General features: G+C 45.3%; 2 protein-coding genes and 1 pseudogene across 6 annotated transcripts; 1 reads left to right on the plus strand and 2 right to left on the minus strand.

Annotated features, from left to right (window-relative positions):
- Positions 1–10,324: 10,324 nt before the first annotated feature.
- On the minus strand, positions 10,325–117,306 carry BFSP2 (beaded filament structural protein 2). Its single transcript, XM_075547864.1, has 7 exons — positions 116,797–117,306; positions 82,852–82,934; positions 65,543–65,699; positions 61,660–61,821; positions 21,036–21,167; positions 12,784–13,007; positions 10,325–10,510 (listed from the first exon to the last, which is right to left on the minus strand). The coding sequence occupies exons 1-7, from the start codon at positions 117,304–117,306 to the stop codon at positions 10,507–10,509; spliced, it is 1,272 nt and encodes a 423-aa protein (XP_075403979.1). The 3' UTR covers positions 10,325–10,506.
- A 4,245-nt stretch (positions 117,307–121,551) lies between these two features.
- Positions 121,552–482,525, minus strand: TMEM108 (transmembrane protein 108). 5 transcript variants are annotated; one of them, XM_075546920.1, is made up of 6 exons: positions 482,416–482,525; positions 467,978–468,069; positions 290,319–290,404; positions 138,859–140,646; positions 128,117–128,271; positions 121,552–121,885 (listed from the first exon to the last, which is right to left on the minus strand). In XM_075546920.1, the coding sequence occupies exons 3-6, from the start codon at positions 290,356–290,358 to the stop codon at positions 121,763–121,765; spliced, it is 2,106 nt and encodes a 701-aa protein (XP_075403035.1). In that variant the 5' UTR covers positions 290,359–290,404; positions 467,978–468,069; positions 482,416–482,525; the 3' UTR covers positions 121,552–121,762. The 5 variants fall into 5 exon arrangements, with proteins under 5 accessions (XP_075403035.1, XP_075403033.1, XP_075403032.1 ...); XM_075546918.1 differs by having other exon boundaries at positions 290,319–290,400; positions 467,942–468,069; XM_075546917.1 differs by having other exon boundaries at positions 467,942–468,069.
- On the plus strand, positions 130,884–135,659 carry LOC142444495 (dnaJ homolog subfamily A member 1-like; annotated as a pseudogene).
- Positions 482,526–576,716: the final 94,191 nt, after the last annotated feature.

Below are 576,716 nucleotides of genomic sequence, written 5' to 3' on the forward strand. Positions count from 1 at the left end.
AACCAGATGATTTTCATCACCATGACTATGTTGAGATTTTCCTGATTTCCTTTCAGAGTTCTCTTTGTTAGAATAAAGGAACTCAATCATATTCTTGTAGGTTGATCTTATATTCTGCCACTTTGCTGAATCTTTTATCTTGCTGGATCTTTGGGATTTTCTGTATGTAGGATTTTATCTTCTGTAAATAAAGGGTGTTTTACTGCTTTTCCAAATGGGATGCCTATTATTTCCTTTCTTGGCTTCTAGCTCAGCTACGCCTTCCAACACAATATAGACGAGGAGAGGTGATAAAGGGCATCTGTGTTTGCTTCACGGCTGCAAGGAGAGTGCTTTCAGTCTCCATTGAGACTTGTGGTTTTGTACATATGCCCTTAATTTTGTTGAAGACTTTCCCTAAAGTTGCTGTTTTGATGATCTAAAAAAAGAAAAAAATCAGGACTGATGTTGGATATTGCTCAAAGCCTTTTCTTTGCTGATCTATTTGATCATTTGAAACTTTTTCTTTGTTCAGTTGATGTGCTGGATTGTGCTGATTGTTTTTCTATTGGTGAACTTCCCTGGCATATCTGGCATGAATTTTACTGGGCCCATGATGCATTATTCTTCTGACATTTTGTTAAATTCTATTGGACAGGATTTTGTTGAGAGTTTTTGCACTTATATTTATCAGGGATATTTGTCTATAATTTTCATTGGTGGTGATTTCTTTGGCCTAGTTTTGGTATCAGGGTTATACTTGATTCATAAAATGAATTCTGAAACTTTCCTTCATTTTCTATATTCTAGATAGAATTGGTATCAGCTCTTCTCTGAATGTTTGGTAGAATTCACAAGGGAAGCTGGACAAAGACCTATAGATGCACCTTGAATTGCTGCTCCTACGCTTTAAATTTTTTTTTATTAGGGGCTCACAATTCTTATCACAATCCATACATAGATCAATTGTGTAAAGCACATTTGTATATTCATTGCCCTCATCATTCTCAAAACATTTGCTCTCCACTTAAGCTCCTGGCATCAGGTCCTCATTTTTTCCCTTCTCTCCCCGCTACCCCCTCCCTAATGAACCCTTGATAATTTATAAATTATTATTGTGTCCTATCTTGCCCTGTCCGATGTCTCCCTTCACCCACTTTTCTGTTGTCCATCCCCCAGAGAGGAGGTCACAGGTAGATACTTATAATTGGTTCCCCCTTTCCAACTCACCCTCCCTCTATGTTCCCAGTATTGCCACTCACACCACTGGTCCTGAAGGGATCATTTGCCCTGGATTCCCTGTGTTTCTGGTTCCTATCTATACCAGTGTCCATCCTCTGGTCTAGCCAGGCTTGCAAGGTAGAATTGGGATCATGATAGTGGGGGAAAAGCATTTAGGAACTAGAGGAAAGTTGTATGTTTCATCACTGGCTACATTGCACCCTGTCTGGCTCGTCTCCTTCCTGAGACCCCTCTGCAAGGGGATCTCCAGTGGCCTACAAGTAGGCTTTAGGTCTCCACTCCACACTTCCCCCTCATTCACTATGGTAAGATTTTTTGTTCTGATGATGCCTGATACCTGATCCCTTGAATACCTCGTGATCACAGAGGCTGGTGTGCTTCTTCCATGTGGGATTTGTTCCTTCTGAGCTAGATGACTGCTTGTTTACCTTCAAGCCTTTCAGACCCAAGATGCTATATCTTTTGATAGCCGGGCTCCATCAGCTTTCTTCACCCATTTTCTTGTTCACCCTTTTTGTCTTCAGAGGTTGTGTCGGGAAGATGAGCATCATAGAATGCCAATTTAATAGAAGAAAGTATTCTTGCATTGAGGGAGTACTTGAGTGGAGGCCCAATGTCCTTCTGCTACCTTAATACTAAACCTATAAATATAGGCACTGAGATCTATTTCCCAATCTTCACATATAAATATATTTGCATATGCACATGTCTTTATCTAGACCTCTATAAATGCCCTTTGCCTCCCAGTTCTTTCCTCTATTTCCTTTGACTTTCCTCTTTCCCACAATCATGCTCAGTCCCCACCAGGGTTTCAGCTATACTTCTTGATTTCATTACTCTTGATCATACCCAACCAGGCCACCTACACCCTCCTCACCACTGATTTGGATCACTTGTTTTTCCCTTGTCCCTGGGTTTGTTAACATCACTACCTTTCCTCCCACCTTTCCCTCTCCTATGACTCCCCGGAACTGTCGGTCCCATTGTTTTCTCCTCCAGATTGTTCATTCAGCCTATCTTATTTAGACAGACCTGCGGAGATAATAACATGCACAAAAACAATACCGAGCAAAACCAAGCAACAATATACAACAAACCAACAACAACAACAACAAACCAATGACAAAAAACCCCTCCAAACAAAACACAACAAGAAAGAAAAGCTTGTAGTTAGTTCAAGGGTAGTTTGTTGGCCTTTAGGAGTGTTTTCCAGTCCAGTCTGTTGGGGCACCACGCCCTTAGCCCCAAAGTCCACCTTCAGCATTCCCTGGGGACTTCGCCACTCTGTTCCCTTGCTGTTCTGTTGCACCCGTTCATGTTTTGCCTTGGTGTGGTGGGATAAGACTGGGTGCAATTCTCACACTGTGTCTTTGGTGCTGCTGTCCCCTATAGGACCACGGGTCAGTGAGGCGCATCATGTCTCCATGTGATCCTCTCTGTTGACTGCCCACTCCCACTGCGAACATTGTCTTCACGGCCTGGTGGGTCAGGATGTACTGCACTCTGTCCTCCTCCCCCTTCATCTGCTCCCGTGTACTCCAATCAGACATATCCCTCTCCTAGAGCTGCAGATTCAATGCTGTCCTTTGAAATAAATTATTCTGGGGGGAGGGGCGGGTGTCCACTTAGTAGTTGGGGTTGGGCTGGCCCCCCAGACCTCTCCACTGGTTACCTACTCCATGCCGGCATGTTGTCTTCACATCTTGGAGCACTGGGTTGAAGTCTGGTCCCTTTTTCCATGTGGAGATATAAACAATACCCTCCCCTTGGGTGGGTTAGTGCTCTGTGCCCCTGCTACCCATTTCTTTATATTATTTTTTTTTCCTTTCCCCAACTCCTTTTTAGTTGTCTACCGTGTGTATCCCTGTATTTTGTCTGGTCCCTGACATATTACCTGGTCCTCAGCCCAGGAATGTTTGTATACAATAGCTTTTTCCCTATGCCCCTTTTGAATTTTTTTAAAAAGGTTACCTCAGAGGATTTGACTTCTTTCCATCTTTAAGCCAATAATATCTTGGGGTCTGTTTTCTCTTTGTTGCCCTCTGGGTGAGGCTGTCCTATGTGGTGGTCTCTTATTTATGCTTGGTGAGTGTTGTTCTTCTGCCCATACTGGGTCGGCAAGGATCTTTTGTAGGGCTGGGTTTCTTCTAAAGTATTCTTTGAGTTTTTCCTTTTCTGGGAAGACCCTTACTTCTCTATCTATCTTGATTGATAATTTGGCTGGGTAGAGTATTCTTGGGTTTGCATTGTTTTCCTTCAATTTATGGACTATGTTACCCCACTCTCTCCTCTTCTTCATAGTTTCTGCTGATAGGTCTGAGCATATTCTCATTTGGGAACCTTTATATGTGATTTCTTGTTTTTCTCTAGCTGCTTTCATGATTTTCTCCTTTTCCTCAAAGTTGGATAGTTTATTATGTTCCTTGGTGACTTCTTCTTGGGATTCAGTCAAGCTGGTGTTCCTTTCAGCCTCCTGAATGGTTAGCTAATTTTCATTCATTAAGCTGGGGAAGTTTTCCTCCAAGAATTCTCTCGCTATTGTTTCAGATGACTTCTTTGTTGTGTCCTCCTCTGGTAAGCCAATAATTCTTACGCTTCATAGCATCAGACATAGCTCTTAAGTTTTCTTCAGCTTCTCTGATGATCTTATTAGATTTTTGTTCACGTTTGTTAAAGTCTACTTGGCTGTCCTCCAAGTCCCTGATTCGGTTCTCTGCTTCCTCCAGTTCATTTTTGGGGTCCCTGTTTCTGCTACTGGTTTTGGTTATCTCCTCCCTAAGCTCCTGTATTTCCCTTTTTGTATGGCCTTTATCTCCTCTATCATGTCATCGTTTTTCTGTATTATTTCCCTCATATCCTGTATGATTCCAAGCAGCATTCTGAAAATTTCTTTCTGTGGCAACTCAATGTCTGCTTCTTCAATGTATGTCACTATGTTTGGGACATCTTCTGCCATTGCCTTTTGTTTGTTGAGGTCATTGGGGCTGATGGCTGTCTGCATTGCATTGTTTTAGAGGGGCCAGGTGCCATTTTCCGGGGAGTTAAAGAGCACTGGCTCTCTATGGGAGACTTGTAGGAATGCTTCTTTGAACTGCCTACAGCTAATTTCACTACGGAATTAACCTGCCACTTTATCCTCCTGTGGCTTCTCTCTCAGGGCAGTGCCCCAGAAGGCTGGTGGGTTGCCTGCTTTGGTCTTGCGGAGGTTGGCAGAAGCTTGCAGCATTGACGAGTGTTGGCTGAGCAACCTTAGGCCCCCAGGCACACAGGCAGGAATTCCGTGGTAAGAAGTTGAGCTAAGTATCCCCTGGTGGAGGTCAGCAGGTATTTACCCATCCTGGGGCTAGTCACACAGGGTGGAGCTCACGTAGCTGGGTGTGGCACAGGTGTAAATGTCCTAGACTAAGGGGAGTGGTATGGAGGTCAGCATTGGGGTGTGAGAACAAGAAAGAGACAAAGAGGAGAAAAAAGTTTAAAAAGTAAGCCTGCTGAGTCTGTGTGAGGATATAGTGAAGAGATGGAAACAAACCCAACAATGTAGCCGAGTCCCCATCCCCACCACTGGAGCTGTAAGGGTTTAGTCCCTGCCCCGAGGCAGCAGTGGTAAGCTGTGGCTGTGTTGAGAAAAAGCCCCTGCACAGCCCTCCAAGACTGTGGGGGGCATATAGAGAAGAAATGGATCAATGTAGCTGAATCCCGATCCCTGCCAGTAGAGCTGCAAGAGTCCAGTCCCTGCCCCGAGGCAGGCGGTGGCAAACTGTGGCTCTGTTGAGACCAAGTCCTCCTACAGCTCCAAATGGTCCCAGTTCTGGCAGAGACAGTGGTGGGGCCAAGGTCAAGCCCCAGTCAGCCACCACTGATGTAAGCCAAAAGTCCCCAGCCCCTCAAAACCCTGTGGGTCTGTGCCTACTTATCTTTATGATGCTCCTCCTGTGGTCCAGCCGAGTTGAATTTCCCTCTAAGCAACTCTCCTGGCGTGAATTCTGCAGAGTCCCTCTGGTATGTGTCCCTAGCCATCTTCCTGGAAGTCCCGTACTCCTCAGCTTTTAAGAATCCATTTGCTACTCACCAAAGTATGATATAGAACATTGTCTCTTTGGACTACGTTCTACAATGACTGATTTTTGAGAAATATTTCACCAAGTCTCCCCTCCCCCCTATCCACCCCCTCCATCCCTACCAGGTGCCTTTGGGTGAACTTGATCTTCCAACCTTTCAGTTAGCAGCTGAGCACATGAACTGTTCCACTGTTTACAGAAAATTTTTTTTGAAAAGCACAAAGATTAGGTCATAGAAATTGCTTAAAGAAATTGTTGCTTTTCACCTTCTTCTAAGATGCAAGATGGCATTTGTGTTTAGTCCCTTAATTACAGTCAAAGCTTGACCCCTATGATTTTAATTATGTTTCCAGTTTAAAAGGCCATGTCAGAAGAGGTTGGATTTCTGTTGGCGTCTCAGTGCAGCACATTTGTGTGGGGATCTCCTCGGATTCCTACTTCACCTTTTGCTCAAAATGACCACTCTAAATGGTCTAACCAAACCAGTTACTTCAGCTGAGAAAATAGTTGGCTTTAGTTCTCCTCTCAATTAGCAGGTTGATTTCTTCATTCTACTCATGTCTGCTGTGTTGAGTCAGGGGACTAAGTTTCCAAGCAAGACAGAATAAAGCTCTACTCTCGGTCACCTCTTCCTCTTTCTCTGTGTTGGGATATGTCAGCTAGAAATGCTAGACAAACCTCATCTATCTCCTGAGGTCAGGCAACTGTGAGGACTATGAAATATGATGTGTTCCTGGGTGGTATGACCGCGATTGTCAGATAACTTTGAAGTGGAAGCATACTCCAAACAGTTGAGGATGAAGCTATGCTCCAAACATTTTCAATACTTTTAAGGTTGGGTTAGAAACATCCCCTCGCACACACATGATTAAACAATTGGTAGATGATTTGGGGGGATTGGACCCATATGTCTGGGTTCAAAGTCTTTCTCATAGCCTAGGCTCTGGAGTTACCGTTTTGTTTACTGTCACCATTTTGGTCTTTGTAATTGCTTGCTCTTTCTGTAGAAAGCGTTGGCATAAAACACAATATAAAAGGGGAATTGTGCTAAACTGAGGGACTGGATGAGAATGCAATGCAGCCAAATCCTCTATGTTCATAATTACAGGTCTGGAAAGCCGACTCCTGTGGGGGAAGATACTCATGGTTATGAGATAAATAAATCTTAATACACATTCTCATAACTGAACTCAGTCCCTCCATTAAGCCCCTCATAAAGGAATTGTCATAAAGGACTTACCATAAACGATGAATTATTCCTGGCTATTCTCTAAGCCTGAAGGTTATCTGTAGATAAGAGCAATCAGGTTCTATAGTGCACCCCACCGTAAAACATAGCAAGTCCTCTTCTGACATCATTTTCTGATGCTGATCATACATTGCTCCCTTGGGGAGGGCTCAAGGGTGTTTGAAGTCAACTAGCACTAGGTCAAAACACGATTCACCTCATTGTCTGTGCATTATGTTACCTGCTTATGATATTACCCACTGACTATGTAGTATGTTTGCTGTATGCCATGTATGGCTCTTGAGAGATCTGTAGGCCCCATTACATATGCCCATTTGAGAATACATTCACTCTCTTGGGCTACATAGAGTACTTATAAATAGGACGAATGAATAAGAGAACTGATGGTCTGATTATAGAAAGGTTTCCTTAGGAATTTGTATTCTTAAGATTTTCCCTTTACTACACCTCTCAAGTTTCTCCACAAGGAAGTTCCACAAAACATTCTTTAAATAATTCAGATATGCTCACGGCACACAAAGGGCAATAAACTCTTGCTGAGCTGAAGTGAATCGCATCCAAATGTCTCAATGAAATATATTTAAAAAAAACATATCATAGTTCTTCAAATAGGGCAGGACTTCTTAAACTTTTCACTCAGACCCCTTTTGCCCAAGAAATTTGCAATAAAGGCAACTACTGCTAGAACTTGGATTCATAAAGGATTTGATTAGAATGAATTTTTGGTGATTGTGCATTTAGCAACATTTTATAGCTGCCAATCTTCTTGAGACTCCACATTCAGTTATACGACCCTATGTAGGGTCTTGACATACAGTTTAAGAACCTTTGATAGATCTGCTTGGAGTGGTCATCATGTTGGCCCAGGCGGATAGAGGACATGAACAGAAAGCTGCCAAAGTCTATCCAGGGGGACAGATGAATGAGAGAACAGGTAGAGTGGGCCAATGGGGATGGGGCAGAGTGCAGTGAGGTGGCCCAAGCCATTCCAACACCATCCATTCACTTTCTACCCCAGGTCCTCCTCCCTGGGGCTTGTGTCTATGTGTGAGCAGGTGCCTGGAGGTGTTGGAGCCAGAGTAACACATGGGGTGGACAGTGTAGGGAGAGGTCAGTTCAGGACAGACTCCATCACCACTGACATGCTTACATGGTGGAGGGGGGCAGAATGTTGTGAATAGAAGTGGGGGCTTAAAAGCCCAACCCAATATACTCTAGATAACAGAGCGCTGAGCTATCTGGTCTGGCTCAGCCCTTTCTGGATGAATGGCTGAAGCCAACTTGCTTTATCTTTGTCCTATTTCTGGAATTTCTAGGATCCTGGTTGGCTAGCTGTGACGTGAAAAATCTACTGCCTACCTGTGAGGGAAAAGATGATGTAAGGGTTCACAGGGGAACGTCCGTGGTATTTTTAGAGACAGCCAGAGACCTTCATGGGCTCAATGATGCTTTTTTCTGAAAACCCACTGTGATCCAGAGTGGGATGCCTTCTTTTCATGTCTTCAACAACAAACTGAATTATTTATGAAAGGTTGTGAAGGCTGTAGTGTGTAGGAAGAGTGACTTTGTTTATCCTTTTACACACACAAGGGCAGAAACCATTGGTATCTTCAACATCTACAAGGTGTCTGCACAATTACAGGTGCGAAAAACTGTTAGAGGTAGCAACTAAGGTGCAAACACCTCTGACAGCCAATCTCAGCAGGGGTTGACTCTGTGCTCTGAAAGCCAGGCCAGAGGCTAGAGGGGCTGTCTAGGCCGGAAATAGCGCTAAGCCATGTTTTAGGATGAGTCCACCGAAGCTCTTCTCTGGTCTGCTTCTGAGGCAATGCTTCTGTCCTTGACACCTTTACCAACAGCAGCCTCCCGCCACCTGCCACCTGTCCGTGAGCCTCTGCCAAAGTGTAATTACACCAGGATGTTGTGCAAGAGTGCCTGATTTAAATAAGACACGGTGGAGTCAGGGGGCCAGCAGTGCTTTTTCCTACCTGTTAATGAAGCCTCATTAGAAACAGCAAGTGGCTGTGGCGAGAATGGAAGGCACCGGGTGCTGCTGCTCTCCCTGCCAAAGCACCATTAACTTAATGATTTACGGCAGCTGCTCTTTGAGATCACAGCGCCTGCACAGCCTGGCGGCCCCTGGAGAGTCTGGAGTGAGTGGCAAAGCCACTCTCCCCCCATCCCAAAGGCTCCCACCGTCTGGAAAATGCACTGCCAGAGTTGGATTACCCAGTACGTAAGCACAGGCTTCCTTGTCCTTATTTACTATCTGTCATGAACAAGTTCTCATATTTTCATCTCATCAAAGATTCTGCTACTACATATGACTGGCTCTTGTTTTTCTCCCAAATCCACAGCATCTTCCTACAGAATCAAAGCCTCAGTTCAGATTTACAATCCCTGCCAGGGACAAGGGCACCTCGTGAGTAAGGTAAGCATAGTTGAGCCCGTGCTTACCTTGCTCCCGGGGTAGTCTGCCCCCTCATTCAGACATTGAGGTAGGTATCTGCTGTTGGGCTACCCTCACCCTTCAAGCTGCCAGCTGTGTCTGTTAGGGGGTTAGGCCTCGGCTGGAGGGCAACTAAATTAATAGCTAAAAGAACGACAGGGACACGGCAAAGCTCTGTGCAGGGCACATGCGGGCTCCTCTTGCCAGCCACCTGCCCGGCTGCCTGGGAGCCCTGCTCTGGGCTTGCTGGCCACCCACCCAGGGATCCTTCTCTGACACGCAGCATGGGGTGCTGCCCTGCCTATTCCCCAGCCTCACACAGTACATTGAATTATGTAATAGCCTCATGCAAACCGCAAGTCAATACACTTCCTTTGATCCTGCAGGGCAGCCCAGCAGAGACGCTGGGAGCAGTTCCAACCAGGAGACCCCATTTCTTTACTGGCTTCTCTTTGAAGCTTCTTTAGAGGCAAAAAGGTTTCTTCTGTTTTCCTCTGACTTGGCTATTTAGAGGTGGCCCAGGTGTGCGGTGCTTGAATGTGCTACCCCCCCCCCCCCCCCCCGAGCTGGATGAGCGGCTCATGAGGACAAAGGCTCGGCTTGGGTATCTGGTCTGTAATTCTGTGTGACAGGTGGGCTGACAGAAGCTGGAGGGCAGAATTAAGAGACTTAGGCTGCACACCCCTCCCTGCCTAGTTTTGGAAGTGCCGAGAGACTGTGGTAAGACACAGGTGGTGGTTTTGGTTTTGATCAAAGGCAGGGGAGTCTCGAGTGGGTAGGTGGCAGATGCGAGAACTATATTTGGCTGGTCCAGACCCTGAGAGGGCTGGGGAAGGGACCCTGGAAAGTAATTCTGAGACTAAGCACCACAGTTTAGTTAATCCCGACAGGCTTAAACTGAAGTCTCCTTTAAACTGAGTGAGCAAGCCACTGCCAGTAGCAGGTGGAACATGTTCATGTACACACGTGTGTACGTTAGTATGCCTGCAGAGGACATTAAAGAGGCCCGAGCACTCTGGGATGCCTGTCATTATGATACATGTGGCAGAGCCCCACGCACGCTCACCCACTCTCCAGCAGGGGTGTGACTGTGGCCCCAAACTGGCAAAATGCCACTCCCACAGTGCTTGCCCAAGCTGCGCATTTATGATGACAAATGAGGAACAGTGGGCCCGGATGGTGAGGCAGATGTCCTCGCACTCATGGACCTTTCCGGATGGCTCTGTTGGCGAAGGCCAGCCATGGAAAGCGAGATGCATCTAGATCAGATTGTGATTGGAACAAGATGGACAGACTGGAAACTGCACCCAAAGCATTTATTTGGAAAGACTTGGGAGGTGGCTCACACAGCAGGCTCCTTAAGTCAGAAACACTCCATTCACTTCTGGAAAGACTGTGTTGGTGTTTTAGCTGAAGTCGAGTCCCCAGAGGAATCGCAAAGGACCGAACTCAAGGTGTGGCTTCCCAAGCAGCTGCAGCGGCCACTTGGGGGGAAGGCAGCATTGTCATGAAAAGATCGTGTTTCTCCATCAGCTAAAAACAAAATGAAACAAAAAACCCCACCTGTGAGTCCGAGCATCCGGGATCACCATCCCTAACAGCACAATTGCATTAGAGGCCAGGCGGCTGATTCCTGGAGAAAGCACCTGGCTTTGGAACAAGGCAGTCTTGGGCTTCACGTTCCTGCTCCAGGGTTCTTAGCTGTGTGACCTTGGGGAAATGACAAAGGCTTTCAAGACTTTGCTCCCCTGACTGCAAAATGGGGATACTGTGCAGTCCTGGCACAGTCTTGGGGAGAAATGAAGATAGCAAAGGGCTAGCCTCATTCTGGCAAATGGCAGGCATTCACTCAACAGAGCACTTACCGGTACATACTCAAAGTTAATTCAGGCTAGCACACGACTCTCTGGGTTTATTTAAAATAGCTTTGTGTATTTATTCAGACGCTCGTAGGCATCTGAAAACCTTCGCGTTGTTAGGGACAGCTGGCTTTTATCATCAGCAGAATGAATCCAATCAAAAGCCAGTTGGAAAGGAGCTCAATGACATAGCTTCCCTTGGGAGGGAGGGGTTAGGTTGCTTCCATGTGGCTCTCTGGCCTTATCAAGGGAGAGCAATCCTGTCTTCTCTCCTGGCTCACGAGGGGGTGGGAGGACAAGGTCAGACTGTGACTTGCATCTTTATCTCCCTGTGTGATCACTGAAGGATCCTCTAGTCCGAACCTCTGGCTTCTCGCCTGACTCACGAGGGGTTGGACTATTAGATCACTAAGTTACATTCTAGACTGATACTCAATGCATGGAATTCAAGGGACCATGGAGGAATATTAAGATATAGAACTATGATAAATATCAGTGTGTGGATTTCTGGAAAGAGCTGGCAAGGAAGTTAAGCCTCAATGCTGATGCATATGTTCTTGGAATCCGTACCCATGAAATAAGCAAGACAACCCCTCTCCAAACTGTACATATGTATATGCATACATATATACAAACCTGGCAAAACCTGTGGTTTGGCCAACTCAGCCGCCACTCATAAACCCCTTGCCTGCTCCCAGTTTTGCCTCACTGTGACCCTAAAGGGCAGAGTAGAACCAAAAGGGCAGAGTAGAATGGCCCCGGGGGGGCTGCAAGACGGCAACTCTTTACAGGAGTAGAGAGCCTCATCCTTCTCCTGCGGTGGTTTCATCTGCTGCTGACCTTACAGTTAGCAGCCCAGCTCAGAACCACGTTGCACCCAAAGCTCCTACCCACGGAGAAAGCCTAGTGGGTGCTTTCCCAGCGCCCCTTGCAGGAAGGTGTGGCCATGTGATCAAGTTCTGGTCAATGATGAGCAGTCCTGGGGAGGCCTCCACACTCAAGAAAGGAGAGCATGCCTCAGGGAAAAACCCTTTTATCTGAAGCCTCTTCTCCGTGTGGCCACCAAGGAGCCCGTGCTGCTTGGAGTGGTGGCTGGGGTTTGGTAACCAAAGGGTGCTGGCAGGAAGACAAAATGCTAACATAGCGCAAAGAGAAGAAGAGCGAGCCAGGGTGCTTTGTGAAATCATTGTACAGTCGTAGTCCAGTCTCCCGGAGCCTCTTAATAAACTTGCTGCATTCCCTCTGTACTCAGAGCTTGTTAACTACACAGGCTCTCCGTTGACCTGAAAAACGTTCACCCAAACCACAATTTAAAAGCAAAGCAAAACAAAACAGCAGGCTCTCAGGTTCCCCCTTAGCAAAATATATATTTCAGAGAAGGGAAAACCCTCAGGTGATTGGGATGCATATTAAAAATTTAGGAGCATGGATTTGTAGCACCATTAGTTGGAGGCCTGGTCCACGAGGTCAGCAGTTTGAAACCACCAGCTGCTCCAAAAGAGAAAGGTGAGGCTCTCCTATACTGTCTTCACAGTATCAGCATGTGTGTTTATGAATATGCATATTTGAACATGCATTGAAAAAGCCTGGGTGGACACAGCTAATGTGTGTGTGTGTGTGTGTGTGTGTGTGTGTGTGTGTGTGTGAGAGAGAGAGAGAGAGAGAGAGAGAGAGAGAGAGAGAGAGAGAGAGATCTTTTTACCTTAATTGCTCATAGCAAAACAAATTCTGACTTATGGTGACCCCACACGCGAAAATCAAAACTGCCCCATAGAGTTTTTGTGGCTGTCACCTTTTGGAAGCAGGTGGCCAGGCCTTTCTTCTGAGGTGCCTGAGAGGGTTCAAACAGCCAACCTCCCTCCAGAGTGTCTCCTTTTATGCTGCAAAAGCAATTCTCTTGACAACTCTGCGTAGGTATCCCTTTTATAATTCAAGTAGAAAACTCACTAGCGGGCCGCCTCCCTGTCCAGCAGGGCATGGCAGGCTGCCACTTCCTTTTGCAGCTCGCAGTTGAGCGCCCGCAGCCTCTCCTGCTCCTCCCCGCGCAGCTCCGCCTCCGCGCGGACCTCCCTGAGCTCCGCCTCCAGCCTGCCCACCGCGGCGCCCAGGTTCTGGATCTCCAGGTCGTGCCAGTGTTTGGCGTCGCGCAGAGTGTTCTCCAGGCCTCGTTTCTACGAAAGAGCGAACACAGTCAGAGACCGACCCACGGGTGGCGGGACCCGCCGTGATCAGGGAGGTGTGCGGGAAGCTGACACTGACCTAGTCGCTGCCCTTGCTCCCAGCACGGGCCTTGCCATGAACCAGCTGACAGGGGCCCCACGTGGCTGGCCGGGATGGAGAATCTTAGTCTTTAAGAGGCCAGGCTTTTTAGAGTCTGACTCAGTGATCTTTGTGATGGGAGGAAGAGAGGATACTAAAGAGGGTGGGGTGGGGGGGCGGGGAACGAGTGAAAAGGAGGCAGTTTGCAGGCGTTTTTTCAAAAGTCTGGCTCTCCAGACCGCCTCCGGGCCATTTCTGCCTTTAATTTCTCCAGGGCCACTCTCTGCACCTCTGATGTCCCATTCATCATCCAGCCAGCCTGCCCACAACCCCCAGCATCCCTCCGAGGGCAGTGCAGTCGGAAAATACACACACACCAACTTCTAGAGAGAACCCAACTCTTGCTGCGGGGTCCCCTGTATCACAGTCCCAGGCTGAGGCTGCTGCTCACTGGGTCTGACTGGTTTTAGTGCTGACTCCTTTCCAGTGGCTTCTTGGGGGCAGCTCTCCCTGCTACTGAACTTCTTACTGAACAGCCCGCGGCCACCTCAAAGACGCCTGAGACAGAGTGGCCAGCGTCCTTGTCAACTTGTTGGCCCCTTCTAGTCTATCTGCTGGTGAACTCACCTGAGCTCTAACCTCGGTAAAGAAGTGTCCCTGGCTGTTTGCTGTCCTTGCCCAAATTCGACCGGTGCTGTGTGTTCATCTATGTCTATTTGGCGACGTTTTTTTGCCGTCTGTCCCTTCTCTCTCCGCAGCCGCCACTGTCCGGACTGGGCACTTAGTCTGCCTCATCAGGCTGAACTCTAGCTGCCTCACTCAGCTCCCCCAGCCTCTCCTCTTTCCCGCTTCTCCACACAGCAGCCACAGAGAGCTGCCTCCAGTCCACACCTGGCCTTGTCTCCCCTGTCCGGTCTGTCGGCCTTATCACAGCTCCCCAGGGTCCCTAGCACGGAACACATGACGTCCCCAGTATCTTTCCATCTTCACTGCCCACCTGGCAGGAGTGGCGGCCTTTGTAGCCTTTGCTTTCCTTGGGTCCTGTGCTGTTTCCTGCACCGGCACCATCTTCCTCCATCCTTTCCAGCGCCCTCATCTGGCTTACTGCTACTCACCACTAAAGCCCACCTCAGGGTGACCTCCCCGGGAAAACCTTCTTGACATTCCTTTGCCCTACCCCCACTAGCCCCTCGGCTGGGTTTCAGTGGCTCTCCAAGGCTGCGAGTGCCCTTGAGCTTCTCCTGGTAGATTGAGGTTTCTTAGGGGCTGTTTTCCTCCATCCCATGGTGCGCTCCTTGAGGGAAAGGACCAGGTCTCAACCGCAGTGCAGACACGGGCCTGGCACAGAGCAGGTGCTTGGTGCCTGCAGGCTGCAGTGATTGACAGCACTTAAATTACGATTACAAGGACTACCATCCCTACCCATCTTCGGGCTCCACAGGAGAGCTCTTCACCGTCTTATTTTTCTTTTCTTTTTCCCAAAGCCTATGCACTCTAGGGCTGACACATGTGTATCTTTAAACCCAACACCCCCCCTGAGAATTCAAAACTAAAATCCAAACAAACATTAATCATTAAACACTTTCTTTTCCAAAAGCCACATTACCTCTCTGCCAAAAGTTTTGCAAACAGAGAATATAAAAACAGCACCGACAGACCACCATTATTTGGATCTCAGTGGGTTGGTTTTTTTTTTCACTATGCATCTGTGTTTAATATTTTTAAAATTTCTGTAACTTTTCCACAGCTACAATTTAGCAGCTGGGTTTTTCATGTACCATGTAAGAAACAAACACATGTCCTTCTCAATTGGACAGGCTCAAATCTTGGTGAAACAGAAGTGTTGACTGTGCCAACTGGGTGACTGCACAGCCCCCTTTCATGAGTGTCCTCACAGAAGACTGTGACTGGGACATCCGTTTGGAGTCTTGGCTGCTGTTAAGCAGGTAGAAACATATTTAAATCATCTTCTTTTCCTTTTTTTGGGTAGAAATCTTTTAGCAGGAGGGTGAGAAGTATTCCTGGGAATACTTTTCATTTTTAATTATTAAAAAAAAACACCCAAAACAACAGGGGTGGGAGGGGAGGGTGTGCCGAGTTCAGTTTTTCATCCCTTGCCTTCTCTTACTCGTCAGAGTCAAACGCCATGTATGGCAGAATATTGTCTCTTTGGTGGGTCAGAGGTGACCTGCCAACAGGCTGGCAAGGATCCAAGATGTCAGGGATAGAGATGGAAATAAAACACTGGCTGTAGCCACCTCACTCTTGTTATGTGACAAACACCAAAAGCCATTTGAGTCAGGTGTCTCTCACTTGCAGCTGTGGGCACTCCTAACAGACGAGAGGGTCCCTAGTCTGTTTTTATAAACCTCTTATTTAAATCTTCTTTAGTTCCATAGGCTAAGAGGATGTTGAGTTAGATTCTCAACATTTATGGGAGACAAATATGACCAGTAGAAACAAAAGCAAGCGCTACCTGGATTAAGGCGATTGTTTGACCAAAGGGATTTGAGAACCCCTTGCTGGCAGCCAGGTTGTTGAAACAGCTACATGGACTTTATGAATCACTTTCCCCAACCTCCCTGGGGTTTCTTCCTTTATTTCTCCGGACATCTCTTGGTGTGTGAGTACCTGATGGTTTTGGACCTGTATGACACCTGTGATTTAGGAAGATCTTTCGCAGAGCCCTGGATGGTTCAGCCACCCATCGTTTTTGCTCTACGTTCTAAGTGACATTTCCATGTGGCCTGGAATTTCCCTTTGATGACTGAAGACCAATTGCCCATCCAAACAAACTCACTGCCATCAAGTCAATGCCAACTCACAGGAGGGGGTAGAACTGCCCCCTGTGTGCTTCCAAGGCTGCAACTTTTTATGGGCATAGAAAGTCTCTCCTTCCTACGGAGGATCAGCTGGTAGTTTCAAGCTGCCAATCTTGCAATTCGCCCAACGTATAGCACTAGGCCATCAGTGTTCCTCATTGCCCATGAGAGGCCCTATATTGTTTTTCCTCGTCCTCAGGGTCCAAGTGCAGCTTCCCCACCGAAGTCCCTGGTATGTTGGCAGAAGGCGGGGAGACCTAGCTCTCACAGACCTGCGGTGAACTTGAGCGGTATCACCAGGCTCCCACGGCAGTTTGCCATTTAACAACATGAGTAATTCTGGCAGATGCTCTGGGAGCAGAGAGGCACACCTACTCCCCAGCTCTCTGGAGCTCTGAAGGGACTTCCTTGAATGACTACACCCTCCAGAAGGTGAAATAGGGAGTGGTTGTGTGTTGCATTGCCAATAGCAAGGTCGGCAATTTGAAACCCCCACAGGAGAAAGATGAGGCTTTCTACTCACATAGAGTTACCATCGCCAGGGTGCGATGTAGCACCGATGAAGAATACAGCTTTCCTCCAGTTCCTAAATGCATTTGCTCTCCACTTAAGCCCTTTGTATCAGGTCCTCTTTTTTTCCCCCCTCCCTCCCTGCTCCCCCTCCCTCATGAGCCCTTGATAATTTATAGATTGTTATTTTGTCATATCTTGCCCTATCTGGAGTCTCCCTTTCCCGCCTTCTCTGCCGTCCGTCTCCCATTCAGTTCCCCCTTTCCAACCCACTCACCCTCTACTCTCCCAGTATCGCCCCTCACACCCCTGGTCCTGAAGGTATCGTCCACCCTGGATTCCCTGTGCCTCCAGCTCCCATATGCACCAATGTATAACCTCTGCCCCATCCAGTCCCGCAAGGTAGAATTCGGATCATGGTAGTTGGGAAGAGGAAGCATCCAGGATCTGGGGGAAAGCTGTGTTCTTCATCGGTGCTACATCGCACCCTGACTGACCCATCTCCTCTTATTGGGAGATTTTACGGATATAACATTCCATGGTTCCATCACTTCAACCATTAAACAATGCTGCCACCATCAGTTTCAAACCATTTTCTTCTTGAACTCCTTGATATCAGCTCCTCCTTATCCCCTCCCTCCTCGATCCTACCCCCAGGAGCCCTTATTATTATTTCCCCCATAATAGCTTCCCTGTACCCCCATATCTCACACAATCTAGGATACCCATTCACAGACAATTCTGTTGTCTGATCCCATCGAGTGGGGTTATACAGTCATCAGTGCTGTCCGCTCCCTACTCCACTCTTGCTCCCTCCACCTTCCAGGACCCTCAGGAAATCATTACTTCTGTTACTATTTCTAAAGTGTTATCTATCTTGGCTTTCATGTACCGAATGATAGTAAGTATATAAATGCACATACACAAATCTAACATGATTAATGTGATAAACAGATAAAAACATTGTAGTAAGGGAAAGAAATATTAAAGAACTAGAGGATAGTTAATGTGGTTCATCAGTGCTGTACCACATCCTGGCTTTATCATCCCTTCCCTGTGCCCTTCTGAGAGGGACTGTGAGACTATCACATTTTCTGGGAATAGAAAGACTCTTCTTTCTCTCTTGGGATAGCTAGTGGGTTTGAACTGATGACCTGGAGGTTAGCAGACAACTGTGTTAACCCATCATGCCACCGGGGCTCCTTTTTTCACTTACCCTAGCATAAATAAAGGTCTAAATAATTATAGATAATAATGAAACCCAAATCCACTATTGTCAAGTCAATTTTTAAAATCATTTTATTGGCAGCTCATACAACTCTTATCACAGTCCACCCATCCATCTATTGTGTCAAGCACATGTGGATATTTGTTGCCATCATCATTTTCAAAACATTTCTTTCTACTTGATTCCTTGGTATCATCAGCAACTTATTTCTCCCCCTTCTCCCACTCCTTTTTTTTTTTTTTGCTATTAAAAAAAAAAACATTTTATTGGGGGCTCATAGTAATTCTGACCCACAGCGCCCCTGTGGAACAGTGTGGAACTGCTCCATCTGGTTCCCCAACTATGAATCTTTTTGGAAGCGGACTTGCCTCATCGAGTTCCTACAGAGAAGCTGGGGGGTTCAAATCACCCTTTCAGTGAGCAGTCCCACTTCACCCACTGTGCCACCAGGTCTCTAGATAGTAACCCTCAAATCAAATCTACCGTCCGTCAATTCCGACCCAGTGCTCCTTGGCATTTCCAAAGATATAAATACGTACGGGAGAAGAAATGTTCACCTTTCTCCCTCAAAGCAGTTGGTTGGTGGGTTTGAATCTCTGGCACTGCATTTAGCACCCCAGTGCTTAACTCACTAGGCCATCAGGCCTTCTTACACAATACTAGCTATCCTTTATTGAATGCTCACTCTGTGTTGAGGGCTTAACATTCATAATCGAATTAATTACTCTGATACCTTTAAGAGGCAGTTTCTATTACGATCCAGGGTCAGATCACATTTCCATCCAGCCCAAACCAAACACACTGCCATCAAATCTGACTTATGGTGGCCCTATGGGGCAGGGTAGAGCTACCCCAGTGGGTTTCTGAGACTGTAGCTTTTTATGGGAGTAGAAAGCCTCATAGTTCTGCCACGGAGCTGCTGGTGGTTTCAAACTGCTGACCTTGTGGTTAGCAGCTTACTGCATAACCACTCGGCCACCAGGGCTCCTCCACATTTCCTCTCTCCTCTCTGCTCTTCCTCTGTATGATCTTGCTCCTGTCCCTTCAAGAGTTGCATTTCTTTCTCTTCTTCTGTGGTAATATGTAATCATTTGTTAATTTGAGGATTAAGAGCAAAGGGGTGGAGTCTAGCTTGTCATCAGATCATAGTCAATGAGGCCTCTGTGTGGGCATTCTCTCTCTGCCATTCCCTGAGAGACATTGCAGCTGACAAGACACATGGAACTACACTAGTGCCCAGCGCTGGAGAAGCCACATGGACCTCCCCTGATGCAACCAGACTCTGAAGCCGGAGAAGCCATGGATCCAAAGACTTCCTACCCACTGGCCTGTGATCCTTTACATTTGGCGTCATGGCATGTGTTTTGTGGGTCTGAAGAGGACTTTATAGATTGGTATCAGACATATGGGCTAATATCGGACTTATAGACTTGATCTGGACTGGACTGGGATGTTTTCTCAATGTTCAATTGCTCTTGTATATAAATCTTTCTTATACACATATGTGTGTCCATAGATTTGTTTCTCTAGTCTACCCAGACTAACACACCTATGTGTGCTTTGACCAGCCGAATGTGGTATCAGTGATGCTCAACACTTTCAAGCCCAGGTAAGAAAAGACTTTGTAGCTTTTTGTGTCTTCTGAGAGAAGTCAGATGCCCCAAACAGAAACCAAGTTACTGTAAGATCCCTCTGCTATGAAGTCCAAGCAAGCTACATGGGGAGAAAAGAAGATAGGGGTGGGTGCACAGCGGAGGCATGAGGCTTGTGGGTTGGAGAAGTCATCCCTACATGCTCCAGCCCCAGCAGAAGCTTACCCAAATCGCAGAATTAGTGAAGGAAGGGGCCTGGGGGGGTGAAACAAAGTTGTTTCTGAGGAGAACCATCTAGAAGCTCACTTGCGTTCACTTGGTGGCAAACTGTGGTTCTAGTGGGAGGACGGACTGGTGGTTTGGTGATGGAGGAGACTGAGGGTGGGACATTGAGATGAGGATGGATGGGGAGTGGTGGAAGAGAGGGAGCAGGACCTTTTAAGCTTTTGTATTCAAATCTCCCATAGACTGAAGTTGTTCAAGGAAGCTTGCATGGTCTCAGGAAAGAGGCTCTCTAGCCCTGCTAGACCCCAGTCTTAGGTGCACAAGGATTACACGAACCAACGCCTTCACCTCCTTCCCACTTGTGCCCGCAAAGCTTGTGGTGGGAAGCAGTACAGGTGATCCCCAGGAGGGGGCATCTGGCATGGTGTTGAGCATCTGGCATGGTGTTGGACACCCAGCATTGGGTGACTCAATAAACAAGGTATGTACAAGCTTATTTGGGCTTACTTAATAATCTGTCATGAATGATTTCATGTTTTTTGCTACATCAAAGATTGTGCTTTTAGGTTTGGCTGGTCTCTGCCTCTCCTCCAACGCCACAGCACCGTCTACAGAATCAAAGCACCCCTTCATATTTACAGTCCCTGATAGGGATGGGACACCCAGGCGGTGTGGTTACAAACATGCTTCTCCAGTTCACTGGGCCATTCACCTCTGTTGACACCCTGCTGGGACTTCAGTCCATTTCAGAGATCAGAGAGTGGCTTGCTGCATGGCTGTTATTAATACTGCAAGATGAGTCTGAGGAGCCTGGGTTCCCGCAAGCACAACCTGAGACAGGGGTTCCGGGGGAAGCGGGCGCAAGACAGGAGGAAAGCAGTGTAGAGCCCGGGCAGGAGTAAAGCTAGAAGCGTGACAGTGGTCAGATTCAATGGAGCACTCTGGAGTGAGAATTTTACCATAGAACTGGCTCCACTTTGAGGCAAGCGGTCTGGGCTTTTAAATACCCCTATCAGTCAGTCAAAGGAGCCCAATGGCACAGTGGTTAAGCACACTGCAGTAAACCAGAAGGTCAGTGGTTCAAATCCACCCGCTGCTCTGGTGGACAAAGAGGTGGCAGTCAGCTTCTGTCAAGATTACAGTCTTGGAAACCCTGTGGGCAGTTCCACTCGGTTTTAGAGGGTCACTGTGAGTTGGGATGATTGGACTGGCAGAAGGCTTAGTTTTGAGTCAGTCGGTCATTGGCTGAGGGCAAGGAAAGGGGCGGGGCCTAACTTCTTGGGCAGGTGATTTCTGTTTGGCTGGGAGCAGCGGAGAGGGGCAGCTGTGGGTCTCTAGTGGGCACCATTCACAGCAGCCTGATGACATTCAGGTGCAGCCTGTCTGTGCTGCCCTTGCTGTGCTTCAGTGTCCGATGTTCTCTGGGTGTCAGAGGGCATTTTAGGTCTCAAGGCAGGTGGAATCTGAGGCCCCTTGCAAACAATGACCCATATGACTAGAACCCATACACCCCAATGGTTAAAATTGAAACCAGAAATGCCAGGACTTGCCTGACCCACTCACCAGGGCTTGCAAGGATTCCGTCTCGGCCCGAAGACTCTGCACTTGGCTGGCAGTGTCCTGTAACTCCACTCTGAGGGCAGCGGCCAGCTTCGCTTCTTGGCTCTGGGCCATGTGAGTCCCCTCCACAGGTTGCTGTGGGGATTCAGATCTCAGTGTAGCCTGGTATATGAGGCAGGAACTTCCCTCCTGCCCTGCCCTCTCCTCTCGTCTAACCACCACTCCGCCACCTCTACTTAAGGAGAAACATACCCAGCAGATTGATTTAAAACCCCTCTTTTTCTATAGACCCCCCATCAACTAGTATACAGTATTTATTGATTTTGTGTAGATGATGCATGTAAATGAAACAATATTGAAAAGGCTTCCTAAAGAACATAGACTAGAAAACCTCCTTCCCTTCCTATACCCTAATAACCCACTTCTCTGGTTTCCAGTTTCCTGTACCTCCTTCCAGAAATATTGAGCATGTTTACAATTGAAGGTAGCTAATCACGTCCCCTTCCTTGGATCATTTAATCTTAGAAATGATTTTATTTCAGTATGTAGACATCCATTGCTTTCTTTTAAAAATTGTTGCATAGTATTGTCTTGTCTGGAAGTACCGGCATTTATTTAGAAGTCCCTGCGGACAGACACGTAGCTTGCTTCCCTGGCTTTGTCTTTCTTTATGTTACAACAACAGTCCAATGAAGATCCTTGTGCATTCCTGATTTCCCACACATGGAGTGTCTCTGTAGGGCTAACGCCTGGGGAAGAAATGCTGAATCGAAAGGGGTGCATTTGTCATTTTGACAAAGAACAGACAGAGAGCCCTCCAGAGAATGTGGAACTCCTTCCAGCCCTGTGAGAAAGTGCCCATTGCCCCACACTTCCCTCATACAAGGAGTTATCTAACTTGTTCATCTCTGCCATTTCCTCCTGAAAACCAGTCTGGCTACATTGTGAACCCAAGGAGAAAGTCTGTGGCTTCAACCTTCTCCCCAGAATGAGGGTGGGGGTGGAATGATTCGGATTCCTCCAAGCACACACAACAGGCAAGGGGAGCAGGTCTTGTCACCCCCTTTCTTTGTGGGGGTAGGAGAGCAGGAGAGGCCATAGTCACTTTATTTACTGTGGTCTGGTGGAACATCTCCGAGCCAGTGGACTAGGGGGCAAAATGGCTTCCTTTCTTAGAATCTTATAGTGAACCCGTCTTTATCGAGTGACGCAAAAAGCAGTCCAATCTAAGCAACAGGTTAAGAAATCACACGTTAAGATGTTCCTAGCCAAAGGTGGTTCTCCCAACCCTTGTTGCTTAAAATGCAAACAAACCAATAAGCAAACAGAAATTCCAGTTGTTGTTGAGTTGACTCTCACTCATGGCAACGGGTTTTCAGTGGCTGCTTTTTGGAAGTGGATTGCCAGGCCTTTCTTCCGAGATGCCTCGGGGTCGACTTGACCCTCCAACTTGTCAGCAGCCCAGGGTGTTTGTTGTTTGCACCACTCAGGGACCCTAAAGGCTGTAAAGAGCTTGCCCAAATGACCTTAACAGAAGCTGGGCAATGAGTAGGTGGCCAAAAGCTGTGTGTCCCCATTCACCCTCTCTGTGTCTCAGCCCCTGCCCATAAAGCGTAGATGACATGAATGGCGAATGACAATCCCATGGTGACTGCCTGTCAGGGTCACTGCGAGGCGCCCATCAGGTTCTGTATGTGGACGTTCTTAAACCTTCAAAAGCCAAAAGGTGGAGGAGATGATAAATGGAGCCAGGCAATGTCCTTGCTTAGAGTGGTCAGGAGCAATGGGGAGCGACAACTCACTCCTCATGGCTCAGAAGAGCTCATGGTGAAAATGCCAGGATTTTTTTTTGGGGGGGGGGGCGCAGGTGAAACACAGGAAGGACTACCATGTCAAACCTCATCATCATTAAAAATTAAGTTGTATAAAATTATAATTATACAATTATAAATTATTTAAAGCAATGGTAAAAAATGTTAAAAACTCATCGTATCCTCATTATTTTACTATATTCTATTGTTACTTATGCAAATGGCTAAGATGCTCAGGTGCTAACTGGAAGGTTGAAAGTTCAAGTCCCCCCAGAGGCACCTGTTCTACTCCGCTACACATTGGGGCATGGAGGCGGATCCTCACCTATGCCATCTGCACAGTGGAGACCAGATAGCCCTGGGGGTTTCTATGCGGTTGACAGCTTAAGACGAACCATGGTGCAAGTACTTCTACTATGCAATCAGCAAACACAGTCAATTAGGACTTAGTTTACTCTTTCAGTTTTGTTGGTTGTCTAAAGAAAAGGAGAAAATGTTAATGATGCAAAGTAAATATAAAAGTTTGTCCTGGTCACAGCTGTTAACATTGTGAATAGCAGAACATCTGGGGAGAATCTTCTTCCAGTGTTTGAAAACCATTATCTGACGCGAGAAAGAAGTTACTCACACCACGGATAAACAGATGCATTATGGGAAAAATATATCCATCAGAATTCATATCAGAATTACTTTCATTCATAGGTGAGATAAGCAACTTCTTAGCTTTATTGAGTATTAGTAATCAAGCAGTTTTTTCTCAAGTACGTTTGATTTTGTGACACTATTGCTGGTGAAAGGTGTCCTGGTGTTGCAGTGGCTACAGGCTGGGGTGCTAGTCACAACGTCAGCGGTTCAAACTACCGGCTGCTCTGAGGGAGAAAGACGAGGCTTCCTACTCCCATAAGGAATTTCAATCTCGGAAACCCACAGGGACAGTTCTACCCTGTCCGATAGGGCTGCTACGAGTCAGAATGGACTCAATGGCAGTGAGCCAGGTTTATTGCTGGTGGTATTGTTGTTGGGTGCCGCCAAGTGGATTCCTATCAGATTCGAACTGCCCCACAGGGTTTTCTTGGCTCTTTTAGGGGAAGTCCATGATTGAATGTGGCTTTTCGAGCCAAACTTTCTAACTCCTACCAAACAACCTTTCCCTGCATAGTTCTGGTAAGAAGGTAGAAGAAGAAGAAGAGCCAGCCTGCTATGTATCAATCAGTCCCCTGAGAAGCAAGAGGGGTGGGGGGATCCCTTCAGCAGCAAGAGCCAGACCTGAGATCCCTGTGTAGTGAATCTCCTGGATCCAGAAGGGAGCTAGACCATCAGGAGCAGCAAGCATGGAACAGACTGATGGATTTCCCAACTAAAGGAGGAAGTAAAGATGAGTGCCTTTGGGCAGGAGACTGGCTTGCAGAGTGGGGTGCCTCTCAGCACTTAATTGGGGGAGTTAGACTTGCTGACCCGTGGAAGTGGAGCTGAGTGCTTTGGGTTTAGACTCCCTGGAGGAAGGTGCAGCTGGGCATTTAATTCAGGGAGCTGGGTTTGCTAACCCACAAAGCTTAAGCGAAATGCCTTCTGGTTGGGGCTGGTAGCAGAGTGGTATGCCCTTGGGGCATTTGTTAACAGACTCCACCGGACTTTGTAATGTGTCCTCATAAAAACTCAAGCGTGAGCACTTTCCACTGGCATTACAACTTATTAACTTCCTTAATAAACCTGTTAACGCAATTTTGTTGGTGTGTTCTGCGTAGCAATTGCAATGGATATTAGAAATTCATCCGGAGATAAATTGTGAGCATTCATTCAGCCAGCACAGCTGTCATTTCTGTTTTTTCTCTCCCTCCAAGCCACTCGGTGGTTTTGGTCCTCTAGCAGCCAAGTTACCTGTTGCACTATCAAGTTATAAAAATGGATGGGAGAGTTTTGCAAGAAATAGCAAGTTATGTTGAAGCCTTAGGTATTGATAGAAAAAGCAAGGCGTAAATGGCAAAGCAAAGTAAGTGTGCTTTTTTAACCTAAAAAGTTATGTTATTTTAAAAGTATATGAAAGAGGATATCAATGGAGTTTTCATGTCATATTTAAGTGGTACTGTGGCCTTTGCTGGCACATAAATACATTATGCACACGTTTATCCCCTCAAATGGCAGTTGGTTATGAAGCATTTACCAGCATAGGATGGGGAAGAACCAGGAGATATATGGAAAGCAAGCCCCAAGGAGAGCAAATTTCCAAGTCCTGGTCTATGGGTCTGATTTAAAGCTACTGGCCATGACTGTAGCCACAGTCTCCTATGTGGCTTGTCCGTTCTCTTAACCCTGCCAGCGAGTGCTTATATGCAGTGCAGCAGACAGTCTCCGGAGGGCGGGAACCCCAGGTTTAGTTGTCTTACTGAAATGCTGCATTGACGACATTCCTGGACATCCCATGCCACCACCATGGTTTCGCACATACCTGTCAGTTCCTATTATGTTTCTTTTTATTAACTTATCTTTTCTATGTAACTAAATATATTCAAAATGGAAGCTGCATATTACTTCTCAGATTTCAGTGTGCATCCCCAGCATCTGTGGATGTGATTAAAACACAGCCTCTGATTCGGATCATGAGTGGGGCTCAAGACCTGCATTTCCCGGGGGAGGCGGAGGCTGCTGGTCCATGGAAGCAAGGTTTTAAATCACAAGGGTCACTTACCACCAAAAGGAAGAACTGAAAAGTAAAACTGAACATCACTCCATGTCATTAAATGCTCCCGGCAATTGTCTGCCAAGCTGCTGAGTCCTGAGGCTGCCTTTCCTTCGTTGAAAGGTAAGGTTTCTAAGAGAGGGTCCCAGACCTACCAGCTAAATGGAGACTTCCTTCTTGTTTAATCAAGATTGAAAGAGAAGAAGAACTCGTTCCCAGTGTATTTCAACTGCATTTAGTTTCATGTCTCATACCTCTTGAAGTCGTCTGACCACGGTGAGACATGTCCCTCCTTTGGGGAGAGTCAATCCCTTTAACCCACCTAAAAGGGTTACATGTTGTTCTTCCCCAATGACTTTTTTGGAGTTTGGCTCTTTACTTACTCTACTTCTGCTTCCATTTCAACTGCGTGTCTCCAGCTTTCTCCTCTAAGACCCAACAGTGAGTATGTGATGATTAGCTCAGAATGTGGAAAGGTAAGACTGGGTTTTGCGGTTCAGTGTGGCTGTCAGGATGTGCAATGAAATTCAAATCTGTTGGGCCCCGGCTTTCAAACCAGCTGGAACGCTTGGCTCCACCGGGTAAGAGCTGAGCCACCATGTTTGTATTCCATCTGCATTTTTGGGGCAAGAGAATATGTTGACACTTTGAATTTTTCAAAGTTAAAAAAAATTCTATTAAATTCACATGCTATTTTGCATGTGTTTACTGATGAAGGGCAAAGACTATCAAGCCTTCAGTGTGGATTGCACCTCAACATAAAATAAAAATCCTCATAATTGGACCAATAAGCGACATTATGATAAATGCAGAGACGATTGGAGAGTTGTCAAAGATTTCATTTCACTTGCATCGACAACCAATGCCATGAGACCAGCAGCCAAGAAACCAAAGGATGTGTTGCATTGGGAGACTCTGCTGCAAAAGACCTCTTTACAATTCAAGTGCTCAAAGCAAAGATAGCTAAAGGGCGCCTGACCCAAACCATGGCATTGTCGATGTGTCATATGCATGCAAAAGTCGATCACGGACAAGGAAACTGTAGGAGAACTGATGTCTCTGAATTATAGTGTTGGTGAAGAATACTGAACAGTCTATGAACCGCCAAAAGAATGGACAAATGTGTCTTGGAAGAATTACAGCCAGAATGCTCCTGAGAAGTGAAGATGGACTATGTTTCTGGGGAGACACTTTGGATATATTTCTACCCAACCCTTGGTGAACCTGCCCTGGAGGAAGCACTATAATGACCTTGGACACTGGCCTGACAGGGAACATGGCATCCCCAAGGGCTACACCAGAAGCCCTTGATGTGGAAACCTGACTGAACTAACTGGGACCTAGCTCAAAACTACTTGAGGACTGAAATTCCCGGATGGAAGAGAAAACAAAGGATGAACTCCCCAAGATGTGGGAATGGCTATCATTGGACCTTGGATGGGACCCCTGGCTTAGTGAGTGTCCAATGAGAGCTACATATTTAGTAGCTCACTGTTCCCTTTGCATTAATATGAGAGGTATTAATGTGATAGGCAAGGATCTGCCCTTGTAAGATATGTTATAGGAAAATTTCCCCTAGCACCAACCCCCATGCTGAATGTAAGCAGAGCTCAGTCAGTTACAAGCTATACAGAGTAATCAAGTCCCCACATTTTGCTGTCATACCTTTATCTTCAGTGATCTCTTCATGCAGGCGAATATCAAGCAGGACCATGTTATAAGAGCTAACTCTTCTGTACAGTCAATCTGTACAAAGAAACAACTCATAGATTGTAGCATGCAGTTGCACTCTACTCGCATAAATTCATATCAACAGTGCCCTAAATTCTATGCCATTGGATAAATTATTGATGTTTTAAAGCAATTGTCATACCCCAGAGGGGTGATTGACAATGTTTCTCTTTTTTGTTTTTTAAATTTGGGGGACTTTTTGTGTTTGCTGGTTTTGATTTTTGTCATAATGTGACCGCCAAAGTAAACCAGAATCGTTCATAACCGGTGGACAAGCAGATGGATTCTGGGCTCCCAGGTAATCCTAGCCCCAATCCAGGAACAGTTAATTCTTATAACATGGCCTTTCTCGATCCTCACCTTCAAGAAGAGCACACTGAAAATAAGGGTGCTACAGCAAAGTGTGGTGCAGAAAGCAGATAATGCCCAGCTATCAATTGGTCTGGTGTCTTAAAGGCTTGTATTCAAACAAGTATTCAACTAAGTCCACATTGAAGAAAAGAAAGCACACCAGCCCGTGTGATCCAAAGATGATCATAAAATCCAAATATGATGAAGGGAAAAGTGTTGGAGCTTAAATTGTGAGCACCCAATTTGTAGAAGCCTCTGGAGGACAGGGGGAGCCCATCTAAGTCAGATGAAGCCTCTGGCAAATCCCCTCTGGCCACCGGGGAGGAGCTCAAACAGCTGTAGTATCAGAAATGGCTGATTGAAAATTTGATTATGATTGAACCACAGTATAATATGATACTTGATCAGTTAACCTTCTTCTTGACCCAACCTGAGTTTGCTCTAGACTCAAATATTTCTTGCTTGCTCAGAATTTCTTCTCTGGTTTTTAAAATATTGATGGTGTTTTCTTTCTTATTCTTTATGTTTATCTTTATATTGTTATTTATTAGTATTCTTTGTTTCATTAAGAATTTTTAATTTTAGGTTTCCCAGTTTATGAAGCACAGGAGAGCATATTCATAGACAATAACTGATGCAGTGGTTTATTGGGGATGGGGAAGGGAGGGCAAGGGGAACTAGGGAACAAACATTAAATGCAGGCGCATGGATGGAACACTGTAACTGACTGTTATAATGTATATAAACTTTGTAAACGTGACTTACCTATGGAAGTATATTATATGTGAATTTTGTATTAAAAAAGTACAAAAAACAAAACAAAGTTGACCTATGGTTACCATGGCTGAAAGAGGAAGATATTTTGCTTAGGGGATATTGAGTTTATGTTAATGGGGTGGAATAATTTGGAAAATGTTATCAATTAAAGTCACAAAACATGAATATAATCAATGGCACTGAATTGTATATGTAGAAGTTGTTGGAGAATGTTTTGTTGCATATAATTTTTGCCAACAATGAGTACAAGGAAGAATAAAATGTTCTAAAATGGATTTTGGTAATGATTGTACAACTCTTCTTGATATGATTGAACCATTGAATTGTATGATATGTGTATGAGGTACCCATAAAACTGATTTTAAAAAGTGAGGATGGTAAGACTTTGTCTCACATAATTTGGACTTGTTATTAGGAGAGACCAGTTCTCAGAGAAACACATCCTATTTGGTAAAAGGAGGGTCAGACCAAAGGAGCCAGACTCTCCATGGGATAGATTGAACCAGTAGGTGCAACAATAGCCTCAAACAGGGCAATGATTCTGAGGAAGTTGCAGGACCTGGCAGTGATTTTTTTCTGTAGATTATAGGGTAGCTGGCAGTCAGAACTGTTTATATGGAACCCAGCCAAAATACCAACAAATTTTTCATGTGAAGGATAGATGTAAGAAGAAACATAGGATGCTTTTACATTAATCAGATTTAAGTAATTGGGAGTCTGGCTTTTGGAAATATAACTGAGGAGGAAATAAAAGGTAAAAAGAACCATTGCTAACTCCAACGCATTTTGCTGATTAGCACTGCTGTTCCTACAAACATCCTCAATGACTTGGAATCAGAAGAAATGCCCCCTTGTAGTGTGAGAGGCAAGAAAGTTTAGAGGAAGGCCAGTGTGGACAACTACACTCCTATGACCTGAGACTAGTAAGTGAGCCCTTGGTCCTGATTCAAAGATCAGTACTCAGGGCTGTAATGTGTATTCTACAAAACTCTGAGCTGTTAATGTTGAGCAAGTCACTTGAGCTCTCTGGTGTCCGCACCTGGTGACTCATGTGCTTATGAAAGCATTCTTCAGCCTCCATGTACAGCTAACTACCTTGGCTCATAAGCATGCCCAGTTCTAAATGTCACACTACCCTACTTATGTTCACTGTCATGGAAAAGGGAAATCAAGGACTCCTTGGTAAAGGAAGGGGACATAAGAGTTCTGGGTCTTGGATGCTAGAACAATCTTAACTTCGATCCCACAGGGTGGGTGCAGGCTATTGGTTTGGAATGATCCGGTCAGACGTCTTCCATAACCATCAGCCCCTTAGCACAAAGGCCTTCCCAACTTCCCAGCACATCTCTGTCTCATCCTTTGGAAACAAAAGGAACCCCAGCGCCTCATCAACCTCGTGGTGCCAAGCACTGGTCTTGGATGTGTGGTTTGCACACCCCAGCTCTGCCACCTTCAAATTGTGATGGTGGGCAGGTTTCCTAACCTTTTTGTGCCTCATTTTTCTTTTCTGTAAAATGGATATAGCCACAATACCAATCTTATGTTGGGAAGATTAAATGAGAACATACAAGTCAAGAGCTTAGAGCAACATCCCAGCCCTTGGTAAATATGCAAGAAATGCTTTGTGGTTATTATTAACTTGGCTTTTTATACTCACTTGCAGTCAACAGATAAGGTCTACAATGTGTGTCAGGCACATGGGAGGGAAGGAGAGTGAAAAAGAGAATCTACCAGGAATGGAATTAAATCTCCTTTTTAGTAGGAGGATTAGCTATCACAATGATACTGATTGCTAGTCACTTGACAGTTGTGCAGTGTCCTGGAATTGATTTTGCTAAGAATGGTTTCTGACAGGCAGATACAAAGGCAGATGACTAGCCCAGCCAGTTGTAGGATTTGTTTGGCAGAAGGCTGGATGCCATCCAGTCTTCCCCAGAGACACGAGTTCTCCTGAGAGGGAATTAAAAATAGGTTCTTATTCAGTGAGACTTCTTCAGCATTGGCAGAGAGGCTGGCCAGGCTTAGCTAAGCCAAGTTCCTTCTTGCTATGACTACCAGGTTTTTGTGGAGCTGCACTCAGATGAGTGTAAGACTGTGGGGCAGCCTTTTAGTGATCATCGTTTATCACTTCCGTGGAGTGATTTTGGGGGACTATGCAAATAAGCCTACCACTTGTCTGTCAGTGCGTCATCCTATGGTAGCTTGCTTGCTTGTTGTGATACTGAAAGGTATGTCGCTGGCATTTCAAATACCGTCGGGGTCATCCAAAGTGAAAACAGGCTTCAGCAGAGCTGCAAGACTAGGAGCAGATGATGAAAGAGGAAAAATAGGCCGTTCACTTCTGAGGAACTAGGCAGTGAAAATCTTATGAATAGCAACAGAACATTGTTAGATACTGAAAACCTCATGACTATCAGCAGCACATCGCCAGATACAGTTCAAGAAAATATGCCTCTCTGAGTCTGAAAGCGCTCAACATATGACTGAGGAAGAATGGTCTTCTCAGAGTTGAGTTGACCATAATGAAATGGATGGAGCAAAACTTTTGGATGGGGTGTGACTTAAAATGAGAGGAAACAGCTGCAAAAATCTAAGAATCAGAACTGGGAATGAATGTACAAAGTATGAATCTAGGAAAATTGAAAGTCATCAAAAATGAAGTACAATACACTAAGATTGACATCCAGGCATTAATGAGCTGTAATGGACTGGTGTTGGCCATTTTGAATAAGAATGTCATATGGTTCATGATGCTGGGAAGGACACAATCAAGAGGAATGGCATTGCATTCACTATTAAAAAAATCACATTCAAGGAAATCCACTCAATACAATGATCATTCAAATTTATGCCCTAACCACTAAACTAGTGATGAAGAAATGGAAGAATTCTACCAATGTCTTCAATCTGAAATTATCAAACGTGCAATCAAGATGCATTGATAGCGATTGGCAATTGGAATGCAAATATTGGAAACAAAGAGGAAGGAACAGTAGCTGGAAAATATGATCTTGGTGATAGAAACAAAACTGGAGATCATATGAGAGAATTTTGCAAAACCAGTGACTTTTTCATAGCAAATACCCCTTTTCAACAGCACAAAAGGCAACAAAAGTACACAAGGACTTCTCCAGATGGAATATGCAGAAATCAAATTGACTACATTCGTGGGAAGAGACGATGGAGAAACTCAGTATCAGCAGCTAAATCCAGACCAGGGGTTGATGGTAGAATAGTCCATCAATTTCTCAAATGTAAATTAAGGTTGAAGTTGAAGAAAATTAAAACAACTCCACAAGAGTGAAAATATGGCCTTGAGTATGTTCCACCTGAGTTTGGAGAACATCTCAACAACAGATTTGATGCTTTGAACACTAATGACAGAAGACCCGATGAACTGTGGGGTGCTATCAAGAACATATTCATGAAGAAAGCCAAGGGTCATTAAAAAGAAAAGAAAGAAGAGATTAACATGTATGTCAGAAGAGACTCTAACACTGGCTCTTAAACATAGATTAGTTAAGGAAAATGGAGGAAATGATGAAGTCAAAGCTGAACAGAAAATTTCAAAGGGAAGCTCAAGAAGAAAAAATTAAGTATTATAATGAAATGTGTAAAGACCTTGCATTACAAAGCTAACAAGGAAGGACATGCTCAGCATATCTGAAACTGAAAGAACTGATGAAAGAATTCCAGCCTCAGGGTGCAATATTGAAAGACTGATTATATGGACAAAATATTGAATGATGCAGGAAGCATTAAAAAATAATGGAAGGAACAGAGTCACTGTACCCAAAAAAGGGGAACATTTGATCAAGAATCAATGGTACTAAAGGAAGAAGGTCAAGCTGCACTGAAGACATTAGCCAAAAACAAGGCTACAGGAATTGATGGAATAACAATGGAAGTGTTTCAACAACCTGATAAAGCACTCACTGGTCTAGACCAAGAAATTTGGAAGACAGCTACCTGGTCACCCAACTGGAAGAGATCCATAGTTGTGCACATTCCAAAGAAAAGCACCCTAACAGAATTAGGACTTTATTGTACACTGTCATCGTGTCATATGCAAGTAAAGTTTTGCTGGATGTCATTCGACAGTCGTTGCAGCAGTACACTGACAAGGGCAGGAGCTTCAGGCCAGATTCAGAAGAGGAAGTGGAACAAGGGATATCATTGCTGATATCAGATGTATCTGGACTGAAAATAGAGAATACCACAAATACATTTGTGTTTTAATGCCTATGGAAAGGCATCCAGTGCTGTTGATCATAAAAGCTATCATAGTAACATCGAGAAGAACGAGAATTCCAGAACACTTTATTGTACCCGTGCAGAACCAGTGCATGAACCAAGGGGCTCTTGTGAAAACAGAACAATGGAATAGTTCAGGGTTTAAAATAAGAAAGATGTGCATCAGGGCTATAGTCTCTCACCATCCTTAGTCAATCTATATGCTGAGCAAATAATTAGAAAGTTGAATTATACAAAGAAGAATGCAGCATCAGATTTGGAGGAAGGCTTATTAATAGCCTGTGATATACAGATGACACAACCTTACTTGTTGAAAGTGAGGAGGAATTGAAGCACTTACTGATGAAAACAAGGATTGTAATCTACAGTATGGATTACAACTCAAATCCAAAATGTTGTCAAGCATTTTTGTTCTACTTGGATCCAGAATCAATGCTCATGGGAACAGCAGCCAAAAGATCGAATGATGCATTGTATTGGGTAAATCTGCCTGCATAAGACCTCTTTTAAAGTGTTGGAAAGCAAGGGTGTTACTTTGAGGGCTAAGGTGCACCTGACCCCAGCCGTGATATTCTCAATTACCTCATCGTTTTCATGTGGAAATGGGACGTTGAAGGATGGCTGGAGAAGAATGGATAGATCTGAATTATGGTGCTGGAGAAGAATGAAAAGATCATGGACTGCCAAATGAACAAACAGATCTGTCTTGGAAGAAGTGCAGCCAGGATTGTCCTTAGAAGTAAGGCTGGCACATGAAGGGAGGGAGCACACCAGAGCAGCAAAGGGAGCAAAACAATGAAAACATTGGAGTCTCCAAGGAATCCCCAAAATAGACTTCAGACTGGGAGGGCAGGGCTTGGCACCTCATCAGGCTCGATTGGAAAACATTCGTAAGGGTCAGCAGACAGACCCGGAACTAGTTATAGTGCCACCCCCTTTATTTCTCCTTCTTGTTCTTTGTCCCCCATGCCTATCTACATAAGAGAGACAAGATAAACAATCCCGAGGAGAAAATAATGGGACCAAAGGTTCCAGGGGGAGAGGGAAGACGGGGAGGTGGAAAGGGAGTGGGGAGCCAACAAACCCAGGGACAAGAGAATAAGAGATCTAAAATTGATGGCGAGGAGGGTGTAGAAGGCCTGGTGGGGGTTGATCAAGTGCAATGTAGCCGAGAGGAGTTACTGAGAGTCAAATGAAAGTTGAACATATGAACGTCAAACCTGATAGTGGGACAGGAGGAAAGAAAAAGGAACCAGAGGAAAGAACTAGTGGGCAAAAGACATTTATAGAGGTATAAATATAGGCATGTATATATGTAAATATATTAATATATAAGGATAGGGATATAGGTCTATGTACATCTATTTATATGTTGAGTATCAAGGTAGCAGATGGACTCTATTCAAGTCCTCCCTCAATGCAAGAACACTTTGTTCTAATAACATAACATTCTGTGATGCTCACTTTCCCAACATGATTGCAGAAGTCAAAATAGGTGCATAAGAAAATGTGGTAAAGAAAGCTGATGGTGCCTGGTTATTAGAAGATATAGTGCCTAGGGTCTTAAAGGCTTGAAATTAAACAAGCAGCCATCCAGCAAGGAAGCAACAAAGCTCACATGGAAGACACAAGCCAGCTGTGAGATCAAAAAGTGTCAACGGGATCAGGAACCAGGCATCAGAAGATCCAAAACAATCATATCAATGATGTGAATGAGGGGGGTTGTCATGGAGACCCAAAGCCTAGCTGTAGAAAATTGGACATCCCCTCACAGAAGGGTCACAAGGAATGGATGAGCCAGCCAGGGTGCAGTATAGCACCAATGAAACACACAACATTCCTCTAGTTCTTTAATGTTTCCTCCTCCCCCACTATCATGATCCTAGTTCTACCTTACAAATCTGGCTACACCAGAGCACGTACACTGGTACAGATAAGAGCCCTTGACACACAGAATTCAGGACAGATAAACCCCTCAGGAGCCATAATTGGAGTAGTGATACCATGAGGAGGGGGAGAATGGGGGAACTGATTGTAATGATTGATGTATAACTTTCCTCCTCCAGGGACAAACAACAGAAACATGAGTTGAAGGGAGACAGCAGATGGTGCAAGATATGAAAATAATTTATAATTTATCACGGGGTCATGAGGGTGGCAGGATGGGGGAGGGAAGGAAAAAAGAGGAGCTGATACCCAAGGGCTCAAGAAAGAAAATGTTTTGAAAATGATGATGGCAATATATGTACAAATGCGCTCGATACAATTGATGTATGGATTGTTATAAGAGCTGTAAGAACCCCCAAGAAAAGGATTTTTTTTAAAAAAAAGGTTGGCAAGATTTCTCAGGCACATTGTACGTGTTATCAAGACAGACCAGTCCTCCAAAGGACATCATGAGTGATAGAGTAGAGAGGCAGCCAAAAAGAAGGCCCGCTGATGGATACGGTGTCTGCACCAACGCGCTCAAGCATAAGAACAATTGTGAGGATGGTGCAGGAACCGGACAGTGTGTAGTTCAGTTGTACACAGGGTTGTTATGAGTTGAGACTGACTCAACAGCATCGAACAACAACAACAACAACAGGCAAATAAGGGCTTATGGCTTGCCAAGGGGATTAGACGGCTTGAAAATAAGGTTTATGGAACCCTCAGAAAGGGATTGATCAGTTTTGTCATCTTGATAGACGTAAAAGAGAGCCAGTCTCAGAGCAGATTCCATCAAGAAAGAAGATCCAAGAGTGTAGCGCATCATTTGGACCAAGGGTCTCTTCATTGAGAACTTCCTAGACCCAGAGGACAGAGAGAAAGACCTGTAACCCCAGTGATGGTGCAGGATGGCAAGAAGTGGCAGCAAAGGCATGGCAGCAGCAACACCAGGAGCTTGGTGCAAAGTGGTGCGGTAGACTCCTGGCCCATAGAGCAATGTGGTTAGTGTAAGTGCGCTGACCTCCAGAGTGACAGAGCAGGATGTCTTCACCCAGGAGACTTTCTGGTGGAGTGGCGTGCCCTGGCCACTTATTAGCAGTGCTACGAAGAGCTTTGTAATACCGGACCTTGTTGGGCATAGGGCAGACTATGGGAGAGGCCTGCCTTTGGTACAGCTTAGTCATTCCTGATCCTTATTTTAGTAACCTCGTGATGGTGCGTATGGTCTGAGAGTTGTCTGCGGAATTGCAATAAATTGTAGAACACAGCCGAGAAGTACCAGAGAGTACTGTGGAAGGACAGTTCCTGTCAGAATTGATAAAAAAAAAAAGAATGGGGGGTGGGGTGGTGGAGGTAGGAGGGTAGAGGTATGTTTGACCTCCACCTGATAGGGATCAGCCTTGGGCTGTGGATGCTGTGGATTCTCTAGTCTCATAAAACCAACAAGAATCAACTGCCAGCCTCTGTAGAAGCCGCCAAAGGAAATACAGCAGAGGCAAAGGCTTTGTGGACTCCTGCCTCTTTGGTCATAAGTAAGCACCTCATGTTGATGTAAGCAGAAGAGGCTCAGCAGTGAGTCTAGTTCTGAAGGGAAAATATCTTTTTCTCCTTAAAGTAATTGCTATAGAAGTCTAAATGGTAAGATTTTTGTTCCAATTCACTAAGATTGTCTCCTTCCTAAATAAAAGGGACTCTCTGCTTTGTCATCTTTCTAGGAGACTAGTAAATGTTGAATATGAATTGCATTCGCTTATTGTCTCAAGTATGTGAGTTGTTTAATCTTCAGAAACACCTTGCTTTAGAAGTAAGGGCCTCACACTTTTTATGTGAAAGAGTTATTAAAAACATCTAAGATACGTGGATTATTGATTTATACAGATTTAATCCCTAAGTAACAGGACACTGTTTACACAAACAATGGGGATTAGTGGTGAGGCCAAACTTACAATAATACTCAATGACAGTGGCAGAACCAGGCCTACTAGATTAATACATATCTTGATAAAGCACAGGAGGCATGGAAGCAGTAAGTATATGGGAGTCCGCCTACAACCAGTTCTGTAGTATTAGCTTGTGTTCTGCTTTGTCACACACCATGTAGTTTTGGCTTTAAATCCACAGACTTATGATTTGTAGCAAGCCTATACTTGTTTAATATCCTTTTCTCAATTGTGTTTTAAATGCCTCACCATGGCTAAATTAATGATGCTATCAACAAACTGACCTTATGCTTCAGGGAGTTAAATGATAATGTTCTCTAATATAAAATGACAAAGATGAACCGGAGGCATAGATAACCCATAGAGACCTGGATATATTTTGGGCTCTCACTTAATCCTAGCCCCAATTTAAAAACAATTAGTTCTTACAACATGGCCCTGCTCATTACAAGTCCTCATAAAGTGATCACTGAAGATGTGGGAGTTACAGCAAAATGTGGTGAAGAAACTAGATGGTGACCAGCTATCAGAAAGAATGGGATCTGGGATCTTAAAGGTTTGTCTTCAAAGAACAAGTCATCTAAGTGAGACATTAACAAAGCCCACATAGAAGAAGAACCCCAGCCAGTGTGATAAAAAGATTGTAAGTAATATTATTCAAATCTGAAGGCAGGAATGGTATCAGAGCCTAAATTGTGAGCTCCTGATTTGCAGAAGGCTGTGGGTGACAGTGGAAGGCCAAAACCCATCTGCAAGAAGTACACATAGAGTAAGCCTCTGGTGACTTCCCTCTGACCATAATCAAGAGATGGGACTATGGGTTGTCAGACAGAGTACTGCAGAGACAATCATCGTAGATTAAAATGCAGCATCTGATTTTAATGGTTAAAATGTAACATCTTAATTGATTCCCCTTTTGAAAAATCTCAGAGTACTAGCAGTTTAAAAAACCCACACAAATGAAAGGGAAAATGTGGATGAAGCCTCCAGTCAATTCCCTCTTAACATACACTACTAGAGATTTGAAAGCCTCTGTAGCGTACAGAACACACGGGAAAGTGGATTATGTAAGTAGGCTAAAAGCTACTCAAGTAGAAAGCAAATGTTTTGAGAATGATGATGGCAACAAATATACAAATGTGCTTGGAATGGATGAATGGATTGTGATAAGAGTTGTACAAGCCCCCAATAAAATGATTAATAAAATGTTCTCCTGTTTGACTCATCTAGTTTTTAATATTTTCTGTTTTTTTTTCAGCTAGAGTTTTGTTATTGTTGGTAGCCTTTTTGACACTTTGTTCTGTATTTTTCTATGTTTTTTCCATATATGAAAACTGGAATCAGTGAATGTGGATTCAGATAGTGATTGGACTGAGGGCCCCTGGGAGGTACAGCAGGAGAGGGTGTGGGGAAACAGGAAGAGGTACGAGAAGGAAGAAAATGTTCTAAAATTGATGGGGTTAATGGAACATACTATACTTATTGATATGACTGAACTATTGAATTGTATGATGTTGGAATGTTTACATAAAATTGTTTATACAAAAATTTGGTCCAAAAAAGATCCACTGCAACTTATTGCATGAGAAATAAGTCTGGGTCAGCACCAATGGAAAAGACCCCTACTGAAATAGATGTACGCACATATTATATGTTAGGCATCAAGGTAGCAGACGGACATGGGACCTCTACTCAAGTATTCCCTCAGGGAAAGAACACTTTGTTCTAATAACCTGGCATTGCATGATGCTCACCTTTCTGACAAGATCGCTGAAGACAAAATGGGTGCATAAGCAAATGTAGTGAAGAAAGCTGATGGTGCTCAGCTAGCAAAAGATATAGCGTCTGGGATCTTAAAGGCTTGAAGACAAACAAGTGGCCAACTAGCTGAGAAGCACCAAAATCCACATGGAAGAAGCACACCAGCCTGTGTGATTATGAGGTGTTGATGGGATCGGGTATCAGGCATCAATGATCCAGAACAAACAATCATATCAACGTGAATGAGAGGGAGTGCAGAGTGGAGACCCAAAGTGCATCCATCAGTAGACAATTGGACATCTCCTTACAGAAGGGTCACAAGGAAAGAGAGAAGCCAGACAGGGTGCAGTAGAGCACTGATGAAACATACAACTTTCCTCTAGATTTTTAATGCTTCCTCCTCCCACTCTCACGATCCCAATTCTACCTTACAAACCTGGCTAGACCACAGCATGTACATGGGTACAGATAAGAGCTGGAGACACAGGGAATCCAGGACAGATAAACTCCTCAAGACTAATGAGAGTAGGGATGCCAGGAGGAAGAGGGAAAGGTGGGGATACAAAAGGGGAACCGATCACTATGATCTACCTACACTCCCCTCCCTGGAGGATGGGCAACAGAAAAGTGGGTGAAGGGAGACATCGGTCAGTGTAAGACATGACAAAATAATAATTTATAAATTATCAAGGATTCGTGAGGGAGGAAGGGTGGGGGGTGGAGAAAATGAGCTGATACCAAGGGCTCAAGTAGAAAGAAAATGTTTTGAAAATGATGATGGCAACATATGTACAAATGTGCTTGACACAATGAATGATTGTATGCATGGATTGTGATAAGAGCTGTGTGAGCCCCCAATAAAATGATTCTTTTAAGAAAGGAAAATATCCATATGACCCATGAATGGAAGCACTGCATAGACCATTGTCTTGTTTGAGTGTTTCTCTTTTCTTTTTCTCAGTTGTTCCAAGTCATTTGGGAATAAAAGAAAGCCTGTAAGTAAAATATATATGATTAGCTTTGAAATCAGTAGAAGCATGGTGGGCAGGAATATTCTTTGAGGCTAGGGACTTCACATCTGCAGTCCAAAGTGCAAGCTCCATCACCTGGCTTATATTTAATCAATGGCTTTTGAGTGAATGAGTGAGTGGAAATTCCTTGACAGAGGAGGCTGCAATGTTAGGTGCCCCCTAAATAGATAGCCACTGTTAGACCATTGGTCAAACAGTTATGAACTTGAATCCCACTTCAGGAGATGAGGGCCTGAGCATACCTTACTAGCAGATACATCTGTTGCCTGAGGTAGGGTAAAGAACCAGCAAAGATTGGGCAAAACCTATCTCAATGAGGTAGTCTTTTTCTTTAAAAAAGTTACTCCCATTTTTCTTTACTTTGTTCTATTAACTGGGATATGCTCTGTGGCAGACAGCCACAGGAACTAGATACTGGCCGAACTGACTCCTCTAGCGACCCCTCTCTATCCGCTAATATTGTTTGAAAGCCAGCGGGAACCACTCTGCATTGAGTAAAAAGGAAATGAAAACCTCAGGCTATATTTGTAACTCATATCACAGAGAGAGGTCTAATTTTCCCACTTTGCAAAGAGCTACTACGAATCAACAACATACCATAAAAATGACCCAATTGAAAAAACAGGCAAAAGATATCCACATAACCTGATCGCACACACAAAAGGAAATATGTTTGAAATCCAAGACACAGAAGGATGTTCCATTTATCTCACGATATGGCAAGGCAAAGTAAAACTACCCAGAAAGCCCATGTATGGACAGATCGCGACGTGTGAGCAATCACAGTACTGCAGAGACTGGGGGGGACCGGCACTCTCAGATACTTTCCGTGGGAGCGAATATTCTTACTACCTTTACAGCGAACGTCTTAGTGATATTAAGATTACCAATGTATGTAGTTAAGATTATTAATGTATGTAGTTTTTGATCAAACAATTCCATGCATAGGATTTTTTCTTATGGACAAATACATTTTCATGTTTAGAAATGAGAGACATGCAAAATTGATACCTACGATCATATTTGTATTAGGAAATTATCTAAATGTTTATCAGCAAAGCATTGGATAAATAAATTCAGGCATAGCCATATGGTACAACAAGAGTTGGAAACATTTTTTCTGTATGGAATCAGATAATATTTAGACTTTGCAGGTCATATTCTCTTTTGTAGTTACTCAGTTCTTTTTTTTTTTAAACAATTTATTAGGGGCTCATACAACTCTTATCACAGTCCATACATATACATACATCAATTGTATAAAGCACATCTGTACATTCTTTGCCCTAATCATTTTCTTTTCTTTCTCCTCTTTTCTTTTTTTACATTTTATTAGGGGCTCATACAACTCTTATCACAATCCATACATATACATACATCAATTGTATAAAGCACATCCATACATTCCCTGCCCCAATCATTCTCAAAGCATTTGCTCTCCACTTAAGCCCTTTGCATCAGGTCCTCTTTTTCCCCCCTCCCTCCCCGCACCCGCTCCCTCATGTGCCCTTGGTAATTTATACATTGTTATTTTGTCATATCTTGTCCTATCCGGAGTCTCCCCCCACCCTTCTCTGCCGTCCCTCTCCCAGGGAGGAGGTCACATGTGGATCCTTGTAATCAGTTCCCCCTTTCCAACCCACTCACCCTACACTCTCCCAGCATCGCCCCTCACACCCTTGGGCCTGAAAGTATCATCCACCCTGGATTCCCTGTGCCTCCAGCCCTCATATGTACCAGTGTACAACCTCTGCTCTATCCAGCCCTGCAAGGTAGAATTCGGATCATGGTAGCTGGGGGGAGGAAGCATCCAGGATCTGGGGGAAAGCTGTGTTCTTCATCGGTACTACCTTGCACCCTGATTGACCCATCTCCTCTCCTAAACCCCTCTATGAGGGGATCTCCATTGGCCGACACTTGGGCCTTGGGTCTCCACTCTGCACTTCCCCCTTCATTCAATATGGTTCATATATACATATATATATACATACACACATACATATACATATATATACTCAGTTCTTCTTACAGTATAAATATAACCATGGAAAATATGAAGCATATCCAAAAAAAGGGAACTTTTTTTCAAAGCTATGTATTTCATTTTTTTGTATACAAAACAACCTTATCACCTTCAAAGTACTCTCCATTAACTTAATACATTTGTCAAATCTGTGAACCCAAACTTGGAAACGTCTTTCAAACTCATCTCTTTGGATGGCTAATAGCACCTTCCTCATTTTTCTCTTCAATGTCGTCAAATTGCTGTCCTTTCATGTCCCTCTGAATGCGTGGAAAAAAAAGAAGTCTCATGCAGTGAGGCCAGGTGAGTCAGGTGTGTGGGGCAAGGGAGGCACGCTGTTTTTTGCCCAAAACTGGCACAATGAGATGGCTCAGTGAGTGGGTACATTGTTGTGGTGGCAAAAACAGTCCCCCACCTGCCACAAATCAGGCCTTTTTGGTCACACAATGTTACACAATCTTCTCAGAACTACTAAATAGGAAGTGGTATTAACAATCTGACCTGGTGGAATGAACCCCAAATGTAATACAAGTTGACACTTTTTTCTGTTGGGAAGTTGACAGATGTCTAAAATGAGGTTTGTCATCAATCAACATTTTACCTTTTCTGAAATGAGAAAACCACTCACACACTTGCATTTTTCCCAGCTTGTAAGCTGTGTTCATTTTTCTGTCCTTGTAAGCTGTGTTCAACATCACAGCAGTTTCTGTGGCATTTTTCCTGAGCAGGAAACAGAATTTCACAGCCACATGCTGTTATCTTAAATCGGCCATTACAGAAAACGAGGTTTAAGTAAAACTGCTTTCATGAAAAAATTCTCTGTGACCAGAGAGAACCTTCCCAGGTGATGCCACTGGGTGCACTAACTCAGAGTGAACTGCTTGATGCTCAGGCAAAAAAAAAAAGTTCAGTGGGAAGAATGTGTACTATGAAAGCTCCACCAATTGGATATTTTTTGAGGGGGGGGGGTGCCCCCTCGCGCATGAATAAATGAGCTTGTCTAAGGTCCAATTGAATTTTATTTGTAGTGGAGGAAAAGACTCCAAATTCCCAACAAAACAAAACTCAGACGTATTGGACTAGTTGAGAATAGAGGACTCCCAAAGACTACTACCTTGAAATACTCTTTGTACCTTGAAAAGAAATTAACTCCTGAGGTCTCCTTGTGGATTAATAACAAATTGACCCCAAAATAATTATGATCACGCATAATACTATGCCCCTTAAACAACAGCAAAATTAAATCACCTATATGAGATTGACTGGTCAATAATTACTTTAAAGCAAAGGTAAGAATGTGAGGGGGTAGGGAAAGTAGATGAATGGAAATGGGACAACCAGAATAGACATACTGAGGATTTCACACATTGTGAAAAACGTAAGAAATGTCACCGAGCAATTTGTGTAGAAATTGTTGAATGGGAAGTTATAGTATGAACTTTCACTAAAATCACAATAACACATTACTTTTTAAAAACTGGATTTGTGTGTGGCGAAGAAAGCTGATGGTGCCTGGCTATCAAAAGCGATAGTGTCTGGGGTCTTAAAGGATTGAAGGTGAACAAGCGGCCATCTAGCTCAGAAGCAATAAAGCCCACATGGAAGAAGCACACCGGCCAGTGTGATCACGAGGTGCCAAAGGGACAAGGTATAAGGCATCATGCAAAATATATATATATATATATATATATATATATATATATATATATATATATATATACCATAGTGAATGAAGGAGGACGTGCAGAGTGGAGACCCAAAGCCCATTTGTTGGTCACTGGAGATCCCCTCACAGAGGGGTTTAGGAGAGGAGATGGGTCAGTCAGGGTGTGATGTAGTACCGATGAAGAACACAGCTTTTCCCCAGATCATGGATGCTTCCTCCCCCAACTACCATGATCCGAATTCTACCTTGCAGGACTGGATAGGGCAGAGGTTGTACACTGGTGCATATGGGAGCTGGAGGCACAGGGAATCCAGGGTGGATGATACCTTCAGGACCAGGGATGTGACGGGTGATACTGGGAGAGTAGAGGGTGAGTGGGTTGGAAAGGGGGAACTGATTACAAGGATCTACATGTGACCTCCTCCCTGGGAGAGGGATGGCAGAGAAGGGGGGGGAAGGGAGACTCCGGATAGGGCAAGGTACGACAAAATAACAATGTGTAAATTATCAAGGGCTCATGAAGGAGGGGGGAGCGAGGAGGGAGGTGAAAAAAAAAAGAGGACCTGATGCAAAGGGCTTAAGTGGAGAGCAAATGCTTTGAAAATGATTAGGGCAAAGACTGGACGGATGTGCTTTATACAATTGATGTATGTATATGTATGGATTGTGATAAGAGTTGTATGAGCCCCTAATAAAATGTAAAAAACAAACAAACTGAATTTGTAAGAACAAATTCTGCCTATGGGCTACAGTTTGCCCCATACATTCCCCATCCCCACTGTGGTAGAATATAATATTGGGCAGCTATAAAGCAGTATTTTCCACATATGACCATGTGTGTAAATACATGCATTTTCTTTGTCTGCGCATGTTGCTTCGGCGTGGAGACCGTATGTGGACGCCGCAGCTACACAAGGGAAATAAAGAACCCAATCCCACATCTGCCTGAGGATGAGTCCTATGAGGCAGAGGTCAGACACGCCCCACCCTCTCATGTTCTTTACCCTGTTCTGGCCCCTACCACCCCTCCCATGGCACTCTGCTCTGTTGGATTTGCTCACTGACCAGTGCACATTTTGGTCCTCAGATGTTAGACTCATTTCTGGGTATATCTGACCTGCTGGTCAAAAAACAAAAAGATACCAGTCTTTTCCTCCCAGCTCTAGTTTTTGAAATACAGGATATAATGCCACATATCATGCTTTACTCTGCTCATCCCTAACAGATGAGGACCTTTTAATGTAGTGTTAGCTAGTCTGAGATTGAGGAAGTGCATGCTAGCTTTATTTCAAGTAGTTGGTGTTGCAACAAGTATTTGGGTCGTTATACATCATATGGTATCCTTTGATCCAAAGAAATATTTGAACCGTGAAAATCACTGAATTTGGAATTTTCCCTAGGCATCACTTCATATTTATTAGGAACTGAATAGCAAGCAGTTTCAACTTGTTATCTTAAAAAGGAGCCAGAAGTAAGAGTTATTGTACAGTCAATAAGGAGCCCTGATGGCGTAGTGGGTTAGGTATTTGACTGATGACCACAAGGTCAGCTGTTTGAATCCATCAGCCATTCTGCAAGACAGAGATGAGTCTTTCTGCTCCCATAAAGATTTACAGCCTCAGAAACTCACAGGAGAAGTTCCACTCTGTCCTGTGGTGTTGTTACGAGTCATAATACTCTGACTGGGAGTGCATTTGGTGCAATGATCCAAATGTTCTGAAACCCGAAATGGATCTGTCAGAGTTCAAACTCCTTTATTAAAATACAAATACCCCAGTCTTGTTATAAGATGACACAACTTCTCCACCTGTGCACAGAACCTCTTAAGAGAAAAGTTAGAATTTTTCTTATAACGAAGCTTGGAGTCAACTTCATCTCTGAAACATTTAACGTGAATTGTCCATTGGCTTCTATGTATTAAAATGAGTTCTGAAATGTTTACTGCCCAATTTGAAGAAAAATTTACCTCCTCATAATTTTTATAATTGATATGATTTTCAGCATTCTTAATTGCCCTGACACCTTCCACATATGGATGTGCTCCTCCATTCTTCTCAGGCTGTGTTCTGGCTTACAGCATCTAATTGTAGTCTCTGTATACCCTGCACAAAAGAAACCCGCTGTTATGTAATCGATTCTAACTCCTAATGACTGCAAGACAGAGAAGAACTACCCCTTTGGGTTTCCAAACATTTAATCTTTTAAAGGCGGGTTCGAACCACGGACCATGATTGGCAGCTCAATGCGTAACCAACCAGCCATGAATTTAGAGTTTCCTTGGAAGTTCCCTAACACCTAATTATTTTTCAATTATTTCTTATCTTTTTTTTTCTTATCCTGTAATTTGTGGGTCTGAATGATTTGCATGTTTAAATCTAGGATGATACATTAATAAACTATATCATTTAATAGCTGAAAACATAGTAGAATACCACATTTAAGAAACTAGAGCTGAGGCACGAGGCATATTTCTGAATTGGCATCACAAATAATCCCAGGAAAAGGCCTAAAAGCCAAGAAAAAAGTTTTTTGTTGGGCTGTGTAATCTACTGCAATGGCCACACAGAACTCATAGACAATCCTTAGAATTATGATTTATGAGGAGGTTAACCAGTTACCACATGCCAAGATGAGAAAACATTAAAGATACAGTCCTTTTGTCTGAAGCCTCGTGTCTCAGCTACGCCAGCAAGGGTGTCTCTCCCTGGTCCCCAGTCTCTCCTTCATGTATGTGACCCTAAGCCTCTGCCCTGATATAGCAATGTTACAAAACTCCGTTAGTGCTGATAAATGCCAAGAGGTACCCTACCTCACAAGCCAACCTCCTGCCGGAAGTGCTCAGCTTTATTCAATGCAGGGAGAGGCTCTGCTGCCACCACCACTTCTCTGGGTGGGGATCTTAGATGAATTCCATCCCCAGGGTTCTTCCTTCTTGGTGGCTGTCAGATTCTCTCTTTTTGCTTCTGAGATGGCTCACTTTATACCCATTGGAATGGCAACACTGACCAATCCCTTCCAGTAGAGTTTCACACATGCTGCTTACCTATGTACTCCTAATCAGTCATTTGGAAGGAGTTACAAAGATAGGGGCCAAAGAGCCATACCAAGCAATTCTACTTCCCTACAATGCAAAAATGACTCTGGAGACATGAGAAAAGGGAAACCTTGACTGAGCTGATGGAAAGGAATGAAATGGCTGGGACATGGGCTGATTAACATTTTCATTGTATATCACTGTATACATTTTGATTTTTGAATCAAATGGATGTACTATATAAGAAATATGTGTAAGTGAGATAGTTAAGGTTTATTGTGCCAAACTGGCCAATAAACACATATGGGGTTCATTGAAGGATGGAGAGATAAATGGCTCGGTGAGCCTTGCTTTTCTAATTCTCCGGTCTCTTGCTTTGTGATGGTCGGGCCAGGGTGCCGCTGCCTTAGCCAGTTCCCTGCTTCAGCTGGCAAGGCTCACTTCCTGCAAGACATCCCTGTTGAGAAGCTGCATGGACCTACCCCGATGCAGCCCTGGGTGCTGGAGCAGCCGCATAGAGACAGACCCCTGCCAGCGCTGAGATGCTTACACGTTCACTGACTCGGCTTTCCTCATGGAGTCTGCATCATAGTGTGTGTTTTGTGAGATGGAGGAGGACTTTGTGGATTGGTGTTGGACATATGGGTTAATGTTGGACTTGTGGGCTTGGGTAGCACTGGGTTGGGATGTTTTCTTGATGTGCACTTAATCTTTATATAAAACTCTCTCTTATACATATGAGTTTCTGTGGCCTTGTTTCTCTAAAATATCCAGGCTAACGCATTATAAGTCAAATAAAATTACATTAAAAAAAAAGCAAGCTGGGGCCCTTATGAGTTGTAGGAACACTGAAAAAGACTCCCCTAGCCACACAATCAAATAATGATTTATGTTACCGAAGAGCCATCAGCAATGGAAGCCAGCTTAGCACTACACAGGGACAGTAGGTTACGAGGTTCCCTCGGGGTTACTGCTGTCTTTTTTGAGAGGCAGCTCCCCATGTACCAGCACGGCAGTGCTGCCTTGGGCTATCTTGCATTCTAGAGCCAAGGACCTCCGGCAAAGAAACAGAAACTCATTTTGCCCCAACCTCATAATTTCTAGGGACAAATGGACTCTTGCTCAAAGCAAGAAAAGAAAAGGCACAGGCAGAGGAGCTCTCACAAGATATTTGTGTTTACAGGGCACATTGTTGTTTGTGACCATGAAGGACACCTAAGGTCTCTTGCCTCCTCCTGGGTGAGTCTAGAACTACTCCATCCTAGATTGTAGTCACTGGCGATATGTAGCTTTAAAAATTCAAATTAATTAAAATGAAATAAAAGTTTAAAGCTCAGTATCCTGGTTGTATCAGCTTCATTTCAAGTGCATGTGTGGTTACCATATAGGATTTGGGGGTAGTTTATAGAACGCATCCATCATCACAGAATGGTCTACTGGGCGGCACGGCTCTTGCCAGTTTCTAATGTCTCTTCCTACTCTAAGAAGAGCAACAGGCAGAAGCCTCCCGATCCATTTCAGTGTATTTACCTCTCTTCATTTTTAATAGTTCCCCCAATCCGCCATCCTGTGTTAGGCATTCTGGTTACAGCTCACAGAAAGCTCCTGACCACAAAAGCCTTCAGCTGACCCCAGGGGGAATGCAGTCTAATTGCCAGAGATGGGAGCACGGGGAGCAATCAATTTATGGTAGTTTTCATGGCCCTTCCCATCCCACTGCCCTTGAGTTGATTCCACTCATAGTGACCCCATTGTACAGAGGGGAATGGCCGCCCAGGATGTCCAAGTTCCTACATCTTTAGGGAAACAGAGGATCCTAATTGTAGACTACGAGCCAGAAAAGACAAAGTGGCAATGAAATCCAGTGGAAACGATGAGGCAATCAATGTGTGGTGTGTTGAGCCACGCAGTGTGTGGCAATACATCAGCAGAAAATGAACAATACACCTTGCTACGTGGGTGGGACTCTGATCACATCCATGAGCAAGCACAAGTGAGGGAGAGGGGCCAACGTTTTGAATCCAGAGAGGCTTGCTTCAACCACTTTGGAACACGCAGCCTGTGCGGTGGCCCTGTTTCCAGAAAGTTCAGAGATTGTAAGAAAAGGTGTCAGTGGATTAGTGTTGGATGAGATCTCTCACAATACACTATGGCAGGAACGACGACTTCTGCCCAGTAACCTTGAAGATGGTCTCTGGCTGCCCAGAGCATCATTTTCCAGTCAGCGACAAAGAATCTTGGAAAGGGCTGCGTTCTGTGGATGTGACCCCAGTGGAAATGACCTCCCTGCAGGAAAACAGCGAGCTGACTTCCTTCTCTCCTTTCCTTCCTGGCTCCCGTCCTTCCTCATAGCAGCTCGCACGTCATAATAGGAGGTGCTTCAAAAAGTTCTTGGGAAACTTCCGTTCTCTTCAAATTCCATTTTCCCACACAGGGTTTGAAGGCCTCTCCTGGCACCTGGGTCCAAGGTTATTATCATGCGAGCGAAAGGAGTAGAAAGGCTGTCTTCCCGTCGGAGCTCTGGGGTGGTAGGCCCAGCTTTTAAGGGGCCTCTGTGCTCTCTGTCCCCCCGTGCCACGTCCATGGTTTGGTTACTTCATATGACAAGTATGGAGGGATTTTACAACTGTAAGTAAGATCCCAGCGTAGTTGATTTTGAGATTATTCTGAGTGGGCTAGGTGCTAGTTTGGGGGGTGGGGTGGGGGCTGCCCAATACAAGTGCTTTCTTTAGGCTATTAGTTTGTTTCTGGACTTGAAGTCTTTTCACAATAACTGACAGGGTAATTGCTGAAAGCCCACATGTCCACATATGTTTTAGGGTGTAAAGGTACTGAGAGGCCTTAATATGCCAAGGTCGGTGTGTTTTATGGTCAAGATCAGGACTCTGTTGTTGGTAACTCGCAGCACCGCCACCATGCACTGGGAGACACACTGGGACTCACAGCCACCCCGAGAGCAGGCTAGAACTGTTCCACAGGGTTTCCAAGTCTGTGAGTTTTTTAGAAAATAGTTTTATTGACATCGAAGTCACATATCCTCCAGTTCAATAGTTCAGTTACATTGAGTCGTGTAATCGTCACCGTCATCTATTTGAGTTAATCAGCCCTCCAATCCTGCCGCTGCATTCTTCATACCATCCAGCTTCCCTGATGATGTGTTCAGCAGACACATTGCACAGTATGGTGACAGGATACAACCCTGACGCACACCTTTGCTGATTTTAAACTATGTAGACACAACTGCCTCTTAATCCACGTACAAATTCCACACAAGCACAATGAAGTGTTCTGGAATTTCCATTCTTCTCAAGGCTGTCCATCGTTTGTTATGATCCATACAGTGCGTGCCATGGCACAGTCAAAAAAATACAAGCACACAGCTTTCTGGCATCCTCTGCTTTCAGCCAAGAGGCATTTGACATCAGCAATAATATCTCTGTTCTTCTTCTGAATCCAGCCTGAACCTCTGGCAGCTCCCTATCAATGTACTGCTGCAATTGTTGTTGGATGATCTTCAGCAAAATTTTACTTCCATGTGATATCAATGATATTGTTAGGTAATTTGAACATTCTGTTGTGTCACTTTTCATTCGAACTCTTCCAGTCAGTTGTCCAAGTTTCCTGGCATAGAGGAGTAAGTGCTTCCGGCGCTTCATCATCTTGTTGGAACATTTTAATTGATATCCCATCAATTTTTGGAGTCTTGTTTTTGGCTAAGGCTTTTTTGTTTACATGCCACCTCCTGAAACGATGGAATGTCAACTAGTTCTTCTTGGTGCAGTGACTGTGTGTTCTTTCCATCTTCTTTTACTGGTTCCTGCATCCTCAATATTTTGCCCCAAAACTTCTTCAGTATTGCAATGGAAGGATTTGGGGTTTTCACTGTCATCAATAGCTTTCTGCAAACCAGATGTTCACAATTTAAGCTCTGCTACTGTTCCCTTCTTCAGATTTGGATTTTATTATTCACAATCTTTGGATCACACAGGCTGTGCGCTTCTTCCATTGGGACTTAGTTGACTCAGCCTCACTTAGAAGGCCACTTGCTTAAAGACATGTCTTTAAAACCACAGACACTCTTTTTTTCTGTGAGCCCCAAATATGTTCCTATATCTAGGGTTATATATCACTTTAAGGATATCATTATCATTTTATAATAGGAGTCTTATAAATTATCCCCATGGGACATAAGGTAATTCTATTACTGATATCACTAATTTAGTCAATGGTAAAAAATCTAAAAGGCTGCAGAGTAAAGAAAATAATACAAGCACAGGACAGTTTTTCAGACCACAACACATGAATTATTGACCTATACAGATTAGAAGTTTAAGTGGCTGGACACTGTTTACAGGAACATTGAAGGTGGGGGATAAAGCAAAACTTTTAATAGTATTCCTTCACAGAGACAGACCCACGCCTCCAAGAATAACACGTCTCATAAGCAACGAATGAGATAGTGAGCCAACTTTGTTTCCATGAACCATCTATCACCCCCTTTATTTGCACATCTTGAAAGCCACTTTGGCAGAGGTGGCCTCATCCCAGCTGGGCCAACTTCTGAAGATGGAGGGAGAGGGAGCAGGCCAATCCATTTGCTGCCCTACAACATTGTTCAAGTACATCCACATCAACAGACACTCCTACAAGAGTGATCAGTGAACCTTACCGGAAATTCAAGTCAAGACATGAGTTGGGGGACTCCTTGTCTTGTCTTGCAGAAGGCAATTATACTTCTGTGGGTAAACCAGAAGGAGCAACATGCCATCAGGAAAAAAATACATAACAATACTTACATAGAACACAAGGAGGACATTTTGTTCCTAATTGGACACTTTTGACCTAGTGCTTCTACCAGCTTTTGAAGCCCTAGGCCACATGCTTCAGGCAACTGGTACTTTAGACTCTGTCGTTTTCAGGCACATGACATCCCTCATGGGCCACACCAGGAGGATCTGACCTGGAAACCCCACTAAGTGGGATTTACCTTAAATTCACCTTTAGCAACTTAAGGAACTGACAAACTCCCTTGGACGTAAGGCTGAAACACCCTGGTGTGAGAAGAAGCAGATGACTGCTATCCCTGGGTTAGGGATTGGTGGCCAATGGACTTCAGTTCACATCGCTTGCTTTGAGGGTGCCCAATGAGTGGGGCAGAGGTCCAACACGACCCTATATTTACTATTTTGGGGGGGTTATTTTTTGCTTTTTGATGATTAAGCCTGTGATCGTTAGGGAAGCAGATTGCCACCACAGAGCAGCTGGTGGGTCCCAAGTGCTGACCTTTCAGACAGTAGCTGAGTGCCTAACCACGGTGCCATCGGCGCCCCTTTGGTGATTCTCCAGGATGGGGACCTGTCAGCCAGCATTCGGATCCCAGGGAACAGTGGAAGGGCATGTAAGCTGTCAGTGTTCCCCAAGGGGGTCTTCTGCAGGTCCATGGCTAACCTGAGTTCTGCACAGTGGTGCAGCGTGCTGTCTGAGACCCCGAGCATCCTGTCCCTGCCCTAAGTACCACAGTGAACAGGCAGCGCCAGACTTTAGGAACCTTCAGAAGTTCTCTGAACTGACCCAACATCCCTCCCCCGTCACTGAATCATGCACCTTCCCATGCTACATGAACTGAATCCTGGAGTTAAGTGGCATCCCTGGCAGGGGTGCTGTTGTTAGGTGCTGTTGAGTCAGTTCTGACCCATTGCAGCCCTGTGGACAACGGCACAGACACTGTCCAGTCCCGCGTCAGTCTCATAGCGGTTCCTCTGCTTGAGCCCCTTGTTGTAGCTACTGCGTCAACCCGTCTCCTGGAGGGTCTTTCATTGACCCTTTACTTGACCAGCATGATGTCCTTTTCTATGGACTGGTCTCTCCTGACAACATGTCCAAAGTATGTAAGACGAAGTCTCAGTATCCTTGCCTACAAGGAGCACTTTGGATGTACTTCTTCCAAGACAGACTTACCTAATACTCAAGTATAAGCTGACCCGAATATCAGCCAAGGCACCTACCATATATACTCGTGTATAAGCCGAGTTTTTCAGCACAAAAGTTTTTCGGCTTATACACGGGTCAGTGGCATGAATGGATGCCATCTGGTCAAGCCCGACTAACAAAAGGAGGAAATCTCATGAAGCCTGACATAGAGTTAATAGCAAAGTGGGTTCGAGGTGCAAGGGAAGACATTCCAGAAGACATGGTGCGACATGCCTTCCAGAAATGTAGTATTAGTCATGCTATGGATGGCAGTGAAGCCTGTGCTTTGTATGAAAATGACAGCAGTGATGGTGATGACGGCGATCTCAGTGAGGACAGCATCTATGATGACCTCACACCAGCTGAAGCTCTGCATTGGGATACGGATGATGATGAGGAATCCAGTTTTGAAGGATTTTAACTCTACATTTTAGCTTGGTTGCTGATTGAGCTCAGGGAATAGTACTCTTAAGTTATCATTGTTGATACCTTATTGTTTTTGTTGAACTTATTTTCCACTTACTGTGCTGGTTTACTAATGTTAAATGACTTGTCCTTTTATTTATGTTTTTTATTTTAAATAAATACTTAAATACATTACTCCACTGATGTCTCAATTTTTAGTAATTTTATTTTCATTTGTTTTGATTATTGAAACTCACCAGTAGCTTCTGCATTTTCCACCCTAGGCTTATACTTGAGTCAATCAGTTTTTCTGGTTTCCCAGGTAATAATTAGGTAGCTCGGCTTATACTCGGGTCAGCTTATATTTGAGTATATGCGGTAATAAATTCTACCACCAAAACGGCATTTAAGATGTGCTGAAAAATTTGGCTTATATTTACGGTATATACGGTATTTGTCCTTTGAGCAATGCAGAGCATTTTCAACACTCTTTGCCAGCGTCAAAATTCTTCAGGGTCTCTTATTCATTGTCTAGTTTCCACAGGCACATGAGGCATGAAAATACCATGGCTTGGGCCAGGAGCTCAAAGTAACATCCTTGACTTTGAACACGTTAAAGCGGCCCCATGCAGCAGAGTTACCCAAGGCAACACATCTGGCTGGAGAGAATGTGGGGGCCATGCAGCCCCAGTCAGAACCTCTTCATCAGCTAAGGCCGATTTTTAAAAATGCTGAGTTGGAAGCTAAATAGTTGCAGATGCTGATGATAAACCATCTGTTGCTCAGTTCCTACTGCCAGCAGGCACCCCACTTTGCCTGAGGCCTTTCTCTAAGCCTGAAAGCCGTCCTGCTAGCCAAGGGCAGGGGACTGGTGGTCACAACCCCCCAACCCCCTGGATCTCCCTCTCCTGCATTCTACTGTCCTAGACCATTGCCTAGATGGCACTGCAGTCTCCCTCCTGGCAGCTGGTTTGATGCCACTGCTGGTTATGACACTAGTTACCCCCACCCCTTTCCCATCTCTGCCCCTCTTTACTGGTGTTTTCTCTCCCACCCTAATTCCCACATAAATCACTTCCGCCTCACTCTTTGTCTCAGGAGCTGCTTCTGGAACCCAAATGAATCATGTCGGTTCATTTCAGCCTCCCCGGGCTGAAAGGTGATTTAGAGCATGCTTGCGATCTCTTTGCAAAGGTAGACAAAACCAAACAAAAGAAGAAGCCAACCCAGCAGCGTGTGTGCTAAAAGCCATTTCACATTTGTGCTGTGAGCCGAGAGCCCAACCAGAGAAGCTCAGGACGAGCCAATGCCAGCCCTCGAGGGCACAGCTGCAACTGACAAAACCGTTTGTCGGAGGCTTTCTGGCTGTCAGTTCTGATCTTCCCGGACGACCGGACGACCGGAGGCATTTGCTCATTCTGCAAATATTTTCGAAGCCCTGCCTCTTTGCCAGAGGCCCCGGCAGGCTGGCGAAACTGAAACCAGTCCCGTCTGTTTTCTAGGAGAGGACTCTGTTCAACAACACAGTGAATCTGTTCAGAATTAATGTTTGAATTACCGTGGTGGTGGATAGGCATTTTCAAGTGGGTGAATAATGCCAGGTTTTTAATTTTTCTTCTTCCTTTTTGCAACCTGTAGCAATTGCTGTGGAATCGGCTGGAACTCACAGAAGCCCGACTCTTAGTGCCTTGAACTCTTAGTGACTGACTGAGGTGACTGCAATTTGTGGGGATTCCATGTGTGGAAAAGTCAACCTGAGCTGAAGGTGGTCCAGTGGTTGGTTGGATTTTTAGAAGGAGACCAGGCAATCTTACCTCTGAGGCATGTCTGGGTGGACTTGAATTTCCAAACTTTCATGAGCTGAGAGAATTAAGTATTTGTACTGTGCCAGGATTCCTTTTCAAAATTTAAAGGAATGATTTTCTTCCATTGTAATATCTGTACCTTTTCTCAAGGAATACCCCACAGGGGGGCAGCCAGGCTGCAAACCCCAGAGACACCTAGACGGAGCTGTGGGAGCAAAGCCACTGAGAGATGCGGCGTTAAGGTCTCTGGTCTGAGAGCAGAGAGGCAGATGAGGTACTTACTGCTTGCTACTGTGTGACCTCAGGAAGGTCATTGTCCTCTCTGGGTGGCCGGTTCCTCTACGTGAGGGCATGGCATGGGATGGACTCTAGGCTTAATTGTTGTGAACACTCATGAGTCTTAAAAGAGACAAAAGGAACCAAAATTAAATCAATGATTTCACTTCACCTTATCTCCGTGTTGCTCTAATTCTGATTACATGTGGGCAGGCCTGTATTTTATTTCACTATTTAAGCGTCTACTTTTTGTGGTGACAACTGCAGGTTTTAAAGAAGGGAAGCTATTGAGAGCGGTTGTCTCTCGGCCCGTTGTACTGCAGTAGCTTGCGGGTTGCTATGACGGTGGAAGCTGTGCTATCTTGATTTCAAATACCAACAGGGCTAATAATGCGGGACGGGGCTCAGCGGAGTTTCCAGAATAAGACAGACTAGAAGAAAAGTCTGGTGATTTCCTTAAACAAACACACGAAAACCCCAAATCCAAAACATTAGCCAATGAAACCCTATGGATCCCAACAAAACCTTGTTTGCTCGAGTGCTAGAAGATGGGCCCTCTAAGTTGGAGGATACGCTGAGGATACACCCAGAGGATACGGCAGCTGCAATATTGGACTAGAGCATACTATCACTTGGGAAGGATCGGGTGATACACTCAACGGCAACTCACAATAACGGGCAGTGGAGAAAATCACTTGGAGAGCTTGAACACAAAGCCCCTTTCTTCAGATTTGATTGATCTTGGCTGGACTTCAGCATGGCATTAAAAAAAAAATCTCTGAAGTCATTCTGCTGGGCAGCCAGTGTTGAAAATCATTAAAGGAATCTTAAGAAGTCCCAAGGGCTCAGTGGTTAAGTGCTAATGAAAAGATCAGTGGTTTGCTTACAAATCCGGCTAGACCAGAACATGCACATGGGTACAGATAAGAGCTCACAACACAGGGAATCCAGGACCGACAAACCCCTCAGGACCGACAATGAGAGTAGTGATACCAGGAGGGTAAGGGTAAGGTGGGGGACAAAAGTGGGAACCCATCACAATGATCGACATATAACCCCTCCCAGGGGGATGGACAACAGAAAAGTGGGTGAAGGGAGACGTTGGACAGTGTAAGACATGAAAAAACAAATTTATGAATTATCAAGGATTCATGATGGAGGGAGGATGGGGAAGGAAGGAAATGTGCTGATACCAAGGGCTTATGTAGAAAGAAAATGTTTTGAAATTGATGATAGCAACTTATGGACAAATGTTCTTGACACAATGGTTATATTCATGAATTGTGATAAGAGTGGTAGGAACCCCCAATAAAATGATTTTTTAATTAAAAGAAAATATCATCAAGAGGGAAAAGGCCGAGCTACACTGCTATAAGGCAGCGAAGGATGAGTCCTATGTAGACTTTGTGTCCCGATGAGAGGATGCCGTGTTAGAAATGCATAGGTGGTGGAAGACCTAGTTCTATTGAGGACTGAAAATGCCTTATGACCCTACAAGGAGCAGGGGATGCTTTTAGATTATCTTAGAACACGTAGGAATGTAAGTACACATAAATACAAGGCAGACCTAGCCACTGCTTTGGCCAACTACACCAGGCCTAAAGGAAAATGCTTTACCTGCAGGAAGACAGGTTATTTTCAAAGAAAGTGCAGGCAGCGCAGGCCAATCAGCCCAGCTGAGAAAAGCCAGAGCATGGGCCAGGATCACATAGGTCAGGTTTAAAGGAACTGGGACTTTGCCCCCCTGGGCGAATCAATGCCGCTCAAGATTCAGCAATAAGGGATTTCCATTAGCAAACGCTTCCCAACAGGGAAATAGGGAACAGAGCTTGCTCCAGGCTCTGCCCAGCAGAGCACAGAAGGCAAGGCTGCTGCCTGGCCGAGCAGAGGAAATCTTAAAGAACAATCTTGCCCAACCTCATAGCAGGAGATCAGACTTGGCCAAACTTGCAAAGCCCAGCCTCTGTTCTTGCAGCAGTAAGTTTGACTAACCAAGAAAAGGCTCAGAAGCCCTCCCAGCTGTCTGTCGATACCAAAATGCCAGAGGCTCTACTTGAAAGAGTAATGCAGCTCTTTTTTTTCTTTTTAAAATCATTTTATTGGGGGCTCGTACAACTCTTATCACAATCCATACTTCCATCCCTTGTGTTAGCACATTTGTACATTTGTTGCCATCATCATTCTCAAAATATTTTCTTTCTACTTGAGCCCTTGGTATCAATCAGCTCCTCATTTCCCCCTCCCTCCCCAACCCCTTTCCCTCACGAACCCTTGATAATTTATAAATTATTATTATTTTGTCATGTCTTATACTGTCCGATGTCTCCCTTCACCCACTTTTCTGTTGTCTGTCCCCCAGGGAGGGGGTTATAGGTAGATCATTGTGATGGGGTCCCCTTTCCTTGCCCACCTTCCCCTTCCCCTCCTGGTATAGCTACTCTCATTATTGGTCCTGAGGGGTTTATCTGTCCTGGATTCCCTATGTTTCCAGTTCTTATCTGTACCAGTGCACATCCTCTGGTCTAGCCAGATTTGTAAGGTAGAATTGGGATCATGATAGTGGGAGGAGGAAGCATTTAAGAACTAGAGGAAAGTTGCACGTTTCATCATTGCTACACTGCACTGACTTGTCTCCTCCCCTCGACCCTTCAATACGTTTCTTATCAGGGAACTACTCAAGAAGTTCCGATTGATACCAGAGTTATTCAAAGGTATGAAGGAAAGCCAAAAAATTATAATTAAACCAGAAATTATTAAGAATGGTACGTGGGGTTTACTTCCGGAAAGAACTATGAGGCATTTATTAAGAAAGTCCAACCTAAATTCTCAAGGTGTTCAGATTGTTACTGGAATTATTAATCAGGATGATGAAAGAGAAATTGGGGCAGTGATTAAACCTGACATACCCTGTTTTATAAATGAAGATAGTTTAAGCCAATTTTTGCTTCCTTGCATTTGTAGAGTTAAAGTTTATACCTATCGGGAAAGAGCATCTGAGAAGTCTGTCCACCCTACGAATCAAGGGGTCTTTTGGAATGCTGTTGTGGGGAAGCAACAGCGCCTCCACATGGAATTAGAAATTGAAGGGAAAAGGGTTTTCAATTCGGGATATGGGGTCACATCCTTAAGACATCCATGTAGGCCTAAGATCTGCGCACTAACTTCCCCTAAATCCACCATGGAGGAAATAAGAGAAGTTAACCAAGACAGAACATTGCAAGATTGTAAAAACTTACAGTGTAAAAAGCCTGAAGGGCAATACAGCATAATTGAGCTGGTAACCATAATGATAAATTTAAAGAAAAAAAGTCTGTTTGATAAGTTTGTTCAAAAACATCTGAATAAAGTTATTAAGAATATTTTCAGTCTTTCAAATTATCTAACAAGCTATTTTGATGGTCTGAGTGCTGGGAGCTGAAATTTACATAACAATGGAGTCTATTTAACTAGTTTTACTGGTTTAAAACCTAGCAAGTTAACTGAGATTGATAGAGGTGCTTTAAAACAGAAGGGGGAGAAGAAGAGAACTTCTATGTGTTTGAAGAAGAGAAAGTCTATGTGTGTGTTTAGTCTTTTTAACTTAAAAAATGTTCTCCTTACTAAAAGCTTGTAAAAAAATTAGGGCAACGAAACACATTTTCACTTCTATGGAAAAAGCTGATTCTAAGAAGTCCCAGGAAGAGGGAAATCGCGTTTGGGATACCAGTCCATGCATCACCTCAAAGAAGGGTTATACATTTATGTTTTTCGCAGAAGAAAGCAGATGTAACCACGTTTAGAGAAAGATGAAGGACAAGGACTAGATGAAGAAATCACTAAATCCTCACCATGATTCTGTTTCTAGGTTGCTAACAGTCCAAAGGGAGGGGCTATTTGTTTATGTTTTCACAAAGGAGATAGGTGAATTTCTCCTCGGCCAGCAAGGCCTAAAAGCTGGTGTTGTGACCTGAGTGTTGAGCAAACAGCCCAGACACCCCTGTTCTATTACTGAAGTCATCCAAACATCAAGATCTCGCAGACTCGTGAGAATGGCAAGTGCTTCCTGCTGAGACATTTCTACCATTGCTGATGCTGCCTAAGCGACACTCTGGGACTCTATCATAGCTGAACATTGCATACAATAGTGACTGGACTATTACAACAGGCTGTTCATTTGCTAAAAGATCAAGAGTATGGACTTGTAACATCAATTAATGCTAAAATGTGATTGCAATGTAACTGATTATTTTGTGTAACTTCTTACCCATATTATAAGATATTGCATGCTTGGGATTTGATTAGGAAAAATTTGCAAGGGTATAAGGGAAATATTTCATTGAATATTAATTAGCTAAAAAAGAGGATATTTTCTATATATTCAAAGATAGACTTAAGGCATTTCCTAGTTCTGAGGTGATTAAACAATTGGTGGATGGCGTAGAGAGAGGCTGAATCCCACATGCTTAGGTTCAAAGTATTTCACATAGCTTAAGTTCTAGTCTGACTGCTGTTCATCATAATTTTGATGATCACAGCCTTGTGCTCGTTCTCTAGGAAGCTAAGAGCTATGAAAAGAGACCATGTTGCCTCTATGAGTCTATCACGTTTTAAACATCATACAGAAGGGGGAAATGTGGGAAACTGACAATGTGAGCAATATGACTAGGACTATGTTCCCTAACTCATAACAGAGGGAATCTGGGAAGCTGGTATTCTATGGTAGGAAAGCCACCACTTTGGTAAGTTAGAGATAAAAACCAAGTACATTATCCTGCTTTAAGTAGCATTCCCCCAGATTCTCCTGTAACAGTTCTGCTGCATTGAAATGAGCACATGGTTGATTCTGTCTCCCTACAGAAGCAGATATTCCTTGATTATCTCTCCTGCCATGCCACCCATCCCTCTCATGCCTTCCCCCAGTGCAGGCTCACCTGTGAGCTCAGGGACCTTACTGCGATGTATGTAACTCCTGAATATGCACGACTTATGGCTACCTATAAATGCCCCAGGACAGTAAAGACCCTCTCTCTCTTCTCTCGCCTCCATGTGGATCACCAAGAGGGGCTGAGGTGACCGTGTTACCATGAAATGTGTCTGAATCCTTAATTTACGATCTTTCCTATCTCTCCTATTCTCTGTGACTTTATTATAATCTTTATACATTATCGCTGTACCGTTGCGCCTACGGACCCTGTGGTTGTTAGCGGCTGGTTTACTCTAACAGTTGACAACTTCAAAGCAAAAAAGCCTCCCAATAAAATGATCCAAACAAAAATATAAAGGTCAGTGGTTTGAACCGACCGGCTCCATGGGAGAGCGATGAGGCAGTCTACTTCCCTAAAGATCTACAGCCTCAGAAACAGTTTCTGTCCCACACGGTTGTGATGAGTTGGAATGAACTCGTTACATTTGATGGGCCAACAACAACAACAACAAATCATTCCTAAGAGTGTGGGAGCAGCTCTCTTCCTTCTCTCAAACACCTACCTTGTTTTGTTTTGTATTTTCCTCCCTCTTCCACTCTTTTCTTCTTCTGCCTTAAAACCCCAAACTCATTAATGCCAAACATGAAGGGAAGACTAAATCCCATGCACTGGATTTCTTGGTTAATTCCTTATAATGCATGCAGTTTAAGAACAGTCGTCTTCTCTCAGGAACGTGAGTGCTACTTAAGAATAGAAAAACCCCAAACAAGAAAGAAAGAACATCTCAACGTGTCAGATAGGCCCATCCTCAAAGATGAGCCGTGCTACCCATGCGAGCCCACTAGTCTTAGTTTCAGGAGACGGGTCAGGCTTTCTACTCCTGTCCAGAGCTAGTCTTGGAAACCCGGAGGAGGCTGTTTACCATGTCAGATAGGGTCACTGTGAGTCCAGAGTGACCCAATGGCTGGGAGTTTTTGAAGTGTTTTTTTTTAACCCCAATCTTTTCTTGATACTTTGGTTTTTATTGCTAATCTTTTTGCATGCTTTATTCCACTGTGTATTTCAGGGGTCGGTAAACTCTAACCCACAGGCTCCATCCAGTCTGCCTTGATTTTGTTGATAAAGTTTTGTTAGGACACCTGGTCATTCATTTACATGCTGTCTGTGATTGTTTTCACACTTCAGTGACCGAGTTCAGTGATGGTAAGAAGGACAGTCTGACCCACAAAACATGAAATATTTCCTGTCTGGTCCTTTCTCAGAAAAATTGTCTTCACCCCTGGTATATATCAATCTGATATTTCCCCCATTTTACCTTACAGCTTGAGTATTTTCCCATTCTACTAAAAGTGCTTTGTAAATAGGATTTCTAAGAGTACCATATATTTTATCATGTGGTTATGTTGTGGTTAAGTTTATTATTCTCCTAATTCTTAACATTTATGTGGGTTCCCCCTGCTTTTTTACTCTAATAATATTTCACTGAGTGTGCTTGGACATGTTATACATGTTTTTAATTATTTTTTGCCCATGTTAAGTTTTACCCATGTTTTTCATTGTTTCTTTAAAGTAGTGTCTAGATGATTTAACTAGCAGTTGTTGACATCGTCAAGCCTCTCAATACATATCACCAAGTTCCTACTCAAAGATGCTATGCCAATTGGTACCCTCCAATACTTGAGGAAAGAGTTTGCTTTCCCAAACACTTGCCAGTGCCAAGTATCACTATTTAAACATTTCTTGCTTTCAGACAGGAAAGCAAAAAGCTAATACATCCACTTAATTATGAGCATAGTTAGGTACCAAGACCACATTAGTATGAAGAAAAGACATTTGACTTTATGTGAAAATGGAGGATGATCGTATCATATTACAAAATGGAATATCAGTATATGATTACATAATTGTCAAGTCGCATCATTACCTAACTGCCTGACTACTGAGAATTGTGGGCCCGCAAACTGGAGACATAACCTTGACCATCATATTCAGCATTACTCTCACCTCACAACTTGGTGTTCCTTACTGGCAGACCTATGTCGTGAAAGTACAAAATGGTCAGATAGGTTTTTTTTTATGTTCATAAAGTTGAAATGTTAGATAACGAGATAGTTGATAAACAAAGAGTAGGCTTATTGCAGTTTGCATTTCTTCTCTGTCTAATGAGATCTGACATACTGTTAAGCAACTGCTTTTCCACTTATTTGAGTGCACTTTATTTTCTGTCTAAGCTTGGCATCCTCCGTGCAGGCAGAGTGCAGGATGCTGGTCCTGTCTCTCACCTTGGCTTGGAGCAAGGATTCTGCTTCCATCCGGTTCTTTTTAGCATCTCTCTCCCAGAAAATTCTGATGGTCTCAAGGATGTCATCCAGGCCAGTGCCCATGGGGATGGCTACTTGATCCTGCTCAGATCCTGACAACTGTTTGTACAGCACCTTCACATCCTGAAAACAAAGGTGACATTCCAAGTGAGCTGCAGGGGAGCAAGTCCGGAGAGGAAGTTCTAGAGCTCTGTGGGCAAGTCATCCCATTTTCCCTCTGCCAGGGCCAAAGGTGGAAAAGGCCCGGATCCTTTTCTGGACCAACATGCCATGTTTGCTTTCTTTTTTAACAAAGATACATTAAAAAAAAAAGTAAACCATTTTACTGGGGCTCTTACAACTCTTATAACAATCCATATATCAATTATATCAAGCATATTGTTGCCACTACTTTAAACATATTTTCTTTCTGTTTGAGCCCTTGGTATCAACTGCTCTTTTCTTTCTTTCTCTTTTAATAATTTTATTGGGGCTCCTACAGCTCTTATCACCATCTATCCATCCATCCATCCATCCATCCATCCATCCATCCATCCATCCATCCATCCATCCATCCATGTGTCAAGCACATTTGTACATTTGGTGCCATCATCATTCTCAAAACACTTGCTTTCTTTTTGAGCCCTTGGTATCAGCTCATTCCCCCCCCTCTCCCCCACCCTCCCTTCATTCCTCACCCTTGACAATTTATTAATTATTATTTTGTCAAGTCTTACACTGACTGATATCTCCCTTCACCAACTTTCCTACTGTCCATCCCCCAGGGAGGTGGGGTATATATGTAGATCATTGTGGTCAGTTCACCTTTTCTCCCCCCACCTTCCCCTCCTGGTATCCCTACTCTCATTATTATTCCTGAGGGATTTATCTGTCCTGGATTCCCTGTGTTTCCAGCTCTTATCTGTACCCATGTACATGCGGTGGTCTAGCCGGATTTGTATGGTAGAATTGGGATCATGGTCATGGGCGGTAGGGTGGGGGAGGGAGGAAGCATAAAAGAACTAGAGGAAAGTTGTGTGTTTCATTAGTTCTATACCGCACTCTGCCTGGTTCGTCTCTTCCCTGTGACCCTTTTGTAAGGGGATGTCCAATTGTCTACAGATGGACTTTGGGTCTCCACTCTGCACCCCGCCCCTCTCATTCACATTGATTTGATTTTTTGTTCTGGGTATTTGATGCCTGATACCTGATCCCATCGACCCCTCATGGTCACACAGGCTGGTGTGCTTCTTTCATGTGGACTTTGTTGCTTCTCAGCTAGATGGCCTCTTCTTTATCTTCAAACCTTTAAGACCTCAGACACTATATCTTTTGATAGCTGGGCACCATCAACTTTGTTCACCACATTTACTATGCACCCATTTTGTCTTCAGCGATCGTGTCAGGAAGGTGAGCATCATAGAATGCCAGGTTATTAGAACAAAGTATTCTTGTGTTGAGGGAGTGCTTGAATAGAGGCCCAATGTCCATCAAAGACACATTTCTTACGCTGATCTTTATCAGTTCAAAATGAAAAACAAAAGATCAGGAAAAAAACTAAGTAACCACAGCAGATATGGATTTAGACATAAAGCTAGACGAAGCTGAACGAATGAGGTTTAAAGATAATTTTGGATCTCTGGAAGATTTCTGTTGGAGAGAACTGTCAAAATGCTGAGCTAAGGAAAAGACCAAGTGTGCGCATTGTTTCGTGGTCAGCGTAAGGGTGGACTCCAGAAGGACCTTCCTCATGAATCTAATTGGGTCGGCAGATTCCCTTGGATGTTACTGATGGGGTTGGATTGTTTATCCCCAACGTGCCCTAACGCGACGAAGACAAGCGTATTTCTGAGAGACAAGCGGATATGTGTAGTCATCACTGATTGTGGAGACAAGCTCAAACACATTTTGTTTGGAATAAATCATGCAGATATAAACTGGAACCTTAGCAATACTTTTTTTTCTTACCCTAGTCTCGGGTCTTTCTGGCCTTGCGTGTAGAGTTCTGCTAAAATGATTGGGTAGATCACAATTTAGCAATGGATTGGCCAACATTCTATGCAAGTAGGGTGTGTAAAACAAACAAATAGGATTAACCCACTCATGCAAGAGTGAGTTATTTATGATTGCAGAATGCAGCGTGAGTGATTTTAGTCTACTAAGGAGATTGGTCAGTTGGTGGTCTGGCTGGGAGGGCCATACCTTGAAATAGAATATACAGGCCAATCCCACAAAAACTTGAGGGGGGCTTCATGATCATCAAGAAGAGACTGGAGAGGAGTGTCTCCTTTGACCCCAGGGTTCCTGCACTGAGGGAGATTTGTTGGGAACAAATGGGAGGTTTGTTGGGAACTTATCAGCTAAGCTACAGAGTGGTAACCCTTGCCCTAGCAGGGAAGAGATCTAGAGAAGGCTTATAGGCCAGCGCAACCTAAAGAATAGTTTTTCTACAAGCGAGCCATAGGGTTTGAGTTACTGGTTTTCTAAAGTAGATTGCCAGGCCTTTCCTGCTAGTGTCTCTTGGTTTGGAAGCTCCATGGAAATTTGCTCAGCCTTATGGCGATAAGCAAGTATTCATTGTAAGATAGGAATAAGGAATATTGGCTGGAAATCGATCCCAAGTCTCCTTCGTGGACGGTGAGAATTCTACCACTGAACCACCATTGCTCCCAACTTGAGTCACTACAAGGATTTAAAAACAGGATCACGTGTTACCTCGCGAACGGCTGAATGTCCACGAAATGACTCTGCATTTTTCTCTAATATGGCCGCTCTTCTGCACTTGTTTCTGCCACTCCCACCGGATGATTGGGTGGGACTATGCAAATTGGACCGTGGAACACTCATTTTAGTTGCTTCTCCCCTTTCTGCTCGAGGGGGCAGAAATCCCAGAGCATCAGGAGAGGGATGTGAAGGGGCAGTGGTCAGTTCAGCTAACATGGCAGGATCAGTTCATTCTCCTCTGCGGGAGCCTGTGCCCTTCTCACTGTCGAGCTTGCAAGTGTGCAGAGCATGAAGACGTGGGAGAGCACTGGGTTCTAAGACCCCAGTCTCGGGGTGCCGAGGATGCCAGCACCGAAGGAGATGCTTTCTCAGAGTCCAGAGGAGTGTTGATATGCTGGGATTTCACCCGCCCAAAAGGTTATAGAGAAACACGGACATTTAGTGGAGCCCAATATCGTTATGAATAGATATGCTTGGAATCAAGCAGTGTCAGAGGACATTCTGAAGAGGGACCAGTGCCGAAACGACTCCGGTTTTCCCGCTATAGGCCAATGGCTCGTCCATTCCGTAGGAAATAGCTTCAAATTTCATGCAGCGTTCCAGACAGTTGGGAAATCAGATTCACGAAGGACACGTCATACATTTTCCAGTTAGAGCCTGGGATTCCAGTTTGCGCAAACAGCCCACATTTAGTTAGTTTTCTACCAGTGCCTAATTCCCAAGGTGAAACCCTCTGCTAAGCTGCTTACTAGCCTATTGTCTCAATTAAGAGTGATGTTAGAAGAACAATTCTTTAAAGGCTCAAAGGACACCTAAGGGCAGACTGGGTCAACCCAGTTCTGTGAATCCCGAAATTTGGATTCCGGGCTAATCAGAATGATTTTTGTCACACCACACTTCATCCACACAAAAAATCACCCACTGCAGGCTGACCAACACCTCCTCCCCCTCCCTTTTTCTTCTTCTTGGACCATGCCTTGGCAAGCAAAAAAAAAAAAAAGGATTTAAAAACAATACACCTCCTTTTTCCCTCTGACCTGGGCATGCAACGGGGCAAGGGCAAGATGAGTTTCCGTGTTTTGAAGCACAGGTGATTGCCTCTGGGCTGTGATCACCCAGTATCACGCCACCACTCACCCACCTCTTCGTAGTTTCTTGTCAGGGAGTCAAGTTCTTCTTTTAGACCTTCTGTTTGACTTTCCAGATCCAGTTTGGTCAAATGAGCCTCATCAATGACTTTAGACAGAGAGTTAATTTCCTCTTCCGCTGCCTTTCGAAATAGCTGCTCACTTTTATACCTGCAGATAGAGGGACATAGCTAAGTTCGTCGGTTAACCCAAAAGATTGAAAAAGAAAATTCAATCAGATGATACAGATGTTGCTGATCAGGAGTCCTGGTGGTGTAGTGGTTGTGTACTGGGCTCTGATCCTTATGGTCAGCAGTTTGAAGCCACCAGCTGCAACTCAGGAGAGAGACTGGACATTCTACTTCCATGAATAGTTAGTCTCAGCAACCCACAGGGGCTCGCTAGGAGTCTGCATTGACTTAATGGCAATGAGTACCAGCCAGTAACGAGATAGTTACACAATGACTGTTAAAAGATATCACCATTCCAATCTTTTGAGGGAACGTATTACATGATGATGCACGAAGTGAAATCAATGGGCCGCCACCAACTTCTTATCACCTGGCTTATCTTGCCAGGGGTACTTGCCTCCTGGGGCATTTGAGGGAAGCTTCTCTAGGAGTTCAGACCCAGGCTAGGGGATCCTGGCAGTCACCTCATTAACATCTCTCCTTGATTTGTTCTCCATTCACCCCACAATTCTTTGAAGCAGGGTGGGGACCTTCAGCTCCACTAGCCTTATCTTCCATACCAGTTCCAGCCATCACATTAGGGCTGAGCTAATGAAATGTTTGGCCAAATAGAACAGGCTAATTTTTAAGTTGAGACTTTTGCATGGCTCTTTAATGATGTTATATATCCAAATGGTCCTTGGCAGAATAAAAAGCATCCCCAGCCAGCTTTAAAGAAATATTACTGAGCATCTTCAAGTACCAAGCTGGTATCTCCAACTAGTCTCTGGGAAATTCCTGTGAACCCAAATGCCTTTAGGGCTGAGTGAGGCATGAGGGTGCTGCCCTACTGAGGTCTGGGCAGTGGAGTGGTGGTGGTGGGGGCCTCTATTTCCCCTAAAAGGGGTGCTGTGGACCAGCTCCTTCCCTTTACTGCTGGGTGGAAACGGGATTGGGGCAGGGACTTCCATTCTTTTGAAGAAAAATAGGGACAGTTCTATTCTGTCCTATAAGGTCACCAACTGTTGGCAGCATTGATTCAATGGTCGTGAGTTATTATTTTTTTAATTTAAGGATGAAATAAGAATAAATGCAAATATGTCCTTAAAAAAGAGAATTAAGAAGTGAACTATCAGAGTTTTTAAAAAATCTTGATTTGTACGATAATAAGCACACACATGTACACATGCGGAGAGACATAAATTGGAGAACAGCCCATCTGAATTGGTATTATCTAATGCAGAAAATCTCTGGTTTGCAGAGAGTATTCTTGTTAAAAACTACCCAACAACATTCTTGCCAATTTCTCGTAGTGTCGACTCTTTCTGTCCATGGCCTTCCACTAGTTCTACCACTCAGCTGAATTTCTTTCTGTCTTCTTTTTTAAAAAATTGTTTTATTGGGGGCTCTTACAACTCTTATCACAATGCATCCATCCATCCATCCATCCATTGTGTCAAGCACATTTGTACATATGTTGCCATCATCATTTTCAAAGTTCACTCCTTACCTTCATCCATCCACAAAGGAGAGCGATCTCACACCAGAGAGTACCTCAGGGCCTTTTAATTTGAAGAGATTTGTTGTTGTGGCTGTTGTTAACTGCTACAGTGGTGATCCTGCACTCAGTGAGTGGCACACCGTCTCATTCTGTGCCATTCCCATAGCTAGGTGTGGATGGCACCAATACGATTTGTTGGCTTGTTTTTGGAAGTAGACCATCGGACCTTTCTTGGACTCCATTTTCGTTTGGGAAGCGCCTCTGAAAGTTGCTCAGCACCCAGCAACACTCAAGCCTCTGATGCGACAGACAAGCAGTGGCGTGGGGTGCACTGGCCCAGAACAAAACCTACATGGAAGGCAAGAATTCTACTTCTGACCTACCGATGCTCCCGTAGGGAACTGGAGTATTCAACTGCAGGTACTCACACCTTCCCAGTGGCAATCCTCGGTGGCATTTCTGATTAGTGAGTTGACTGCTGCCATTACCCTTTGAAGGGCACTCTTACCTGTCCAAGGTCACCATCTCATGCTTGGACAAATCTAATCATTTAAAACTTTTTCCTTTGAGCACTTAAATCTCCCTGAAAACAATCAACTATCTGAGAGCAAAAGGGCAGCATTTTGTCAGAAGCAATAGGAAGAAGGGAAGGGAACTGTAAATGGAACCAGGGAGCCAAGGTGGCTATGGGGAGAATTCTGATACACTGTGGGCATTGAAATTAATGTGACAGAGCACTCTGCATACATACTACTGATGGGAGGTTAATTTGTATGTGAACTTTTACCCAGATAATAAAAAATAAAGTGAAGAAGGAAAAGAAGAAATTAAATGTCTGCTCTTCTAAGAGTGTGTGTTGTATTGACTAGAATACCACGTCTGGCTGATCCTGCAAGTGTTTAGACTCTAGACTTTAGAGGCTGGCATCTCTGTTACTCTCTCCCTTTGATCCCCTATCACTAAGCCTCTCTGTCTGGTTTAGCATTTCTAGTTCCATTTTCCAGACTTGGTTTCCATATCGCATTCCCTGAAGGCAGGGACTATGAACTTATCATCTTGGTATTCCTAATATCCACATCCAGGCTAAAGCTATGTTTGAGGAATGATTGGAAATACTCCCATTAGTCTATATTCTCCCTTAGAATGTCAGGCCAAAAACTCAATGCAAACACCCAGAGACTGTCTGGTCACTTTAGAGCTTCCTGGAACTGTCTGTTCTTTTGTTCAAACCCACTGCTCTCCATGGGTTTTGTTTTGTGGATCTTATTTGCCTGATTGTACACTTATCTGACTTCTCCTAGCTGTATCCACTGCTAATATCGAGCCGCTTGTCAATAGAATCCCTGGGCATTTCTCACAGGGAGACTTTAAGCCTAGTCTCTTGCCCCCTCCTAGTACACATGGTATTTAGCCTATTATAGGACCCCTGGTGGTGTATGGGTTACATATTTGGCTGCCAACTGAAAGGTCAGCAGTTCAAAACTACCAGCCATACTGCCAGAGAAAATGAGGCTTTCTCTTCCTGTAAAGACTTACATTCTCAGAAGTCCAGAGAGGCAGTTCTACTCTGCCCTGTAGGGTCTCTGTGAGTCAGAATTGACTTGATGCATTGTGCTTAGTTTTTTCGGGAGTTCATATGTACCCTCTTTCAACTTCATCAGTATGTCGCTCCAATGTGGTGTGACCATTTAAAATCATGACTCTGTCATTTTACTGGTCGCCGGCCCTGTTGACTTTGTATTACCTGCCATTTCCCCACACTAACTTTTATTAACCTGGCCAGCGAACATGTTAATCAAAACCCAAATCAACTCAACTGCCACTGAGTTGACATAAGAACAATTATGAGGACGATGAAGGTCTTGGCTGGGTTTGGTCCTGTTGTACATAGGTTTGGTATGCTTCAGAACCAACTTGATGGCACCGAACAACAACAACAGTATGTGCTGAGGATGAGATTTTGTGCTCTGAAGCATCCTTCATAAAAGATTGTATGCGTGTTAACATTTAATTCTTTGGGAAACAATTCCTATCCCTCTAGCTGGGATTGGTCCATCTAGAGCAGGGGGTCCTCAAACTTTTTAAACAGTTGGCCAGTTCACTGTCCCTCAGACCTGTTGGAGGGCTAGACTATAATTAAAAAAAAACTATGAACAAATTCCTATACATACTGCACATATCTTATTTTGAAGTTAAAAAAAACAAATGGGGCAAAAACACCCAGCGGGCTGGATAAATGTCCTCAGTGGGCCGCATGTGGCCCATGGGCCGTAGTGTGAGGACCCCTGATAGACCCAAGCTGGACCAGTCTTTCTCCAGCACAGGTGTTTTGTTTGCCTCACCTCTCCAGGGAGCCTCAACGGCATGACAGGGAGTCTCAGGAACTTTGCTGCTAAGGATTGAGTTGTGCTCTACAAAAATAGGTGTTAGAGTCCTAGTCCCTGTATTTATGAATGTAATGCCATTTGGGAAAAGGGGTCTCTTTGCTATGTTAATGAGGCTATGTTAATACCAGTTTGGAGTGGGTCTTAAACCAATCACCTATGAGATATAAAAAGAGCAGATTAGGCATAGATATTAGCAAACCCAAATGGAGAAAGACTGATTGTCACATGGAGATCACCAAGGAGCTGAGGAATAGAAGCAGGAAGAAACAAGGACCTTCTTCCAAAGCCAACAGAGAGAAAGCCTTCCTTAAGATGCTGTGCTTTGAATTCAGACTTCTATCCTCCTCAACTGGGAGAAAGTAGATTTCTGTTTGCTAAAGCCATCCCACGTGGTATTTCTGTCCCACAGCACTAGATAAGACAGACAAGCACCCATATCAGACATCACCTGGCCAGACCAAGTGTCCTCACCTCACCTGTGCTCATCTCAATGGCTCTGTAATGCCACAGGCTGTGTCCTCTGTTTTTGCCACTAAACTGTGAGCTACTGGAGGTCAGGGACCATGGCTCATTCACATTGCCCCCAGTACCCAGCAAGGGGACTGGCATCAAGCAGCGATTCCAGTGATTACGGAATGCAATCATTAATTCAACAAATACTTGGTGAATCTACAGAGAATAACTGGATTAATGGTTCCTTGTATGACAGGGGAGGTTAGGGAGAAATGGGGACCTAATAGCAAGGAGTACAAGTAAAAAATGTTATAAAATTAATTGTGCTAATGATTGTACAACTCTTCTTGATATGTTTGAGCTATTGAATTGTATGATATTTGGATTATGTCCCAATAAATTGTGTATGAAAAGACTGTCCCATCCCCCCCCCCCAATAAAATCAAACAAATACTTGTTGGGCATCTGTTGTGGTCCTGACACTATGAGAGATGCTGGTGATACAATAGTAAACAAAAGGGATCACACTGTTGCTTTTTTGGGAGGGGGTGGGATGGGTGGTCAGCAACCTAAATTTATCCTACAGGCCAGGGGTGTCAAACTGGCCGCCCATGGGCTGCATGCAGCCCCAGAGGTAATTTTTTGTGCTCCGCAATGCTCTGAAATAAAATGAAAATAGAAAAAAATTGTTATGAAGAAAATAGCCCTTAGGGGAGATCGAAGCAATACCTTTCACACAATTCCCTTGTTAACCCTTTACCTACTGAAGAGGAGTACACACGTGGCCCAGTGCCTTTCCTGGGGGGGCCTGTGGACAGACTCAGTTCCGACAACGTTCAGAAGCAATATGTCTGCCACTCTCAGTGTCACGCAATGTAAATAGACTCCAATAGCGAAAAGGTTAAAAACAGCACTCTGGGTGGTGCTGTTATTAATCACACCTAGCGGCAGCGCTAGTTCACAGTTTTAGAGGGAAGGTATTACATTGTGCGTCATGTTTGTCAGCGGTCCAACATTTTGTATTTTTTTTAGTTACTTTGTTATATTTTCTGGTCACAACATAAGAGGTAAGTGAAAACTAGTAGGAGGAAAGTGCTGGCAAGTTTCACATAAAAAGGAATAATTTTCATTTTATAAATCCATTACATAAAATAAATGTTTAAATAAAAGCAATTATATAGTGTTTTAATGATCATATTAATATTCTGGGATCCTCATTTCAGAATATACATTTAACAAAATTTGCAAATGTGCTGTGGCCTGCGTGAATCTTGCCTGTTGCACCATATGACCTGTTTTGCTTTGTTTTTACATTTTATTAGGGGCTCATACAACTCTTATCACAATCCATACATATACATACATCAATTGTATAAAGCACATCCGCACATTCCCTGCCCCAATCATTCTCAAAGCATTTGCTCTCCACTTAAGCCCTTTGCATCAGGTCCTCTTTTTTACCTCCTCCCTCCCCCTCCCCGCTCCCTCATGAGCCCTTGATAATTTATAGATTGTTATTTTGTCATATCTTGCCCTATCCGGAGACTCCCTCCGCCCCCTTCTCTGCCGTCCATCTCCCAGGGAGGAGGTCGCATGTGGATTCTTGTAATCAGTTCCTCCTTTCCAACCCACTCACCCTCCACTCTCCCAGTATCGCCCCTCACACCCCTGGTCCTAAAGGTATCATCCACCCTGGATTCCCTGTGCCTCCAGCTCCCATATGCACCAGTGTACAACCTCTGCTCTATCCAGACTTGCAAGGTAGAATTCAGATCATGGTTGTTGGGGGGAGGAAGCATCCAGGATCTGGGGGAAAGCTGTGTTCTTCATTGGTACTACATCGCACCCTGATTGACCCATCTCCTCTCCTAAACCCCTCTGTGAGGGGATCTCCAGTGGCTGACAAATGGGCTTTGGGTCTCTACTCTGCACTTCCCCCTTCATTCACTATGGTATATATATGGTATATATATATATGGTATATATATATATATATATATGATGCCTTATACCTTGTCCTTTTGGCACTTCATGATCACACATGCTGGTGTGCTTCTTCCATGTGGGTTTTATTGCTTCTGAGCTAGATGGCCGCTTGTTCACCTTCAAGCCTTTAAGACCCCAGACACTATCTCTTTCAATAGCCGGGCACCACCAGCTTTCTTCGCCACATTTGCTTATGCACCCGTTTGTCTTTGACGATTGTATCACGGAGGTGTGCAGCCAATGATATGATTTTTTGTTCTTTGATGCCTGATAACTGATCCCTTCAGGACCACATGATCATACAGGCTGGTGTGTTCTTCCATGTGGGCTTTGTTGCTTCTGAGCTAGATGGTCGCTTGTTTATCTTCAAGCCTTTAAGACCCCAGACACTATCTCTTTTGATAGTCCGGCACCATCAGCTTTCTTCACCACATTTACTTGTTCACCTGCTTTGGCTTCAGCAGTTGTGTCGGGAGGGTGAGCATTGTAGAGTGCCAATTTAATAAAAGAAAGTATTCATGCATTGAGGGACTGCTTGAGTAGAGGCCCAAGGTCCTCTGCCACCTTAATACTAAACCTATAAATATAGACACATAAATCTATTTCCTCATTCTCATATATTTGCATGTACATGTCTTTGTCTAGACCTCTATAAATGCCCTTTGACTCCTAGCTCTTTCCTCCATCTCCCTTGACTTTCCTCCTGCCCTACTACCATGCTACGACCCCACCTGGGTTACAGCTATCCCTCTTCTTTATGTAACCTTACCCTTGATCATTCCCTACCAGGCCTGCCACTCCCCCCTCTCTACCATTTTGGGTCCCATGTTATTCCCTTGTCCCTGTGTTTGTTAACACCACTTCCTTACCCCCCCCCCACTTCCCCCTATACCAAGTCCCCCGGAACTGTCGGTCCTGTTGTTTTTCCTCCAGATAGTTCATCCAGCCTGTCCTATTCAGACAGACCTGTGGAGACAATAATGTCCACGAAAACAAGACAGAGGGAAACAAAGCAGCAGTATACAACCAGACAACAAAACAACAAAAACAAACCACTGACAACGAACAAAACAAAACACTTCACAAAAGCAAAGCTTGTAGTTCATTCAAGGATCGTTTGCTGGCCCTTAGGAGCGTTTTCCAGTCCAGTCTGTTGGGGCACCACACCCTGGCCCCAAAGTCCACTTTCAGCATTCCCTGGGGACCTTGCCACTCTATTCCCTTGCTGTTCCGCTGCACTCCCCCAGTGCTTTGCCTTGGTGTGGTGGGATCAGGTCAGGTGCAGTTCCCACACTGTGTCTCCGGTGCTGTCCCCTGTATCGCCCTTGGTCACTGAGGGGCATCATGTCTCATAGTGGGGCCAGCCATGTTGTTCTCTCTGTGGACTGGCTGCTCTAATCAGGAACATCATCCTCATGGCCTGGTGGAATGACCTGTCTTTTAATTGAGTTTGACACCCCTGCTACAGGCAATGGGAATTCCGTGCAAGTTTTTAAAGTATTTTTTTTTCTCTTTGAGCTTTTTTTTTGCGGGGGTGGGGGGTGGGGGGGTGCATTATAGAAAACTAAAAAGCAAAGAGCAAAAACGAAGAACACAAAGACATCCAAAGTCACTTTGATGTTTTCAGACCTACAGTTTTCATCTCTCCACATCCCGTTTCTGTACACGCACGTTAGGCCACACAGTATGGATCCATCCTTTTTTTTTTTTCACATATCATGAATATTTACCAATTCAAAGTCCCAAAGCCATGAGTATCTTGACAACCAAGAATACATTATGCTGACTTAATGAGGAAAAGAAACAAAAACCAAAAATCCTTTTGGAGGGAGAAAAAGAATTTCATAAAAGTTAAAAATGCTAACAGTCCTCCAGATATGGATATTGGCAGAGTTACAGTGAAGACACTGTCTTCCTTTCATGCTCCATTCCAAATGAGACCAAGCAAGAGGACATGAAGTATAGTGCTCCTAAGAGGATGACCAGTTCTGTAATGATTAAAATGTTACCAAGATACTCCCACGGAATTTCATATATTCCTATAGTCCAGCCAAGAGATGCACATGTACATCAATGGTTATCGCCAAAATGCAAATATGGAAACACCTGCAGACACCCTTCCCTTTGCATGTCCTGCTGCCTTTCTGCCGCTACCTAGCCAACCGCGATGACGACTGCTCAGAGGTGCTTTAATAATTCCATGTCCACCCCATCTGTAGACAATGGGACGTCCCCTCACAGAGGGATCACAAGGAAGGGATGAGTCAATCAGGGTGCAGTAAAAGCACCAATGAAACACCCAATACTCCTCAGGGCTTCCTTACTCCCCCACTATCATGGCCCCAGCACTGCCTTTCACTGCGGGCTAGACTGGAGCATGTGCACAAGTACAGATAAGAGCTCACGACACACAGAATTACAGGAACAGGAATCTGAGTAACAATACCAGAAGTGTAGGGGGAAGGTGGGGAGAGAGGGGAGGAAGGGGAAACCAATCCCGATTATTGACACATAACCACACACCCACTCCAGGGGGACGATCAACAGGAACTATGGGGGAAGGGAGACAGTGGCTTGTGTAAGATATGAAAATAATAATAATTTATACTTTATCAAAGGGTCACAAAGAGGGGGGGAGGGAAAAAAGAGGAGCTGATACCAAGGGCTCAAATAGGAAGTAAATGTTTAGAAAATAATGATGGCAACATACGGACGTATATGCATGATACAATTGATGTGTGGATTGTTATAAGAGCTGTGGTGAAGAAAACTGATGGTGCTCAGCTATCAAAAGAGATAGCGTCTGGAGTCTGAAAGGCTTGAAGGTAAACAAGCAGCCATCTAGGTTAGAAGCAACAAAACCCACATGGAGGAAGCACACCAGCCTGTGCGATCACGAGGTTTCGAAGGGATCAGGTATAACGCATCATCAGAACAAAAAAACCTTACCATAGTGAATGAAGGGGGAAGTGCAGAGAAGAGACCCAAAGCCCATTTGTTGGCTGCTGGAGATCCCCTTGGAGAGGGGTCTAGGGGAGGAGATGAGCCAATCAAGGTGTGATATAGCACCGATGAAAAATACAACTTTCCTCTAGTTCCTAAATACTCCTCCCTTGCCTCCCCCCCCCCCCAACTATCATGATCCAAATTCTACCTTGCATGTCTGGCTAGCCTGGAGGATGTACACTGGTGCAGATAGGAGCTGGAGGCCCAGGGAATCCAGGGTGGATGATACCTTCAGGACCAGGGGTGTGAGTGGTGATACTGGGAGGGTAGAGGGAAAGGGGGTTGGAAAGAGGGAATTGAGTACAAGGATCTACATGTGACCTCCTCCCTGGGGGATGGACAACAGAAAAGGGAGTGAAGGGAGACGTTGGACAGGGCAAAACATGACAAAGTAATAATTTATAAGTTATCATGGGCTCATAAGGGAGGGGGTGGGGGAAGTGGGGAGGGAGGGGGCAAAAAGAGGACCTGATGCCAAGGGCTTAAGTGGAGAGCAAGTGCTTTGAAAATGATGAGGGAAATGAGTGTACAGATGTGCTTTACACAACTGATGTATGTATGGATTGTGATGAGTTGTACAAGCCCCAATAAAACATTAAAAAAAGAAAAATCAAAACGCAATATTATCAATCAACACAAAAAAAGACCTGTAAGTGCCCCCAATAAAATTATCCTTTAATAAAAAACCCAAAAAACTCTTTCTACTTGAAAGAAACAAATCCATGTCCACGATGCTTTCCTACCTTATTACAGCAATATTTATATTTACAAGGAAAAGACATGAGCTACTAGACCGCTTTTCAATCCTACATTGATGTCTCAAGACAAACACATGTATTTTATGAAACATGCAATTAGACTATGGCGATGGTCTAACTCTGCGTGCTAGACATGGAGATGTGAGCCAAAGGCCTATCCCTCCTCCATTCTGCTTTGCCTCCTTCCTCAGTAACCAAGTACAGAATGAGCAGCTCTAAAAGGTGGATTAACTAAGGTTCCCCTCCCCAAGACACTCAGTCCTTCTCATAAACAAAAGGCCCCTAAGAAATGTTTTACTGCCTCTACTTTTATTATACTCTGGGCTTTGAGACCCATTTTATATTGCTTTAAGACGCAGCAATATGAACTAGGATGCAAATACAAAAACATGTTCAGACAAACGGAACTTGTCTAACTGAGCATAAGAGCCCTTCCCTCTACATATCATTTTGCCCCACCCCCCCACCCAGTATACAGCCTCTAAGACATCAAAATGAACATTTCCCTTGCAAGCACTCCTATGAATTGACAAAACAAAACAACAAAATGTATTTAAAGGGCATTAGTTTTCATCTTCTCTTAATATATGTTGTGTACTGCTAAACATCCAGAAGGACCTCTTCCAGATGTTTCTGATAAGGACTTAAGTTTTTCCACTCTACTGCACACTGTGCACTTGTGACAAAAGGTACAATCTGAAGATGTCTTCTCAAGACACATTCTGGTCTACAATCCCCTTCTCCTGTCACCTCTATCAACCCCACTGACAAAATAAGCATCTGTAACAGAGGGGCTTTCACAATCTCACTCCCCCCAGTCATCCCTCTGAAGTGGAACATAACATGGGCACAGTGTGTTAGCTGACTTTGTCTACTTTTGCCATACACTGGCAAGCTCTAACATCTAGGATCACTATTGCTGTAAAATCAGGACTGGCCCTTTATATCCGCTATCTACACAGCAAAGGAAAACCAAATAGGCAGACTCTGTGGGCCTATCATTGATCGGGCCTCACTATAAACATGCTGGTATAAGGCCCTTTGACTTTCTTCTTCCTCCTCCATGAAGAAACCTTGCTCAGAGAGGCAGTTTGGCAATTACACTTCCAAATGACAATAGCTCATATGAATTTTAACAAAAGGATGCTTAAAAATATGTTATGTACTATTTTATAGTTTTACCATACTTGGCACACTTTTAAAATAGAAATCATTTTATTGGGGTTTCGTACAACTCTTATCACAATCCATACTTACATTTGTTGCCATCATCATTCTCACAACATTTGCTTTCTACTTGTGCTCCTCACTTGCAGACATCTAGGAATACTCCTGCCATTGTGTCAGTGCTGACTCACAGTGAAACGCTGTGTTTCTAAGACTGGGACTGTTCACAGGATTGAAAAGCCCAATCTTTCTCCTTCAGAGCCGTTGGTGGTTTCAAATTGCCGGCCATGCGGATTGCAGCCCAGCACACAACCACTAACGACACCACCAGGGCCACTGCTTTAGAAAGACTAGATGTTTAAAATAAGGATTTGTGTCTCCACTGTGCACACAGGAGTGTTGAATAAACTACATACCTGTAACAAAGGTTATATTTGAAAGTGTCTTTGAAAATGGAACATTCTTGTCTAGAGCAAATTCATATCTTCTGACTCTTGTCTACCACAGCCCAGTGGATGAGTATATGAGGGGGTACCCCACCCCCCAAACAAACAGAGAAAAGCTCTGGTGGGCGGAGCTTGTGTAATTCACAGTTAGTTCACCAGTGGTGTCACCTGGGAAGGGTCTCTCTGGTCCCAGTGAATTTTTTCATAAAAGCAGAGTTTTGCTCGAGCCTGTTTGATTTGTGTGTGTATGGTGGCTTATCTTGTTTCAAAAAAAAGGTGAAATGTTGATTGTCCCTCATTCTGGACATTCTTCAACTTCCCCAATGGATGAAAATATCAACAAAATTCATTCACTTGCGCTCAAAAACCGACGATGGAACATTGATGAGATGGGGAAGTTATCTGGACTGTCTTGGAGCTCAGTTCAGCAAAATTTAACAGAAGACTTGGGAATAAGGAGGGTCACTGTGAAATTTATGCCTCAGGTTCTGACTGGCCAGGAAAAAGAGCTTCAAGTGGAAACATGCTGCGCTTTGAAACAACAGCTCTGCGTTGACCCAGACTTTTTCCCAAGGTCATTACTGGTGAGGAGACATGGTGCTATTCTTATGACTCCAAAAGCAAACATCATTCAAGCCAGTCTAAGATGCCATCGTCACCTCGCCCCCTCCTCAAAAGCTCATCAAGTGAAATAAAAAATCAAATGATGCTCGTTTTTTTGTTTGTTTGGTTTTTTTTGATGTGAGGGGGATAGTGCATTTGGAGCTCATTCCACCAGGTCAGACTGTTAAGCAAGCTTTCTACTTAGAGGTTCTGAAAAGATTGCATAACAATGTGTGACAAAAAAGGCCTGATTTGTGGCAGACGGGGACTGGTTTTGCCACCTTGATAATGTACCTGCTCACTCAGCCAGCTCAGTGTGCCTGTTTTTGGCAAAAACCAGCATGCCTCTCTTGCCCCATTCACCTCACTCACCTGACTTTGCTCCTTGCAACTTCTTTTTGTTTCTGAGAATGAAGAGGGACATGAACAGTGATTTGAGGACATAGAAGAGGTGAAGAAAAAACAAGGGAGGTGCTGTCAGCCATCCAAACAGATGTTTGAAAAATGTTCCTAAGAATGGAATCGCAGATTTGACAAATGTATTGAGTGTAATAGAGAGTATTTTGAAGGTGATAAGTTTGTTTTGTAAAAAAAAAATTAAATACATAGCTTTGGGGAAAAATTCTGTTTTGGGAGGGGGGTACCCCCTCCTAAGTATATGTGCCACTTACACATGATTTTTCTGTTTTATCTCCAGGAAGTGTACAACATGCATTAGTTTACTAACTCAACTTTCGTCACACATTGGCAAACTCTTTAATATTCAGAGACTAGAAATGATAAAATCAGGACTCATTTGTCCAATGCATCCACACAACATATGTAGTACAGCAAAGTTAAATAAAAAGCATGTAACGTACAGGACCATGGATAATCTGAAAATTTCTGCTACACACTGACATCTTTTGTAATTTCTGCCCTTCACCCCGCCTTATCCAATGAGCAAGCAATCAACAAGTCCAAAGTTCACTGCTGAGTTTCACAATTCCATTCCCAAAGACAATATTTCCATCAAGTCTGCAAGGCTATTTACAAAACGTTAGCCTGCTTACATATACCAGGCACATCTGAGCCTCCAGAGACTGGTCTTTTAATGAGCATGCACTTGTCCAGCACCTACACTTGCTGCTGTCAAGTTCATTCTGACTTCACGCGGCTCTGTGGGCTGCTAGGACTACCAGTGGATGTCTGAGACGGTAACTCCCTACTGGTGGGTTTGAACTGCTGACCATGAGGCTAGCAGGCCAACTCGTAATCACGATGCCACCAGGGCTCCTGCTATAGACAGCACTGTTAAAATAGAATGGCACGCACACTGATTATAATCTGAGGTATCCTCTAAATACATGACCATTTTGGTCTTAACCTCACTCCCTTCATTTCACCGCATTCTGCTCTGTTGAAGGATCTAATAAATGTATGTGTAATTAAATAACCCAAAACTCATTGCCATTGAGTTGAGGCTGATTCATAGTGACCCTACAGGACAGGGCAGAACTGCCCCTGTGGGTTTCCAAGACTGTAGCTCTCTCTAGGAGTGGAAAGCCCCACCTTTCTCCCTTGGAATGGCTGGTGGTTTCACACGGCTGACCTTGAAGACAGTGACCCAACATGTAACCCCTACACCACCAGGGCTCCTGTATAATTGAATAAAGTCATGAATGGATGAATGAAAGATGTTTTCGTTCAGGTCTGTCTTTGTTGCTTAGTGCTTTTATGACAGAAATCTATAAGTGGGTGATTTTAGCAAATAGAAATGCACAGCTCAGGAGACTTGACAAGAGTCCCAGTTCAGGCACTGCGTGAAGGGGATGTTTCCCTCATCTGCTCTGCGGAGAGACCCGGCTTCTCTGGGGCTCCTCTTGGCATTTCTTGGAGAGCCCCTCACGGCATCCATCTTCCTCCCATTCTGTACCTGCTTTGCTCTTCTACATCTCAAATATATGTGCTCTTTTCTATGTCAAACGTGACTGGCTTAAGGTGACCCAAGTGAGTTGGTGTCACCCAGTTTGGGAGGGTCTCGCCCCACCGCACCCTCCATGGGCATCTCTAGTGATGTTGGTTCCCAATTTTAATCATAGAATACTAGGCGATATAGTTGTAACTTGCTTAAATGTAATATTTCTAAGATTATATAAGCACCAACATCAAACCTGTTTCGTAAAACCAGTCGACATTGAATTATAACAGTCGTAACTGAGCTGGAGTCTTTACATGCCCCCGCACCCTCACCTTTCATGCTACTTGGCTCTCAAAAAAGTTATGGGTGCAGATTCAAAAATACGACTTACTACAGCATTTATAAACACACAGGCAGCAGTGAAACAGTGGTGTGGGCTTGCTGGGTGCAGATGAAAGCCCAGGATTCGAAGCATCGCTGTGATTGAGTCAAGTTGTAGGTAGTTAGTTAGTTAGGTGCTCTTGAGTTGGGCCCCAGCCAACAGAACACCGCCTGGTCCTGCATCTTCCTCCCTGTTGTCCCTAGGTTTGTGGCAGCCACCGTGTCGATCCACAGCCTCAAGGGCCTTCCTCTTTGTCACGGCCCCTTCCCTTTCTGCAGCATCTTGCCCTTCTCCAGGGACTAGTCCCCCCCCGACACCTCGTCCAAAGCAGGTATGCTCTCCAAAACCAAACTCACGGTCATCGAGCCCGTGCTGACTCGGAGCACCCGCCCTGTGGGTTTCTGAGACTGGAACTGTTAACGGGAGTAGAAAGCCCAGTCTTTGTCCCTCAGAGAGACCGGTGGTTTCAAACTGCTGACCCTGTGGATCGTATAGCAATGTCTAACGACTGCACTATCAGGGCTTCTGTAGGTCTACTAGGCTGATGAGAAAGAAGAAAGCTTGCTTTATTATTGCCAACTACAGGGATAGACTGTCGTTTTGGTGCCAGCCCCATACTGTCACCCGGTGCAGCCACTCTTGTCCGGGTCCCCACATTCAGCTATGCTGATGACACATCAGAGAGGTCTGCTCCCAGACGGGACTGCAACCACAGGTATGGGGGCTTAGGACCAACAGCACATCCTCTGGGGGTAATGCCATTCAGGCCATAACAAGGCCCTACCTTAATCTCACACTTAATTAAAATTTACCTTCAATTGAGTATAACATTGTTTGTGTCTGTTGGTTTTGATCTTGCAGAGGGCAGGGCATTGATGGTGCCCACCTGAGAGTCACCTTGGCCTCAGCATGGCCCGGGAGGTCTGTATAACAGATGGAAGACGGGCCCATCACAATCCTCTTCTTATCCCCAAAGACATCTAAGGAAGTGCCTTTCCTGTTGGTCCTTATCAAACTTGGGGGAAACCTTCCTTTGAATAACAATCACAACCAGGCAGCCATCTCCTGACCCTCCAGCTGCCCTTCCCCACAGCATCATCTCAGAGTTGCCTCTTCTCCAAGGTGCTTCTCCGTTCGCCCAGTGCTTCCCAGTCCTCGATGGCTTTCATGAGCTTGCCCTAGGTGCATTATCTCTGGTGCCACCATGAACTGACCATTCCTCCTTGAAGTCACACAAATGAAAAATCTCATTATCTCCCATAAACTTGCTCCTGTAAATGGTGCTACTACATGTAAGCACAATGTCTCATGGGTGATAATCGGGCACTGTCAAAATCGACTCCTAACGATGAAAAATAAAATGCTTATCCTTAGACCACTGAAAATGATCTGCACCAGCAGGACGCCCAGCATGGTATCAGCCTAAAGATGCGGGTCTGGAGCCCAGACATGCATTGAAATCACCTGGGGAGCTGTCAAAATGACAGGTCCCACCAGCAAGGACCCTGACTGAATTAGTCTGGAGGGGTTTGGACCCTCAAGGAGGGTCCAGGTTGAGAATCATTGTTCTAAACCATTGGGTCTCAAAAGTGAGGGACCAGGGTGTAACCATAACAGCACTGGGAACTTGTTACCAATGTATATTCCTGTCCCCCCCCCCCCAGATCTGTTGACTTTGGGGTGCAGCCCAGAAATCTGTGTTTTTTTGTTGTTGTTGTTGAATGGACAACCCACAATTAGTGATGCTTCCTTAAACCCATTTAAGAACTAAGAAAAAGTCCTGTACTCTTCTCTGGAGGTCAGTCCTCTAAACCCATCCAGTGGGATGAAGTCATTGGTCCTGTACTATGGAGAGATGGATCTCTGGAAACATAGTTGATTGTCTTTTATACTAACCATATGACCGGTGCTTTGAATTTACCAACCAATCCCTGGGGAGAGATAAAAGGCCATCTATTTCTGGAATGAGTTACAGTATCATAAACCCAGTGGTAGCCCTGGTGGTGTGGTGGTTAAGAGTTGGGCTGTGATCCCCATGGTTTGCACTTTCAAACAGCCAGTTGTTCAGAGGGAGAAAGACAGTGTTTTCTACACTTGCAAAGAGTTCAAATCTGTGTTTTTATAAGGTGCCCTCCCAGATGATTCAGATGCATATTCTAGTTTGAAGAGCCCTGTCCTAAACCAAGCCCTTGGGCCTTGTTTGTGTATACAGGAAGGGCTGAACCAGACCACGCTCAATTCTCCTCTCGGGGCCTTTCTCATGCCAGCCCACCCTTCCTTGTGACCCAGGGATCACGATGCAGACTCCAGGACATTGACCCGCGGGTCCAGGGGTGTGGAGGGACCCCCCCCCCCCACTTTGCAGCAGAGCATCAAACAAATGAGCTGCCAGGGCATCAGTACTGGTGCATGGGTGACCCCAGAGCAGACTTGTGTTTCATAAGGTCTTCAACACTGATTTTTTAAAAAGGAGCTAGCCAGGACTTTCTTCCGAGGCTCCTTTGGGTGAACTTGAACTGCCAACCCTTGGGTTCAAACATTTGTACCACTCAGAAGATTGTTACCTCTCTTTAAACTCATCTGCACCCGCCAGAGTATTTTCCTTCTGCAGCACGAGCCGGGCATTTTCCAAGACAGCCTCGCCTACCTGGAAAGGTCACAAAGGAAAGCCGGTCACTGGAGTCCTGTTACTGATCATCCTGCCTTGCACAGCACCCCCCAGGTTCTGCTGCTCTGGGAAACTTTGAGCACCCTTCTTAAAGCAAATGTTTTTAGAATGAAAAACGTGTCTCTCCTCACACGCATCTCCTCCCCACCCCCTACCCCTCATGGCAGGTCTGTAAGAAAGACCCCTTAAAGTAAGCAACCACTGGACATCAAAAGGACAGGACTTCCCTGAGGACCAAGTCCAGAGAGTTTGGAAAGGGGAGGAATGGAAACCGGAAACACAGGGAGGAAGCGGAGTAAGGGCTGTTACATTGAGGGGACTGCGATGGAAGAGATGGAAGAGTCGAAACAGAACGCCTATGAATTTTGTTGAAAGTGAAGCTGATCATCTGCTCTGCCAACCTTCACTCAAGGCCCAATAAAATATTCTACTGCCTAAACAGATACATTTAAATGTGTTTCTCGCAGAACAGAGGGACAGATAAACAAAGGATAAGCACACAGTGGGGTGGCTTTTAAGGTTGGATTTGGGGAACAATAGAGGATTCTCAGCCAGTCATTGGTTCATAGTGCCTCTCCCAGTGTGGTGAGGTTTCAACTAGGCAGGGCAGGGTCTCGGGCTCCTTGAATGATGCTTCCCTGGCATGGGTGGCTTTTAACACTTCCTTGTCAGCCATCCCTCTGCTTTTCCAGAGCTGTGTGACATTTAGCAGGTAGAGGACACCCGAACCAGTTGCCTTTCAATCTAATTCACAGCAACCCCAAGAATGCTGGGCCTTTCTTTTGAGGTAGCTGCCTCTGGTAGACTTGAACCTCCAACCTTTGGTTAGCAGCCAGCTTCTTTAAGCATTGCATCCAGGACTCCATGGGAGAGGAGAGAAGGCTCCTGCAGGGCCAGGGTTGGGGGAGTTGGAGACCTTCCTGCTTTGGCTGTTGTTGAGCAGCTAAGGGTTTATTCCTGTCTCAAGTGCAGGCTCATGGCAGGTTTTAACTTGTCAAGAGGCAGCTTGCTGGGGCAGGGATTCCAAACTAAACCCATTCAGTCACCGAGATCTCACCCCTGCCCTCTCCCAGCAGCCCTGAGCCCGGCAACAGCAATGTTCTCTCTAGTGTCGGTGGCTCATTGGCCTCTTGGCTATAGAATGGGCCAGACAGACCGTATAAAGAGGGTTAGGGCCTTGGCTGGGGGTTGGCACAGGGCAGGACTGGGTTGGTGGCCAAGAGGGTGGAGGCTAAAAGTAAAACTCAGAGGCTGCCGAGAAACAGGGGACATCCTTGTCTCCCTCGGGGAGACCTTCCTGGAATCCTCCCCAGGTCCGAGGACAGGAAGCTGTGTGTACTGAGCACCTACAGATGTGCCCAGCTGTGTGCTGGGGCCGACGTGATGGTTTGTATGGGCTGATGGTGAGAATTTCAGGAGTTTTATTCACAGGTGTTTAGCTATAGTCACTCTTAACAGTTAAGTCATGTAAACCTAAAAAATAAAGTAACTTATGTGAGAAACAAAGGTCAGGCAGTGTAGTGTGGGAGGCCGGTGGCTGGCAGACCCCCAGGCTGCCTGGAAACTATCATGGACACCCTGAGCGAGCCCCGACGGCCTCCGGCCTTAGTGTCGTGGAGTATGTGAGCTTGGACAATGAGTAAGGGAGACTGGAACCGAATGGACGCATTCCAGTTCATGGTGCTGGCACAGAAGATGGACAGCACCATGGACTTCCAGACGAACAATCCGATCTGTCTTGGAAGAAGGACAGCCAGAATGCCCCTTCAAAGTCAGATGCCAACACTTTATCTGGTGGGTTTTGGACATGTTGTCAAGAGAGACCGGTCCCTTGAAGAGGCCATCCGGCTTGGGAAAGTAGAAGGTCCATGAAAAACAGGAAGACCCTCAATGAGTAGCCACAGCAGTGGGCTCAGACCTTACGATTGGAGGATGGTGCAGGACCGGCCAGTGTTTTGCCCTGTTGTACAAAATTGACTTTATGGCACCTGACAACAGCCACCACAACAATGATTTGTTTGTGGTTGAAGGCATCTGGAATGTATTGAGAATGTAATGAATAACTCTTCACTAGTGGTAACAAACAAACAAACAAAAAAGAAAGAAAGAAAGAAAGGAGAAACGCAATAGAAAGTGACCGTCTAGAAGAGAATGAGGGCAACATATGTACAAACATGCTTGATTCAATTGACGTATGGATTGTGATAAGAGTTGTCTGAGCCTCCAATAAAATAATTTTTTAAAAAAGAAAGGAAAAACAAAGGTCATATTCAAAACTGTTTTACTATGTTTGATCGTTCTCTCTGCCCTCGAGAGGCATCCGTGTTTATTGTACGTGTATGGTGGAAAAATCCCTCGGAGGTGAGTTATTGTACCTCTCTTCCAAGCGTTATGTTCAGTGACAGCGTGCTAGTAGTTTACATGAACAATGGAGAGGGAATTTATACCAGAGAAATTGGAAAACACTATAGCTCCCCCACCCAACCCCTGAGAGCTAATTGTTAAGTGGATAGCGAACTACAGCCTGTGTCCCACACTTTGAAGGAGACAGTAACCATGGCTCGTCTGTACCTCTAAAGTGGAGAGCAACAAACCCGTTATAGAGATGCTCCTGCTGAAGCTCAGAGGGCGGAACTGCCCCAGGACACAAAGCCGGGACGTGGCAGAGCAGAAGGTCAACCCTCCTCAACATGTCTGGAAAGGGTGCATAGCCTTGGAAATCAGCTTTGGAAGCGAAAAGGCACATTGGAATCAAGAGGGACCCTATCGTGTAGGATTGTGCTCTCTGCCTTTTCCCTGTTATGTAGAACAGCCACGACTCCTGGTCCTCACTGGGGCGTCCTTGTGAAGATGTGGGATGAGGTTGTGAAACCACACTGTACCACCCCCCGCCCACCCCATCTACCACTCCACACCCAGACCTTCCCTTTCAGAGCCCAGAAGCCAGGAGGACCAAGAGGCAGACCCATGGGTCTATCACGGGCCTGCGCCGCTGACAGCTTTGCAGTCTAGCCCCAGAGCAGAAAGGTCATTTGTATTTAAAACCAGGAGATGCATCAATGTATAAAATGAATAAAAACATTAGCCGCCTGGTCCTCTTTGATTTATGGTCAAAGTCAATGCAAGGCAGAGGTGCATGCAAATTCTCTTTGCCTCACTGATCAATTTTTCTTTCCCAGAGAGAAGGCAATAAAAATAACAAAGGTGAGATGAATAGTCCCTGGCTGAGACTATGAGACAAATCTCTTTGCTCATGACCTTGGAGCTGTTCCTGCCGTTCTTCTTTTGGGGGAAAGTGAAAATGAATGGCATGGTCTATTTCAGGAGTCCTGGTGATGGTGTGCTTAGGCAGTGGGCTGCTAACCACAAGGTGAGCAGTTTGAGGCTACCTCGATGCTCCTGGGGAGAAAGACGAGACTTTCTACTTCTGTAAACAGTTACCGTCAAGAAAGCACCCAGCGGCAGTTCCACCCTATCCCGTAGGGTTGCAAGGACTCGCGGCATTGAGTTCTTTGGGATGGGACAGGGCAAACTCGGAAGGTGAGCAGGCTGGCAGCTGCCACGTCGCATGGCAGGAGGGGCAGCAGGACTGGGCTTCTCCAGCTCTCAAGCCTTCTTGCCCAAACAGTGCAATGGCACCAGGAGGCCAGATCCCTGCTGAGAAAACCCAGGCCTCTGCAAGCCTGCGAGCCAGTGTGATGGCTGTGCCAGACCCGGGGGCCTGGAGGGAACAGGGTTCCGCACCAGTTTGTTTTGAGGGAATGGAAACAAGAGACACTTTCATAACATAACGAACTGTGCAGGGAGGGCAGGCTGGGCAGGACAGTGGGAGCATAGGCAGCTGGGGTCAAGGGAAGTCATCGGGGATATGCCAGGCAGGAGGGACGGCCACTGGCAATGCCAGGTCCAACTGCTCTCGGCTTGTCAGGAAGCAGTCCCAGTCTACCTCCCCAGTGCGACTTCCCCCTGGGCCTCAGCCCTGGCGCCTCCTTTTAGCATGTCACATACAAATGGTTCTCAAGACCCGGCCTCTGGCCAACAGCAGCAACAGCAGCCGGGGACTTGTGAGAGAGGCAAACTTGAGCAGATCTCAGATCTCTGCGTCAGCTTCCCTGGGGGGGGGGGGGGCTGTGTGTGTTTTAACAGGGCTCCTGGGGCATTCTGATGCCTGCTCATCCTTGAGAGCTGCTGCTTGATACAGACCTGTGTCTAAGCTGCATCCAGAGCTCTTGACCTTGCAGGTGCTGTTGTCCACACCTAGAATAGCTCCCTTCCCTGCTGCCTGAAAAATCCTACCCTGTTCACCTTCATTGTGGCATCCTCTGCAAAACCATTTTAATCACTCCTTCTTGCTTTGATTTCTTCAGAATGTAATCTCGGTCTGGGCTGTGTCAGGCTGTGTGCTGGCTCTTGGGGAGTCCGTACCTATGGTAGGAGATGAGGCTGAAGAGGTAGGCATGCGTCAGATCATGCAGGGAGGCCTTGGAGACCATGGAAAGGATGTGGGATTTCCTGGGAAGGCACTGCAGTGCTGGGAGCAGAACACAGATGTGATCTGATTCACGTATAAGTCGACCCTCCGACTGCCGTGGGAAGGGCCGGTTGTGGAGGGGCAGCAGTGGATAGTGTAGGTCCAGAAAGGAGTTTCTTGCAATAGTCCAGGGAATGAAGCTGGCAGCTTGGACTCAGGTGGCTGTAGGGAAGGTAGAGAGTGGTGGGCATGCTGCATCCTTATTTGGGAAGTGGAGGGTGGAACAGACAGCCGTTGGTGATGGAATAGTTATGGGAAGAGCAAGAGAAAGGAATCATGGATGGCCGGTGGGCTGAGCTCCTGGAAGTCTATTGCAACTTCTGCTGATCCTTTCCCTCCCTCTTGGATCAGCCCTGCATCTGCATTGCACCCCACCCTGGTGACCTGCCATCCCTCTCTGACCAACGTTGTACAAATGCTTTGCCGATGATGACAGCGTTTTCTTATGCTTGGGTGCCCCCACTCACCAGCTTGGGCCAGGTACTCAGGGTGAGTAACTCGGTGGTGCTCCGGTTTCCTCATCCATCAAATGAAGATAGAAATGGCCCCCACTCTTTAGAGCGCCTGCGACAATTCAATGGGCCAAGGCGTGCAAAGCACTGCCCTGCATGGTGGCTGTCATTACTATTGTTATTTGCCTTTGTGCAGAGCCGTTGGGAAATGACTGTCGAATTGAATTTGATGGCTTGGCGCAGCCTGGCGCTGTTCCAGCTGTGCTCCTTCGGAACGCAGGAGCGGTCGACTGGAGACGTCCATCTGGTGCTTGATGTGTATGTGTTTCAGCATTTCCTTTCCAACGCCGTTGGAAAAGCCCAGCGCCCTGGTCGTGTAATGATGAGGACTTTATCCCTTGCTGCTGCTGCCCGCACTGTGGAGGGAGGTAGTTTTTAAATGGAGCTGCAGCCCGGTGAGGAGCTGGCCACATGGTGTTTACAAAGCCAAGACAAGCAGTATTTTAAAGGGGTGATTATTTGAGCTCAGCGTACAATTAATGCTTTATCTGCATGGAAAACATTGGCATCCTAGCAGCTGAAGCTGCGGACCTGAGGAGGAGGTGGGCACAGCTGGGCTCCCGGAGCTTCAGCTCAGCTGGTGAAGCGGCAGGATGCTGCACGGGTCCTTCCAGAGGCCCTCCTCATGTTTCTGTGACTGTCAAGTCTAGGACAGGTGCTCTGTGTCCCTATCAGTCCTTAGCTCTCAATGAGGCCAAGATGGTGATGACCGCCACCTTACCAAGTCCAACAGACGCTCCTCGGCTCTCACCTTGACCCCAGCTGCCTCAGTCATGGAAGAGGTCCTTTCTTTCTTGGGGGTTCCATGGCCCCCTCTCTCTTCATTTGGCGTCACTGGGCATTCTCCTTTCCTACCTCCTTCTCCTTTATCTGACCTTCAGATGCGAGAGCCTCTCAGGATTGGGTTTTGGGGTCTGTCTTAGCCTAACTTCTCTAGAGAAGCAAGACCAGTGAAACTGATGTGTGTATACAGAAGGGTGTACACCCCCCCCAAAAAAGGAATTTTTTTTCAAAATGGTGTATTTAAATAAAAAAAACAACCATATTGCCTTCAAAGTACTCTCCATTACACTTAATACACTTGTCACATCTGCAATTCCATTTGGAGACCTCCTTGAGATGAGACATCACCTTTCTGCCCTGCTGTTGTTTTGTTCTCAGGGCAGTGGCTGGCCCAGTAGAGGTCAGTTGAATGGTGTCAGATTCTGTATGCAGAACCAAAGCAGGGACGTCCTGGTGCTTACCCTCAAGCTGGCTGAACCTGAGCATCACCTGTGATGCCTCCCTGACCCCAATCTCCTAAAACAAACAAACAAACAAACAAACACAAACTGTCAACTCATCATGTGTATGTGGCTGCTGCATAATCCAGTCTTGATTCAAGCCTTAATCATCTCTCCTCTGACCTCACCTGACCACTGTTCCTTGGGGGACAGAGCGGGAGAAGCCCAAGCACAGTGAGTTAAGGTTTCATGAGGAAGAGGAGCTGGGACAGTGCCATCAAGTCATGAAGCTCAGCCATGGTGGAGATGCTTCCCCCAAGCACAGTCTAGGCCCTTGTGTGTCCCATGGCAGTTTGGTCTCACTCCGGAGGGCCTCCACAATGGCCCCTTTGGAGTTCCTGTGACCTTGAACGCATCCTCCCACTGTGCTCTGGCTGAAGAGCCAAGGGGCTCACAGAAGCAGCCAGGTGATCAGGGAGTGAGAGCCAGACTAGTGGGTGATGTTCACTGCCACTGCAGTGGGGGCCGGCATACCCTCGTCGCAGAGGAGCTTGGAGAAGGACTTGAGTGCCTTAGGCCTCACTTGCCTTGGGAACGCAGCCACTCTGAGATCTCACGTGGGAAAGAGCGAGGGCTTCCTTTGAACAGCGGTGTCTGTGCTGGACACTAAAGAGGTGTACCCCTGGCCGCTGGTGGTTCCACAGGAAAGAGACGAGGTGTTTTACTCCTGTAAATGGTCACCGCCCAGGGAACCCACAAGGGCAGTTCTACCCTCCCTACGAGGTCGCTATGAATCAGTATTGACTCAATGGCAGCAAGGTTATGAATCAGGTTCCCGGGTGGCACACACTGCTTGTGCTTGACTGCTAACTGAAAGGTTCGTTATCTCAAACCCACCCACTAGCCTGACAATCCAGCTCTGAAAGATTCTACCCCTGTGGAACACGGGTGTGCCCTGACTCAGTGGCCATGGTTTGGTTTTTGTTTGCTTGGCTTACTCATAAGGTGCTCCTGGTGCATATGCCAAGGGCCCTGCTGGCATAGCAGTTAAGCAGTGGGGTGCTAACGGAAAGGTGGGTTGTTTAAACGCACCAGCTGCTCCCTGGGAGAAAGACATCCCTGGGAGGGAGGGAGCCATCTGCTCCCAGAAAGCTTTACAGTCTTGGAAACCTTAGGGCAGGCCCACCCTGCCGATAGTGAAATTGGGTTGGAGTCTATAGGATGGCAGTGGGCTTCGGTTTAGTGTATGTGTCAGAAGCTGGAGAGCTGTCTGTCCAGGAGCCAGCCCTTCAGGACTTAATGTTCTCCAGATGCCCTGACAGAAGCTGAGATTTGAACTTGGGCACATCAAGGAACAGTCTCCAGGGGAGGTTCTGTTTGGGCGCCCATTCATCTCGTCTCCATCTGCAACATTTCTCTCCCTCGCTTCTTTCTGTATTTGGAACAACCGATTTCCAAATCCCCCCCCCAACCCCCCCAACTATTTGTATGAACTTCCTAAGGTGGAAATTTGAATGCCTCCTTCCTGGGAACAAGCGCTCCCAAGTCCCTTATGTTTCAGGAGCTTCTAAACCTGGCACGCACGGGTCCTTTGCGATTTGGCCATTGCCTATCACCCTAGTTGGATCTCTTCCACCCTCACCCCACTCCCCTGGTTGGAGCTGTTTCAGAACCCTTCAGGCATTCACTTCTGTCACATCCTACACATGCCATCTGCCCTCCATCCTCTCCTCTGCTAGAGGCGCTCCTACCCATGCTTCAAACCCCGTTCAGAGCATCCCCTCTGCATAGCACCTGAGCCCCTAAGCTGGGCTGTGCATCTTCTGTTCTCTCCAGAGCCCCTTAAAGTAGTTGCCATGATGTCCGCCACCCGCCCCTCCCCCGGGTCCTTCTCAATCATTCTCTGTGCCTGACCTGTGTACTCCTTGGGCCAAGGGCTGACTCTCATTTCGGCCTCCTCAGCCCCCAGCTCAGTGCCTGGTACGTTGCAGGTGCTCAGTAAGTATCTATTAGATAAGGCGATGATGTGGGATAGCCAAGGACCACACACTAAAACCAAGCAATGGCGAGCAGAGAAGACAAGACATAGTTCGTAGATATGCAGAATGAGATATGTCTGAGAAGCAGAACCCACATTTTAGACACCAACGTTCTCTTAAATTCCAAAATGAGAGCAACCAAACAAATCAAATATTTTTTACAGTGCTTTGTAGTCTAGCTATGCTAAGCCCTTCCCAGGCAGAATTTCTTTCGGCCCCACACTTACCCAAGAAGAAAGGGCAAGCAATGTGGGCAGACACTAGGTATTCCCATGTGCAGATGAGGCTTAGAGAGTTTGCCTCTCTCTCTCGCTCGCTCTTTGAATTATTGCAAGTATAAATGTTTATTTCTCATGCTGATTGCTCAATAGCTTCTTCTTAAAAATAGTTTTTAGGACATAATCCAGACACCATACCACTCAATAGTTCAGTCACGTAGGCAGTATTATACCATGGCTACCACAATTGTTTTCTTCCTTCTTGTATTTCTTTATATTGGCTCACCATTGCCCCCTCCCTCCTCTGCTCTACCCCTAGGAACTCATTCTAGTTATTGTCTCAATTGTATGGGTCTCAGGAGCTAAAACCATACATAGACACGTAACGGAGAGTCAAGAATGCTACCACTGGTAACAAAATACAGCAAACATAAGCCTCAATCTGAAAGCAACAACATCCCCCCCCCCAATATTATGAATCAGCTCAAGCTTAAAGTATATCCAAGGGGAAATTGAATGACAAGGTTGGTTTTTTATGGAAGTGTGTTTATATTTTTAAAAAGTCATTTTATTGGGGGCTTGTACAACTCTTATCACAATCCATACACACATCCATTGTGTCAAGCACATTTGTAGGTTTGTTGCCATCATCAGTCTCAAAACATTTGCTTTCTACTTGAGCCGACAAGATTTTAACTGTTAAAAAAAAAAAGATTTTAACTATTCAAGTCCGATGTGTCATTTTACTCTACTACAATCACCTCTCCAATATGCGCTGTGTGATAACCAGGTTATTCCCATCCCTCACGTAGAGCAGAATCCCCAGAGCCTTAGTCCACGTGTAGATCCTGCAAATGGAGTTCGGACTCCCACTGTCATCCATGGCTGCAAACAAGACTTTCACAATTTAAGCTCTGATACCAATTCCTCCTTCGGATTTGGATTTAATCATTTCTACCCCTTGGATCACGGAGCCCTGGTGGTGCAGTGGTTGTGCGTTGGGCTATGGTCTGCACGGTCAGAGATTCTTCACCACCCGCAGCGCTGCGGGAGAAAGACTGGGCTTTCTACTCCGGCGAGCAGTCACAATCTTGGAAACCCACAGAGGGTTGCTCTGAGTCAGCGCTGCCGGAGGGCGGCAAGGGCTCCTTGGGTCGCAGGAGCATTGGTACTCTTGCCCACAGTACTATGTGATTGGTGGTTTGAGCCGTCGAGTTGTTCTGCAGGCAAAGCCGACCCCACGCGTCCGACAGGGTGAAACCCTGCTGGCTGCTGCACCATCCCCACAATGGCCTTCTTGTTTCATCGACTGCAGCAGCTATTGCGTCAATCCATTTCTGGGAGGGTTTCCTCTTGTTCGCTGCTCCTCTATTTTAGCAAATACGATGTCCTTCTCCAGGGACGGGCCTCTCTGGATAATGTCTAAAGTAGGTGAGATGAAGGTTTGCCATCCTTGCTTCGAAGGAGCGCTCTGGCTGTAATTCTGCCAAAACAGACTTGTTGGCTGTTTTCGCAGTCCATGGTGCCTTCCATCTGTTCCTCACCAGCTCCACACTCCAAATGCATTGATTCCTCCTCGGTCTTCTTATTCAAGGACCAATTTTCACATGCATATTGGGTGATTGAAAATACCATGGCTTGGGTCAGGCACACCTCAGTCCTCCAAGTTACCTCTTTGCTTTTCAATGCTTTAAAAAGGGCTTGTGGACAGACTTCCCCAATGCAAAGAGTCATTTGATCTCTATTTCTGCTCCCATGAACGTTGATTGTGGATCTAAGCAAGATGAGATTCTTCACAACTCCATTTTTCAGGGTGTTACCCATTGATCCAATTGTGAGGATTTTGGTTTCTGACTCAATAGCCTTTTTATCTTTTGAAAATAATGCTTTTTATTGGGGACATTTCAATTCATAAAGGCAAAGGGTCCAGAATGATCACCCCCAGTCACCACCCATTACCCTGCTTTAACAATGACAATCTCATGGTTAATACACAGAACAAAACAAACAAAACTCTACCCCCTTGAATGCCTACCCTCACCTGAGATAGTTCCGCATCTAATCCCAGAAGACAGCTCACATCATCTGTAAATATGCCAGTAGCCCTCTCTCTTTGTTTTACAGTTCTTGATTAATTTTAAAACGTATTAAAGTCATACATACATTTATTTGATTAAAAGCATCCAATATCCCCGAGGACCTCGTACAGACCCTGGGCGGTGCTGACAGCTAGCACTCAACCCCTCATCTGCAGATGGGCAGTTTGAAGCCGCCAGCCACAGCTGGTGACCGGCCAGCAGGCAGTCTGCTGGGTACAGATCTCAGCTAAGGAAGCCTGGCGGAGCAGCTCTGCTCTGTAGTGAGTGGGGGCACCTTGAGTTGGGATGAACGGAATGGCAGTGGGTTGGGTTATTTTAAAGCTGTATGCCCTTGCCCCCACATCTTCCCTCCCCCCCGTCTACACCCCCACAGCTTCAGTCTGTGCCCAGCTTTCACCCATGTCGCCCATACCCTCACCCCATCCCCAAGCCTGCTCCATGATTTGAGTTATGAGCCACCGGCATCCTTTATTGACTTCCCTGGCGGTGGAGGAAGAGTGCACCCTCTCCCTCCCCACGCCCTTCCCCCTTCCTGGCTAGCATGGAAACTTAAACAATGAAGCTCTCTTTCTTTCGGCATCAATTACAGACAGCTTCTTTCTTGCATGCTTCCTTCTCTCCCTTATAATCACAGCTGTTATGGTTTCTAAGGTCAGAAAGGAAGACAAAAAGCAGCTTAATTACTAAAGACGCCACTGTTGCCTGCATGCGATACACTATCTGCTTTCAGCCGAGAATTGCCATGTAGGTGCCCTGGCTGTCAGAAGTGGGCAGATAGCCAAATGGTTGGTTTATTTCCCCAAACTGCAGCCTAATGTTAGCTACTTGATTGTTTTTTTCCCAGTAAAGAGTTACCTTCTCAGAAACCCACAGGAGCAGTTCTGTCCTGTCCTACAGGGTCATGATGAGTCGGTGCTGGGTTGGACAGTCTGACCTTGGGGCAGACCTGCAACCCCCCGTGTGACCATCTTGCCTTACCAGCCATGTTGAACGTGAGGTCTGACCATAAACCAGCCCCTTGTCCTCTTGTGAAAGGGAGTTGTTTTCTTGTGGGAGCACCAGGTGCACATTGTTATTGCAGTTGGTTGCTACAATTGACTTACCACCCCACCCCCACCCACCTCATGACAACCCAAGCACAACCAGAGGGGACCATTGTGATCCATAGGGCTGTCATCAGCCAAGGTTGCGAAATACATCACCGGGCCTTTCTTCCTAGTCCAGCGTGGTCTCAAAGCTCCTCCGAAACCTGTTCGGCATCACAGCAAGATGCGAGTCTCCTCTGACAGACGGGTGGTTGCTGTGCTGAAGGTGCCTTGGCCCCGAGCTGAAGCTGGGCCTCCGGCATGACAAGCAACAACTCCACTGCCCGACTCCCGCGCCCTCGCCAGCATCTCTTCATGGATGCTTGTTAAGTGAGTGAGCCCGTGATCAATGGTTAAGGGGCTGGAGGCTGGAAGCAACCGTGAGAAATGAATTCACCAGCAGTGGCCAGAACCTGACCTTCTCCCAGGACGTGGGGATGTAGGACGCGGGGCTCTCACCCACGCTTTGTGGGAGACGGCCAGACAGTGCCATAGAAAAGGTCAGGGTGGGCACAGACTTCGGCACAAGCCGTTCCACTCCGGGGCATTGGCCTATGGCAGAGGTCAGACACAGGGGTAAAGGGCCAGGTGGTAACGGTGTTCGGCTTTGTGGGCACGCAGTTTATGTTGAAACTGCACAATTCTACTCTTGTAAGGTGAAAGCCATCATGGACGAGTTGTAGCTGATCGCATATCACTGTGTTCTAATAAAACTTTATTTACAAAAGCAAGGTTCTGGCTGGATTTGGCCTACCTAGAACTTGTCCATTCCCGACTAAAGAAGTCATCCCATATGTTGGTGAGAATGCTTATGTCCCCTCTTGATTCTGGTGGAGTCCTGGGCTGGTGCAAAGAACCAGTGTGTCTGGTTGCTCACGGAAAGGTTGGGGGTTCATGACCACCCAGCAGTGCTATGGGTGAAAGGCCTGGCAGTCTATGTCTGAGAAATCAGTCATTAAAAATCCTTAATGACCTGGCACCTGCACAGTGGGTGACTCCCAAAGGGAATGCAAGCTGCAAAGCCGAGGGTGGAAGCAGGAGCGACGAGGCACCTGCTTGCTGCCCAATACACGTGGAGTCTGGGGCCGAGGGAGACGCTATCCTCCGGGCAGTGGGCGCTGCGGTGGAAAGTGACAGGGGCGCAGCAGCGCCAGCGGGGCATTGACTGTGCGGCTGGCCTCTTGGCTCAGGGCGGCCTCAGCAGAGAGGGGGCGATTATAGGAATTTACAACGTGACACCATTAAGATGTTTCAGTGGGGTGGCTTGGTGTGCAGGCAGTGCCCAGAGAAGCCCGCAGGCGGCGCCCCTTGCCAAGAGAACGTGTTTGGAGGCGGCACCGGGGAGAGGCCGCCTTCGCAGAGGGCAGTCGCTGGCCATTCTGATTTGGTGTCCCGGGGAGACTGGTGTCACCCAGGGGCTAACTTGTGGGAATCTCCTCAACCCCCACCCCCTATCCCCACCGACCTTCTCTCACACCAGACCATACAGAACCCTTAATGAGCTTTATTACCAATTTTAATCAGAATAATACGCTGTCATTGCTGCCCGTTGCTTCAGTGTAAGCAACATTTCCCAGACACGAACAGTAGAATGCTTTTGCAAAACCATTCTGCTTGAGTTACATTATTGGTAACTGAGCCCATGCCTTTTCTGGACTTTTCTCTAAACACCACTCTGTCGCAAAAGCAACGTTCCCGGTCACCGGTTGCACAAAGACCAATGGGCACCCCACGGAGCGAGAACACCAGGGGGAGAGGCTAAAAGCCCTGGAGCCAGGCAGACAACGGTGTGCAGAAGAAGCCACGTGGCTCAAAGGCCATTGCCGCCCCCCCCTTCTTTCTACCGCTTTATTGCTTCCACACCTCCTATGGACCTCCAGAGCGTCCTGCTGGCACAGTGGGTGACATGGTGGACTGCTAGCCTCAAGGTCAGCAGTTCAAAATCACCAGCCACGGGACAAAGATGAGGCTTTCTACTCCTGTAAAGATTTCCAGTCTCAGAAAACCTGAGGGGGCAGTTTTAGCCTGTTGCTACACTACAAGTTGGAACCAACTTGATGGAAGTGAGTTTGGCTTCTTTCTTTCTTATGGTTTGTGCCTGCCACTGTGCTGGGCATCAGCTTCAGGAATGGTCCAGCTACCCACCTGCTCGTGAAGGTTCTTGGGTAGCACCAGGCTCTGCATGAGTGATTAGAACATGACGGCAGTGTGTCAGAGAAGAGGGGAAGAGGTTTGGATGCATCCAGCACCGCTAGGCTGGGAGTCATCCAGGTTGGAAATTTCAGCTGCTTGTTGGTTTAATTTAATCTCGGGTTTTCTCATCTTGAAGGAGGGGTGAGCTTTGAACTCTCTCAGTAAATCCTTCTAGAGCCAACGTCTGCCTTCCCAGCCAGTTGGCCAGAGCTGGGATATATTTGGCAGGCGTGGGAGTTAATGAAACGATGGCTTTGCCAGTGTAGGAGCATGGGCCACCTGACCCTCAGAGTGAAGGAGGTGGCCCATGTGCACCAACATGGCACCAGCCTGCCCTGGAGGACTGGAGAAAGGCTCTTTGGAGGCCGCCTCCTCTCTTTAAACTTTGTCCTCTGCTCAAGGACCATGAGGAGCAGGGACAGAGTGGTTTATAATGCAAAGCTTGGCCCTTCCGAGAACTCTGACTTCTTATTTTACAGGGGCGAGACCTCAGGGGGACAGGGACTTTCCTCAGGACACTCAGCCAGTTAGCAGCTTAAGTGAAGACACGTGTCAACTGGGCCGGGCCTCTTCATGTCCACTGAGGGGGTTATCAATCGGCCACTCCATGTGCTGGAGCCATGGAAAAGAAAGGCGGCCTCTTCCCATGTGTTTACAGGGGGATGTCAGCGTGGTCCAAACTTTTCACTTAAAAGGGAGGCTCAGAGAGGAGAAGTAACTTGTCCAAGATCACACAGCAGCTTGGTGGTATTTATTGTGTTTCTACTTCATGACCCTGGGCGGTTTATGGGCGGTTTATGGTTTATGGGTTTGGCCACAATGTTAAGGTTCGGAGATATGATTCTACCCAGAGATGTCCTGGGATAACGGCTTGGTGGTCTTTGAAACATCTGATTGAAAACCCTGCGGCGGGCGCACGCATCTACACTGATGCGCAGGAGTTGCCCTGTGTCATAATCGACGTGCAGGCCTCTTGCTCTTGTGCTGTGTGAACAGTCCTTGTCTGGGTGCTGCACACCCCACTGCAGTTTCTGACCCCTCAGAGGGGGCATTTTCCCTGACAGGATTTAGGGCTTGTTTTCAAGTGCAAAAGAAAGTGAAACGCAAATGGCTTAGGTGCAGGAATAATGGAATTTCTGGGACCTCTTAAAATGACTTTCAAAGAAATAGGACAGAATGTTTGAGTCAGGATTCTAATGGGAAAACAATGGCTCCCTTTTACTAATGGATTACTTCGCTGGCATTCCCACTTACTCATGAGATCATTTTATGTGAACGAGGCTGGGGTAGGGTTCTCGGTGGTTGACAGTGGAGGCCTAGTAAAATCCCCCATGATGTGACCTAACATGGTAGCAACTCCATAGCTGCTGTCGGCAGCCTGGCGGTTGTAAAGCGATTAGGCCTCAGCTCTGACACAATTGAAAGGACATTTCCTTGGGGGCGCAGCCTGCTTTCCATGTATGTGAATCCCATGGCAACACTTGCTTGATTTTTCCTGAGTCTGAATCTTGCATCTGACCCATGGACCTCTGGTTCTTTGTACTTAAGCCGGCAGCCTGCCATCCGACCTGTCAATCTTGGAATCACTCACCTCTCTAGTCACAAGCCAGCACTGCTGACCCTGGATTTATAAGCTTTTGCAGCTGACCTTGGGTCATCATTCCTTAGACCAGACAAGAGAAGGCTCCAGCTTAACATCTGACCCATGGAGGTGGAACTGAGGCAGATTAGCAAAAGAAACTCCATTTTTGTCAGCTGCTAAGTAACTTGCCTGTTCCTCCCTTCCATCTCAGAAAGTTGACTGCTAGTTGACCTGCCCCTTCTCCCTCACCTTAATGGGGAAGTCTCTGCTAGTGGTTAATTTTAGAATGTACTTCCATGTTCCCAGGTTCAGGACACTGCAGTTAGTTTCGACGATTCTTCAATATATCATTTGTTCTGATTCAATATTGTTCTCTTGGATGCTGTCATCTGAATGGTGTAGTTAACCTGGTCATGATAACCAGGGTGTGACAATCTAATTTTGTTATGGTAACCAGGATGTTATAACACATTTTGGTATGGTTTGTTTTATGATAAGAAATGTACCTTGTAATGCGTGCTTACTCTTCTTGAAGTTACAGTTAATCCATTAATTTTGCTTTGTGCTTCTGTTCATGCTGGCTTGAGCCTTAGACAGGTGATGAATGAGTTTTCAGCCTTAAAGATGGACTGAAATGTGGACTTGCCATTGCAATCAAAGAATGGCTTTTAGATTCTAGCAGTCCGGTTATAATGGAAAAAAAAGACTCTTCTAAGTGATCCAGACATTACAGCGGCTGTCATTTATTTGAACCTTCAACAGAACCAGATTTGATTTGCTGCTTTTACAATTGTGTGAGCCATTTCCTTGATATAAATCTATCTATCTATATCTGGTTTTGCTTCTCTGCCTAACACAATTCACTTTTGTGTGTGCCAGGCACCGTCCCACACACTAGAGAAAGAGCAGAGAACAGAAGAGGCTAAGTTTCTGTCTTTGTGAAGCTTACTTTCTGGTTCATGTGCACTATTTCCCAGTCCTCATAACAGTTCTAGGAAGTAGGAATTGTGTCCCACTAACCCACTGATAAGGAGCCCTGGTGGATCAACAGAAAGTGGTTTCCTACTAACTGAAAGGTTGGAGGTTCAAACTTAACCAATGGGTTCATAGGAGAAGACCTAGCAATCTGCTCAGGTAAAGATTACAGCCTATTGTTTCCAAGCAAGCAGCTATGTAAGTGAGGTGTCAGCAAAGCCCACAGGGAAGAAGCACACCAACATCAGCGACTGAAGGATTGTAAATCATAAAATCCAAAGCCGAAGGAGGGAACAGTATCAGAATCTGATCTGCAGAGGATATGGATGACAGTGGGAACCCAAGATACATTTGTGAGATCTACACAGTGATTTCTGTCTATCCATGTGATGGGATGGGAAGACACTGGTTACCAAACAGAGAGTATTGGAGAGATGACAATAGGAGATCAAAATGATGAACCTGATTTGAATGGTTAAAGCCTTGTCACATGTCGCTCTGATACACACTGAGCCTGATCTGGTTTCCAGTATTCTCTTTTTCATTGTGGGGTTTATCTCAAATGTATTTTGTCATTGTGGGTAACCCGCTTGAGTTTTTGTTACATGTTTTTCAGTTTCAGTACATGAAACCCAGGATCGATGAACCTATAGAGGCAACAATTAGAATAAGGGTTCTTGGGGGGCAACCTGGGGAGGTGAGGGGTACAGGGGAGCTGATGCCAAGGAGTTCAAGAAGGAAATGTTTGAAACTGACTGTGGTAGCAATTGTACACTAGTGCTTGATGTGATTGAACTATGGAATGTTATGATATCTGTAGTAGCTCCCAATAGAATGTTTTGGGAAAAAAGTGGACAGGAATTGGGAACCTCTCTCTCTCTCTCTCTCTCTCTCCTGCTTTGTCCTGTGAAGACTGACTGCCGTGCTCCCAGCAGTAAAGTGGGCTTCAAAACAGTGGTGGAAAAATTATATTACCTTTTAATTCCATGTTTCCCCACAAACTTTGTGACGGTTCTTCAAATAAAGAAGGTGAATCTTGAGGGCTTCGGAGCCAGAGCAGAGCCTCCCCCTGGTAAGGGCAAAGTCGGGCCTGGAGCTTGGCTCTGCCTGAGACCACTGCCCTGCTCCCACCCTTCATTACCAGTTTATCTTCTTTACCGCTCAGGGATTAACTCTCCGGGCAGGCTCCCACCTTGTGATGGGGGCAGGAGATGGACAGGCAGGAGCATGGGTGACATGTCCCCCTCAACATCTGTGGGACACTGTATGGGCCCTGTTCTAGGCCCAGCCTAGCCCAAGGCTCCACGGTCCCAGAGCCCTGCATCGTTGCATGTGAGGTCCCCACCTGGCCAGCTCTCTTACCCCTGTGGCTGGGGAAGCAGGGAGGAACAGAGGGGAGAGAGTAAAACCACAGCCCCAACAGTGAGGAACTGAGAGGCAGGCCACAGACTTCTCTACCACACACAAACGTTCTCCTCATGTCAGGAAGCCACGGTCATTCTATGATCATGGTGGGAAGAGTCAGGGACGAGGCCGCCTGTCATGGTGTTGGAATATAGAGGGAAACACACAAGCCAAGCGTCCTCACTTCAACTAGCGCCGGAGCAGAGCGACCGCCTCCTTTCTCCTCAGCGCGGTCCTTTCTTCCCTCTTTGTGGAGGAGATGAATTGGGATACTGAGCCATCAAATTGAGCCCTGGTGGCACAGTGGGCTACGCTGACTCCACAGTGGGTTGCTAATTCCAAGGCCAGCAGTTCGAAACCACTAGCCACTTCAAGGGGGACAGATGCCACTCTCTCCTCCCATCAGGGGTCCTGGTCTCGGACAACCACAGCGGAAGTTCTTCTTTATCCCACGGGGGCGCTATGAGCTGGAATCGACTCCAGGGCAGTGAGGTTGTCTGTTTGCTAGCTTTGCTGAGAGCCTCCAAATGCACAAGCCGCACTTTCTCAAGCCTTCGCTCAACACAAGCGCACGTCTCTGAGCAAGCCCTTCCTGACTCCCTGGTTTCACCTGGACGGTTTCTTCCACGATGCAGCAAGCTAAGAAGTTGGTGTCCATCTAGGTCTGGGGCTGAGGGCTTCAGCAGGCCCACGCCTCGCCCTGACTAGGGCGACAGACGTGTGCCATATGGGGCCCCTCTCCACTGAGCCCTCAGCTCATCAAGCAGCCCCTGGGCCAGGTAGTGAGGACATGACCTCCCTGTAGGAGACAGAAGCCTTGAGAAACTCCTGGTGTGGTGTGGCCTGTCCACTGGGGCCTCTTCCTACTCTGACCTGTGGCCCCTCCCACTTGCAGTGATTTGAGGGCACTGGTGTGGGGTGGGGGGTACACACCGTTGGGAATCACTGAATTAATTCTGCTCAGATAAAGACATTTGATCTTAAAGGCTGACTGCTCAGCACATTTTTCTTTTTTTGAGGATAAAAATCACTGAAAAAGAAAAGTCAACATCCCAGGGGGGTGGGGTGGGCAGGGTGGGTGTCATGTCTTGGAAGCTCCGATATTCAAGCATTCAAGCGCCCCCCACTTTCTCCCCCACCGCCCCTCCCCCCAGCCTCTATGCCCAAGACCCTGTTCCCAAAGTTAGACAGGGGTAGGGTGCCATCCTCCAGGGCCTGGCACGTCACTGGGCCAACAGCCTGGGTCAAACTCCCATGGAGGGGGTATCTTTGCTGTCAGGTGCTGCCCAGCCGATTGTGACTCACACTGACCCCATGTGGGAGGGTAGAACTGCCCATAGGCGCGAGGCTGGAAACTCTATGGAAGCAGACCACCAACCTTCCTCCATCGGAGGCGCTAGTGAGTGGGGACTGCTGACCCTCAAGTGAGCAGGGGAGGCCCAACCAGTGTGTGGCCTGGGGCCTTCCTTATCAATGAACGGAGAGGAGGATTGTGGTGAAGGGCTTGCTCAGAACTCACTGCCCTCGAGTCCATTCCGACTCCCAGCCGCCCCATAGGGCGCAGTGGAACGGAGTGCTCCTTTGGGTTTCTGAGGCTGCAAATCCTTTGGGAGCAGAAAGGCTCCCCTTTTCCCTCAGAGTGACGGGGTGGGGCCACAGACCTCGTGTTAGCAGGCCGATGTGTAGCTGGGAGCGCCACGAGGGCTCCCTGCACTGGGATGTTAGTGAGGGGCTCATTTCCTTGGTTCTCAGCGTCTCCGTGAGTATCTTCCAGGGCTTGGGAGGACCAAATCCGACAGGGCATAAAAGTTCTTGTTCACATTTAAATCCAGGCAAACACGGAGCCCCGGTGGTGTTTGTCTCTCAGTCCCTAGACAGGGCCGCTTGGGGTCAGAAGTGACTCACTGGTAGTGGCTTTGCAAAAGTGTATGGCTGAGGTGGGGGCTTTGCAAACAGCTAACAAGCACCTGGCTGCTGAGCAGAAGGTCAGAGGTTCACGTCCAGTAGGAGTTGACTTAAGAAAGAAGGCCAGGTGATCAACTTTTCAGAAAATAGGCCCCATGGAGCCCAGCGCTGCCCCAACCCACAGGGCCACGGGGAGTGGGGAGGGTCTGAAAGGTGGCCAAGGAGCAGACCTCCAGGAATGGGCCCAATGGATGAATGAATGGGTGGGAATGAATGTAGACGCCATTTACAGCTGAGAGGGTGTTTGGAAGGACGCTGGGCCACGGGGATGAGGAGGAGGGGTGGGGAGGGCTGACAGAGCAGGCCCGGGGCAGGTGTTGGGTAGGCTGGGTGAGCACGGGCGAGTAGCATTCTGGCCGAGGGCTTTGCCCAGAGCCTGCTAGGTCTAGGAGGGCCTTTCTACTTTCAGCTCATTTCTCGCTGCACACAGCATGTTGCCCCATAAGATTTACGTAGGTGGAGATTCACTGGCCCCTGGAATAAATAATCAATGAAAATTCCAAGTTGTTTTCCAATAGCCGGGCAGTTTCATGATGGAGTTTTCTGCTCCTGTGCACTGCCTTTTGCTACGGACTGCTAACAGCTGGAACAACTTGTTTCTGCTGAATCACGCATTTGTGGTAGTGAGCTCCTAGGTTTCATTTTCTTAAATTGAGACCTCAACTTCGGGGATCAGCACACACTCAGGCCCGGGACCCTGGATTAACGTTCTGCTGGGTCCAGCCAGTCTTCCAATCAAGACTCACTGTGTTCGTCCTCAGCACTCGGCGCCAGGTGCTGGGGTCAGCTTTGGTCTCTCTCTTCGGAGAGCAGTAGCCATGGTAAGAGCTTGCGGATTCCTCTTGTGGTGGCTTTGTGCCATCCAGTCAGCCCAACTCCGAGTTGGGCCTCTGGGACAGATAAGAACGGTCCCATAAATGGCCACGGCTGTCATCTTTGTGGGAACCGTTCTTGCTTCTTTTCCTTTGCGGAGTGGCTGGTGGGTTCAGTCCACGAACCTTTCCGTTTGCAGATGAACTTGACTGTTGTGCCACCAGGGGCTCCTGATCCCTCTGACACATGAGACTTTAATTTTGTTGGACTTTTGTATGTGAGGCCTTCTCCTCTCTCCCTGGGACATGGCAGCAGCAGGATTCTCTTGCTTCCGTGGGGGATCCACATGACACGGGTCAAGCTCCCTGACTGAGCTCCTTGTCACGAGCCACTGGCAGCAGTTTCATTTATGGTCTCCTAGTTTTCTTCAAGTAAAACATTGTAGCAGCACAAAAGACCATGAGCCCCACCTTCCCGACACGATCACTGAAGTCAAAATGGGTACATAAGCAAATGTAGTGAAGAAAGCTGATGGTGCCTGGCTATTAGAAGATATAGCATCTGGGGTCTTAAAAGGCTTGAAATTAAACAAGTGGCCATCTAGCAGGGAAGCAACAAAGCCCACCGGGAAAAAGCTCACCAGCCTGTGTGATCATGAGGTGTCTATGGGATCAGGTTATCAGGCATCAGAAGATGCAAAACAAACAATCATATTGATGTGAACGAGGTGCGTTAGGAGTAGAGACTCAAGCCCATCTGTAGACAATTAATTGGACATACCCTCACAGAGGGGCCCCAAGGAAGGGATGAGCCAGTCAGGGTGCAGTATAGTAACAACGAAACACACAACAGCCCTCTAGTTCAGCAGTTCTCAACCTGTCGGTCGGGACCCCTTCGGGGGTCAAATGACCCTTTCACAGAGGTTGCCTGATTCATAACAGTAGCAAAATTACAGTTATGAAGTAGCAACGAAAATAATTTCCTGGTTGGGCCACCATGACCTGGGGAACCGTATTAAAGGATCGTGGCATTAGGAAGGTTGAGAACCACTGCTCTAGTTCTTTAATGCTCCCTGTCCTCCCTCCCCTGATGACCCCAGTTCTACCTTACAAATCTGGCTAGACTGGAGCACATACATTGGTACAGATAAGAGCTCTCGACACACGGAATTCAGACTGATAACCCCTTCAGGAACAATAATGGGAGTAGCGATACCATAAGGTTAGGGGTAAGATAGGGGCTAGATGGGGAAGAAAGGGGGAACCGATCACAATGATTGATGCATAACCTCCCCAAGGGGAATGAACCTCAGAAATACAGGTGAAAGGAGACAGCAGATTGTGTAAGATATGAAAAATAATAATTTATAATTTATCAAGGGTTTATAAGGATGGGAGGGTGGTGGAGGGAGGGATAAAAAGCAAAGCTGATACCAAGGGCTCCAGTGAAAAGACAATGTTTTGAAAATGATGATGACAACCTATGTACAAATGGGCTTGATCCAATGGATGTATGGATTGTAATAAGAGCTGTAAGGGTCCTCCCAAACTATATATAAATGACTACAAGCCCCAAACAAGCCTGGTTGTTCTCCCATTTCTAGCCGCCGAAGTCCCCTCCCCCTCACGCATACTTCCAGAAAGCGTCTATTCTCCCAACTTCTTCTTTTTAATGTGGTAAAATACATGTCACACCAAGTTTGCTATTTTAACCATTCTCGAGTGTATGCTTCATTGGCCTGATTGTTGTGTAACCGCCATCACTATTTGTCTCCAAAACTTTTTGGATACCCCGAATAGAAGAGCCTCCTTTCCCAATTAACTGTACAGTCTGTGGTACCAGCTAACCCCCCTCTGGTTTTTGCCTTCATCTTCAATGGGGGCAGCAGGAGAGCACAGACAGGGGTTTGCAGCTCAGCCCTTTACTCAAGGATGTGCCGTGGCACTTGCTGCACATCACTGTGTCCTGAGCTCCCGGGTTCTTTTCTTACAGTAGCAAAGGCCTCTGAGGCATGCTAGTTAGCTTAGCAGAACTTTAGGTTGTTTCCTGTCTCTCACGGCTGGTCTGAGACTTCAAAGAAGCTCTCTTGTAACAGAGGATGGAGAGTTAAGAACGAGAGGAGAAAATGGAATGTCTGGCAAATTGCCTCCATACAAAACTGCCTCCTTTGCAATGAGACCAAGAGATGGGGATGGTGCCCAGCTACATCACTGAGCATTTTGATGGGAGACTTCATAGAAGCCCAGCGCTAAGCTCCTCTCTATATCCTGTGACTTAATTTCTATGTAGCCCTTGGTGACCTAGTCCATGTGCTGTAGACTACTGGGACTTCAGATGCTGTTCTTTCAAGGTGTACAGCAGCCTTCATAGACCACACCAGAGGGCTCAATGTAGAAATCCCACTTAGTGAAGTGGGCTTTACCTCAAACCCACCTGTAGCCATTGGACTTAAGGCTGAAACTCCCTAGTGTGAGCAAAAGCAGACAAGGGTGCCCAATGAACGGTGGGCTGGAATCACCATATACTTACTATTTTAATGCCCTCTTGGTTTCATGAGGACATGTGTTAATCTAGGCGTGGCTCTGCTGTTGTGAATTAATGTTATTGGAAGATTTTCCCTATCACCAACCCCATTGTTTGTGTAAACAGTATCTAGTCACTTGTATTATGGTGAATATAGCCACCCTATATTCATGTAATTTTTTTCTCAACAGGGTTTTAAATTCTCTACCCCTGGCTAAACTAATGACACTACCGATGCTTAGTGGCTGCCCATTGGGCTGCTAACTTCAAGATAAGCAGTTCAAAATCACCAGCCAGCTCTGCAGCAGAAGGATGAGACTTTCTACTCCTGTGAAGATTTACAGGCTCATAGACTCACAGGGGCACTTTCACCCTGCCCTGTAGGGTCACTATGAATCAGCATTGAGTTGATGGCAGTGGAAGTGATGCCCCAGGGGGACGAGTGACAGTGTTCTCTAACTTAAAATGACGACGATACCTCTAAGGTGAACCAGAGACACATACAGATGCATGAATGGATTTCGGGCTTCCACTTCATTCTAATCCCAATCTGAGAACAATTCGTTTTTATGATATGGCCCTGCCAGATACAGGTGCTAGATGCAAACTGTGGTGAAGAAATTAGATGGCGCCCAGCTATCAGAAAGAATAGTGTGGTGGGGTCTTAGAGGTTTGTTTTCAAACAGGCAACCATCTAAGTGAGGCATCAAGTCCACATGGAAGAAGCACACCAGCCTGTGTGATCCAAGGACTGTAAATAGCATAATCCAGATTTAAAGGAGGGAGTGGTATCAGAGCTTAAATTGTGAACACCTGGTTTGCAGAAGGCTATGGATGACAGTGGAAACCCAAAATCCATGTTCAAAGTCCACACATGGATTAAGCCTCTGGTGACTCCCCTCTGATCATAGTTGAGAGATATGACAGCCCTGTTATCAGACAGCGAGCCTTACAAAATTTGAGTATGGCAGATGTGGCTAGGTCCAACTGCAGTATCTTATCCTTGATCTGCCTTTAGATTAATTTTAAAACAATTTCAGCTTTTTAACAAATGAAGGGGAAATCCGTGTGGATTAAACCTCAGGTGATTCCCTGTACCAATAGACCAGGGATGTGGCGAGCCTTGCTATCAGGCAGAATGCTTTGGAAAATGCACGGCTGCAAAGGCGGTTAGATTAAAATTTAGCACCCTATTCCCTGATCTCCATTATGATCCATTTAATTTTGTTCTAGTGTTTAATTTTTTCCTGCTTTCTTTTCAATTGAGGTTCTTGTTGTTCTTGCTAGTTTTTAAAAAAACATTTTATGAAATCAAAAATAGGTAAATCTATATAGGTAAGTCTATAGATATAGTAACTGGATTGGTGATTCCTTGGGGGCTGGCAGGGGAGGTTGGAGGGAAATGGGGAGCCAATAATGATGAGTACAAGAATGAAAAAAAAGGTTTTAAAACTGATTATGGCAATAATTGTACATTCTTCTTGATGTGATTGAACCATTGACCCATATGCCCTGTGAATTAATATGCTGATAAAAATGTTTGAAACAAAGATTTCTTGTAGGGAATGTAGGGAGAGAATGTACAACAGATTTTTAAATTCTCCTGATATCTATGTTTTCTGGATCTAGATGAACATCCCCAAACTATTGACCTGGGAGAAGGGTTAAAGTCTAAATTAAAAACATTCTCGAAAGTTGTCTGACAAGAAACAGTAGTTCAGCTTGACTGACCAGTGAGGGATATCGCATTGGCTGTTGTGATTTTAAAAGAATTTTCTGTTGGGGGATGAAATTAATAACAGAAAATTGGAAGATTAGAGGGGACACTTAGGGGGGAGAAGGAGCAAGTCGGAAAAGGGACGTGAGACTTGTTCCACAACATGAAAAATGTCAGTGTCACTGAATCGCACAGGTACAAACCATTGAATTGGCACGTGCTCTGTTGTGTATATTCCACACAACAACGAAAAATAGAAGAGATTATTCTCAAAGAAAGAGCAGGAGAAGGTGAAGGTGAGGGAGAGGGAGAAACTCTGATCGTTCTGGTGAGAAGCTTTGAGTCTGGGGAAACTTCATTCTGCGGTCTCTGCCCACCGACTTGGGGAGCCTCCGCCTTGTGCTGTGAGTTATCTTCTCTGAACTAGGTCCTCAAAATAGGGGGAGGGGTGACAAGGACAGTAACCCTGCAGAGCTTGGGTGTCGTGGGAGAAACTGCCTCATAGAGAGACGGCCATGTCTGTTCCTGCATCATCATCTGTCCGTGCTGGGCCCCTGGTGGAAGAGCCATCTTCTGCCTGTACTTTGAGCCCCACATTCAGTCTCACCAAGGGCCAGTTGATACCCTGCTCTGTCTAAAGGCCCACATCGTGCTTTAAAATAACATCAACTCACAGATACGTGTGGATAAATTGTCTTATGTAAAACCCCCAAAGACCAAACCCAGTGGCCCCTCTGACTCCAGGCAATCCTGTGTGTGTCCAACGAGCACTGTGCTCCCTAGAGTTGCTGGAAGGGTCTTAAACCAAGTGCCAGCTCCATCCAGCAACCTTGTCTTATGCTGCTGCCTGTACCTTTTAATTTAATAAAAGTACCTTCTAGTTTATTCAATTCCCGAAACACTAATTGGGCATTAATTATGCACAGGCACTTTACATGCATTATTTAATTTATTATCATGTGGGCATTATATCTTTTGTCTTTCTTAAAATACAATGTGTCTCAGGAAATGCATTACATTCTCACACAGAGTAGTTGCCAGTACATTCTGTGAATGAGTAAAGAGTAAGGTGAAAAGACATTGTACTGTGTATTTTGAGCAAACAGGCTTGGGAAATCCCCCAACACATTCTGAGATGTGTGAAAACAATTTACGGTTTCTTTTTTTCAAGTACAAGAAGGTAAAAAAGATTTACATGTTGCTCAAAACATTAGTTTCAGACCCTTATAAAAGAAGAGTGAAAAGTAGAAAGGCCCCCACGTGCACATTCTTTAGCTTCGGGATCACAGATTATGGCTAGTCTCCCTTTGAGGAGCGCTAGTCATGCCAGGACTCAGCACTTGGCTGGTAATCTGAGAGGTTAGTGGTTCGAACTCACTCAGCAGCGCTATTGGAGAAGCAACCAAACTCACTGCCATGGAGTTGATACCGACTCCTAGTGACCCTATGGGATATGATAGAACTGTCCTGTGCGTTTTCGAGACTAACTCTTTCTAGGAGTAGACAGCCTCATCTTTCTTCCTCGGCGTAGCTAGTTGTTTCGAACTGTTGACCTTGAAGTTAGAAGCCCAACTTGTAACAACTCTGTCACCATTGGTGAAAGGCCTGTGATCTGCTCTGTAAAGATTCCAGCCAAGGAAACCCCATGGAGCTGTCTGACTGACACACAGGGCAGCTCTGAGTCAGAACTGATTCCATAGTACTCACCAATGACAACAATTCAAATGCATCGATTCTTCAGTCTTTCTTGTTCTTCACCAAACTTTCACATACACATTAAACCAAAAACCCACTGCCATTGAGTTGATTCAAATCTATAGTGACCCCACAGAACAGGGAAGAACTGCCCCTGTGAGTTTCTCAGACTGTAACTCTTTATGGGAGTAGAAAACCTTTCTCCCATAGAGTGGCTGGTGGTTTCAAACCACTCATTTCAAGGATAGCAGCCCAATGCATAACCACTATGGCACCAGGGCCATTTTCAGGGCAACCGAAAATACTCTGGCTTGTCAGCCCCCTGGGACCTTCCAAAGTGATGTCCTTACTCTTCAACATTTTCAAGAGGTCTGGGCAGCAGATTTGTCCAGTGCAATGGTTCATTTTATCTCTTGACTGCTGCTTCCATGAGCATGGATTGTGGAGCCAAGCAAGACAAAATCCTTGACTACTTCAAACTTTTCACCATTTATCATGCTGCGACCTACTGGTCCACTTGTGAGGATTCTGGCTTTCTGTACATAGAGTTGTGATCCACACTGAGGGCTGCAGTCTTTGATTTTCATCTGCAAGTGTTTCAAGTCCTCCTTACTTTAGGCAAAGTTGTGTCATCTGCATAGAACAGGCTGTTAATAAGACGTCCTCTAATCCACATGCCAAGTTGTACTTCACATTGTCCAACCTCTCAGATTGTTTTCTCAGCATACAGATTGAAAAAGTATGGAGCAGGGATATGACCCTGACGCACACCTTTCATGCAATATTCTCTTAATCTAGTAAAACAACTGTCTCTTGGTCTGTGGACAGGTTCCATGTAAGCACAATGATGTGTTCCGGAATTCCCATTTTTCTCAATGTTATCTGTCCTTGGTGATGCCTGTACCATAGTCAACAAAACACAAGGAAACATCTTTCTGGAATTCTCTGCTTTCAGCCAAGATCCACCTGATGTCAGCAATGACGCCCCTAGTGCTATATCCTCTTCTGAATCTGGCCGGAATTTCTTATCCAGTCAAATCAACTGCTGCCTCTATCCAAGAGCTCGCTCCCTGCCATCGAGTCAATGCTGACTCACGGGGGCCCCTGTGAGTTTACAGGACCCCTGTAACTCTTTACTCCGGGAGTCGAAAGCACCGTCTTTCCAGTGTTGAGAAAGAATAGAGAGGAAGATTTTCTTCTCTTGTGTCCTACTTCTGAAAGACAGCGTCTGGTGATTCCCCCTTGATACCATGGCACAGAAGTATCAACATCTCCTTGCTGCCCATGTGAGAATCAGACTGAGAGAGAGGAATGAAGAACTTCTATCAAGGGCATTAGCTCAAGAGATCAAAGAAGAGCTAAGTTCAGGCTAGTGAGTGGTCAGGGGTGGTGGTGGTGATGGGATGCAGGGTGTGAGCTCAGGGCTGTCTGGCTTCAAATTCCTCCTTGCTCTTTCTTTCACGGATGCCCCTGACTTCCCATTTCTCAATATCTTGGGTGCCCTTAGGGGTGCCAATGGATAATGCACTTGGCTGCTAACCAGAAGGAGCTCCAAGTCCACCCAGAAGGGCCTTAGGGGGAAGATGTGGTGATCTACATCTGAAAAACTAGCCCTAGAAAACCCTGTGAAGCACCTGTCTTCAGGTTCGCTGTGAGCGAGCGGTTGTATTGGTGATTGTTGTATTGGTGATTGGCTGTATTGGTGATGGTTTCCACTGATCTTTAAGAGAGCCTGCGTGTGGCGAGGTGAGAGTGGCTGGGAAGGGCGCCTTCAGAGGCTTCGAGAAGTGTGACTCAGCCTTTGTCTGCTCCGGACCTGACATGCACTACTTAGCAAAACAAGACCTGTCCCCAGATGCCCCTGAAGGAATCAGGAGCCCCAACCACAGTAGGATAAACTGGCCGATCAGTAGGGGGTATCAACAATATGAGAAGAGGAAGGAGCTGTCCGTTGTGATGTTTTAATTTGCTATTTAATGACGTGCTTTCTGCGGCAGAGGGATGTTCTTTACCCTCAAGCTCATGACACGCAGGCCCACCAACAGCTGGACTTCCCTCCCCCTACCCCCAGCTACTGTATTCCCCCCCCCCCCCAGCTGCTGCACTGATGTGACAGATTGTGTCTCACTTCCAAGCTTGCTTCTTATGGACCCACCATCCCACTCGTGGAAGATGGTGACCCTAACCACCCCTGCCCTGTCAGGAGTATCGCAACCTCCGTGCCAGGCTACATATAGGTCGAGTGGGCAAGGGACTTGACCCTCTATTCCTTCACCTCTCTAAGGGACAGCTGCCACCATGCCCACCACGAGGTGCCACCCTGACCCTTCCCATGCCGTGGCCTTGTTGGGAGTGGTTGCTGTATGAGGGTGGGCGGGCGTTCTGAGGGTCATGTGGTTCCAGAAGGTGAAGGAGTGGGGAGCCAAGAACCAATCTTGGACAGGCTGAGGGAGGCGAGGCTCCAAGTATCTGGGCACGTGCTCTGCGGTGCCTTCAGACACTCGCACCCCCAGCAAGAATGGAGAGCTTTTGAGAGAAACCCCAGGCATGGTGTGATGGGTAAGCCCTCAGGGTGGCAGTTCGAATGCAGCAGTCACTGTGGGGGACACAAAACGCACTGCCATGGAGTCGATGCTGACCCAAACTGACACACTCATGCAGGGAAGAACTGTCCCGGTGAGCTTCCAAGACTACTACGAGAGCAGAAAGCCCCATCTTTCTCCCTTGGAGTGGCTGGTGGTTTAGAACTGCTGACCTTGAGTTTAGCAGCCCAAGGCATAACCACCAGGACTCCTTGGGGGAAACACCATCCCCCCCCCCCCCGTGACCTTCTCCCTAGGGAGCCAGGCGGTACTGTTCCACGCGTCACCGTGAGTTGGAATTGATTCCACAAACCAACAGCAAGGGCCCGGGCCACTCGGGGCCCTGTGAGAGGGCGCTGGGGGAGCCCATGGGCCACCTCCCAGGCCTCGCAGCCTTAGACAGTGCACCCGTGTGGAGCACACCTGCCCCAGCCTTTTCCTTCCATCTGTTACAGAGAACTCTCCTGCCCTGTGCTCACCCGAGGGCTGGGTGACAGCCTGCACCGTGCCTCTCCGCACAGCGGCTGGCAGCCGGTTATTTGGGTCTTTCTGAGCCCACTTCCTTATTTTCCTGGGCGGACGTGGTCTCCATCTCCTCATCCAGAGGGGAGCAGCTCAGGGTGGAGATGGGGTGGGGGTGGGATCACAGCAGAGGGCCCTCTCCCCCAGGATGGCCTGGAGCTCTCTGAGTGTGGTGGGGAACCCACCGCCTGCCTCCTTCCCAACACTTGCCTTGCTCAGAAAGCAGGCGCTCCTCCCACAGCCACCAAGGTGGCAGACATCAAGGGACTGTATGCTTGCCATGTGGTCTGGATGTCCCCGTGGCTTCCCCAGCGGGAGCTCAGAAAGAACCACTGAAATGGATTTCCCAGCTCAGCCTGCTCTCTGATGACCCCTTCCCAGGACTCTTGGTGAAGGAGGAGGGGTGGAAGTCCCCCAGAGGTCCACAGGCAGTTCAGCCCATTGGGGGATTCAGCCAGGGTCAGCTTGCCTTGAGACCTCAGGCACAGTGCCTGCGCCCTGGGGAGTGCAAGCCAACCAGGGAGGGCTTCCCAGGACTGACGGACCAGGAGGGCGTGGCAGGTGGCCGGTGGGAAGAGGGAGTGTCGTGAAGAGACAGGGTTTGAAAGGTGGCTTCCATGCAAGAATTCAGAGTGTCAGCAGAGCAACAAGAGCCTTGGGCTTCGGTAGCCCAGCAGCCCAGAGGGGTGTACCAGCAGCCCCCCACTCTGCCAGAACACAGAGGCCATCTTCTGCTCATACAGTGAGGACCAGAAGGTGCTGTGGGGTCAGTTTCACTATAGCCAAGGAACATCGTGCGTGCTTTCTTTGGTTCTGATGAATGGAACCGAGACCAGTGCAGGCTGGGAGTCTGAGCTGTCCAATGCAGAAACGACAACTCTGTCCTGACGCGGGGCTCGAACGGTATCTTCAGGGCCCAGGGTTTACAAAGCACAGCAAGAGCAGAGACCCCTGTGCAGAATCCCATCCTCCCTGAACCAGGAGGCAAGTGATGCCCCGTGGGACTCTGCCCAGCCGTGGCCACGAGCTGAAGTGTTTGGTGGCCAGCCCTCACCAGCACTGCTCCAGGGCTGCGCTCACTGCCTTCTCTAGCCTTTGAGGTGCCTCTGGGCCATCATGGTTACTGCTTAGCAGTTAACTGAAAGGTTGGTGGTTCAAATCCCTCGGTGGCTCTCTGGAAGAAAGGGCCTAACCATCTGCTCCTGTCAAGATTTTACCCTGATGGGGAAGTTCTCTGCTCCCCAGGGTCACTAGGAGCTGGCATTGGCTCGTCAGCACACAGCAATGACCACAACAGGCAGCAAGCAGGCATCGTGTGTCTCTATGGACGAGCTAGCCCAGTGGTTCTCAATCCTCCTAATGCCACGACCCTTTCGGGCAGCCCCTCACGTGGTGGTGATCCCCAATCATAAAATTATTTTCGTTGCTACTTCATAACTATAATTTTGCTACTGTTATGAATCGGGTGACCCCTGTGAAAGGGTCATTTACCCCCCCAAAGGGGTCACGACCCACAGGTTGAGAATCACTGTGCTGGATGATCCAAGGCACCATCATGTCCCCTTTACAGATGGGAAAATGCAGGCCGAGCCGCCCCACTAGCGAGAAGGAGCCAGAGCAGGTCAGTCAGTATCTGCTGACAATGCAGAACAGTTATGCCCATATCTTTTGATTGAGAAACTGGGATTTCTCATGAAACATCTGTGTGGTATCTGGGTACACGAAACTGCCTGGAAGATGCCGAAATTTCAGAACATGTAGCTTTGTGGGGCACAGATATTTGATACCAGGACTGTTGGGGAGCATGCTGGGCTGGACAGGATTTAGGGCCCTGGCTCTCCCTGACAGCGCAGAGCACTGGGGAGAAGGCCTGGGAAGACGCCTGGCTCTGACAGGAAAGGACCCAGCAGCAGCCTGGGCTGAAATGGGAGGCACATCCCATTCGAAATGTGCGCGTCTGCTGAGCCAGGTCTGCCCCCACATGTGAAAGGCAGAGTGACCTCCTCTTAGGGCTGCATGGTGGGCCCTCAGGCAAGGAGGCCGAGCTGGCAGCTCCTGATGAGGTTAGAGACTGGCTTAGCTCAGAGGGACCCCAAGGCCAGTATGTGGAGGGGGAGAAACCCACCACCTGCAGCAAGCCCGGAAGCACTGTGCGATGCTGACTGCACTCCTAGGTCAGGTAGACAATGAGCTTGGCACTCCTGGCGTCGCCAGGAGAGCAGGGAAAGCAGGTTGGAAAGGGAACCCCTTTGTCTGGCTCTGACCAACACTGTAGCCACCAGGTACAGGTGGCGACTTCAATGGAAGGTAATGGCAATTAAATAAGGAGCAAGCCCAAGTACTCGATTGCATTAGCTGGTGTTTGCTAAGCACAGGGTCAGTGGACACGAGGCAGACTGTAAATGAGATGGATCGACACAGCGGCTGCAACACCGCAGAGCATGGAGCCAGAGCAGGCAGGGCCGGACTCGGCTGGGCAGGGTCACCATAAGTCCAAGCCAACTCATCCAAGGACATTCCAAATGCTCAAAGCCACAAATGCTCAAAGCTAGTGGCTTCCAGACAGGACAATGAAGAGCGAGGACATTTCAAAGACTGCAGGAATTTCCATTTGAATGCAACCCATTGTTGTGGAATTCCCACGTGTCTCAGAGTAGAACTGTACTCCAGATGGTTTCTAGAAGTATGGAAGAGAAGCCCCATGGCGCAGCAGTTAAGCACTTGGCTGCTAAGCAAAGACTCCGTGGTTCAAACCCACTTTCTGCTCCAGGAGAAAGACGGAGTGTTCTGCTCCTCTAAAGATTACAGCCTTTGGAAGAAGCACACCAGCCCAGTGTGATCCAAGGATTGTAAACAATAAAATCCCAATCCAAGAAGGGAATAGCATCAGAGCTTAAGTTACGAGCACTCACTTTGCAGAAGACTATGGATGACAGGGGAAGCCCAAAGCCCATTTGCAGGGTCCCTACGTGCATGAAGCCTCCGATGAGTCTCCTCGCACTCCAGTCCAGGGTTATCAATAGCTATGCTACCAGACAGACAACGTTGCAAGCAGAGTGTGGCAGGTGCAGTTAGGTTAAAATGTACTACCTCATCATTTGATCTGTTTAAGTTTTTATTATTTTCTGCTTACTTTTGAATTGAGGTTTTTCTCCCTTTTGTTTTGTCATTGTTGTTGGGTTTTGTTTTGCTTGCTTCTTGTTTGCATTTTGTATAATTTTCTGTATATAAAATCCCGAATTAAAGTAAATCTATAGAGACCATAACTGGGTTAGTAGTTTGTTAATAGTATGATTGAAGCTCTGTCCTCCAGAGTAGCCCTGAGTTAGAATAGAGGCAATGGGTTAATCTTCCAGCTAAAGATCACCAGATCTTGCGTCCTTAGCACTGCCGGGCAGATTCGAACCGCTGATCTGTCAGCTAGAAGTCAAGGGAACCATACTTATCTCAGTAATGTGCTCATTATTTTGATTACATGTCAAAATGATAACATCTTGGGTAGAGTAGTTGAATAAAGTATCAGATTAAAATTAATTTCACCTGTTAATTTTGCTTTTTTAAACTGTGCGTAATGGAAACTTGGGAATTCTCTCTGCGGCTCATAGAACATTTCCATCAGATAACAGTGTTACAGGTGGATACGCCCCCCCAACCCCCCCGGCCAATATTTCGACCCTTTTTAATATCCCATCAATTTTGCAGGATTGCATTTGTAAAAGTTCACACAGGCAGCCCAGGGGGTGGGGACAAGGGCGAGTTTAGAAGATGGACACTGCTGGGTTCAAATGGCAGCTCCCGCGCCCATTTTAGCCGGGTGAGCTGAGGTTTGCTGCTTAACTTCTTGGCGTCTCGGTTTCTCAGCGGACGAACACAGTCTGTGAAAGACCCACGGCACATGTGGTTTGTGAACGTTCCAGGAGAGGAAGCCAGGGCAGGAGCTCGTGTGGCCCTGGCCATGGCCCTGATAAGCCTCTGGACAGGGCAGCCACTCTGTCACAGTCCTAATGGCCATTCAGGCATACGTTCAGCAGGAGAATTTGAGCGTTTGCGGTGGGCTCCCCACTCCCCTGCCCCAGCCCTCAGCCTCCCTGATAAGGACCAGCAGGCAGCCTTCAGTACCCCCTGCAGACCCTCTGCAAAGGCAGCAGGGCCCAGGCACTCACCTGCTGGCAGCTGCTGGCCCAAGTGGCCCTGAGGGGCCCCCAGTCTCCGGAGGCTTTGGCTTTGCTTCCCAGGAGCTCCCGCAGTTGCATTTCCAGATCCTGGTTGACCCGCTCCAGGGTGTGCACCTTGGCCGTGTATTCCACCAGGCAGGCGCCCAGGTCCTCGGCAGCACTGTGGGACCCCTCCAGGTCTGGGACAGGTGCAGTGGCCACGCCTGAGCTCCGCAGGCCCTGCAGGAAGATGCTGCTGATGCCCAGGGACCGACAGGTCAGTCGGGCACCCTGGCTGCCTGTGCGCCCAGTATGTGTTGTCCCTACATAGACCACAGGTGACCGGGCCAGGCTGCCCCTGGCATTGACCCTGGAGCCTGGAGAGCTCTCCAAGGGAGATGATGGCTGAGTCCCCCTGAAGGCTGTCCGGCGCCTCTGGAGGGACATGCTGGAGCTGGCGCTGGGGGTTGCGTCCACCACCACTCGCCTCTCACTCTTCACCCCTTCGGCCTCTGCCATGACTGGAGGACTTACAGAAGCCAATGGATTTGGGATTCCAGCCCCAGTGTCCTGTGACTTGGTCACAATCCTTTCTGGAAGCTTCCCTATCGCCAGGCTGCTTTGTTTGCTGCTTCCACGAGTTTCCCTCATTCACTGGGCTGAAAGGGAAACAAGCCCGCTGGGCTGTGCGCAGACAGGCCCTCATGCATTCTCTGCAGGGTCACGGGTTGGCCTCTCAGATTATTCAGCTGGTGTGGGGGATGGGGGTGGGGGTGGGGACGCTGCCACCTCTGCTACCTCTGGGCTTGTGAAGCTGGGTCAGGTGTGTTTACAGGCTCTCCTTCCCGAAGAGAGTGAAGGACAGGTCTCAGGCAGCCCCCTTGTAGAGATGAGTAAACTGAGGTGGGGCCTCAGCTCATAAGGAGAGTAACCGAGCCTGAACTCTATCCAGGTATCCCAGGCTTTGTCTCCATGCCCGCTTGTGTGGGTGGTCTTAAGTGCCTGCACACCTGCACAGGGAATGGAGGGTGGAAATGGATGTGGACCAGTGAAGGGAGGCAGCTCCAAACTCCAGGGGGACAAACCCAGCCTGCTGCCTCCTTCCCTCTCTGCACTCCTGGCGGCAGCAGCAGGCCCCTGCCTGGCATCTTTCTTCTTGTGGTCTTACTTCTGTGCTGCAAGCCCGCTTCCTGGGGGCAGATGGGCAGGCTGGTCTTGGAGTGCGTCTTTCAGAACTGGGAGGTGTGCTCACAGAGGGCCTGCTGTGGTAGAGGGTCCATCCAGCTGGATGGGATCCAGGTCTGCTGGGCATTAGCTGCTTGGTCTTTGCCAACCTTCTGCACCCTGGCCTTAATTGCCCACATGGTGCTGGGCTGGTTCTACTGTGCTACCTAAGGGGACTCGAGCAGATTCTGGTCCCGCACATGTTGGGTCCTGGGTGCGCTACAGACACCATCCACAGCCCTGCCTCCCCATCTGCTGGAAAATGGCAGGTGTGAGGCTTCTTAGGCAGCTGTCTAAGGCCCTTCCCAGTTCGGAGGCAGTCATTCCCACAGGGCACTCATCCGTTCCTTCTCCTGGCCCCCAGGAACCTCCACTCCCACTGCCACCCTCATCGAGGACACCTAACTCACTGACTCAAGTCTCACCCTGGAGGGACCAGGGAACCAGGTGACACAGAGCGGAGTATTGATCGAGGTTCTGGGGGAACAGATTTTAAGTGAGAGGGAAAGGCAGCCAATTTCTGGTGAATACTGAGTACCCCCCCAGTGTGTGGCTTCCACACCTTGCTCCACTGGCTTTTCCACGTTGGGAGATAGCTACAGGGTTCCCACACCATTTGGGGTACACTGCACAGCTACGTGGGATCCTCACACGCCCTGCAATTGTCCTTGTCCCTGTTTTATGAGGCCCCTGAGGGCCGCCAGGACTTTGCCGAGGTCTCCTGTCCAGAAAGGAGCAGAGCTGCCTCTTCTGATTCACAGTCCACTGGCTTCTTCCGACCCCTCTGCCTCCACCCTGAGAGCTGTCTCCCTGCTCCAAGGCTGGCTCACAGCCAGAGGAAATCCTCTGCTCACCTGCAAGAGTAGTCAGCGAGCGCTTCCCCACTGCTGCCTGGGGCCCACACTTCCTCTCCTTCGTCCCTCTGAGATGGCATGAGGGGCATTTTAGTGCGAGTCCTTTGAGCCACAGGTGACGCGACCAAGGAAAGGTTGCTGGCATCCTCCGGCATTCTCGCTGTGGTGCTCAGAGGGCCCATGAAATCACGGAGCCCTGGTGGGTTGGGCATCGGACTGCCAACTGTAAGGTTGGTGGTTCAAACTCCCTAGCCGCTCTGTGGGGGAAAGCTGAGGCTGGCTGGCCGCCCTGGAGAGACTTACAGCAGTGGAAACTTTCCACGGGGCTGCTAGGAGCTGGCACGGACTTGACTTACTCTTTACTTTGTTTTTGTTTTTATCATCAGCAGCCCTGTCGGGCACAACAGCTATGTGCTTGGCCACTGACCCAAAAGCGAGTCATTTGAACGCACTCTGATGGTCCTGTTGACCCATTTCCATTGAAACATCAACCAAGAAAGCGCCAGGGGAAGTTTCACTTTGTCTCATGGGCGCTGTGATTCGGAATTGACTCCATGGCACCCAGCGATTTGACCGGTGCACGGATCTGCACTGTTGTGAATTCTGCATGTAGGAAAAGGGTCTAAGAGATGGATTAAGCTGCTTGCGAAGGTGACGTGGGTCATTCTCTACACGGCGTCACCCTCACTGGGCAGGTGGACTCCAGAGCCCCAGGACAGGGAGAATGAGGAGGGAGGGACGCCAATCTCTCCAAAGAGCTCAGAGAGAGGGTTACCTTTCGGCGAAATTATGAACAGATGCTGAAGGATTAGTTTTCACAAATGATAAATCGCAAATCTTATGAGGTCATCACACTCAGAAAACCCCGTTTTGTTCTGAAATCAGAATGAAAAAAGAAAGACGGACCTAATGTGGTGCTGTTGGTACTTACTGTTTGAGGCAGCTACTTCAAAATGAAAAGAACACAAAATGTCTTAGCAACTGAATCCTCTGGCTAATAAAATAAGTTTATTTATATATACACGGTAGCTGAATTCCGTGGATAAGGAAAAATAAGTCATACATCCACATATGTATATATAACATATGCACCTTCGATTACATATATTATATATATAGAATTTTACTTTACAGATTTCTCTCTACGAATAGACACACACACACACACTGATATGTTAAATGCAATAGCTGACAGAAATCAGGTTAAAAAAGCCAGACAGCACTGCACGTTAGAAAGTGAACCTCGAAGCAAGACCAAACCTACTTTTGTGTGAGTCTGTGAAGAGTGGCGACAGCCACCAAACGCAGGTGACGTCGGTTCATACGACACTGAGAACATACATTTTTCAAGGCCATCTTTATATCGTTTTTAAAGGAAAATGTAGGTCGAAAGGAGGAATTTATGACAAAAAGACCACAGCAACAACACTGACATATGAGCCAACATTCAAGTTTAATTCCCGGTCTGACTATAATAGCATCTATATTCAAAATATACTATCAAACTATTTTTCTGTTAGAGAAGGGAAGCATCAAAGCAGCTTTCTTCCCACCCAGTCCCTATTCATTAGAAAAAGCACAATGAAACTGCAGACACGCAGCCCATCTCTGCAAGTCCTCATGTCTCTGAGGTCTGACCCTGTTAGCCCTGCTGGATGCGGGTGGAGCAGGACGCGCAGAGGGAAGCGGCTTCCAAGAAGCCCACAGCTGGATGGCCGGGCCGATCCTGGCCCCAGCTCACCCACAGGACTGCAAGGCCAGAGGGGAGCTAATGGATGCCTTCTCCCATGCGATTCACTTTGGCACACTTCCTTTTCGTTTAAGATCACAGGAGGAGGGTTCTAAAATTACAGACCTCCCCCAAACATGTTTTCAGGGGCACAATTCAATTTCTTTGTTGTGAAAACACACTCTGAACCCCATCTCTGAAACCCTCTGAAGCTGGTGGGCTGAGAGGGGCCTCTAACCCTCCAAGAAAAAGGCGTGAGGGTCTGATATAGATGTGGGTGATGGAGGGGGTGCTTCAAGGGGAGCCTTCTCCACCAGGGAGCGGCAGTCGGTAGTTGGCACAGTAGATGCTCATGCTGCCCCCCACATCCCCCCCGAAGATGCTGTGGACGGTTACAGGGAGGTGGTCGTGGGACTTGTCGACATCCTCCCTGGGATCCCCCATGGAGCACCGGCCGGCTTGCCTCCAGTCACTTGGATGGAATTACACACGGCAGCAGTTGGTGAGGCTCAGGGGGCCCAGTCTTCTGGGGTGAGAAGGGGTTGGGGGGCATGATTCTGCTGTCCGATTCCCTCACTGCTATGCATACAAAGGGGCAGGGAATGGGTCACATCAAATCACAAGGTCTCTGAGCTTCGAGAACCACACTTGACCACTGCAACACCTTAAAGTGCTGGAGCAGGGGTTCTCAACCTGGGGGTCGAGACCCCTTTGGGGGTCAAACGACCCTTTCACAGGGGTCGCCTGATTCATAACAGTAGCAAAATGACAGTTATGAAGTAGTCACAAAAATATTTTCCTGGTTGGGGGGTCACCACACATGAGGAACCCTCTCGACACGAGGAAGGTTGAGAACGCTGTAAGTAGGAGGCTAGTCTCTTACCTCACCTGTCTGGGGCTGCGGCGACCCCTACTGGCTCAAGCACTGCTATCAAGAGAAGCAATCGATGCAACTGCTTTGCTTAGAAATACCTTTATTTTATAAAGCCGAGAATCGTCCTGTAAAGTTTCTTTAAACCACACTTATAAAAAAGATGTTGACAAGTCTTAGGAAAAAAAAGCCGAAAATGTTTTTCATTAAGTCAGGGTTACACAAAGGTTATATTTGTAATATAGATGTGTATTTGTATATTTATAATTTAGAGACGAAAAGGGCTGGCCGCTGCATTTAGATCTCAGACACTTGGTCGTTCCCCACAAACAGCGTTTCCTGACAGAAGGGGTTCACCAGAACCATCCCAGTGTCCCTGTAGTCGCCATTGGCCGGGGAGCGGGGCTCTGAGAGCTGGTCCTGGAGAGAGAGAGGAAGAGACGAGTCAGCTGGGGGCGCTCCTGAGGCTGCGGCTATTAAAGAAACCTTCACACTGGCTCCTGTATTTCAGCACACAGTTGTTTAGTAAACCATTTCCTGCATACCCACTGCAGCGCAGCCGTGCTCACGGACACTTCCTTATTAGCTGACTGTCACCCTCACCCTCACTCCTGCACTGTCTCCTTGGTCATGTTGGCTCTTCAATCCCCAAGGGTCTGCACACCCCTGCCTGCCTCTCTTTCCCAGATCTCTGGGCTTAGCCGGACCTCACTGTGTCCCCTCCTGGAACACACCCTATCCTTGCCCCTCTGTCCTCTCCTGCCACCTACCTGCCAGTGTCTGGGTCCCATTCTCCCAACACCGGTCTCCCAGAGCCCGGTCACCAGTGTGGCTGACTTCCCTGTGGCACTAGCTGAGAGACGTGGCTCTGCGTGTGATGGAACCATGGGTGTTCGGAGAAAGTCGGCCTGTCTGCACAGAAGCAGAAGGCAGCCGAGTGTCTCGGGTGCGGTGGTCATACTTTGAATGGCCTGCAAGTGTTGGTAAGCAGCTACATGGCTGATGATGGCCCAGTGCATGACCACTAGCTACAAGGTTGGCGGCGCGAATAAGCCTGTAAAGTTTGTAGTCTTGAAAACCCTCTGGGGCCATTCTACTCAGTCCTAAAGGGCCACTAGGAGTCAGAATCGACCTGACGTGAGTGGGGTTGTTTCTGCCATTTACCCGGTGGCGCTCAAATTCAGCGCCAGCTTGAATGCAGGGGCCTGCCAGTCGTAGCACGTCCTCATGCTAAACAGTCAACGTCTCAGGACCCGCAGGTCATTCCAGCCTTGAGATTCAACAACAGGCGTCAGCTTAATCGGCTTATTGCAGGCTTGCTTAGAAATGTCTTCATTTTAACAAGCTGTGTTTAATTCTCTCCAGGTTATTGTTAAACACAACACACACCACCTAATTCGTGAGGGCTGTGCATGGCTCTGTGGATGATAACAGGAGAAAGGCCTTTGTGCCTAGCATGCCTTCGGAAGACAAGGCTTTCCCCCAGTGGGATTAGCTGAATGGCCATCAGAAAGGGGGCAACAGGGCCAGCCCTGTAAGGCGAACAAGGCAGCATGCTAAGGAGGGGACAGGAGCCCTGGGCCAGGCTGGGGACGGGGGCGGGGCTTGGAGACTGCTTGTTCTCCTAAGCAAGTTTCCACTAGGTGCAAGCCACACGGGGCTGTTTCATTCACACGTGAACAAAAGGCAACTGACATTTGGAATACTGAAGGCAAACAGAGGAAGACAACATGAGGATGGCGAGGAGGAAGGTAGAGGAGGAAGGGAGGGTGGGCAGGAGGGAGATGGTAGGAGGGGTGGGGGTGAGGAGCTGTGGGAAAGTTTCCGAGCACCTTGGGCCACAGGATTCTCTCCCCAGCCCTGGGTTTGTGTCTAGCTGCTGTCATCAGCACAGAAGGGGAGTGGCTCGCCAGCGACATCTGCTTAGGCAAAGCCTGTGGCGGAAAAAGCCCGTGAGTGCCAGCTGCCGCCATCCTGGCTCTGGGCACGCCTCCCGGCGGCTGCCTTTGCCCTCAAGGAGGGTAATCAGTGTCATCAGTGTTCCCAGTGTGAGCCCAGGGGGCTGGCAGAACCGAGCAGTATTCTCAACGCACCAGAACGAGGGAAGCGCAGAACCTGCTGGGAACCTGCTGGGAAGAGCAGCTCTGAGCTGTGGCCGGGTGTGCGCTGGCTCTAGGACACATGTGCAAGGCAGGCAGGGGTGGAGTGAGTGAGTGAGTGAGTGAGTGTGTGTGTGTGTGTGTGTGTGTGTGTGTGTCCGTCTGTCCCAGGGGCTCTGAGAGCCCAGCCACTAACCTGGATGCTGTGGGGGCAGGGTCTTTTCTTTCCTGCTTTTCAAAATCCGTTTACTGTGACTTGAGTGAAGGCGTTCAGAGCAGATCGGTTTTCCAGTCAGCAGTTCATACGCATTTTGTTTCATGTCACCGATGTTAACATCGTCTATCCTACTTCCGCCCTGTGTTGCCCCTTTCCACTCCTCCTCTTGTCCTAAGTGACTTCTGAACTTCGTCCCTTTGGGTCGGAGCTACTTTTGATCTCAAGTGGTTGCATCTTCTTAATACGAGGAAACCCACTCCCACGGAGCTGATTTAAATAGCAACCCTATCTGGGGTTTCCAAGGCTGTTAATCTTGATGGGCGCAGAAAGCCTCAGCTTTCTCCCAAGAACTGGCTAGTGGGTTTGAACTACCAACCTTGCTTGTGGTTAGCAGCCCACCACTTACCTGACAGGGTCATCAGTGTTCCCTTCACAGACCTGTCTGGCTGGCTGAAAACAGCCACGGAATGAACTCGCGTCCACTCAAAAGCGCCAGCCTGCGCTCTCACTTCACTGACTATGTTGCTGAGTAGTGCAGCAGGTGAGCTCCCGTGCCCGCTTCCCTCACTACAGCAATGGAGCGGGACGCTTTCTGCCACGCAAGACGTACACTGCCGTGCTGAAGCTCGCTGTCTGTCTTCAGGAAGCCTGTCCCTCTGTTTGTCCTTAGGTCAAACATGTTTGTTTGGTTTTTTTTTTTTTTTGAGAGAATCTTCCCTGGGTTGGGCTAACCCAGAGTAAACATGATTTATAAACATTTTCCAAAGTCTCTACCAGGCCCGGAGCTAGGTGCTGGGGATCGAGCAGTGACCCAAACAAAAGAGGTTCCTGCCTGCAGGCACCTTCTATTCGAGCAGAGAGAGAACCATGCAGTTAGAGGGCAAGGAGCATGTGGAAGCAAAAGCAAGCATGGAACTAGACCCGATGGTGATTATACAGCTCGTGCTAAAGGCCATTTTACCATGGGGAGGGGAGGAGGGCTGCGTTCTAAAACTTGATTGTGGTGATGATTGTACAATTCTTCTTGATATGATTGAACTATTGTATGATATGTGGATTATGTGCAAATAAAAATGTTAAAAAAAACCCAAAAAAACAAAATGCAAAAGGAGAGCTATAGATATAGAAAGAAAGACAAGTGTGGAGAGCTATGACTAACAAAGGGCAGGGGACATTTAAATTTGTGAAGAGCAGTCATGGAAGGCTTCCAGGAAGAGGTAACATTTGAACAGAGACCTGAAGGAAGGGAGGTATGTAACAAAGAATTTTGTTGGCCCTTTCCTCCTGTCCTAACAGGTAGCTTCCAAGCGCTTTGCATTTCCAGAGTGACTGGACTACATTCTTTCTGGTGAGCCCCTTGAGCTACACCCGATAATTTATGCTAATGAAGTGGGGTCCTGGGTAATTTATGCTTATAAGACAACACAGGATGGAGGCTGATTTGGCTAGTAGGATTACCTGTGTGATTTGAGAGAGTTGGAGCTTTGGGCTGAGTGATAACGGCCTGGCCTTCAGGGAAGGGAGTGAGGGCTGCAGGTTGATTTCGGTCACCTGGCCAATGCCAGCATCATTCCTGTCCGCGGAGCTGGGCACTGAGGCCTGGGGCTGGAAGCTGACAGGGAGGCTGAGAATTACAGAGAGACTTGGATACTGGCTGAGGAGCACAATGACTGCTCTCCTTACTGTTTGCTGAGCCCGACTTCCTAAGAAACCCTCTTCCCTGTCAGTATTGCCTAAGAAGCCTGCGTGGGCGTCACAACAGATTAGTGAGCTCAGCTTAGATGCAGAGTGAGGTGGGAGGAAGGGGTGGTGTCAGCACAGGTGAAGGAGGATGGGCCATGGAGATTTGTTAGGCTCCTGCCTTGTGGCAGCTGGGAAGCTGGAGGAGGCGAGATATGCCCACCCCCGGTGCTGTTTATTGCAGGAGCATCTCGATGGCATGGCAGTTGAGCACTCATTGTCTATAACCAGAACATCAGTGGTTTGAATCCACCAGCAGATCTGCAGGAGGAAGACGGAGCAGTCCTTCCATAAAGACCTCGGCCTTGGAAATCCTAGGGGGGCAGTTCCCCTCTGTCCTATCAGGCCCTAATTAATTAGACTAGATACAGCGGTTTTAGTGATGTGGGGGCAACTGGCTATTCGAATGGGGAGTGATATTGAACAGATATCAGACTAGATGACACGTCATCACAATTCTTGTGTTGGGATGGGGCAGCACAGGGCATTGGGACCATATGAGAGCAGAGTGGGGCGAGCCTGTAGGCCAGGGGTGACCTCCCTGAAGAGGTGACACATAAATTGGGCCCCAAATGGTGGGTGGTATTGGGGTGAACAAGAGGAAGGGGATCTGGGGAGTGGGGGAGACAGAATATTCTAGGAGTGGACATAACATAGTGTCAGAGAGAAGCAAAACGAAGAGCACATGAGTGGAAAAGGGGCATGAGGTTGGAGAGTTTGGCCAGGGCCTTGTCCTGAGGCACCTTGTAGCAATGGGGAGATACTGAAAGGTTTTGAACAAAGGAATGGTAAAACCCATTTGTGCCCATAAAAGCTCACCCTCGTTGCTGTGGGCCACAGGTCTAGAGGGGCAGAGGTGGACTGTACATCCAAAAGAACTCTTCTCCAGTCTCATGGTCTTAACTCAGATGCCCACCATCTTTCTCTTGGGACATCTCAACGGAAGCCTAGGTGATCTACCTATTTCTAGTCTGCCTTTCTGTGTGTCCATCCAGCCATTCACCCACCCATCGAATCACTCTTAGCCATTCATTGGTCATCTCTTGTGAGGTAATGAATGACTCGATTTGACTCTTCACTCCATAGTCTGTGTAACTCCCACCAAAGGGCTTTTGTCATTTTGGTGGGTCCAGGAAAGAGAAGGTGGGTTGTATGACTCAGTTGTGAGTGACTGTTCACAAAGTTAACTGTGATTGTAAAAACTTGGAATTCTCATGTGAGGATCAACTTTGCCATCCTGCTGAGTGTGAACTGAGCCACCTCAGAAGCAGGAAGGCAGATCTCACTAGCATCAAGCAAGACCAGCCAGGAGGAGAGCGCATGCTTTGAATCTGAGGTCCCTGCACATTGGACCTCCTTGATCCAGGGACAGAAAGCTGCGAGTGAGCGGGGCCAGAGGAGTGACAGCAGCGTGGAACAGCGAGGGGGCTTCCTGGCCTACCAGACAAGCAAAGTTGAAAGTCTTCGGGCAGAGCACTTGTGAAAGTCTTGTGGAGTGGGGTCCCTCTAGGCACTGAATTGGAGAAGTTAGTTAGGTTTGCTGACGTGTGGAACTAGAGGTCAACACTCTGGGCTAAGGCTCATGGCAGTGGCCTTCCCTTTGGGCCTTTCTTAGCAACCTTCAAAGAGTTTTGCAACATTGTCTAGGCAGGGCAGAGGCCAAGGGGCCATGTGGCCGAGAGACTAAGGACGAGGGAGACCTGCCTGTGGGTGTGCCTGAAAAGAGGCTGTCTTGACCCAAGAACATTGGACCCTGAACATTTCGGATCCTGAATTGTAACCGTCAACTTCCCTAATGAACCCCACAATCTCAGGTATTGCCTGTGAGCTCTGTGAGGCCAGTGTGAGACATTTCGGAACCTCGCTGAGAAGCAGGGTACTGAGAAGCCGTGTGAAGGGTGGTTGGTGTTAGAATGGGTAAAGACGGTTGGAAGGTGATGGTTTGGCTGATGCCTGATCCTCCCTCCCCCCTTGTGAAGTCAGGGGCAGTCAGACATGCCTGTGGAGTGTCTTCACCAGCCAGAGCGCAATCTTTCTCAATGGGAATCCCCCAGCAGCTCAAAACTTTCCATGACGCTTTGTTGCCTGAGAATGAAGTCCATGTAAAGGCTGCCCTGATTCACCCAGTCAGAATCAACTGCTTCCTCCCCTGAGTTTCAATGGTTCTAGGGAGCTCTCCTTCTATTTCCCAGTTTGTGTTGACTCTGAATGGTGCGTGGGGGCTGCGCTCTACCATATCCCGCGGAGGCTGAGCTCCTTGCGAACACACGCTCATTCTCTCATCCTCCAGATGTGCGGGCCATGGAATGGGCCCTCCACCAATACTTGCTGGCTTGTTTCCAGAAACTGGAAGTTGCAGACAGGGTTTCCCACACTCGCATGTGCACAAAAAGCACCTGGGGCCTCTTGCTGAGCTGCAGAGCCCCGCATCAAAGAGTCCTTCAGCTGCCCCTTCCCATGTCGCTGAGGCAGCTGCCCACAGAGCACAGCGGAGATGCCAGGCCCCACCTCTCTCTGGGTCCCACGCTGCCCCCGCTCCCACTTGCCCCTGCAGCAGCCCCGCACTCCTGGGCCTCCTTGGTGTGGGCTCCCTACCTCCGAGGTTTCCAGGGACTGGATCTCCCTGGGCAGCTCCACAGCGTGCTTGTTGAAGTAGTCCATGGTGATGGCGTTGTTCCAGTAGCTCAGGTTGGTCTCCGGGTTGGCCGTCTTCTTCTTCCTTCTCAGACAGCACACTGTCAGCAAGACAGCTGTGGAGAGAGGGCACATCAGAGAGTCGAGAGGGAGGCCACACAGACGGACCAAGCCACCACCACCAGGGGACAAAAGCCAAGCTCCTAGTTGGGGCTGCGGTGGTCCTACATTCACTCTTCAACAAATACATACACAGGCCCACAGCCTGCTTCGTGCTGGGAACTGCTGTAAGTGGTGGGGAGAGAGGAGTGCACCAGGGAGACAAGAACCCCCTGCTTTCGTGAGCTCCCATTCTAATGGGGGCAGAGGGGGGTCAGATGATACATAAATAATCATCAAAATGAGCAAACGAGGCAAATCCAGAGTGCCCCAAGACAATGAAACAGGACAGAGTGAGAGACCAGGGTGGGAGTGGCGGGCAGAGCACGTTTCAGTCTTCACGAAAGGCCCTCCAGCTGAGGTTGGACTGTGAGGACGGAGCTAGGTGTGTGGAGAACTGGGCACTATGTCCTAGAAAGTGAGGTCACATGTGCAAAGGGCCTGCAGCGGGGGCGACTCGGTATATGTGAGATGAGGAAAGGCCAGCGTGGCGGGAATGGTGTGGGCTCGGGGAGTGAGGTGTGAGATGAGGTCACAGGGTTTAGAGATTGCATCCACAGGGGGGTGAGGCATGGGTGTGGATGTACCCTGGGGATATCTGTGGACATGCAGTCCCGGCCCTCGAGTTTGCATGGAGCTAGCCCTGGAGCTGGCCTGCAGACAGTGATAGGCGTGCTCCAGGTGGCCTGCTGGCTTTGAGGGGTCCTTGTACAGTGAAAGGGTGGTGGAGAAATGGGAGGGCACAGGGCATGTTACACAAGAAGCTCTCAACTTCCACACAGGCTCCCTGGTGGCTGAGGCTCACAGGCTCAAACCACAGTGCGTGATCAAACGGTTGCTCCGGCCACCATCTCATTCTCCTCCCCCAGCACCCCGCAGGATGGCAGTAGCCAGCTCATGTGCCGGGGACCGTTCTGAGCACTTTAGACCATCACTTCTCTCAAGCCTCTGTCTTACCCATGATTATGCTCCTGTTTTACAGCCAGGAACACTGAACTTCAGAGAGGTGAGGTAACTTGCCCACGAGCAGATCTAGACAGAACTGAAGTATGTGCCATTAATTTCCATGCTGCAGCCTCACAGAGACTGGCTAAGCCCACACTGCTCAGACGGGCCACTCTGGTACTGAACCAGGTGTGAACAGAGTGGCTTATCCAGGCTCACATGACACAAGAAGTCCTCTTGGGCAGAAGCCATCCATAAGGACTAGGTAGATGCTGCTCCAGGCTCCCCATGACTGAGCCTCAGGGTTGGCTGAAACTCTGGGGGAGTCAGGCTGAGTCATCATAGGGGGAGACAGCCACCAGGGGGCAGTGGAGGTCAATGTCATCTACCGTGGCCGGAGAGTCCCACCTTGTCTGGGTCTCTCCAAAGGGAGGTGCACCGCCAGGGGCAGATGTAAATGCTGAGCCCCCACATCCTTGTGGGCTCCCAGAAATATGGAAGCCTCCTTCCCAGCTGCCCACCTTGCTGGCACCTCAACCTGGACGTGCCTCTGAACAAGGGCGAGAAATGGGGCAAGTTTTCCTTTCCTCCGATCTGCTTTGCTCAAAGAACTCTCATTAGCTTACCATTCATTTTCCCAGCTCCTCTTAACGAAAAAGAAAAAAAGAAGCATGCTGAACATTCGAGCTGAAGGGGATTTCAGAGATTCACTGGTATCGATTATTTAAAGTTACATGGAGGTCTCCCACCTTCTCTCCCTTTCGTCCGAAGAGCTGCTTCTTCATGTGGTTGCATGGGGTAAGGAAGTGGGAATGGGGGGTGTGTGTGATACGCCACTCAGCAGGAAAGGTTGCTCATTTGGGTCACTTCCTTATTGTACAGGGGGACAATGATGGCCCCAGTACGAAGCAGACTTGCTCAGAACTTGCAGATCTGCAAGTGGCAGGGTTGGGACATATATGGAGCTCATCTATGGAGCTCACTATACAGAGCTTGGGACAAGATCCCAGGCCCATGGGCCCTTGTCCTGGCTTCTCCATTCTTCACTTTGTCCCCGCTGTCTGGGCTTGGAGAGGAAAGAGCCCCAGAGGGTGGGCTGTGGGGACTAGTTCGAGAAGGGGAAGTGTTCTTTTCTCAGTTAGAGCCTGGCCCAAGAGAAGGGGCTGGGTCTCAGATGCTTCCCGTGCTGGGACAAAGTGACTCTTCATTTGCATGCGATTCCGGTAGCATCCCGTCATGCCACAGCACTGCCAGGCACACACGCTGGCAGGGGCAAAGCGTGCGTGTGTGAGTTGGCATGGTTCCCACGCATCTCAAGGCAGAGGAGTCCCAGTGGGAAGAGTCAATGGAGTCCTCCCCATGGCTGTGCAGTGGGGCTGAGCCAGTGTGAGCCCCTCCCGGTGCACAGGCTTATTCCACACAGGGAGAGCAGAGATGCGAACCTGCCCCGGGCCATGCTGCTAATGTGGGGTGGGAGTGGAGGGTGCACAGCTACAGAATCCAGGCTCTCTGACCCCCAGGCCAGAGCCTTTCATGAACAACCCATTTTGCCCCTGGCTCTCAAGACTGGGGACGGTCAGAACATAGGATGCCTGGACCATGCAGGGGGAGGGGCTCTTGCTGGATGGCCTGCGGGGCGGGGCTGGACAGGGAGTTGTGTATCCAAGTGAGCAATCTTTCCAGCTAAGTGACATAGCACCACCCCCAATCCCGCTTCCTCACCCCCATTTCAACCACTTGAAGAAGCAGCTCTTTGGACAAAAGGGAGAGGGAAGGGGAACTTTCCGGGAGAGGCGGAGGAGTGCCGAACTGTGTGCACAATGTCCAGCTCCTTCCCGCGCCCCTACTCTGGCTGGGCCCCCTCAACGTTGTAGAAGACGGTGAAAGAAACCACAGACCATGATGTTTTGGGGTCAAACCCAGTGCCACCCAGGAAGAGCTGAACAAAGCTTATAGAACACTGGTCTTGAAGTACCATCCTGATGAGAATCCAAATGAAGGCAAGGAGTTTAAACAGAATCCTCAAGCATATGAAGTGCTTTCTGATGCAAAGACAAGAGAATGCTATGACAAAGGTGGCCAGCAGGCCATGGAGGAGGGGGCTTTCGGCTCACCGTGGACATCTGTGATACGTTCTTTGGAGGCGGTGGAAAGATGCAGAAAGGAGAGGGAAAAACGCGGTGCATCAACTCTCAGGAACATTAGAAGATTTGTACAATGGAGCAACAAGAAAACTAGCTCAGCAAAAGAACGTGATTTGTGACAAACGTGAAGGGCGAGGCGGTAAGAGAGGAGCAGTAGAGGGCTGGCCTAACTGCCGGGGTTCTGGACTGCAAATGCGAATCCGTCAGACAGGGCCTGGAATGGCCCAGCACCCTCAATCTGCCTGGCGTGCAGAGCCACGGGGAATGGATCTGCCCCAAGGATAGATGCCAAAGGTGCAATGGAAGAAAGATCGTTCGTGAGAAGAAGATTCTAGAAGTTCATATTGACAAAGGCATGACAGATGGCCAGAAGATCACATTCCATGCTAAAGGAGACCGAGAGCCTGGCCTGGAGCCAGGAGATACTATTCTTGTTTTAGATCAGAAGGACCACGCTGCTTTTACCAGATGAGGAGACCTTTTCACGCGTATGGACACACAGCTGGTTGAGGTGTCGTGTGGCTTCAAAAAGCCAACATTTACTCCTGACATCACTTCTCCTCCAGGTCAGATTGGGACGCATGAAGAAGACATTAAATGTGTGCTAAATGAAGGGCCCCAATTTACCGCAGACCTCCTGAAAAGGGGCGCCTCGTCACTGAATTGAAGTTGAACTTCCCTGAGAATGGCTTCTCTCTCCCAATAAAGTCTCTCTGCTGGAAAAACTCCTTCCTGAGCGTAAGAAAGTAGAAGAGACGGATGAAACGGATCAGGTAGAACTGGTGGACTTTGATGCCAATCAGGAAAGACGGTGCCAATAAACTGGAGAAGCTTATGAGGATGATGACCACCACCCCGGGGGTGGGGTGGGGACAGTGTCAGACCGCTTTATGGGGCCCAGGGAACACCGCTCACTGCTGGCATTTTCTATGCAGTAGTGAAGAAGTGATCATAATATGCGCACTACTTGCTATGGTTTTTGTTTTAATATTCAACTACAGTAGTGTTTTAAGGTTAAATGATGAATAAACTCAAATATAAAATCTAAAAAATAAAAGAAAGGGAGAGAAGGTGGTAGACCTCCATGTAACTTAAAAAACAAATTCGATGCCAATAAATTTCTGAAGTCCCCTTCAGCTCAAACAGTCAGTGATCTCTGGGGGTTTCAAGCCCCCTGCTCCTGCCTCTATTTCTAACAGGGAATTCTGAGTGTCTCAAGCACCATTTCATGGGCTCCCTGGAAGCCTGGAAGGCAGCCTGCCTGTAGAAAGAACAGGGACTTGGGGACACCAAGGCCTGATGTGGTGCAATGAGTGACTTCATGTGGTTCTTCCAGCCACAGTCTTTGTAACTGCCGATGGGTCAGGGCGAGAGAAGGCGGGGAGGATGCTGATAGGATTGTGTGATCCAGTTGCGAGGGACTGTTAACAGGCTTAGTTGTGATGGCCATCCCCCTGGGAATAAACGGAGCCACCTCGAAGCAGGGAGGGGGATCTCACCAACATCAAGGGAGTAGAGTATGTCCTTCAGACCCTGAGAGTCCTGTGTGTTGAACCTCCTCGATCCCAGGGCAGAAAGCGGTCGCTCCAGGAGCAGCAGAGCCCAGACCAGAGCATGAGAGGCCGTGGGTTTCCTGGCCCAAGGAGCGAGTACAGCTGAGTGGCTTCATGCAGAAGGAAAGTCTGCATGAGGAGTGGTATGCCCTTCGGGTATTTATCAGCAGCTCTAAAAAAGATGTGCAACACTGGCGAAGCAAGCGGAGGCCAGGGGCCATAAGGACGAGAGGCCTGCCTAACGGCACAGCCGAGCAGGGGCTGCCACAAACGACGCAAGAACTGTGTCCTGAGCATTCCTGATCCGGGATTCCAACTGGCTAACTTCTGCGACCAGCCCACCACTGTGGACTCTGTGTGGCCCTGCTGTCCGATTCCTGCCTCGGAGGAGCAGGCCTGGGGCTGATGCTGACTTTCATTCGTGAAGTTGGAGGACGGGCCCCACTTCCACGGTGGTTCTTATACCACGGCCGGGTCTTACACATACACACCCCGTCTCTGATGCACACTGACTTCCTAAGGCGGTTATGAGGAGCATACGTGCATTATGGGATGATGAGGTGAGGGGTGTGGCCAACGAGATGCCCCGCTCGGCTCTCTCCCCGAGGAGGCATAGTTGGCTGACAGGTCCGGCTGCCACACTTCTGATTCCAGCACCAGGGTGCACACAGACGGCTGTCAGCTCCCCAGCTGCTGAAACTTTCCCAGAAGCTCAAGGTCATCCAAATCTCCTCTGCTCAATCCTTGGGTCTCCCATTTCACACATGTCAGGCCTGTATCCGGTCCGAGGCCCCTCCCTGCCACCCCTCGTCCTTCTGTTTATAAACAGCCCTCCCTCACGGGTGTTTGTTTCCCCAACGTGAGTCTCTGGCATGCTGACTCCCACCTCGGTGCCTGCTTCTCAAGGGGCCTGAAGGCAGACAGCGGACGTTCCGTTGGTCCTGTCTGAGAAAACACTAGTTCAAGTTCAGTAGCCTGCTCATGAGTGGCAGCGCTGGGGTTGCACGCAGGTGTGTGGCTTTATTCCACAAGCTGGGTCTTTCTATGACATCATGCCCCCTCTCCAGTGGCTCCGATAGATTTAAAGTATAAAAAGCTGGCGAGGACCACGGACCCCTTTGTTTCGCAGAGAGCACCCCGAGGCCAGAGAAGGGAAAGGATTAGTCCAATGGTTCCAATGTGAGGGGATCCCCGCTCTCCCGAAGCTGGGGGGCACAGGCAGCCATGGGGATGATGTAGGGCCGGAGTGGAGAACGGCCGCTGACATCCCACAGCTCCCAGCAGAAGCAGTTCCGGCTATTAGAATTATGGGCGAGCGAATGGCGTGCTTGCCCAGTCTGGCCGGTGAATGATGAGCTAAGTATGCAAATGGCCCTGGGCAGGGAACGGTCTCCCACTCTGCCTCAGGCAGTGGAAGGGGACCTGGTTGGGCAGTAGGCTAGGGGTGGGAGGGCCTGGAGAGGCACCGTACTGCCTGACTCTGGTGATGCTGAGAATGAGCCTACTGAAGGACCAGCGGCTGCCACAGGGGCTGGGCTGGGAAGCACAGAGAAGAGCCATGGGAAGGTGGGAGTGGTACTAGACAGGCCACGGTGACATCTCCGGCTGTCCTCCTGTACTGAGGCTCCTCCTCCCATGGCCTCACAAGCTTCTTGGAGACAAGCCTGCCTGTCAAGAATAATTCTGACCTAGAATTTCTTGAATCATATGTATAAAATCATTTTTTTGGGGGGGGAAACTAAGAGTAAAAAAGGTATATATTCAAATCTGACAACCACTCACAACTAACCACCCAACCAAGGGCCTCACTGGCACACTGAGAAAGTATCTCTTGGGCACTCCGTGGGCACTGCTGCGTTTACCCCCGGCTCTGGGGCACGGTGTATTCATAGACCCTTACACGACAGGTCAGCAGGAAGGCTACTCGGCCCCAACAAACCTGCAATTGGCATGGCTTTCAGCTCTCTCCCTCCCTGGGCTTCGCAGGGGACTGGGTGAAGGCATTCTCCTGCATGGATGTGTCTGGGGCTGGGGGAGCTGGTGGCGCCTGGCCGGAGGGGCCTCCAGCAGGATGGTAGCGCTGTACCTCCTCATGGTGGCAGCAGAGACCAGCTGAGGAGCCACTACTTCCTGGCCCCAGGGAATGAATGTGTCCTGCATCCAATCAAGTTCCTGTCTGAGCACTTCTGGAAACCAGTGTGAATGTGAAGCACAGACATGGCTTAAGAGGCAGCATTTCTCAGGCCTGGAGACACGCACAGCCTTCCAGCCTGAGGTGGAAGTGTGGACATCCTGGGGTGTGCTGTGTCCCCCTGGACTCTGGCTTCTAGTGGGTGCAGAGAAGCAGGGCCATGACAGCGTAGTCTGAACAGGCAGAGGAGAGGAAACCTACGCTACCAGGGCAGATAGACCCAGGGGTCTATGGCAAACTTTTGGGATGGAAGAGCCAATCCTGTCCCTCACATCAAAACTATTCAAGAGCCATCTATATCTACATCTATATCTATATCTATATCTATCTATAGAGATATAGATATATAGTGATTTCATTATATCTGAATAATATGCTTAATTTTTGGTTCAGTTTCATTTTGCAGCCACATGTACGTGCCAGAAGGGTTGCCTGTGGCTCTGGAGCTGCAGTCTGCCGAGCCCGAGACAGACTTCCAGAAACGGCAGACTGGCAAGGAGTTGCGGCTATAAGGACAGACAGACAGACACACGGAGGCACCAGCCGGGAAGGTCTGAGAGACAAGGACCTTGGCAGGGGTCTGCTGGCCTGATGAGTGGAGGGGGATGGGACTGTGGACACAACCTCCTTAGACTCTGACGGTGGACAAGGACTCCTCTGTCCGTGTCCTTCGAGATGACAGTGATCCCACAGGAGCCACGGGCTACAGCCAGGGTCAGGGAGCTGTGTGTGGAAGCAGGCAGGGCTGGGCAGGGACCTTGGAGAAGCTAGGGGTGAGGGCTTATGGGATTGTCCCTGGTGAATGGAGGAACTGTGAGACAGGCACAGCAGGGCGTTGGGCCAGAGACTCCGAGGTGCTATCTAGACTCCATGTTGAGCATACGTCCTGATCTTCTTTCAGAAAGGACTCAGTTATATCCTTAGCACCTGCCCCCAACTTGGCTGGCATTTGTAGGCAGCCTGTGGGCTGGCTTTCCAGCTTTGCAGCCAGGTCTGAGCTATTTGTGAACTAACACCTAGCAGGAGGGTTGGGGGAGAGAAGAGAGTCTTTTTAGAACTTCAGAACCCAGGGGGGTGTGGAGTTTGCCTACTCGGTGTGTCCCGCCTTGGCGGAGGGGAGCTTGGTGGTGGAGAGGGCTCTGGTTGCTGGGGAGAGAGGCAGACCACATGCCTCTGACTCCCTTGTGCCTGGCACAGGATGAGCAAGCGCTCGGGGAAAGCTTCCTGGAAGCAAGCAGATTCTACCAACAGCTCAGGCTGTGACAGGGAACCGGGCAGTCACAGCACCTGAGACTTACGGAAGGGAGGAGGGGACAGCCAGAGCCACCTTGGGTTGCTTGGTTTGCTCATGTCTGCTTTTACTTTCTTCCCCTGGCTGGTCTGCGCCAGGGATGGGAGGATGAGGTTCCAAGCAGGAGCGTCCTGGACACTTGTAAGTAATGGAAAAAGCCACTTTGAGTGGGGTCCCTTCTGACATGTGGCCATGGTCAAGGACTGATTGATCCATAGCACTGCATTTTCTGCTCACCATTCCTCTGTTTTCAGAGTAGGGAGTCACAGTGGTCAGAATCCACGTGTGTCCTCGCCAGAGACAAAACAGCTGCTCACTTAAGAATGAAGCAAATAGTGAATGAAACAAAATATTCATTTTTCAATTAACCATGCTACAGACTCTTCTATTATTGAAATGTGCAAGCCCAGGCACAATAGTGAAATGTGGGGTTCTCTAGCCATTGATGTTGTCAGTCATCACACTACAGCTGAAAACTCAATTCAAACACATGCACAAAAACTGTCAAAAGAAGTGTAAACGTTCACATTCACTTTCCTCTTTGGGGCAGATCTTTAGCCAATGGCATATGTACTTTACGTGTGTGTGTGTGTGTGTGTGTGTGTGTGTGAACATTTGTAAAAACCAATATGGATACAGCCACTCACTGTGGCATGTTTAAAAATAAAATCTCTTAGTGGTGAATAAGGAAGAAACAGAAGAAGCATGAAGCAGATACTACGCAGCCGGCTGACGGTGCCTCTGACTCCCCTGCACGGTTCCCGCCAGCAGTAGGTGGCCTCCTGCCGCCGTGGACTGTTTGCTTTGCTGTCCACCGGAAGAAGGCTGGGCGAGGGGCCCCAGGAAAGACTCGGACTCCAGATTACAAGCTGTTTTTTTTGGAGTACGACACCGACTGGAAATCATGATTCATGCTACACGCAGAACCTTCCAGTACCCCCTGCGAACAGCCCACAGTGTGAGGCAGGCTGCAGGGTAGGGGACTGTGGGGGGCCCAGCCCAACAGTCTCCCCTGTGGAAAGCCATGGGACTTTTGTTTCTCTTGAGATGGGGGCTGAAACGGGGAGACAGGAAAGTGAGGAAGACCGACAGAGCTGATAGCAAGCATGGCTCCCCTGCTGGGCCAAGGGGCAGATGCATATTCCTCGTGGGCTGGTGAGTCTGCAGAACAGGGAGAAGCCCGGGGCATGGCCATGCAGACCCTTGAGGAAGACGTAAAGGAATGGGGTGCGTGTGTTTAGAAAGAGAAGCATGTTCCTGAGAGCCATTTGGTTTGTTGGTGTGTGTGTGTGTGTGTGTGTGTGCGTGCGTGTGTGTGTGTGTGTGTGTGTGTGGTGTGGTTTAAGGGTAAGGCTTAGGGCCATGGAGTAGCACTGACAAGGGAGTAAAGCTCAGTCTCCTGAAATCGTGGGATCATAACCCGGAAGGTCAAAGAGAAGGTGTTGTGCAGAGAGGGAGGGCGGGTGTCTTCTCATCCCCCGGAGCAGTCAAGGGGCAGCTGGACAACCATTCAGAGCAATTCTAAGAATCCAGGACCCAGTATGTGGGAAAGCCATAAAGAAAGCCCAGTGTCCTGTGAGATGAGGCCCATTCTTTACAGAGTCCCAGGGAGGCAGCCTCCTGAGCCAGGGCCAACATGCCAGGCAGCAGCGGGAGGGGGCTGGTGGTCTTGAAGAGCCCTTCTTCCTGGGCGCTGGCCACCTCAGAGGACCACACTGAGTCCAGCTTCCCCCCCCCCCCCGTCCCCCATGAGCAGCTCAACAGGAACGTGAGGTGAGCATGAAGTTCACAGGTAGTACTCAAGTCTAACTTCAGTGACAAGAATGACGTTTGTCCCCAGGGCCAGCAGACCTCACCAGATAAAAGCTCCGTTTCCTCCTTTTTCTTTCTTGCGGGGAGAGAGAAGGCAAGAGAAGAGAAAAGAAACGGGGAGAAGGGAGAGAAGGAGGAGTGGAAGGTCAAGGCTTTTCCATGTAGAGGCTAGACACATGGAAGGGCCAAGTTGCCCTGTGGAGTCTTGGTGTGGCATTTATGGGGACAGTCCAGGAGAAAGGAGGGTGGCAGTGAAGACGACAGGGGCTCTGAGCCCTCGCCATCCTCGCTCCGCTGCTTACCAGCTCTGGGGACCTCAGCCTCAGTGGCCACAGCCACCTCACCTCTCCAGTTGGGTGTTCCTTTCTGCAAGATGCAGGGGTGGGTTAGACTGTCCACGAGGCTGGCCCCAGCTCCCAGGGGGCCGAGGTTTTCTGGTAAGCAGACACAGAGGCAGGGATGCCCTATGACCTTGCCTATGACTCTGCTTCCTGGGATGCTGGGAGGTACTGCAGAACCCTGGGTGGAGACTGCCCAGTTCTGGGGCCCAGTGGACCCCAGTTTTATGAGTGAACAAGGTGAGGTGGGAAAGTGAAAGGGGCACTTACAGCAGGAGGAGATGGGCACACTGATGGCCAGGATCACCCAGATGATGTCCATCTTGCTCAGGCAGATGGTGGCGCTGTGCTGGGGTTTGTCCTCCTCAGCCACATGGGAGATGTTGCCTACTGCTCCTGGCTTCCAGGTCCCGGCGGGAACCAGGCGGTTGAGGAAGTTCCCCGTGGCTGTGGACACCACGGTGGAAAGAGGACTGGGTGCTCTGCTGGCCATGGGGGAGGTGGCTGCAGCCTCCTCCTCCATGCGGGAAACAGGGGGGCGGGCTGGGGTCTGTGGGGTCGTGGATGCTCCCTGAGTAAGCCCCCTGGAAGGGGTTGAGACACTGGCATCAAAGGCAGCCTGGGTGGGCCCCCTTGTGGCTGTGAAGACCCCAGAGCTGGCAGACCAAGGTCTGGTGCCCGCGGTGTCAGCAAGCCAGGAGTTACTGAGGCTGGGGCCACCCTGTGGGTCACCACGGGGGCGCTGCGAAGGCACTGGGGCAGGCTGTGAGTTGGAAGGGGCACCGGAGGCTGCTGTGGCGTTCAGCCCCCCTCCTTGGCTGGTGAAGGGGAGACCACCCCCTGGGTCTGTTCTGCTCAGGCCTGGCTTGTTCTCTGCAGGCACCACAGGGGTGGTGGGTGATGCCCATGACGTACTGCTGGGTGCGGTGGTGGGGGCCGCTGTCTGGGGCTGTGGCGTGGAGGAGTAACCCTGGGGTGGGTTTCTGGGGGTGGGGGCAAGGGGGTCTGGTTCCACAGACCCTGTGAAGTTGCCCTTGTAGATCTGAAAGATCTTGCCCAGGGGCCGCTCCTGCCCTGGGGGTGTGGGGCTCTGCTTTTGCCCTCGTTGGCTCTCCTTCCTCCTTGGGTGGCCGCTGGATGCAGGGGGAGCTGGACGCAGAGAGCCGCCTGCTCCCTTTCGGGAGGAGCCTGGGGGCCTCGGGGCCCTGCGTGTGCTAGACCGAGTGGGTGCACCGGTGGGACGGTTGGTGACCCCCGTTGGTTTGGTCAGCAGGATGGTGGACACAGCCTCCTCTGGGGGGTGGTTAGTGACCCCCGTTGGCTTGTTCAGCAGGATGGTGGGCACGGCCTCCTCTGGGGGGTGGTTGGTGACACCGGTTGTCTTGGTCAGCAGGAAGGTGGGCATGGCCTCTCCTGGGGGGCGGTTGGTGACCCCTGTTGGCTTGGTCAGCAGGATGGTTGGCAGGGCCTCCCCTGGGGAATGATTGGTGGCTTCTGCAGGCTTGGTCAGCAGGATGGTGGGCATGGCCTCCCCTGGGGGGCGTTTGGTGGTTTCTGTAGGCTTGGTCAGCAGGATGGTGGGCGGGGCCTCCCCTGGGGGATGATTGGTGGCTTCTGTAGGCTTGGCCAGCAGGATGGTGGGCTTGGCCAGTAGGATGGTGGGCACGGCCTCCCCTGTATGCTTGGATGGCAGGATGGTGGAGATGGGCTCCCCTGAGGGGTGACCCTCTTGGTGGGAGGATGTGGTTGCCATGGCAGAAGGAGGGGAGCTGGATGCTGTGGCCAGCATGGTGCCCACAGGAGGGTGTGTGTCTGGGTGGGATGTCGTCTTCTCCATGGGCACTGTGGCCTGTGAGGAGGGTCTATCCTCATGCCATGCCGGCTTCACCACAGGTGCAGGGCCAGCCGCCCCTGGGGAGCGTCTGGTTGAGCTGGGGGGTGCTGTCACCATGGTGCCTGAAGACGTGGCTGAGGGGAGGACCTGCAGAGATTCCCTGGGGGCTGGTTCCTGGATGGCAAACGCGGGCACTTCAGTCAGTGCCAAGAGCAGGAGGAGGCCTGGGGGGAGACAGAGAGAAGAGGTGAAAGGCCAGCTCTTCCTCACCCCGGATGCTGCGGACACCTGGGGTTGAAGGGCAGGTGGGAACATTCCAGAAGCCAGACTACTGCCGTGACACTCAAATCAGACACTGAACTCCAGGGATTGTCCGGAAGAGAAGCCAGCATCAGGGACACAGAGGCGGCTGAACTGGGCTGACCCAGCCTCTCCGGAAGCCTTCTGCAGGGGCCTCGGCTCAGAACCTCAGGACAGGCTGCGCCTCCTAGTGACGACCACCCTCCTATAGCTGGGGGAGCTGAGGCCAGTGGAACAGTCCAGTGGGGAAGTGGGCAGCTCTACCTGAGTCCCCCCCGAGGGCTGAGGAAGGCCTGGGCGGGCACACAGAACAAGTCCCCACACCACGTTGCTGAAGCTCTGTTCATACACTAGATGGAGGTGCCAATGGCAGACCTGGGCGTGCTCAGGCCTATTCTTAGGCCCACCCTCCCCTCCATCCTGGGCGACACACGGACCCACAATCCCAGGACAAGGCGGAGTTGACCTTGTTCCAGGCAGGGGGTCCCAGAGGAGGGCCCCCAGGCTGGCACTCAGCAGGCAGCCTGAGTAGAAGAGGCAGGCCACAGGGGCCTGCTGGCATTCTGGCCCTCATCACTGCACATCCCGTGGCAAGCCCTCTTGGAGAAGAGTTTGTCCCCTCTGAGCTTTAAAAATAAAATCAGAAGTTTTGAATGAGAGTTCTGCGTTCCCTGAAAAGAAAATGCATCGGTCACAAACTTTCTGTGTGCTTTAAACTCACGTCTAAGTGGGTGGGTTTTGTTTGTTGCCTCTATTTAAAGATAATCCCTTATGTGACCTATTCAGATGACAGAGGACGCAGCATCAGCCTGGTTGCCCCTTACCACACACGCCATGGACTGGGGCAAGCTAGTCTCCATTGCTGAGGGGGAGGAGCCTGGTTCTGACCCCTCGGCTCCTCCTGGGTCACATGGACACTCTCCTTGGTCCCTCTTGTGACCACAGTGCCCACTAGCCTCCCCAAATCATGGGCAGAGGTTTCTGACAACTCTCTCCTTGAGATTGCAGCAGGACAAACGAACAAAGCAGGGGTCCTCTCTTGGAGAGTCTAAGAAGCAGGGAGAAGGGGACCACTGTGGAGGCAGCTTCTACTGAGCTCCTCGGTCCCGGGAGGCTGTGAGTCGCCTGCTCTGATTATGGGTGCTTGACTTGGGTTGGTTTTCCCTCCTTCATCTGTCTGCCTGGCCAAGGCGGCTCCAGGATCTACTTCCCAGTGTAAACCATCTGCACACAGACCCTTGTTCCAGTCTCTCTTCTGTGAGGAAACCGCAAATATAATAGGCGCATGCATTGATCCAGGGCACTCGAGCCGTCTGAACAGCAGAGGTCGGGACCACCAGCCCTAGAAAGATTGTCCTGGTGGAGCTAAGCGGTGTGGCCCAGGGTGATCCAGAACCGGTCACAAGATTCCGTCGGTGGGTGCTTCTTACTCCTCTCCTCCTCCTTCTTCTCCCCTACCCCCTCTGCTTCCTCCTCCTCCTCCTCCTCCATGGGTGGGATTGACCAGGAAAGCATGCATTCTGAGGATGCCTTGGGTTTTCAAATCACACTTCTGAGGTGTGACCCCCCCCAACTGTCTGTCTTCAAGGAGTGTGCCCCAGGGCTTTCCAGCCCATGGGTCAGGAGCTGCTCCAACCCAACCAACCTATTGTCGTCCCATGGGTGCTAATCCCACTGTACTTCCATGCCTCCCTGGCCAAATCAGAGGAGCCTGGAGCAGAGGCTGTCTTGGGATGCCTGCCCCCAGGTGGTGGCTGCAGCCACTGCTGGAATTAATACTGTGGGGCCAGAGGATTCCTGAGGGGGAACATCAAAGGGTTGGCTCTAATTGGAGACCAGAGACTGCAGACTTTGGGCAGGAATGTCCTGGGCAGTGTAAAGCTTTACCCAGACACCAGCTGAGCCAGGGACAGCGTGGGGTGGGTCAGGGCCCTGCCTCCAGAAGACTTCCGTAGCACCCCACCCAGTGGCAGTGGGTTACGGTATCTGGGCCTTTACCGTATTCATGAAAAGGCATTCCTGCCACGAGCATCGCAGGAGTAGACACTGCTGGGGAGAGAGGACTGGACTCCTCGCTGCCAGACACACTGGGTCTGAAGTAAACGTGCGTGGCCTTGCTGCCGGTCCTTCTCCGTGTTTGGTTGCCTCGCAGCCAGCATCCCCAAGGCTGGTTTCCTGTCTCCAGGATTATCACAACACCCCTGGAAGAGGACTTCAGGCAGGAGTGGGTAATGCCAACCCCGGGCACGATGGGCTTTTCCTTGAAGGATGGCATTCAGGCGCCACAGTAAGCTCACCTAATTCAACCCACTCAGTGTACAGACGGAGCATCAGGAGCCGTGGCGTGACTCTTCCCTGGGCACACAGCTGGTGGGGGACACAGGCTGCATCACAGCCTGGGACTTTACTTCGAAGCCACGTTTCATCTGTGTCACTCATTTATAGATCTCTCGCTACAAAGTCACACAGCCCGAACACCAACTCCGACCTCCACTGTCACCTTCGATATGGAAATCAGACAAGCTTTTACCTCTCTTCCTCTGCACAAAGGTGAATGACTGAAGGAGAACCACATTGTCACAATAAATGTTCAAGGCTTCCAACCCAGGGCTCCCCTAAGCAGATGCAAATTTTCATTCAAGGCCCTTTGTGCTGGCCTGCCCAATTCCCCCTCCCCACAATCTGGGGCTACCACCTCCTTGCATATCATTTGCATTCATTTGCATAATGGTCTCTAGCGGTTCTAATTCCAAATATATAAGAGAAGCTAAAACTAAAATTTTGCTTGATGTGCTTGAAATGCGGAACGGATCTTTCTGAACATGTTGAACTAAGGACACGCTGGGGTGGGGGGTGGAGACTGGAGGGCTCACATGAACACATGTTATAGGAGGGCCTCTGCCCCCATGGACGGACAGCATTCCAGCACACACTCGCTCCAGGAACCAAGTAAGGAGAAACCCCTCCTTCTGTCTGTCTGTTTGGTTGGCTGCCCACAGCCCATATAGAGCGAGATAGTTGCATCAGGCCAAGGCAAGGAGAAGATGGTTTAAGAGAGGAACGGCCTATGCGCCGAGTCTTCCTACACCATTCACCCGGGGCTGGAAGGGCGAAACCAGCAGTGGCAGACTTCAGCCCCCAACACTGATGAAGTGGGGCCCAGGAGAGGAACCGGAATCTACCAAGGTCACCCAGCTGGGGAGCGAGAAGCTGGGGATGAGCTCGGGCAGTGCGGTACCAATGACCACATGCCCACCATTCTGCTCCACCCACCTGCCCCCACCTCCCCCCCCACATTCAGAGCACCGACCCACATGCTTCTGCGAAGTGATGCTCTCTTGCTGGCCTCTTGCCTTTTCTTCCCTCTTAATTCTTTTCTCGCTTTCTGGTCCAGGACAATCTATGACACCTTCAGTGTTCTTTAAAACAAATCCACTGGGTTAAATTTATGTCATAAGTCACTGGGGGATGTTGCAGCAGGGCAATATCCAGGCTGGAAATCCTGGCATCTCAGTGCAACCGTCGTCGAGAGCGCGTGCAATCCATGCATGAGCACATGCAGGGGCACGCATGGTAACACAGGCCAGTTTTCCCTTACACGTTTAAATGGCCAACCTGGGCCGGACTACCCCACTCATGGAGCCAAAACACTGCTTCCCACTCGTGGTGGTCTCCACTGTGCTCTGTCCCCCGAGGTCCGAAGTCTCCTCATGTTAGAGATCAGACGAGAGCCCCCGCTCCTTGGAGCTGGGCTTTTCTTATTCTGAAATAAAATATGTACCCCTGGCTCAAAGATGAGCTGGGTGCCTGTCTCCGGAGGCAGTCCCTGCCTGTGATCTTGGCTTCTTTAGGGCACAGGAGAATTTCGGGTGCAAATCTTGGCTGCTATCCTTTCTCCTAATATTCCCGCACACTGGGCCTGCCTATGAGACATATCCCAGCCATGTCCAGAGATCCCTTGTTCAACAGTGGGGCTGATGAGGCCCACGATTCCAATTATGAATTGTTTTCAAAGCACAAGTTCTAGAACGGTCTGCAAGTAAGAACACCACGAGACAGGCTCCGTGTGCCCCTGACACAGCCGTGGCCTCTAGCCTGCAGGAATTCAATTGTGCTGCAGACCTGCTGATACAGATCACGACTCTCTCACCCAAATCTACGAAGGAGTGCACATGCGTGCACGCGCATGCCTCCACACACACGCGCACACGTTCACACAGCACAGGTGCTCTCCTGAGGGGGGAGGGGGTGGGTCGGGCATGTAAGAAGAGCAAATTCTCAGCTCAAGTCCGTTGTGATCTCCAAGGTAACATACGATTACGTAATTTATCTAAGCAGTGCCAGGATGTAAGCCCAGGTTTCTCTGACCTCAGCTGCCAGAGACAGTTAAGAAAATCAAAGTTTTATTGGCAAATAATTCACATAGCTTACAATTGAATCATTCCGTCGTATTAAGAAGAGTAGTGGAATCATTACCTCCATTAATTTCAGAACATGTTTTCTACTCATTGCTGCTAGCTCCCCATTTCCCCCCATCCTTCCGGCCAGCACTAATCCAGTTACTCTCTCTACAGATTTCCACTGACAGGGAGCAAGCAAACAACTAGAACCACAAAACCCCAACCGCACTGACAAAATAAAACAAAGAAAACCCTCAATGGAAAAGACAGCAGAGGGGGGGCGAATAACAGAAAAGTTATGATGTGAGATATGAAAATAATAATAATTCATAATTTATCAAGGGTTCATGAGGGAGGAGGGTGAGGAGTGGATACCAAAGGCTCAAGTAGAAAGAAAATATTTTGAAAATGATGATGGCAACCTATGTACAAATTTTCTTGACACAATGGATACATGTATGGATTATAATAAGAGCTGTACGAGCCCCGAATAAAACAATTAAAAAAAAAGAAAACAAAAAAAAGGAAAGAGCAGAAAATATTAAAAGTGTGTGAACCAACTGTAAAATGGGTCAAAGGGAGATGAAACAATAAGGTATCACAGTTGAGCACAATTACATCTGCCCTGGTTGACTTCACAATGCTCTCTGACGGCAAGGCCGTTCCCATCCTTGCACAACAGTCAGAAGGAATTCACACAAGGCTTAATCCACGGGGACCCTGCAAATGGATTTGAGGCTTCCACTGTCATCCATAGCGTTCTGCAAACTGGGTGTTCAGAATTTCCAGGAGCAGTTTGGTCTAAGAAAATGTCTTGCAGAGGAAGACTTTATAAGGATAGGCAATAATACAATAATAATAACAACTGTTTGGACCATAATTAGTACGTGCAATTATTCCTAAATTTGGCAACTGGTTTGTCTTTTCAGCTTTCGGTTTTCTTCTTCAGTCTTACAATTGAGCTTGGGACACACACTTCCTACCTAGGGGTTCTCTGGGACGATTGAAGAGTCTCTCTTTGTACTCGTTCAACTTCCAGCAAGCATCCTTGTGAGCTGAAATGGCCTGTGTCTTGTCTGCTTCTCTGTCTCAACACTGAGCTTCCAGAGGGCAGACTGTGTGTGGTTCAGTGTTCATTCTCCACAGGTATACCAGCACCCAGGCCAGAGTACAGGAGCCTGACATCCGATGTATTCAAGTGATGAAACACTGCCCTTTCCCATCGGCCCCCTTGGGTACATGTTTTCTGAACGGACAGATCAGGACTGGAATAAATTTTGAAAAGCAACATTGTTGAAGAAGAAAGGAATAATGAGGAAGATGAAGGAGAGAAACTGTTAAAAAGTTTCACAGTGAAGGATTAGCTCAAATTTTTCTACATGGAAACAGGACAATCAGTTGCTTAAAACATGGACCCAAACAATGTGAGAAGTTGCTGCAAAATATCTGCAGAAAAAGGGAAAGAAAAGGACAGCGGAGACAGGTCTCACTAAGGCTCCAAATAGGAACACCATCCCCATTCTCAGGGAGAAGCTTGATGGTCCAGAACCTTCCACAGGGTACTTACTCCTGGTCATAACTGACAAAATAACAATGCCATTCAAATCGTTTTCTTTCTTTCTTTTTTCAATCGTTTTACTGGGGGCTCATACAACTCATCACAATCCTTACACACATCAATTGTATAAAGCACATTTGTACATTCGTTATGCTCATCATTCTCAAAACATTTGCTCTCCATGTAAACCCCTGGCATCAGCTCCTCATTTATCCCCCTCCCTCCCCACACCCCCTTCCTCATGAACCCTTGGTAATTTATAAATTATTATTTTGTCATACCTTGCCCTGTCCGAGGTCTCCCATCACCCACTTTTCTGTTGTCCGTCCCCCAGGGAGGATGTCACATATAGATCCTTATAATTGGTTCCCCCTCTCTACTCCACCTTCCCGGTATCGCCACTCTCACGACTGGTCCTGAAGGGATCATCCGTCCTGGATTCTCTGTGTTTCCAGTTCCTATCTGTACCGGTGTACGTCCTCTGGTTTTAGGATGGTAGGTGGGTAGGAAACATTTAGAAACTATAGGAAAGTTGTATGTTTCATCGTTGCTACATCACACCCTGACTGGCTCGTTTCCTCCCTGAGACCCTTCCATAAGGGGATGTCCAGTTACCTACAGATGGGTTTTGGGTTCCCACTCTGCACTCCCCCTCATTCACAATGATATGATTTTTTGTTCTTTGATGCCTGATAACTGATCCCTTTGCACCTCGTGATCACACAGGTTGGTGTGCTTCTTCCATGTGGGCTTTGTTGCTTCTGAGCTAGATGGCCACTTGTTTATCTTCAAACCTTTAAGACCCCAGATGCTATATCTTTTGATAGCTGGGCACCATCAGCTTTCTTCACATTTGCTTATGCACCCGCTTTGTCTTTAGCAATTGTGTTGGGAAGGTGAGCATAATAGAATGCCAGTTTAATGGAACAAAGTATTCTTGCAGTGAGGGAGTACTTGAGTTGGGGGCCCAATGTCCATCTGCTACCTTAATACCAAACCTATAAATATATACACATAAATCTATTTTCCCATCCTCATATATATAGTTACAAATCTTTTTAATTGTTGAAAGTTCACATGGAAGAAGCACACCAGTTGGTGTGATCACGAGGTGTTGATGGGAGTGAGGTATCAGGCATCAAAGAACAAAAAAATCATATTATTGTGAATGAGGCGGAGTGCAGAGTGGGGACCCAAAGCCTATCTGTGGGCAACTGGACATCCCCTTACAGAAGTGTTGCGGGAAGGAGGTGAGTCAGTCAGGGTTCAGGGTAGCAATGATGAAACATACAACTTTCCTTTAGTTCCGAAATGCTTCCCCCACCCCCCACCCCACTATCATGATCCCAATTCAACCTTACAAATCTGGCTGGACCAGAGGATGTATACTGGTACAGATACGAACTGGAAACACAGGGAATCCAGGACAGATGAACCCCTCAGGACTAGTGGTGAGAGTGGAGATACCGGGAGGGTGGAGGGAAGGTGAGGGAGATGGGAAAAAAGATGACAAGGATCTACAGATAACCTCCTCCCTAGGGGACAGACAGTGGAGATATGGGTGCAGGGAGATGTCGGACAGTATAATATATGACAAAATGATAATAGTTTATAAATTGTCAAGGGTTTATGGAGGTAGGGGAGTGGGGAAGGAGGGGAAAAATGAGCAAATACCAGGGGCTCAAGTAGAAAGCACATATTTTGAGAATGATGAGGGGAAAGAAATATACAGGAGTGCTTGACACAATGGATGTTTGTGCGGATTGTGATACGAGAAGTATGAGCCCCAATAAAATGATTTAATAATTATTGAAAAAATATATTTTATGATATGTGTATTTTGATATATGGTGGTGTAGTGGTTACATGTTGGGCTGCCATCCACATGGTCAACAGTTCGAAACCACCAGCAGCTCCTTGGGAGAAAGACTGGGCTTTCTACTTCCATCAACAGTGATAGTCTCAGAGACTCACAGGGGGGTCGCTAAGAGTCAGCAATGATTCGATGGAAATTAGTTTTTTTGTGAAGTTGGATATTTTGAAATATAACTAACTTTAGATGTAATGTTTTCAACCCTCAATGATTCATAAAGATACTGACAATAAGAAGCAATGATAATAATAATGAATAATAATAGCAGTAACAGTTAAAAGAAAAAGTATTTGACTTAAGATGGAATCATTGGGATGGAGCCCTGTTGTATTTGCTGGAGAATAAGAAATTCTGCTAAATTGCTTATGAGTCAGCTGTGGAAGCTGTTAGTTTCCCAAAATGACCACCACAATATGTATCATGCAACACACTCTTCTTAAATGTGACATTGGCACTCTTCCTATTGAGTGGCACTGGTTTTCAGTCCCAGACGGTCAGCACCAACCTGCCAGCCATGTGGGTACACCATCCTGCAAGGGGGTCCCACAGGCCTAGCTGAGCTGCCCACCTGGGAATTTGTTGAACTGAGGTGAGTGATTCCAAGTCAAATTCCAGATTGAGGAGCAAAAGGAATCATGGTGATTGTTTTAAGCCACTAAGTTTTGGGGTGTTTGTTAGGCACCAGTAGTAACTGGAGGACCAGCTCTGTATAGACCAGGGATTTCATTGACTGCTTGGCATTGAAGGATCAGGGGCCTTTTAGTGGTGGCATGCAACGGGCTGATTTTGCCCTGCCTTGTCTCTGTTCCTTCCTAAACTCAGGTAAAGGGACACATCTCAACTCTGGGCTCTTTCGAGCGCATCAGATTTCTTTGCTTCACAGCTATAGTCTTGCCTAGAGGAAGAAAGGAACAATGCCTACTAGAAGATGCATAAGGTTCTTTCTCTCTTTCTTACGCGCGCACACACACACACACACACATACACACACACATACATACACATACATACACACACACTTCGTGGACTGGGCGGGGGGGGGGGGCGAATGGAATCAAAGTCAGCTTGGACAATGCACAAACCTACCCATCAAAGGCGTTCTTGTAATATTTTCCCCAAACAAACAAAAACGAGAGCCAGAGCTGGATGGATGAAAAGGTCAGCCTTTAATGAAGGAAGAGGACCATTACTATTCAGAGGACGTCTTGCTGATGTCATAGAGCAGAACACAAACGCCTCAGCCCCTCTGTCTTGTCCTCTCTCCAACTAGAAGGAAGAGACTCATCAGAAACATTCTTTGCTTTCCTCACACACATTACTTCAGCCAGATGATCAAGTTTCACATCCACAGTGACAGACCTTGCTGATAATATGTACCCTTGATATGCTGATCAGACCGGCATCTAAACTCTGAGGTTTTCCTCCCCAGTCTCTGACTTCAGTGAATTATGTGAAAAATGTCAAGAGAAATCTGAATTGAGGAAGACTTCGAAAAGTATCTGAGCAGCACACACCAAAGCTGTGAAATAAAATCAAACCAAACTCACTGCCATCGAGTCATTGCTAACTCATTTGACCCCTGCGGGTTTCTGAGACAGTTGACAGGAGAAGAAAGCTCAGTCTTCCTCCCAAGAAGCTGCTGGTGGTTTTGAACTGCTGACCCTGCGGATTAAAGCTCAGCTCATAACCACTACACCACCAGGGCTCCAAAAATAAAGTCTGGGAAAGTGTTACAGCCAAGAACTAGAACAGAAAAAGGATATTAGGTAAAAACTAAGGAAATCTGAATACAGTATGTACGCCAGTTGTTAATAATGATGTATCAATTTTATAGAGAACACAATATTATTATAAAAATAAAAAAATAACTTTATAAATTGTGGCTCATTAATTGCAACTCATGTACCATAGTGATGTAAGATGCTTACAATAGAGAAAACTGAGTACAGAGTATATGGGCACTCTTTATACTATATTTTCAGCTTTTCTGTAAATCTAGACTTTTGCTTTGTGTATATTTTATATAAACCAAGGGGCACTGGAGCATAGTGGTTACATGTTAGGGTGTTAACCACAAGGTCTGCAGTTAGAAACCACCAAGTGCTCCTTGGGAGACAGATGGGACTTTCTACTCCCCAGAGTTACTGTCTTAGAGAAAAACTGTGAGTCAGATCTACTCGATGGCAGTTGAGTTTTGTTTTCGCATATAAACCTGTTGTTGAGTTAATCCCGACTTATAGCATCGCTAGAGGGCAGAGCAGAACCACTGTATCTTTATCCTGCAGAGCAGCTGGTAGGTCTGAACTGTGAACCTTCAGGTTAGCAATTGAGTGCTTAGCCATTGTGTCACCAGGAACCCTTTCATATATATATATATATATATATATATATATATATATATATATATATATATATATATATATATGTATTCCAGCTTAGTTCCATTTTCCCATAAACATCTTTAAACGAATCCCCATGTGTATATGTTGTTATATATATGAAGGGGTACCCCCTAAAACTGGAAAAAGCTCCGCTGGGCAGAGCTTTCATAGCACACGTTCCTCCCGCCCACTTCCCCACTAGGTGAGCATCAAGCAACTCACTCTGAGTTAGTGCACCCAGTGGCATTGCCTGGGAAGGTTCTCTCTGGTCTCAGTGAATTTTTTTCATAAAAGTAGTTTCACTCAAACCTCATTTTTTGTGATGGATGATGGAAGAGAATGGCATGCAGCTGTGAAATTTTGTTTCACAGTTGGGGAAAAATGGCTCAGAAACTGTTGTGATGTTGAACACAGCTTACAAGGACAGCACTATGGGAAAACCTCAAGTGTATGAGTGGTTTTCTCATTTCAAAAAAGGTGAAATGTTGTTTGATAACAAACCAGGAGAAGTCAACTCGTAGTACATTAGGAGTTCATTCCACCAGGTCAGACTGTTAATCAAGCTTTCCATTTAGAGGCTCTGAAAATATTGCATAACTGTGTGACATAAAAGACCTGATCTGTGGCAGATAGGGGACTGATTTTGCCACCCCACAATGCATCTGCTCACACAGCCATCTCAGTGTGCCAGTTTTTGGCAAAAAAACAGCATGTCTCTCTTGCCCTGTGCACCTTACTCAGCTGACCTTGCTACATGCAACTTCTTTTTGTTTCTGTGAATGCAGGGAAACATGAAAGGGCAGTGATTTGATGATGTAGAAGAGGTGAAGGAAAAGGCAAGGGAGGTGCTGTCAGCCATCCGAACAGATGAGTTGGAAAAATGTTTGCAAGAATAGAACTGCAGATTTGACAAATATATTAAGTGTAATAGAGAGTACTTTGAAAGTGATAAGGTCGTTTTGTAAAAAATTTAAATATAGAGCTTTGGAAAAAAGTTTGTTATTGTTGTTGTTACCCCCTCATATGTTAGGTGCTTTGGAGTTGGTTCTGACCCTTAGTGACCCAGGTACAAATGATGAAACACTGCCTGATCCTGAGCCAAGAACCCTTCGAAGGGTCCTGGACTGCCCAATGAGGCTAGTGTCCTGGCTGGCCTGGCCACATCAGCATCAGTCTACCAGTCGCTTCAAATTCATAGAAACCAGAAACAGAAAAATTCCTGGCGTGTCCATGCCTGACAATCACTTACCTAAACAGGGTGTTCCGGGCTTTGACCTGACATTCTCCTGGGTGTGCTGGCAGTCTAAAACATCATCGCCCAGCACCTCTTCCTCCTCACTCTTATGCAGCTTATGGAGGGGAGGAGAAAGGAGGCTGGGTGGAAAGGTGGCCCAGTGTCTGGGTGGAGGGGGGTGGGCAGAGCTGTGGAGCTGCTGATATCAGGTAAGAGTGTATGCTCTCAGGCCCTGGTTCTCCCTGGCGCAGCAGCGCACAGGCTGCTTGGTATTCTCGCTCGGCTTCCTTGGCGCCGACTGCAGGCTGCCCGGCGCTGCACTTCTCAGTGGCCAAAGGTTTGCCTCCTGTTCTAGTTTGCCTGAACGAGATTAGCGCGGGCAACACAGCTGTGCATCTTGTGAAATTGCCTAATTTCCCATTTCAAGGCAGGATGCCCACACTCCAAGGTATAATTTAGTTTTTTTGGCGTGAGCTGGATTTCACAATTGAATTCTGAAGCTCAGCCCTCCAGGCTGTGCCATGCTTGGGAATTACAGCTTGCCTCTCTCTTCTTTCCACACTCACTCCCTCCTCAATGTCAATACAGGTACTAATTTGCATGTTAAGTTTCCATTTATGGAGCGCCTCCTATATGCAGTGGTGGGATTCAGCCAGTTCACACGGGTTGAATATAAACATAAAACATAAAGCGAAAGGTGCCAAGCAACCAGAGCAAGGCACATTGTCACTCGTTTCAATTGTGTCACACCCCAAATCCCCATGAGATAATAGGACTGAATGACACAATTCCTGAAAGTGTTCAAAGAGCTAAAAATATCATCAGAACAAGTGCTGCAAGTTCAGCAGAAGCAGAGAGGGGTTTGTCAAAGATGAATATGTTCCAGGAAGAGGTCTCACTATGTCTAACGTAGCAACACAATGACTGTGGTCTGTTTGGCTTACCTCTAAAGGGAAGAGACACTCCTCCTTCAGTGAAAAGATGGTTCAGGATAAATCACACAGTTGATGATGCTCAGATAAAAGTGAAGAATACTTTAAGTGAGGAGGCCCATCAAGAAGCAATATTGAAATATCTTAAATAGCAGTTGTATTGTCAGGTATTGTATAGTATTTTGAAACTGTTTCTTATAACATAATCTAGTTTTGCGTACCTCTTTCTGTCTTGTCCTGCAGGGTCACTACGAGTCAGCATCGAGTTGATAGCAGTGAATCCGTTTTGTTTGTATGAAATAATAATCCTTTTGGTATACCATGATTTTATTCTTAAAGTGGTCAGTAGCGCAGCAAATCGGCTGTTAAATTGTTTGAATCCCATCACCGACTATGCGCCAGGTGTAAAGAAAAGGACAGAGTTTAACCCATGTCTTCACTGATCATAAGGGCACACACCTTATGCCTCTTTGTTATTCTCCTTTGGGGTACAAATATGTGGATCTAAGCATCCAGATGATTCAGTGAGGACTTGGAGGCAGCTTTCTGGTGGAAAAGCTAATAAAACACTCATTTTGTCCACTTTCAGCTGGGGCGCTAAAAATGACACCAAGAGAGACCAACAGAAGATGGTCCAGCGTCTCAGACTCTGTTGGCACTGTCAGGGACCTACAAAGCCAGGAGACTCTGGGAAGACTTCCTCGAGGAGAGGAAACCTGAGTTCCCTTGCCACCATTCTAGCACCTCTTCATTCACACAGGCAACGTTGAGTGAGGTAAACCAAGTGTGGCTTTGTGCTTCTCAGAGCAGCTAGGAACCCGATTTCCATCAAGGTGGTAGCTGCTGCCACCTCACCTTCCCAGGAGGGGCAGACTTATGGCTGCTGGCAGGGAATTTTCTGGCAAACTCTGAGAAGAGGTGTCTGCATGGTGGGTGAGCAGGAATAGTCATCGAAGGGTGTTACTCTTCAGAGGGTGGTGCACATCTATTAAGCACCTATTGTGTCTGCACGTGTTCCACTCTTGCAAGCTCAATGGAATATACACAAAAACTGTATCCACCAATAGTGAGGTTCAAGGTCAGGGTCAAAACTGAAGCATAGGTTCTGAATGACTCGGATGCCCGGGCTAAACACAGGAGTTTGTAAGGACCAAGTACCACAGCCCAGCTTGGGAATGATGTCTCTTGTAGACATGACCTTAGTAGGGGATAGGAAGTTGTCCCTAGCTTAGCTCCTAGGCTCAGAGCAAAGGGGAATTAGCTCCTTCCATCTGAGGTAGGCTAGCTGCTCCACTCCCGCCCATCCACAACTCCTACAAACCAGGGCCCCAAGGCAAATAATTAAATGCAGCCCTCTAGAATCGAAAAGACCTACAGTTTAGATGTTATAGATCTAGAAAGGACACCTTGTAAAAAGGGGGCTTTATGGGAAAAGCGTACATAATACATTAAAAAAACAAACCAAACTCACTTCCATCATGTCAATTCTGACCATATAGGGCAGGGCAGAACTGCCCCTGTGAGTTTCCGAGACTCCAAATCTTCATAGGAGTAGAGTGTCCCATTTCTTTTTTTTTTTCCCCTCCACCCTCCCTTTTTTTTTTTTTTTTTTTGAGTGTCCCGTTTCTGTCTCATGGAGCTTGTGGCTTCAGACTGTGGACGTTGAGCTGAGCAGCCTGATGCACAGTCACTACGCCCCTCTCTCCTCTCTGGGCAGTGCAGAGAGAAAACTGATGCTAGAACTGGGCTGAACTAAGTATAGACTGGCTGAATTCCTAGATAAAATAGTTATAGTGGGATATTTTTAAAATGAAAAATGTGTGGTTGTTGGGACTATCGATGGCAACACATGCAGCAGTTACACCATTTCCACCTGTACAATTAGTACCCAGTGGTTGCATTATTCAACGCTCTCCTTCCTTTCCCAATTTGTTCATCCCCACCAACATAAAACCACTGCCCCCTAAGGCTCCTGTCTATCTTTTGGGTTATTTCATGAACTCAGATCCCACAAACCAAAGAGCAGAGGCAAGCTGCTCAAGGTAACCTTGTTTCCCTAGTGATGCTCCACTATCGCTTGGTTTTAAGGAGATAGTTTTGGGTTAAGTTTTAAAGATCACCTTAGAGGAATAGTTTTGGGGGTTTCATCCATCCCCATGGCTCTGGAAAGTCTGGAGTCCCTGAGAATTAGACGTTCTGCTGGCGCTTTCCCACTTTTTATCAGGATTACTCTATAGAACCTTTGCTCACAATGTTCAGTTATGGTAGCCGGGCACTATCTAGTTCTTTTGATCTCATGGCCAAGGAGGCAGTTGTGCTGGGGACAATTCAGTACGCAGTCTATATCCTCCTCCGCATTCCCAACTGTCCCTCTTTGTTACTCCAGCAAATAGAGCGTATGGTACCCTGGACTGTCTCTCTCTTTCAGTTCACCATCATGTCCGATCTTTGAATCTGTTAGATTTTGTAACGAATTGGTGTGCTACCAAGATTCTTCCACCCCCACTGAGGCCCCATGGAGAGCTGATAGCATACAGCCGAGGACCTGCTAACCACAATGCCAGCAGTTCAAAACCACCAGCTTCTCTGAGGGACAAGGATGAGTCTTTCTACTCCCATAGAGATGTCGTCTCAGAGACTCACAGGGACCTTTATATTCTGTCCTAAGGGTAGTTAGGGTCAGAATTGACGTGACAACGGTGTGTTTGAAGAGAGTTTCTTTTCTCAATGATGGATGATGGTGTAGGGTTCAAAGAACTGGCCCTCTTTCTTCTATTTGGGAAGACCCTGGAGGGCTAGCGCCCCAGCTCCAAAGATTCTCATGGGATTAGCTAAGGGTTCTGGTGTGATTACATCCCAGCCTGAATTTTCCCTTGACCCAGTCCTGCTAAGTTTACCTTCTATTTTTTTTAAAGGAATCATTTTATTGGGGGCTCGTACAACTCTTATCACAATCCATCCATCCATGTGTCAAGCACATTTGTACATTTGCTGCCCTCATCATTCTCAAAACATTTGCTTTCTTAAAGGTGTTCTTTCCAGAAGCACATCTAGAACACCTCCTGCCTGTGAGCACACAGCCTAATGTCTGCTTCCAGAGAGCCAGCTCTGTAACCGATGGCTGGCATCCAGTCAGTGCAGAAAGGGAGGGGGGTAATAATCCTTCTTTCTTGTCCTTGCTTTCCTCATATCTCACCCCACACTATTCTCTCCACCACATTAGCAGCCCTCGAAAGCCCCACCTCCTCCAGGCAGTCTTCTTGGTGCACTTCTCCCTAGTTCCAGCCATCCGAAGCACGAATGCCACTCTAAACAACGTATGTAAGACTTTTATTCTCGCTACCATGAATTGTCTCTCATCTTTCCATTAGACGGAAAGTTCCTTGAAATAACAATTTTAATTTCAAATTGCTTACTAATTGAAACTAAACTAAAAAACAACCAAACAAACATTCTCTGTTAGCCAGTCACATACAGCGACGGTTGCATTCAATGTCGCTGGCTGAACCTTTGACAACGCCCTCTCCATGTTCTTCTCCCACTCATTTGATTCACACACACACACACACACACACACACACACACACACAGTGGGTGTCCTCTCTGTGCCAGCCTTGTGCTACACTATGGGTCCCGCAGAGAAAGGGTGCTGCTTCCCTGCCCTCTTCAGGGGAATGTTTGTGCAGGTGGGCTTTGTGGCAACAGGTGCCATTTGTGGAGCCTGATGGCTAGGCTCCCTTGCCCGGACCCCCCAGTTTGGTGAGCAAGCCCTGTGGTGTACAGCAGTGGTTCTCAACCTTCCCAATGCCGCGGCCCTTTCATACAGTTCCTCATGTTGTGGTGTTCCCCCAACCATCACATTATTTTCGTGGCTACTTCATAACTGTCATTTTGCTACTGTGATGAATTGGGCGATCCCTGTGAAGGGGTTGTTCGACCCCCCCCAAAGGGGTCGCGACCCTCAGGTTGAGAACCGCTGGTTTATAGCGTCCTCACTGTAAAAGGAGAACATGCACAGCATCTGCCTCGCAGGATTTCCAGTGAGGGTTCGGCCAGCCCAGCTCTGTGTCTGGTACGCAGTAAACAGGCACTCAGCCTGCAACGTCCAGCACAGTAGCCTCATGTGGTTACCGCACCCTTGAAATGTGGTTAGTCCAAATTGAGATCTGCTGTGAAGTGTAAAGAGGAGCCCTGCTGGCGTTGTGGCGAACTGCAAGGTCAGCAGATCGAAACCAACAGGTGCTCCCAGGAAGAATGACAAGGTTTTCTCTTCCATCCAAAGTTACACTCTTGAAAGCCCCTGGGCAGTCCTACCCTGTCCTGAGGGTCTCTGAGTCAGAACTGATGCCATGGCAGTGAGTTTGAGTTTTTTGATCCAAGTGTTTGCTATACAAATCATCGCGAAAAACAAGGCCTGACTAGAAGTACATTTGCTGCCGAAAGAGCTAGTTGCAGCAGCAGCCGCAGCCGCTGTACCTGGGGGCCTGTTGTTTGTTGTTGTTGCCGTGGGCCTTTGAAGCTATTTCTGCTTAGAGTGGCCCAGTGACAGAGCAGGACTACCCCACAGGGTTTTCTTAGATGCAATCTTTATGGAAACAGGTCACCAGGCCTTTCTTCTGCGGAGCTTCTAAGCGGGTATGAAGCACCAACCTTTCAGTTAGCAGCCAAGCATGAGATCCACTGAAGTTCTAGAGTCAGAAACTCTGGGACCGACCCACAAATCCATGCTTTTGTAATCACTCACTGGAGTCTGCGAGGGATTGTCCTCTGGGAGAACACAGGACAGCGGAGAAGACCATGCGGCCCACCAAGAGGGTCACAGAGCAGGCACAGGTGTGAGTGAGGCTCAGGCAGGGCAGGCCCCAGAGAAATTGGTGCTGGCACCTGTTAAGTTTGGGGAAAAGTAATTGTCAGGTAGCCTACAGCACCATCTCATCCCATTGTGCTCAGAAGCTTCCAGATGCTGCTGCTGATTTCCCTGCCCCCAGCCCCCACCCACGTGGAAAGCATGCCCTCTGGTCTGGCTAGGTGTCCCCCTACCCCACCCCTGGCTCAGGGGAGCCAAGAACAAATGGAATCTACAGCGTTTGCCTCCAGGGAAATGACATTGCTTTCGCCAAGCACAACCTCAGAAGTTGCGCCTGCTCTTGCCCATTTCCAGGGGCTATGCCAGGTTCAGAAGCTGGGTGCAAAGGGGAAGACGCAGGGCCCGGGAGCCAGCTCGTGACAAGTGGGTTGGCTTCCAAATAGGGCTGCGTCCTGGGAGGTCTGGAAGCTGGCGGAGGATTAGTGGGGGCTGCAGAAAACCTTTTCCACCCAGGAAAAGATTCTGCACTAAGGCCAGGCTTCTGCGCTGTGGTTTATGATCCCCTTTTGCACTCCCACCAAACAGATGCCTTTCTTTCTCTTTTATTAGTATCTTTTGAAAGTTTAAAAAAATCATTTTGGGGCTCTTACAGCTCTTATAACAATCCACACATCCATGTATGAAGCATATTTGTACATATGATACCATCATCCTTTTCAAAACATTTTTTCCCTATTGAGCCCTTGGTATCAACTCCTGTTTTTCCTTCCCACCCTCATGAACCCTTGATAAATTATAAATTATTATTTTTTTCATATCTTACACCATTTGCTGTCTCCTTTCATCCATGTTTCTGTTGTTTGGCACCTTGGTGTGTGTGTGTGTGTGTGTGTATGTGTGTGTGTGTGAATCATTGCAATTGGTTCCCCCTTCTTCACCCACTTTCTGCCTACCCTCATGGTTTTGCTACTCTGGATTTCATGTGTTGAGAGGTCTTATCAGTACCAGTGAACATGCTCTGATCGATCTAGCCGAATCTGAAAGGTGGAACTGGGTCATGATAGTGGTGGTGGTGTTGCGGGAGAAGCATTAAAGAACTAGAGGAATGTTGTGTGCATTGTTGGTGCTACACTGCACCCTGACTGAATCGTCCCTTCCTTGTGACTCTTCTGTTAGGGGATGTCCAATTTTCTACAGATGGGCTTTGGGTCTTCTCTCTGACACCCCTCGTTTGCATTGATATGATTGCTTGTTTTGGGTTTTCTGATGCCTGATACTTGATCAAGTTGACACCGTGTGATCACACAGGCTGGTGTGCTTCTTTCATGTGGGCTCTGTCGCTTCCCTGCTAGCTGGCCGCTTGTTTATCTTCAATACTTTAATACCTCAGACACTTTCTTTTCATAGCCAGGCACCATCAACTTTCCTCACCACATTTGCTATGCACCCATTTTGTCTTCAGCAATCATGTTGGGAAGGTGAGTATCACAGAATGCCAGGTTATTAGAACCAAGTGTTCTTGTGCTGAGGGCGTACTTGAGTAAAGACCCAATGTCCGCCTGCTACCTTGATACTTAATGTATAAATATATGCACATAGATCTATTTCCCTGTTGTTATATATAATTTCATTTACATATTTAGACCTCTATAAATGTTCTTTGCCTCCTAGTTCTTTCCTCTGTTTCCTTTTACTTTCCTCTTGTCCCACTATCATGTTTGGCCTTCATTCAGGTTTCAGTAATTCCTCTAGGCTACATTGCACTTGATCAAACCCCCACCAGGCATTCTACACCCCCTCACTATCGATTTTAGATCACTTGTTGTTCCCTTGTCCCTGGTTTGTTGGCTCCACCCTTCCTTTTCCCCACCTCCCCCTCTCCCATGTCCTTCTGGAACCGTCAGTCCCATTGTCTTCTCCTTGGAAAGTTTATCCTGCTTATCTTATAAGCAGGATAAAAAAGAGAGAAAAGCCTATAGTTATATTCCAGGTTTTCTGTTGACCGTTTTGAATGTTTTCTGATACAGTCTGATGAAGGGCCAAGCCCTGCCCCCGAAGTCTATTTTTGGGATTCCTCAGACACTTCGTTGCTTTGCTCCCCTTGCTGCTCTGTTGCACTCCTTTTGTTGTTTCGCCCCCTGTGGGTCAGACCGGGTACAATTCTCCTATCAAACAGATGTCTTTTAATCAAGGAAACTCCAGTTCTGCCCCTGGCCTCCAGGGGGTGATACGGAGTCCATGCCCCCTGATGTGGTTGGACCTGTTCGAGTTCCAGGTGATGGCAGCTTCTGCCACTTCTCCTGGGCACGGGGGTCTGGAAGACATCGTCACTGCTCTCACATGGCCTCATCCCAACTGATGCTGAACGAACCACATGCGCTGGGCTCACTAAACTCTGCCCGAATTGCAGGCTTGTGAGCAAAACAGATGGTGCTGTTGCTGTAAGCTGCTAAGTTTGTTTGTTTGTTTTTAGTTTTGTGTGTGTGTTACCATACAGCAATAGTAAACGGAACACCTATTTCATTTCATTAAACTCCCACAACAGCCTTCACTGCAAACTAGAGTTCGTGATCAAAGCCTTTGTGCAGATGAGGAGACAGAAGCAAAAAGGTCGACTAATCTGCCCAAGAGCTCAGCGCTGGTGCGTAGCAGAAGCGAGATTGAAGAGCAGGACTGTCTTGCTCAGAGACCAAGTGTTCCGAGGAACATCTTACTGCCTCGGCCACTTGCCTCTTTCATGCGCTGCAGTCTCTTCTTAGAAATGCCTGCCAGGTTACACATGACCTTACATGAGCATCTGTGAATGAAGATGACCACTGGGGTTTTAATATATCCTGGGAAGGAGTCTTATGTTTAAGGTTTTGCAAATAGGGGTGACTCCTATCCTGGTAGGAAAAGACACTTGCCTTGAGGTGGGACTGTGCCCCAGACCTCTGGCTCCTTTTCTAACCCAGGCTCGATACGGGCTGCAGTGTCCTCAATCTCTGGGCGATTTTCAGAAGTCAGCCTGTTTGACTCCGTGCCCAATATGATCCCCAGGAGAGATGTCTTCTGAAAGTCAAGCAGTTCCATTGCTGTCAATGGAAGTGTCAGCTGGATTGTGGGCTAGAGGTAGCTCTTTCAGGATAGTAATTACAGGCCCCCTGAATGAACACTGCTTCCCTTTCTGTCAGCTACTGCAGGCCAAGTGACCGCGGGGCTCCATCTGGAATCAGCAAGGCTCCAGAGTCGGAAGGAACATGAAGGAGAATGGCACGAAGCGGGGGAGGCCACCGACCTCACTCATGGTGAGGGGCACCTTCCACCGGGTAGAGCAGCTCTGCTTGACCCCATGTCTTCATCATGGACTGTCCCTTCCTCTGTCATTGCTCCCTTTCAATGATTCAGCTGGCATGTTTCCTGTCTTCTCTAATTTAAGGCACAATTACTGTGGTACGTCTTACATGCAATACGATTGTATGTGCACAGATGAATGAATTTTGACAAATGTACAGAGAGAGAGAGAGAGAGAGAGAGAGAGAGAGAGAGAGAGAGAGAGAGAGAGAGAGAGAGTAACCGCAATCAGACACACACAGACAGGCTAGAGAACAGTTCTTTGTGGCCAGTCTTCTTCCCTGCCCCTCCTCCAGGCAACCACTGAGCTGACTTGCATTATCATAGGTGTGTGTTTTTGCCTTTTCAGGAATCACATGAGCCAGGAAACTTTGTGCTTGCCTTTTTCACTCAGACTTTCATCTGGGCAAGTTTTCCATGTCAAATCTGTGGTTGTTCCTTTTCATTGCTGAGTCGTATTCCATTGCGTGGGTCTACTCAATTTTGTTGACTCATTCACCTGATAATGAACACTTGAGTAGTCTCCAGCTCAGAGCTGTTTGAACAGCACTGCTGGGAACATTTGCATACAAGTCTGTCTGGGCATATGTTTCCATTTTTCTTGCTTAAACACCTAGGAGTGGAACTGCTGGGACATATGGTACATGCATATTTAACTTTATATAAAAAAACCCTGCCAAACTATTTCATACGCCTTATAATCATACACCTCTGTTTTAAAGATGTGACTTATAACCATACGCTCTGTTTATAAGATGAATCGCACTGGTTGAGAGGTTGAATAACTGATCACCTGGGTAATAAAGTCTACTGCATGGTCCAAAATGAAGATACAGGCAGTGAATGCAATGCGCTCATCCATCTAACTCCGCTTGCTTGAGGGTTAGCAGTGCTTCACGGGACTTTTCAGAAATGAGTGATACCTTCACAAGCAAACATCTATGTTCCCCCTTTCCATTCTGTTACACAGATGAGTCTGTGCCAGACCTACCTTGTTTTTCTCCTTCACACTATATGCATCATGGGTAGATATTGTTAAGGATCCATTTCGCAAAGTGGGTTGGAGATACTTCATACCCGTCGGTGCTCTGCCAGAACTCCCGCTGCCATTGAGCGGCTGCTGACTCACGGCTGCCCCGCAGGGCAGAGTGGACTGCCCCTGTGGTTTTCGGAGGCTATTGATCTTCACAGGAGCAGACAGCCTCATCTTTCTCCCCCAGAGCAGCTGGTGGTTTCGAGCTGCTGACTTTGTAATTAGCAATCCAATGCCTAACTCACTGCCCTGCCAGCGCTCCTTTACAAGAAACTGCAACTAAAAAGCAGGATTTCCAACAAGATTTGATGCAAGAATGTTTTTTTGTCCAGCAACATCCATTTAACATTTTGCAGAGCGAGAATTTTGCAGAACACGTCTTGGGAAAGCACTTCTCTAAAGCAGGGATCCACAAACGCCTGCGAATGGGCAGTGAGTATTTTTGGTGCTGTGGATAGCCTCTTCTCTTTCTAGTTAATAGAAATGTTGGATTAGTCCCTTAGTTTGAGGTTTTTCCTTTTTAAATGTAGACATCTATTGCTTCACATTTCTCACTGAGTATGGCTTTCGCGTATCCCCTAAGTTTGGGTGTGCTGTACTTTCACGGGCATTTGACCCTCTTCTGAGGCCTGTCTTGTTGCTGTCCCAACCCCTTGGTGGAGGACATTGGCTTTGGGCGTAGCCTCCACTAAAGATGCTGGGTTCTCAGCGTACTGTCCTCTCAGCAGCCCTCTGTACCAGTTGGAAGAGGGAGCAGACAGACCTGAACTGAGCTCCGCAGAGGTCTGCCCTATTCATTTCTGAGGCCCGAGCTATGGGATGTGCAAGGAAGCAGGTAGAGTGTGGACCATGAGAGCAGCCTCCCCAGCAGGGGACCTTCTGTAGCAATTTGTAGAAGGCTTTCAACCCACAATTTCTGGATGGGGGCGGCAGTGGCACTCTCCAATTGGACCTTGAGAGACCCACCTTGCTGCTATCAGGGAAGAAGCTTAGGGGTCTGCCTCTTTGTATGGGGAAGGGTTGTTGTAGTTAGGGCAGTTGGCTCTTTTTCTGGGGGTGCTACCCAAGTTCACAGCAGCTAGTGGGCCCATATGGCTGAAGGCGGAGCAGAGATGGTGCTGATATATTTTCTACCATATGCAACTTTGTGATTCTTGCCCGCCTGTAGTTTCCCGCTGCTGCTGCTGAGCTCTGGAGCCAAGCTCCTCAGTCCAGCACCCTTTCCTTGTATCTGTGGGAGAGGGTCCAAGTGATGGTTTGTTTACGCCCCCATCTTCCAACAGTCTCCAACACAATGCCTTTTTATATGTCCAAGTAGGCTTTACTTTATACTTCTTTGAAGAGTTCTTTTAGATTTACTTACCCAACGTTGTCACATATTCCTGCTAGCTATGGTTCCATCACATGGCGCGGAGTTGTCAATCCTTTTGTAAGCATTTCAGCAACAAACACAACCAAGGGTCGACTGTCATGAGTGCATTTTCTCCTTGGGGCTCATTTAGAGATTCGTTTCTGGCTTTGGAATCGGGAATCATGAGCACTCTGACAATGAGGAACATCTGTCCCACCAATAGGACATTCCTGCCCTGCTACTCGGCATCCATGTCCGTCTGCACACAACGCCTTCTCCTTCACTGCTGAGTCCTAGGGAATCTTTGTGAAGACTTTATGCCCAGTAGTTAAATACACAAAGCACCAACGATGCTTTGTGTATTTAACTACTGGGCATAAAGTGACTTGGCCTCTCGAGTGGAGAGAGCCAGGAGCGACTACCATGCAGACCCGCCAGTGTGTGGGTGCGGAGGACCGGGTCCTGAGTGCTGGTGAGCACACAGTAATTGTCATATGCTTCCTGGTGTCAGAAATGGTAAGTGAACATGTGAACATGTTTTGTTTTGCTTTTAACAACACAAATCAAAATAAAATTATGTGCTTAAGGAAATAAAATCTTAACTTTACATTTTAGGAAGTAAAGCAAAACCAACTGCCTTGAACAGGATATCCTGGCACAAACCCTCTGCAGGAGAACTCTGTAGCGACACGCAGATACTTCTGTTCCAACACTGACGTGCTGCAAGCTACTGGACAGAAATAGGTAGCACTAAGAAACGCGGCAGGCACAGCCTCAGAAGGATCCACACAATTGCTCTCTGCACTTGCCCCAACCCGCTAATTCAGAGGGGTCTTCTGGTTTGCACGATGGTTTGCATGACTTATGCATGAGTGTGATGTGCTGATCATTTCAAAGTAAGAAATCAGAACTGAACGATAGTGAATTTTCTTACCATGTGCATAGCAGATATGCCAGAGAAATGTGTAAAGGAAGAAACCAAATTAGAAATATGGATCCATGTAAAAACATGGCTATGTGGCATTTAAGGTAAGGGCTGACAAGCTACAGCTCCCAATTAAGCATGCTGAGTCCAGATGATGAGAGCAAACGCCACTGTGTAGAGGCCTCTCTCTCAGTGTGCTGGGCTCGCCAGCTTCTCATCGGCAGGGTCAGGAAGTGCAGGGATGAGCAAAGTGTGTGTGTGTGTGTGTTGAGTGGGAGGGAAAGTGCCCTGCTACAGAGCTGGCCTGATCTCTCTGGCACACCAGTGCAGGTCTGTGTCATCCCTAACCCCTCCCTCTCCATCCCATAATGCTTCACAGAGGAGTTACAAGGATCCAAGATAACACTCGGGTCCTTCTGCTCGGTGTAGCTCACACGTCCTGGCAGGGTCCCCCAAAGGGGCTGAGTGATGAGATGTCTGGCTGCCAGCTCGCCCTTCTGTGCTGGAGGAGGGCTAGGGTCAGCTGCCAGATGCCACACAGGATCTCTCGGTGTCTCCCCATGTGTCTGCAGGTGTGCCACAGCTGGCTAATGCCCCCGACTGCGAGAGTCACAGACACATGCTCAGTGTGGCGAATGTCAGCCACACTGTTGCCACAGACTTGGACGCCTGGAGCGAAAGAAAATTCTCTCTCTCTCTCTCTTTTTCCATGTATGCCTTGCATAGCTCCAGAAAAAGTTCTAGGGGATTTACAGCCAAACAGGCATCAGTGTCAGCCTTGCCCATGAAAACTCAGCTCAAGACTGTTCAGAGGAGCTAAGAAGGCTGAGATGAGCTGACGCAGCGGGAGGAACACATGCAATATGGCAAAGCAAAAGCCACCTGTGCAATCCCACGCTGCTCGCCTGTCTCCTGTGGTCTCATTGCTAAGCAACCTTAAAGGAGTCTCCAGACTGGCAAGGGATGGAGTTTAGGGCACCATGTGCCTACCTGGTGTTTGTGAAGGAGAGTTTGGCCGAAAGGGCTGTATGAGTAACTTAGATAGTCTGCAAGACACAACACTGCCTTCTTCTGAAAGGGAAAGACATGCTTCTACACGGTTCTTGGCTGGCTGCTACCCTGCCTCTGTGCGCATCAGATCAAAAGGCAATCCTTTCTTTCCACTGCACTTCTTCTCTTCCAGTTCCACACCCATGACTTCCTTTGTCAACCAAGAAGCGTGCGAGGGACAGAGTTGGGAAACTCGTTCGCTGACTTCAAGTTAGATTTAGGCCCTACTTTCTGAGTCAGAGAAGGGTGGCTACCACGCAGAAGCACATGCAGCAGGGTTTGACCTGGTGACCCAGACTGCTCTCATGGGTGAAATCTCTAGAGTAACCGAGGTCGTGTCCGATTCTTGCTGTGCCACTGTTTCTGCAGACTTGGGGCTTACAGTGGCTATAGCCTCCCTTTTAGGGCATGCCTACACGGAGCAGGCTTTCCTGACCCGAGCCAAAATCAGCATCAAACTCCAGATGGGGCTGGGTGATGGGCCAAGGGAGTATAATCAATAAATACTCTAGCATCCTTGCCCATCTTTGTCCCAACCTTTGGGTGTTTGGGGAAGGGGTTCCCTCCACCCCAGTATGCCATCCTACTGCTCAGTTTAAGTATAAAGGTCTCAAATTGCAGAGCCAAAACTTGGACTCAAACCCATAAAGACACAAGGCAGAATCAAAAAACCCTAAACCAGCTGAAGTTGTTATGTTCTCTGTTTTTGTCTAGTTACCATTTCTGCTAGGCTAATATGAAAATAAAATTGTACATAATATGTTCTTTAGATTCATAGGATTTGCCCCGAGTGCCCTCTTAAAGCTTGGAACGAGGACACATTAGCATGTCAGCTGCCACCAATTCTGCTTCTAGGTTTTGTGTGTGTGCATCTAATAAGTAGTTCTCAACCTTGGCCTTGTCTTGGGATTAATGAGACTCTTAAAAGCTTCCCTGGGAATATAATATAAAGTCATGATTAAGAAGTACTGACCTAGTGACAGCTGCACACTATGTCTTCCACACTAAGTCGTCCTCATGGTGTGTCTCGCAGATGCCCAAACTCACTTAGCCTACCACGCCCTTTCAGAAAAGTAAAAATAATTCCGTAGTCCCCTTCACAATTGGACATTTTTGTCCTATAGAATATAATCCAGAATAAAGTGTAGGTATCTGCTTTCGAAGCTCCTTCCCTCTTTCCAGTGCCCACCAAGGGGCAGTATGGCTCCCAATCTATCTCATTGATTGAGAAGGAATTCAGCTGGTGGAAAAGTGAAGCTCAGTAATGAAACAGACTTTAATTCACACCCTAGAGGCAGGAGTAGTGCAAACGATGAGGCACCTCAAGAAGGAAGGTGGCCTCGCGAACTCCTTTGCAAGTCACCTACTGAAAACCTCAAGGGGCGTCCATGAGTTATAAATGAGGTGTTATTGTTTTTTTTTTAATTAATGCACAGCCTGGCTGGGCTCAGGAGAGTGCTTTCAGCTGTGTGATTCAGAACAATGGTCGCTTTCAGTTGTTACTGCCCCTTCCCCCTGTCAATTTGTAAAATGGAATTGTAATCAATTCTGCAAGCTTCTGAAGATTTGGTGGGAAAACATAATTATTATCAGCTCAATTGGTGGTAGCGTCTCTCTTCCTAGAGCAGTGGTTCTCAAACTGGGTCACGACCCCTTTGGGGGTTGAATGACCCTTTCACAGGGGTACCTCGATTCATAACAATAGCAAAATTAGTTATGAAGTAGCAATGAAAATAAGTTTATGGTTGGGGGGGTCACCACAACAGGAGGAACTGTATTAAAGGTTTGCGGCATGAGGAAAGTTCAGAACCACTGTCCTAGAGTCTCATGGTCACAGTCTCTCACCACTCATGAGCCTCCGAGTAAAGTAGCCTGGCAGGACACGGGGCACTGGGAGCCAGCCTGGAAAAAGCCCGTTGTGCTGGGGGTCCAACAGCTCCCAGGGCGGTGAGTTGCTGAAACAGACACACGAAGTGGGGTGCGCCCACTGGAATCCGCAAGTTGTGGGAGGGATGAGCATGACGGGGAGAATGTGCCCTGGCGGCTGTGCTGTTTTATAAGCATGCAGAGTCTGAAATAGCAGGATCTTCTAGATGCCTGAAGACCAGTCCCTCCCTACCAGAAGTCCACAGGAAACCCTGCTGAGAGCCTCACAGGAGTGCAGACCAAAGCTCTGCTGTTCAGGGCTTTGAGAAAGGGGGGACTTGAAGAAAAAGTCGCTACTCTGGTGTCAGCTTTTCGAGAAAGGGACACTACATGCTCATGTGTGGCTCACAGTGACACCCACTGCCTTTCCGACAATTTTGTCCTCCAACCCACCTGTCCCTGCACCTCCATAAAAACCAGCCGTCACAGCAGTTGGGGGACAACTCCTTGCATTGGATTTGGACAACATGGCAGAATGGGTGTGAGTATCTGTAGATCTTTCCTCTTGGCCTCCCATCTGGAGGCGGTGGGCTTGGCTGCCTGTGTCCTGGGAGCCTGGGAAGGAAGAGGGCCAGGGTTTCACACTCAACGTGTGCACATCCTTCAGCACTCTAGCTTCGCACACAGTGCTTCCTGTTTCTCCAGAGCCCCTCTGCTTGACAGCCTGCAGAGAACAAGACGCCAATCTTATGCTGGGATGGAAAAAAACCCCACCCCCCAAACAAGACAATTGACCCCCCCACCCCACCCCCACCCCAACAGAGTTGCCTGGAAGTCTATCCTCGCCCATGGCTGATCACCAGGCTTTTCTGCCAGAGCACCTCTGGGTGGACGGGAAACTCTAGGTAGTGGCTGGCAGTGTGAGGAAGTGCTGAAACCTTCTGTGGTATGACATGCAGGAGGGGTTGCAGATCCCACTGTTTCTTGTAAGACGGTTCAACGAATCTGCTCCTTGTGGCCTCATCTCTGCCCCATTTCCAGAGCCTGGACTTGGAATCGGTCCCTGAGCTACGGGGGGATTTGGCAGTGCACAGGGGTGGGTCCTGGGCTGTCTCCACTGCCATGTTAGGATTTGATGTATTAGGTCTACTAAGTAAGTTAGCCCTTCCCTTTTGTTTTTGAGCTCCTTAAATGCTATTGCTGTATTTGCCAACCTGCTCTCTTTGTTCCCGTGGTCCACCGCTTCGAGTGGCTGTCATGACATGTGTGTATTTTTTGTGCCAGGTTTAATCAGAAATCCGACCCTAGATCTGAATGCCTGCTCTATTAGGCTCCAGAAGTGTGCATTCAAGGAAATCACTTCCAGTGCAACGGCCTCAGTTTCTGACAATGGAAGAGAAAAAAATAAACATCGCCCTTGATTTGTGAAATTGGATACAATTTTTATAAGTTTATTGAACACATACATATTACCTCTTGCTTATTATCACTGCCCACTGATTTCCTGGAGAATTAGTCTTTGCATAGTCAATAAAATATGCAACTTTGAGTATATCATGCCTGCATTTTGAGAACTACTCAAGAATAATTTGATACATTGAACACTAATCACAGAAGACCTGAGGAGTCGTGCAACATCAGGAACATTATACACGAATAAGCATGTATATATGTAAATATATTAACTTAGAAGATAGGGACATAAGTCAATATATATATATATATATATATATATATATATATATATATATATATATATATGTTAAGTATTAAGATAGCAGACAGACTTTGGTCCTCTATGCAAGGCCTCCCTAAACACAGAACACTTTGTTCTAATAACCTGGCATTCCATGATGCTCACCTTCCCAACACGATTGCTGAAGCCAAAATGGGTACAGAAGCAAATGTGGTGAAGAAGGCTGATGGTGCCTGGCTATTAGAAGATATAGTGTCTGGGGTCTTAAAGGTTTGAAGTTAAACAAGTGGCCATCTAGCAGGGAAGCAACAAAGCCCACATGGAGGAAGCACATCAGCCCATGTAATCACGAGGTATCGAAGGGATCAGTTATCAGGCATCAGAAGACACAAAACAAACAACCATTTCAATGAGAATGAGGGGACAGAGTGGAGGTCCAAAGCCCATCTGTAGACAACTGGACATCCCCTCTTAGAAGGGTCAGAAGGAAGAAATGATTCAGCCAAGGTGCAGTATAGCACCAATGAAGCACATGACATTCCTCTAGTTCTTGAATGCTTCCTCCTCCCCTCTATCATGACCCAGTTCTACCTTACAAATTTGGCTAGACCAGAGTATGTACATTGGTACAGATAAGAGCTCTCACACATGGAATCCAGGACAGATAAACCCTTCAGAAACAGTAGTGAGAGTAGCAATACCATGGGAGGCTGGGTGGGAGGGGAAGAAATGGGGAACTGATCACAAGGTTGGCTATATAACACTCCCCTAAAGGGAGACGAATAATAGAAATGTGGGTCAAGGGAGACAATGAATGGTGTAAGATATAAAATAACAATAATAATTAATCAAGGATTCATGGGTAGGGTGGGGGAGGGAGGGGAAAAAAGAGGAGCTGATACCAAGGGCTCAAGTAGAAAGAAAATGTTTTGGAAATGATGAAGGCAACATATGTACATATGTGTTTGATACAGTTGAATTGTGGCTTGTTATAAGATCTGCAAGAACCCCCAATAAAATGATTTTAAACAAAGAACATCATAAATGAAGAAAGCCAAAAGTCATTTAAAAGATCTAAGAAAGAGAGCTCAACACGGATGTCAGAAGAGACTCTGAAACATAGAGTGGAACATGAATGTAGAGTAGCAAAGGCAAATGGAAGACACGGTGAAGTCAAAGAGCTGAACCCAACATTTCAAAGGGCAGCTCGAACAGACAAAGCCGGCGTTGGAAAGCACAACTGGAATAACATGCATGGCATATCCGAGGCTGAAAGGACTGAAGAAACAATTCGAACCTGGAGTTGCAATATTGAAGATTCTATAGGCAAAATATTGTGATGCAGGACGCATCCAAAGCAATGGAAGGGACACAGTCACTGAACCAAAAGGAGCCGGTTAACGTTCAACTATTTCAAGAGGAAGCATATAATCAAGAACCAATGGTGCTGAAAGAAGAAGTCCAAGCTGCATGAGGGGCATTATCCCAAACCAGGAATTGATGGAACATCAATGGAAAAGTTTCAACCTGCTGATGGAGCACTAGAAGTACTCACTAGTCAATATCAAGAAGTTTGGAAGACACCTAGCTGGCCAATCAACTATTCCAAAGATAGATGACCCAACAGAATTGGGAAGTTGTTGCACATTTTCATTAAGATCAAGAGTCTTGGTGGTGTAGTGGTTATGCATTGGACAGCTAACCACAAAGTGAGCAGTTGGAAACCACCAGGTGCTCCGAGCGAAAAAGGTGAGGCTTTGTACTCCTGTAAAAAGTTACAGTCTCAGAAATCACAGGGGGCAGTTCTGTCCTGCCCTACAGGGTTGCAATGAGTTGTCATTGACTTGATGGCAGTGAGTTTTGAGTTGACCTTGACATTAACAGCCAATGCCTAATCTACACCACCACAAAACCTTGTTAACCCCAAAGATATTCTTCCTAATGCAATTTTTTAGCATAATTTACCACTATTTCTCTCCATTTGTTTCACAACTTCAATGTTTTACATTTAACGATGTAGTGGAGGCTGTTGTGTGCCAGAACTGCCCTTCAAGACAGAGTCTCTTTTCCCAATTGCCTGTAGAGAGGGCTACTGAGGGCTCATGGCTGAATCTCACGACCAGAATTTCCCTTGGCCAAAGGGAGCTGCCTCATCCAGAATTTCACCCTTTCCGAGGAAACCCCACATCCAGCACATAGTTGAGGTCAGGGGACAAAGTTCCTTGTCTCAGCGTGGGACAACTTTGATGGGCCAGCCCAGCTCTACTGCTCTCTGTGGAGTTGGCTTAGGTCTCGCAGCCTTGTCCCCCCATCCCCCTGCCTCCCAGAGCCCTCGTCTCCACACTAAACCTCCAGCACACAGAGCTTCTCACAGTCTGTTTCCTAGGGAACCCGAGGAAGACAAACAATTGGATCCATCTGTAATTCACATTCATACACTGTGTAAAGCTTTATTTCTTCCAATAATTGATTCTCTCAATACCATTTATTGAGTGATCCTTTCCCTAGTGTTTTGGAATGCCATCTTTATTTGATTTTCATTAAAAAAAATACTACAGATTGCTTCTGGGCTATCTAGTTTGCCTCTTTAGTCTGTATATTTTAATGTATTGTACTATAGTATTTTAACACGTACTATTTGATGGTATGCCTTTATTTTTGGCAGAGAAAATGCTCCCAATAAAATATATTTAGATTATCTTTGATTTGTCTTATCAGGGTTTTATCATTTCTCTCATAGAGATTATGCACAAACTTTGTTAGATTTATTGCAATTTTACTCTATAAAGATGAACTAAATATCTAGAGATGCCATACTCCTATCTTTTGAAGATGTCTTTACTGTTTGTACTTCCAGATGGAAATGCTAGACTGATTCTCTAAAGATTCATTTAAAATTCCGTGAATAAAATATTGGCTTGAATTTTATTAAGGCTATAAATGGAACTGAGGGATTTCTGAAATAACAAACTTCCCTTGATAGAAGATGTGATGCCTGTCTCCATGCAGTCAAATCTCTCTGTGCCCTGGAGTGGAGTTTTGTGGTTTTATTTGTTATGTCTTGACCATTTATTAAAATCCAGCTTTTATTGAATTACAATTATGAAGTAGAGAGGCTTTATATGTTCTAGATGGTCACTGATGGCATGCAAGCGTGCTATTAGTTTTTATTAGCTTATTTCATTACAGTATAATTTATATACAGATTGGGAATAAGAGACGGGAGCCCTCTCTCACCCTCCCTATTCACCGCTATACTCGACTTCTTCGCTAATGCAATAAGACAAGAAAAAGAAATAGAACATATGTAAATTGAGAAGGAAGAAATAAAATTTAACTTGCAGATCAAATGATTGTCTATCTAGAAAAATCACAAAAATGACCAAAACAAAAGCAGAACTCCTGGAACTAATACAAGATTATAGCAAGGCTTCGGGATACAAAACTAGGTATATAGAAGCCAACTGCTTTCCTATATAAGAGCAACGAAGAACTAGAATTTAAAAAATCATTTTATTGGGGGCTTATACAATTCTTATCACCATCCCTACATACATCCATTGTGTCAAGCACATATGTACTTTTGTTGCCATCATCATTCTCAAAACATTTGCCTTCTACTTGAGCCCTTAATATTGGCTGCTCATTTCCCCGCCCCCTCCTTCCCCATTTTCCCCTCTCTGATGAACCCTTCATAATTCATAAATTATCATTATTTTTTCATATGTCACTGTCTGACATCTCCCCCCACCCTCTTCTCTGCTGTCCATCCCCCAGGGAGGAGGCTATACGTAGATTCTTGTAGTTGGTTTCCCCTTTCCCCCCCACATTCCCTCCACCCTCCAGGCATCGCCACTCTCACCACTGGTTCTGTAGGGGTCATCTGTTCTGGATTCCCTGTGTTTCCAGTTGTTATCTGTACCAGTGTACATCCTCTGGTCTAGTCAGATTTGTAAGGTAGAGTAGGGATCATGATGGGGGGGGGAAAGGAAGCATTTAAGAACCAGAGGAAAGTTATGTTTCATCATTGCTACCCTGCACCCTGACTGGCTCATCTCCTCCCCACAACCCTTCAGTAAGGGGATGTCCAGTTGCCTATCAATTGGCTTTGAGTCTCCACTCTGCACTCACCCACATTTACAATGTTATGTTTTTTTTGTTCTTTGATGCTTGATACCTGGATCCCTTCGACAGCTCGTGGTCACACAGGCTGGTGTGCTTCTTCCCTGTGAGCTTTATTGCTTCTGAGCTAGATGGCTGCTTGTTTATCTTCAAGCCTTTAAAACCCCAGATGCATTACCTTTAGTTTGCCAGGCACCATCAGCTTTCTTCACCACATTTGCTTATGCACACGTTTGTCTTCAGTAATCATATCTAGAAGGTGGGCACCCACTGACATGATTTTTTGTTCTTTGATGTCTGATAACTGGTCCCTTCTACACCTTGTGGTCAGACAGGCTGGTGTGCTTTTTCCATGTGGGCTTTGATACTTTTTACCTAGATGGCCGCTTGTTTATCTTCAAGGTTTTAAGACCCCAGACTATATCTTTCAATAGTCAGGCACCGTTAGCTTTCTTCACCACATTTGCTTATGCACACATTTTTCTTCAGCAATCGTGTTGGGAAGATGTGCATCCTGGAATGCCAATTTAATAGAACAACGTGTTCTTGCATTGAGTAATTGCTTGAGTGGAGGCCCAATGTCCATCTGCTGCCTTAATACTAAACCTATAAATATATGCACGTAGATCTGTTTCCCCACACTCTTATATAAATATATCTACATATGTACATTCCAGTCTTTAGACCTCAATAAATACCCTTCGTCGCCTAGTTCTTTCCTCTATTTCCTTTTACTTTCCCCTTGTCCCAGTATCATGCTCAGCCTTCATTTAGATTTCAGTAATTTTTCTCAGTTACATTGCCCTTGCTGAAACCCTTTCCAGACCTCTCACACCCTCCTTGCCACTGATTTTGGATCATTTGTTGCTCCCCTGTCCCTGGGTTGATCAGCACCACCTCCTTACCCCGCTTCCCCCTCTCCCGTGCCCCCCCCGCCCCCGGAACCATTGGTCCTATTGTTTTCTCCTCCAGATTATTCATCCAGTCTATCTTATCCGGATATATCTGTAGAGATAATAATATGCACCAAAAATCAAGCCATAGCAAGATAGGCGATGGATGAGAACACGGCGATGACAAGAGAACTAGAATTTTAAATGAAAAATTCAATATTAGTTATAACATCAACTCCCCCAAATAGAGTACAGTTAAACAGCTGTAAAATCTAACACAGCTTGTGCAAGATCTCTATGACGGAAGTGCCAAAACTCTGATGACAGAAAACAAAGAAGATCTAAATTACGCGGAGATGCCATATTCATAGATAGGAATCCTCTTCTTAAATTGGAATACATCTCCAAACTGTACCAATTATTCCAAAGTTTATGTGGAAAGGCAAAGACCCAGAATAGGCGATGCAACACTGGAAGAGTACAAAGTCTGTTTGAGTAAACAGTTGGTCTTGGGAACCCCATGGGCAGTTCTACTCTGTCTTACAGGTTAGCTGTGAGGTGGAATTGCCTGGACATTAGTAAGATTACCCTACCAGACTTACATTTATCTCACTACCCATGCCAAACACGAAAATCTGAATCTCTCATTTTTCTTTTGAAGTAAAATTCCACGTATAAAAGGGAATTTATTAAGTCACGCCTTTTTGTTTCCAAAATGTTGTGTTCATTTTACACAATCTGTTCCAAAGGTCATCAGCACAAAGGTCAAATGTTCTTCATTATTCTAATAACTCAGTTTTCTAACTAGGCCTGATTCCTGGTGCTGTGTATCAGTTATACTTTAAATGTTATTTAAAAAATAATATTGTAATAATAATGATTGAAAACATCGCATCGCAGCAGTGTCTGATAAGGTGAATATGCCTTTACCGCCATTTTTTCCCCCAACCAATTCTGATACTAACCATCCCCCACCAAGGCATTCTCTACTTCTCTGCTGGGTTTTACAATTCATTTCAGTGGCCACAGAAAAATTACAGATAATACTCACACTTACAGGGTTTATTGAAGAAGCTACTTCAGGATCAGAAATGCTCAGGATACAATTCTTTGTCAAGATAACTTGTTCTCAGCCAGCCTACAGTATTGCTTCTTCCTCGTTGTCAGCCTCTCAGCCATATGACCCCTTGTCTCCTGTCCTGCTTGGGCAAGTGTTACAGCACTCTTCTATCAGTACTGATACATGCCCCAATGTCACTCTACTTGCCTTAAGTAAGCTTCAACCTGAAGGCAGTTAAGCTCTCATTTTTTAAATCAGTAAAACCAGCTCACTTGATTAAATGCCTGGAAACAACCCATTCTGCAAGCAAGCCTCTTGCTCCAAAGCGCCCAGCTTCACTTGCTCTATGAGCCAGGAAGCTCTTACTCTGCTCTTATTTCTGCTGCCACTGTCTCTTTGCTGTGGTAGCTCTCTTGTCTCCTGAATCGTGGGGTTCAACGCACAGGGACCTCCAGGTCCACAGGATGGGCGCCACTCCTGACTCTTCTTTCTTGATGGCAGTGGGATCTCCCTTCCCGCTTCTGAGATGGCTCATTTCACATCCAGTGGCAAAATTGATCACTCTCCATGTTAGAGTTCCACACACCTATTTGAATGGTCTCAGCTGGCAGTTTGGTGGAAGTTACAAAGACTGTGGTTAGAAGAACCGTATCGCGTCATTCCCTGTACCGCAAGGACAAATGAAAAATTAGCAGCTCTAACTATTTAATCACCACAGGAGACCTTGGTCATAGTTTCCCTGTTAAACTTCCACTCTGTTATAGACTGATAACCACTCAGATACCTTCACTGCAGCTTCAGACTGGAATGGAAAAAAGTAACACTAAGAACTCCGTATCTCCAAGACAATCCACGGCCACTGGGTGGAATCCAACACTGGTATTCGAATACAGGTCCATTTGGGCCTCAGTGTAGGAAGTTTTGAGGTTCTTGCTAACAGGAAATCCTGTAATTTCTATGGTTGCAGTATACAATAAGTATTTCTGCCTGAGGAGATACTTGATACATAAATAAATAATGATCTTAAGACACCAAATAGGATCTACTTATTGAGTAGAGCAACCATTATCCAAAGCATTCGTCTTCTGGGCAGGTTATCAAGAATATTGGTGGGATTTGAGCTGAATGGTGAAAAAATCATTATGGGTATAGAAAAGTAGCTAAAGCAAAGTCCAAGACAGGGGATCAGCCAGGTGACAGGGATTAAAAAGGCAATTCAATGGCAAATTGGAACCTTGACCTCTTCAGAAATTTTGCCTCATGCATGTGGCTCATGATCCAAAGCTTCCAGCCAGGAAACAGAATTCAAAGTGTCAGTATATGTTGTTGACACAAACTGACATCTGGACTGGTCTCTTGGTTCTTAGGACCTACCTGTGAATCCCCCACCACTACAATTCCCTTGGCAAATATTAGTAAGATCACATCCTCTGAGTTCCTGAGATTTAATTAGGCTTGTCGTCCCCGGGGAAGAAAATACTGTGCATCACACAACATGGGGCCATGTTTGGGGAAGCCGGAAGAGAAAGACATTAGAGCTAATATGGGTCCTCAGGGGGCGCTCAGCGGAGATATAGTTGGCAGTCTATAAATGGCACTGATACAGCAGGTAAGGGTGGATTCCATACGCCTCATGCTGTCCTGAGGGTTCCAAAAGACCAAGAAAGACAGCTTCTTGGCTGTGCAACCCAGACTGCACTCTGCATTAGATGTTTTGTTGTTGGTTTAGGAAACACAATGTCATTTTTCCTACTTTTTTGGAGCCTTTATTAGAAAGTTCTATCAGAGAAATGTTCCATTAGGGATGGGAAATTGGCCCATAAAAAACATAAGCAATAGAAGAGAACTAAAAAGTTTGGATCAAATCCATAAACAGTAGTTTTCTTATTCCAGCGGGTTGTTTTGTTAAGCTTTATGTTACCAGTGAGATGTTTGATAGCAATGAGCATCCCAAATACAGTCAAGCAACCATATCAAAGGTCAATATCTCCATTAGTAAAAGTCTTACTAACCTGAAGCCTGATTTCTTTGGGGGTATACTGTGATTTCTCCCATATCTAGGGGCCAAGGGATATGTGCACAATTGTTCCCTTAAACTTTTATTTCAAAAATGAAAATTTACGTAAAAGCAAGCAGGAATAGTTTTATGAGTCTTCCACACGAGCCCATGGGTTGTTGATTCATAGTCATTCTGTTTCACCGAAGCCCTCATCCATTGCTCTCCTCTTTCGCATCATTTTGAAGTACATTTCACACATCATAAAAGTATAATTATTTTTAGGGCCATCTCTTAGTCTTCTAGCCTGATGTATTATGTTATCCATTTCCTACCTCAAAATAGAAGCAAATCCCAGATATCACATTTTCAAGGAGTCCCCTGTTTCTTCCTAGCCTGATCTGGTTAGGTGAAAATGTGTTCACTAGTTTCAGTAGCATTAAACAGAATTCACCTACCCATTACCCCTTCCCAAAGACATGTCCTTGCCATGTGCAAAGCATGTTCAACCCCATCACCTTATCGCCAAAGTCACACATCAACTCCAAGTCTGAAATCTCACCTCCTGGCATTTCGATCAAATGTAAGACCTAGGTGTTGTTCCTCCCTAGCGCAAACCAAGTGTTTGCTATCTGTGAACCTGTGAAATCTAGAGTAAACGCTGTCTGCTTCTAAAGCACAATGGTGGTGAGCAGGCACAGAGTAGGCATTACCAGTGCAGGGAGGAGAGACTGGAGTAAAAGACGGGGTAGGAGTCAACAATTGGCCCCAAGTCCAGCACAATAAACGACATTAGCTCCTAAGGCTTGAAAGTATCCCTCTGTTCTCTGATACCAGCCGAGCAAGGAACCTATCCTTCACACTCTGGGCCTTGGCCTAATCAGAAGCCCCTCGGACAGGCTGCGCTGCTCTCTTGGCTTTAGGCAGGCCCCATTCTCCAAGTTCATCGGAGAGGTGAACCCATCTCCTTGGCCCCAGCTGATGCCATCCTTTTTTTGGCTTGGGCCTGGCAGCTACTTTTCCTGGCTTACCTGAATGACAAGCTCACACTTTGGAACTCAGTTGGGAAAGATTTGACTCTTTGAAACCAGGAGGCCTTGCTTCCCATTGGAACTCTGCAAGGCATGCTAGGCTTTTACTAGGGACACCTGAAAACTCTTCAGCCTCTACCCACTCCCCAGTGCCAAGAGCAGCACCCCTTCTTCTCTGCACTGACATTCGATCTAGTGCTGCTGACCAGGAATACCTCACAGGGTGGCTTTAAGGACAGAAATGGATTTTCTCACAGTTCAGGGATGAGCAGTCCAAACTCATGGTGCTAGCATTAGGCGAAGTCTTTTTCTCTGTTTCCTCTAGAAAGATCCTTTTTCTTTGAGCTTCTGCTCCTGGGTGATTTTCATGTGATTGCTTTTAGCTTGCTTTTTTTCTTTAAAAAAAATGATTTTGTTTTGGGCTCTTATAATATTCAATACATCGATTGTATTAAACATATTTGTACACATGTTGCCATCATGATTTTCTAAACATTTACTTTCTATTTGAGCCCTTGGTATCAGCTCCTCTTTTTTCCCCTCCCCCTTCCATCTTTAGCTTGCTTTTAAAAAAAAATGTCTTTTATATCTCAAACAAGATTGACTCAAACTATACCCTATAGTAATCTTGTCTAATTAACATGACAAAGACAACCCCTTCCCATAAGTGGGATTATAACCACAGGCTTGGAGGTTAGGGTTTACAACATATAATTTGGGGGGACACAGTTCAATTCATAATAGCAACCTATAGGACAAAACAGTACTTCTCCACAGAGTTTCCAAGGCTGTAACCTTGGAAGCCGGTTGCCACTTCTTCCTCCCTAGGAGCAGCTGGTTGGTTGGTTTCAAGCACCACCAAGATGGTTTGATTGCCCTAGATTTTCTTTGCCATTCTGGAAGAGGACTTCAAGAACACTATGACCCACATATTAAAACAGATTCATCTCCTTACACACACACACACACACACACACACACACGAATATTACCCTGGATCCCACTTCATCTCCTCTCTCTCTTACACACACACACACACACACACACACACACACACACACACACGAATGTTGCCCTGGACCCCACTCCACCTTTTTGGATGGGTGACTTAGATTTAGAAGAGAATCTATTCACCATTTCTCTGCCACCTCCCTGGACGTTCTTCCTGGAAGCCACTCTCCATTCACAATCAGCAAAGTCCTTGCACCCAACAACTCTGAGACTGCCCCACGGGCTCACTGCTGAAGCAAAGAGAACACTCCTCATGGATAAGCAACTTACTTGCTTTTCAAAAGTCATCTTCATGATGGAGATTGATCCAGAACACTTTAGGGTAGGTACAATGGATAACAGCTCAGATGTTAAGCAATGGTTTGACAGATGGGAAAGACTTGTAAAGAGTACAGCCTAGGAAGTCCAATGGGAAGTCAGCTCTACTTTTTCACATGGGACCACTGGGAAATTTGAGTCAACTGAACACTACCTTCCAACAACAGCAAACAACTCAGCATACAGAGGGAATTTTCAATGCGCTTCCCCCACTGCGTGTAATGACTATAGTTTTTATTTTCCTTTCAAAAGCAAAACGACCAGCTGCAAAGCATGCAAAAAACCCAACACTCACACTATCTCTTCCCCAGCATCAAGTCTGTTGATATTGGGATTTTAATCTTTTTCTTCTTAGTGGGGAAAGAAGGGGCCCTGGAGGCGCTGTCAGGTAAGCACTGTCCTGCCAACTGCAGAGTCAGTGGTTCAAACCCATCAGCCTGTCTGAGGTAGAAAGATGAGGCTCTCTGCCCAGCCACGGCAACTCTTTATGACCAGTCAGAGTCAACTTCATGGCAATGGTTTGGTTGATTTGTTTTCTTTTTTCTCCTCGGAAGGGGAGACGAATCATAGACTGTCTCATATGCCACCGGGGCTCCCTAACCAGTGACTCTTCTCCCAGGGAATCCGGTCCCAGCCTGGAGCACGTTGAATTGGCAATGATGTGCTTGCTCCCAGGCTGGTTCTGGCATGGGTGCTGCCCGGGCAGCAGGGTTTCAGATGACGTCTGAACAGAGGGTTCAGGGCCTTCGCTTTGCAACTGAGTTTTCTTCTGTCCTTTGTGTGCTTATAAAGTATGATAAGAATGATTTGATTTTTCTCTGCTTTAGTGAACAAGTGGAAGTCTAGCTATGCAAAGGAAGCATGAGTGAAAGCGTTTTCTAAATGATGAGCCCGCTGGAAGTTGGGTTTCTGCCACTTCAGACATCTTCCTTCTTCTCTCCGTAACTTTCTGCAAGACCTGAGACGCAGCCTCCAGGCACAAGACCCAGCAGGGCTTTGCGTGTCACAGTCAGGCTGTCACAGGCTCCAGGCATCAGTGACCTTATGTTACACGTGTCACCTGCTTGTCGTTGTTGTTGGGTGCTGGGGAGCTGACGCCTATTCCTTGTAACCCTAAAGGACAGAGTAGAACTTCCACAGAGAGGCATTTCCCCATGCCTACTGCATTTTCTGGACTCTGATTCTAGTGGCATGCCCCTGAAAAACACGCCACAGAATTCGGCAATAGTTGGAGTACTATTGTTTTTTAAAGCAAACAACCCCTCCATCCCCTTGAGCCCACCAGACACGCAATGTAGTCGAACTTAATACCATCTGCTGTTGAGTGGACTCGGATTTGCTGTGACCCCATGCCACATTAGGCTTCTCAAAAGCTGATTTGTTAGAAGTAGACAGCAGGGCTTTCTTCTAGGGTGCCTCTGCGTGAACTTGAACCCGTAACCTTTGGGTCGGCAGCCCAGTGTGTTAAGTATTTGCACTAGTGATAGTGTAGTGGATTATGTGATTGGCTGCTGACCACAAGGTCAGTGGCTTGAACAGCCCCCTCCCCACCAAGCTGTTCTTCAGAGAATGACGAGGCTTTCTGTACCCATCAAGATTCATGACCTCAGAAACCCAAAGGGGCCCGACAGGCTTGCTCTGAGTCCGAATCAATCAGCGGCAGTGAGTTTTGAGAGGGGTTTTGAGGTGAACACAGGAATGATGTTTTTCAAAAGGTACTCGAGTTATCCTATCTATTCTTGGACACACTTAATAATGTATCAGACTTTTGTGTGTGTGTATGTGGCTCGGTGGGGGACACATTGTGCCGCGACACACAAGATCAGTCGTTCGAACCCACCAGCCACTCCTCAGGAGAAACATAAGGCTTTCTGCTCCCATAAAGGTTACAGCCCCCAAACCACAGAAAGGGCAGCTCTACCCCACCACAGGGGTTGCTGTCAGTCAGAATGGACTGGATGGCAGTGAGTGAGTGGTGTTCCAGATAACATACTGACATACCAGTTCAGCAGTCATGACCCTGAGAGGCAGCTCACTGGGGCTGGGGTGGGGGGAGGGGCGGCGGGAAGCAGAGGGGGGCAGTCAATAAACAGACAAACACTGTCACCCCGTGAGAAGGGCTGAAGCAGAGGTCTGGCTTTACCACAGGCTGGACAGGAAGGGGCTCTGAGGGCTAAGGCTTGGGTTGCTAACCACAAGGATGATTTACAGGTTCAGAAAACCCAATGCGTGGTTCTCTTCTGTCCTGTAGAGGCAGTATGAGTCAGGCTCAACTCAATGGCAGTGGGAGAAGACGTATGAAAAGAAGTGAATATTTCTACCAATTTTCAGTCTTTATTCCTCCTTCCAATGCCCAGTTAGTGGTATCAAGGTTTAGAAGATTTTGTTCAGCTCGACATGACAGTTAGCCTGTGGAAACCACGGACACATAAAGCAAAGACCTGTTGTTGTCTCCTGCTGGCTGTTTGTCGCCGTGTGACAGCCTGTCAGCCTGGGATGAGCGGGTAGGGCAAGGTCAGGGAAAGCCCAGCTCTGCGGTCTGACAATGGTGGAGACCATCATCTCCACCTGTATCCCAGGGGGAAGATGCCGCTGCGGCCAGTCATTCACTCTGTGCCATCGAGTCAATGCTGACTCAGTGGCCCTGTAGGACGGTGTAGACCTGCCCCTGTGGGTTTCCGACACTGAAACTCTTCATTGGAGTAGCTTACTTTCTCACAGGCTCACACGGTTAATTGTAGAAATAAGAAAAATCAATTGAATTTACGGAGTCCCATTGTATCCCCACCAGACTTAATTACAGATTGACAGTCTTAGAGTTTTTCCAGGACCGCCTCATTTTTCTTGTAATCTGAGGGCCATGACATGAGTTCACACTCAGGCATAAATGGTTCAGCCCTGTTAGGTACACACTGGAGCCTTAAACAGTGTATTCTCACCTCATAATACTAGGATTCCAAATTTAAAACCATAAACAGAAAAGTTCTCCATTTTGGAAAGCCTACATCCAATATCAGCTCAAGGATTTCATTTTACTTGGCTCCACAATCAATGCCCGTGGACTAACAGCCCAGAAAGGAAATGCCTGATTTCCCTGTAAAGATATGCTTCAAAAGACCTCTTGATGTAATTTTCAGGAGTAAGGTACACTAAGGTGTACTTGAGCCAAGCCATAGCATTTTTAAACTGCTCTGTCCACATGAAAGCTGGATAATGAATAAGAAAGACCAAAGAAGAAGCGATATCTTTGAATTATGGTGTTGGCTATGCGGACATAGCCTCCCTGTCCCCTGCAGAATAATTCACTTGAGAGGATAGCACTGACACTACAGCTCAGACAGGGACATGCCTGATCAGAGCACACGAGAGCAAATGTAGGGAGAGGAAGAGAGAGTGGAACACACCCTGGCCCACCAAGCCCTGAGGACGACATTCCCATTCAGAGCAGCCAAAGCACAGAGAGGACTGTAGGGCCGGCCCTCCTATGAGACATGATGTCCCTCACTGACCCATTGGACTATGCAGGGTCAACACTGGAGACACAGTGGGGGAATTACGCCCGATCTGACCCCATCACACTGAGGCGAAACACTAAGGGTGTGCAACAGAACAGCAAGGGGAACAGAGTAACGAAGTCCCCAGAAATACCAGAAATAGACTCTGGGGCCAGGGGATGGTACTCTATCAGACTGAAAACACTCCTAAAGGTCAACAAACTGACCTTGAACTATTTACAGGCTTTCTTTTTTATTGTCGTTGCTTTTTTATTTTGTTTTCTTTTGTTGCTTTGTTTTCCTGTCTTGTTTTTTTGTGCATATTATTATCTCTGCAGGTCTATCTAGGTAAGATAGACAGGCTAAACCATCTGGAGGAGGAAACAACAGGACTGACGGTTCCAGGGAAATATGGGAGTGGGGGAGGCAGGGGAAAGGAAGTGGTGTTAACAACCCCATGGACAATGGAACAACAGGTGATCCAAAATCGATCACTTGTAGGAGGCCTGGCAGGGATTGATCAAGGTCAATCAATGTAGGTCTAGTATTAATGTGGCAGATGGACATTAGGCCTCCACTCGAGTACTCCCTCAATGCAAGAACATTTTGTTCTATTAAGCTGGCATTCCATGATGCTCACCTTCCCGACATGATTGCTGAAGACAAAATGGGTACATAAGCAAATGTGGTGAAGAAAGCTGATGGTGCCTGGCTATTAGAAGATATAGCGTCTGGAGTCTTAAAGGCTTGAAGTTAAACAAGGAAGCAACAAAACCCACATGGAAGAAGAACACCAGCCTGTGTGACCATGAGGTATCAATAGGATCAGGTATCAGGCATTTAAAGAACAAAAAATCATATCATTTTTAATGAGGGGGAGTGTGGAGTGAAGACCCAAAGCCCATCTGTAGGCAACTGGACATTCCCTTACAGAAGGGTAGTGGGAAGGAGATGAGCCAGTCAGGGTCTAATTCTTTCATGCTTCCCGTACCCCCTTCCCCCGCCACCACTGTCATGATCCCAATTCTACCTTACAAATCTGGCTAGACCAGAGGATGTACACTGCTACAGATAAGAGCTCTCAACACAAGGAATCTAGAACAGATAAACCTCTCAGGACCAATAATGAGAGTAGCGATACCAGGAGAGTAGAGGCAAGGTGGGGGAGAAAGAGGGGACCGATTGGGTGAAGGGAGATATTGGATAGTGTAAGACATGAAAAAAATTAATTTATAAATTATCAAGGGTTCATGAGGGAGGAAGGGGAAAATGAGGAGCTGATACCAAGGGCTCACGAAAAAAGAAAATATTTCGAGAAGGATGATGGGGACAAATGTACAAATGTGCTTGACACAATGGATATACGCATGGATGCTGATAAGAGTTGTATGAGCCTCCAATAAAATAATTTAAAATAACAAATTATGGTGTTGGCAAATAATTTTGACTAAACTGTGGATTGTTGGATGGACAGCCCGCCCGAATGCTCCTTAGAAGATGTTGTCCCGTTTACTATGGACATGTTACCAGGAAGCGCCTGTCCCTGGAGGGAACACATGCTTGGGAAAGAGGATGGCCACGGAGAAAGATTCTCAGACATGTGGCTGCAGCAGTTAGCTCAAACGTAGTGGTTCTGAGGATGGCCCAGGCTGGACAGTGTGCCATTCTCGTGTAGAGGATCACCTCAGGTTGGGACCAACACAAGGGCACCTGGTAACAATGAACCCTTCAGGGATTTGCAAGGTCAAGGGCTGCTTAAGATTATGTAGCTCTTAAAGGATAAGGCCAGATTTTCAATGACAACAACTCTGATTCCAAGGACCATGTTCTTCTGTTCATATCACATTGGCTCCTAGGGAAAGATAATCTGTCCAGGGAGTAGATGCAGAAATAGTATTGGGATAGACCAGTCCATAGGTAAGAAGCCCAGTTTAGGCCACTTTTGCCCTCCAGAACAGTAACATGTGCAATGACTATGAAATTTGGTTTTCCCCAGGCAAATGGAGGAGACGGTGCCTAAGAAAATGGCAGGTAGTTGGTGCACTTAATTCCCGAGCTCACAAAGGGAGAGTTGTTGTGTTTTACTTGTCACTGTGAAAACTATTAGGTGTATACCAATAGAGAAGTATAGCAAACCCTCATGAGTCTATATCGCTCAGGGATCAACATGCGGTCCATGTTGTTTACATGTATGTCCTCCAAAGCATTATTCTAAAGGAATAATGGAGAAAAGGAATCATGGAAAGTTGGAAACACATCAGTAAGACTTTTCTTTAAATATGTCAGTATGGGGTCTCTTTAAAAACATAATCGCAATACTATGAGCACACCTGAAATATGACATAATTCTTTGACCTTATCAAATACATGGTGGTGTAAATTCTGTAATGTATTTCATATTTTGTTTTGAAATAATTTATTTGAATCAAGGTCTACACACTGATATTGGTTCTTTTAAAAACATTGTTAATATGCAGGTTATCTTTTCCCCCTCTCTTCTTCTTGAAACTTATTTGCTGTAGAAACTAAGTAAGTTGTCCTGTAGAGGGTCTCACAGCCCCACTGTTGTTTTTTTCATGCATCCTTATGTGGGAGACATATTGATACAAAAGGAGGAGGTGTTAGGTAGCTTAGCCTAGGGAATTGGGAAGTCCATTTACGCATACCCAGGAGAGCCAGCAAAGAACAAAAGCTGGATTTTCCCGCCGGTGGGCTCGGAGGGGCGTTACACCTGGAGCAGCCCACCTGGGCCAGGTGACTGAAATTCAGCCAATGGAATCAACCTGGGGTCGTTCACCACGCCTCCCCCCCAGGAACCCTTGAAAAGGTAGGGACCTAGAGGGAGAGGGGTCTTGTCTTGCTTGGGTGGTCTGGTGGTCTTCGTGGGAGGGGAGAGATCTTTGTGTGTCCTGGAGAAGTCTCTGCCAGGCCGCATGGTCAAAGGAATCTATGGGTGCCAAGTAAAACCTGAAGCTTCTTTGAACTTTCATTAAATTCACTTGGATCACGAGCCCGGCTTCAGTGTGAAATCTTTCTCGGGCGGAGCCAAGGACCTAGGCTGAAATCTAGTCCCGGAGAGAGAGACCTAACAGAGGCATTTCTCAAACGATGGCTGGGCACATCAGAAAGATTACAGATTCTAGACTTAGAGAGGAGGTCTGGGCTCCAATCTAAGGAGCTCTGGCGGGGCAGAGGTTGGTTACGTGTTGGGCTGCTAACTGGAAAGTTGATTCAAAGCCACCAACTCTTCCAGGTGAGAAGGAGGAGGCTTTCTGCTCCTGGGAAGATCTGCGTCTCCGACACCCTGTGGAACAGTTCCACTTTGTCTGTTAACAGTTGGAATTGACCTTGACCGAATGGTGGTAGGTAGGGGTTTAAATCCTGGAACTTCAGTTAATTTACTGTATGAACTTGGGTGATTTCCTAACCTATAAAATGGGCTTGGTGTCAAGTAGATGGTGAATTCTAAGGAAAAAAATACTAAAGATGTAATTACAAAAGAGTATAATATCCTCAAAATGCAACTCATTTTCTTCCTTGTACACAAACGGAAAGTACCAGGTGGGTGCCTTCGGGGCGGGGGGGTGGGGGGGAGGTCACTCGTCCCAAGGCAGAAAGAAGCCTTTTCCTGGGTAACATGTGACTGATTTACTGGTGTGCAAGGATAATGGTGAGTGAATCACTCTAGGTTTGAAATCCAATCTCTTCCTTAGTATCCTGTGTGTTATATATCAAAGCACCATCATTGGTCAAAACTCTAAGAGCGGGTCTGTGAGGAAGATTACCAAGTCCAACCACTTGCCTTATCAGATGGGAACCAGGGTCCCGCAGAGTGGGATGTCTTGCCCCTGCCTCCTGGACCCCACTTCTATTTAGAAGTCAGGGTCCCTGGCTGCATTTCTTCTCTTCCTAAACCAAAGTCCCATCTTCCAACACATCTCTTCCACTCTCCGGCTTTAGATTTCTTCCTGACACGTATCCTCATCAAGCATGCTGTGTAGTCTGCATAGTTATTCTGCATCTTAGACTTTCTTCACTAGAGGGTCAGCTTCCTGAGGGCAGGGATTTGGTCTGTTTTGTTTGTTGCTGTGTTCCCAACTCCTAGAATGATATCTGGTACACGGAAAGCACTCAATACATTTCTGTTGGATTGAATGATATATATACACATACACACACACACACACACACAACACCTTTTGGCTCTTGTTATCTGGGCATCCACGTCAGGTAACATTGCTGGACAAGATGGCATTAAAGGTTGCAAGCAATTACTATTTGTTAGTGCCAGTCAGGTAATGTGTGCTTATTTTCAACATGTGGTTTGATGCATTCCTGCCTATAATTTATGTTCTGTTCAAATGCGCTATTCGCTTAGCCATCCGCACAAACTGTGAATTCATTACCCACGATTTGGAGAGCGCCATTTCTTACAAAAATCACACCATTGATATCTGGCAAGATCTTTAAGATTTGGCAAAAATCATCCCCTTTCTTCCCTTTTAGATAGTGTGCACTGCTTTCTTAGCAAAAGAGGCAAATGCTTGGCATTTCTGCTGAAAGTCTGGGACGTAATCTTGTATCAAAAGAATGGTATGCATTTTTAATAAAAAGCCATCACAGTAATAGGGTAACAGCATTGCTTGTGTCCCTTGGGGATATAAATCTCTTTCAATTTCCCTATTGTAGGGTTTAGGCGAGTAAGTAACCGGGCTGTGAACACACAGAGATTGTCTGCCAGTCCAAGAGCGTGGAATGCCTTTCAGTCACTCACAACCACAGAGCTAGTTTACATTTGAATACGTCCTCACTGTTTGCAAACATTCCCAGCCAGACCCCACTGGCATCTGCAGGGTGTTCTCCCGTCTAAGCTAAGCTAAGATGCCCTCTCCCCACGCAGGGAACTCTTCTTCCTGCATCTCCCTTCAGTACACTTCCTTGGACATGGTCTTCTGGTCTGGCACCTTGCATTTCTTACTCTATGGCAACTCATTAGGCTGGACAGCCAGCCTGGTATTTTGATTGGGCATCTTCCTAAGACCTAGCTTGTTTTTTTAAGCCCTGCCTTGGTCAAGATGGCATTAAAGGTTGCAAGCAATCATTATTTGTGAATGCCCTTCAGATAACTGGTGTGCTCATGTACCCCGAGAGTGGCCTCTACCTATCACCTATCACAGTGCCCTCATCAATTACTTTTAGTCATATGCAAGTTATTGAACCTCTGGATTCTATCACCTCATCAATAAAAATAGGATAATTAAGCCATGCCTTGCTTCTATGAAGTACTTCCTAGGTGCCAGACATTGTTTGAAACACTTGAATGATCTAATCTCACTTAGTCCCGCAAATGCGCATGAGCAAAGTTTCACTATGATCTACATTATTACAGATGGAGAAATTACAGTACACAGAGGTGGAGCAGTTCCGTTTAAGATGACAGACTCAGCAGACAGCGAGGCCACAATCTAAGCCAAGGCGGGTGGTACTATTGCCTTAAAGGTGAAATGTATTTCCAAGAATGTTTTCGAAGGGCCGTGAACTACATAAGCCAGGTCATCGCTGTTATGTTATTCTTAGAGAGCTGTACCAACAATAAAGAGCCTTTTGGTGTTAGGCTGATACATTTCTATGGTCTGGGGCACTCTAAATCTTCAATTCATGCTACTTTTCCTTGTTTAGTTCCTAGGCAAAGCTCTTCATTCACTAACAAGGTAGGGTGCTATGCTACAAAGCACCAGCAGATCCCCACCCATCTCCGTGTGACTAGGTAGCGAGAATGGTTTTATTGTACACATTAAAGCTCAGTAGTGACCTTGAGGCCTGGTGGTACAATCGTTAAGTGACTGGTGTTTAGCCGAAAGGTTGGAGGTTCAAATTTACCAGCAGGTCTATGGGGAAAAAAGAGCAGACTCTTTACTCCAGTACAGATTTCAGTTTAGCAAATCCCTGGGGCAGTTGCCCTCTGTCCTGAGTGTTGCTATCATTTCAACTCCACGGTGCACAGCGCCAAGGACAGAGTGACTTGGCCAGCAAAATGGAGGAGATGTATCTGTATCTTCGGAGGCAACACTGACTTGGCGCATGATGGGTTCTTTGTGATGACCATGACATAAACCACTCTTTCCCAATGCATGCCTCGTTCTAGAAGTGTCTGCCTGAGAACTGAAGATGGGTCTAGAAATTGTGGTGTGCCTTTGAAATCACAGCTAATAACCCAAATGCACTTTTGAAGGCAACGGATCTCCCTATTTGGTTGTGCCGTTCGTTAGCATCTGCATAATTTGATAACAAAGCTGTCACACCTTCCTGCAAGCCAGACGGGGGGAGTTCCTGAAGAGAGGCGGCAGACACCGGATTCATCACCATCCTTATTTATCCCACGCTATTATATACATGTTTTCCTCCAAGGGTTACTCTTTCCACAGAAATCAGAGCTCTTTCTTTTCTTGTGAGCTATTCATTTATCTTGATTTGATGTAGTAGGAAAAATAAAACCCCGTAGGAATTCCTACAGGAACACGGCTCCATCCATTTATTCATGAACAAGCATGGCAGGGATCAAATCAGGATGTCTTTGACTGGCGATATTAATAGAACAGCGGAAGGGAGGCAATCTGGTATTAGATTACAGTGGATAAGAAAATTGTCATCCAGTGAGAAGAAGCTTTCTTTAATGCTAATCATCCATGCATTAGGGAAAAGCCTTAACTACCCACGGAAAAGGTCCTCAGCCTTGAGTGCCATTCTAAATGCCCTCTTCTCAGAGGGCACCAATTACTTGTAGTGACTGCAAGTAGAGAAGCAGCCCCTCAAGCTGCCAGGGCCACTGAGAAGCGTCTTAGACTCCTGGTCCAAAAGCCAGAGGGTTCATTCATTGCAACGTGGACGTTGGCAGGCAGCACCTTGACTGGGTGATGAAAGTAAGCACTGGCTTACCCCCGTGAGGGGCAGATGGACAGGGTTCTGCTGAGGGCTTTTGTGACTTGGGGTGACTTACAACCTAAATGGAACCACGTGCAAGCATCAGGCATAGCCAAAGCAAGGGACAATATTTTTAAAATGCACGTCCAGAATGGCCAATGCCATCAAAGAGAAAGAAAGGCTTAAGAACTGTTCCAGAAGAAAGGAGACTGGGGCGGCATGGCAAATGAGTGGATCATGACGTCAAAAGAATGAATTTGGACACCGGGTTGGATCCAGAGGGGTCCTGGTGGCAAAATGGTGAAGCACTCATCTGCCGACCCAATGGTTGACCACTGCAGCTCACCCAGCATCAGTGTGAAGAGAAAAGACTTGGTGGTCTTCTCCCACTGAGATCTCAGCCTGGGAAACCCAAGTTCAACACTACATATAAGGCCACGGTGAGCCGGAATCCACTGGATGGCGGGCAATAGCAACAACAGGCTGGATCCAAGGAGCCCTCGTGGCACCGAGAGCTACAGGCTTGGCTGTGAACTAAAAGGTTGGCAGTTGCTCTTTGACCGGTGTCTCCTTGGGAAAAGGAATGGGGGATCTGCTTCCATAAAGATCACAGCCAAGACGATCCTGCGCAGCAGGTCCACTCGATTTTATGGGTTGCTGTGAGCCAGAAATAACTTGAAGGGACCCAACAACGGCTGGATCCTGTTGAGGAGGAAAATACGCTACTCGTTAGTCAAACTTGGCAATGATGGGATTGGCAAATTTAGAAAAGACAAAATTGGATACAACTGGAATCCAGCCAACTGGTCAGATGAAAGCATCACAACAAGGCTAACTCTAGTAGAGTGGGTGACTGTGCTGCGAGGGTGTAAGAAGAGGCCATTCTTAGAAATGCACACGGGGCTAAAAGGCACAACACTTGCAACTCAGCCTCAAATGGCTCAAAGAGCATATTAAATGTATATGCAGGTATGTGTATGCATGTACGCACATATATTCAGGGGCATTGAAAGTTCATGAAAAGGGGAATCAAAAGACAATGAATTTCCCCCAAAACTTTTGAAGCACTCTGATATTTGTATACATCCAGGCACACATACATAAATATACATACAAGGGAGCTTCAGAGAGTTCGTGAAAAAATTCCATTATCTTTTAATTGCATGAACGCTTTGTGTGCAAATACACACACACCCATACGCACAGAGAATGATAAAGCAAGGAGGGCAAATATTAACATTCAAAGCACAAAGTGAATTCTCAATGATACAGTGCAAGCTGTGAGAGCTAGAACTCAATGGACTGCTTCTCTTTTCCAGGTCTTGCAAGTTTTCTGCCTTTGATCAGGTGGAGTCTTAACATTCTTCTGTTGCTCTTTTGAGTGGAAATTATTTACGTTTTCCTTCATGGACAGGTCTCTGCTTCATGAGCTTTTTGGTGTTGGCTGGCTTCCCCAGTTTTTACTCTACTATGATCTACTACCAGCAGGCTTCAAAATGTTCATGGAAAACAGAGAAGGAAAAGAAAAAGAGAGTGGAATATTTCTATGAACCATCTAAAATCCCCTTTATTCTTCTAACTTTTCTGGAAAAGTTTGACATTATTTACAAATAACAATTCATTTTTAAAAGCTGCTCAATTGAACAATACGGAAAGTGATTAATGTCACTGAGCTGAACATGTAAAAAATGTTGAAATGGCAACTATAATGTTGTTCTGTTACATATATATTTATGAAAAATGCCTTCAATTATGTCAAGATTTAAATTCTCCTGATTGATCTGTAAAGCCAATATAGTCCTTATAAAAATCTCAGGAGGCATTTTATAGAAAGTCACAGGCAGATTCTAAAATTCACATTGAAATACAAAGGACTTAGAATAGCCAAGACCATGCTGAAAAGGAATAAAGCTGGAGGATGTATACTGCCAGATTTCAAAGTTTACAGTAAAACCACAGTGACTCAGACAGTGTGGAATCAGCACACACACGCAAAGGCATAGAGGTGAGTGAGTCTGAATTCAGAGTACAGAAATAAATCCTTCTACTTATGGTCAACTAAGTTTTCACAAATATTCCTAAGAAGTTAATAGGCAAAGACAATATTTTCATTATATAGTGCTGGGACAATTGAATACTGTCATGTAAAAATATTAGATCTTTATAAAACATACAAAAATGAAACAACATGAAACCTACACTTAAATGTAAGAGTTAAAATTAGTATCACCAGAAGAAAACAAAACAGGAAATATTGTTGTGACTTTGTTGGGCAAAGAGTTCTTAAAAATAATATAAAATGTAGATTCATCAAAGAAAGAAAATTTGGCAAACTGGACTGACTCAAAATTAAAAATTTTAAAACACTCTTAAAAGTTTCAAATGATACTTAAGAGAAATGAAACTGTGAGGCCACAGTGAGAAGATGCTCGCATTTTACACTTGATAAAGAGTTTATATCTAGAACACATAAAGAACTCTTAGGATTCAATAACCACACACAAAAAATAACCACTAAGAACTCAATTAAGAATGAGATAGAATAAACATTTTACTAAAGGTGTAAGGATGCCAAATAAGCAAATGAAAAGATGCTCAATGCTATTGCAAAGCAAAGTGCTAGAGTTGATGCAGATAAACTGGAAGTTCCATACATTGTCAGTGGGAATGTAAAATGGCACAAATGCTTTGGAAAACAATTTAGCACTTAAAAAAATTAAACATAAACCTAGCATTCAACCTTGTAGTTCTGCTCCTACAAAGCCACCCAAGAGAAATGGAAACATACGTCTAACAATGACATGTACATGAAAACGCACTGCAGCTTTGCTCCTAACCAAACACCAGACACAAGCTAAATTTCCATGAACTGGGGAGTGGGTAAAGCAAATGTGACATATCCACCTGACATATCCATGTGACATATCCAGGTGACATATCCATCTGACGGTGTAATAATTAAATGGGACCAAATATGGATATTCCCTGGTTACAAAGGTGAATCTCAAAAACATGAAAACGGAAATCTGACAAACAAGACTATATGCATTATTCCACTTACATGGCTATAAAGACAAGCTTATTGAGAAATAAGGATCAATAAATGCTGTAAGGAAGAACTCTAGGTAGGTATGAGAAGAATGGGTGACAGAAATGCACTAAAACTGGATTGTAGATTCTGGTGACAATCACACAGCTCTGCGCATTTATGGAAATCATCACACTATACGTTTGTACTGGGTGAATTTTAAAAAAGTTAGGCTTCAATGAAACTGTTTTTGGAAGGAGATAGTACAGCTAAGGTCAGCAGGAAAGTACAATGCATGAGTTCTCTACTCAGCCAGACTGTTCCTGTATGAATACGGCCGAGTCAGGATGTCAGGGAGTCCTTGAATCGCACCAGTCAGGAAGATAAGGGACTGACACGTTATGCTGATCTATCTTGTTCTTACTCTATTCCAATTTCCTATTTAAACATCACCACAGCCAATGAAGTTGTTAGCCTTCCCGTCTTGTAGATCTGGGCTCAGAGAAGCTGTTAGCAATGCCAGGTTAATATGGCTCAATGAAGCTGGATCTCCTGCAATGAGACTTACTGAAAGTAATATTAGAAGTACTTAGTCAATGCTAACCCGTAGTGACCCAATAGGACAGGGCAGAACTGCCCTGTGGGTTTCCGAGGCTGTAACTCTTTAAGGAAGTAGGATGTTTGTCTATTTTCCGGAGGAGTGGCTGGTGGTTTTGAACTGCCTAGCCAGGAATACTGAGAAATAGTGGAAGGAGTAGGAGGCCCACCCCAGCTTGGCAGGAGTAGAGTGAGGTCAAAGTTAGAAACTGTGCAAGCGACTCGGCTGGCCTGCTTCCGCAGGGAGGAATCAGCAGTTACAACCATTTGTCTTGGCAAAAGATGTTTAAAAAGAAAGAAAAAACTACAGCTAAGTAAGCAATTAAAGTTGGATTTCCTTAATATCATTTCCACTATGATAGTAATAAAGTTTCACAAAGCAAACTGGCATTATGATTTATGTGACTTGATCTTCATTAATTCAAAGTTAACCGCATTCACTTTAAGGGTATGTGTGTGTGTGGCTTTTTAATGACTAAGGCAGGCTTTCTGGTCTCACAAAGACTGTGTAATGAGTAAATACTAAACAATGAGCAGATTCCTCCAGTGCCTAGGCTTCTCCTTGATTTTAGGACCGGGACATTAAGGAGGTCACTCATGGCGTTACAAGACTGTTCTCCTCATAGTGCAATGTTCAGCGAGTGGTCGTGTGCCGCTATACCAGGTGCCATTGGAGAATGGCTTGAACAATGTATTGTCACAGAGAATGCAGAGCGCCAGCTCAGGGCAAGGCTTCCTCTGTGGGCTCTGGCAGGAGCTCCTCGCCTCCTTTGAGCGTCTGCTCCTGGGCAATCTTCCTGTGGTTTGGCCTCTCTCTTCCCCCTAAGTGCTCCCTAGCATGCTGTTTAACCTCTGTTACATTTAATCAGAGAGCAACTCAAATTCCTCTATGCTAGTCCTGTCTCACTACGATAACAAAGTAAAACCCCTTCCCAACCGGGACTGGAACCCCAGGCATAGAGGTTAGGATGCATTTTGGAGTACACAATTCCATCCCTAACAGAAGGCATCATAGAAGATGGTTTGTGTTTGTTTGTGTTACAAACCTACCTCATTGGCTCACTGTCTAGGAAACGTGCCACGGGGCTGAAACATTTCTTTTGAGCGAACAGTGAAAAGAGAGTGGAAGGCCCTCCGTGGGTGAGACCCTGCCCACGTGAGCACCTGCGCCCAACAGGAAGCCACAGGGGTCTGGGCGGCATCTCCCTGGCAGGCGGAGGCAGTGGGAGGGCAGGGTACACAATGGAACCTGATGGCAAGGCACTCCTCGCCCACAGGGTTTAGACAGAATCTTTGGGGGGAACCCGAGGACAATCAAAATGCAGAAGAGAAAGGGCACTGCATGAAGGACCAGGCACAGCTTCGGAGTCAAATGGTCCTGGGTATAAAGCAGAGCTTCTTACATGCGTTTGTGCTACGTACTAGCTTATGTTGCAGTCCGATGAAGCCTCTGGAAGCCCCCTTTCCCAGGTTCTGTCAACTGCTGCTTCCACGTGACTTTCTGGGCCTAGGGGTGCTAATGGTTCCCCATGTTAGCATTTCCCGCTAACATCACGTATCCTTTTATTTAATAATCTCTCATTAAATGTGCCCAATCACCTCACACGAGCGCCATCTGTTCCCGGTGGAGACCCTGCGCGGGCCGATGTAAGAGAGGCAGAGCTTGTAGGAGGTACAGCCACGTAAGTGGGGGTTACCATAACAGCGATCTAAATCACAGACGGATATCAAAAACACTCCTTTAAATGTACTTTGCTGTTGAGCAGCTACAGCAGCACATCCCCCATTGTGGCCGTTCCTACAGGGCGGACCCCGGTGGCATTCTTCAAGCTGGGCCACCACTCTCGCCTCCTTGTCTGAGTCCCTTTTCCTGTGAGGCCAGCACACTCACTGCCTGCTAAGGCTCCCACATAATCTTTTAAGTTGCTACTGTCACTTTGCTCTCCTATAGTTCTTCAAAGAGCACAGGGCTGAAGGAAAGCATTTCTTACTAGTTAAGCTGAACTAGTAATTGCTTTTCACAAAACATCAGGGGTTAGATTTGGTTTAAAGTTCAAAGATTATTCTCGGGCAACAGGAGGGCTACCCAGCCTCCCTGTGTGCAGAAAGTGTGGAGCTCACGAGAACTAAAAGTTCTGTTCTCCATTGTCTCTTGTCTGTGAAGAAACTGGGATCCAGTCCCTCCTGTCTCATGACACAGGAGGCAGCTGCGTATGGCTTCTTCCTGTTCCTCACTCTCCTTCTCCAGCCGCTCCAAGTGAACAGCGAGCAGGTGTGCCTGGGATGCCGGCTTGTGGAGGCCCCAAGCACTATACAATGATGCCGGAGGTAGAAGAGAAGCCCTAAATATATTGTGAGGCTAATTCTGTGAGATGTGCAATGAGAGTAGGACCCTCTATCTTCAAACGAAAGAACCAGACCCCATGAGGTATATGACTGCACATAAACAGTCTCTTTTTGTCTGTTTTATCGGATTCCAGTGGTTAAAATAGAGTTGCATAACCAGTAAGTATATTATTTTCAATAAACTATACACCTCTAAAAATATGAACTAGCAAAAATTGTGTGATGCATTTATAACAATGATTAGCAAAACAAAACACTACATACACATAGAGAGAAAACAAAACTTTAATTATTCTTATGAAGAAGCTATCAGAACATCTACTTCTACACTTAGTTATATTGTAAAACTGAGGCCGAGGGTTTTCAACAAATTCCCCATAGAATAGCTTCTTTGTCACACAGGCTTCTCCTGATCATAGTCCCTGGGCTAGTTCAGCTTCTTCTATCAGAACTCCTCAAGAGACAGCTAAAGAGGAGGGCAGGGGGTTAAAGGCTCATGGTTCGATCCTCAACCTCACTTCAGACTCAAGAGTCTACCAAGAACAGAAGAAAGAGGAGCGTGAGGCTGAAGGCTGTTCTTCCCAAGCCCGGGGCAGGCATCATGCATGTTTGAGGGTGCTCTCCGGGATTCAACACGATCTACAAGGGTCAATGCTACTCCAAGAGTGAAGTAAAAAGCTTAAAGGCAGATTATAATAGAGAATTCAAAAGATGCTAATGTAAAACACGAGACTTCCATGATAATTTACAATTATAATGGGTACCTTGGGAATTCACAACTGGACCAATAGACATCATGATAAAAAAGAGAAAAGATGGAAGTTGTCAAGGATTTCATTCTACTTGGATCCACAATCGATGCTAATAAAAGCAGAAGTCAAGACTCCATATCACATATTGCCCTGAGCAAGCCTGCTGCACAGGACTTCTTTAAAGTGTTGAAGAGCAAGGCTGCCACTTTGAGGACTCTGGTCACCTGTTCCAAGTCATGGTCTGTTGGCTCACTGTCAGGCATGTGAAGGCTGTACAAAGAATGAAGAAGACTGGGGAATAACGGAGGCATTTGAATTCTGGTGTTTGGGAGGGACGCACGTGGAGTGGTGAGGGAGGGACGCACTGGATCGCCAGCCTGGTGATCAATGGGGTGACAGATGTCGCACCCAGATCACCCTCACATCCAAGAATACTGAAAGTACCTGGAACTGCAAATGTATCTTGGAGAAATGACAGCCTTAGAAACAGATGGCAAGATGGCGTCTCAAGAACTGTGGGCATGGTACCAGGAGAGACCAGTCCCCAGGAAAGGACGTCATACTCGGTAGAGTAGAAGAGCAAAGAAAAGAGGAAGAATCTTGACAAGATTGATTGACACAGTGAACTCAAACCTAACAATTGTGAGGAGGGTGCACGGCCAGGAATTGCTTTGTTTTGTACACTGAGTCCCCATACATTGTCATGAACCCAACAACGCATAACCACCACCACCACCAGCTTTGGAATGCCTACACTCTAGGAACAGCATAAATTCTGGAAAACAAAAATTTGGGTAAGGCTGTATGCACACACACGTGCATGTTCTTATGGTCCCACTGACGTGTCAGATGGAGGTTTAGTGAGCTGAGCAGTCAGACACTGAAACCACACACTCTAGCTTCAGAGAATGAAGTTGGCAAGATCATGGATTCACCGAGTCGACAGGCTGAGATCTGACAGATCTCTCTGCTCCCTCTTCACTTCCCTTCCACCAGTTCACAGCTCAGAACACGGAGGCGGACAGGGCCACTCATCAAGTCAAAGGTGGAAAACGCCAGTGAGCCAGTGTCCTGCCAGAGGCGGCGGGCAGAATTGCCGGCACACTTCCTGAGCTACAGCCACCCCGTGTGCAAACCAAGACACCAAATGGTGAGCGGAAGAAGGGTAACTCAAGCTTTTAAAGAGGGCTTTGCTCTACATGCCCGTCTTCGTGCTGGTTTGGTGTGGTCCAATGCAGTGGAAATGATGAAGTGAGTCAGAGCAGGCTTGCAGAGACCCCTGGGATAGAACACAATGGTGCTAGATGCCTTTCTATTGCTTGTCCTTTCTGCTAATCTCCCCTGATCATCACTGCTTACCTCCTCAGCAGGCACTGTTAAGGATCTCCTCCCCTCCCCCCACCCAAAGCAGCTATCAACAAGCAAGCGGTCAGTGCTTGTGAAGCATTTTGCCAGCAGGGAAGGCCTTGCAGATGTTTCAGGTCATTGCTGAGAGGACCTCAACAACGACACAGTGTAATATTCCCAGAGCACACCCTTTAGTGCTCACTGTGCACCATCGAAATGACACACTTCAAGCCTGGATCAGCCCTGGTCAAATTCCCTGTGAGGTGAGCTGAGGAGAGGCATTTCCCTTTTGTCTGACCATGGAGCAAACAAATGGCCGGATAAGAGTCTTGAGCTACTTGGAGTCATGCCTTCAGTTACACTACTACCTGCTCCAGTGCTCTGGGGACCTTTCTAAGGGCTCATCCTGAAGAACAGCTTCCTATGTTAGGGGAGGCCCGGCTCTGTTTTAGAACTGAGCATAGGCTTGCAGGCTTGCACCCTGTGTCCATCATCAAACAGGGACCACGGGATCTTTCCATATTGCTTTTTAAGGCCCATGATCTATCTGTGAGGCGCTCTGGTGACACCGAGGATGAAGCGTCTGGGCTGCTGATATTCAAGCCCATCGGCTGCTCATGGGAGAAAGGCGGCTGTCCGCTCCTGTCAAGACTTCACGTTTCAGGCCCTCACTGCACAACCCACTGCGGCTCTGTCTCCTAGGGGCACTGTGAGTCAGAATGGAGTGGATGGAAGGAGGGTTAGTTTTTGCTTTAGACACTCCGTGAGAACCAGCCCCCAAATAGAGATATATTTAATATCCTAAAACAAAGAGTAGGAGCTTCTTTTATGTGTGTATACCTGACTACCAAAAGTGAGTCAATAGGGGTGGGGGTGATGAAGCTGATTCTTGCCCAACACATGCCTGATTTCCTCTGCTGTCTGGGCCGCATTGCTACAGGGCTTCCAGGGCTGTCCTTAACTTTATAAGGCAACACCAGGAAGCTGCACAGGGCCCCTGAATGTTCATTACTGTCTCTGAGGTCTTATTGGCTTAGGAATTTATTTTACTTTCTTAAAATAGGGTAGGGCATCTGTCTGAGGCCCTTCATTCTCCCTGTGTCCCACTAGAAATGAGAGAGGAAATAAAAGCATTCTTGCTTTTTGCTTTGAATGACTTGATAAGGACACACTGAACTATGAAACAGGGGAAGCCACACACCTATGAGGCAGCCATTCTGAAGGTCAACACACTTCCAGGAGGCTCACTGCCTTCCTGCAATTTCCTGACGTGCACTGGGTGGGGGTGGGGCAGTTAGCCACGCCTATTTCTTTTCTCACATTGACATTCCACCTTTCTCATGTCTGCTTTTCCGATTTATCACTTGTATGTGATAGGAAGCCTGCTTTCATAACACGTGCTAATCGGATATGATCATTGCATTTATAAGGAGGAGCCTGTGAAGCAGATGCATGGTGGTTAACAATGGGATGGCCCAAGGGATCAGTGTCTGGTGGAAGGGTGGGTGTGTGAGAGTGGGTTGGGTTGAAGATGTATGCTGGCCTGGGGGGATAGGAACCACCTTTGGTTTGTTGCTACCATGGCACCTGACCATGCCCCAAATGAGAAAAAGTCCAGGGAAACACTACAGGCCACCAACCTATGTGATGGTTTGGGCCAACTGTCATTCTGAACAGTTTAAACCTGCTTTGGTGAAGAGGCGGTGTAACCTCCATGAGTTGTTTACTCCAAGGCACCTCTCAAAATGAAATTCAACAGAGGGAAACCCCAGCACTGCTATGTTCATGCAGCTTCCAGACAACTCTCCTTAGCACCGCCCCCCCCCCCACACACACACAGATTACCAACTCCATCCCCATTGACACAGAGATGCTGGAGAGCGAGAAGCGGATGGAAGAAATCATCTTCTGTTTACAGGTTACAATTCCCAGGTTAAGGGAAGATGACTACATTTGCCAACTACCGTATATACTCGCGTATAAGCTGAGTTTTTCAGCACAAAAAATGTGCTGAAAAACTGGGGTTCGGCTTTTACATGGGTCAGTGATACCCCAGCGAGGTATATAACATCTCGTGGGTGATTGCTGTTCCTCCGCTGTTCATTCAAAGCTCCGCTGACACTGCAGGGCTTTGAATGTTTGTTTACTCACATCTAACCAATCAGAGCCATACCATGATGTGGACAGCTCCAATTCGCAGAAGCACCCGTAGTGATTCACTTATGCTGGCAGCTGAACTGGTAAGGATGTGTCTGTGGCTGTGCTCCATCTCTCCCCTCTGGTCTCTGTGTTGATTCACATCCTGCATTTCCTACCCTAGGCTTATACTCAAGTCAATCAGTTTTCCTGGCTTCCCAGGTAATAATTAGGTACCTCGGCTTATATTTGGGTCGGCTTATATTCGAGTATATATGGTAGTTGGTACTGACGATAAAAAATTATTTTCTTTTCCCCACTGGAATACGTGAGGACCATCTGTGTTCCCAGTTAAAGGGGAGCTTTGGGGTTGGCAGTTCGACAAGGAAGCATTGACCAAGCACCACTGTGCTGAGGGCTCCGGGCAAATACCTCATGAGGCTCTGACTTTCCCCCCAGTGGAGGTGTCCCCAGTAGGAATTTGTGGAGGGCTGGTGTTGATGTCTGGGGCCATTGAGTCGACTTTGACTCATTGTGCCTCCATGTGAAGCCAGAGTGCCAGGCCTTCCTCCCCTGTTGCTGCTGGCTGGGTTTGAAGCACCGGCTCTCAGTGAGGAGATGAGCACATAACCACTGTGCTACCCACACGCCGTAGAAGGCGAGTGCAATAGAGGGAGACTGCGTAAGACATGGATGGCTACAGTGGCCGCAGCAACGGTCCCGCACAGCACCTCCTTCTTTTGTACAGGTGGTCCTTGCTAACCAGGCATCACGTTACGGCAAACACTCCCAGCTTCCTTTAGAAAGCACCTTCTCTTGGGCGCCCACATATCCCCGACGGTGCGACAGTGTTGAGTTTGCTGCTGTCATCATCCTCGAAGGAGCCTGGCGGCCCAGTGGGTTATGCCGTGGGTGGAGATCATTTTAAGGCACTCACTATATGGATTGTGATAAGAGCTGTATGAGCCCCCAATTAAATTATTTTTAAAATAAATGATATTTACTCATGAATGATATAAATATTGAATTTATAAAAATACCGACAATAAAGAGCAATAATAAGGAAAACTCTCTATCTATCTATCTATCTGACTTACATCGTAATCTATTTATGATGGATTCAATAGAATGCAATCCCGTTGTGCATCTGAACGGTCACTATGAGTGAGAGCTGGCTTAACCGCCACCACCACCAGCACCCCTGTCAATCACCCCTGTCAATCAGCTCATAACATGAGGTGAGGGGGATGGCCTTCCTGGAAATCTGTCTTAAACACATAATCTTTGAAAACCTGAAGCACGCTATGTATAACATGAGTAAGAGAGTTCATTAAGGGACTGCATAACAAGAAATGTGTTGCTCAGGACTGAAAGCTCTTCTGTCTTCCAGCCATGCCATCTAGGAAGTCGTACAGAAGTCTCAACAAAGGGTAGTGGGAGGGGAGCGAGTGCTATGGTTGAATTGAACTGTCTGGCAAAAGTGAGAGAGTCGGCTGTTTTCCCCAGAGTTTCACAATCTGGGCACTCCCTCTCTACTACGCGCCCTTCAGTGGGGAAGTGAAATTTCTGGCCAGGGCGCTTCTCTCCATGTCTGTAACCACCACCCAGTGATTGCCGGGACTGCGCAAACACGGCCTGTGACCCAGCAGCAGGAGAATCCCTGGGTCTCTCAAGGAAGAAGAGCCACCAGCGGAGCAGTTTGAGGACCCCTGCCTGACAGCAGAAGCACAGAGGCCAGGCCTCACTGAGACAGAGCCCGAGGCGCGGAGACCATGAGACAGAGCAGAAGGGCAGACCAACACTCAGACTGTGAGGCTGAGCAGGGGGTGGGCTTCCTAGCCTAGAGAGGCACAGACCAAGGAACCACATGGCTGATGCATGAGGCCCACTAGAGAGACCTGTCAGCTGGCTGGGCGGAGCACTGCTGTGGACCAGTGACTGTCCCCTGAATGGTCGCTGATTCCGGTGTGAGTGTCGTCTGTGTGTTCTCTGTGGCCACTGCAATGAATTACCGACTCCAGCAGAACAGCCGCCTGATGAGGGACGCGGCATGAGTGGTTGGTATGAGAACAGGTGGAGAAAGAAGGAGGGTGGAGGCGTGTCTGACCTCTGCCTTGCGTCAATTAGCCTTGGGATGGTGTGAAGATGGATTCTAACACCTCTCTTTTGTAGCCCAAGGAGGTCAGATGTGGCCTCCAAATTGTATGTCTCACCTCCCGGTAACAGAAAACTCGTCCCAAGAGTATCCCAAGGAAGATGTTCCCCGGAAAGGGCTTCAGCAACCGAGAGTGATGAAGAGAGGCAAACGTCAGGTCATGGGCTGCCATTGCCTCCTGTTCGCTGAGGGTAGCTTGGTCCGCCAGGGTGGGCAGGTTATGTAACTAGACAATGACATATAAGACATCAACGTCTTTGAGACTCAAGGGAAGAGACGAAACTCCTTCCCAGTCAGGGACTCGTCAACAGTGAAATATGCAACTCCGGCTCAAGCACTCTAGTGGAAGAAGCATTATCAACATCGTGGGCAGCTTTCCCTTGCCGGTTTCTCGGATCTTTTCGGGCTGCCAGTTCCCTCCCGGATCAGATGACTGGATGCAGCAAGCCCTGCTCTCTATGTTCCTGAGGCCCCTCTCTCTGGCTCTTTCCCCTTCTCACAAGTAAAGATTCTTAGAAACTTAGATGCCTCTCAAGGCTGACCCGACAGGCAGCTGGGTCAGAATCTCGCAGGAATGTAAAAAGAGACTGCTGGGCCACAGAAGAGCAGCTCGGGTGGGATCTGATACTGTGCCCTTTTAATCCCCACCCCTAGGTGAATCCAAGTGAAGCGTGACGCTCACACATAGAGGTCGCAGATCATTCTGGAGACAAGCCGCACAGCTGCCCCAAAGCACACGCTCTTTCTTCTTCCTCAGTGACTTTCGGTTTTCTCTCGCTCCCTCAGCACTACGTCCTCCTTCCTCTACCTCCCTCAACATTTCTGTCTCCTTTTCTGAGCTCGGACTTGGGTTTTAAGTATAAAAATGAAATATCTCTGTTGGGGAAAGAGAGGCTGACAACCCACTGTCACTAATAAACACGTGGGCACGCTTCCAGGCTGGCTTGATATCCTGACATCTGCCTCAGTCGGGAGAAGTACACTGCGCCACGCACACATCTGTCCTGACAACCACAGCAGGGACACCGATGAAACCCTTGAAATTAAATCCAGGCGAGCTCTAAGCCTAATGAGCTTGATTAGCGAATCTTCATGCATGTAAGAAAAAGTCGCAGCTAGCCTGAGCTTCTTCTGATCCCCTTCAGAGACCCAAAGGTCTGTGAGTTCTGCCTTTTGTTCAAGCCTGATCTGAGGACTCATGCTGCCCCCACCTCTGAGAACAAGTGGGGCCAGCTCACATTCCAGGGGTCCACTCTTCTGCTCATCTGGGGATTCAGCCCAGATACAGCTTACCTTTAAAACCCACTTCTTGAAGTCATCCTGAGCACAGCCCCCGCATTTGCTCCCGATCTTCTTCTGGCTTTCAGCCCTCTGTCCATCAAAGACCCCACGCATCTGCCTGCACCTGTGTCCCCTAGGAGAGCTTGGTTCTGACCTGTCCCCCAAGTCCCCGACACGCAACCCACCTCGCGTAGGACACTCAACCCTTTATTGAGGCAGGGCCCTCCTCCAATCTGTCTTTATTCCCAGGAGACGAGAGAGGGCATCAGCCTAGTTCATTTCATTTATTTCACCTCTTCTTATGAGGCAGCTTGGTATCAATAGGTTAATATATGGTACACCTCGGTTAGCCTGGCTACTGGATAATTCAAGTTCCAGAAACGCAGAAACACGTGATTTCTTTTAGCACCAGATTTTTCACGCGCTCTCGTGTGTAAATATAAAGCCCCACGTGTGTTCTAAGCGCCGCCTTTTGTGTGTGTGCTTATATTCCTGCGTTCCCCAGGCGAGGTTCTATTTAATGAACTGAAAATAAAAAGGTTTAAATCCCAACTCCACCACTTTGGCTGCCTTAACGTTTCTTTTTATTACTTTAGCTTACTTTGGTTTTGCTTGCTTTAAAAAACTAGTAGACAGTCTCCTAGTGGTGTAAATGGTGAACACACTAAAGGCTGGAAGTTTGAACCTACTTAGAGATGCTTCCAGAAAAAAGCCTGGCAATCTGTCTTAGAAAAATCAGCTGCTGGGAACCCTATGGCGCAGTCTTACCCAGACACACATGGGGTAGCCAGGACTCAGAAACAATGTGTTAGTAACTGGTTAATGATGAGTAATATTTTAAAAACTAAAGCATGGCTCAGTTGGGCTAATATAAAAGTGAGAAAAGAAGGATTTTTATTAATATTTGAACCAGAATGCTACGTGTGAGTATACACTTGGACATTAAACATCCTGGCAGCAGCAGGAAATAAATGCAGACTAAGGGGCATTTAGTAGTAGTGGTGGAGATGGTCCATTTCAATTACTCTTTCCAAACCACTCCGGCTCTTGACATTCCCTTCTGTTTCCTTAATGGATAGAAGAGGTTGTACCCTTACAGCTAGCCCACCATTCTCTATTTCTTGCAATGTATTTTTATTCAGGGGGTCTTGGTGAACTGTGTATCCCACACCAGTGGCTTTCTCTCCTGCGTTTAGTTGCAACACTTATGGTGTTCAGCCAACACCATTGCTTCTGTTTTATAAATATTTATCCAGCACAGAACTGGGCTGCCCAACAGCCAGTGGTGGGCCCTAACATGCTGTCCAGCAGCTCCCTTGTGGCTCTCCACAGGTGCCCTGGGCACTGAAGGTTGGGACATACTGGATTGTAGACTTGGTTTGCCAAAGAAAGCTCTTGGGCAAGCCACTGCATACTTCCTTCCTTTTCTCGATAACAGTAACAAGAACTGACCTGACATGGGACTTCCTGGTTCACAAAGCTCTTTTGTTCCATGCTCACAAACTTCCAGGCAGGCAGAAGTGTTAGTCACAAAGGAACTGAAGGCCAGGAGGCTACCTAAGGTGGCCCGGGCCACACTGCCAGCCAAAGGCGAGCAAGTGTGGAACCAGTTCCCTGTTCTGCCCACTTCTCCAACTGTCCATCACTCTAGAGTAGCGGTTCTCAACCTGCGGGTTGCAACCCTTTTGGGAGTTGAAAGGTCCTTTCACAGGGGTCACCTAAGACCATCAGAAAAACATGTATTTCCTATGGTCTTAGGAACTGAGACTCTGCTCCTCTTTCCGTCGCCAGGTGGGTCCACCCACATGCAGATATGCCCACATCTGAGTACCCGGCGTAAAGTCTGTTACTCATGCTACACCATGCTTCAAGACAAAATTTCATTAATCTGTAATTAGAAATAAATATTTTACAGTAAATAATTACATATTATTTTTGTGATTAATCACTATACTTTCATTATGTTCAATTTGTAACAATGAAAAGACATCCTGCATATCAGATATTTACACAATGATTCATGACAGTAGCAAAATGGCAGTGATGAAGTAGCAACGAAAATCATTTTATGGTCGGGGGTCACCACAACTTGAGGAACTGTATTAAAGGGTCTGGCATTAGGAAGGTTGAGAACCACTGCTCTAGAGGAACTGCTTGCTCTCAAAGGAAGCTTCCAGATTTCAAATGTTTGAGTCTCACTCTCTGGATAAGCATTGCCTCGTCTCTGCACCAAAATTTTTGAATAACTGATCCCGGTCTCTAAAATCTTCCTTATTTGTGAAATATACCTGAGAGTACTTCTGACCTGTATCCTCATATTTGATCTTGGCCACTCCAGTGTTCCCCAAAGGGAGCATTCCACTAGACGTCACTGTTAACAAAGTGCATAGGGGAGAGAGAGTACTTCTTCAATCAGTAGCTGAAAATATAAGCTTTCATTGACTTGATAGATAAACCTCAAATGTCTTTGCCCACAGTAGTACTCGCAAGGATCAGTGAAATTTGATTTCAGCCAAGCAGCGAGCATTAATTTCAGTGGGTGGGTCCGATCTCATTAGATTGAAAAGACACATCCATTCATTTCACAATAAAAACAATTCAGGAAACAGTCAGGACGTTTGGCTGCTTGAAACCTCATCTGTCTGCATTGTGAGGCAACCAACGTCCTTCAAGGAAAGAACTCCTCCAGCTCAGTAGCAGCCATTTAATAAACGGTGATGTGCATTTAGTGTTAATTAGTTTCCATCAATAGTGATAGGAGTTTAAGAAATAATCAAGCAAACCAATAAAAATACATCTCAACACTGCTACTTGGGAATTAACTAGATCCCATCCTCCTGCAGATAAGAGAATTATCACAGGAGGCAAGCAAATTCCCCCATCCCGGAAATAATCCTTATACCAGTCTTTAAACTCAATTGCCTGGAAATAATTATATTTGAGGGAAGTAGAGAAAATATCCTGAAATGACTCATTGTGAGTGGTTTAAATTTTTTTTGGTCTTATATGTTTCTTTGGTTTTCCAAATTCTAAATTGGAATATTTTTAAAAGGTGGGGGGGAACAAAGCAACATGAAAATTGTTCCTTTATTTTTTTATTACCACCTTCTTCTGAGACGTTCCAAGAATTTTGGAGCCAAACCATTCCTAATCAGCTCAAAATGGCTTTAGGGCTAGACGATTTTACTGGACAACCGAACTTCTTTCTTGACACTTCCTACTTTCTTTTTGCCTGAAGGTGCTTTGTGTTTTGAAAAAGAAGAGAAATACAAATAAATGCTCATATTCAAAAAAGCTCTTCCCATAAATTAAGTTCCTACAAAGCACATCAAACCAAGACTAGGGGATTCATATTCAGAAATAACAAATCTGAGACATTCTGCACACTAGTCTGATCTGCCTTGGTCAAACGGTGGCCATGTTCGGATCTGAAGCATCTCCCTCAGTGGACAGAAGCCGACTTCTGTGTTGCCAGCTGCCCTTGGAAGTCCCTCTAAAGTTCAAGTTGACAATTTCTTAGCTCTTCAGTTGTACTCCAGTGGGGTTGGTGGTCCCTACTTTCAACCTGAACGAGACCAGTCTCTGCTATGTGAAGGATCTTCACATATGTTTAAAAATCTCCCCCTAAACAAATTCCAGTACACAAGATGCGGGTATGTTCTACACCCAGAGGAACGGGCTGGAGCCGCACAAGGGCTATTTACACTTGACGAGGTACAGGACCATCAACGGCCTCCCCAGGAAGGGGCGGAAACTAAGGACTCCTCATTGGTTAGATGCTCGAAAGTTGGCTCTGATTAAAGGCAGGAAGTTGACAAGGTGACTCTGACCAGATTTTAACATTGGTAAAGCGGGACACCATTAATAAAACCCATATCCTGGCGAAATAGCCACATGGCAGCCGAAGACCGTGTACCCTGGCTTGTTGTGCATTCTTTCCAAAAATCAGAACTTTTTAAAAATGCCGGGGGACACGGGACAAATTGTTAAAAATCGGGACTGTCCCACCAAAAGTGGGACATCTGGTCACCTTATTAAGATCCATTCCAATTCAGGAACGCATCTTGTGCTTATCTTTGGCCGGAAGCGCCTCTAATCCAATGTTGGACTTGCTCCAACTTCATTAATTTAATAGCCCATATTTGTTAAGGGCTTACTGTATTCCAGGCTTTGTGTTGGGCCCTAGAACAAATACAGTTTGTATCCTGGAGGGGTGTGATAAAAGCTTTCATGGAACACTACAGAGACCACTGCCCTCGAGTTAATCCCAACTCACAAGGACCTTATGGAGCAGAGCAGACAGCCCCGCAAGAGTTTCTGAGACTGTCTACCTTTCCTGGAGTTGACAGCATCATCGTTCTCTTGTGCTGACCGTAAAAACAGCTGTCAGCAGCTTAAGCGTGACAAAGGCTTTCCTGGAGGGATGTGAGTTCAGTGGTGTAAAAATGGTGTGGGGTGGTGCCTGGCCTCCTCTGACTTCACAAGGGGAACAGGGATCAAACTCATCAGCCCAAGACCAATTCCTGTGAGGCCAAGGGCAGACACACTTGCACCTTCCGACTGCCTTTACCCTCCTCTTGTTTAAAGAGCCTTCCCATGGCACTGTCTACGTCTGCACGGGGCTGGATAATCTATTGCAATGGTGATAAAGAAGCCACGGGCAATGCTTGCAAGTATGGGCTTTATTAGTGAGATGCACGGGTTCCCAGTGGAAGTCAGACATGCTGAGGCTGGAGCAGCTCCCTGGTTAGGGGTGGCTCTTCTCAGCAGGCACAGCCAATCCTCTCTTTGGCCCATGGCATCTTAGTCACAAGGTCTCTTTGCCTCTGTCCTGCTCACTTTTTTAATGTTGCGAATACTCAAAGAACAACGAATCCACAATAACCCTCAGCCTGAATGAAGGTGCTCATCTCTAGCTCCCAGATTAAGTGCCTGGGGGCAACCCACTCTGCCAGTGAACCTCCAGCCTGAAGACACTCAGTTTTCTAGATCTGTGGGGCAGGAAGCTGACCACTTGGTCTTGTTCTCTGGTGCCACCACTTCTTCAGGATAACAGCCCTCCGTCTCCTAAATCAGTGGGTTCAGCATGGAGATCGTAAGGTCCAAGGGACAGGCTCTGCTTCTTGCTCTTTCTTTCTTTCTTTCTTTCTTTCTTTCTTTCTTTCTTTCTTTCTTTCTTTCTTTCTTTCTTTCCTTTCTTCCTTCCTTCCTTCCTTCCTTCCTTCCTTCCTTTCTTCCTTCCTTCCTTCTTTCACATCATTTTATTGGGGGCTTGTACAACTCTTATCACAATCCATAGATATATCCACTGTGTTAAGCGCATCTGTTGCCATCATCATTCTCAAAACATTTTATTTCTACTTGAGTCCTTGGCATCAGCTCATTTCCCCCCTTCCCTTCCCCACCCTCCTTCCCTCATGAACCCTGGAGAATTTATAAATTATTATTTTTTCATGTCTTGCACTGACTGATGTCTCCTATCACCCACTTTTCTGCTGTCAGTCCCCCAGGGAGAGGGTTATATGTAGATCATAGTGATCGGTTCCCACTTTCTACCCCCACCTTCGCCTTATCCTCCTGGTAGCACTACTCTCATTATTGGTCCTGCAGGGCTTATCTGTCCTGGGTTCCCAGTGTTTCTAACTGTTATGCTCTGGTCTAGCCAGATTTATAAGGTAGAACTGGAATCATGGCAGTGGGGTGGTGGGAAGGAAGCATTAAAGAAACAGAGGAAAGTTGTATGTTTCATCACTGCTACTCTGCACCCTGACTGACTCATCTCATCCTTGTGGCCCTTCTGTAAGGGGATGTGCAACTGTCTACAGACGGGCTTTGGGTCTCTGCTCTGCAGTCCCATTCATTCACATTGATATGATTTTTGTTCTGGGTCTTTGATGCTTGATATTGCTCTTCTTTCTTGATGGCATGGCTATAGCCCTTTTCTACGTCTGAGGTGGCTCCTATTAAACTCTGCGGAATGGCAAAAATGATCAAGCCCCACACTATAGTTTCATATATTCTATTTGCACTCTCTGACCCAATCATTTGCCAGCAGTTACAAAGAAAGAGGCGAGAAGAGGCATAATTCAGTGTACCGGAAGTGGGAACCCCAAGCACCACATGGCTGCAGTCAGAGGTGGACTCTATGTTGAGACGGCTTGGGGGCATTCCTTTGATGAAAGGCCAAGGGTCTAAGTGTGAGCTTCTATCAATGAGAGCCAACGTTTTTGGAAGAAGACATATTGGTAGGAGGTAGCAATGGCAGGGTCAAATGACTGGCATGGATTCATCCTTGTAGACCAGAATAGGCTAACTATTTTACACAGTTGAATGACAAAAGACTCTGTTCCATATCATTTTTAAGAAATCATCCCGCAATTATAGCACATACACCTTTGTGCAAAGCTCCACTCCCAAAATAAGGTGTCAACTTATCATTTCTGGTTGCAGCAATGCTACCACGCCCATTGTACAGAAAGAGCTTTCTGTGCGTCCCCTGACACCTACCACAGGTATCATTTTGGGCATCTTAAAACTAGCAAATAGCATTTGAAATAGAACTGGAAACCAATTCAACTCACCTACTTCAAGCCTGGAGTTCGCCACAGTCTCCCTTAGCTCTCACTGCCAATAGCTGATGCCGACTCATCGGGACTCTACGGGACAGAGAACTGCCTTGTGCGTTTCTGAGACTGTAACTCTTTTTGGGAGTAGAAAGCCTCATCTTTCTCTGGCAAGTGGCTGGCAGTTTTGAACTGGTGACCATGGTTTTAGCAGCACAGCATGAAGCCACTACCCCACCAGGGCTCCTCTTTGCTAGGTTAAACCAGTGATACGCAGAACATGGTACAGCAGAGGACGTGCAGCTAGGCCATTTGCTTATCGAAAGGGCAGGGCTTTGGTGTGCTAGCGTATGAGATAGATGATTAAGACAACTTGCTAAAAACCATTCCTGGGGTTCTATAGTGGATAGGCTGAGAAAACCGAATCACAAAAACCCGTTGCCTGCCGCAGCGCTCCTTGTAATAGGCTGTTTCCGCTGGACGCATGAGCAGCTGTGCTCCTAGTTCCAGCCCCTTGGATTCTCTCTCTTGTGATGACAGTTAGTGCAACGCCAAAAGCAATCAGGAGGAAGCAGTGGCAGGGCCAAAGGAAAGCTTGAGATCAACCCAACCTGGTTAAAGACTGGGCAAGGGAGCCACCTCCTACAGGAAGAATCATCAAAACTGGAAGGGGCTTGGCAGTGAAGCATTTTCTAAAGAAATCTTTATGAAGGACCCTGATTAGCTACAAACCAGCTTCCTTCTCACCCATGCCCTTTGTGGAGCAGAGGTTAAAAACCTGCATGTTCGTCCCTTTGCCTACCTGATAAACTTTTCTGCTCATGCTTCAAGATGCCCATGAAGTATTTTCTAACAGAGCTGGTCTGAGGCATTTGCTATACACACAAATTCTTGGACTGCATGGTAGATGAAGGGAATCTAGATTTCAGTTGTTATCCAGCTCCTGGTGAGGGAACGGTGGGTTCAGGTATGTGGCCACGGTGAGGAACCACGGAAGCCCCTGCTCTGTACAGTGGCTTTTACAGGAGCTGATTCACAGTGGGGTTAGCTCGGAACTTTCTGGGGAAGGGAGGAGGTGTCAGAGAAAGAATCTGGGTCCATAGAGTGTCAAGAACTCAGAGCTGAGGAAGGCCAGGCTAGAAAGGGAAGGAGCGGAAATGGCTCCTGGTCCTGTCGGGAACCCTGTCCTCAGAAGCTCAGAGTTTGGTGGCTTCCTTAAGGACACTGAAGTAAGACAGTCAGTCCAAGAGCACAGGGGCCCCAGGGGCTTGTGATAGATGAATCCTCAAGGGTTCTTGGGTGAGAAATCCCATGGCTCCAAGGGGGTGGCAGCTATCCCATCATAATAATAAGCACAAACCAAACCAAACAATACTCCCCCCCCACACACACACCAAAACCAACAACAACTTCCATGTTGGCAATTCGTACTTTTCTTCCTCCAATAGTTCCGATCACAAGGTTTGAAAAGGTACCAGAAGGAAAACAACCTACTGCTTGTTTCGGACCTAACAGCTTAGCGTTTTCAGTACTGACTTCTGTATGTCACTCCTGGCTCAATACAACAGGCCCTCCCTCCCACCTTCATCAACCGGCTCCACGCAAGACGCTGTTGAGCTGTTCTTGGACGAACAGCTGGTGTCAGTACATTTAAAGCATCTAAGTACCTGAACTGGGGCCATCGAGTGTCTCCAGTCAGGAGCACACGGTTTCTCATCTGCACTAAACCTCCAGGCCCTCCTTCAGGTCCCGCTGTAACTGAGGTGCAGCGCGGTCCTGGGATGGCTTCAATAGTGCTTCCTTAGCTCCCTCACCCACCAAGATTGGGCGCCACCGAACAGAGGGAAGTGAGGTAATCCCCAGAGAAGGAAAGCTACGTCCCATTTTTCTTTTCCAGGAATTGATCTTTCTGACTGCTAGCCAGTTCCCATCCATCTTCGATTTGCTGTTCAGTTTAACTGCAGGGCTCTGTTTCAGCATTGGCTTTTTTTTTTTTTGAGTCATGAAGTATTCAAGTGACTGACAGTTCCCTCACCTTTTTCACGTCCTTACCAAGTGGTTATCTTCTCAAGGAGGCCTGCCCTGGCCACCTTGTCTAAAACTTTACCTCCCCGTCCACAACGTTTCCTCCCCCACAGCCTGCCTCTGTCCTCGCCCTCCCAGCACGGCCCGCAGTCTAACAGGATGTGCTGACTGCCCTTCTGTACTGCCTGCCTTCCCGTCAGGTGTGAGCCCACGAGCGCTGGCATTTTGGGATATTGTGTGCACTGCTGTGTTTTCAGTGCTAGCACGGTGCCTGGATAGAGATGTCCAGTCCAGACTGGCTGAACGACCAAGTGGGCGAACTTGTCTTTCACTGGGATGAGGAGCTGGCTTAGGGGACAGGTGTTCGGGCGACCCCTGTGTTAGCTCCTACATTGTGTTGACAGAGCAAAGAGCCCTGGTGGTGCAGCCACAGAGAGGGCTCCCTGTGCTAATGATGGACCGATTGGAATGGGCTTTGAACCTGTCATTAGTTAACCATCAGGCTCTAATCCAATAAGACTAGTGTCATTATGAGGAAGACAGAAACACAGGGAAGCGGGTCATAGGAAGACAGAGGCCGAGAGCAGAGTGCTACATCCATGAGTCAATAAATACAAAGGCTCGCCCCCACCAGAATCCAGGAAAAGCCAAGGCAGGTTCGTCCCTAGAGCCTTCAGAGGGGGCAGGGCCTGTCAATCCCAGAGTTTCACACGTCTAGCCTTCAGTACACCTTGTAGTCTCCAGCCACGCTGCTGGCTGGAAGCGAAGGGGTCTTGAGGCATCGACTGACAGAGCACGGGTTATGGTCTTCAGTATGGATTACAGGAAGCAAACATCCTCACAACAAGATCACAAGCCATGCTACATACTCAGAGAAAAGTGTGAAGGGGTCAAAGATTTCATTGTACTCAGACCCACAACCAATGCCCAGGGAAGCAGCAGTCACGCGTTCAAAGGACGCATCGCAGTGGGCAGACCTGCTGCACAAGACTCCTGCAAAGCGGTCAGAAGCAAAAGACTGCGCGTTGAGGGCTAAGGCATGCATGACCCAAGCCAAGGTACTGCCAGTGGCTTCAGACGCATGTGCTAGCTGGACAATGAGTCAGGAGGGCCACTGTGCAATGGGCCCTTGGGAATCACAAAAAGCCGTGCCTGTATCACGGATTGCCAGAAGAATGGACAAATCTCTCTCAGAAGAAGTACAGCCAGAAGCCCCCTAGAAGCAAAGATGGCAAGACATTGCCTCCTGTATTTTGGGCCAGTTAGGAGGTGGAACTGGTCCCTGGAGTAGGACACTATGTTTGCAGATGGTCAGCAAAACAGAAGACGACCCTCAACGAATTGGCTACCTAGAGTGGCTGCTACAACCAACCACACCAAGCTCATGGCCATGTGGGGACTGAAACAACTAGAGAGAGTTCCTGAGGCTGTGAATCTTTACAGGAGGTGGATCAATAGCCCCAATTGCCGCGATTGGGGCTCCAAAGTAGGCATGCCGGTGAGGATGGTGCAGGACCGGGCCGGGAAGTGTTTCACTAGGGTCTCTCTGAGTTGGAATCAAGTTGGCAGCACTCAGCAACAGCAGCCTGGAGAACGGCGAGGGAACACCTTTCTTTTAAGTCACCCAGTGTGTGGCACGTTGTAACGGTAGTGCTAGGAAGTGAATACCCCCGGGGTTGCAGGACACAGGGCTCTGACAATGGGTTCCCCCCAGCAGAGTTTTATTCTCCCCACAAAGAACTTCTATTGGCCCACATTGAAGAACACAGGACATTTGAATGGCGTTGGTTGGGTCTTCATCAACAAGCAAGTTACATCAAGTTCAGTCTGAGTTCTTGGTTCTGGGTAGAAGTATTCTCTGGGTAGGGGGACCGAAGGCTCTCATCTCACGCGACCACTTGGCACTGTAGGTGCAGGAGTGATGGTGTGGGAGGGGCGCGCTCTGCTTCTGTGAATCAGAACTTTGATGATGGGTAATGGCACGGTTTTAGAAGATCTGTTTGTAGAAGGCGGTTTGCCCTTCTTGAAAGTGCTTTGCATAAACCTCTGACTCTGTAGGGCGCGGCTGCTGGTTTATTGAGGTGCACAACTGATAAAGGGGCAAGAAACAATTACTATTCTCCTTTAATGCTTTCACTGAATTGCTTTTGCCTTGGCCAAAATGTAACTTGAACTGTTCCTATCTTGGGCCTCTGGGGCCATCACCCTGAATTCAAGAAAAGGTTCTCTTGTGAGGGAATGCCTATGACAGTGATGTGAACCCTCTGACTTTCCAGCCAGCTCTCCTCGATGTAACAGAGTTCAACAAAGTTGAGCATGCTATCAAGCTATCCATTTTGATTTACGGTTTGTTTGGTCCTGCTCTGAGAGATTAAAATTCTCTGGGCTTTATTCAGTCAAGAGAAAAAAATCACAATGAAAACATTTAGAGGCAGCATCTGGTGAAATGACACATGTGTCTTAGAATGGGGAGTTGCCTTGAAATCTTATCAGCCTACATTCTCTCTTAACATTCATTCTGTCATCACCTACCATCAGCATTACATGATCATTTCCATCTCTTTCTTCCCTAAGACAACCAGCAATCTTGTTGTGCGCCATCAAGTCTCAGACAAATGATCTCATAATAACAAAATTGAAGCCAATACAAGTATTTCAGCACAGTGAACTGGCTTAAAGTGCCTCTATTGCCCTCCAAGAAAAGAAGGTGAGGATTCTGAGATTTGTCAGCAGTTTGTCAGCAGGAGGTTAATTCACACGAATATAGTATATTATACACCAGCCCACTGATTCCATGGTGCTTTGTTTAAACTGTTTTTACGGGGTTAATAGGATCACTGAGTGAGGTCATATGTACATATATGTATACTCAGTCTGCATCCATTTAAAAAAATAAAGTTTAGGGGATTTTCATCCATATTCTTTATCAACGATTTTCCAATTAACTCCTGAACTTGCCTCCGTGAAACTATGCAGAGGGCATGTGCACTCTTCAAAATACTCAGACCTTCTTGCCATGGGCTCGCTCACGCCCAGCAGCGGGGGGCAGGTCTGTGGAAGCGCTGAGCCCTGGTGCATCTTCCCTGCCTGCTTGAAAGCACGTAGGAGCGCAGGAGCCAACTGTTAAAGAGTGGGGACGAGAGACTACTGAAAGCCAGCTATTAGCTAGATGCAAACCTCAGAAAGACAGAGAAGCAGATGGCAGAGCTTCATGAAGAAAACCCAGCCCCCCTCGCATCTTGTCTGCCCCCATGGTTTGCGCAGGAGAAGCTCGTTCTGGTTGCTAAGGCAGTGGGGACCTAGAGACAGGGCCTATTTGTGTTCTCTCCAAGGATTCAGGCCTGTTTGGCCACCAGTGTCCCAGAAGTTTCACCACTGCCTCGGTATGCTGGCTGTTATTGGATGGCAGCCCTTGGCTGACATAGGCTAGGAACATGTGGCTCCTAGTCACGTGTGAACATGTGAAATTCCCTTTCAGTACTACTAAAATTAAATCGACCGTTAACAAATTCCTTTGCTACTAACCCCATTGAGAGGTTGAATCTAATTCCCTTCCCCTTAAGTCTGACTTGGTCTGAGTGACTTGCTTGACCAATCAAAGGCAGTTTGAAACCCTTCTGGGGTTCACCAATAAGAGGAGCGATACCAGGAGGGGGAGGGGAAGGGGAAGGTGGGGGGAGAAAAGGGGAGCTGATCCCGATGATCTACATATCACCCCCTCCCTGGGCGATGGACAACGGAAACATGGGTGAAAGGAGACATCAGTCAGTGTAAGACATGAAAAATAATAACTATTTTTAAATTATCAAGAGTTCGGGAGGGAGGGAGGGAGGGCGGGGGACGGAAGAGACAAAGATGACCTAATACCTAGTATCAGCTCAAGTAGAAACAATATGTTTGGAGACTGATGATGGCAATGTACAAATGTGTTTGCCTCAGTGGACAGATGAATGGTGATAGGAGCTGTATGAGATCCCAATAAAGTGATTAAATAAACTCACCGACAACACTTCTGGACTGACTTAGGTAAAGGTCTCTGAGTCTCTGAGCCATGATGTAAGTAGATGAACTCCTCTCAGACGACCATGCTGGATCGGCAGCAGGCGGTGACAGTTGCAGCTGATCTCAGCCTTCCAGCCATCCTCGCCAAGACACTAGATATGTGACTGAAGCCACCTTACACCTCCCAACTGCCAGCTAAGTAAGGCCACCTGAACTCAGGCAATGTCACAGAGAAGAAGAATCAACCTACTCCCTTACTTCCCGACTCACAAACCCACGGCATGTAAGAAAATGGTGTTGTTTTAAGTGGTAAAGCTATAGGGTGATGTCTTAGTTTAGCTTTTCTAGAATAAGCAAAACCAGTGATATGTATATATATATATACATATTCCGAAGAGTTCATGGAAAAATGCTATTATCTCTTAAATTCAATTTTCCTATGAACTCTTTAATACCTGTGTAGTGTGTGTGTGCATGTGTGTACAGAGAGATCTTTGTTTCAAGGAAATGGCTCCCACAATTGTGGAGCTCCGTGAAAGTAGGCTGAATGAACAGAGAACCTGCTGCTCTTGTTGAATATCCAAACCATCTTGAGAGGTAGGAAAATGACATCATAGTAGCAATTCAGACCCTTAAACCAACTATCTGTTCTTGGTGCATGTGGAAAGGACTCAAGGAAATGCTGGCGACCAGAAGAGCCACAGGGAGGGAGTTGGGGGAAGAAAGGGCTCACCCTTCTGCCTGCAGGGGGCTGGCCGAGACCCAGGGCACCACTGGAAGGACTGCGTGAGAGAGGACTGTTCTGCAGAGGAATGCCGCCTGCCCTCGCTGTTTGGGAGTTAATGACTTAACGGAGGGGACCAATGGGAGGATGGGAAGACATGGATGGTTGCAGGGTAAGCTGGCTCTGTTTTAAACCTTTAACTAAAAACAAAAACCAAAGCCAAAAACAGACTCCCTGCCATCAGCTGATTCCAACTCATAGCGACCCTATAGGACAGCATAGAACTGTGGGTTTCTAAGACCAAATGGAAGGAGAGAAAGACGTGGCTGGCTGCAGGGTAAACTGGTCTCTTCTTGAACTCTTGAGTACCAGGCAAAACTTAATAGCTCATAGGCTAGGAAGACTCCCTGTCAGAATGTTCTAGAATGTTCAGCGCAGCAAACATGAGACATAGGTGGCTACTGAGCAGTGGAAATAAGGGTCGCTGCATTTGATATCTGGAAACACACCACACAGTTCTTTTCTCCGACATATCTTGATTTGGAGATGCAATTTGAGTTTTCTTGGTACTGGAGAGGTGCCAGAGATAAGGCACCTGGATCCCAGTTTCCAGAAAGCAACACCATATACCACACACAATTTCATTTCTCTTTGAAATTTCCAAAGCTACATGGGGACCTTGTGGTAGCTCAGTGCTGTCGTCGTACACCTCAGCAGTCAGCACAGGGCGAAATCCTTGCTGAAGGTGCAAGGAACTGACCCCATGGCCAAACCGGAAAGGTGGCTTTGAAGAATTCTGCCATTTCAGTCTCTTCATCTGTCTCCTTTTCCAAAAGCAGACTGCAGAGGAGGGCTGCTGCTTATAGGCGCCTTCTGGCTGCCAGGAATCTGGAAAACCTCTCTTCTGCTGTAATTAAATTATAAAGGAGTTAATTGTAATTAAATTGTACAGTATTTGAAAAAATATGGCACTTTTCATAATCAGCTCTGAGATGTAGACTTTGGAGATGGAGGTGGCTCTGGTCCAGGTGGGACTGGCTGTGGATGCGAGGAGCTGGCGAGTCGGTTCTGCCTCACAGGGGCCTGTGCACAACCGAATGAGACATGGCCCGGGCGGCGTCAGCCTCATGCTCATGGCCATGTTGGAGCCCACGTGTCCCTCCTTACGGGTCTTCCTGTTTTCCCCTGACCTTTTTCACGATGTCCTTTGCTAGAAAGTGATTGTTCCTGACAACTTGACCCAAGTCCTAGTCATGGAAGTCCCATCCTCCTCGATTTGAAGGAGCATTCTGGCTGTACTTCTTCCAAGACAGGTTTGTTCTGCCAGCCATCCATGGCACTTTCATGACTCTTCATCAACATCGTAGTTCCAACACACCAATTCTTCTTCAGTCTTCCTTATTCATTGGAATATGTTTGCTTCCCCTTCATTTCCTGAAATATTCGTTGTGCTATTTTGCCTCAGACTCACCTCCTGGTGTCAAATCAACTTTGACTCACCGGGACCCTGGAGGATAGGGCAGAACTGCCTGATTGGTTTTCCAAGACTGTCCTTTCTTTGAAAGCAGACTGCCACCTCTTTTGCCTGCAGAAATGGTTCAAAACCCAAACCTTCCTGTTAGGAGCATCCTTTGGACCCTGAGATAGCTGGGTGCTGAGCCTCCTCATTCTAGGAGACAGAGTGTGACACCAGAGGCGTGGCAGAGAAGCAGCAGCAGCAGCAGAGCATGAGACCAGAGTTGGGGGGAGAAAGCTGAGTGCCGATGACCAGGAGGCATGCTTGCAGAATACGGTGTCTACAGGAATTTAATCGGCGAGCTAGGTTTGCTGGCCCACAGAGCTAGAGCTGAGCTCTCTTGGTCCAAGGCTTCTGATGGACTGAAGTGTTCCTTAAAGGCTTTAATAGCAGCACCAAGAGAGCGCAGTAACACTGACTGAGAAGGGCAGAGGAGGACAGGGGAAGAGAGAAGGGCATCCCTGGAGGCATGGCTGAGAAGAGGTGTTCCTCATCAGAAGAAGTGTGCCCTGAATATTTCTCATCCTAAATTTAAGCTGTTGATCCCCCTAAGAAGCCCCGCAATCATGAGTATCATCCGGAGGTTCTGTGTGGCTGGGGGAGAGGAATGATGAAGCCTGGCAGAGAGAGCTGGGGAGAGCGGCCATTCCCGGGACTAGTGGGGCCACGCTTTCTTGAACAATTCCTCCCTCTATGGGCATCCAAGAGTGGCCCCTTTTCACTATGGAAGGCAACTCTGTGATGCACTTTACTCCTTATAAAAAGGCTAAATAGAGACACGGGCAGCAAACAAACTTAGCCCTACAAGAAGAGCGAGGAGCATGAAATCCTGACGGGCAAGTGGAAACGCACAAGGAAGGGCACGGGGTTCCACCAGTGCTCGGCACAGGGCATTCTTCGTTGGCACCCTCCATTCAAACAGTGCATTAAAATGCCAGGCCAAGGAGAGTTTTCTATGGCTGTAAGGTAAGAGTCACTTATGAGAGGGTGGAAGTAACAAGATGGATGTGTGAGGGAGAGCCTCCGTGGGACTGTGGCCCTGAATCTCTGGAGTCCAATAGGGAGCTGTGTGTGGCTTGACATACCACTGGAGACGTAAAGGAAGACTCTTCGGAATCTCCAGAGACCCTTCTGACTCTGAGCTCTTTAATTACTCCCTTACCTAACAAATCAGAACAAAGGCAAGGTCAGCAGACACTCCTTGGTTGGGACAATCCAACTAGACACCAGGATTGAAATTTTCTAAAGCACGCTTCTTTCCCTGTATATCCTCAGAGGTAGCCATTATACGCTGTGGCCTTCTGCCCAATAGTCCCAGTCTTTTATTGGAAGAGAAACCGGTTGTATTGGGTGTGGTCGAGTCCACTGTGACTCTCAGTGGTACGAGGTGGCAGAGTAGGGCCGCTCCATGAGAGTGTTCGAGACTCTAACCTTGATGAGGGTGGAATGCCAAGTCCTTTCCGCACAGAGCTGCTGCTGGGTAGGTTCCAATGGCCAACCTTTCCATTTGTAGCCTAACATTTCATTGTGACAGCACAAAGACTTCTGGGAAATGCCACCAAGATCATCAAACTCAACCTTTTATTTGGTAGAGAACGTAACTAACGCCCAGAGAGGAAGAGTGACTTGGGCAGTGCCACAGGGCAGGTCAGTGGTGGAGTTAAGACCAGGAGCAGGGCTACGCTTTAAGAGTCCTAGGGTTATGTGTTGCGCCCCTAACTGCAAGGCCAGCAGTTCACCATCACCAGCTGCCCTGTGAGGGGAAGAGCAGGCTTTCTGTTCCAGTAGAGTCTCACAAATCCACAGGGGCAGGTCTAGTCCATCCTACAGGGAAACTATGAGTTGGAAATGACTCGAGGCAAGTGAGTATGGGGGTTTTTTTTGTTTGTTTTGAGCTCACTGCACCTCACCACAATGTTCCCTCTGGGCACCCCCTGGTGTACCAACTGCTCTTGAACTTCTGCAACAATACCTCCTCGGCTCACCAGTTTCTTAACCACGTGCCTAAGAAACGTTTTTTGTTTGTTTGTTTAAACTAAGCCTTTCTGTCCTTGGCTTCAGCGCATGGAGAAAGATGCTCCATAGGTCATGGCTGTTCACAGCTGTCAGTGGCGTCTACTGCACGGTTAACTTTTATTTACTGCATCTGCCTCTGCATATCCTTGAAGCACAGGTGCCTAGCGACCAATCTCCATCTCCTAAACACACACACACACACACACACACACGCACACACACACACACACACACACCTTTCCTAAGAGGCTAGTGCATTCCCTCTTCAAAATTGGTTCTCTGTTGGAAAGACCAGGTTCTGGGTTGCCTCCCTTTCCCCTTTGATCCAATCACATCCAAACATGCACATCCCCTCACCTTCGTCATCCCAGATCCCTGCTCTGGTTGTTTAAAATGTACTCATTTCATTTGGGGCCGACATTCTGTTGCTGTGTGTGACTCTGTGACAGACGGTAAACATGGCTGCAGGTCTTCCTCCATGGCGTTGGCAGTGAACTCTGAACCTTTTCCCACGAAGAAATGACGTTTGTTTCACTCTCCACTCTAACCCAGATTGGCCTCGTGATTTTCTTTGGCCAACAGACCATGGTGGAAGTGCCGGTTCTGTGCTGGACCTCAAGAAGCCATCCTGCCCTTTGAACCACCTGCTGGTGCTCTCTTGGGCATCTTCTCAGTCTCCATGAGAATGCACCTGGGCCAGTCTGCAGGCATGGCAGTCCATTTGGATCAGAGATTTAAAGAAGAGAAAGAAAAAGTCACTCGTCCATGAGCCGGGTTGCACTCATGGTGAAAGCATTTGGGCACAGGAGCCTCGTAGAGCTTTTCCAAGGCAGTAATCTTTTTTTTTTTTTTCAGATTTATGCTTTTTATTATTGATTTTGAATGTTACTTTTTTTCCTTTTTTTTATTTTAACAATTTATTGGGGCTCATACAATTCTTTTCACAGTTCATACATATACATACATCAATTGTATAAAGCACATCTGTACAGTCTTTGCCCTAATCATTTTTTTCTCTTTTCTTCTTTTACATTTTATTAGGGACTCATACAACTCTTACCACCATCCATACATATACATACATCAATTGTATAAAGCACATCCATACATTCCCTGCCCCAATCATTCTCAAGGCATTTGCTCTCCACTTAAGCCTCTTGCATCAGGTCCTCTTTTTTTCCCCCCCTCCCTCCCCATTCCCCCCTCCCTCATATGCCCTTGGTAATTTATACATCGTTATTTTGTCATATCTTGCCCTATCCGGAGTCTCCCTTCCCCCCTTCTCTGCTGTCCCTCTCCCAAGGAAGAGGTCACATGTGGATCCTTGTAATCAGTTCCCCCTTTCCAACCCACTCACCCTCCACTCTCCCAGCATCGTCCCTCACACCCTTGGTCCTGAAGGTATCATCCACCCTGGATTCCCTGTACCTCCAACCCTCATATGCACCAGTGTACAGCCTCTGTCCTATCCAGCCCTGCAAGGTAGAATTCGGATCATGGTAGTTGGGGGGAGGAAGCATCCAGGATCCGGGGGAAAGCTGTGTTCTTCATCGATACTACCTCACACCCTAATTAACCCATCTCCTCTCCTAAACCCCTCTATGAGGGGATCTCCATTGGCCGACACTTGGGCCTTGGGTCTCCACTCTGCACTTCCCCCTTCATTTAATATGATATATATATATACATATATACACATACATATACACATATATACACATACATACACACACTTATATCTTTTTTTTTTTTGCATGATGCCTTATACCTGGTCCCTTGGGCACCTCGTGATCGCACTGGCCGGTGTGCTTCTTCCATGTGGGCTTATTTGCTTCTGAGCTAGATGGCCGCTTGTTCACCTTCAAGCCTTTAAGACCCCAGACGCTATCTCTTTTGATAGCCGGGCACCATCAGCTTTCTTCACCACATTTGCTTATGCACCCATTTGTCTTCAGCGATCCTATCATGGAGGTGTGCAGTCAATGATATGATTTTTTGTTCTTTGATGCCTGGTAACTGATCCCTTTGGGACCACTCGATCACACAGGCTGGTGTGTTCTTCCATGTGGACTTTGTTGCTTCTGAGCTAGATGGCCGCTTGTTTATCTTCAAGCCTTTAAGACCCCAGTCACTATCTCTTTTGATAGCCGGGCAACATCAGCTTTCTTCACCACATTTACTTGTTTACCCACTTTGACTCCAGCCGTTGTGTCGGGAGAGTGAGCATCATAGAGTTCCAATTTAATAAAAGAAGGTATTCATGCATTGAGGGAGTGTTTGAGTAGAGGCCCAAGGTCCAAGGCAGTAATCTTCTGGAAACAAATAGCAGCTCTTTCTACGTGGGATTTCTACATGGACTCAATCCACCAGCCTTTCAGTTAGTAGTTGAGAGCTTAACTACTGCCACCACCCGGGGACTCTGGAACAGATCTAAGCAGTCCCTACCTCAGGTCACGCAGCCCACTTGGCAGCTGACCGCAGGCATATGTATGAGAACCACCCACCTACATTGCTGACCGGTAGACCTGTGGGCTGAAGAGATGGGAGATGTTGCAAGCCACTAAGTTTGGGGTGAGGTTTGTTACGCAATGACAGTTCACTGATCTGGTCCCTTTACTCCTGCACTTGATCGTAGCCAAACGGGCGAGATGTGATCGTCCCTTTACTGCTGTCTGCAAGAAATGGTTATGAATCGGGCCTCCCAGCATGCAGGGGCTATGTGTGCTCTCCTTTGAACCATACTCATCTAACTGAGAAACGTAAAGGAAATTTAGAACAGACATGACTTTTCTTTTTCTCATGAGGGAAATGGAAAAGACTGATGACAATTTGGTTTCCACTTTTCCCCAACGCAGAGACCGCCCTGTGATGAAGGAAATAGATCGAATGGGCTGGATGGAGGGCTTGCCATTAATCAACCAGCACTGGGGTAATCAAATGAGGAAGAGACAATCCTCTGCTTATAGGGGGGAGAGTCCAAAAATGCATTAGGAAATTTATCTAGGTGCAGGGTGAAAACCTATTAAAATTTCAAATATCTTAGCTTTTGTTGATATTTTTCGCACTGTCTCTTTGCCACTGTCTGCCGTGGGACCCTCTCCTCAGGTCTTCCAGACAGGGGCAGCTCAACTGTCCCAGCACCAGGCTCTCTGGCTGGTAAGGGGAGTGGGTGACTGACTGTACGACTGGCTGCTATGAAGAGAGCTTCCGTCAGTCCATCATAGGACTTAGGAGCCCTGGGGACATACTGGGCTATGTACTAGGCTGCTAAATGAAGGGTCAGCAGTTGGAAACCACCAGCCACTGAATGGGAGAAAGATGAGGTGTTCTACTCCGGTAGAGAGTGAAAGTCACAGGAACCCACAGGGGCAGTCAGCCATGTCTTATCCAATCACTATGAGTCAGAATCGACTCAATGGCAGTGAGTTGGGTCATTGTTTTGCATGGGTCCCAGATGTTAACTTTGGGGGCTTCACCCACCATAAATCAACTTCAAAAGATACCTCCAGTTCTGGATGAATACAATGCCTAATTCTATAGGTTCAGATGAACCAGCACTCTGTTTTATGGCCAGTTAACCACACACCATAATGCCTACCTTCCTGTTTCCCTCGTTTTATTTTGGAGTAAAGAATTTTGTTGTTGATGTTTAGGTCAGACCCATCCTTAGCGGTCATTGAAAAGCTCACAGATTCTGGGCTCTGGCTGGACATACCTACTGGAGAAGACTGAGACCTATAAAGGGCTGGGTTGTCAGTGAGCCTCATAGGACTGAGTTCTGTGCGAGGAGCCAGTTGCTGTCTTCGAGGACTTTGAGGTAGCCAACGGTTGCTGGAGGCGGGGGTTGGGGGTGGTGGTGGTTGTTGTTGTTGTCAGGTGACATTGAGCCGGTTCTGACTCATAGCAATTCTATGCACAATAGAATAACATGCTGCGGGTCCTGCACGCCCTCACGATTGCTCTTCTGCTTGAGCCCATTGTTGCAGCGATGAGGTCAATCCATCTCATTGAGGGGCTTCCTCTCGTGAGGCCCCTTTGCTTCACCCAATATGATCTCCTTCTCCAGGGGTTGGTTTCTCCAGACAACAAAGCCAAAGAATGTAAGATGAAGTCTTCTCACCCTTGCCTCTAAAGGAGCACTTGATTTGTCCTTTTAGCAGTCCCTGGCACTTTCAGTATTCTTCTCCAGCACTGCCATTCAGATGCATCCATTCTTCTTTGGTTTTCTGAATTCAATGTCCAATTTTCACATTCATATGAGGCAACTGGAAATACTATGACTTGGGTCAGGCGCACCTTAGTCCTCAAAGTAACATCCTTGCTCTTCCATACTTTAATTAGGTAAAGCAGATTTACCTAATACAGGGGTCCTCAAACTGTTTAAACAGGGGGCCAGTTCACTGTCCCTCAGACCGTTGGAAGGCTGAACTATAGTTAAAAAAAAAAAAGCTATGAACAAATTCCTATGCACACTGGACGAGTCGGCTGCTAAGCAGGACAGGCCGTGGTGGCAAGAACACCCGGCGGGCCAGATAAATGTCCTTGGCGGGCCACATGTGGCCCACACATGTAGTTTGAGGACCTCTGACCTAATGCAATTCATCTTTTGATCTCTAGACTGCTGCTTGCATGAGCACTGATTGTGGACTAAAGCAAGACAATCACCAGGAATGGTGTTGCATTCATTGTTAAAAGAGGCATTTCAAGATCTATCAGGAAATATAATGTCTGTGACAGGATGGTTTCTATGACTTCATAGAAATCCAATGAATACAACTATTATTCAAATTTATGCATCAACCATAAAAGCTAGTGATGGTGAAATGGAAGAATTTTACCAATGACTTCAGTCGTAAATTGATCAAGCATGCAATGAAGGCACCTGGATAGTTATCTTACCATCAACTGGAATGCAAATGTTGGAAACAAAGAGGAAGAACAGGAGTTGGAAAGTAAGTTCTCGGTAATAGACACACAGTTGAAGACTGCATGATAGATTTTGAAAAACCAACAACTTGTTCATAACAAAAAACTTTTTCAACAACATAAAAGGTAACTATACACATGCACTTCTCCAGATGGAATACACAGAAATTAAATTGAGTACATCTGTGGGAAGAGATGCAGAGAAGCCCAATAGCAACAACTAAAACCAGGCCAAGAGTTGACTAAGGAACAGACCATCAATTGCTCATATATATATTGAAGATAAAGCTGGAGAAAATGAAAATAAGGCCATTAGAGTCAAAATACAATCTTGATTCTATCCAACCTGATTTTTGAGACCATCTCAAGAACAGATTTGACCCATTAAACACTAAGGACAGAAGATCTGATGAGCTGTGGGAGGACTACAGGAACATAATTCATGTCAAACATACAAGGTCATTAAAAAGACAAGAACAAAAGAAAAGATCCAAGTGGATGTCAGGAGAGACCCTGAAAGTTGTTCTTAATCGTAGAGTGGCTAAAGTAAATGGAGAATGATGAAGTCAAAGAGCTGAAAAAAAAATTTGAAAGGGCAGCTCCAGAAGACAAAGCCAAATATCATAAATGTGGCCCAGAGTAGAACAGATGTAAGGATCTATCCAGGTGGTGCTGCCCCAGGGCTTTCCGCTTTAATATACCCCATGGGGTGGGAGAGCAGCCTTTACAAGTCACTGCCACCTTAGCCCTCTGGTAGCTCAGTGAGAACCACACAGGATCCTGATGCTTCCTGAGGCTAAGATTGCATTGTTCCCAGGCAACTTGGACTCAATCATTCAAATGCAGATGCTGATGCCATAGGGAACTGGCAGGGCCTAAGAGTGCGTTTCCAACTTGCTCCCAGGTGAGGTCCAAACAGGACACTTTGAGTTGTAAGGCTTTATATTACACAATTCCCCAAACACTTGATCTCAGTTGATGAGAGCATCTACATCATGGGTTCCCAAATTTATTTAGCCTCTTATTCCTTTTCAGAAAAATAAAAATTATTTGGGGCTCCCTGGCAATGAAAATCTTTTGTACTTTAGCCCATGATCCAGATAAAGTGTAGGTATCTGCTTTTACAGCCCCCAACCCCCACCCCACCTCCTCTCAAGTGGAGCTGTCACCTAATTTGGGAAATACTCAACACCATGAATCATTAGAATCCCTACCTCATAAACAGCGATAGACTCAGAGTGGCTGGCTTTAAACAGCACTTGCTTTTAAAAGTGGCACTCAAAGCTGAAATGCTGTGATTTTGGCTCCTGTGTCAAGGGCATCCACTCCTAGCCCTGGCCAGTTTTTCTTTTTAATTTTACCTCCCTTGTCTGTCAGGTCATTTAACTAAAGGTTAGAGCCGAGAGTTAATTTCATCCTTTAAAAACCTTTCCGTCCCTAACTGAACACTGCTTCTCAGGCTGTGTGGCAGCTGCGAGAGAAAGATTTTCAAAAGCATTCTAGAAAGGACCTGCAGTGGTTTTGTCCGTGTGATGATTCTCACCCGGAAACCAATCATGCTCGGCAATACTGCTCAGAGCAGCTCTGTGGAGGGGCTTGCCACTGGGGTTTGCCATTAGATGGTTTCAAATGGGGCCCAGCCTAGGTCTCAGATCTCCAGACTTTGTGTCGAATTGCTGCTGTCTGCACCTGGAGAAAATAAAAGACGGTGGGGCCGGCAAGCCACGGTCTTTCTGAAAGAATAATGATCTATTTAATTTACGGGGAGACTCTATTACATGCCAGACGCTCAGCTAGGTACTTGTGCAAACATCCCCCTTGGAACAGCCAGGGCGAGAGGCAGGTCGCAGCATCCCATTTAGTAGAGATCAGTTCAGCGAGGCGCCACAAAATTAAATAGCGAGGCACTGCCGTGCCTGACGGGGTACCAGGGCTGAGTGAGTCTGGTGCGAGACTCTTAGTGCTATGCAGCGCTGCCTCTGAACTGATCACTGGCTGGCGCTGTTAGAGAAGAGACGATGTCAATCAAAACAAACAAGCCCACTGCCTTCTAGCCCATTCCAACTAGTGGCCGGGGTGAAGGACCCCATGGGGTACCTCTTCATGGAAGCAGACTGCCGTAGCCTTGCCCGCAGAGTGCGGGTGGGTTTGAACCACCCACCTTTGGCTCAGCAGTGGCCTGCTGGAGCCACTGCGCTGCCAGGACTCCCACAGTGGCTCACATTTAGGCAGCTCTCGATGCAGCGGGGCAGACCCTCATACTCACTGGGAACATCTCTTCTCTGACGCTATTGCTGGGCACGGTGTGCGGCCTGCGCCCGTCAGCAGGAAGCACTGCCCAGTCCCGCACCAGCCTCTCAAGTGTGCTGCTTCAGGCCCCTGTGGCAGCCACTCTGTCAGTCCATCTTGGTAAGTGTCTTCCTCTTTTTTCACTGACCTTCTGCTTTACAAGCTGGGGGTCTTTTTTTTTTTCTTCCAATGTTAACCATACTTGTTTATTTTTTAAAAAAAATCCAAACTTACTTCAAAGTCACCAGAAGAGTGCCATGACCTTCTACACGTCCTTCAGACAGACTGGCCAGTCGTGGACTTCTGCCACATCCCTAGGTGCACGGATGGGAGAGGACCATTTTCTTCTGTTTCTGAACCATCAAAATAGCCGCTTTCTTGTAAAAGCACAAATAAGTAGTCCGCTCACATAACTTGAGTAAAACGATCACGACTGGGACAGTTAACAACGACTGTCTAATATGTGATAGATGTTAACATGTCACCAGCTGCCTAAATAATGTCCTTTACACCAGCCTCTTTCCTGGCCCAGCGTTCAGCCCACGGCCATGCGGTGGTGCATGTGCCTCTCCCGTCCTTCAAACCCGCTGCTGCAGGTTCACTCCACTCATGGCAACCCGACCTGTATCAGAGCAGAACTGTGCTGTTTTATAGGAGTAGATCGCCAGGCCTTTCTTCTGAGGTGCCTGAGGAGACTTGAACCACCAACCTTTCATTTTGCAGCCACACCTGTTAACAGTTTGTACAGCCCAGGGCCTCCCACATCCTGTAATCTCCTCTAAATGGAAACAGTTCATCAGTCAGACTGCGGCTTCTGGTCTGGCTCCCTTGGGCTGTCTCTGGAATGGATGTTGCTCAGATTCCCAGGATCCTGCGTGGGACCTGCCCAGGGAGTGAGCGGTCACCATGCTACCCTCTCCTTTGGCTGTGGGATTTGCCAACTACTGCTGACTCGCCATGAGGTAATGCTAGAACCCCACCTTGGAGCGGAGTGTTTCGATTAGTGTTGTTTGGTTCAGGGAGCCTATAGGCCACACACCATCCCCTCCTGCACCTGGGGGAGCCCGGTGGGCCTTAAAGCAGCACTTCCCCGGGGCACCTATTAATTTCTGAGGCACTCAGATAGGAAGTTCTGCTAAGAACAAACACTCCCACTCCCTACTCCACACATTAAAATAACAAACAAAAACCTTCCAAGCTCCACCAGTCCCACCTCCCTCCCCAAATCCAGAGTCTTTTCCTAATACCCTTCCCCCACTGGAAACCTTGTTGCGGATTATGAAGCCCACATCAGGTACTGAGTGATTGAGACTGATGTGTGGTTATTGACGTTTAGACGGTCTCCTAAGGAGACCGTGGCTCAGCAAAGGTCCCCCTGCAGCAGCTGCCTAACCACCCCCCCCAGCCCCCGAGGGCTGCCAGTGCCACACTTGTAGCTGAATCATTTTCATGATCAGTTTTTGATTCTAGAAGCAGGACACCGAGAGTTCCATCCCCCTCCGTCATCCAGGCTGGCTTGATGTGGTCTGTCAGGGCAATTATGGTACCAGCTGTAGGAAGAAAGTGTTCTGTCTCACGGTCCTAGCGGGGGCCCTGCAAGCCGCTGTGTTCTGCCTGTGGAAGGGGCGTCTAGCCTGCGGAGAGTGTCCAGAGTTAGCAAATAAAAATCCAAGCTGTCCACTTAAATCTGAATTGCAGATAAACCACTAAGAACATCCTAGTGAAATGAAGTCCTCAATATCCTAGAGGACATAGTATACGAGAAATGGTCTGTTGTTCATTTGAGGTTACACTAACGCATGGGGATAAAGTGAGAACTCATTGCTATCAGGCCAACTCCGACTCATAGTGACCCTGTAGGACAGACAGAACTTCCCTGGGGGGTTTGCAAGATTGCAAGCCTTTCTGGGAATAAGAAGTCTCATCTTTAGCCCTTGGAGAGGCTCATGGTTTTGAACCACTAACCTCAAGGCTAGCAGCCCAATGGGTAAGCAAGCACATCATCAGGGACAGTTACATGATGATGTCTTAGTACTGTATCTGGTAAGTCTAAACCTCACCCCTAAGGATCAACCCTGAAGCTTGCTGGAGATAGTTACTAATGAGATGCAAAGTAAAGGAAAAGACGCCATTAGCAGACCACGCCGGTGGCTTAGCAACGGAGGGCTCCATTCTGCCATATTGACCGTGGGCCATCTTCTGACAAATAAAACAACTAAGTAAATGTTGGACCTAAGCGCTTCCTATTTTCACGGTAGGGACCCACTCTCCTTTATCTGTGTTCTTAATCTCTTTCTTGAACTCATTTGGCAGCAACACTCAGCCTACATGACACTATTTATTGCCTTTATTTCTCTCATTTCGTGTGCTTTGTCTGGCTTTTTTTGCTATGGTAATATTTATTTGTCCTGTGTGAGACCTCACGTGTTATATATGACAAATATTAGACTGCCTTTTAAAACACAGAAAGCTCTGAATTCTGCACCTAGCTTCCAGAGTTTCCGATCAAGGGCAATGGCAAAATCGAAAGCATTTACTGACCAGGGAAGGCTTGGGGCCACCGTAGCCACTAGCCCCACGCAGCCAGCGGGGAGCAGGTGAAATGTTTGAGCAGAGCGGGCCGAGGGGTGTAGAATTCACACTGGGCTTCATGAAACATCTTAATTCCTATTCTGAAACATCTCCTTACTATTTCTAGATGACTACATGCTGAACGAACAGTATTTTGAACATACATAGCCAAAGCCAAGGTTATGAAAGTGAACGTAACCTGTTTCTTTTGCCGATTATTGAAGTGGAGGCTAGAAAATGTAACGAGACAGGATGGCTGCTGGCATCATTTTTGTGGGCAGCGGTGCGCTCATTTTCTCCCTGGGGCGTAAGTGACTTGAGTGAAGTGGGCAGTTAGCTGCATATTTGGGGCTAAGTCCTGGGTCTTCCAGCTCCTGGCCCAGTCGTCACTCCATTCCTCTTTCAAAAGACCCATCTCCAGCATGAACCTCCTCCAATGATGGGTCCCCTCCATAGGCGAGGTTCCATACTTACCACTGGAAACCTGAGCCCAGTGGAAGGGGTTGGTGGTGCTTGCTGATGGAAGAAGGACATTGGCACACTGACTGGGGGCCACTGGGAACCACACCACAAAGATGAGACTTGGAGAAGCACGGAAAAAAAGAGCTTTAGGTCACCATTTCCACTTGATGAGATGGTTCTCAACAGGCTGAGAACAAGAGGGGCTCTGAGTGCCTTTCTCAGCGCGGTTGGAAACGGGCTGGGGGGGGGTTAGTAACATGCTCAGTGGGGAGTGTGGGGGTGTGCCTCCCCCTGGGTTAATAAACGGCCCTTTGCCTTCAGGACAACCACCTCGATACTGGGTATTCCCGAAATAGGGTCCCACTCCCCCGAGAGAATGATAAATATTACCACAGGAAAGGGCTAGTTTGTTCCGCAATCATTAGCGCTTCCCGAAGGAGGAATGCCCCTCAGCACACGGCTGCAGTTAGCTGGATTAGAAACTAATCTTCAAGAGAAACAAAACCTGGAGGTGACAAAGCAGCCAAGTAGAAGTCACCCTCTAGTAGTAGGTGCAGACTCCGGTGCCATGTGTCCAAGACAGGACGTGCCCCGACTGGGCACTGTGTTTTCAGTAGTGACCTTAGTCTGCCCCGTAGGTCTTAAAGCACAAGGAAAGAGGGAGCCGAGCCAATGGCTAGCCACAGTGGCGGTTACGAAATGCCAAGTGAAACCGGACTCTGTGTGGGCACGGTAGACGCGCAGCTCATGGTGGAAACATTATGTGGTTACGAGATGCCAAGTCTTAACCAGGCTCTGTGTGGGCACGATAGACGCGCAGCTCATGGTGGAAACATTATGTGTCTGTAAGCACACAGGAAAGCCAGCAACCTTGTCCTCCGCACGGCGGTGACCCAGAGCAGCTTGGCAAAGGCCTATGGCCGGCAGGCTGCTGTAATTTGAAGTTAGGAAGGTGCCTACTGTACCGATAACTTCAGCTGTGTGGACACACCCTTAGCAGTTCTCTCTGTCTCTCTCTCTTCACGTAAGGCCAGAAGAATTCTGACCCGTGACTGTGTAAAAGTTATCTAAACTCTCTGACCTAGTTCCCTGATTAATTAGAATCCCCACAAACAAACAAACTCACTGCGAGTCAATTATGACTCAGAGTGATCCTGCAGGACAGGGTGGCACTGTCCTGTGGGTTTCTGAGACTGTAACTCTTCACGGGAAGAGAAAGCCTGATCTTTCTCCCAAGGAGCGGCTGGTGGTTTCAAACTGCTGACCTTGTGGTTAGCAAATCAATGTGCAACCCTGATGCCGCCAGGGCTCATGTAAAAGAAATAGACAATAAAGAGTAAAATAAATAGACCAGAAGATCTACCCAGAGTGTTGCTGTCATTTACATGAGGCCTCTGTGAAGAGTTAGGTACTCCACAGGCCTGCAGGCCCTACTGTTACACCTGGCCATCAGTGGTGGCAAGCCCCCCAGTTTTCTTTCCCTCCCCTCTATCTACTGCTTGTTGCAAATAGAAGAGAGCAATCTGAATGAGGCGTTTTGCCACTTATCTGAGTCAATGAGTCATAAATTGCCCACTTAGTAAAATTTAAAAATGTAGCTCATGATTGATAATGCAACTCTGCCCCCACCCCACCCCCAAACTCTGTCAGGACATATCCAATTGCAAGGGGTTTTTCAGAGCTCAGGGAGAAAGGTACTTTGAAGTACCCACTCCCACCTCAGCCCTGCTGCAAGCACAGCGAAGCCGTGAGATGCCGAGCTCCAGGGGACGACCCTGATTTGCTGGGTCTCACACATTGTCTGCCCTTCACACGGTGAAGGCTTACACCTTTTCCGTCGCTAAATTTAAAGGAAAGCCTTTGAGTTTCTCCTCTGGCAGGTTTCTGCCTTACACAGGTTCTGCTTTCAGAGATTTCTGTACTTCATAATGTGGGTGCAAGGAAGGCACGGGGGCACATCTGATGTTTGTCTTGGTTACGACTGAAGTATTAGTGCTCCCACTCTCAAGTGATAGATGAGATACAAGACGTATTATAAATGAACAAACCAAAGATAGTCTGTCTGGATAGCACTGTCTATTTTTTTTAATGGGGGAAAATAGACACATCTAATGATTCATTCCATCATGCAGACAGGTTCTTTTATTCATAAGAAAATATATACACATTCTATTTCTTCTCCCGGTTCTTGCAAAGTCTGAGGTTATTAATCAGGGACATATGGATGGGCTTACAGGGGCTCCTAAACCCACTGAAATTAAGTGTATGTGTATTATTTCCACAAAGAGGAAATCCTCAGAGTGCATGACTCATGCCCCCAAAACATGCCCAATCAAGAACTATTGCTCTGGAAATTGCTGACAGCCCACTCGTCTCTTCCCTCGGATGCGGCTCTTCTGCCTTATGCAAACTCACCTTAGTTCCACGGTTCTCAGTGAGGAGGCTGCTCTCTACAGCTAAAGGATGCCTCACTGGGTCAGGCGATTTCTCTCATTAGAGTACATTTAGCATCCCTGGCAACTGCCTATAAAACACATTGTTGACAACCAAAATGGGTCCCTCACCTCCCCTGGCGGAGAAGATTATGTTCCCCTTCCCAGACTTCTTTGGGTAAGACATCCTCTAAGGGTCTTCTGGGCTCTAAGAGTTAGTCACAGCTCATACACCATCCTTGTCTGAGTGTTGTGCTTATTCTTGTTTACCCCACTATGCTTACAGATGGCTATGGCTTACAGGGTCCTGCAAGATACAACCACACACACACACACACACACACACACACACACACACACACCACCACACACACACCCCTCTGAAAAATCGAGATCTGGGTTCCTAGGTTGCTTGTGGTTGGCTGAAGACCTTCAAGTGTTACATTAGATTAACTTTAAAACAGGATGCGTTGATTTGGGCAGGCAGTACCAGCTGCAATGAGATAATTCTACACAGGAATTAGAGTAGGGTCTATGGGATCTACTGTACCTCACTGAAGTTCCCAAAGTCTCCTGAGAGAGTTAAGATTTATTGTGTCAACCTGGCCGATAAACACATGTGGGATTAATTGAAGGATGGAGAGATAAAGTCTTGGTGAGCCTCTCCTTTTTAGTTATCTTGTCTCTTGCTCTCTGATGGTCAGACCAGTGTGTGTCTACCCTGGCTAATTCTCTGCATCAGCTGGCAAGGCTCACTTCCTGCGAGACATCCTGAAGGAGAAGCCACATGGACCTACCCTGATGCAGCCCTGGGTGCTGGAGAAGCTGAGTGGAGGCCTCTGACAGTGCTGAGATGCTTACATGTCACTGGATTCAAAGACTTTCTACCCACCGGCCTGTGATTGTCCTGCATTCGGCATCATCGTGTGTGGTTTGTGATTTTGAGGAGGACTTTGTAGATTGGTGTCAGACATATGGGTTAATGTCAAAATTACGGGCTTGGACTGGACTGGGTTGGGATGCTTTATTAATGTACACTTAAGCTTTAAATAAAACTCTTTCTTATACACATATGAGTTTCTGTGGATTTGTTTCTCAAGTCTGCCCAGACCAACACATTGCCTTCAAATTAAACAAACAAACAAATAAACAAACAAACAAACAAGAAAACTCCCTTTCGGGAAAAAAGCCTCACAAAACTACAACATATGTAGGTGTTCTTACAAGGCTGCCTCAGGGCCAAGCATCCAGCACGTGACTTAGTGTCTTGTTAGACCACGCGGACAAGATGTCCAATCAGAATAATCCTGGGGGAGGAGCCACCTTGCTTAGCCATAGAGATGAGTGTCCAGGGATCTGAACACGCTGAAGGCAAAGTGTGAGGCACCCAGCTCGGATGTTATCTCCTCTACAAGGCTCCTTTAGCTATTGCAGTAGAGCTAAGAGCAACAATAAGGAACTCAAACGCACTGCCGTCAAATTGATTCCAATTCATGTGACCCCACAGGACAGCGTGGAACAGCCCCTGTGACTTTCTGAGCTTACAACTCTGTTTTTTAATTTAAGTTTCATTGGCACCTCACCCCCATATCATACAATTCAGCCGTTCGACCTGATGGAGAAGGGTTGCACACTTATCGCCACAATCACTTTTGGAACATTTTCTTCTCTTTGTCTCCACTGTGATTTGTGTATTTATTTATTTTTAACGGTGGCAAAGATAAACACAACCAAACACCATTCTCCAATTCAACAACTTCTACACGTATAATTCAGTGCATCGGTCACACTCTTCATGTTGAACAGCGATTAACGTTGTCCCTCTCCAAACTGTTCCCTCGCCATTAAAATCGACTCAATGTCGCCAAGCAAGAGTCAAGTACGGTCTCTTTTTCCTTAGTAGTCTTCTCGATATATTGTTCACGTATCATACGTGTCCATAGATAATTTGCTTTAAAAAGAGTTGTATAGGCATGATCACCCTCAGTTCTAATGTTCCCTTCCCTGCCCCACATTCATTGTCTGCTCCTCAATACCCCTCGCTCTCCCCACCACCCATTCCCAATAAACCATCGCATCAGTTACTGTCTATGTGTATCCCCTTTTTCTGTGCTTCATAAACTGGGAAACCTAACAGAAACAATAAAAAACAAAAACAAAGAAAATAATAATGTAAAGATAAAAATAAAAAGTAAGAAAGTCAATACCACCAACAATATTAAAAAAAACGAGAGAAAAAAATTCTATCTTGGAACAAGAAAGAAGTATTTGAGCCTAGAGCAAATTCAGGTTCATCATAAGGGAGGCCAACTGATCAAATATCATATTATGTCATAGTTTGGTCCATCACATCATAATCAAGTTTACCATAATCTCTGTCTGATAGTACAGCTGTTTTGAGACCTTCACCTGCAGCTAGAGGAGATTGGCCTGAAGCTTCATCTGACTAGATATTCTGCAGATGGATTTTGGGAACCCACTATTCTGCACAATGCTCACAATTTAGGCTCTGATACTTTTTGCTTTATCAGATTTAGATTTTGTTATCATCATCTTTGGATCACTAGTTAATACCTTGCTTAGATGGCTGCTTGTTTGAATACAAGCCTTTAAGACCCCAGACACAATTCCAATGGACAGCCAGGCATCATCTGCTTTCTTCACCACACTTTGCTGTAGCACCTTTATCTTCAGTGATCTCTTCATGAAGGCGAGCATTGAGCAGGGCCATGTGATCAGAATGAACTGTTCTTGGATTGGGGCTACAATAAGTGGGAGCCCAGAATCCATCTGCTTGTCCACATGTTATGAAAAACTCTGGTTTTCTTTGGCAGTCATATTATGACAAAAACAAAACCAGCAAGAACAAAACGATAACAACAAAGAACTAGAACAAACAACAAATAACACCTCCCCCAAACAAAATAAAGAAAAAAGAAAAACATTATCAACCATCACCCTGGAGTATAAGGCAATTGCACTGGTAAGATCAATAACCGATCCAATGGCATAGACTTTAAGGTACTGTTGATATGAGTTTATGTGAGTATAGTCTAAATTTGAGTTGCAATCCTTAAGTTGTTACTTTGTACGGATTGATTTCTTACTTGATTGAGTGTTTACATTGAGCATGGGGGTTGGTGCTAGGGGAAAATTTCTTGTATCATTTCTTATAAGGGCAGATCTTTGCCTCTCAGCTTAAGACATGCCATGCAGGGGGAGCATTGTGGTATTTAATGTATGGTGGCTCTAAGTCCCCTTTCATTGGTTACCCACTAATCCTGGGGTCCCACCCAAGGACTAATAGCTGCAATGTACACAGCCATGGGCTGGTCATCCTTTGCTTCCTCTCTAGAGTGTTTTAGGCCCAGTTGAGATTATAGGAGTAGAAAGATTCACCTTTCTCCCCAGGAGCAACTGGTGGTTTTGAACTGCTGACTTTGAGGTCAACAACCCAAGGGGTGACCCACTATAACACCAGGACTCCTAAAGCTAAAAGCATATACCCTGATTCCAATGCTAATTATAGTGCTTTGATTTTGCCAGTAAGTGCTGATTATTTGCTGACTTTCTTATCACTTTACTTGTCATCTTACGTCTTTTAAGATAGCATCTCAAATCATTTAAGGCCTCTTCATTCTTTAGTTCATGCCGAGTACTGGGCATGACGCACAGCACGGGCTCAGGTGAATGCATGCATGGACGCAGGAATAATGCCAGCCAGGGGGCTAGAGTGCGATGAAATGCTCAAACCACGCCTGCCTGCCTGGCTTCTCAGTGGGGTTGGCACACGCTCATCTGTAAATGAAGCCTTCGGGCTTTGTGGCTTCAGGGAGAGGCAGAGGAGCTCCTGGTGTGTTCCTCGCTCTTGCCTGCAAATGAGACACTTCCTGGGCGGTCCTGTGAAGCTCAGTGAACCACACTGTTCATTTCTGCACGAGCTCTCTCTCTTTCGCTTGCTCACTCGCAATGAACGGCATCTAAAGGGTAGAAAGACTGTCTACATTTCCCTCGAGGGATTTAAATTATTTCCAAGCAGTCACTTTTGAAACACAGACTTAAAATTCTCCTTTTGAAAAAATGACAGCCCTGTCATAGGGATGCTCATCAGTCTTGTTAGAGAGGTTTTGGACAAATCATTCAATGAATAATAAGTTAATGTTTTCTCATGACAATACAAAATAATTGACTCAACTTGCCCCGATAATTTGCCTCCATGGGGGGCTGAGCAAGGTAAGGAGGCACAGCAAAGCTGTTGGAGGAGCGAAGGATGCTGGGGAAGATGAGTTGCAAATTCTCTGATACCCGCTTTTCTGGAATCTTAACATTTTTAAAAGCAAACCTGAAGAATAAAGTGTAGGATACCTATCAGGATGATACAATAAAAACAGGCTTTTCTTGCACAAAAGTGGGCCTGGTCTTCATCACCACTCCCCTCCCCTCTATCCTAGCTCATTTCCATAAAGAGAAGGTAGCTCTTGTTTTGGTCACACACCAAATAGCTCGGTGAGAAGTCCACAGGGAGGGACCACTGAACTAAACACAAGAGAGGAACCTAACCCCCTCACATTGGGGAGCCTTGAATAGCCCAGGGAGGGAGTTGACAGGCCCTGGAGTTTAGGAATGCACAGCCTAACCCACAAGCCAAACCCACTGCCATGGAGCTCCTTCTGACTCACAGAGTCCTCACTGGACAACTTCAAAGTGCTCCCCAGGGTTCCTGAGTCTGTGAATCCTCTCTGAGGTAGGCTGCCTCATCTGTCTCCCTTGGAACGGCTGGTGGGTTCCAGCAGCGGATCCTTCCATTAGCAACTCAATGTTTACATCACAGTCCCATCAGCCCCTTGCACGACCCTACCCAAGGCTCTAGAATTAGTCAGGGACCTAACGAAATACTTCAAATGTCTATCATGGGAAGGGGTCAGCCACATGGGCCTCAGTACATGAGCACTACCCCTCACCGGAAGCCAGACTATCAGGAGTTGGGTAAAGAGAAAGGAGCCATTTCCTTTTGGCTCATCCTCTGTCTGGACACATGCCAACGAAGCCATTTAATTTCCAGCAGTGCCCCACCCCCCATCCCCGGGTACCAGGTATCACCCGATGCTCGTTGATGAGGTGACCTAAAGTGCCTCCTTATTGGGAATGGGGACGGCTGTTGTCCATGCCTGGAGCAGAATGAGACCACAGCTCTGTTCGGTCTTAAATCAGTTACCATCAAAGCAACCGACCATGAGAGCAAGCCCTCCCTCCTCCACGAACCAAGTACTGTCCTTATGCCAACGCTGCTTGTCTGGGTTTTGGAGGGTGGATGTATTTACATAGTTGAAGTACTGGCAAGCATATTTATCTGAGTTCTCAGATCCAGAACTAATTGATTTATATCATTTTCCTAATTGCAAAGAGGTGGGCGGAGGATGGAGGAGAAGCAAGGACTGACATGTGGTGCACGGCGACAGACAGCACCTGCCAGCCAGCTGCCCGGGAGGCCATCGCCAGATGCACTTGTCCTTCCCCATCCCACAAACCTCGTGACGGTCGCTCCCGTAGACCCTCATGTGAGTAATGGGTTTCCTGGCAGGGGGTTGCCGCATGGTGCCCAGTCAGTAACTGGCTCCCGCATCTGATCCCAGACAACTCAGAGCTTGAAAAGATCATGTGGAAAGCAAATGTCTTCCAGAATTTGCATGATCTTGTAGCTTTCCAAATCCTTTTTGTATCTTAAAACCTCATTCCTGTGGCCTCTTTTTCTGAAAAATTTGGTATCTGTTTCAGACTTTGAGGCAACTCAAGTCAGCTGGTTAGACAATAATGTCAAGCAGGAAACTAGTAGAGGATAACACCTTATTCCAACATAGACGCCTTTCTTGTTATTGTATGCTGCCCCAGAGTGAGAGACACTGAATGCCCACAGCTCTCTGAACTCATTCTATGAATTTAGGTAAAAATAGTTACAAATATATTTTCAAGGTTGAAACTAAGCAAATGTGACCAGGCAGTCATCCTTTTTCTTCCCCAACACTCTCTTTCCTAGTCATTTTTTAATACTTTATTTTTTAATCATTTTATTAGGAGCTCATACAACTCTTATCACAATCCATACATACATCAATTGTGTAAAGTATATTTGTACATTCAGTGGCCTCATCATTCTCTAAACATTTGCTCTCCACTTAAGCCCCTGGCACCAGGTCCTCATTTTTCCCTTCTCTCCCCACTCCCCTCTCCCTCATGAACCCTTGATAATTTATAAATTATTATTTTGTCATCTCTTGCCCTGTCCGATGTCTCCCTTCACCCACTTTTCTGTTGTCCGTCCCCCAGGGAGGAGGTCATATGTAGACTCTTGTCACGTTTACTGCCTCTGCTGTCATGCCTTTCAGACCTGTAACTCCATATGCATCAGGGACCATTCCGTATGTCTAAGGAGGGCCTGAGACCCTGCATCTCTGCAGGCTCCCGGGTGATGCCAACGCTGTCCCTGGCCCACACTTTGAGCAGCAGTTTATGTTTTCATACCACAACTGCCATGATTTGAGGCCAAATCACTGTTTCTGGACTTTTGTGACCGCTAGCTGGATTTTCTGTTCCCAACTCTTTCTTATTGTCTGAGAAGTTCTCTAAAATGTGACCCTGACACCATCATTCTCACATCACTATTCCTGCAGGGGCTCCCTGTTGCCTACAGATGAAATCTCAGGTCCTTAATGATGGCCTTCAGCTCCTTCATGAGGCCAGGTTCCTCTGCTATTCTCTACGTTCAACTTGATGTCCTTGGGTGGCAACCAATTCCCAAGGTCTCCCCAGTGGTCGTCCCCCTCCCCCAGTATTCCCACCTCTGCGATAGGAAAACCTGGTAAATAGTGCTACAAACAAATAAAACCCTACTAGACTGTAACCATATTTAGCTGCCACATGGAATAGAGTCGTCGATGCACGGGATCAATGAAATTTGTGTGGGACGTCCATGGTTAGGGGCAAACTTCATTGTGGCCTTGACTCTGCTTTCTCTTGGATCATTCACTCTAGGAACAGCCGGCTGTCATGTGGTGAGGATGCTTGAGCAACCCTCAGGAGAGACCCCCACAGTGAGGGAGCCACCTCGGGAGCAGATCCTCCAGCCCAGGTACATTTCAGATGACAGCAGCCCCAGCTAGCAACTTGAGGACAAACCCACGAGGGATCCTCAGCCCGGATCCTCTGGCTAAACTGCTTCTGAATTCCTGATCATGGGACTATGAGAGCAGTGCTTTTGGGTTTTAAGCCATTCAGTTGTGGGGTAATTCATTATGCAGTCAGAGGACACAATGTGCGGGTTTCCACAGAGTGCTTGACCCTTTGGGAACACCCATCGTCTGGGCGACTCTATTCTTCCACCGAGAGCTAGCTCTCTAGTCACTTCCCCTGGGAGGCCTTCACCTACCTCTTCCAGGTGCATCTCCTCTGGGCTGTCAGGATGTCGTGGGCACATCTCCCTCCTATTTATTATCATGCCTGGTCATTATTAGTAGTCTGTCTGTCCCACTAACTGAGAGCTCCTTAAAGGCAGGGACAGTATCTTTGGAGATTTGTTGGAGGGAATAGTCTAAACAAAGCCTGCCCTCTTTCCCTGCGACCCATAGATGAACCCGTGCTTTAGACCACCTGCGGCAACCAGGAGTCTTGGGTGGGATGAGAGTATGGGTTGACTCTCTCTCTTCCTGGGGCACCATGACTTAAAACACAACCCACAATGCAGCTCGTTGGCTATCTACCAACTCATCCCTTCCATCATGTCTTGAGTACGTCAATGCTCTTAGGAAAGACTCAGCCCAAAGTGTGCTGCTCTAAGGCAACTGGTCAACCCCACTCTATATCCAATGCCCTAGGGGAGGACGCACAGTCTCGATCTTCTGCAGCACCCGAGGGAAATGTGCACAACACCATCCCTGTGTCAGCAGCTGCAGGGAGGGACTCGCTGGGCACGGGGGACTTGTGCCCACTACTGAAGCCAACCTCGCTCTGTCTCTTTTTACTTTGTGAATAAAGTTTTGTACTAACCAGTGCCTGGATAGATTGTGTTTTTACTGTCCATCACACCTGAAAGTTGTGGAGTGGGTTGGCATTCTGGACTTATTGCTCCTGGTGGCAGACATTCCCAAGCCCTTGCGCTTTTCTCCATGTGGTAGGAGGAGCTCAGAGGTGCTACTTGACTGACAGAAGGTTCAGTGCCAATCACAGTGCTTGGCACAGAGTCAACACAGAGTGCATCTGAATGAACAAATTAATGAAGTTAAGTCGCCCCCATCTGAGATCATCTCTCTACAGCATAATGTCTTCCCCCCACCCCCATGGAAGTTTATTGCAAACCTTCTGACTGCCTGGTTGAAATACCAACTCATCCTGGCAGATATTACTCAATCCACTGACTGCTCAATTTCCAGTGTTTGGCTATCCCACTCATTGAATCATCTCGGTGGTTCTTAATCAGGAGAACACAGCACACGCATCTATGTATATATGACTCATCCCCAGCCCTACCCCTGCAGATCCGATTCACTAGTTGTGAGGCAAGCTAGCATGCTCTCTTTCTCTTGCCAGCTCTCTCTGTGTGCGCATGCTTCACAGGTGAGTTTGAACGTCCAAGGTGGCATTCATTCATTTATTTTTATCTAATCTATGCCCATGGGAAAAAAGGCTTTCTACTCTCATAAAGGTTTACGGTCTTGAAAACTCAGAGGGGCAGTTTTAGCCTGCTTTATAGGGTGGCTATGAGTTGGCATCAATTTGATGGCAGTGAGTTTGGTTTAGAGTTTTGGAATCTATGTCCAAAAGAGATAGGAAATTTATGAGAACATATGACTACTTAAAAACAAAAAAACACCAAACCTTTTAAAATCGGTAAGTATAATTACAAGCGATAAAGGGACTGGGCAGAGCATGAGTATTATACCATAAAATCAAAGTTAAGGAAACTATTTTAAGTAAATAGTTGAAATAGGAAATTTATTCACAGTTTTCTCAGAGCAAAGGGAAAAAATGGGACAGATTATGGAACAGTATTTGGAAATGATAGGATACAAGATTGTCAGTAAAGATTACCAGCATTTCCTAGCATTTAATTATAAAAGGATTTGATTTCATAGCTCATAGAACACACAGAGCAAGGTCCACACGGAGCTATAGAAGGTGCAGGAACCTCTTAGATACAACCATTTTCCAACATGTCCCTCCCCTCTTCTGAGCACATGTCAACGTGTCTCAACTCCAGTTTCAAGTAAAGTCAAAAGCGTAAGGTTTAATTCTATGCTTGTGAAGGTATATTTACGATAGGGGCAAATGATGATGTATAGTTTTGTTATCCCCTATCCTGATATCAGATAAGAATGTTTGGAATCTGCAGGGTAAATTGTATGAATCTTCCATTCTCTTTCAACAGCCTCAGTCATACTTTCTGTGAAAGTTCGGCAGCAGACACACTCGACTCTATCTTCTTACTTGGCATCCAAACTTGGGACATTCTCCCACTACAACTCTGCCTGCCGGGAATGGCAGGTGCAGATGGAGAGCTTGGCGGTGTGGATGGAAAATTTGGAACATTGGTTTGCAAAGGCCTCCACAGACCAGGCTGGAGCTCACAAGTACCACACTACAGCCCCAGCAAATGACGTGAGGGGAGGTGCTTGAGCATTCCATCCGTCAGTGCTGGCGTTGCAAGTGCTGGCCTATCGCGGAGGCTACAGTGAACATCTCCGATCCAAAGCATGCGTGCTGTCTGAGAACAGGCTGGGAAATCAAGAGCAATTTTAAAATGAATGGTTTCAGAGCTTCAGGCAGAACATCCAACCTCAGAAAGACACACAGAATAGTAGAAGCTACGTGGAGCCAGTCAGCTGAATAACACCACCACCCAGCCGTGTCTGTATTTGACGGTGATGATTCCTAGTGAATTCCTAATCCCTTGATGAATGGTCAGTGGGTTATCGCACAGCCATCACACCGCTGCTTTGGCCTGTCCAATATGAAGGGCAGACTTAGAGCTCACATGGTGTGCTAGGGCTACGTAATCAGGGGCAAGCCTGCAAGTTCTGATTCACACGTGAAAGGCAGTTCTCGCTGCCCTGCCCAGTAGAAATTGCTGCATTGACAGAAGTGGCCCATATGAGGGTAACTAAATAAAGTACTGCCACAAAAATCATAGAAACCTTCATTAGCCAGAAATATCAAAATGTGAAGCTATTGTTTCTCATCATGTCTTCCATCTATGTCTATAGACTTCTGAAGGCTGTGTTACCATCTCTCCACTTCCTCCCTGAATTCTGCACTCTCCCACCGACACCACGTCGTCCAAAGGGCAGTTTTGGCTGCTTGATGAACTCCAACTGTGCTCCTTCTTGCTGTCCTTTGCCTTTGGGGACCTTCAGTCTGCAAGGGCAGGCCCTGGGTTGGGGTGGGGACACTCTCCTCAGACGGTCCTTGTTAGGCTTGAGCAGGGGCGTGGCTGTGATGGGGAAAATTCCTTGGCCCTTTCCTCCTTGATGCAGTTCTTGATTTTCTTAAAGCTTCTTCCTGATAAGCTTCCAGGATCGTCCCGCTTCCTTCGAGAAAATCTATCAGGATTATGCTTTTGGAATTCCCCCGCAAAGGCACCCGTCACCGTCCAGCCAGACCTCTTTGCATCAGATTTAAGTGGCCCAGCAGAGCCGCTTGGAAATCACTGTTTTGATGGGGCCTTTTGGAAAGTACCCATATGAGACAAAGATAAGTGTACAACTGAGAATGGTCCTGATTCCAGAGACAAGTTCAAGCGTGTTTTACTTGGACGGAACCTGGGCATGTCTGAGCTGCTACCTTAGTAGCAGTGCTTTTTAATTCAATCTTGTATCTGTGCTGCTCAGTACGGAAGCCACTAAGCCCTGGTGGTGGAGTGGTTTTGCACTGGGCTGCGATCTGCAAGGTCTGGAGTTTGAAACCAGCAGTCACTCTGAGGGAGAAAGTTGGGACTTTCTACTCCCGTCTTGGAAACTCACGGGGTGGGGGTGAGGGCAGTTCCACCCTGTCCTAGGAGTCACAATGAGTGTATCGACTCGTTGGCAGTGAGTTTTTGTGGTTAAATCTGGTGAAAGTGCTCAGCTGTGAATGAAAAGACTGGTAGTTCAAATCTACAGCTGCGCTGCAGGAGAGAGACGTGGTGACTCCTTGCACCATACAGACCAGTGCTCTCTGCCTACTGAAGTTATGAGACTCAGGAGCAGTGGGTTTGTTTTTTGGCTTTGGGGGATAGGGGAGTTATCCACATGTAACTCATGAACATTTTTCTTCTAATTAATAAAATGGTATTTAATTTGAGTTCCTTTAAATTAAAATCAACACACGTCACTCGTCTCGCATCTACTAGAATGGGCAGGGCAGTTGTAATAGTGAGTGTATGAACCGAACTGCTTCTCCTCTGGAACTTAGCCCTGAGGCCATCCTACATCCCCGATGGTAAAGTGTATCCCAAAGTTAACGTGGTATTCATGGGGAAACTGATCTGACTTGTGCCCTGAGATCTTTGACAATGGCCTTGTTCAAAGGCCAAGAGGGCATCCTAAGCCAGCAGTGCCCCGTCTAAGCCCAGGAAAGCAATGCTTCCGTCTCCTGGGTTTCTGGTGCCAACACACCAACTCAGCCGGTCGAAATGAGTGATGGAGGGAAGGCTAAGGGAGATGAGAAACGTTTGGGAATAAAAAGACCGTGGTGATGATTGCAAAGTATCAAAATATAAATAAAATGCCATTGAGTCAACTCCAACTTACAATGACCTCATCATGTCACTGAACTGAACACTTACAAACAGTTACAATGATAACTTTTTTGTTTTAGGCATTTTTGTTGTAGACTAGGTATGTTAGCCTGGGTACTTTAGAGAAACAAATCCACAGAAACTCATATGTATAAGAGAGAGTTTTATATGAAGGTTAAGTGCGCATCAAGAAAACATCCCAACCCAGTGCTGCCCAAGCCCACAAGTCCAACATTAACCCATTAACCCTTGTGTCCAACACCAATCCACAAAGTCCTCCTCCATCTCACAAAGCAGATGCAATGATGCCGACTGCAGGCAGAAAGCCAAGTCAGTGAATGTGTAAGCATCTCAGTGCTGGCAAGGGTCTCCACGCGGCTGCTCCAGCACCCAGGGCTGCACCGGGGTAGGTCCATGTGGCTTCTCCTTGGAGATGTCTTGCAGGTAGTGAACCTTGCAAGCTGAGCTTGGAACTGCTAAGGCAGCTGCACCCTGGTCCGACCATCACAGAGCAAGAGACCAAGAACTCAAAAGGCGAGGCTCACCAAGCCATTTATCCCTTCGCCCTTCAATTAATCCCACATGTTTTTCAGCCAGGTTGGCACAATAAATGAACTAACTCACTAGGATATAGTTTATCACAATTAAATAATAACAATAAGGGAGCCCTAGAAAAACAACTTTGCGAGGCACATGGGTTAAAAGCACTAATGTACTTTGCGTCCCAACAGGAGCAGAGGTAGCCACTAAACTTCAGCAGGGGCTGTGTTAAGCACATGATATGACTTGGTTTTCCCAGCCGCCATTCTACCTTCCTTCGAGCTGGGGGTGGGGTGGAGGCAAGGTGTTTGAAAAGTTTAACTAGCATTTCCCAAACTCTTGTGGGTAAAAGTATCCTGGAAGTGTGGACCACGCTTGTGGAAGTGTTAGCTGGCAGAAGCAAGGCAGAGGCCACTGTCTGGTTCTTGGGCTGCCCACCGGCTGGGTCATGCGACAGATGTGTCCGAGTTAGAAGCAGTGTAGGCAGCTGTCATCTCAGTTTCAGCTTCCTGGTCAACGTTTTGTTGCGGCTCTGAGACAACTGTGGTGGATGCCGTGTGGGATCCCTGGCAGCAGCAACAGGTACAAATCCCAACAGTTCCTGACTCCTGCTGCCCCAGCCATCATCAGGATTTTTAAAGTTTCCCTTGCTTTCCTGTGGGAAATACCTGGAACGATTTCTGTGCCCTGAACCTTTTCTCTAACTGATGGATCTGTATTAACTCAGCAGCCCTCTGAGGCAGGTCATTGCATGACTGCCCGTTTTACAGATGAACACCAAGCCCTGGCTCTATCTGGGACAGGCACTTTGCACACTCAGGCTCTCTTTTCCCTCTCTCCAAACAACTCTCTACCCATTTCACTGCCTGGGTCAGAAGCCAGGGTGTGTGCTTAAGACTTTACCGCTCCTTCTTGGGTTGAATTTGGACCCAAAGCCTAATGGGCCGGAATATAATGGCAACGTTCTAGGGGGATGATGCTCTGTTTGTTACAAAAGGGTATTGTCAAAGACATGGGTAGCAGGGAACAGGGCACTAACGCACCAAAGGGGAGGGTATTGTTTATGTATCCACAGGGAAAGAGGGACCAGACTTCAACCCAGTGCTCCAAGACATGAATGCAACATACCGGCATGAAGTAGGGAATCAGTAGAGAGGTCTAAGGGCAGGCCTTAATCCCAATTACGTGGACAGCCACCCCCACACCCAGAAGAATTCACTTCAGAGGGCAGCACTAAAGCTACAGCTCAGGGAGAGGGACATGTCTGATCAGAGCACACAGAAGCAAATGAAGGGGGAGGAAGAGAGAGTGGAACACATCCTGGCCCACCAAGCCTTGAGGACGATATTCCTGCTCAGAGCATCCAAAGCACAGAGAGGACCATAGGGTCGGCCCACTATGAGACATGACATCCCTCACTGACCCATAGCCCATAGGGGACACCACTGGAGACACAGTGGGGGAATTGTGTCCGATCTGACCCCAACACACACTGAGGAAAAACACTAAGAGCATACAACAGAATAGCAAGGGGAGCAGAGCAACGAAGTCCCCAGGGAATACTGAAAATAGACTTTGGGGCCAGGGCTTGGAGCCCCATCAGATTCAACTGGGAAAACACTCCTAAAAGTCAACAAACAGACCTTAAACTATTTATAGGCTTGTCTTTTTTTGGTGATTGGTTTTGTTTTGTTGTTATGTTTTCTTTTGTTGTTTGTTTTCCTCTGTCTTGTTTTTTGTGTATATTATTATCTCTGCAGGTCTATCTAGATAAGATAGGCAGGATAAACAATCTGAAGGAGAAAACAACGGGACTGACGGTTCCAGGGGAATATGGGAGAGGCGGGGGAAAGGAAATGGTGTTAACAATCCCATGGACAAGGGAACAACAGGTGATCCAAAATCGATCACTTGTAGGAGGCCTGGCAGGGATTGATGAAGGCCAATGTAACTCAGAGGAATTATTGAACCCAAATGAAGGCTGAGCATGATGGTGGTACAAGAGGAAAGTAAAAGGAAACAGAGGAAAGAACTAGGAGGCAAAGGGCATTTATAGAGGTCTAAATATAGGCTTGTACATATGTAAATATATTTATATATGATGATAGGGAAATAGGTTTAGTATTAAGGTAGCAGATGGACATTGAGCCTCTAATCAAATACTCCCTCAATGCAAGAACACTTTGTTCTATTAAACTGGCATTCCATGATGTTCCCTTCCTGCCACAATCACTGACGACAAAGGGGCTGCATAGGCAAATGTGGTGAAGAAAGCTGATGGTGCCCAACTATCAAAAGATATAGCATCAGGGGTCTTAAAGGCTTGAAGATAAACAAGCAGCCATCTAGCTCAGAAGCAACAAAGCCCACATGGAAGAAGCACACCAGCCTGTGTGATCATGAGGTGTTGATAGGATCAGGTATCAGGCATCAAAGAAAAAAAATCATATCATTGTGAATGAGGGGGAGTGTGGAGTGGAGACCCAAAGCCCATCTGTAGGCAACTGGACATCCCCTTACAGAAGGGTCACAAGGAAGAGACGAGCCAGTCAGGGTGCAGTATAGCACCGATGAAACATATAACTTTCCTCTAGCTCTTTAATGCTTCCCGCCCCCTACTATCATGACCCCTATTCTATCTTACAAATCTGGCTAGAACAGATGACATACACTGGTACAGACCAGAAGATCAGAGGAATCAAGGACTGATAAACCCCTCAGGACCAGTAATGAGAATAGTGATACCAGGAGGGTACAAAGAAGATAGAGTAGAAAGGGGGAACTGATTACAAGTATGTACATATAACCCCCTCCCTGGGGGACGGCCAACAGAAAAGTTGGTAAAGGTAGATATTGGGCAGTATAAGACACAAAAGAGTAATAATTTATAAATTATTAAGGGTTTGTGAGGGAGGGACGGTAGGAGAGGGAGGGGGGAAATGAGGAGCTGATACCAAGGACTCAGGTAGAAATAAAATGTTTTGATAATGATGATGGCAACAAGTGTACAAATGTGTTTGATACAATGGGTATATGTATGGATTGTGATAAAAGTTATAGGAGTCTCCAATAAAATTATTATTATTTTTTAAAAAGGGCATTGTCACCTGTGGACATAAGTTCACTCCTAAAACAGTTGGCTTCTTGCTGGGAAAATTTCCAAGTCCACAGATGGAATCTCTTAGCAGACAAGCAAGTGTGGTTCTTGCTCACGAGGAATTCTGGAGAAGAAAGTGTGGATGGCTGGAATCATCTCTTACTAACTAGGGGGTGGGGTGGGGTGGGGTGTGTGTGTGTGTGTGTGTGTGTGTGTGTGTGTGTAGCCCACACAATAATACAATAAGAACCAGATTCTGATTATACCCTTCGTAGGACAAGACAATGACCATCCTATGACCAGACCAAACGGTGCCCTGAAATTATTTATCCCAGGCTTCTCTGACGCGGGCAGCAAACGTTGCACTCTCTCGCCCCGTAGCAGAGGCTGTGCAGTCTGAAGCTTGTCAAAATGAGCCTTTTCTCCGAAAGAGGAACAAGGAACAGACAAGTTCTTTCGAGCAGCAGCTCTGTCTTCTCTTCCCTGCGTCCCAGCAACCAGGGCCTTGACACAAGTGGGTGTCACTAGATGGACTCCTCTGTGTTGTAGAAGATTGCCTGCAAACCATGGTTACTTAGTTTGGGGATTACCCGTGTCTTCCTCGTTCCTGTGCGGTCAACCGTGGGCCACTTCACGGTGGGCAACAGCCCGTCCTTCCTGGCGTGGGCATGGATGGCAGAATTCCAACTCAGACCCGCAGGCCAGACATCCTAGTATCACAATCCATAAGCCTCATCATCCTGTTTCTTTTCCTCCTCCAGTGGGGCAAGGGGCACAGGTGCAGTGCTCAGGGACTGAGGACAGGACATTCTAGGACTTCCTAACACGCTACTCTTGTTTGTCTTTGTCTCATACGCCTCCAAAATATGAGAGGGAGTTGATTTTAAAAAGGGAAGCATGAGGGACAGGCTTACACAAGATGCTCCGAGGGGGATAGAGACAGACACAGGATTATAAACGACTCATGAAAACTGAGACATTTGGTATCTGCTGCTCTTATCGGTCGGTGAACGCTCTTCGGCGCTGGTCTTTTCATAACGCCATGAACCATCATGACCTCATCCATAACCCAGGACATTTCAGATCCACAAACAGATCAAAACCATCTCCCGGTCACACTGACAAGCCGGATTCCCCAAGCACTACAATGAGTCACTTTAGCTGCAATGAGATACACCCGTGCTGGGGAAACGGATCCTACCAGGAGAAGCGATGCTGTTTGCACAAGCGGCGAACACTCAAGGAAGGACGTAGCTTTCATTTTCTCACGGCAAAGATGCTCCCTTGCTCCTCACTTGCTTATGCAGAAAACTGGACTTCGCTAATTTTTCTCTTGCTACCCCAATGCCCCCACCTCCAATTGACCAGTGGGTGTTTTCCTCTAAGAACCTCCGAGCATCTCCCTTCACCACACCAATCCCTCCAGGGTTTGTGTGGCACCTCTGTCCTCTGATTCAGCTGAGGCTTCCTCAGGGGGTCAGGATCCTTGCAAGGAAACCAAGGGCTCGACTTGGTCTGTAAAGCAGTTTGCGCACCACTTAGAATTGCCGCAGCAGAGACCTCCCCAGAACTTGGAAAGTGAAGAGTTCAAATGGATCCCACTCACAGAACATTCAGGGTGAATTTCTGTGTTTTCACCATAAACTACGAGCCCCTTCTTCGTGAGAGAATAGGAGAAATGATGGTTGGCCAAAAAAAAAAAAAATTCTCCCTCGCCTTTTGGTTAAGATGTTTGTAAAATGGTCCTTTTCTCTAAAAGGGGTATCACGACTGCCCTACATTTCCTCTGAAGGCAGCAATCATTTCTTCTCTTGGCACGTCTAGTACCCAGCGGTGCTTGCCATGCCAATTAAAACCAAACCCACTGCCCCATTAAGTCAATTCCAACTCACAGTCACCTCATACAGGGTTTCTGGGGCTCTCAATCTTTTTTTAAAAATCATTTTATTGGCAGCTCAAACAACTCTTATTCAATCCATACATATACCAATTGTGTAAAGCACATTTGTACATTCGTTACCCTCATCATTCTCAAAACATCTGCTCTCCACTTAAGCCCTTGGCATCAGTTCATTTCCCCCCTCTCCCTTCCCCTTCCCTCATGAACCCTTGATAAGTTATAAATTATTATTTTGTCTTATCTTACACTGTCCGACATCTCCCTTCACCCACTTTTCTGTTGTCTGCCCCCAAGGGAGGAGGTTATATGTAGATCCTTGGAATAGGTTCCCCCTTTCCACCCCTCCCTCCCTCCACCATCCTGGTATCGCCACTCTCACCACTGGTCCTGAAGGGATCATCCATCCTGGATTCTCTGTGTTTCCATTTCCTATGTGTACCAGTGTACATCCTCTGGTCTAGCCAGATTTATAAAGTAGAATTGGGATCATGACAGTGGGGGCAACTGGACAAGTGGGGGAGAGAAAGTATTTATGAACTAGAGGAAAGTTGTATGTTTCATCATTGATAGACTGCACCCTGACTGGCTCATCTCCTTCCTGAGACCCTTCCGTAAGGGGATGTCCACTTGACGCTGTCAATCTTTACGGGAGCAGGATAGCCTCATTTTCTCCCTAGGAGTGGCTGCTGAGTTTGAATTATTGACCTTCTGGTTAGCAGCTTAGAGCTTACCTGAGAGCACCTCTGGGTACACAGCAGGTGCTTAATAAATAGCTGATGAACTGCCTTCTCCAACATCACAGGTAGTATAACAGTGTCTCTGAAGGCAAGCATCAGCTGTGTAGCTCCTTGCTTGCTCTAGACCCTGTGTCTCGGTTGGTGGGCTTAGAGCAACCTCACGCAGGGACGATGAACACTCAATGCTGTCTCTCTTTCCCTCATTTTTGTTTGAACAATGTTTCCATGTTACTATGGTAACGCCTGTACCAGGCCGCTCTGTAAATGAGAGTGGGAAGGCGGAGGAGATCATGAGATTGATGCAGTTCATAGAAAAGCCTGCCCAGAGGGCAACTTTCTTGGCAATCCACAAAGCTTGAGCAAGTCCCATTTTATAGTACATTTAAATAATACATGACACTATAGAGAACGGACACAGTGTGTTGGAACAGATATCCACTAACCCCAGGAAAGTGCATTAAGTATGCGATTATAAGTAGGTGAATATTTTCAGGCATTTGAAGAAATACCGAGGGAATTCGGGACACAGAAAAGATACTTTCTCATTTCAGCGCACGAAGGTAACAGCTGCAGAATACCACAGGTGAATGTTATCCTGAGTGGAGGCTGGCTGTTACCCGGGGCCGTGACCTGACTGGTGAAGTACGTTGGTTGCTGCCGTTACAAAGGGCAGAGATAACCTCACGAAGCAGAGGACTCTGGGAGCAGTGCTTGCCCTCTGACACGGGAAACTTCATGGCCGGGTCTGACCAAAGCTAGGACCTGAAACGGGATGGGAGTAGGGGCATCGAGGGGAGCGAGGGGCAGAGAGTAGCCGATACTTGAACTAAAAAGTCCCGTTTTTGCACAATACTCCTGCACTGTGTTGACTTACCAAACCCATTTTATTAGAACTCAAGCCCCGAGCAGGCACTGTAACGTGTAGGAAAGCTTCCGTTTTGCCCATAATCTTGTTTGCAATTGCTTCTGGATTTACGACTTCATTAAAATGTTTGGGCTTCAAATTCCCATCAACATTAGAATGAACAGCTTCTTCAAATGGAAATATTCAATGACAAATTAACACAGTCGGACTCTCGGGACAGAGAATTCCAAACCAAGTCAGCAACACACGGGCTTCTTTGCCTTTCGAGGCCGCCATCAACTGCCTTTATGTCCACCATGCTCTGTCCAAAGACGCGGCTCTTGGAAGTGCTTGCTACCTGTGACGATTCCTAGGACCCAGGAGGGAGAGCTTACCAGGAAGAAGTGTCTCACTCATCTTTTTATATGCTTTGGTAGTTACCTAACTTCAACTTGATATATAAAATGTAGGGGTGGAGTCCAGCCGTTAAGTAGGTCACAGCCTGGTGGGAGCCCTTGTGGGCGTGGCCTTCTCCTAAGGAGCGCCCTGGGAACCTCCCCTTCTCTCCCTGCCTTCACCCTCCTGCTGACAAACCACTCTGAGACCTGTGGGAGTCCTGGGATGTTTCCACCGCCATTGGATCCACAAGACTTTGCACCCACCAGGCCTGTGATCTTCCTGCACTCTGCATCATTGCATGTGACTGCATGAGTCCAAAGAGGGACTTAAGGACGACTCTCAGACTTAAGAACTAGTGTTAGACTTAGGGATTTGATCTGGACTTGGCTGGGATGTTTACTTGATATATAATTCCTTCTGGATACAAAGCTCTCTCCCACACATATCAGAGAGTTGCTGGGTTTGATTCTCTAGTCAAACTGGCCTAACACATATGCATAGCACTTAGCGATGTCTAGCAGATACGCTATGTTTGAGGAGGGTGTGAACAAGTGTCTGACTGGAAGGAAGAGCTCTCACCTCCAAAGGCAGCACAGTTCTATCCTGGTAAATTCCCGCTATTCCTGTGTTCCGACTCCACCAGAACAGGGGTAGATTAGAGGTGCTGCTGTTATTATTGCCGGTAGCATCAAGGTCCCCTGAGGCTCATGTACCCCTTTCTTTGGGAACTCCAGCATGAGCAAGCAGCTTGAATCGCTAACAAGGAACTTTGGGTTTGAAGTCTATCTGGCTGGCACGTAGTTTACCTTGTTGACTGGCTAGGTTGGATGAACTTGATTCAATCTTCACTCTGAGTTATCCAATTCAGCAAGTCCTGTTGACTGGACTTCCAAGAAAGCCCTGATTGCCTGTATTTCCTTTGTATCCACCTTAGTCTCAGTCAGCATTTCTCAGAATGGATGTTATCAACCCCTGGGGGAGGCACTGGAATGATCCAGGGGGACTCCGCACAGGTACCTACACCTTTTCCTGGATTAGAGGCTATAGTACAAATGTTTTTCATTGCCGGGGGGTTAACTGAATATTTTTTTTCTGAAAAGGGGGTGATAAGCCCAATGAGTTTGAGAACCTATGCTCCAAGCTATTATGTCTTGCTGTTGCTTTTGCCCACCTGCTGCATACCGCATTGGAACTCCTTGGAAACACAGGTTCTTCTTGCTATTTACATTTCAGCCTAGTGTCACCTACCCTAAGGGGCTCTTTGACTGCCCGCAGGACCTACCCACAATGGCCTGTGTGATTTTTATTTTGCATTAGAGGGCTCTCTTGCTGATGTGTTTCCTTCTGTCCTTGTTTAGATTCCTCAATTAGACCTGTAACCTCCAGGAATGCAGGTATCCGATTGCTCTTTTCCACCTGCATAGCATGTGCTCAATATCGTTACTAAAATAATAATAAAGCAAGACAGAAACAGTCTTGAGCACCTTCCATCACTGCTGGTCAGTCAATCCCAACTCACAGACTCAAGAGGGCACAATGGTGTTCTGGGGCTGGAAATCTTTTCAGATGCAGACGCCACATCTTTCTCCTGCAGGGTGGCTGGTGGATTTGAACCAATGACCTAGAGTGTAGCCATGGCACCGCCAGAGTTCCTTTACAGGTAAGAACACATGTCCCTGAGTCACCTGGCTCAAGGTATTCCTGACTAAGTGAGTTGGCATAGCTGCTTCCTAATCTGGCGAGAAGTTCATCATCCCTCATCCCCTCAGAAGCAGTCTTAGTCTCCATGGCTCTGGCTCTGAAGACCCTCCCACTCCATATGGCTTTCCCCTCTCGGGACTCTGCAGAGTCCGCTGTGGGATTCCACTAGTTTTGTGCCAACCCAGGAAATGCCTCCTTGACCCTTTGGGCCTCTCAAAGCACGGATCACAGATCAGACCTGTTCTCTGGGGAACCTGCCCTACTGATTACAGTTACACCCACCCCCTCCAGGTATCAGGGACATTTCTGTACTGAGCTGCTCTTCAGGATTGGTCTCACCTGCGACTCTGAGCTACTGTATATGTCAGGATTGAAATCCTATTTCTCTTTTGGTAAGCCATTAATTACTCTGAATGCTAACAGGGAAGAGCTGAAAGAATATTGGCTTTGAAGTCAGAGGTTAGAGATGAAAGTCTGAATTCTATTACTTATAGCTAATGTAGCCCCAGGCTTTTGATTTAAACCCACAGAGCCTCAGTTTTCCTATCTGCATAACCGGGACAGTCTCACTTTGCTCTTTCAGAGAGACGTGAATGGACTGGAACTTGGGCTGTGTGGGCACTCCATCCAGGTGAGCTTCATCTTCTCCCTGTTCACGCCCTTTGCCCCATTCAACTCACGCAGGAGCTGAGGAGAATGGCAAGTCCAGAGCTTAGGACCTCAGCCCCCTTTCCACGGCTTCCTATGGTGGTTCCTCAAGTATTCCCAGGGAAGGGAGAGATTCCCATAGAACTCTGTCAGGAGAGGTCCACACAAGGCCAGCAACAGCTCTGTGTCCACCACGATACCATTCTAATAAAGGGGAGAAGGGGACCTTACTAGCATTAGACACCACGGCCATTTATGAGAGCAGGTTTATTAAAGTACAAAGTAGTCTGATAGATGGTGACACTGAATTTTGTCAGACTTTGGCTCAGAACCAGTATTGTGATTCAGGGTGGGAAGTTCTCACTGGCTAGTGCGAGGCGTTTTAGTGGAGCTATATTGGGAAGCTCCACTTGAGGACAACCTGAGCTAGAGATTTAAGCTCAGGGAGAAGCAAGGATTACTTCACAGGAGCCCGTGAAGACGGAAATAACAAAGACATTATCCTCCAATCATGGCCAAGAGCCTCCATGCTATCTATGTGAGTGCCAAGTTTTCTTCTCTCAGCCTTAATTTAAAATGTTCTGCATTCTGTCAGAGAGTTGTAAGCCACTTGAGACAGAATTCAACCCATGGTATCTTATATGGCAATGCGAAGAATAAGCCCTTTCGCTTGGAAAGCCTCTTCCAGGCGATGAAGCACACTCACCTGATCCCGTCTAATGCCCTTGACTTCATAGGTGCCCCAAACATGTCCAGAGACAGAGAAGAGGCCGGCTCTGAACCTTTAAAAGATCGGTGAGAAACACCAGCTCTCTCAACCCCAAAGGCGAGTCAGGTGGTGAAGGTGGGCTAGGTGAGAACTGCTGATGTGAGTCCCGGGACTGGGATTTGCACGTACACACCCTTCCTGGACACCTGAAAAGGAGTTCTAATGTTTTCCCCCATTTAATAAAGGCGGAAGCCAACCAAAGCCACACCCCCCCCCCCCAGTAAGTTGCAAAGCCGGGAGTAGAAAGCTGCTCGCTGCCATATGGCCGCCTTTGAACAAGCGCACATTCGTGGCACTTGCCGCCCACCATGTCAGCGCTGAGTCCTGAGAAGAAGAACAAGGGCAAGGAATCCCTTGCTCACTTTTCACTCGCAGTGCTAGTTGTGCAAGTTGCTGGCTGGGCACGGACCTCGTCCGGTGGCACCCGGACTTCTGTCCGAATGGAGATTACTCTGTTTCCCCTCCCAAGCTTCCCATCCAACCTTAAACCACTGTGCAGGCCCCTGTTAGGTACTTGACCGAATAACTGACAACTTTAGCGATTTGCTGTCAACTAGGTGCCACGAGGGGAGCAGAAAAGAGGAAGGCCCTTGACAAGGCTGAGTGACCGGTGGCTGCAGCGATGGGCTCAAACATGCAGCCGCCGTGAGGAGGGAGCAGGACTGGGCGAAGTTTCCTTCTGTGGTACAAGGGGTGCCGGGAGCCGGAACCGACTGGACGGCACCTGACAGCAACAGGAGCCAAGGACTGTGCCTGGGGCTTGAGATAAGACATCGTATGTAACCCTCACAAATGCTTACACCGTAGGCTCTAGAGCAGGCGTCCTCACACTACGGCCCGCGGGCCACGTGCGGCCCACCGAGACCATTTATCTGGCCCGCCGGGTGTTTATGCCCTGTTTGTTTACTTTAAAATAAGATATGTGCAGTGTGCATAGGAATTTGTTCATAGTTTTTTTTTAAACTATATTCCGGCCCTCCCACAGGTCTGAGGGACAGTGAACTGGGCTCCTGTTGAAAATGTTTGAGGACCCCTGCTCTAGAGCTTTGGTCCTCAACGTTCCTAATGCCGCGGCCCTTTCATACAGTTCCTCATGTGGTGGTGACCCCCCAACCATAACATTATTTCATAATTTTATGCGGTAATAAAATTACTTCATAACTGTCATTTTGCTACTGTTATGAATCGGGCGACCCCTGTGAAAGGGTCGTTTGACCCCCCAAGGGGTCGCGACCCACAGGTTGAGAACTGCTGCTCTAGCGGCTAGACAGATGGGAAAACCGAGGTGGCCAGTAAATGGCAGGACCAGGGTTTGAATGGAAGGCTGTCAGAGCCCCACTTGTAAACTCTTGCTCTCCTTTAGGCAGCTCCCAGTCAACCCAAATCAAACTGTCCTCCCAGAGACTTGCAGGTGCAGTACAAAGAGCAAAAGGAACTGTCAAATGAGCCGAGCAGCAGAGTTTGGGGTTGGGCTTTGCTCTTCACCCTTCTGCGGAGAAGCAGGTAATCCTGCGTGAAGTGGAGGCATTGCTAGTGAGTTCAAGGAGCTTGTCAGATAGAGTGGCTACTTCTAAGCACCAGCACCGGCAGCACTGGCGATCTAAAGTCAGGCAAAAGAATTGTGCAAACACAGCAAATGGGTAATTGAGGGTTTCAATTTGACTTGGAATTTCAAAGAAACTGGTAAAGGTAAAATCTCCAACTATTTCCAGCCACAAGACCGAGAGACGCAGAAGGGCCCGCTGTCAGTGCTCCCTCTGCTGCTGTAGCCTGGAACTGCTGCTCACTGCAGTTTAGCCCCAGAGGCTTGGATGACACGCACCTTTCAGAGACGTTGCACAAGGCCCCAAAGAAGCCCTATCTTCCTCAAAAAATGTTCCCTCCACAAAGCTCTTGCCCTGTTCACAGAGAACACATTGCATAACTCCCCCCCCCCCACCCCACCCCTTTCTCATTCTTCCTTTCTCTCATCAAGGAGCTGGCTCTAAGGGCAGAGGGCAGAGGGTGGGGACGCAGAGGGAGGCAGTGGTGACACTGGAGAGCGCTGTGTACACGCTGCCTGCTTGGGCTATAAGGGTTGTGGAGGTCAGACTCCCCAGCGCCTTAGAGAGGAGGGTGTGACACACAGTGTAGGCAAATAAGGGAACATCTGTGAACATCTGCCACTCTGGATCATCTGTATTTACCAACAGGGAGCAGGGACCCGCAGTCGGCACAGGGCCTCCCAAACCAGGCTCTGGAGAACCACATACTGTGGATGGAAACAATGGTGATGTATGAAGTGTGTGTTCACCGTAGGACTCAGGGGTATCTGTGTCTTATCGTTCCCATCACTGTTTGCATAAGGTCCCTAAAAGAGCCACAAGAAGAAAAAAAAAGAGGACCTGATGCAAAGGCTTAAGTGGAGAGCAAATGCTTTGAGAATGATTGGGGCAGGAAATGTGCGGATGTGCTTTATACAATTGATGTATGTATAGGTATGGATTGTGATAAGAGTTGTATGAGCCCCTAGTAAAATGTAAAAAAAGAAAAGAGGAGAAAAAGAAAGAAAGAAAATGATTAGGGCAAAGAATGTACAGATGTGCTTTATACAATTGATGTATGTATATGTATGGATTGGGATAAGAGTTGTATGAGCCCCTAATAAAATGTTACAAAAAAAGAATTGTACAAGCTCCCAATAAAATGATAAAAAAAAAAGAAACAATTCCGTCTAGGGTCCTTCATAGGTGGGGGAGCCTTTCCTCCCATAGAAATTGCCCGGTTCCCTGAGCTATCCCCAACAAGCACCACTCAGTCTACTTGCACTTGGGAAGTGGGCCGCTGCCTGGGGGAGGTCCTGGCACATGTCTGCCTCATCACAGGGAGTCCGTAGATGTTTACAACTAGGCGATTCCTGAGTTGAGACAATCAACCTGCGCCTACCAGCTACCTTTACCTTATTTCATTTGTCCTTCACTCCATAAGCACTCTCAGAGACAGGCTAAAGGGGAGCGATGTGCCTTAAGTTTTAAACTTTAGCCAGATTCACCAGTAGAAGCTGTCAGATTCACAGCGTTTCTAGGGAGGAGCACAATTCTGCCTTGGATTTTGTTCCAAGGGACTCGAGTTTCAGGGGTTGTGGAATTAGGAAGTCAGATTTGCCTGTTCAAAATCTCTGCACATGAGCAATGCTTCAACCTTGCCGCAACGTATTGCTTTTCTAAGGATTATTAATAATACATGTGTGACTACGCGGAGACTGGCTATAAACTTTCCGAGACAGAATGAGAATGTAATTTGTCCACAGCAACAGAGATGAATCACTCTGATCCATTCTTCATGATGGTGCCTCATCTCCCGCAACTGTGGATTGGTGAAGATCCTGTAGCTAATCCTTCAGTAACTCCCACGAGCACCCCGGGTTGTGAAAGTGGGACTGTTAGGTAACACCAGCACGCTGCAGCAGCCTCTGGTCATGAATATTAAGTGACAGCCTCCAATGACGTGTCAGTAAGGCCTCCTGCCAGCATCCGCTCCAGAAGTCAACCAGACGGTGGCACGGTGTGTCCTTGCAGGGCAGCAGGCTGGCCTCAGGGTTTAGACGCGGTGGCATTTTTGCTTTCATTAGCCCTCTCTCCCCCACCGACCTATGACTTCATAGCTCCGTTCATGGGCAACCTTGACCCTGGACTTCCCCTTCTGTGTGCTGTTCTAGTTTTCAAGCTAAGGCTACAGGGATCTCAGACAGCGAGCAGCAGGGGACTTCACTAGTTAGTTTGACCCGTTGGTATTGCTTGTGCTTATTGATATTTGCGTTTATAGCTGGTCCTCCTGACTATGGTTTTACTCTCTGTGGTTTCAGTTACCCAAGGTCAAGCATGGTCTGAAAATACAAGAACAAGTTCATGGGAAAATGAAATGAAACAAAAATGGAATTTTCCCCACCAACTTTTTGAAGCCGCCCCTCATATTCAAATTGCAGGCCTTTCTCCCGACGGTGATAACATCTGGTGGTGCTGGCCTGCTCTCTCCCGCCCGGGACATGAATCACTCTGTCTGCCACCGCACGTCCTGTATTTGCGCCCTGTCCGTCAGTCAGTCCGTGGACAGACAACTCAGGTTTCAGCTAGCACAGCGTGTACGTTCCAGTAACCCTTACTTTACTTAGCGATAGCCCCCTGCAGATGAATACTCATCGGATGGCAAAACACAGTTGGGTGACTGGGACTGTACAGGTGCACGCTGCCTGCCCAGGTCACTCTGAGTACATGGCATATGTATTGACAAGGGGAAGAAAAGTCTATATAGGATTCGGTACTATCTAGTGTTGGAGGCATCGACTGGAGGTCTCAGAACATCTACTCTGTAGATAAGGGAACCTTATTTATGCATCCAACTTCCTTTAGGTGCATTTATTCCTTCTTTAATATCTTCTTTTAGATTTTTGTCTTTCCCACTTTCTCTACTAATTTGGAAGTGATGCATTTTTCCTACATTTAAAACTTTGTTATCTCTTGAAACGTTGCTATCCCTACCCCACTCTATACTGACCACCCTCACCAGCGCTTTGAGAAACCGAGAGCACCTTCTGCGCAGCACCCTCCTCTTGAAGGCTATTCTTGTCCAGCATATTTCTTCAGGATTGTTTGCCTTTCTCCAACCCCATGGATTAGGCATGGTTCATTATTTAATAAAGACAATGCTTGGGGTGATTCCCAGCGCTACCAATTTCTTTACTGATTTCACTCTTAAATTTAAGATCTTCCTTAAAAAAGGTTCCTGTTCTCACATCATCACATTTTCCAAGTTCAGTAAATGAAGATCTTTTGATGAAAATGTTTTGTTTGTTTCCCGGGAGAATGTGGCTCTTTTTGCCTGCAGGGTTTCAAGACAGTTTCACTGGGACTCACAACCCTAACTGGACAGGTGCTGTTTGTTTCCATAGTTTAAAGACACCGTTTCACTCTCTTCTACAGTGCACGGGCACTGTGGAGAAGTCAACGCCAGGTTTCAATGCTCTTACTGCTTAAGTAACCAGTTACTCTATCTGTTTGTAGGATGATCTCTGTATCTGTAATCCCATTGCTTGTAGAATGAGATGCAGAATTCTCACTTTTTTCTTAGTGGGATTCACAGTGCACTCAGCATCTGAGCATCTAGAGCTTACATATAACCTATAAAATATCCTCCGCCTTTATGCCTTTAGCTCTTTCTCCCCCTTAGCTGTCTGTGCCCTCCTGCTCAAACCTCCAACACCCCTGTGTGCAAGCTCTTCTTGTGCTATCTTCTAAGTCTCTCCCACTCTTTCAAATGCTTTCATTCATATTTATTCATCATATATCTCAAGTCATTATTTATCTGTTTCTCATATAATATTTATCAGATATTTGGTATGCTATTTCACTCTCCTATTACGTTTTTAATTTTAATGACTATATATATTCTATTTCCATGCCTTTTAGCTAGCTGGTTCTCTTTCCAATTCCAGCTGTTCAATTTTAATTGTTTATTATTTCATCTTCCCCCCACCTTTTCCACCTTTCAATTGTTTAAATATTTGTATATACTGTGACAGAATGTGATTTAAAAATAAAAGGCTACAACAATATTTCTAGTACTATATGTGCCTTCAGAACTTTGCAAGCCCTCATTAAAAGGGGTTTACTGAGTTTCCCTTCTGTCGAAGCTGGGCAAATCTTTGTGATTGAACTTATCTTCTGTGTCAGAGAATTCCCATATCTGAAGTTCTCGGCTGTCTATCTCAAGAACTCAAGCTCTCTGTCTGGTCTCTGTGTCTCTTTTGCTGGCTCTTAATCATCACATCAAGACTCTAAATGCGCATGTCCTGGTGGTACAGTGGTGAAGGACTCGGCTGCCAACCACAGGCCGGAGTTAGCACTTACGCGAGGCTGCACGGAGGAGACGACCGGGGAATCTGCTTTCATGAGAGTCTCACCCTAGCTGCCCTCTGGGGACACTTCTACTCTGTTCTATCAGGCTGCTGTGAGTTGGAATCAACCGAACAGGACACAACAATGACCACAGCTTGTTTTCTTATTTGTGTGTTTGGTAACTTGGGGACTCTCTTATCTTTGGTTGAAATTAATGTATAGGCATTGTAAGATTTGCCTTTGGTTGGGGCTATTTCCCTAAAAGTTCATCTCCACTTCTTTTGGGTAGGCCCCAGGAAGGGCAATGTACGAAAACTATATTTTAATTTATATATTTTCTTAGAGTTACCCATACTGCCTATTCAATGTCAATGAAAACCCAAACTATCAGGGGGCAGACTTATGGTAACAATTCTCAAGGGAGCCCCTTGTTGATACCATGTTTTCCTCAGTAAGAGTCGTGGTCATGACTGACAGGCTGTCCAAGGGGCAGACAAGTGAACTTTCCTTTGGTGTATCCAGTCCATATTGAACGCCTTCCCTCTGTTCCTCATATGACATGCGGTCCTTTACATATTCAAGGGCCCAGAAGTGCCGCAGATAGCTTTTCACTTTAGTATGTAAAATGACTTTTCCAATTACTTATTTCACCTACCTGCTAAAACGAACCAGACGCTCTGTGAGATCAGGCTTGGCACCCTCTTCCTTTTACGTTCTCCAAGTTCATAGTGAGTGTCACGGCGCAAGCTTGACAACAGTGCAGATGACAGTGGAACAGACGCATGTGAATGACGGTGTTGGCGAAGAACATCGACAGTGTCAGAACAAATGAATCTGTTTGCATCCAACATACTTTGGACACGTTATCAGAAGGGCCAGTTCTTGGGGAAAATGACATCTGGCTTGGTAAAGTAGGAGAAAGGGGAAGACTAAACCCGACAGATTGACACAGAGGCTGCATCAATGGGCTCAAGCACAACTTGGTTCACTCTGTTGTGCACAGGGTCACATGACTTGGAACAGACTCAACGGCATCTACAACAACATAGTGCTCTGTACACAGAGTTGACTGCGAGGCAACCATTGGACATTAGTAAGCAATAAAGACAGGTGAAATTAACTGGTTTCCACAAGAAATCTCCTGTAGAGAGATTTAGAATTCAAAAGCTGGCCAGAAGGGTTGGCATACGGCCATCAAAAGATATAGCATCTGGGGTCTTAAAGGTTGAAGATAAACAAGTGGCCATCTAGCTGAGAAGCAACAAAGTCCACATGGAAGAAGCACGCCAACCTGTGTGATCACCAGGTGTTGATGGGATCGGGTATCAGGCATCAAAGATCTAGAACAAAACCATACCCAAGGTGAATGGTGGGGGGAGCATGGAGTGGAGACCCAAAGCCCATCTGTATACAATTGGACACCCCCTTCCTTCTCACAAGGGATGAGCCAGTCTTTCCTCTTACCTTACAAATCTGGCTAGACCAGAGCATGTACACACAGGGTACACCAGAGATGGAAACATAGGGAATCCAGACAGATAAACCTCTCAGGCCCAATAATGAGAGTAGCTATAACAGGAGGGTAGGGGGAAGGTGAGGGGAGAAAAGGGGAACTGATCACAATGATCTACATATGACCTCCTTCCAGGGGGATAGACAACAGAAAAGTGGGTGAAGGGAGACATCCGTCAGTCTAAGATATGAAAAAATAATTTATAAGTTATCAAGGGTTCATGAGGGAGGGAGGGTGGAGGAAGGAGAGAAAAATGAGGAGCTGATATCAAGGGCTGAAGTAGAAAGAAAATGTTTTGAAAACGATGATGGCAAGAAATGTACAAATGTCCTTGACACAATGTATGTATGTATGGATGGATTGTGATAAAGGCTGAATAAATCCCCAATCAAATGATTTTTTTAAAAGGCTGGCATGTTTGTCCATTTACTGTACCAATACGATCATATTTAAAGATGCTAATTAATAAATAAATGATAAGCTGTAATACCTGGGATGGACTGACCAGAAAAACCACATCCTGAATTCATTTATGTTTCTTTTTATTGAACTTTTTCCAGGCTACCAGACTCCAAGGTGCACATCTAAGGACAAGGGGGACTTTTTTTTTAAAGGTGAAAATATCCATCCCTTTTAAAATTCTAGACAGAGTAGAAACAGCATTGTTAGCAAAAAATGTTATCATGCTCTAACAACAACACACGATAGCGTTTTATAGCTGGATAAACTTACACATGAGCAATTTAAGGCTCAGAAAAGTAATTTGATCAACTTAAAGTCGGTCTCCAAGACTGTATCAGAATCTAGTTTTGCAGATTCTCAGACAAAGTCTATTTATTTATTTCTTCCCCCTGAACTCTTCCCGTGTCGCATGACATTTCTGGCCGAAACAGCAGCTCCGGGTGCAGAGACCTCCTTGTGAGTGCAGAGAGGTTCAGAGACGTCGCCTCATCTACACAGCTCTCAAAAGCTACAGCTCCTCCGTTTGTCTTTCCCCTTCTTCTTGGAATCTCTTCATCTTTCCATTTCCCCTCTTTTTGTCTGCTTTTGAAGGCAGGCAGTCTTCCTTACACGTTGCTTCAGAATAAAACTTCATTTGAAGTTGCGCCAGCAAAACTCAAAAAGCGAGTTATCAGCTGGGTCTGGCTACATCACGCCAGGAGCTGTGATATAATGGAAGTTTAAAAAATGCTCTGCTGAGCATCTTCCCAACCGGGTCTCCCACAGCCGAGCCACAGAGCCGCCGCTGAACAGGCTGCCAGGCGAACGCACACTCCAGTGACAGTAGTGAGCGGCCTGTGTAACCTTTGTTAAAATCATCAAAGCTCAAAGAAATTGAAACGTGATGTTTCTTCTCAACAGTCGTTCTACCTGTAGATGAGGAGACAGACCTCTCTGTCTGTTCCCCACCGCCCGGAGCAAATGGCTGGAAGTACACTCGCTACTATGAAGGTTATAAAGGGAACGGGGAGCAGAAGAGCAACACTGGCTAATTTCCGCATGATCGGAGAACCCTGCCCATTCCCTCTCTCAGATCAGCTGGTGACGGGTCCCAGGCGGTCTCTGACCTGGAGGATGACATTTTGGTTTTGTGGGTCAGAAAAAACCCTTACGTTCAAAGTAAGAGATCTATCACCGACTTTCTCTTGGATGCCTTACCTGTACAGTGTTACTGTTTTCATGGAGAATATATTCTAGACTTTTCCAACTCTTTAATACTATCAGAGCAGGATGTTGAAATGAATCATGCCCGCCTTTCCCTTTCTTTTATTCTTTTCAATTGTAAACAGCGATATCACGCCCCCTTCCCCCAATGAGTCTCCCCCAAACCTGGAATTAATGTACTTCTGGTCACTTAAACACTTATTTCAAGGGTGTTGGCACCAACAAGAAATCTATTAGGGATGACATTTTGGAGGTGGTCCATGGTAACCCTGTTGAGACCCAGCAATTTCTGCGTAACACGCCTACTACTGTCAAGAAATCTGGATGCTGGCACACGATCTTGTTTCAGTAGCTATTTTTCTACCTGCAGTTATGACCTTAGAGCCATAGTCAGTTAGCTGATGACCCATGCATCATGTTTCCCGTGGACATTTCCCAGGCCCCTTGCATCTCAATAGGAGCCCCGGTGGCATAGTGGTTATGCAATGGGCTGCCAACTGCAAGGTTAGCAGTTTGAAACCACCAGCCACCAGTAGGAGAAAGATGAGGCATTCTACTCCCTTAAGAGTTATAGTCTCAGACACTCACAGGGGCAGTTCTACCCTCTCCTGTAGTGTTCCTACGAGTTAGCATCCACTTGATGGCACTGTTTGGTGTTTTCAGTGCATTGCAATGGGGTGACGTGACTAAATCTAGCCAATGGATGGAGAGAATTAAGAAATGTCACTTCCAGGCAAGAGAAGATCTTCCCACACCCTCTCCCTCTCCTTCCATGATGATCTTGTAGGCAAACACTGAAGACAGTCTCATAAAATAGAAGAAGTCTGATCACAGCTTGGAGGAAAGCCACCTAGCTAAAAACATCTACTTTGGAATTTTGTGTGAGTGACAACTAAATGCATATTGTGTTAAGTCATGGAACTTTGGGGGTTATTTACACTGACTGAAACAATGAATTTCTGTTGGTTTGGTGTATGAAACTGTTTTTAAAGGGATCATATCTGTACATATTATATCCGCTGCAGTGAGTTCTTAGTAAATTAATTTTGAAAAAGAATAACTTTTTGGTAAAAGCTTACTTTCTCTGGGACTTAAAGTTTTTTGTGTATTTGTTTGTTTGTTAAGAGATACCCAGGACTTAGCACAGTACCTGACATATATTGGTAGCCAAACGTTCATTGAATGAAGGAATGAAATGAATTCATATCTTTGTCTATCAATCTCACTCGGCGTTCCTTTGAGTAACAGAATGGCTGAGGATAGACTGGCTGAGGTCCTAGGCAGGCTCACCAGTCCACAGGGCAAGCAGCACCATCGTAAAAGTGATAGAGCGAACCTCAAACGAAATAAAAATCGACAGACTCACGGAGCAACAGAACAAAACCTAAAGGACTCTTGTCCGAGGCATACATGCTAAGAATGTTCAAGCATTTGGTTTAATGCCAATAAATTCTCCTTTGAGAAATGAGATAGAGGGAGGACAATTGAGAGACAGAAATGTAGAGGTAAAAGATGAGAGAATTCTATGTCATCCCCACTCTTGCAGTTAGAGATCTTCATGATGCAGACATATTAAACCATTGTATTTTATTGACTATTCAGCAGAATTCCCATAATAAAGAAAACATCTCCCAAATAATCAAAAGATCTCGATGGTTTGGCACTTGATTGCGCATATTCTGAGAAACGTAGCTGATGACTACTGAGGTTGTTTCTGTTAACAGCACGGTGGTTTTCCAACAAGGAGCATGGCTTGCCTCAGGAACCTATCATTTAGCATGTTCCTTTGTAGAACCAAGCCAGTGTGATAGTTATGGATCGCTCAATGTTATGCTGCTGATACCCATCCCACCCACTGCCCTGAAACCGGCTCTGGCTTATAGGAATCGGATGCAGGGTCTCCTAGGCTGTAAAGCTTTACAGGAGTAGGATAACCTCATAGGTTCAGACGGCTGACTTGAAGGTCAATCAGGTCAATGTTTCCACGATAACCTTACCGGGCTCCTCTACTGACACCCAAGAAAGTTTACATTTCTGTAGCTTAGGAAAAATTCACATAGCGACCGTGTTTTCCCAAACTAAAATGTCCTTTTCTCACGGCATTGTCCCTACTGATGCATGGGAATCACAAAAATGGTCATATTATTCAAATCATTTCAAATTTCTATATTCCTTACTGTAAACATTTTCACTGTAAAACTTCACTATGATGTCATCTGCAAGAGGGGCTCCTAGTCAGATGAATTTGTCTTTGCAATGTCATCGGATATTCAGGGTAAGTGGGATCCTAGGTGGCACTGGAGAAGCCAAGGAAGCCATTGAAGACTCCCTGGTCAGAGATGATGTGATCATCTGCAGAACTTTCCAACACTCAAAGGTCTGGCTGTTCGCTTGGTGCTAATTCCATACAATGGGCAGATCCACTAACGAAGCACGTCCTAGATGTTGGAATCAGCAAATCCAACCAATTTGGTGACTCAACCGACAGCTTGATGCCCATTTGATTCCCTTTAAGCTACCTGTATTACTCCTCTTCATCTCTTGCAACTGACTTGGGTTTGGGTACACTTGGTGCTCTGTGCCCTGCCAAAATCCACCCCAACAATGAACTTACACCAATAGCAGAGGCAATCTTCATGTGAACCAATAGGTGTGTGCAGGATATGCGCAAATCACTGGGACTTTCAGAGGGCTGTATATTGGGCTTCTGGAAACTTTTACTCTCTGAAAATTGTACTACATAGCCAATGAAATATAATGATCTGAATCCGTTTTAACATTGTGCTTCACCAATTAATAAAGCGATCTCCAACTAATGGGGTGGGTGTGGCTGAAATCATTCTCCATCTTCTCAGCACTAGTTTTCTGCCTCTCGTTTTTCTTCTCCTTTCTCTCTGTCTCCTCTGACTTTCCACCACCTATATTATCACCTCAGATTGTCATTCTAGTTCTGGACTCATCTATGACCCCTTTTCTAATTTCTCACATTGCCCGGCCTTCATTGCTTGATTCTTTCTTCTTCTGGGACCACGCTCAATGTCTTTAAAATATTTGTCTCACTTCCTCTCAGCTCACTGACTCAGATCATCCTCACCTAGGAGACAACACAAGCGCCAGGACAGCCCTGGCGTCTTCTCACTGGTCCCATGACCAGATCTTGCATTCCTCTCTTGAAGAGCCATGAGCTGTGTCAGGTGAGCATGCTAGTAAGGGGCCCTGGGGAGCTGCTCCCTCTGCAGTGGACCACGATAGGGCGAGAGTGCTGGCAGGAGACGGAGCTGGGGAAAACGAGCCTGGCTCCCCACCATGCTGCCACGGACAACTTGGGAAACCCAGTGGAGGCTGGCCTGAGGATGTGGACGGCCAAAAACCAACCCACCAAACTCACTGCCTCCAGATTGATGCTGACTCAGAGCAACCCAATAGGCTAGGGCAGCACTGCTCCTGTGGGTTTCTGAGGCTGTAACCGTTGATGGCAGTAAAAAGCCCGGACTTTCTCCTGAGAAGTGGCTGGTAGTTTCAAGCCCTTGACTTTGCAGTTAGCAGCTCAATGCATGACCATTACACCAGCTGATTGGGTGATGAGAACGTGTCGTGGCATCTGAGCTTAAGAAACGCAAAGACTCCATCCAGGTGAAGTCTGCTTCTGTGTCCCATGCGGAAAGGCTCCCAGTGCTAAGAAGTCATGCAAAATAGAATCTTATGTGCTAGGGAAGGTACAGCAAAGAGCTCAGTTGGCCTTCAGAGAAGAAGGTATGGCAAGGTTGTAATGCCCACAGGCGAACGGATCATCAGGTAGAGACAGACAGAAGTCCAAGGTGGGGGCCAGAGCAGGTGAGGGTCTGAGAGACAGCAGTGGAGCCCCTGGGGAGGGATGGCTGCAATAAGACCCAGGAAGTAGCCATCTCATCGCAACTGAAACCCTTCATTTGGCTCAAAGGACTTTCTACTCTAGATACTTCCTTGCCAGCTCCGTCAATGCGTTTCTATAGCTAATCACAGTGTAAGAGAAAGTTTTGGGGTGAACCCTGCTTGCCTTCCACCGCTCCGATGCAGCCCACTACTTTGCTCTGTTTTAGACTTCCTCAATGGTGGGCCTGTCCCTTTATTTCTCTTCCTCTTGGTACATCAGCTTGAAGGAGGCTTACGTGCCATGGCTAAAATTTCAGACTCCACACAAATGGTCCATGTTTCTTTTGGCACAATGATGTCACAGTTACTCATGCTTTCTGGCTGGCCTTCCCCAGCTGTCCCCTCGCAGGTCCAGCTAGTACACCGACTAGTCCACTGGATGACCACGAGCAGGTGGGGGAGGGGAGGAGGCCTGCCAGGATCCTGTGATCTCTCTCCTCCTGGGGAGCTCTGTCAGTCAGCAACCAGGCAAGGACAGCAGCTCTGAGTCATCCTCACCCCCCAAGTGGGGGCCAGATGAAGGCCATTTTAATTCAAGGAACCATTCAGCGGGATGTATACGGGGAGCCAGATTTCTTTTCCCATCCATTTTCACAGTTGCTATAATAATCTGAGGCTTCTAAAAATAAAGCCACAAGGATGGTACAACCAGAAGCCGGCTTTGAAAAAGGAAAAAAAAACAAGTCTAAATGAGCTAGCGATTCACCAGCTTATAAAAGGAATGGCCCATCGAAAGGAGTTACATTTCTTTTCTTCCCAACTATTGCCAGGCAATATGTGGTTTGGGAGTCAGCACCTCTTCCTGTGACTTTATTTCTTTCAATGGCATGCCTGGAGTGGGGGTGGGGATGGGAGTGGGGTGGGGGCGGGGGGGAGGCATGAAAAGACCAACCACCAAGGCTGCCAAAACAAGACCAGGCACACTGCAAAGGCGAGGCCAGAGAAGCTCACTGGCAAGAACTGCAAAAGCCCCAAGATAAAATACCATCAGATGGCACAGTGATCCATCTACAGTGGGGATCCCTCAGGACCAGGGTCCTCAAACTTTTTAAACAGGGGGCCAGTTCACTGTCCCTCAGACCATTGGAGGGCTGGACTACAGTTTTAAAAAAAACAATGAACAAATTCCTTTGCACATATCTTATTTTGAAGTAAAAAACCAAAATGGGGCAAAAATACCCAGCGGGCTGGATAAATGTCCTTGGCGGGCCACATGTGGCCCGTGGGCCATAGTTTGAGGACCCCTGCACAGGACAATGACTATAACTTGGGGGAAGGATTACTCCATTTGGAGTCAGGTGACCTCGGTCTGAATTTCTAGTTTTAAGGATTTGGTTGGGTGTAGCACTTACCTTCTTGGGATTTATTTTCATGTCCTTTGGATTTCCCATGAGGAGGCGTATAGGGGTTAAGCATGGGGCTGCTGACCAAAAGGTCAGCAGTTCAAAACCATCAGCTGCTCCTTGGGAGAAAGAGGAGGCTTTCTACTCCTGTAAAGATTTACACTCTCAGAAACCCACAGGGATAATTCCACTCTGTCGTAGAGGGTTACCATGAGTCAGAATTGACCTGTGGGCTGCGACCCTTTTGGAGGGTCAAAGGACCCTTTCCGAAGGGTCACCCAATTCATAACAGTAGCAAAATAATAGCTATGAAGTAGCAACGAAAATAACTTTATGGTTGGGGGGGTGGGTCACCACAACATGAGGAACTGAATTAAAGGGTCGTGGCATTAGGAAGCTTGAGAACCACTGGCCGAGCGTAATGCTGGACACCCAGTAGGCTCTTTGAAACGTGTGCGGAAGGTTAACGACTGGCCCGGTGCTACTCAGATATAACATGGAAGGGCTCAAAGGACAATGTCTCCCGAGGAAGCCATTCTTGACAGCGTGCTCCTTTGGGGTGGGGGTGGGGGCTGTACCTGCACAATTACTTCAGTCTTCGGATTTATTTGAGGTCGTTTCCCCATGACAAACGTCAGCTTTCGCCTGCTCATCGGGTACGTTGGCTAGTGAGCATCTGTGGCCCCAGACATCTCAATTTCAGTAGGCGTGCTGACATCCTTACCAGAGAATCACTGTCACTTGGTAATTAACTTATCACCATAGCAGAAGCCTGTGACATCCGATGTTTCAGAGCATCACGCTGGCCCTCGTTCTTCTCTCGTGGGACGCACGGTCCAGGAAATGATCTCCTTTGGCAGAATCGGCTCGCTGCGTGGCTCTCTAGGCCTCCTAGTCCCAGCCCCGACACTGCTCTACCCCTGCTTCTCTAGGCACGCTGGTCACTGAGTGGGCATGCGCTGCTGGGCCGGGACTGAACCGCTGGGACGTGAGCAGAGAAAGATGCGCACGTCAGGGTGGAACACAGAGGTCCCCTGAGCAGCAGAGCCTTGAAAGCACGCTTCTGAGGGGTGCTGGCCTTCCTTTCAGGGCCTGTGGGGGACCTGAGAAAGGAAGTCTCACTAATATGTTTCACACGGATGCCAAGTTGAAATGACAGTGTTTTGGATGTACTGGGTTAAGTAAAATATATTGTTAAAATTCGCGTCCCCGATTTCTTCTCCCCGTTTTAATGTGGGGACTAAATAATTTAACATTACACATGGTTTGTGATGTATTTCTCTTGGGTGACACAGACCGTAATACCAATGCTCTCTGCATGGAGTCTCATCAGCAACATGGACGTCCCCACACAACTGCCATGATTCCACTGTACTGTCATGTGGCTACAGTCTTCTGAGTGCCAGGTACTGTGCTTGGTGCTGGGAATCCCCAGCTCTCAGCAAGCTGGCATTCTAAAGAGGCATGCAGGCAATGAGCAGAAGCTCAGAGAGACGGACAAGGAGAGAGAGAGAGAGAGAGAGAGAGAGAGAGAGAGAGAGAGAGAGAGAGAGAGGAAGAGGGAAGGAGGGATGCAGGGAAGGAGGGAGGGAGATTGGATAGCCCTAAGTGTTCTGCAGAAGTGACACTAAGGTAACAGCACAGTGAGACTGGTTGGTGAAGTTAAGTTGAGTGCTGAAGAAAACTTCTGGGAGGAAGCACTGGGGCTATGGTGTGAACAGCAGGGAGCCAGGCAGGTGACAGGAGTCAGGACTGGTCAAAGACACCAAGCCAGGCATACATTGGAGACCTTAATTGCTTGTGGCTGGCATGCAAGGCCACTTGGAACACAGAGGAGAGAGGAGAATGCGTGCTTCCTCGTGAGTCTCAGGGCTTAAAGACATGAAGATCAACAAGCGGCCATCTAGCTGTGAAGCAACAAAGCCCACATGGAAGAAGCACACCAACCCAAGTGATCACGAGGTGTCGAGGGGATCTGGTATCAGGCATCAAAGACCCAGAACAAAACAATCATATCAATGTGAATGAGGGGAAGTGTGGAGTGGAGACCCAAAGCCCATCTGTAGACAATTGGACATCCCCTTACAGAGGGGTCACTAGGAGGAGATGAACTAGTCAGGGTACAGTATAGAATATACAACTTTCCTCTAGTTCTTTAATGCTTCCTCCCTGCCCCCCCCCACCCGCCTGCAATATCATGACCCCAATTGTACCTTACAAATCTGGCTAGACCAGAGCATGTACACTGCTATAGTTAAGAGCTGGAAACACAAGGAATCCATGACAGATAAACCCCTCAGGGCCAATAATGAGAGTAGTGATACCAGGAGGGTAGGGGGAGTAGAAAGGAGGAACCGATCACAATGATTGACATATAACACACCTCCCCAGGGAGATGGGCAGCAGAAAAGTGGGTGAAGGGAGAGAGCAGATGATGTAAGATATGAAAATAATAATTTATAATATATCAAGGGTTCATGAGGGAGGGTGGGTTGGGAGGGAGGGAAAAATAAGGAGCTGATACCAAGGGCTCAAGTGGAAAGAAAATATTTTGAAAATGATGATGACAACATGTATAAATGTGCTTGACACAGTGGATGGATGTATGGATTGTGATAAGAGCTGTAAGAATCCCCAATAAAATTATTAAAGACAAAAGAGTCTGTAGAGCCCTACTAGGCTTCTGCCTTCAACATCAACCAGTACTGGCTTTTGAACAAGTCACCGGTCCTCTCGGGACAGTTTTGGATTCTTCCTATGCTAAGTAGGAAGGCAGTTTTCAAAGGAACTTCCTTTCACCTGGGAGTGTAGACAGTTTTATGACTCAGACGTTTTCTAAGAGACAAAAATCATTTTGGAAAAGTGAAAGAAAGAGGAAGCAGATGGAAACACCTGACCTCTAATGTCTCTGGAGATTTAGCAACAGCTGGTTTGAGCTCTCTCATCCCCTATCCCATTCTCTTTTTAAATAAAAATTTAAAAATTGTAATGAAAAAACATTTAAAAACAAAATTATATGATACCCAGTCAACTCATCCTCAGATAGCATCCATATCCCCCCCCCCCCGCTCCTTCTCCCCCCCCACATAGGAATGTTTTCCTCAAAGTCCTGAAATGGCTTCCTGACAGGAACTCTTTGATGTCTTGCAGGAGATTGCCCGCTTCCTTTAAAATGAAACTTTAATTTCCCTACGAAAGTCCCAAGTGTGGAGGTCTATAAATAATTTCTAGCTTTCAGACTATGTTTTCTAAGTATTCAGTGGCTGCAGTCTGAGATCAGCAGTGTGACACCACGGGCTGCCCCAGGGAGCAGACGGGCTTTCTACTCCGCTAAGAGTGACAGCTGACACTCACGTGCGGTCCTACCTGTCCCAGGCAGATGCAATGTGTCCTCATTGACTTGATGGCAGTGAGTTTGGTTTTCTGGTTTTGGTTTAAGGGAGGGGAAAAAAAAAAGAGGACCTGATGCAAAGGGCTTAAGTGGAGAGCAAATGCTTTGAGAATGATTGGGGCAGGGAATGTGCAGATGTGCTTTATACAATTGATGTATGTATATATATGGATTGTGATAAGAGTTTTATGAGTCCCTAATAAAATGTAAAAAAAGAAAAGAGGAGAGAAAAAAAGAAAATGATTAGGGCAAAGAATGTACAGATGTGCTTTATACAATTGATGTATGTATATGTATGGACTGTGATAAGAGTTGTATGAGCCCCTAATAAATTGTTAAAAAAAAAAAAAGGAATCCATTGATGGTGGACATTTGGATTCTCAGCTGAGCAGTGACTCTGCCAATGTTTCTATGACTGAGAAAATGACCGAGGGATGGCATCTACGAGTCCCATCGCTAGGGAAAGAATAAACCACCTGGTCACGCCCATGCATCGTCACAACGCAATTATGCAAAAGAGAAGCCCATCTGGGGTGCTCTTTCTCCTAGCTCTACCTGAGGGGCTGAATGACCCACTGCTCACCAATCGGCCCCTTCCAGTCACCTCCCACCTTCAGATGGAGCCTCTGGTCTGACTCTTCTAGGGTGGGGGCAGGGAGGGGGTGGAACTCAAGGGGGAGGCACAGGAGAGAGGAGGGAGATGCATCTGTTTGCAAAGGTAATATGGCGCCTGTGAATGTAAACAGCGCACTTGGAATGGGAGAGAGATGACGTTTAACCTCGTATTTGGAGAAAGAGGACTAAGACGGGAATAGATCAAAGTGGTAGTGAGAATAAAAACCACCATCATAACCATGATTTAGGACTGTGTTCCAAGTGCTTTGCGTGTGCTAAAAGTATTAAGTGCGTGAACTTCTAATCACTAATCTAGAGTGTTTAAACATGGCTGGCACATCCTATGTGCCCTTAACCAATAAGGGGTGGATCTAGGAACAGATACCAGCTCCTTCACCTGCGATGCAGACAAGTGTAAGATGTGACGGGTACTCTCTTAACCAGAGCTCAGAGAGACTCCAGCAGAGTGAACTTCTGTGGGCCTCTGCTTGTTGCCACATCCTTACTGGACCCCCTCCTTGCTTTCCTGACCCACACCTGCACCCCTCTTGGCTGTTTCTATAAAGCTTGTAAGTGAGTCGCTTTCACGAGCTCCCTGTCTCGGGGCTCAAGGTTTCCTTCCAGGAAGCCCTCCCTCAGCGATGAGAGCCTCAGTCTCTGGCCAGCTAGTGGGGCAAAGCACGAGAGTTTCCCCAATGAATTTCTATAGCTAAGCGATTTACACGAATCTTATATTTCATTTATTGTAGATGAACTATTTTGTACTTACCATAGGCTAAAATAACAGCGAAATACTGTGACAGGGCTGGCCTTCTCCAGGGCTCCTCTGACGTTATGGTAACTGTTGGTAACAGGTGACATGTGTTCAAATAAAAGTAAGCTACCCAGACACTTCGGCTCCTTCAGCTGACCCTATCTACGGTCTCATAATGGTCTGTGAGCCACAGAGAAGCCAATTATTGGGCCACTTAATAATTATAAGTCTGATCATTCTGTGGTGGTTTATGAGTTGCTGAGTTTCAAACACCAGCAGAGAACAGGTTTCAGCCGAACGTCCAGACCAAGACAGGCTACAGAGAAGGAACAGGTTGCGTACTTCAGAGGAAGTAACCACTGCAAACCCTGTGGGTAGCATGGAAACACTGTCAGTTACTGAAAACCCAATGAGCAAAAGCAGAACACAGAGACGGTGCCAGAAGATGCGTCCCTCAGGTCCAAGGCACTCAAAATATGACTGAGGAAGAGCTGCCTCCTCAAAGTACAGCCAATCATCATGGCGAGAACGAGGCCTACGGGATGAAGCCTCCAGGATCTTTATTTGCTGATGGGCCATGACTCACAATGTGAAACAACAGCTGCAAACCTCAGTTAACAATCGGAACTCGGAATGTGCAAAGTATGAATATAGGAAAACTAGAAGTCATTTAAAATGAAATGTAATGTACAAAGATCTATATTCTACATATTAGTGAGCTGAAATGGACGGGTATTGGATATTTGGAATCAGAAAATCATATGGTTTACCATACTGGGAATGATACAATCAAGAGGAATGGTGTTGGATTCATTGTCAAAAAGATACTTCATAATGTGGCGGTGATTGTATAATTCTCCTTGATATGACTGAATGATTGAACTATGAATTATATGATATGTAATTTATTTGCCAATAAAACTGTTGAAAAAGAGGTATTTCGAAATCTATCTTGAAATACAATGCTGTCTTTTATAGAATAATATCTAGTTGCATACAAGGAAACCTAACCAATGTAACTATTACGTTTATACTCGAGTATAAGCTGACCTGAATATCAGCAGAGGCACCTAATTTTACCACAAAAACAGCATTTTAAAATGTGCTGAAATATCGGCTTATACACGAGTGTATACAGTATTCAAATTTCTGGACTACCCACTAATGATGCAGAAATTGAATTCTACAAGGTCTTCAGTTGGAGATTGATGAAACATGCTATCAAGATTCATTGTTCATTATTGGAAGTTGAATGTAAAAGTTAAAAACAAAGAGAAAGAAACAGTAGATGGAAAATATGGTGTTGGTTCTTGAAATGAAGCTGGACATCACATGATAGAATTTTGCAAAACCAACAACTTGTTCATAGAAAATACTTTTTACCAACAACACAAAAAGTCACTATACACGTGGACTTTCCCAGATGGAATCCACAGAAGTCAAGTTGACTACAACTGAGGGAAGAGATGCTGGAGATGCTCAGTATCAGGAGCTAAAACCACACCAGGGATTGCTCGTGGACCAGATCATCAATTAATCACTCATATCTAAGTTTGGGTTGAGATGGAAGAAAATGAAAGCAAGGTCACCCAGACCTCTCTGTCTTGGAAGTACAGTCAGAATACTCCTTACACGCAAGTATGCTTAGACCTCATAACTCACATTTGTGGACATGTTATTAGGAAAGACATTATGCTTGGTAAAGTGGAGGGGCGCTGAAAAAGAGGAAGGCCCTTGACTAGAAGGAAAGACATGGTGTCTACAAGAATGGGCGCAGACTTGAGAACCACTGTGAGGTTGGTTCAGGACTCGTGGTGTACTGAGTGGTGTTTCGTTCTGCTGTACACAGGGTCACTATGAGTCAGAAATGACTCGATGACACCTAGCAACCATGAAAAGTGGCCTGCCCTAGGGCTTCCAACCCTTGCCACGGACTCATCTTCTACTGTGACCAGGGATCCTGGGCCTCACCCATCAGATTCTTGGGGCATGGCACTGGTTTCTCATTCGGGTTACTCCTTTTCAGGAAGACAGACACACTTCCACTGCTTCATCTGACAGAGGTACTTCAAAGTAAACTCCGCATTCTTTCATCTCAGAGTATTCCCAAGCTTTCTCTGGAGTCGCTGTTTAATGAGCAGACCCTGCAGCTGTGAGCCTGGAGCCTGGGCTTGGCCTCGGGGATTACAGATGTCTGACTCTGAGAGGACATCTCAGGGACATCATTAAAGCACTTGTGCTCAGGGTTAACCAGACTCACTGATCACAGGACAGGTGACAGCTGTCATTATCTATAGTCGTTAAACATGGCACAACTTTGTACCCAGTACTGGCATCTGTTGGCAAGACCAGGGAACATACCTTATGCACCAACCACATAGAGGCAACTGGAACGATCTGTGGAGCTGTTCCTCCTCTGGGGCTCACCATCAAAGTGCAGCTCACGTCTTCTGAAGCTCACATCCCCACAGCACTGTATGCAAACCCATCCAGGGAGCTTTGATACCAGCTCAGTCACTGTGTTGAAAACATTGTCACTCAGTGTTCTATTATGTACCAGCTCCAGTCCTTGTTGGCTCTCAGTTCGAGATCAAATTTCTCCAAAAGTTTTCTAAATTCATTGTCCATCCCTTCACAATGACTCACTCCACAACTATGGTCCCTCTGTGCACTGGAATCATGCAGCAGGTGAGGAGTACTGAAAGTACCACGGACTGTCACAAGAACAAACACTCTGTCCTGGAAGAAACATGGCTCAAGTCTTCCTTAGAGACTATGATGGTAAGGTTTTGTCTCACGTAGGGGGACATGTTATCAGAAGAGATCAGTCCTTGGAGAGGGATGTCTTGGTTGGTAAAATGGAGGGACAGCAAAAAACAGTGAGGCCCTTGGTGAGATGGATTGACTCAGTACCTGAAACAATGGGCTCAAATAGAAGAACAATTCTGAGAAGGTCACAGCATTGGACAAGGGTTCCTTCTGTTGTACAGGGGGTGCTATGAGTTGGAACCAACTGGCCAGCACCTGCCAACACCACCAACCCTAGCAAGAAGCCCCCAGGGCAGTTCTCCCCTGTTCTATTGGGTCACCAGATTTGGAATCTACTCGATGGCAGTGCATTTCAGTTTTTTGAAAGTCATTATGTCAAATGTATTCTTTGTTCTTCCTTACTCAATGTCTAACTCTCATGAGCTAGGTCTATTGATATCAACGACTACCCTACAATCCAAATTAAACTTCATTCTCCTTACCAAAAATACAATGAAAGAAAGTCAGCCCTTTAGCACAGTGAAGACACTAGGAAGCAGCCAGTTGCTAACAACCTCAGTTCATCTTACACGCTTCTGTTTACTTAGCTCCACACCCCTTCCCTTATTTCACCTCTTTTACACGTCCTGTCTTTCCACCCTTCTCATTTGCATCACTGCCACCAAAGTCCAGACTCTCTCTCTTTCTACCTGCACTTCTGCAATGACTTTTTGTTTTGTTTTAATAATACTTTATTGCGTTTTGGGAGAATGGAGCCCTGGTGGCACTGAGGGGTAGGGGCTGGGCTGCTAACTGCCTGGTTGGTAGTTCAAACACACGAGCTGCCCATGGAAGAAAGGTGAGACTGTCTGGTCCTATAAAGATTTGCAGCATGAAACACCCTATATAGTGTCCTTTTTTAAAAAAAATCATTTTATTGGGAGCTCATACAGCTCTTATAACATTCCATACATCAATTGTATCAAGTATCTTTGTACGTGTTGTCATCATTTCTAACACATTTTCTACTTGAGTCATTGGTATAAGCTCCTCTTTCTACCCCCTCCCTCTTCCACTCTCCTACCTTTTTGTATCCTTGATCAATTATATATTGTTATTATTACTTTGTATCTTGCACTATCCATTATCTCCCTTGACCCACATTTCTATTATTCACCCCCTTCTGGGAGTGGGGTGGTTACATATCCAATCTTGTGATGGGCTCCCCCATTCTCACCCTTCCCGCTCCCTGACCATCCCCCTACCCTCATGATATAGCTACTCCCATTACTGATCCTGAGTGGTTTATCTTTCCTGAATTGCGTGTGTCAAGAGCCCTTATCTGTACCAATGTGTGTTCTCCAGTCTAGCCAGATTTGTAAGGTAGGAGTGAGTCATGGTAGTGGTGAGGTGGTGGGGTTGGGGAGGAGAAGTATTCAGGAACTAGAGCAGTGGTTCTCAACATGTGGGTCGCGGCCCCTTTGGGGGTCGAATGACACTTTTACAGGGGTTGCCCGATTCATCACAGTAGCAAAATTACAGTTATGAAGGAGCAACAAAAATAATTTTATGGTTGGGGGGGGGTCACCACAACATGAGGAACTGAATGAAAGGGTCACGGCATTAGGAAGGTTGAGAACCACTGAACTAGAGGAGTGATGTATGATTTGTCAATGTTATACTACATCTTCGTTGAATCATCCCTTCCTTATACCACTTCTATGGGAGATATCCAATTATTTACAAATGGGATTTGGGTATCCACTCTAACCCCCCTGTTTCACATCAGCATAGTTGTTTGTTTTGAATCTTTTGACACCTGATCTCTGATCCTGTCAACACTTTATGATCACACAGGCTGGTGTGTTTCTTCCATGTGGGGTTATTTGCTACATGGCCTCTTGTTTGACTTCAAGCCTTTAAGACCCCAGATGCTATATCTTTTGTTTGTTTGTTTTATGATGTTTTGTTTTTTATTTTTATTTTGCTTCCACCCTATGTCTACATAAGATAGGCAGGAAAAACAATCCCAAGGTGAAAACTACAGGACCAGCAGTTCCGGGGGGAAATGGGAGAGGAGGGGGCAGGGAAGAGGAGTGGGGAGTTAACAAGATCTAAAATTGATGGCGAGGAGGGCGTATAATGCCAGTGGGGTTTGATCAAGAGCAATGTATCCGAGAGGAAATACTGGGAGTCGAATGGAGGGTGAGCATGATAGTTGGATATGAGGGAGGTGAAAGGAAATAGGGGAAAGAAAAGAAGGCAAAAGCTATTTATAGAGGTATAACTATAGGCATGCACATATGTAAACATATTAATTTATACTGAAAGGGATAGAAGCAGTGTACAAATACTTATATGATAAGTATTAAGATATCAGATGGACTTTGAGTCTCAACCCAAGGCCTCCCTTAACACAAGAATACTTTGTTCTGATAACCTGGCACCCTTTGATGTTCACCTTCCTGACAAGATTGCTGAAGATAAAATGGGTGCATAAGCAAATGTGGTGAAAAGAGTGGATAGTGCCCAGCTATCAAAAGATATAGCATCTGGGGTCTAAATAGTGTCCTTGTGAGTCAGAATCACCTTGATGGAGGTGAGTGGGTATTTTTGGTGAAAGGTGATATATTAATTAGGTTCCCATTTGATACCTTCTATACCAATTGTTCCATGACATAAGTAACATTTTTCGCAATGTGCCAACATTTACCTTTTGGCTTCATATTGAGAAGGAAGATAAAGGGACAGGGAAACTAGAGCACTGGTAACGGAGCAAGCAGAACACAAAGAGACAGGGTGCACAGAGTGAGTAAAGTCGAGGGCCTTTGGGCAAGAAGGCTCCCTTGTGAATTGGGGTGCCTCCAGGCACTTAACTCTGTTTGTGCCTTTGGGCAGAAGCTCATGGTGGAGTGGTGCTCCTTTGAGGGGTACGGCACAGTCAGGACACCTATAATATATGAAAAGCTTTGCCCCTGGAGAAGACTTGGGGAAACTGAGGAAAAGAGGAAAGAGATGAGAAAGTCTGGTGATGGAAATGAACCCGAGGGAAAGGAGTGAAATGCAGAGGGAGACATGAAAGAAGATCCAACGAAAGCAGTGTGCGTTAGGTTCTGGAAGCGCCGCTAGTTCTGTGCTGAAGACTCTCCAGTGTGCATCACGTTTGTAGATAATGATTAATATTTTGAGAGCTTTCAGAGAAGAAGCATTACAAAGCCAACACAAAGGTCCCTTCCCTCCACCAGTGTTACCTTTATCAAAAATTTTCTGGGAAAAAAAATCAGGAAAAACCTCCCAGAATTGTACCAGATTCTAATGAGCAAGACAGCCCCTACTAATGAGGTCTAAGCTCATTAATGAAGAGTCTACTGAATTAGAATCTTTTGTAGATAGGATTTGTTTCATAAGGGAAATAAGTTACTGGCATTTAAAGACGAAATAAAATGACCACACATATCTGGGAGGAATTTTTAAACTTATGAAGTAGTTTATGCCCCTCATAATTAAATTCTAAAACAATGGTCAAGGGCAGATGTTATACCCTTCATTAGTGTATTATTATAGTTGAGGAAACTGAGGTAGTGCTGGGAGCTTAATTATGTGCAGAGAAACATAATTAGTAAGAGAAATGAGAGCTCAAATAACATCACCCCCTCCATTTTTAAACCGTTGTATTGGTATATAATTCAAATACCATACCACATAATAGTTTAATCATCGTATGAAGAGTAGTAAGTACAATCACCATCACAGTTTTAAAACATTTTCTTCTTTCTTATACCTATACTGAATTACTGTCTCTATACATTTACCTATCCTGAAACTTACCTACACGGCAAAACATACCTAAGCCCCCTACTCCCAGCAAACCAAAAACTAACAGCAAAGAAAAACATCAGTCGAAAAGAAAGCAGAAAATACTAAAAACTAGAACAAATTAAAAACGGGTCAAAGGCAGATCAAATGATGAGGTGTGAAATTTTAACCTAGCTGCATCTGCAATCACCCACTGTCCAATGCCCTCTTGCGCTCTGCATGCCGGCAACGCTCTCCGCATCCCTGGCATATGTGCTCTGAGGGATCCACCGGAGGCTTAATCGATGTGCATTTCCCAGTCATGCTTTCTGTTAAACGGAAACAACTCTAAAACGCGTTAAAAGGGAGATCAAGTGCTATTGCATCTTATCTGGCACATGTGCCACAATGGGGTTCATAGTGCTCCCTGTCTGATAACAAAGCTAGTCAAGTCCCTTGACTTTGGTGAAAGGTGATTCACTGGGGATTACTTCATATGTGGACCCTGCAAATGGATTCTGGGCTTCCACTGTCATCCATAGCCTTCTGCAAACCAGGTGTTTAAATTTAAGCTCTGATACCAATTACCTCCTTTAGTTTTAATTTTATTATTTACAATCCTGGGATCACACACGTAGATGGTTCCTAGTTTGAAGACAAGCTTTTAAGACTAAATACTATTCTTTCGGATAGCCAGGCACCATCTAAATTTTTTTTGCCCCACTTTGCTATAGCACTCATATTTTCAGTGATCTCTTCGTGAGGGCAAGCATCAGGTAGGCCCATGTCAACATAAATAATTGTTCTTAGATTGGGGTTAGAATTCAGTATAAGCCCAAATTTACTCATCTATCTATGGTTTATATATGTTTCTGGTTCACTTTAGAGACACTATTGTTGTGGTTTGTCAAATAACATCCTTTAGGTCCACTTTTGTTCATCCCTAGCACGTATTTTGCAAAAGTACCTCCATGAACAAAATTGGATTGACTTACTAAAAGCTAACATTTGCTTAATTCAACAGCTTTACTCAATGTGAGCCCCGCTTCCCTCACCTGGATTCCTGCCAACTGTGTAATGGAATGTACTGGAGAATCATACAATTGAATTTCCTTAAAACAATTTATCCCTTAGTCTATAGTGCCACTGTTTACCACGAGGCTGGCCTTATTGAGGTTTAGTTATATCTGCAGGAAAGAGATGTTGCTTTTGCAAATTTAAACTCCTGGCTCAAAATGCGAATGCTCGTGAATCAGCATGACACTGTTAAGGATCTCATATGCCCAAACATCTTGAGTTTAAATGTCGCATTCGAACGTGCTACCCCTTCAAGTTTTTCTGCGTGAATGACTTACCCTCTAGAACTTCAGAGTCTCGTTCTTTGCTTAAAAAGAAGAAAGATTAAAATGCATGCAAATATTTCCATCATAAAAAGAAATGCAGCCTTAGATTCTTGATTTGTAAAAGAGTCACCCAGCATTCAGTGAACAGTTAGAGACAAGGCCACGCTTGGGTTTCCTGGGAGCTTTTAAGCTTAAGAGTTTTCAGAGTAAAAACTTTCGGTGCATTTGGAGGAATAACAGGAAACGTCAAGTTCGCTCCATTCCCAGTCCCACAGTTCTTCTGAGTGATTCTCGCCGTCTGCGTGGACACTGCGGGTTCCCTCTCTGGAACCTTCTCCCCTGTTCTCTCTTCCCAGCTGCCCTGGTTTTTGGTCCAGCATCCACTCCTCTACCGCACAACTTGAGCGATTTGGTCCAGCATCCACTCCTCTACTGCACAACTCGAGCGATTTCTTGCCGGCTTTAGGATAGCACGCGGTTCTTTTTTTGTTCTTCTAGGGGACAAATTAAATTTCTCGGTGGGTGTGTCATGTCGTACATCCACAGTTTTACATATTTGGGTCCATCTGAGTTTCACGTCATTGGCATGATGAAACCCGAAGCCCTGCTTCCTACATTAGAATCACCTGTTGCTTTGTAACCACATGCTAAGATTCTCATTTAATTGCCTGTCAAGGGATCTGAGCACAGGTATTATAGTTACAAAGCTCCCCTCTCCTCCCCCCAAGAAATTCCCCTGACTAAGCAGGCTTGAGACACTTTGACCAAACCAACAAGAGGCGTCCCGTGTAAAATACCGCACTGTGGTGCTGATGGGAGTCCTGGTGGCTTCATCTCCCCAACTATCATGACCCCAGTTCTACCTTACAAGTCTGCCTAGACCAGAGCATGCACACTGGTACAGATAAGAGCTCTCAACACACAGAATCCAGGACAGATAACCCCCTCAGGAACAATAATGAAGAGTAGCAATACCATGATGGTAAGGGAAAGGTGGGGGGAGATGGGGGGAAGGGGGAAACAATCACAATGATCAACATTCAACCCCACCACCCCCGCCCTGCTCCGACCCTGGGGTGGCACCAAACAACAGAAATGTGGGTGAAGGGAAACAGCGGAAGGTGTAAAATATGAAAATCAGAATAATTTATAAATTATCAAGGGTTCACGAGGGTGGGAAGGTGGGGGGGAGAGAGGAAAAAAAGAGGAGCAGATACCAAAGGCTCAAGTAGAAAGAAAATGTTTTGGAAATGATGATAACAACATATGTATAAATGTGCTTGATATAATTGATGTATGGATTGTTATAAGAGCTGTAAGAGCCCCCAATAAAATGATTTATTAAAAAAAGGAACAAGAAGACACACTCTCAAGTCTCAGGTAGAAATTTCATGAAGGGGATATTTTTTCCTTCTAAATTCTACAGTCTAAGGGCCCAAGCACACACCGGAGCGGTCTTCCTCCTAAGAACAGCCCCCCTGTACACAACTTCCTGAGCTGAGCAAAGGGCTACGCTATGTGGCCAACATGTCAGGCAGGTGCAGATGATGCAGAGTGGGAAAGCAGGAGGCTTGATGCACTGCGAAACGTAAGGCACTAATCCTAATCACTTTTGAACTCTGAATAAGTATCCTGACAACTTGGACCTGAATAGATAGCATTATTTTCATAATAATTACCTTAGTATTATTAGCAATGAAATTATCACAACAAATTCAAGTATACAGCAACCAGGCAAAGACTAAATCTGCTGGTTCAAAACCTCTTCATCAGCACCATGTTCTTGAGGATTTATGATGATGTGCACCTTGCTTTGCATTACCAAACACGTGAAAAATGAACAAACCAACCAACCATTGTGGAGTGACCTGGGGACTGTGGCTTTGATCACACCAATACCCTCTGTTCAATGGGATCAATGATGATTGAACCCCCACTTGCCTTTTCCAGTTGTGATGGGTCAAACTATGGGACAATACTTTGTGAACCAGAGAGTTCAGTGCACACGTTAGTTACATACGGTAGGCTGTATCTTTCGCTAGCAGTCAATGAAGGAACTGACATCTACTATATGTGTCCTGCACATCACAGTACATCCCTCAATACACACGGAAGTGGGTAGTCACGGCCACTTTACATATAAAGTTTATGGAGGTCAAGGAGCTTCTATAAGGGTAAGAGATCTAGTAAGTGGGAGGATCGGATAGAACCCCTGGTCTGCTGGCTAGAAAACCAGCACCATACCTCACTCCCAAGTCATTCTAAGAACCAAATATGAGCGACTGTACGTGGTTCCTACGTAAACAGGCTGCTCCTCCACCTTTCAGCTGTGGCGAAGTTTCTAATGAGATGTATTAAGCCTTCCTGAAGGGCTCATGATGGTAGGATGAAATGCTGAGTACCTCTCTGTACAGGGAACTGAAGAAATAAAACAGAAATGGAGACAGCTAGGTTGCAATGAAAGTAAAATATTAAAACCTCGATTACGCCGGGTGCCAGAGTGCAGCTCTCAGCCCTGACCCACAGTCCAAAGACTACTGACTGCAAACGACCCAGAGAGGAGCTGGAATATTTTCAGTCTTTAAAAAGGTACCATGGAGCTTCCGCTTGGTTCTTGAGATCAGATGAGAGACACATCATTCTGTCAAAACGCAGGCTCCAAGAGGACGTGAACTCCACACCCACTAGCTGCTGCTTCTGCCTGAAGAGTGTCGTGAGTCACGGGACAGGGGCTTGAGCTGTGGAGTCCCATCTGAGACGGGGCCACTTCGCTAGCTGGAAGCAAGCTTGGCGGATCACAGGCGGAGAGCATCCCTGTCTGGCTGTAAGGTTTTCGCACGGGCAGAGGCGGCACCACACAGGCTGCACAGAGCGTGGGTGCAGTACCCAGGCAGCTCTTGGTGTGGTGTCCAGCTCCTTACTCACTAGGCCAGCACTCTGGACTGTGTACTCGTCTGTAACACGTCGTCTGCTTGGATCACTTACCTCGGGATGGAGACGATGTGCCCAAACACAGCAGGCACTCCTTCTTGATGATGGTCAGGCCCTGGCAAAGAGTGTGCACTAGCTGTTTCTTCACACGTGGTTAGTATTTGTCGTTAAGGGAGCCAGGTGTCACAGTGGTTTATGCACTCGGTTATGAATGGAAAGGCTGGTGGTTTGAACACACCTGCTGCCTTGAGGGAGAAAGATGAGGCAGTGTGCTCCTGTACAGATTTACAGCCTCAGAAGCCCTCTGAAGTAGTTACACTCTGGCCTAGAGGGTCGACCAGGAGCCAGAAGGGGCTCCATGGTGGTGCTATGACTACAAATCCTCACTAGAGTTTACTTTTTGAAGTGGTGTCTAATTCCCTCTGCACGAGTCAGGGTTGGTCTTTGTGATCTCCTTTAAGCAATGCAATGTGGCTGAATTGTTGTTCTGGTTCTTAAGTATGGTTCTCAAGAAGTTTTCAGCTTTCTGTCTGGGCCTTCGAGTGAGGAACTGCCAAGTCTGAAGCCTGACTCGCCCTAGTGCAGCTGTGAAACCGCCCCAGGGAGAAAGGGCAGCCTAGGCAGCCCTTCGGTTCCAGCCCCCATTGCTGGCATCATTGCAGCCCAGCCCAGACACGAGAGGGGGCCCTCGCTGGTAAGTCCTGCCCAATCTGCAGATTCATCATGCAAACAAATGATGCTGCTTTAAGCCACAACATTATGGGGTAGGGTGTTTAGATACAAGGATAATGAGAACACTCTCCTTATCATGGTGTCTGCCCCCCAATTAAAATAAAAACCACACCAGTTTGCTGAGTCACAAAAAGCAGTACATTGAGTTTATGCTGACACCTGAAACCTGCAGTCTGTTCAATTCCAGCACACCAAGTTTGTGGACACGGTTAGAATAGGCATGACCCCAGCTGTCAGACAGGCAACATATAGGGCTTGGGCTTTGTGTCATGCATGTCAGTTCATTTTAACTTAACTAGGATTTTACACGTCTTACTCAATGTCCCACATCGAAAGAAGAAACACACTAAATAACCACCATTCCCTGAAGTTAAACCTTTTTGAATCTCGGGTCAAACTGCCTGGCCCCAGCAGCCCCTCACTGGCTGGAAACTGACCTACTCTGGGCCGACTGCATTTCCTAGTTTGCAAACAATGGCGGTGTCGAGACAAGTTGCTTCCAATACAAACCAGCAGCCTTTGAAGAAAACCCATATTTACTCAGCTTAAACCCAGGTAAGGCATATGATTTGTTTCTGAAGTTAGAAGACCTTACCTGATGTCTTTCAATTAATATATGGCCTTGTAATAGTATGAAAACTTGGGGTACACAACCAGGGTCCATGAACTAACATATAATTCTTCTGCCTCAAAGCAACTAAGCTCAACCTCTTTCCCTGTGTCCTACCTGCAAAGCCTGCCCCCACTCCCTGAGCAAGGGGAACGCAATCCTATGTGTCCTTCAAATGTGCCCACTCTAGAGCTTTCCTCCACCTCTGCTCTCCCACGAAGGTAGAGTTCATCATTATCTGTTTATGACATTGCCTTTTCAATCTGCTAAGCCTTTTCTCTAACAAACAAGCTTATCACTAAAAACAACACTGACCCAATATTCACCTTCAAGATAAGTACACAGGCCCTTTCAGAAGGGCCACACGGAAGGGATGATCAATCCAGGGTGCACTATAGCACTGATGAAATGCATAACTATTCTCTGGGTCTTTAGTATTTCCTCGCCCTACTATTAGGCTTTTTATTTGTTTTACCTCATTATGTTAGACTTGCACATGTTCATTTGTATAATTAAGATCATGCCATACACGAAAGCCAAGACAGATAACCCTTCAGAAACAGTAGCGGGTATCATGGTTCCCTGAGGGAATGGGAAGTAAGGGAAGGGAATGGGAAGGGGGAGCTGATATCACTAGTGACTGTATAACCCCACTCAAGGGGAGCTAACGACAGAATTGTATGCGAATGGCTACACTGGATGGTGTAAGATGCAGCATAAACAAACAAACAAGGATTCTTGGAGGGGAGGATAGAGAAGGGAGGGGATAAAGGGGAGCTGATATCAAGGAGTTCAAAAAGAAAGAAAATGTTTTGAAACTGTGGTAGCAATTGTACAACACTGCTTGATGTGATTGAACTATGGACTATTATGATATCTATAAGCGCTCCCCCCAAAATGATAAGAACAAACGAAAACATGAAAAAAAACAGTCAGGTGGAACACATGGAGAAAGAGCAAGAGAGAGTCCCACAATTTTTGCAAACTTCCCACCAGGCTGAAATCAGGCTGATGTGATCTGTGTTCAGGGAGAATTCAGCTGAAGAAATTAACCAATTAAATCATAAGCTTGAATGCTGACTATAGATAATGTGCCAGGCACAGAGGGTGCAACATAACCTGAATCTCTAAATTCTAAAGACTGGTGGGTGATTGACATGTCAATCTTTTTCTGTTTCATTGTCGACATGAAAGTTAACAATGAGCCAATCAGCTCAGGGAAGATGCTGTTGTTCGGGGTCCTTCAGTGGGATTCTCAACCCAAGACAATCCCATATGCTACAGAGTAGGACTGCTGCCTGGGGTCCGTGGCTGTATCATTTGTATGGGAATTACATCAGCCAGAACAAGACAAGCCACTGGTACAGATCAGAGCTGGAAACACAGACAATCCAGAGCAGACAAACCCCTCAGGACCAATAATGAGAGTAGCCATACCAGGAGGAGAAAGAGAAGGTTGGGTGGCAGGGTGGGGGAAATGATCACAATGATCTACATGTAACATCCTTCCAGGTGGACAGACGATAGAAAACTGGGTGAAGGGAGACAGTGGTCAGTGTAATACATGGAATAAAATTTTATAAATGATCCAGGGTTCATGACGGAGGGAGGGTGGGGGAGTGGGGGAAATGAGCTGATACCAAGGGCTCAAGTAGAAAGTGAATGTTTTGAACATGATGATGGCAACATATGCCCAAATGTGCTCACACAATGGGTGTATGTATGGATAGTGATAAAAGCTGTCTGAGCCCCAATAATATGATTTAAAAAGAAAGAGAACAAGACAAGCACTCCCAATTTCCCCAACACCGTGTCTTTGGTTTGACCCAGGGTGCCACAATGCCAGCGCAATGTCCTTGTCCCAAGTGGATCAGTTTGAACATCAAATGTGCCAACTGGCATCAGTGTCTGGATTTATCCAGGAACAATTCTACTCCCAAAGGCAACAGCCACTGAAGGCAACTCATGCTTTGTGTGGCGCCATCCAAAAACACACGATCAACACACAGAAGGTCATAATATAACACCTTTTGCCTACCCTCATTCTCTTTTGACAATCTTTTAAAAAAGTTTTGATAAATCATTTTATTGGGGCCTCTTACAGATCTTATAACAATCCACAGAACAAGTTTATCAAACACATTTGTACCTAGGTTGCCATCATCATCTCCAAAATATTTTTTTCTATTTGAGTCCTTGCTATCAGCTCCTCTGTTTTCCTCTCCCTCGCTCCTCCCCGCCTCGTGAACCCTTGATAATTTATAAATTACTTTAATTTTAATATTTTACAGCTTCTGCTGTCCCCTTTCACCCACATTTCTGTTGTTTGAAGGTCAATCATTGCGATCAGTATCCCTTACTCCCCCTTTCTGCCCCCACCTTCCCCCTACCCTCATGGTATTATTGCTACTCTCAGTATTGGTCCTGAGGGGTTAATCTGTCCCGGATTCTGTGTGTTGAGAGGAGGGTATGAATACCTGGTGGGGTTTGATCAAGTGCAATGGAGCCAGGAGGAATTACTGAGAGCCAAATGAAGGTTGAATATATGCTCTTCTTGCCATCGATTTTAGATCTCTTATTGCTCCCTGGTTCATGGGCTTGTTGGCTCCCCATTTCCTTTCCCCAACCTCCTCCTTTCTCCTGGCCTCCTGATTAGTCCTGTTGTTTTCTCCTCTAGATTGTTTATTCTGCCTATCTCAAATAGATAGTCATGAAAACAAACAAACAAAAACCCAAAACTGAACTAAGATAAAAATAGCCTATGAATTTTTCTAGGCCTGTCTGCTGACCACTTTGAATGTTTTCTGACCGGGTCTGATGCATTGCCGTGCTCTGCCCCCCGAGTCCGATATCTATTTTCAGAATTCCTCAGGCACTTTGTTGCTTTGCTCCCCTTGCTGCTCTGTTGTGCTGCCTTCGTGTTACGCTCTGGTGGGGTAAGACCAGGCACAATTCTTGCACTGTGTCGCCGGTGCTGCCCTGGTAGCGCTATGGGTCATTATTGACAGTCACTCTTGAAGGAAACATACTTAACATGTCAATCACATTCCTCAGCACTCAAAATTTAGGAACCATGCAACACTACACACAACTTTCCGAGCATTGGCTGTATATCCACATAAACGCGAACAGGTTCCAGCTGGCAAAATCCACAAACACGATCTCTATCCCTTCTCCACGAGGAACCTACATAAGATCAGCCTTTCTTACAATCACAAAATCAAGGACAATCAATCTCCTGACATTCATTCTTGAATGAAATAGGCTTCGCATGTCCATTTAGAATTATTGTAATCAATATTGCAACTGAGTAATATTACAACCAGTGCCCAAGGCAACAGGCTGACTTCAAGCTTGGTACTCTGAGTACTCTGATTGGGAAGCACGGGGGATGCACTATCCTTCCTCAGTGAGCAGGCTCTGGTTATCCTCTTGAAAGTGTGTACATTTGTGGCACATGGGGGAAAACCAAGATTGACACATACACTCCAGGAAAGAGGAAATGAGGTACTGACTTACTTAACAGTTGGCAATAGAGGGCCTGTAAACCTCTCTTCATGGTATCATCTGGTCCTGCTTGTCCTCCAGTTTATTCATGATTCTGTCTGGGAAATTGGGGGAAAAATTGTTATGTCCAGGAAACTCTAATCAGCATGACATATATGGTAAAACTTAAAAACATTGGCTTTTGAAGAGGAAAAATCTTGGAACGGATACACAGTTTACTGTACAACGGCCTATGCTATAAAATTATCAATCAATTGGTCAAATGCTGACATTGTCTACTGCAGGAAATTCTGATGGGCGGCTGGAGAGCAAAAGAGTCCAGCTCAGGGCTTCTGAGGGAGCTCTCCCTTGCTTCTGTATCCTTGACCCCCAGGGAGCAATGGGAGGTTTCCCGTCTCATCTCCCCGCAGCCCTCACCAAAGACAAAACACATTTCCTCACACTTACCTTTTTATTCTTTCAAATACCTTTTGCTATTTCCTCTGACTATAAAATATACCTCTAAATGGAATAGTGTGAGGACAAGATAAGAAACTGCTAACTATCTGTTATTTCAGTGTAGGATGCTGTTATTGTCCACACCGTAGAGTGTAGCTCCTGCCTTCAGTGCGGGCTTCTCTTGGTCTCTTTCGTGCCATAAATATTAAGAGGCTTTATAAAGTTCATTGTAGAATTCCACTATCTTTTAATTCTATTTTTCAGAAACTTTTTGAAACCCCCTTGTATGCATTCTATTGACCCTAGTTTTTATAAGAGCAGAAACGTCTTTCTGCGTTATGGATATTTTGAATAATACACAGTGTTTCATTAAGATACAATTCCAGAAAATTAATGCAAGGACACAATTATGTCTTCTAAAATATAGCACCCGTCATCATCCCCAGCATCTGATTAGCCTACACTCTTACTAGTGATAGAAATAGACCTTTTCTTTCCCTTTTCGGTGAGTACATAGGCAAATAGTTCATCTCATTGCTTTACTTTGCATTTTCCCTGTCGTACTTTAAAAACTTTTAGTTCATCTTTAATCACTCTTCCCTCTCTTGAAAACTCAGTGGGACGGGTTTATCTTTTTTAGAGAAAAATTGTATTTGAGACACAATTCATGTGACATACAATTTGCCCCTTTAGAGAATACAATTCAGTAGTTTTTCAATATACTCACCAAGTCATTCAACCATTATCTAATTACAGAATATTTTCATCCCTCCCCCCCAAAAAAGAATTCCCTACTCATTAGCAGGCATGCCCCAATTTCCCTTGCCCTCAGCCTGCGCCAACCACCAATCCCTTTTTGGTTTCCAGATAACTAGTCTATTCTGGACATTTAATAAGCCACAGGTTTCCATACTTATTTTGGCCTACTGCTGTCTTTTCAGAAAAAAAAATTACCCAGCTGTCCCGCTGACAATTAAAAATGTTAGGACTGTTGCCCATAATCCAGGATGAAGTGTAGGTATCTGCGTGTGCAGCCCACCTCATCCCCGACCCCTCCCCCTGCCCACACCTTTCTAGTGCCCCCGGGGGTGGTATCCCCCTATGGGAAACATGGGTATAAACAAATCATACAGTATGTGGCCTTTTGTGCCCATTGCTGTCACTTAACAAAAGGCTTTCAAGGTTCAGGCATTATTAATAATTAATAACAGGAGGCTTGCGTTTTCAAAGACTAGGCAGAGAGGTTAAATCAAGAATTAAAGAGGCTGAGCAGACGATAGACAAGACAGCAAGAGGCAATTCCAAAAAAATGGCAGCAGATGAAACCTAAGGACAAAGTGGGACTTTTCTGAGGGGGTGGACCCAGAACTTGTAAGATGTCTGTAATACGGGATGCGCGAGAGCTTTGTCTAGGATCCCTTTTGGTGTTAGTGGTCATGCGCTGGGTTGTGATCTGCAGTTTAAAACCACTAGCAGCTCCGCAGGAGAAAGACTTTTTATTCCCATAAACAAGTACAGTCTCAGGAACTCACAGGGGATCGCTGTGAGTCAGCATTGACTCATGGCAGCAGAACATGAAATGTTCATTGCTTATTGTTGGACGCTGCTTCTATTTACTCCATGCATCCACATCCCCACAACACCCACGTTCCCAGACCCCAGAAAAGGTCTTATATAACATGGCCTTGCAGTAGTGACACTTGTCAAGGGCAGGGAAGGTGAGGGACACAGTCCCAGGCCAAAGATGGTACGGAAACAGAGGCAGCAGTGGCAGGAGACATCGCATGGGTTAGTGAGCACCAATAGGACTGCTTAGAACGTGGTCTCTCACCCCAAACCCGACTGCCATAAAGTGGGCTCCGTCTCACGGCGACTCAGTTTACAGGGTCTTTGAGACTGCCGATCCTCACGGGAGCAGGCAGTTCGATGTTCTTCCTTGACGAGGCTGGTGAGTTTGAACTGCTGACTTTGATTAGCCGCCCAGTGCTCTCGAGACAGGGCCACTCTCCATAAACTTTTCAGGCGTCCTCAAACTATGGCCCGCGGGCCACATGCGGCCCGCTGAGGACATTTAGCCAGCCCGCCAGGTGTTTTTGCCCTGTTTGTTTTTTTTACTTCAAAATAAGATATGTGCCGTGTTCATAGGAATTTGTTCATAGTTTTGATTTTTTAAAACTATAGTCCAGCCCTCCAACGGGTCTGAGGGACAGTGAACCGGCCCCTGTTTAAAAAGTTTGAGGAGCCCTGCAAAGAAATGGATAAATGGGTGAGGGGTCAAAGAACAGAACACAAAGCAGCAGCTGTAGTTCATCTCCATCAAGGGGCACACAAGCCCCTCAATCAAGGCTGGGAATTGTCAGGAGATTTTTTGAGAGGCGATGTTTCTCACAATACAAGGCCTACCCCATTGCCACTGAGTTTATTGCACCTCCTAATAAACCCATAGGACATATTACAATAGACTCTGTGAGCTTCAAAGGCTGTAATTTTTATGGGAAAGGAATCCTTGTGATGCCGTTTGGATAGATGCTGGCCTGGTAACCACAAGGTCGGTGGTTCAAACCCACAGGCACTCCCTCCGTGAGAGAAAGCTGAGGCGACGGGCTTGCATCAAGACCCACAGGCTCAGAAGCTCTATATAGGGTTGCTATGGGCAGGACTGGACTCGATACCAGTGGGTTTGGTTTGAATTGGGTAATTTTTATGAGCGCAGACTCCTTCACCTTTCTCCCAGGGGCGGCTGGGGGTTTCCATAGCCTGCATTCGGGTTAGCAGCTGAGGGCTGGACCACTGCCCCACTGAGCCTCCCTCAGTATATGAAATAGAGTCTGTTTATTCAACTAGCCAAGAAACGAGTGAATTCATATACCTGGGAGCCTTGGGACCATGTGGGGAAAGTGACCCAGGGATGTCCCAATGGGAGGCTAATAACAATGGGCACAAGAAGGAATGGCCTAAAATTGAGTGTAGTCATGAGAATACAACTCTTTGGGATATGAGTGAACTTCTGAATTGTATGATATGTGGATTAAGTGCCAATCAGACTGTTTAAAAATAATATTAATTACAATCTTTATTAAGATCCCTCTGCAGACCTTCGCAGTGTTCTCACGCCGTTTGAGCTCTATGCTCTTGCCAAGCACGTTCTGTGTATGTATTTCTGCCACTGTCATGGAATTTTTCCCATTATATTTTCTAATTGCCTTTATATGAAAATGACTGAGTTTTGTATATTCATTTTGTGACTTAACTGCACTCACTTCCTGTTCTAATGACAGTTTCTTGGTTGAGTCTCTTGGGTCAATCGTGCTGCCATGGACAGACAGAGGCACAATTAGATTCCAGCAAACGCCGCTTTTTAACCACATAGCAGAAGTCATCCGTCGTATCCATCGGACCCCTCGGGGGTAATACAGGAGCTCCAAGGATGACAACTAATTTCTAGGATGAAATCTGAAGGCAGTTTCACAGCTCCCCACTTTGAGGCAGAGGAGGATGACGGGGGCATAGGGTGAAAGCAACTGAGCAAACGAGCAGAGACAGTGGCTGTGCTGTTAGGTGCTGGCTGCTGAGTGAGTTTGGACTCAGAGCGACCCCAAGTGGTGGACTAGAAATGCTCAATGAGGTTCTCTTTTCTAGAATCTTCCTTTCGGGGTGCAGAAATGCCAGGTTTTTCTGGCAGAGCCTGCCAACCTTTGGGTTTAAACTATGAGAGACCCTCCCAGAGCATCAGCCTCGGCTAAGCTCAGAAGGTACGTGTAACATGGACCTGGGCTACGGAGAGAGCGCCTAGGAGGGTACTGCTGCCATCGGGCCCCAAAGGAGGCTGCTCTATCAGTTCCATGGAGCCAGGAAGCACACAGGTCCTTCCCGAGCAAGTTCCAACTAGGAATGTTCAGAGCACAAAGGCAACCACGAGCCAAAGGAAAAGCACTGGTCGTTGGCACTGCAAACTGCCTTGAGAGGACAAGTTCATTGAGGACAAATAAAGAATAGCCAGGGACCACTCCCCTAGCCCCGAAAACCAAACCAGGGTCAAAATAGAAAGAACCGTGAGGTGGTAACTGTGGAGCGTTACTCATGCAAAAACACACACTCTTAAGCCTCTACAATGAAACTAACTTGGTATTGGTATATGAAAAATATACCAAGGTAACGAATGAAACGGAATAGAATACAGACACAGAACCATGTAGTCATGAGGGAGAATTTAGGATAGGAAAAAGGCAGTATATCAAATCAGTTGGGGGCAGGGGAGGTGGATTTTTAAATAAATGTTGGTGAGGTAATGGGAGAGCAGTAGGGGAAAAGATAAAAGTGGTTTCTCCTGAAATATGAAACATTATCATAAATTCCTAAGAACTTAGGCATCTAAATGCAAAAAATAAAAAAATAAAGCATATGTGTACTAGATGAAAATATGGGTAAATTCCATTACCTTGTGATAGAGATATTTTGCTAACCCTGAATCATTAAGGAAAATGATCAATATTCCATTACATTTAAAAAATGCATAATAAAAATACTGTAGCCAACTAAAAATTGAAATGAGAAGCTGGAAAAATCGTTTAACGTATGATAGGTAACAACTCAATATTCTTAAACTACAGAGCACTTTTAAAAACAGAAGGGATAAAGTCCAACAGCCCTAGATAAAAATGAGTTGCAGATCAACATAGATAATTCCCAGAAAAGAAATTCAGTTGTGTGAAAAGATACTTGAACTCACACTAAATGAAAACAATTCAAACTGTAACTGTCACCTGTCAGATTGACAAAATTTTCCAAACTCCTCCATTGATGAGGCTGTGGCTAAGTAGACACTTTCGGATCTTATTGATAATGTCTCTGTTAGTGATGCTGAAGCAGTTCGCACCTAGCAACCTTACATAATGATATTGGTGCAATAAGCCCTGTCAGTCCTCAGTCATCCTCAGTCAGCGCTATGATTTCCATGATGTAACTTGCAATGAGGTTGCCATTTTGCAAAATGATAATACCTCTGCAGAAGAAAGTATATTAAACATATCCATTTCTTGACCCCAGAATCTCATTTTAAAAAATAGTTTTATTGGGAGATAATACACACATATCATACAATTTGACAGTCCAGTCATATCAAACATCACCACAATCGGCTTTAGGACATTTTCTTCTTTCATGTAGTCCTGGTTATTAGTTCTCCATTTCCCCCCAGCCTGCCATGGTTACTATCTTTATAGATAGACCCACCCTGGGTTTTATATACTGGAAAACATACAAAAACAACAAACAAAAACACTAACAACAACAACAAAAAAACAGAGAAAAATCTCAATAAAAATCTACATATAACCTCCTCCCTGGGGGATGGACAACAGAAAAGTGGGTAAAGGGAGACGTCGGATAGTGTAAGATATGACAAAATAATAATTTATAAATTATCAAGGATTCATGAGGGAAGAGGGAACGGGGAGGGAAGGGAAAAAAATGAGGAGCTGATACCAAGGGCTCAAGTAGAAAGCAAGTGTTTTGAGAATGACGAAGGCAATGAATGTACAAATATGCCTAACACAATGGATGGATATATGGATTGTGATAAGAGTTGTTTGAGCCCCCAATAAAATGATTTTTTAAAACTTCAATAAAAAAGAAAGCAGAAAATATCAACAACTAGAACTTTTAAATGAGTCAAAAGAGAGATCAAGTGATGAGGTATTAAATTTTTACCTATCTGCTGTAATCTGTTTTCCAACACATTCTGCTCGATAACAAGTCTACGCACATCCCTGGTCTATACTCAGAGTGGGTCCACTGAGGCATAGCCCCATGTATTTCCCCTTCACCCTTTTTCTTCTTTTAACTGAACTTTTAAATGGGTCAAAGGGAAAATCAAACAAAATATTACATTGTGCCCTAATTATAGCTATGATCGCTGTCTCTACAGTGCTCTGGGTGTGATAAGAAGGCTAGTCACCTCCCTTGACGTGGCCGGAGGGGATCCCCGCAGGCTTCATCCATGTGTGAGCCCTACAAATGGATTTTGCGCCTCCCGCCATCCATAGTCTTCTGTAATCTGGTGTTCACAATGTAAATGCTGACACTGTTCCCTTCTTCAGATTCGATTATATTATGTACAGTCATTGGATCACACAGGCCCGTGTGCTTGTTCTATGTGGTCTTAGTTCAGAATCTAATTTTCAGATGTCTGTTTCAATGATATACCCAAGTAAAACTCTCTCTCTCTGTGTGTGTATAGCTAGTCAAGCAAATAGTGTTTCATAAAGTCTGTAATAACCCAAATGATCTGTAATAAGGAACTTCACACAAAAGAATATTATGCAGCTATGAGAAAGAATAAATTTCATCTCAATATTTTACTATGAAGTAGTCTCTGACATATACTATTATGTGTGAAAAAACAAACAAGGAGAAATGTATATTAAAGCAAGCTACTATTTACCTCAGTAAAGACAAGAATGGTATAAATAAATATACACATACTGCTTATAGCAATGAAAAACAGAAAGGTAAGCCACAAATATATTTGAAATAGTTCCCTATAGAGAGAACAGAGGGAGGGGGAGAGAAGAGCTCAGCTTCCTTAACATTTTCTTCTTTTGCCAAATTAGACTTGAAACCACATAAATATTTCAGAGGATTAGAAAATAGAAGTGTCAAAATTTTAATAAGCAAAAGGGATATAAAACAAATAGAATCGTAACGTATGTACCCAGAACTATTCAGGAAGGAAGTACTTGAAGTAATTTTAAAGCAAAATTTGAAGGTATATTAAGGAAAAAGATCAATACTTCATTACATTTAAAAATACAAAGTAAAAAATACTGCAACTGGGTATATATAATGGATATAAAGCCCTGCAACGCACACATACCACTTAAACACTGCAGTAATCTTATTATTGATAGTAGTGCTATTACTATTATTTATATACTATTGTTCATGTTTTGTGCTATAAAGCAAAAGAAGAATTATGTTGGTGTTACTCTAATTTTTGGACCAAGAAAATGAAAGCAAAAATCCTGAAGGCTTGAATTTGAAGTATCTGTATGAATTCCTTTCACACGCCCACACCCAGACACAAACACACGCTCCTACTACGCATGCGTATAAACAGCCAGCTCTCGTCATTAAAAGGCCTCAGACTATACCAGCTCAGCAGGCTGGAGGATGCCTACAAGCTCAGGGTACAGAGTGACCCATGGGCAGCGGCCATTACTTTGGTGTTTTCATCAGTTACTGACTCTTGAGGTCTCCCTGCCATATAAAAGCTCCACAGAGTCCTTGGCCCCCTGCCATCCTCGGTGCCTAAAGTCTCAATATAAACCTCCAGGAGTTCTGAGCCATCCAATATCCCGTCTCCCAAAGTCAGGATTTTAAACCTGGAAGAAGAAACCCCTGCAGTCACAAAACAATGTAAGACTCCTGCCGAACACACATAAAACGAAATCACTTTTCAAATCAATACTGGCTATTTCATAGCTTCCCCAAACTCCCCAGAAAACACTTACACACTACTTCATGTTATTGAGGTATACCCAGGTTTCCCCCAATGGGTAGTTCGTAGGCAAGCAAAAAGGTGCATCAATAAAACCCTCAAATTCACTGCCATCGAATTACTTCCAACTCCACAGGACAGGCTAGAGACTAACTAAAGAGACTAAGTCTTTACGGGAGTAGAAAGCCTCCTGCTTCTTGGACGGAGAAGCTGGTGGTTTCAACAGGCGTCTGTTGCTGTTGCTGTTGTTACGCACGCAGGGAGGACGACCCCTCTGCACTCCTGAGAGTGGGCCTCTTCCATGGAGTGTGGCTGGCTGGCTTTGTGGCTACCAGCCTCGTGAGTGACCACCTCACCACCAAGGCTCCAGTGGCTATTCCCAAGGTTGAAGAGGCCCGTAATATACTTCTTGGGGGGTTCACACGCACTTTATTGAGAGGGGGGGTTCCTGGGTGCTGCTGAGCCCAGTGGTGATGCTTGGGGAGCCCCATGTCACAGAGGAGAGCTGCCCAATGTGTTTCCTAGGCTGTCACATTTACAGGAGCCGTTCGCTCCCATAGTTCCAATACTTCTGAGCCACCGAACACCCCTGTAGCCCATGGCCACCCTGTGAAACCTGAAAGAGAACACCCCTGCCGTCACAGACAGTATAAAATTCCCACAGAACACCATCAAAGGAAATCACTCTTCTAATCAATACCGGCTCTTTCATACCTTCAATAAAAACCCTCCCAGTCTTGCTTCTGTGGAGCCAGACGTTGCATGCGTCTGAAACACCAACCTTGGGGTTAGCAGCTGGGCACTCACCAGAAATTTAACCCCTCTCCCACCAGAGCGATTTTGCTGCTTAAAACAAACACAGGTTCCCTGCAGTTTAGTTACAAAGAGGCTGCTAAGGAAAGCGAAGAAACAGGAAGCATTAACCACCCAGTAGTGTCAACACAAGTGAGAGAAATCACACCCTTTCTGCGATCTGCCTGTGTCAGGCTATTAAGTAGTTTCCATGACCCCCATCCATTTAAAACTACTTTCACTGTTTGCATGAGATAAAGCTTAAATGGCTCCATGGTTACGACAGTTGTCTTTTCCAGAGGGATTTGGCAATTTTATGATTATCTGTCTCCATATTTATGAATCCCTGTCTCCACGTGAAGCCCATGTGCCACTCACTGAAGTTATAAGGTCATCGGTTCAAACCCATCCACCACACCAAGGAAGAGAGCTGATGCTGTCTGTTTCAGTAAAGATGTGTAGTCTTGGAAACCCTGTCCTACAAGGTCACGATGAGTCATCCTCACCTTGATGGCACTGGGTTGTGCTTTGCGCTGAATCCGTGTTCTTTCTTTCTATCCATCCTTACATGAGTTTCCCAGTGGCCGGTGACTTTTGTGAATGTTCCCCTACCCTCAGAGAAATCAGCCCAAGCCTGTCCTTTGCTTTCTTTCTTTTAAAGAGCTTCATCTGCTGGTGCTCCATCTGCTCCCACTCAGTAAACTTTAATGGATTAAAACCCCTCCCGTGGAGACCCTTTCCTCTTTCTCTTTCATATTTCCCTCACTGAAAAATGAAAGATGGTCAGATCCATGAGATGCTGTATTTCAAAGGAAAGGACCAAAATTGTTCCTTCTCTGATCAGGAAAAGCCTTCCAAAAGGCAATCAATTAATGCAGCTTCCGCTGCAAGGCTGGGCGGTATCTGCCTGAGTGCTTCCCGAGACTAGCGGCGTTTATTTGCATTTATTAGGGCGGGGAATTCTGCTGTCCACAGCTATTGAAGTCAGCAAGTGGGTAAAAACAGCACCAGGTGCTTGAAGCTTATTCGAGTAACAAGGAGTTCCTTCTTCCAGCATTAAAGTGCATCAAGATCATTTATCTCGTCTGGGGAGTCAGGGAGGTGTTTATGAGAGATGAAGAATACAACGCACACTCCCCTCTGTATGGCTTTGGTGCTGAAGATGGAACATGGAGGTCAGGGAACTGAATGATACTGTAGAGATGCCCAATGCTAAGGGGGGTGCTCTGTCATTTTGGCTGCACTACTTAGGAGAAAGATGTCTTTTCCTGTCTACAACAAATTCATCTGTCTTTCCTCCCCCTCTTTGCAATGCCTGCAACACATCTTAAAAAATTGAATTTGGGGGCCTGAAAAAAGTGTGCGTTTCTCTTTCCTTTGGGCAGCAAGCATTCGTCTCCCTAGATATGCCAGGTTCTGAGAGTAGAAAGCGGAGGAAGAAAGCAACCGAAATGGGCAAAGCTTTTTGCAAAAAACACTGAAACGCAGGGTGCATGCTTTGAAGAGGCGATGCATTACAGGGCACGGAAGTGTTCACAGTCATGCTCTTGCTGCATGTGGTGGAGATGGCGCCAGCTCTGTAGGTCAGAGTGGAACTGCCCCATAGGGTCTCCCATGCTGAGTCGTCATCACAAGAGCGCTCCCTAGGTCTTTATGACCGTGGGGTTCAAAGAGTCAGCAGCCCCACGATTAGCCAGTGTGCTACCACACAAGAGTGTAGTCGTTGTTACATCTTACTTTTTACCTCAGAACTCACACTCTGCTTTGTCCTGTTCTCCCTCATTAGCTCCTCTGACTCATCTGAAATGCACATGCAGACTTCATTAATTTTTAATGATATGTTATGATGTTTCCATGAAGGTTTATGACACAGTTCAGTTACCCATTCAGTAATTTCTATACAAATTGCTCAGTGACACATTCTTCACAATGCAAGAGCATTCCCCAAAATTCTATCGGGTTGTTGAGTTTGCAATAATCTAGTGTCCCTGGTCCCTTATTTTCTCATCTTTGGTTAAGAAGTTGTAGGTCATTTGGTTTCATATAGATGATTTTTTTTTAAGGAGCACAGTAGTCGTTAGTTTGAGAGCCAATCTGTTATTTAGCTAAAAGGTAATGTCAGGGATTTGTTTGAGTTCACTGTGTAAAGAGCGTCTCGGGGAAGTCGACTTGGGGAATCCTCTAGTCTTAACTAGCCCAGAATATCTGAATATGTTTCAGAATTTGAGGTTCTGTCCCGTATTTGCTTTCCTCTCACTTAATCAGAGAAATCACTTTTTTCCCTCTAATTTAATCTCATTTATTGGGTTGCTGATTACATAGTTGGCAGTGGCACCTGGGCACCATCTAGCTCTTCCGGTCTCAGGAGAGATGAAGTTGTGGCTCATGCTGACTGTCAGTCCTGCAGATTAGTTTCTTCCTTGAAGATGACATTAATTCTTTAGCTAAAGGCAATTTTAATTTCTGGTCTACATTAGCCTTTCAAAATACATAATTTATGTAAAGCAATTCCACAGGAAAACAGTTTGCAGAATTACAGTTGAAAAGAGAAAGATAATGACACACACACACACACACACAAAAGGGTGGGATCGGCCAATATAAAACACAAACATGAAGAGTTTGGCTCAGAGTTACTAGTTAGACCAGTGTTGGTGAGCTCATTTCCACAGTATGCTGCTGGTATTGAAAGTATTTCTCATTATTATGTCTTGCTTCCAGGACTGCGAATAAAATTATACATTTGACCATGAAAATAATACACACACACATCTATGGGGTGGGCAGATTTTTAAAAGTTCATTTAACAGTATGCATTTATTTTCCCACTAGGCAAGCATCAAATAACTCACTTTGAGTTAGTGCACCCATTGGCATTGCCTGGGAAGGTTCTTTCTGGTCACAGTGAATTTTTTTCTTAAAAGCAGTTTTACTCAAACCTCTTTTTTTGGTGAAGGTCAACTTAAAAGAACAGCCTGCAGCTGTAAAATTTTGTTTCTTGCTTGGGGAAAATGCCACAGAAACTGTTGGGATGTTTAACACAGTTTACAAGGAGAGCATTATGGGAAGAACTCAAGTGTTTGAGTAGTTTTCTTATTTCCAAGAAGGTGAAATGTCGATCAGTGACAAACCTTGTTCTGTCCGTCAACTTTTCAAATAGATGAAAATGTTGAGTCATGGTGCATTTGGAGTTCATTCCACAAGGTCAAACTGTTAATCGAGCTTTCTCTTTAGAGGTTCTGAAAAGATTGTGTTAAAAAAAAAAGTGCGACAAAAAAGGCATGGTTTGTAGCAGACGGGGGACTGGTTTAGCCACCATGACAATGTACCTGCTCATGCATTTCATCTCAATGTGCCATTTTTTTGTGTGCGTGCAAAAACAGCATCTCTCTCTTGCCCCACGCAGCTGGATCACCTGACCTCACTCTTTGTGACTTCTTTTTGCTTCTGTGAATGAAGAGGGGCAGGAAAGGACAGCAATTTGACAATGTAGAAGAGGTGAAGGAAAAAAAACAAAACAGAACGAGGGCAGTGCTGTCAGCCATCTAAATAGATGAGTTTGAAATATGTCTCCAAGAACGGAATCGGAGATTCGACAAATGTATTAAGTGTAATGGAGAGTACGGTGAAGGTAATAAGGTTGTTTTGTAAAAAAAAAAAACAAAAAAAAAAACAACTTAAACATATATCTTTGAATAAAAATTCTGGGGTTTTTGGGGGGTACCCTCATGTGTGTGTATGTACATACACACAGATCGATCCATCTATCTATCTATACCATGACTAAATCTATGTACATTTGAGTTTAGCTATTTCTGCCTTGCTTTTTAAATGGAAAGTTTTAAAAGAAATAAATAAAGTTACTAGTGGGTCTCCAAACTAGCTGATAGTCACAATCTATTTTAAAAATCGATTCCTAAGTCTTTATCTCAGGACTTTGAATTCATAGGTTCTGGAATGGATTTCATAATACATAATATCAAATGGTCCCACAATGGCTTTCTTGATGAGCCAGGCTTGGAAACCAACACTCTCATCTAGTTGCTCTTGACACTGACTATACGAGAGGAACATGGGGGACCTCCAGAAGCATACCAATGCCCAGCCTCCTGGAGAGACGGTCCCAGATGACTCCACTTTGGAGCTCAGGAGGATGTAGCCTGGACGCTAGGGAAAGAGAGCCCTACCCCCCAGTGAGGAGAGAGGACAGAAAGAGCAATCTCCCAGGTGACTCTCCACTGTTGTTGTCGTGAGGTGCCAGTGAGTCATTTCTGGGTCACAGCAACCGTGTGTAGAACAGAACCAAACACAGCCTGGCTCTGTACCACCTCACCATTGTTCTGATCTCCAAACTATACAATACCATATACCAGTGGGGACCACGCTTACAGTAAGTAGGCCACACAGAGAGTTGGGGTTGGCATTGCTGTGCAGTGCCTAATGTTGAGAACATTAGGATGGTGTACTTGAATTTTAACGACTAGTTTAGCCCACTGCACAGGCTAATTAATGATGCTAACACTGTGTGAGTACCCCTTTAAATGGAGGTGGGCACAGAGAATGGGCTTTGGGGTGAAAACCAACCAAATGACTGAAAGGTATTTTCGCCTCTGCTGTAATACAGCATCGCAGCTTAGACCTTCGATCGAATCAACATTCTAAACACAGGCATTAAACCATTCAATCCTAAAACAAGTACTTTCAAATGAACCTCTTGCCCAGAACCCAAAAGACTGAATGGTGACAGCCACTGTTTAAAGGCAAATCAAACATGTAAGCCATTTCTGATTTGCGAAGCAGCCCGATCCAGAGGTCTAAAATCCAGAGGGTTAATTGCCGAACAAAACTGAGTTACATCTCAAAGAAATATGGCCGGGGATGATGTATGACTTTTAGAAACAATTGCCCATCTGTTTTCTGACACTTCCCTCCCTCCTCTTCCAGCTATTGATAATACACACTGCCATATGGATGCAGCCTGTGTTAATTAACATGCAAGTTCTGGGAAGACGGGGACTTTATCTGTTCTGTCCACGTCTATACCCCCAGTGCTTAGTATGGGCCAGATACCTATTGGGGTTAATTATTATTGGTTAGGTGAATGTATGAGTGACCTGCGACATTGATGAGGGCAATGCTGCTGGACAGAATTTTCTGCAGTGATGGAAATCTTCTATACAGTGCACCGTGAAGCCCAGCAGCCATTCACCACGAGTCTGCTGAATACTTAAAAGCAATGGCGGGTGAAGCTGGGGGCCTAAATCCTGAGCTGTAGCTAATTTAAATTCAACAGGTACATGTGACCCTGTTTCAGAAGCTGGGGGTGGGGTAGGGGTGGATGCATGTATGGGGAAAAAGAAAACCCACGGTGCGTGTGTAAGGCAGAAAGGCTATGTCCTACTTCTGACCCTGGAAAGTGACGTGGATGTGAGCAGATGGGCAGGGATGCTCCTGTGGCTGGACTCTCTCTGAGTCCCTTCACCCCACTGTGGCAGTGGCAGCAGCAGCTGTGGCAGGAGGGACTGGGTGTCAGATTCGAGGTGAGCACAGGTGTGCGTTTTCCCACCCAGGAGAAGTGCCTTGTGGAAGGAAGGTAGAGACACCAGTGTCTGCAGACGCAAAGGCAGAAAAGGTCTGGACTCCTGGTTTCGCTGTACCTGCTTTCTGGTTCCTTTGACAGATATTTCCCAGTGCCCAATAAGTACCAGGCCCTGTGTTTGCCTCGTACGGGGCACCGTCTTGAGGCTGCCCCTTGCCATTTGGGTTGGCAGCCTACCAAAGAAAATCCTGGGGCGGAAAAACCTTCTTGCAAGATGAGATGATTCCCTGAGAGCCATTTAGCTTCAATGAAAACAAACAAACAAACAAGATAGGCCCTTTGTTCCTTTCCCCAGACTATTGATGAGTGCTTGTCCCCTGGTCGTGTTTGTATACGGTCTTCATAAATGATTCACCAGTTGCTGTTGGGCTAGATGTTGTTTATCGATTCTCGGGACAGCTTTCTTCTTCTGAGCGCCCTCCCACTTTGTAGCTCAGGGGGATGTAGCCTGGACGCTGGGGAAAGAGAGAACTTTAAAAAAAAAAAAAAAGTATCCTAAAGAGAAACCAAAGTTAGAGGAGGCCCAGTCCAGCATGACTCACCCCATACCTTGCCTGTTCCTCCTCCTCGGTATGAGCTCCTTCCCCCCATACTGGCTACTCTAAAGAAAAGATCCTTAGTTAGATCAGTGGTCAGGGCAGAGCTCCATACCAGAGAATGTCGCTCATCCATTTGTTCACATTCAGGCATTTCCTCACTCACTCTTGTGCTTCCTAAGCGTCTCCTACCCATAAATGCTAACAACACCTCCCAGTGACCCACCGTTCAATGAGCTTGCTATCTAGGAGTGGCAGTGGCATGGAGAGTAAGGAGAACAAAACAACGTAGACTAATAACCACAACAAAAATACAACGTACCATTCTGGTGGTGCAGTGCTTATGCTTTGGGCTGCTAAACTCAAGGTCAACAGTTCAAAACCACCAGCTGCTCCTCGGGAGTAAGACAAGACTTCCTACTCCCCTTAAGAGTTACAGTCTCAGAAACCCACAGGGGTAGTGTACCCTGTTCTACAGGGGCACCACGGGTCAGAATCGACTCGATGACAACGAGTCAGGCTGTTTACGTTGAGAATAGGAAGAATAAGATGATTGGGGAATTATTGTGAAGAAGATGGGGACCGAGCTGAACCTCCGAATGGTGGGTAGGATATCAAAGAGGAGTGTTTGGGTGAGAAAAGCAATAAATGTAAAAAAGAACAGAATATAAGGGTGGGTAATCATAGATCTTGTCTCAGTTCTGTGTTGAAATGGACTGACACGGATTAATTCTGTTTTGTGAGCCTTGGTTTGTTGATAACAATGGAAAAGGTGCCATCCTTCAGGAACTGCTCCTGGAAAGTATTCAGTTAGATAAGACGTACGGAAATACCTTATAAATTTTAGCCAGGACCAGGCGCCTCTGAGTTGATTCTGACTCATGACCACCTTTGGGTGTGTCAAAGCAGATTCCGAGTTGTAGGTTCCAAATCTTCAGAGGAGCAGGCAGCCTTATCTTTCTTGTAAGGAGTGGCCGCTGGGTTTGAACCACTGGCCTTCCAGTATGCAGTACCCCTTCCTCTCCCCCCCCAGTGTTACCAAGGTTCCTCTGTATCGCTTAAAAACTCCACGTATTATGAAGAGTCATAATGCATGTCTTCTGCTCTTCTTATGAATGCTCTCCTTACGCTTCCATGCACTGCAAACAGTACTAAATAGGTCAAGTATGGGAAAATTCAGGGGATGGTTGGGGCAAATTTTTTCTTCCTAGATAATAGATAATCTATGTAGAATAGATTTTAAATAGTTGTCTGTCATTTTGTTATCATTGGAGACACAAAGACACACACACACACACACACACACACACACACCAAGTATCAGAAACTGCACGTTACTGCCACGTCCAGTGTACACGGTGACTAACACGTCACATCCAAGTACGTCTTTGCACTTGTACTTGTGATTTTGGTTATGCTGAATAGGATTCAAGATGATACCATTTCATGAGACTGAATTTATAACCTTACAGATCTGAATGGACAATCTAAATCTAAAACCCTTCGCTAAAGAAAAGCTCTTCTGTGGCAAAGAGAAAACTGATCATCAACCAATGTTTTGTTTCACCCCCAAATGAGGTTGGTTTTCTGGCCAGTGCATACTGGGAAACTGGGAGACAGGAAATTTAGCCTCTCAGCTGGTTGGGAGGAGAAACAAGGAAAGAAAACAGGCACTGTAGAATTTTACACTTAGAAAAACATCATGAGCTTTTCATTATTGATTTTTACAACTTCCAGCATTCAGGAAATTGACTTTAAAAACGCTGCCAAAAAGACAACTTGCTTCTCGATTTGGAATCAGTTTGGTCACTAGAGAAGAGAGGCAATTTGGAAAACGATGATTAATAAGTGCCGCAAACTGCCCGCAGCAGGACTGGCAAAACATGCTTCCAGAAAGCCAGGGTTTCGACAAAGTGTCCAGTGAAATTACTTGTATTACCAATTCATGGGAAAAGAGGCGAGGTTAAATTAAGTAGAAGTGTGATGATTTAAGAATTAATATTCCTAAGCACTGCTGTTTCATCAAACCTGCTAATGACGTATTTTATAAATAGGAAAGATTCTAGTTACTACTAGGATTTAGCCAGTTTGACAATAAACTGTATTTGATAGTTGGCTGCATTAGGCGCGGTGGAAGAAGCCCGTCTCCTTATTTTAGTCCATCCCTGTTGGTTTCCTAGGGCTGCCGTAACAGAATACCACAAACTGGGCGGCTTAAAACAGTAGTTAGCTATTGTCTCACAGTCGTGGGGGCCTGAGGGACACACCCAGGGTGCCCACAGGCTCGGATCCTTCATCCTCTTTTCCAGTTTTGGGAGCCCCACGCCATCTTTGGCTTGTGGCAGCATAACTCTGCCTCCGTCTTCACATGGCCATCTACCTTCTGTGTCTGTCCCTCTGTGTCTCCTCTTCCTTTCTTATAAGGACATCAGTCAGATTGGACGCAGGCCCACTCTAACCCAGAATGCCCTCTGCAAAAAGGCAAATTCCAAATTAGGTCACATTCTTCGGTACCAGAGGTTAGGATTTGAACACGCCTTTAAGGGAAACACAAACCAGCCCATAATGATCAGTGACCAGAGAAACAGACCTGCACACACCAAAGCAAACCAAGCCCACTCCCATCAAGTCGATTCTGACTCACAGTGAGTGACCCTATATGCCACGATCTTTCATACAGTTCCTCATATTGTGGTGACCCCCCTCCCCCAGCCACAAAATGATTTCCGTTGCTACTTCATCACTGTAATTTTGCCACTGTGATGAATCGGGTGACCCCTGTGACAGGCTGAGAACCGCTGCTACAGGACAAGGTAGAATTGCCCCAGTGGGTTTCTGAGGCTATAAATCTTTACAGGAGTAGAAAGCCTCATCTTTCTCCTGATAATTGGCTGGTGGTTTCGAACTGCTGATCTTTCAGTAGTACCTGAATGCATAACTCACTATGCCACTGAGTTCCTTTGAGGTAGTATTCAACCAGGCACTCTGCTGACATGTCGATGAAAGTACCCGCGGTTCACAGACATCGGTCACGCAATGACTGTGCGCAGAGCAACACGCTACATGGGCTGCTGTTCTCGGAAGTCACATCCACTCACGGCGTGGCACCAGCAGCCTTGTAGTCCCTGGGACGCTAAGAAAGTGCAAGCAGGGCCAGAAAGGACTTAGGGCGTCAAACCATGCTGCTCCCTTCTCGATAAAATATGAGCATGTGCCGGATTCCTTTAAAGTTAGCCTTGAACCCTACCCTCTTCCCCCATCAGCAGCAACACACAAGCTCCTAGCAAGTCCTTTGCACTCACTGAAGTATCTCTGAAGATTTATGTTGTTTTTGGTCCTTTAGAGAGTGGCCCAAAGGAGCATCTTTTCTCTTTGGTTTTAATTTTTGTTTTCCCACTGAGAAGTAAGCAACTATGTTCAAAAGCCTTTTCATCTTTGATTTAAAGGTAAAATTTTGCTTCTTCTCCAGCCACCTGTACCAGAGATTAAATGCACACTCCTGTTCCCTTTGTCATGAGAAATGATGGAGTACTTTGGAAAGATCCGCTCAAAACCCTTTCTAGAATCTTGTCTCTGAGTGCAGGAATGTCCTAGACAAAGCAAAGACTTCACTTACACGTTCCTGAAAAAGCATCTAGCTAAACTTCTTTTTCTGAAACCAGTCTCTCTCTCTCTCTGTCTCTACACACGCATGTGCACACACACCCAGTGTAAACAACCTGCTCAAAAGCCCACACAGGCTCCTTTTGGTCTAATACAGCAAAAACTGCCCAAGCCAGAACCTGTGTCAGGCAGAAGCCTGTCAGAGAAGAAACTCAATAAGAGGGGGCTTTGAAAATGGTCATGGAAATAATTCTATTACCTTTAAATTCCATTTTCCACTAACTTTGTGATGCCCCCCCCCCCATATTTTCCACTAAGAGAGTAACAGAAGAAAATTTGTGAGACCCAGAAAAGCAAAGCAGTCCAACGACTTTAACTCTCACTGGTTTCACATCTAGAACATTTCCTCAGCGTAATCCGATCACATCCTTTATAGCTTCCGAGCACATTCTTCCTCGTCCGGATCCCTCCCTGGGCACGGGCGCTCGCACTTGTGCTTCCTGTCGCCCATTTCCACTCCAGTAGTAAATCCTCTTCAGAAAACGGCCTCCTGCTCCCCTCGGACAATTTAAAGATGTTTCTTTGCGTCTCACTGCCTTCACAATCCTGTCCTGCTGTCACTCCTCCTGAGTCTACCACCCTCACCCACAGAACTAGCCATTGGCCATCGGAGCAACGTGGCCGCATGGTGAACTTGTGAGTGTCCGGGTAGAACGGAGGCCACAGCACTTTCCATGCTGCTGGTTCCAGATGTCACCCGCCAGTGGACTCAAACCCCCGACCTTTAAGTCAACAGCAGAGCTCCTTAACAGTTTACTCGAACCTCAACAACTACACACACCGGCCACATATTTTAAAGTAACAACAGCAACAACCATTGCCATCAAATCAATTCTGTTTCCAAGCTGTAAATAGCTTAGAGCAGCAGACTGCCACCTCTTCCGTTTTTGCAACACGGAAAACTGACCCCTGAAAAAACAAAGATAGAAAAGGAAAAGAAACTGGTGGGTAGAGGCAGGTTCTGTGGCGAAATGGAAGGAAATAAATTCATTATGAGGAAAGATAGAAGATTATTCACAAAGTAGTACATTGTATATACAGACGGGGATGTCTTTGCATTCCAAACTTTATTAACATTCCAGGAGAATAATGCGATTTAGTCTTATATGAAGGGTTATTGTTACTGGTTGACTTAAACTCAGGCCAAGTAAGTAAGGATCAAGTGTATGTGAAGATTGGATTTGTAGTATTGTAACTTTAAGTCGTGCCCTAAATTACAGGTGACATTTGTTATATATTAAATAGCGAATACTCCTGCCAGTTAATATCACACACTGTTGTTTGAAGAGTTCTATTTTGGTAGATGCATTAGGAACATTAACCTTAGAGAATATCTACTCTTTGATTTGAAAAACAATTCCTCACCCCCCCACCCCCATGGGGGCAAAGCTGTCCTTGTTAATAACGCATGGGACCAAAAGCACATAGCTAAAAAAATGGTCTCGATAACTTGTCAGGTGTCACTGAGTCTAAGTAAATCTACGGGCGTGTCGTCGAGTCTGTGAGTTCCGGTACGATACACAACATCGCTGTGTGCAAACAGGGAGCCGTGATGGCCGCGCAACATTGTGAGTGTCAGTACTGTCTCTGAATTGTGCCCCGAAAATGGCAAATTTTATGCCACATGAGTATAGTTTATGACCAGAAAAAATGAAGTAGACTGGCATTTTAGGGCTACTTAATTTTTCTTCTTTGTAATGGAAGCCACTGTTTAACTGCAATACCAGTTCTACCTTTCCACATCGCCGATGGAAGTCTAACAATGCTGGACACCTCTGGCTATGGAATGTGTTACAGCCTTTATGCCCGCATGCCAACAGCACCAGGGATGAACATATTGTAGCCTAGAAGGCCTGGACATTAGCCCCTTGGTCCAGAGCCATGACCTATCCTGCTGCCAAAGGCCACTCCCGTGGTCACAAAATTGCGATCTTTAAGGCTACGGAGACTCCCGACTGACAAGGCTGACTCCTGTGGAGGCATCCCTAAGGAGAAGCCACATGAACCTACCCAGATGCAGCCCTGGGTGCTGGAGCAGCCACGAGGAGACCCCTGTCAGCGCTGAGATGCTTACAAATATTTCCAACCCATTGGCCTGTGAGCCTCCTGTCACTGCTGTGTTTCATGAATCTGAAGAGGACTTTATAGATTGGCATCAGACATATGGGCTAATACCGGACTTATGGACTTGATCTGGATTGGGCTGGGATTTTTTTCTCAACATTTTATACTCTTATATATGAACCCATTTCTTATACACATATAAAAAAAAGACTACAGAGAAAAAAATCGCTTCCTTCTCATGTGATGCCAAGTTAAAAGTGGAGGTCTTTGTTGCCATGGAGACGAGGCTTTCTCTGCAGTGCTGGCCTTTTCGTGGCAGATGAAGCCTGTACTGTAATCAATAGGCGAGCAGTACTTCATTTTCTATATTCCTCTTGGGGTACATGAGTCTAAAGCAAAAGAATACAGAACCATATTTGATGGGTCCAAAATGTCCACAGATAGAAATTTCCCCTGTGAAATACTTGCAATCCCAATAAACTGCCAACCTATATTTTACTATTCTCGGCTGAGGGATGCACGAAATATTTAAGTATCCAGGCCAACAGCTCCCATACATGTCAGACAGTCCTTGCACTTACCAGCTCCTTTCTTCTTCTTTTGACTCCCCTGCCTTCAGAGCACTTGATCAAGAACCAACTTGAATAGAGAATTCTTTATTTTGGCTCTAAATTTTGGGACACAGCCAAGGGGAGAAATGAATCTCTCTAGGACCAGGTGATTCACATTTGTGCCAAAGAAACATCACTGGCAGTCTCTAGGTGACAAAAATGGTTACTGCGGTTGACTGCAAATCAATAGGTTGGAAGTTTGAGTTCACTCAGTATTGCCTTTAATTAGGGAGTTGATGAAGAGTATTGAAAAGACCACATACTACCAGAAGAACAAACAACTCAGTCCTGGAAGAAGCCCAGTGAGAATGCTCCTTAGAAGGGTGAATGGTGAGACTTCGTCTCCCGGAGTTTAGACATGTTATTAGCAGCGACCAGCGTCTGGAAAGGGACATCCAAGTTGGTCAAGTAGAAGGTCACTGAAAAGAGAGTCAAGGAGATGGGCTGACTCAGTAGCTGCCACAATGCACTCAACCACAATGCTTGTGACGATGGCACAGGATGGGTAGTGTTTCATTCTGTTGACAGTAAGGTCTCTGTGAGTCATAATCCACTGACAGCTCTAGGAACAGCACTGGTGCCTTGGAAGCCCTGGCGATCACTTCAGAAAAGTCAGTCACTGCAAGCCCATTAGAGCACAGTTGTATTTGGACACACGTGGAGTTGCCGTGAAAAGAAAGTGATTGAGTAGTAACTGGTTAAACTTCCCTTACCGAGCTTGCTGAGACTATTCCATTGTCATTTAAACTGAAATCTCTAAGGCTTTAGTTATCTTGAAGCCCTAGGATTTCCTTTTCTTTCCCAAAGAGGAACAGCTTAGTAGACACTAACAATCATTTAAAGCTAATCCCAATAAAATAGATGTAATTTACCACATAGAAGGAAAGTTATCCCACTTCCTACATATGCACATTCAAGTGCCAACAACTATTCCATTCAAAACTCCATTTTCAGAATACAGTGATTCAAGTAAGGTCTGTCTTTCTTGTGGTTTAGCCTTGAAGGTAGCAAGTCCTGCTCTGTAGGTAAAGCTCCTCTTCCAGAGAAAAGCAAGTGGAATAAAACAGGGGCCAGTGGATATGTGCCTAGCCACTAGATCAGTCAGCTTAGCCTGAGCGATCAATGAGACACCCGACGCCACAGGTGGATTATCTTAGGACCAAACTACAGACCCACGTTAGGCAGCAAGAGAAAAGGGAAGTAGGGTCGAGTTAATCTTAGGTGGTCAAAAAACTCATGTCTTTCCGTTCCAGGTCACAGAGCTAAATTATACTTCCCAGCCTCTCACAGTTGGGTGGGTCCATTTGACTGAGTTCTAGTCAATCGCCGGGATGCAGGCTGGCTTCCATGACCCTCCATGCTTTTACTCACTCCCCTGCTGGCTGGATACGGAGCCCCCAGCTGAGGGATACTGAGCACTAGAAGATGACAGACTTGCAAGGCAGAGGAATCCTGGGTTCTGAAATGACTCTACGGAACAGGATGCTTTCCCCTCCCTCCCCTGCCAACCTGCCTTAGCCCAAGATGTGATGGCAAAATCAATATTTATCCCCTTAAGTCATTGAGATTTGAGTTCAAAAAGAATTTTCACAGATTAATTGATCTATAAGTCACATACTAAACATGCAGCTCAATGGTTTGAAGATTTTTTAAAAGTGCGCAATCACCACATCAATTTCAGAACATGTTCTTGTTTCTTGTACTCATTAGCTTCCCATTTCCCCTCCATCTCCTTTGCCATAACCCTAAGAAACTTTTGATCCAGTTACTGTAGATTTACTTATTCTAGATTTCATAAAAAATATACAACGCCCCCAACAACAGTAACAAAATAAAACATAGAAAAACCTCAATCCAAATGAAAGTCAAAATAATAAAAACAAAAACAAATTTAAAATGGGTCAAAACAGAGAACAAATAATAAAGTGTTAAGTTTTAAGTTAACTATCTGCATTAATCTAGGTTTCAATGCACTCTATCAGACAGTAAGACTATTCACATCCCTAATCAATGGCCAAAGAGCATTCTCAGGAACTTCATTCACAGGGAACTCAGAAAATGGATTTTGGGCTTTCAATGTCTTCCAGAGCAAACCAACCAAAACCAAACTCACTGCCACGGAGTCAATGCTGACTCATGGCAATACACCCTGTGGGTTTCAAAGACTCTTAACTGTTTATGGGAGTAGAAAACCTAGGCTTGTCCCCGTGGAGCTACAGGTGGTTTTGAACTGCCAGCCATTAGTATTTCAGCCCAAGGAGTAACCACTACCCCACAGGACCAGGTACTCAGAATTTAAGCTCAGGTACCAATACTTCCTCTACTCTTGGATTTTATTATTTCCAATCCTTGGAGGAGACAGGCTAGTGTGATTCTTCTGTGTGGACTTGGCTGACACTTTACTTAGATGGCTGCTTGCTTTTAGACAAGCCTTTAAGACCCCACACACTATTCTTCCTAACAGCTGGGCTCCATCTGATTTCTTCACTACACTCCGCTGCAGATTTGGGCTCTTTGTTAAGGTACTAGTTTGACTTACCCTGACTAAAATAGGAAGCTAAATGGATCCTGAAATAGCATTCCTTCTATGGGCTCACTCCACCCTAATGAGTCAAACAGTGTCCTAAACTAATCCTTAAAAATTCACATTAGAATTTTGAGGCAACTCTTGGTAGGTAGAACCCATGCACTGAACCTCTGGGCTTAGGGATCTCAGAAGCAAGTCTTAAGAGTTGGTACAAACCTGGAACTGATGGGCAAAAATAACCCTCCACCCACTTTGCTTCTTTAGATCCCCCATGCCTATGGAAAAAGAACAAGCTGCCTTTGAAAGGTGGAACCCACAAATGCCATTGTAGGGGTTGGGGGGGGTGAGGCCAGGGCAGGAGAAAGAACCATCTGTAACACCCTGTCTCTTTCTACACATTCACTCATCATGTAAGGACATCACTCCCTCTGATCTCGCCACTTTTCATTCTGCAAATGTCCAAAGTGTGCATACTTGCCTGGCTCGATAGGAAGAGTTTCCAAGAAAATGAAAGGTCAGGGAAACGTGGTTTATTGGCTTTGTTCTCTATGAATCCCCTTTGTAATTCTGCTTTCAATAACAAGCTTCCTCGTTGCTAGTGTGTCAAATGAGCTTCAGTCTGAAGAGGGGTAGGGATGGAGCAAGGAGGGGAAGACAAGCTTTGATTGTTATATGAGCAGGTAAGGAACACAGCCATACAGGACTGAGCTTTAAAGACGGTCATTAATAGCTCTGAACAAGAATCGGCACACGTGCGACTGGACATTCATCTTAAAAAGCACTGCCGGATTCCTGGGGATAATTTCCCCCTTAAGAGTCGGTCCCTCCCCATCCTATTCCAATCCTTTGATATACTTAAATCCTCAATAAGCTGAAAGGAAATGCCCCTGAAAGTGGATGGAGAATTGCTAGAAGCCAGGCATGTTGTTCTGTTACCATCACACTCCAACTACTGACCAGGCTCTTGTTTTATTAATCGTTTTATTAGGGGCTCATACAACTCTTATCACAATCCATACATACATCGATCGTGTAGAGCACATTTGTACATTCATTGCCCTCATCATTCTCAAAACATTTGCTTTCCACTTAAGCCCCTAGCATCAGGTCCTCATTTTTTCCCTCCCTCCCCACTCCCCCTACCTCATGAACCCTTGATAATTTATAAATTATTATTTTGTCATATCTTTCCCTGTTCGACGTCTCCCTTCACCCACTTTTCTGTTGTCCGTCCCCCAGGGAGGAGGTCACATATAGATCTTTGCCTTGTGCTTGGGAGAGGCTTTGAGACAAACCATTCCCCCCACTCCCCCCGCCAAGCCAACATGCCCTTTCAGTAAATTCCCATTCAGAGGGACCCTACTGGGTCGCGGAACAGAACTTCCCTACAGGTTTTCCGTGGCTGTCATCGGCTCAGTGCTCGGTTGCTAACAGAAAGGTTGGTAGTTTGGACCCCCAGTTACTCTTGGGAAGAAAGATGAGGCAATCTGCTTCTGCAAAGATCTACAATCTTGGAAACCTCTGTGTGTGTGTGTGGGGGGGGGCAGTTTTACCCTGTCCTATGGGGTCACTAAGCACTGGAGCCACTAGATGGCAATGGGTTTTGGTTTGGTTTTGGTTTTTAATCGTTATGGAAGCAGACTGCCACATCTGTCTCAAGCGGAATAGCTCGTGAGTTCAAACAGTCACCCTTGAAGTTAGCAGTTAAATGCTTTAGCCACTGCATCACCAGGACGATGCTCCAAGTAATACCATTTCATTTCCTAACTTCTTGCTCATTTTTATGACATTGGAGGGAGTCCTGGTAGAGGGATGGTACAGGTTGGGTTTCGTCATGAATTCAGTATATAGTTTTAAAAGGTTTTATTTTTTTAACTTCTCAGGATATAAACATTAAACTATAGAAGCAAATAATTCTGGTATACATGTGAATCACATTATTCTAGTCAGGCATTCAGAGTTAAGCTTTCCATCTATGTTATCTGCATGTACAGGATGCAGATACGTATGTGAACTCAAAATTCTTTCTGATTTGAATAATGGAGTGTTCTATGTGAGACAAGTTTAAAATATAATCTAGTGCCATTCCTTGAGGTTATTACGTGAGAAGACAGGCCTAGGTTGACATACACACACCCATAGCAGCTACGCATTTACACACATAGGGAGACAGGTGCTAGGGAAGAAATGACATATTCATTTCGAATTCCGCAGATGCTATCCTTCAGGTACTTAGCAAAAATATAAACAGAATGACATGCAAGCATGGCCCAAGGGCAAAATCACTCATGGACTTGCCGCCTAAGGTTGGAAAGGCCTTGCCAAGGCTCTATCAGAAGGAAATTTGGATTGGGGAGACCTTCTTCCTCATGCACTCTTTCTAGGGGTCACCGTGCAAATCAATGAAGGACAGGCTCCCCCAACGCTTTGCCACCACCTGCTCAGCTAGCATTTCTGCTACTCCTCACTGAGGAAACAGACTAAGTTGTAGTGTGGGCTTGGGCGGCTTAGCCTTCTTAGGATATGAAGAGTGGACCCCACCACAGGGGCTAACAAATCTGATGCTAGGCCCTCTACAGCCACTTTACACTGCAGGCTTTATAGGTTTGGTTCAGAGCGACCTTTGACAAGCTGTGTTTAAGTAAAGACAGAACAGAAACAACCTGCCATGGGCTTGAGGGATGCCATCAGCCCCTCTTGTCCATTTTATCTGAAAGAAGATTCAGGAATGTGCCGCTAATGGATCACAAACAGTAACAGTTACTACGAAGCCATCCTCAGCAAGGTCAATGAAGTGCATAGGGCTGGCTCTAGAGAAAGCAACGCTAAATGAAATAGAAACCAAACAAGCTGGGCTGTTATCCTTGCTCAGCTAGCCTGAGAAGGATGCCAACCTGTCTTAGAGATGACATCCACTGGGGGATGAGGAATACACAGTCTGCAAATACACTGGCCAAGGGCACTAGGGTCACTTGCTCTTTACAGGGTGGATCTCCCCAAAGCTGGAGATTCAAAGAACATTCCCTAAAGGTCTGCCCATGGCTCTATGGCCAGGAGTTAGCCCATGGGGATCCTGGCTCTGCAAACCAGACGAACACACATCTATATACAGAATGCCAGGGAAGAACTCACCAGCTCCCCCCCAACCTGCTCCACTGCAGGCCCAGTGAACCACGGGGCACAGGGATTAGGCAAGTGCATAGTACTTGAGTACTATGTAAATAGTTACCTGAGTCCAGAGCAGGAGAAGCCTGCCAAGCAACGAACATGAAATGATTTATCTGAAACATCTTTGAGGAGAATCAAAAGTGGAGGTAGAGTATGGGGTAGAAGAAAAGGTAATAGTTCCCGAACGCACTCCTATGTCCACTCAATGAGGAAAAAATGAACTCTAGCTTGGATTCTAATCCAAATTCCCCCCAAAATGATCTGAAAACATCCATGGTAACTTAGTATCGATTTGGAGTGTCGACACTGGGTCCAGAGGGCACACAGGGGAGTCACAGCAACTAAACTGAGCAGCTCTGGGGCTGAGTGGGAGAGCAGGCAGTGGCCATTCTGGAGGGTTTGTGGGAGGAAGCACCCTGTCGGGGACAGACTCCAATGAAGGTCATATCCGGCAAATCTTGTAGGAGGGCGAAGCAGAAACTAGCAGAAACTCTAAAGGCGAGAAAGGAAAACCCCGCTGTTTGCCATCCTGGATTCAAGACTGTCATGAGAGAGGGTCAGCAGAAAATTGGTTGCTTCTCTGAATGCCCTTTTACAAAGCACCCAGGAGGTCCCTGTGTGGCCCCAAAGAGTAAGCACCAGGCTACGAACTGAAAAGTCGGTGGTTCGGATCCGTAAGAGGTGATCTACTTCTGAAAGGCTATCGCCATTGACAGTTCCACGGCGTATAGTTCTACTCTGACACACGTGAGAGGGCACAGGGTCATTGTATTTAAAGCTGGTAAAATTAAAACTGCCCTTCCTTCTCCTGCTAGTGAGAAACATGAACGTTACTCACACTTTCCACCAACTGCATGGAGCTGACTCGCTGGATTCACCAGCACTCTCCACTCTTTCTCTGCATCTTGCCAATCCTGCTGGCACACTGGGGGCTCCTGGGTAATGAGTTCCCTCTCTGGGACGTCTGCACGTTTGCAGACAAGAGGCAGCTGCATGTCCATTTAGCTTTGCTCTTTTGCCAACTCTGAATGTCTATTTAGTTTTGCTCTTTTAATTACACAATTGAATGAAAGATTCTGCGAAGTGAGGGAAAAAGCCCCGTGAAGAGAATGAGATGTCTGTATGAAAACTAAATGGAATGACTTGAATAGCTTTTAATTAAGTCAAGTTTTCCTTAGAATTAGGTGTCATCGGGGTAACTGAAAAATACTTCTTAAAGCAGTAGAAGTCTAGGATTCTGCAAATATCATAATGAGCTTTTACTTCAGTAAAGAAAAGAAAACTAGAAATTGTAGATAAAGCCCTGGGTAGAAATAAGATACAGAACTCTATTTAGAAGACTAATATGTACAGAAAAATGCTTGGCTCTATATTACAATATTGTGCCTGAATGTACACAATGAATGTAAATGAAAATGTTTAAAATGTGTGTGTATATACATATATACACACATGTACCCACCACATTGCTTTATGGTGATCTAGTTTAACTGTTTCTAAAGACATCTGATGAGATGGATTTTACCATAACTAAATATCCGATTCAGTTTAAAATTTATCCAAATTGATAATTTATTTAGAGATTCACTTTAAAACATAGTCACTTGCCCTGATGGCATCCCCATTCCGCTAACAGCAATTCGGAGTCCCCCCAGTTGGAGGGCGGATGTGCTGTGCCAATGACGGTGGTGGGAGCATTCGGCGTCTCCTGGCACATGCACTGCCTGACAGCAGAAATGCTCCTGTTCCCATCACCATGTTCGCTGTGTGCACGCTGGCCACTGATGGTGTGAAGCCCCTGGTGGGCCCCTTCTTTCACCCTCAGCAGTCCTCCCAGGTGGGCCTGATCATCTCCTTAGCCTGGGTCAGCTTTCCATTAGCTCTCAATAGCTGTAGAACTGGGGTCTGCACATCCCTGGCCAGTGGTCCACCCCAGCATCTCACCTCAGCATCCTTGTGCCGAGCATCTGAGCTGTTCCACACAAACATGGAGGTTTTCTATACGGTGCTCCTTCCCCCTCCCATCCCCAGTGAGAGTGTGGAGAGAAACCTCTACGCCCTTGAATTCCTGCCCCAACAGCCAAGCTTCGAGAGAAAACTCAGGATGCCCACCCTCTCTTTTAGCTCTCTTTCCTCTCATCTTGACCCTGGCCAGAACACAGACCCTTTTATTTGTTCAAGTTTCTCTTGCATCAACTATCCTTCAGCCTTCTTCCTGACTGCATTACATATTACGGGAGCACCTTGTGAGATGGACCCTCTTTATACGGAAGCAGATAAGAGATAAGCGAACTTCACAAGCTGGTTCTAAAATATCTTACAAGCTAAGTCTCCTACCCACCGTGTCTTAGGAATCAGATGTAGGAAAAAAGACGTAGGGAGTGGAAAGAGATGTATTAGGTTAAGAGCTGTGAATGCACTTATTCACATTTACCTAGTGACTTATCATTCCAGAGTTGAGGGTTCAAATACTTGAATATTTCTGCTCTTATTATGAAATCTCCAGCTGAAATTGAATGCCTACTACTGCTCCACAGAGGTGTCCCTACTGGACAGTGAGGATGCTTGTACCAGAGCGCACGAAACCGAGCCAGATGTACCTTTGCAGAAACGTCATCTTATTGAGAATACTTCGGCCTTGGAGTGGTGTTAAGTGGTCTCTTCCCTAGACTCTAGGAGGTTCAGTGAAAGGACCGGGCATTCCACTTCGCCTCTAGGAGTGCCCGAGTGGGTTTGCCGACTGGAGCAGTTTCTCCGGCAGACACAGGCAAATGCTGATCTACAGCGGGGTGTATAGGGCTGCAGCAGGACAGAAACGGGAGGAGGGGACGTGACATGACTCTTCAAAGACACAGACATCAATACCTCAAGGGGACAACATCGTGCTACCCACTCCCTGCTGACCGGGAGGCCTAGGATTCGCTTCTCATGTTCAGCTACTGCCTGGTGATAAACCGGGTACCAGCATCATGGGCTGCTCTCCCCGAAGTGCAATCCCAGCAGGCCTGTGTACAGCAGGCCACCCACACGGATGCTCAGAGATGTTCTCTGGGGAGAAATCACACCTGTGCATGCTCCTGGATAAAGCCCAATTTCGTCTGTTATATTTTGCTTAGGACTAGCAGTCCTGCAAAGGGAAACTTAACCTTCCCTGCCCTCAGTGCAGTGTGGTTGATGGATCTACCACTGGGAAGAAAGGAATCTGTGTGCATTAGAATGGGAACAGAATGCTAGGGGTCAAGTAGATGCAGAAATGATCCTGGCTGGATTCATTGATGGATCAATAGCAGCTCAGTGGTAGGTCAAGCCAGGGGGGTGTTGCTCTTTAATGCTGACTACTTGGTGGTGGTTGGGAGTGGGGCTTGGGGTTCTGAAACAAAGGCTATTTCAATGTCTCCAGGACACAAACTTTCTGTGACTCATCATTGTGGGTAATGGGTACTTAGATCCAGTTTCAACATCCAAGATCTTCAAATTGGTGCTGGGGGTTGAGTGTTGTGCTGCTAACCACAAGGATGGGGGTTCAAATGGAGCAACTGCTCTGAAGGAGAAAGATGAGACTGTTTGCTCCCGTAAAGATGTGCAGTCCCAGAAACCTTACATTGGGGTGCTGTGAGTCGGAATCCACTCAGTGGCAGGGAGTTTTTTTTAATACTCACTGTTTAATTAAAATTAAAAGTTTAATTTTGATTACTGTCAATCTACTTCATAACAATCACTTCCCAAAGAAGACTTTAAAACTATTTTAAGCTGTCTTGCTGGTTAATTTCCATTCCAACATTCAAAGTCTAAAATTAATATGGTGATAATGAGTCCCTTACACAGTTTAACTGAAATTTTTTTCATATTTAATGTGATAAAAGCTCTCTCTTTTTGGAGCCAACTTTCTTTCTCTTCCTCTTTGCACTGTGTTTATCTATGGCTGGAAATGTTTCTTTGCTATGGAGACTCTTCAGAAGAGGGTAGTTTGGGTCTAACTCCAGGCTGTGGGAGGGGCAACTTTATTGATGAAGAAATGACCCCATGTATTTTTTGGGAGGGAGGGCTTAGACAGAATAGACGATTTTTCCCTCAACTGTCATAGAACCAAGAGAAAAAGTGGCCAACTGGACACACACACATGATTTCCTGGTGACAGAAAAGAAGGGCAGGGCAGTCACAAGGAATACGGTGACCACTAAGTGCTTGCTAGGGGAAGAGTTCTCTTTTGATAACGAAAAATAAAGAAACTCACAAGGATGGGGCACAGTAAGGCTACCTTTGTTAGGTAGTCTAGTATAGGCGATGGGGCGTCCATTAACACATGCCCAGAGGGCCAACCTACAGAAACAAAGGAGTGGTACACTGCACATGCTCAATGGTTCAGGTTTCCAACCAGGTATGCGTGGGTGGGTGCTGCACCTGGATTGGTCCACCTAATTCAATTCAGCCAATGGGGTCGACCAGGGGTCGTCCACCACGACTACCTGCAGAATCACTGAAAAGGCAGGAGCCCGGAATCGACCTTGTGGCTCTGTGAGCAGCTTCCAGGCAGGCTGCACATTCGGGAGGAGCCCTGCGGGTGCCTGTGTAAACCTGAAACTTCTAATGCTCATGAAACTGACTTGGATCACAAACCAGGCTTCGGAGTGAATTCTTTCTTGCATGGAGCCAAGGACTGTGGTATATCTATCCCTAGAGAGATCTAACATAAGTGATGCTGTTTACTCGGATATAAGGTAAACAGGCTCCAGGAGTGGGCCCTCCCATCCTGGTCTCACGGGTTTTGGGCACCTTCTGGATTCTTTTTACCTCACCACCCTCGGGAGAGGGCACGTAGCTGGAAAGGAAGCCAGGCTGAACTCCTCCGGCATCACCTTGGAGGTGGACGGCTCCCCAAACCGACTCAAGGGGACACATGTAAGGAACGGCCGCAGCCCCATCCTTTTGTGTCCGTCTTTTGTCTATTCTTGCTGGTATTTGGGGTCTTACGTCTGCTTCTCTGTGCCTGCCTCCCCAGGAGCTTGCCTGTCTTCCCCAGGCAGGATTTCTGGGAAGGGACTGGGATGCTGTTGCCTGCAGGGTGGGAGGATTGTGATTCCCAAAGCCTTTTCCAGTCTTAGTGGGCTGCTTCGTGCTTCTGCCAGCTGTATGGCTGGAAGTGCCTGCATCAACCCTGGTGGTTTCTGCAGGACTCTGGCTCTGGCGGCTGGCCCCATGCTGGCTTTCGGCTAGGCTGTAAGCTGTGACCGTCATTTTCCCAACCACGTGACTCTCCATTCCCTAGCAGCATGGCGCCACCGGGTGTCCGCCAATTTGGCTGCAGGGCAATGGAGCACGTGACCCTGGCCAAGATGGCACCAGGTAGCTGGTTGCTTAGAGCCCGGGAGTTAGCCCTGTCTAGTCCTGGGAGCTGAAGGTTTCCCTTTTCCCCTCCATTCCCTTTAGCTTTCTCCTGGTTTTTCAAACAAGCTGCTGTAGTGTGCTACCAGTGTGGGTCTGGTCCTAGCTAGCGGCTGGTTTTCCGTTGCCCAGGCCTAAGCCAGAGGTGTTTGGAAGCCAAGCCCGAGTACTTGTTAACTTTTCCTTCCAGTGATGCTGCCTCCAGCACTTTCTAGGACAGCTCTTAATATAGCTCCGCTGCCACGATGTTCCAGCCAGAAATTCCAATTTCCCTAAAGGTTTCCGGAGCTGCCGGATAGATGTCCCTTCCCTTCAGAGATTGGAGAGTCTGCTCATGCCGGCAGGCGTCTTTGAAGGCCATGGGGCCACACCCCGCAGTGTCTCTCCTGGCTTGTGGTCTAGAAAATGCTCGGACTAAAATGTTGGCTGCAGCGACTGGTCTTTGACCCCTTTCCTGGGCAGGGGCCTCAGATTCCTGGCACTCCATACCTGCGTGCTGAAGCTGCGGTATTGACCTTGAGGCATCAAGCTCGCCAAGAGCCTCCTTGTTTTATGTTTTCTAGATGGGACGTACCAGCTCGATATCCAGGAATTGCCCCCTTGGATGTTTCCTGTCCAATTGGGATAGATTTGATATAGAGAGGCTGGACAAACAGCCAATGGCACACTTTCCTTTCCAACCCTGAACCAGCTAGAACATTTCTGTGGAACAATGGGGAAGTGGGCGGAGATCCCATATGTTAGAGCATTGGGTCTCCAGACCCTGCAAAGAAGTTTTTCCTGTATGCTCATGAGAGAAAGGGGGTACCTCTGGGGGTGCTGGTCCAGAAGCTAGGACCTCAGCCTCAGCTGGTAGCCTACCTATCAAACAGGTTAGATCCGACCTCTACAGGCTGGCCACCTTGTCTATGAGCAATTGCTGCGTGGCCCTCTTGGTCCAGGAGGCAGTAAAGATCACCACAGGAGGAACGTTAGGATCCTAACTAATCGTAGGATCTCCCAAGTGCTACAAGCTAAAGGCTGTAACTGGCTTTCTGATAGCTGCCTATTGAAGTACCAGGTTCTTCTTATAGAGAACCCTGATGTCACTATCCAGACTTGTAGCACACTCAATCCAGCCACATTGCTCCCTGATCCAGGGGAAGGCACTACACCCCTCCATTCCTGCTTTGAACTGCTGTCTACTAATAACCTGCCACGACCAGACCTCAAGACCAACCGCTGGCAGTTGCAGGCTGTGTGTGGTTCTCAAATGGGAGCAGCTTTGTGACTGAGGGAGTTCGCAAGGTGGGTTATGTCACTGTCTCCCTCGACCAAGTCATCGAATCTAGTCCCCTGCCCCCGGGAACTTCAGCCCAGCTGGCTGAGCTCACAGCCCTAACCTGGGGCCTTGAACTAGCAGAGGGGAAGAAACCAACTTTATTCACTGACTCCAAATATGGGCTTCTGGTTCTCCACGCCCACTCTCTTATCTGGCAGGAAAAAAGCTATCTCACCACTCAGAGAAGCCCCATTAAGTATGGGAGCCACATCAAGGCACTCTTGGAAGCTGTCCAAAACCAGCTGAGGTGGCAGTAGTGCACTGCCGAGGGCACCAGAAGGGGGGCTCGGTTAGGCACCAGCCTCTCAGCTTCCGTAAATGCCCGAATTCCCCAAAACTAGCTCTCTCTTCCAGATTACTCTCCAGAAGAGCTGGAACAAGCGAAGACGCAGGAATTCTGCCTTCGACTGGATGGATGGTGGGAGAAAAACAACAAGCTCCTCTTGCCACAAAGGTTACAGTGGAAAGTCATGAAAGCCTTCCACGATGCCACTCATCTTAGCCATGAACCCTCCTTGACCCTGCTCACTCAGCAGTTCTGTGGGGCCAACTTAACGTCAACCATCAGGGCAGTACCTTCCCATTGTCTCACCTGTCAGACCAACAAGCCCTCAAGGGGCGCTCAGAAGTCACCTTACTCAACCTGTCCAGTGCAAGGGATCCTACCCTGAGGAAGACTGGCAGATAGATTTTACCCATGTTCCTGCTGTCCAGGGATTTAAGTATCTTCTGGTGTTTAGACACCTTTACTGGGTAGATTGAAGCATGCCCCACCCACACTGAGAAGGCTCATGAAGTGGCTAAAAAATTACGTCAGGAAATAATTCCTCGATTCCCAAATCACTGCAGAGTGATAATGGGCCTGCTTTCATCTCCCAAATCACTCAGGCAGTCTCCCAACACTTGGGAATAACCTATTGTCTCCACTGTGCCAGGAGGCCTCAGTCTTCGGGGCAGGTAGAGAGAAATAATCAACACCTGAAGTTACCCCTCAGAAAGCTGACACAAGAAACTCAGATGAGCTGGAAAAATGCACTACCCGTAGCTCTGTTACGTCTTAGGAATGACCCACGGCATTTTTTGAGCCCCTATGGAGTTTTATACGGGCGGCCTTTTCTTGTAACAGAGCCAGCGATAGACTCTGAGGGAGCCTTAACACAACAATACGCCACCCAAGTAGCCCAGTGTCAGGAGGCATTCCATCAGTTTGGGCTCACTCAGACCCAAGAGGAGGAAAAGTTACCACCCTTGTGCCAGCCAGGAGATCTAGTTCTTATAAAAACTTGGAAGGACGGGTCCCCTAATTCCCAGCTTCAGCCAGTCTGGAAGGGACATTTGCCAGTAATTCTTTCTGTGCCCACTGCTGTCAAAGTTCCAGGGCAGAGTGATTGGATCCACCATACACAAGTGAAACCCTGGAAACCATCACCCTCTGACCTCTCCGAGTCAGAGGCTGCAGACGAATACTCTTGTGAGCCACTGGACGGTCTTAGGATGGTATTTCATCGCCACCCCAGGACAGATGAGAGATATACAGACAATTCTACCTCAGTCCCCTCATAGCCTTTAGGCCAGTGAATGCCTTTACTTAATTCCTGTGTTTACAGTGACCAAACACTCATGCCTGTTAGTCCTAAGATTTCTATTGATTTCCTGTGACACTAACCTAACTTAAAGGGCACTGCCACCTCACAATCTTACCCTTGTCTCACTTGAACGGTTCACCTGTTTGTCCGTTTGTTTGTTTTCCCACAAGTTCTCAGGTTACCAAGGCCTCTGAACCAAGTGTGCCAGCTCCAGGACCACCATCTCCTGGACCACCTCGACCTTATCCATCCTGGGCCCTGAATGGACAACCCCTTCTAACAGAGTAGGAAGGGTGTGGATCCCAAACCCCACTTTGCCCCCTTTGTCAGCAGGAAGTAGCTAGAGATGTTGTCATCCAGTACCCCAAAGATTTGGGTCTGTATCTCCTCAGGGGGGAATGTTAGGTAGTCTAGCATAGGCCATGGGACATCCATTAACGCATGCCCAGAGGGCTAAGCTATGGAAACAAAGGAGTGGCACACTGCACATGCTCCGAGGTTTAGGTTTCCTGCCAGGTACGCGTGGGTGGGTGCTGCACCTGGATTGGCCCACCTAATTCAATCCAGCCAATGAGGTCGACCAGGAGTCGTTCACCACATCTCCCTGCGGAATCATTGAAAGGCAGAAGCCTGGAGTCAACAGTGTGACTCTGAGAGCAGCTTCCAGGCAGGCTGCACGGTCGGGAGGAGTCCTGCGGGTGTCTGTGTCAACCTGAAACTTCTTCTGATGCGCATGAAACTCACTTGGATCCCATACCAGGCTTCAGTGTGAATTCCTTCTCGTGCGGAGCCAAGGACCGAGGTCTATCTATCCCCAGAGAGATCTAACACCTTGGCACTGAGATGAGAACTGGTGAGACCCTTTTGGTTGCAGTGACTTACTCAAAATGCCCCTGCTAGCTGTGATCTTAATAACACTGACAAAATGAGTGGGAGAGACTATGCGAGTGGGAAGTGTTGAAGGGGCCTGGATAACTGATCAGTGATGTAAATGGGGGTGCATGCATTCTCACGATGGGATTATGCAAATGAGATACATGAAACTCTGACATGGGATTGGGTAGTTTTGCCATCACACAGGTTGGAAACAAGCCACTTCAGAAGCAGAAGGGCAAAACCTTACAACTCAAGAGCAAAAAGAGGCAGGTCTCTGAGATTCCTATTGAACCTCCTTCATCCAGACTTTGATAAGCATTGAAAGAGAAGTCAAGGCAGTAGGGCCAGGAGATGATACACTAGGCTTCCCAGTAAGAAAGCTGAAGACTGGCTGGCAGAATGGATTGCTTCGGGACACTGGCTAGGCAACTTTCCTTGCCAACTCACTGAGCTAGAGCCGAGCAGTTTCAGGCTGAGACCTACTGGGACAGTGAACATCTACAGATAGAGCTTAAAGAGATTTATTTGTAACACTTGTCTGCTAAGGAAAGAGGCTAAGAGCCAGACAGAAGCAGGCTTGCAGGCATGACTATGAAGAGGCTATCCTGACTGAAGAACTGTATCCTGCATTATTTCTGATCCTCAGTTTTAACTTGTTACTTCTCCAATAAACCAAAAAATCCTGAATACTACATGTGAGCTCTGTGTGGCCGCTGCAATGAATTATGGACCTCAGCCTAGCAGCAGAGTGCATGGGAGGGGCAGCTGGCGTCAGAACTGGCCGAGAAGATTGAGGGATGGAGGCATGTCTGACCCTGACATCACTGGGATCAGCTTTGTGATGCTGCTGATGGCGACTCTCCTCCACCCACTCATGAAGTTAGAAGAGGCCAGGCATTGTCTCCCTGCCATTTCGCACTCCTTTCTGCACTCACTGGGAGAAAGACTAGGTTCTCAACTTCCGTAAAGAGTAGAGTCACCAAATGACTGTAATGCTGCAGTTACAGTGGGCAGAAAGGAGATCCATTTGTTAGAGGAAAATGATGGACAAATTTGGACACACGATGGTGACAATTGCATGATATGATGCACCAACATGAATCAATGGCACACGCTATATAATCAAAAGTACAAGAATATTAAAATAGAAAATATTTTGTTTTAAAAAAGTCTGGGAAATCCATAGAGCCAGTTCCACCCTGTCTTATGCGCGGTCTCAATGAGTCAGAATCAACCGGATGGCAAGACTTTGGTTTGCTTTGTTTCACACACTCACTGACACGGATGCAATCAACACCCTATGGTTACCCAGCTTCTGGTGTCTAGACTAACTGAAAAGAAAACACGTAAAAGGTCATCAATTCTCTAACCAAAGGAAAAAATCAAGTGCTTTTTCTTTTGCACTGAATTTTATATTTTAAAGTCCCCGCGGGCTTACAAAAAAGTTGCAAAAATAATCCTAGGAACTTCCACACGCACCTCCCCCAGTTTAACATCTTTATCCACAGCACAACTCCAGGCCTTTCTTGTCTTACTGGGCTTCACTTCGCTGCATTTCACAGAAACAGAATTGTTGACAAATGGGAGGTTTCTGGCACCTCCGTGTCAGGGAGATCCACTAGCAGACATTTTCCAACAGCGTGTACTCACTTTGCGTCCATAGGTCGCGTTTTGGTAATTATCACGGGATTTGAAACCTTTTCCTCGATCCTGTTACCCCTCTAATAGGCCACAGCAGTGGAAGCATAACTTTGATATGGACAGGGCGACCAAAAAAATCTCACTGACTCACTTCTTTCTATGTTTGCTTCACAGGGCAGTTGTCTGGAACTAAACCTCCTATGTACAAATCAGAAAAGTCAACTATGATATGATACTGTTATCTAATCTACAAGCCTTATTTAAATTTTGTTAATTGTTCCACTTATGTCCCTTTGGGGACATGGGATCCAACACTGCTGTTGGAGCCTTCAAATCGAGTGCCTTTTGTAGCTCCATACAACAAAGTTTATTTCACACAGGATGTCTATAGCATGATCATAAAAAAAAACATTAAAAAAATCTATTTCTGAGTCCATCGGCTTTCTTTTGTGAGCCAAGTGGTTTCCTCTGGAAGCTCCAGTCCTGTCATTATCCTTTCCTTCCTTCAGATCCTCAGTTGCTGATAGCTGTGCTTATGAGTCAAGCAGTTGGCCAACATCCCTTCCCATGGCTTTGTGGATTCTGGCCTTGTAGTCAGTAAATGGTTACTAGCCTAATGATGAGAAGCAGGGGAGAATAACGCCCCAGAGCAGGAGTCTGGGACCAGAATGCCAGGGACCAATCTTGGTCCTGCACATTTCTAAGCTACAGAAAATTACTTAACCCTTTGTTTCTGATTGTCCTTGCCTGTGAAGTGGGGATAACTATATCTCACAGGGTGTTGTGAGAGTTGAAGACAAACACTTAGACCAAGTCCAGCACCTAGTTGGAACTATGTAGCTGCTTGTTATCGTGACCACCACCATAAGAGTCTATAGAACACTTTAGCAGCAAAGTTCAAGGGAGGCATGTCTAGACCAAATGAAAGTGAGACAATAACCAGTTGTGCAGATTCTGACTCACAGGACCCCATGGACTTAAGGGGAGAACAGTGCTCCATGGGCTTTCAATTGCTGCGAACTTTTGGAAGTCCAATGCGGTGGCTTCTTCGCCTTTTTTCATCTAATGTTGTATTGTGGATTGGGTGAAGGTTTATAGGCAGGTCACTTGTCCATTAATTCAACCATATTTCATTTCATCTTATTCATTCCAATCCCCACAATGTAGCACTACGTATCCCATCTCCTTCCTGTGTTTCCTGTATCCATTCCACCGTCTTTTGGAACCCTTCTGAAGTTTGCCCTTGGATAATGTTGCCCTTTGGATCTCACATGGTCGATGATTCAAAGGGATGTATACCTCACTAGTATTACTGCTCCTCTTATAGACTTGTTTAATGTTTGGCTGAAAACTGAGCCATGGAAGTGAGGCCATTCCAAGACTTAAAGTACTAAGGGCCATGGTCTTGGAGGTTCCCCCCCCAGTCTCCATCTGACCAGGAAGCTTGGTCTTTATTGTGACTTTGAATTCTGTTCTACACGTCTCTCCAACTCAAACTTTCTATTATGCATTGTTTCAGAGCAGTGGATAGTACAGCTGGGTACCACCTAGTTGTTCTAGTGTCAAGGTCCTGAAGAGGAATGTTTGCCTGGTCCGTTGGATTAACTATTTCAATGCACCTTCAGTTATCTTCCCTTTTCTTTCCTCTGGATACGAAGAGACTAATAGTTGCAGCTTAGTTGGCTGCTCATGACTGTTTAAGACCCTAGTTGCTACTCACAGAAGTAGAATGTAGAGCATTGTTTTTGTGGCCACAGTGATGCTGATTAACCTCGGTGTCCTACAAAGCAATGGTCCTGATCCCCTAGGCACCGTGATTTAATCCCTCAAGGTGTTGCTTATGGCTAAATGATCATAACTCTGACCCCTGTGTATGTCACCATATTCAAGGAAATGTTTGCAGTGAAGGTGAACGCATGTGTATAAATATCTCCATCAAATTTACATATATCCGTGTTTATACTCCTAGTCTCCCTCTCACACCCACTCAGGCTGTGTGTCTCTTTCGACACTGACTCTTAGGTCACTGTTAGTGCAGGCTTGGTTATATAACAGTATTGACCTCTGTTTTCCTAAACTTCCGCCTTCCATCCGGCATCATCTACCGCCTCCATAACATTTTGCTGGTCTTCCCTTTAATTATATATTGCCTTCCTTTTCACCCAAGTTAACACGTGTCTATCCTTTAGCCAGTAATTTACTTGACTTTCCCTTCCCACCCCTAGTAGCTATGTCTTAGTGTATGAGACCCTTTTCGTGATTTTTTTCACATTTCACAGATTTACCTCATTAAAATGGATGTGACTCTTTACCATTGTGCCGTTTTTCATTGAGTATATAAACTATAGTTTATCCATTTTTCCGTTGATAGACATGTAGGTTCTTTCTATCTTTCTTTTAAAGTACCTCTGGGTAGATTTCAATCAACTTGTCTTTCAATTCGTAGCCAAGTGTTTACTCACTTTTACCCTCCAAGGATAGAAGGAATTGATGGTTCTCAGGAAATTGTGAGAATCTAGCCATTTATGTTCCAACTAGTCACTAAATCTTTGGGAATAAGATAATTATTTATTACTGTTTATGCTTGGCTGAGTTATGCTTTTTCAGAAAAAACTGTATCTGAATGGAATCTCTTCAAATCTCTTCAAGAGTGTAACTGAATAAACATCTCTCAAAAACAAAACAAAACAAAACAAAAACCAAAAATCCTTACTGCCATCCGGTCAATGCTGACTCATAGTGGCCCCCCTGTGGGTTTCTGAGACTGTAACTGTTAACAGGAGTAGAAAACCCTGTCTTCATCTCTAGGAGCTGATGAGCTGACGGTGGTTTGGAACTGCTGACCACATGAAGAGCAATCCAAAGAGTAATCATTACACCACCTATCTCACCAAAATTTATGCTTTTTTTTCCTTGTTGTCCCTAGGCAATACTTCACCCAGCTTTTCACAGAAAAAGTCTTAGGAGAAGATGAGAGTAAAGTAATACTAGGGGGCTTTACAACATGCATGGAAAGGTGGAGTTAAAAATAATGTAATTTATCTTTGATATTTTAGAGCACCCTTGAATAGACACCCCCACTCCCACATTAGAGTCTCAAAGTGCAGTAGAAAGTGGCCGCACTAAGCAGAAACTTCCCGAAGTGTCCTGTTTCATCTTTAAAAGCTGTGCACACTTTGTATTATATTCCATAGTATGTACATATCACTTTAACAAAAAGGTACCGTATATATAAGGCGAGTTTTTCAGCACAAAAAATGTGCTGAAAAATGGGTTCGGCTTATACACGGGTCAGTGGTACCCCAGCGAGATGTAACATCTTGCTGCTCCCCCCACCCCCCAGGTAACAGGACGAGCGTCCATTTTCTCCCAGGTGATTGCCACTCCTCCGCTGTTCATTCAAAGTCCCGCTGACACTGCAGGGCTTTGAATGTTTGTTTACTCACATCTAACCAATCAGAGCCATCCTATGACGTGTATCTTTGAATAAGCCTTTTAAAGACTGTGTGCGAAGGATGTGGCATGAATGGATGTCATCTGGTCAAGCCTGACTAACAAAAGGAGGAAATCTCATGAAGTCTGACAAAGAGTTAATAGCAAAGTGGGTTCGAGATGCATGGGACGACATTCCAGAAGACATGGTGTGACGTGCCTTCCAGAAATGTAGTATTAGTAATGTTATGGATGGCCGTGAAGACTGCGCTTTGTATGAAAATGACAGCAGTGATGGTGATGACGGCGATCTCAGTCAGGACAGCGTCTATGATGACCTCACACCAGCTGAAGCTCTGCATCAGGATATGGATGATGATGAGGAATCCAATTTTGAAGGACTTTAACTCTTTACATTTTAGCTTGGTTGCTGATTGAGCTCAGGGAATAGTACTCTTATGGTATCATTGTTGATACCTTATTGTTTTTGTTGAACCTATTTTCCACTTACTGTGCTGGTTTACTAATGTTAAATGACTTGTCCCTTTATTTATGTTTTTATTTAAAATAAATATTTAAATACTGATGTCTCAATATTTAGTAATTTTATTTTCGTTTGTTTTGATTATTGAAACTCACCAATAACTTCTGCATTTTCCACCCTAGGCTTATACTTGAGTCAATCAGCTTTTCTGGTGTCCCACGTAATAATTAAGTACCTCGGCTTATACTCGGGTCGGCTTATATTCGAGTATATGTGGTAATTGAAAAATTATTCACCATCATTTAAACTTGCTTCTTTAGTCTTCTTTACTTATTGTCTAATTACCATATGCATATGCTTACTCACTGCCATCGAGTCACTTCTGACTCATTGTGACCCTGGAGGACAGTGTAGACCTGCCCTGTGGGAAAAGATAGTTTCATCTTTCCCCCAGGGAGTGGCTGGTGGGTTTAAACGACTGAACTTGTGGTAAGCAGGCCAACGCATAACCATTACTTCGCCAGGTTCTTATATGCATATGATGTGAATGAAAACAGCACAACTAGGTCAGGCACACCTTGACCTTCAAAGTAACACCTTTGCTTTTTAACATTTAAACAAGTCAGTTAGTAGTCTTTGATCTTCATGGAATACTACAAGTCCTTTTCACTATGAACAATCAAGGTTGTGTCACCTGCATGCCACTGGATGACTGACTGGTAATATCACATGCCATTAAAATTTTACTGAAGATGATTTTAAAATGGCCCCAGCATTTTAAATGGTCCCATCCACATGGAGCTGCCAGAAGTTCAAGACCTATTCAGAAGAGGATGTGAAATGAGGCATCTCATGGTTAACCTCAGATGGATCTGGCTGGGAGTTCAGAACACTAGCAAGATGTTTACTGTGTTTTATTGACTATACAAAGACATTCTACTGTGTGGATTCTAACAAACTATGAACAGCATTGAGAAGAATGGGAATTCCAGAACACTTCATTGTGCTCATGTAGAACCAGTTTGAAGACCAAGAGGCAGTCATTTGAACAGAACAAAGTAGGACCGAATGATTTAAAATAAAAAGACATTCACTAAATTTTACTTTTTCATCATAATTAATGTGTATGCTGAGTAAGTAATCTTCAAAGCTAGATTATGTGAAGAACATGACATCAGAACTGGAGGAAGGTTCATAAAGAAATTGTGATATGCAGATGACACAACCTTGTTTATGGAAATCAAAAAAGACCTGAAGCATTTACTGGCAAAGATCAAAGACTACCTCCTTCAATAAGCATTATAATTCAATGGAAATAAAACAAAGATCCTCTGACCTAGACCAACAGACAACATTGTAATACATGGAGAAAGAGCAAAGTTGCCCAGGGTTTCCTCTTACTTGAATCCACAGTCAACAATGATGGAAACGGCAGTTAAGAAATCAAACAGTATATTGCATTGGACAAACACCACCACTTCAAAAAGAGTCAAGTTGTCACTTTGAGGACGAAGGTGTGCCTGACCCAACCCACAGTATTTTCCACTGCCTCAGATGCATGTGAACGTTGGACAAGGAATAAGGAAGGCTGCAAAAGAATCGATGTGTTTGAATAGTGGTGTTGGGGAAGAGTACTTCAAACATCGTGGACTGTCAGAAAAGCAAGCAAATCTGTCTTCAAGACGCACAGCAGGAACGCTCCTTGGTAGCAAAGGTGTTGAGACTGCATCTCGTGGACTTTGGATATGTTATCAGGAGCGACCAAGTCCTGGAAAAAGACACTACACTTGGTAAAACACTACTTGGAGTAAAAACACACAAGAAGGACTGATACATGGGCTCAAATACCACAACGTACTGGACTCAAACATCCCAGCAGCTGAGAGGATGGCCCAGGGGTGGGTAGTGTCTGTTCTTGTGCAAAGGGCCACTCTGAGTTGGAGCCGACTCAATGGCCCCTAACAATAGCCAGAGAATGGACAAAGCTGTCTTGGATGCTCCTTAGAATCCCGAGAAGATCTACAGTCTGGGAAATCCACTTAGCCTCACATACTCTGTCCATGGTATCAGGAGAGCCTAGCCCCCGGAGAAAGACGCCATGCTTGATAAAGCAGATGAAGAGCCTTACTGAGAAGGTGACAGTGGCTGAAATAAGAGCCTGGTAATGATGATGAGGATGGGGTAGGACTGGGGAGGTTGTTCTGTTGTCCCTAAGGTCACCCGGAGTCAGAAATGACTCAAGGGCACTTACCAATAACAGCAAAACTTGTCTATGTTATTTTACCGCCAACTTCCTCAGGTAAAGTTAATACCCTTAAAGGCATATTATGCGAATCCATTTACCCTGTAACTTTGCTAACTGCTTTCTTACAGAGAGGAGGGGGGGACAAAGTCCAGTATGAGAGGCACAGATTATTGGAAGACTAGCTACCCTCTATCTAGTGTTGAATCTCCTAAATGTCAGGGAGAACTTTATCTGAAAACAAGCATCTCAGACTCATAAATGAGTCAATAAAAAAATGGAAAAATGTTAACTCATGACCAACTTTCCACACAGAGCTGCATGTTAACAGCACCAACTGTCATTACTTGTCTACGCTCCATCATCTGCCTACATGTCAGGAACATGGGCCAGGGTGACAATGATGTTCAACTGCTGATTACCTGGGAGTGGATGATCAGTCTACAGATTAGCCACGCTCACGTGGCATGCATAGATCTGATGGGTATCAAAAAGAAAATCACAATTCAACAAGAATTCTTCTACCTTGACAGATATTGCAAAACCCTGCAGCCCCAGCTTCTGTTTTAGATCCCTGCCAATAGAGTGAGTCACGTGATATTCTACTTTCCCATGGCAGAGAAACGCATACACCTACGGGGTCTCTTAAATGTGCAAAAGCATGGGGAGAGTTTAAACGACTGTAGGAGTTACCAAAACATGGCACTGAGACATGAAATGACACAGGCTGTTAAAGAAAATTGTGACAATATGCTTGCTCTACTCAGGAAGGATTTTCACAAACCTTACTTTGTAAGCATCTCAGTATCTGGAAGCACAACCAAATGAAACACAGTAAATCAAGGAGTGACTGTATATTAACTAATAGGATTTCTTACCATATTGTAAAGACATCTCTTTTGCCATTAAAGAAAATACTAAGTATATTTTCAAGGAATCTGACCTTTGTAACATTGTATGAATTTAGTGTCTTGCCCATTTCTTTGTGGAGGAAGTAAGCAGGTATGAAGTGCTGATGCATTATTAACACCTAGAATGATAATGTGTGTGTGAATACTGGATATGATTTTTTTGTTGTGATCTTTTTTTTAATTGTTTTATTAGGGGCTCATAGAACTCTTATCACAATCCATACATACATCAATTGTATAAAGCATATTTGTACATTCATTACCCTCATCATTCTCAAAACATTTGCTTTCCACCTAAGCCCCTGGCACCGGCTCCTCATTTTCCCCCTCCCTCCCGGCTCCCCCTTCCCTTATCAACCCTTGAAAACTTATAAATTATTATTTTGTCATATCTTACCCTGTCCGACGTCTCCCTTCACCCACTTTTCTGTTGTCTGTCCCCAGGAAGGAGGTTATATGTAGATCCTTGTAATCGGTTCCCCCTTTCCAATCCACCCTCCCTCCACCTTCCCAGTATCACCGCTCACATCACTGGTCTTGAAGGGATCATCCGCCCTGAATTCCCTGTGTTTCCAGTTCCTATCTGTACCAGTGTACATCCTCTGGTTTAGCCGGATTTGTAAGGTAGAATTGGGATCATGATAGTGGGGGAGGAGGAAGCATTTAGGAACTAGAGGAAAGTTGTATGTTTTATCATTGCTACAACTGCTGAAGACAAAGCGGGTGAATAAGCATATGTGGTGAAGAAACCTGATGGTGCCCAGCTATCAAAAGCATCTGGGGTCTTAAAGGCTTGAAGGTAAACAAGCAGCCATCTAGCTCAGAAGCAACAAAGTCTGCATGGAAGAAGCACACCAGCCTGTGTGCTCACGAGGTGCTGAAGTGATCAGGTATCAAGCATCAAAGAACAAAAAATCATATCATAGTGGATGAGGGGGAATGTGGAGTGGAGACCCAAAGCCCATCTGTAGGCCACTGGACATCCCCTTACAGAAGAGTCTCAGGGAGGAGACTGGACACAATTTTAACTAAGTACATTTACAATGAAAATGTAAGTCCTATCTTTTGACTAGTTTTTTATTTAATCGCACATTAAATTATTGGCAATCTTTCCTTTCCCCACTACTATTTTGAAACTTCTGGTACATTTGTTCCTACTGAGCAGAAATGAATGGTTGCCAAAAATATTTGTGTGTCCTTAGCTTCAACTCTTTCCTTATTTTATATGGTATAGACTGTGCATTAGCTTTTCCATAGCAGTTATATAAATGGAGTTCAAAGTGTTTTTAATTAAAAAATAAAATAAAAACTTTGGATGCCCAAGCTACCATTCTTTAAAACTGGATGGAAAATAACATTAAATTATCTATTACCATAAAATTCTTAGAGAAAATTCTCTCTTCATTAAAATGAAAATTCTATAGTATAAAGTTAGCCCTATCTTCCTACTGTCAATATTAGTCATATTGAAATAATGAATGCATTGTTAATGAACGCGGGAAAATAAAAATATTAGTATCTGATCCTGTCCTTGTTTCCAGTACATCCGGGCAGAGACGGCCAATTGTTACTCAACCAGCTAATCACCAGTTTTTGTTCCCGCCACTGCGCTTTCACTCACTGGGCCAATCTACACAGCCATCTGGCATTCCATAGAAAACTATCTTTCCCAAGTCCCCAAAGCCTGCAAGACATCTCAGGGGAACCAGGACTTCACATGCTTCCCAGGTAAAATGTAACTGGAGGCAAGATGTAGGGCTACTTAGAGCGATCATTTTCCATTGGCATGTGCAGGTTCCGCCCTGTGGTACAGCGGACCTGGAGATTCTATGGGCAGCGAGGGCTCTGATGATGATATTCAGTGGGATTACTCTAGACTCTGCTTCCGCTTTCCATGGCAACCTCATCTCTCAGACCTCCCAGCCCTCTCCCTGCCATCATGCCCCCTACATTAGAAGACCTGGGCCTTCACCAGAAAGACTTATTTCACTACCAAATATGTACTCCACCTGAGAGGCAGCTCATACTCAGAAATCTAGCTCAGTGAAACTCTTATTTGGCCCTGGAGTTGGGGGAGCATGCAAGATCAGTTATTCATCTTTTTATGTTGTTTGGGGGAAATCTAATTCAATTCCCACTCAGCTCATAGTGGTACTTATGACACAGCATAATTGCCACCTAGGGTCTTCTGTCCTGTGTTCTTTCCAGCAGCAGAGTGCCAGGTCTTTGTGCTGCAGAACGTCAGGTGCATTTGAACTCCAACCTTTCAGTTAGCAGCCACGTGCTGAGATTCTGTGCTGTCAGGCGCCTCTCATGCTCCTGGAGAACCATGTGTCCTCTCTGGCACTTTGACTACAGCTGCAATCTCAGTGGATGTGTTTTCCTGGGTTGACCAGAGAAACAAGTCCAGAGGCCCACATATATGCATAAGAGAGAACTTTATATCAAGAAGTAATTGGATATTAAGAAACAGCCCAGTCCAGATCAAGTCCAAAAGTCCAATATTAGCCCATATGTCTGATACCAGTCTATAAATTCCTCTTCAGACTAACATGACACATGAAATGATGCTGAGTGCAGGGCCTGCGGGTGGAAAGTCTTGTGGATCCAGTGGCAGTGGAAGCAGTTCAAGGGCTCTGGCTGCCATCAGTGTGGCTCCTTGTGGCTTGTCAACTGTAATGTCTGGCAGAGAGAGTGTGTCACTTCCAGGGAGAAGGGGCAGAGAGGAAGCCCCAGAATCCCCAGTGAGAAGGCCACATCCACAAGGAGGGATCACCTGGCGGTGGCCTGATTGAAAGGCTAGACTCCACTCCTTCATTCTTATTTATTAAGATGACATGAAATTGTGAGCTACCACAGTAGAGTAGTGGAGTAAGCATTCATCTGCTAATCACAAGGTCAGTGGTTCAACTCAAACAAGTCTCCTATGGGAAAAAGAGCAACTTTCTGATCTTGTAAAGATTGACCATCTCAGTAGCCCCCTGGAGCAGGTCCACCTTGTTGTGGAGAGTCACTATGAGTCAAAATGGACTCAGCAGCACCGAGTATGTGTGTGTTCCATGCTCCTCTTGGAGCAGCAGCATCTAGTGGATAAAGAGTGGGCCCTGGAACTAACTAAGTGACCTCTGTTCAAATCTGATTTCTGTTTTTTAGGCAAATCCCTTAACCTCTCTGTGACTCTTTATGGTTAAGAGTGTAGGTTTTAAAAATTATAATTATTATTTTTATGAACACAAAACACATTCTGACTGCAAAACAGAGGGAAAAAGGAAAAGCTCAAAGATGAGCCCACAGCCATTTCACAGCTAATATTCTCTGCACACTGGCAATATGACTCCACTCCCCCCGCACCCCCCCAAATTGAGCCCACATTATTTAACATGGTCTATAGTCTGATTTTTTCACTGAACACTATGGCATAAAGAGTTTTTAATGGGACATTGTCTTCTTATTGATTTGTAAGCACCGTGTACAGGAGACAGTTGCCAGTGCTTTTCTCCATCCCTGAGTCATCTGCTGCACCTGGCGGCCAAGCTGGCCCGCACCTCCCCACCCAGCAGGAGCAGTAAGCGGCTCGGGAGGTCTGTGTGCCAGGACAGCCTAGTGGACTCTGGAGGAGAAACACTAGCCTTCATAAAGCCCCTCCCTGTCCACACTAGGTGGCCTAAGCACTGGCCTATTCCACTCCTCCCAGCCACTCTGTTCTGCTGCTTGGTTTCTCCTTCAGGAATATAGAAACATGCTAAGTAAATAAAAAATTGTTCCAGTTGCCCAAGTACTTAATGGGAACACAGAGACATGGCTTCTAAGAGGACCAAGTGGAAGTGCTTGGCAATGTACTTCAATGCCATTAGTGCCTTAAAACTATGCATGCTATTGAATGTGTGCAAACTTTTCACAAGGGATGATGAGCGAGCACCCTCCAGCTGTGTACTTCTTTCCACTAAGGTAACCTGGTTATACTTGGATATGCTCCCGAGTCGACCTGGTGGTGCTGTGGGCTAGGCATTTGGTGGCTAACCACAAGGCTGATGGTTCAAACCCACTAGCTGCTCCAATGGAAAAAGAGACTGCTCTTAGAAAGTTTGTCTTGGCAAAACCCAAGGAGTTCTCTTCTGTCCTATAGAGGGTCACCACCAACGCTATGCAGATCCAAGCCTACGGCAGAGATTCTTACTTATATTTTACATGGACTTGAAAATGTAATAGCCTTGCTGGCACTGTGAGATAAGTATTTGGTTACTAACCACAAGGTGGATGGTTCAAACCCGTCAGCTTCTTTGCAGGAGAAAGAAGAGGCTGTCTGCTCCCGTAAAGATTTGAAGCTCTAGAAGCCCTATACTTGGCCACCATGATTCAGAATCAACTTATTGGCAGTGATTTTTTGTTTTGCTGCTTAAATATACAGTATCTGAATGTTATTTTTTGTAAAAGTAATACTTTGCCTTGTGAGTACTTAAAAGTTCACATGAGAAGCCACTTTCATTTTACCTTTCCTGGCTCACAGCCAAAAAACAAAAATACCAACTCATGGCCATTGAGTCAATTATGACTCACTGCCACCCCATAGGACAGGGGAAAACTGCCCTGTTGGGTTTCTGAGTCTGCAACTCTTTATGGGAGTAGAAAGCCTCATCTTTTCCCTGTGGAGGAGCTGGTGCTTAGAAGTTCTAACCTTGCAGTTAGCAGCCTAACACATAGCCACTGTGCCTCCAGGGCTCCTTCCAGGCTCACAAGAGCCCTCTAAAATAGCAAGGATCATCACATTTAACTCCGAACATTGATTATTGTATCAACCACAGTACAGTGCCGGGTACGCAGCAGTCATTAAGACGTGGGCTGTATCAGGTGAAGTGCCTTGACCGCATCTATTGGTCAACAGGTTGGCAGAACAAGGATGCTTCCAAATTCAGAAGCTCATGACAGAGTTCTAGTACCAAGCTTGTCATTCATCCCCACCCATCCCAGACTCCTGGGTCTTCACTGTTTGCAGGGATTCACAGCTGCAGGCATCGGGCCAAGCCAATGCCCGTGTTAAAGCGGTGGTAACTGCCCCATCTCTGCAGAACGACTCCCCTGTAAAGGGGGTCAAGGATTTTTCATGGTATTAGGTTAATTGAGGGAGGAACCCTGGGTCCCATCAAAACTGCCACGACTTGACGCTTAGTCTTGCCAGCTGAGATGATATGCCAAGTCATAGGAAAAAATCACAAAATACAATCCATGCAGATATGGCGATATAAAAATGACTTTGAGTGTGCTCTATAAATTAACCTGAGTTGTGAACCTGACTCTATTGTAAGGGAGGGAAAAGAGGGTGGTGAAGGCATAGGAAATCCACCTGTGAACCTGTGGTTGGAACCAGGTGAACCCTGTGTAAGATTAACCAGAAAGGGGCAACCTCCTACATGGAATAGAGACAACACTGAGAATGAGGACCCCGAGGCAGAGACAGACAGCGACTCAGAGAACAAAACCCCAAGGTGGGTCAGACGGGGGCCGGAGCTTAGGGAAACCTGTGGCCAGGACTGATTTTGACTCAGAAGGTGGAGAGAAAGAAGAGGCTATAGGAGGAAGCTTCACTTTTACCAAAGCTATCCATGCCCTAAATATCACCCTTCCTCTTTCCCAAAGAAGCACGGGCTAGAACACCTCCCTGTCTCCACAAGCTGCAAGGCCGGCATCCATTTCAATCTGAGTGTCCGGCATCCATTTCAATCTGAGAGAAGGCCACGGGAGAGCCCTGAGTGACTTTCCCTAATAGCATGGCTCGAGCAAAGAGGAACAGCCTCTCCCTCTGCCGCCCACCACTTAGAATCCTCTGCTCTCTCCATCCCACCCTCCGTAACTAGTGGGGTATGAGAGGAATATTTGGGCAATTACCCCAACAGTAGCATAAACTGGTGTGATAGTTTTTGTGGAATGTTAGCTGGGCCAGGATTCTCAGGGGATTGATGGCCTGAACTAACACAGTGTAATCAACTCTGTAATAGGAGGTGCTTTGAGCAGTCAATCAGTTATAAGAAGATTAGGGGGAAGGGAAGACCCTTACTCAGGTCACAACTCGGGTGCAACTGAAAGAGCATTTCCTCAGGGGTGTGGCCTGCTTCCTATATAAGTGGACACTGTGGAAATATCTGTTTGCTTTTTGCTGGGTCTGGATCCTGCATCTGGCCATCAATCTCTGGTTCTGTGGACTTGAGCCAACAGCTCGCCATACTTCCTGCTGATCCTGGGCATTGCTAGTGGCCTGCCATGTGGCCTGCCATGTGGCCTGCCATCTGACCTGCTGACCTTGGGTGCATTCAGCTCTTCAGTCACAAGCCTGATCTGCTGACTTTGGATTCATCTGGCTCTGTAGCCAGTGGTCTTCCTGCTGGTCCTGGGCTCGTCAGCGCTTACACTGACACACATCAGAGGCAGCTTTCGGCTTAATAACTAATCCACAGACTTGGAACCTGTCTGGCTTTAAACTTGCCCATTTCTACAACTAGGTGCGGCATCTTCTTCAAATAACGCTCCCTCTCCACAATTAGGCTGGAAACACTGTGCTGTCCCACAGACTAATGTCTAGCTCTCACACTTCTCACCGTTGCTTTCCACATAGTCCTTACCTCATCCCCCTGCATGGAGATGATTATGTCTACTTTCGAAGTCAATTTACTCCAAGGGAGTGGGTGAAAGGCAAAGGAGGGCCAGGCAAGGAGCCAGGAGTCCATCTTGGAAAAAGGGTTCCTGACCTCGGTCTTCTAAGCGTCTCTTTCCCTCATGCATATGCATGTCCCACGAGCCTTTCACTCGGCACACTCTCAGGAGGATGGCGGCTCGGAAGTTGAAGCTGTGCAGGCAGAGACCAGAAACAACTGAGAGCGACCCAACTGGAAAGCAAGCAACTGACCCAGGTTCCTTGAGTTTCGACCTTCTATGAAAACCACTAAGAAGCAGGAGAACGACCCAGCCCCGGATGTTACCTCTAGGATCACATTACTGTCTGGAAACCACATTCCAAATAAAATGCTTCATATGCTGTCAGAAATAAACAGAGAGAATACAGCTGGGAGCACTGGGCCATGGTACTCTGCACATCATTTAACTGCATACAAATGAGAGCTATTATACAGCCGGGATCCCCCAAGAGAAATAATTTCTATTCCCAGCTCCTCTTAGCACCTGATGAGTCAGCTGAGGTCAGCTGGTTGGAGCAGTATGCGAACGAGGCCCAAGACTCAGGAAAGATGCTTTAGGAGGCCGGGCCCTTGTGCAGTGCGAAGGCCTGCTATCACACACAGCATCATAATCTTAAGGGTCTGTCCTCACATGGGTGCAGGGTACAAGGCGTCTACCAGAGAGGTAGACCAGAACGCATGATTGGAGGTGATTGAGGCCTTCTTTGGCCCTTCACCGGACGTCCACGTGAAAAAGCAGGGTCACTGTTATGAGTGTGTATTGAGGTCATTCTGTGTCTTGATCTGCTCACATCACACTATCTGGCACCACATTCTTTTCTCTGTTTCTAGCAGTAAAGCAGTTGCCTTTGAGTCAACACCAACTCATGGCAATCCCATGTGCACCTGAGTAAAGCCATGCACCATAGGGTTTGCAGTGGCTGAATTGTGTAAGGTATATTGCCAGGCCTTTCTGCTGAGGTACCTCTGGGGGGCCTTGGTCCACCAATCTTTCCGTTCATGGTAGAGCGCATGAACTGTGTGCACTACACTGCCTTCCATTTTAGGCTTCGCTTCTAATCCATGGAAGAAGAAGAGGAGGAAGAGAAGGAGGAGGAGGGGGAGGAGGAGGAAGAAGAGTAAGAGGAAGAAGAAGGCGGCAAATATGTTAATAACATCTATTAAGAGTCAGTAAGAGTTTGAGTGGTGGCCTATGGAACAAACGCATGCTTTTAATGCACGAGCTTTGGGATAATGTGAAGCTCTCTTTCTATCCTGGCCCAAAGCGTTGTGGCGGGATGCTGAGAATTATGAGATGCCTTTTCTATATAGGAACCCCGCTGGTGCTGTGGTTGACCAGTCAGCTGATAACCGCAAAATCAAGAGTTTGGAGCCACCCGCTGTGCCGCAGGAGGAACACAGGGGCAGTCTCTTCCTGGGACGACTACAACCTAAGAAACCCTTCGGGTGGGCGGTTCTGTTCCAGGGTCCCTATGAATCCGAATGGGTTTCATGGCAATGGTTACTTTCTGTGCGTTTGGGAAAGTTCCTCAGATTTACAGCACCCCACTCAGTTAGACAGAAGCCGTGGTGGCACAGTGGTTATACCCTGGCCTGTGGTCTGCAAGATGAGCAGTTTCAAACGACCAGCTGCTCCATGGGAGACACACAGGGCTTTCTACGTCTGTAAAGAGTCACGGTAAAGATCTATATTATCAAGGGTTCATAAGGGAGGGAGGGTGGAGGGAAATGAGCTGATACCAAGGGCTCAAGTAGAAAGAAAATGTTTTTGAAGATGATGATGGCAACATATGTACAAATGTGCTTGACACAATGGATGGATGGATTGTGATGAGAGCTGTAAGAGCCCCCCCCACCCCCACCAAATGATTTTTTTTAAAGGGTTATGATCTTGGGAATCCACAGGGACAATTCTTTCCTGTCCTATTGGGTTGCTATGAGTTGGCATAGGCTTGATGGAAATGAGTTTACTCAGGTAAAAGTCAACCCACTTGACGTGCCCCCTTCTTGCTGTCTATGTAGCTGGTGCAAAGCCTGCATCTCCCGTGAACATTGCCGCCTCTGTGGGCAGTAGGATAACGTGTACCTTCCACGTGGAAGACTTGAGTTCCTTTTCCCCACCAAGACATCATACGCAGCCTTATGCATTGCTGATGTGGGTTTCCAGGGATCCTCCAGATGAAGGCAAACCAGAAAAAAAGGCTTGGTGACCTACTTTTAAAAAGCAGCCATCGTAAAGCCTCTGGACCACAATGGTCAGATCCTCTTCTGCAGGGGACCCAGCGACTCGCCAGTCCAACGGGACAGTAGGCTAACAACAATACCAGCCCAGGTTACGAGGGTATCTGTCTGCCTTCGGTCCATTTGTTATGCTCATCTAGAAAATGGGTCAGAAAACAAGAGGAGTAGAGCAAACTGTGATGGCCCTCGGGTTGTAAAGAGCTCTGTGGTCAGGAGCAGCGGGGAGGGAAGCTGGAAGACAGACTGGGTAGAGCCGCTTCCATGTGGCGGCTGCAGATGATAAATGGCAGAGATGGCAAGGCAAGAGCTTAACTAAACGGCAAGGGCTTACAACTGTGCCTTACCACCTTGGGCATTTCTTGAGGGAATATCTACCTTACTTGTTTTCAATCGTAGTTTTTCTGCTGGAGAGCAGTTTCTTTGAACATATCACGACATTGAAACTGGACTACTGTGCCTAAGCCAAAAAAGCGCTGCTATAAAACCATAGAAAGCTTTATTAAACAGAAATAGCCGAGTCAGAAGACACTGTTTCTCCACTTCTCCATCTGGGTATACGCACTTCAGAAGGAGCTGTTGCCACCTCTCTGACTGCTCCCGAAAGCACTCCGTGTTCGTCTGCTTACACGGCGTCAAAACAGCAGTGTGAGTGCCACCAAAAGACTCAAACAATGCCCTTCTTCATGGGCTTTGAGTTTCAGCAACAAAAAACACCTGAAGGGGCAAGCTCAGGGCTTCAGGGTGAGTGGGGTACAGGTATACAATGAAATTCTCATAGAACACCCCTTGGAAAATGAGCAGGCTCATTACTGTGATGGGATAAAAAAATCTCCAGTGTCACTTCCCTGGCCTCCCTCCCCCCACCCCCCAATGCAGTTTTCAATTTTCTGAAAACTTCTTCCTGATCAGTCCTTACCATCATCCCGTGTCCTTTGAGAAAATCTATCACAGTGATTTATTTGGGATCCCCAAATAGTCACCATGACCATCGGAGCTGACCTGTCTTTCTTGAACTTCACTAGCACGGCACATGCCCCTTTGGAAGCCACTGCTTTGACGGGACTGTTTGTCTCTTTGGGTTTAAGGCATCCTAAAGAGAAGAGAATAGGCCATTGTATTACTGAGAGAACTGGTCTGCAGCCAGCCCTTGATCATAGAGCACGTGGTTAAAAATATTTAGATTTGAATAAATGCATATAGGTAGGAACTGGTCTATAGCAGTACTTTTTGACTTACCTTCTTGTATTATGGTTTCATATATTTTTGATTTTCTAAAATATCAATTAATACCAATAAGAGCTAACAGTGACCCTGCACTTAGCATGTGCCATCGTTTCTCCAATAAGCAGTAAATGAACACCAGACATAATTCCAGATACTAAGGAAGCAGGAGGGAACAGAACATGAAGCGTTCCTGACAGCATGAAACTTATTATCTAATGAGAGTGGAGAAAAATGAACCAACCAAGGAAGAAGAGAGAAAGAGTGACCACGGGGCCATTTTGGACTGGCAGATTCCAGTGTACTGCTGCTCACCTGGCTGTTAAGCTTTTTAAGTTGTGGTATGACTGGTGAAGAGACAGCCAGGTGACAATCAGGGGCAAGCATTCCAGGAAGAGGAACCAGTTTTTACAAAAGTACCAATATCAGCAAGTGCTTAAAGTGTCTTTTGTTGTTTTTAATAGGAAGGTCAATTTGGTTGAATCAAAAGGAAAAGTAGCACATAAATGACATCTGAGCTGCAGGCAAGAACCAGATCATGTGGGCTATTCAGGCTAGAGGAAGAAGCCTAGGGTTTACTCAAGGTGCCAGAATTGAGACACTGCCAGACGGTTTTAAGAAAAGCTATAACTTGATATGATTTTCATTGATTTTAAAGATCACATTAGCCTTTATATATAAAATATGCAGTGGTTCTCAATCTGTGGTTCGCGACTGGGGCTGAACGATCCTTTCACAGGGGTCACCCAATTCATAACAGTTGCAAAATTAGTTATGAAGTAGCAATGAAAATAATTTTATGGTTGGGGAGGTTACAACATGAGAAACTGTATTAAAGGGTCGTGGCATTAGGAAGGTTGTGAACCACTGATCTAGGGGAGGGAGGTGTATGAACGCAATAGGCCCATGAGAAGGCTATTTCAGAGCATGACAGGGCAGGAGTAGGGTCCAGTGCTATACCTAACACTAACCATAGCTCATCATCTCCCCCCAAGAGGTATGTAAATTGTATAAGGGTGAGGACTTGGAATAAAGATAGTGCCGGGCTGTCCCAGAATTGGAAGAAACAGATAAGATGATGGGGAAAAGGGACAGGTTAACAGTGGAAAGGTGGGTCCTCAAAGCCAACAAGACATGGTCAACTGGTTAAAACCAGCCTGGAAGAAGCTCGATCAGTTGTTCTATAATGGAAAGCACTCTAGTAGTTTTCCTAAAAATGGAAATTTGGTCGCCCAGGGTGGTCAGTCCAGCCACACCCTAAATAAAGGGTCTTGCAACCTGGGTCCAAGGAGCCCTGGTGGCTCTGTGAAGTCAATGTCGGGCTGCTGATTGAAAGGTGGGGGTTCAACCCAGCAGCTACTTCATAGGAGTAACATGAGTCTGTCTGCTACCATTAGTATTTACTCTCTGGGAAATATAGACTCATAGCATAACGGTGCTGCGGGTTACAAGTGACTGAATGACAGCAAGTTTGGAGGCTTTTCTGACTCCCGATTCCAGGGCTAAGTGAACGTATGACCCAGATTTGATTCTTGATCAATGTACCTCATGCACAGCCATCAACTGTCTGTCAGGCGGGGCTTACAGTACAGTAGAGTTATTAAACTAAAATCAACTAGAAAGATAGTCCTGGAAATTGACTTTTGAAAATCATCTAGTGAAACATCTGTGGACCACAACATTCTAAGCTGTAGCTGATCTCAGGATGACACTGGGATGGGGAGCACGGGGTTCTGTGGTGCAAAGGGTCATTGTGAGTCAGGGCTGACTCGAGAGGTAGCAACATGCAAGAGTGTTTCAGACTTGGCCACTTCTTGGAACTCGGGATGAAAACTGGGCTTTGTCTAGTCTCTGACGGCAGAATAGAGTTACCCCATGGAAATCTATTTCCCATCTGTCTTACTGAAATTTCTCTTCCCAAGATACGGAAGCCACATTACAGCTTTTAGGTATACGCTCCCTTCCTTGCTTGGTGTTCACAGAAAACACGACTTTCTGCTAAGGTTGGTGTTTAAATGGTAAAGGAGTGACATCAGATGGCGTCCATGTGGGGCACGCATCCACAGTTTCCTGGGAGTGCTTGCCTTGCCAGATTTGCAGGGGGACAATCCAGGGATTCCGATCTACCCCTGAGCTTGCAGTGCCCCGGGAACCTTACAGTGGTTTCCCACCGTTGGAATAACTGTGCATGCCACAACAAATGTGCCCCTGGGATTCCCTGGGTCCAGAGACTCATGCACCATGACCTTTGTTGTTTCGTACTGCTGTAGCACATGCTAGCGCTCCCTGGCTCTCCCAACACCAGTGACCCCTGTTCTCCCTGTTCCCCTCATCCCCTACCCTTCCATGAGTCATTGTCCCGGCATGCTTGAGACCGGCCAGGGGCTGTGTGACCCCACTGCCTGTGACCGGTTCCTGCAATTGCTCTTCATGCAGGTTCCCTAAGCAGCTACCTTTCCTGCTGCAAACACTGGGGCCTCGAGAATGGCCTGACTGGCGACTGCATGGCCTGGGAACAGGTCCACAGATCAGTCCCCTTTCCTACTGCAAACGCTAGCATAGGTCCCTTGAGCAGCTCCTGTCCCTGAAATGGACCTTGAACACCAGGCTGCCGGTGTGCAATCAGCATGACCAGTGCCTGCAACTGGACTGTGCACAGAACCCGTGGGAGGCTCCCCTGAGTGCCAGTCTGCCTGCTTGTGATCAGCTGGGTTGACTGGAGCCAGTGATCAGACTATGCACAGGTCTCCTGAGCAATACCCTTCCCAGCCACGGACCCGGAAGGCCAGGCCTAGCAATTGGCCTCAATGGCACCTGTGACTGTCAGTGCTTAGGCCCCCTTGGAGGTTCCCACCCCTGCTGCAGACCATGAACACTACTACACCTGCGTGTGATCGGCCTGATCATCATCTAATACTGGCCTGTGCATAGGTCCCTTGAGTGGTTCCTGTCCCTGCCTGAGCCAGTGAATACCAGTCCACCTGCGAGCGATCAGCCTGCCCAATGCCAACCCCACGGTTGGCAAAAGGCCTGCCACTGGGGCACACAACTGGCACCTGCAACCGGCCTGCACATGGGAACCCAAATGGCTCACTACCAAACTGTAGCTCATGAAAACCAGTCCACTTGTATACAATTGGCCTGACCAGTGCCACCCCACTGCTTGTGGCCATCCTGGCTCCATTGTGCATGATTAGGTCCCCTGAGTTGCTCCCTACACCCTGTGGTCCGTGAGTGATGGTCTGCACTGTGTGTGATCAGCATGCCCAGCACCACCCTCATTGCCCATGACCACCCTGCCCATGCTGCCTGAGAGCACCACCTGCGCTACTCTACAAATAAATAACTTTGGCTATCTAGGGAGAAAGTCAACCCCGGTGAAACAGAGACACAGTCTAACTAGTTGTGCAGCTGGATCCAGGTATTCCCTAGAGCTATTTTTACTAGACCCTGAGAAAGAAGACACAGGGATACTGGACTCCCTGGAAAATGGTGCAGACCTACACCAAAATGCCACATCAACTGGTATTGCAAGAAAGCAAGAGAAACAAAGCAAAAGAAGCAGAGAACTGTATCAGTGACCTCAAAGATAACCAAGCAGAATTCAACAAATGGAAAAAGCGATCAAACAAGATAATCCAAGAAGCTAAAGAAAACCTGAGAACAATGAACAATGCTATGATAAGGAACAATATTTGAATAATTGGGATGCCAGAACAAGACATAATGAAGAAATCAACTGCCAAAATAGTGAAAGAATTCCTGGAAGAAAACTTCCCTAATTTAGTGAATGAGAATCAGATAATCATCCAGGGAGCAGAGGGGAGATCAGCTAGACAGAACCCCAAGATGAATACACCACAGTGCAAAGGAGTCAAATTATTCAAATTTTCAGGAAAGGGAGAAAATAATAAGAGCAGATAGAGAAAAAATGAAAATCACCTACAAGAGTAAATAGATAAGAATATGCTCAAACTTATTAGCAGAGACCATGAAGAATAGGTGAGAGTGGAATAGCATCTTCCAAAAGTTTAAGGAGAATAACAGTAACCCCCAAATCATCTATACCATCAAACTAATGATCAAAATAGAGAGGTAAGAGTTTTCCTGTACAAGGAAAAAGGTAGAGAATATGTGAATAAAAATAGCACTAAAAAACTCTTTCCAATTCACTTTGGAAAGAAGACCAACATCCACAGAGCACAAACATGAGACCACCACACAGTTGAACTCTATCCAGAAGTCAATACACTGAAAGCAACACCTAATCTGTCATTAACCCAATGCCCAATCCATCATTAACCCAAAAGAAAGCAAGAAAGAATCCCCTACACATACACAACACACTTCTAAGAAAGGAGGTAAGAAAATACCTAACACAAAAGGTATCAGAGAACAAAAAGAATCCACAGATTGATGCAATAACTCTGATTGCCAATGGTCTGAATTCACCCATTAGAAGATAAAGGCTAGCAGACTGGATTAGGAAACAAAATCTATTAATCTTTTATCTGAAAGAGATACATCTCAAGCTCACAGACAAAAACAGGTTAAGGATCAAAGGCTGGTGGAAAGTATACCAAGTTAATGGTAATTTTAAAAATCAGGAGTTGCAATTGTAATCTCAGACAAAATTGATCTCAAGGTACGGAACATAACAAGAGATAAGGATGGGCACTATATGGTGGTTTAGGGATCAGTAGACCAAGAACCAGTGAGCATAATAAGCATATATATGCCCAACGAGAAATCTGCAAAATTCACCAATGAAATCCTTCAAAAGATGAAAAAGGAAATTACAGGATCCACAATCATAGTTGGAGACTTCAATACGCCACTCTCCGAGAAAGACAATCAGTGGGAAAGAAGCCCAACAAGGAGGCCACAGAAGTAAACTCTACAATTAGACAACTTGACCTGATAGACATATTCAGAGCTCTCCACCCAAATGAAAGATAATTCATTTAAGTGCACATGGCACATATTCAAACACGCTGGGACACAGTCAACATGGAGTAAATTCAAACATATAGAAATCACTCAAACTTCCTTCTATAACCACTCTGCCATAAAGCTGGAAATCAACAAAAGAAAGAAAAAAGGGCGGGGGGCAAACAATTGGAGGATGAATGACTTTCTTCTTCAAAAGGAGTGGGTTTTGGCCCAAATTAGAGACATTTCTGGGAACTAATGAGAATGAGAATCACCATACCAAAACCTCATCTGAAATGGCTGAGGGTTATTCACAAGGGAGCTGCACTAAAAGCATAAAGTTGGTGGCGGGGGGTGGCACTGGCCCACTGCATCCCTGACTGCAGGAAGAACAGTGGGGACTTATAGGAGGTGTGCCTCCTGGTCACGAGTGCTGAAGGCTGAGGATTAAAAGGGTGCAAGTGCTGTTGGGTATGCAGATCCCAGGAAATGGAACCCTGAAAGAAAAGGGGATTGGACTGATGGACTTCTGTTGACGGGGCCTCCTCCCTACTTAACAGAGAGATATCCACTGATTTTGGGTCAGGATAACCGTTAGACTTGGAACTATTTGTATGTTCTTGCTTTCTTCTTCCTCTTTTGGTGTCTATCTATATAAGATAGGCAAGATATGCAATCCTGAGGGAGACAGCCAAGGACCAATGGTTTCAGGGGGGAAGGGGGCATGAGAGGAGAGGAGGCAGGTGGAGGGGAACGGTGAGCTAATAAGGAATGAGATCTAAAATTGACTGTGAGGAGGGTATAGCGTTCCTTGTCATGTCTGATGAATTGAAATGTATCTGAGAGGTGAATGATGGGTAAACATGATAGTAGGGCAGGAGGAAAGAAAAATGAAACAAGAAAATAAAAATTATATATAGCTATTGATATAGATATATGTAATTATATAAATTTATAAAGGCATGTATCTATCTATGTAAACACAACAAGGAAGATGATGGACTTTGGGCCTCTACTTAAATCTTACCTGAGTACAAGAACAGCGTGTTCTAATAATGTGGCACTGTATGATACTCACCTTCCCAACATGATCACTGAAGACAAAATGGGTGAATAAGCAAATATGGTGAGGAAAGCTCATGATGCCCATGTATTAATAGAGATAGCATCTGGGGTCTAAAAAGCCTTGATGTTAAACAAGCAGCCATCAAGTAGGGAAGAAAAGACCACATGGAAGAAGCACAGCAGCCTGTGTGATCAAAAGGTGTCGCTGGGAATAGGCATCGAAAGTTCAAAAATAAACACTCAAATTGACATGAAGGAGCATGGACAAAGTGGAGACCCAAAACCCACTGTGAACAGTCCTTCACAGCAGGGTCACATAGAAGGGATGATAGATCCCAGGTGCGTATAGCATTGATGAAACACATAACTAGCCCCTCGTTCTTTGATATTTCCTCCTCCTACTATTATGCTCTTTGTTTTACCTTATTAATCTTGTTAGACCTGTGTATGTTCACTTATATAATTAAGATCGTTTGATGTATGAAAGCTAAGATAGATACTATTATAATATATATTATAATTATAAGGGTTCCTGGGGGGTCTGATGGGGGTAGGGAGGGGATAAAAGGGAGCTCAAGAAGAAAGAAAATGTGTTGAAACTGATGGCGGCAGCAACTGTACAATTATGCTTGATCTAATTGAATTATGGATTGTTGTAATATCTCTGAGAGCTCCCAATAAAGTGATTAAAAAAAGAACAACAGAGTGACATCAACTGAATACAAACAAAAGTTCATTACCCAGGTAGTCCAAATCTAGTGCGTAAATTACATGTTGAGGAAAATTATCTTGTTGCCCATGCCACAAGGCTGGGTATATCTATTTTATTTTTTGAAAAAGTCAACAGTAAAGAAGTGTCCATCTTGCTAGAAAATGCCTTCTTTCTGTGCAGGATTCTGAATGTTACATCAGTTGAATTGAATATAAGTATAGGAAGAGGAGTTGGTAACTCAGACACTGACCTTGAAATCTGACTTTGTTTACTGCTAAGCAATTTACATTAAATTATACTATAAGTTAAAAAAAGAAGACAATCTAACATTCAAGCACGCCAACCACCATGTGCTACTCTGCAGCCAAGATGCTGGACATGAAGGAGACGAGAACAAGGGTTGATAGGTCAACAATCAGGGTCTAGTTCTGACGATTCTCTGAGAACTGGAGCAAATCTCTTCACCTCTCCAGACCTTTGCTTTCTCACTTACGTAACAAAGGAGCTGGACCAGGATGCTCTCTAAACTCAATGCCAGTCCTAAAAATATCTGAGTGTCCTTAGCATTTCAAAGTCAAAGAACATCAGAATACAGATTTTGGATGCCAGATGATATGGTATATCATATACGGAGCCACATAGAGTGTTGGGTTTCAAGCTGAGGTCCTCTGTACAATAGCACAAAGATGAGGGAACCTGGAAAGACAGTTTGGTCTGAAACTCCTTTGAAGCTGGTGAACGCTTATATCTACTGAAGGCGAAGCTGCTCACTCTTTTATTTGGTCTTAGAGTCTGCAGGCACTGCGGGGCAGTCATTGACTACCAACCATCTGAACAAATGCCAGGGATCTGGGTGATAAAAATAAAAGGATACTAAAACAGTAATCAAAATGTTTTCTTCTTTGCTGAGACTGCAGAAACAACCTGGAATGAAAATGGAGCTTCCTTTAGACAGAAGACTAACCCTTCAGATGTAGATGTGGTTTGAAAAAAATGCACACATATTCGTGTGGTCTCATAACCTGGTCCACTGAGCAAGGAAAGGGCGTTGTTGGTTCTTGCATAGTTCCATTGACTGTACTCGGCTTCCCTTCTCTCAGCTCTGCTTTCTAGAGCCAGTTTCTCTTTTTTCACAGTGCTTTGATTCCCTGACTTGCAGGGCCCTGTGACCTCCAATCAGATGTCCCTGTCTCTCCGACCTTCACATACCAGTACTTTGGAAATGTTGTCAGGAGACAGCAGTCCCTGGAAAAAGACATCAAACTTGGTAAAGTTGAAGGGCAACAAAAAAGAGGAAGGCACTTTGCAAGGCAGGTGAACACAGTGGCTGTAACAACAGGCTCACAATAAGATCAATGGTGAGGATGGTGCAGGGCCAGGAGATATTTTGTTCTGCTGTACTCAGGGTCACGGTGGGTTAGAACAGACTTGACAGCACCTAACAAACAAAAACCCATTTCACATGGTTAGATTCTAAAGGCCAGGTTATTGTGTAAAAGGTGATGTTCCAGGGAAATGGAAGATGACCGCATCAGATCATCCAATGGAGGATGACTACATCATTACAGAGAACTGCCAAAGCACTGAGAAACATGCCCCAGCCAACCTGGTTTATATCCTTAACCATCACAGCCAGCACCAGTGTTGCTTTGCATCTCGGTGCCCATTACTGCCATACATATGTCATTCGTGCGCAAAATAGTCAGAGGGTAGATTTTTTTAAATGTGGTCCTAAGTGTGAAAAGTTGGAGAATGAGACAGCCATTAAATAAGGAGTAGGTATGGTTAGTACCTGGTGTATCACATGTAGGATGTGTTCCAAAAACATGGGTTAATATTTTCAACCGGAAAAGTTTCCCTCAAAAGGCATATGTCACTGCCCATGTGCTGATATCAACCAGCCTTCAAACGGATTCCAGAATCACACTGTCCAAGGATGGACTAAAATTTTTCTAAGAACAAAGCAGGGTCTCATTTACCTGGCTCACGTGAATCTTTAGAAATCTATGTTCAGCAGGGTATATTCAAATCGTCTTTTAATCTACAGTTCAGATTCTCAGAGTCAGTGAATTTTTTTACATTAAAAAATTAATGGAAAGCAGTTTCATACTGGACACCATCCAAGAGTAGTTACTGGTATGAATGTTTTAAAAATTGTTGTTGGTATCATACTCTCATTGAAAATACCATTCCTTGCATTAATCTCAAGTACTGGCTTATGGTAACATCTGAGTGCAAATGTTCTCTCATGAAGAGAGAAAAGGGTATCAAATAGAGTAAAACTTTGAGGCCTCATGAAGAATTGGTTTTGTCCCAAATAATAAAACCCTGGTATAATTTTGTACAAGGGGGTACCCTCCATTGGAATTTTTTTAAAGCTATGTATTTAAAATGTTTTTACAAAACCACCTTATCACCTTCAAAGTAATCACCATTAAACTTAATACATTTGTCCAGTCTATGATTCCATTCTTGGAAACATTTTTCAAATGCATCTGTTTGGATGGCTGACAACACCTCCCTTATTCTTTCTTCACCTCTTCCACATCGTCAAATCTGTCCTTTCATGTCCCTCTTCATTCGCAAAAACAAAAAGCAGTCGCATGGAGTGAGGTCCAGTGTGTCAGGTGTGTCGGGCAAGAGAGGCATGCTGCTTTTTGCCAAAAGCTGGCACACTGAGACGGCTGCATGAGCAGGCGCATTGTCATGGTGGCAAAACCAGTCCCCCATCTGCCACAAATCAGGCCTTTTTTGTCCCACACTTTTATGCAATCTTTTCAGAACATTTAAAAATCTTGTTCCAAATGCACCACAAGTCAACAAGTTGGCAGATGGCCAGAACAAGGTTTGTCATCAGTTGATATTTCACCCTTTTTTAAAATGAGAAAACCACTCATACATTTGAGTTTTTCCCATAGTGTTGCCTTTGTAAGCTGTGTTCAACATCACAACAGTTTCTGTGGCATTTTTCTGGAGCAGGAAACAAGATTTCATAGCTGCACACTGTTTTCTTAAATCAGCCATCACAAAAAATGAGGTTTGAGCTAAAGTGCTTTTACAAAAATATTCACTGTGACCAGAGAGAACCTTCCTAGGTGATGCTGCTGGGTACATTAATTCAGAGCGAGTTGCTCAATGGTCACCCAACAGGAAAAATGAGTACTACGAAAGCTCCACTCAACCCAGCACAATTCTGGGTTTTTTTTTTGGGGGGGTGTACACCCACAGACTAATAAAAAATCAAATAAATGTGAACATGGAAGGTAACTTGTCTTTGGTTATTTTCCATCCACTCTTTAAAATATTATGATTTAACTCTGAGTGAAATTTTTGTTGAGACAGATAACTTTACCTGTCAAGTGAGCTAATTTTGAAATATAGAGGCAAACAGTAAAGCCAAGTTCCATTCTTGACCTGGAGAAAGCTTAAATACCTTACAAGAAAGATCAGAGCAAGACATAACTTATTTGAGGTCAATACCATCTATTTTTAAAAGGTGAAATTTAAAAATGTAGCAAAGATGTAAGCAACTCTAATATGCAACAATCAGTACCAATATAACCAGATCCTGAATATATAGGCATTAAAGTACTATTAATGATGAAAGACACATATCTCAATCAGTATCCTAGGAGACTATGCCAGGATAACCAATCAAACTCCAAACTTAGCATCATCGAGTAGATATTGACATATACCAAACCAGTAGGACAGAGTCGAACTGCCTCGGTGGATGTCTGAGACTGTTAACTCTTTATCAGAGTAGAAAGCCTCATCGTTCTCCTGTGCTGTAGCTAGTAATTTCGAACTGCTACTTTTATGGCTAGCAGCCCAACAAGCAACCACTACCAACAACCCCAAATTCACTAATTTAATAAACTAAATTGATTTCTCGTTCATGTTTCATTACTGTTCAATATAGGGCAGTGGCATCCCAATGACAGAGAAAGGGAGAGTAGGCTCGGAGTGTCTACCTGGAAGAGACAAGTGTCCACTTGAGCTCATATTTCATTAGCCCAAAGTCGGAACACGAGAGGAGCAAACAACAGAATTGTATGTGAACGGATGTACTGAATGTGAAGATACAGCAAACAATCAATCAGGGTTCCGGGAGGGGTGGGGTAGGGAGTAGGGGGAGGATAAAGGGGAGCTGATATTAAGGAGTTCAAGAAGAAAGAAAATGTTTTGAAACCGATTGTGGTAGTAATTATACAATACTGCTTGCTGTGATTGAACTATGTAGTGTTATGATATCTATAAGAGCTCCCAATAACATGATTAAAAAAAAAGAAGTAACATGACCATACTTCACTCTGAAGGGAGAGAAACAATTGTAACATAGGACTGAACAGTAGCAACAGCAACAACAACAAGATATGCTGCCATCAGGTTGATACAGACCCACAGCCACCCTAAGGGGCAGGGCAGACGTGTCCCTGTGAGTTTCGGGGACTGTACTTCTTTATGGGAGTGGAATGGCCCATCTTCCTCCCTTGGGGCAGCAGGTGGTATCAAACTGCTGCCTGCGCAGATCGCAGCCCAACTCGTAACCACTATACCACGAGGGCTCCTAGGCTGAACAGTATGGAGTTGGAAATTCCTGGTGAATAGCACTAATTGGTATCACAAATGACAAGATTACCTAAGAACTTTTCAAATATCGTTCATATTCGTTATCTCATTAGATCTCAACTCCAATCTTACAGCTTACATTCTATCAGAACCCTATTTTAAAAACAAAATAGCACGCAGAGAGATTAAATGACTTGCTTAAAATCACATCAATAGTCAGCTTTTAGAACTCCAATTCCTAATCTTTTAAATAAAAGGAAATGACAAATTGTTCAAGTACAAATCATTGCCCCCACAATTTGAAGTATACGTGAACTTACTATGCCTGATGCACATTATCGGGCAGTGCCTATCATCTCTCCATGCCTGATGCACATTATCGGGCAGTGCCTATCATGTCTCCATGCATTATTGTATGAGCACTCTGTCTACAACTAAGCTGAGGACACTCACACTGTCGCGTAGCTCTTCGCCTTCCCCACAGAAATGCAGCCGTGGCAGAAAGGCACAGAGCACAATGCGTTTGTGCCTGGTTGGCCTGTAACACAAGTACAGAATCTGTATGTTTTGAACACCAAAGCTGAGCTTTGAGCATCTCAAAGGAAAAGGTCAACCAGATGCATAAAATCCACCACTACTGTACTGTTAAGGAGACCTTCAGGCTGTTCTGTTTGCAGATGGCCCCCTGATGCCTCATGCCATAACAGGCACAAGTGTTCACAGGTACAGGGCTTCTTTCGACATTATCTGCTTCCCCCTTTCCTCTCGTCTGATTACCTGGTGTTCTTCTGACAAAGCCCATCATTCTCACAGTGTCTTCTGCAGATTTGCAGTTCCTTCCATTTGGCTTTGGTTTGACACGGAAGAGTTTCCTATCTGATTACAAGCAAAGTCATTTTGCCTCCTACTTGGGGAGCATTGACCTTATACTAATGGTGGTTACTGGTTCCTGGTTAAGGGCAGACTGTTTGGGGGAAGTTGCACAATGGGATATGATAATGGCACAAAAGGAAACATGCAGGTTGACACTGAGCTGTAAATGGGGAAGTTGTTCATATGGAGAGGGAAGAAGCCCAGAATTAGCGGAGATCTCTTCAAGAACAGAGAGGGAAGGCTTGCTGTACCTGATTTTAACACCAATTATACAGCCACAGTGGTCAAAACAGGTGGTGTTGGTACAATGACAGATACTCAGATCAATGGAAAAGAACTGAAAACCCAGGAATAAAATCATCAGCATATAGACAACTGATCTTTGATAAAGGCCCCCAAAATATCAAATGAGAAGTAGATGACTTCTTCAACAAGTGGTGCTGGAAAAAAATGGATATCTACTTGCAGGAAAATGAAGGAAGACCCTTATCTTACTCCATGCACAAGAATAAACTCAAGGTGGATCACAGACCTTGAGGTAAAACCCCAAACTATTAGGGCCATCAATGAAGGAATTGGGACAAACCTGTGAACTTTGGTGCAGGGAAACAGGCTATCGGAAATAGGGAAGGACATAAATACAGCAGAGGCACAAATTGATAAGTGGGATATACTGAAGATAAAACCCCTGGGTACATTGAAAGAATTCACCAAGAGAGTAATAAGAGAGCCCACGGACTGGGAAAACATCTTTAGCAATGACACATCAGCCTTATTACTAAAATCTACAATACTCTGCGAGTTTACAAGAAGAAAAACACGAATTGCCCACCGAGGAGGTGGGCAAAGGAACTGAACAGAAGTTTCCTAAGGGCAGAAATCCGAATGGCCAATAACCATATGAGAAAATGTCCTGATCATTAGCCATTAGGGAAATGAAAATTAAAACAACTATGAGATACCACCTAACACCCTCAAAGAAAGACCAATTCAAAAAATCAGAAAGCAACAAGTGTTGGAGGGGCTGTGGTGAGACAGGAACTCTCATCCACTGCTGGTGGACCTGTAGGTATGTACAGCCACTATGGAAATCTATTTGGCCATATCTAAAACAGATGGAAATTGAGTTACCATACGACCCAGCAATCCCCCTACTGGGCATATACCCAGAAGAGGTAAGAAACAAACCAAGTCCAAACATCTGTACTCCAATGTTCATCGAAGCACAGTTCACAATTGCAAGGAATTGGAAACAACACACATTTCCATCAATGGGAGAATAGATGAAAATCTGTGGCACAGACATACAATGGAGTACAAAACGTCCCTAAAAAAGCAGTGATGAATGCATGAAGCACCTTGCTGCATGGGAAGAATTGGAGGAAATCATGCTAAGTGAAGTAAGCCAAGCACAAAAGGACAAGTACAACATAAGTCTGCTGAGGTAAGTTTAAAAAAAATGCAAAAGGGCAGAGGGAGAAAGCTACTGTATACAAACATTCCTGGGGTAAGGTCCAGGAACCATGGCAGGGATCAGACCATATCCAGGGATACATATGGCTGCCAACTAAAACGGAGAGGCAAAGAAGAAGAAAAAAGACATGGGTAGCAGCAGAACAGGGCACTAACCCACCCAAGGGAGGGTGCTGTTTATATGTCCACAGGAGAGGGAGAGAGGGACCAGCCTTCAACCCAGTGCACCAAGGAGTGAATGCAACATACCAGCATGAAGTAAGGAACCAATGGAGAGGTCTGTGGGGATGACTCCAATCCCAACTATATGGACACCACCTCTCCCCCCTTCAAAAGAATGCACTTCAGAAGACAGCACTGAAGCTACAGCTCAGGGAGAGGGACATGCCTGATCAGAGCACACAGGAGCAAACAAAGAGGGAAGGAGAGAGAGTGGAACACATCCTGGTCCACCGAGCCCAAGGATGATATTACTGCTCAGAGCAGCCAATGCACAGAGAGGACCATAGGGCCAGACCCACCACAAGTCACGATGTCCCTGACTGGGTCATAGTGTTTTGAGTGACAATACTGGAGGCACAATGTGGGAATTGTGCCCGATCTGACCCCACCACACTGGGACAAAAAATTAAGGGCATGCAACAGAGCAGCAATGGGAGCAAAGCAATAAAGTCCCCAGGGAATGTCAAAAATAGACTTTGGGGCCAGGCATGGCACCCCATAAGACTCGACTGGGAAACACTCCTAAAGGTCAAATAACAGACCTGGAACTATTTGTAAGTTTTTCTTTTTGTTATTGTTGTTTTGTTTTGTTCTGTCTTGTTTTTGTGCTTATTATTGCCTCTGTATGTCTATCTAGATAAGATAGGTGGGACAAACAATCCAGAGGAGAAAACAAGGGGGAACATGGGAGAGGGGAGGCAGGGGAACGGAAAAGGGGTGGCAACAAATCCCCGAGAAAAGGGAACAACAAGTGATCTAAAATAGATGGCGAGGAGGGCATAGGATGCCTGGCCGGGCTTGATCAAGTGGAATGTAGCTGAGAGGAATTACTGAAACCTGAAAGAAGGCCAACCATGATCGTGGGACAAGAAGAAAGTAAAAGGAAACAGAGGAAAGAACTAGGAGGCAAAAGACCTCTATAGAGGTCAAAATAGAGGTATGCACATATGTAAATATATATACAACGATAGGGAAATTCATTTATGTACATATATTTATTTGTTAAGTATTAAGGCAGCAGAAGAACACTGGGCCTCTATTCAAGTACTCCCTAAATGCAAGAACACTACCCGGCATTCTGTGATGCTCACCTTCCCCAACAAGATTGCTGAAGACAAAATGGGTGCATAAGCAAATGTAGGGAAGAAAGCTGGCTATCAAAAGATACACTGTCTGGGGTCTTAAAGGTTTGAAAATAAACAAGTGGTCATCTGGCTGAGAACTAACAAAGCCCACATGGAAGAAGCACACCAGCCTGTGTGATCATGAGGTGTCAATGGGATCAGGTATCAAGCATCAGAGACCCAGAACAAAAATCCTATCAATGTGACTGGGGGCAGTGCAGAGTGGAGACCCAAAGCCCATCTTTTGGGCTAGGCTATGAGAATTTCACCCGGAAATCTCACCCCATCCACTCTCCAGCTCTGATCTTGCCCTTTCTGAGTGCATTATGATCCCCAAACTCAAGAAAATTGAAAAGCAACCTGATTTGCATCCCAGGAGGAAGCCCAAACTCATTTTGACAGGGTGTAAAAAGAAGAGCGCAGGAACTTTCTGGAAAGTGTTAGGGAAACGGAAACAGTCTTTAGAAGTGTATAAAGCTATAAGGAGAATGTGTCAAGAAGCAATAACTTCACATTTTGATATTTTAAAAATAAAGGTTTCTATTATTTTATAGCAATGCTTTTTAACTTATCCGAGTCTAATGTCATCTTTTATACATTCCCACAGGCAGCCAGATCTGGAGGCTCAAAGGCAAGTGCTTGATCAGCCGTCTATCAAGTCTGAACAAAAGCAGTTGATAATCATGGACACATTTCTCGAATAGCGCCCCGTGCCTCCTTGTAGACAGAGACCAGACTTGACCAAGGAAGGCATGCTATGTGCCTTCCCTCCTCCTCATCTGGATGAACAGTACTTACTTCATCAGGCTGGGGTGGAGATGAAATGAAATAATGTGCTAAAAAAAAATCACAAAACTTAAGTCTGTGCCTAATACATGTTACTCCAAAATCATCATTCTTTTCCATTGAACTTTCCCCCCAAAGTGAAAACCCACTGTAGCCAATTAACCCCAGATATTAACACAAAATTGTATTAGAATGATACAGTTTTAGAGCTGGAAAGGGCTTTGGAAGGGCTATGCCTGGGGTCTCTCAGCTTATTGTGGGGCCAAAATGGCATCTGGGTCTCCTTGCTGCTGTGAGAATTTTATTACATCCATCCTGCAGTCCTGCTCTTGTCCCTGTGGGGCTCCTTTGTGTTCCTCAAACTCAAATGATGTTTTAAAGGAACGGGATTTGGGTCAAACACCCTTTTATGCTTAGGGGCTTAGGGGGAACATATCTTTTTATGTCTAGTAGGGATATCTGGTTTAGTTGGTCGTTGGCACAACAGTAACTTGGGTTAGACTAAATCATTAATTTCTTCTGGAGAACCATCTGTTTAAGTACGCAGGATACAACCAACCCACATGACGGTTAAATTCTGGCCTGAATGCAAAAGCAAACAAGCCCAGATATTAAATCAGCACACTTTGGTGCCTTCAGATAGGACTCTAGTCTGAAAATTAGTTTTATTTTGTTCACCAGCTTAATGATACTGTCAGTTGTTTTTTAATTAAGTTGCCCTTAACTGCTGCTACACGGCACAAGTTTTAAGAGCTAACAGAAATGCTTGCTGTGTTCCAATGTACTTTATGGTGAAAGAATTTGAATTGGTTCTCTTTTAAAAGGTTTAAACAAGGGCATTTCAGAGAACAGCTTAAAAGTGTTTTCCCAGGTAATTGGGGTCTAAAAATTCCAGGAAATTTTCAAGCTCTCAAGGTTCCAAGAGTCAAAATTCATTTCTCCAAAGTAAGTCATCTCCTTGTAGAAATCGTGACTCGTGTAACCCAGGGGCGAGATGAAGTGGCCACGGACAGAGGCATTAGCTACATAGACAATCCTCAAAACAATGATAAACATGACTATCCTCTCTCTCGCTCTCTCTAAATCAAGTCTGCATCTGATGAAGCACAGGTATGCTATCCTGGGTTCTCTTTGGGCCTTGAGATGGTTCACCTGAGACAATTCTTGTCCAAAATAGAAGTGAACGGGAGTGAGCATGCTGCAGTTGCATGGCAGGGGCAGGGGTGGGGGGTGAGGGGTGGGAAGCAGGGTCATAGGAGGGGGTAAGAAAGATGAAAGAATAAAGATCTTCTTAGCTCTTTCTGGGAAACAGCAACATGAATCCCCAGCAGACCAATTGTTTGCACAAAAATATGCTCTTGCTGTTCCTTAGCAACCGATGCTATTTTTCAAAGGCACCATGTGAATGAATGGAGAGTTAAGTGCTTTCTTTTTTCCCATATATCTGAAGATTGACTTAAAACTCTGATCAAACAGAACATTCCATTGGCATCTTGTAATCACTCACTGAACTGGCAAAACTTGCCAATGCAGTTAAAAAGTCAGATGCCCTCTCTCTCTCTCTCTCTCTCTCTCCCCCCCCCCCCCTCTCTCTCTCTCTCCTACTTCCTGGGAGACATTGCAGAAGACAAGAAAAAAAAAAAAAGTCAGATGCTGCTACGGTCAGTGGAAGCCTCAAGTAACCAAACAAAGCGCCACTCTGCTTGTGCAGGTCACCGGACCGTGCATGCCATGACATCAGGCCTACTGTGCTTGGCATCCACCATGGCACCCACTCCTGTTCTCTTACCCGGAGCCCTGTCCTCTTCTGCCACTCGTTCCAGAGACAACTGATCTCAGAGGCACTCAGGAGCCGGGATGCAGTGAAATGGCCAGAGATAAACCACTATGCGATTTAATGTAACAAGATACCATAACATTTAATGACAGCCAGCAATGAAAACTGTTAGTAACTGCTACGTAATTGCTCTATTGCTCTTCAACCATAAACACAAAAGTCAAACCTGTCATTCAACTACTTCATTAAATGAGCTCATAATTTAAGTCATGCACCTGGCTGTATTGCAGTACAATGGGCGTTTTGTTACTGCTGCTTGTTTGCATTGCTTCCCATACTGGCTTTCCTGGCAGGGGTTTCCCCCACCTTCCCCAATTTCTGTTCCAGTCTTCTTACTGTCCAGAGGACTTTTTTGAATGCCAACATTGCAAAATGACCCGAAAAAGGATATTTATGCTTTGTAGCAAAGGCAAATTGTGGAGTTGTTTTCTTCATTATAAAATAATTTATATTGTTGTTGGAAATGCATACAGCAATACGCACCCCAATTCAACCCTTTGTGGTTGCACATTTCAGTGGCTCGGATCACGTTCTTCCAGTCATGCAACCATCCTCCCCCTTTCCGAGTTGTTTCTCCGCCGCTAACATAACCTCACTGCCCCCTAAGGCTCCCGTCTATCTTTCCAGTTGCTGTTGTGAACGCGAATGAACTCTCATTTGATCAGACTTCACTGCTGACTCAGTGAAAACCTCTGAAGCAGATTTTGGAAAGTCCCTGAATAACTAGCTTAGATTTAATTTTGCTCATTTGGTTAGTCACTTATTTAGCAAATATTACTGAATATCCCAGGAACTAGATTTGGTGCTAGGGACGCCAACATTCTGTCTTAGCCTAAACAGTCCTGGTGGTGTCCTGGTTCATCTTCTGGCTGCTCACCAGACAGTGAGTGGTTCAAACCCCCCAGCAGCTCTGCAGAGGCAAAGACCTGGCGATACTCTCCAGTAGAGGTAGCAGCCTAGGAGACCCTAGGGGCAGGTCTTTGGGGTCATTGTGAGTTGGACTCAGTTCAGTAGCACCCAGCAACACAACGCAGTATCATTAGACTACAGATTTTATTTGCGTTTCCCATCAGTTTATTGTTCCTTTAAAAAAAAAAATCCTGTCCCTGGCTCCAATCTAGGACCTACATGATATTTAGTTGTCATTTTTTATTTCTCCGTAATCTCTCCCAATCCATGACAGTTTTTCAGTCTTTCCTTGTTAGGGGTTATTGGTCAGGGATTTTGTAGAAGGTCCCTCAATTTAGTGCTTTGAATTTTGGTGGGGGGGTGGGGTTTCCAGAGAGCCAATGCATCCTTCTCACCCCATCTTAGTAGGGTGCATGTGACATCAGTATGACTTTTACAGACGATGGTACCCTTCTTTGCCTGGCTGAGGAAGGATCTGCCAGGTTTCTCCACCGTAAAGCTACTATGTTCCCCTTTATTCGATTTCTCAGAAACGCATCACAAAATACAAGCTGCGCTCAGGGCACGGGGACTTAGCTTTGCCCCAAGGAGCCCTGGTGGCGCCGTGAGAAATGTCAGCCAGGACCAGGGAGAGAGGGCAGCACAGCCACACAGAGGATGGCCACACTGACCCACAATGAAACTGTGCTGTGAGAAATAACTCAATAATCACTTGATCCACCGAGATCACAGGGCCGTTTGCGAGGGCAGCGCAGCTTAGTGTGTCCTGAGTGAACCAGGGTACCATGTACCCACAGTATGTAGCTGCAAGGGGACAAATCAAGTCACACCCACACATCGGCTTACACCCAGCAAGCAGTGGAACATAAGCTCCATCCAAGATGGAGTCTCACTGTGAAGGAGACTTAGTTTAACTCTCGGTGAACCTGTTTCCAGGGTCAGGTTTCACGAGGCCCACTAGACTAGGCTTCTCTTTGTCACCAAGCACTGCAGCGACTGCTAAAAGTCTCCCTTGTGAGTACGCCACCACTGCGCAATGGAACGCTTGCCACTGCACTTCAGAAAGAAATGGCTCCGCAGCCTTCCTTCTCACCCTGGGGCTTTTCAGTAGCAACTTAGAAATCTGCAGCACCACCAGCCTTCATCAGTAGAACTCGGTCAAGTTCTTAGGATCCTTGAGGTAGGATTCCTGGCACTTACTCCACCCAGCTCAGTTACCAACACCAGTCACAGGCTGGCAGGCGGCTGGCTCTGCTTTTGCATTCTTTTCCACTTTATTTGGAGAGCAAAAGGCTGGGTGGCTCTGCAGCTTGGCGCAGAGAAAATTCCCAAGTGAGGAAAAGGCAACAGGTGACCGACCTCCCCAGGGGGTTCCGGAAGATGCTACACCTGAACTACACTTCGGCCTCCTCTGGGTAATTGGTGGCATCTCTCTGTCCTCCCGCTTCCTCATCTGTGAAACAGGGTTACAGAATCCTGAAGTCACACAAGGAAACACTGAAAGGTAAGGAGTTGAAAAGATTCATACAAACTGTTCTGCTTCATAAGCAGTTTGCTTCTGGAACTGTTATGAGAATAAAATTGAATAAAGCAACTGAAAACGCGCTATAGAAACACAAAGCATTGTTTTTGTGGGGTTATTTCTTAAATAGCTACAGATGAATGCATTACACCTTAATATTATGAGATGGATGCACTGGCTACATTTATCTACGAAGTCTGGAAATAAGACTAATTCAAAAGATCCCAATTAAACCGATTTAGATTACACCAATTAGAGAGAGAAAACACCTGCCACCGCGCAGGTCTGATTCGCAGCCATCCTCCAGGACACAGCGGGACTGCTCCCGCGGGTTTGAGAGCCTGGCAATGATTACAGGCACAGAAAGCCTCGTCTCTTTCTCTTAGCATGACTAGTGGGTTCACGGTGCTGAATTTAGTAGACCCATGTGTAATCCACTAAGACACTGTTGCAGGATGGGCCCATAGAGGACCAATATTGCCTGGTCACCATGGCCAGATTAGAGAACCCAGGTGGACTCAGAAGATTCTAAGTTTTATTTGTGCAAGCCCAGAAAAGGGGTCGGTCAGGACCTGCCTCTAATAACTGGCCTCCCTGCTCTGTTCTTACAGCTGAGTGAAAGTTTGTTTTTTTTTCTTCTTCAGAAAGACAGTCTTGGAATGACAAACTGGGAAAGCAAAAGTTTCATTATAACGAAGATTGTATGTATATGCTAGAGCTTGTATTTCCAGAGACTCTAAATCTTGAGGAGAACGGCTGGGAATGCAGGGGCTGGCTCTTCACGAGGGCAACAGAGAGCCCACAGGAGAGATCTGAACCGAGACTGGGACACAGCTTATGCAGCAGCTTCCCACAAGGCACGAGTGAATCGCATGTCTCTTGTCTACAAAGCCACTGTGTTCCTAGGCATCTAGTGGTATAATACATGCAAAGGGACTTCAACAAATTCGTGAACACTGTAATTAAAAGATCATGTAATTTCCCATGAACTTTTTGACACTCCCCGCTGCCCCCATATAAGCATACATTTCCTTCAGTACATGCTTCCACTCTGCAGCATTGACATCCAATCTTATCTATCCTGGGCTGTAGCATGTTGCAGTGAAGGCCATCAGGACTCCCAGACACCCGAGAGCCTGGGCTCATGATGGCAGCAAGCAGCAGCAAATGAGAAGTCACCCTTTGTAAGTGAAACAAAAGGCTCTGAACAACACACAGGTGGAAAACCCGGGAACACAACTGCTGGCGATGAGTGAGGGATGTTGCCATCAACAATCACTACAATCCCCTCACCCATCCACCCACCACAAACAAAAGAAAAATGATCCAAGCTGTTAAAGGACTGGCTCTACTGTAAGCTACAAGGCTAAAGAAAACCCTAGAGGACCCTTTGTCCAAGATGCAGCCATTGCAGGGATGTGGATGGAGGACCCAGTACAAAAGCCAATCCTGCTCAGCACGTTCACTGCCGAGGCACAAAGCTACAGAAAAAGCAGTTCTCGACCATGGCCAGGACAAGGTGCTCGCCTAACGGCCAAGTGACAGAGAGTCCTTTTTCACAGAATGAACTGTGGGTGCTCAGTGACAAATGACTGCAGTGTCCTGAAGCACAGTGAGTACTAAATAAGATTAGTTAAAATTATACCAGGGGAATAATAAACTATCAGGTCGTAGAATTCGTAAAAATATGTTCTCAGGTACTAGAATTCTACAGTGGAGTTCAGAATACCCACCTGTCGATAGCGCTGCTATTCTCTCATTCTCTTCCTCCCTGGGTTTGTCCACCCTGTGATCAACTGTAGGGCCATCATCCCACGTGGGTGCTAGTTGAACTGTGTGGCTCTGGCCCTCGCCCTCTGCCCCTGGACTTGCAGCAGGCTCCTGCCCAGGGGATGAGCCTGCCCTACTACCTTCTCCACAAGCTGTGGCCTTCTTCCACGTGCTAGTACCCCAGCTGCGGAACAAGTCCAACCATCAGAGAAGTCTGTGCTCGTGTCCCTCAATTGATCAGACCACCTAGTCCCGAGGCTTCCCTGCATATATCGGCATGACATCTGGAATTAGCACAAGCTGCTCTGCCATTCTCAGACAGAGCCCGATTACATTTGAATTTTCAGTCTCCTGGTTCTGTGATATGTTTCCATCACTCAAGTGTGATTAAGCCTTGAGGATTCCCATGTCTTGGGGAAAATGAAAGGGGTTTAAAATGAAAGGAATACTTGAGATCAGAACAATCAGTTTCGTACTTAACTTTCTGCGATTTATTTTAGGATTTTTTTTTTTAAAGACTCCTTACTATCCCCGGCACTATAACCTGCCCAGATTTTGTTTTCTCCAAAAACTAACTCACAACTTGTAAACATAGAGCTATTTAAAGTACAAAATGGCCCAGTAAATAGTGTTCTTTCTAGCATAAAATTCACAGATATTCTCCCATTCACAAGACAATGCTGATTGGTCTGATCCTTCGAGATATGATAGACCACATGGAAAAGCAAACAGTTGGCTATCACATTAATTCAGTATATACTTTAGGGCCACGTTAGGGCAAACTGCACTGCAGTAGGGTTAGATAATTAGTAGATAATTAAGGGACTTCAAAGCCTTGTACCTAAAAACAATAAAAAATTATCAATTATAATATAACATATCAAAAACAATCACTAAAGACACTGGTACTGACCACACAACAAATAAGAAATGCAACAAATAAGAAAAAATTACTCAGGAAAACCTACTAAATCTCAGAAAGAAGAGTGGGAGTCTGTGGTATTTGGCCAGGAATTGCTCCCCCGGTGCCCCCTGCCATCCCAGCTCCACGACCTTTCCAGTGGGCTGAACGGCTGTGTGGACTAGAAGGGACGGCATGTTGCTGGAGGGGATTGACTTTATTTAGAGGAGATCATGGAGCGACCGGTACCTAGTGAACTGCCAGAAATGAATACGACAATCAGAGAAGGCTAGTTCTTCATACTGGTTGGGGCAAACAAGCCAGAAATTTAACAGGAAGATCCCTGGGAAGAACCAAAAAGGGCTTTGCTGAGAGTGCTCTCCCTGCTCCCCATCCTTATCTCTGGTCTCTAGAAGAAATGGGAAGCGTGCTAAGGGCTTGCACAAACAGGGTACCATGGACAGAGCCCTCGCAAGCGCCTGCTCCCTGGCTGATTTTCCACCTGTCGGTGTGTCTGTTGTTCTTGTTGGGTGCTCTGGAGGTGGTTCGGACTTATAGTGAGATCCTATGCACACAGAATGAAACACCACTCAGTTCACTACTCGTCCGTCAGTTGCTGTACTCTGCAGCCAGCATGCTGTTCGGGTGCGTGAAGCCAAGCCCCTGGTATCTCACATACCAGCAGGGTCACCTCAGAACCTGCAGATTAAGAATGCATTATGAAGAGGGACTAGGCCATTGACTTTTGAGGGGTTCTAAACAAATTCAACCTCATTGCCATTGAGTCAATTTCTACAGTCGAACTTCCTCAATAGGTTTTTGAGGCTGTATTTCTTTAAGAGAGCAGAAAGCCTCACCTTTTTCCCTTGGAACAGCTGATGGGTTAGAACTGCTGACCTTACAGTTAGCAGCCAGACACACAACCCACTACACCAGAAGGATTAGACACAAACAAAAGCTGGTCAGGTAAGTTTGGGCTGCCCATACCAATTATACATGAAGACCTTCTTTATTCCACAAGCATTTGCACCCCAAAGCCCTCTTATTGTGGCATTTGCTTTTTCTTTTTCTTGAAATTTGCTTTTTCAAGCAGGTGATTATAAATTCTCTTGGGACAACAGCATACTCCATGTACATGAGAGGCTCTGTGTACCCCAAATTGGAAGAAGGGAGGAAGCCACTTCAGGTTTGTACTGAAGAATCCTGCTCACCAGACAACTTTTGTATGTTGACTCGACATTTGGCATCGGGTCAGTTTTAAATCGCTAGGGAAAGCACAGAACAGGTTCTTGTATTTATGCAGCTGACATCTTGCTGCTCAGAACCTTGTGATAAGGACAGCCAGAGATGGAGATAGTTTAAGAATGTCGCTGACAGATAGCCGTACAGGCATTCAAGAAAGAATTCAACGCACAGAATGCAGCAGAGCTGGCCCCATGGAGCCAGTCCCTCCTTCTGATTTTTCTTTCCTTTGAGCTGATAAAGACAGGACCCATGGATAGCCAACATGGACTCTAGACCGGCTTAGAAGGCTGCTGCCTCTATCATGGAGAAATACCTGGGTGAAAAGGGTCACCACGAAGATCATATGTGTTCTCTCAACTGAGACCAAAAAATAGTGAAACATGCTGGGAGGCAGTGTGGGACGAATTTTACCACCGATACGTATACCTGGGTTTGACCTGTGGCCACCGTGTACCTGCTCAGTGACCTTGGACAGATGCCTCTGTCTCTCTGTGCTTCTCTGGGTCCCCTGACCTACAAAATGCATTAGATGGGATACGGTAGAATAAACGCCTAATATTTGTGTTCACATTTGTCTTTGCCCTTCTCTGTCTGTCCTACAAAAACCATCCACAGGCAGACAATAACGGCAATACACCCTATCTCCACGCAGATATATTCTTGCCAATAGGGTCATTTCTACCACCACCACCACCGATTGCAGGACTCATTTGGCAATTCAGTAACTCAAACTCATGTTGTTCAGCCAGGATGATATGACTACCTTATTTTTTTCTCTTTGTTAATCATTTATTGTGAATTTGGTTAAGGTTTACGCAGCAGGTCATCCATTTTTACACTCACCAATTCACATATATTCTGTTTCATCTCATCTACTGCAATCCCCTCAATGTAGCATGGCCCACATCACCTCCTCTGTGTCTCCCAGTCCCATTCTTCCTTCTTTCCTTACCCTTCTGCACTTTGTCCTTGGGTAACTGCCTCCCGTCGGTTGATTATTCTAAGGTGGGCACGGATCAATGGTGTTTTTATTCCCCTTACGGATATATTTACATGAAATTTGACCCAGAGGGGGACTAACAACCATAATCTTGATGGTTCCACCAGTGTCTATCCGACCAGTAAATCTCCTTCATTCTCTTGAAACTTATTCCACATCAAAGCAAGGTTAGTGTTAATTACAAAACAAGGCTGACCGTTATTATTTACATTGTAATTAAAAAAATCATTTTATTGGGGGCTCATACAGCTCTTATCACAATCCATACATCCATCCATCGTGGATATGACTAATTTCTACCTGACACTTTTCCTTCTAAGTCGCCTCTAACCCAGCAGATATTTTAACAGTGGTAAATGATAGGACAGGGCCCCACAGGGCAGCCACCACCACCAGGAGGAATGTAAAAAGATCGGGAGCGACTGTCAATCATGGATACTGTTCCCAACTCCCTAGTCGGTTCTTTCCTCTTTATAAGATGACGGGATCCTCTGCGTGCCTGAGTCCAGCACACCCAGGATGACCTCCGAGGCTCGCCAAGGCCTGACCAGGATGCAGGCTGACACACCACACCTGCTGCCAAGGCCACTTCACTCCCAGGCTGAGACGCTCCTCCGTGTGACCTGTGCCCACTGCATTGATGGCATGGGAGTGCAGCGAAGTCTCTGAAGCCCTGACTCATGCATCAAAGACAAAGCTCTCTGTGGGCTCAGGGGCCAGCAGGCAATCTCCAGGGGAGAGTCTGATCTCCATCAGCTAAAAACAGCAGGGAGGAAGCATAAGCCCTGCAAATGCTTTCTTAATTAAATGGTGGAGGTTTGCCTTCCCCCCTTCCCTTCCCCTGCCTCTTGCCTTCCTTGTAAGCCCGCCCTCACTCCTGTTTTGCCATATGTTCTTGGACACTCTGGGTCACATCTGCTAGCCAAATAAGAGTGCAAAGATAAAAATAGTCCCCAAACAAAATAGGCCCCACCAGCCAGGGCTGATGATCCCCCTAGGACCAGTGGTGTGAGGGGTGATGCTGGGAGGGCATAGGGAGGGTGGGTTGGAAAGAGGGAACCTATTTCAAGGATCTACATGTGACCTCCTCCCTGGGGGACAGACAACAGAAAAGTGGAGAAAGGGAGACATGGGACAGAGAAAGCTATGACAAAATAATAATTTATAAATTATCAAGGGTTCATGAGGGAGGGGGGAGTGGGAAGGGAGGGGAAAAATGAGGACCTGATGCCAGGGGCTTGGGTGGATAGCAAATGTTTTGAGAATGATGAGGGCAATGAATGTACAGAAGCGCTTGACACAATTGATGTATGTATGGATTGTGATAAGAGTTGTATGAGCCCCTAATAAAAATGATTTAAAAACAACAACAATAACAACAAATAGGCCCCACCAGCCAAGAGCAAAGGCCCCAGCCAAAAGAAGCCCCACCACTCAGACAGCAGCAAATACCACACTGAACCTCAGATTCCTGCCCTAAAATTTAATTGAAACTCTGACTGTGAATTGATTCTATTTTCTTTATTGCGGAAAACAAATCTTTTCCTGCCCCTGCATCCTGTTCAGCTCAGAAAGTCAAGGAGCGGAAAACAATAATGACTACAACAACCAGGTATAATCATAAAATTTTGCTGAGTTCTCAGAATAAAGAGTCCCCTAATATCTTAAATGTCGGTCCTTCTACGGCCAACCCTTCATTTGTCCCACAAACATGTACAATGCTTTCTGTTACAAACGAAACTCATTCTCTCTCCTGTCACCCTTCCCATTTCTCCCCCGACCCCCATATCTCCCAACACACACCTAGGCTCTCAATCTAGCTAGTCCTCTAAACGGGAGCCGTGGGCAAACACTCCCAAATGTTCTTTCTGCCTTGAATGAATTCTGAGGATTTCACCTTGTAAACTGTTCCCCCTGCTCTTCATTCCCTTCATGTCACCTGTGTGCAGTACTCAGCCTCTTCCCAGGTGACTAGTCCTAAGCCTGGCCCTACATCTGGCCCCTCATTTTGCTCCTCAGTGATGCATCTACCCCATGTCACACCCCTGCTCTAAACCTTCTCAACTCTCCATCCATTTCCCACTTAAGGCTTCTCACAACCTGCTTTCAAGTCGGCTTATGCCTCTAGCTCCATCTGGCACCAACCCTCACCCACAGCTACAGGCCGTACAGGTAGACATGCAATTAGGGTTTCTTGGATGTCCCTCTCCACTTACTGCATCTCAGCTCTGAACATCTATTTTTGCACTCAATTTACACTCCGCTTGTCTATTTTATAATACGGAGCTTGTTGTTTATAGAAATAAAAAGAGATCCACCACAGGAAATTCTACAGGACAAAGACAAGTGACCACATATGGAAGTCAGAAGATGGAATAAAGCAACAATGAGAAGAAGATCTTAGTAAACGGATGGGTAAAAAGAAACAAACATAGTTTTAAACTAAGAGAAACGTGTCCTATGTGGAGGAAAAACCAGGAAGCGGAGGGCAGATTGGTCATTGTATTTTGGAGAACGGGAAGTAGCACACACATTACACAGAGACTTACTGGTGGGTAAGGCCACCTATTTAAATAACAGAAGCAGCTATTACTGGGAGAATAGACCCAGGCATAACATCTAAACAAGTAGAGGGCGAGGAAATGAAAACAGAAAAGAAACAACCAATTCAAAAGAGGATAAGAAAAGGAGGAAGGAAAACAAAAGCATGAATAAATAAAGTACACTGAAAAGGTAATATAAAAACATCTAAATGTATCACACTAAATAGCAAGAGACAACTTGAATTGAAAGAGAAATCTTTTTAGACTGAATAAACTGAAATTCAACTACATGTTGTTTAGAAGAGACACTGCTAAACACACACAAAGTAAGAAAAACAACATTTGTAAATATGTATGGATCTGTTAATATAACCTCAACATATGCATAGCAGAAAAAGGGCGGGGCTGCTAGACCAATGGACAAACTCATCCCCAGAGAGAGAAGCTACACTAGACACCTTCTAGGAACGGACTGATTCAGTAGCTAACATACCAGGAAGGAAAAGGAAGATGCACATAGCACAAAAGGGAGATGTAAATAACTTTTTGTATACTGAGTATTTACACAGAATATGGAATCTTACAATTCACAACCAAAGAAACACCTTGGAAAATTAATGGCACCATGAACAGACTGGATGTGTTTCAGAGGGTTGGTATGATAAGCCAACATTCTTTAACTAGAATGCAATTAAATATTCAAAATTATTTTTTAAACCCGACTAGGAAATGTTTATATATTCAAAAATGTTATACAAACATATTTCAAAACAACCTAGAAATATGTAGAAGAAAGCAAGCTGGAAAGTACTTAGGACTGAACAATCAAACTGTCTATCAAAACTTAAGTGTAGACCAAGGTCTGTCGGCACAACATAGTTCCAAAAACAGTGGTCGACATCTTACTTGGGTGACTAGCAACTGGGGTCTGAGCTCACAAGGCGCCCTGTAAGAAGCAACCATTTGTCTTTCCTAGCCAAGAGACAAGAAGAGTGATAAAACTGGACAAGGCCTATGGGAAGGAACAGTCTCAGGACTAACGGACCACGCAAACCTGTCTCCAGAACTAGTTGGTGTGTCATTACCAGGACCAACTGCTAGGAGAAGAATCGTAGAAGGTTCTGAATAGAGCGGGAGAAAATGTGAAACAGAAATCAATACGAAAAAAGAGACGAGGTTTGCAGGTCAGCAAGAGACAAGTGAGACTGAGGCCCTTAGTCGCCCTTCTGGTTTGGAAGGGAATCTCATTAGAACGAGCAATCGTTTAAGATCGACAGGGCTGCACTGATACCCGACAACCCAGGACAAGGAGTGAAAACAGAACACACAGGCAGGAAGGGGGATGCGTGATAGCACATGGAGAGGATTTCAGTGGACGAGTTGAAATAGAAATGTGTTTAAATTGTTCAATGTAAAACTGCTGATCTGCTCTGTAAACCTTCACCTGAATCACAATAAATAGTTGAAAGCAAAAACAAACAAACAACTTAAGTACAGGCAAAATCGCTTTACATGTGTCTATTAGAAAAAGAGGAAAAGTTCAATATAAATAAAGTAGCCATCCAATGTAATAAGGTCAGATTAAGAATGTCGGGCAAAGAATGTACGGATATGCTTTATACAATTGATGTATGTATATGTATGGATTGTGATAAGAGTTGTATGAGCCCCTAATAAAATGTAAAAAAAAAGATTAAGAATGTTAAGAAACTAATAAAAAAGAAAACACATAATAAAGTGTTAGGTAGTGGTAAAAACAAAGAAAATAAACCAAAACAAGGCCAGTTGGCATCAAATGAATTCTAATCCAAAGCATCCCCCATAAGTTTCAGAGCAGAACTGTGCTTCAGCATGTTTTCAAAGGCTGTGCTAACTTGGAGGTAGATCTCCGGCTCTTTCTTCTGAGACACCAACTTGTGATTGTGAACCACCAACCTTTCAGTTAGCAGAGAGGAACTTAACTGTTGGCGCCACCCAAGAGATTGGTTACGTTTTATATCTTAGTCCATGGATAGTCGCTTTTCTAACTCTTTAAACTGTAGGTATAGATTTTACATTTTCTATTAGATGGATGAAATTTTAGATAGCTTTGGATCAAGTCTAGAACCCAACCACCAAAAAGGCATCAGTAGTACCCACATTCTACAAGCTTAAGAGAAGACACCCATTTTGTAAACGCTGGGAAAAGTGTTTGGAAGAATCGTTTCATCCCCCCAACAGGGGGCTCTTATTCGATGTTACTGAGCTGATTCTGAAGCAGCAGCTGCCAAAGAGGTGGAACAAACTCGTTCAGGAAACATTCAATGAAGTGCGACTGTCTTCCCGGTTTAGTTTTGACTGGAAGAGGCCTCTATGCAGGCTGTTTATGAAAACATCCAGCTGTTTACTTGTACACACAAGGTACAGAAACAGAAACACGATAACAATTCAGGAACATTAAACAGGCGCCGGCTCAAAATTGATGGAAAATTTAGGGAGAGTCTCCACTATCCACCTCATTAGCCTAATCCACCAGTGTATCAGAAGTAATTTGTTTCCAATGGGCGAGAGAATGTCAAGACATTTGCAGATGATTTATTTGTCCAAGCGTAAATTACGGTTGTTTAAATTATACTGGAATAAATTGTATCCTGCTAGCACGCCAACAGGCTCCCTTGGGTAGAGGAGAGCAAGGCCCGGGGAAATGAGCATGAGTTCCAGAGTACAGACGGCAGCCTGGTGCCGCTCGGCGACAGACACATTTTCAAAGAAGGGCTGCGACCATATTTCTGGGCCTCTTTGCTCTTACAGAAGCCCTCTACTTCCCGAACAAGGATCGTGCTCCGCTCCCATGCCACCAGAATGGCCTTCGTAAGGAGCTACGATGATGTGATATCACGGAGCGTGGTCTGAGGGTAAGCCATAAAAGACAGTCAGGTGTCCGCCTGACTTTCTCTCCTTGCGGTCCTGGGCCTCTGGAACCCTGAGTTGACAGAGAAGTCGGGGTCTCCAGAAACCATGCAGCTGGAAAGTCTTGAAAGAAAACAAGTGCATCTAGGGGATTCCGGTGCCCAGCCTTCCATCCCAGCCCAACCAGTGCGGCGTGGAGTAGAGATGAGCTGCCCAGGCCGAACCTGTCCACATTACAAATGCCTGATGAATAAATACAGCTGTAGCTATAGGACACTAAATTTGGGTCTTAACGCAACACTAGATACCTGAGCAGTTACCCTCTCTCTGGAAGGGTATTGTATGCAAGGGCTAGCCCGCCTGTGTCAGCCGGCGAACAGCCTCAGAGCCACTTGGTCTCTTACACGCCAAAATGATTGTACTGTGTTTTGCCAACAGGAAACACACACCTTCCTGAACGTTGAAGTCAATTTAGGATTAATTATTCAGGAGAAAGATGAGGCTTTCTGTCATAGTAAACAGTCTCAGACACCCATTTAAAAAAAGTATTAATTATGCTTTTTGCCACCAATCAACCATCATGATTCATGGGCAAATTAAAACCTATTATTATAAAACATCTTTTAATATTTTGTTTTTTATCCCTTCAAAAGGCTCTCTGAAATGTGGGTTAACTGCCTCTGCTTACAAATGGCCTTGACTCAAGGACCACATCCGCTTTTCATTTAAGCCCTGCTGGTAGCACCGTGGGCTAGGTACTGAGCTGCTAACCACAGGTGAGAAGTTCAAGCCCACCAGCCGCTCTGCAGGAGACCCTTTATTTAGCCGGTATCTGCAGCACTGTATCACATGTCCTTCTCGAATTTACTGGAATCAAAATGAAACCATCAGCTCCTGGCTATTAGTGGGAAGTCACCCGATTTAGGAGTCATATAAATTCCCAGCTCACTTACTTAGAAAAGGGGTATAACTTTTCTGAGCATTTTTCACCATCTGTAAAATGCAAAGAAATGATGCCTACCTATCTTGTAGGGTGGTTATAGGATTATATATAAAATACTTTCCATGGCTGGTACAGGACAGGCATCCTGTAAGCCAAATCTTCCCTTCTTTAGCTTTCTGACGGACAAGACAAGGGAGTGTGAGGGTCGCTGAGTTTGTCCCCAGCTTACAGAAGCACTGCTTCATGGGACACTCCACCGACAGCAGGTTGCTAGGACCCTCTGCCTGACTGGTGCAATGGTAGATGTCGGCACACTGAATTCTCCATGTCAGCTTTGTGTCCACATATCTTCTGCAACAAAGAATATGCTTGTTTTTGTTTTGTCTTGTTTGACTTTGAATAGGGATTCAAAGTTCATCGTGGGACTTTATGTCATAGAGATTCAAGATCAATTATGGACCAGTTATTTCAAAGAGGCAAATGGGTTTTAGGCTTTGGGCTGGCGACTTCACAAGGCCGACAGACAAAATGAATGATGTTCGGGAAGAACAGAGAAACTAGCTCTCCTGCTGGATGCTGTCTTTCAGTTCCAGCTCAGCCTGCGAGCGAAACTTCCTGGGATGGACAAGGACAGGCTTGAGGACCAGAGGCCGGCCTGGCACTTGCTGTAAGACACAGTGAGTTCACATGTGAGGGCTGAGCAATCACCTTGTCTAATGCTCTTACTCAACAGGTGAAGCCTCGAGCCAAGTAATGGCTTTCCTGATGTCATGCTCTCTGCCATGGACAGGAGAGGGCGTGGCCTCCACACTCCTTCCCCAAAGCCCTGTCTTTAAAATTCCATGATTCCGACGGGAAGAGGGAAAAGCAGGATGCGCGCTCCAAATCAGGTTGATTTAAAAGGACTCAGCAGTTAGATGTATTTCATAATTTCCCAGCTGGCTTTCGCGCCAAGGATGGATTTGTTGCTGTCTTCACGGGTCCTCCCTTCCCCAGTCCTGGCACGGCTCTTGAAAGGGCGTGGGGATGGATTTCCACACTGCCATCAGCGAGGGCTCTCACAGTGGGCAGTCTGTAGCAGGAACTGCCTTCTGTGCGCTGTAACCTCCAGGTGGTGAAATCACTCCATGATCACAAGTCAAACAAGTTTCAGACCCAAGAAGACGTTAGGCCCAGACTTCTGACAAGGCTAGGGAAACTCTTTATCTTCCAAGCCATGGCCCATCTACCTTATTTTTATTGTTCGGTGTCCTCAAGTCATCTTCCAGCTCACGGAGACCCCAGGGGGCAGAGGAGACACGCCCCACGGGGCTTGCTGGGAGCAGATCACCAGGTCTTTACTCCGGGGTGCAACGGTGACCACTGTTCCCACTCACATGAACTCAAGTCAGCCACTCTGTTTTTAATATAAGCCACCTCCCCTGCAAATGTATACCTTTGAATCCTTCACTGAGGGAAACAGAACTCAGAGCCAAACGAGGAGGCTGAAACAATGAAAATGATGAAGCGGGCCTGTAACCAGGAAATCCCCTGACGTGATAGAAACACACGGGTCTGCACAGGGCAACAGGGCCAGGCAGCCCGAGGGAGGCAAACTGTCAATGTTGGTGCATTTGTATCTGTTGGACGCGGGTGGGGCGAGAGGATGGTCTACTAGATAGATGCCTTACCAGGCAGATTCCAATGTAACCATGGGAAGTTCTTTCCAAAGGGTGGATTCTTCGTCTGCAGCTCCATGCTCATAAAGCAGAGATTCTCTATGTATGTGCCTTCAGGCAGATTCCCCACTGTGGAGAGGCCTGGGGTGTGACGAGGCTGGGAATGCCCTCATCTCCGTGCATCCACAAGGTGGCTGCTGGAAATGTGGCCAGTGCGGTAGCAATATAAATTTTGTTCAGCTTTAAAATTATATTTAAGTTTAGAAGCAGACACTGGGTTCAGGTATTGGAAAACATAAATGCATATTTGAAATGACTTGGGTATGCGAACCTACTTTTGCAACTGCAAGTTTTAATCTAAGCAGAGACCAAGTATTTTCAAACAAAATTGAGCATCTGGTCTCTGTTGTAAATGCACTGGTGACGCCATGGGTTAGGCGCTGGGATGTTAACCGTAAGATCAGCATTTGACGCCACTTCCACTCCACGGGGGAAGTTGAGGCTGTCTGCTCCCATAAAGACTAAAACCTCTATCTGGCCACTACAGCTTAGATGCACTCAGTGGCACTGGGCTTTGGGTTGGAAATCTATGTGACAATGACATCCGATGTATGACTATGTTGTACTGTGTCCTATCAGGTGACTAGGAGTCAGAATTGACTGGACAGTCGGTTTGGTTTCGTATAAAAGTATATATATATATATATATATATATATATATATATATATATATATATATAAAGTATCGCCCGACCGATTTACATTGAGTACATGTTGAAGCAATATTTTACATGCATTAAATAAAATACATAATTAAATCATCACCCACTTCCTTAATTTTTTTAAACGTGGCTAAGGACATCATGCTTGGAAGAGAGTTGGCTGAAAGAGGAAGGCCCTCAACAAGATGGATCCACTGACAGCAGCTGCAACATAGCAACAATCACAGCAACTCAAACATAGCAACGTCTGTGAGGAGGACACAGGGCCTGGCAGTGCTTTGTTCTGTGGTACATCGGGCCGTTATGAATTGGAACTGACTCAACGGCACCTAGCACCAACAGAAACAATGAGAATCATAAATTACTCATGGAGAAAGATGGGGCTTTCTGCTCCCGCAGTGTTGTAACTCACCGGGTCATGGTGAGTTGGAATCGATGAGACAGATGGCATTGAGTTTTTTCTTTTCTTCTTCTTATTTTTACAATGAGGCTTACATTTGAGTTTTTGTTATGTGTCTATTCACTAGTGCTGCTCCAGATTCTAGAGGGTGTAGATAAGAATACATCTATTTTAAAAGAATGTTTTTATAGCCAGCGTTTATGTTAGCTCTTTTTGTTAAAGTACACAAGGGGCAGGGTACACACTCTGAAGCACACCCCCCCCCCCCAATGAAATGACCTTTTGTCTTCAACACCAGAGTTTGGGATTGGTTCATGCTAGGTGTTTTCTATCAAAGAGTTGGCTTCCAAGCCATTTAAAATAAAAATGGCATTGGCATTTCCAGCTAAGGCAGCAAGACCCAAACAAGAGCTCCCTGGTTTCATGACACCCATTGTATTTGAGAGCAACTGGGATCCAAGTGCTCTGTTGTGATCCCTAAGCTTTTCATTGACTTAAAAAAAATACATTGCCAGGTCCTTGTTTCTCATCTCTCTCGGCCTCGTTACCACACCGTGAATCGGCTTAGGTTCTGCTCTGGAGACCAAGCCCATGACCATGAGCACGTCACAGAACTGGGCAACACTGTGCTCTGGAGCCAACTCAATGGCAGCTAACACCAGGACTCAAATACGTAAGATTAAATATTACATCCCTCAAATCCACTCTGACATGACCCCAACATCAAGAAATAATGACAAATACCGATTATACTCATGTATAAGCCGAGTTTTTCAGCACAAAAAATGTGCTCAAAAACTGGGGTTCTGCTTATATACGGATCAGTGTACCCAGCGAGGTGTAACATCTCGCGCCCCCCCCCCCCACCAAAGCCCCACTGACACTGCAGGGCTTTGAATGTTTGCTTACTCATATCTAACCAATCAGAGCCATCCTATGACGTGTATCTTTAAATACGCCTTTTAAAGACTGTGTGCGAAGGATGTGGCATGAATGGATGTCATCTGGTCAAGCCTGACTAACAAAAGGAGGAAATCTCATGAAGCCTGACATAGAGTTAATAGCAAAGTGGGTTCGAGATGCATGGGAAGACATTCCAGAAGACATGGTGCGACGTGCCTTCAAGAAATTTAGCATTAGTAATGCTATGGATGGCAGTGAAGACTGTGCAATTTATGAAAATGACAGCAGTGATGGTGATGACGGCGATCTCAGTGAGGACAGCGTCTTTGATGACCTCACACCAGCTGAAGCTCTGCATTGGGATACGGATGATGATGAGGAATCCAGTTTTGAAGGATTTTAACTCTTTACATTTTAGCTTGGTTGCTGATTGAGCTCAGGGAATAGTACTCTCAAGGTATCATTGTTGATACCTTATTGTTTTTGCTGAACCTATTTTCCACGTACTGTGCTGGTTTACTAATGTTAAATGACTTGTTGTCCTTTTATTTATGTTTTTTATTTAAAAGAAATATTTAAATACATTACCCCACTGATGTCTCAATTTTAGTCATTTTATTTTCATTTGTTTTGAAACTCACCAATAATTTCTGCATTTTCCACCCCAGGCTTATACTCGAGTCAACCAGTTTTTCTGGCTTCCCAGGTAATAATTAGGTACCTCGGCTTATACTTGGGTAGGCTTATATTCGAGTATATACAGTAATCCCCGTATATACAATGTAGAGAATAAACTGTGTTTGAGTGTCCTCTTACCATGAAACAAATAAGAGGCCAATGATAAATCTATAGACACTTCATAAGGAAAACTACTGTGACCAGCTAAAGAAGGTTCCCCTAAGACTGTGACCTGAAGAAACCCAATAACCTGTGAGCTAAGCTACCCCTAAATGACAACTAAGCTTGCCATTATCATCCATTATATGCATCCTGGGATTTTACATTCAGTTTTTTAAAAAGAAAAACTCATTTCCATCGAGGTAATTCCAACTCAGTGACTGGGCAGGACAGAGTGGAACCGCCCCATAGGACTTCCAGGGCAGTGTTCTTGACCGACGCAGAGTGCCACATCACTCTGTCACAGTCCCCAACCTAGCACCAAGGCAAAGGATAATTACTGCCTACATTTAGGAGCAGGGTAATCTATTAATCATAGGGAAATTACAACGTACATTCAAGTTCAACATCTACTCAAACTGCTCATTTCCTCTTGGGATCTGAGTTGTCTTTTTTTTTTTTTTACACATGGGGTACCTAAGGGATTTTCAAGGTCTGATAGTGTTAGCAGCCACAATAAATCAGCTCGGTTTCCACTGCTATAAAACATAACTAGATTAATCTAATGGCATAATTCATTAATTAATCCTCAATCACGACCTTTGTTTTGAAAACTAAATTACAGAGACAACCGCACATGAGACTGAAGTAAATAACAATGCCTACTTTCAAGGGAACTATCGTCTTTCAGTCAATTTCCCTATTTAAAATCTCCATCTAGTTTAACCCTGGGCTGATTTTCAGAGATTAACTGGAATTCTTCCTGGTTTAATTCGGGATTGCAGTTTCACTAACAAAAGTCCCAGATCTGTAGCGGGCCTAAGAATCCCCTGGGTCATTTTCCAGACACAGTGATTCTACCCTTTCCCTGTTTTCAACTTGAGAAACGTTTCATTGTACACAGCATGAAGCGTCTCATTTGTGTGTGGCCCTTCGCCTTTCCTGAGGAGTCACCCACATTTATACCTTATACGGTCCCTACTCCCAGCACCCTGTGCCCCTCCGAGTCCCCTCCAGCCTCCCTGTGGCTTACCTCGACTCCACTTCCCAATCTGGGCTCCCATCCCCAGGCGGCAGGAACCACGGGTGTTGCCTGTGTGTTCTCCCACCTCTGTGGTCTTGTTCCAATCAGGGAAGCATTCCTATGGTAACTAGCATGTACCAACATCCCAGTCCTCTCCGCGGAGAGCTCCCTGTTTGCATGGCAGACGTTTGGCAAGGACACTGAATTACTTCAACTTGCCTAGCAACTGCTCGCCGACTCCAGCCCCTCTCAGTGGGGTTGGCTTCTGTTCGCGTTATCGTTTAAAACACAATCAGGGGCTGGCTGGCTGGGGCAAGGGCAGCTGCCAACTCAGGTGCACTGGGGATTAGAATGGAGCACACACAACCTCAGGGCAAGCTAAGGCCTCCTCTTGACCCCACATTAAATTTAAAATGGTCCACAGGCTCACGGCAATAGCCCGAGTGTGGCCAGCTCCAGGGCCTCAGCCTGGGCCAACTGCAGGGGAATTCCAGTCCGTAGAGAAACCCAGCAGCCTGCCTCCCTCAGCACTAAGGCCGCTCGCACTGGTGCAGCTGCCTCCCCCAAGAAGCCAGACTTTCCATCCACTCTGCTGGGTGCTTAGGATGCTCCTGTGACGACTTCATCAAGCAGGCTGGCAACCAGAGAGATGGAGTCACTCGTTTAAAGAAATCTCAAAGTGTACTTGGGTGCCTACAGGAAAGAGCCAAGGATGTTTCAGTGCTAGCCCCCTGGCACAACGGTCTCACAACAGGCGGCAAGGCCGGTTACTCTCCCACCCCTCCGGGACTCCTGTCTCTCTCTGCCTCTGTGTGTGTGTCTATATATATTTGTATATTAACAGAACATTAAGCTTTTTTTTAGGGCACATACTTAAAAGGTGTTACCTTGCATAAATCTGACTTAAGAATCAAAGGGAAAACTCCTGTCTTCACCTAATAGCCATTTTCTTTTAAGTTGATTAATGTTTAAACCAAGGAATGTTATATGCATAATTAAAAAAATGTGTTGATCATTTACACTTGCTTTTGCCAGATTAGTTCCCCCCCACCCCCAATAGGAATTAGCGTCAGGTTATTTTTACCATTCCCACAACAAGCCCACCTCTACCCAGCTGATTCGGACTCACTGTGAGCTACAGAACGGAGCTGAACCCTCCCAACAGAGCTTTCCAACGGATGTTTACAGATCTGCATTTTATAGCTGTCAATAGACACGGGCTGCCACAGCTTTCTCCCATGGAGCAGCTGGTCGGTTCGCACCCCTCCGTTAGTATCCAAGCCCCCACTGCCCCCCGTGCCCCCAGGACTCCTTGCAGTGAGCAGAGGAACGTGACCGCTCACAGCCCGAGCCCTAAGTGAGGAACCACACTCCCGAAGAACAGCAGCTCCAACCAACTGTCACTAAAGCTTGCACTTTTCATGTCCCCGATCGGGCAGCTACATCAAAATGGTAGGACCTGTTTATGAAATTAAGAAATCGTAGGAAGGCTATGCAAATTAAGACAAACATTTTAGAAAATACACATTGTAATACACTAACAAGCCCAAATAAGCATCTTTTCCTAATGCTTGAATCATATTCCCAGAGGTGGGGGAGCAGAGAAACGATGCCTGTTTCTGAATTAGAAATCATAAGCCCCACAAAGCTCTGTACACATACAAAGAAAGACCCAGTAAACTGGAGCCATGAATCCTAAATGGTGCTTAATTACATAAAAAGACAGAAAGTTGCAAATGTGCCTTTGGGAAGGAAAATGCACAGAGGGACCCCACGAAAGAACCATCCCTCAATCGCAGTCCACACGAAAATCAGAAAACGGAGCTGGGGCACACAGTCACTTGTTTCTCAACGTCCAAGGGCTAAAGAACATTTCATTCTTAATAGGGCATTGAGGTCCATTATCCCCCACCTTCCTATCTTTGCCCTTACTAATTCAAGAGGAAACACTCCCTCTCCACTCATTCCAAAGCCCCAGAATGCTCTGGACCCTGTCGTTTTAACTGCCTACTGTTCTCCGAACTCCAGGAAACTTCTGGAAGGCTGACAAAGTGACCGCTGTGACAGTTTTCAGAAACAAGAGGTGAAGTGTGCTCTCACAGACGTGTTCTCTGCGTTTTCATTATATGTAAAACAGGATGCTTCCAGAAGCACCTTGCAGATGGGGGAGGCTCTAACTTATAAAGAATGGAAGAATGAATCAAAATGACAGATAAATGCGTGGGTTTTCTGCTCAATTAGCTACAGTAAACTGTGATGTATTTCCCAATCAATACTGGTTCTTTGGCCAGGAAACCTGGCTTCTAAAGTAGATTGTTCTGGAGAAGTTCTCAATATTACTCCAGCACAACAGAACGGGGTTGGTACTTACCAGAATACACTAGAGCCGGCACTAAATGGAGTGAATAGGAAATAGGTTATAGTACAATGCTCCGCTAAGCCCTGTTTGGAATCACCCAGATCTCATTCAGATCTAGAGGCGTGAGTCTTTCACCTGGATCCATCGGTCTGATGAGCAGTAAGGAAGTAGCCCAATTCTAAGGAAGAGCCTAGAACCAGTGAGCAGAAGCCCTGGGGTCAAGCGCTGCAGTACTTTTAGCACAGAGACCTAGGGAGAGCCTCTACGTGGCTCCCAGGTGAACAACTGGGAATAAGCATGTAAGCATAGTGGGGCAGCCTACACCCCAGTCTGAAAACAGGGGAGGGATTGGGGTGTCAAAAACCCCTATCGTTTACAAGAACAAGATTTTGCTTTTCTGAAATGATGTGTGAAAATACATGATCCCTGTGTGCTTCGGTTTCCTTTTCCGGAAAATGGGACTAATGGTAGCGCTCAGATGCTGTGAGGACTAAATGCGAAGACATATAAAATTCTTTTACAGGAGTATCTGGCATAGATGAGTAAAACACTCAAAATCCCTATGCAAAACTAGTCCATGATAGGTGGGGGTCTCAAAGGCTTGACGTTAAACAAGCAGCCATTTAGCAGGGAAGCAACACATGGACGAAGCACACCAGCCTGTGTGATCACCAGGGGTTGACAGGAACAGGTATCAGGCATCAGAAGACCCAAAACAAACAATCATATGGATATAAGCAAGGGGGTTGGAGTAGAGACCCAAAGCCCATCTGTAGACAACTGGACATCCCTGACAGTAGTGTCACAAGGCAGAGATGAGCCATCCAGGATGCAGTATAGCACCAAAGAGATAAAACATCTCTCTAGTTCTTTAATGCTTCCTCCCTCCCACTATCATGAGCCCAGTTCTACCTTACAAATCCAGCTAGACTAGAGCATGTACACTGGTACAGATAAGAGCTCTCAACACATGAAATCAAGGACAGACAGACCCCTCAGGAACAGTAATGGGAGTAGTGACACCATGAGGGTAGGGGCAAAGCGGGGGAGAAAGGGGGAACCAATCGTAATGATCGACGTATACCCCACTCCCCGCCCCCGGGGTGCTAAACAACAGAAATGTGGATAAGGGAAACAGCGGATGGTGTAAGATATGAAAATAATAATAATTTATAATTTAACAAGGGTTAAAGTGGGGGTGAGAAGGTAGGGGAGGGAGGGAAAAGAGAGGAGCTGATATCAAGGGCTCAAGTAGAAAGAAGATGTTTTGAAAATGATGATGGCAACATATGTACAAATGTGCTTGATACAATGGATGTATGGATTGTTATAAGAGCTGTAAAAGCCCCCAATAAAATAACTTAAAAAACAAAACAAAAATAGGTGGAAGGGTGGAATAAAAAGGATTGCAATACAATCTTTTCTGAATTTCTATCAAAATACAAACTGCTCCATGTTAAAAGGCACACACACACACACACACACTCAAACAACATGGTTCATTCATATGTCAATTCATTAAGTACTTATGGAATGTTCATTAGACACCAAACATGGTGGCATAAAAATTGTTTAATGAGTGGTTTATTTTAGGTAATTATAAAAATCTCACCAAGCTTTAAAGGGAAGCAGCTGGTCTCTAAGGTTGGCATCTAGCTAAGGCAGAGGTAACTAGTTGCCCACCTGCATGGTTAGAAATGATTCTTTTATCCAAACCTATTTACCATATGTACTCGAGTATAAGCTGGCCCAACTATCATCCCAAGCAACTAATTTTACCACAAAAATTGCATTAAAATGTGCTGAAAAACTTGGCTTATACTTGAATATATATGGTAATTTGTCAGGACATTTTCACCTTATACCAAAAGAAAGCTGACAATCTTATTCATGAGGATACAATTGTACCAGATGGTATCCAAAGGATTTAAGGGAATGCAATTAGTACTTACGATAATACCTTACAACAATTTCAAGCTGATTGAAAGAAGGGATGTGTCACAATATTGAATTATGGATGTGTGTTAAAGAAATGGAGCTTTATTAGAGTAATTCAAATTAAATGCTAATAAAATATCACCAAGTAGAAATCCTCCTGGGACTACTTTAACGACTCGCTAAGAATCTCTCATCATCAGTCCACACTTCGGATGCAAATAGATGCAAGGAAGGCATTGAAAAGAACTCTTCCTGTTAGGCAGGTTAATATGTTTCTCAGAAATTTTATTTACGCTATTCATTCACTCTCTGGGCCCTTTCTTCATAGACAAAACAAAGTCAACTTCAGACTTGCCCTGGAGAAATTATTAAGGATTGTGAATTAATCAAACACTAATGAACACCAATGTTGAAGAGCGAATCAGGCCTCGGTGAAATATCTGCAACCAAGTACATCTGGTTTCAAGTTCAACTGGGCTGTTAGGCTATTTTACCTCAAGAGGTCCAGCCTTTGCATACGAAGCAGAAGAGAACGACGGAATGAAGCCAGCATGTTGAACAGAGCAGGAGAAAGGATGGAAGGGAATACTTGCCCTTTTTTCTTCCTTGGCTATATATTATTGTCTCTGCCCCACACCCCCAACCCCACAATGTTTCCACATATTGTCTATGGAAATAACCAGTCCCCCATATATATATATATATATATATATTCATTAACATATCTATAACATTATATATGATAGAGAATGCTGCCATCTATGGTAACAGGAGCCCTGGTGGTGCCGTGGGTTAGGTGTTGGGCTGCTAACCCAAAGGACAGCGGCTCAAATCAGGCAGCAGCTGTGGAAGGCAACGACAAGGCCGTCTGTTTCCATGTTAGTTGTTGCTGCTGGGGGCCCTTAAGTCGATTCCCCCTGACAGAGACCTTTCCGATAACAGAAAGAAACGGAGCCTAGGCCTGCACCATTCTCTCAATTATTGTGATTTTGAACCCATTGTTGCACCTACTGTGTTAATTCATCTCAGCCGTCTTCTTTTTAGTCCCTGGCCCTCCACTGGACCAAACATGACATCCTTTTTCAGGCACTGACTGGCCCCCAGATAGAATCTACGTCCTCTTATTTTAAAATCATTTTATTGGGGACTCGTATAATTTTTACCACAATCCATATATACATCCATTGTGTCAAGTACATTTGTACATCTGTTGCCATCTTCATTCTCAAAGCATTTTCTTTCTACTTGAGCCCTTAATATTGGCTCATTTTCCCCCTCCTTCCCTGCTCCCCCTCCTTCATGAACCCTTGATAAATTTATAAATTATTATTTTGTCATATCTTACACTTTCCGACGTCTCCCTTCACCCACTTTTCTGTTGTCCATCCCCCAGGGAGGGGGTTATATATAGATCCTTATAATCGGTTCCCCCTTTCTTCCCCACCCTTCCCCCACCCTCCAGGTATCGCCACTGTCACCACTGGTCCTGAAGGGATCATCTGTCCTGGATTCCCTGTGTTTCCAATTCCTATCTGTGCCAATGTACATCCTCTGGCCTAGCCAGATTTGTAAGGTAGAACTAGGATCCTGATAGTGCGGGGAGGAAGCATTTAGAAACTAGAGGAAAGCTGTATGTTTCATCGTTGCTACCCTGCACCCTGACTGGCTTGTCTCCTCCTCGTGACCCTTCTGTAAGGGGGTGTCCAGTTGCCTAAAGATGGGCTTTGGGTCTCCACTCTGCACTCCCCCTCATTCACAATGATACGATTTTTTGTTCTTTGATGCCTGATCCCTGATCCCTTCGGCACCTCGTAGTCACACAGGCTGGTGTGCTTCTTCCGGCATCCTCACTTCTAAGCAGCATTCTGGTTATTCTTCTTTAAAGACAGATTTGTTTGTTTTTCATAATCCATGGTACTTTCCAAGTCTTTGTCAACAGCATCCTTACTCAAGCACATCGACTCTTCTGCAGTCCAACGCTCACAAGCACGAGGCAATTGAAAACCCAGCTTGTGTTAGGTTCACTTTAGGCCTCAAAGTGACATCCCTGCTTTCTAACACTTTCAAGAGGTCTTGTGGGTAAATGTGCTCAATGCAGTCCATTGCTTGATCTCTTGCCTGCTGCTTCCATGAGCATTCACTGAATCCAAGGAAGGCTAAATCAATCTTTTTCCATTTGTCGTGTTATTGTTACCCATTGGTCCAGTGGTGAAGATTTTAGTTTTCTTTACATTTGAGTTGCAATCCATAAAGAAGGCAGTCTTTCATGTTCATCAGCAAGTTGTCTTCATTTTCAGAAGGCAAAGTTTTGCCATCTACATATCTCAGGTTGTTAATAAGCCTCCCTCCAATTCTAATGCTGATTTTTCTTCAGATAATCTAGCTCTCAACACAGATTTGCTCAACACACAGATTCAATTAGCATGGTAAAAGGATGTAACCCTGATGCACACCAAAACGATTGTATATATGTAAGTTCCCTGCATGTGTCTATTGACCTCAACCCCTCTCTCTGCAGCCAGCATGCACCCATGAGAATCCAGCCTGCCACATCCAACTGGAAGACAGGACTTCAGCCTGTTGACCACGGCTGGCACTCCTGCCAAAGACATCACTCTGAGTACGCAGTTCCCAGACATGGCTCTCGTGCAAAGACTGCTTCTTTCTCTCTGTGGACCGTCTGCTCTTCTTCTCAAGGCGGATCTCGCAAGGAAGCGCAGAATGGACCATTAGGGATGTTCTGCATGTGGGATTTGCGAAAAACCGTGCACAGTAAACACAGTCATGTTCTGGAGTGCCACAACAAACCATCATCAATTCAGCAGTTACATTCCCTCAGGCTATCAGTCAAGGGTAAAAAACCAAGGGGGTGGGGGGTAAACAGCTCCGCTATCAGTGACTCAGCTGCTATTTGGCTACTGTCAAGGAGGTGGGTGGGGAGGCAGGCTGAAGTGTTTCTAAGCAAGAATAAGTCATTTGGGCAAGGCCATTATAAACAAGGGAAGTTGTTATGTGTCCTATCCAAAAAGGAAAGAAAGATAAACAGCATGAAATAATAAATAAAAGGGTATTTTCCAAGGGTAGCTTTCGACGATACAGTATGATGATGAATGTGAAAAGACCTGGAGTTAGAAAGCCTAAAGGCAAGAGTATGTGCAGTATGCCTCCAGCAGAAAGAACTGCAGAAGGCATGCAAGCTTCCAGTTGCAATATCGACACGTTCTATAGGCAAAATCTTGAGTGACGCAAGCAGCAACAAAAGAAGATGGAAGGGGCACTCATAAATCACTGCACCAAAATGATGTGGCTGGCGTTCAACCACTGCATGTGGCAGGCCCAAGAGATGGTGCCCAAGAGATTTTAGAAGATGGCGCCCGAGTAAAAAGTCTAAGAGGCCGTGAGGGTATTAACAAAAAGCAAGGTTCCAGGAATTGCTAAAATACCAATGAAGATAGTTCAACAAATGGACTCAACTCCAGAAGAACTCACTGGTCTATGACATGAAATTTGGCCAATCAACTGGAAGAGATATGGAATGTGGAAATTATAAAAAGTATATCATAGTATTGTAATAGTATTAGACACAAGTAAAAGTTTATTGAAGATAATTCAAAAGAAGATATAGCAATATATCGACCGGGAGCTGCTAGAAATTCAGTCTGGTTTAGAGCAGGATGTGGAACAAGGGATGCTGTTGCTGCCATCAGCTAGATCTTGGCTAAAAGCAAGAGCAGAAGATGCATACCATCGTTGTACTAGCTATACAAGGAGATTCAGCAGTGTGGATCATAACAAGTTATGCAAAAACGGGAATGGAAATTTCAGAATAGTTCATTGTGCTTATGTGGAACCTCTGCATAGACCCAGAGGCAGTCATTACAACAAGAGACTATTGTGGGGTTTAAAATCAGGAGAGGCATGCATCTGGGATGGATCCTTCCACCACATTTATTCGATCTGTATGCTGAGCAAATAATCGGCAGGAGCTAGTTCTTATATGTAGAATTAGAGGCAAGCACACGAACAATTTGTGATATGCAGACGACACAACATTGCTTGAAGAGCAAACGAAGAGGAATGAAGCATGTACTGACGAAAACCAAAGATTCAATATGGGTTACACCTCAACATAAAGAAAACAAAATCTTCACAACAGAATAGTAACATCACGAAAAAAGGGACAAGGAATGGAGTGGCCAAGGAACAGCTAGTGGGTTCCAAGTGCTGGCTTTTTGGTTAACAGCCAAGTGCTTAACCGCTGTGCCACCGGGACCCCTTAATGTGATATAACAAGTTAAAAAAACCTCTGAATTTAGAAATAGCAAAATATAGATATTTTAAGTATATGCTATACAGGGGTGTCAAACTGGTGTCCCCCAGGCTGCATGTGGCCCCTGAGGTAATTTTTTGTGGCCCGCAATGCTCTGAAATAAAATGAAAATAGAAAAAATTGTTAGGAAGAAAATAGCACTCAGGGGAGATCGAGGCAATATTGTACACACAATTGCCTTGTTAACCCCTTAACTACTGAAGACGAGTCTACATGTGGCCCAGTGCCTTTCCTGGGGGCCTGCGGACGTGTATAAACGCGCTGACTCAGTTCCAGCGATGATTGGAAGTGATCTGTCCGCCACACTCTAGTGTGACGTCATGTAAACAGATCCCGACAGCGACAAGGTTAAAACGAGCACTCTGGGTGGTGCTGTCATGAATCACACCTAGCGGCAGCACGCGTTCACACTTTTAGAGGGAAGCCATCACGATTGTGCATCACGTTTGTCAGCTGTCCAACATTTTGTGTTTTTTATGAGTTATTTCATTATATTTTCTGGTCCCAACATAAGAGGTAAGTGAAAACTAGTAGGAGGAAAGTGCTGGCAAGTTTCGGGTAAAAAAAAAAAAATTTAGTTTGTAAATACATTAAATAAAATAAATGTTAAATAAAAGCAATTATATAGTGCTTTAACTGTCGCATTCATATTCCTGAATCCTCACTTCAGAACATAAATTTAACAAAACCTATAAATGTGCTGTGGCCCGCGTGAATCTTGCCTGCTACACCAAATGGCCCGTGTTTTAATTGAGTTTGACACCCCTGCTCTAGGTCATAAACAAACTAAACTGAGTTCACACTACATAATCTAATAAAAGAAAATTCTAGTAAGGTGGACTTCTAAGATGTGGTCACAGAATGGGTAAATGTTGGGCAGCTAACCAAAAGGTCAGTGGTTTGAATCCACCAGCTGCTCCATGGGCGAAAGATGAGGTAGTCTGCTTCTATGATTAGCTCCAGTCTCAAAAATCCTGTGCACCGGTCACTTCTGTACTACAGAGTAGCTCGTTAGTCAGGATTCACTAAATGGCAGTGGGTTTTTCAGGTAGCCTTCAGCCATTCAAACCGGTCCGTTGATTCACAAGGAAAAGATGAGGTTCTCTGATCCTATAAAGACCCATCACAAGGTTGGATTTATAACCCCCACCTCCCACCCCCAGGGGGATGAATAGCAGAAATGTGGGTGGAGGGTGACAATGGACAGTGTAAGACATAAAATGACAACAATAATATATAATTGATCAAGGATTCACGAGGGGGGAGGGGAGAAGAAAGAGGGAGGAAAAGAGAAGCTGATATCAAGGACTGAAGTAGAAAGAAAATGTTTTGGAAATGTTGATGGCAACATATGTACAAGTGTGCTTAATACAATTGAATGATTAAGATTTGTAAGAGCCCCCCAATAAAATGATTACTAATTTTAAAAAAAAGATTTAAGTCTCAGAAATCCAGAGTCAGTTGCACTTCTGTCCTATAGGGTCACTATGAGTTGGAATTCGTTTGATGACCGTGGGTAATTGAGTGATGAGACAGTAGGTAAATCATGACCTCTAACTTTTCAGAAAAGATGTCACCCATGGCTAATCTCTGACTTTAGAAGATATAGCACACTAATCTTTGCTGAAGGAGCCCTGGCGGCATAGTGGCTCCAAGGTGGGCTGCTATCTACAAGGTTAGCAGTTCAAAAACACCAGAGGCTCTGCGGGCCAAAGACAGCTTTCTTCTGTAAAGTCTCAGAAACCCACATGGACAGTAGTTCTACCCTGCCCTATGGGGTTGCTCTGACTTCATGGCATCAACAGGATCGACTTGATGGCAGGGAACGTGATCATTTTGTTTTTGTTTTCAGTCTTTGTTAAACTGGCATCACCTAGCACCTATCTTGTGAAACCATGGCCAGAAAGATCACATGTGACCTCTGGACTATGACATTTTTGAAGAAGCAGAGGCAGAATGGTTCTCTCAAGACGCTGGCAAAGAGCCCACGCAGCTACCAAAGGCCAAGCCCACCAGCCCGTCTGCGAGAGAAAAGGCCTGCTTCCACGAAGGCTTAGAGCTTAGGAGACCTTACGGAGCAGTTCTATTCTGTCCTCAAGGTCACTATGAGCTGTAGTCCGCACACGACACTCTGACACTCCCCAAAGACCGAGGCCCCGTCAGAGATAACGTCTGAGCCTGAAGTCACTAGCCTTAGACTCTCAGCTGAGGATAAGCCATTGGTGAGCCCACTCAGTAAATGCAAAGGCCTGCGGTCAAAGATCTGGACCCCGACCACTGACTCATCTTACACTGCCTGCTTCTCTGGTTCTAATTGTCTTGTGGTCTGACATGGGCGCCTTGCCGCCACCATCTTGAAAAAATGAAATGCGTTTACTCATGACAAACCCGACGATTTCCTTATTTAAAATTTAATCACAGGGCTCTAGTGCTGAGGTTTTAAGGAATGCTTACAAGCTCACTATAATCAGGAACAAATCACCAGCAGTGGGCTTGGGGTTGTTTGGTTGGTATCACATCACATGATAGCAGGATTGGCTGTATCTTGAATAATCAGCAATTTAAATCCTTTATTTCCCCCTCAAGGTTGCAATCTTTTTCATCTACACACAGAGCTTCCCGGCTTGATCAAGAAACACGTTGTTTTCGATGTGAACATTGAGATGCTGGACAGCTCTGGTTTTTATGAGCCCCCTCAAACCAAGTTCACTGCTGACTCACGGCGACCCTAAAGCACAGAGTAAAACTGCCCTGGGGAGTTTCCAACGCTGTGCATTTTTATGGGATTACAAAGCCCCGGCTTCCTCCCATAGGCCTCCTAAGTACACTTCATTAGTCATTATGGAAGAGGGAAAAATGGCTGACTCACGTCTTGATCTCCTATTCTCAGTTCCAAATGGCACAGGGATTTCTCATAGCTTTTTGTTTTGCTTTGTGTATTCCTAGAACATTTTATTAATTCTCAGCAAGTGCCTTCAAAACGACATCCCAGTTCTCACAAACGTCATACAAGCTTGCAAAACACGAGTGAAGGAAGAAGTACAAATGGCATCTAACCAGGAAGCAGCTCAGGATGCGTTAGAAGTCAATGATGCATCCTGCCACATCATTTGATTTAAAACCCAACCCAACCCAACCCAGGGAGTTCTGTTTCCCCAGAGCCATTTTGCTCCTGAGAGCACCTATTCCTCCTGCGGCTCAGCTCTCGGCTTCACAAGAATCAGTACCAGCGCCTGCCACCATTCTTCTTTCTTTCTTTTTTCCTGCAGAGAAAAAGAGCTAATTTTTTTAGGGAAGAAAAAAATGAAACAAAACACTACATGGCTATGAACATGGACAAACTATCATTGCAGGTCACACTCTCATAGCCCCCAGGGCTCGAAATCCTGTTTGCCAACAGACTCAAGGTGGCTCTGAGCACCTGCCAGGTGTCTCCACTCAAGAGCTTAAGGATGTCCTGTTCTCCTTTATGGGCAGGTAATGGAGCTGGGGATGGAGGTCAAATAGAGGCAGCTGAAACTGAGCTAATGCTGTGCCTACCGTTTTTAATGTCACCTTGACCTGTGTAGAGGGAGGGGTGGAGTGTAACCTATCAATCAGGTCACCCCTGATGATGTTGCCTCCTTTTGGGTGTAGCTTGCTTGCCTGCTTGCTTGGTTTCTGCTTCTGAGGCTGGCAGCCTCTGTGGCCCGATGCCCCTGGGAGGTGTGGCACCTGCCATGATCCCGAGGAACTCAGAGCCACAGGACTATGGCCCCAAGAGCCTGGATCTACCAGCTTCCTGCTTCAGTCACCGGCAGCGAGTGAGTGAAGAGGGTTCTGGACTTGAGTGGGACTGGGCAGGCTGCTTTTTAGATATAATGTTCTTTCTCAATTTAAAGTCCGTTCTTATGCATGTAAGAGTGTGACTGGTTTTGTTTTGTCTAGAAAACTCAGGCTAACAAACACAGCTACCACACTGTCAGACTCAGTGCCATGTCCAGCATGTGTGAGTGAAATGGGTTCACCACACCTGTGGCTGTGTATGTTTTCCTTGGCCTGTTTTTAATTGCTTTGAGGCAGCCTAGACACGTGATATAGCATGAGATAATGCCTTGAAAATGGAAAAATTGAAGCAATAATGCATGTATGCGTTTGTCATTTATAAACATGAACACACAAATGTATAATTGAGTCATAAGTTGAACACGATGAATATGAAGAATAGGATATGAGAGTAAGCATCCTTACCCAGAAATCCCAGGGGCAGTGGCTCAGAGGAAAGCTGAGGGAATGGAGTGAAGGGCGGGAGAAAGCTCAGGGGGTACAGCCTGATTTCAAGTGTCTCTAGGTTGGCAGAATGCCAAGGAGAGTGGTGCTCAAGGTGTAGCCAACAGCATAACCATCACCCGGGAACTGTTAACAGTGCAAACACCGCAGTCCTACTAAATCAGAAACCCAAGGGCAGGGGCCCCAGAATGCGGATTTTAACAGATGTGGATATATACTTACTCTAAGGACCATAAACTTAGGAGACAGGATTTTCCTTCAGGAGGTATAGAGGTCTGTATCAGGCTCCTGGTCATAATCTAAAACATTTTCTAATTTAGGTACAGCACCCCAGTATCCTCCTGGCCCTGTTGCCTGACAGAGTTCAGCAATGAATTCACACCCCCTCTGGATTGGTGAGGGCAGGGTGCTAGTCACCAGCAATGCTCGCCACTCCCAACAGGTCATGGGGTTGCTTAATATCCCAGGGTGTTGATAAACCTCCCTCTAAGCGCACTGCCACATCTTTCTTCAGATAGTCCATCTTCTCATATTATATTCTCAGCACACAGACTGCATAAGAATGGTTAAAGGATACAGTCCTTCCATAACCTGCTGATATTAAATCTTGCATTGTTTCCCTGTTTGGCTCAAACAACTTCTTGGGCCTCATTCTGGTTCTACATCAGCCCGATGATGTGTTCTGGAACTTCCATTCTTCTCAGTGTCATCCACAGTTTGGCATGATGTCCACAATCGAACGCCTTTGCACGCGCAATACAAACACAAGGAAACATCTTTCTGGTCTTCTCTGCTTTCAGTCAAGAGCCATCTGACACCAGCAATGATAACCGTGTGTGTGCTACATCCTCTTCTGAGGCCAGCTTGAATGTCTGGCAGCTCCCTGTTGATGTACTGCTGAAACGGTACAGTGGTAGCCTTTCTAATTTTTCTTACTTTTGAGTTTTAGAAATTAAATCATTTTTAAATTAGAAAGAAATATTGATTTACCTTACATTGAAAACTTCCAAGTGTCAGCAAGTGGATATATGAGGGGGCTTCAAAGAATTAGTGAAAAGACATGGATTTTTTTTCCAGGAACTTTTCGAAGCCCCCTCATCTGCTGTGTCCAGTAACAGTGGATGACGTTCCCCAGGGAACATTTGTTTGGAAAAAGAGTAAGCTTTATGACTACCCATTTCTCAGAGATCTACGGTACCTCCGTTTTGCTGGCGTTATTAGATCATAGACTGAAATCCCTAAGATGAATCTCATAAATCATCTAATCCAACCTTCCCCCTCAATTTTAGGTCAAAAACCAAAAAACTGAAGCCCAGGGTATTCAGTGAGCTGCCCGAGGTCATACAAGTAATTGGTGACACAGCGACAACTAGAGTTCACATCTCTATGCTCCCAGTCTACTGTCCTTCCCACTGCATCATTCTACCTCTGTGCTCCAAGCAGACAGGGCCCGCCAGTCTCTGAGGTCCTCATGGAGCCCTGGTGGCAAAGTGGGTTACTCATTGAGCTGCTAACAAGAAGGTTAGCAGTTCAAAACTACCAGCCACTCATTGGGTAAAATATGAGTTACAGCCTCAGAAATCCACAAGAGAAGTTCTACTCTGTTCTATTGGGTTGCTACACGTTAGAATTAAGTGCGTTGGTTTTAGGTATAGGTTACTATGAGTCAGTATTCAATGGCAGTGAGAACCTTTTTTTTTTTAACAAGTTACCCAGGCCAGCCTTATGGAGTTCAGTAGGGAGCTACATAAAAGCTAAGTGGGGCTCACAACACATGGAATCCAGGAATAGGAATGGGGACAGTGAGACCAGAGGGCAGGGGTAAGTGGGGAAAGAAGGAGGGGAAGGGGGAATGGGTCGAAATGACAAGACTCATAACCACACCCCCTCCAGGGGGAAGAACAACAGAAACCACGGAAAGGGGGACAGTGGTCGGTGTGAGATGTGAAAATAATAATAAGTTAGAATCTGTCAAGGGGTCACGAGGGTGGAGTAGTGGTGGGCAAGGTAAGCGGGAAGCATGAGAGGCATCGTGGGAGCTTGCTATCAGGCACCCTTTGTTAATCCACCTTGCTGCTTTTGCTCCTCACTTCTCAATACATGGCTCGCCCTTCCTCCTCCTGCTCGTCCTGTTGTTGGGTGCCACGGAGTTTATTTCGACGACGAGCAGCCGCATGGGACAGAGGAGGCCTGCTCCTAAGCTTTTCTGGGCTGGAAATATCATGGAGGCACATCTCCTGATCTCTCACCCACAGAGCAACTCCGTGGGTTCAAACTATCAATCTTTCACTTAGCAAGAGGCACTTAGCCAATACCTATGCAGGGCTTCTGCTCATCTGAACAAGGTGTCACTGAAAGGAATAAGATAGAGGGTCCGCCAAACTGGGTCACTCTCAGCTAGTCAATGATTAGATCTGCTTGGAATATACGGCCAATCTCTAGGCCTTAGCACCCTTGCCTACAAACAAATACTATAATCTCTGCAGCAAAAAGCAACTGAGTTCTAAATGAAATCCAATAGAAAAGTACTTTGCAGATCACAAATAGTTGCGATTCTCAATAACCACCCATTCTTCAAAGCCTCATTGTATGCTCATTAAGAAAAACAAACCTTCAATCTGTCACTTGGAAGTCCCAGCCTCCTCTGTCCGCTCCGTCAGCACTGTGTATTCCTCAAAGACCTTCTTATATTTTGTTTATAATTATTTACTTCAAAGACATTAGTCCCACTAGACCATCAGTTTCTTGAGGACACATCCTACTATCCACAGATAGATCAATAAATGCTTTATTAACTAAATGGGCGTGCCTTTAGAAACTCCTTTACCCTTGATCCATATAAAACACACACGCTGTACACCAGGAAACTGACGGATTTTAGCCCTGGTGTCCAGGGCCTCTTGAGGCTCATGGCAAAGAAAAGAGTTTAGACATTTTAAAATTCTTAAGTATCAAAAGCTGGGGTCCTAGCCAAGCAATGACTTTGGAAGTATAGAGAGGGCTTCTGAAAGTTCATGGGAAAATGTGATTCAAAGATCATGGATTTTTTCCAGGAACTTTTTGAAGCCCCTGATACATGACTATATAGTTTACGCTCAACTTTCAGAGGAGAAAAGGTCAAGGGGGATTTGCGAGGGGAATGTGACAGGCAGAATTTTAATGATGCCTTCCACACCAAGATTCTGGTCCCCTGTTTATTCCATGAAACACTAATGTAGTAAGCAAAAGGTGGTACATACATACTCAGCCACAAAAAGAAATGAATCCCCAATGCATGCCACATCTTGGTCACCCCTTAAAATAGATTACGCTGTATGAAGTCAGTTGCAAAAGGGCATGTCCTACGTGATCTCACTTATATGAAATAGAAAAATAAAGAGAAACCAAAGATGATTAGTGACTGGGAGGAGGGGGGAAGGAAGAACAGATGGTCACGGCGATAAGATAATTCAGAAAAGGACAGCGGAAATGGTTCCAAGTAATGAAGAATGCACTCTGTGTCACTGAGATGTACATGTAGAAATTATGGAGGTAGAAGATGTTCGGGCCAGCATTAAAAAAAACCAAAACGATATAATAAACCAAGTCAGCACGACTGTGCAGGGACTTTGCAGAGCGCATGACGGGTACCAAGCCACTGCCCTGCAGCAGGGACGGGAGCCTGCACGTCCCGGTGACCCCAGCAATCATTGAGCTCTTACAAGTAGACTAAGGAGGCAGAGGCGCCCACTAGAGAGGCAGGGAAAGGAGGCGGGAGGGGAGGGCAGAGAAACTCAGAATACAAGGCCTCAAATTGGGTCTTGGCTGACTTTGCAGATGGAGGTAGGGGACTGGTGGCAAGCCAAGGAACTGGGCAGCCCCCAGACACTGAGAACAGAGCCCCGCCTACAGCCAGCAAGGAAACGGTGCCCCAGTCCCACAGCTGTTTGTGGGTGCTGTCAGTGACCTAGACGAGGGTGGCGCTGGACCACTAGTTCACCCTTGTGAAAACTGAGGCAGAGGCGGGCAACCCCTCTGTGCCTGGACTGATGACAAAGAAACCCAGCAAGTTCATTCTGGAGTCACCGCAGGAAGAGCATTAAGAAAGTGATTGTATTTCCACCTTCAGAAGCACCAACTATGAGAAATCCACTTCTTGTATTTTTGTCTACTTTAACTTTCAAGTAGTACACTTGGAATGCATTAACCAGTACAGAAGGTTGTTAGGATTTTTCTTTGCGTGAGACGCCTAAATAGATTCTTGAATAATCAAACACCACAGACGCAGTGTTATTAACCTCAATGTGATTGCTTTTCTAAGCGCACTTCATTCTGGAGACATGTTGAAAGGCTGTATCTGCTCCCCAAATGACCCTCGGCCGTGGCCTTGTGTGTAATTCATTCGGAATGTCCAATTTAACCAAGTTTCAGCTTTTTCCTCTCAGTGACACCACGATGTTTCTAACATGTACAGGGGCTGATGGAGGGGGAAAGAGTGGGTAAGATACTTGTACAAACACAGACAGGTCACAATATAAGCCCCCGCCATGTCCTCCGTGGGACCACTCCTCTAAGCCAGGCACGTCTGTGCCTACTGTATTTGCAAACATCTTGGCTGCTGTATTTGCTTCTTGGCTGCTTTATTTGCAAACATCTTCGGGGCAAGCATTGCTCATTACCTTCCATGTTCCATTGCAAACACTGGTGCAGGACAAGCACTGGTGCAGGACAAGCACTGGTGCAGGACAAGCACTGGTGCAGGAGGCTGGTGTGAGGTGAGCCAGAGTCATCCGAGCTGTTTTGTGATGAGATGAGGCCAATCAGCACGCAATCCAAGGAAAGAAGACTGTCCTGTTTGGTCATAGAGACATCCTAAAAGCCCCCGCACCTCTCCACTGTCAAGAGGGAGTGGGAGTCTTTGACCACTGCTCGGTGTGATCCGGAAAACGTCCCTGGAAGGGAAGCTAAGAAGATCCAAACGTCATTCTTTGGGAATTCCTCAGACCAGTCTTCCCACTACGGTATGGCTTACCAACTCATAGGGGAGACAGTAAAAGTAAAATCCTGCCGGTGAAGGGGAAGAATACTTGCCAGGGAATGGGGGATAGCGGCTGGGAGTGAGCTGCGCCACATGATTAAGTGTTCCATGGGAGATTTCTGGTTTCCATCCTCCATTAAAAGCTAGGACATGTGAATCAGGCCCGATTTGTATAGAGGCTGCGAGGTAGTCACATGCATGATAGATGGAAGAACTCCTGGTCCCTAACTACATATATACACACAGTCCACAGATCTTGTCTCGTTTATCATGTAAATGTGCACCATTAAAGACTCATGCCTTTGGTTTTGAAAACACAAATTCCTTTTAGAGAGACAACATATGAGGCTATCTATCACCCATTAATAACCTCTCCATTAATTAGTCAGAAACTAAGAAGCAAGTTCTCCAGACGGTGCTCAAGGGAATGATGAGAAAAATTGAATTACTCATTTATCAACATTCACTGGGGGACTAGTACAGACTGACAGAGCAGCAGGGGGTACTACGAATTAACTCACAGTGATGGGAAAATGTACTCAGACCCCCAATACTTCCTTCACTTGCTCCTTTGTTCATTCATTCACTCCTTCAGTCCACGGAAGCACCCTGCCTCAGCATACCAACCCTACCCTCAGGAGGTCTATCAGTCAGCAGGGGGAAGAGTACCCGTGACTACAAAGCAGGAAGGAATACATATTATGAACCATGCCACAAACAAACAAACAGTGATGAGCTATAAAAGTTCATAGGTAGGGCCGATTAGCATTTGATGAGAGGATCAGTAGGCTGTACAGAGACCGCCTTTGACTTGGGTGCTGAGAGATGGCTAGAAAATGGGCGTGCCAGGTGCGGACGATGGCCGTGGAAATGGCACACAAAGGCTGACGCCCTGAGGAAGCGGCCGGTGGTCGATTCATGCCGGTGCCGGGAGAAACAGGAGGAAAGCCAGCGATGCGCAGCACAGAAAAACCAGCCACACTCACGGCCGTCAAGTCCGTTCTGACGCATGGCGACCCTACAGGCCAGAGGAGAACCACCCCTGTGGGTTTTGGTGACTGAAACTCTTTAGGGGAGGAGCAAGCCTCATCACCCCCACCCCCACCCCGAAGGGTGGCTGGTAGTTTCGAACGGCAACCTTACGGTTAGCAGCCCAACATATAACCTACGCTGCTCCCAGGGCTCCTGGGAGCACAGAAGGGACTGGAAAAAAAGCCATGGCAAGTCGCACGAGTTGAAGACAGACCTGCATTTTATTGTCTCAGACCCTGGATCCCAGAGCCTTCATTTAAATCAGAGAGAGCATTTTACAAAAGGTCTTTGCCAGAGCGTTCATTCTGCATAAGAGAAAGCAGCAGATGTGGGGGATAAATTGTCCAAGTTCATAGAGCTGGTAAGCGGCAAACCCGAGACTGTGACTGCCCTGCCCTGAGAGGAACGCATCTAGTACTGGGTCCACTTGCTGCAACGGCTATCAACGTGGCCAGCAGGAGAGGAAGGGGGTTTGGGCTGGGTCTGGAGGTGACGGCGCTGACGGAGGTTTCTCAGGACTGAGAGACAAAGATTTCCCTATTTTCACAGCACAGAAGGGTTCCTTTAGAAGCAGACTGAACTAGAAACTGGCTACTACGCGGGCATTTCGATGATGTCCTGACAGCTGCTCTATGGACCAGAACAAGGCCTTCTTAGCTACCCACTTTCCACACCAGCGCCCTGTCACAGACTGTTAGAAATGCAAATGGTAGGTTCCTGGATGGTTCCCGATTGACTTCTCAGCAGGACTGAAATGGAAGCAGAGGAGTCAGCCATTCACCAAGATGGCATTTGCGTTTCCAATGAACTGGAAGCATCTCTGTTCTTAGCAGTATTTCCAATTCAGAAAGATATGTTGCCTTAACAGTAAACAGGAAATGTCAAGAAAGACATATAAACGTTTTAAAGCAAGATGCATTGGGCCTTCTCTCCATCTGTTCTGGGAAATTTCTGTTCTCATTAGAATTGTTTATTTCTACACAAGAAGCCATATGCATTTCCCATAATTCCAAGCTACTCAGCTAAAACCCACAACAAATCAGCTGCCACCGAGCCTCTTCTGACTCATTGCAAACTACAGGACAAGTAGAACTGCCCCATTGGGTTTCCAACGCGGTAATCTTTATGAAGGCAAACTGCCACCTCTTTTTCCTTTGGAGCGATTGGTGAATTCAAACCACTAACCTCTCCAGTAGGAGTCAAGCACCTTAACCACATGTTAACAGGGCGCCTCTGGGCAGACAGGATGTCTACAAATCACAGAATTCAAGATGTTGACAAGTATCTGACACCTCCATTTTTATGTAGGGTGAAACTAGTCAAGAGAAAAAAAGTGACTTGGATAGGTCATCTAAATAATCAAAAGGGAAAACCCATCCCAGAAGCAGCCCTTCTACCTCTGCTCTGTTTGTCCACCCAGAACCCGAGGAACAAGCTTTCAGACCATGCATTCAAAGTAATGACATCCAAGAAAAAAGCCAAGTTCTAAAGGAGGATACTCAGGAATCTATATGTTCATAAGAAGAAAAGCTACCCTTCTGCCCCCAACTACCATTTCAGATATCTTTCCTAATGGGTTACTAAACCATAATGCACACCATCATCAATAATTCTCAGGGAAAATTAATAAGGAATGGAAAGTTAAGACAGATGTGTATTAAGTAGACATAGAAGTCATTGATCGCATCTACAAATCCATAAGAATGAATGTCCCTATGCCCGGGTTCGTGGTTTGTTACAAACCATGATTGCTCCCATCACTCATGCTCAATCAGGACGCCTGTCTGAGAGTGAGTTCTAGAATGCAGAATAAGGTGAAGGTATAAGAAAGATGAACACATACATATGTTTTTAAAGCTCAAGTTTTCCAGAAATCAAAGAAATCCACATTAAGAGACCATGGTTTATCTAGAAAATAATAATTTAATGGTAATACTTACTACCATTATCACATGTCTCTGATAGATGCTGTATATGACATATTATGCATCATATATATGCTACATATAGAACATATTTAATATATTATGTGACATATCACCTGTGTGTAATGTGTATAATATACATGTGTCAAATTCATTGCCATCAATAGCAGTATGTATGTGTGTGTGTGGATATGTACATGTATGCCAGACTCACTACCATTGAGTCCATTCTGAGAGAACATGTGCTCTCTCTCACACCCTCTCTTTGTGCCTATATATATACTTGTTTGTATATACACACAAACATACATGTATGTAGACATATAGTTAACCATATATAAAATTGCCATATACATGTGTATATATAATTTATCCATAACTATATTTAGTCCAATAATTTTACTTACAGCAATTTGTCCTAAAAAACATTTATATATACCTAAATAAAATGTGGATCAATGACCATCACTGTTTCATGAAAAGCAAAAATTACTTAACAAAAAATATGAATAAATATATTTTAGGGCATTCCTATAATGGAATACTATTCAGTCACTAAAAATTTATTTTCTCAAAGAAAATGTCATGGTAAATTATATAATGTATGGCAATGTAACCTATATATGATCTGAACTCTATAAAAAGTATCATCCCAAATTTATAAAATAAAAAGTCTATTATCTGTATGCAGTTAATTTATATTCCAATCTGTGCACCAGGGGTTTTTGCTGGATGCTGAGTAGTATGTCTGCTCCACTTTACTCGTTAGAAGCAATCTCTGAACTTTTCACAGACCCAACATAAGAGCACAAATGCATTCACTCCTCAAGCTTGACTGGGCAATGGATTGGGACATGACTTCCTTACAAAGGTGGGAAGTGATTTCCTGGTGACTTGGGCTCAAAGTTATCCCACCCCACCCACCACTACTGACATGGAAAGAATCTTTATGATCCGTCACCCTCCCCTCCTTAGTCACCCTCCCCTCCTTATATACTGGACTCCAAACAACTAACAGCCAGGTAGCATTTCCTTTCAAGATTAAATCAGGGGTGGGTTTGGGGGGATCCTCTAGAAGAACTTTTAGTGCTAACAAGCATCCTTACCTTGAAGTCACAGCAAATGCTGACGCACTTGGCTAACAACATTTTGTCTGGTTCCAGATGTAAGAGCTTTAGTTTACATGAAGTGTTTTTTCCATTGACTTATTATTTATTGTGCTTTGGAAGAAATTTTACAGAGCAAGTTAGTTTTCCATTCAACAATTTGAACTCCCCCCCACCCCCCATGACACCAACTGCTGTCCTCTCGATGTGACACATTGTGCCCCTCTTGCTTCCTCCCACAGTCCCCACTGCCCCAGTCTTCTTCCATCCCTGCTTCTTCCTGTCCTCTGAGCTTTGTCTGTGGGCGAATGCTGCCCTTTTGGTCTTGAATGGTTGATTATTCTGAGGAGCATCTCCCTCATGAAAGTTATTGTTTACCTTATAAGTCTATTATTTAGCTGAAAGCTTATCAGTTGGCTTACTTTTGCAGTGTGGGAGAGAGATGCAGTTACATGCACATGTAAATATTCACAACCTCAAAAATTTTATATCGGGTCATTATGAGCCAGAACCAACTCAGCGGCAGTGGGCTTGGGGATTTCGTCTGAATGGTGAATGTGTTCAGGAAAATAAATACTGTTATGGTTTTGCCATACTTCCAACCCACCTTCCAGGCATGTTTAGTGGATGCGCATTAATATAGAACTCTATTTTATGTAAAGGAAGCTAAGTTAGCAAAACTTTGTGATTTTTGTATTACCTTTATAAGCAAGGTATTGAGACTTTTGAACGAACCATCAGGAATCTCTAAAAATGATGTCATGTTGGACAAAAAAGCGTGGTAACAAACATGGATGACGTCACTGAGATGGGCTGACACTGCAGTTGCAAAAATGGATTCCCACATGTCGATGATTATGAAGATGCCTTAGGACCAGGTAATGCTTCCTTCTAGTATACGTAAGTAGCCCACATCAACCATCCAAAAAATTTTTTTTTAATTACTGATAGGGCCAGAATGTCATCTTCCGCCTCTATTCTTTTATTTTTCAACAGTTTTATGACAGGGCACAGAATTCACACGTCGTACAATCAGCACCAGCTTTAGAACATTTCTTCATTCTTGTCCTCCTCGTTCTTGGCTCCCCAGGTCCCCCAGCCCACCCTGCCCGATTATGTCACCAATTAATTGGAACCATTAATCTAGTTACTATCTCTATAGATCTATCAATCCTGGACTCCATATACAGAAACATACTTAAACATTTTTAAAGCCTGATGGATTTGCTTTATAATGGGAAAGACTATAGATCCAAGGAGGTTTCTGAATATTACAAGTGGTTAATCACTGGGTCACTACCGGAAAGATAGGCAGTGTGATACCACCCCGGGGTGCCTGTGATGAAAGGCCTGGGACTCTAGTTCCCAAAGGTCACAGCTTTTGGAAGGCCACTATACCCAATGAGTACAGTTCTGTTTTCAAACACACGGAGTCACCGTGGGTTGCAGGCGACTGTTCAGCAATGAATGGTTTGTTCGGTACCGACTGCAAGGTTGGAACCTCTCTGATCTACATGCAGCGGCCTTCCTCTGAGGTCAGCTTCATTTTGTAATGGGCACTAGCCTCAATTTCTTCAAGTTTTTGCTAACATGTCTTGGAGACACAATGGTTCCCATCATGTTCTACATTCTTGCAGGTCTCATTTTAGCTTTTGGCTCTGTTCAACCTAAGAAAGTGTCAGAATATGAACTTGCTTCTAAATTCCATTAGTTGAGCCTTTCACTGTTCATGTAATTTGCTTTGGAAATTAATTCTCTATATTGAACACATGCTAAATTGACATTCAATTGAATGTCTACCAAATGCTGGTACACAGCCAGCCAACGAATTTATTTTGAGTCTATGCAAGGTAGTCAGACCTCCCTCCATTGAGCCAGCTTATAAATAAACAAGATATCCAGCCAAACCATTAGCATTTTTTCCCTTAGGTCAGGAAAAGAGAAATAGCTTGTTCCTCGCAACCACAATGTCTGGTAGAAATATGGGATAAGAAACCCAGGCATTTAGCCAGCCTGCTCCTGAACCTCATCTTTTCTCCCCTTCCTCATCACATTCAGTCACTACCCAGAGACTGAGGTCTTGAGAGTGTTACCAGACTTACCTGAACGTAGGACACTAACAGGCACCATGAGGCATTGTGCGCACCAGGATTAAAGAAGGCAGCATGAACACACACACCCACACACAATGTTATTAAAACTGAATTGGCAGGAAAAAATTATGAAAATTGGATTCATATTTTATAGAGTTCAACATATAATGTATGTTTAAATTATGTACTTTTAAAAGCATAGGACATAAACTGGCCAGATAACTGACATACACATCCATGTGCCACGACCACGTCTCACAAGCCTGGTCATTGTCCATGGCTCCTGTGGTCATTGAACAGCCAATCCTAAAACAGACACTCCCCTCGTGTGGTTCTAAACAGCAACGGCCGGGACTACCTGCAATAATGCCACCGCTTCACGACACCTGGACTCTCGCTAGTAAGCAGCTATTCAAATGTCCACTGTCAATCAAAAAATGTCCTCAAAAGGAATGATTACGGCCAGTATTTATGTCAAGTCACACATTCAAGTATGGTTTGAGTGCACTGCTTGGCACTACGGCATCATTTAATTTTTTCTTTCTTTCGACTATTAACTACTGGCAAGGAATCAAAAAGATGCATCAGATTAGTTTAGGGAAAGAACACAACAGCCTCCTAGGTTTTTGCTACTCAGCTGACAACCTTCCTTCTCCCATAAAACCTGGTTCTGAGCATTGCCTCCACCCCATCTACCCCAGATACCCTTCCGGCCCACTCTGAGAACTCTCTCTCTCTCTCTCTCTCTCTCTCTCTCTCTCTCTCTCTCTCTCTCTCTCTCTCTCTCTCTCTCTCTCTCTCTCTTTCTCTCTCTCTCCCTCCTCCACACCATTAAGACTGGCATTTAGAGTTGACTCTTCTACTCCCAGAGAGTCACAGTCCTAGCAACCCACAGGGCAGTCCCGGTCGCTTTCAGGGACGCTGTGGGTCAGAACTGGCTGCGTGGCAGTGCGTTTACTCTTGGCTGAGTTACAGCTTTCCTCCCCATTGGCCTGCCATTATTCTTTCCTCTACCCACTTTCACCCTTGTTTGGTTCCAGCTTTTAATATTTTTCTATTTAGATTTTTTCAAATACTTCTTGCTCATGCCTTCTAAACTCTGTCCATATCTATGCCGTTAGGAAGGCGCCCTGGTGCTACACTGATGTTAAATATTGGCTTGCTAATGCTTTAAGCCCACCAGTGGGGGAAAGGCGCTGCTGATCTGCTCTTGTAGAGTCAGTCATGGAAACTCTAGGTAGTTCTACTCTGCTGTCAGCTCCTGTGGGTCAGCATCGATCCGACAGCAGACACCATGCCCTGCGAATTCTCTCCATGTGTGAAGGCCCAACTCAGATCTTCGCATTCATGCTTTCCTGTCCGCCTGCTAGTCTTCCACCCCACCCGCCCCTTCCCAGCTCACCTCTCCCGACTCTTCTGGTGAGCCTGCTATGGACCTTGCCTCCCTAGCAAGCCTTGAGGTTGGTGTCCGAGCCACTCTGTCCACTGCCCCAAATGTGTTCTGCAGGCAAAATACTTGAGACCTGATTTAGAAAGAACACCTAAAAGTCCTTTTGGACAGAGCAAGAATCTTTTTCTTGCCTTCATCAAAGAGGCATCAATAATGGCATGTATGTTCAGCTCTTTGCAAAGGTCTCCCATGAGCGCAGTCTCTCTTTAAGGGAAGCGCCACTTCTCGAAGGCACCAGGCACGTATAGGTGGACTTCAGTCTCACACCAGGCAGCGCGTGGGCCCGCTGGATGAGGGCGGGAAACCAAAACGACAGTAAGGCAAACAAGCAGACTGAAGGCTTCTGCAGCTGCTGCCGGCACACGGGGTGATTGCAAGCCAACACCGCGTGTTCACTTTGACGGGTTCCCCGTGGGCTTCTGCGGGCATGGCGCAACTAATTTTCATGACAGAAGGAAGCTTCCCTCTTCTGGCCCCAAACAGCACCGGGAAGAGCTGATTGTCATAATGTCACAGCTTCATGACTTTTTTTGTTGAACGTCAGTATAAAAAGCGAACAGGCAAATGCGAACAGGAAGAACGACGATGCAGCGCTTGCTTAGGCCAGCCCAGGGGAACCAGCGGCTGAGTCCGTAGGCCAGGACGGGGCTCCACAGCATGTTGCTGCTTCATGTGGTTTTGTGAGGCATGGAGCCTGGGAACTGACTTCAGAAGATTCATCCAGCAGGGTCGCCTCATGCAAACAAGAAAGATGAGTGAGGGTAGGGCGATGAACTGTGATGGGACTCAAGCAAGTAGCATTCAGAAACCACCAACGCTTTCCACCCAGCCCAGAGACTTGAAGGGGGGACAGGTGAAATGCATATAAAGCAGAGACACATGAGGCATCCGATGAGCCCATCTCCATCAAGACTGGCCAGCCCTGGTAATCCGCCTTGTGGGCAAGTTCGGCTGAGCCGGTTTCCTAGTGTCAATTTGAATTCCCCTTTAAAGGTAGAAGTTTAAGGTTTCTGAAACAAGTCCACAGATTTCTAAGCATTTGCATTTTTCCTATTTTGTAATTTAAAAACTACCAATAAAGGGGGCAGACTTTCCATAGCCTTATGCCAGGTCCAAAAGACACAGAGTAGACAAAGTCTTTTGTTGGGGTTGGGCCGGCTGTTAATTTAACTACAGAAACATGGGCTCTGAGGCCCCCTACAAGGTGCCAAAGAGGTGCTTCACATGGCCGTGAAGGCAGGAATGTGTCCTGTTTATCACAGACAGTGCCTTGTCTAACAGAGAACAGGGTCTAGTTCACATGGCAAGTGTTTAAATGGATGTTTGCCTTATAAAAGTTCATTAGACTGTTCAGTTATCTTGTCATTCTTTTACACCGTATATTTCACAATTTAAAAGCTTAGAGAAATGAAGCAGACACATATTCTTCAGGTATGCACGCATATGGCGTGCCTATGAGACAGTTTCCAGAAGATTCATCCCGCAGGGTTACTAAATCCAAACAGAGAAGGAGGTAGAAAGGATTTAACATCTATTGATCCCTTGCAACCCCTCCAGCCATCTACTTGGTATTGTATAAAAAATTTATTTTAACCCTCACCTTAAATTTTCAAAACTAAAGCAAAATAAAGCAAGCCCTAAACTCCCCAATTATTAACAGAGAAGTGTAAGATGAGCCTGTCTCTTGTCCTGAAGTGCATGAGCTGTCTTATCTCAAAGTAGCCAACAGTGGACCACCGGGAGGGCTCAAGGCAGGAGTCTCTACAGAGAGCGGGGGAAGGCCCTGAAGGATGGCTAATATCTGAGTGTGTCGCCCTTTACCATTCTCTGAACAAGCTCAGTATTTGAGGATTTTTTTCAAATGACTTCTCATGTGAAATTTCCTTAGTAAGCAAGATTGATGTTTCCTTTCTGGTTTTTGGACTCAGCAGTCGAAAAGAGAAATTAGAAAAATTGAACGAGAGCAAAGATGGAACAAGTAATAAATAGAAATCCTTGACTTAGAGATCTTATACATTCCATCTCCAAAATAAAACTCTGCTCTAAAAATAATGCCCTCAAGGTTGAAATACTTTTTTATAATCACAAATGGAACCCTGAACTAATAGTTTTCAAACTTTTTAAAGGAGTTCTAAAGTCATAGAGTCTAAACTGCTTGTGCTATTTTTCCACAAAAGAAAGCATTTCAAGTAATTACTAGCATATATACGCACACACACAAAGAACATAACATGTTTCAGTTTTACTGACATATAATGCACATAATAAAATCCCATAGTCCATCATATTAAAGAGTTGTGTAATCATCACCACAATCAATTTTAGAACATTTTCTCCTTTCTTGTATTCATTGTACCCTGTATTTCTTCCCAACCTCCCTTGCAACACCCCTAGGAAATGATTAATCTTGTTACTATCTCTATAGAGTCACCGACTCTCGATTTCTTATACAGAAAGACATACAACTTGCCCCTAAAAAGGAAACCACCGCCAACAAAATTAAACAAAAAACTCAGTTGAAAAGCAGGAAACATGAAAAATTAGAGCATATTTTAAATGGGTCACATGGAAGAACAAGTAATAAGGAGCTAACGTTTTAACCTAACTACATCTCCAATAATCACTTTCCGATGCGTCCTGATAGAAAGGCTAGTCATTCCAGGCAAAGGAAACTGGACGCTTCATCCATGCAGGGCCTTGCAAATGGAATCTGGGCTATCGCTGTCACACATAGGCTTCAGCAAACCAGGTGCTCAAAATATAAATTCTAATACTGTTCCCTCCTCCAGTCTTAGAGGTTTATTATTTATAATCCTTGGATCACACAGTTGTTGTGTTTCTTCCACGCAGACTTACCTGACACCTACGGAGTTAGCTACTTGGTTAAAAACAAGCCTTGAAGATGCAGGCACCATTCTTTTGGATAGCTGGGCACCGGGTGAGTTCTTCACCACACTTTTTTATAGCACACATATCTTCAGCGATCTCTTTGTGAGGAACAGTATTGAGTAGGACTGTGTCATAAGAACTAATTGTTGTCAGATTGGACTACAATTAAGGGCAAGCTCAAAAATACATTCAGGTGTCTATGGCTATAGATGTCCCTGGTACACATTAGAGACATCAGTATCATTTTATTAGGGAATATTGTAAATCATCCCCATGGAGCATATGGTAATTCCATTGATAGTATCACTAATTTGGCCAATGTTGCAGAATTTAAAACGCTCTTGAAAACATAAAGTACACTTATAAAGGGAAGAGTTTTAAACCAAAACACGTGGATTGTTGACTTGTACAGATTAAAACTTAAATGCCTGGATACTATTTACACAAAAAATAAGGGTTGGAAAGAGGGAAAAACTTTCAATAATGCTCATTCGCAAAGGCAGAACTATGCCTGCTGCATAAAGATGCACAGAGTGTGAAAAAGGCAAACACACGGTAGTCTTGAGTTGCCCTTGTCAGGGAGCACTCTCAAGGCAAGAAATTTGAACCAAAGTCCAAGGACTTCCACATCTGTAACCTTGGGATAGCAGTCATCCGCTTCTTCTCATACATCCGTAAATCCAAGCGAGCATTTCAGTTCCTTTAATCTGCTACAGGTGTATTTAAGGTCAAGTCGAATTCACCTACTGGGAGTTCCAAATCAGATCCTTCTGTGTGCCCCATGAAGGGGGTTGTGCACCTCGAAAGTCCCAGTAGTGTGCAGTACGTAGCCTGGGTCACCAAGGGCTGGATAGAAACTAAGTCAAAAGTGTCCAATTAGAAACACAATACTGAGTGTAATCTCCCTCTGAGGGAGATTTTATATATAATATAACTATATAAATAATGTTATTCATTATTCTCGGTGACAGGTTGCCCCAGCTGTTTTATCCACAAACAGAAATGAAATCCCCTTCTCCAAGACAGGCATTTCCCCTGTCATATTTTCAGATTTAATATTTCCATTAAGGTTTCCCATTAAGGTTCCCCAAGCACCCTTGTAGGAGAGTCTGTTGATTTCGGATGACCAAGAGCAACGCTAGGTGGCAGGAACTGCTTGGTCTCCCTCTCCCCAACCTAAGAGACTGACCACAGCTGAGGCAAGACTTCCCCTGTCACAGTGGTTTGGGAGAGGCTCCAACAAGAGGGTGATTGATGGTTCCGTGGGCAGGAACACCATCACATTGCCTGGGACACCAGATTAGAATGTGGGCCATCTTGTTGGAATATCTTTTTGTCCCAGAAGGTGAGGAAGGACTCAAAGAAAGAGAAGTTTAGGGGAAAAGGGCACAGAAACCAGGATGAAGAGGCTCCCAGTGGCCAAAACGGGGCCAAAATATAATGATGCTAATTAATTATAATATACGGAGTAGATTAAAAACATGAACACATAGTATGATTCATTGTAAAGTTACAAAGGACAGGAGAAACCCTTCCAAAGGAACCATGTCCCCTCCTGTTGTTGCAGCCTCTGAATGGACTGAGGATTAACTATCTATGTCAGCATCCCTTATCACTGAATTTTGGCGTGGTATCGTCTCTTTCCATTATGAAAGTAAAATAGGAAAGTAGATAAGCACTACAGTAGTCAATGCCTTTGGTAGCAGAGAAAGACATTATCCTTCAAACATCAATTTCTTTTTGGAGCCATACAGTGGAGGAAATGGAAAACATGACAACAATTTAGTTTATATTTAGAACTTCAGATAAAGAGGTAAAGGCTCTTTTCTTGACTCCACATTGTTTTTTGCTCCATGTTGTTTTTGCACCATGTTTTGAAGAGCCTACATTCTCTAAATGTTTAATAATTTTGAAACGTCAAGATTTTCTTTTAATGAATAAGGAGGGAGGAGGAAAATTACCTCCTGGAAAGAAAAGAAGGGAAACCGAAGAGAGACTGAGAGGTGGACAGCTGATGTCCTGGGCAACCGCTAGCTGTGTGTCCCAGACAAGTACCTCTCCCCTTGGTAGTATCACTTCCTTAATAAAGGAATTGCTCTTGAAGACCTCAAGTCCCACTCTTTGACCCTATGAATAGCCGAGCTTCTTATCATCTCCCCAGGGCCCAAGGTTCGTCAACTGTAAAATGAGATGTTAATTATTCCTGCACCTCACCGGGCTACCGTGAAGATTAATGAGATTAAAAAGTGGAAATGTCCCTGGAACAGTTCCTGGAATGTAGTTTTCAAGCCAAAGATGTAAGCTATTGTTGTTCTTATAATAATAAAAAGTTATGCTTCTACCTTCTCGACTCATTCCAAAGCTTCTTTCTAACTCAAAAAACCCATCAAAGACCAGCTCTGTGGCTTTCAGTATTCCGGCAGGAGCTGCCTCTTTCTGCCTTGCCTGTTCTTCTGCACTCTATCTTTTGATAGTGTGTAGACATCTACATGATTTCAAATTGAGACCACTGCACGGCAACCTGCTCCAAACTACAGTGTTTTCTGGAGAAGAGCGAGAAGGGAGGAGTGATTGCAATGAGCTTAACAGATTGATGCTCCCCCTGCCCTCCCCCGGAAGAGGAAGAGGAATCTCAGGCTTTAATAAACAACATATGGGAAAATGCTGAGAACACAAATGTACATTTGGTCAATAGCGATGTCCTCTTTGGCTCTCTCTAGTTGAAATTTCTCTAATAATTTTTAATTTATGAAAAATAACATTGGTTGAAAGTAAAATCTAATGTGTGGAGGAGCTGACCAAAAGCTTCCTGGTTGAAACCTCTTCAACAGTTTAGCTAGTCTTTTCTCTACTATCTATAACCACTTCAAGAGGTTCACCTTCCACAGCCTCAGAGACATGGGTAACTAGAAAGATCTGAGTTATGAACACAGAGGGCCTGTGGAGCTTTTCGGCCGGATTCCCGTCTGGCCCCTTTCCACCTTACTTCAGGACTAGTCCACACTGTGAGGGGAGGGAGAAAAGCAAGAGAGTGAAGGAGAAAAGGTACTTTTATCTCTCAATTACTCAACTACCCAGCCAACTGTAAGGTTGTTTTTTTTAATCTTATTAAATGTATCTTTTTGAATGTTAGTGTCATTGGAATGTCCTCTGGGTTAGAGCTTCCTAAAAATAAAATATTACTTCAGGGACATGAAATATAATTTCCCAATGAATTTAAACCACAAGGAGAATGAAATAAAGAACAGAAGAAACTATGAAAGAGGCTTCTTTCAAATTGCTCTGTGCTCCTTTTAACGCCCGAGTCTCATGATGCAGCCAGTCGAGACAGCATTAAGCAAAGGTGTGAAACTACGTAGGCAGGTAAGTTAGTTTATTATGCCAACCTGACTAATAAACACATGTGGGGTTAATTGAAGGGTGGAGGGATAAATGACTCGGTGAGCCTCGCCTTTCTAGTTCTTGGGTCTCTTGCCTTGTGATGGTCGGATGAGGGTGCAGCTGCCTTAGCCAGTTCCCTGCTTCAGCTGGCAAGGCTCACTTCCTGCAAGACACCCCCAAGGAGGAGCTGCATGGACCTACCCCGATGCAGCCCTGGGTACTGGAGCAGCCGTGTGGAGACCCCTGCCAGCGCTGAGATGCTTACACATTCACTGACTCAGCTTTCCTCCTGCAGTCAGCATCATTGCATCTGTTTTGTGAGATGGAGGAGGACTTTGTGGATTGGTGTTGGACATATGGGTTAATGTTGAACTTGTGGGTTTGGGCAGCACTGGGTTGGGATTTTTCTTGATGTGCACTTACCCTTTCTATAAAACTCTCTCTTATACATGAGTTTCTGTGGATTTGTTCCTTTAAAGTACCCAGACTAATACAGCATGGCAGAAGAGGACTTTCTAAGTCAAGCCACTGGAAAGGTAATGTCCTTTGGTGGGTGACAGTATTGGTGGATGACAGTACAGACTCAGGACCAATCCCTCCATCACTAAACAGCTCTATGACCTTGAGTAGGTTATTTCATCCCTTTAAGTCTCGTTTTCACACTGTAAAATTGGTGAACCAACTGTTCCAGAGTAGAATGATACTGGATACGTATGTATAAATACGTAGAACCTTGCTGGCATATAACAAGTGGCCATACAATGTATTGTCCAAACAAGGACATTTTGCTTTGTATTAAACAGTTATACTGGCATAAAATTCATATATAATTTAATGGTTCAGTCATTTAAAAAGAGTTGTGACCTTAATTGGTGTGAGCTTGCACTACGTGAACCACAAAAGCCTTGCTAAAAAGGCTGTGTGCTAGGCTGCTTTTGTATATTATGAGTACATCATGCCTAAGAGGAATAAATCTTATTCCTGATAACTACAAAAGGAAAAAAAAGTATGTAATCATCACCATTATCTATTTCAGAACATTTTCTTCCTGTACTCATTGTTGCTCTCCATTTCCCCTAACCTTCCTTGCGATTCTCCTAGGTAATTACGGATCCAGGTATTGTCGCTATAAATCTACCTATCCCAGATTTCATACACAGAAAATCATACCAAACACAAACCAAAAACTAATGAGGTAGTTAGTTTATTGTGCCAACCTGGCTGATAAACACATGTGGGGTTAATTGAAGGGCAGAGAGATAAATGGCTCAGTGAGCCTCCCCTTTCTAGTTCTCAGGTATCTTTCTGATGGTCAGACCAGAGTACAGCTGCCTTAGCCAGTTCCCGGCTTCAACTGGCCAGGCTCACTTCCTACAAGACATCCCTGAGAAGTCACATGGACCTACCCCGGTGCAGGCCCTGGGTGCTGGAGCAGCCGAGTAGAGACCCCTGCCAGCACTGAGATGCTTACACATTCACTGTTCGGCTTTCCTCCTGCAGTCGGGTCATTGCTTTTAATGTGGTAAAAATTATGTTGGACTTGTGGCCTTGGGCAGCACTGGGTTGGAATGTTTTCTTGATGTGCACTTACCCTTTATATAAAACTCTCTCATATATATATATATGCGTTTCTGTGGATTTGTTTCTCTAAAGTACCCAGACTAATACACCTAACAATGATGAAACAAAACAGAAAAACCTGAAGTGAAAAGCAGAAAATATTAAAAACGGAAACAACTTTAAAATGAGTCAAAGGGGAGATCAAATGTTAGCCTAACAACATCTGTCATAATCAACCTTATAATGTTCTCTGTCTGATAGCAAACTACTTACATCCCTGGACTATGGTCAGCGGGGATTCCCTACAGGCTTAATCCATATGGAGACCCTGAATATAGACTGGGGCTTCCAGTCGTCCACAGCCTTCTGTAGACCAGGTATTCTCTGATGTCATTCTCTCTTTTGGATTTGGATTTTACTTTTTACAACTGCTGGATCATACAGGTTCGTGTGCTTCTTCCACGAGCAGTTTGTTGATGTCTCACTCAGATGGCTGCTTGTTTGAAGCAGGCCTTTAAGACTCCAGACACTATTCTTTCTTATAGCTAGGCACCATCTGGTTTCTTCACCCCACTTTACTAGAGCACCCATAGGCACACACTTGAGGGCAAGTATCAAGCAGGGCTATGTCATAATAACTAATTATTCATAGACTAGGCCTGGGTTCATGTGAGTCCAAAATCCATGCATATATCTATGGGAGCGGTTCTCAACCTGTGGGTCAAGATCCCTTTGGGAGGTCAAGCCGCCTGATCCATAACTGCAGCAAAATTAAAATTTTTAAGTAGCAATGAAAATAATTCTCTGGTTGGGGGGTCACCACAACATGAGGAACACTATTAAAGGGTAGCAGCATTGGGAAGGTGAAGAACCACTGATCCATGCTTTATAGAAGTCTCTGGTTCACTTTAGAGACATTATTACCATTTTATAATAGAGAACATTAAAAATCATCCCCCAGGGCCATAAAGTGGTTCTATTGACAGTGTCATTAATTTAACCAATGGTACAGAACATCAAGCACTGCTGAAAAAAGGAAACTTTCCATGTATAGGCCACCTTTTCAGACAGAAATATATGAATTGTTGACTTGTACAGAATGAGTGCTCATGTGACAGAATATTATTTACATGAACAATGGGAGTTGGTTTCACGGCAAAACGTTCAATAACACTCATCCATAAAAACAGAACCCTGCCTACCAGACTCATACATGTGAGTGTCTGCTGGAAACAGCCGTTGAAGACACTCCGCCTGGACAAGGAGAGAATGGAGCAGACCCCACACTCAATGAGGCGCAACACTCGGATGCCCTTCAGAAGAGTCTCTGCTGCCAAGGAGCACAGTTGACTGCCAGCTTCTGACCGGGGGTGTCTCCAGACTCAAACTCAGTTTTCAAGGACAGGCTCTGTTCCCGGAAGGCAGCTGCAACCAGTGACTCAGCAAACTTGCCCATCTTTGCCAGTGGGGACTCCTCTACAGGTAATCTTTGTTTCTTACCAAGCTGGACTTTCTCGGGGCTGCTCGGCAGGATATGTCCCATTTGTCTCTGCGCTGTTTGGCAGGGCACGCTAGAGACTTCTCCTGCTCGTACACGCTCCCCGTCATCTTTACAGACCTTTCCCTCCATCACTTGCCTGCACTTCTAATTCGCTCTTCCAGTCTGCTTCCTGAAGGCACAGACCAATGGGCAGGCCAAGGCACACCACACCGCAGAGTTCACCCAGAGTCACCCTGTCCTGCACAGTGCCCAAACGGTTGAGTTTTCGCCTGAGGCCCCGAGGAAGGAAGACCTAGACTGCAGACGAGTGGTGCTGGGACATCCATATTCCACAAGCTACAGTGTGGCCAGTGGCCCGACAATGCCACAGGCACATTGCAGTGCAGTATCCAGGCTGTGAGAGAAGACATGAGGCGCAACAACGCTTAGCCTGTGACGTGCCCCAGCCACATGACATGTGCAAGGGGGCACTGGCATCCCCGTTTTACAGCTGGGGAAATTGGTGCACAGCACCGACAGTCATGACTCTAGTAAACCATGAGGTCAAGATTCAAAGTGTGGTCAGCTTGGCCGTCCATGTTCCTGTCACCTTGTCTCCCAGGTAAGAAATGGGGAAATTTTAAGGAGTTCCAGAGGAAGATGAAGAGTCCCACTTTAGACAGGATGAAATCCCATGCAGGGTCTGCCTGGACACAGAACTTTCATTTTTGGTCTTAAGGGTTTTATAAACACTGAGGAAACAATTGAAGATGATGTGCAAGGACGATAACCCTTCACAACCACACTGGCTCTCTTCTGCAGACCCCTTCCTACCACTGTGGGCCTACCCTGCTAGCTGCGGAGTGACGCAAAGGGACACAAAAGCAAACCCCCTGTGGAATCTATCGCTGGGGATTTTTAAATGGAATGGTGAAAACAGACACGTCCACGAATAACCAGCATTTGCAGTCATGACAGGACAAGAGTTACAGAGAATTGTACAACACAAGGACCATTCACTTTGACTAGAAATTAAATGGCAGACAAAAAATTAAAACGCACTCTTCTATTGTCTTTGGGTGCTTACCCCTACTTAGTGCATGACAGGAGATGTGACGGTGAGCCGGTGGCAGGCAGTGGTCATTACAGCGTCATCTTACCTGGGTGGATGCCATAGTTCTCGAGTCGCCAATCTGGGCTCTCCTTTGGGCTTTCTTTCCACTCAGAGGGAATCCTGGGCAGCACCCTTTGGCACACAGTGTTCTATCTCATAATCAACCCCCTCTGACTAGATGACACAATGTTCTATCTCATAACCAACTCCCTCTGACTAGATGACACAGTGTTCTATCTCATAACCAACTCCCTCTGACTAGACGACACAATGTTCTATCTCATAACCAACTCCCTCTGACTAGATGACACAGTGTTCTATCTCATAACCAACCCCCTCTGACTAGATGACAGTAGGTGGAATATGGGGAGAATGTCCACTTTTGGTTACTCATGGTCTTGGCAGGTAATAGGAAAACACGTGTGCAAACTCAGATCTCCCGTTCCTTATACTGGGGTGAGGCCTCAGGCTTCGTAGAGAATGTACTTGGTGGCCCTCGGGGCTCATCCACAATGCCATCAAAGCCCACGCTGAAGAGAGGGCACCCCAGCATCTCTGTGCTGGCACGTGTGCAATGCTAGCCATGGACTGCGCTTGCCCACCTTTGAGCTTCATGCAATTTACTTGAAGACTAGCTTGCCGGGGCCCTTTTTGCTTTAGAAAGATGGTCAGTCCTCCTGACCTCTAGTTTACCTGCAAAACAGATATAATGGTGAGAATCTCCGACGAGCCCCTAAGAATCAACGGGAAGATTTGGGCAGCTCTGTTTGGGAAAGTTTACCTTCTGACCAGGTCCTGGATAAATACAGCATGCACTAGACATGTTGCCTCATTTGACCAGGCTTAAAGGGCCCCCTTTACAGACAGGGATTAAATTCAGGGGAAAAGATATGATTGGTGAGATGTACCCGCCAAGGATCTCTTCCCTTTCTTAAATCACCGCGTCTACATCACCGACCGGCTTGCTGCCATTGGTTGCGACCTATCTGGAACATTATGTTAGTCAGCAAGCTTGTCTTCACTCCCCAATCACACTGAAAGTTCCCGGAAAGCAAGAACCACATTCCAAGCATTTTAATCCCCTTACAGTTTTGACCAGAGAGCTACACACAAATTAAGATTTCAATATCTATTTGTTGGATGAATTAACATTTTAGGTATTTGGAAACTATTAGTCTCTTCTTGGCTTGTGTTTGTTTGTTTTTTTCTAGACGACCTAAGAAGCGTGAGAAAATATGACTGTTGTGTGTATATACATGTGCATAAGAGAGAGAGCGAGAACATTTCACACTTGGTAAATGAATAATTTATTCTCGGTGCAATTATTCTGACTGCATAGATACATTCTAATTTTAAGATTCCTCCAGTCGAACATATCTCAGATTTCTAAGTAACTTCCTGCTAAGCTGCATTCACATTTTCAGTTGATTATCCATTTAAATGATTGAGTCACTATCCCGGCTATCAAAAGAGATAGCGACTGGGGTCTTAAAGGCTTGAAGATAAACAAGCGGCCATCTAGCTCAGAAGCAACAAAGTCCACATGGAAGAACACACCAGCCTGTGTGATCGAGTGGTCCCAAAGGGATCAGTTACCAGGCATCAAAGAACAAAAAATCATATCATTGACTGCACACCTCCATGATAGGATCGCTGAAGACAAATGGGTGCATAAGCAAATGTGGTGAAGAAAGCTGATGGTGCCCGGCTATCAAAAGAGATAGTGTCTGGGGTCTTAAAGGCTTGAAGGTGAACAAGCGGCCATCTAGCTCAGAAGTAAATAAGCCCACATGGAAGAAGCACACCGGCCACGAGGTGCCCAAGGGACCAGGTATAAGGCATCATGCAAAAAAAAAAAGATATAAGTGTGTGTATGTATGTGTATACATGTGTATATGTATATATGTATGTGTATATATGTATATATATATCATATTAAATGAAGGGGGAAGTGCAGAGTGGAGACCCAAGGCCCAAGTGTCGACCAATGGAGATCCCCTCATAGAAGGGTTTAGGAGAGGAGATGGGTTAATTAGGGTGTGAGGTAGTATCGATGAAGAACACAGCTTTCCCCCAGATCCTGGATGCTTCCTCCCCCAACTACCAGGATCCAAATTCTACCTTGCAGGGCTGGATAGGACAGAGGCTGTACACTGGTGCATATGAGGGTTGGAGGTACAGGGAATCCAGGGTGGATGATACCTTCAGGACCAAGGGTGTGAGGGACGATGCTGGGAGAGTGTAGGGTGAGTGGGTTGGAAACGGGGAACTGATTACAAGGATCCACATGTGACCTCTTCCTTGGGAGAGGGACAGCAGAGAAGGGGGGAAGGGAGACTCCGGATAGGGCAAGATATGACAAAATAACGATGTATAAATTACCAAGGGCATATGAGGGAGGGGGGAATGGGGAGGGGGGGGGGAAAGAGGACCTGATGCAAGGGGCTTAAGTGGAGAGCAAATGCCTTGAGAATGATTGGGGCAGGGAATGTATGGATGTGCTTTATACAATTGATGTATGTATATGTATGGATTGTGGTAAGAGTTGTATGAGTCCCTAATAAAATGTAAAAGAAGAAAAGAGAAAAAAATGATTAGGGCAAAGACTGTACAGATGTACTTTATACAATTGATGTATGTATATGTATGAACTGTGAAAAGAATTGTATGAGCCCCAATAAATTGTTAAAATTAAAAAAAAATTCCAAAAAAATAAACTGTTCACATTTTTATAAGAAAAAAAAAGAATTGAAAACTGAAAATATCACTAATAATTCTCAGGCTCTTCAGAGGGTCTCAGTCTTGGAATAACAGGCCTCAGGTTTCTTGGGCCTCTCCAAACCTTGCGTCATCTACCCCTGCGAGCTGGGAGCTTCAGAAGCTTCTACGAGTTGACTGTCACAACAGAGGGGATCCCACCTTCTCCTTGTTGGAGGGGCACCCTTCCTTCCTCGGGATCTAAGATTTGGGGAGGGAGGTTGGAGCTCTCTCGTGGGTAATGACAAGTGAGTAGAAATTCCGAATGGTTGGGATGGAGGGGGATCATGCTCTGCTGTCCATAACCCAGGGGCACTTCTGTCTGTGGCTTACAACAATGGCCTGAGATGTGCCCACATGGCAAGCTCCGCCACTTTGAGCCAAGGTGGGGCAGCTGGGCCCGTTCTTCCCATTCCTCCCAACTGCTTACCTGCTTCTGTTAGGGAGTTCTTTGTCCTTCAGGCTGATTTTAACTTGTTTTAAAGTCTTGGATTAGAAGGCAAACAGGAGAAAGATGACAGCATCTCCAGGTTGACCCTGAGTGCCGTTAGCCTGCCCTCAGAGGACATGTACCCCCTGCCCTGCAACCTGTCTGGTGTAGTGGTTACAAGCTGAACTGCTAACAGCGAGGTCAGCAGTTCGAAACCAGCTTCTGTTCCTCAGAGGAAAGACCAGGCTTTCTACCCTCGTACAGAGTTATGGTTTCGGAAATCCAGAGGGGCAGTCCTACCATGTCCTATAGGGTGCACTGAGTCAGAACTGGTTCGATGGCAGTGAGTTTGAGTTTGGCCCAGCAACTTACAGAAGGCAGATCTGGAACGTGGACAGAGTCCACACCGAGTCAGTCCCGCTGGGTCCCACTCTTTCTTCAGTGGAAGACAGGAGAGGGTCGCCTTGCCTGTGGTCGCACGCAGCAGTCAATGAGCAGGACACCATCAGGCACGGACGACTCCCAGTATTGGGGTCACGGAGGTGGAGGAGTAGAAACATTTTAATTTTCTCTTTCCTTATTGTGAAAAGCTTGGAGACAGCCTCTTGAGAAACAAAGTGACTCAAAATGTTACTGTCAGAATTTGCCTTTGATTTTGCTCAGGACTGATTTCACAAGGCAAATCCCTGTCGCCAAAGAGACACTTGGGAGAATGGATGCCAGGCTTCCCAGGTTGGACATCCTCTGGGCAGTAGCTAAAGATCCCTCTAATCCCTGTGATGATGATGATGGTGATGAAGAAGAGCATAAAAAAAGCATAGAGCAGACTTAAATACGTGGATTTCCCTCTCGGCAAAAAATAAAGGCTAAGATCTTAGATTTTAATCTTTATTTTACAATGTAGAACACATCATCAGCTGCCCCTCCTTGCTCAGCCCAGGCAGCTCAGCATTCACTCCCCCATTTCTCTTGTTGCTAAGCCAAGTCTTATTTGGCCACAGGAGCCTCACCCCCCAAGTTCTGATCTCTTGGTTGAGAACCTATCCACTTCAGGGGTTCTAGCAGTGTCATCGCCCTCCCAGCTCTGAAGGCTGGCATTTTTGTTTCAGTGTGGCAACCTCGTTCTGATTTCTTGACTTGACCTTCATTTCTCTTCAGCTGCTGCTTCTCTGGATCTGGGTCTCTGATTGTGACCTGAGCCTGACTCCAGTTAACCCTGTCAAGGAGGAGAAACAGAAAGAGGCCAACCTGCTCCCTATGGCAACCATGGCCAAGGTCCCACGACCCTCCATCTTGTAAGACTGTGACTGGCTGGCAGCCCAGTGAGGATGCTGGACCAGCACACTGAAGAGGCAGTCAGCTCTCCCGTGTCCTAGAAAATCCAGAGGGAACCATTTGAAGTAAAAGACTATAGGACATACATTTTAATCGACCACATTTTACTATATATTCTGATTCTGCAGTTCTCCTGCCTCATCCTTCTCTTCCTGCCCTGCCCCGCCTCTTTATAGTCCACTGATTGTCCCTGGGCTCTCCCACCTGTGTCTCTAGAATTTTATTGCAAAAAGATCAACAAGTTGCTGCAACCTCAGATTCCATGAGACCTTGAAGAAGTCCCTCTCCCCAGTTTTAGCTCAGTCTCTTCTATGCAGATTTGAGGATTCTGTTCCCATACCTGATTCTCCACACCAGAAAAAAAACTCTGCACTCTAAAACAACAGACATATGTAAGGGATCACTACTACTACTTACTACGACTACTATTTACTACTTACTTACTACTACTACTTACTACGACTACTACTTACTACTACGACTACTACTACTGCTGCGATTACAAGTACTGGCACCTTTATGGGAAGGTTCTTTCCTATTTCCTTAGTTTTTTAAACAATAGATGCTTTAACTGATCCTTCCCTCAGCTTCTTATCCACAGGAATCATTTTCATCCCTTCACTGGTTTTGAATCTGTTCTCCATCTCTACTCTGGCCTCTTTATGTCACTGAAATGACTGGCTGAGTTTTTCCAAACTCAAGGGTCCCACTGGGGTAAGGTGCTCTTCCAGTGCTTCATTTAATTCACTTTACCTATCTGCCCATTCTTCTCTTCTGGAGAAATGGGTAGGACAAGAGCTGAAATTCAATGAACTAAGAGCAGCAACACAGAACTTTAGTAAATATTCCAGCATCTTCCAATCTACCAACTTCCATCTTCTAAAGAAATCAAGAGCCCTGCTACTAGACGGTAAATCCTCTGAGGATTTTGACACGAAAAGTTTCAGCTTAATTTTGCAGAATATAGAGCACAGGGTCAAGCCTATGTGGTTTTTTTTTAAATGCATATTTTATTGCAGGTACTGTATTGTCTTTTAAAAGTATGCATATGTAAATATATCTTTATAATACATTTACTATGACATAAATATACTTATTATATAGAAAGCTTAGGCCTTTTTGTCCTCTCCCAAGTCTCAATGAGTCTTCCTTTTTCCTCACTCCATGACACTCGGAACTATATAATCCTTTCTGAATCATCTCCTTGCTTGCACTTCAAGGTCCCTGGCGTACCCTTTGACCCTGTTCCCAGCAGTCCAGCTCACAGTTGCTCACTCACTCTGCTTCCTTGGTTTGCTTCCCCTTGAATGCTGACCTGCAAAGTACCATTACTTGCCTGAGGCTTCATGCCTTGCTCTTCCAAAAGAACTGTTGCTTCTTCTGTAGCTCACTGCTGATACAACGCCACCAAATAGAGGATGAACTAAACAACCTCCCCCTCCCCCCACCAAAAGTGCCACTACGGAGGACTTAAAATGCATCTAGTGGGACTGAGGAACACAATTTCCTATTTTAAATCCTTTAAATTGATAGCGCCACCTGTGGCTAGTGGGTGCTGCACCGGTCAGCACAGGTGTAAACCCTTCTACAGGTGCTGGAGGAGGGGCTGATCAGCTGACGCCTGACAACGCTACTGAAAATTAGCAAAAGAAAAGAGAAAGGAGACAAGGAATAGAGGAAAGGGTAGGCGCAACAGACACGTTCAGGCCTGAACCATCTGTGGGCCATTTTGTCAGGGTGGGGCTCCCAGAGGACAGGTGTGAGTTTATTATGAGCCCCCAAACAGCACAGAGTAGGCATTCAGGGAGTGTCCACTGGGAGCACCAGTACTTTCCAATTGTCCAACATTCAGAAGTACCTCTCCCACCTCTGGAGCTTCCCTGACGTGATTGCTGTTGTAATTGCTAGCTGTCATCAAGCTGACCCCCCAATTCCTGGCAATTCCACGGCACAATGGGATCAGATTGTTAAGATCTATAGGGTTTTCATTGACTAGTTTTTTCAGAAAGAGATAGGCAAGCCTTTCTTCTTAATCTGCCTGCTTCTGGAAGCCGCACAGAAAGGTAGTCGACATCACAGCACTAGGCTATGTTTGATAACCTAGTCACAAGTAACAGCTGCTGCTGCTGTGGTCTGAACATGCTTCACTTGTATGTCTATGTATGACATGAACAACACATAGGTCAAAAGTATTCATCATAAAGGAAATGCAAATCAGAAGCATGATGGGACACCTCTTCACATCCACTAGGCTGGCTAAAGTGGGGAGACCATCCATATGAAGTGCTGTCCGATCTGTGGAACAGTTGGAACTCTGAAAAAGAGTTTGACGTCTTCTCAAAATCTTAACTACAAAGCCAGCACATGACCTAGCAACTCCACTCCTAGGTATACATGCAGGAAAACATACGCGCATCAAAACTTGCACACAAATGTGCACAGCAACATTTTCACATTAGTTCCAAAATGTAAACAACCCAACTTCCATTATCTGACCAAAGAATGAGTAGAATGTGGATCTATCCATACAGTGGGATATTAAGGATATATGTCACAGCATGGATGAGCCTTGACAACATGATGCTGAGTGAGAGAAGACAGAAACAAAAGGCCGCGTATTGTGATTCTGTCTCTAGGCTATGTCTAGAGTAGGCAAATGTATAGAGGCAGAAGGCAGATCCGTGGCTGCCAGTGGCTCATGGGAAAGAGTGGCGAGGAGTGGGAAGTGACGGTCAACAGGGACAGGGTTTCTTCTGGGGAGATGAGTCTTCTGAAACTAGGGAAATGATGATGGTTGTATAAGTTTGGGGATCCACTAATGACTACTACACTCTACACTTCAGAAGAATGAGTTAAACGATATGTGAATTATGTCTCAAGAAAGCTGTTAGGACAAAAGAAGCCTATTAAAAGGAAGGAAAACATATCAAGTAATGAGTAAGAAGAACAGCAAACAACATGAGCAGGGTATCTTTCAGCAATAAAGATTTTATCCTCTTTTTCCATATTTAATATCATCAATGACGCACAAAACTCTGATTCTTAGTCTTGTAAGATCCTCAATCATTTTGGATTAAATCTGATTGTGAAAGTACAGCCAGTTTTGGCTGAGTCCTGAGGGAATTACACTTTCCTTACCCAGAATAATCCATTTTCTGACTTTTTCTTAGTCCCATCACATTTACAATTATAAATATCCAATCAGTATTTTACTCACTGGACTCATTTTTCAGTCTGATTACTTTTGCTGTTGTGGTGTTAAGTGCTGTTGAGAATTATTTTGGGGTGTTATTTGGGGGGCTCCCGATCCTAAATGTCATGTGATTTTTCCAAGTGATCTGGCAAAACTGAAAGAAACGTATGCTCCTTGGAATCCTAGGTGAGTTAAAAGAGAGAGAGAGAGAGAGAGAGAGAGAGAGAGAGAGAGAGAGAGAGAGAGAGAGAAAGCTATATATATTGCCCTTGATTTTATAGTTGGCTGTGCAAGCCTGCTTTTAACTATAACTATTTCCTCCTTTGAAAACCTATCAATGTTCTCCTGACTCTGCAGTAGCACCAGCCACGTTCCTACAAGGGAGTAAGTGACCCTGTACAGCAAAAAAAAAAAAAAAAGGCGATGACAAAGGAAGAGTTTTTATGGTTACGAACGGAGTCTCAAACTTAGAGCATGATGGATACATTGGCAAAGCTATCTAAGGTTCCAGGGAAAGTCATTAGCAGTTTCTTAAGCTAATTCAGTTGTTTCATTTTGCCGTTACATAATGACACCTCAAGAGCCAGATCAACATTGTAATAAATGAGCTTCCTTCCCTCCCTGACAGGAAAGGCTCCACACAAGCACTGGGTCTTTGCGCCCCTCACCCCCACCCTCCCTCCTTTGGGTTCCTGAATTTTACCTGCTTCACAGGTAGGGTGAGTTAGATCAAGGTTCTCAGTAACTGAACTGCTCTAATGATTTGCATTAGAAAAGAGCCCCTTACTCTTGGGAGCAAAGGCAGCAGCCCTGCTGTGGTGGAAGAAGGGCAGAGGGAGGACAAGAAAGGGAGGAGGAGACTGGGCAGTTGGCAGCTCTGAGGTGTGAGACAGGTGCAGGCAGACGGGGAAGGTGAATTTGAGAAGGGTGCTGCATATCACAGCTGCAGTGTCCCTCTGACTCCCCTTGAGGAGGCTGCAGAAGAGATTTAAAGTGCTCCCCCCCACCCCCACAGCAGGCTTTGAATGTCAGGCTGTTTTCTTTGCATAGGACACTGCTGTGGCCATCAGATGGCTCAATGGTATTTGCATATACAAACTCTTAATTCAAATAATGTCTACTTGGACAAATATGAGACAGGAGCATCACAATTCCAGATATACAGAAAGAGATGATAAACATTTCAAAGAATCAGGAATCCTTGAATCCACACTGAATAACTAAATGAAGTACCGAAATAGGGAGAAGACAGGGGCTACACCAAGGGTGGAGATCTCGTGTCGACTGCTCAGTGTGCAGAGTACCAAGTGGAGGGCCCATGCCTGCAAATGGCACCATTTTGTGATGATCCCACACAGATTGATTCTGCAAAGAGTCACCCATGGAGGCGAAATCCAGTGGGAATTATTTTAATGAGAATATTTGCATGGTGATAAAGGGCAGCTACACAAATTGCTTAGTAGAAGCAAGAGACGAATAGTAACTGCACAGAATGGAAGGAGGTCGAGAGATGCAGTGGTGAAGCACTTGGCTGCTAGCTAAATGCTCTGGGGTTCCAATCCACAAGCCCTCAGCAGTCGGCTTTCCTCATCATTCCAGCCTTGAGGACCCCATGAAGGAGTTCTACTGGACCTGTAGGGGCACTGGAAGTCACCATTGCATTGGGTTTGGATTATACTGTAGAAAAAAATGTAAATCTTGATACAATGATCAAAATTACTATCATCAATCAGGGACCGATGGACTTTATATGCTTCTGGGGGTAGTCCATTGACCTGGACCCAATACCACTCACTGGCATATCCATTTCTGGCTTTTAAAAAGTTCATGGAAAAATCCTAGTGTCTTTCCATTCTGTTTTTCCATGAACTTCATGAAACCTCTAAACACAGAGGAGCATCAAAATGTTTCTAATTTGGGGTCTATTTCTAAAAGGGGATTGCTAATGGTTAAGAGCCTGATCACTAAGCAAAAGTTTGGTTGATTCAAATTCACCCGGAGGCACCTGAGGAGCCAGGTGTGGAGACCTGCTTATGAAAGGTCCCAGTCTGGAAAGCCCTGGGTAGGCATTCCACTCTGCACACACAAGCTCCCCAGGGGCTGGCACTGGTTCAGTGACAACTAGCCATTTTTGAAAAAGGGGGATTGGTGGCTGTAGCCTTCAAATCAGTGAAAGTCAACTGAGAGAACAGAAATCAAGCCTTATGCTTATTGCAAGGTGCGCTTTGATAAAGGCAACATAATGTGGATGAGACAGACTGTCCAGCAAAAGGTGCTAGGAAGATTGGATAAGCACATGTGGAAGAGATTGATTTAAATCCCTGCCTCAGACCTTCTACAAAAATTAACTCAGATGGACTAGAGGCCTAAATGTAAGGACTATAGGAAACATGACCTTGACTTAGGCTAAAATTTCTTCGATGAATGATTCATTTTTTAAAAGATACAATTGACTCCATCAAAATTAGACACATTGACTTTTAAAGAGTCACCATTAATAAAATGAAAAGGTACGACAAGTCAGAAGGAAAGAACTGCAAACCTTCTATTTGATAAATGATATGTGTGGAGAAGATGTAAACTGCTTTTACAACTCATAAATAAGACAATAAATGACATAATTTTAAAATGAGCAAAGACTTCAGTAGACATTTCAACATAGGACCAGTGTACAGGGTTATCTAAACACCGTTAGTGATCAACAAAATGTATACTAAAGCCCCAACAAGATACCATTTCACACACACTAAATCAAACCCCATGCCACTGAGTGGATCCCCATTTATGAGGTGGGACTCCTCCGCCCCCTGCCCCCCAATGGAATTGCACTGGGCACAGAGGACCTTTCTTAGTCTGCATTTTCCTGCTAGGTGAGCATTGAGCACCACTCTGAGTTAGTGTACCCAGTGGTGTCACCTGGGAAGGTTCTCTGTGGTCACTGTGAATATTTCTGTAAAGCAGTTTTGCTCGAACCTCGTGTTTTGTGATGGCCGATTTAAGAGAACAGCGTGGAGCTGTGAAATTTTGTTTCTTGCTCAGGAAAAATGCTGCAGAAACTGTTGTGATGTTGAACACAGCTTACAAGAACAGTGCTATGGGAAAAACTCAAGTGTATGAGTGGTTTCCTCATTTCAATAAATGTAAAATGTTGATTGATGACAAGCATCCATCAAATTCTGGAGCGGATGAAAATGTTGATTTGTAGTGCATTTGGAATTCGTTCCACAAGGTCAGGTTATTAATCAAGATTTCTTTTTAGAGGTTCTGAAAAGATTGCAATGAAGGCCTGATTTGTGGCAGACAGGGGACTGGTTTTACCACCATGGCAACGTACCTGCTCATGATGGTGTGTGGCAGTTTTTGGCAAAAAACTGCACCATCCCTTGCCCCACATACCCTCCTCACCTGACCCCTCTATGTGCGACTTCTTTTTGTTTCTGCGAAGAAGAGGGACATGGAGAGTACTTGGAAGGTGATAAGGTTATTTTATATTAAAAAAATTTAAATACATAGCTTTGGGGAAAAATATCTTGGTTTTTTGGGGGGGAGGGTACCCTCTTGTATAGTTACTGTCCATAGCATTTCTGAGATTTTCATCTTCACAGGAGCAGCCAGGCTGATCTTTCTCCCTGTGAGAGCTGGTGGTTCTGATCACTGACTTTAGCGCAATGCCAGCCCACAATGCCACGTGGGCTTCTTGACACGCAGCAGAATGGCTCGAATAAAAAGCCAGGCAGTCACAAGTGAGGAGGTGGAGCAACTAACGCCCTCCTGCACCAGGGGCTGGGATGTTAAGTGGTACAGGAGCAGCGGGAAAGAGTTTGAAAGTTTCTTTGAAAGTTAAATATACATTTATGATGAACCTCTGCCATTCCACTCCTATCAAAGGAAATTAAAGATGCACACACATAATAACATGTGTGTAGTCATAGCATGTGGTCATAGCAGCCAAAGAGTGGAATCAAACATGCAGTAAAACATTAAGTGGGTAGACAACATGTGGTATTTATCCCTACAATAAAATACTATTCAGCAACAAAAAGTACCTAAATTCAGGTAGTCCCTAGCTACAAATATCTGACTTACGGACTTCTGCTTGTTCTTAAATGTTTTCTAAATTTCCCCTCAGTTTGACTGAACCAACCACAATAATCTTCACTTGTTACATGGGGACTTTTAAATCACTGAAAAGGCTTGAAGCCTTTTCTTGCACTAAAGCAAAGTTAAGAAGAACCTCATGAACCTGGTCTGATTTATTATAAATTCTTAAAGGCAGGATTAAGGACAGATCTCATTCAAAAGAGAGGGGTTGCCTGTACCGATTGCCTGCTGGAACATGGATAGACCTCCACAACATGGTGCTAAGTGAAAGAAGCCTGATTCGAAAGGCTACCCATGGCGTGATTCCATTTACATGAAAATCCAGAAAAGGCAACTCTATAGCCCAAGAAAATAGATCAGTGGTTGGCTGAGGGCCAGGTGTTAACTGCCAATGGGCATGATGATTTTTTCTGGGGTAACTGACCTGTTCTAAAACTAGACGGTGGGCATGTAGGCACAATTCTGTAAATTACTAGAAAGCACTGAACTGCGTGCTTAATCCATTCAATTTTATCCTATGTAAATTATACATGAATAAAATTGTGTTTGTTTTTTCCAAGCCACACAGCAAAACTCAAACACAGACTGTGGAATTATTCCAGAGCAAAAACAACTAAAGACATGACAGTTAAATATCACAACCAATTCTCAACTGGAACCTGGGCTGGAGGAAATTAAAAATGCTATGGGCACTATTGGGTTAATTCACAAAATTGGTATAAAGACCATATGTTAGAAAAAAGCATTACAACCGAGTTAAAAACAGGTTGGCAATAGTGCTCTGGCTATAAAGGGGGAATCTCCTTATTCATAGGAAGTACACAGTGTTTAGAAGTAAAGATCCATGAGGTACGGTGCTCAAAAAGTGCTTCTCTGCAAATGCAAACAGAGAAACTGAAAGAAAACACACACAAGATTAAATGTCAGCAGTACGTGAATCGGCTAACAGGTCTATGAGTGTTCTGTGGATTATACTGACACTTTTCTCAAAGCAAGACGATATTTCCAGAGTTTTTGAAATGTGCTCGACACAATGGATGTACATGTGGATTGTGATCAAAGTTGTACAAGCCCCCAGTAAAATGACTTTTTAAAAAGTGACCTCCTAGTTAGCTGGTGAGCACCTTTTGCACATCAAGTGCTATGCCAGGTGCTGACAGCAGAGAGAGGGGACGTACAAACATCCTGCACTCTGCCTTCCAGGAGCTCAGTCTGCATCTGTCTTCCGGTCCATCTCTTCAATGTGACTTCATTGTAGGCAGGAAATATTGAATATTTTTTAAAGCAGGAGTGGAGAGCTGCTAGTGTCTTGGCTTCCCTGTACAATCTAACCCAGAACAGAAAGATTTTCTAATGGTCAATGTCTGCTACATGGACAAGAATCAGAGAACGTATTCATTACATGACGTTGATTGTACAACAAACCAACACCAAACTCACTGTCCTGAGTCAATTATGACTCATAGTGACCTTCTACTACATGGTAGAACTGCCCTATGAGTTTCCAATACTCTAAGTTTTTAGAACAGAGTAGAAAACTTCATCTTTCTCCCAAGGAGCAAGCTGGTAGTTTTGAACTGCTGACCTTGAGGTTAGCAGCCCAATGTATAACCACACCACCAAGCTTTTTCATTAGGTCACCTGCCAGGACACAGGCACTGCTTTGTCATCAAGAATGAGCCCTTATAATGAAATGCCATAATGAGAGATTAAAATCAAGCCCTCTTCACATTAAACATTCTTCCTCTTCAGAATAAACATTCTTCAGAGTTCATCTCTGTAGTTATTGGCCTTCTTCATAGGCTGTCAACCTTTTTCAGAGGAGAACTCACTGTGAGATTTCTTCAATTTCTCAAGCTCACTAACCACAAGCTGGAGGTAGGGTGGTGGGGGGAAAGGAACCAACAGTAGCATGCGAACCCCAGCCCTGCAACTTCCCAGGCTGCCCTTGTACCTACCGACTTACCTACTGCAAACTAGATCGCACACACCTGCATCAAGTCAACATAGTCCAGGTGTACAAGGTAGTAGCGTCGATTATATCCATCCTGTGCATGACCGTCCCCCAAGCCGACTGCCCTTCCGAATGGAGATGACCGCATTCCGATGAGCATACTCTCATTCACCTGTCTGTGTCCCTTCGTGCCTCACTTTGGGTAAGCCCTCCTCCTGCCACAGACCTCCCACTTCCAGAGGACATGTGTGCTGAAAAATCCACTTTGGGCACTTAATAAACATCACTGAGAGAGGCTCTCTGAACCTGTGACTTTGGCAGGCCATCAGAGAGTCTGAGCCTCCTGGAAGGAGATGTGGAGGGATTGGCAATGATGGATGATGGTTATTACACAGGTAGTACCCAGGGGGCGTGTCGAGGGGCCCACATGGTTTAGGGTCTCCACCGGCATTCCCTCGTCATTTCATGAAGTATATAATGTGTGGCACTGGTCCATGGGAGGATGAACTTGAATTCCTAGAGGACTTTTCTAAGGAGATAAGAAATTTAGAAGGCATGTTAAAGGTGGGGGTGCTGAGCACTCAGTAAGGAGAAATCCACTGTTCTGCAAAAAAAATTTTATCAGGTTTTTTAGTTAAAACAAATATAGGTGCAGTGGTTGCAAGCTGGGCTGCAATCCTCAAGATGAGCAGTTCAAAACCACCAGCAGCCTCACAGGAGAGAGGAGAGCTTTCTACTCCCATAAAGTTACGGTCTCAGAAACCCACAGGGGGTTGCTATGAGTCAGCAATGACTTGATTGGCAATTAGCTTGGTCTTGTGGTTATATACAAATCTGAGACACTTGTAACATGGACAAAGCAAGGGGATGTAAGTCCATGAAGAATAAAACAGTAAAGTGAGCCAGTTATCCAGTTGGACTCTGACCAAATAGACAACAAGCTAAACCCAAACCAGGGGTGGGGACTAGGCACCCTTCGTGCATAGTTCCCAGCATGCTGCAGCAATGGAAGAACCTAGGAAGAATGAAGTAAACCAGAATCCGGGATGCAGGACCACGTGGTCACACTGTTGCATCTCAAGAGCAGGCTTGGGAAAATGTTTGGTCATTAAATAAAAGAGGAATGATAATGGGGAAGGGCTTAGATGGGAAGTGAAGGGATTAGTGCTAAGCAGGAGCTTAGCTTCCTGCAAAATAGCTGACTTCATACAAGTCAATCTGAATAAGTAAATTCTGTGAAGGCACCAGAGCTGCCTCAACCAGTTTTTCTAACACCATTATGGAAATTAGAGAAAGTCTTCAGGGAGCTAGGTCGGTGTCCTTATTTTATTTGCTAGGGATGCATTTGTGGAATTACTTCTTAGGCTATTTTAAAAGTAATTGGCTTGCCTGTGTAAGTACTCAATGTCAAACTCAAATCAACCATGTTGATAGGAGAAAAGGTGGACCAAAAGTCAAGTGCTAAAACAAAGACCAGACTCACTCGTTTGACGGAGACTGGTAGAACCCGAGGCTGGGTTCAAGCCCCAAACTGAAGCCACTGCCAAACTGAAGCCACTTCTCAGTCAAACAGACAAGCCTGAAAAGTGAAGAACAGCAAGGAGGGATGCACACATGCGAACCATCAACCATATGGGATCAAAAGGGCAGATAAAGCTCCGAAGACAAAATGCAGGAAAAAAGAAGGACGCTTAGAAACAGGAACTACAGGGAAGGAGCAGACTGAGTGCCGTGGTTATATTGTAGAGACTCTAGTCAATGCCACAATATAAAATGTATACAGGTTGTTGAATAGAAAACCCATTTACTCTATAAACCTTCACTTAAATCAAAATACCAAGTGTTTTTTGTTTTTAAGATAGACCCCTCCCCCACCCCGTGGAAAAACAAAAAATGAGATAACAAAAACTAACCATGTAAGTTAGTAAAGTCTCCTGAGAAATTAATTCAAGGCCAACAAAATAGGTGCGATGATGAGTGTGAAGGTGGGTGAAGACACTGGCATCCCAGTGAAGTCATGAAGATGTGCAAACTGAAAACTTAGTGAGTGCACTTACTAGCCCACAGCAATGCCACCTTTAGGGAACAGAGTCATTCCAGGTGGCTCACAATCTGCCAACAGCGTTCCCTTTCTCTGCATTCACCTCCCAGCCCTCCTCTGTTCTAGCCGCCTGGGAGTCGACACCACACTTTGTCCTGTTTGAGTATGGTCCCCCTATTAACTTCTACTCACCTAGGTCCAGATCAAATCTGACAGCTTCCCACAAACTCTTTCTTCTTGGTACTGCCCACAGGACGCCGTGGTTAAGCACTCAGCTGGTAGCTGAAAGGCTGCCAGCTTGCACCCTACAGCGGCTGTGCAGCAGGAAACGCCCGTGACCTGCTTCTGTAAAGACTGCAACCAACACAACTGGCTGAGACAGTTCTACTCGGTCATGGGGGGTCCCTACGGAGGGAAATGCCAGCTAGCAGCAACAACAAACCATGTCCTCTTTGTGTAATTCACTTGACAATGATTACCCATCTTCTTATGTGTTTCACCACCTCAATTGATGACCAATGACTTCCTGGGGGTAAGGACCCCACCTGTATCCTCATGCCTAGTCCAGAGTCCCAGAGCTAACAGGTGCCATCGAACGGGCTTCCTACCCTTCAATCCATTCTTCATCGATCAACACTTATCTCATATTTCAACTTGACCATAGACCATACCCACTCCCCATCTTCCAAATCCTTCACCCGCTTCCCCTTGGACTTAAGTATGAGCATACATCCTTTACCTTGCCTGGCATATTTTAGATAATCTGGTCCTTCCTCTGTCTCCCTCAGCCCTTGCCACAATCCTGCTTTCTAACAGCTTCTAATCTACCAAGTCCCTTGCACGTGCCGATGTTCAGAAAGGGTGCATGCCTGATACCTCCCCCGCCCCTAATGCTTTCCATTCATCAAGTCTCCGCTAACTCATCTGCTTGAGAAAGCCTTCCTTGGCCACACCACCTGGAGTCCATTTCCCACATTACTGTCCATCTCAGCACCTGCTGTTTCCTTCATAATATTCAGTTTATGATTAGCTATCCCCTGGGTCCTCACCACCATCAGGAGAGTTAAATTTCTGCGAGCAGAGCACATATCTGGGCTAGAGGTGTTATTTATTATGGTTAGGTCCTGCCATGTCAGTTCTGACTCATCGTAACCCTGTACAAAATAAGAAGCACTTGCCAGTCCAGCACCATCTTCACAATCGTTGTATTTGTGTCCAGGGTTGCAGCCACTTGTCAGTTCATCTTGCGGCGGGTCTTCCTCTTTGTCACTGCCCCTCCACTTCACCAAGGATGATGTCCACTCTATCAGGGAGTGGTCTCTCCTGAGAGCATGCCCTAAGTATGTGATGTTTTGCCGCCCTCAGTTCTAAGGAGCATTCTGGCTGTACGTGTAAGACAGAGTTGTTTGATTTCCTGGCAGTTTATAGTACTTTCAATATCATTCATCAGCATTGTAATTCTAATGCAGCAGTTCCTTAGTCTTCCTTGTTCATTCTTTAGCTTCCACGTGCATATGAGGCGACTGAATACAGTAGCATGGCTTGACCAGGTACACCTTAGCTCTCAGTGATAACCTGCTGTAGTCAATGCTCACAGCAGCCAAGTCAAGAAACCAAATAGCGCACTGCAGTGGGCAAATCTGCTGCACTAGACCTCTTGAAACACCTGTTAAAGACCACAGGAAATTCACGTTTGTCCCAGGTGTCGGGCCTGGCAATACTTTTAGAGGGAATACATCAATCACTTCACTTGATGGGCAAATATTAAAAGTCTGATAATATCAAGTATTATGAAGAAATGAAACACAAAGGTCCTCATTACATTAACCAAATCCAACCAAGTTACCATTGAGTGTATTCCAATGCATAGCAACCTTACATGCGAGAGCAAAACTGTCCATAGGCTTTGCTAGGCTGTAATCTTATTTTAATCATTTTATTGGGGGCTCGTACAACTCATCACAATCCATACATCCATCCGTTGTGTCAAGCACATTTGGTCATTTGTTGCCATCATCATTCTCAAAACATTTGATTTCTACTTGAGCCCTTGGTATCAGCTCCTCATTTTCCCCTCCTTACCCGCCACCCTCTCCCTCATGAAACCTTGATCATTTATAAATTATTATTATTTTGTCATGTCTTACACTGTCCAACGTCTCCCTTCACCCACTTTTCTGTTGTCTGTCCCCCAGAGAGGAAGTTATATGTAAATCCTTGTAATCGGTTCCCTCTTTCTACTCCACCTTCCTTCCACCCTCTCAGTATTGCCACTCTCACCACTGGTCCTGAAGGGATCATCTGTCCTGGATTCCCTGTGCTTCCAGTTCCTATCTGTACCAGTGTACATGCTCTGGTCTAGCAGAATTTGTAAGGTAGCATTGGGATCATGACAGTGGGGTGGAGGAAGCATTTAAGAACTAGAGGACAGTTGTATGTTTCATCATTGCTGCACTGCACCCTGACTATAATCTTTATAGAAGCAAATGCCACGTTTTCTTCAGAGTAGCTGGTTGTTCAAATTATAGGATGTTTGATTAGCAGCTGAGCACTTCTACGGGTCTCTAACAGGTCTCCCTCTTCCTCATCACACAAGTAAGTGTTAGAACCACTTTGGAGGGCAGTTTAGTATTATCTAATAAAGGTGAACATATACAATCCCATGAGATAGTAAGCAATCCCATGATAATTATATAACTCAGAGTCTCACAGGTATGTACTGACATGAGACCTATGTAATGAAGACACCAACCAGGAGACACCAGCAGAGCCCTGGTGTTCGTGGGGGGAATGGATCAATGATGCACCTTTACAGCAGTGAGAGAACTACTGGAACAAGGTCAGTGTGGAGGTATCTCAAGCACAAGGAAAGCAGCCGGAGAAAAAAATCACAGAAGCATGAACTCACGCTACGTTTTTATTTCTGCGTAAAGACATGCAGCGGATGGTAAAAGGAAGGAGTCCTCCAAACCAAATACAGCATAATTACGTGTTAGGTAGAAAGAGGCAGGGACAGGGGGGTTGTCCCTCTCCATGTTTGAGGTCCCCCTTACCCCCTACAGGAGGTTGAAAAAGAATCAGGTGAGCCCTTATGAACATAAAGACTACTGGGCATGCACCAATTCAACCCCAAGACAGGTGGGCAGTACACCTGGGGGAAGGCAAACTAGGCCCAGGTGGGCTTAATTCAGCCAAGGTGGTCAACCAATACCTTCCACCATGTCTCCCAGCCAAAGGCCTCAAATACCCAGTCCGTGAGACCGCCTCTCCCTCTTCTTCCTCACCCTTCTGCTCAGTTGTGCAGTGGTCCCTCTGGCCTCAGGCTACCACGTGTGGGTGCGCAGTCCCACAAGGTTGCCCGTGTTCAGTGACTGTAAAACCTGAAACTTCTTCCATCCTTTATAAAAACCCACTTGGATCACAAACCAGGCTTCGGCGTGAATTCTTCCTTGTAAGAAGCCAAGAACCGAGGTATTTCCCACCCAACAAACCCATAAGGAGACTAGTTTCATCTAAGGAGGTTGGCGGTGCCAGGTTCCACAGTCACTTGAGAACCAAGAGTGTGTAGGTTTGAAACTCACCCCCACCTGATGCCCCCGCAGGGCTCCAAGGGCGAAAAGAACTGGAGATTTGCTCCCCTAAAGGTTAACAAGAAAAATAGACCGAAACCCACTGCTACCCAGCCAGGTCTGACTCATAGCAACCCTGAATAAGGGTCTTGAGACAGTCAGTCCGTTGTTCGAGACAGTGCCACCTGGGCCCTTACTATAAACACCCGTGGGCATCTCAACTCTTGTCCGACGAGGATGCTATACGTGGAAATTACATCCAGAAGAGGGAATAAAGGGGTGCAAGTGAATAAAGGCACGCCGGGGCTTTAAGGGAAGTGGCAATGGGCTATGATTTGAGCTAGGCAAAGGAAACATTTTATTCTATTTACCTAAGTGTATATAATTACTATTCTATTAGGATCAATTGGTTTTGTTTTGTTTTTTCATCCCTTCAACACTGATTGAGCGTCCAGTAGGTGCCAGGCAGTGTTCTTGGTGACTGATTAGTATCAGTGAATAAAGTAGACAAAATCCGTATTCCTGAAGCACTTGACATTCGAGCAAATTCAAAGATTAATAAAATGCAGCTCAATCCATGGCTGGGGTATTAAGAATTGTTATTAATTTAGTATGCATGCGCAAGCCACTAGGATAAGTGATTTTTATATATTCCTCACAGGATTAATGATAAAATAAAATGACTATATATGTATATAAACATAATCACTTAGGATAGATTGTGGTTTTTTTTTTTTAAGAATTTACAAACACCTCTCATCTCTGTTAAGACAGGAAGGTGAGTAGTTTGCTTGTATACTAAGGATATTACATAAAGGAGCAGAAATCCCATCCAGACGACGGCTATGAGGCCCCCAGGGATGCATGCGTGTGGCCCTGCAAAAGCACCTATGTCAGTCACCAGCTCTTGGCCTTTTAAAGTCTCCATTTCTCCTCTTTCCTTCTCCGATCACGCCTCCAGTTTAACTTGCTGCTCTTCGTGCCACCGCTTTTGATAGTTGTGCCTCACATTTAGAAGCCCTGGTGGCGCCGTGGTTATGCACTGGGTTGCTAACAGCAAGGGCAGCCGTTTGGAAACCACCAGTTGCTCCACTGGAGAAAGACCAAGCTTCCTATTCCTATAAAGAGCTACAAGCTTGGACACTCACGCGAGTAGTTCTACCTGGTCCTGTCGGGCTGCTCTGAGTTGGCAGCAACCTGATAGTAGTGAGTTTATTGTTTTGCTTTGACTTTGAATTTTCTCCTCAAGTCATTTCCACAGTGACCTAACAGGACTAACTTTTGCCCTGGGCTGCATCCTCCTCACGGTGGAGGCAATGTTGAGGCCATCCTGTGGCTGTCGTGCCAATCCATCTCATTTGAGGGCCCCCTCCCCACTCCCCCACTGGCCCTCTACTTCACCTAGCATGATAGTCTCATCGCCAATTGACCCTTCCTGATGAGAGGTCCAAAGCAAGTGAGCTAGACCATGATCTGGTGTGATCCGTGCAGTTTTCTGTGGCTAATGTTTGAAAGTCGGTTGCCAGGCCTTTCTTCTTGGTTTATTTTCGTGTGGAAGTTCTGCTGGAACTTATCGACCACCAGTGACCCTGGCCGTGTCTAAAGTACTGAGGGCATCGCTTCCAGCATCACAGCAGCACGTCGGACACAACAAAACGACAAGGGACAAGTATGTGGTGGATGCAGCTTTTCTCTGATGGGCTATAATAATAAGTTAGCCTACACTGGCCCAATAGCCCTCTCTCAACAGTGTTTTAAAAAATTAGTACCAGGGGCTAATCAATGACAATATGAATGGAAGGTCCGTATGCCCCAGGTAGATGATTGACAAGACTCTCTGCAATAAATTAACAAAGAGGTTTCGAAAGGGAGCCAAAGGCAGGTGAAAACACATAGATCTAGGAAGGGGTTTTGGGTTCACACTAAAGCCTAGCTGCAACTTAAGAACAATTAGTTCTTACATCATGGCCCTGCTCAATAGTCTCTCTCAGGCAGGGCACACAGAAGATATGGGTGCTATAGTAAAGTGTGGGGAAGAAATGAGATGGTGCCCAGCTATCAGATAAAATAGTACCTGACTCTTAAAGGCTTGTTTCCAAACAAGCAGCCACCTAAGTGAGATGTCAACTAAGTCCACATGGAAGAAGAACAGAGTGATTTAGTCACTGAAGGATTGTAAATCATATAATCTGAAGCCAAAGGAAGGAATCATATTAAGGCCTACTCAGCGAGATTCTAGTTCGTAGAAAACTATAAATGAGAGTAAGATGGCAAGATCCATTTGTGAGATCTGCACAGGAAATAAGCCTCTAGTGATTTCCCTCCATCCATAATAGAGGGATGGGAAGAAACAGGTTCCTGAACAGAGCGCACTAGAGAGTCAGACAAGCAAGATGACAAACTTGACTGGAATGGTTAAAGCCTTGTCAGTTGATCCAGGCTCTCTGCTCCACATTGGGCCAGACCTGGTTTTCAACATTTTTTGTATTTTTGTGGTTTTTGTTTGTTTGTTCATATTGAGGTTTATCTCAGATGAAGTTAGTCATGGAGGTGTCTCTCAAACTTTTGTTATGTTTTTCTGCTTTTCAGTATAAGAAACAGAGGACTGGTGAACCTATAGAGTCAGCAAGTAGAAGAGTTTTCTGGTGGTACAGGGGGGGGGGTAAAAGGGAGCTGATGTCAAAAAGTTCAAGAAGGAAGAGAATTTTTGAAACTGACTGTGGAAGCACTTGTACAATGCTGCTTGATGTGATTAAACTATGGAGCAATATAACTCTATTAGCTCCCAATAAAGTGGTTTGTGGGGAAAATATTGCTGTAAAAAAGAATCATTAAACAAAAATATAAAATAAGCTGCTGTTTCTTAATGTATACCCATCCCTCCCATCTAGACCTAGATACTTCTGAAGTGTGTTTCCTACCTCTCTTTCTTAAAGAATTATGTGGTCCGGTGCTCCATGACATGAATGCAGCACACCCACATGAAGCAGGGAACCAATAGAGTCTGAGGGGCTGCCCCAAACCCAACTAGGCAGACAGCACCGCTCCCTGCAGAAGAATTCACTTCAGAGGGCAGCACTGAAGCTCCAGCTCAGGAAGAGGGACATGTCTGATCAGAGCACACAGGAGCACACAAAGGGAGAGGAAGAGAGAGTAGATCACATCCCGACCCTCCAAGCCTGAGGACGATATTCCCGCTCAGAGCAGTCAATTCACAGAGAAGACCATATGGCTGGTCCCACTATGAGACCACAACATCCCTGGCTGACCCATAGCGCTTCGGGTGACAACACTGGATACACAGTGAGGAATTGTGTCCTATCTGACACCAACACACACTGAGGTGAAACACTAAGGGCGTGCAACAGAACAGCAAGGGGAACAAAGCAACGAAATCGCAAGGGAATATCAAAAATAGACTTTGGGGCCAGGGCATGGTACCCCATCAGACTCGACTGGAAAATACTCTTAAAGGTCAACAAATAGACCATGAACTATTTACAGTCTTTTTTCATTTTTTGTCCTTGGTTTTGTTTTGTTGTTGTTGTTTTCTTTTGTTGCTTTGATTTGCTCTGTCTTGTTTTTTGTGTGTGAATATTATTATCTCTTCAGGTCTATCTAGATAAGACGGATGGGATAAAAAAGCTGGAAGAGAAAGCAAAGGGACCCAGGGTTCCGGGACGTGGTTGAGGGGGAGGTGGGGAAAGGAACCCAGGGACAAGGAAACAACAAGTGATCCAAAATCAATGGCAAGGAGGCCTGGTGGGGCTTGATCAAGGGCAATGCAACCCAGAGGAATTATTGAAACCCCAATGAAGGCCAAACATGATAGTGGGACAAGAGGAAAGTAAAAGGAAATAGAGGAAAGAACTAAGAGGCAAAGGGCATTTATAGAGGTCTAAATACAGGCATGCGCATATGTAAATATATTTATATATGACGATGGGGAAATAGATCTATGTGCATATATTTATAGGTTTAGTATTAAGGTAGCAGATGGACATTGGACCTCTACTCAAATACTCCTTCAATGCAAGAACACTTTGTTCGATTAAACTGGCATTCCATGATGCTCACCTTCCCAACAGGATCACTGAAAACAAAGTAGGTACATAAGCAAATGTGGTGAAGAAAGCTGATGGTGCCCAGCTATCAAAAGATACAGCATCTGAGGTCTTAAAGGCTTGAAGATAAAGAAGTGGCCATCTAGCTGAGAAGCAACAAAGTCCACATGGAAGAAGCACACCAGCCTGTGTGATCATGAGGTGTTGATAGGATCAGGTATCAGGCATCAAAGAAAAAAAATCATATCCTTGTGAATGAGGGGGAGTGCAGGGTGGAGACCCAAAGCCCTTCTTTAGGCAACTGGACATCCCCTTACAGAAGGGCTGCAAGGAGGAGACAAGCCAGGCAGGTTGCAGTACAGCACCAGTGAAACATAAAATTTTCCTCTAGTTCTCTAATGCTTGCTTCCTCCCTCCCACTATCATGGTCCCAATTTTACCTTACAAATCTGGCTAGCCCAGAGGATGTACACTGGTACAGATAGCAACTGGAACCACTCCTCAGGGCCAATAATTAGAGTAGCGATACCAGGAGAGTAAGGGGGAGGGTAAGAGGAAGGGCGAACCAATCACAATGATCTACATACAATCCCCTCCCTGGGGGGATGGACAACAGAAAATTGGGTGAAGGGAGATATCAGACAGTATAAAACATGAAAAAAATAATAATTTATAAATTATCAAGGGTTCGGGAGGGAGGGAGAAAAATGAGGAGCTGATAGCATGGGCTCAAGTAGAAAGAAAATGTTTTGAGAATGATGATGGCAACAAATGTATAAATGTGCTTGACACGATGGATGGATGGATGGATGGATGGATGGATGGATGGATGGATGGATGGATGGATGGCTTGTGATAAGAGTTGTACAAGCCCCATATAAAATTATTTAAAACAAATAAATAAAAGAATTCTGTTCTCTTTGATCTAGACCATGTCCAAATGACAGATCTGACATCCTTGAGGGCCTCACACCACATCCTGTGTAAATGTTCTGTGAGTTTGGGGAGTCGAAAGAAGTCTGAAAGAGCAAGATCAGGACTAAAAGGCAGATGGACTAAGGGTTTTCCAGTGAAATTCTAGTAAGGCAACTCTTCCTACCCTCCCAGAGCCAGCATATGCATTTTTGTGATGGGGAAAAATTATATATAAATATATAATTTTTATTATAATTATATATATTTATATACAATTATATATATAAGTGAAATTTTCCTGGCCTTTTTGTCACTAACACAGTTTTCAATTTTCTTTAAAAATCCTCATAAGCCTGCACGATCGTCCTGTGTCTTTCAAGAGAATCTACCAGAATTACCCTTTGGAATACCAAGCACCCAGTCACCATAGCTAATAATAACCCTCTTTGGCTTGGATTAGCTGGGCTAGCAGATCCCCTCAGAAGCTACTGCTTGGATTGTAGATTTTTAAGATGTCCTAATGAGATTAAAACACCTGTATTACTGAGAGTGCTTGGCTGTAGCCAGCCACTGATTCCAGAGACAAGTTTAAACACGTTTTCTTTTGCCTCCAGAGTGAAATGGAGTCCCAGTAGCAATACTTTGGGATTTACTCTTGTGTCGTGTAAAATAAAGGAGGCTTAACTTAGCAATAATATGGTAATGCAGATAACCACGCAGACCATGCTTACCCAGGCAATGTGATGCTATGATGGTTCATAGCAGATGGCAATGAGCATAAACTTGGTGGTTAGCCCAGTAAAATTCCAATTACATTTCAAGCTCCAGGAAAGTTGCTCCTTCACTAAAAAGATGAATCTGAGTAAATTCATAGGAGTCCAGTAAGGAATGGCAGGTTTGAGCCCACAAACATAGTGAAGTAGTTGGGGTACAGGTACTTCTGAAGAATGATGCTCACTGAGAAAACACAGAACCTACACTCACGAAGCAGAGGCGCTCCGCGTGGGCAATGCACTCGCTTTGAAGCCTTGCCCTTAGGAAAGCTCCTTCCCCACTGGAGTTTTCCCAGCAGTCATTTCCATGTTGACAGAGCCAGAATTGTCAAGCATTAATAACCCCACAATTATATCGGAAATTTCAGATGTACATTCCCGCCCACTTTAAGCCTTGAAAACAGCTGAACTGTGGAGAAATACATAGGCGCAGGCTGGTATTGCGATCTTTATTTTCAAATGATATTTGGGTTCTGAGAGTACTATGTACAAATGAATGCCATATGGGTATAAACCAGCCTCTCATTTATAAAGAATTGGCCCAGTTATGAACAAAACAACTTATTAAAACTAAAGTCAGAGAGATCACGTTTAAGTCATCAGAAGGCAAGACAAAGTCAACAGTTCAAAACCACCAGCCACTCAATGGCAGAAAGACCAGACTTTCTACTCTCACCAAGATTTACAGGCTCCAAAACCCCAAGGGGAGTTCCACTCTGCCCTCTAGGAGCCCTATGAGTCAACTCGTTTGCACTGAGTGAGCGAATGAGTAAAGACAAATGTGTTGGTTTCTGCTTTAAGGCCAAAGAAAAACCTTGTGAAATACAACTACATTTACAATGAATCTTATCTACCATAGCTGGGAAACTCAACATTGTGACAAATGGAAAAGCACGTTCACCGTAAGTCAGGGTAATCTCTGTGCGCGCACGACGTGTGCACATTCATGCATGTCCTTACACGGGTCCCACACATTCGGGTGGCTAGGGTTAAAGAAATAGAGAAGTACGCTGACCACCATTTAATTCACTCAGCAAATATTCACTGACTCCTTATACATATTCAAGGATCATCTTTTTGTGGTTTGGCATCTAGAACGTCTCAGAGTGAGATCATTTCCCAAATGTCACCAGTTAAAGACATGTGCAGCCTCATCCATGGCTTCTAAAAAATTGGATCATCTAGCAGAGAGCTGTTTTCTCAGGGCTTTCAGGATCCTCCAGGGACCGTCTGGTGGCAAAAATACTGCAGATGTGAGGAAGTGCCACAACAAAGTGCTGGCTGGAAAAAAGAAGCGTCCATCAGTCAACTTAGGCTGTGTTTATGATTTACATGTCCTCTAAGGCCGCTCTGGGACTTTCTTTGTAAGAGAGTAAAAGGTACGTCTAAAGCCATGATTTCATCAACAATGCTACTGCAAACTTCAGATATGCGAGCCTCTCACTTCAACCCTTGGCAGCAGCCAAACTATACAGGAAAACACAGGCACGTGCTGGTGATATCTGCGTTCCCAACTCCCTGACCTTCCCCGCATGGCTGTAACCTTGATGCTGGGTAGTTTCTTTCTTTTTTGTAATCATTTTATTAGGGGCTCATACAACTCTTATCACAATCCATACATACATCAATTGTGTAAAACACATTTGTAGGCTTGTTGCCATCATCATTTTCAAAACATTTTCTTTCTACTTGAACCCTTGGTATCAGCTCCATGTTTTTCACCTCCCTCCCCACTTTCCCCTCCCTCATGAACCCTTGATAATTTATGAATTATCATTTTGTCATATTTTGCCCTGTCTGATGTCTCCCTTCACCCACTTTTCTGTTGTCCATCCCCTCAGAGGGAGTTATATGTAGATTCCTGTAATCGGTTCCCCCTTTCTACCCCACTCTCCCTCTACCTACCTGCTATCACCACTCACACCACTGGTCCTGAAGGGATCATCTGTGCTGGATTCCCTGTGTTTCCAGTTCCTATCTGCACCAGTGAGCATCCTCTGGTCCAGCCAGACTTGCAAGGTAGTTTCAATCCCCCACAGATGTACCCTTTCACACTCTGGCCTCTCAGTCTTGTCTTCCACCATCACTTCGAGGACATACACCAGGTCGTAACTGAAATTCCTTCTACATTACTCTCCAATCACCACCTCTCTTTCAAGCTCCCACCCCTGAGCCCGGAATTCCAGCAAACCTCGGACTTCACTTAGACCTGCAATCCATGGATCCTACCTCTTATCTCAGGCCCTCACCCTCCTTCCATCAGCCTCACTGTAACCAATTTAAATTCCCTGCATTCAACACACTCCCGCTCTCCCACACAGCCTGAACTGGAGCTCCTCACTGTCTGTGGACCTCCCCACTGGGCAAAACCACAAGCCGGGTAACATCAGCACTCCTCTTGTTCATGTTCAGGCACACAGGAGAGAAAAACACACACTGCCAATGAATGTATGATCTCATTCTCAATCCATGGCCTGGAACCTCAGTGAGCTCTTTCCATTGCTGCAGAATCAGCAACCCCCTCAAAGGTTCTTGTGTCCAATTTTCCCCCTTCCTGGCCTCTTGAATCCACAGGGACATGATATTTATAGAAAGGAACTGATGATTAATAACGCCACCACATTTTAGACTAAGATAAATTTAATCTTGTGAAAACAAATTTTGGGTGAGATTGGTTTCAAATTTCTACAAAGGTATGTATGTCCCAAATTAGAATATGTACCCAAAGATTCCCTTTAGCAAATGTTCTTATACTAAATGTAAAAGAGAATGGATGGCAGAGAACACTAAAGATTTAGACTCACTAGTCAACTTCCCTTGAACCTACCCCGATACATTCGCCCATGGGCTTACACTCTACTGGCGCTGAAGACACTCATTTTCCACAGCCAAACTTGCTGCCCTCTGAGTCTGAAGAAAACTAAGACAATTCTAAATAATGGGATGTTAATGGAAAATTAACAAAATTACCTAAACCTCTAAAAAGCTTTCCTGGCTATTGTTTGTGCATCAGGTCAGTAGGTTATGATTTTTCAATGTCAGAAATAATTATGATACTGAGAGAAAAGAACATTCATATCAAGGAGAGGAAAAACACCCACTGACCTGGATTAAGGAATGACCAAGCCCTGATTTTATTTGCAAAGCTACAAAGTGACCCTTTCCTGCCTAAAATGCATATTCTGGCTTTTTCTCCAGTGCTGTCATACAAGAATACTCTTTGAGATTCATGACTATTTTAAACTCACTGGCCAACCTCTCAGAGTTAAAATGCAGGCTTTTAGGATACTGAATTGCCAAGAAATGAGACTACTGTCTCTTTTTAAAATAAATGTCTAAACCAGTAGCAGCTCTCTGATACTCATTATTGTGTTCGGTGGCCGTCCCGTAAGTGCTGATTCATCGTGACACTGTGTGTGCCCAGGCCTACAGCATCCCCATAATTTCTCTGATGTCTGAGGCCATCTCATTAAAGGCCCCTTCTTTACCCAGCGTGATGTTCTTCTCCAGGGACGAAGCTCTCCTAACACGGCCAAAGCACATAAAAGGAAGCCTTACCATCTTTGCCTCTAGGGACCATTCTGGCTCTACTTCTTCCAAGACAGAGTTATTTGTTCTTTCGACGGAGCACGGTACTTTCAGTATTCTTTGCCAGCACCAGAATTCAAATGCATTCGTTGTTCTTGAGTCTTCCATATTCAGTGTCCAACTTTCACACATATATGAGGTGACTGAAAAGACCATGGCTTGGGTCAGGCGTATCTCTAGTATCTGAATCCGAGGTTTGGGCTGATTCAGATATGAAAGGTCCATGAAATTCTACCATCTCTCTTCAAAGTGAAATATATGCAGACTTCCTTTTCATATATAGGTAAGTACTCAAAGCAAGGATTCATCTAAACACCTGTCTTCATAAACTCTCCCCTTGGCAGGAAGACCTGTATTCCAAACCACAGAACTGTACACCTAATTACTAACAGATTGGCTAAGAATTATTTGAGACTTCAAGCTTCTAGGGAACAACAGCCTTCTGTCTCCCTCCCAGCGAATGTCATAGGGAGGGGCCCCGGTGGCACAGTGGGTTACACACTGGGCTGCTAATGGCCAGGTTGGCAGTTCAAAATCACCAGGTGTCAATAGGAAAAAGACAAGGTTTCCTACTCCATAGAGCCTTAAAGTCTCAGAACCCCACAGGTAAGCGCTTGTCTGCCCTTCAGGGTCCCTAGGAGCCAGAATTGACTCAATGGCAATGAGTGGAGGACAGTGTGTATGTAGCTGAACTCAACAGATGCTCTAAAAAGCAATGGCCAGTCTGTCCTGCGCAGCCCATTGAATGCTGTTTTGCCTTCCTGAGACGATGTTGCAGGCACTATGGGAAGGGCCAAGCATGCTTTGACGAGCTCAAGTGTATGAAACGTACACACGCTTTTAGGACAGACAGTCAAGCTGCACCACAAAAGGCCAGAGCAAGAACAACAACAACAACAACAAAAAAAACCCTGGCAAAGACACCAAGATGGCAGCGACTATCCCGTGTAAGCAGCCTCGCAATTTGGCATCAGTCAGCTTGTCCTTCCCATGCACTGTGACGTGCGCGGTTTCGAGTCACTAAGAAATCATGGAGGCCTTTCCATAAAGGCAAATAAAGAACGGCCACGTTATTTCAAATGGCTGTGTACTACGCGGCAGTACATTTGCACCAGATTTCATAACAAGCCTCCTCATCATGGATATGCAGGTTAGTTCTACTTTTTCTTATCAAACAGAGTTGTAGTGAGTATCTCAGTGCACGCACCCTTCCGCAGTTGTGTCTTCTCAGGATACTTTCTTAGAATTTGAGTGCTGGGCCCCAAAGGCACGCAGATTGCACACTGTGTGTGTCCACGCTGTCAAGTGGGTCTTCTGAAAGATTATCACAACTAACCAATTAACCACAGGGCCCAGGAGCTCCCCTCTCCTGCCAGGACCGCCATGCCAAGCTTTATCATCATTGCCAACATAATTACATTTAGGACTCATAACATACAAGCATGCTGTGTTACTCCAAAGAGGCTAGAGAAACAAATCCATAGAAACTCATATGTGTATAAGAGAGAGTTTCATATGAAGGGTACTTGTACATTGAGAAAGTATCCCAACCCAGTCCAGTCCAAGCCCATAAGTCCAACATTAGCTCATATGTCTGAAACCAGTCTATAACGTCCTCTTCAGAGTCACAAAAACACATACAATGATGCTGAATGCAGGATGATCACAAGCCAGTGGGTGTGAAGTCTTGTGGGTCCAGCAGTGTTGTAAGCATCTCAACACTGACAGGGGTCTCCACATGGCTTCTCTGGTTCCCGGGGCATGGAATCTATCAGCATAGTGCCATGTGTCTTGTCAGCAGAGCATCTCCAAGGGAGTGTGTAGAGAGAGGAGTGTCTCCCATCTCTAAGGAGGAAAATATAGCAGTTCCCAGAAGGCTCAGGAGAAGGCCACGCCCACACAAAGGTCTCATTGGCTATCTCCAGATTGACAGGCTAGAGTCCATCGCAAAACTCTTAATCCTCAAACTGACACCAGATTATGTAACTATCACACATGCTCTGAATATTTTCCCCATTAGCCATGTGTTTTAATATTGTGGATAATTTACCACATAAAAGCCTTTTGTTATTATTTAACAAACAGCAATTTTCCTCTAATACTTGGACTTTCATGGCAGAAGTAGAAAGTTTCCACATCACTCTAAAGCTTTTAACAATTCATGTTTTCTGCTCAGACCGTTTTCCTTAACCTTTCTGAGACCAGAAGCTCCTTGAGAATGTGACAGGGCTAAGATCATCCCGAAAAAATGCCCAGAGAGATAAAACTTGGGGAGATGGTTCCAGACAGCTCAGCTTCATTAGACAGCTACGTGTTCTTGGGCAAATCACATGTTTTCTATCTGTTTCTGTCAAATAATGTAAAGCAATCAAATACTTATCAAAGGACCATGTGAACATAGGATACACATGCCCATTTTACTTACAGATGAGCTGGCTCCTTTCTAGCATCTTCTCTTTCACGTTGTCCCCAACTCCACTGCCCGGCTCCTCTGCCAGCATGGGACACATGAACCTCTACAAGTAAACTTGCAAAGAGGCATTCTCTTTCTCTTTCTGTCAATTGGAAGAATGAAAAAAGGCCCCTTCTCCATTTTCTCTGGGCTCAGCTCTCAGGATGCCTGGCGGGGCTGTGGGTTAGGTGTTGGGCTGCCAAGCACAAGGTCTGCATTCAAACCCACAAGCAAGAAAGATGTACCATCTACGCCCATAATGATGCACACTTTCAGAAACCCCATATCGAGTCACCAGGAGTCTGAACCGAGTCAACAGTAATGACTCAATTGGATTCATCTTAGAGAGTTCCCAAATACATTTTATAACTTTAAGATTTTTTACTAAAGTTCTTACTTACTCATTACTTAATTTTTGGCCACTCTCAGTTTCTGTAAATCCTGGAGTTCTCATGTTTACCACACTAGAAGATAAGGTGTAAAATCAAATCCTACAGGTTTACAAGAAATTAGAAAAAAACTAAAACTTGTGGAAGATATAAACTACTGCATTGCAGATAGACAATCATAGGCGAGGACCCAAAGACTCTTCTAGAAAGAGGTACGAAGACATTGCACAATGCTTCCCAAACAGCAAGGAAGAAAGGCCCGTGTCAAGACTTAAGGCCTGAGAGTTTCACAGGGAAGGTGTGTGACCCAGGAGTCAAGAAAATTAAAGCACTTTAATGGTTTTGTTTTTACAGCATCCCTAGAAAATCCAAAAGAATGAACCCAGGGAAAGATCAAAATCTCAGTGGCAGGTCAAGGTTGGCTATACCTGAGCAACTGATTGGCCGTGGATAAGTCATTTTACCTGCCAAAGCCGGTGACCCTTGTATGTGTTCTCACAGAAGCCTGAGTAGGCTCTAAATGAGGTCCCACTTCTGTCCCTGTGCTGTCGCTGTGTGCTGCTGAGTCAAGTCTGACTCCCAATGCCCCCATGTGACAAAGGAGGGCTGTCCAGGGGGTTTCCTGGGCTGTCATCCTTATGAGAACAGGTCACCAGGTCTTTTTGCCAGCACCGTGATCGGTAGGTTTGACGCCCTAGCCAAGCACTTCATCAGCATGTCCCTGTGGTTCTTTTCTATAACTCTGGTATATAAATTCCTCATCAGACGTTAACTATCCATCCAATGCCTATCCTCTCCATTTGATGGTAAGCTCCAAGTAGATGTTTACTTTGTATCTGCCATAAAAAAAAATGAGATAACGGAATCAATAAAAATAATGGATCGAAAATTGAGATGGTACACCAGATGATCTGTAGTGTATACACAGTCCTTAATGTATGAAGGACTTTTCTTTCTTCGTGAATTCTATAAATACATGAGTCTAATTAGGTTAAACCGTTTATGGATCACCTACTTTTAGCAGTTTCATGCTTGGCCACCGGGGAGAAAAGGGGTAGCTAAAGATACATGAGAATTAGGTCTCATCCCGGCCGCTCAAAGATGTGGGTCTGGGTAGAGAGGGGGTGGGGAGGGGAATGTGCTGAGCAACTCGGATGAGGGAAGAGAACTTTAATTTAAAGAACGAATTCCTGAATGTGAGAGAGAACCCAGCTCACACAGCAAGTAACATGAACATAGGGGTTTGGCTGACTTCGCCAACTATGTAAGTGAGGATACACTGTGCACAGCGGTGGCCACGTTCAAGGAGACCAGGTAAGGGGAAGAGCAGACGCTTCCCATCTTCTCATAGCGACAGGGAAAGGCAGTCCAAGGTGGGGCTCCTTAGATGTCAGGCTTTTCACAGAATGACACGCACTAAACCCACGGCTGCATAGAGTCCATTCTAACTCCACGGAGAACTGCTCCCTGAGGTTCGGAGGCTCTAAATCTTTACATGAGTAGACAACCTCGTCATTGCCCCATGGAGTGGCTGGTGGGTTTGAACTGCGGACCGTGCAACTAGGAGCCCAGTGCATAACCCTCTTCCCCAGCAGAGCTTCTTTCACAGGGATGCAAGAGAGGGCTACATCAGATTCGGTTCCACAGAAAGTAAAAGATGGCCAAACTGCCACTAAGGCAGGCTGCTTAAGAGGTAGGCAAAATTGGAACCCTTCCAGAAAAATAAATGTCACTCTAGAGAAAACAAGAGAAGTTGAATGAAAACAGAAACAGGGGTGATGGCGAAGTAGCCGGGACAGGAACCAGACCGGCAACAGGGAGCAGGCATCACTGCGATGAAGCCCCCACATTCCGCGCTCCTGCTGTGTGCCTCCCAAAGCACAGAGGCACAAAGACGGCCAGGGGTGTGCACGGCAGGTGCCTGGCTCATAGAGACCTCATTGTGGGTGTTACTGTGGAGCCAAACTATGTGATGGAGAGAAAAACAACATTCTAGTAAGTAACAAAGGCCCATCCTTCCAACCAGAATGTGGCCCAATCGGTAACACCCATCAAAGTCAACAGAGAGGCGTTGAACAGTACTGTGAACCAAGCCGTTGCCCTTGGCACCTCTTGGCCCCCTCTTCTAGGCTCCTCATCCCAAGAGCACTCCTTTCTCACCCATGGCCCACCCACTCCTCTCAAGGCGCCTGTGCTGTGGGAAGAGGACTCATAGGCACAGTCAGCAGCCTGCCCTCGGAGCCAAGCAACAGCAGCCACAAAGGGAGCCCGACAGGGAAGTGCGGCCCGGAGAGCGCCAGGGGAGGTGGCTCCAGGGGCTGAGCAGGGAGTGAGCTTCAGGCCTGGGGGCCAAAGAGGAGCAGGATGCAGGTCCTTTTCTTTCCTCAAGAGCAACCCAAAGAGGAGCTGCTTCAAGGCAGGCACTTGCTCTGCCGCTCCTTCTTCCTACCCTCTCAGAGAACAGGGCCTTCCATGCCCAGGAGGGGCTCCCAGGGGCCCACAGAGCAGGGAATGGAGGAGTAGCCTCCTATCAAACCTGAGACAAGTCGGTGACACAGCGAGAGAAGAGCTGCTGTACATCTCTCCTTCCATTCATTCCCCTTACCTTTGGCTGAAAGTTTGAAGTGGTCATGAACTTCATTCTGCCCAGATCTACATCAGCGCTACGGAAGCAGCACTTAAGACATCAACAGTGTACTGCACTTAGTACAATTGCTGCCCAAGGCCCCTTTAAAGTGTCGAAGAGGCACGGATGTCACTTTTAGGTCCCAAGTGCGCCGACCCAAACCAGGGAATTGTCCATCACCTCATAAGCAAGCGAAAGTCGGACACTGAGTCAGGAAGACTGAAGAAGGATGGCTGCCTTTGAACTACGGTGCTGGAGAAGAGCACTGACCGCGCGGTGGCCTGCCGTAAGGCTACAGCTGTCGAGATCCCTCACGGCCGGAGTGCCTGGGCTGCTGCTTTGTGTTCACTGAGCTGCCTTCGCAACTTGACAGTGCAGACCTTGGTGAAAACTTTAACCAGAAGACCGGCGGTCAAGTCCAGTGACTCACTGAGCATGTTAAGGCAAAGATTCCAGACAAGGAAGGCATCCCTCCTGACCAGCAGAGGCTGATCTTTGCTGAGAAGCAGCTGGGAGATGGCCACACCCTAGCTGATTACACATCCAGAAAGAATCAACTCCAGAGGTGTCTAAGTTATGCCTCCTTTTAAGCTTTTAGCAAGTTACATTGCTTTCCTTTGAATAAAGTTGTTGCATGCCACCCCCACCCCCAAAAAAACAACAACAAACAAACCCAGATCTGTCTTCGAAGAAGTGCAGCCAGGTGTTCCTTAGAAGTGATGATGGTGCGAACTTGTCTCGCACAGGATGGACAAGTCCGTGGAAGAGGCCAGTCCCGGAGAAGGAGACCACGCTTGGCAAAATGAGGGTCAGCGCAAACGAGGACGACTGCGCGAGACGGCCGGACACAGGGGCCGCAACACAGGGATCCAACGTGACACGGTGAGGCTGGCGCCGGACTGGGCGCTGCTTCCTCCCGTTGTAGAGGGCTGCTATGAATCCGAGACTTTGAACGCCACCATCGTTTTCCCTACTTTTCTTAGACTTTAGAGCTTCAAACAATTTTAAATAATAGTTTTTTAAAACCCAACTTGCTCAAGGGCTGCATCTGTTGCTCCCTCAACGCTGACTATTTCCAGTACAGAAGGAAGTGGAGCTGAAGCCCGGATGCCTCCCCTTCAGAAGGACTAACAACTAATTCGGGGTGCTGGGTCCCACAATTCATTGGTATACTGCTCTTCCTTCTGTGCCTCTAAACACACCCGCTTACAGACTCTGTCCCCTCGTCAGAGCCCCGAAGGGGAAAGATCAGGGGCTCCTGTTGGCAGCCTACAAAGACGCTCTCTTGAAAGAGCGTTACATAAGCTTGGCAATACTTGGTTTAAAGAAAGCATTTCTACCGCCATTGTTCTCTAAAGAGGGATCTGGGAAGGGTGGAGATGGCTCCTTCTTGAACCACTGCCACTCTATGGTCCCCCACCCCCACCCCCGATCCCTCGGAATCCAAGGTGAAAACCAGGAAATGCCAATATTTTGGCAAGTGCTAAGGATCCAATCAGCAATAGCCACGAGTGATCAAAGAAGGGAGAGGATACCAAGAAGCTGTGTTCTGCATCGCTGGACACTGAACACAGGAGCAAAGCAGGGAGGCGAGGTGAGCACAGCGAGCCACACACACACTTGAGACCATCAGTCATGCTTAGCATGAACAATCAAACCAATCGATTCTAGAAAAGCAACCAGGCACAGCTGAGATGTTATTCTGCCTGCACATGGAAGAGAATTTAAAAGTTTGGTTTTGGCAGAGTTGACCAGGAAAATGGTGACAATGGAAGAGTAAGAGAGAGAGAGAGGAGACGGACTAAGGTAGGTTTTAAGAAAGCCAACATACCGGTCTAGCGTACAGCTTAAATCATTTTGGCCAGAGGTAGAAAACGATGCCCCAATAGAAGAGAGAAAAGCCACACGGATGTGCTTCCAGCTCCACAGTCAGAGGAGGAGAGCAGCCCCACTGTTTGGCCGGACTGGCAGGTTTATTCATACTAAGCATGCTGGAATTGAGAATCAATATGGGCAGTCTGCTTCAATTAGCTCCACTGGCCGGTCCAAGCTATCTTGTCAACGTCACGTTGTATATATTAAGTGATGCTTGAAAAAAATGTTAATCTTATTGGTTAGACCTTAGAAAACTTTTGTTCTAAAGGAGTATTTCTTTAAAACATACTCATAGCACTTGGTATTCGTGATAAATCCTAATCTACCTGAGAGGAAACACATGCTGAGCAAATGAGCTCAATGCTTGAGGGGGTATAGCATGGCTGTGAATTTGCTGTCAATTGGCAATATAGGCAGATATGCCAGTGCAGGACGCCATGCAAGTCCAGGAACATAATTTCCATAATCGGGGGGGGGGGTGGCGTATCTTTTCCTGTAGAGTGATAGGGTAGGGGTGTTGGGATCTTACCACCGAAAGAGGATATGGTCAGAGAAAATATGAATGTGGGCGGGCGAGAAAACTAATCAAGAAATATGACAGAGACTCGCTCTGACATTCTGAAGGTCAAGAAGTCAATCAGCTGGCACTGCGATGTGCTTACAAGCAAAGCTCTGTCACCATGTTAGAGAGGCTGAAAGAGGACATTGGAGGGAGAGAGCCCCAGAGACCATGGCAGGTGCTTTACTTCCCTTTACGTTCATAAGTGTCTTATGAGATGGGTGTTATGGTTCCCATTCTGCAACTAAGAAAACTGCTACTTCCGACAACAAAAGAGACCAAGGCTGCTTATGCAAAACCAAAAGCTTCACAGGATTTGGTTCCTTGGTTCGGAGATTTGTAGTCATGATTCCAAGGGGCATCCCAGTTGGTTAAGTATTAAATGGGTCTTGAAAGTTTTCAAGGGGTATCAATGGCTCAACAATTGGTCTCTATTTGCTGGACCAACAGAAGATGAAGGAAAGTCGGGAGTAGGGGGAAGACCTGGGGTGTGTGGCTAATTATCTCCATGAACTCGTTTGCCATGAGGCTAGAGGACACTAGAGAGCGCCTATTTACCAATGCTGAACATTTTAACCAAGATGCTATAGAACAGCGGTTCTCAACCTGTGGGTCACGACCCCTTTGGGGGTCAAAAGACCCTTTCACAGGGGTCGCTTGATTCATAACAGTAGCAAAATGACAGTGATGAAGTAGCAACAAAAATAATTTTATGGTTGGGGGTCACCAAAACATGAGGAACTGTATTAAAGGGTTGCAGCATTAGGGAGGTTGAGAACCACTGCTATAGAAGAAGCCTTATCTTTTAATATAGGGGGAATTGCAAAACAGAATTTCACGTTTCCATCAACTCCTGACTTTCCAGAGCCATACAAGCTGGATAACGCCCTGAAATGATTGCCCTGAGATCATCTGTTAAACCAAACCTGAAGCCTTCTTAAAACCCAACAACAGCTCATTTTAGCTAGAAAAACAGATAAGTCTGCTTTGAGGGTTAAACTCTTATACAGCCTACCTGTATGGGATCAAATTGACAGCTAGATTAAATAAGAGCAGGAGGGGCAGTGAGCTGATGTCACTGAGGGAAGAGCAACTCACAAAAGGTGGTGAGCGTGGTCGTACCGCCAGAAGGATGTACCCACTATCAATGAATTGTACATGTAAAAACAAGGGACTTGAAGTGATCAGCAGTATCTATTCTCAATTGCAACCCCAAATATTTTTTACAGAAAATGAAGGTGGAGTGAAATTAAGTGCATTGCTCAAAATCACATTTCTGAAAATAAAAGCAGGAAACAAATTCAGATTGATCCTGCTACCAGGCCCAAGGTCTACCAAGGCTCTGTCAAATGGTTATACAAAAAGAGGGTAATGGGAGGCATCCATGTCGCGAGGAGAGAGAGGGGCCATGGCCCAGTTTGGATGAAGACTATGTTACACAGACACGGGGTAGAAAGCACATCAGGAAGGGAAGCTGGGGCAGCTTTATGCCTACTTTAGAAGCACTTTGTCCTTCAGCCAGCTGCGAATCTCAAAACTCTGGATGTGATGGCTGATATAAAAAAGGTGGCAAAAGACTAACGTTGCTAAACAAAGTAACAGGATTGACAGGAGGACAGAAATGACGGAGGAGCACTCAGACGGAGGAGCACTCAGAGAAACACCACAATTGTGGTCTTTCAAAGTAAAAACATCCCATTTTCTCAATTGGCACTGCTGTGTAGTACCCTACCATTTTTAGTGTTTGGCAAAACAGTAAAACCAAAAAAATCAAATTCATTGCAATCCAGTCGATGCTGACTCAAAGCAACCCTACAGAACAGAGTAGAATTGACCCTATCAGTTTCCGAGAGTGGAACTATTCATACCTGAATAGAAAGCCTGTCTTTCTCCTGTGGAGCTGATAGTGGTTTTGAACTGCTGGCCTTGAAATTTTTCAGCCCAATATATAACCACTATACCATGAGGGTAAACATTCCTAATGGAAAATATTATTTTAATTCCAAACTAAAACCAAAACTAAACTCCCTGCCATGGAGTCTATTCCGACTCACAGTGGCCCTGTGCGATGGGGCACAACTGCCCCCAAGGGGTTCTGAGACAGGAGGTTGCTGAGGGAGTAGAAAGCCTCAACTTTCTCCTGCCGAGCAGCTGGTGGTTTCAAACTGCAGACTTGGTGGTTAGCAGCCTACCTCATAACCTACTCACTCACTCTCCCTGCTAGCAACTTAATCCGGACTCACGGTGAGCCGACAGGGCAGGGTGGCACTGCCCCGTGGGTTTCCAAGACTCTAACGGTTTATGAGAGTAGAAAGCCTCATATTTCTCCCAGAGAGTAGTTGGTGGTTTCGAACTACTGACCTTGCAGCAGCCCAATTCGTAACCACACCACCAACAGGCCCTCTTCATAAACCACTATGCCACTAAAAGCCAAACCTGCCATTGAGTTGATGCCAACTCACAGCAACCCTGTAGAACAGGATAGAACTGCCTCTGTGAGTTTCCCAAACTGAGCTCTTTATGGGAGTAGAAAGCTCTGTCTTTTTCCTCCAGAGCGGCTGATGGATTCCACCTGCTGACCTTGTGGCTCGCAACCCAACACATAACCACTACACCACCGGGGCTCCAAAAACGTTCCAAAATAGTCTTTCTAGTGGCCGGAGAAAGCTGTTGATAACTAGGAAAACCATGCTTCCTCTAGTCCTGCCTACTTCCTTGTCTCTGATGTCCCCGCTAAGGAAGTGATGGGTGTCACTCAACGACAGTAAATCAGGCACAGCTTCGCTTGTCTGAAAGTCAAAGGTCAAGAGTCGGTGATCACAGGAGGGAAACACAGAGAAGCACTACCCATTCCCACCCTCCACGGGAAGGGCAGCTCACTGGGGTGTTGGCCTCAGATACCACCCCTCATCAAGCATCTGCACCCACAGCCCTTCTCCTGGTACACTCCTGCCCCAGGGACCTCCCGGGGTGCAGCCTGCAGGGATCCCAGGCTGGCTGCCAACTTTTATAATGTCTTCACACCCTGGAAGGACCAGCTGTCTTTACCTTTGCTACCAAATCTTCCTTGTGGGTTGTTGGCAGATTCATTCCTGAGTCTATGGGCACACTTATAATTTTATTTAAAAATTACATATGCACAGATTTCAGTTGCTTTATCTTTAGTTTAGCCCATAAAGATGAATGCTCTTAAAATTTAAAATCAGAGGCTAGACTCTTCTGGCAACCGGTGGTTATCTATATACAAATCTTCCTATTCAAAAGAAGTTTAGATACGTGTTAAAATGAACTATATATAATTTGAATTTTCTCACCTTTCCTCCCTCTCTCCCTCCCTCACTCCTTCTCTCCCTCTCTCCATCTCTCTCTCAATTCAATCTTCAGGGAGTCCAACGAAGAGAAACTGGAGCAAATGACTCATCTCTCTTCTTTTCCTTTGCTGTCGGCAGCTAGGCGAGAAGGCTGGCCCCGCCATCCTTTAATAACAAACTACACTTTCTACTCAACCACGAGGTGGAGATGCTCTACTGGACCCTTCCCTGCTGGTTCTCTTTCAGCAAAAACTGCATATCCCTCTAAGGAAATGTGACTGATACGCGATGTCGCCCCAGCAGGGCACTGATACCAGAGAGAAGAAGTCAGTGTGAGGGCCTTCAACGGCGAGCAATCTGTGCTGCCTCCCATCACCCCTGCCTGTGCACATCTGGGCCGGCCCAAAGGGAGCCTGGACCGCAGCTATTCCGCTGACACAGTCAGGAATAAAGACAGAGCCTTCTGCGGTCTCTTAAGGCATCCCCTTGTGAAGGCACACTGACTCATTTGTTCGCAGCAAACTCACTCTCCAATGACGAGCATGGTGGGGAGGGGAGGGAAGCAAAACCCAGGATTTAAAATATGAAGTATGCTTTTCAGGCGGTGATGCCCCAAATGACAGCATCTGTATAGAATCTATTCTTAGCCGAAGAAGCCAAGAGTTTCCTATATCAGAACTGGAATCTCACAAAGCCAGCTGTTGAGCAACACTTGTCAGAGTTGTCAAAACGTCGTTCAACATTTAGACAGTTACCTAGTCATGATTAATGTGGGATACATGGGCGGTGAGAGAGAATCACATTTGCCAGGTGCAAATAGTAAGACGGTCGGAGAGAAAATACAACTCCCCATTTCCCACTCATCCGGTCCAGCAATCCCCCCATTATTCCACACAGGGACGCCGACAGTCTTTTCAAATAAATAAAAGACAGGAGTCATGATTGCTACAGAATATGTGAACACGTGACTAATCTTCCTGTTCCCTATGATATATACAACCCTCAAGTACTATTTACATTTACTCCAGGATTCGATAACTCAGAGTCCCTTTTACTAGAGGGAGGGAGCTCTGGTGGCTTAGTGGGCTTTGCAGTTAGCTGCTAACCACAAGGTCAGAAGTTTGAATTCGCCAACCACACCAAGAGAGAAAAATGAGGCAGTCTACTACCTTCAAGATTTACAGCCGGAGAATCCCAACAGGGCAGTTCTACTCTGTCCTGTAAGGTCACTATGAGTCAGAATTGACTCACTGGCAGGAAGAGCTCTGGGCTGCTGTAGAGACAAGTCCCTAAATGGCACAAACAGTTCGGCACTTGTCTATTACCGGAAAGGTTGGGAGTTTGAACCTACCCAGAGGCACCTGGCAAGATAGGCCTGGCGCTCTAGTGTCAAAGACCACAGCCTTGAACACTCTTTGGCACAGTGTCTTACTCTGCACACAGGGTGTAGCTAGGAGTCAGACTCACCTAGACAGCAGTCAACAACAACACATTAGATACAGTCCTTGCATGGTATAAATGGTTGAGCACGTGACTACTAACCAAAAGGTTGGCAGTTTGAACCAATTCTGAAGACCAGGTGACCCATTTCTGAAACGTCCCAACCTGGGAAACCCTATGGTGCAATTCTACTCAGACACACACTGTGCCACCATGGACAACTGGATTTGTTTTGCTTGCTTATCCACAAGAGTTGTCTCCTGTTGACCCTGTCACGGCCAGGACCACTGTTCTTACTAAAGGCAGCAGTCAGAGGCCACGAATGCTGGAACCAGGAGAAGGTTTCTACATTCATAAGATTTCCCAGAACACTATCTTTAGTCAATAGGACGACAACTAATATGGAAATTAACACACCTTTTCTTCGCATTTGGTCCACGCACAAACCCTCAGCAAGAGGGTAGATGGCTGAGAAGCAGGGCATGGGGTGACCAGCTACTGTTAGTTCACACATACCCCGGAGTTGCACCTGCTCCGGAACCGTCTTCCTGAGCTGGAATTAGGCTATTCCATGGCTGCGACAGAGGCCCCTGTGACACATGGCTTGACTAGGGGGCCACATCTTGCAGCAGCAGAACACAATACTTCATGTCCAGTGGAGTCATCAGCTCCCAGCATCAGTTCCAGCACTGGGAAAAGTAGCTGCTTCGGGCATACTTGTTGGACATAATGAGGCAGAGCACTGGCACCTTCACCACCTCGGATTACTTCTCTGCCCCAAAAACACCACGCTTGCCTCTCTAAGCAGCCAGCGATTCCAAATCACAGGCCTTTGGAGATGTGTGTGGGGAGAGGTGAGGAGATACCTTTGGTTGACACAATGCCTTGGTTAGGTTGGAGCAGTACGGGTTTGGGGGGAACAAGGGAGACAGATGTCCTACAAGGGCAAGAAAGATCGACACAACGATATATCATGGCAAAACACCCTCCTGGAGACACTCTGGGCCCCCTCTAACATTCCAGACAAAAAAGTGCAAGAAAGGTGAATTCAAGAGAGGAGACCACTAAGACACTAAGCATAATCTCCCTTCAGAAGCAAAGCAGTCAAATTAAGGCTGTCCACTGTGATCTCTATACGTATGTCCTCACCTCCCACAGTGAGGCCAATGGCATGCCAAATCCTCTCGTATACTCCTTCCCATGCATTCAGTTATCATATATCTATATTCATATATATAATGAAACAGGTATTTGAGCCACTCTGGGGAAAGAGATGTGACAACTTCTTACCACCTCTGCCAGACCCTCTGTAAAGCTCTAGGCAGTATCCAAAGAGACATCTGCACAAACAAATTCTCCACCAAGGGTCAGAGCGTGGGAGACCGAATGGAAAGCGACAGTTGGGCCGCCGTAAAACACAGGGCAAGCATTTTACAGCCAGTGCGCTTGTCAGAGAAGGCGAGCCGCGGGACTTCAGTCTCAGAAAATGTCAGCCACCACCAGGTGAACAGCTCACCAGGATGCAGGCACAGACGGAACCTCTCCCCAGGGTGCAGAAGTCCAAGACTCAATTCTGTTTGAAATAAACATAACTAGAACACTTAACCATCATAACAAGTGGGGATTTCCAACTTGGATGGTCAGACAGGGGTTCTTACAGGTTAAAACCACGCTGTCCAATAGAGCTACCTGTGGTGATGGGAATTCTCTACATCTGTGCTATCTCGTGAGGTAGCCACTGATCACATGTGGCTGCCAAGCACATATGGCTAGTTCAATGGAATAAGTAAACTTTTAATTTTATTTAAATATGATTTACTTAATATCAATAACCACAAGTGGCCTGTGCCTTCTGTATAGGACAGCAAAGCAAAAGGCTAAAACCATGGATGGGAAAAATGACCCAGAAGGATATTCTAAGAAAATCTTACCAAAGTTTGGACTCTGCTAAGATACTTCCCTTTTTAAAAAATTATTATTTTTTTTAAAATCATTTTATTGGGGGCTCATACAACTCTTATCCCAATCCATACATCCATCCATTGTGTCAAGCATATTTGTACATTTGTTGCCATCATCATTCTCAAAACATTTGCTTTCTACTTAAGCCCTTGGTATCAGCTCTTCATTTCCTGCCCCCTCCCCACTCCCGCTCCCTCATAAATCCTTGATAATTGATAAATTATTATTTTGTCATATCTTACACTGTCTGAAGTCTCCCTTCACCTACTTTTCTGTTGTCCATCCCCCAAGGGGGAGGTTATATGTGGATCCTTTTAATTGGTTCCCCCTTTCCACCTCACCTTCCATCCAGCCTCTGGGTATCACCACTCTCAGCACTGGTCCTAAAAGGATCATCTGTCCTGGATTCCATGTGTTTCTAGTTCCTGTTTGTACCAGTGTACATCCCCTGGTCTAACCAGATTTGTAAGGTAGAATTGAGATCATGATATGGGGCCTGGGGTGGGGGTGGCAGGAAGGAAGGATTTAAGAACTAGAGAAAAGTTTTGTTTTATCATTGGTACACCGCACCCTGACTGGCTCGTCTCTTCCCCACAATCCTTCTGTAAGGGGTGTCCAGTTGCCTACAGATGGGCTTTGGGTCTCCAATCTACACTCCCCCTCATTCACAATGATATGATTTTTTGTTCTTTGATGCCTGATACATCATCCCTTCGATATCTCGTGATCACACAGGTTGGTGTGCTTCTTCCATGTGGGCTTTGTTGCTTCTGAGCTAGATGGCTGCTTGTTTATCTTTAAGCCTTTAAGACCCCAGATGCTACATCTTTTGATAGCTGGGCACCAGCTAAGATAATTTCTTAATTTCTTCTTCATACATGCAAAGACACTATTCATGAGATTTCACTGTATCATGAAGGACTAGAACAGAAAATTTCAAGATTTATTGAACATCAGAATTGCCTAGAAGGCTTATTAGAATGCAGATTATTGGACTCTAGCCCAATCTAGTAGGTCTGAATTGAGGCCCAATAATTTAAATTTCTTTTTTTTTCAAATAATTTTATTGGGGCTCATACAACTCTTATCACAATCCATAAATACATCAATTGAGTAAAGCACCCTTATACATTCATTGCCTTCATCATTCTCACAATTCACCTTCGGCTTGGGTTCCTTGAATCAGCTCATTTCCTAACACATTCCCAGAAATTCTGAAGGACTGGTCTTAGATCAGACTTTAAGCAGCACTAGAATAAACTACAAGTGCACCACCTGCACTCCAGCACGACCTTGAGTTTGCCTTACTGTGGTGTCACGTTGCTGTGAAGCTAGAAGCTCTGTCGCCAGTACTCTAAACACTCGAGGGTCACCCATGGTGGGCAGGCTTCGTCAGTGATCCTAGACTAAAGTAGCAAGGAAGTAGGACCTATCCATCTACTTCAGAAGAAAACTGGCCAGTGAAAACCTTAGGAATAGCAGATCATTGACATGGTGCTGGAGGGTGAATCCCTCAGGCTACAAGGTACACAGAATATATCTGGGAGAGAGCTGCATCCCCCAAAGTCGACATGGTTAAAGTCTGTTGGGCCTTCACTTGCTGATGGAGCATGACTCCAAATGCGAAGAAACAGCTGCAAACATCCACTAGTAACTGGAATGCCGAATGCACAAAGCACAGAGCTCGGAAAGCTGGACGTTCTCAAAAATGAAAGGAAACCCATAAAGAGCTATACCCTAGACATTTCTGAGCTAAAATGGACTGTGAAAGATTGCATGATAAAATTTTGTAAAACCATTACAAATACCTTTTTTCAACAAATAAACAGTACTTTTATACATGGACCTGGAGAATCCACATGAATCAAAATGACCACATTAGGGGGAAAAGACAATAGAGAAACTCACTATCATCAGCAAAACAAGGCTAAGAGCAGAAGGTGGGACAGAGCATCAATTGCTCATGTGCAAGTTCAGGCTGAAGCAGAAGAAAACTAAAACAAGCCCGTGAGAGCCAAAACAGACCTTGAGTGTATGCCCCTCCTGAATTTAGGAATCATGAGAACACATTTGACGTATTAAACAGAAGTGACCAAAGACTAAAGACGAGATGAGTTGTGGGGTGACATCAAGGATATAATATATGAAGAAACCAAAAGTCATTCAAAAACCGGGAAAGAAAAGGCCAGGACAGATGTCAGACGAGCGTCTGAAGCTTCCTCTAGGACGTGGAGAAACTGCAGAGAACTATGAAGTAAAAGAACTGAACGGAAGACTTCACAGGGTTGCTTGAGAAGAAACAGTCAAGCATTAGAATGAAATGTGTACCAGCCTCAACCTCGAATTAGAAAGCCAAACGGGAAGCACACACTTGGCACTCCAGAAGCGGAAAGAACTGGCGAAAAAATTCAAGTCTCGGGTTGAAATATTGATAGGGTCTATGGGCAAAATACTGAATGACACAGGAAGAATGAAAAGAAAATGGAAGGAAATAGAGTCACTGGAATCACACACACACACACACTGGTCGACAGTCAACAACCAACAGTACTGAATGAAGAGGTCCACTAGAGGCACCGATGCAAAACAAGGCTCTAGGAATTGAGGAAAGACCAACGGAGATGTTTCAACCAACAGATGCAACGCTAGAAGCGCTCATTCATCGATGTCAAGAAATCTGGAAGAGCAACCGACTGTAAAAATTTAAAAATAAATAAATAAACCAATCCAAAGAAAGAGAACCCAAAAGAATGCAGAAATTATTAAACTATGTCATTAATTTCACATGCAAGTAACAATCTGCTGAAGGTAATTTAAAAATGGTCACAGCGGTGTATCTACAGGGAGTGCCTCTACTGGGTTTTAAAGGGGTGTGGAATGAGGAATTGCTCACTTCCTATGCACTTTGGGTGTAAACAGAATACCAGAAAGACATTTTCCTGTGGGTTTTTTTTTTTTGACTATGCAAAAGTACTCAACCTGTGTGGATCATAACAAATTATGGATAATACAGCGAAGACTGCGAGTTCCAGAAGACTTCATTGTGCAGAATCGAAACATACACCAAGAGGCAGGCATGTGAAGAGAACAAAGGAGCACTGCAGGGTCTGAAATCAGGAACCCTGTGTGCCAGGGTTGTATCCTTTCACCATACTAGTCAGTAGGTCTGTGGAACAAATAATCTGAGAAGCTGGACAATGTAAAGAGGAATGTGGCATCAGGATCGGGAGAAGACTCATGAACAACCTTTGCTATGCAGATGACACAGTCTTGTTTGCCTACATCCAGGAAGTACTTACTCATGAAAATCAAAGACTACAGCCTTCAGTATGGATTAGAATCTCAACATAAGGGGGGAAATCCTCACAATTGGACCAATAAGTAACATCAAACAGCATCCTTCCTCTACCCAAGCTGAGCTTTGTTCAGTGGCCCCTTTCTTCCACGGTGGGTGCTTCTTTATTTTGTAACATGGGTATCCTACCAACAATTCCTACAAGTTTTGCCTAATGCTTAACACTATGTAAATGCAGGACAGTATGTAAATAAACTAGGCCACCTGTCTGAAGTGGCTTCTCTACATATTAGATCCAAGATTTGTCCATCTCTGTCTTACAATGTTTGGAATGTGCCTCATGCTAGAGAGTCCAGAACCCGCATTTTCTTATCCCTCCACTGGCCTACTCTAAGCATCAAGGTGATGTTTTCTATTAAACCAGGTAGTTCACTCAGGATTACAGCCTTGTTCACCTTTCCGACACACCATTCTGGGAAAGTAATAAAAACACAGACACATGATAGTAAAACGTTTATCCCCTATAGAGGGATATATTGAAGACAACCTCTTTCCAAATTCCAAAAGAAGGAAGGAAACAAATGTAAAGACTTTAGACCAGGGGTCCTCAACCTTCCTGATGCCACAACCTTTCACACAGCTCCTCATGTGTGGGGACCCCCAACCATAACATTATTTCCATTGCTAATTCATAACTTTAATTTTGCTACTGTTATAGATTGGGCGACCCCTGTGAAAGGGTGGCAACCCACAGGTTGAGAACCGCTGCTCTAGAGTAAGGAAACTTCTCCAAATATACTCCAGTCTTTATTATATTACTGCAAATTGTGTCTGGATTAGCAACCGCTTCAAAGCTTTTTGATATTTTGCTGGTTGCTTCTTTAGGTCGTTGTATATGTCACTTTCACATTCAGAGATCACCGCATTCAATGCAGTTTCTTTACTGCGTTTCTGAGCAGCCTCCTGTCTATGCCCTCCGCCTTCCTCCTTCCTAGCTCTCCCAAAGGAGGTCTGCATCTAGAACACACTATCACACACGAACTCGGACATGACTCCTTCGAGTATACTCAGATGCCAGTATTGTTCATCATTGCCCACACCACTAAGCCTTTGCCCGACTACTTCCCCTCAGTTGCCCCTCAGTTCCTGCCCAAATAAAGACCAAGAGTGATATTTGGGTCCTAGAAATGTGGGGAGATGTTGTATCTCAGTATCCACAGAGCCCCAAAACTGCCACGCAGTACTATGCATGGTACTTCCCTAGTCTGTGTCTACTTTACAGGTTAACAGGTAAGGAAGCTGAGGTGCAATGAGGTTCAACCATAAAAACACAGTCCCAGAGAAATTCAGAGTAAGATTAAATTCCTCTCTCTCCTATATTCTCAACTGGGGCTATTTTAAAACATCCTCCCGCAAGAGACACCTGGCATATCTACAGATGCTTTGATTGTTTAAGAATTGTATACATCAAAAAAAAAACTACACTAAGATTGAAAAACTCTGGTCTCCTGGTATAGTAAGTCCCCAGGTTACCAATGCCCACTGATGGACAACTCCTATGCACGTGACCTCAGTTCTCATGTCAATTTGGCCATACTTTAAAACAAATGAACCAACCCTGCTCTCAACAATTCTTCCTAGCAACCACCTTCGCTTGCTGCTAGCAGGATTTTAGAATGATGTGCACCGATTCCAACTTACCCACAAATTCAACATAAAGAAACATTCGGGGATAGCTCTCTTTCATAAACTGTGGTCTGCCTATATCTCTAGGACTGTTTTCTCTGGCTGCTAATTGATTGTTAAAGAATGACTTCCTTCACAGGTTTGTCACGGTGCAGTATTTACACATGCCAGTCAAGTGTTATTTCTAACATGCCAGGCTTTCTACTTACATTCTTTTAAAACCGTGATAGACAAGAGCCAGAAAGCAAGAACGACTAGAGCTATCAGAGTCCAACTCCAGATCCCCCCCTTAGCGACCCCCAGGCTCAGCCGCAGCCCCGGAGCTCTGGCCTGCTGGGCCTGGTGGCTCACCCAGCCTCGCCAGTGGCTGATTAATCAGCTCGACAGCCGCCTTTTCTCTGCTTGCTTATCTCCCTGCATGAGCATCACTCCTGAGCAGCCCTGATGTATGCTGACGGGAATCTCTAGAGAGCTCCAGCCCCTAACTGTCTATTTTGTTCAGTGAATTGTATTCATTGCTAAGCCACAGGAGGGACCTCAGGACCTCAGCCGTTCGTGTGGCCCTGTCTGAGTCCAGGGATGGGGCAGTATCTAGCAAGGGCTCCACAGACTCAGGCTTAAAGTGACACTTCCACCGGGTTTTTAAGGAAACACAACTTTGTGAGTTTTTTCTCCAAGTTCCTCTTTCCTAATCATCCTCGGCTTTGCTTCAATTTTATCAATTGTCATTGTCATTTTCATTTCAAGGCGTCTAGTTCAACCTGTCGAGCTCAAAACAAGAGGTGTTGTCCTCTCCTTCCCAGACTTCCATCTGGACTCTGGGAGGGGGCACAGCTGAGAGGGGACTTCTCCTTCGGGCCTCAAGAGTCTTCAGCACCAAGGAACGCTCAAAGCCAGCCTGGCTTCTCTTGCTCCCAGCGCCAATGCCTGGCTCGGCCCACTGGTGATAGATGCCTGCAGTCACATCCGCATGCTTTTTTCCCACGGGGCTTCCGGGCGGCTCCCAGCACCATCCTTTTGGTCAGCAGCTGAGTGCTCAACGACCAGGCACTGCAAGCAGGTGAGGAGCAAGCGTCTGGGTGACCACCAGAGGCTGTGGATAAAGTGGCACTGGCAGACCCACATGCTTTGCTAATACTGGTGTCCACCCACCCTGGGACCTTCGACTCCATGGCCAGCTGCTGCCAGCCTGGGGCAAGTAGTAATTAATGAAAAGATCCTTGGAGGAGGAATGGATGGTGGGCAAGGGAACTGGCAGAGCTATCCATCTGTTAATGGCACCAAACAAAAGGCAGGCAGACCCCATCATAGGCAGCCCCAACAACTTCTCCCTGTTTCTGGAATAACCACATCTCAAATAAATAGACCCCTAATAACTCCTAAGATACTTCTAGGCACAGAATGGATGCCCTTCCATGGCCCTGGTAGTGCTTTTCTGTTGGTAATGATTGGTATGCAGGGTGTCTGTGCTTTGAATCACAAAAGGCACGGGGCCTTCCACAGGCAGGGAAGGGCAGCCCACAGCACTAACTCCAAGAGATCGGGAAGCTTATGACCAAGCCAGAAAAATGGTAGCAGAGCCTGCCTTTGCCTTACCCTGGAGTAGAGAGTGTGACCTTCAGACGCACTTACATCTTCACAACCCATCGGCTCTGCTGATTTTCACCGCTCACTCACTTCTGCATCCTGAACCTTGATCGATCGATCAGCTGATCGATCACCAGCTGCCAAAGACAAAAAATGGAAAGACTCTATTAGGCCAAGAGACACATAACTTCAGCGGTACTGAGTTACTGCTTGAGTATATTTGTTAGAGTTGGTTGAAAGCTTACCAAATAACCCAAACACAAACAGTGGCTTGACCTCACTCAAAGTTTACTTTGCCTCCTGCAGGCATAGTGGACAGGTGAAAGGTCACTCAGTAGGGTAGGCCTCCCTGCTACAGTGATCCAGGGCCCAGGCTGACAACAGTCCTGACATCTTTAAAGCATACTTTCCAAGGTTCCCCTTTGGAGTTCTCGCCTTCTAAGGCAGACAGGAGTAGAGAACAGATGGAGGAGCTGGCATGGGAGGTTAGCTTTTTGTGTTTGTCTCTTTTCCCCGTAAGTGGTGTGTAATACTTTGCACTGCTGGCTGGGACCCGTCGTGTGGGCTGCTGGGCTGTGGGGTGTCGCGGTAGTACAAGGTGTAGTAAAAGGTGAGCCCAACTCAGATGACAGCTTTCGGTTTGGAGTAAGCGATTTTGGCTAAGACTCAGTCCTCAATCACCTTGACTTATTTAATGATTCTGAGTTTTGGTTTCCTTAACTGTAAAAGACTCTCCTGCCTCCAAAGGTCACGATGAGACTCTCAAAATGAGGCCAAAGAGCCCTTCTCAGACTTTCATGTGCTTGTCCATAACCTGAGCATCTTGGCAAAATGTAGCTTCTAATTGGGAGGACATGGTGGAGGGCAGGTTCGGGGCAGGCTTCAACGGCGTTTTTCTGGTGGGTTCCTAGCAGATGCCAGTGTTGCTGTCCTCAGAGGAACAGGCGGAGAGTGAGTGGGCAGAGAGAGGTTAAGGAATCGTTGTGCAAACTACCAAGTGATTTGCAGAAATCCTGACTTTAAGAGATCACCAATGAAGCCCCAACTAGCCAGTAGTTTTCAGAACTGTTGAGTATCAATATCGCATATATTTGAGAGTCACCGAGTTTGGACAACAGGAAATCCCTTTATTCCCTTTACTTAAACGGAAACAGATGAAGAGAGGCTATGGTGCCCCCTTCCAAAATAACGCTCTTGCAATTTCTCGTTGTGGCTATTGCTGTTAGGTGTCATCCAGTCGGTTCCAACTCCAAGCGACCCTGTGTGCAACCGAAGGAGACACAGCTGGTCCCACAGCCTTGTCACTATCGTTCTTATGTTTGAGCACAGTGTCGCGGCCACTGTGTCACTTCATCTCAACAAGGGCTGCCTCCTTTTTAGTTGCCCCTCTCCTTTACAAGCATGACGTCCTTCTCCAGATCTCTCCTGATAATATGTCCAAAGAACATGAGATGAAGTCTCGTCTCGCCATCTTTGCTTCTAAGGAACCGTCTGGCTGTACTTCTCCCAAGACAGATCTGCTTGTGCTTTTGGCGGTCCATGCATGGCATTTACCATATTCCTCATCAACACCAAAGCTCAGATGCTTTGATTTTCCTTTGGTTTTCCATATTCAATATCCAATTTTCACATGCATATAAACCAGCTGAAAAATGCCATGGCGTGGGTTGGGTGTCCCTCAGGTCTCAAAGTAATATCCTTGCTTTCAACACTTTAAAGAGGTCTTGTGCAGCAATTTTCTCATGAAACATGCTTAATCTCTTGACTCCTGATTCCATGGGTACTGATTTTGGATCGAAGCAAGACAAAATCCTTGAGAACTTCAATCTTTTCTCCATTTACCGTGAGGTTATCTATTGGTCCAATTGTGAGAATTCTGGTTTTCTTTATACTAAAGGCTGCAGTTCCTGATCTGCAGCAGCAAGAATCTCAGGCCCTTCTCACTCTCAGCAAGCAAGGTTGTGTCATCTGCATATCACAGACTATTAATAAGCCTTCCTCCTGCCTTGATGCTGCATTCATCTTCAGATAAGCCAGCTTCTCTGATGCTTTGCCCAGCATACAGACTAAATAAGTACGGTGAGAGGATACAACCCTGACACACGCCTTTCCTGATTTTAAACCATGCCACGTGCCCTTGATTAATTCCCATAACTTCCTCTTCATCCATGTACAGGTTCTGTATGAGCACAATGAAGTGTTCTGGAATCCCCATTCTTTTCTAGGCTGTCTGTAGTTTATTATGACACACAATCCGATGCCTGTGTGCAGTTCATGAAACACAAGTAAACTTCTTTCTGGTATTCTCTTCTTCCAGCCAAGATCTACCTGCCATCAGCAATAACATCCCTTGTTCCATGTCCTCTTCTGAATCGGGCCTAAACCTCAGGCAGCTCCTTGTGAATGTACTGCAATAAGGTTTATTGGATGATCTCAGAAAAATGTTACTTTCACGACAGGCCACTTGTCTGCCAGTTGGTCACAGTGCGGTAGTTTCTGCGTCACTGTGATGCTGGAGGCTAGGTCACTGGTATTCCAAATACTAGCAGAGCCACTTAAAGTGACAAGGTTTCAGCAGAGCTTCCAATCTAAGGACGGTGGAACCATTGTCGGTTACTGAAAACTTAACAAACAGAAGCAGAACACTGTCAGAGATGGTGCCAACAGGTAAGCCCCTCGGGTGGGAAGGCACGCAAAATGGGATCGAGGAAGAGCCCTCTCCAAGTAGTCAGCTAAAATGACTTCGATGGAGTAACACCTGCTGAGTAAAGTCTTCAGAACCTTCATTTGCTGACGAGGCAGAAGAAACAGCTGCAAAAATCTAATCATCGGAACTTGGAAATACAAAGATGAATCTGGGAAAGTTGGAAGTCTTTAAAAATGAAATGGAGGGCATAAAGATAAATATTCTAGGTAATAATAAGCTGAAATGGACTGCTGTTGGTCAGTTTGAATCCAGAAATCATAGGGTTTACAATGCTGAGAATGACACAATTTTAAAAATGATTCAACAGTGTGGTAGAATGTAGAAAGTTTACACCTTTTCTGTCTTATATAAAACCAATGCTAACCTTCTAAAACAAAAGATATTTTTTATTCTTCTATAAAGCTAGAAAAATTATTATTCAAGCCCAGATCTAAAAGGCACCAGAAAATGGAATTCGCCACCACAGGCCACCATACTGAGCATGGGCAAGCAGTCAGGGAGCATAGCCAGGGACTGTTCAGGCAAACGCTCTTTAAGGTGCAGTGATCCCAGTTATCAGGCATCAAAGAACCAAAAAAAAATCATATCATTGTGTGCTCACCTCCCTGATATGCTCGCTGAAGATAAATAGATGCATAAGCAAATGTGGTGAAGAAAGCTGATGGTGCCTGGCTATCAAAAGATACAGCATCTGGGGTCTTAATGGCTTGAAGATAAACAAGCGGCCATTTAGCAAGAGCAACAAAGCCCACGTGGAAGAAGCACACCAGCCTGTGTGATCATGAGGTGTCGAAGGGATCAGGTATCAAGCGTCAAAGAATTAAAAAAGAAGCATATAATTGTGAATGAGGGGGAATGAGGAGTGGAGACCCAAAGCCCATCTGTAGGCAACTGCACCCCCCCATTCCTCTAGTTCCTAAATGCTTCCTCCCCACCCCACTATCATGAGCTCAATTCTACCTCACAAATCTGGTTGGACCAGAGGATATACACTGGTACAGATAAGAACTGGAAACACAGGGAATCCAGGACAGATGATCCCTTCAGGACCAGTGGTGAGAGTAGTGATTCCAGGAGGTGGGGTGGAAAGGGGGAACCGATTATAAGGATCCACATATAACCTCCTCTCTGGGGGATGGACAACAGAAAAGTGGGTGAAGGGAGACATCAGACAGTGTAAGATATGACAAAATAATAATGATTTATAAATCATCAAGGCTTCATGGGGGAGAGGGTACAGGGAGGGAGGGGGGAAATGAGGAGCTGATGCCAGGGGCTTACATGGAGAGCAAATGTTTTGAGAATGATGAGGGTAACGAATGTACAAATGTGCTTTATACAATTTATGTATGTATGGATTGTGATAAGAGTTGTATGAGCCCCTAATAAAATAATTATAAAAGAAAACCAACAACAACAAAATGCAGTGATCCCTACCGAAGCCATACTCCCTAGTTTCCTAAATGTGACTGGAAAGCAAATTCATTCTTGCACACGTTCTCACAAAAACAATAATGTGTTTCCAGTAAACTCTGAGCCACTCTTATTCAGGGAAAATTAGAAGCAGTAAGAACTTGGGACTGGAATGAGAAAAGAGAAATAAATAACTTCCCTTGAAAGGAAGAGTTCTTGCTGTATTATACCTGGAGGCAAAGAAACTCACAGATCTTATTAAAAAATGAATTCCTGGCACCTCAATGATCTCACCTCTCTCAGATCTTGGTAAGTTCTAGGAACTTATAGTAGAAGAGGAGGGACGGGATCTCAGAAGTAAATGACAGGAGACAAAAGCTCCCGAGTCATGAGTAGAAAGGCAGAGACTATCTGTAACCAAGTCCGAGTGGCGGAAAGGTAGCCTCTTGGCAAGCCTGTCACTGCCAGTAAAGCAGAGCGCATTTGGCAGTGTCCTGGTGGGGTTAGGATGAACACACTGCATAAGGGATGCTCAATGGAAATCTACATTTACATACTCATTATTAACAAAAGATGGGTAGCTGAGATTAGGATGAACACACTGCGCAAGGGATGCTCAATGGAAATCCACATTTACATACTCATTATTAACAAAAGATGGGTAGCTGTGAGAGGACTTTAAGAAACCCATGGCGAATGGTATTAAGAGATCATGGTTATTTTCCACAAACTTTGCGAATCTCCTTCATATTGACATCAAGTTGATGAACAACTTGAAAAAGGTTAATTAATAAAGGTTAAAATCCTACTAAGAGCTTCCATGTGACACAGTGAAACCCTCTCCCATCGTAATGCCGTTAGCTTCTCAGTCAATCTTTCTCCCTTCCTGGGATTTTCCAACTCTACAATAGACTTGAGTACTATTAGTTCTGTTTCTGCCAGAGGCTCCTCTGGCTGTCTCTTGAAGCCAAGGACTCCCTTCTCAGAATAATGTGCAAAATGTGTACGATAAAATACAAAGGATTAAAAAGGAGCCGTGTGGAGAAACTGGAACTGTGGTGCATTGCTGGTGGGGCTGTAAATGGTGCTGTTACTGTGAAAACCAGTTTGGCAGTTTGTCAAGAAGTTCAACATCGAGCTACCAGATGACCCAGCAAGGCCACTCCTAGGTGTATACCCCAAAGACTTGAAAGCAGGGTCTTCAACAGATATGTGTGTCCCAATTTTCATCGCAGCACTATTCACAATCAACACGAGGTGAAAACAATCCTGAGAGTCCCTCAGGGAGAGGATGGGTAAACATATACACAAACTGGACTGCTGCTCAGTTATTAGGAAAAAAACGGAATTCAGGTACCTGCTACTTCATGAATGCACCTTGAAAACATTATGCTAAATGAAGTCAATCAGACACAAAGGGCAAAAATATTTGATCCCACCTATATGAAGCATCTGAAATAGGCAAATGCATAGAGACGAAAGCTTATTCTTGGTTCCCAGGGACTTGGGGGCGGGGGGGAGACGGCGCTATCGCTAAATGATGTATGACGCGTTCTGAGCATCTTCTTGAGATGATAAAGAACTTCTGCAGATGGATAGTGGTGATGGTTGTACAATCTGGTGACTGATTCATGGCTCAGAATAGTATACTGAAAAATGGTTAAAGTAGCTAGTTTTTGTTATATATGTATTGCTGCAGGGAAAGTATTTTAAAAGCAACCAATTCTATGGAAGTATTCTTTTATCCACAGAGTCCCTAGGGAGTTCATGGACCTCAATTTAAGAATGTGATTTGGGAAGAACACTTCTAGCATAGTGAAAATTGTTTCTTACAGGAAACAGTATGCAAATTTTTTAAAAAGAAAAAAAGATACACAATCAAAAGCTCCCGACTGCCGATTAGTCAGGGAAGAAGAGAATGAGCTACAAAGCCTGCGCTCGAGTTTCTGCCCAAACTCCACACCATACCCATGCCATGGCTTTAAAATCCCACAATAAAGACTTACTCTGAGAACTGTCTTGGCGCCAGCCCTGAAGATGCAGCATATTCTCTGTCCTAATGGCAGATGAAGGGAGGCAGCCCTGGGAAACGAAAGCCCAAGATGTGTCCCAAGCTTGGGTCTTAGTTCCCTAACTAATTTTCTTCCACTACCTAGCTCTGTCAGGTGAGTCAGTTTCTGAATGAAAACTTCCGTCCAAAAAATGAAGAGCTTGAATTAATCCATCAGTGGACTCAAGCATAGGAATAGGTGTGAGGATGGTGCAGGACCAGGCAGTGTTTTGTTCTGTTATACATAGGGTTGCTATGGGTCAGAACCAACTCACTGGTACCGAACACCACCAGCAATTGGATTCTTGGGGATATAGTGGGTGAGTTAGTTAAAGTTTATTGTGCCAACCTGACCAATAAACACATATGAGGTTAATTGAAGGGCGGAGAGATAAATGGCCCAGTGAGCCTCACCTTTTGAGTCCTCGGGTCTCTTGCTCTGTGATGATTGGACGAGGATGCAGCTGCCTTAGCCAGTTCCCTGCTTCAGCTGGCAAGGCTCACTTCCTGCAAGACATCCCCACATGGACCTACCCCAATGCAGCCCTGGGTGCTGGAGCAGCCGCATAGAGACAGACCCCTGCCAGCACTGAGATGCTTACACGTTCACTGTCCTCTTGCAGTCGGTGTCACAGTGTGTGTTTTGTGCAATTGAGGAGAACTTTGTAGATTTGTGTTGGAGATCTGGGTTAATGTTGGACTTGTGGGTTTGGGCAGCACTGGGTTGGGATGGTTTCTTGATGTGCACTTAACCTTTATATAAAACTCTCTTATACATGAGTTTATGTGGATTTGTTTCTCTAAAGTACCCAGATTACTACAGTGGGCTATGCATTTTATATTAACCACAAGGTCAGCAGTTCAAACCCACCCATCACTCCAGAAGAGAAACAGGAGACTGTCTGCTCCCATACAAATTTAAAGTCTCAGAAACTCAAAGGTTCATGGAAGAATTCCCTTATCTTTAAATTCCATTTCCCACGAACCTTGTGAAGCCCCCTTAATGTTTTCAAGACCCATCATGCTGGAGCACACATGTCACTTTGCTTGAAGGCAGAATAACAGTCCATTATCCATATTACCACATTTAGTTTTTCCATTCATTTTTGGTAGACATTTTTGTTGTTTCCAAATTTGGGCTACTGTGAATATAACGCTGCAATAAACATTGCTGCGCAGGCCCCCATTACATCCCGGACTTCAAGTCCCTCGGGCGTCTTCGGACTGCTGGCTCATATGGCAATTCTATGCTTAATTTTTGGAGGAATTGCCAAACTGTTTTCTACAGTGACAGTAGCTGTTTCATTCCCACCAGCTGTGAATGAGGGTTCTAATATCTCCACATCCTCACCAATACATTTTCTTTTCCTTAAAAAAAAACAACCCAAACCAGCTATTCTCATGAGGATGGGGTGCTATTTGGGGATTTGGTGCTGTAGTGGGTTATATATTGGAAAGCAGTTCAAAATCATCAGTTGCTCCACTGAAGAAAGATGAAGCTTGCTACTCCTGCGAAGAGTTAAGTCTCAGAAACTCACCCGGGGCAGTTGTACTGTCCTACAGGGTCACCGTGGGTCAGAATCAACTTGATGGCATTGAGTTGGTGAGGGAATGGCTAATGCCACCACTCATCTGTCAGTTTTTTGTCCTATGGTGCTAGCAAGATAGAAGCTATGCCAGTGGTGTTTTGAATATCAGCAGGGTCACCCATGGTAGACAAGTATCAGCAGAGCCTCCAGACTAAGCCAGACTATGAAGAAGGACAATGATATGAAGGATACTATTGCTCATAGCGATGAAAGCAAAGATCAAGATTTACCGGTGTTTTCTTGAATATTCACAGGCATTTGACTCTGTAGATTATAAGAAGTTATGAATAACATTGCAAAAAATGAAAATTCAGGAACGCTTAATTGTGCTCGTGCAGAACTGCTACCAAAAGGCAGTCATTCAAACCAAACTGCGTGGTTTGAAATCAAGAAGGTGTATGTAACTGTTGTGTCCTTTTACCACATTTACTCGATCTGTGTGCCAAATAATATGTGAAGCTGGGCTGGATGAAGAGTTAGAGGCAGGCATCAGGATGAGAAGTAGACTCATTTTAAACCTGTCTTATGAAAGTGACACGACCTTGCTTGTTGGAAGTAAAGATGACTTGAAGGACGTCCTGATAAAGATCTAAAACTACAGCTTCTGTCCAGTTTGCAACCCAACAGAGAAAAAAATGATCAGTGCTTGAGCGATAAGCAACATCATGCTAAATGGATAAAACATCAAAGTGTGGGATCTCATTTTACTTAAATCCACAAGCAACATCCATGGAAGCAGAAGTCAAGAACTCAGACAATGTACTGATGTGTTTTTTTGGTGTTTTTTTTACAAATATGCTGTAAAAAATGTAAAGTATTAAAAAAAATTAAAAAACAAGGAATGTTACTTTGAGGACTAGGTACACCTGACCCAAGCTTTAATAGTTTCAATTGCCTCATATGCGTGGTAAAGATGAACAATGAATCAGGAAGACAGGAGTAGAATTAAAGTATTTAAATTGTGGCCTTGCCAAAGAATATTAAATATATCGTGGGCTACCAAAATAACAAATTTGTTTGGTAAGAAATTCAGCTAGAGTGCTTCCTAGAAGTGAGGCTGATGAGACTTCATCTCACACCCTTGGCCATGTTCTCAGAAGAGACCAGTCCGTGGAGAAGGACATCGTGCTTCCTAAAGCAGGGGATCAGGCAAGCGGAGGAAGATCTCCAGTGAGACAGATTAGCACCGTGGCTGCAACAATAGGCTCACACCCAACACTGACAGTGACGATGGCACAACGCAGGGCAATGTTTGTTTCTGCCGATCGCTCTGAGATGAACCCGAACTGACTCAACACTAACCACAGCAATGAGGAGTGGCATTGTGCCAGCTCCAGAATTTTAACATTTGCCATTGGTAGTAAAAACGAGCTCATGAATTCATTTAAAGAGTGACAGACATAAACCTCAAATATGCTGAGCATAAAGTATAAACTGCATGCAAAACAGGTGACTGAGATATTGACACATAGAAGCAACACTGTATACCTGGCCAGAGTCTAAGCTCTGGTCTTCATGTATGTGTAACTGTCCCTCACTGAGACAGACCCAACTCCCTCAAACACATATGCAATACAACTACAAAATTCATCTTAATGAAGAGCCGTCTAGTTATTTCAAAAGTGAAAATGAATGAGGGGACCCTGGCTAGTAAGGTCCATAAAACTAACCTTCAGGTTTCAGATTGTGAATACTATTTCCAGAGTGTAAAAGTAGCTCAGAAATGTCCATACTTGTTAGAAACTGTGGTAATAATTTCTTTGATAAGACTTGATACTAAACTAGTTCAAAGGAGTTGGATATTGTAAAATCCCCCAAAGAATAATGATCAGAGCCGGACCAGCTTGAAAAATGGTAATCTGCTCCATCTCACCCCCGACCCCCACCTCCCTAGAGTACGGTCCCTCATGGCGCCTGCTTGTGGGAATCTCGGCAATGTCCAGCAGAAGCCATGAAAGTTCGAGGACATGGCCCACTGGCGATGGGTGCAGTTCAGTCCAAAGGTCAGGCAGGGGCAAGCCAGATAGTGGGGCCACAGGGCGCACGCCACTCCTAGTTCTTGCCGGTAATGAGCTCACACCCTCTTGTGGACTTATTTAAAATTTTAATAAATCATTTTATTGAGGGCTCTTACAGCTCTCATAACAATCCATACATCCTGCCATCATCCTTTTCAAAGTATTTTCTTTCTACTTGAGCCCTTGGTATCAGCTCCTCTTTTTTTCCCCTTCCTCCCTCATCTTCCCACCCTCAGGAACCCTTAATAAATTATAAATTATTATTATTTTCATATCTAACACCATCCGCTGTCTCCCCGCATCCATGTTTCTGTTGTTCATCATTCTGGAGGGGGGGGGCAGTTTCTCCTTTCTTCCCCCACCTTCACCCTACCCTCATGGTATTACCATTATTGCTCCTGAGGGGTTGATCTGTCCTGGATTCCCTATGTTTTGAGCTCTTATCTGTACATGCTCTGGTCTCCCCGGATTTGTAAGGTAGAATTCGGGTCATGGTAGTGGGGAGGCAGGGAACATTAAAGAACTCGAGGGATGTTGTATGTTCATCAGTGTTATACTGCACCCTGCCTAGCTCGTCCCTTCCTGTGACCTTTCTGTGAGGGGATGTCCAATTGTCTAGAGACGGGTTTTGGGTCTCCATTACACACACACACACACACACACACACACACACACACACACACCGTAGTTCACATGGATATGATGGTTTGTTTGGGGTCCTCTGGTGCCCAAAGACCTGATCCCGTCAACACCTCGAGATCACACAGGCTGGTATGCTTCTTTCAGCAGTCTCATTTTATATGCAGCAGAACGGCATTACAGGGAATCTGGTACACAACTACTCACAGGTGAATCTTATCCGTATCTTCTCCCCACCCTCTAACCAGGCATCTTATTAATGCACAGATGCCCCGGGGCCTCTAGCAAGATGTGTCCAAGTGGGCATTGACCTCTTCCTAATCTTCAGCAGCCAAGTTTTTTCTCAAGTCACTCTAGAAAGTTCTCTTTCTCCTCTCAGCTGTAGGATGTAATTCCTTAAAGCCATTTTAAGTTATAGTAAGTAAGATAATCATGAAACCAAGAGTGTGGTCCATTCACACCCTCCATTCAGGTCAGAACACAACCTCATCCCACTCCGGTTTGTTAGCAGATGATGCCCTCCATGGCGGGGCCACAGCCACAGGCAAAGGACATGCAGAATATTACATAGCACATAAGGGGTGATGGCTGGAAGGGCCGTGGTAATCGAGTATAACTCAAGCACTTTCAAGTTATAGAAAAAAGTTATTTGAGAATAACTTTGACTTGCTTTCTGAGGGCAACGCTGAAGTGTTAATTAACCAGCATGATTTCTACTGATATTCTCACCACTGTCTTCAGAGTAGATAATTATTGGATATTGATCAAGTTTATTTATATTTGATCATGTATATTTCTGAATCCTGGCCACACATACAGGCTGACTTTACAGGCAAAGATTGAGAACTTATGACATTCCTGGGAATTTTGACTGAATCAGGACCCCTGCCTCATGCTCAATCAACCAACATTGCTGCACACTTTCAGTACCCATATATGATGAAGCTTATTTTACATTCAACCTGCTCCCCTGTATGCATACCCTCCCCAGCAAATTAACCTCAACCTTCATTATTACAACCTTCTATAAACAATTCTGGCTTTTGCAACTATACTGTTTTTTAAATGGGTTGAGCTCTCACACAGCTTTTCAAGATCTTGTACACTAGAGTGCTTCTGTTGGGCTGCAATCCACAGAGTCTTTGGAAACCACCGGCAGCTCTGCAGGATCATGACCGGACTTTCTACTCCAGCGCGCGCACGCACACGCACACGCGCACACACGCACACACACACACAGTTCCCGTCTAGGGAAATCTACAGGGGGTAGCGTGACTGCAGGGCAGTTAGTGAGTGAAAGGCTACACTGGCATGATTTGCCAGCTCCATCCTTCAACCACTGGCACTCCATCCCCCTCCCCCATCAGGAATTCACAGAGGCAGCAGTGCCATCTGCTGGTAGGGAGGGCACAGCTTGCTTTCTGGAAGCCTATGGGTAAAGGGAATGAAAGACCTGAAAGGAAAACAGCGTAGATTTCTGTCTTTTGTGAGCCTTTCTTTTCTGGAGACGGATAGTTACAACCTGAGACTTGCAACCTCCACAGGAGCCTCCCTTGTGAGAATGGCAGGTCGCTGGAAGCCATAGAAAGCAAAGCCAGACTAGGCAATAATGAGGCAGCTCTGCCTGGAAATGCCTCCTCAATGTTCCAAATACAAGCGGCAGAGCTTCACTGAATTAAACATTTCCTGGCTCTCTTTCCCTGCGGCTTCAGTATCAGATAAGAGCAGCCCCGCCCCACCTGTGGCAAAGTAACAGCTCTATCTTAAAGCAAGCGTCCTCAGGGAGGTCCTGAGACCCCTCTCAAAGCGAAGGCACTTATGTTTACCCAATGTGACACAGATCTCTCTCAAAGGACATCACAGTTTAGGCATGCAGGTTGGACTCTAATCTCTTCCATTCGCTCTCCATCCTCTCTGTCCCTGACCCAAGGGACAGAAAAGAAAGGATTCTGTTGTTGCTTTGTAAGTAATTGAATCAGCGAATAAAACCTTGTGCTATAGGTCACTGGTAAATGTCGGGTCCCTCCAGAAGAACTAAGCCTGCCAATCTCCCGATCCCCGCCCCCACCTCCCCTGCTCAACCCAATCAGTATTTTTCAACTGACTCAAAACCCCCTGACACAGGCTAAATTTAAACATAAGGATGAGTCTTGTGTGTAGTTTATGTAACAGAAATGACATGTTTTTCTTTAAACCCAACAACCTATAGCTTTTCAAATGATCACACTTCTTTCAACCTTTAAAATCCCTCCCCCACCACCAATACCAACTTCTCAAAAATTCAGCAAAAATGTAAGTAATGCCCATTAATTTGCTTTGTGTACTAAACCATAAATTCACAACTTGTATTTCACCGTATGGGGATCGATGTCATGTTACCAGGGCTTCCCAGGCAACTTTCCTGCCATTTTACTCCATTCCCTCCAGAAAACCTCGCAGCAAAAGTTTGACTCGCAGCAGCTGATAAACAAACACTGGATTTTTCTCTCCCTAACAAATATAAGTGTTTCCTCCACATTGGATTTAAATTGCCAACTTAACTGATTTTCTATCAAGTGTACATGTTTTACCAGAAAAGTGAGGGGTAGGTATTAAGACGATTGGATTGTTTCCTGACAGAAACATACCTAGGGAAACGGTCAGAGTAACAAAAGGGCTCCCAAAAGGTGTCCCTTCCCTGTCTCTAAGGAAGCAGGTAAAGAAAGATCTTCGTCCATGTCATGCCCGAGTAAATTCAGAGCAGATTACATCAAAACCCCAGAATACAGAAGTGTTCTAATGGCAGTTAGTAGAACAGTTTCTTACCTAGCACATTACCTGATACATCCAACAAATTAACAAGTTACTTAACTAGTGGAAAGCTGAAGGGACTTTTTATGCTTTTACTACAAGGATGCCTAGCATGCCGTTGCCATTGCAGGTCGGGGTGAGGGGGATAGAGGAGAGAGAGGTAGCGGATACTTTGCACAGGTTTAAGCTGCTCTCAAATTCCTGCCCACCCCCTTTTTAAAACATGATTTAAGGGATATACCCCCCACGCCCCTTTTGGCAGCCAAATGCGCTCCTTTAAACCCACACTTTTCGCAGAATTGAAGGTGGTCTAATTTAGACCGTCTTCTCTCTACCGACAACCCAATAACATACAAAAAATAAGTAATTACTCGCTTGGGCAGCCCCAGAAACATCTCAGTTTAAAGAAGGCACCCCTCCCTTCCAAACAAACAAACAAACAAACAAACGTGCTCCTGAATCAGTATGATGATGCCCTGTTCTGCAGTTCACTGCAGGCATTTCCCTGAACTGTCATCAGTTAAGATGCATGTGCAGTTCTTTGGGGGTAGCCTCTCCCTTAGCCCTGCCGCCAGCGCAGAGCTGCTTAAATTTTCTTAGCCCTGGAATAAATCTCTGATTCCTTCGGCAGGCTCCGAGCCTCGGATTTCGGCGCAACTCTGGGGCCAGGAGCTCGCCCCCCAGCCCGTCCGGCGCGCCCAGAGTCTCCCCAGGCTGCAGCCGGCTCGCCCCGCCGGTCCTGCCGCCCCCACCCCAGCGCCCAGGCGCGGGGCGCCGCGGCACGGCCGCGCTGGAACTCGGCGTCGCCCACCGCCAGCGGTCTGGCCCGGGTCCCGAGGCTCCAGAGGTTCGAGTCCCGAGAGCTGGGCCAAAGTGACGCTAAATTTTCTTCCTCCTTTTCCCGCAAGACAGATTCCGCTGCAATTAAGCCTTAGTGCCGGGGTCCTGAGCCGCAACGCCCCCGCCTCATCACTAGTACCCTTTTACCTGGGGAGGGGGCAGATGCCAGCATCCCTCCCGGCGGGAAACAAAGGCGGAGGCCAGACTGTCGGGTGGGCACCTCCCCTCGGGGTCCCCGGGCCCCCCCGGAGGGGCCGACAGGGAGGTGTATACGGGAAACCAAGGCACCCGGGGGTGCTAGAACCTGGATCTGCGTCCACCCCAGCAGCTGAGCTCTGGGGACGAGCAGACCCTAGACTACACCCCCGCCCAGCCCAGCCCGCCGAGCCGGACCCGGGCGTGGGGGGTCCGGGCGGGCAGCCCCGCGCGCCGCTTACCTCGGGAGAAGCGCTCGCGCTCCCTCCGACAGCTCCGGAGAAAGCCCTGCCGCTCGCGCACGCGCACTAGCGCTCTCGCGCCTTCGCCCCTCCGGCCCCCGCGCGCGCCCCTCCGGCCGGGCTCCGGCCCGCCCCGGTCCTGTCCGTCAGCGTCCGCGAGAGCCAATCCGCTCGCGCAGGAGGCCCAGCGTCTGTCACGTGGCCACGGCAGCCAATCACCAAATTGCCCTCGGCAGAGCCCCTCCGATGTCCCTGGGGGTTCGGTTGCTACCTCGCGAAGAGGGTGCCAGGCGAGCACAAAGGAGAGTCTCTGTGTTCGCGGCCTCAGAGATCCTGGGCTGATCAACTATTGCTAATGTCTAAAATCCTAGTATCAGTAGGAATCATCTGGGTAATTTGTGAAGATGTGGATTCTGATCCAGGGAGTTTGGGATAGGGACCAGAGATTCTGCCTTTCTAACAAGCTCCCTGATGGTGATGAAATGCCTGGTCTGAGAGGACCACCTCTGAGTAGCAAGATTCTAAGGAGCTCTGTCCCAAAGCGATGGTTGTGCACCTGCCTCCATGCTACTTTGAAGTTTGGAGACCCTCTTCCTTCCTCCAGTGAAGTAGAGCACTCCAGGGACATAAGCAGGTGATGTCCTGTGGACACTCATATTGTGGGCACTAGGGGAGGGAGGGAGTTTTTAACCCCACATCACCACTCTTAGGCTAAGGGACATCATATGTCAATTTGGGACTGAAGTGCAGAGATTATAAGCAGAGTCTGAAGAATCTTAAAAGATGGCTGGACTGCACACCAGCCTCTGTGATCACGAGGTACCCAAGGGATCGGTATCAGGCATCATCAGAACAAAAAATCATATCATTGTGAAACAGGAGGAGTGTGGAGTGGAGACCCAAAGCCCATCTGTAGGCCACCTGAACATCCCCTTACAGAAGGGTCTCAGGAAGGAGAGAAGTCAGTCAGGGTGCAGTGTAGTAACGATGAAACTTTCCTCTAGTTCCTAAATGGTTACTCTCCCCAATATCATGATCCCAATTCTGCCTTACAAATCTGGCTAGACCAGAGGATGTACACAGGTACAGACAGGAACTGGAAACACAGGAAATCCAGGGTGGATGATCCCTTCAGGACCAGTGGTGAGGGTGGAGGGTGGGGTGGAAAGGGGGAACCGATTACAAGGATCTACATATAACCTCCTCCCTCGGGGCGGACAACAGAAAAGTAGGTGAAGGGAGACATCAGACAGTGTAAGATATGACAAAATAACAATTTACAAATTATCTAGGGTTCATGGGGGAGGGGGGAGCTGGGAGGGAGGGGGAAAATGAGGAGCTGATGTCAGGGGCTTAAGTGGAAAGCAAATGTTTTGAGAATGATGAGGGCAATGAATTTATAAATGTGCTTTATACAACTGATGTATGTATGGATTGTATAAGAGTTGTATGAGCCCCTTATAAATTTTTTTAACATGGCTGGACTGCGCCAGCTCTAAAATATTGGGCATGTGTTTCTGAGTGGCAGCTGTGCCAGACTTTGGGTCATGAGTGCCTCCTACGTCATAGAAACTTACAATCTGTCAAAGAACTCCATGGGCACGCTCAAGAAGCAGGGTATAGGGAAAACAGGCAGCGAGCTAATGGCTGCTACAAAAGCCAGGGTAGTTGTAAAGTCACCTGCTTTTGAAGCCTTAAGCATCCCCCCCAAAAAAAATAAAAAAATATTATTCTCTCAGTAATTCTAGAGTCTGGAAGTCAGAAAGCCTCTCAAACTTGGGAAAGCCCTAAATATTCACAGACTCACCAGCTAGAACCTTTGTTGTTCAAGGTGGCAAGGCTCTGTTATCCAATTGTACCCAGGTGGCTCAAGAGGTTTAGTGCTAATTTCTCTCACCCCTCCTCACACTAGTTCTTCAGACCAGGTGGTATGACAGACCATTGCACTGCTGCAAGCAGTTGCTCTCACTCGTCATCAAACACCGAGTCCTGGTGGTGCAACAGGTTAAGCATGGGGCTGCCAGTTGAAAGAGCTTTGGTCTAAACCCAGTGGGGCTCCAAAGAAACAAGCGGCGGCTGTTGCTCTCACAAAGATCCGCAGTCTCACACGCCAATGACACAGCTCTCCTCTGTCCTATAGGCTTGCTAGGAGTCAGGGCCAGCTTGAATAGCAACGGTTTCGATTTTGTTTTGCTTTTTCAATTCGTCAAGGTGACTAAACTGCCACTCTGAAAACTTCATCCGTGTCCGTGTGTCCTGGACCGCTCCGATTTCCCAGGCCTAGAACACCCAGGGGGTAGCCTCGGCCACTCCTCCTCACTTTGCCCGGTACTGAAGCTGGCACAGCACACAAGTCAGAGTTTCAGGGCACACATTAAATCTAGCACAGCACTGGGTCTGGTTACAGCAGGAATAAAGAAATGCATAACCAAGAAAAATACCTTTGATGCCCCAAAGAAAAACTCCTCAGTTATCATTAACCCAGAGAACCTAGGTGGCACAGTGGGGAAGTGCTTGGCTGGAAGGGAAAGATTTTCAGCAATTGGAAACCACCAACCCCCCGCAGGGGACAGGGGTGGCAGGCCACTCCTGGGAAGATTACAGCCTCAGAAGCCTGACAGTTGCAATTCTACTTTGTCTATGGGGTCGCTATGAATTGAAATGTGGATCGATCCTTTAAAAAACCTCATTAAATTTAGGTTTACCGTTAAACCAGCAAATTTGGGTTTTATCTTTGGGGGTCCATGTGTTTGTGAGAGATTCTGATCATGGTGAGGAGTAGTGAGGTAGGCAGTTTTGTGTGCCAACCTGGCCGATAAACCATGTGGGGTTAATTGAAAGGTGAAGAGATAAATGAACCTTGCATTTTCAGTTCTCGGGTCTCTTGCTTTGTGATGGTCACACCAGGGTGCAGCTGCCTGAGCCAGTTCCCTGCGTCAGCTGGCAAAGCGCACTTCCTGCAGGACATCCCCAAGGAGAAGCCGCATGGACCTGCCCCATAGCAGCCCTGGGTGCTGGAGCAGCCATGTGGAGACCCCTGCCAGAGCTCAGATGCTTACACATTCACTGACTTGGCTTTCCTCCTGCAATCGGTGCCATTGCATGTGTTTTGTGAAATGGAGGAGGACTTTGTGGATTGGTGTTGGGCATATGGGTTAATGTTTGACTTGTGGGCTTGAGAAGCACTGGCTTAGGGTATTTTCTTGATATGCACTTAACCTTTATATAAAACTCTTTATTACACATATGAGTTTCTGTGGATTTGTTTCTCTAAAGTACCCAGACTAACATAAGTAGAATTTGAGCAACTAGACAATTAAAAGGTTCCATGGGTGATTTGCTATCCAGCAGATTTGATAATATCTGTGTAAGTTGCTAGATCAAAGAAGTCATTCTTTAATAAAGAAAAACTGTTCTGAAAGACAGGTTGCTAATGACCTACAAAGCATTTCACTGATAAAAACAGGAAAATTCCTACATGATTTTTTAGAATAGATAAGAAAAGCAAAATAAATCATAGGTAATACACATACCAAAGACATTTCAGTAGAACAAATTGAAAAGCCAGGCCCACAACTCAGTTTAATTCCCAATAACCAGCTAAATGATTTCAAAAGACCTATTACCTTTGTGAACCATGCCAAGCTGATCAGCCTCTTCCTAAAAGGAAACTTCTATTTGGGCATTCCTAACAGGCATTCTCTCAGGCTTTCCCAGAGCATGCAGCACAATCAGCTGACATACTTGTTAAAATACAGATTCCCTGGGCCCATCCGAGAGCCGTCCAAAGTGTCTCAGGTGTAACAGTTCTGAAGTCCATCCATACTGCTTAAATATGAGTCCAGATTGTGCCTGCTGAGAGACGGCATCTACATACAGGCAAACCCTCCAGTAAAATACCAGCTATGCTATCCATTTAGTTTGTCATGCTAGCCAAATAAAGAAATGCAGTCCAAGTTCAAGAATTCCAACATATTCTCAATTCTTTTTTTGTGGCATTTTATGAAATTGGCATAAGAAAAAGATGAGACTCTCTATGCCTGTAAAGAGTTATAGCCTTAGAAACCCACAGGAGCAGTTCTACCCTGTCCTATAGGATTGCTATAAGTTGACATTTATTATATATATTTAGTATATAATAATCTATATTAAGTGAATTCATTAATATATACTATATGTATTGAAAGATGTCAATGTTGGGATCTTGCAAAGTTGTTGGTGCCCAGGGGTTTTCGTTTTGCTTTGTGTTTAATGGCATCGTAGTTAATGCAGTGGGATGTGCCTCACCTTCTACATGAATAAATGACGTCTCTGAACATTCTGCCAACAACAGCCATCTTTCTCTAAAGTGACTTCATTTGTGGCACCAAAAAAGATGGAAGCCCAACGTGTGAACCTGCAAACTAGCTTCCCTTCTAAAAATACATTTCACAGCATTCAAATGGAGGAGAAGCATGTCTCGCTTTGTAAATGGAAAGCTCTGTCTAGTGGGTAAAGTAAGGACAGTTCTCACTATAGTTAACCAGCATGAGTAATGCGATTTTTTAACTAAGGGAAAAAAAACACATTTGCTTTTCTTTTTATGAATGTCATCATTATAAAGCATGGCAACAGGAAACAAAGAGATGCTAATGTCAGAGACAAATTTGTAAAAAGAACATAGAGACCATCATTCAGTTTTCTGTTTCACCCTGTACTGCCTCACATTCATAACTTGGGTCTTCCCTCTCAGGTAATGGTTGTCAGGTTGTGATGTAAATCATGAGTTGTCTAAAGGATTACCCCCACCCCACCCTAGACTTGAAATTGTTCAAGTGGTTTGAGTATATTGCGGGGGGGGGAGGAGAAAGAAAGAAAATAGATAAGATAGAAACACCCCACCAATTTGCTGGCCCCAACAATCCATCTATTGACTCAATATGAGTACCCTGTAGATTCCATTATACCTGCTAGTTATATTTTTATATCTCTAGCAATAAATAGCTTCTCTAAATTTAATCAATTTCATTCACGAGGACTCACAAGTTATTCAAAAGTTTACTCTATCTGTCACATAAATACAGAGAGGGTAACATTTTATACCTTTGGATCTATGTTTTAATAACTGATACTTTTCCCCATCCAGTTGAACTCTTTGCAGATTTGATATAACCTGACATGGGAGACCACAGAGAATCAATACATTCTAAATATGATGTTCGCAGTGATTGCCAAAGAGCAAACAAACCTACCTAGAAAGTACAGCCAGAATGCTCCTTAAATGTGAGGCTGGTGAGATTTTGTCTCCCACACTTTGGACATGTTCTTGGGAGGAACCCATTTCTAGAAAAAGACATTATGATTGGTAAAGTAGAGAGTCAGCAAAAAAAGAGGAAGATTATCAATAATAAACATCGACACGGTGGCTGTAACAATTTTGAGGATGGCATTGGACCACGCAGTGTCTCTGTTTGTCGTACTTAGGGTCCCCGTGAGTTGGAACTGGTTTGCTGGCACCTAACAACACACCAGGCACATGTAATCAGATTATTTTCTTTATAAATTATTTTCTATATATGGTGTTACTTTCAAAATATATTTCAGACTGAAGAAATGTGTAGGCAATAAGACAGTATGCCCTTCTATAAGCCTCTCAACAAATAAACCATTATAAATACTGTACAGTCAAAGCCCTCATGTACCACTCCCAAATAATTTAAATTTTAGTTGGGACGGGGGTTCACACTTAGTAAGCTTACCCAAAAAGGTGGGAGAGAAAGAGAGATGTATGGAAGCAACACCATACTGTATGCAAGTAATTAACAACATAAATGTAAATGGACACGTTTCTTAACGGAGTAAAATAGAAATTCCGAACTAGTATAAGAACTTAGTAACAGAGCTTGGAATTGCACGTGGTCCAATCAGCTCCTGTTTTAGAGTTCTAGATTAGGAGCTGGAAGGCGATAGCCTTTAGAAGGTAACTGGAGCGGCTTGGAGCAGATATGCAATGAGGAATTAAGTCCCGTTCAGTCAGTAAGTACTTCATGTGCCCTGTCTTTACAACAGCAGTTCTCAACCTGTGGGTCGTGACCCCTTTGGAGGTCGAATGACCCTTTCACAGGGGTTGCCCACAAAAATAATTTTATGATTGGGACCAGGGGTTCACCACAACATGAGGAACTGTATTAAAGGTCGTGGCGTTAGGAAGATTGAGACTGCTTTAGAAGTAGCTGTCACAATTCAACATAAAAATCTTTTGCTTCAAGTTAGGCTCACACCAATGCAAGAAAGCACACAGAAGTTTGCCCCATTTCTGATTGATGGCACTGGAGAGGAATTTCCATGAAAAGTTATGTTTTAACTGAATTTAAAAAAATTAGTAGGAGTTTGCCAGCAACGAGCACCCCAGACCTCAGTAAAAGCACATACGAAATCACAAGAGCATGGTGCATTGGGCGTAAAAGTAGTCTGATTTGACCAGGAATGAGAGGCGAAGGGAGGGAAATGACGATAGAAAGATTGAGTAAAGGCTAGAATTTTATGTTAAAGAAATAACTCATGAGATGATGACAAGAATTACGAAGAAAAATCAGGTGGGATAATCAATTACAGCAACCCGACCCAAGAGTTCCACAAGAGAAATACGCATTAATGTCATAAGACACCTGTTGTATACGATGCATTCATATCTAAGACTTTCTAGATTCTTAGAACGAGAGTTTCTATGGACCATGCTAGATGAATCTATGAAAACTATAAGTTGTTAAAATGAAATGGAACCCATAGAAAGCGATGCGAGCTGAAATGGTGTGGACTATTTTGAACCAGAAAATCTTAGGGTTTACAATACCAAGAATGACATTCAAGAGGAATGGCATTCCACACATTATTATAAAGGACAGCGCAAGATCTGTGTTGAATTATAATGCTGTTTGTCATAAGACAATATCTATCTGCATACAAGGAAATCCAATCAATATAACTATTATTCCAAGTCATGGACCATCTACAGATGTTGTTGTTGTTAGGTGCCACCAAGTCAAGTCCAACTTCTAGTGACTCCTTATACAACAGAATGAAACACCGTTCAGTCCTGAGTGGTGCTCACAGTTGTTATGTTCGAGCCAATTGTTGCAGCCCTGTGTAAACCCATCATGTCTAAGGAGATCGTCGTGTTGAAGGTCTTCTTTTCTGCTGCCTCTCCAGGAACTGGTCCATACTGAAACCAGTATTGGGGAATGAAATCCTGCCATCCTTGCCTCTAAAGAGCATTCTAACCATACTTTTGGTTTACCGAGAGAGATGTGTTTGTACTTTTGGCAGTCCATGGTATTTCCACACTCTTCACCAGCACCATTCTTCAGATGCAGCAAATCTTTTTCCATCTGTCTTATTCAGTGTGCAAATTTCACCTTCATATGACACAATGGAAAATGCCGCAGCTTGGTTCAGGCATACCTTGGTCCTCAAAGTGACATCCTTGATTTTTATCACTTTAAAGAGATCCTGTGCAGCAGATCTACCCAGTGCCAAGCACTGTTTGAGCTCTTGACTGTTGCTTCCATGAGCATTGATTGTGAATCCAGGCAAGCTAGATGAAACCTTTGACAACTTCAATCTTTTTCTATGTATCATAATATTTATTGGTTCGGTGGTGAGGATTTTGCTTTTTATTTTCCCCACATTGAACTGTAGTCCATACCGAAGGAAATCTTTGATCTTCATCATCAACTACGTCAAGTCCTCTCATGTTCTGCAAGCAAGGTTGCATCATCTGCACAATGCAGGTTGTTAATAAGTCTTCCTCCAATCCTGATACCACAGTCTTCTTCATATTATCCTACTTCTCTGATGATTTGGTCCACATACAGATTGAATAAGTGTGGTGAGAGAATACAATCCTGATGCACACCTTTCTTGATTATAAACCATGCAATATTCCCTTGTTCTATTCACACAACTCCTGTTTATCCATGTACAGTTTCCACGTGAGCACAATGAAGTGTTCTGTAATTCCCATTCTTCTCAAGGTGAGCCACAGTTTGTGATGGTCCACACAAATAAAACACAAGTAAATGTATTTCTAGTATGTTCTACTTTCAGCAAAGATCCATCTGACATCAGCAATGACATTCCTTGTTCCACATCCTCTTCTGAATCTGGCCTGAATCTCTGGCAGCTGCTTGTCAGTATCCTGCCACAACCAATGTTAGGCAATCTTCAGCAAAATTTTAATTGCATGTGATATCAATTATATCATTCTATAATTTGAGCAAGCATTTTAGTCACTTTTCTTTGGAATGGGTACAAATATGCATCTCTTCAAGTGACCTGGCCAGGTAGCTGTCTTCCAAAGTTTTTGACAAAGACAAGGGAGTACTTCCAGTGCTTTCTCATCTTGAAACATTGAGACATGTCCATTGGTTTTCCATCAGTTCCTGGAACCTACCATGCAACTTGGGTTTCTTCCTTCATTACCACTGGTTCTTGCTCATATGCTGCCTCTTGATAAATTTGAATGCCAAACAGTTCTTTTTAGTACCATGACTCCATATTATTTCCATCTTCTTTTTTTCAGCACTTTTATTGGCGAATGATTTACACATCATAAAATTCAAAAGTTTAATCATTCAGTCACATTAAGGAGAACTGTATAATCACCCCCACACCATTTTAGAGCACCCCACCCCCATGGTTCAATTGTCTTTAAGATGGTTTATGCAATCACAATCCATTCTAGGGATTCCCTTCTCCTCCAAGCTTCAGTAGTCACTCCCGAAATCCCTTCCCCCCATCTCCCCCTCATCCCAGCACCCCTGTATTCCCTATATCCCCTTGAGTTTGTTATTATTATCACAGCTTGGAGACCGAATAGAAAACAGAATTACACTAAGGTGGTGACGGTAAAAACATAATAGTATACAGACAAGAAATGTTAATGATGCATAAGAAAGAAAAGGCCCCCCAACAATAATTTTTAAAAAACAGGGAAGAAATTTCTGTCATGAAACCAGTAAGAATACTTTTACTCAGAAAAAATTCAGGTGGGGTCTGTAGGGTGGTCAACTGGCCAAATGTTGAGTGTGATCCAGCATAATGGGGATTGCAATGGTCACTGCCTGATGTTAAGGCTGATGAAGACTCTTTCCTGTGGCTCAAGTGGATCTCCAGTGGCTCAGCCTGAGAAGATTCTCTGCAGATGAGTTTGGACTCTCTCTGCCCCCCACAGCCCTCCAAATATTGGGTGTTCATAATTTTTGCTCTGATGCTTTTCTCCACCATACTAGAGTTTTGTGGTCGTCATCTTTGGATCACACACCTTGGTGTGCTTCTCCCGTGTGGACCTAGTTGACTCTTTGCTTAGATGGCTGCTTGTTTGAATACAAGCCTGTAAGACCTCAGACACTATTCCAATAGATAGCCGGGCACCATCTGCTTTCTTCACCACCCTTTGCTGTAGCACCCTTATCTTCAGTGATTATTTCATGAAGGTGAATATTGAGCAGGGCCATAATGGAAGACCTGATTGTTCTTAAGTTGGGGCTAGGATTTATGTGAGCCTCAAACCCATTCCTAGATCTATGCCTTTATTTTAATTAATTAATTTACTCTAGGTTGGGAGTCAATACATATGTCATATCATTCCATAGTTCAATCATGTCAAACATAATTGTACAATTTCTTACAAAATCATACATGTTTTCCAAAACATACTCTTCCTTTCTGTACTTCATCTCCCTCTCATCTTTCCCACCTTTCTCTATCCCCCTTCCCCCAACCCATGTTATATTTTCTTTTCCTGTGGGCTCAACATCCCTGAGTTTCATGTACTGAAAAATAGTGAAACAAATAACACAGTTTCACGAGGGTGAGTCCCACTGGACGCACCTCTGAGAAACACTCTAATGTAATGAGCATAAGTAGAATATTACAGAATGGCTGTCACAGGGTTACTTGGATAATACATGTCTTAATAGAGCATACTGGGAACTGATGTACCAAGACTGTGTTTCTTTGCCAACCAAGAGTACACTGCTCTTGATACAGCTGTCTTCTACCTCAGGCACCATGTGCTTTCTCGCTTAAGTCCTCAGGTTATAAGTGTGTCTGGGGTAGAGACCAGTTCACCCAGCGGAGTTCCCATTTGGGGTCTCACTGAGGCAGCCTCTGGAGCAGTAGTTCTCAACCTGGGGCTTGTGAGCCCTTTGGGGGGGGGGGTCGAACGACTCTTTCACAGGGGTTGTCCAATTCATAACACTAGCGAATTACAATTATGAAGTAGCAACATAAATAATTTTATGGATGGGGGGCACCCCAACATGAGGAACTGTATTAAAGGGTGCGGCATTGGGAAGAACCATGGCATCTGGAGCATGACATGCACCCCGAAGATCAGGATTCAATGTCCCAGTATTCTGTACCACCCAGCCTGCATTCCCAGGTTACCTCCACATGCCCTAGGTCAGTTCTGCCCTCCCATTCTGCATGCCACTAAATCCCCTCCCTACCTAATGATCCTAAGAGCATCCTCAGCCTCTCCTCCCTCCACCTGGCAGTCAGCCCACCCAACCCTCCCCCCTAATAGACTTGTAACTATGTTCACCCAAACTTGACCATTCCCTCTCCCCTCCCATCAGTAAGCCTCATCTTTCTAGCAGGGCTGCCTCCCTCTCTGGGGGAATCTCACCCTATGCTCACATGACTACCCTGCCCCTTCCCCCACCCCCCATGTCGTGAAGTGCCCTCCAGCCAAGTGACTTACACAACCCTTACCTGGAGCTGATGATGTGCGGTTGATTGACACTGGTCCCTCGCCAGAAGACTGGCTGCCCTGCGAACTTGAGCCTGTGCCCATTCTGCTGGTCATTCCTACCACAGTGGACTCACCCAGTATCTGTCCTTTGGTGCTTGACTAACTCCACTCCGCATAATGTCTTCCAGATCCCCCCATGAGTTGAGGTCTTTCATGGTCTCATCCATGTTTTTTAGGGATGTGTAGTATTCCATTGTGTGTATGTACCAGAGATTTTTATCCACTCATCTATTGTCCATCGTCTTTTGATGCTTCAAGAATCACTCAATATTTTGCCCATAGAATCTTCCAATTTCTCGACGCAACGTGTGACATTTTTCTTTCAGTTTAAGATATACTGAGCATGTGCTTCCTTTGTGATTTTCTAACTTTAGAACATTTTATTAAAATATGTTAGCTTGTCTTTTCATATTTCATTACACTATTTCAGTTTGTTTAGCTGCCCTTTGCACATTTCAATATATTTTAGCTTGTCTTTCAGAGCTGCCCTTTGAAATTTTCTGTCCAGCTCTTCAACTTCATTATATCTTTCATTTGCCTTAGTTACTTCGAGATTAAGAACAAGTTTCAGAGTCTCTTCTCACATCCACTTTGATGTTTTCTTTCTTTCCTGTTATTTTAATGGCCTTTTGCTTTCTTCACGGATGATGTTCTTGATGTCACTCTACAGCTCATCCGGTCTGCTGTCATTAGTGTTCAACTTGTCAAATCTGTTAATGAGACATTCTCCAAGTTCAGGGGTTATGTTTTAAAGATCATATCTGTACACAGTGGCTTTGTTTTTATTTTCTTCAGCTTCATCCTGAACTTACATATGAGAACTTAATGATCTAATCTAGAGTCAGCCCCTGTACTCATTGTAGCTGTTGATATCGAGCTTCTCCGCCATCTCTTCCCACAGATATTGTCAATTTAATTTCCATGTCCTCCATCTACAGAAGTCAATGTGCATCACTGTCATTTGTGTTATTTTACAAGGGTATTTGTGCTGAATAAGTCATTGGTGTCGCAAACTCTTATCATACAATCTCCAGCTTCATTTCTATCATGAAGGCCATGCTTCCTAAATACTGCTCCTGCCATTTGTTTCCAGCTTTTGCATGCCAATCACCAGTAATTATAAATGCATCTTCATTGCACGTGTCATCAATTTCAGAGTGAATATGTTGATAGAATTCTTCAATTTCTACATCACTAGCCTTAGTGATTGGTGTATAGATTTGAATAATAGTTGTATTGACTGAATTTGTGCAACAGATATTATCCTTTCACAGATAGCATTGTACTTCAACATAGATATTGAAATGTCCTTTTTAATGATGAATGCATTCTTCTTGAATATCTAGCAGGATAAGACATATTATTTTCTGACTCAAAATGGCCAATACTAGTCAATTTGAGGGCTCATTAACCCATATAATATCGATCTTTATGCATTCGATTTCATTTTTAACAGCTTCCAGTTTTCCTAGATTCATATTTTGTATGAGTTCTGATTATTAATTAATGTTTACAACTGTTTCTTCTCCTCATTTTGGGTTGTTCAGTCATCACATGAAGATCCCAATGACTTTATTCCCACCGGCTCTACTCCATCCTTGTCACTATGATCAACTCTCGTTTCCGATGGTAGTCATGGTTTGAGTGACATCGACTGAGGGGCTCATCTTCCGCCACTATCTCTGACCATGTTCTGCTGCTGTTCATGAGGTATCTGATGATGTTTCAACGCTATCTTCATGGATTTATTTAATGGCAAATTCCTCTGAAGTGGAGACTCTATTCTTTCTTCATAGTCTGTTCTTAGTTTGGAAGATCTGTAGATCACATGATAGATTTTTTTCAAGACCAACAACTTCATCTAAAATATCTTTTATCAAAACACAAATGACAATTATAAACATGGGCTTCTCCAGATGGAATGCACAGAAATAAAATTGACTATATCTGTGGGAAGAGATGATGGAGAAGCTCAATATGAGCAGCTAATACCAGGCCAGGGACTGACTGTGAAACAGACCACCAATTGCTGCTATGTAAGTTCATATTGAAGCTGAAGAAATTAAACAAGTTCATGACTTCCAAAAATGACCTTGAGTCGATTCCACCTGAATTTGGAGAACAACTCAAGAACAAATTTGACATCTTGAACACTAATGACACCAAGAACATCATACATGCCACTTTGAGGACTAAGGTGCACCTGACCCAAGCCATGGTATTTTCAACTGCCTCAGATGCAGTTGCAAGTTGGACACAGAATAAAGAAGATAAAAGAAAATCATTGTATCTAAATTATGGTTCTGGCAAAGAATATTGAAAATACCATGGACTCCCCCCAAAAACAAACAAATAAAAAAAACCCTCTCTTACAAGAAGTACACCCAGAATGCTCCTTACAGGTAAAGGTAGTGATGGGTTTGAAACTGATCTAGCATCCCAATGCTTAATCTACAGAGCCAACGAGGCTCCTTTGGGAGACACGAAAATGCAGTCACTGAAATTATTTTCTTCATGGAAATTCTCTCTTTGGACGTTAGTTGTGAAAGGCTGAGTTAGAGCACAAGTGCTGGAGGACGTGTTACTTTGAATTATTTGGCTCAGGAGACCGTTCTGAAAAGGGCTTTTCATCAAAGACCTCTTCCATGAGAGCAAGGGGGTCATGGGGGTGTTCCAAAGAGAAGCGTGGGTTTGAGATATTTGAGGAAAAGTTAAAAGATCATTTTGGTGGAAGCCAAGTTACCAAGGATGGGAATGGTGGGGTTAAGATAGCGATGTGCCTGATGAAGGGTTGGGATGATGTGATGAGACGTTCCAGAGGCATCCAGCCTAAGTCAAGTCAGCAAAGACTGACTGAGCTCCTTCTATGTGTCTCAACCGGGGGTTAAAAATATAAATCAAGTATGGTTTCTAACGTGAAGAAACGTATACTGTAGAGTGTATCACATGCCTTACATTAAGTAAGTAAAATATGAGAATGTTTTATACCACGTAATAAGCAAACACATGGCTGTAGTGTCCTCAGACTATGGCCTGCGGGTCACATGTGGCCTGCCAAGGACATTTATCCTGCCCACTGCGTGTTTTTGCCCCGTTTGCTTTTTTACTTCAAAATAAGATCTGTGCAGTGTGCATAGGAATTTGTTCATAGTTTGTTTTTTGTTTTTTAACTATAGTCCGGCCCTTCAACAGCTCTGAGGGACAGTGAACTGGCCCCTGTTGAAAATGTTTGAGGACCCCTGGTTTAGATTCTCCCAGAAGTGTATCTGAGCCAAACAGCCAGGTGCAAATGATTTCTAACAAAAAAAAAAAAGTGCTCCCAGGAGAATGTATTCCGTTACTCAGTGAACCAAATAAAACTATAATTTCAAGCAACAGTAACATAACTTATCCCTCAGTTTGTCACACTTTGAGGGAAAGAAGCTGGGTTTCTGTACACGGACAGTTGTCCAGTTGGTAAGGTAACCTTCTGAAGATTACAGTAAAGAAAGCAGAGACTGGGATGGGCACAGCGAGCTGAAAAGAGAACATCCGGGCATCTTCCATTCCAGTACCAACCAGGCACAACCCTGTTTACCTTCTGAGATTAGACTGGGTGCATTTGGGGTGGTATGGCTCTAGCCTGAATATAGGGGATCTTAATAGGACATCAAAAATGTTCATCCCATGGCTGACAGAGTTTCTCAGCCTGCAGGGTAAGGCTGGAAGCATGTGCAGGATATGAACTGTGATTTTGTTCCCTGCTTACCCCCTGTGCCTAGAATTGGTCCATTCCACTGACTGCCATCAACTTGACTCTGATTCATCTCAGCCCTACAGGACAGGATAAAACTGACCCCCGTGAGTTTCTGGGGCCGTAACTCTTTATAGGAATAGAAAGCCTCATCTTTCTCCTGGGGAGTAGATGTTGGTTTTTAACTTCAGACCTTTTAGTTAACAGCCAACATATAACCCACTCTGCCACCAGGCCTTTTTGGTCTATAGTAGACACTCAAAAATATTTTTGAGTAAATTGTTGAGGAAAAATTTGTGTTATGGCCTTTTATGTTTAAGTGTTTCAATTATTAAAACTTCTCCATCTAAAAACAGTGTAATATGGATGTACAGAGTGGCATAAGACAGAAACTATTCCGTGGAATTGGAAAAGTAAAAATATTACCAGTCATTTAGATAATAATAACAGAAGACTTCAGTTATCCAGACACAAAGGGACTAACTGTCTGGTCAGGATGAGAGATGGAAGGGAAGGGTTAATAATTGGCGATGTTTTCCACAGCCCTCAAGGAAATACAGTAGAGTGGGTTTTCATCCAAAACAGGAACAGAAGTGGACTCCAGAGATTGCTGTGGGTGAGCCCCTTAGTAAGAATTAATAACGTAATTAAATTCTACATCCTCACGAGGCAGAGAAACGCTAAGAAACGCATCGCAAAAAGGGACAATATGATAGACATAGGCCCCAGTTAGGAGACAATTGAAAATAAAGAGTTCATAAAATCAATAGCCCACAAGAAAAGCTTATATCCTTGAATAAGTAAGGACATCCTGTCCCCGGGTAACCTCAAAGATGAGTTACTTATAATTACTTAACTGCACGAGCGACGAGATTCCCCTCCCACTATTTCACCTGGCCGGACAAAATCAACACTGGCCAACCATCAGGACTGAAAGATGGAAAAATCTGCAGACTCAACATGTGTAGTTGTCAAATCCATTCAATAAAGGAGCTGAGAAACCCCAAGAACAATGATCAGAAGGGGCCTGCTGTAATAGCAGGCCAAATTACAGGACCTGTCATTGGGATTTTAAAATTATAGAATATTAAAACAAAATCACTTTTGAGAGGACCATAAAAACATGCTTAGTTTTCAGAAGTTTCATGAGAGATGAATAGGCCACTAAACAGTGAGAACTGATTTATATCTTCTGGACCCAGTTTATTTTTTCCGAATGAGCTTTACCTGGTGACCACATGATGGGAACAAGTGTAAAGCCCAAGCATATTGTGCGATCAGTAGAGGCCAATTTGACTTCCTATAAATGAAATCCAAAGAGCAAGAATTCTCAGGGGTTACATTAAACAGACACCGACTTCTTAACTCTTGTAGTAAAGAAATACTTAACTGTTTGATAATTAGGTCACTTCCAAAATTTTAAATGCACCAAATGCCCTCATCATATATGTTGTCTTACTTGTGAGTGAACACATAATGGCTACTTGACTAGCCAGGTTCTTTCTGTTGTTTCTTATCGCTCTTGGCCATACCTATTACTTGTGGATTTATCAAATTACATTCATTGTTGCAGGTATAAAACGAGGGTAAAGCCTAGCACATTGTTCATTCAATAAATGTTATCTGATTTTCTTTAAGTAAATAAATTAAAATTTAGAAAGTCAATCAATAAATTCTAGGCTATGCACTCTCCCCTCCTAACCTCAAATCCTGGCTTTCTCTATTTTTATGTACTTGGCTGCCCTCTGGAATTTCATCAGCCACCTGTATTATATCAGTAACAGTCTCCTGAAAAAAGTTCCCACTTAAATGGGCCCCAAAATACATTATATACAAAGGGGTACCCCCCCTCAAACCAAACAAACAAGAAAAAGCTCTGCTGATGTGAGGGGCATTGTGCATTTGGAGTTCCTGTTACCACGTCAGACTGTTAATCAAGCTTTCTATTTAGAGGTTCTGAAAAGATTGCATAACAGTGTGTGACCAAAAAATGCCTGATTTGTGGCAGATGGAGGACTGGTTTTGCCACCATGACAATGCACCTGTTCACGCAACCATCTCATTGTGACTGTTTTTGGTTAAAAAAGAAAAACAGCATGTCTCTCTTGCCCCACACACCTTATTCACCTGACCTAGCTCCAGGCAACTTCTTTTTGTTCCCACGAATGAAGAGGGATATTAAAGGACAGTGGTTTGAGGACGTAGAAGAAATGAAGGAAAAAATTAGGGAGGTGGTGTCAGCCATCCAAACAGATGAGTTTGAAAAATGCTTCCAGAATGGAGTTTCAGATTTGACAAATGTATTAAACGCACTGGAGAGTACTTTGAAGATGATAAGACTGTCTTGTAAAAAATTTTAAATACATAGCTTTGAAAAAAATTCCATTTTGCGGGGAGTAGCCCCTCGTGCACATGTGCGAGTGTATTGTGTAGAGAGGAGTCCGGCTGGAGTAGAGGTTCAGGATTCGGCTGTTGACCAGAAGTTCGCTCCCTCTGCCGGAGAACAATGTGGCAGTCTGCTTCCCTCGAGACTGTAGTCTTGGGAACCTTACGAGGTAGCTCTAGTTTGTCGTATAGAGTTGCTATGAGGCAGAATCCACCCTACTGCAGTGGAATTTCAAGAGCTATTTTGGGGAGTTCCTGCATGGTACAAATTATTAATCACTAGATGACTAGGTACAGAGACTTGTGGTCTGAACTGGCCAGAGATGCCTCACTAAATAGGCCTGGTGAACTGCACCTGAAAGGTCTTAGCCTCAAAAACTCGATAGAGCACCGTTCTACTCTGACACACATGGGGCCCATCAGTGGGAGTTGCCTTGAGGCAACTCTTTGCTTTCCTATTGTTGCTTATCTAAATGCATTAAATGTAAGGAATAGTACACCTGTTCCTTCTTTCACAGGTGCTTCATCTTGGAGGACACCTCCTTGGGCATAGTAATTTACATGTGAAAATGGTATGACCTTGGGATATAACTGTCATCCAAGGATATAGACTGATGAAACAGGGCATAATACATACAAAGGGGAAAAGGGTGACAGGCACAGACAATTGAAGGCAGACATGACCGGACAAATACCTATAAAACGAGGCAAGTGAAGGAAATAGAGATAAAGGAAGAAGTTGAGGTGGGGGCTGTGGCATTGCTAACTTGAAACTCATTATTGTAACTTGAGAGTGCAAGACTTGTTACATTTCATATTTTAAGAGATCTAGAAATCTGGATTTTTAAGAGAATGTAGCTTTAGAAAAATAAATTATCCCCGCTTATTTTTAAAGAGATTTCTGCATGCATTTTATGTACATACAAGTTAATCTTTCAATCATACTAAGAGGAGTTGTATAATCATCACCATAATCTATTTCCGAACATTTTCTTCTCATGCTCATTGTTGTTAACTCCCCGTCCGCCCCCCCCCCCCTCTGATGTGCCCCAGGTAATTATAGATCCAGTTACTGTCTCCATAGATCTACCTATCCCGGATTTCATACACAGGAAATCATACAATGCACAAACAGGGGGCAAATAACAAAAAAATCAAGCCAACAAAAATGACTAGAAAACACAGAAAAACCTCAATAAAAAATAAAGCAGAAAATATTTTTTTTAAAAACGACTCAACTCCCCAAAATCCCCTTACTGAGCATATACCCAGAAGAGGCAAGAAACAAACCACAGCCAGCCATCTGTGCCCCAACGTTCATCCCGGCACAGTTCACAATTGCAAGGAGTTGGAAACAACCCAAATTTCCATCAACAGATGAATGGATCAAAAAACTGTGGTACATACATACAGTGGAGTACTACGCATCCCTAAAAAGCAGTGGTGAACACATGAAGCACATTGCCGCATGGGACGAACTAGAGGAAATCATGCTAAGTGACGTAAGTCAAGCACAAAAGGACAAGCACCTAAGGTAAGCTTAAAAAAGCGGGGGTCGGGGGAAGGGGCATAGGGGAAAAGTTACTGTATACATATATCCCTGGGGTGAGGTCCAGCAACCATGGCAGGGGTCAAACCCTATCCAGGCATACAAATGGCAGCCAACTAAACAAAAGGGGGAAAAGAAGAGAAAAAATTAAAAAGACACGGGTAGGGGGAGCAGGGTACTAACCCACCATGTGGGGGATATTGTTCATATCTCCACAGGAGAGGCAGAGAGAGACTAGGCTTCAAGCCGATGGGCTAAGACGTGAATACAACATACCGGCATGTACCAGGGAACAAATAGAGAGGTCTTGCGGGGCCGGCCCCAATCCCAACTATGTGGGTCACCCCTCACCCCCACCCCCCACCCCAAGAAGAATGCACTTCAGAGGACAGCACTGGGGGCTACAGTTTACGGAGAGGGGCGTGTCCGATTACAGCACATGGGAGAAACGAAAAGGGATGGAGAGAGAGGAGAGGACATCCTGTCCCACCAAGCCCCTAGGACAATGTTCTACCTCAGAGCAGACAAGGCATGGAGGGGACCGTAGGGCTAGCCCCACCATGGGACACAGCGTCCCTCACTGAACCATGATGCTGCGGGCACAGCACTGTAGACAGTGTGGGAATAGTACACGGTCTGGCCCCATCACGCTGAGGCGAGGCACTGAGGGCATGTAGCAGAGCAGCAGGGGAGCAGAGTGATGAAACCCCCAGGGAATACCAAAAATAGACTTTGGAGATAGAGTGTGGCACCCCATCAGACTTGACTGGAAAACACTCCTAATTGACAACAGACTCTGAACTATTTATAGGTTTCTCCATTTTTGTCAGTGGCTTTCTTTTTGTTATTGTTATTTTGTTTTTTGTTGTCATTGTTTTGTTGTTTTTGACTTCTTTGGTTGTTTTATTTGGCTTTGCCTGGTTTTTGCACTTATAAATGTATCTGCATGTCTATCTAGATAAAGATAGGCAGGATAAATAATTCGGAGATGAAACAAACAGGACCAATGGTTCCAGGGGGATACGGGAGAAGGGGAGATGGGAGAAAGGAAGGAGGGTATGGGGATGGGAACCAGCCCAGGGACAAGGGAACAACAAGTGAACTAAAATCAATGGAAGGAAGGTTGTTGGATGCCTATTGGGGCTTAATCAAGAGCAATGAGGAATTACTAAACCCAAATGAAGCCCGAACATGATGGTGGGACAAGAGGAAAATAAAAGGAAATAGAGGAGAACATGATGGTGGAACAAGAGGGAAGTAAAAGGAAATAGAAGAAAGAATCAGGACGCAAAAGACTTTTATAGAGGCCTAAATACTGGCATGTACACATGTAAATATATATATATAAATAATGAGAGGGAAATAGAACTATGTATTCATAGCTATATTTTAAGAATTAATGTTGCAGATGGACATTGGGCTTCAACTCAAGTACTACCTTAATGCAAGAATACTTTGTTCTAACAATCCAGCATTCTGTGATGCTCAGTTTCCCCACATGATCACTGAAGACAAAATGGGTGCATAAGCAAATGTGGTGAAGAAAGCTGGTGGTGCCTGCCTATCAAAAGATATAGTGTCTGGAGTCTTAAAGGCTTGAAGGTAAACAAGTGGCCATCTAGCTCAGACGCAACAAAGCCCAAATGGAAGAAGCACACCAGCCTGTGTGATCATGAGGTGTTGATGGGATCATATACAAGGCATCTAAGACCCAGAACAAAATCATACCCAAGGTGAATAGGAGTATGGGGTGCATGGAGTGGAGACCCAATGAGCATTTGTAGACAATTGGACATCCCCTCACAGAGGGGTTACAGGGAAGAGATGAGCCAGTCAGGGTGCAGTATAGCACGAATGAAACACACAACTTTCCTCTAGTTCTTTGGTGCTTCCTTCACCTCACTATCATGACCTCAACAATATCTGACAAATTGGATTAGACCAGAGCATGCACACTGCTACAGATAAGATCCCACAACACTGGGAATCCACGATAGATAAACCCCTCAGGGCCAACAAGGAGAGTAGAGATACTAGGAGCATTAAGGGATGGTGAGAGTAGACAGGGGGAATTGATTACAAGGATCAACCTATGGCCCCCTTCCAGGGAGACAATGGAAAAGTGGGTGAGAGGTGATAAAGGGTGATGTAAGATATGAAAATAATAATCTATAACTTATCAAGGGCTCACGAGGGAGTGCAAGTGGGGGAGGAAGGGGGAAGAAATGGGGAGCTGATAGCAGGGGCTCATGTGGGAAGAGAATGCTTTGAAAATGATGATGGCGGCATATGTGCAAGTGTGCTTGACACACTGGATGAATGCATGGATTGTGATAAGAGATGTAAGAGCCTCCAGTAAAAGTATTTTAAAAAAATAAATCAACTTTAAATGGGTCAAAATGGAGCTCAATGATAAGGTATTGCATTTCAAACTATCGACGCCTGCCATCGTTGTCTTCATGATGTCGTCTGTCTGATGGCAAGGAAGGCTATTCCCATCCCTGGTCAATCGACAGTCAGAGGGAATTCCCTGGAGGTTCAATCCCTGTGGGGACCTTACAAACGGGTCTTTGGCTCCCATGGCCATCCAGATCCTTCTGCAAACCAGTGTTCACAATTTAAGCTCTGATACCATCCCCTCCTTTGCATTTGGATTTTATTACTTACAATTCTTGGATCACATACACTAATGTGCTTCTTCCATGGGGATTTAGTTTATGCCTCACTTTAGATGGCTGCTTGTTTGAAGACAAGCCATTAAGAATCCAGAGCTATTTTTTGTCTGATATTCAGGCACCGTTTGCTTTCTTTATCCCATTTTACTACAGCACCCATATTCAGTGACCTCTTCATTGGGGCGAGTATCGAGCGAGGTCATGTCATAAGGACCCATTGTTCTTAGACTGGGACTAGAATTAAGTGTGCGCCTAAAATCCATGAGCCTAAAAGCCTACATCGAAGACTTACATGTTTCTGGTTCACTTTAGATACAGCATTATCATTTTATGGTAGAAAACATTATAAACCATCCCCCTGAGGCGTAAGGTGATTCTGCAGATAGTGTCGTTAATTTATCCAATACTATAGCATTTAAAACACTGTTGAGGAAAGGAAAAATCCACTTCAGAGCACAACACATGGACTGTTGACTTGTACAGATTAAACTCTTAAGTGACTGGACACTATTTACATTAAAAAGGGGTGTTGGTGATAGAGCAAAACTTTCAATCACACTCATTCCCAAAGGCAGAATCATGTCTGCCAGACATATATGTTATATGAAAGCAAGGAGGGCATTTAGAAAGACTCTAGATATAAAAATATGCAATTCGGGACTTAGTAGCAGTTACCTTCTCCCCTTGGGTTCTATGAAAGCATTGATTAGTGGTTTTCTCCACTGGGAGGTCGCTTCACATGGTTACTCACCAAACGAAGTGTGATTTCCTTCTCAGAGAAGCACATGTCCCCTCCCCACAGCTTGACTTGAACTTCCAGTAGGGTTTCCGTATCATTTTTGTAGGGGTGTGTGTCAGTCTGGGGACATTAGAGAAACAAATCTACAGAAAATCATGTGTCTAAGAGAGAGTTTTATAGAAAGGGTGAGTGCACATCAAGAAAACATCCCAGCCCAGTGCTGCCCAAGCCCACAAGTCCAACATTAGCCCATATGTCTGACACCAATCCACAAAGTCTTCCTCCATCTCACAAAACTCACGCAATGATGCCGACTGAAGGAGGAAAGTTGAATCAGTGAATGTATTAGCATCTCAGCGCTGGCCGGGGTCTCCACCTGGCTGCTCCAGCACCCAGGGCTGCTTTTGAGTAGGTTCATGTGGCTTCTCCTCAGGGATGTCTTGTAGGAAGCGAACCTTGCCAGCTGAAGCAGGGAACTAGCAAAGGAAGCTGCATCTGGTTCGAACATTAGAAAGCAAGAGAACTGAAGACTGGAAAGGTGAGGTTCATTTATCTCTCCTCCTTTCAATTACCCCACATGTATTTATTGGTCAGGTTGGCACAATAAACTGTAACTGTCGCAGGGTGTCTGTTAATTTGGAGTGACCTTAGCATAATGTTATATGGTATCAACTGAAAGGTCCTCTCCCCCATATTTAGAAATTGACCTCAGTTGAAGTGAGATCTCCTCTTGAAGTGAGATCTCGTCTCAAAAGGGGTTTTAAGATGTGTACTAAGCAGGCTCACAACCACATTGCTTTGGAGACAGGATTATAAGATTATATGACCTGGGAGCAGAAGCCTGCCTTTGTCTTGGTGTTTATCCTTATAGTGATGGATTTATATAATATTTGTCCTTTTGTGATTGACTGACTTCACTCAGCATAATGGTTTCCAGATCCATCCATGTCATAATGTGTTTCATGGTTTCATTTCTGTTTTTCTGAAAGCTGCATAGTATTCCATTGTGTGTATGTACCAGCATTTCTTTATCTATTCTTCTACTGATGAGCATTTGGTCTGTTTCCAGCTTTTTGATATTGTGAACTGTGCTACAATTAACAGAGCATATAACTGTTCATGCTCTGTCTCTTATTTATTTGGGATATAGGTCCAGCAAAAGTTTTGCTAAGTCATATGGTATTTCTATAATCAGTTGTTTTAGGTATCGCCACTTCACTTTCCACCATGGTTGTACATATTCACAAGCTTGCCAGCAGTGGATAAGAATTCCAATCTCTCTTCAACCTCTCCAGCATTTGTTATTCTCTCCCTTTACAAAAATGGATTATCATTGTAAGTATAATATATATTTGATAATTATTTTGATATGCATCTCCCGCATGGCTAGTGATTGAGCATTTCATGATTTTGTTAACCATTTGAGTGTCTATAGATTTTAATAATTAGTTCCTTGTCTGTTATATCATTGTCAAAGCCTTTGTTTTTTGACTAATCCATGTACTCTTTTGTTGAAGTCTTTTGATGTGGTTATTTAATTTTAATAAGTTCCAGTCATCTATTTTGTCTTCCACCAAGTGCACTTCTTTTATTATACTTGGCAATCTGTGTAGGTCCTGGAACAGGGGCCTTAAGTTTGTCCCAGTTTTCTCACTGGGGACACTTATAGCTCTGGGTTTGCATTAAGGTCTCTAATGAACCTTGAGTTTGTTTTTGTGCATGAGATGAGGTATGGGTCCTTGTAGATGGAGATCCAATTTTCCCAGCACTATTTGTTGAAGAGAGTGTCCCTTTCCCATTAAATAATCTCTTTAAGTTTTAATTTGTTGAAAATAAATTTCCTAGGTGGATCTTTTATTCCTAGACTTTTATTTCTATTCTGTTCCATTGGATTATATATACCTGTTATGTATTAGTGCCAGGCTGTTTTGACTATTGTCCCGGTAGAGTCGGTTTTGAGGTTGAGTAGTGCAGAGATTCCCACTTTATTATTTTTTTGAGAAGTCTTTGCATATCCTGGGCCTTTCTTCTCCATATGAAGTTGAGCATTAGTTTTTCCAGTACTTTAAAGAATGACATTGAAATTTGAATCAGAATCGGTGTAGTTGTAGATTGCTTTAGATAGTATTAACATTTACACAATTACACAATTGCTTTAGGTAGTTTTAACATTGCACAAGTCTCCCTGTGCATGAATATGAGATAGTCTTCTGTTTATTTAGGTCTCTTGACTTCTTGTAGTAATGTGCTATAGTTTGCTTTGCATGTTTTTTGGTTCTTTAGTTAGGCTTATTCTTATGTATTTCGTCTTTTGTATGGCTGTTGTAAATAGTATTGTTTTCTTCATTGGTATATAGGAATCTGATTCATTTTTGCCTTTTCTTCTAGTATCCTGATACTTTACAAAATTCATTAATTACTTCCAACTGTGTTTTCATGGATTCCTTGGAGTTCATTCTATGGAACATATCATCTACAAATAGCAAGCATTTCACTTCATCTTTGGTGAATGTGTGTTCTCAGGAGGGTTGGGTCATATGGCAGAGGAGCCTGGAAGAGGACAGGAGAAAATTAGGGTGTGTGTGTGGGGGGAGGGGGGTAATTATAATATAATACATGTACAAAACCCAAAGGAAATAAATTAAAGTAAAAAATAAAACTGTTTTGCACATGGGGATTCCTGTTCCTTTGTTAATGTTATTTTGTGGAAATGTGTGTCATGTCGGGGAGGTGCGGCATGTGGGAGAATGAGTCACTGGAGAAAAAAGTAGGAAATAGAGAGGAAGGGGAAAATGATGAAAAAAGTTTGCTTGCGTACTGAGATATTCTGCAACAAGCTGCCCAGGAGATCCTCTATCCTCTGCCAGGTCCTTCAGAAGCCACTGAGGTTTAGCTGACCGGGTTGCTCAGGGGCTGGGGGAAGTTAGTCGAAATGGGATTCTGTCAGCAGGCATTGCTGACATCCTACTTTAAGGATCGTGGGTCTACTTAGACTTAGGGTAAGTTGATTTTCTCGCAGGTATGAAGTGCAAGATATCCGTCCTAGTGGACCCTCTCCGGTAGTTTCTGAGGAGATCCTCCTGTGCTTATTATCTCTAGAAAGGCATCTTTGTGGACCAAACAGAACACACTTTCAAATCAGATATGGGTCAGAGCTACAAGGGTCAATTAGCTGAAAGTATCAATTCCCCACCCAAAATCTCTTAAACTCCCCCCCTCCCCGACCCGTAGCAGGGTCACATTACCACTGCTAGGTGCAGGGGTTGCGGTGGGGGTGACCTCAATGATGGAGTGGGCTACGCATTGGATTTCTGACTGCAAGATTGGTGGTTCAAAGTCACCAGTCTCACCCCTTAGAAGGAGAAAGATTAAGTTGTCTGCTGCCATCAAGATTTAGTCTCAGATACTACTCTGTCTTATAGAGTTGCTATATGTTGGAAATGATTAGGCAGTGAATTTGACTTGGGTTTCATTTAGGAGAAAGGGAGGCTGAGACATAAGGCATAATTTTGCTATTAGCTGGATTGATTGGCTATAAAATTTGGATTCAATTAGTAAGCATGAAAGAAGGAAGATGTTCTGTGCTTTAAAATACTAGATCTAGGAAAATTCCACAACATCTACCTTCTCAACAACATCCTCTCTCCCTGCCCTTAACTATTCCTTGGAAGTTCCTAGCTCAAACCACTAGCTGAGTGTAATGTAACTTGGATTGTTTGATTTCAGCTCTACATTAAACTAAAGGACTGCAATCATGATACCAAATGTGTGGGTCTGTGTAAAGCAGACAAATGAGAAAGGAAATATGTGTTAGGAATATTAGGCGCACAAAATGAAATGTGAATCCCTGTTTTATTGGGGCTTTCATGGCGTGATAGATGTAACTTCGCCTGTCACCATACCAGTCTCGAGCAAATGTCTGCCAAGTCATTACATTTAAATTTCCTTGGAAAATATTCTTTCAGTCAAAAGCTGTATGCACCGAGTACACATTCCTGGTCTGCATATCAATGATCATCTTTCTTGAAGAGTTAGTTGTCCTAATTTTAAAATGTAGAAAGCAATAATCTACTAGTAGTGAAGTAACAGCACGGGTGCAAGTTGATTAAGCCCTCAGGACTGTCATAGCATTAAAATACAAAACAAAACAAAAAATCCCTTTTATTGTGATCTGGATTAGGTTTACAAAGTCCATCAGTCTTCCACCCAACCACTCACGCACATTATATTTTATGATATTGATTAAAAATCCCCACCACGTCACAGGACTCCTCATACTTCCTCCCTGTGTTTCCTACCTTTGTTCCTCCTTCTTCTCTAAACCCCCCCTCCCCCTCCCCCCCCTGCCCCGCCTTCTGAACTAGATACTTGAGTGCTTCCCTTTTGGTCAGGAATGATTCTTGTTAGGAATGTGCACCTCCCTACTATCACTTTTCACCTAATAGGTCTGTATGCTATTGGAAGGAAAAATGAGTCATAGGGGTGAATTCACCTGATGTGCTTTTTTTTATTCTTTTTTGGGGGGGGCGGGTATACTTTTTTCCTCCATTCTATCCAGGACCTTCTAATATGATCCTTTTAAGGGTCATCTATTTTCGGAGCCAGACACCATCTAGTTCTCTTGTCTCCAGGTCATAGAAGCTGAGTTTTTATTGTCCATTAAAGACCCAAGCTCAAACTCACTGCTATCGAGTTGTTTCCAACTCGGCAGTGACCCGACTAGCTGTAGTAGAACTACCTCTGTGGGATTCTGAGGTTGTAAGCCTTCCCTAGAGTAGAACGCCTCACCTTTTTCTAGTGGAGCGGCTGCTGACTTCAAACTGCTGATCCTGCAGTTACATGCCCCACAAAAACCCACTCCACCTCCAAGGCTCTTTGCATAGTCCATTCGTCCTGGGGAATAATTGTTTCTATGCATCTTTGATTTTTGTCATAATCTTCTGTTCCAGGGACGTCAATAATTGCCCCTTAGCTGCCACATCATTTTTCTGACTTTGGATTCGCTGGACTTTGCCCTGAGCCACACAGGGACAACACACCTAGTTGAGACACTAAGCTGAATATCAGTTTCAGGTTTTCAATAGCCTTAAGAAAAGTAAATTCATTCTTTATTTCACCTAGAATTCATTTTCTTCAATTTTATGTGAGTCAAGGGTGTATTTAACCTCATTTTTCCATTCACTGGAAAGAAAGAGAAACCATTTACTTCCATTTTTACATTTTATTCACTTATGAGCATTTCCCCTCACTTTGGGGACTTTGTTTTACATGACTCTTCCCTATGTACCACCACCAATGGTGAAATCTTGAATTAACATCTCTAGTTTTCAGGATTTTCTAAGAACTAATCATGCCCAAGGAGCTTGTCAATAGCAACACAAATCCATACTTGGACATTCATTGAATCCCTGGGACTGGGATTGTTTACTCTGAGCCCTGCTGCCCACCTCTTTGTGTCCTGCATCTCTTTGCATCAAAGTGGGCCGCTGACTTTTGTAGAGTCAATATTTGTGCTTCAATCTAGCCAAGAGTCTTTGGAGTTTACTCTTTCAGCAAGAAATGTCAAACCCTTGCCCTTTCCTGCAGTTTTAAGGAATGGCTTATCACCATACTCATATTTAAAACAAGAATCAAGTGAAAATTAGTTTTTTTCCTATCAATCCAGAAGTTTTACTTCTATTATATTGCCTCTGGAAATCCATGGTACATCTTGTGGTAATCCTTAGTTCACATTTGTAATTGCACCGTTCAAGATAAACAAGGGGGAACGCCTCACAAACTGGGGAAAAAAAGCTTTCATAGTATGCATTTACCCAACTAGGCAAGCATAGAGCAACTTTGTCTGAGTTAGAGCACCTAGTGGCGTCGCCTGGAAAAGTTCTCTCTGGTCACAGTGAATTTTTTCCATAAAGGCAGTTATGCTTGAACCTCATTTTTTGTGCTGGCCGATTTAAGAGAACAGGTTGTCAAATTTTGCTTCCTAGAACTAAGAGGCAAAAGACATTTATAGAGGTACAAATATAGACATGTACATATGTAAATATATTAATAGGGATATAGGTCTATGTAAATATATTTAAGTGTTAAGTATTAAGGTAGAAGACAGGCATTGGGTCTCTATTCAATTCCTTCCTCAATACAAGAACACTTTGTTCTAATAACCTGGCATTCTGTGATGCTCACCTTACCGACAGGATCACTGAAGTGAAAATGGGTGCATAAGCAAATGTGGTGAAGAAAACTGATGGTGCCTGACTGATACAAGATATAATAGCTGGGCTCTTGAAGGCTTGAAGTTAAACTAGTGGCCATCTAGTAAGGCAGCAAAACAAAACCCACATGGAAGAAGTACACCAGCCTGTGTGATCATGAGGTGTCGACAAAATCAGGTATCAGGCATCAGAAGACCCAAAACAAACTATCATATTGATGCAAATGAGGGGGACTGGAGTGGAGACCAAAAACCCATCTAGAGACAATTTGACATCCCTCACAGGAGGGTCATAAGGAAGGGACAAGACAGCCAGGGTGCAGTATAGCACCAACAAAACCCAACCCACAACATTCCTCTATTTCAGTGGTCCTCCACCTTCCTAATGCCCCGACCCTTTAATATAGTTCCTCATGTTGGGGTGACCATGTATGTGGGCATAACTGCACGTAGGCCGACCTGCCTGGCGACAGATAGAGGAGCAGTGTCTCAGTTCCTAAGACAATCAGAATTATAGTCTTAGGTGAACCCTGTGAATAGATTGTTGAATCCCCAAAGGGGTCGCGACCCACAGGTTGAGAACTGGTGCTCTAACTCTTTAATGATCCCCCTTCCCCCACTTCTGAAAAGATTGCTTCACAATGTGTGACGATAAAGGCCTGATTTGTGTCATACAGGGGACTGGTTTTGCCACCACAGCAATGCACCTGCTCACGCAGCCATCTCAGTGCACCAGTTTGGGGCAAAACAAAACAACCCAACGAAAAAACCCATGCCTCCCTTGGCCCACGGACCTGACTCACCTGACTTCACTCCATGGGACTTCTTTTTTTTTCTTTCTTGAATGCAGAGGGACAAGAAAGGACAGCAATTGGAATATGTAGAAGAGGTGAAGAAGAAAAAGACTGAGGGAGGTGCCGTCCAGCCATCCAAGTAGATGAGTTTGAAAAATGTTTCCAAGAATGGAATCAGATTTTTGACAAATATATTAAGTGCAATGATGAGTACTTTGAAGGCGATACGGTTGCTTTTTAAACTAATGAAATACATAGCTTTTTAAAAATCCAGTGTTATTTTTGGTGACATCCTCATAACTTATCTAAGTTATCAAATATGGATTGTTTTGACTGCATATATGAGAAATTCAGTTACAGCGGCTTGTCTAATTTTCTTTTTCAGACTCTTCTCAACAAGCCTACAGGTACAGCAGCTGTGAGAAGTCATCGTTGAACGAAGGGTCACCCAGAAAGCAGCTCTGTGATGGAGGATGGGTGCTGGGACTTCGCGGAGGCTTGCTGTTGGGATCAATCCCTAGGGAATACATGAAGAAAGCAGGCCTGACAGAGGAAGGAGCTGGGCTGTGGAGCTTCCCAAGAAGAGCTATGAAGCTGGGATGACCCGTCAGAGTTTGTCTAAGGCGGGGTAAGGGTCTTTATACTCCACCAACAACTACTCATCGGATGTGCGCTGCCCACCAGGAAGGGAGCGTGACCTCGGGTGGGGTGCTATATTCAATTTCAGGCAATTCCCAGCTGAGGGCTGCCAGCTGGCAACAATCCCAGCAGTGGAGATAACAGACTTCCGTCTTGAAGGGGATTTAGGTCGCACAGCTCTGTGCCCATCACAGTCACCTGCGTCCCAGGCCACTTCTACTTTTCTGTCCTGTCACTCCTAGCATTTGGCTTTCATGCTGGGCATTTATTTCATGCTCTCAAGATGATTGTTCCACCCCCAGCCTTATTTCCGTACTTGAGGCTGAAAGATGAAGAAAGCAACAAGAAAGCAGAGGGAGCAGTTATATTAAGAAAGCAGCGATTTCCCACAAATATCCAGCAATCTTCTGTTTCTGTGTGAGTGGCCACCACGTCGCCCGGCTATTTCTAGACACAGAAGCTGATGTACAGTGTCTGGTTTAGCCAGACATATTGCCAAAGTCAGATTCAGAGTTTGGGTTTAAAGAAAAATAGGAAAATGAAGAGTGGAATTCACAACCAGCAGTATTCCACTGCCATCTGATTATCAAAAATAGTTTGCTCCCTCTGACAAGAAGTTGGCAATTCTCTATAAACTGTAAGGATTTCCCCCCTTTCTTCCCAGAGGTCACTTTTCTCTGAGTTGTGCTACCACTCCTTCCTGTGGCCCTGGGAGGTTAGCCTTCGTTTTCTAGTGGTCACAACGATCTCAAACTGTGAACCTCAAACTTCTTTTCCATGGATTCATTCTTTCCCTCTGGACCCTTTCTGTCTCCCACGCAGATGACCCACGTGGCTTTACTCTTCCGTGTTGGGCACAGCGTGATTGTATCAAAGTGCCCTTAGATTATTCCGTTTCAAATCATCATTATATCCTCAGGAGTTCTGGATCAAAGTCAAGAACACCCTGAGATAGAGAACCAATGACAATATGTGTTCACAGAGAGGGAAGTACAGCAAGTTCAGCATAGAGGATACTCTGCCAAAGTAGAACAGACTAGGACTAAGGTTGCCAGATTTGACCTACAAAAACACAGGATGCACAGTTAAATTCGAAGTTCAGATAAATAATGAATAATTTCAGTTAAGTATATGCAAAATATAGTGACATGGTGACACTAAAATTTTATTTGTTGCCATGTGAAATTCATTTGGAAGGCTATGGCTAGAGAACCAAGACTATGGCTGGAAGAACCATGTCACCTGACTTACTGCACCAGCGCATCCTATGTTCTAGCTGGCAACTCTGACCTGAGGAATAGCAGACATACAGATGGTGACAGCATGGTGACAGCATGCATGCTAGTGGCCACTGTACCCAATTCTAGGACTTCACCTACTCCCTCGGAGCTTCCACAATTTAACTGGGTCCTTTAAGAACTGTGAAATTTGACCTCCTCTGACTCCACAGAGACAGGAGAATCAAAGTCATCAGCTCAAAACCAATTCAAATGGGGTGGAGCTCAGTTATTTTTTTACCTTCCGGCCTTCTTACCAGTTCTGACAGCAACCATCCCTCCAAACAGCGGCTCTCTACTTCATCTGCTGGGTTCAATAATCTGCTCAAAAGGCTACACAAAACTCAGCAAATATTTCTTTTTGGCACTTATTATGGTTACAATGTAACCTAGCGGGTTACAATTCGGTGTCAGACATGCTCAGGAGTCAGTTCTTGTGGTTAGCAGTGCCTCTTTCCAGCCATGCCTGCCCACATGCCTTTCTCTGGCCCTCATTCTCTCAGCCACCCGGCCTCTTCACCTCTACCTCCCTGAGGCAAGTATTAGGAAGCTCCTTTCACACTGCCAACAATGCTCAAAAGGCACACCACTCCCCTCCTCTCTAGCTCCATGCGTCAGTAAGCACCCCTTCCCTGATTAAGTGCCTAGGGGCACCTCATTTCACAAATACGCTTCCTGTCTGAAGCACTCAGATCTCTTCATCCTGTGGGCCAGGAAACCTGGTTGGTCTGTTCATGCTGATTCTTGGTTACACGGCCTCTGCTGCTGCCGTTCCTCTAGTGAGCTTCTGGTGACACAGCTCTGTCTCCTCCATCGGGGAACTTCAGCAAGCAGGACTTTGAGTCCCAGAGAGCATGCTTCACTCTGGCTTTTCTACTTTGATGGCAGTGAGATGCACCCCACCCCCATTCCTGATTCTAAGATGGCTCGTTTAAAAACCAGCTGGACAGCAAAACTGATCAATATCCATGTTACAGTTTCATATGCCCTATTTGCATGTTCCTGCCCACACATTAAGGAGCTGTGAGGGTGTGTGGGTTACAGGATGGCCTGCTCACTGCAAGGCCAGCAGTTTGAAACACTGGCTTCCCCATGGGAGAAGATTTACAGTCTCAGAAACCCACAAAGGAGGTGCTTTCTGTCTGTCCTATGGGGTCACTATGGGTCAAAATTGGCTGGATGGCAGTGAGCTCTTTGTTGACTCAATCATTTAGGAGGCTGTGGCTAGAAGACCAAGACCGTGACTAGACGAGCCGGACCACATGACTTACTGCACCGCAGCATTTGATGTGGACCACAGGAAAAGAAAACCTACTGTCACAGAATTGGTTACTGCCACGGCGGCCATTTCTATAATTGTTGACTTCACCCACTCCCTTGGAATTTTGCCAGACACTTCTAACGTGAGAATCAGTATGCAGTATTTTGGGAGACTCATCAAGCTAGCCAAAACTAAAGCCTTCAGCAACTTATATTTATTTTATTGTTTCCTGGAGCCCTGAACCCCGTGGGCATGTGACTGAGTTTTAAGTGAGTCTCTGAATGCAGTGAAATTGTGTGGAAAATGTTATGCTTTTATGTACATTCCCCCCACGCCCCTCCCCGGGGAGGAGGTCCGTAGCTTTCATCTAACAGGAGCTAATGACTCAAAAAAGTTATTACTAGGTGGTCTGTTCATATGTCTTAGGTTTGTTGTTGTTGTTGCTTGTTTGTTCATTTTAATATGAACAGAGATAAAGCTATCGGCCATGGAAAAACTTTTAAGAATTCTTACAGAAATTTGGGAAAACTCCAAATGTAAGAAACTTCTTTTTTCAGTGATAGAATTAGACATTAACCATAAAAATATTTCAGCAAGGACCCTTATTAATCTCACAAATAACTGACACTGTTTCCTTAGCATCTCTGTTTGTGAGCCATCTTTCCTTAGACTGTTGAGCAATTTCAAATGGTAAAGATTAGAGAAAATCATACTCTTTCTCTCAATCCCTATATTTAAGGAACAGATTAAGTAGCTGGTCAGTGTTCAAGCCCTGTGGACAGGGCCTTCTCAAGCCCTGTGGACATGACACTTCCTCCCTTAAGTGTCTGTTCATTCACAGTAAAACCCTTCAATTACATTTTTTTGGTTTGTTTCTCATTTGGGCTTCTTGTCTCTCATCGTGAATGCTACCAAGTAGCAAGCATGGAAACAGTCTCATGATCTAAATAACGTGCAATGGAATGTGCCTTTTATCACGTCCCCCCAGCTCACCATGGATAGCACGATCCACTCCTGAAAGCATGGTATACTCCTAACAGCAGATTTCCGAATCCACGGGCATTCTGGCACCATGGCAAATTGCCAAGGAAGCATTCACTATGTCTGCAAGCGTGCCCAAGGGTCCTGGCATGCTACCGTTAACTGCATTCCACGGTGGGTTATGCCGAATATACCAAGGACACTTTGAATGAAGGGATCATGTCTTATTTGACATTTTTCTTTAGACCTAGTTTGAAGCCTTGAATATCAGGCACCCTAAACTTGTTAACTAATGAAATGAAAAGGTGGGCAAACGAATGAATAAATGCAACAACCTAAGACCACAGGGCGCAAGCTCAAGATAGCCCTGCCAAGAGCTACTATCAGCTTTCCATTTTCAGGGGTCTCCCCTAAGAACTCATGTTGCAGAATTAGCCCATTCCTTGCTAGTCTCTAAGAAAAGGGGAAAAGATCTAGAACGTGTACCTCACTCCTGTGGGCTGTTGTTATCTTTTATTTTGAAATTTCTGGTGATTCAATTTAGGAGAGAGAGAAGGTAAGTTCAAGAATCCAAACCTAAATTATAGAAACATTGCCCATTAAGGGCACTAACTCAGGACTGGAGATCAGAGAGCCGTCTATGAAAAAATATTCTCTACCGTGGGACCAGAAGAGCTAGATGGTGCCCCGTTATTAACGTCTCTGAAAAGAATAAAACTGGAAGGCCCTGCATATTGTGGGGGGACTGTGTAACAGAACTCAAAGTTAGAAAAGAGACTAGACTTAGTGGCCAGCTAGACACAAGTGCGTTATTAACGACTATGGTTCTGACCCTTCAGGTCTAGAACTGAACTCACCCCCATGCTGCAAAAAATCAAGGATTTCTCATTTTTAATCAAAAGAGCAGCATTTTCCTAAGGCGAAATTCACAGAGAGGAAGTGGGGTTCACAATGGCACATTGAGGGGATTGCAAGGGGAGTAGAATTCGAATATGAACCATTGAAGGTAAAACTACAATCTTCTCTGTAAACTTTCACCTAATTTACAAGAAATTTTTTAAAAGAAAGAAAGAATTTTCCCAAATGATAAGGGGAAAAAAAGATGAAGCAGAGAGATGTGGCTTTAAGCCAAAGAATGCCTGAAGGTCTAGGAGCTGGAAGGGGTAAGGAATACGTTTTCCATAGATCCTTCAGAGGGAGACTTGCTTTTTGGACCTCTTGATTTCTGGTCCCTATATCTGTAAAGAATAAATTTATAATGTTTTATCAAAAACATATTTTCTAAGCAGAGACCTTTACCAAACACAAGCCAAACCCCAAAAACCTCCCTACCATTGAGTGAATTCTGATTCATAAGTGACCCTGTAGAGCAGGACAAAACTGCCCCTGTGGGTCTCCAAGATTATAACTCTTTACAGGTTACAAAGTCTCATCTTTGAGGCTTTGAGGTTGAAAGCCTCATCTTTCTCCCAGGGAGGGGCTAATGGTTTCAAACTGCTGACCCCGCAGTTAGTGGCACACTAACTAAATCAGAGGGATAAATGTGTGATTTCAGTAGAGAAACCACATGTAGGTCTAAAATTGAGACACTTTAGCAAATTTGAGATAGATTAGACAGGGTTTGTGAATCATACAATAGAGAAATGTCATCCTCATGCGCGGGCAAATGCTACTGCCCCCAGAACCTGTGCCTCCGGGGACCCATGCTTTAGAGGCACTCCTTGACATCTGCTAAGTCCTGCTCTGGTGGCCATGGCAGTGCGATTGGGTAGGGCACCCAGAGCCCAGACTGGGGTCTATATGGACCATGTTGTCTGTTCTTGCCTTTTGAAGAGGGGTACAACTATTTATCCCATGCTTGGGGTTGACAAAATGATCCAAGGAACTCTGGCCCATGTATCAGTGGATTCATCCCGGAGTTCCTGGTCTAGGCTCTGGTTTTAGGACAGTAATCTGGTGAGATTATTCCTGTTGGCAAGTGTTGTTCATAGTATTTCCAGGGGGAGGTCACATGAGAATGGTGTTGACGTATAGATGTTGGGTGACTCAAGCTTCTTCTAAGAGAGGCCTTCAAATAGCTTGTGAGCAAACTCCTCTTTTCCTTGAGCATTTTGAAGTCATCTCATGCAGGTAGGATCTTCATATTTGGTTAAGGGATTTTTACTTTCCCCAATAGTAAGAGAATAGAGAACATTGTTAAAGATAGAGGCTTCATCTAAATGCCTCATTTGAGATTTAAGAAACTAAAGCCCAGAGAGATCAACTGACATGTCCAAGTTCACGCAGGTGATAGCAAAAGAACTCTATGTTGACTGTTCACTTTCACAAACCACTTGTTACATGGGTCAAGGAAGTTGTGTCCAGGAAGGCAAAGAGACCTTGAGCAAGGGCCAGCAAGTTCCTCTGGCCTCCTAAACCAAAGCTCTGTCTTCTCCATCCTCACTGCTTAGGCTTCTCTGTGCTCTCTCACCATCTCCTTCCCCCTAGTTCTTTCCACCAAGGAACACTAGGCCTAGTCATGCCACAATGTGAGTTTCACACAGCCAATTATCGCCTCCACTTGATTTTCTAAATCAGTGCTCGTGCCGGGGGTGTCATGCAACATGTCTTCACGCCAGACTTCAGTGGTTTGTCAATTATGGCTTAAAGAAACTGCCTGCCACCATTTCCCCACCACTGCTGAAGTTTTTCACTCATCACTTTTGGCTTTGAATCAAGTTTAAGACGTGGGTGGAATAACTTAGCCTATCGCTCATACAGTACTACATTGGCTTTTGTTTAAGAAAGTAGTCATGAAACAGTATGTGGCACATAGTAAGCACTCATAATATTTGTTAGATAAATTAATGCAGGTATTATTCACTGGACATTTTCCAATTTTAAAATTAGGCAATACTTTACATATTCTCGGATTTGTCTATAGTTGTGAGTCTTTTGTAACTCCACTACAATCAAAACATAGAACAGGTTCATCAATCCAAACATTCCCCTGGGTCACCAACTGGATTTCTGCCCTCAGGTTTGCCTTTGCAAGAATGTCATATAAACGGAATATTTCAGCCCAGAGTCTGGTTTATTCCACTAAACCTATTCTCGCGGTTCATCTATGTGTTGTTTCATAGCCAGGTCACTTATTAGCTGAACCATATTGGGACTGATTCCAGATTTTATTATGCATTGAAAAATTTTAAACTTTCATTTTGAAAAAAGAATTCAAACTACAGAAACATTTCACAAATACTACAATGAACATTTATATAATCATTGCCTAGGCTTACCTGTTGTTAGAATTTTGTCACATTTTTTCTACTTCTGCCTTCCTTTTTCTCTCTGTGTGTGTGTATACATACATCATTTTGTAAACATTTTATTTCTAAACATTTTTTGGTAAATATATATGTAACAAATAGTCACTGGATTTTCAGTTCAGTTATATACTTACTCGTCTTGTTTACAGGCCTGGCTGTCTCTGAGGCTATGTTAGCTCGTTATTAGATTCCCTGTGTACCCGGTCTGTTTGAGCTGTTAAAGATATTAGAGCTAAGGCAAACTGGAAGTCTAACTTTCTGATAGCAAAACCAGCCACATGATCCAAAGCCTAAACAACTAGCTGGTGAGTGCTGTTGAACCTACCAGAGTCGGAGGCTTGGCCCTCATCTGGATCTGCTTTGATATCTTAGTAAACATTTGTCCTTTCTCTGGACAACTTTCATCTTGTCAATATACCACTCTCACACAGACACCACATACCATAATATCAGATCCGTCCCATTTTTCCAATCCTCTTTGCAGCTAGGGTACAATCGCAGGACGTTGGCTCGGCCAGTCGGATCTTTACAAGTGACTTTAGTTTGAAAGACGAGAGAGCAAAGAGCTGTATGTCTGGGGGAGGAGTCTGGGACTGTCTTTTTGAAAGGGAGAGGAGTAAGTTCTAGCTCCCAGGCTTCGGCATCTGTGATGATCTGCAATGCTGTGCTCAGCAGTCACGTTAGTTAAAGGGGGACCCGCTGTTAAACTGAAGTTGCTCCTACCTCAGCAGAATGGGCCAGTAGCCGAGCCTTCTTGTTTTCGCTTCCATAAATGGGGTAAAGCTCCCCATCTGCTCACAGGTTACATTTGATCGCACAGTGCTCTCTTCTTGATGATTAGAGAATGAGTTTCTTATGTGACATTTTGCCTTGGTTCTTTGGAAGAACAACTCAAAAGATTTATCCCCAAGCCCTGGCAAGTTAGCTCTGCCTTATTTTTGCCACGGAAAGTTTATCACTTTTGTTCAAGTTGATGGAAATTTCCTGGGTAAACTGTATGTAAACAACTTGTGGTGTTTTACTCTTTGGCCCTGGACTGCAGTCTGCTTTGTGATTCATGTATTTTATAGACCTTGCTGGGATTGGTCAATATATTTATATAAACGAAGTGACTATAGTGTACTATGGAAATCATCTATCTGAAGCCTAGCAAGTAGGGACTGGCCAATTCAAGGCTGGGGGTGGAGGTGGGGGTGGGGGGTGGGCAGGAGCATGTCTTGAAATTGACCAGGAGTTTACTTATATATGTGCAGCCAACTCACAGAAGTAAGCAGATGAAAGCAGGAAGGAGGGGAGAAAGAGAGAGACGAAGCAGCGAGTTAAGTGAGGGACCTGAAAGAGCCGGAACCTGGATCAAACACTGAAATGCTAAAGACAAGGAGAGACCCAGACAGGGCTCTATGACAGAGGCAGCGGGCCTAGGAACGCAGCTCAGAGAGCTGAACAGCACTGCTAGGCTGGGTAGCAGCTGGTTAGTTTATCAGTGAGGTTAGTGGCAAGGTGAAGGCAATGAGACCTATTCTGGCCAAGAGGAGCCTCTTCTGAGGTGCCTGGGGAGAGGTCTACGTAACTGAGAGGGGGTATGTGTGGTAGAGAGAAGGGCCTGCTCGCTGGCATGGGCAGGAGTTGAGGGAGCTATCCTGCACCCAAAAAAGGGAGGATGTGCTTTCTTCTTTGGAGAGCCCTCAAACTGCCTATATGCTTCCTGATCTTGATCCCGAGTTGTAGTCTTTTCCTTAATAAGCTTTTTATGTTACTATAGTCTGTGAGGACTGTGTGCTCATTGCAATAGATTACTGAGCCCAATAGAGAAGCGGTGAGTGCAGTAGAGGGACACAGGGAGCCCCGGTGGCATGGCGGTTAGGCATTGGGCCACTGACTGCAAGATCAGCAGTTCAAAACCCACAGCCACTCGGTGGGAGAAAGACAAGACTTTCAACCCCGCACAGTTATAGCTTCGGAAAACCCCAGACGGTCACTATGAGTCAGCAATGACTCAATGGCAGTGAGAGAGAGTTCTACTCCTCTGAAGAGTTACAGTCTTGGAAACTCAGCTGGGTGGTCCTACTGAGTCTCTATGAGTCACCCACGACTTGCTGCCAGTGAGTTCAATTTTGGGGCGAAGAGACAGCTAGGGTCAGAATTGTAAGCAATAAAGTAGAGGCATGTCTGACTTCTTCCTCATAGGAACCATCTCTGGGCTGATCTCCCCTTACAGTAGACAGGTTGTGATGCCACTCCCACCGCTTTATAACCATCTACCAACAAAACTGCACTCTGGTTTTCTGAAGTTCTGTCATTTTTCTTCAGGTACATTTTTATATTATAGGCATAATGAATCATGCAATTAAGTTGCTAATGCTTTCTTTATTTTACTGGCTGCTGAAAAGGGTGTTACCCGATTTCAGCATCCATACAGACCTTCCACCAAATATTTTATATGCTTTATTCCTATTCCTGTTATATATTATATTTAAAATAGGAAAAATATACAGGAAAACATGGAACATTATCTCTTCATCCAGATAAGTCCACGATACATGTACTTGTGTAGCATAATCAAATGGTAAAAAAAAACAGTAAAAATGAAAAATTTCTCATCTCCCCTAAAATTCACTTCACAAGGATAACTATTTTTTTAAAAATATATATGCCTGTCTCACAAAGTTGGAAGTCATCCAAAATGAAGCAGAATGCATAAAGACCTGCATGCGAGACATTTGTAAACTGAAATAGGTGGTATTGGGTTGATGCAGCATTAGAAGCATTCCTTGTCTCTTCAAGAAATTTGGAAGCTAGCTGCCTGGCCATAACTGAAAGAAATCCATATTTCTGCCTATTCCACAGAAAGGTAACCCAACAGAATGTGGAAACTATCCAACAACGTCATTAATATCACATACATGTAAATTTTTGCTAAAGGTAATTGAAAATGGTTGCAGCAGTTCATCAACAGGGAGCTGTCAGAAGTCCAGGGTTCAGAAGAGGCCATGGAAGATATCATTGCTGATGTCAGATGACATCAAATGGCTCTCGACTGGAAGTAGAGAATACCAAAAAGGTATTTATTTTTGTTTAGGGACTATGCAACGAAATGTGATTATGTGGAGCATAACACACTATAATAACATCTGAGAAATGGGAATGCCCGAGCATTTCATTGCGCTCACGTGGAACCTGTACGTGGACCAGACAGGGAGTAGTGCCTGGTTTAAAATCCGGAAAGGTGTCCATCGGGATCATATGCATCACCACACTATTCCATCTGTATGGTGAGCACACACTTGGAGAAGCTGCACTATATGAAGAAGACTTCAACATTAGGATCAGAGGAATGCTCCTTAACCACCTGCGATATGCAGATGACACAGCATGCTTGTCACAATCAAAGACGACTTGCAGGACTTACTGATGAAGATCAAAGACCATAGCCTTCAGGAAAATTGCACCTTGACAAAATGAAAACAAAAGTCCTCAAACTGAACTAGTGAAATCACGATAAGCAGAGAAAGGAGTGAAGTTACCAAGGATTTTATTTTACCCAGATCCACCGTCAACATTCATGAAGGTAGCAGTTCAAGAAATCAAACAACGTATTGCATTAGGAAAATCTGCTATTTAAAGAGCAAAGCTGTGGCTTCGAGGACTAAGGTACACCTGACACAAGCTATGGATTGTTAATCACCTCATATGCATGTGAAAGTTGGACAAAGAGTAAGGAAACTGCAGAAGATCTGATGCCTCTGAATGGTGGTGTTGGTGAAGAATATTGAACCATGGCCTACCAAAACCACGAAAAAATCCACCTTGGGTAAAGTACAACCGGAATGCTCCTTAGAAGCAAAGATGACCATACCTTACAATGGACTCAAACATCGTTCCAATGACAAGGATGGCACAGGACTGGCCAGTGTTTTGTTCTGTTGGCCATCGGGTTGCAATGAGCTAGAGCCAAGTGGACAGCACTTTACAACAACTAAGAGTGTAGTTTGAAGACCTTTTGATAACACAGGAAGAAGGACCACTTCTTTTCAGTTGTCTCCATAGTAGCCCATCTTATTTATTGTATTAAAGTTTACCTAATTGCTATCCTGTATGATGGACTCTTTGGTTTTCTCAAGTGCTTACCTATTACAAAAAGAATTGATCTGAAGTCTCCTAAACCTCTATCTTGGTGAGATTTAGGAAAGAAATTTCCAACATTGAAGTACTTAGATAAATAAACAGTGGTAGAAGCTGGGAAACTTTGATTGATGTTGTTCAATCACCCTTCAAGAAATGGGGTCTAATTTTCACTTTAATGAGCATTGTATCAGCATCACTCTTTGCACATATTCTCATCATCAGTGTATATATCCATTGTTTGTAGTTTTTGCCGCTGTAGGGGGAACGGTACGTTGGTCTTATTTTGATCTTCATTTACTTCATTATAATCTTCAGAGTTGTAAAAATATCTTTGCAGTGAACATATTTTTGGAACCCTCTTCAGAATCTTGTTGAATTAATGTGGATTCTAAAATATTCTATATTATAGTGCATTTTTAAAAAGCACTTCCAATGAGCTGTCCTGCCTCCAAATCAGTAGTTCTCCATCTTTGCTCTGCACTTGAAACACCTGGAGTGCTTTTAAAAATACTTCTGTCTGGGCCTCATCCCAGACCAATTAAAACAGAATCTCTGAGTGTGGAGCTGGCCTTGATATTTTCAAAAAGCTCTCCAGGCGACTCACAAGTGCAGTCAAGATTGAGAACTAGTGCTCTGAATGCATTGGCATGGACTGCACAAATAGTATGTTTAAGAGGTTTAAGACAAGCCTCAGATGGTATCCGCGGGTGTATAAATGTGCATGCACAACATTTTCCAAGCTGCTGTGGCCTTTTTCTTCCAACAAGAGCCAGTCATATCTATGTTGACGAAGGGACACTCCCCATGCCTGGACACCATCTTGTTTCTCTGGTGTACATTAATCTGTACAGCCAACATTTCCGTAAGAAATGACAGACCCACACTCTACAAATTAATAATGGATATACCAAGCCACAGAGAGTCACCATCAGCGTGATCTCTTTATGATGAGAGGTGGAGAGTTCAACTGAGCTCAACCGTAATGGGCCCATCCTCCAGCAGAGAAAGGCAAAGGTGATCTTAGAAGGAAAGACACTGCCTCGCTTGAAAGAGACCCTGGGAGGCTTGCCTCTCATGATTCGGCTTCCTTGGTTCTGGTGGCAAATTGTTACAAGCTGTCATTTCGGTGGCTGAAGCTAAAACCATGATGGATTATGCTTTTCTGCCAACTCAGCAAATGATGAATAAAAAAACTGGTGAAATGAGGCAGTTTATTAATTCAATTTGAATTTTCAATAATATCGGGAAAAGATCAGAGATGGTGATTCCATTAACTTCCACACATGATTTCTGATTATAATTTTCATTTTAAAATACAAAATCTAGTAATGAGAATGTGGCAATAATTTTGCACAGTTGCTTCTGACTTCCGGTTTGCTCGTCTAGTTTCTCCTGTTCCCTAAAGAAAGTAGATGCCTTACTTTTGCAAACATTGTTCAGCGACAAGAATTTGGACCTAGTGGTCTTTTTGAAGTCCATTAAAAAATAGAAAAACAAAGATAGCATCGCTTATTAATAAGTTAATTCTAACAATAGGATTTTACCAAAGGGCTATTTAGAATTTTGGCTCGTCTCTTTTTAAATAGACTTTATTACGGTGTGACTTACAGACAGTAAACTGTTCATAGTCCGTGTAGAATTCGATGAGATGTACACAGTCCAAAAACCACCATCACAATTAAGGTGCAGACTTTTCCGTCACCCCCAAGTTACAGCCTGTCCCTCTCTCTACCTGACCCCTACGCAGCCTCTGACCAGCTTCTATCTCTGTAGATGTCATTTTCTGCTCATGTGAATGCACTTAGAACATGTACTTTTTGTGGTGTAGTTTCTTTTGCTCAGCATCATGCCTGTGAAACGTCTGTAGGTCGTTGCGTGTACCTGCAGCTCCCGCCCTGCGTTGGAGAGTCCTCGTTCACTGGATGGACGGATTCCAGTTTGTTCATCCAGACCCAATGATGGACTTTTGGGGTTTTGCCAGTCTTGAGCTGTTTGGACTAGTACTTCTATGAATGACCTTGTCAAGTATTTGGGAGAACATGTGAACAAGATTATAAAAAACTATTTGGGGGAAGGAAGTTTACTTTAGTTGATAACTTAATGAGCCTGAGAAATTTTATGTGAATACATGTCTTCTTCCATTAAAATATACATAGCACACTTTGGAAATTTTTAATTGCAATCATTTTTTCCTCAGAAAAAAAGTGCGTATGTAAGTGTGTGTATGTGTGTGTGTGTGTGTGATGGGGGAGAGTGCATGCACGCATGTCACTTCTGGTTTAACGCTTTCCAGTCTCCAAGGTAATTTAAAAGACACACAATTATATTCGTCCTCCTTGTCCACAGGACTTATACACCAGTTTCTTGGTTCTATTATGCCCATATATTTCTTCTTGTTAAAGTAAACCTGTTATAGCCCCACTCCTCACTCCTGCGGATTTGTGTGTGTGTGTGTTTATGAGTTGTACCAAAACACAGAAACAAAAACACCCAGTTGCCTTCCTGAGTTGGAAATACGAAAGCAATTTGGGCGGCATCACTGGTCTCAGTGGCTCAAAGGCTTGACAACAAAGGAAAAAGCAAGTCTCTAGTTTTGATCTTATGCAAAAAGTCCTTGTTTCGATAATGCTGGGACGAAGCCATTTGATAGATGTATAATTTAACACGAGACCAACAAGGGGGACAGAGAAGCCAGACCCTCACTCTCGTCTCCATGACAAACTGAGCTTTCACTGCATCAGTCCTTCAGGACAGCTGTTCACAATGCAGCCAGCATGGCTTCTTCCCTGCCCTCAGCTCTCGACCCGGGCTTAAGCTTCTCTGACTAAAGGCTGGACTGAGTTCCGTGTTCCTGGGGTGTTTCAAGGTTACAGAAGTTATTCTTTTAATTCATTTTTATCTTCAAGTCAAGAAAAATCTAATTGAAGGATATGAGGGGACTTCGGAAAGCTGTGGAAAAACAGCATGAAAAGATAATGGGATTTCCTATAAACTTTTTCCCCTGAAGCCCCACATATCTTCCTGTGCTGTCTCCCAATACTCGAGGCCCTCTCATGTGTGGATTTAATTTACCAGACCCGATCCACTAGGGCCAACCCTATCCCCATCCCTCTGCTTTTTCCTTTCCCAACTCCCAAATTTTCTACAACATTCCTTTTCTTTCCAATCAGCATGTCATGGCATGTCGGTCCTTCACATACTAATTTGTCCAAGAGGTGAATTCACTGCGGAGTCTCAGTCCTCCTTCAGGATACCTATTTTTGATAAAGATGTAAACATTGGAATTCTAAAGCTACTCGTGATAAGTGGAAGACTATTTCCTCTTCAGTTCACCTAATAAACGTAAATAAACAGCAGCGTCTGTTTGTAGAAGACCAGTTTCTGCCTCTCAACTTTTTCTGTTCTGGACATCGAAGGTCTTGGTCACTCTTTAGCCTGTACACTAAATTCATCCTCAGTTGGCCAATACCAGAGGGTTCCAGGCTGGTTCCAAGCTTTATATCTCCTGGCCAGGAGGCTAAACCTTTTTCAGAAGCATGTGCTTGGGGTTCAAAAGGCAAAGGAGAGGGAAAGGTGAGTGAGAAGGTGGACTTGGTGGAGTATAAGAAATAGTCCAGTTTTCAGGGGGGAGGCGGGAGGCTGGGGTTCTCTAGAACCAGGCTGTGTATAGTGTACTTTAGCCGAGATGCCTCGCTCTTGTAGATGTCTGGCCAACTTCATGTTGTAGTCGAATTGTGTGTTCACCTGGTGATGGATTCACCCATGCTGAATCTGCAGGACGTGGTAGGAGAATTCACCACCACGATGAACAATTTCCATTACTTCCACAGAATAATGCAGGGAACCTAGAATGAGGAGTGACTGAGTTATGTCAGAAGAATGGTGGTGAGGCGAATGTCAAGTTCATGCATAATGATCAGTTTCCCAGGTTTGAGGCTCCAGCTACAATCAGCTCACCTGCTGAGGGATGGGGTTGAAGGAAGTTTCCTGTTATTGGCCTGAAGTGTTGAAGGTTCTTATTCCATTTGAAGGAGCTCTGGTAGCACAGGGGTCCAACATTAGACTGTTAGCCTCAAGGTCAGCAGCTCCAACATGCTAGCTGCCCAATGAGAGAAAGATGAAACCAGCTCTTCTTGTAAAGGTTCACAGCCTCAGAAATCCCAGGGAGCAGTGCGACTCTCATTTCGTGTCACTGGGAGTTGGAGTTGATTCAATGGCAGTGGGGTTGGGTTTGGGTCTGTGGGAAACTAACAAATGTTATTCTCACAGACTCTCCCCCAACAGCGATGCTGCCTTGAAGTGAGCACATGGTTGGTTCTGTCTCCCTGTAGAGGCAGACTTTCTTTGGCCATCTCCTCCCACCGAGGCACCCATCCCCCCCATGTCTTACCCTAATGCAGATGTTAGGTTTCCTCACCTGTGAGCTCAGGAACTTTACTGTGATTCCCACCCACCTTGTGACATATGTAACTCCCTGAATATGCATGTCTAACGAATACCTAGAAATCCCCCAAAACAATAAAGATGCTCTCTCCCCGGGTCCCCCCTCTTTCCCCCAGTCCTCTCTCCCAAGCTGCTACCTCTCCCCTGGTCCCCATTCCTCTCTCCTCTGGCCCTCACCCAGCTTCCCCTGTCCTCCTCCCCTGCTCCCTCTTCCCTGCCATTCCCACTTTCCACAACCTCACGTGGATCACCAAGCGGGACTGAGGTGAGAATGCTATCATGAAATGTGTCTGACTCTTGTATTCCACTCTCTCTTCTAGCCCTCTTATTTTCTATGACACTACTATAATCTTTACATATTATCGCTGTACAATTGCGCCTGCCTGGCCCATGATGATTTGTTAGGGGCTGGCTCCCCTGACAGGGGGCCTGGTTCCATGTGCAGAAGTTGCTAAACTTAAAAAACAAAAATACCCTACTTCATCCTCCTCCAAATCTGAGTGGTGACAGGTGGGATGGATCCTTGAGAGACTGACCATAGCCTTTAATGATGGCATCTGGTCAAGATCAAGAAGAGTTCCCAAGTCTGCTCGAGCCAACTGCTGCCAATGATGAAGCATCTGTGATTCTTCAAGGGGCGTGGTAACTTTATTCCGGCACAGAATTGCAAAGGCCAATGGCACTGCTGAGGTCTGTGACCGCTCACTGGTTAGAACCGAGAGGAGCAAGCTTCTCTGTGAGGGTGACACAGGCACTAACTTCTGCCTTTTAGTCATCCAGAGCCTCGATCCACTGCTCCCATTTGAGCAAAGCAATATTTCTTACTTAAACAGCTGTGCTGATGAAGGAGCACTGTAGCCAAACCACCGCCTCTGGAAGGTTTTGGCTTATCCATCTCCTGAAAGTTCCCAGGAACCTCCTCTGAGATGCTGCCCTAGTTCAGAAGCTGCAGCTCCAACTCAAAAGGTTTTGGTGTCTTGAGGACACTTCAAAAAGTAGGAGCCTCAGATGGGTAGCGGAGCTGGGAATGAGAGCAGACAGTGCTCCAGTGAAGCTTTGTAATGTTTGTGCTTATATAGTTTTAGGTTCTAATGCATATGTAACATTTTTTGATATCTTCCAGGCATTTTATAAAACTTGAATGCTCTCATTTCCCATGGTCCAGTCCTTTCAGCCACCAAACATGCTCTCCTTTAGGTTGTACTTGCTGGGTGCCAGTTACTGCATGGTGCCCCCTCAGCTCCACTGGATCTCTCTCAGTGAGGCCAGAAGACATGTCTCCCTCTGTCTGCCTGTCCCCCCAAGTGAACCCGGGTGAATTTATCTTTCTAGATGTCATTCCCATCATCATTCTCTCTGATTTAAGACTACTCAGGAGCATCTTCTTCTCCCTCCTCCACCTGGCATCTAAAGCTCTCTGTGGATTTGATCCTCAAACCTAAGAACCAGTATCGATTATTGTTGAGTCCATTCCAACTCATGTTGACTCAACGTCAGAGTAGGATTGTGCTTTTCCTTTGCGATAGCTCTGGGTGGTGGACTTGAACCTCCAAGATTTAAGTTAGCAGGTGAAGGTGCTAACACTATGCACCTCACAGGAATTCCCAGCATATGTCTCTGCATCCTCACATGCCTCATCATGGTTTATGACGTTTTGGGGGTCCCTGCTCCTGCTCCTTCTCTGTCTGAGCAACTTTCTTCAAAGCCTCTTTCCATGGAAGCTCTTTCTGATCCCCCCTTCAGTCGCTGGCCTTGTGAATTTAATCCTTCTGGGATATCCTAAAGTCCCGTTAGGCTGTGCTGACACCATCGCACGTGCTTGGTGACTATGCTGAATTAGATTTCAATCACCCCGAGGTCATGAACTGTGCCATTTAGTTTCTATAAATATAAATGACCAACTGGCAAGATATATTTGTATCTGTTTTATCTCATACAGTTTCCACTAAAAATAGTCACAGTCATCCCAGGCCAGATGATCTTTGACTTCACTTTGAGCAAGTGTGCGTAAATGGTGTACTTCACGACACGTGCCGTCTCTTTCTTTCCCACTGCTTCAACTGGACACAATTTAGCTAAATGACGGACTCTGGCTTTGGATTGTTGAATCCTGTCCTTGGATCAAGAGTCCCTGAATGACACAAACAGTTCAGTGCTCAACTGCTGACCTAAAGGCATCTGGTTCTTTGAACCCACCAGATGTGCCTTAGAGGTAAGGCCTAGAGAACTACTTGAAACCCCTCTGAAACACAGTTCCACTCCGACAAACATAAAACCATATCTACTACCACTGAATCGATGTTGACGCTGAGAGACCCTCTATAGGGTTCCCAAGGTTAGACATCTTTACAGGAGCACATGCCACATCTTGCTTTCAGGGACTGTCCGGTGGTTTTAAACTACTGACCTTGCAGTTAGCCATCCAGCCCATCCCCAGCAGCGCCCCCAGAGTTCCTTGGGGTCACCATAATTTAGATTCAGCCAATGACAACTGGTTTGTCTGTTTGTTTGGTCCTTGGATGAAAGAATAAGATCCTTACAAGGGTTCTTCAAAGGCAAAGGATCAAGCCCCCCACTGTCACAGAGTCTGGACTGACACCTAGTAACTCTATAGAACAGAGTAGACTGTCCCTTCGGGTTTCATAGGCTTTTGATCTTCACTGGGAAGATCGCCTCATCTTCCTTCTCCCAGGGAGCAGCTAGCTGGTCGGTTCCAAAAGTGACCCAGCAGTTAGCAGCTCCTTGCACACCCCACCAGGACTTCTTAAGCTAAGGTCAGGATTGGTTTCATCTTGGAGACGTTGGTGATGCTGGCTCACACACAGAGTATTCCTGTCCAGAGAGAGATCAGCAAGAGGAGAAGAGTAGGAGGAAGATGCTGATACCAACAATTCACTAGCAGAGTGTATCGAGCCTGCATAGACAACGAAGGCTATTTTACAGCCCTTCACTTTGTGCTTGGTTTGCAAGGCAGAGAGTAAAAATATTAATAAGTAAAAATGATGCTGATCCACGAACATGATGGGCTTTCAGTTTCGGGAGCCACAAGGTGACAGACTGCCGTGGTGAGGCTTGCCTCCTCATAGTACGCTGGCGGATCCAACCGTAAAGAAGAGAGCGCTGGTATTTTAAATCCGAGTTTGGCATTTAACCGTGTGAAGTCGATCTGTTACATTGGCATCGCTTAAATGGCCTTTAAAAAGGAATTAAAAAAAAAAACACCCAGATTGCGCTACACATCACAGAAGTTTTTAGATAGATGCTTTACACCCAAGGAAAATGTAGCCTGTGAGAATTATTTCCCAGATATTGGTTCTCTTTTGGGTTCCCAAATCACAACATATATTTAATGATACTGATATAGGTCAAATTTTTTTAAAGAGATGACTGACTTATCAAGATAAAGGTAGGAACAGACTGTCAGAGGTAATATATCATTGGGAGAAATTTAATCAAGGAAAACAAGAGTTGGCAACTAGAACTGTCCCCAAACCAATTCACCCACCTATTCTTGCCAGGAAAACCAGGTGCAGCCCTTTACCTCATGATTGGGACACACCATTATGATAATTAAAATCATCTATGTACTGACTCTAGTACACAGTCATCTAAAAGACATCTAAAGCTGGCACAGCGACCTAGAAAAAACTTAGCAGTGCTTAGTAAAGCAGGAGACGCACATATCTGACGCACATGTCTTCATGGCCTAGCAATTTCTAGCAAAGGCTTGTATGGGTGTGTTCATAGCAGCATGCTCGTGATAACTTCGAGTCAGAAACAACCCAACTGCCCATTAGCAGGAAAATGGATGAACAAACTGCAGTGCAGTTGCTCAAAGGAAGACCACGCCACAATGAAAGTGGACATGGACGAATCTCACAACCACAATACCAGACACAGCAGAATGTGGATTGATGATTCGACACAGTATGGAAAACAGCAAAGCTACGAAGGCGAACAAGGAAGTGGGAACGGCATACTGACTGGGGGCCATCTGAGGCATGCTGACTGACCTGAATGGGCTACAGCATGGCTTCACTCAATTGCAATTTGCTAAGCTGCCCATTACGTTTATGCATATTTCGGTGTGTGTGGTACATTTCAAAGTTTTTGAAGGAGAGATGGGGCTGATATATCTTGGGTTTCTTGACAAGTTATTTTTGCCTTGCATATTGTCAAGGGAACATGCCCAGTAAGCCACGGTCCTGTTTCTTCGTGTGTGTTCAGTGTCAAAGCACTGCCCCCTTTAAGAAATTCTCCTTGAAAAGATCTATTTCCCTTAAAGAAACTAGATGGCACTTTCAAATAAAGGTTATTTACAGGCCAGGATTAGAGCATAGAAGTGATTTGAAAAATGAAAACTATTCCTGTCCGTAGGAATCTGTGGGTGGAGCAAGTGGTTAATGGGTTTGACTGGTCACTGAAAGCTTGAAGGCTGGAGGCACCTCAGAAGAAAGGCCTGGCAATCTACTTCAGAAAACCAGCCAGTGAGAACCCCCTGGAAGCAGAGTTTTACTCTGGCACACATGGGGTCTCTGGCACACATGAATGGAGTTGACTCCCTAGCAACTGGCTTAGGTTGGACATCACTGTCCTCGATCCAGGCAGAAGAAAATTTTAGAAGATACAATTTGAAAGTTTTCCAAGAATTTACACTTTCGGACTTCTTGCCATAACTCACCTGTGAGGCAATGAACCCTACTCTGAATTCTTCTATTCTTTTAGTTTATCATTCACCTCAGATCACTTTCTTCTCTTACTAGCGATCTCCTTTGGGTGGACTCAGAGCTTGAAGAGTACGTGGCTCACCGGTTCAAAGTCAGTCAAGGGGTGGAACTCAGTCCGAGTGCCTCCTCTTCGGAGGCCTCACAGGCACCCCGATTCCATGTGTCCCTTTGCTCATAGCAGGAGCGGAGACCAGACCTTTCATCGGTGTGGCTGTCTCAGTACATGGATCCATTGTCTTCTGGTTAAAAAATTAATTTACTTCAATTAAATAATTTACATGCAAAGTGACAGGCATGTACACAAGAGAGATCTTTTTATTTTCTAGGTTCTTGAAAGTCCCAAGGATTTCTGTTCTTGTACTCATTTTTTAATGACTTTATCAGCTTTGTCTTTTTCTCTTGATGGGTGGTTGCTAATATTATCCTGAGTTAATTCTATTTTCTAGCTCCTGTTGGAATGTTTATATTTTCAAGGATCTTTATTATCTTATTCTCATCATTAAATTCTTCCACTAGAGTTCCTCCTACTTTTTACTTCCCCTGGAATCTGGATTTCTCTTAAGGAGGCAGGAAGGAATGAGAGTGTTCATACGAAGGACGGAGACAGAGCCAGGACAGATGGCGATGACCTTATAGGTAGGCATACTTTTATCGTGAAAGGTGGGCCAGAAGATGCTGTGAGGTCTTACAATATATGTCACTTTACAAGTAAAAATGAGACTTTGATTCCCTGAACATCTTTTCAATGCTATTTAGGCATCAGACAGAAACAGAGACATCTTGCTTTGTTTGTTTTAAGATAAAAGCAGCAATGGCAAGCTGGGAGAAGTCCAAGGGAAACAAAATTTAATTGTGCAGAACAGATTTAGAGAGATCCCAACATTTTATTATGGAGAGTTAAGATATTTGTGCTATAGAAAAATGCTCACAGGTCAAAATGAAACAGGTTTAGATTTTCCTCTCTGCCTACAGTCGTTTGGTTGATGGACCCCTCTGAGGTGTCTGGAATAGCCCTAGTGGTGTGATTATGATCCAGGCTGTGATCCATAAGGTCAGCAGTTCAAAACCACCAATCACTCTGTGCAAGAAAGATAGGGCTTTCTACTCCCGTAGTAACTACAGCCTCAGAAATGCCCAGGGGCAAAACTCACACTACCCTGTCCTACAGGGTCCCAGTATTTTTTTTTTGAGGGACTCAAGAAACTTATGAATGGCACCTCACTCCAGAAAAATGTACCTCGGCAAGAGAATGCATAAATTTTCATAGATTAGCAGACATTCTGAAGGCCGTTCACCTATTTCAATCCTTAAGCTAAAAATCAAAAGCTCTAGAATAATGCCCAAGTTACTTGCAGCTGGTATGACTCAGAAAGGCGGCGCATCGGAGTAGGTGCTTTACTGAGGAGGCCAGAAGTAGACAAAAAGAGCAGCCACCATTTCCCAACTGTGCTTTCTAGCTGTCGGAGCTGGGTTCTCCTTTTATTGCTCAAGGGAGTTCATCGTGAAAGTATCCAGGGAAATTAGCAAAATAAGAATCTCAGCCTTGTGGCCTCTCTCAGGGAAAATTCACAGCTAGGCCTCATGTTGATAGGGACCACAAATTGGGCTCCAGAAAGTCATTTAGTCCATAGAGAGGTGAGAAAAACGAGTCCCTGCATCTCTACCTGAGTGTTTGTCTACTTAAGTAACTGATCCTTTCCCTACGTCCACTTCACTCTGTGGAGCCACTTCCACTCGCTAGTCACCAACGCTGAATCATAGCTGTTACATACTATTGAGTCCATTCAAGCTCCCAGTGACCTCATATGACAAAGTAGAATCGCCTTACAGAGTTCCTAAGGCTGTAAGTTTGACAGAGCAGATTATCATATGTTTCTCCCATGGAGCGGTTGAGGAGTTTGAATCATTGATCTTTCAGTGAGCACCTGAGCACTTCACCATTGTCCCACAGGCTCTGATGGACTTATATCACCATGCCCTGTAGATGAGGCCTCTTAGGTGAGATTCTCTCCCTTCCACTAATTGACATTGACCGTCTGTGATTAGGAAGAAAGGTCTAGGCTGAAAGAAGGTGGCTGTGAGTGGCCACCCTGGACCCCAGAGATGTCAAGGCAGTAGAGAAAGATAACAAGTATGTCCCTGTGGAATTAGGATGTGGAGACACCTCCAGACAAAAGGAAAGTAAAATTTTACTGAACCATAAATCACTATACATCAGTAACCAGTCCGTGTTCATTTGGAGATCAGAAGTTTTCATATAGGTGGATTGATTATGGACTCCTGTGCCATTAGTGTGACACAGAATAGACAATTTGCTTAAAATGACAAATCAATGTTAAACAGGTGTAAACTTTAATATCAAAGAAAATTCACATTGGTTATTTTCCCCATGAAACACCTATAACTCAAGCAATCATATCTATATAAGGGGATTTAAAATGTTTATAGAAAAATGAAATTGAAAGGTAATGGAGTTTTTCCACAAACTTTTTTGAAATCCTTTCATATGTGAATGTGTGTATATATAAATATATGTATCAACCATATTTATGTATCAATAGTATTAATTATTTAAAAAAAACTCACTACCATTGAGTTGATGTTGACTCATTGTGACCCTACAGGACCAGGTAAAACTGCTACTGTGAGTTCCCATGTCTGTAAGTGCCATCAAGTCAGTTCTGACCCATAGCGACCCTATGAACAACAAAACCAGACGCTGCACAGTCCTCCTCCCTCATCCCAACCGTTCCTATGCTTGGACCCATTGCTGCAGCCACTGTGCCACTCCGTCACATTGAGGACCTTCGCTTTTTGGCTTCCCCTCTTCCTGCCCGAGCAGGATGTCCTTCTCAAGGAACTCATGTCCAAAGAGTGTAAGATGACGTCTTGCCATCTTTGCCTCTACCGATTGCTATGGCCATACTTCTTCCAAGACAGACTTGTTTGTCCTTTAATTAGTCTGTGGTACTTTCAACATTCGTCTCCAGCACCACAATCCAAATGAACCTATTCTTCTTCAGTCTTCTTTCTTCAATATCCAACTTTCACGTGCATATGAGGCATTTGAAAACAACACAGCTTGGGACAGGTTCACCTTAGTCCTTCCTCAAAATAACATCCCAGTGTGTTCAATACTCTAAAGAGGTCTCGTGCAGCAAATTTACTGTGCAATATGTTTCATCTCTAAACTGCTGCTCCCATGAGCATGGACTGTGGATCCAAGCAAGGCATCATCCTTGATAACGTCAACCTTTCATCCCTTTGTTATGGTGCTACCAATTGGTCCATATGTGAGGATCTGTGTAGTCTTCTTTACATCAGACTGTAATCTCTACTGAACCTACAGTCCTTGATCTTCATCAGCAAGTGCTTCATGTCCTCCTGACATTCAGCAAGCAAGGTGTGTCATCTGCATGTCACAGGTTATTAATAAGCCTTCCTCCAATCCAGATGCCACATTCTTCTTTATGTAATCCTACTTCTCTGATGAATTGCTCAGCACTCAGATTGAATAAGTACGATGAGAGGATGCAAGCCTGACACACAGCTTTTCTGATTTTAAACCATGCAGTATACTCCCATTCCGATTGTATTGTTTGCACAACTGCCTCTCGATCCATATATAAGCTCTGGTGAAGTGTTTTAGAATTCTCATTCTTCCCAAAGTTATCCGTAGTTTGTTTTGAGCTGCACAGTCGAATGCCTTGGCATAGTCAATAAATCACAACTATCTTTCAGGTATTCTCTGAGTCAAGATCCATCTGCCATCAGCAATGGTATCTTTGTTTTGAATTCTGGCAGCTCCTGTCAATGTATTGCTGCAGCTGTTGTGAGATGATCTTCAGCAAAATTCTACTTGCATGTGATTTCATTGATTGTGTTAGTCTGGGTAGACTAGAGAAACAGATTCATTGACACTCATATGTGCAAGGGGGAATTTTATATCAAAAAGTAATTATGCATCAGTTAAACACCCCAGCCCAGTCCAGATCATGTCCATAAGTTCGATATTAGCCTATCTGTCTTATAGCAGTCCATGAATCCCTCTTTAGACTCATGTACATGTAATGATGCTGAGTGCAGGAAGATCACAGGCCGGTGGGTGCAAAGTCCTGTAGTTCCAATGGCAGTGCATGCATCACCAGGGCTCTGGCTGCCTTCAGTATGACTCGATGTGTCTTGTCAACAACAATGTTTAGCAGAGAGAGTGTGTCCTACCTCCAGGGAGGAAGAGAGAAGATCCAAAATCTTCATGAGAAGGCCATGCCCACAAGGAGGAATCACCAGACTGTGACCCGATTCACTGGCTAGACTCCACCCTTTCATTCTTTTATCAAGTTGACGTGAAATTGTATAACCACCACAATGATATTATTCTATTATTTGAACATTCTGTTGGGTCACCATTCTTTGGAATGGCCACAAATATGGTTCTCTTCCAGTCAGTTGGCCAAGTAGCTGTCTTCCAAATTTTCTGACATAGACAAGTGAGTGCTTCCAGTGCTTCACCAGCTTGTTGAAACTCGGGATCAAGATGGAAAACAAGGACTGACACAAATTTCTTTAGGCAAGGGAGTCAATGAGCCATCCTGCCACCTTTCTTTCTGGCCATTGATTTTGGCTGAGTGCTATATGGTGAATCTACCCCAAGCACTGTTGCCATAGGTAAATGTCCCATGTTAAATAGAAGCTGAGATGAATGGAAGATCTCAAGAGGGTTACACTTTACAACAGTACCAAGGCCTAAGCAAAATTCTGAGGGTAGTAAAGTTAACCTTCAATACCAGCTCTCTTTTTACCCAAACCAAAAGTGCCTTCCACTGTGTGTCAGACAAGGTTGGCTAGAGAAACAGAGCTAGTGGCACTCACGTATGTACAAGAAAGAACTTTGTATCAAGAAGTAATTTTATAACAAGAAGGAATTTCACCCCCATGCAACTCAACTCCACAGGTCAGATGCTAGCTTGACTGAATTTTCTTTAGACTCACATAGCTGCAGGCCAATGATGCAGAAAGGTAAAGCGGGAAGCAGGGAGATCACAGGCTGGTGGGTGCAGAGGCACATGGATCCAAGGTCCAAGGTCGGTGGAAACATGGCAGGTTGCTGGCAGCTCTCTAGATCTTCAGCCCACATGGGGCCACGTCTGGAGGCAGAAACAAAATCCGTGAGGAGAGGAATGAGGTGAAGGGGCAGAGAGGAAGGAGAAGTTCCTAGCATCGCTCCTATTAAAAGGCCACACCCCCAAGGAAGCAGCATTAGGAAAAGTTCCATTATTTCTAATTCCACTTTTTGTGACCTGACTGATAGGTTGGATTAGATGCTTGCACTTTCACACAAGTGCAAGTTGACATAAAATCTAACTGCCTCGTGCTGCATGCCTTTCTCAGCATGCATCCTTCCATCTGAGGCCCGTCTTTCTAAGGTAGTGTGCTGATTTCTACAATCAGCCTGCTGCCTGCTTTTGTACTTTCTAAGAGCTAAGAATCACTTTTTAAAATATTTTAAAATTTGAAAAATAATAAAAAGAGGAATAAGAATATTTTGAGAGACATGGAAATTATAGAAATTATTATTATTGAACAATACAAATTTCAATGTCCGTAGAGTTTTATTAGAATACAGCCATATTCGTTTGTTTACAGGTTGCCTGTGGTCACTTTCACTCTATAGTAGTAGAGTGAAGTTGTAACGGTGACTCCATAGCCTGAAAAGTATAAAGGATTTACTACCTGCATCCAAACGTGCATTTCACAGACCTTCCCAAACTCTATAAGACGCTCCAGAAGACAGAATTCCATACCAAAGACATCTGGGGAATTCTTCATGTTAGATCTGTCCCTTATATAGAGGCAATGCACATTGGCGTGTTCGAGACCTGAACTACTCTCTGATTTAAACAATAAACTGCTGAACCGGGTGTTTCCTAACCTCATTTAAAGATGCACTCGGTTCCTCCACATATCACTCATGAATTGACAAGATATATGTCAAGAACAAACCTAGAGAAATGTTGCTCTGAATTTATTCTCCCCTTTTCCCTAGTGAAAAACCATGACTTTGAAATAAAGGAAGAATTCTATTGTGCAGTCTCAATGATTTGAGGGACTTCAAAAAGTTCACGGAAAAATTCCATTATTTCTAATTCCACTTTTTGTTGAACTTTGGAACTGCCCTCATGTTCTTAAGTTCCCGTGTTTCCATGTAGTTCTTATGAATGAATCTTCCCAACCTCCAAATATAAAATGAAAATTACAAGCAGCCCCTTACAAATCACATGGCAATGTTGTGAAGATCAGGGCCAGAATCTATGTACCTACTTGTGTATAAGCCAAGTTTTTTCAGTGCATTTTTAATGCGGTTTTTGTGGTAAAATTAGGTGCTTCAGCTAATATTTGGGTCGGCTTATACTTGAGATAGTTTTCTAACTATCAGAATTTGCTATGTAGATATTAGAAATTATGATCATCACCTAAAAGCAAGAGATCAGCAATAATCTGTAAGATCAATAATCTGAAACTCAATTTTTCTCATTTAACTATTTCTGTATAGTATTGTCAAATTAATCCTCCCAAACTACACGTTTTAAAATGTTCACTCATGTACTCAATGACTCATAACCACCTGTCATTGTTAGATGCAGTGTTTTAAAATTGAGTTCCACAGGGCCATAGGATTCTGTCTTGGACTCAATCGTGTCCCCCCTAAACATTTTTTATATCTTAACCCCTGTGGATGCAATCCCATTTGGGAATAGAGTTTTGCTTGTGATTTAATAAGGTCATATCAGAGTCACTTGCTCTGTAGACCAATCACCTTTGAGATAGAGAAACCGGGCAGGCAGAGAAACAAATAAGCAGGAATGGAGGAACGATAGTGCCAAGTGGAGATCATCAGGAAACTGAATAATTCTGCAGATTAAAGATGTTGAGACAAATATCATGCCCCAGAGCAGAAGAGAGAGAGCTTTCCCTTTACATTGCCCCCCCCCCCCCCGAATTCAGCCTTCAGCTTTCTAAACCGTGAGAAAATAAGTTTTTGATCCTTCAAATCCACCCACTGGTGGTATTCCTGTCATGGCAGCATTGGATAATGAGGACAGATTCCATGGAGCTGACTCAAGGTCTCAAAAGGTGAGAAAGTAGTACTAGACCAGAGGGCTCTCACCCCTCTGTCTTATATATCTGCATTTCCAAATAGTGATTCATTAAAAAAGGATTCAAATGCAAAAGAAGTTAGGAAGCAAGTATCCTCAGGGGGCCTCTTCAAAGAGGTTTTCCAAGCGCTAGACCCAGGGTGTCGCCCACATTTTTAGAACAGGCATGCTATTGGTAGGACTGGTTCCGTGCGACACACAGTCAATGCGGCCTCAGTGTGCCGAGCTGGGAGCCCTGAGTCAGAAGAAGGAAACTCAGTGAGTGAGGTGTTGTACAGGGCACACATGGGCAGGAACTACACACCAACGAGATGTCAGCAGTGACTACTAGAGATCCCAAGAGATCCCGTTTCACTCCTCATCCAGACCCATGGCGTCATACTCCCCTGCCACAATCCGGATGTCCTCCGTGCCTCTGCTGCCTCTGGTACCATCACAGCCACTGCATCCGTTGCTGTCACAGGTTTTCTTGGTCTGATAGGGTTGTCCAAAGGATGGCTTTCTTGCCTGGCTCTCCCATCTGAGGCTCTGTGTTTGAGGGTTTAAACAGACTAGCCTACAAGCACTTTAACTAATCTAGGTAAACATGGCAGGGGGAGGGGGGAGCCAATCCTTGTGGAGTTCAACTAGAGAGGGTCATATATAGACCAATCACATCCAAGCCAGTTATGCGGATAATAATTTGGCCAATCATTTGCATGATTGTGACTCACCAATCATGTTGGGAGAATTATAAATGTAGGCAGGACCAGAAAGACCACATAAAGAAACCATTGCACTACAGATCATACACTTCCTCCTTTGATACTTCCTTCTTCTGGTGATTGGCATGGGAATTTCCTCCTGGACATGTGAGGAAAAGGAACTCAAAGCTCTTCTCCAGCAAATACATCTCACATGTACGTAGATATGTTCTGATGAGCATCTTGTCACTCCTCTGGATTAGCCACTGTGACATCTCCTGTACTCTTAAAACCCCACATACTCTTAAAATCTTGACATCCTCCCATTAACAATGGGGTCTATATCTTCATGTGGTATCTATGTGAGTTTTGGGTTTGTTTGTTTTTATTTTACTACTTCAACGTATAGAGTTTGAAAGAAGTGACATTTTGACTTCCAAGGCCTGTCAAAAATGTTATACATTTCTACTTTGTTCCCTTGGGACACTGTTTCTTGGAAACCAAGTGAGAACTCCAAGTAGTCTGTGGAGAAGAATTGAGATCTCTGACCCACAACCTGGCTGACCTCCCATCTGACAGCAAGTACCAATTTGCCTGTCACCTGAGGAGCCATCTTGAAAGTGTATCATCCAGCCTCCAGTCAAGCCTCCCCAGCAGATGCTGCCTAAAGCAGAGACGAGCTGTCCCTGGCCAGGCTTTGCTCAAATTTCAGGTTTCTGAGTAAGATAAATAAAATGTATTTTGGTGTGGGTTATAAAAATCCTCACAATTGGACCAACAAGGCACATCATGATAAGTGAAGAAAATGCTGAAGTTGTTATGGAATTTATTTTGTTTAGATCCACAGACAATGCTCATGGAATCGACTTGATGACAATGAGCTTGGTTTTTTGTTGGCTTCATCTTAACAGGACACAGGACAATAATTGGGATGGGGGGGATTATTAGGAAGAAGCCTTAAGTAAATTGAAAACTGCAAAAATGAAAACAAGTTGTGTAATTTTTCCCCCAACAGACAATACACTTGTTTACTCTTCAAAGATAGCATGGACTCCCCTGTCGGGATTATGTTGATCCACCGTACAACCTGATCCTGCCTCTTGAGACTTCATTTTGTTCCCTAAACTCAAAGAAAGCTTCAAAGGAACATACTTTTAATCCTCTGAAGTCGCCAAAGCTACCAATTTGATGTGTACATTGACGAGCAGAGAATTCTTTGGGGAAGAGTAGGAGGGACAGAAATACTGCCTTTAGAGGTGCGTAGATCTAGATGGCAGCTATGTCAAGAAGCAATAGCTTCCTATTTTTATTTTTTGTTTAATAAAGTTCTCTATTAGTTGTAGCAATACTTTTTGGTTTACCCTCATACTTATGAAGGAATTTTTGAAAAGTTCATGAAAAGTGATATTAAAAGATCATGGAACTTTCCCATAAACTTTATGAAGCCCCATTGTGTTCTGCAAACATATAAATTAATGATATGCATTTAGTTGATCTCAGGAGCCCTGGTGGCATAGTGATTGTGCGATTGGCAGCTAACCATAAGGTCAGCGGTTCAACATTACCTGCCTCCTTGCAGAGGAAAGGCGACGTTCTCTGCTCCCATAAAGTTACAGTCTTGGAAACCCACAGAGCCAGTCCGCCCTTGTCTTACAGGGGTGCTATGAGTTCAAATCAACTTGATGGCAGTAAGTGTGGTTTGGGATTTGGTATTTAGTTTATGTATAATTAATATTCATAAATACATAAACATCTTTTCTAGGTTGAAGTTTTTAATGTTTAAATTGAATAACACACTTATAGAAAAGTGCACAGATCATAACTGGCAGGTGGATGAAGCTTCACAGAAGAACGTGCCCATATACCTACAACTAAGATTGAAAAAGAGAAGAAAGTAGCATTGATAGTACCCTCATGGTTCCCTCACCCCTTTCCCAATCAGTATCGGATTCCCCCTCCACCACAGGGTAATCACTATTCTGATTCCATCAACGATTAGAATTTGATATCCAATCCTCTCACTGACTTGAAACATGCCTTTTGTTGCTCAGAGTCACACAGATCCCTTGCTTTTGCCGTCTACCTTCCTGGTTCCTCCTCCTCCTTATTTCCAGGCCATAAAATACTGTCCTTGAATTTCCTCTGAAATTAAGTGGAAAGTGGTCTGGTGAGCAAAGACAGAGAATTGTGAAATTCCCGGGCTAGAAGTGTCCTTAGGACAGATGTTAGATTATAAAAAAGAAATCCAGATTTTGTAAGGCTTTGCATGCCCCCACAAATACTTATTCTCTTCTGAGAAAAGTGGAAAGCCATTGAGAGTCTGGACCAAGAAATGCCATAACACAGCTGGTTTTAATAGGACCAATCTAGTTACTACAGGGATTCCAGTAACAGGCTATTAACAGGTTATTTGGGGTCCAATATGACAGCAGTCAAGGTAGTGAGAAATGTCTGTGCCCTGGATACATTTTGAAAATAGGACTAAGAAGGTTTTCTTAACATTATCAAGGGTGAATCTGATTTTCATGATTGAAATAAATGCTGAAAATCCCCTGATATTCTCCATCTGGAGATGCGGGTCTATGTGCTATTTTCTTGAGACAGGGTATGCTTATGTCTGCTTTGACCAATAAAACAGTAGAAGGCTATTGATCTCTCAGGCTAGGTCATTAAAGATCATCCAGTTTTGCTGCTCAGTTGGAATACTTACTCCGTGAAAAACCAGCTTCCTTACTCTAAGAAGACCAAACAACTGGAGAGATGAAGGTGTAGGTACTCCAGTTGACAGCTGAGCCCAGCCTTTAAGTGTTCCCAGCCGAGGTATCAGGCATGAGATTAGAGAAGCCTCCAGGTGATTGCAGCCCTGAGCCACTTATGTCTCTGCAGCAGAAACTTCTGACCAAACGGAGGAGAGCCATGCATCTAGAGTGCCCTTTCTGAGTTCTTGACCCATAGAATCTGAGTACTGCAAAAATTGTTGTTAAAGTTACCAAGTTTAAAATATTATTTCTAGAGCTATAGTCACCAATGCACAGACTCCCTTCCGGGGGCACTGGCAGCACAGACCACTAAGAACCAATTCCTCACCCAGATTACACTTGATTCCATTGTCAAACAAAATCCTACTGGGCAGCTGCCCAAGGGATGGGGACAGAAACTGTGCCATCGCGATTCATGTGTAAGCATATTAGGAATGGGTAATGGTCCTAAATTCATTCACGATTTCCCACTTAACCAATAACAAAACCCCTGCCAACTACTTAAAAAGCCAGATTGAACAGAGGCACTCAGCAATATGGGTCTTCCTTTTATTAGCATTAATTATCATCGTTTTGCTTTCACAGGCTTTATTTTTTTATTATTATCTCTTCAAATAAGCCAGAAAAAAAGAAAGAAACAAGTGCCTTCCTGTATGGGCAAAGTTCCCAGACTAAATGGGATAAGAGAGACAGGGACGATCTCCTCTCCTTATACCTAGCTCCTGTGTCCTAAATTGGAAGTGACCAAGCATTCACCCTGATTTTCAAGAGACTTGGTGTGTAGACTCAACATTGTCTACTGGATTTTGTTCCAGTTTGGGATCGTGAGTTTTGGCTCCTTGTCTATCACGGAGTCATGGAAGCAAGCTACACACCAGCTTCTCTGTTTCTATTTTTTCATGTTGAAAGAAAAAAAATGCTCTGTTGAGCGATGGCAACTGGCATTGTCTTACGGTGTAAGGGTCTACTAGAAGGTAACAGGTTCTACTAGAAGTGCAATGGATTGTCCCTTAGTTTTCTTGTCCCTCTGTGGCTTGTTGGTTCTACAGAGATATTCATTTATTCATTCATCCAACCCTTCAGTAAACAATTATCTTTAAACTAGTTTATGTTACATCCTTTGCTGAAAGCAAGCGGTATAGAAAGGAAGACGGCAGGAAAAAGCTCACTACTCAGGGTCCAGCCCAAATATCAGTCCTTCTGGAGAGCCGTAGAATCAACCATCTCTGTGACCATCTGACTCTTTTATTTTTCTCTTTTGAACTCAATGGAAGAAAGTTGTCCCCATTTTCCTTAGAGTTAGGTTTGGGCCACGTGACTGGGCTCTGCCCAGTGGCATGTGAGCAAGTTTGGCTATAGACCCCTGATGGCAATGTTCTGGCACGCTCTTTTCCTCCAGTGCTGCTCTCCAAAGGCCATGTGTTGAAGATGGTGACATTGCATGATGTCCGGAGCTTGGGTCTCCGAGCCAGCGGAGTTACCCTGCCAGTCACATAGCACTCCGACAGGAACTAGCAATCAACTTTTACCTCTCCCACATTCATACAAAAGTGTCATTAATCAGCCCATCATTCAGTGAGAGTCCACTCAGGAGACCGGAAACGCATCACTTTTTTAAACAGTAAATTTAACATAAGGAACTGTTCATTTAATGTAAACCAATTATAATTGGTAACCGAAAGAGTCAAAAGACAGCACTAAGACATGCAGCAGGTGGCAGGAGTCAGCGACCAATCTGCAGCACGGCTGACGGTCTCAGAAGAGGGTGCCATGGGGCTGAGACTGATCATGGACGGAGCACAAACCGGCTGGGACCAGGCGCTCTAGGGGTGGCAGCGAGGCTGTTTCTAACTGTGGGGGCGAAACTGCACACCGGACTGAGCTGCTGCTGCAGCAGCTGCTGCCGTCGCCTGAATGAGCGAGTGAGTGTTGCCGGGGTGATGGTTAGAGAAGAGGCAACAAACCAGGAAGCAAAGAGAAGCAGCAGGAGGTTTGCCTTCGTCCTCTAGCACCCCACTGCGGGGTTGAGCAAAGCCGAGGCGCCAGTGGGGCAGGAGGGAAGGCTAGCATTTCTAACCCACCGGCTTCCCAAGGGAGGAAGCTGGCTTCCATGAAGATCACAGCCTTGGACACCCTATGGGGACTTCGACATTGACCATGGAGTCACACGAGCTGGAATCAACTCCACAAGGAGGCATTTAGCAATTGGGGTTTGAAAGGAAACTGCTAGAAAAGTAGCCGTGTGGTTGGCAGAGCCCTGCCCTGGCATCAGGAAGCAGAGGTGGCAGGGCAGGTGACAGACTGCATGCCATGTCCGGGATGGAGTGCTCTCTTCGCAGCCCTGGAAAAGACGCCTTACTGGCCTTCTTTTACGGCACACATCACATGACACCTGGAAAGGAAATTCTCTGGCTATGCTTGTAATATGAGCTCGAATAAGGGGTTGTTAATAACTAACTCATCTCTGGATGCCTTTGTGGTACCTCCCAGAAGCCTTGCACACTGATCGCACACAGTTGGTATGCAATTATTTTATCAAATAAATGAATTTCATCCTAAATGAGTGAAATGGAAAAGAGGAGGAAACAGTAAAGGAAGCCTGATCTCGAGCTTAATGGAGGTCACTGCAAATTTGTGTGGCGGCCGAGCAGGATTTGGGCTGAGACATACCGGAAAGCCCTTGGGAAAGGAAGGTCACACTGATGTTGCAAGGAACCAGCGGTGTCTGGAAAGCCTGCTGTAACTTTGAGACTGACTACTCAATGCTGGCAAGCGAGGAGGTGAACACTAGGAGACTAGAGCTGTCTCAGGCCCCTCCCCCGGTCCACAGACTGACCTGGTCTCCTCAGGGCCTCTTCATGCTCTCTTGGGTCCACTGAACCAGCTAGCAGGCTCGAATCAGTTAGCTCTGGCAGAGACAGCCGTGGCCCCATTACTATCTGTATAATCGTTCTCAGATGTAGTAGCATTAAAACGACAAGCATTGTGTCACACTCGTGTATCCTGTGAGCCAGGCATTCAGATAGAACCTGGGGACGGCTAGTCTTTCCTAAGGATGACTCCAGCCTCAGCTGGGAATACTGATTTCATAAGCAGAAGTCAAAGCAATCTGGGGACATCTCCACTTGTAGGTCTCATGGCTGATGCTGTCTTTCTGCTGGGGCCTCATTTTCTTCGAGTGAAAAATTACAGAGCGCATTCGTTGCCTCTTGCCTTGGATTACAAGTGGGTCACAAGCTCACTCATTTTTAAGAGGAGAAGTAGACCCCATCTTAGTGGAGCGAGTGTCAAAGTGATCATCCGTAGAAAAATATGGTGAACTGGAGACATTGCTGTGGACATCTCTGGAAAATGCAATGCAGCCCACCTTCCAGATGACAATACTGAGCCCCAGAGAATGTGCAACCAGCTTGCAATGATCCTTCAGTAGTTCTCCAAGATCCCTTCCTTTATGGGACACAAGGGATGAGGACAACCTAGGGATTTAGCCTGCACAGCTGTGCCAAGGGCATGTCTTTGCCAGGTAAGCTCGGGACAAGGCTGTGAATGTGCTTCAGAGAGGAAAATAGACTGAGATGGTGCACACACACTGGTTTTATGGTACTGCAATATTGATAAGTCAAAAATAAATGTTGGACAGAAAGAGCTATCTCCCACTGATTCCAGTGAGCAATCAGAAGGTCCCCTTTCCATGCCCCAGGGGTGCTTAAACTGCAGAGGCAATGTGAGGCCCCAACAGTGTCAACTTAGCCGACACACACTCCACTGACAAGCACAGGGCCCTGGGAGAGATGAATAAGCAAAAATTCTTCTCTTTGTCCTTACCTTTGAATTTTGAAAGGCAGCTTTATCTCCTATCAAAGTAGATGATGCAGACAGATAACAGGACCTGTGGGACTTTAACAGATAACAGAGCTAGAAGTAGGCCTGAATATGAAGCTCTGGGTTTTACCTGATCTACCAAGGTCTTTTCCTCCAGGATTGGGATAAATATAGCTTATATTAATCAGCAATAACCCCATCAAGAAAAAGAAATGTCGTTACCATGCATGGAGGGGCTTCCATGGACCACACATTGTTCTGAGTGATTCATGGGTAATATCCACAGCAGATGCTGTCTGCTAGTGTTTTTATCAGGTCCCCTTTAATCCCCTGGCGACTTTCCCCCACAGCCACTCTGCTATGCTTTTCACTATTTAAAGCTGCATCATTGACTGCTGGCACCTTCTTTTCTCTTAACAAGGTAGCCAGATTGTATGGAGAAAACCAGAGGGCCTGTAGGCTGGCTTAATGGGATCTGCTGGTGGACATTCCAGCCCTTCCAGAGAGTGAGGTAGTATCTTAATACCAGTAACATATGCGTGTTATTTAGCATTGCTTATTGTTATGTGCCATTGAGTCCGTTCCAATTCATAGCACATAGAGTTACCTGGTCCTTTGCCATCTTCACAATTGTCCTTGTGTTGGAGTCCATGGTTGCAACCACTATGTCAGCCCATCTTGTTGAGGGCCTCCCTCATTTTTGCTGCCCCTCTACCACGCATGATGTCTCTCTTGGTAATATGTCCAAATTATATGAGATGAAGTCTCACTATCCTTGCCCTTAAGTAAGAAGCATTGTAGTTGTGCTTCTTCCAAGAATGGTGGGTCTTTTCAGTCATTAGTGATCTTCTCCAGCCACACAATTGAAATGCATCAGTGTTTCTTTGGTCAACCTTATTCAATGTCCAACTTTAGCACGTATATGAAGCAATGGAAAATGTCATGGCTTAAGTCAGGCACACTACTCCTCAACGTAACATCCTTGCTTTCAATACTTTAAAGAGGTCATGTACAGCAGATTTACTCAATGCAATGCTTCGATATCTTGACTTCTGCTTTCATAAGCATTGATTGTAGATACAAGCAAGACAAAATCTTGGACAATTTCAAACTTTTCTCCATGTAACATACTGCTTACCACCTGTTGATCCAGATATGGAGATTTGAGAATTTTACAATGAATTGTAGCCCATGATGAAGGTTGAGATCCTCAAGGCAGTATCTGCAAGCGCTTCAAGTCCTCCTCACTTTCAGCAGCAAGGTTGTGCCATCTGCATTCCACAAGTTGTTAGAAGCCTTTCTCCAATTTTATTGCTGCATTCTTCTTCATATAATCCAGATACTCTGGTGATCTGTTCAGCATACAGATCGAATAAGCACGGTGAGAGGATACAATCCTGGCATATGTCTTTCCTGATTTTAAACCATGCCACCGTATTTCCTTGTTCTGTTTGTACAACTGCCTTTTGGTTCATGTACAGGTTCCCTATGGGCCCGACGAGGTGTTCTGGAATCCCTGTTCTTCTCAAGCCTGCCCATTGTTTATATGATCCACACAGTCGATTGCCTTTGCATAGACAATAAAACAAGTGAGCGTTTTTATTTTGGCATTCTCTACTTTCAGCTAAGATCCATCTGACATCATCAGTGTCATCCCTTGTTCTGTGTTCTCTACTGAATCTGGCCAGAACCTCTGGAAGCTCCCTGTGCAACATTGCAACCTTTGTCGGATGATTGTCAGCAAAATAGTACTTGCAGGCGATATTAGTGATATTTTTCTGTACTTTGAATATTCTGTTAGGTCGCCTTTCTTTGGAATAGGTTCAAATATGGATCTCTTCCAGTTAGTTGGCCAAGTAGCTCTTCTCCAAATTCTCTGACATAGGTTGTTGAAACATTTCAATGGGTACTCCATCAGTTCCAGGGAGCCTTGTTTTTGGCTAATGCTTTCAGTGCAGCTTGGATTTCTTTCTTTTGACTCGACAGCCATAGTGCCTCACATGGCCTAAGGCAGCTCTGCCAACACTTTCCAGCACTCTATGCTGATGTGGGAACCTCTGCACAACTTCCACAGTGATATAGCTGACTAGGGAAATTCTTCTCACCATCTGCAGTGCTCACCAATGCGGGAACACCCATTTGCTTTCTGAGGCACTCCTATTACCACAGGCACCCCCGCATGCCTTCTTTGGTGTCTCAAGTTGCCATGGGTCACACCACCATGGCTTCCTGTGAAATCATACAGTGCAGCACCATCCTTGAGGGTCCACAACCACCCAAGCAGCATCCCCTAATAGGATCATCCAACTTGCCCTCCAAATAACAGAATACTGGTTGGCTAGGGAAAGAGTGAAGCCACAGGAGGATAAAGCAGTAGGCCAATCCCATAATGAAATTAGCTGCAGGCAGTCCCATGAAGCATTCCTATGAGTCTCCCAGAGAGAGTCCTGTGTGCTTCGACTCTCGGGAAAATGGCTCCTGGCTCCTCTAAAACAACACAATGCAAATAGCAATCAGCCCCAATGACCTCAATGAAAAAAACAGGAGAAACAAAAGACAATGTCGGAAGAAGTCCTGAATCTAATGATGTGCATACAAGAAGCAAATAATGATTTGCCACAGAAATTTTCAGAATGCTGCTTGGACTCATACAGGATATGAGGGAAACAAGAAAAAGGATGAAATGATAGAAGAGATAAAGACCGTACATCAAATGGAAATACAAGAGCTTAGGAATGAGATAACACAAACGAGTAGCAATTTAATGGACTTCTCCAACTGACTGCAGGAGGCAGAGAACCACACCAGTGACCTAGCAGACAGCCAAGCAGACTTTCACAAATGTGAAGTTCTTCCTTCTGAACCATTGGTTCTTGATCATATACTACCTTTTAAAATGGCTGAATGTTGACTAGTTCTTTTGCGTACAGTCGCTCTGTGTATTCTTTCCATCTTCTCTTGGTGCTTCATCATTCAATATTTTGCCCATGGAATCTTTCAATATTACTATTTGAGGTTTGAATTTTTTCTTGAGTTCTTTCAGTTTAGGATACGCTGAGTCTGTTCTTCCGTTTTGGTTTTCTGAATCTAGGTCAGAATATTTTATGAGGTACATTAACATTAATCCCATAAAAGTCTGGATATTTTTGTATCTAAAGGGAGTTTTCCTGGGGTGTGTCCTATATTCACAATTACTTTACAAATGCTAAAAGGAAAGAGAAGCAAACAGAAAGAGACCTAATACAACCAAGAAAAATGAGCCAGTAGCAGAGGAAATCCTTTGGTGCAGGTTTCCTATTCTGAGAAGATTCCAGACACAGGAAGGCCAACACATGCAGATCTCAGAAATGTCAAGCCCACAGATCTTGAAAGGATATTAAAAGCCTTCCCCCAGAGCTATCAGAAACATCACTTAGTAACATCACTCTGGATTTGAACTTCTAGTTTCAAAACCTGTGAGAAATTGAATTTATGTTTGTTAAAACCATCCACGAGTGGTGTTTCTGTAGAGAACCATTGGTTTATCTAATTCCACAGCTACCTCCAGGTCTTTGGCAAGGTCATCCCCGTATCGCACACATGGAAATTCTGGTTTTGTAGGAACTTACCCCAAATATCATGATACGTTAGTAGATGTCCTCATTTTTGAACCAGTTTTCTGTCTGCTATATCACACTGAGTCAAAAATACTATTTGTTTTACTTCCTCCTTTCTACCTCTGAATTGCCCTGAGCGTTACTGAATTCTGAAGCGTACACGTTATCATCGTTCCTAGGATTCCTTCTTGCGGATGACCCAAACTTGGGTTTTTACCAGAGCAGTGACTAAGACAGACAACATTGTGTTTGTTTCTGTTTTACGTCTTTTTTAATGCTCATTTAGGTGGACGTTACAAAGGAGATCATAGTTTCACATTCAACAATTCACACACATTCTGATTCAACTCCTCTGTTGCCAGCCCCACAATGTACCTTCATTTCACCCACTCTCTCCCTCTGTTTCTTGGTTCCAATCCTCCTTTCCTGGCTCTATGAACTTTGTCCTTAGGTAATTTAGGGCCTTTTGATCTAAAATGGTTGATTAGCTAATGTGGAGGTGTGTTCAGTTCCAGACTGGAAGGACCAGAGCCATAGTCTTGGGGATCCCATTAGTCTCTGTCTGACTTGTAAGCCTATTTTGTTTTGTTTATGATTTTGAGTTCTGTTTCACATTTTCCTCCCACTGTATACAGGGCCTTCTAACACCAAACAAACCAAGCTCATTGCCATCCAGTCAAGTTGGAAATGGTAGCAGGGCATCATCTTGTTCTGTTCTTCTCAGGGTTATAAAGACTGATGTTTACTTGGGCCATTCATTTGGTGGACTGTTTCCATGTATGTGTTTATAAAAATTTTAATTATCATCACTCTTCTTTTCTCTGGGTAAGGAGACAATAGTTGTTCCTTAGATGACCACTCATGAACGTTAGACTCCAGTCACTACTAATAAAATTAGAGTGTAGAAACTTGTCTTTGTGAAGGATGTTATGCCAATTGACCTTGGTGAACCTTAAGACAATGGTCCCTCAGGTGTTTGGTTATATCTAAGAAGGTCCAGTGACTCATTTCCTCAAGGTGTTTGGTCTAAGGAGTTTTCATAACATACCATGGATGAGTCTGGAGGCGTTATGCTGAGTGAAATAAGCCAGTTGAAAAAGAATAAGTATTGAATGAGACCACTATTATAAAAGTAAAGAAAAGGCTTTCACATTAAAATAAATATATTTTGATGGTGAGAAAGGACCCATTGTCATCAAGCCAATTCCAACACATCATACCCCTAGATAGGGTTTCCAAGACTGTAAATCTTTAGGGGAACAGACATTCTCACTTTCTCATACTGACTTGGGTGAAGAAGAAGATCAGCAAAATATAGTGAAAGCAAAGGAAGCTCCTGGGAGGAATATAAGAGTAAAGGCAATAGAAGTTAATGCTCTTATACACACAGTCATTCAATAACGATAAATTACAAGTGGATCCAAGGATATGCAAGCAAACTGGACAAGTGTGGGAAGGAAAGTGTTGCTATACACTTGAAGCTATGATGGGACTTCAAAAAGTTCATGAAATTTTTTGAATGAAAAGATCGTGCAAGTTTTCCATGAACACTTTAAAGCCCCCTTTCCTACAGGTTTGACAGAAAATATTTCAATGTCTTTACCTGTGCTGAAAATACATCCATGAATTGAGTGTATAAGAGGTGGACGTTAAGAAACATCTTAGCCATTGCAACATGGTGACATATTTCATATGGATTTTCCAGCCAGAGGCTTTATATTCTCACAAAAATGACCTTTATTTTCCTGATAAACCAAAATCAAACCGATGGCAAACAAACTCACTGTCATCGAGTCAATTCAAACACCTAGTGGCCCTTTAGGACAGGGTAGAACTTCCCTTGTAAGTTTCTGAGACTGTAACTTTTTACAGGAGTAGAAAATCCCATCCACTTAGCAGCCCAACATGTAACCGTTACACCACCAGGGATGGTTAGAAAGGGTTGGGGAAGTTACTAATGAATGATATTAGGTATGGGTGATTGATTGTTAACAAGATTAATTGTGATCGCCATCCTGCTGGGTATAAAAGGAGCCAACGCAGAAGTAGGAAGGAGGAGTCTCACAGAAAACGAGGCAAACCAGGAGTGGAGTGCATCCTTTGGGCCCCAAGATCCTTATGCATTGAACCTCCTTTTCCAGAAAACAGCTTTGACACCAGAGGAGCAGCAGCAGAACTAGGAGCCAGGACATGGCACATTGCAATGAACTTCCCAGTCCAGAAAGCGAGCAAAGCTGAATGCTTTTGGACAGGAGGCTGACTTGTGGAGTGGGATGACTCTAGACATTTAACTGGGGGAGCTGGGTTTTGCTGACCCACAGACCTAGAGCTGGGGGCTGCAGGTTGAAACTTAGAGTGGAGCAGAATGACTTTGGGGCATTGATCTGCTGCCCCAAAAGAGCTTTGTACTATTTCTGAGCAATTCTCACATGAATTGCAACATGTTCGCTCCCCTAATAAATGCCATAATGGGGAGCATCATCTGTGAGCTCTTTGTGGACTTTAGAACGAATTGTCAAACCCAGCAGAAAAGTGGTGATTGATGTGCGAGATAGAGCAGCATAAACAAACACCTGGAAGAAAGGAGTGTGGTCTGGGGACTCACAACCACAGTCTCATGGACACCAAGGTCAATTGGCATAACGTAGTCCACAAAGACTTAGTGAGTAGTGACTGGAGTCTTAAAGTTTGTGACTAATCATCTAAGTTGTAACCATTCATCTCTCTCTATTCTCAACAAAGAAGAGTAACAATATCTAGGATGAGTAGAAATAACTAGTCCAATGGACTGACGAACCAATGGACCACCCTGGCTTCCAGAACCTGGGGATCAGAAGAAATCTATTGTGTCCAGCTAGTATTATTGACCATTTTGAATGTGCTTATATTAGAACATTGTCCTGGATAGAATGAGGGGGGAAAAAAGCAACCAAACTCAAAATCATAAAAGAAGATCAGGCTTATTGTTTGGATAGAGATTGGTGGAACGCTGATATTATGACCTTTAGTCACCCTTCAGACCTGGAACTGAATTTACCCCTCTGACTCCATTTTCAGCCTGACAATAGACAAGTTTATAAGTGATCAATAATACTAGAAATATACATTCATTAGAATAATAAAATATTCACAAGCAAGATGTTAGCATTTACCCAAAGTCAAAGATCAGAAGGGTGAGGAAAGGAGGAATAGACCTGGGAATTGCAGGGAGAAAGTTGAGTAAATGATTTTACACTTTAGGATTGCAATCAACAACAAAGAAACAAAGTGCAAAACTAATTCCCTTGGCAAAAGTTCACATCATTCACTGTAAGAACTAACAACAAAAAAGGGAAAGGATTGACATTTTCTGCCTTGGTTCACTGGAGCCCTGAATGACCCTTGAAGAAGTTCCACTATTTTGATATTGCCATGCTTTGAAAAGCTCAAACTAGTCACATGGAAAGATCACTCAGAGAAAGAGATACCTATGCAGTCATAAGCCTTTTCAATGATCCCATCTGAGGTCTCAGGCATCATGGAACAATGACAAGACATCCATGCTAAGTCATGTCTGAATGCATGGCCTCCAGAATCTATGAACAACATAAAATGCTTATGTTTGTTTTCCTTTAGTAAACTTTGGGGTAGTTTGCTATGCAATAGATAGCTGAAAGATCAGGTACAAAAGATGACATAGAAAGCATTTGTAGTAGCATATAGCAACTAGTCCAGAGCCTCTCAAAACCATCTCCTAGACTACTGCTTCATCTCTTCCTCAACTGTTTTCACATTGGCCTTGGTGTTGGAAACAGACGAACTCTTCTTTGAGTATTATTCAATCACCATCACATTCACATCAAGTTTTTGACTTGATGATTGAGTCAAGGCAGACAGGAACTGCCACTTAGGAGTAATTGTCTTGGGTAATGCTGTGGGTTAGGCATTGGGTTGCAAACTTCAAGGTCAGCAGTTCAAATCCGCAAGTTGCTCCATGGGAGAAAAGATGAGGAGCCTACAAAAGATCAAGATTACAGGCTTTGAAATCCTACGTAGAGTCGTTGTGAGTTAGACTCCATCCAGTGGCAGTGGGTGAGTCTTAAGTAAATGAATTTCTTCCTGAATCCACTGACTTTAATCTTTTTACTTTCTAGTTATCTTTTTTTTAAAACTTTCTAGTTATCTTATAAATTAATTTGAGCTGCTAAGGAGTTCCAACAATTTGAAGCAAAATCAGATGACATTCTTTTATAGACAGAAAAGCCTCTCCTGAAGCATGGGGTCTGTCTTAATTTTAACACTTTGTTATCTTGGGCAAGTCACAACCTGTCTGGGCTTTGTTTAGTCGCCTATAAAATTGGATGATTGGCTTGTGAAGATTTATATAGCCTCCCTGGGAGGCTACTTTGTTGCCAGGGTTGGACTTCCTTGTACATGTTCATATCATAACTCATATCAATATATACCCACTTATTTTATTCATATTACACAGAACTGGTACCTTGGTACCCATGTAGGTTATGGGATCAGAGTCATACAGATCTAGTTTTGCCATTGATTAGGTGGGCGACGTTGAACAAAACATTTAACCCCTCAAATTCAGATTTTATTGACATACAAAACAAACATAGCCATACCTACCTCATAGAGTTGCATTGAGCATCAAGTAAAGCAATGAAGAAAAGAAATGAACAGACCAGTAAGCACTCAAAAACTGTAGTTTACGCGTATCCTGAAGATTTTCTTTTACCCTCCCCCCCCAAAAAAACCCATGAGATTATTTATGTCTATTTGAATTTTAATTGTTCTGAAGCTCATTCTAAAAACAGACAACACAAAAAATGCTCTAAATTGCAGCACCCATTGTGAAGGAGCACACTCATTTTTTCTGTGAGTCCCTGAGGTAGTTAGTTTATTGTGCCAACCTGGCCAATAAACACATGTGGGGTGAATTGAAGGATGGAGAGATAAATGGCTCAGTGAGCCTCACTTTTCCATTTCTTGGGTCTCTTGATTTTTGATGGTCTGACCATGGTGCAGCTGCCATAGCCAGTTCCCTGCTTTAACTTGCAAGGCTCATTTCCTGCAAGACATCCCTGAGGAGAAGCCACATGGACCTACCCCCATGCAGCCCTGGGTGATGGAGCAGCCATGTGGAGACCCCTGCCAGCACTCAGATGCTTACACATTCACTGATTCAGCTTTCCTCCTGCAGTCAGCATCTTTGTGTGTGTTTTGTGAGATGGAGGAGGACTTTGTGTATTGGTGTCAGACATATGGGCCAATGTTGGACTTGTGGGCTTGGGCAGCACTGGGTTGGGATGTTTTCTTGATGTGCACTTAACCTACATATAAAACTCTCTCTTATACATGAATTTCTGTGGATGTGTTTCTCTAAAGTACCCAGACTAACACAGTCCCCTCAACAGTAAACATTTGCAAGGTTACAGCCAAAAGCACACATCACACACTACTCTCCTCTATAAATCCCCGTTAGCCAAAGAAGACAAATACAGTTGATGTAGGCCCAGCAGGCCTCTTCACGCTGTAGGCTGAGGTCATCTGTCTGCCCTCAAAAGCTTTTGAACGGAGAAGTGCCAAAGAAAGAAAAGCCTCGGCCATTTCTGCAATCTGTTCAGTTAGCCAGCGGAGCTTGCGTCTTAGGAACCCAATGTGTGTCATTCAGCTGAACCATGGTCCTGTGTTGTCAACAGGAGACAGAAGGATGTGGAGTCCTGGCCTGGCTTTGAGGATGCTGACAAGTATGGCTGAGATTAGCATCTCAGCCCTATTTTGGCTTTGTATATGCTCAGCATTACGGCCTCTGAGCTTGACTTACTGCACTGCTGAGAGATGCCTATCTGCCCCTTGCTTTCTCCAGGGAGGAGGAGGGAACATCAGAGGCTGTGTCTTACTCATTGCTGACTCCCATATCTCAGCACAATAGCACAACACTCCATTTATGTGCACGGAATGAATGAGTGACTGGTTGAATTAACGTGTAAATTGTATCAGTTGGGTTAGTTTTTTTTCCACCACTGACATTGACCCTCACCTCTGACATTGTCATTTAATTTGTTTGAATTGGGGTGGAAATATGTGTGTGGGGGGATGGGGGGAGTATGAAACTCCTACCATTTTCTAGGCACTGCTTAATGTCACTTTATTCTTCCGGGTAACTATATTTTATGATGAATAGGGAAGTACAGAGAAATTAACTTCAGCTTCCACAGTGGTAATTTCTGGATTCACACTCCAATTTTTGACTTGAAAGTTCATGATCTTTCTACCCTCCTCCGCCATTTCTCAGAGTTAGAGGGAGGTGAGGGTCCTCATAGATAGAAAAAATAAGTGGGGTATTTGACCCTTGAGTTCATGTGCTACCTACTGAGTGGCATTCACAACACTTTTGACAGATGGGGTCTCGGTTCCTGTCACACATATTCTGGAAGAGAGACAACCATTCACTCATCATCACTGAGTGACTGCCTCCACCTTTCTGACACCATCTAAGACAGAGGTTCCTGTCCCCAAATCTGCTCTCAAAGAATTTCCCAGGCGTGCTCCTCTGACTTCTCTGTTAGACCTGCATACCTTCTCTTTTCAGCACCAGCACCAGGATAACTGTAAGCACAAAAGAAAACAAATTCCATGTTAAACTTTTAATTCATATCAGAGGAATATGTACAGCCAGAGATGGCTAGCATCCATGGAACGATATGTAGAAGGATATTGGTGTTAGATGACTTTAAGTCCGTTCTCACCCATTATTGCAGCCACAGTGTCAATCCATCTCATCGAGGGCTTTCTCCAGGGTCCAGTCTCTCCTGACAACATTCCAAACTATGTCAGATGAAGTCTTGCCATCTTTGCCTCTGAGGAGTTCTCTGGTCATACTTCTCCTAAGATAGATTGGTTTGTCTTTTGAAAATAAGTAACACCCTTGCTTTTCAACACTTTATTAAAGAGATCTTGTGCAGCAGATTTACCCAATTCAATGTATCTTTTGATCTCTTGATTGCTTCCATAAGCATTGATTGTGGAGGCAAGAAAGACAAAATCCTTGACAATTTCAACCTTTCTCCATTTAATATAATGTTTCCTATTGGTTCAGTTGTGAGGATTTCGGTCTTCTTTGCATTGAGTTGTAATCCATACTGAAGGCTACAATCCTTGACCTTCATCAGCAAGTGTTTCAAGTCTCCTTGCTTTCAGTAAGCAAGATTGTTATCTGCATATCGTTGATTGTTAATAAGACTTCTTCCCATCCTGATGCCACATTCTTCATTATATAAGCTTAATTCTCTGATTATTATATTACTCTTATTATTTTTGATGCTATAATATTCATAATTAAAGCTAAAATACAGAATTTATACTAACTGATGGATAAAATCAATCAATGGAATGTTACTCATACATTTTCAAAACATTTTAGAATCATAACCCAATTACGCTCAATCTGAACAAAAATGCAGTCTCTTAAGTAGGAAACCAGGAGCCCTAGTGGTGCAGTTGTGTTAGTAACTGCAAGGTCCGCAATTCAAAACCACCAGCCACTGGAAGGCAAAAAGATGGGGCTTTCCACTACCGCTCAGTGTTACAGCCTCTGAAACTCACAAGTAGGTCTACCCCATCCTATAGAGTCGCTATGAGTTGGCGTCGACTCAATGACAATGAGTTTGGTTTTTAAGTGGTATGTTGGTTTTCATGAGAGATAAGAGATTTCAAACTATTTCTTTTTAAACAAATGGGGGCCCCTCCTGTTTTCCAGTTTGGATCTACATGTTCAATATTTGGCTTGTTTGAAGATCATTATTTTTTAACGAACTTATATCTATTTTCAGGATATGGACATCTGTGTGGAGAGGACATGACAGAGGAGTCACACAGAGGAGGAGAACAGAAAAGAGAAGGAAGAAGAAAAGGTCCCCTTAGTAGGATTGTCCTCTAAGCTCTCCTGGCAACAATGAACTCAGCTGGAAGGAAGAGAGGAGTGGACGTGATCTGGGAGCTGGGGGGGCCCGAGCGGAAGGAAGAGCAAAGCTCTGTTTCACATGTTGGTCTACCTCTTGGTGAGCCAGCACATGGGGCTAGCTTTAGCCAGGTGCTCAGTTGAGAAAGCTGCCTGTAGGGCAATCACTCCTGACTTACCTTCTAGGAAATGAATTGTGTAATAATGCAGGGCACTCTTGTTTGGAGCATTTAGAGCTCTCTTCGTTCAAGGCTGTATCTCAGGAAGTAATTTCATTCTGTCATTTTAAATTATTGTTCTCAAGGCTCCTGATATCTGCAGACTCATTCCATAGGCAAGTATTATTCAAAGATGATTCTAGTTTTTCATACTCCATCTGAACAGATGCCTATAAAAAGTCCTGGTGGCACAGTGAACTGCTAAGTGCAAGGTCAACAGTTCAAATCTACCAGCTGCTTTGAGGGAGGAAGACAAGGTTTCTGCCTCCATAAAGATTTACAGTCACAGAAACTCGCCGAGGTAGTTCTACTCTGCCCTATAGGGTCATTGTGAGTTGAAATCAACTGGATGCCAGTGATATAGATAGATAGATAGATAGATAGATAGATAGATAGATAGATAGATAGATAGATAGATAGATATAGATATAGATATATAGGTAAACGTTTAATTTTTTCCTGAGTCAATATAACAACCTCTAGGGTAAATTGTTTTTTTTTTTCACTTTAATGAAAACCTGACTTTTATTTGACTGAGATATACTGAACAAAATCTATAACAAATAAAAAAAATGTGACTAAGGCTCCCATGAGAAACTGTGGCATGGAATTCCAGGTTCTGGTTGTCGGGGTGGACAGCCACCATCCGGCACAACTTCCCAGGGGTAGGTAGAACCAAGACTTCACCGAGATCCAGAGCATCGTGGTGGCAGCGAGGCCCCGCACATGCCTCCTTCCAGCAGCCCTGCTCCGCCATAGACAGTGGTTGCAGAGCACAATCCACAGGGCTGCACTTGCAGCCGGACCCCTAGCAGACAACCAGGACAGACCATCCATGACGCTGGCAGAGTTAGGAACAGGAGGGGAACAAAGAACGTACATGTCCACACTGTCCAGCACTTCTTATCCTCTCTCTTTCCTGTGGTATTTTCATTAAGGAACATTTAAAAATAAAACAGTAGAAAGATTAGCACAATGAACACTCATTTGACTACCACCCAGATTCAACATTGTTGTACCACATCAACTTACTCCACTTTTCTCTTACACTCCTAAAATATTTAAATGAGTCATTGTATTGAAACTACCCTTGGGCAAGTTCCAAATTAGCTATAGACATCCTGATACTGAGACATTTCTTTTAAAAAAAGGAGAGGTTATTCTACTTGTATACAATATTTTGATACTATTGTTGTCCATTTTGAAGATGAGGGAACTGATCATTATGTGGAAATTTCTGTAGGAACATCACTGAAGTATGGTGCTTATCTGGAACTGTTAAATCCCTACCAAGGAGAGAAGCTACAACATAAACAAAGTGAACCAACAGGTGACAAACTGTATCTCTCTATTATCTATCTATCTATCTATCTATCTATCTATCTATCTATCTATCTATCTATCTATCTATCTATCTATCTATCTATCTAGTGCCCTGGTGGTGTATAGTGGTTACATATTGGGCTGTAGCCTGCATGGTCAGTAGTTCAAAACCATAAGCAGCTCCTTGGGAGCTGTAAACAGTTTCAGACTTGGAAATCCATAGGGGGTTGCTATGAGTCAGGATTGACTTGAAGGCAGGGAGTTTGTTTACATATATATATTTAATGAAGTATAGATCAACTATTACTATTCTTAATATTTAAATAGTTTTTACAAATCAATAAGAGAGGAAATAGATCTATGTACATATATTTATAGGTTTATTTAGTATTAAGGTAGCAGATGATCACTGGGTCTCCACTCCCTCAATGCAAGAACACTTTGTTTGATTAAACTGGCATTCCATGATGCTCACCTTCCCAAAAACGATCGCTGAAGACAAAGCAAATGTAGTGAAGAAAGCTGATGGTGGTCAGCTATCAAAAGATACAGTGTCTGGGGTCGTAAAAGCTGAGAAGCAACAAAGCCCACATGGAAGAAGGACACCAGCCTTTGTGATCACGAGGTGTCGATGGGATCGGGTATCAGGCATCAAATAACAATAAATCATATCATTGTGAATGAGGGGAAATGCAGAGTAGGGACCCAAAGCCCATCTGTAGGCAACTGGACAACTGGACATCCCCTTACAGAAGGGTTACAGGGAGAAGATGAGCTAGTCAGGGTGAAGTGTAGCAATGATGAAACATACATCTTTCCTCTAGTTCCTAAATGCTTCCTCTTTCCTGACTATCATGATCCCAATTCTACCTTACAAATCTGGCTAGATCAGAGGATGTACACTGGTGCAGAGAGGAATGGGAAACACAGGGAATCCAGGATAGATGAACCCTTCAGGACCAGTGGTGAGAGTGGCAATACCAGGAGGGTGGAGGGAAGGTGGGGGAGAAAGGGGGAATGAATTACAATGATCTACATATAACCCCTTTCCTGGGGGATAGACAACAGAAAAGTGAGTGAAGGGAAACATCAGACAGTGTAAGACATGACAAAATAATAATAATATATAAATTATCAAGAGTTTGTAAGGATGGGGAGGGAAGGGAAAAATGAAGAGCTGATACCAAGTGGTCAAGTAGAAAGCAAATGTTTTGAGAATGATGTACAAATGTGCTTGACACAATGGATGTATATATGGTGATAAGAGTTGTACGAGCCCCCAGTAAAATTATTTAAAATAATAATAATAAAAAGAGCATCTCATTTTTAGACAGAAAAGAATATTTTAGTAAACAACTTTTGTTTTTACTTGCGCATTATCATCTCTCCTACAACCTTTAACTTGTGCATTATCATCTCTCCTACTACCTTTAAAAAGAACAAGCGCACCTGATCTTCTTTGGGGAAATACCCTTTCCTTTGGATAGTTCTGGCAACAGAATAATTCTACCTTCCTTCTCTACATCATGGAAGGGCATTTGACACATGAGAGCAACTCGCTTCTTAAACACACTGACAGATTAGTCCAGAGATTGCTATGTTCCCTATGAGTCAGTGTTTTACATGTATTATTAACTTTTGCATGTACTTTAAGATAAAAGGAATTTCTCCCACCCTCATTTTTTGGGGGGTGGATACTAGTTATGAAGACAATGTAAACCTACAGCCATCTTTCCTATGGGGCAAGACTGACTAGGAACACAGATCATGAGGGAAAGAAGGAAGAGAGAGGAACACATGATCATATCTAACGGCATGGGGCTGGCTCGCTTACATTTCTCAGCTTTGAGATCCAATAAATCCTTGAGTTTACTGGGTTTCTGACATTTTCAATCAAAGAGTGTGTTCTAATATAATTGTTATTAGATAATTCATAGGAAATAACAAATGGCCAATGTTTCAATGCCCAATAATGTTCAATCACATAAGCAAAAAATTAAAATTAGATGTTTCCACATATCATATATTTTAAAGATTATGAAGATTTAAAAACACTGCCAAGTTATATGAAATATACATTTGAGTAACCTGTTAATGTAATAATTACCTGATAACTTTTCTGAAGAACAATCTATTAAAATGTTCTAACATTTAAAAAATATGTAATTTTCATTCAGAAAATTATCTCAGAAATTTATACTGTGGAAATAATTGGGCAATATCTAAAATATGTCCTTTGAAACATAACTAATAATAATTTAAATAGAAAATATAAACAGTCCAGGAGTTTGATAATGTAGGAGTGAATATATAAATCAAGTGATAAATATTATAACTTAATATTAAATACTAAATAGTTGCTAAAAATTGTTAAAAATTCTGCTCTAAACTTAAGCTATTGACAAGAAAAGGCATCCTCAATATGTGAAAAAAGTTACAAAATAACTCATGTTAGTAATATTTGTCCAAATAAAACTTGAGTGGGAAAAGAGGAAAAATGTCATTAGAAAATTGAGTAGCATACCAGAGAATATTACCATTAGTTGTCTGTAGATAGGGAAACACCATTCTACATTTGTCTGTATACCATTCTGTTAGGTTTATTTTTCTATTATTAATTTACAAAGAGAAGTGCATTAGTCTGGGTAAATTAGGGAAACAAATCCACAGAAACTCATATATATGAGAGTTTTATATAAAAGGTAAGTGTACATTAAGAAAGCATCCCAACCTAAAGCTGTCCAAGCCCATAAGTCCAACATTAACCCATATGTTCAACACCACTCTACAAAGTCCTCCTCTATCTCACAAAACATATGCAATGATGCCAACTGCAGGAGGAAAGCTGAATCAGTGAATGTGTAAGCATCTCAGCGCTGGCAGGGGTCTCCACACCTGGCTGCTCCAGCACCCAGGGTTGCATCAGGATAGGTCCATGTGGCTTCTCCTCAGGGATGTCTTGCAGGAGGTGAGCCTTGCAAGTTAAAGCAGGGAACTGGCTAAGGCAGCTGCACCCTGTTCAGACCATCAGAAAGCAAGAGACCCAAGAACTAGAAAGGTGAGGCTCACTGAACCATTTATCTCACTGCCCTTCAATTGATCCCACATGTGTTTATCGGCCTGGTTGGCAAAATAAACCTTAACTATCTCAAGCAGATATAACTTTTTAAACCAACTGCCAATTAAAAAGGAAAAAAATCTTCCCTATTTTTATTTTGTCCAAATGAAACAAAGAAATGTATGAGGACTTTAATCTCCCTTGGAGTAGCCTGGTCAGGCCCGTACAGGCAATGTTCCTGTCACCCCTCTTCTCTCTCAGCCCGTACCCACCTTCTTTCCAGTTTCCAAAGGGTCTACAGCTGGAAATGTTCAGGTGATTCAAGAAACCCACCCATAGGTAGAGAGCTGTAATTAGTACAGGTGCCTTTTAAGCATTTGACAGGGAAAAGACCCACTGAAACCTTTTGCTCAGTCTCCAGTGTTAGTCTCTCGGTGCCCTGAGATTTTTATTGCCACTATAAAACATCCAGACAGAATAGGAAAGACATTTCTGATACTGGAAGACCCACATAAATGACTCTGATATTTCGTTTCTCGTCCACAGGTAACATGGGTTTAAGTAAGAGTCAGAGTCCCGGATGGTGGAAATGGCTAACGTACTAGCTGCTAACCAAAAGGTTGGAGCTTTTGAGTCCACCACCCATAGGCACCTTCATTGGGGAAGGGCTAGTGATTGACTTGTAGAATCAGCCATTGAAAACCTTATGGAGACAGTTAGGGTCTGACACACGTGGGGTCAGTGTGAGTTGGAAGTGTCTTGATGACAACTGCTTATTGTAGGGGTCACACGGGACAATTCAGGAGCAAATGCTTTGCAGACTCTTAATAACTGTACAATATAAGGAGTTGCTATTATGCCTCAACACCAACAGCACCAACCGCATATCTCATTTCCCCCTGAATAATCAGTTTTCAATTTATCTCTAAAGGAAAAAGAAAATCTCTATCTTTCAAATCCTCTCAACTTCCACAGTAGAATTCCATGCTAGGGTGGCTTTGTGTGAATTCTACTAATAAACCTTATTAAAATGCAGCGATTTCGCTGTGTTGTATGCAATCCAGATAGATAATAGACACGGAGACAGCATGGAGCCTCAACAGGATTCGGCCAGAAAGCATGCCAAGAATTCATTTAGAAGGGTGTACAAGAAACCCAGAAGGGAAAAAGCCATCAACATCCGCTGCCATCTTTTCTGAACGGAGGAACAGGATGCTCTTCCCTAACACTCGCTGTCCTATCGTCTTATCCGCCAGACACATTGGAGCTAAAGTCTCTGAGCATGAAGGGTAGAGGCAGCAAATGCTCCCCAGATATGTAGGTCTCCAGATCTGTAGTGTCTTCTGCATACGCGTATGTAGTCTCTCACCTGATAAGACCTGCTTTTCTTTAAAAGTGTTTTACACAAGATTGTACCCATCCCTGACATGTTCAGTAATTTCCTGGGGGTCAGAACGTATTGCCGTGGTTGCTAGATGCCATCGAGTTGGCTCCGACTCACAGCGGCCCTCTCTGCACAACAGAACGAAATACTGCCTGGCCCTGCATCCTCCTCATAACGGCCACACTTAAGTGTATCGTTGCAGCCACCGTGTCGATCTGCTTCATTGAGGATCTCCTTTTTCATTGGCCTTCTACTTTGCCAAACATGGTGTCCTTCACCAGGGACTGTCCTCTCCAGCTCGATCCATCCTGGTTACATGTCCAAAGTACGCGAGCTGCAGTCTCAGTGTCCTGTTCTCACTCTACTTCCTCTGAAAGAGATTGGCTCGTTCCTGCTGCTTTGCATGGTGCTTTCAAAATTCCTCACGGTAAAACAGTGGGGAACATTGCATTATCCATTAAGATAACATCACAATACAAAGTGATGATAGTAATAAGACAAATCATTAACAGTGGACTAGAGAAGCACCTCCTGACTGTCAGCAAGGTGAATCTTTTTTGTAAGTGCCGGAGGTCTGATTTTTGTTTTTGTTTTTGAATTCGAAAGCTGAAAGAGACCTCAAAGGAAAACATGCCACGTACCTAACTAAGGTCACACAGCTGGAGGCTGAGCTTTGCTCAGACCAGGAGCCTACTGCCTGTTAGTGGCCCATTTGCTTCAGGTCTGTATTAGCTCCCTGGTTAATACCAGCTAAATGATCATACCCTCTTGTTTGTTGTTCTGTTTTGGGAGTTTTCTCTGATGGATTCTTGACATCCTGTGTTATGTCTCCTTGGCATCCTCCTAGCCACATGCATGCAATGCCAGGCTGCTATGTTTTCAGATGAGTGAGCTCATTTTAATACTAACCTAAACACATGTGATTAGTGAAAGCTGATTTGGCTAATTTACTCCAGTGTTCCACTTCATTAGAGTGAATCTCCAGGAACGGCCACTTGTGTAAAGTTATTTCAATGAAGTAACTCAGCAGCCATTCTCTGACTCATAAAGCCAGGGACTACTTTCATGGCAGCGCAGTTACTCCCAGCGTTTTGTGAATTTTTTCCCATGCAACACTTGGCTAAAATTTTATCTCGGCTTACATCTTTTCTGTTTCTTTATTTTTTTGTTGTGTCTGCCCTTTGGTGGTGGTGGCCATTTGTGTTATAGGCTGGCTACCAAGACAGTTAGTGTGAGCACCATCAAATGAACTAATGGGAAAGGAGACTTCTGGAAATAAACAGCTTTTCAGGATTGAATCTAAGGCACATGGATCCATTTATGAATAGGGATGTTTTTGGTCATATATCTGGAAATCTTCATGTGAAGATAAAAACAACAACAAAATAAGAACTCACTGACATCAAATTTATTTGAATACCTACTAACCCTCCACATTTTGAATGGGGTCAATGTTCAATCCTTGTCCTTGATTCTCTCCTCCTTTTCAGACACACTCAATGGCTAATTGATCTCACCCAGGCCTATGACAGATGATTGCTCTAAAGACCTCTCTGCATGAGGACGTTTCTGCTGATTTCCCAATCTTTTTATCCAATTACTTGTAACGATTTCCATTTGGACATGTCAACCTTGACATATCTAAAAGTAACTTCCCACTCTCTGCCCCCTAAGCCAACGTCTCCTGCAGTCTCCCCACTGCAGCGAATGGCAGCTCTGTTCTTGATGTTGTGGATCCTCAATCCTTGAAGTCATCTTTGCCCTCATTGCTCAAATGAGGACAACAGCAGAAAGCAGGAAAGACCCAAAGGGTAAAATGAACTTTGACTTGTAAGGCTGGAATATAAAATGACAAAGAAAGAAGTTCTCCATTATATAAGCCGCTGTATTTTTGGATTTCAATGTCACACCAGCTTCCTTAACCTGCGCTCTAGCTAGCACAGGAGGTGAGGAAATTGGAGTTGTGAACACAGAGGCCATTCTTTTGAGAAGCCTGCGTCTGTGGGTAGGGGAGGAAAAAGACGAATGCTGGACCATTTTAGTGAATAAGGCTATGAGAAAACTTGTCTCCAGGGGAAGGTGTCAAATGCAGTTAGCGCACTGAGATGCAGGTCTGCGCTCTGAAACAGTAAATTGGCTGAATGTCCACCAGGGAATGCAAGCGAGGAGGACATTAGGGGCAGAGTTTGAACCTGGGAGGATTGATGTAAGATTTTTATCTGGCCCTAGTTTATAACAGTCTCTTCTGATTGAGATAATATGTATCTTATTTTTAAAAATAATAATGGCATTGATAACTCACTAGTATAAGCAAAGGATACGCTATTTAATTCTCAGATAGATAAGATTTAGCACCAAATTGCCCATGTTCGTTCCTTTGTCCAACAACAAGGCGTGCATCCTGGACCTCTATGGTGTAGCAGTACATTGACAAGAGTGTCGAGCCGAGTTTCAGAAGAGGATGTGAAACAAAGCTCATCCCTGCTGACATCAGGTGGGTCTTGGCTGAAAACAGAGAAGGCCAAAAAGATGTTTACTTGTGTCTTGTTGACAATGCAAAGTTGTTTGTGCATATGTATAGACAGGTTCTCTATGAAAACAAAACCAGGACTCTTACAATTTTATAGACAGATGATAGACGATAGATAGATAGATAATTGATAAATAGCTAGCTAGCTAGATAGATGGATACAACATAAGAAATAAACAGCTAATTGATCCACAGAGTAGTACAAATGCCTCAGTTCAACTCACTTCCGTGAGACAGTTAATACAGTGGCAGTCCTTCAATTCCCGAGGGCTGCTGGGTGCAAGTCAAGGAAACACACAGCTGAGTCTTCTGTAGAGCAGTCCAGCCACAGGCAGCAAACAGCAGGGCAGGTCACCAACAGTAAGCCCGATGACAGGGTCCGACAGTCCCCAGCTCAAGTGATGTCTACATCAGCAGTGTGGCAAAGCAGGTCTTAAAGGAACCTCAAACCGTAGTGACACAGTTCACAGGCTGGGTTTCCCACAGGTAGTGTAGGTTGTAAGTTGAGGCAGAAAACTAGCTAAGGTAGCAAAGCACCGGTCTGATCATCAGAGAGCAAGAGACAGAAAGATTAAGACTTGCCAAGCCATTTATCTCTTTACCCTTCAGTTACACTGCAACCTCATTAATCCCACATGTATTTATTGGCCAGTTTGGCACAAGAAACCTACGTATCACAGTATATAATAACAAACTACGGATGGCCTTGAGAAGAATGGGAATTCCAGAACCCTTGATTGTGCTCATGCAGAATCTGTCCATGGATAAGAGGTTGTGCTAACAGAGCAAGGAAAAACTGCATGATTTAAAATATGGAAAAGTGTGCATCCGGGTTGTAGTCTCTTACCATATTTATGCTGAGCAAATAATCAGAGAAGCTGGATTATATGGAGAAGAATGTTTGTGGCGTCAGGATTGTAGGAAGTCTTATTTATTAACAACCTGAGATATGCAGATGACACTGCTTGCTTGCTGAAAGTAAGAACTTGAAACATTTGCTGATAAAGATCAAAGATTGCAGACTTCAGTATGGAGCACACCCAATGTAAAAAGGCCAAAATCCTCACAACTGAATCAATAGGTAACATCATGATAAATGGAGAAAAGATTGAAGTTATATCTTAGGATTCTGTCTTACTGGGATCCATAATCAATGTTCATGGAAGTGGCAGGCAAGACTGCTAGTGTTGCATTGCACTGGGTAAATCTGCTGCACAAGATTTCTTTAAAGTATTGAAAAGCAATGATGTTACGTGGAGGACTGACGTGTGCCTTAACTCAGTTAAATATGTACAAAGAGATGCGTGTATGAATTAGAGGAGTCAATAAGAATCTAATTCTCATGTAACAATACTTTCTCTTATCATGCATGATGCACTCTGATATTTTCTATTCTATGCAACTTTGTTACATATTAATAGTGCTGGTTGGATCCACTAGAATGAATTTTACAAGGTACTAATACTGTGGTAACATGCAATTTTTACTATGACATCTTTGATTAATTGAATGGAGAGATTCCCATAGGTCAGTCTATTAACATGTGTTTTTGGGGGGGTGGGGAGTTCTTATTAGTTTAGATTTAGCTTCTCTTTTATAACCTAAAAAGTGACAACTCTCTGTTGTGAAATATCAAGGCATTTAATCATATACAACCAAGCAGCATTCAGAAATCCTGTATCAGACTGGCCCAGGCCCAGGTCAGCCAACCCAGTTCTTCAGAGGAAGGGCCAGAGAGATGCGAGACAGGGAAAGCAGAATGTGTCAAAGAGAAGACAAGTAAAGGGATCATGTCCTGGCACTGGGAAGTGTGTGGCAAGTTCAGGAAGTTCTAGGGAGGAGGAGGGGAGCACCCAGAGAAAAAGATCAGAAAGTGATTGGCAGCTTCCACCCGCTCCTCTTTTGTCTTTTTAACCCTAGTAATGTAGTCTTGCGGTGGTGCACATCCTAACCAATCTCGGGCTCTCTTTGAGTGCCTCTCACGACTTTAGGAAGTTCTCCTCCTAGCCTCTAAATTTCAAAGAATATATTGATGACCCTCTTCTCCTTTGTCTAGTTTCTGACTTCTGGCAAGTCCAGAACTCTTCCATCAAGAGGATCTAAATCCATACACAGAGATGCCCCAGCTTTCAGCCCAGTGTTTCCTCCAACTGGCTCAAACACTGCAGCAGAGAGCTGTCAGGCTCTTCATGAACATCCACGTCCTCTGAGACAGCATGGGACACAGAGGTGCTACAGAAAGCCACACGTGGCCACCACAGCGAGGACACAAAGAAGACTCGGAGCCATGGGGAAGAGGTTTACAATACTTGTAGCTACTGAGAGAATGCAAAGAACGGAAACAATATTTTTCAAAATTTCTATAAAAATGTTTAAAAGTTGAGTCTGAACAGAAGGTTCGGCTTCACTGATTTGGAAAGTGCACATATACATATGGTGCCTCATTCTCTTGACCAGGCTGTATTTTCTACATATGTACTATTTCTATGTCTATGCTGATAGGAACAAGTCAGGGGTGGTGGTATATGACTGTTAAATACATACAAAGACCCGAAACACCTTTCCTCGAGGAGCCGTACAATAAGAATCTAATTTCTAGGTGGTTCCAGGATCCTACAGTTTCCAGGCTAAGAAAAGCCTCCTATTTCCCCAAAATCTAAAAATGAGTTTTCTCTGGTGGTATTCGAGTCACTTGCTTAGTGATCTCTCTCTTCTACATATAAGACAGATCATGGCTGCCTTACCCCATAGGAGCTGATCTTCCTTCACTTGCTCCTTTTGTTGTATGGAAAAATTAAAGAGATGGAGGGGAGCAGATTGCCTGTCGCTCTCCACTCCTTCTTGTCATATCTAGGCACTACAACATCCAACTAACAAACAGGGGTGCTTCTTCCCACGCAAGCCTTTCATGAAGTCTTTTCTATTGCCCCATCAGATCTCCCTCCTATGCATCAGCAAGAACTGGGTCAGCTACCCACCCTAAACTTCCCATGGTCATCATGCAGGAAGTGACATGGATAAAATAAGGGCCCTGCCAGCAAGAATTAAGGAACCAATTGATCTAAGATAGACAACCATCAGCATATTCTGCAAAACCAAAAAACGACATCCCCATCCAACAGCTACTTACAGTGTGCTTACTATAACCAAAATCTCACATGTGTGCAGGAGATTCCAACTCACAGGAATTCTATAGGATAGAGTAGAACTGCCTCTTGTGAGTTTCCAAGACTGTAACTCTTTTTTTCCCTACCGTTTTACTGCCACACAATTTGCATATCATAAAATTCAATAGTTTAATCATATCAGAAAGAATTTTATAATATTTACAATTACCCCTCTTTATGGGAATAGAAAGTCTCATTTTTCTCCCACAGAGTAGGAGGTAGTTTCAAACTGTCAACCTTTTGGTGAGCAGCCCAACTTGTCACCACTACACCACCAGGGTTCCTCATGCTTATTGTACTATATTCATTATCTCACATCACTTTCACAGAAACCTTGTGATGTAATTACTATTTTATAGGCCATACAACTGTAAATCTTATCAAACTATGATTCGAACTTTATTCTAACTTCCCAGTCCATGCTCTTTTGTATCAGCAAGTTGAATAAAGAGTTCCCAAGGTGGATCACAAGCTTGGATTCTTCTTGCTATATCTTAGAAGGTCAATGCATTTCATGACATGAACTGGACCCAAATTAACAACATATTTAATATTGACATTGCAAGGCTCCTGTGGATTGAGGTAGCTCAGCAACTAGCGTGAGGGTTCCTGAATGTTCTCTCAAGTTGGGAAGCGTGATGCCTGTCCACCGTTGCACGGCTATGATGCAGAAAGAAAGTGATGCTGAGGGCTGAAGGTGAGAGAGACAACTGCATGCATAATGCCTTAGGCAGACAAGAGTGTAGCAGGAGACAGCTTTTAAAAGTAGGAGTGTTGGTGTTGGGGGGGTGAGGTGGGTCAGGAGAGGGGTTTGGGAATGATGCCGTCAACAGGCAGAGGAGCTGGCTTGTCCTGTCTGGGATGTGCTGCGAGGTGGGGCGGAGGGATTTAGAGATGCTGTGGTAGTGGCACAGTCCTTGAGTGGTGCAAATACTCAATGTACTTGGCTGCTAACCGAAAGGTTCATGGTGCCAGTCCTTCCAGAGGCACCTCTAGCAAAAGGCCTGGTCATCGGACTTCCAAATCAAAGCAGCCTTGAAATCTCAATAGAGCATAGTTCCATGGGGTCACCGTGAGTCAGGATCAATTGACCGCTTAAGAAGGCTCTGCCTGGAGGAGAGAGTGGAGCACAGCCTGGCCCACCAGGCCGTGATGATGATGTTCCTGAGTAGAGCAGCCAGTCCACAGAGAGAACAACATGGCTGTCCCCACTATGAGACATGATGCCCCTCAGTGACTAAGGGCGATACAGGGGACAGCACCGGAGACACAGTGTGGAAATTGCACCTGACCTGATCCCACCACACCGAGGCAAATCACTGGGGGAGTGCAGCGGAACAGCAAGGGAATGGAGTGGCAAAGTCCCCAGGGAATGCTGAAAGTGGACTTTGGGGCCAGGGCATGGTGCCCCAACAGACTGGACTGGAAAACGCTCCTAAGGGCCAGCAAACGATCCCTGAACTAACTACAAGCTTTTCTCTTGTGAACTGTTTTATTCTGTTCTTTGTCAGTGGTTTGTTTTTGTTGTTTTGTTGTCTGGTTGTATACTGTTGCTTTGCGTTCCTCTGTCTAGTTTTCATGCATGTTAGTGACTCCACAGGTCTGTCTGAATAGGACAGGCTGGATGAACTATCTGGAGGAAAAACAACGGGACCGACAGTTTTGGGGGGACTTGGGGTGGGGGGGTAGGGGGGGTAAGGAAGTGGTGTTAACAAACCCAGGGACAAGGGAAAAACATGGGACCCCAAATGGTAGAGAAGGGGGAGTGGCAGGCCTGGTGGGAAATGATCAAGGGTAAGGTTGCTTAGAGAAGAGGTATACTCTAGCCCAGGTGGCGATGAAGCATGGTAGTAGGGCAGGAGGAAAGTCAAGGGAGATGGAGGAAAGAGCTAGGAGTCAAAGGGCATTCATGGAGGTCTAGACAAAGACATGTACATGCAAATATATATAGGAGGATGGGGAAATAGATCTATGTGTCTATATTTATAGGTCAAGTATTAAGGTGGCGGAAGGACCTTGGGCCTCTACTCAAACACTCCCTCAATGCATGAATACCTTCTTTTATTAAATTGGAACTCTATGATGCTCACTCTCCCGACACAACGGCTGGAGCCAAAGTGTGTGAACAAGTAAATGTGGTGAAGAAAGCTGATGGTGCCCGGCTATCAAAAGAGATAGTGACTGGGGTCTTAAAGGCTTGAAGATAAACAAGCGGCCATCTAGCTCAGAAGCAACAAAGTCCACATGGAAGAACACACCAGCCTGAGTGAGCGAGTGGTCCCAAAGGGATCAGTTACCAGGAATCAAAGAACAAAAAATCATATCATTGACTGCACACCTCCATGATAGGATCGCTGAAGACAAATGGGTGCATAAGCAAATGTGCTGAAGAAAGCTGATGGTGCCCGGCTATCAAAAGAGATAGTGTCTGGGGTCTTAAAGGCTTGAAGGTGAACAAGCGGCCATCTAGCTCAGAAGCAAATAAGCCCACATGGAAGAAGCACACCGGCCAGTGCGATCACGAGGTGCACAAGGGACCAGGTATAAGGCATCATGCAAAAAAAAAAAAAAAAGATATAAGGGTGTGTATGTATGTGTATATATGTGTATATGTATATATGTATGTATATATATGTATATATATATATATCATATTAAATGAAGGGGGAAGTGCAGAGTGGAGACCCAAGGCCCAAGTGTCGACCAATGGAGATCCCCTCATAGAGGGGTTTAGGAGAGGAGATGGGTTAATTAGGGTGTGAGGTAGTATCGATGAAGAACACAGCTTTCCCCCGGATCCCGGATGCTTCCTCCCCCCAACTACCATGATCCGAATTCTACCTTGCAGGGCTGGATAGGACAGAGGCTGTACACTGGTGCATATGAGGGTTGGAGGTACAGGGAATCCAGGGTGGATGATACCTTCAGGACCAAGGGTGTGAGGGACGATGCTGGGAGAGTGGAGGGTGAGTGGGTTGGAAAGGGGGAACTGATTACAAGGATCCACATGTGACCTCTTCCCTGGGAGAGGGACAGCAGAGAAAGGGGGAAGGGAGACTCCGGATAGGGAAAGATATGACAAAACAACGATGTATAAATTACCAAGGGCATATGAGGGAGGGGGGAATGGGGAGGGAGGGGGGGAAAAAAAGAGGACCTGATGCAAGGGGCTTAAGTGGAGAGCAAATGCCTTGAGAATGATTGGGGCAGGGAATGTATGGATGTGCTTTATACAATTGATGTATGTATATGTATGGATTGTGGTAAGAGTTGTATGAGTCCCTAATAAAATGTAAAAGAAGAAAAGAGAAAAAAATGATTAGGGCAAAGACTGTACAGATGTGCTTTATACAATTGATGTATGTATATATATGAACTGTGAAAAGAATTGTATCAGCCCCAATAAATTGTTAAAATTTTAAAAAAAAGAGTTACAATCTCATATGAAAAAGTAATAATAATTTATATAAATTATCAAGGGTTCCGGAAGGAGGAAGGGTGGGGGAGGGAGGGAAAAAAATGAGGAGCTGATACCAAGGGCTCAAGTTGAAAGAAAATGTTTTGAGAATGATGGTGGCAACATATGTACAAATGTGTTTGACACAAAGGATGGATGGATGGATTGTGATAAGAACTGTATGATTCCCCCAATAAAATGATTTAAAAAAAAAAAAAAGAAGGCTCTGTCCTTTAAAGTGCATTCTCAGGTAACCCACATCTTGGGAATTGGCCACTCCCCTGCATGACTGTCACTGATGTCCTTCAAGCCCTGCCTTTTACAGCAGAATCTGGCCCGTAGAAAGCGAAGAGATGTGAGTCAGATGACTCAGTTGGCCTTAAAATTAGGTTGGGAAGAAAGAGGCTGTTCATTATCAATAGTAGTGTATTATCTAAATTATTAAAGGGTTATTCCTTAAACTTGATTAATTATCAGCAAATTTGATTAATGCTATCCCTTCTGAAACCACTGATTTTCATAGACTCAAATTCTGCCAACCAACCAATGAGCATACAATGTACTCCTAATAGGAGGCAGGAAAGCTTCCAGGAAAGCCAGGGGAGCTACAGCCGTAGCTGCTCTCCCCACTGGAACATTCTCCTACTGGAATCTAGACGAGGGTTTCTACTCCTGTGAAGAGTTACAGTCTGCAGAGACAGTTCTCCCTGCCCTAAAGAGTTGCTATGGTCAGCATCAGCTTGATGGCAGTGAGAGTTGTTAAGGGAAGTGGTACAGTTTCTAAAAGGACATCTCTTGTGAATTCTTCGGTGCACAGTTAGCTGGGGTTTCAATCGTGGGATTTTAGCATTTTCACATGTGACACCACGAAGCTGAGAACACTGCAGAAGTGCCTAGCTCAGCTTTCCCCAGGTGATCGACTTCCGATAAAGATTACAGCCAAGAAAGCCCAAAGGGCCAGCTCCACTCTATGAGTCAGACCTTGCTTGATGGCCACTACCACCAGTAACGATAATGGTTTCCTGTCACGGGCAGAAGGAGGTTGCAAGGAACGAAAAAGGAGAGAAAACTGCATGGGGAGTGACAACTGAATGGCAAACACCTGACAGGTTGGTCTAAGTAGGGCGGGAACAATCACACATACAAACACGACTTCTCACGTCCTTTTGCTGCAAAAGGAAGAGTTCCACATTCCCCCTGAGTCTTAGCTCTTAACACACTAAACTGAGCATTCACATACTCAAGGTGAAAGAAAGCCCGAGGGACAGGAGGAAGAGGAAAATGACAACAGTTCAGTCGAAAGCAAAGCCGTCGTTATTCCTGGACGTGGATGAAATTGCGCCAATAACCAGAGCTACCTGCGTCATTTTGATGCCTTTGCCAACCTACTTAGAGGGCGCAAGAGTAGTATTCTTCACGCTGTTGTTCCGAGGTGCAATTGGATCACTTGATGTGGCCTTCTCAGCTATGGTCTTGTAAGTCCCACCACATGATGCGTGGGACTACGCAATCAAGATGGCGGTGGCCAGTGGCCTTACGAGGATTGGTGGCAGTGTGTGGTCACTCACGATGTCACCACCTGATGGACCTTCTCCCAGACCAGCTGTTACACGGTACCTAGGAAGAGGCCGAGGAGCCAGAATCTGAACGGACAGCATGGGTAGAGGGGCGCAGGTGAGCCACAGTTTAGCTGGAAGGCCTTGCCCAGCAGGGAGGCCCCATTTTACTCAGGAGGTTGCCGCCTTCGGGACCCCAGGCTATTCAAGAGGGCGAGCCTGGGACTTCCCAGGCAGGCTTATACATCATAAGTACACAATAAAAGGCACCATGCCAACACCCTGCAAAGTATGATAAATTGGTTACCTACCTGCTTCCTGCGCCTGCGCAGTATTGCTCTTAGGTAGGTCCCTAATTACCTTGCGGTGGCTCCATTTTGAAGCCGACTGTCTATCACTTTTCACTAAGCATTAGCAAAGGGTTAAGTGGTTCGAGAGGAACTCCTGCTTATCTTTTGGGGATCCCAAGCACCAAATTCCAAGGCTAAAGCCGCAGCTTGTGAAGTAGAGGGTGGGGGTCTAAGAGAAGAAACTACAGGGGTTAAACCCATCTGAATGAATTTCCCTTGCTAGCATTTACATTACAAGGTAAGCAATCACTGAATGTGAAAATTCTACCACGTTTCCCACACTGACTACACTGAATCCTTAGAAATACAGATTATCAATTTAAATCATGGAATCACGTGTGATACATATAATTGTAAATTGCTCAGATGGACTATTTGGCAGGTTATGTGGATACTAACAACAAAATTACTTTGTAAAACCTGGCGGCATTGTGTGCCTCTGGGCACATAGTAAGGGAGCTAAAGAGCTGTATAGCATTTGCCTGGGCAGAGCCACCGCTGGGCAGTCCTCAGAGCCCAAGAGACGAAGCGCTGAAGACTAAAATGCTGACGGCCAGGAAGAAGCTTGGTTGTGGATATGGCTGAGAAACTGTCCTGACCAAAGAACTGTACCCTGAATCATTCCTGATTCTGAGTTTTAACCTATCATTTCCTTATTAAATTCCATTATCATGAGTATTTCCTTTGAGTTCTGACTGCCTATTGCAACAAAATATCAAGTCCAGTAGATAAGTCCAGTGTATCCTGGGAGGACTGACTGATATAGTTGTTCAAAGGTTGGAGAGAGGAGGTATGCCTGACCACCACCTCGTGGGAATAAGCTTTGGGCAGGTGTTATTGGCGGTTCTATTCCCACCCCGTGCAGTTAGAAGAGGTCAGAAACCTTGACCGTGCCATTTGTATAGTTTTGCATATAATCTGGTACTGACACGACAGACTCTCGTCAGCGAAGCTGACATTCCAGGGAGACACGGAGGTGTGCACCACGCCAAGTTATGCATTCAGAGGGTTGACACCAAAATGCCTCTCTATAATGTTTTTTGTACAGTATTTCAGCAGAAATTTACGATCTTTTTAATTAAAATGTTCCTGTAGAATCCTCGCCCGTACCTCTGACCCTGAGCGTGGAACAGCAGACTCACGAACAACCTTGGTCGCTTGGCTACTCTGGAGTCCTCGTCACGTCGATGAAAGCCCGTCTCACCTGTGAGGACAGCCTTCTCCTTCCAGGTTCTCAGGGCCGACAGAAGGACTGAAGAAGGAAGCAAGGGATGGGCTGTGGGCGGTAGCAAGCTCCTGGCGAGTGATCGTCTTGAACTCCTTCAGTGACCAATGCTTGGACTTTATCCTGGCACACTTTCTGGAAAGGACCAACATACATCCAACTTCCTCAGCTACATTCTACGATTATCGGAGCGGTTACACAGCAGAGAGATCTTGTCTCACTCGGAGCATCATCGATCATGCCATGGGTATTTAAAATGGAAAGAAAAATGCTACAATGTTTGGACCCATCTCTGTTTTGAGAAGCAAGAAAAGTGGAAATTTTATGTTCAAAGACTGGTCCTGAGTGAGTTGATATAGAACTGTCTTTATCGGCACCTGGGCCTGGCATGAGAGGATGCTTTATTTTATTTTTATGCTT

The sequence above is a fragment of the Tenrec ecaudatus genome, chromosome 4, assembly GCF_050624435.1.
Source record: "Tenrec ecaudatus isolate mTenEca1 chromosome 4, mTenEca1.hap1, whole genome shotgun sequence".
Lineage (NCBI taxonomy): Eukaryota > Metazoa > Chordata > Mammalia > Afrosoricida > Tenrecidae > Tenrec > Tenrec ecaudatus.

Excerpts from the sequence above, each read along its gene's own strand:
- BFSP2 (XM_075547864.1), bottom strand. The coding sequence starts at position 117,306 with ATGGCAGAGGCCGAAGGGGTGAAGAGTGAGAGGCGAGTGGTGGTGGAC. Across the intron at positions 65,700-82,851 it reads GCAGATGAGTTTAAAGAGAG|GTATAAAAGTGAGCAGCTAT; the intron begins GTAACAATCTTC and ends CTCTATCTGCAG. Across the intron at positions 61,822-65,542 it reads TGACAAGAAACTACGAAGAG|GATGTGAAGGTGCTGTACAA; the intron begins GTGGGTGAGTGG and ends CTTTGTTTTCAG.
- TMEM108 (XM_075546920.1), bottom strand. The coding sequence starts at position 290,358 with ATGAAGAGAGGTTTACAGGCCCTCTATTGCCAACTGTTAA. Across the intron at positions 128,272-138,858 it reads TGTGCCCATCTCCTCCTGCT|CTGTCTTGCTGACAGTGTGC; the intron begins GTAAGTGCCCCT and ends CTCTCTCCACAG. Across the intron at positions 121,886-128,116 it reads AGTCCCTGGAAACCTCGGAG|GACCAGCTCTCAGAGCCCCG; the intron begins GTAGGGAGCCCA and ends CTCTCTCTCCAG.